The 522,608-nt window shown below is 35.7% G+C and overlaps 4 protein-coding genes across 6 annotated transcripts; 1 reads left to right on the top strand and 3 right to left on the bottom strand.

The window, feature by feature from the left end:
- The first annotated feature begins 23,268 nt into the window (after positions 1-23,268).
- LOC128983185 (uncharacterized) lies at positions 23,269-163,210 on the top strand. 2 transcript variants are annotated; one of them, XM_054402375.1, is made up of 6 exons: positions 23,269-23,558; positions 147,259-147,369; positions 151,100-151,249; positions 155,255-155,479; positions 157,004-157,141; positions 159,548-163,210. In XM_054402375.1, the coding sequence occupies exons 1-6, from the start codon at positions 23,280-23,282 to the stop codon at positions 160,037-160,039; spliced, it is 1,395 nt and encodes a 464-aa protein (XP_054258350.1). In that variant the 5' UTR covers positions 23,269-23,279; the 3' UTR covers positions 160,040-163,210. The 2 variants fall into 2 exon arrangements, with proteins under 2 accessions (XP_054258350.1, XP_054258351.1); XM_054402376.1 differs by lacking the exon at positions 23,269-23,558 and adding an exon at positions 127,086-127,248.
- On the bottom strand, positions 105,228-116,791 carry LOC128983186 (uncharacterized). 2 transcript variants are annotated; one of them, XM_054402378.1, is made up of 3 exons: positions 116,520-116,791; positions 106,260-106,616; positions 105,228-105,799 (listed from the first exon to the last, which is right to left on the bottom strand). In XM_054402378.1, exons 1-3 carry the CDS (start codon positions 116,653-116,655, stop codon positions 105,795-105,797), a joined length of 498 nt encoding a protein of 165 aa, XP_054258353.1. In that variant the 5' UTR covers positions 116,656-116,791; the 3' UTR covers positions 105,228-105,794. The 2 variants fall into 2 exon arrangements, with proteins under 2 accessions (XP_054258353.1, XP_054258352.1); XM_054402377.1 differs by having other exon boundaries at positions 105,228-106,616.
- Positions 163,211-182,455: 19,245 nt separating the features above from the next.
- On the bottom strand, positions 182,456-262,167 carry LOC128997255 (leucine-rich repeat-containing protein 45-like). Its single transcript, XM_054422872.1, has 12 exons — positions 261,965-262,167; positions 259,991-260,120; positions 255,180-255,310; positions 254,442-254,620; positions 250,499-250,627; positions 242,731-242,881; positions 242,285-242,498; positions 230,483-230,660; positions 203,117-203,352; positions 197,971-198,144; positions 189,634-189,839; positions 182,456-182,537 (listed from the first exon to the last, which is right to left on the bottom strand). The coding sequence occupies exons 1-12, from the start codon at positions 262,054-262,056 to the stop codon at positions 182,456-182,458; spliced, it is 1,902 nt and encodes a 633-aa protein (XP_054278847.1). The 5' UTR covers positions 262,057-262,167.
- Positions 262,168-262,752: 585 nt separating this feature from the next.
- On the bottom strand, positions 262,753-512,457 carry LOC128983180 (DNA polymerase epsilon catalytic subunit 1). The gene is made up of 40 exons (XM_054402367.1): positions 512,155-512,457; positions 503,041-503,164; positions 494,654-494,777; positions 465,785-466,003; positions 463,975-464,204; positions 461,027-461,270; positions 459,746-459,895; positions 436,795-436,961; positions 436,520-436,630; positions 435,433-435,568; positions 417,158-417,370; positions 405,108-405,303; positions 404,757-404,900; positions 404,028-404,320; positions 388,463-388,611; positions 387,216-387,453; positions 385,682-385,884; positions 385,099-385,249; positions 379,422-379,636; positions 366,674-366,857; positions 355,756-355,896; positions 344,631-344,837; positions 339,778-339,996; positions 338,372-338,604; positions 337,128-337,344; positions 333,445-333,623; positions 327,912-328,078; positions 323,418-323,485; positions 313,481-313,749; positions 309,902-310,041; positions 301,320-301,530; positions 291,949-292,033; positions 291,644-291,847; positions 288,161-288,334; positions 287,804-287,920; positions 287,237-287,379; positions 282,606-282,726; positions 264,376-264,587; positions 264,019-264,151; positions 262,753-263,716 (listed from the first exon to the last, which is right to left on the bottom strand). The coding sequence occupies exons 2-40, from the start codon at positions 503,106-503,108 to the stop codon at positions 263,525-263,527; spliced, it is 6,867 nt and encodes a 2,288-aa protein (XP_054258342.1). The 5' UTR covers positions 503,109-503,164; positions 512,155-512,457; the 3' UTR covers positions 262,753-263,524.
- Positions 512,458-522,608: the final 10,151 nt, after the last annotated feature.

Raw genomic sequence — 522,608 nt, 5'->3', positions numbered from 1 at the left:
AACCGTTTTTACATGATTCGAACTTCATAAAAAACATAAGACAATACAACAGTGCAATGGCTTTTGCGTTGCTTTCCGCAACGCAAATTATGAAAATTTGTTTAAAATTAAGGTACAAATTCATAGATATATTTCTGAGTTACTACCGCGAAATGGGTAGTTAATAATTAATAATAATTTTAACCTTTACATTTGGTTCTCAAAATGGAAACTATAGCAGAATTCGTAAGATTACAAAACAAATCTTCAAATTTAAACTAGAAAAGATGTGCTGTATGATTTCAGCTCTGATTCGTCGTTCTCCGGGCTCAGGCCAAACCGTGATGTGCACGTTTCCATTTTATATATGGTTTTTATTTTAGTCTAAATTAGGGGCTACGGCCCCTACAGGAGTCTATACAGGGTGTTCATTTGAAAACTTTCCATATCTGTTGTGTGCAAAGGCTTTTAACACTTGTTTGTTCTCATTTCCACCTAATTTGGACATGCCAAATCCAATAAAATTATTTTCAATTTTGAAAAATGCCCCAAAAGGGCCCAATTTGGGGGGTAGGGGTGCTTTTTGAGAAATTTTCAAATGTAAACATGGGTTGTGTGATACATCAATTTAAAGGTCTAATCACCCCGATCATTTTGGTGCAAAAAAAATTTAATTATCTTTAACCGTATTTACAGGGTGGGTCAAAACGTTTTAAAAAAGGACTTTGAAGTTAAGTACCGTATTACCCTAACTACTGAACGGAACAGCGCCAAATTTATTTCCAAGCTTATTCTTGAGCTACTCTTTAAGATAACTTGTAGTAAGGGCATTTTCCAAGTTATTTTCTAATTTTTTAAAAATCTCAAATTTTAAGAATAAAAGAAAGCTGAAAACTCAAAATTCTTAAATAGCAATGTATAACAAATTTCATACCACGAGAAAGGTCCTTTTTTAACAAACATTTTACGTATTTAAGTTTTCTTTCTATCTCTTACCGTTTAAAAATTGCAGTGGAAAAACATAATTTTCCATGGTAAAATTATAACTAGTTTTCTAATAAAACACATTGCACTTTGTTCAACGATGTAGTAGGATTCATAACAAATTGATCGACTACTTTTACGTGTGTCAGAATTCATCTTGGACCCTTCATCCTGTTCTTTTCTCATTGGTAACTGAGCCAGTTTCAGAAAACTTCCCAACTAAATCATTTACAGCCATATGACTCAAGGTTATACCTGTATATCTATTGTTAAACACTTTGCAGTTATCCTGGAACACTTTTGTTATGACCAATAAGTAAAATAAAGTCTATTTTTTTAAGTTTCCACCATATTTGATTAGGTACTACAGGAAATGGTACTTTTGAAATTAGTACTACCATTGACTAGACAATGGTACTACAGAAAGCGGCCCACGCTTGGGTTTTTCTCATCAGCTATAAAACTTGTTTTTCACAAAGTAAAACGTAATGACTTGTTTGCCTATCTGCCTAAAAATAATTATGAATTGTTTCCTTCAGATATTGCACGATTTAATGTGTCTAGAGACGAATTTTGGCTGTTTTATTAGAAAACTAGTTACAATTTTACCATAGAAAATTATGTTTTTCTACTGCAATTTTTAAACGGTAAGAGATAGAAAGAAAACTTAAATACGTAAAATGTTTGTTAAAAAAGGACCTTTCACGTGGTATGAAATTTGTTATACCTTGCTATTTAAGAATTTTGAGTTTTCAGCTTTCTTTTATTCTTAAAATTTGAGATTTTTAAAAAATTAGAAAATAACTTGGAAAATGCCCTTACTACAAGTTATCTTAAAGAGTAGCTCAAGAATAAGCTTGGAAAGAAATTTGGCGCTGTTCCGTTCAGTAGTTAGGGTAATACGGTACTTAACTTCAAAGTCCTTTTTTAAAACGTTTTGACCCACCCTGTAAATACGGTTAAAGATAATTAAATTTTTTTTGCACCAAAATGATCGGGGTAATTAGACCTTTAAATTGATGTATCACACAACCCATGTTTACATTTGAAAATTTCTCAAAAAGCACCCCTACCCCCCAAATTGGGCCCTTTTGGGGCATTTTTCAAAATTGAAAATAATTTTATTGGATTTGGCATGTCCAAATTAGGGGGAAATTAGAACAAACAAGTGTTAAAAGCCTTACCTTTGCACACAACAGATATGGAAAGTTTTCAAATGAACACCCTGTATATATAACTAGGTGAAACCCGTCGAAATCGACGGTTACTCTCAAGGCTTACGCTAATTCATCTACGGAAAGTTAGGTTAAGTGGAATGTACTTTAAGTAGCTGCTTAAATAGTATTTACTCTTTATGCCCTTTTTAAAGCCGAAATGTGTTATTTTCAATCATGTTAACAACCCAGTGGGCCGCGGTCCGTAATATAGGATACTGCAAATAATTTCTCTAGATAGGTACCATTTTAGGCAAGGTTTCTGTCTTTGGATGTTATTAGACATGATAAGAGCACAATAAACTTCTTCTGCAGATAAATAATCTGCTGGAGAAATATACGCCGAATTATAAATGTTACAATGCGAGTTCAGGCATTTTGTAACTATATGGGTAAGTTACATAGTATTTTTTAGGCTGCTGCTCAGTGCACTTTAAGAATATATATTTTAGAGAAAAATTAAATGGTTTTTGTTGCTGAGTAGCGCTAGTAAACATGTAAAACCCATTTCGTTATTCTAATAACATTAAAAGTCTCTCTAAGAGTTCAAATTCTTATTTGTATACATATATATATTATGTGTTCACTATGATGAATGAATACTTTATAGCAACCTCTCTGAAAAGTCTGTAGTAAATTGCAGATTTATAGCTTAATGACTTTCTAAATCGTGGACATATTTCTACATAAATATTGTAAAAAGTTTTATCCAGTTGCTGTAAACTACTATTAATTTAACATAATATGGACACGGCTCAAATGGACAACGTGCCCTTCTGCACTTGTATTATTTTGTATTGTATTACACATTCGACTATTTTTCCAATGATTGAAAACATGTATGACAATAATCTCATGAACCTATGATGATCTGTAGAATAGTATGATCAAATATAGGCAAAAGTGGTGAAAAAGGCAGACAACAACCCGTACAACAGATATTAGATAGTTCGATAAGAAATTATTGTAAGAGTTCTGTGATAAAAGGAATTTCCTCTGATTTCGTAATGAAACGTTATACAGTATTGCAAAATATTACATAATACAGAAGAAAATCAATTTTAAAATCAGAAAATAACATTGCAAATACTTCTTCTGGACAACTCAGTTACTCCCAATAAATGTGCGTTGTATTTTATGGCCAAAATGTAAACAAAGCTGTCGAGGGATCTTTAAAGGCTTCTGAGGCAGAGCCCTCAGCTAATTTACTTCGTTTATCTTTTGATAACTCATCTACAGACCAAGACCTTTCTCTGGAAACCTTTACCAAGTTTCTACGCCCAGCCGTTCTCTCAAATTAGTGGAGACGGAGACGAAGTTTCCAATTAAACATTTAGATTCCCCCATGTTAATCTTATGGAAGAAAACCCAACTTTGATGGAAGATCCTGCCCAAACTAATAAAGATATCAAAAAACGAAACACACTTTGCAAACCTACAGATCAGGGCAATTGTTTTGACATTTTAATCATCAAAATCGGTCCAAAAATGTGGGAGGAGTTCTGTTTACAAAAATCGGCTTAGCGTATTATATATATAGATTCTGTAAGAAGACAAAATTTTTACCAGAAAATTGTGGACGTCTGGTAAGTCGCAGAAAAATGGGAGGGGTCTTAAATTAAAGGTCTTGACCCCAGAGACTCGGGAAAAATAGCAGAATTCCCATAAAGTTACCAGAAAACGGGATAAAACGTAAAATATCCACCATAAGAAATGCATGGGGACTGAAAAACGTCTGCATTCTATCAGCTGTTACTTATTTATTTGCAATGTTTACATTTATTCCGAAAGTCAATGTTGGTAAATAATGTTTCAAAATGAATTGTGTTTAATTTCTTTGTTTTCCGTTTTTATAATGAGTGAAGTAACTAGACAGGGTAGGGGAAGACTTGCAAGACGTGGAAGAGTGTCCAGGAATTCAACAGACTTAAGAATTGCCAAAGAGAACGTAGGGCATAACTGTGAAAGAAATCCAGAAGCTGTTTTACAACCTGTCTTTAGAAGAACGCTGGAAAATGAGTTGAGTGTTGTTTCTCACAATCTATGTTCTCTTAAAGCACTTGCATGCATTGTGGCGCATTTAACTTCGCAGAGGAGGCCACAATGGGCATTTCAACGCATGTTGCCACAATGGACATGCCACAACCACAAGTAAATGACGAACTAAAATAACTGTTTTTACATGATTCGAAATTCATAAAAAACATAAGGCAATACAACAGTACAATGGCTTTTGCGTCGCTTTGCGCTACACAAAAAGAGATTCCGGGAAATGGGCCTTACTGTCTTAAAATTCAGGGACAAATTCATAGATATATTTCTGACTTACTACCGCGAGATGGGGAGTTGCCTTCATAATGATTAATAATAATTTTAACCTTTACATTTGGTTCTCAAAATGGAAACTATAACAGAATTCGTAGGATTACAAAACAAATCTTTAATTTCAAACTAAAAAAGATGTGCAATGTTTGGCTGTATGATTTCAGCTCTGATTCGTCGTTCTCCGGGCTCAGGCCAACCGTGTGCACGTTTCCATTTGTTAATATGTTGTGTTATTTATTTAATCATAATTTTACAATTGTATTTCATTAAAACATCAGAAGCAACTAATATGCGACTCCAACGGAAGGTAAACCAAGATATAAAACAAGAAACACTGTTAATTATAAGTAACATAAAATTGACAATAAAAAAAAATCGAATATTTGTCTTTTTATATGTTAGCGAATTTCCCATATAGGGAATAAGCTATTACCGTAGTACTCATAGTAAGACCTGGACCCGGGACCAATTTTTTTTTCGTTTTGAGGTCCCTAGAGGCCAAAAACACCATCCGTTCAAATTCATATATATATATATATATATATTTATATATATATATATTTATATATATATTTATATATGTGTCCGTTAGCGCGATAACTCGAGCAAAAACGATCCGATTTTGATGAAATTTGGTACAAACTTGTAAACCTACGTTTATTCGAACGAGTTCGTGAACCAGCATGATCGGACCATGGGAACCCCCCGTTTATGGGGGGTTTTATGGGTTAAAAATGGGGTTTTCCCACTTTTGACTAAAAAAACATAAAATTTTGCAATTTCTTTTTTCCAAACTATTTTGTAGAGCTTAAAAAAACAAATAATTTAGTATATTGAAGCGTTATAATGCACCTAATGGTTACGGAGAAAATTGCAAAAATATGTAAATTTAAAATTCCCATGTTATTCTTATGGAGAATAAGTAAACTGTTGTAGTTTGCTTGTTTATTAACATTTTTTGCCCAAATTTGGTAAATGTTTTTATTTCTTACTAACTATTAACATTTTACATAAAAAACACTTTTACCCTCCCTGTTGCAGCAAACCTAAGTATGTGTTAAACTGATTGTATTTAAATAGGGAATAAATGTGATATTTTTAAGGAGACATTTTAGTGTAAATCCAATCAGGCAAATGGAAATTCGCTTAGTCTACAGTTTTGCTGCGGCGGGGGTATTTTTTTATTATAGTCTAAATTAGGGGCTATGGCCCCTACAGGCCACTAGTTTATATATTAATTACGTAAGCCGATTCTTTGCGTCAAAATTGTGGGCAATTAGGAAGTCGTAAAATGATGGGAGAGGGCTCAAATTAAAGGTCTCGATCCCGTGACGGCGGGAAAAATAGTGACATCTCCATAATTTTATCACAAAATGAGATATAACGTAAAATGTTCTCCATAAGAATAGCATTAGAAGCCATTTACTGCTGATTTTTGTTTACTTCAATACAGCTGATCTTGATTTATCATTTAAGCCAGAAGCAATATTACATTTGGATTACTCATTTGCCAGTCAATTCTGCACTGTATACACTATATACTATATAAAACCAGGGAAAACGTTACCCATAATAATTAAGACGTTTTAGTTACGTCAAAAATAAAATCAATTGTTTTCAAGATTTAAAAAACGATTCAAGATTAAATAAAGAACTTTTGTTTTTTTTTATTTCAAAACATCTGCTTTGATATGTTAAAGATTTATTACACACTTTTTTGTAAATTTTACAACCTTTATATTTGCGATTTATTGTAGTGTTTAATCAATATTTTGTATGAAGTTGAATAACCTCAAAGACCCCTAGAAAATCAATTTGGGGATAAAGATGAAATAGGTGTTCGAACAGGGGCCTATTGCATAAAACTACAATTTTACAATTTTACAAGTTTACAGGCAAATTTCTGAAGAATTCTTCAGAAATTGTAATTACAGGTGTTGGGTGTTGCATGAACTACAAGTTACAGACTTGTAACAACTACTCAAAAACCCAAATTTACAGGCATTTTTTAACAATTTTACAGGTGTGTAGACTTGTATTTACAATAAAATTATTACAATTTTACATTTACCTGTAGAAATGTAAGATTTTTTTACCTAGCTTCTTTGGCCTGTAAACCTTTGTTGCTATTGTACAAGTTATTCTTTTTAAGACAAAGATGTGGAATAGTGATGATTCTTCTGATCCACAACCTTCAAACTGAAACTTAAAACTAAACAACTATAATATTTTCATAATGTTATAGTAAAGTGATGATGACATAGTCAAATAAGAACTATAGCATTTATGATCACTAAACAAATTAGTTAACTATTGATTAACATTAATTTAATAGACTAAACACTAACTGTAGTTAGTGTGTTTAGTGTGTGTGTTAGTGTTTTAGTGTGAGCTTGTATGTTTTATTTATAAATAACCCTGCCGATCTAGCGAATTTCTATTTGTCTGAATTGATTTTCAATTAGCCTAAATCTATTTAAATAACAGGTTTAACGAGTACGTAGGTTTGCTGCTACAAGGCAACTAATAGTGTATTTTTCAGTAAAATATTAATATCTTAGTATAAAACAATTAAATTTTCCAAGTTTGATCAAAATATATCAATAAACAAGCAAACTACAACAACTTACAACATTCTCCTTAAGAATAACATATGAATTAAAAAATTACAGTTTTTGAAATTTTCTCCGTTACCAATAACCGTACAAAAATACTTTGATTGACTAAACTATTTTTTTTAGCTCTTTAAAAAGGTAGTGCCTGGGGACCGAGCTTTGCTCTGGAAACGTTATCAATATACTCTGAAATTGTTCTTTGATCAATGCAAATCCATCCCAAAAACATTATTTTGCGGTCTATCTTTTCTTGACATCTATTTAACTTCTAATAAAATAACAATATCATAGTTTACTGAAATGATGAGCAAGAATAGTTTTTAACAATTTGTTTGGTTCTTCTAAACGGCCCAAACTATAGAAAATACCTAGTATTTTAAAACGTTTTTATTAGCTCGCTTTCTTGTCCGGTACAAATTTTGCAATCAATTTTATACTAACTTCCCGATGAGCAAGAGACTTGAAACTTAAAACATAGCTCACAAATGGAAGACAATGCAATAATATATCATTTAATTTTCATATTTCCCTTGGGCTACGCCCCATGGGCTTGTTTTTATTAACTCGCTTTCTTGCAAATTTTGATACTTCCCGATGAGCTAGAGATATAGAGAAATTGGGAAATGTTGTGTTAGAAAACAATTTTTTACCCCATAAAACCCCGTTTCCATGGTCCGATCATGCTGGTTCGCGAACTCGTACGAATAAACGTAGGTTTACACCTTTGTACAAAATTTCATCAAAATCAAATAATTTTTGCTCGAGTTATCGCGCTAACGTACACACAAACACAAATATATATGAATTTGGTCGGATGGTGTTTTTGGCCTCAAATCGAAAAAGTAAATCGTTCCCGGGTCTAGGTCTTACCATAAGACCTACGGTAATAGCTTATTCCCTATATGGGAAATTCAAATGACGTATGTGTAATTTTATTGTAAAATTGTAATCAGCTGTTTACAATTTTTGTACTTGTTCTTACAAGTATACAAATTATTCTAGCAACACCTGTAACTGTTAAATTGTAATTACAGGGACCTGTAAACTGTAAATTTGTAAACTTGTACTTGTAGTTTTATGCAATAGGCCCCAGGTATTCGTTCAAGTAAGTTTTATGACAAGTTTCAATGGGCGGAAAAAAACAATATTGTTTAGAGGATATTATTCATCCTTTAAAGATGAATAATTTTTAACCAGGTACTGCCTGTTGCTCCAAGAAAAAAAGGTTCAAATAATATAGCCTAGCATGCACGGTAGTAAAGGGAGCACCTATATATAACAGTAAAACCTATTGGTAATTTCCGTTTCTTAAAACTAACCAAAAATATGCATGTCGTGATTGGTTTCGATAACTGGGTAATGGAACCTTAAACAGTCGCAAAATACTGTAGTTAGTAACCAGACGTTTATTAGGCCCTTTTTTATAGGATATGTTAAGTTAACACACCTTTAGGAGGATTACCACCACATTACTTACACTAAGCTAATACGGTAGTACGGTAGTTTTCAATGTTGATCAGAAACAAATGTAGGGTTAATTTCTGTCAATTGGATGCCTTTACTTTTCTCTAATTTTGTTAAACCTTTACCAAATGAGCATAAACATAGAAATAATAACTGGGTCGGGGTGCTAATTTAGCGGTATTGGCCAAGAACTAAGCTTATCTCAACACACCTTTTCATATTTGACGAAGACAATTTTCAATATTTCAATCAGGGAAGTCTTTTTTCATCATCATCCAAAAGAACAAAAAGCTACCTTAGTGAACCAATATTTATTCACAAACAAGTTTGCTGCATTTCAGTTAAACCTCAGGAGTCATTAAAATTATTTATTGAAAATAACATAAACAAAAACAAACAAAGATAAACAACAAACTGTTTAACACAAAAGATATGTTTTACTGGGATATCCATCCTGACACATAGATAATTTGATTCTGAGTTTGTTTAAAGATTACAATAATTTGTTTAACAGGTAATTTGAGCTTTTTAGGGACTTATGTCCCTACAAGCCACTAGTCAGATTTAATAACAATTGATAATTTAAACTAGGGTTGCTTTCAGAGAGGTGAAAGCCAGTTGAGCGGAACAAACGTGATTTGATATTTGTATAAGTAACTAAATGTAAAAAGGTCAATAGATTTATTTACTAAATGCTGGTTTTAAAGATTAAAATTATAATAATTCAAATTTACCTCTTCGAGAAGTGCATTATGGTAGTTTTGACCAGGAAAATATTACAGTAGTTCGAATCTGATATTAACATCCAAAAAGGGCATTAAAGTATATAAAAGAGAAAGGAAATTTAACATTCAAATTCAACTGTAGCCTACAACAAAAACATTGGACTTCATTTTTCACCCTTACAATTGGTTAAAGTATTTAAGTATAAAAAAACAGTAGGTACCTATTAAAAAACGAGTATTGTATAACAACAGGAGAGGAAATGTGACATTTAAATTCAACTGTGCAGCATAGACATAGGTTAAACTCAGCTTTCTTTGCTGGAAATAATTTATGATTATACGAATTATTTATTCATTATTATTTATTATTGATTATTTATGATTATCGTGAGCCATTAAAATGAGGATTTACCGAACAATTATTAATATTACAGAATAGTATATAATGATATACAACTTTTCACATACCAAGTATTCTTGATGGAGGATATGATTGTAATGTAACTGGAATGTAGGTCTTCTGCCATTATTAGGACGATTTAGCGACGGCTTTTTAATACTGGCCTTAATAATACTATTGACCATTGAATACAGTAGATTTTGATGAGAATGCTGGCTACAAATTCAACATGGGGATGGAATGTCTAGTTGTTTTGATAGTCAAAGATAAAACATAGGCCTACGAAAAATGTAGGGCTATTTTAATGTAAGACTCAAATGTAAAACGCTTTAAAAGACTAAAATAAACTGAATTATCAGTCATGTATTTCAATGTGTAAAAACGTAAAAACTGCAAAAAGATTTACTTATTGAACAATAAAATAAGATGGCTGAAATGTAGGCATAAACATAAGTAATAAGTAAACATCGCATTCAGCCGATTTAAGTGAAAACAGAATAATATAATAAGTAGGGAAGACATGCCTTAAATATACAATGTAGATAATATAATTAGAAATTAGTAGCCTACTTATGGACAGGCCTAGACAATTATCCATACCGTGGTTAAAAGTGTACGTCTATAAGCCCAGGTTTACTTATTACGGTTGTAACTGGACGTATGTATAGTCCGTGGCTTGGCAATCAAATAACAGTATTTATATAGGATAGGCTACTGTTATCAACATTTGAAATGACTGAATTGTTACCAAATTACTGTTTCACAAAATGCAGATTCCATTTTCAGCCGAGCCATTAAAATGAGGATTTACCGAACAATTATTAATATTACAGAATAGTATATAATGAAATACAACTTTTCACATTCCATAAATTATATGTTAGTTTTGCCATGGTCAATGGTCCAAATCCAAGTGTTCTCATTTCTTTTTGTCAGTATGTAATAATTTGCTAGAATCATTGACTTTATATAAAGTCAAAGCTAGAATACTGTAGATGGTTTGTTAAGTTAAGACCATATGCAAGCATTTTTGAAATCGTTTCCCCGTTTAACCTTAACAAACTATTCCATTCCAAAAGATAAAAAATATATGGTGCAACACAAATAAACAACCCGATCACCTACCTATAACCTACACTTTACCTCCCTAATCTAACATTACTTCAAAACACTTAATGTACCTAGTCATGAATACTCATAAACCCCGACCTACCTCCCCACATGCCTAAATTAGATCAGTGTTCAATCTGCGTTTTATCAATAAGTGTAATAACTTACTGTACCGTCGATGTAATTAAACATAATATAACGTATGAGGTATTATCGGATTAAATACCGATTTCGATGCGGTTCGATATATCGCTTATTAAATCCTGATTTCTAACATTGGCTGTTTCTAATCAGCTGGCAACACAAATAGGTTCCCAAGAAAGTAGTCACCGGTCCGTATCCCTCCGCTCCTTGTTTATGCTCCGCGCATTGAGAAAGTAGTTCCGTATATTTTCTCGATTTTCAGTGAATTCCGCGCCTTAAAAAAATGTTTTAACGTCATTTTCTTGTTTATTAAAACCATAGGAATGGTTTAAAAACGTTTAAAAGAAAAGTTTAGAAAGTTCAGAAATACCTTATGATTCTCTTGTTTACATTTTTCTTGTAAACAAAAAAACTGTCATAACTACTTTAGTCCCATAAGCCTAATGTTAAAAATTTGAAATTTTCAGTTCGTTTTAAATTGCATTAGCATTATCTAATTGAAATTTGTTTGTTTACAAACCATCTCATTATTAGTCTAAGTAGTCTTGTTAAGTTTGGCTGAAATGTGTTCAGCCGTTATTGAGTGATGGTGTTATATTGTTTGCATTGAAGTTGATCCCAAAGAGCTTCGCTCGCTTCGCTCGCTCCGCTCAAATAGGATAGTAACTTGAACATGGACATCCAGTCAGAACACTAAAAGCAATGCCAATGTCAGACATAACAACACATCCACTTGTTAAACTTTGAAAATGGTGATATCATAACACACAAAACCCTACTTTTAAATAACCTTGAAGTAACTACTGTGCTTCAGCTGCCAATCAACTTTTTTAACCCAATATAAGACAAATATTCTTGGGACTTAATTAGCCTCACTAGAGCTTAATGTTTCCTATGTGTTGTAAAATAACTATGTGAGAGATCTTTAAGCTACGGCATTAATATTTACTTTTACTAAACTAGACATTCATATATAAATCAATTAAAACCAACAGTGAGATTTTCCCCCGAATGAAAAAGAGTTTAACAGCCCCAAAGTAAAATACCACAGCTTAAAATACTTCCGAAAAAGGCAAAGTAGACCATCCCTTCTGGTAGCATTGAATACACAGAATAGACTCAGCCCCATGTAAGTATTCTATATCCCACACACACACAGTATTCACACAGTATTTCATAGTATTCTATTTTCCATGTAATGTAAACATTTGAAGCCAAGAAAATAGATGAAGTTCAGGACCATCTCACCAGAGGGTATTAGTGTATTAGTAATAATGCTTGATGTGAAAATTGGTCGGGTAGAAGCAAGATGTATGGAGTAAAAAAGGTGGGCCAGACAGAGCGGACTGCGCGCGATGACGTCACTGCATCATCGGCCGCGGCCGCCTCGCCGCTAGATACTTGCTAAACCATTTTATTTAATGAACAGTTTGACAATAATAAATAACCAATTAGACCTGTATGTTACATAGAAATGATGAAATTTGGGCGTCTACCGATATAGGACGCATTTTAATTACAGGAAAAATAATTACACTTTAGAATAATTTTAGAAAAAGATATAACACTGCCTTTTTTCTGGTGAGTTAATAAAATATATGTTTTTAGCACTAGGCAAAAATTTTGCCTGTTTAAAAGTTACTTCAACTGCTTTTTGGTGTTAGTTATAAATGAAACGTGATCCTTTTTCATTTTGAATTTCTTCTTTTTCTACTTAATGTTAAACACTTATTAGGGTTTGTTGATATTAAACATCAACCAATTACCGGTATATAATATTTTACATGAGAATCATAAATGTTGCTTACAAATCAAAGTCAACTACGATATTACTATTTTACAGGAATTAAATAGACCAAAAAATCTGTTTGAATAAATTGCATTGGCCAAAGAATACTCTCAGGGAATACTAATGATTTTCCCTAAAGGAAAGCTTGGTTCACAGGTACTTTTAAAGAAAAAATATTTTTACTCCATACATCTTGGGGTAGAAGAGCCAAACGAACTTGGAAAAGAAAAAACAAATTAAACTCCTGTAAGAAATACATGGGGAGCGAATTTCGTTTACGTATAAGCCACATAGGAAGTAGATAAATATATACCGATGCTTGATGTGAAATCTCTGCATGTATACCTTCAATTTGAGACCTCAATCATGAAAATCGGTTTGGGTATAAGAGCCAAACGAACTCGGAAAAGTTACAAATTGTTTTAAATAGACAGGGTGTTTTGCAACGAAATGAACAAATTCAGCATATTAAAAGAAACTGTCGTAACCTAACGTTACGCTAGAAAAGTGGACAAGATAGCAAGAGTTTCTAGAATTTTGATTTTCACTACTCCTATGCACGAAAGTTTTAGGCCTATTTTGACTTTTCACATTGATTTTCGCAATGTCCCCACGAGGTTGCACAAATAGGCTTGACTGCGATTCGGCCTGTTCCAGCCTGAGCGCCAACGCATAAGCTTCGTCAAAGTCCAATTCCTCCGACAACAATTTCTGCCGGATAGTTTCATTAGAAATGCCGGAAATCACTTTGTCCCTCAAAGCGTCTTTCAAAAAGGTACCAAATTTGCACGAACTAGCCAAATGTTTCATTGAAACCACAAACTCCGCTATGCTTTCGCCCGGCTTTTGCACACGAGAGTAGAATACATATCGCTCCGCCACAACCAACTTCTTGGGCGCATAATGTAATTTCAACAACCCTGCAAGTTCATCATAGGTCTTGGAATCTACCTCTACCGGTGATAATAAATCGGAAAGTACCGATAAAATCCTGGGACCAATAACTGTAATTAAAACCGACACCTCGTTCTCTTTCTTAACATTGTTCGCTTTGAAGAAATGTTTCAGGCGCAACAAATAGGGCACAATGTCCTCCAGTCCTCCTCACTTGGATTAAATTCCGAAATCCTGCCAACACTAATACTCGCCATTTTTAATCATCTCAACTCTAATAACGCACTAAAACAACAACTGTTATCGCGTACTACCCTAACTATGATAAAAAGGTTTATTACCGACTGCGCCAAAATGTCGTAACCTAACGTTACGCTAGAAAAGTGGACAAGATAGCAAGAGAACCACTTACGTTCGTTGGTGGACATAGAAGGCGGAGCCGTGACGAATCATCCCACTTCAGGGCCCAGTGCACAGTGCAGCAACCCCGCAAAACATAATAACTCTTCCGTTACTAATAATTATGACTGTTCATATATGAAACTATAATGACTTCTACTACAGAAACAAAAATGTAACATAACATAATGTGTCTTGTCTCTTTCCGTTTTCGGTCTATTTCAACTGTTTGAGCTACATCGTTGAAATTCTGTAAAGACGGTTATCTTATTGACCAATATGTTTATGCAAAATATGAATAAAAACTCTGAAACCGTTAAAAAATGGCAGCTTTTAAAATTAGTTGATGCCAAATTCAACAAAAACCAAAGTATGTTACAAAGTATGTGCAGGATATGTAAAATTCCACTCTTCACTACCTTCACTTCAGATAGTACATATAATAAGTCATATAGGGACCAGTCATTCTACTCTAGAATACAAAATATTTTTCACCACACTATGATGTTTTTAGCGGTTTTACATACGTTAATTGGTGGCCGAAAGTTACGTTTTGCTGGCCATGCCAGCCGTCATCGTCATTTGGAGACCAAGCAAGTTTTTATCCCTAGGGCCGCAAAATCAGCTGTCCACTTAAAACATGAATGCATATTAAATACACAATCAGTATCCATAGCATTGCAATAGATTTTTACTTTCTCCCCCTATACCATAGTATATGGAGAAAGTATTGTTTTCGTCAAAATTTTCGAGTTTGAGTTTTGAGTGGATATATTCGTTTTGGGTCCCCCTGGACCCAAAAAAGTGGTTTTCGAAGTGATGTCTGTGTGTGTGTGTGTGTGTGTGTGTGTGTGTGTGTGTGTGTGTGTGTGTGTGTGTGTGTGTGTGTGTCTGTGTGTCTGGATGTGTACAGAGCTAGGGACTACACCTGTGGTCCGATTTCGATGAAATTTGGTATGTAGGTTCTAATCCATAGTATCTCCAGGCGTTTTTTTTCATTTTTTTGAAATTTTGATTTTTAATGGGGATTTTCCCATAAAAACCCATAAAAAACCGGAAAAATCCAATTTTCTCAAAAATGGCCCGAACGATTTTGATAAAAATTTTGTATGTAGTCCTTTAAATTCTGAACAAGATTATACTAATCCCAATTCCGTATATTTACTCTCACCGCTTACACAATATGATTAAGGTTGTTGACAAACTTATGGGAGAAAGTATGTGTCAGAATGCTGATACCGTTTATTTTTACTGTCACCACTGCCTAACGAATATTAATTAAGGTATTACGAGGAGCTTACGAATTGTGGATATTTATAGGCATGCACTGTGGATGCGATACTCCCTGGTGTGGATTAACGTCCACACGAGTGAGTAGGCCTACTACGACTATCCGCAGTACTATCCTGATAATTAGACCAATTCGTATATACCAAGGCAAAAATGTGGTTAGGATTAAACTATAAACTGTAGGTCCCTTAGTTGCCATTAGCTGTATGGGCTATTAATTAACAGCTGTGTCTAAGGAATGTCGGCCTTAGTCACTATAAAATATATACATATATACATATTTATATATATATATATAACAAGACTACAAGATCGCGCCACTCATCCTATACTCATCTCCATGAGACGTAGGAATTGGCTAACTCAGGAACTCGCTAACTCGGTCGTGTGTCGTGTGTCGGAACTGGCTAACTCTGGAACTGGCTAACCGTCTCAGACAGGAATTGGCTAACTCCGGAACCCGCTAACTCGATTATGTCACGCGGCGGAATTCGCTAACTCTGGAAGTCGCTAACCCGGCCGCGCCCACTGCACGGAGCGTTGCTAACATTGTACGACGAAATAATTGTATTTCAAAATGTCAGTGTCAATAAAGATACAGTAAATGTTATTGTTTTTTGTTATCAATTCCACATTTAACAGCTACCTAGCCCAAAGTAATTAAAAAGCAATTAAAAAAATCATTAATAATTTTTTTTTCATTTTACTGTACAACGGCCAATTAAATGTTTATGATTTCGATCTTAAATATAAATGCCAGTATTATAGGAAAAAATAGAATATGAAAAATTATTGATTATCCAGTAGTACCAATTAAACTTCCATGAAATTAAGCTATAATACACGCAAGTTCTCAAATACGGAAAACAAATTTCATCGTGATGTCGTAATAAACCAAAACCACTTTCATAACTAATTCATAAATTTAAAATTAAAGGTTCGTCGTTGAATCGTCCAACATCCGTGAAAAAATATGACATAGGCTACGTTTCATAACAATTTATAGAATAGCTGTAAATCTAGACCTAATAGTTTAAACCAACGCATTGTAGGCCTACTAGTAAAAGCTAGTTGCCTAATTATTTCAAAAATTTGTTGAATTATTTAGTAATAATGTTACATGTTTTAATAACAGTTTTTAGATGATAAACCTAAGCCCCACTAGTAAATAATAGAAGAATATATAATATTCTTATATTAAAACGTGACAGGCTTATTTTATTTCACGATTCTTAATCGACGACTTGACGGATATTCCTGATTTTAGTGTTAAGTTTCCTTTATATTACTTTTACAATCGAAATATACTATATCAAGCCATTGCTCGGTTCCTTGTTCCCCGGTACTGAGCTACTCAATAGACAATAGCTTTGTTGTTGGATAAGATCGGCTAATTTTAGCTATGGCCACCATTCATCAAAATGATAGCAAACAAGAACGCCTGGGTCCATTTAGAACCATAAAAACTCCAGACTTTTCAAAAGTAATGAAAGACGTAAAATTAATATTAATCAAACAAAATTAAGATGATGACCCGTTCTACACTAATAGCCTACGATAACAGAAATTTACAAATTGTATTTTTGCATAGAGACTATTTTTTAATATAATCCATCAATACATTACCACTTTATAATGTACTGATTAATACTAATTTATATTCGATAGCTCTATTTAATAATATATTTAACACTACTAAAATGTATTTCTGTAATGACGTTTAACGTGTAAATTTTATCGGGAAGTTAATCCTCAAAATTCAAGGTCCTTAAAGTCTACGGCAATTACTGGAGCTTTTTTACAATGTCTAATTGTTGGTTGCCTCGAATAGGATAGACTATTACATTACTGCTTCAATTTTGGTTAATAGATCATATGTTTCCTAACATCATAATGTAACAACATTTAAATTAACTAGCTGTTACCCACGGGCTTCAACCCGTTTGACTTCATAAGTATTAATAAAACTATTGATTGGTTAAGTTAAGCTGAAATAAACAAAACAGATTACAGCATTACAAACAATAACATACAAATAAGAACAGCTGAGGTATTTTTAACATAAGGTATATGGAAAGTTCCCTTTGGGAAGCAATTATGACCTTAAAGGGCAATTTATGAAAAAATGGACAATTTTGCACAAGGTTTCTCGTCATGACGAACATTTTAAGTATATGGTTTATGGGGGTGTGACTTATAGTTTTCTCAAAAGTTCATGGGTACTTTTGGCTGTATATATAGACTAGTGGCTTGTAGGGGCAATAGCCCCTATATATATGTAATATATTCTAATAATTATTTTGTAAAAATTATTTGTCTCATGGGTTACCGTACCCTACCTTGAATTGTCGTTTAATTTTTTTGTATATTATAATTATGTATAATAGTTATCACATACCTGCATAATTCATTTTTATGTCCACTCTGTTTAGGATAAAAATTCGAAAGGACTCTTCATGTGGTGTGTTTATAACATAAATTTTCTAATCATAATACAACAAAAGAACATTTTCAATAATAATCTTCATGACTATTAATTAAATAAATGTATATACATTTCTTTGAATATAGACAAATTCACTTAGAAAAACACAACACATAGAGATAATGTCATCTTCCAAATTGTAAAATACTAATTCAGTTCAGTAACAAAATCTCTCTGAAAACAACATTTGTTGTATAATATCTATTTTGGTCCATTCCTTGGTCTTTATTTGGTTCTATTACTATTTTAACGTCATCTGGCCGCTTTACCCGGCTAAATGCAACATAAAGTTGACCATGGGTAAACACTGGTTTTTTCAAATAAATGACAACTTTTGAGAAGGTTTGGCCTTGCGCTTTATTTATAGTAATAGCGAAAGCTAATCGCAATGGGAATTGAATACTTGTAAATTTAAAGGGCATATTAGGATCTTTAGATATTAGTTTTATTTTTGGTATGAAAAATATGTTCCCTTTGTCTACTCCAGTAATTACTTCCAACTTTACACTTTTTTCAGACATAGGGTACCCAACACAACCAATCGTACTCCATTAACTAATCCAGACCCTAGGTTCATATTTCTTCTGAGCATCACTATTGAACCAACTTTTAAAACTAATTTGTGTGGTGGCATTCCAGATGGTGTAATTGAATTTATAAACTCAATTGGTATGTTCAACCTCTCTGTAGGGTCTTCTGAAACTACTTCATCATTACTGTAGTATTCCTTATAGGCCTAGTCTCCTTCGATGATTTTTAATACTTCTTCATTTAAATTATCACATTGTTCATTTAAAGGACATACAATTATTTGATTGGAGTAGTTTTGAATATTTTCTGGATTGATTGAGTTGCCATAAATATGTTGTACAATTGCACAATCAGAGAGAACAAAGTTATCTGGAATGTCAATTGCCGGTGTTGCCCTATTGCTCTCTAAGGTTCCATTACCTAAGCGTAGAAGCCAATCACAAAATGCTGTTTCATTTTCATTTGCACGCATGTTTACTTTCAAATGTACTATAGTTACATACAGTACATATACTACCTTTGACTATTAATACAACTTCTGTAGCCAATTAATAGTCAACTAGTGTACCTGTTGCTCGAAATCGAGCAATTGTAAAGTACCGGTATTATGCAGGAGTTATTTTCATAATTTTCGATGAGTTTAAAAAACCCGACTAAATGCTTACGTAACTAATTGAAATGCTCACGCTATTTAATATACCGCTTTGAAATTATAGATAAACGCTTCTTGTAAAAATATTTTAGCATTTTTTGGACCCGGCCTTATTTTTTAGTGTTTTCTACAAATGTTTCCCGACTTAAAGCTGATACCATTAAACATTTCTTGCATGTATTTCTTTGATCTGACTTTAGGTAGGTTTACTTTACCACTGTGACAACACGATGTGTATATTCTTCATGTTTTTTTTTACTTTCAAAATAAGTTGCTTAGCATAACTGGCAAAATGATTCATCACCCTAAGTGATTGTGTACCTGGATTCCTTACTGTGAGACCAGGCCTATCCTCTACTCTTCTCATACGTATAAGATCTCCTATTAATTGTCTCCTCCTCCTGTCTTCAATATTTCTCCTTTAAATTCAAGAAATTTTCTGTTCTTCCAACAAAACTGATTGACTGTTTAGATTTGTTTATAACCTCATACATATTACAAACATCAATATTTACTCCAAAAAAGCTGGTGAGTTTATTTTTATGTACAGCTGTTTTTGTTTTTAAATTTGTTTTCAATGTAATTCTTATGGGGGAAATGCGACCTTTGAGAGCGTCTTGTGCCCTTAAGGGTAATATTTTTTAAATTCTAAAACCTTTATGCAAAACTACGAATTGAGACGAATCATTTGACACCTCAAACTTTAAAATCGGTCCAGAAATAACAGAGGAGTTTTGTTCACAAAAAACAGCCCTCACGTATTAATATAAGAGATGGTATTACCATATGCTTTAAATAAAGCTAAACCACATGTTTAAAGTAAACAAAGCAGACACGACCTAGATTCCCATGCTATTTAAATGTGAATTATTTTATTCTGTAATAACCTTTTGGTGCATAATTAAGAAAAATGAATAGTTTTCCCTCAAAATTCACGTCAAGACCTTTAAAATAAGACCCCTCCCATCCTTCTACGGCCATCCCCAGTCACTCACAATTTCTTTACAAAAATTTGACTTACGGAATTATATATATTGATTTTCTTGGCTAAAGTAAAGACGCAATATTGTAATAGAGTGTTAACGTTTTAGATTTTCGTTATTCATTAATGTACCTAGGTATATCATGTGCCTGCTATACAAAAATATCGAAACTATTTTATTTGTTTACTAATACTATGATTCGGAATTATTTTGGTAATAAATACAGAAATATTACGAAGAACCAAACTATTGTTAACACTCGCACGACAGATATAATATAGGCCTTTAAAGAAACAAATATTATAACCTATCAAGGACAAGTTTTCATAACCTGTAAAAGATCCAAATTAAATGTACAGTACTATCTTTTTGCATCCCAATAAACTACTATTTAAGTAAGAAGACAATAGATAAAACATACTCCCTTATATTAGTACATTTCTCATCCTTATAGATCTGCTGAAGACAATTTTATTGTTAGTTCTGTCCGGTGCAATGTCTGTAAAGGTCGTGTTTTGTTTACAATTTGTTTCTTGTTTTCAGTCATTTAAAACCTCGTTTAACTAAATAAAACGTTCTAATCATAACTAATAACACGTCCCCTAGTTATATAACCAAACAGTAGAGAACAAATCATGAAATCAACTATAAAATAATAGAATAGAAACACAATTTCGACGACACTAGCGATCAGTGTCACCGGACATGAACTAGACGCGAAAAACGAGCTTCAAAATGTACAATGGGATGTAATGTTTACTTGTGTTGGTTAGTCTATGGTAAGACTATAATGCATTTTCCACCCTAATAGTATTCATAAGAATTATATTAAACATACTTTCGAATATATATTTATTTTATCGACTACATTGCTCTTACTCCTAATTATTCGTAGGATACGATATTATGGTACCGATACGATCGTAGGTACTACACTTTCGGCAACACTGGCCAACAATCTTCGTGCTTGGCTCCCATTGGACGTCGCGAGAGGCTTCTGATTGGGAGTTAGCGAGTTCCGCCGAGGGACCGAGTTAGCGACTTCCGTACGAGGACGGAATTCGCTAACCCGGCTCTAGAGCGGGTTAGCGGGTTCCGGAGTTAGCCAATTCCGAAACCGAACAAGTTAGCGAGTTCCTCTCATCGACCAAATTTGAAGATAGGGCGTTTAACATGGGGTTAGCGAGTTCCAGAGTTAGCCAATTCCGCGGACCCATCTCCATTCATACTTGGCTTAAAATGCCTACTTTATATGGTTGCCATTTAATAAGAAAGTATTAAAGTATAAAAGTATTATTATTATTATTATTATTATTATTATTATTATTAATTATTATTATTATTATTATTATTGCTGATTCCTCAAATTATTTCTTCACATGGTAACGTTAAAGTTGTAGTTGTGTAGACTATCAGTGTGCATTATTATTGTGGTGAATAGTGGTAATAGGGTATAGTGTGATGAAAAATAGCGTTCATCCCACGGACCGAAATGGTTTTACAGCTCTCGATCGTTTCAAGTTTGAGGCGAAGACGAATGCGCGAAGTGGTACCATAGGTAAAAGGAGTATAGACATGTCTACTTCTTTTAATCTATGGTGGTACTTTGCTGCACAAGATAAATGTTAATGCGCAAGCCACAGGAAAATGTGGAAAGTTTTTGGGTGAAGCAAAGGCACTTTGCGCTCGTGTTACACATTATATATTTTTCCTACAGTTACTATAAAGAATATAAATAATTAGTTTTTCAAACACAACAACACGTTTTAGGTTAGGTTAATCCAAGCGTTGAACGAAATGGGAAACACTTTACGTGTATTTTCAAGCGTACACGTATTACGTATCTAATAAAAGCACACTGTTTTGTGTTGTTTGGTTGAAGAACTGGAGTGCGACAAAAAAAAATAAAGTGGCAAAAGTAGTTATAGCACGCAAAGAAGCTAACTGCTGCACTAACTTGCTTTTGTCGCACTCGTTTTTGTCCTGTCAATTAAAAATCGGGATTGATGAACATAATCAAGATGTTGCCCTTCTCTTGGCGATCGGGAGAGATGATGGCGGATGTTTTCTCGCAATTTCAATGGTTTATAATCCTGTGAGCATGAGTAACAATATGTTGATTGGGGGAGAACGGGGGCCCCGTTTGGCCCACTCTGTTCAGGGAGGATTCCAGCCTGGGTCATGTGCTACACCCGTTCATAAGTCTGTTAGGGCTACTAACTGCTTTTTGCTAATCTAGCACTACCAGTAAATAGTGTGTGCATAGTGAGTAACGATTTGCATTGTAACTGAATTCTGAAAACTATATTTGCTATTGGGCTTGATTCGTGGTCGAAGAGTTTTCCTCATTATTTTCTCCCACTCAAACTCTACTTCATCAACAGCGTAAAAGGATTGAAAATCAATTACAATGTTAGGTACGGTACCAAAAACCATTAAATATGGGTTTGTACTAGAAGCTTGCCAGTGAGTTGACGTTTATTGATCGCAACTCTGGCAAGAATATAGCGACCTCCGTGGGGATGTTAGGTCTGTGCACATGGCAGGTATATTTAATATGCACAGTCACATATGTTACACACAGCTAACATAAGTCCTAAATAGAGAGAGAAGAGAGAGAAAAGAGAAAATTCTTTATTTATTACACACTGTTTTGCAGCAATAAATACAAAAAATAAAAAATACCACATGGGTCACAATGACCTGTGCGTGATAGAGTCCTTAGCTGTCTGCTGTCAAAATAAAAGTTCTTCACACTTCACAATACACATAAAAAAAGAACTAACAATAACTTGGTAAAATAACACTATACAATTAATACTATAACAGTTATAAAATAACCTAAAAACCATATGCAACGTGCAATCAATAACATCTACACAATTTTTTTTTTTTATGATCTGAAATAGTTTATTTGGTCTACAATACCACAGTTTACTAGAGTGTCTATCTTTCTCTTTTTATTCTGGGGCAACACGAATATAAGTCTGTTTATGTCATTAGTTAACCTGCATTTTAATATAATGACCAATGGCAAAACAGGCCACCATGTAACTAATACATTTGTTGCGTTTCGTTGTTCATTTTCTCAGACCACGACTTCCTCTTTGCATCTTTGGAACACCACTGAAGACGACATGCTGTTTTTCCAGGACACTCCCTCGCTGTACAGTTAGACCACCCTCGGCGATGGGGCGCTGTTCTCGTGCGTCATGTCTATACTTAGCGTCGCGGCGCGGCACGGCAGCACGACGCTTCGCCCGGTCCAGTACCGCCGCCTCTGACACCGCCGAACCATGGACTCCTCTTGGCTGGGATTGGACGACTTTTTCTCCAGCTCCAGCACCAGTCGTCGGTCCAGAGTGTCGCTGCATTCCACGACTCGACGTTCGCGACTCGGCTCTGTCGCTGACAGGATCAAGATCGACTTCGGCCCGACCGACATAGATCTCGATTTCGACACGAGTGCTTTTCGTAGGACCTTGCTCCGCGAGTTTGACGGATTTCCCGGGGAAACCGGCTCGAAACTCAAAAAGTCTGCTTCCAAGCAGGAGTCTAAAACGGAGAAAGAAAAAGTGAGTAGGTAGATCTATACTGTAGCATGTTTTAGACCTTCAGTCTGGAGGCGTAAAGGCGTAACCCTGTTGACTACACAGCATGACGCTTTTAGAAGTATGTTTTCTTAAAACTTAATGTTAAGGGTAAACTTGGCACATTAAAATGATAAAATGTTAGTATACAGTACTTTTTTGTCTAACATTATTATCAAATACCCACTACTGTATATACTGTATTTGTGGTACTGTATGACCACAAATGTGTATGCTCAATCAACAGGAATTTGAAAACGGCTTATTCAAAATACCTTAGTCTGTACAATGACAAAGTAACCTTTGGCTGTACAATGATGTATAGCCACGTGACTATCAAGGCTGCCATAATCCTCAATATTATCTAAATTCTCTCAGTGAAAACATACAAAAACTGCTTTGTATATGGTACCACCTTAGATCAGGGGCGGATTTAGGGTGACATTTGGGGGGGGGGGGTCACTGAGGGGTATGGAACACGGGAGACGGTCAGAGGGTCCCAGCCTCAAAATCTACCTAAAAATCCTTTGCCTGCTTTGGTGAGCGTTGCCACAGGGTCCCGGGCCGACCCCTCATTAATCCTGGGACCCTCAGACCGCAGTCGCCTGGAAAGGATTAGGACTAGAAATAGAACTAGAAAACTATGTTGATTTAACTATGTTTAAAGAATTCATATCTCTATCTATTCTATATGTATAATATGTGAGGCAGTTTTTTGTGGACACTACTCCTCCCTCATCTGTGCCAGTGGACCAATTTCAACGTTTAAGGGGTCAAAGGATTCGTCTCAATTTGTAGTTTTGCAATAAGGGTTTAGAATTGTAAAATTCTTACCCTTAAGGGTGCAAGGCGCACTCAAAGATTGCGTTCGTTGCAGAATTGGAATAACGCACGCGGAATTAGGGCTTATTGTCGCTAAGGTCAAGTTAATTTTTCTTATTCTGGAGAGGCAAATACACACATTTCAATAAGATAAAATGAAAATTGTTATCCAAATCTTATAAATGAGTTATCAAAAGTATTTCAATAAATAAATCTTCCTACAGTCACCCGACAAATTTGGCTTCCTTGTACTGTTTATAGTACAGAAAGCTGCTAATTGCTCTATATATATACTTTGTCGTACGGTTTATACTTTGGCGCACATCAGGATTCCAACGAAACAACACAAAACAGCGTGGTTCCATTATGCACGTAATCCGTGTAAGCTTGTAAATAGGTTGGCAACACTTAAAGATAATAATACTATGAGCAGCTGATTGGCTATTATAACTACGATTTAACCTGTCATTTCGTGTTTATAGTCTCGGTATTTCTGAACTTTCTGGACTTTTCTTTTAAGCGTTTTTAAAACATTCCTACGACCTTAATAAACAAGAAAATACCTTTAAAGCATTTTTTTTAGGCGCGGATATCACTTCAAATTACAAAAACATACGGAACTATATTCTCAAAACGCGGAGCACATTTCTTGCCGAGGAAAAATAGCGGAGTGATACGTACCGGGTACTACTTTCTCTAGGGCACCTATTTGTGTTGCCAGCTGAACCTAAAAACGTGTTGTATAGTGTTTGAAAGACTAATTATTTATATGCTTTATAGTGACTGTAGGAAAAATATAATGTTTAACACGAGTGCAAAAGGCCTTTGCTGCACTCGAGATCATTCTCGTGTGCAGCAATGTGCCACTTTGCCCACTAGTTACACAAATAACTATTTCATACGAAACTAAAGATGTTTTGTGTGATATTGGAAAGATTTCTTCTAAGCTTTATAACAAACGTCATCTATCATTAGACCATTCGTGGCTTTTAATAGGTTGCCACGAATAGGAGAACAGAAAGTCTGTTCGAGTATTCGTGTACTGCCGAGAGAATATAGAACACGTAACTATTAAACAAATAACGTGCGAAATTAAATTTTATTATTTTATAATGTTTACAGTAACGTGGTAAGCAATTCATTGATTCATTACTTAAGAGAGCTAAGCCCACCTAAATGTGTATTTTAAGCTGAAAATGATTGCACTGTGAGTGCAAAATGAAGTAAGATGTTCTGTGTAGCTTTTTTTAGCGAATTTAGCTACAAGGTAGTAGGTGACACATTAAATCCTACATCCGGGGCCGATATACTTTTAACGGTGTCCGTGAACACGAGAACTTGGGTAATTTTGGTCCGATTATGATGGCATTTGGCTTGAATGTGTAAGGTGGGATGAACGGGCGTGAGTTAAAAAATATTTTCATGATATAAAAAAAACACACTTTATTGCCCTCCCTGTAGCAGCTAACCTAGGTACTTGTTGTATAATGTACTAAAGGTAACGGAGAAAGCTTGAAAATAAAAGAGACGACATTTGAAATATCTTTGTTATTGTTGTGGAGATGTAGTTTACATGTTTCTCTATGTTGATAATATTTGGTTAGTTGATTTATTTCATCCTATACAATAAACGTTCGTTAAAACACATTTTACCTTCGTAGCAGCAAAACTAAACACTCTTTAAAACTAACTTTATTTACGCTATTATTTTGCCCGTGCCGAGGGTAGAATATAAACATAAATTCCACAAGGATGTATATTTCTAGTTTTACCGTTTGATGTATTTTATGTGTTCGTGGTAATATTAATTTAACTTAGCTGGTGATTACACTATGTAAATAGCTTTCTAATATATTATATGATTAACAGTTTCAAATAACTTTAAACAGTACAAACTCTCGTATAATGTTAATTCCTAAACATTCTAGTTTTTTAAGACATGCAGCAGTTTAGAACTTCACAGTAGGCCCTACATACTTCACATATAGTTAAATTGTTTTAATATAGTTTTGCAAGTGTCATCAAAACGGGTTGACACTGATAATTATTATTCATATCCTTATACAGTTAAAAATAAATAGAATTTCCTTCAAATGTTCATTATTTGTTTATAAACAGTATATCAGTAGTTTTTTTCTCTGTTTTCATGTCAATTACTGTAAATAGTTGTATTTTTTAGTTTTACTGTTTGACGTCTTTTTATGATTATTAAGTGGTACTAATAATCTATCTAAACTTATGTAATCATTATATATTTTTTAATAAATTAGGCTATTATTTTTCACGACTTTATTATTGTACTCTATAAGATCTAAACGTTTTATACATAACAGTGTTTACCCGAACATTAGTATTTTAGATAGATAGATAGATAAAAAACTAAATAAATATTTCATTAACAATCAGCAAGCAAAGCCCTCGGACGATATCGAAGCATGAACAGTCCTAAACAGATCCGAGGTATGGTAACTTTATTTTTGTTAGTTTTTACGTACTTGATTAGCATACCCACAGCAGACCCCTTTAGATCTTTGTATGATATTATTGTGTAGATATAGTACAGTGTGTCAGTTGTTACATTGGTCTTTTATTTATAGTTGATTGTTTATTTTTCTCTTTTGCATTTTTCCAATTGTTTAATACATTTTCATTGGAAGATAGAGTTAAATCTCAATGAAGTTATTAATTATGATATTTCAACAAGGCTGATTAAAATACATAAACCAGAGATATATTCCTTGAAACTAGTAGTACATCGAGTTTTACCTCCATAGTCAATTGTGCATAGAATAAAGGTTGTAATGCAACTGAAACGCAAAATAATTTATTTCCAACAGTAACCCCACATGTGGGGTATTTCAGTGACTTGCGCGTTAATCCTCTCTTGGCTGGCGTTGCCAGAGAGTCCCGTCGCTAATGAGGGGTAACCCTGGGACCCTCTGACCGCACTCGCTCAAATATTTTACGACCGACCCTTGTCTGGGTAACCCTGGGACCCTCTGACCTACAACCATGGAACACCCTCCAGGACAGCGGGGGTTCCGGGGGTCCTACTACAGCAACCTAAAATTATGGCTTCGACATTCCCTAGTTCTAAAAATTATCTTTCTTTCAACACAAAAATGATGAAAATCCGTCAAGTGGTTGATTCAGAATCGTGAAATAAAAAAAACCCTGTCACGTTTTAATATATAAGAATTAGTTTGTGCACATAACCTTATTTATCGAAATTGTTTTCAGTTCATAACGTCGTAAACTAGAATAGACCCAAGGGAATGTAAAAAATCGCCGATTTTCACGCAGTTATTTTCCAGATGCGACCTTATCCGCCTGACAGAGAAAACAACTCATATTTTTGAAGGTGTTTTCCGCAATACCAACAATAATTCTCTCTTTGTTAACCATGTAATACTGGCAAGTGACGAGAAACGAGGAAAACTCTGCGAAGGCGAATTTCATTGACATTTCCTCATGATTGTATTTTTATAGCAAATTTTAAGGTGACACAGTACTCCCTATCCCGGCCATGTTAAAATGACAGGTTTTAGGTACACATAACTTTTACAAATATTAACCTATCAACTTGAAATTTTTGTACTAAGTTTAATACATTATTACCAACAATAACATGAAGCAAAAAAAGTTTTTGAGCAAAATTAAATTGTTAGTATGATTTTTAAAATTTTATAAAATATTTTGTAATTTTTTAACATAAAATATTTTTTTATTTCAAAGGTTTTTGGTTGTCATGGAAACTGATTCGTATTATTGTTCCTTATCATATGAGGAACACACACACCAATTTTTATTGAAATTGGATTATAATTGAGGAAGAAAAGTGTACCTGACTAAAAACCACTTGACTTTCGGAAAACGACAAAAGTACCCCCTGTCACGGGTAGTAGTAGGACCGCTTGCTAAAGTAAGAGTGTATAAAAGTCGCTGTATAGCTTAAAATAATTTTTTCTTCCATAATATTTGGTATGTACGTGTTCAGGAAAGTGTATTCTACAAAACTAAATAATAAAAAATGTTTAAAAAAATTAATATTTGATGGCGTACCCTCTGCGTCTTGATTAGTAGTAGGACCTTGGACATGCTAAATTAGGCTGCAATAGTTTATAAAAGTAGATGACAATTTTAAAAATAATTTTTTTCTTCCTTAATTTTTATTATCTACGTGTTCAGAAAAGTCTGTTCTACAAAACTAAATAACAAAAAAAAATTTAAAAAAATTTATATTTGAGTACTGTGTTACCTTTTAAGGTCATTTACTTTGTTCAGCAGAAGCAGGTAGAAAAAAAATAAGTAAAAGATGCATAATTTAGTTTATATAAAACAATTCGCATTCAAACTAATTTACCAATACTTTATTCAAAATTAATATTTAGATTATAATTTACGATTGTATCCCTACCTAATAGTAAAGTAGTACTGTATTCTGTATTCATTGCCTCTATTTTTTTATAGCAGCATATACGCTGACAGTATTTTTAATTTCCTCCTTTTTGAACACTAGCTTAGTCTTTATGAACACGGGAAATAGTAAGTTGGTATTTTAAAGCTAAAGCTAAGAAATCGTATTATGTAGTAGCCCATGCATACCTTGATTATAGAACATTACGTGATTTAAGTGAATTTCCCATATGGGGAATACGTGACTACCTTTTAGGTCTCATAGTAAGACCTAGACCCGGGACCAGTTTACTTTTACATTTTGATGTCCCCAAAGGGCAAAAACACCTTCCGCCCAAATTGACATACAGGGTGGCTGAAAAGTAGCTTACAACTTCTCTTTTAAATTTTTGAGCGGAGCGAGCGAAGCTCTTATACGTCGACTCTAGAAACTCCACCTAGAAGGCTGAACCAATCGTTTTCAAATTTTGCATGGTGATAATGACCATATCGGTGAGTGCCAACATCTATATGGCGTTAAAAAATCTCTCAGGAATCCGCCCCACGGGGTCTCAAAGTCTCAATGCTCTTATGGAAGCAATTTTTTTATTGTTCTAGGAAGCTAGGCACGAGCCTGGGGTTGTTTGTCACATTACTTCAGGCTAGACCTAGGGGTTGCGGCATTATCACTTAGATCAAATCCATTGGTGACTTGGCGGGGATCGAACCCGGGACCTCAGGGAGTGTCTAAAACGCTGACAGACTGACTGACAATGTTATAACTCCATAAGACACATAAACGATGCCATAGGTTGCCACAAACGACCTACACCATTGAAATTTGAAATATGTGTTGGGAATACAATTATTTATAAGGTGTATGAATTTCAATAGGATATAGGCCTATTAATCGGAAGTTCTTAAAAATTTATTTAAGAACTATTAATGAAAAGAGTGCCACAGGTTGCCACAAACGACTTACAGTATTGAAAATCAAAACATGTGTTAAGAGGGTACATATTTATCTCCTATATAAATCTAAACAGTGTATCTTGGCCGGAAGTTCTTAAAAACGCACCTAAGAACTATTTATAAAAAGAGTGCCACAGACTGCCACAAACGCCTTACAGTATTGAAATTCAATACCTGTGTTAGGAGAGTACATATTTATCTTCTGTATAAGTCTGAAAAGTGTATCTTAACCGGGAGTTCTTAAAAACGAACCTAAGAACTATTCATAAAAAGAGTGCCACAGGTTGCCACAAATTACCTACGGTATTAAAATTTGAAATATGTGTTAGGAGTACAAATATTTATAATGTGTATCAATTTCAATAGGGTATCTTAACCGGAAGTTCTTAAAAACGAACCTAAGAACTATTAATAAAACGAGTGCCACAGGTTGCCACAAATGACCTACAGTATTGAAATTTGAAATATGTGTTAGGACAACAATTATTTATAATGTGTATGAATTTCAATAGCGTATCTTAACCGGAAGTTCTTAAAAACGAACCTAAGTTTATTAATAAAAAGATACACTGTTCAGATTTTTATAGAAGATAAATAAGGTCTCTCCTAACACATGTTTTAAATTTCAATGCTTTAGGTCGTTTGTGACAACCTGTGGCACTCTTTTTATGAATAGTTCTTAGGTGTGTTTTTAAGAACTTCCGGTTAATGTACACTGTTCAAATTCATGTAGAAGATAAATATGTACCCCCCTAACACATGTTTTAAATTTCAATACTGTAAGTGGTTTGTGGCAGTCTGTGGCACTCTTTTTATGAATAGTTCTTAGGTGCGTTTTTAAGAACTTCCGGTTAAGATACAATGTTCAGATTTGTATAGAAGATAAATATTTTCTCTCCCAACACATATTTTTAATTTCAATACTGTAGGTCGTTTGTGGCAGCCTGTGGCACTCTTTTTATAAATAATCTTAAATTCATTTTTAAGAACTTCTGGTTAATATATAGTACTAGCTGTTGAACCCGTGCTTTGCAACGGGAAGAGGACACAAAAAAGAAACATTTTATTTTAATCTTTACCAAAAGACAGAAACTTCAGAGCTGTGACGAGGTATTTATATTATATTATAAAAAAATAAATAATCTTTACTTCTGTTGCATATAATAGTTACACATCCGCCAGGATTTTAGAAACAAAATTCAACTTTTATGGCCTTAATAGAAACCTTTAAGTTATGACTTTTAAATCTGATAAGTAGTGGATACCACCATTTTGGTTTTGATTAATTTTAAATCTTGTGTAGGCTGATATGAGATAAACTTACCAAATCTTCGAAAAAACTTTTACATACATGATTTACCTTCATCTCCCTTAATTACATATCTTTTTCCTCAATTTTTGACATTTTAAATTTCAATTTTGACGTTGCAAAAATACTAATTATTAAATTTAAATGAACTGTTTTTTTTTTTATTTACTCTTCTTCATATTAGATCACAAATTCTTCCATCTTGTGGTTTCTTCACTCACAATAAATCATTAGCAAAAAATATCAGCTGTTATAAACTTTAGAAATATTGGTGTGCCTTATCAATAGTATTTCGAAATTTTAAAGAAACTATATCTATACTATAAAAAATGTCAAACAAATAATTAAGCATTAGACAGCAGACAAAACTAATATGATTATCAAAGCATCAAGGACTAAATAATGTAATAGCAAATACAGTATATGTTTCATTGCATCTCTGATTCTACTCTACAAAAATATCAACCCACAACTTATTATACAAAACCAGCAGTTCTTTTAATCAGTTCCATCTTCCATTGACTTTACATTTTCACAACTTACCATTAAGTAAACATAGTAACATATATTTCATTGATTATAGATACAAAAAACACTGTATACTGCTTAGTTTTATGATATTTTCCTTGGTTTAATTTAATCAGTGGTGTGGCAAAACAAAAAATATAAATTTATCAAATAAAGTAAATATGAACTGAAAGCTATGTTAAGATAAAATAAGAGTAGTTTGTATTACCATTTGATAATTAAATGTGGTTACACATATACAACAGGTTTTAGAACACAAAAATCTATGCACAATTTATGTATTGATGATATTCTTTAGTTTAATTCAAGCATAGGTTTAGCGAAACACAATTACTAAATTTACCTAAATATACATGTAAAAAAACAATAAGATGTGCAGGTTATGTTAAGTTAATCTAAGACATGTTAAGCAGTTCAAATTTTTTATAAGTAGCCTCCAAATTCATACAAACAAAAATCTATAGATTGCAATTTTCCTACTGTTTCCATGAAAATATATCAATAACATTATTTTCATAACACTTAAGACACTTTAAAAATCGAAAGCAGAGCCTGAGTTGATACAGCAACGCTTTTAGAATATTTTTTTTTATTTCTATAATCATTGACATAGTTTTACAATAAATAATCCACGATAAAAGGTTTGATTAAAATAAACCTACCTCATAGTTATGGAAAATATTATATTTAATTTCGTTGGATCAGCTGTCTTCAATTATGAAATATGCAATTTGGCAGTTCTTCTTGTTTACATTGAAATGTCAAAGCAAATGTAAACATTGTGAGTATTCTCATTGCAGCCATGGATACCAATCAATATTTACTTTGAAAATCCTCACCTCAGAAACTTTAAAGCCAAAGGGGCAAAGCCCACGGTCAGTATCGTAGTGTGAATAGTCCTATAATGGTTCTTGGTATGGTAGCTATATTTTTGTAAAATTTAAGCCCAGTTGGTTCAGTAGTTTTTGCACCTATTAGTAATACACATACAGACACCATTAGATTTTTATATAATAGTATAGATAGATATAGATTGATATGCCTATACAGAAGATTAATATCTCCACCCATTACATATATTTCAAATTTCAATAGTGTACGTCGTTTGTGGCACTCTGTGGCATCGTTTATGTGTCTTATGGAGTAATACCATTGTCAGTCAGTCTGTCAGCGTTTTAGGCAGTCCCGGGACCTCAGGGACTGAAGTCCCGCGCTCTAACCACTACGCCAGCTCGCGAGAGCTTGCCCAATATTTTAAGCAGCTCGCGAGTGCACAACAATGGCACTACATTAGATTTAACGAGTGCTTAGGTTTGCTATGGGGAAGTTTAAAAGTGTTTTTTGACCATAAGTCAATAGTATAGGATAAAATAATTAAATTTGCTAATTTTATCAACATATATCCATAAACAGGTAGACTACAACAGTTTTTATTTTATCCATTAAAATAACATGAGAATTTTAAATTACACTATTTTTGAATTTTGTCCGTGACCGTTAGGCATACAACAGCGTTTCAATATACTGAATTATTTCTTTTTCAGCTCTACAAATTGGTTTAAAAATTAATTGCAAAAATTTTTGTTTTTCGGGTCAAAAATGGGGATAACCCCATTTTTACACCATAAAACCCCCCATAAACCACCGTTCCCCTGGTCCGATTATGCTGGTTCAAGAACTCGATCGAATAAATGTAGGTTTACAAGTTTGTACCAAATGTCATCAAAATCGGATCATTTTTGCTTGAGTTATCGCGCTAACGGACACACACACACACACACACACACACACACACACACACACACACACACACATACATATATATATATATAAATATATATATATATATATATATATATATATATACTAGCGTACCCGTCGCGCGTTGCTGCGATTTTAGAGAATGACGTCTTAAGATTACATTCAATCTATTGTACATTGTGTTAATGTCAATAAAACATATTTATTATATAAAATTTAAAAAGTAGTTTTGCTTTCAAACATTTATTCAAGGGCTTTTTAATAAACAATGGAGCTCGTTCGCTACGCTAACTCGCCTCCAGTTGAAGTTCGTTCGCTACGCTCACTCACCTTATTAGCTTATTAGCAATTTAGCTGTTGTCATAAATTTAAAATACCCTCGCCGCAGCAAACCTGCCGACTAAGCGAATTTCCATTTGTCTGAATTTATTTTCAGTTAAGCCTAATTAAATAACATTAGGATTAACGAGTACCTAGGTTTGCTGCTACAAGGAAACTAATAAAGTGTTTATTTTTATGAAATATTAATAGCTTAGTATAAAATAAATGAATTATCCAAGTTTGATCAAAATATATCCATAAACAAGCAAACTACAACATTTTACAATATTCTCCATAAGAATAACATGGGAATTTTAAATTTATAATTTTTTGAATTTTCTCCGTTACCGATGACCGTACAAAAACACTTTGATATACTAAATTATTTGTTTTTTTAAGCTCTTTAAAAAGGTCTAGAGAGAAATAGGGAAATTTTTTGTTTTCAGGGTCAAAAATGAGAAAAACCTATTTTTACCCCATAAAACCCCTTGTAAAACCCCGTTCCCAAGGTTCGATCATGCTGGTTCGCGAACTCATTCAAGTTTATCCCGCCTTACACCTTTAAACCAAATTTCATCAAAATCGGACAATAATTACTCAAGCTATCGCGTTTACGGACGTATATATATATATATCCTACATATATAAAAATTTGAACGAATTTTTGGCCTCTGAGGACATCAAAGTGAAAAAGTAAATTGGTCCCGGGCCTAGGTCTTACCGTGCCACCTACGGTAATGGCTACTTCCCTTACCGTTCATCGTTCAGATTTTGACATGATTAACCTTCGTCATTTGCAAGTTAATTGAATTCAGGCATATTAATTAAAATACAATATTCTTAAGAAATACAACCAAAGGAGCGTATCTTAACACTCTTGAAAATTTTTTAGACACCAAGGACTCTACTCTATAATGTTGTGGCGCTACTCGCCACAGCCATATACACTTAGACTTGGACCTATAGGGAAATTCGCTAAAATAATAGTGCTCTACCTTGTTGGTAAACCAATTATCTTTTTAATGCTAATGAACATCACAGAATCAAATTGTTTAGTTGAACCAGCTGTAAAGATTCTTTAATTCCATTTAAATATGAGTACTTATAAGGTTAACATGGGAAACTCCAGAGCCAATGAGGCGGAGCCCTTTTGACGGATCTGCACCAAACTTCACACAAACCATCCTTGAATAATGCTTAATGATGCCTGAAAGTTTCATTACAATCTGTCGAGCGGTTTCGGAGTCCATAAAGGACAAACAAACACACATACATTGGATTATATATATATATATATACTAAATTATTTATTTTTTTAAGATCTACAAAATGGTTTAAAAAGAAGTTGAAAAATTTTTGTTATTAGAGTCAAAAATGAGAAAACCCCTTATTTTTACCCCCTTAAACCCCCCATAAACCCCTGTTCCCACGGTCCGATTATGCTGGTTCACGAACTCGTTCGAATAAACGTAGGTTTACTCGTTGTTAGCAAGTTTCTTCAAAATCGGATCAATTTTGCTCGAGTTATCGCGCTAACGGACACATAAACACATGTACATATATATACATATATATATATATATATATATTATACAGTATAAGTATCTGTCTATTCTATATATAATTCAGTTTTAAAAATCTTTGTACAACTAAATCTGGAGTTCTACTGGACCGATTTTATTAATTAATATGTCGTTGGAAAGCTTAGGTCGTGTAGATTTGCAAATAATTATGAAAGTTTGTTTTTGTTATGATTTATGGGGAAAATGAAAAAAACATGTTTTCCATAAGAAATACATTGAAAACGGTGTTTTTCATAATTTTTATTTGGGTGGGACTTTTAGCCGCCATTTTTTAATATTTACAAGAAGTGCATGGCATCAATTTGTAGGAAATTTTATTTTCTTTCAGAATATCGCTTTCCACTTTGGTCGATTTCCTCACCATTTAAAAGTTATTTGCAAAAAAGCTAAGCAACCTCCGAATTTATAGTAATGAGAAAATATTGAGTTTGGGATATTTTTGTTAAACTTTGTACAACTAAATCTAGACTTCTACTGGACCGATTTGGTTATTAATGGGTCATTAGAAAGCCTAACTCATGTAGATTTTCAAATAATAATAAAATTGTGATTTTATTAAATATTTGTGGCGAAAAAGTAAAAATTACAAAAATACATTAAAAACTGCTTTTTTCAAGTTTCTGTTTTCAAGATTCTTTTTGTAGCCAGCTTTTGGCTGCATTTATTAAGTATTTTCAAGAAATGCATAGTATTTTTTTGTAGTAAATGTTATTCTATTTCAGAATATCCCATTCACTTTGGTCGATTTTGCCTCAATTTAAAAGATATTGGCAATAATCTAAGTGATTTCCAAATTTATAGTGGTGAGAAAATACTGAATTAGTTATATTTTTGTTAAACCGATTTTGTTACTTAATGGATCGTTGGAAAGCCTAATTGGTGTAGATTTGCAAATAATTATGAAAGTTTGATTTTATTAAATATTTGAGGTGGAAAAAATAAAATAAAAAATAATACATTTAAAACTCCTTTTTTCCAAGTTTATATTTCCAATTTTATATTTGTAGCCAACTTTAGGCTGCCTTTATCGAGTATTTTCAAGAAATACATAATAGTAATTTGTAGGAAATTTTTTTCTCTTTCAGAATATCACCTTCCACTTTTGGTCGATTTCCTCGCCATTTCAAAGTTATTTGCAACAACGTTAAGCAACCTCCAAATTTATAGTAGTGAGAAAATACTGAATTAAAGATGTCGTTGTTAAGCGTTGTACAATTAAATCTACAGTTCTACTGAACCGATTTTATTAATTAATAGGTCATTGGATAGCCAAATTTGTGAAGATTTGCAAATAATTATGAAAGTACTGTTGAGGTTGCAAGCAAGATCGTTTGGCTATAAATCGATGATAAATAACTCAATTTTTTCAACAATTTGTGTTGGTCTTGATTTAGCTGTGTGCTTTAATGAAATGGAAGCTGGTATTTCAATGAAGGTTCTTAGGTCAAAACAAATAGAATAACGTATGTTGAATTAAGTAAATATATCTAAAACTAAATTCCATATCTAAGATATAATCAAATTTATATTTTCTGATTGAGCGATACAGTATCTTGAACTTAACTGATTAAAACTATCAATATCTCAAGTGAAAGCCTTTGAAGTATTTTAAGACCAAGACATATCAAATAACTTAAATAAAAATAGAGTTACGTATCATTAATTGCAGATTGGTACTAAAAACTATTGTAATTATTGTTGATCCGTGATTTAGCAGTGTGCTTTAGGTAGTCCGATCTTAATAATCAATAGCTCAAATGAAAGCTGGTATTTCACTTAAGGTTTTTAGACCAAAATGTATATATAATAATAATGTAATTAGAACTGCTGGAATACATCTTTAATTGGAGTGAAAAAAAAATTTCGTCGAGTTATACATTAGATAAATTAATTACGATGCTTGATGACAAATATGTGCTTGCATATCTTTATTTTAAGAGCAAAATTATGAAAATCGGGTGGGTAGAAGAGCCCTCCTGTAAACCATCGCCCGCCTGCGAAACATTGAACTAGAAAAAAACCAAATTTAACTCCCATAAGAAATGTACAGTGAGGCAGTTTGTGCATAACTCGAAATATACGTAAAAATGAATGCCGATGTTTGATGGCATATCTGCGGTACGTCCATACCTTTAGTTTAAGGCCAAAATTATGAAAATCGGTCGGATAGAAGAGCTAACCCGACTCGGAAAAGAAAAACCAATTATTTTTATAGATGGTAATAATTGGTTTACCAGTATGCATAATCTAATCATACGAAATATGTGCTAATAATTCAACAGCTTATTGTTATATTGTTATCTAATTAATTTTTCTTTGATTAAATGTTGTTGTTAACAATAAGTGTGTGATTCTAATGTTATGTGCTTAAACTGTACCATTATTATTAGTGAGTAAAGTGGTGTATGGATTTCATAACCATTATTTTACTCGAGACCGTTGTATTTAACCACAACGGGCACTGTTGCTAGTTATATATTTTGTCATGATTTGTGGTGAAAAAATAAAAAAAAAACCATGTTTTCATAAGAAATGCATTGAAAACAGCGTTTTTCACACTTTTTTGTGTGCGACTTTTGGCTGCCATTTTTGAGTATTTCAAAGAGGTGGATGGTATCAATTTGTAGTAAATTTTATTCTCTTTCAGAATAACACCTTCCACTTTTGTCGATTTCCTCACCATTTAAAAGTTATTTGCAAAAAAGCTAAACAGCCTCCGAAATTATAGTTAGGAGAAAATACTGAGTTGGGGATAATTTTTTCAAACTTTGTATAGTCTTCTACTGGACCGATTTAGTTAATTAATGGGTCACTGGAAAGCCTAACTTATGCAGATTTGCAAATAATTATGAAATTGTGATTTTATTAAATATTTGTGGTAAAAAAGTAAAAATAACAAAAATACATTAAAAACTGTTTTTTTCAAGTTTCTGTTTTCAAGTTTCTATTTGTAGCCAGCTTTTGTCTGCCTTTATTTAGTACTAGCATAGATTTAAAGAAGTAGACATCTATACTCCTTTTATACTCCTCTATACAAGTAGTGTCTATACTCCTTTTATCTATAGTTACTAGATAGCCCGACAGACGTCGTCCTGTCCTAATGTGGTTTTATGTCAAATGCTTGTTCATTTTCAAGATCCTGGTTGAAGTTTGTTCGCTACGCTCACTCACTTTTAGGTTGGAGCTCGTTCGCTGCGCTCACTTGCCTTCAGGTTAGCTCGTTCGCTACACTCACTCACCATTTGGTTGCAAATTAGCTGTTGTCATAAATTAAAAAAGAATAACCGTGCTGCGCCCTGTTGGTAAACTTATTGACTTTTTAATGCTATTGAACATCACAGAATCAAATTGCTTAGTTGAACCAGCTGTTAAGTTTCTTTAATCTATAATATTAAAACGAAACTGTGTTTTTTTATTTCACGATTCTGAATCAACCACTTGACGGATTTTAATGATTTTTGTGTTGAAAGAAAGATAATTTTGAGAACTAGGGAATGTCGAAGCCATAATTTTAGTTTAGGGTCCCTGTTTTCTAGAAATTAAGTTTTAGTTTTTAAAAATTCTAGCAGCCGACGCTAAGATTCTAAACTAGCTTTTGGCATAAAATAATTTGTTTAACACAACAGCTGTAAACATTCAGCTTTTGTGTCACAAATTCAGCATTTGGATAAAAATGTAAAGACATACTTAGGGTTGACTTATTTAAACTATGTGTAATGATAATCATTGATACGTTCAATTCTTCTGTAAGAGGATGACAGATTAATTAAATATACATAGTAAAATACTAGGATATTCAAATTATTTTTTAAAGCAATCTTTGTAATATTCGATTTGTTTTAGAGTAATATAATTTGTTTTAACTAACAGCTGGTTAAATATAAACTATGGAACTATGAGGTTATTTTATTTACTCTTATTTTGTCATTGATTATAGTAAATAAGTAAGATTAGTAGAGATAATTAGACCACAGTTTAAAATAGTTTAGACCAAAATTAATTAAACACAGTACACATCGAGGCTTACACGAGTCTTAAATAAAAAAGGATAAATGCAAATTATTTTACTGCTCCACTTTTCAAGGAAAGATTAGAAAAATAACAATGTTTACGTGTTTTAATTCTTCATGGTAGCTTTTTGTTTACAATTATGTTTGTCTGCTTTAACATTGTTTGGATTAGGCCCGGAAATATTGATGTCACAAAAAGAAGATCAAGAATAATCAGGAATCACGATTTTAAATTACCACCACAACCTCAGCCGGGTTTTATACAAAGATAAACAGATGGATGACATAGATTGAACACAACGTCAACATTGACCTAGGATACTGCAATTAGACAAACCATCCTTTTATGAAATCGTGAAATCGTTCAGTTGTGGTTACGTTTGGGGGTGCCTATATCAGCGCCCCCAAACGTGAAAGTATCACTTTTATTTTAACTATGAATATATTGTCATTTAAATGAACTAATATGGGAAATGACGATGTACATTTATTCAATGAGGGTGGGTAATTATCAAGGATAGAACTGATAACGGTATGGATAATAGACATTGACAATTACGTCATTAGCTTTACTAGCGTGTTTACTTTTTATATTCCTGCTACATGTGGCCAGTTTTTTTTTCAAATGAATGTTATTTGAACCAAACAGCTGTTTCAAAACAAACTGTTATTGTTTTTACTTTTCTTTGTTTACACTTATTTATTTAGCAATTAATGCAGTGAAATTGAGGATAGGTGTGACGATTAGTTTTGATGTTAGGACACCAAAGTTAAATTATGTGTACTGTGAATTTTATTGGATATTATCGTTTTATTTTAGGTCGTTTCTATTCAGACATACTGGAAATTGTGTATAGTAGTTGTATTGTGGTGATAATAATTAATGAAGAGGCAGGTATGCTATGGAAGGTAGTATCGTTGACTAGGTCTATACACTTCTCAATTGACTATAAATCTCTCTACTGTAGCACAGAAAACATACTACTATTCTGTGACTGTAGGCTACTTATAATCAGTGTGCGTCTGTGCGAATCGGCTGCCTCACTTAAACGCTACTTCACATCAAAAAATTGCAGAATTGCTGTTTTATTGTAAAATTATCGGATTTAAAATGCATATCGTATAGGCCGTATCAGGTATATATATCAGGTATATATTATGATGGAATAAAAACATATTTGGTCACACAACATTTGTTTACAAGATGATTTTTCACATTAACACTGCAAGAAACTTTGTCTTTATATGTGTAAACTAGCTGATCTGAATTGTACACGGTTTTAACTGACAACTGAATTCCCGTACGTGGGACGGGCTAACACCTCGTCTATAATATTAAAACGAAACAGTGTTTTTTTTTTTATTTCACGATTCTGAATCAACCACTCGACGGATTTTCATGTTTTTTGTGTTGAAAGAAAGATAATTTTGAGAACTAGGGAATGTCGAAGCCATAATTTTAGTTTAGGGTCCCAGTTTTCTAGAAATTAAGTTTTAGTTTTTAAAAAGTCTAGCAGCCGACGCTAAGATTCTAAACTAGCTTTTGGCATAAAATAATTTGTTTAACACAACAGCTGTAAACATTCAGCTTTTGTGTCACAAATTCAGCATTTGGATAAAAATGTAAAGACATACTTAGGGTTGACTTATTTATACTATGTGTAATGCTAATCATTGATACGTTCAATTCTTCTCTAAGAGGATGACAGATTAATTAAATATACATAGTAAAATACTAGGATGTTCAAATTATGTTTTAAAGCAATCTTTGTAATCTTCGATTTGTTTTAGAGCAATATAATTTGTTTTAACTAACAGCTGGTTAAATATAAACTATGGAACTATGAGGTTATTTTATGTACTCTTATTTTGTCATTGGTTATTGGAAATAAGTAAGATTAGTAGAGATAATTAGACCACAGTTTAAAATAGTTTAGACCTAAATTAATTAAACCACAGTACAAATCAAGGCTCTGGACACGAGTCTTAATAAAAAAGGATAAATGCAAATTATTTTACTGCTCCACTTTTCAAGGAAAGATTAGAAAAATAACAGTGTTTACATGTTTTAATTCTTCATGGTAGCTTTATGTTTACAATTAATGTTTGTCTGCTTTAACTTTGTTTGGATTAGGCCCGGAAATATTGATATCATAAAAAGAAGATCAAGAATAATCAGGAATCACGATTTTAAATTACCACCACAACCTCAGCCGGGTTTTATACAAAGATAAACAGATGGATGACATAGATTGAACACAACGTCAACATTGACCTAGGATACTGCAATTAGACAAACCATCCTTTTATGAAATCGTGTTCAGTTGTGGTTAGTTTGGGGGTGCCTATGTCAGCGCCCCCAAACGTGAAAATATCACTTTTATTTCGACTATGAATATACAGTATTGTAGTTTAGATGAACTAATATGGGAAATTACGATGTACATTTATTCGATGAGGGTGGGTAATTATCAAGGATAGCACTGATAACGGTATGGATGATAAACATTGACAATTACGTCATTAGCTTTACTAGCGTGTTTACTTTTTTATATTCCTGCTACATGTGACCAGTTCTTTTTTCAAATGAATGTTATTTGACCAAACAGCTGTTTCAAAACAAACTGTTATTGTTTTTACTTTTCTTTGTTTACACTTATTTATTCAGCAATTAATTGATGTTAGGACACCAAAGTTAAATTATGTGTACTATGAATTTTATTGGATATTATCGTTTTATTTTAGGTCGTTTCTATTCACTGGAAATTGTGTATAGTAGTTGTATTGTGGTGATAATAATTATGGAAGAGGCAGGTATGCGATGAAAGGTGGTATCGTTGACTAGGTCTATACACTTCTCAATTGACTATTACTCTCTCTACTATAGGCTACTTATAATCAGTCTGTGCAAATCGGCTGCAAATCTCACTTCAACGCTTTTCACATCGTAAAAATTGCAGAATTGCTGTTTTATTGTAAAATTATCGGATTTAAAATGCATATAGTATAGGCCTATGATGGAATAAAAACATATTTGGTAACACAACATTTGTTCACAAGATGATTTTTCACATTAAAACTACAAGAAACTGTCTTTATATGTGTAAAGTAGCTGATCTGAATTGTACACGGTTTTAATTGACTACTGAATTCCCGTACGTAGGACGGGCTAACACCTCGTTCATATTTAAAGGGAATTGAAGAATTTAGTCAGCTGTTTCAAATTAAAAGGTTGGTTCTATGATATGCAAAAGCATTAAAAAGTTATAAGATTTACCAACAGGGTGCAGCACTATTGTTTTTTATTTTGCATTTACGAAAACAGCTAATTTGAACCAAGCAGCAACAAAAAACTGTCATACGCAATGAGATCTGTCAAAGTAGGCTTGTTTACAGTGTTTATGTTCTTTATTTCATGAATAATTTGTAATATTTTGCAAATGTTTGATAATTTATTTTTCTTTATTATTTAGGTGAAATGTTAGAAAACATTATGGCTATGGTAGCTGTATAATACTATAGTATACTGTAAATTTAAAGAAGCAAATTTAATCAAACTGTGTCCTCCCCATCGCAAACACAAAGCTTAACTCTTTCAAGCACAGTGTTACATTTATGTAACGGACTTTTTGACTTCTTTGCTGCACGGTGTTACATCTTTGTAACGCAAGACATTTTATTTTTTACGCCATACTACACTGTTTTAACGAACTTCCCACGCAAGTATTGAGTCCAGAAAACAGCTGTTTGCCGCCAGCTTAATCAAATGGGGTTTCATTGCTTACTACTGTTATGCAATGAGTTTTACCGGACACCAATCAGCTGATTATACTGTATTTGGGTGGCAATGAGTGGTTTGGTTGTAGACAAAAACATAACCTCGCTTAGAGGTTATGACTAGTGATTTTTAGTCCTTTAGTTGGTGGTAATATATAAGGATTTGTAGGCATTAAGTAGTATGGCGTAAACTATCGTACGTAACTCGTCCAAAATGTGTTTACCGGACTCGTATGGTAATCCCGTACTCGACTTCGTCTCGCACGGGAACGACCACACTCGTCCGGTAAACACTTATTTTCAGGACTAGTAACGTAATATACTATTGTAAACGAGACTACTAGCGCTATGCATCTGAAAACTTTAAATGTTAGTACTATGGACCTTTGCTAGGTGGCAGCACCATCCATTTGTTACATTTTGACAAATAACTCCTAAAAAACCAGCTGTTCCTGGTGAAAGACTCGTGCCCAAGATCCCGTCTTTATTTTTATGCAAGTGAAAGATATGTTGTTATTGATTATATAATTCCTATGCTGTTTTGTAATGTACAGTACTGTTATAATAGCGTCCCTTGTAATAGTTTAGAGTCATAAAATCAGTAAATTAGAATGTATTTTGAGTTTTCAATGTGCGTTACTCAAATGTAACACTATGCAGCTCAGCGTTCCAAATATATCTATCCATAAATAATAAATTAATTATAAAATCTTCAAGAAACTTAATTTTAATTTCGTTTATGCATTTTTATAAATAATATGACATTATAAATAGGTTTTGTCATATTTTTGGCTCGATATTGATAGTTTTTTATCATGTCATTACAATTTAGGATAAGGTTTGGACGTATTGGAACATTTTTTTATTGAAACCCGCCTTTAAATTTATGTTTATATTACTTAAATATAAATTGGCCTTTATTTTACTTTGTTTTGGCTAAGTAACTTTTACATTTTATAGTTTTTTTTACATTTATCAGTGTGTGAATTTTCTTTACTACATTTATTCAGGTCTCCATATGATGTTGTAATGCTTTATCCTACTAATATTATAAATGAGAAAGTTTGGATGTATGGATATATGGATGTATGGATGTATGTTTGTGACAAGTGAACGCGAAAAATACTGGTCGGATTGGGCTGAAATTTGGCATGATGATAGCTGACATTCCCGATTAACATATAGGCATATTCTTATTTCAAAAATCCTTTCGGGCTCCGCCCCAGTGGCTCTGGAGTTTCCCATGTTAACCTAATGAGAAATGGAATTATTGAATCTTAACAGCTGTTTCAATTAAACAAGTTGGTCCTGTTCTATGATGTTCAATAGCATTAAAGTTACAAGGATTACCAACAGGGTGCAGCACTATTATTTCTTTTACATTTATGACAACAGCTAATTTGCAACCAAAAGGTGAGTGAGCGTAGCGAACGAACTTCAACCTGGAGGCGAGTTAGCGAAGCGAACGAGCTAAACTGAAGGCAAGTGAGCGCAGCGAACGAGCTCCAACCTAAAGGTGATTGAGCCATGCGAACGAGATAATCTTGAAAATTAAGAAGTTAAACGGGGCAAAGCCCGTGGGTTACAGCTAGTATTGTATATGTGTAAAATATAAACTCTCTTATATTGTAATTTGCATTTGTATTTATGATATCCCCAAAGAAACCATCTAACTTGAATTTTAATATTTATTGGATTCAATCAAATATGTTCCATTTGCTGCACGGTGTTACATATGTGTAACTCCCTTTTATCACTAACTGATAACAAAAAAAAATTGTTAATGCATTTTTATATAACCTTATAAACTAAGTATGGCTCTAAATTCAAAATTATCAAGTATTTACAAACATTTCAACAACAAAAAATTCCGTGCAGGTTGGGGTCACCTGTATTTTCCGTGCTGGAAAGAGTTAAGTATAACTGCAATAAGCATTGTATACTTGTATGCCAACCCCGTACGAAGGACGGGTATTCTGCTAGTTCCATTTAAATATGAGTACTCTTAAGGTTAACATGGGAAACTCCAGAGCCACTGGGGCGGAGCCCTTTTGACGGATCTGCACCAAACTTCACACAAACCATCCTTGAATAATGCTTAATAATGCCTAAAAGTTTCATTACAATCTGTTTGAGGGGTTTCGGAGTCCATAAAGGACAAACAAACAAACAAACAAACAAACATACATACAAACAAACATACATTGGATTTTATATATATAGATTTTTAAGAAATGCATAGTAGTTGTTTGTAGTAAATTTTATTCTCTTTCAGAATATCACATCCACTTTGGTCGAATTCCCCTTCATTTAAAAGTTATAGACAATAAGCTAAGTGAACTCCAAATTTATAGTGGTGAGAAAATACTGAATTCGATATATTTTTGTTATGCTTACATATTTTGTAAACTTAACTTGGAGTGTTTCCAAGAAGTGCATGGTATCAATTTGTAGGAAATGTTATTCTCTTTCAGAATATCACATTCCACTTCAGTCGATTTCCTCACCATTTAAAAGTTATTTGCTAAGCTAAAAGCTAAGCAACCTCCGAATTTATAGTAATGTGAAAATACTGAGTTAGGAATATTTTTGTTAAACTTTGTACAACTAAATCTAGACTTCTACCGGACCGATTTTGTTACATAATGGGTCGTTGGAAAGCCTAATTCGTGTAGATTTGCAAATAATTATGAAAGTTTTATCTTATTGCATATTTGAGGTGAAAAATAAAAATAAACAATAATACATTTAAAATGCCTTTTTACCCCAAGTTTATATTTCCAAGTTTATATTTGTAGCCAACTTTAGGCTGCCTTTACTGGGTATTTTCAAGAAATACATAATATTAATTTGTAGGAAATGTTATTCTCTATCAGAATATCACCAATGTTTTAGACTTTGGTCGATTTCCTCACCATTTCAAAGTTATTTGCAAAAACGTTAAGCAACCTCCATATTTATAGTGGTGAGAAAATACTGAATTAAAAATGTTGTTGTTAAACTTTGTACAATTAAATCTACAGTTACTGAACCGATTTTAATAATTAACAAGCTGCTATACCCTTGCGTTGCAACGGAAAGGAAATGTGACCCAGAGAGCTATTTAAGTGGTGCTGATGTGTGTTTTAAAATACAACAACTCTATGATTTTGTATGAGAATATAAACTGATTTAATAAAAGTGTAAACCTACTTACTTTCGGTATTTACTCAGGGGAGGTATAGAAGAGGCTACGATGACAGCTGTGGGCTTCTTATTAGCTGAGGGAACGTCATTACCGTAACAAAACGATCTGTAGACATCGGCCTCGGTGGTCTAATGATTAGCGTTCCGGACTGATATAATGAAGGTCCCGGGTTCGCATCCCGCTGATAGCGTTAACTTTTTGTCAAAGATTTTTTTTTATTTTCAGCAAGTTTGGTTGGTTTGGTTCGGTTATGACAGTTTAATTTTATTATTAAGTCATTGTAAAATTTTAATTGGGCAATTTCTAGTTTTATTTAATAAACAGAATTATTTTTTCTATTACTAAACTTTTGTTATATTATTTAATTGTCAGCAAGTTTGGTTAGTTCGGTTAGGTTATGATAGTTTAATTTTATAATTAAATAATAATAAAATTGAATTTGAGGCATTTATAATTTTACTTTATGAACAGAACTATTTTTGCGATTAGTAAATCTTCATTGCCAAAGTGCCCTCTACTACAGCGCTGTTCACGGAGGAATTTTGAACTAATGCCTCATTCGTACCTCCCCTATGTCAGACCCCTTACTTTCTGACAGTAGTAGTTAATATGTTTATAACATACGAGTAATGTCCAGTGGTCGAAACTCGACCAAAAATATGTAATGTACTCACTTATGTTAATGTTTCACCCCACACTGTAAATAAAACATGTGATTGGAGTTTCTTCCATTTGTTTTGATTTTCTGTTTATATTTCGTTGTTATTTCGTCACCAGCATGGCAACGCATAAGATCCATGTAAATTTTTTCAAATTTTTAAACTAATTTTTTGCGCTTATCTTTGAGCCTATTTAAATTTATAAAGGGATTCTGCACACCTACAGGAAAATAGCTTTCTAACGGTATGCGTAGATTTTCCCTACGATGCACACGAGCTGAGAAAAAAGGTTTTAAAGAAACATGCTTGCCTATTAATATATAGATAGATGGTAATTGTTCTACATATGTTTTGTGTTATTGTTTTTATATTTTGATTGAGTTTTTGTTAAATCAGAAATAAACAACCTTTCTTGAGCTCAGTACAATTATTTAATAATTAATCTAATGACATGGTGCCGAAACCCACACGAAATAGAAATAAGAGGTATGACTTTAAGGAAGATGATGATATCCATACAAACCATACAGAAGACAAAGATAATAATGTAAAACCACCAAAATGTCTTGTGGTTTCAAGTACTCAGATGGCTCCTTCTTGGAAGAAATGGAAGCAACAGTGGAACTGGTACTACACAGCTTTTGGCCTTGATAGGAAATCCAATGCAGTACAGGTAGCATCATTTATGTCTAGTTTAGGCCCAGATGTTATAGATATATATAACATTTTTGGTTTCATGGATGATGAAGATATTGAATTAGATGAAGTTGTTCAACGATTTGATATACCCTTTTGGGTATTTGTTTACTTTAGGGGCTTCTAACGAATTTTGAAAAAAATGTCTTTTTCTCATTATTTGGCCTATTTTGAACACTTTTTACATTTGGCATTTTTGGGGCAAACGCCTATTTCACCCTGAAAATCGCGTTTGAAAATTGCAAAAAGTGCTAAAAAAATGCGTAGTTTTTTTACTCTTAATGTGTTTTTACTATTACTAAGGACCTACACAGAACTAAATATAATCCAACCTAACCTAACCCAACCCTACCTAACCAATGCTTAGGTTAGCAATATGCCGAAAATAGCGGATTATTAGTTAAACCAAGGTTAGGTTACGTTAGGTTAGGTTAGGTTAGGTTAGGTTAGGTTAGTTAAGGTTAGGTAAGGTATGGCTAGTTATTAAGTTATTATTTAAATCAATTAGCCTAAAATCACCTGAATATTTTAAATCTAACTTAACCTAACCTAACTTAACCTTACGTAAACTAACCTAACCATATTTAAACTAACCTAACCTAACTCAATCCTACCTAACCTAACCCAACCCTACCTAACCAATGCTTAGGTTAGCAATATGCCGAAAATAGCGGATTTTTAGTTAAACCAAGGTTAGGTTAGGTTAGTTTAAATATACATCTGCTTATTACTACAATAATAAAAACACATTTAAAAGAAAGGCAAGGGGGGGGGGGAAACCTGATTTTCTAAGTAAAAATGGCAATTGCTGAAAAATTTTCGCGATTTTCAAACGCGATTTTCAGGGTGAAATAGGCGTTTGCCCCAAAAGTGTCAAATGTAAAGTGTTCAAAATAGGCCAAATAATGAGAAAAAACATTTTTTTCAAAATTCGTTAGAAGCCCCTAAAGTAAATAAATACCGTTTTGAAGATTTTTTTACAAAATTGGTTAACCAAGCTAATTCTTGTAATTTTGAGCAACTAAAACACAGTTTGATAAGAGATAGAATAGTTATTGGCATATCAGATTCTAGCTTAAGGGAAAAGCTACTTTCTACTGATAAGCTTACCCTAGATGATGCAATTAGTAAGTGTATGGCACATGAACAAGCTAAGAAACAACTAGCAGAAATATCCTCTGACAGCCCTACAAATGTTAATGTCGTTAAAAGGGACGATTCCTTTTCCAGGCCTACGTTACAAAATTCAGTCTTTGACTGTAAACGTTGTGGTTTACAACACTCTAGAGGTCAATGTCCAGCTTTTAATCGAACTTGCAATCAATGCTTGACTAAAGGTCATTTTGCTAAGATGTGTAAAACTCGAAAGAATCTCCTTAGTAAGAGTAAAAATACTGATGTTTTAGAGGTTGTAGAGAATGAAGATTCTGATTATCCGTTGCATGTTGATTGCATCTCTAACCCAGTCAAGAATCAAGATTGGACAGAATTATTAGAATTGCCAAATAACAAAACTGTGCAGTTTAAATTAGATACTGGGGCTCAGTGCAATGTTATTTCCCATGATTTGGCACTAGCTTGTAATCTGAACATTGTACCTTCTGCAACTAAATGCCTTGTTTCTTTTAACAACCAAAAAACGCCAGTTTTGGGTGAAGCCATTTGTCCAGTTGTAACCAAAAAGTCTCATAAAGACACTGTCTTGTTTGTAATAGTTCCAAATGGGCATCAATCAATATTAGGAAGAGTATCATGTGAAACCCTAGGGTTCGTAAAACGGATTGCTGGTATAATTGATCAGTCTATAAGTGGATTATATGATGGAATAGGGTGTTTAAAGTCTTTTGAGTATGATATTGATCTTGTGGAAAATCCTAGTTTCAAAATACACCCACCCAGGCGAATACCCCATCCAATACGTGACGCAGTGAAAGCAGAACTTGACCAAATGGTAAAAGACAAGATTATTACTCCGGTAAGTGAGCCTACTCCTTGTGTGTCTCCTATGGCCATAGTCCAACAAAGAGACAAAATACGTCTATGCATTGACCCAACTGATCTTAACAAAAATGTAAAGCGTAGACATTACCCATTGGCTACATTAGAGGACATCTCAGCTAGATTGAATGGTTCTACTTTATTCCCCATCCTTGACTGTAAAAAAGGATTCTGGTAGATAAAAGTTACGAAGAGAATATACAAACTACTAACTTTACAAACTACAACAGGATGTAATGCAACACAATACGAATGATATATCAGAGAATTATGCCATAACTAAAGGTAATCTAAAAAGTGATGCTAGCTTTACTCTGAAGATTATACAAATAAATATTCAATGTATTAGAAATAAAGTAACAGAATTAGAACACATTGCTAATATTGAAAATATAGATATATTTTGTATAAGTGAGCATTGGTTGCAAGAAATACAAGTTCCATTTTTTGTTCCTATAGGCTACACTGCTGCAAGTGTTATGTGTCGTAAAACTTGTAAAAACGGTGGTGCTGGTATTTATGTAAAATCTAGCTTACAGTATTGTGAAATTGATGTAAATATGTTCAATTCAGAGCGTAATATTGAAATAACTTGTATAAAGCTTAAGAACTTAAATCTCGTCATATCACTGTACAGACCACCTAATGGTGATACTAAAATTTTCTTTGACAACTTTGAGAAAGTAGTCAAACAAATTCATAAGCGAGGTACAAAAATTATTATTTGTGGTGACTACAACATCAAGTTTGATCAAATTACCGAACCTACTACCGTCACATTTCTTAATATCTTGCGCTCATATAACTTAGTTGTAACCAATTTGTCTCCAACCAGAAAAAAGTCTTGTATTGATAATGTTTTTGTAAATTTTTCTGAGGATCTATACAATGTAAAAGTAATGAAATCCTGTTTATCTGATCACGATCCTCTTCTTATTAATTATAAAATAGATAGAAAGAAACATGTAGAAATTAACTCAGATAAATCTGGAATCAAACATTATTTTCGCAGACAAGATGAAGAACAAATTTCCTTGTTTATTGAGTGTTTAAAAAATTAACATTGGGAAATGATAAGCTCCTATCTATGTAATGAGATAAATGTAGAAGCTTTGTTTGACTTATTCTTTAAAAGGTATGTTAATCTTTGGCATTTCGCTTCTCCTTTAGTATCATCTAAGAGTAAATGTAGAACCAAACAAAAATTTAATTGGTATTCAGACGATCTAAGAAAATCTAGAGATCTAATGCTAGGTTATCATAATGTGTATAAGTGCTTTGAAAGAGATCACTCTGTCCTTACTGTTGCGGCTTACAGGGCTTACTTGTTTTTTAAGAAGCAATACAAGGATAATATTAAAATGGCTAAGAAGCAGACGTATGAAAATTATATTGAAAACTCAAGTAATAAGTGTAAAGCCGCGTGGGAGGTGATTTCTTTAGAAACACAATCACATACAAACAACACTAAAATAACAATTGATCCAAACCATTTTAACAATTTTTTCATTAATTCAGTTTCAGATATACAGAAAAATATAACAAGCACCAACACACTGGCACATAACCTCACACGGAACTCGAAACAAAAGTCAATTGCTTTCAATTGGTCTCACGTCTCCACGGATCAGGTAATGAAAACAGTGACAAATCTTTCCAACTCAAAAGCAACAGATTTTTACTGGATATCTAATTTTCTTCTAAGAAAAACCATTATGTATATTAGTGAGCCTCTTGCATTCATCTTTAACCAGTGTTTGACTCAGGGCTATTTTTCTTATTTACTAAAAGTCTCTAAGGTGATTCCTGTCTATAAAAAAGGGGATAAGGCTCTGGTACAGAATTATCGACCAATTTCAATTGTTCCCATCTTCTCTAAGGTATTTGAGTCACTCCTACACGTTCAGCTTAATCATCACTTCCACATAAACCATCTATTTAGTCCCTACCAGTTTGTGTTTCGATCAAAGAAATCAACAACCACTGCTGTGTCTACTCTGGTTGACAACATTCTTACTGCTTTTGAAAATAAGGAATCAGTGTCTTTAAAGCTCTGCGATCTGAGTAAAGCCTTTGATTGTGTTGAACATCGTATTCTCCTTGACAAACTCTCTCACTACGGCATCTCACACAACTCTCTGAATTTATTGAAGTCCTATCTGTCTAATCGTAAACAATATGTTTCTTTTAATTCTAGCCAATCAACAACATTAACTAACAACTGGTGTTCCCCAGGGCTCTGTTCTTGGACCATTTCTTTTTATAGTTTTCATTAACGACCTACCTTACAACATACCCTCTCAGACAGTCATTTATGCTGATGATACAACGTTACTTTCATCACATTCCAATCTGAAAACTCTTGAGGAGAACATAAATCATGCTTACAACTCTGCACAAATATGGTTTTCATCAAATAAGTTGCTTTGCAATAATGATAAAACTCAAGATTTATTGCTAAGCATGGCAGGTAGAAGTAACTATAAATCAGTAAAGCTTCTTGGTTTTCATTTGGATTCTAGACTTGATTGGAATGATCATATAGATGGCATTTGTAAGAAGATTTCCAGAGTGTCTTTTTTAATGTGGAAACTTAGAGATTGTGTGAGGGATGAGTATTTGAGGATATCTTATTTTTCTTTTGTCCAATCACATATTTGTTATGGAATAGTTTTGTGGGGTCACTCTAGTGCTGTACACGACATTCTCATAATTCAAAAGAAAATCTTGAGAACTATGTGTAGAGTGGATGAAGTGGAACACTGTAAACCATTGTTTATTAGACTAAATATCATGACAGTAATAAACCTTTACATCTATCAAGTACTTATCCACACAAAACTACACCTTTCAGATTTCACCACCAGAGACCACTTTCATGCACATGACACGAGAGGCAAGGCTAAGCTGGATCTACCCCAACACAGGTTGGCCAAAACAGGTAAATCCTTTAAAGCCAACTGTGTAAGGTTTTTTAATAGGCTCCCCCAAACTGCAAAACTCGTCCCATTTAATCACTTCAAAAAAACTATAAAAAATTGGCTAGTTGAAAACCCTTTTTATTCGCTTGATGAATTCGAAATGTCAGAGTTTAATGTTAAGTTTTAACCTGTTGTACATAGTTTTTAGTTAATTTTAATTTAATGTATTAGCATTTAGTAAGAATATTTGACTGTTCCTATTTCTGTATTGCTATAGATCAATGGAATAAATACTCTTGACTCTTGACTCTTGACTCTTGACTCTTGACTCTTGACTCTTTTTCAACACCTTGGGGGCGCTACTCTTGTTTACGCATGCCCTTTGGTTTGGTATCGGCCCCTGAAGTGTTCCAGTATATTATGTCAGACTTGCTCAAAGGAATTAAGAATGTAGAGTATTCAATGGATGATATACCAACGATCACATAAGACCAACCATTGGTCTTATGTGATCGTTGTGATATACTCATTCACAGTAACAATGAAAGAGAATTGCAAAAGATCACGAATGAAGTAATGTCAAAGCTGAGTGAATCAGGACTTACACTTAACAAAGAAAAGTGTATATTTGCCAAACCGTTGGTGAAATTTCTTGGTCACATAGTTTCAGACCAAGGGTTACAAGCTGATCCTGACAAAGTAACAGCCATTTCAAGAATGAAGGAACCCACATGTTTGTCTGAGCTTCAGAGATTTTTAGGTTGTATAACATACTTGTCAAAGCTTATACCAGATGTTTCGGTTGATACTCAACCTCTTAGAGTTCTCACTGAGAAAAATGTGGCCTGGTTCTGGAATACGCCACAACGAGAAGCATTTAACAAGTTAAAGCAAAAACTGCAAAGAACTCCCGTGCTTCGTTACTATGACCCCAACTCTCCTGTGACTCTCTCTGTGGATTCAAGCAGTTATGCAGTAGGTGCTGTAATGTTACAATCTGGGCAGCCCGTAGCTTATAATTCCAAAGCATTGACTCAATCACAACAGAACTACAGTCAACTTGAAAAAGAGACATTCGCAATACTGACTGCTTGCAAAAGGTTTCATGAGTATGTATGGGGATGCAAGGAGTTGATAATTGAGTCAGATCATAAGCCTTTAGAGGCTATCTTTAAGAAACCGTTGTCTGATGCTCCTCCCAGAATGCAAAGAATGTGTTTGGAAATCTTACCATATCGACCAAGAGTTGTGTACAAGCGGGGTTGTGAGCTTCATCTGGCTGACACCTTGAGTAGAGATTGCTACAATGACAATCAAGATGATGAACCTCACAGCTTTGATATTCAGTTGATTATTCCTATGTCTTCTGATACAGTTTCTCGAATCAGAACTAGTGTTGGAAAATGCACAGAGCTTTCTAAATTGAAGGAAATAATCTTGAAAGGATGGCCCGAAGAAAGAAGCACTGTTGACAAGGAATTGGTAAAATATTTCACTTTCAGAGAAGAACTAAGTTGCTATGATGGTCTTTTGTTTAAAGGAACCCGTTTGATTATACCTGATGAAATGAAACTTGAAGTGTTACAGAATATTCACCGTCCTCACAAATGTGTTCAAAGTTCAATTAATACAGCACGTGACTATGTATATTGGATTAATATGGAAAGAGATATTGAACAATATGTAGCAAGGTGCAATGTATGCAGCAAATATCAACGAGATAAACCTCAATATGTGATCCTTCAAGAAACAGTACCAGTGAGGCCATGGCAGTTCATCGGTGCTGACGTTTTTGAATGTGGAGGTAAATACTTCTTAGTAGTTGCTGATAGTTACTCAGGATATTTTGAGTGTGAAAATCTAAGGAACAAAAGTAGCATTACTGTTATTACACACCTAAAAAAGTACTTTTAGGAGGTAAATACTTCTTAGTAGTTGCTGATAGTTACTCAGGATATTTTGAGTGTGAAAATCTAAGGAACAAAAGTAGCATTACTGTTATTACACACCTAAAAAAGTACTTTGCAACTCATGGTATTCCAGATGAACTAAGAACTGATGGAGGACCATGTTTTGCTTCTATAGAATTCACTAAATTCGTATCCGAATGGAAATTTAATCATAGAATTTCATCTCCTCATTTTCCAAGATCCAATCAAGTGTCAAGAAGAACAGTCCGATATTTATCTTGCACTTCTTCATCACCGTAACACACCAAGAGGTAACCTAGGTTCCCCAGTTCAGCGGCTGATGAGTAGGAGGACAAAGACTTTTCTTCCATCTACGACCAACCACCTTATTCCGATGGTCATAAAGAATGTTTCAAAACAGCTAGAAAAAATTAAAAGGCGAGAGAAGCTATACGGTGATATGAGGAAGACAGAGATGAGGAAGACAGAGCCTGATCAGTTTAAACTCGATGAACCAGTGCTTTTCAGATTCAAACCAAAGTGTTGGCTGAGAGCAAAGATTGTTCAAGTTGGTCCTGAACCACGATCGTACAAAATCCAGACTAGTGATGGACGAGAATACCGAAGAAACTCATGGTTCCTAAGAAGAGACAAGTCATTCAGAATCTCCCATGATGTGAATAAAGGTCAATCGTCCAGGTCAGAAGAACATAACAATGACTAATAAGAACATAATAAATTTGACTTGTGAAGGAGGGATGACAGTAGTAGTTAATATGTTTATAACATGGTAATTGTTCTACATATGTTTTGTGTTATTGTTTTTATATTTTGATTGAGTTTTTGTTAAATCAGAAATAAACAACCTTTCTTGAGTTCAGTACAATTATTTAATAATTAATCTAATGACACTTTCAAACCCCTACTTTTAATGTTAATGGATCCAAAAGAATATGACAACGTACCTTAGTGTAGCAATAGCATCGATTGCTTCATATTGATGTTTCATGAATGGCATGTTTTTTTTACCATAATTCTTCAATTTTTGTCCAGCCTCTTTACATGAAGCTTACTATATAAATTACAAAATGAAACTTTGAGCAATACTTTACAAAACGTATACAACCTTTCTTTAAAACCAAACATAACCCTCCTCAATCTACATAAAGCGCCACAAACATCTTTTTCGAGTAAATAAACAAACACCAGTTCATTGTACTGATCAGCTGTTTAATTAACTAAACTAAATCATCTAAACTAGAAGCATGCCAGGCGTAGCCCTTTGGAAATCAGCCTGTGGGGCAGAGCCCTTAGGAAATTCATCCATATCAATACTTTTCGGCAAATCTACATACTGTACTCTAACCTTCATTTTGATGTGCCATATGCCTATATTTTTATTTGGTAAATGGCCTTAGCCATTTACATAAAATTTGATTGTATCACTTTTATAATATAATAGATATGAGAATATGTATATAGTATGTCTATACTCCTTTTATCTATGCTATGACACATCGTCCGCCGCACGTAGTACAGTTAACTATAGATTTAGGATTAGTGCACCGTGCACCAGTGTGACTGACAGTTTCAAATAAAAAGCATCATATTAAGCTTTTTGTTTTGCCTCTATCACAAACAGTGTTAAAAAATAATTTTCATCATACTGCAGCAATAACAGCCATTTTTAATGTATGGTAGTGTACACTAACGCAATCGTAATAGACAAAACAATTGAAGCACTTACTAAACAGCTGCTGGTTTCCATTACCAAATTGAATTGAAACCAATTTAGAAGTAGTTTTGAGAAGTTATATTTATATGAAAACTATTTTTAGTTTTTAACATAGTTTGTTCAAATAATGGTGCAATAAGTCGAAAAATATAGGTAGTTCATCACACAGGCAAAAAGTGTCTTTTATAATATACTACTTACAGTATTGGGAGCCTGATTGGAGTACAGTATACCCTTATGGGCTCTAGAGTAAGTAAACCAGAAAATGACGGTTTCACATAAAACATTGTATTAAGCTTTTTGTTTTGCCTAGTCTATCACAAACAGCATAAAAATAAACTTAGGAGCCTGATTGGAATATACCCTGTCGACGGTTCAGAAATGAAGGGTACAGTATATACATCGTGCGTATTAAAACAGAAAGTGGTATTGATCATAAACATAAACAAATTACATAACCGGCCAGAATCCTATACAGTAGAACTCCAATTATCCGAACTCCAATTAACCGAATCTCCAATTATCCGAATCGCTTATTTCAACAATTTTAAAAACGTAAAGCTACAGTAATAAGTTTTGCAAAATATCAAAGAATTGTTATTAAACACATTTAGCCAATTTTGGACTTTGATGGAACACTATTGACTTAATAACATGTATAGAACACTTGTACTATGAGCATTGTAAACTGTAATAATGTTCGGATTTAAATTATTATTAATTAAAAGTTCACTTAGTACCGAAAATGAGGATTTTTCTTTAAAATTCCTGGAATTCCGGTAAAACTCCGATTATCCGAATGGGGTCTGGTCCCTATTGATTCGGATAATCGGATACTAATAACATTTACATGGTTTTTTGACAGTTCCATTTCAGAAATATTAAATAATGTTTACTAATTGTTACTATAATGTTATGCAGCATAGTTTGTTTATTTTTATGATCCATAATGTTTCTGTTCCAGTAGTGGAATATATAAATACAAGAGGTTCTACCCACGAACTCACGGGTGTACAGAAGCCACCATTAAATTAATTTAATCAACTTTAACTTTATATTAAATTTAAAGGGTCCAAGTTCGAAAAATTGTCATCTTAAAGGATGTTAAAAGCAGTGGAACATTCATACCTTACGTCCTGAGGTGGCCGAGGTGGGTACGGTTGTACCTGAACTCACCACTCTCTTCCACGACGTCTTTAATACTTTACTTTAATACTTTTCAATGAAATGGTGACCTGTTAAAGATCGGTGACAACCTCTTGGAACGAACAACATACATTGTTTGTGTATCTCATATTCATCGGTCACAGCTACAAATAGCTTAACTGTCCATTCACCGAACCTCTTTTAAGAACATAAAAATTAAATAATAAAATAAGTAAACAAAAATGTAAACAAACAAACTATATTGTCAATTGCATTGGCCAGCTGTTGTTCACTAAATTAATGGAATAACATTTACTTCCAAAACATGCAAGGCGTAGCTCTTTGGAAATCAGCCTGTGGGGCAGAGCCTTTCAGGAGTTCGCCCATATCAATACTTTTCGGCAAATCTACACACTCTGAGCTTCATTTTGATATGCTATATGCCTATATTTTTATTTGGTAAATGGCCTTAACCGTTTACATAAAATTTGATTGTATCACTTTAATAATATAATAGATATATCATTGTAAAGCCTAACTCGTGTAGATTTGCAAATAATTATGAAAGTTAGATTTTTTGAAGCTGGTATTTCACTGAAGGTTCTTAGGTCAAAAGAACCTGCTTTTGGATAATCTTTTGGAGAACGGCAGAGGATAACGTAATTAGAATTGAGTAAATATATCTAAAACTAAATTCCATATCCAAGATATAATCAAATTTATGTTTTCTGATTGAGCGATACAGTATCTTGAACTTAACTAATTGAAACTATCAATATCTCAAATGAAAAACTTTATTTCTAGAAGTATTTTATGACCAAGACATATAAAATAACTTAAATAAAAATAGAGTTACGTATCGTTGATTGCAGATAAGTACTAAAACGATTATAATTATTGTTGATTCATGATTCAGCAGAGTGTGCTGTAGGTAGTCCGATCTTAATAATCAATAGTTCAAATGAAAGCTGGTATTTCACAAAAGATTTTTGACCAACACATAATGTAATTAGAACTGCTGAAATACATCTTTAATTGAAGTAATACAAAAATTAAAAATTTTAATTGAAAAAATACAAAAATTTAATTTATATTTTTTTGTCGAGTAATACATTAGATACGGTAAATTAATGATGATACTTGATGACAAATATGTGCTTGCATAGCTTTATTTTAGGACCAAAATTGAACATCCGGAACATCGGTCGGGTAGAAGAGCCAAACGAACTTGAAAAAACAAAATTTAACTCCTATAAGAAAGGGCAGGGAGGTAGTTTGTGCATAACTCGAAATATACGTTAAAAATGAATGCCGATGCTTGATGGCAAATCTGTGGTGCGTCCATACCTTTAGTTTAAGGCCGAAATTATGAAAATCGGTCGGATAAAAGAGCTAACCCGACTCGGAAAAGAAAATGCAATAAATGTTATGGATGGCAATAATTGGTTTACCATTATGTATAATCTAATCATACGAAACATGTGTTAATAATTAAGTAAACAGCTTATTGGTATATTGTTATTTAATTGAATTTTCTTTGATTGAATGTTGTTGCTAACAATTTGCATTTGTGTTCCTTGAAATGATTTAAATTAAATTAAATGAAAAATTCGTTATTCAACCAGGCAAAGTTAGGGCCACAATGGCCCTCTCTTACACTTAACCTGACAAACTTAAATATAATTAAATAAAAATACAATGAAAGTTCTTTATCTAATCTAAATATATAATACCCCCGCCGCAGCAAACCTGCAGACTAAGCGAATTTCAACTTGTCTGATTACATTTTTACTCAAATATTTCCATAAATAAGACATGTATTCCCTTATTTAAATAACATTAGATTTAACGAGTGCTTAGGTTTGCTGCTACGGGGAAGGTAAAAAAGTGTTTTTTGACCATACGTCAATAGTATAGGTTGAAGTAAATAAATTTGCTAAATTTTATCAATATATATCCATAAACAAGTAAACTACAACAATGTTCATTTTCTCCATAACAATAACATGGGAATTTTAAATTACACTATTTTTGAATTTTCTCCGTGACCGTTAAGCATACAACAGCGCTTTAATATACTAAATTATTTCTTTTTTTAATTTCTACAAAACGGTTTAGAAAGAAATTGCAAAATTTTGTGTTTTTAGGGTCAAAAATGGGAAAAACCTATTTTTACCCCATAAAACCCCCCATAAGTCCCCGTTCCCATTGTCCGATTATGCTGGATCGCGAACTCGTTCGAATAAACGTAGGTTTACACGTTTGTACCAAATTTCATCAAAATCGGATCATTTTTGCTCGAGTTATCGCGCTAACGGACACACACAAATATATATATATATATATACAGGGTGTTGAAAATGTCTGGAACCAACATTATATCTGGTGAGTGGTTAAAGAAAAACAAATGATATTTTGTGTACGGATATACTATGGTTTTACCTATCTTTTGGTGCCTTATGAAAATTTTTACCACTTATAGGGAACGTCCTGTGGAGGATGCAGTCATAAGTTTAAATGGAAGCCTATGGTAAATGATACATCATTTTAAAGGCCATTTTTTTCTGAGTAAGGAGCCACAAGTTTCATCTCAAAAGGACCACCCTAGCAAAAATGACGACTGTTTGAAATTTAAATAACCACTTATAGGGAACGTTCTGTGGAGGATGCAGTAAAAAGTTTTCATTGAAGCCTATGGTAAATAATACATCATTTTAAAGGCCATTTTTTCCTGAGTAAGGAGCCACAAGTTTCATCTCAAAAGGACCACCCTAGCGAAAATGGTGACTGTTTGAAATTTAAAAATTCCGTTCCCTATAAGTGGTTTTTTAAACAGTCGCCATTTTTGCTAGGGTGGTCCTTTTGAGATGAAACTTGTGGCTCCTTACTCAGAAAAAAATGGCCTTTAAAATGATGTATCATTTACCATAGGCTTCCATTAAAACTTTTTACTGCATCCTCCACAGGACGTTCCCTATAAGTGGTAAAAATTTTCATAAGGCACTAAAAGATAGGTAAAACCATAGTATATCCGTACACAAAATATCAGTTGTTTTTCTTTAACCACTCACCAGATATAATGTTGGTTCCAGACATTTTCAACACCCTGTATATATATACAGGGTGTCCGGTCATAAGTGTTAAATAAAATTTTGCATCAAACTAATAATAATGCATAACACTACATGGTAGTTGTGACATAATGACGCACATTTGAGGTTCCCAACCATAACCGTTAGGGAATAACAGATAAATTAAGATTTTTCAAAAATTATTTTAGTTGTTATGAAAAAGGTAATATTACTCTGGTAAAAATGCACTAATTGTTAATTTAAATGCCATTTTCAGAATCCTCACAAAATTTTAAATAGATATAACACATAATCGTTGTGGTACGGAAAAAAATTCTATTTAAATTTCTTTGTTAAACAATTATTTTTAATATTGACGAAAATTTAAATAACATTCAGCAATTTATTTCTCGGTTACCGAGTTCCGCTGAGCTAAACAAATATTACTAAAAACTTCCTAATTTAAAGGGCTTTACAATGATGTATAACTGCAATTATCTACTGTCAAATCTATGGTGAATTTTATGTACTATTGTGAAAAATCACGGTTAAACCAAAACAGATATTGTAAAAAATAATGAATACTTACTATTTTATGAGCTGACCACTGATGATGAGGGTTTGTGTAATTAATGATTGACTAGATTACACTTTCATCAAACTAAAGAGTTTTTGTTTAGACTTTGGAAAATTTGTTATTAAAAAAACACAATACATTAGTAAAAACACACAATACAAATCAAATCTATGACATACTTCGTCCGAAGCACAACTTAAGGTGGAATCACAGTTTGGGTGTAAAGTGCCCTCCGTTTTCCCGCAAGCAGGCCCTAGCTCGCTTGTGAATGCGCCAACTGTGACCTCGTACGTCAATTTTTCCCTTACTTTCCCAGCAGCCTCAAAGATTTTCTACCGTAACTCAACGTCAGAGTTTACAACAGTCGAGTAAACTAGACTTTACATGTAACCCCAAACAAAAAAATCTAACGGGCTCAAGTCTGGAGATCGAGGAGGCCATGTCACACTTCCTCCACGTCCAATCCATGTCGGGTAGTTTTGGTATATAGCCACAACCGAACTTCCGCGAGTTAATTGAAATCTTATCAGAAATATGAAAAATATACGATAACCGTTACTTTATCACAAACACATTTTGCTACTATATGTTTCTTTTCTTAGCTTAATAGTTATAAAAAAGCGTTGCATGCGAGAAAAAAATACAAGTTATTCGTTGCCTGCAGTTAAATGTATTATTCTTCACGATGGCTTTTCTTTGTCCTACCATGTTTTTCAACAACAATGATTGAATTACATTAGAAAATTTGAAACTTGGTAAAAACTATCATACACCATTGTAAAGCCCTTTAAATAAGGAAGTTTTTAGTAATATTTGTTAAACTCAGCGGATCTCGGTAACCGAGAAATAAATCGCTGAATGTTATTTAAATTTTCGTCGGTATTAAAATTAATTGTTTAACGAAGAAATTTAAGTAGAATTTTTTTCCGTACCACAACGATTATGTGTTATATCTATTTAAAATTTTGTGAGGATTCTGAAAATGACATTTAAATTAACTATTAGTGCATTTTTAACCGAGTAATATAACCTGATTCATAACAACTACAATAATTTTTGGAAAACCTTAATTTATTTGTTATTCCCTTACGGTTGAGGTTGGGAATCTCAAATGTGCGTCATTATGTCGCCATTACCATGTAGTTTGATGCAAAACTTTATTTAACACTTATGACCGGACACCCTGTATATATATATACATATATATATATATGAATTTGAACGGATGGTGTTTTTGGCCTCTAGGGACCTCAAAATGAAAAATTAAATCGGTCTTGGGTCCAGGTCTTATCATGAGTACTACGGTAATAGCTTACTCCCTATATGGGAAATTCGCTAAAAGGCAAAGCCCTCACTGACTGACACTCACTCACTCATCACTAATTCTCCCACTTCCCAACCTAGGAGGCTGAAATTCGGTACACCGATTCTTTGGGCATTAAATAGGAAAACTAAGTAGTTTTATTTTACTAATTTTTCATTACTTTTTTATTGCTTATTTTTTATTTTAAATTACTAAGTTTTTATTCTGATCGGGCTTTCAGGCTCCGCCCCAGTGGCTCTGGAGTTTCCCATGTTAACCTTATGATTTTTCATATTTAAAAGGAATTTCTTAACAGCTGTTTCAATTAAACAAGTTGGTTCTGTTCTATGATGTTCAATAGCATTAAAGTTACAAGGATTACCAACAGGGTGCAGCACTATTATTTGTTTAAATTTATGACTACAGCCAATTTGCAACCAAAAGGTGAGTGAGCGTAGCGAACGAACTTCAACCTGGAAGCGAGTTAGCGTAGTGAACGAGCTAACCTGAAGGCAAGTGAGCGGAGCGAACGAGCTCCAACCTAAGGTGAGTGAGCGTAGCGAACGAACTTCAACCAGGACGTGATTAAGCCATGCGAACGAGCTCACTTGTGAAGTTAAACGGGGCAAAGCCCGCGGGTACAGCTAGTATCTATATACTAGGGTTGCTTTCAGAGAGGTGAAAGCCAGTTGAGCGGAACAAACGTGATTTGATATTTGTATAAGTAACTAAATGTAAAAAGGTCAATAGATTTATTTACTAATGCTGGTTTAAAGATTAAAATTATAATAACTCAAATTTACCTCTTCGAGAAGTGCATTATGGTAGTTTTGACCAGGAAAATATTACAGTAGTTGGAATCTGATATTAACATCCAAAAAGTAAAGTATAAAAATGAGAAAGGTAATTTAACATTCAAATGCAACTGTAGCTTACAACAAAAAAACATTGGGCTACATTTTCACCCTTACAATCGGTTAAAGTATTTAAGTATAAAAAAAAACAGTAACTATAAAAAAACGAGTATTAAAGTATAACAACAGGAGGGGAAATTTGACATTTAAATTCAACCGTGCAACATAAAATGGCTGAAATGGCAGAATAATATAATAAGTAGGGAAGACATACCTTAAATATACAATGTAGATAATATAATTAGAAATTAGTAGCCTACTTCTGGACAGGCCTAGACAATTATCCATACCGTGGTTAAAAGTGTACTTCTATAAGCCCAGGTTTACTTATCAACGGTTGTAACTGGACGTATGTATAGTCCGTGGCTTGGCAATCAAATAACAGTATTTGTATAGGATGGGCTACTGTTATCAACATTTGAAATAACTGAATTGTTACCAAATTACTGTTTCACAAAATCTCCCTCCTTGTTTATGCTCCGCGCATTGAGAAAGTAGTTCAGTATATTTTCTCGATTTTCAGTGAATTCCGTGCCTTAAAAAAATGTTTTAACGACATTTTCTTGTTTATTAAAATCATAGGAATGGTTTAAAATCGTTTAAAAGAAAAGTATAGAAAGTTCAGAAATACCTTATGATTCTCTTGTTTACATTTTTCTTGTAAACAAAAAAACTGTCATAACTACTTTAGTCCCATAAGCCCAATGTTAAAAATTTTAAATTTTAAGTTCGTTTTAAATTGCATTAGCACTATCTAATTGAAATTTGTTTGTTTACAAACCATCTCATTATTAGTCTAAGTAGTCTTGTTAAGTTTGGCTGAAATGTGTTCAGCCGTTATTGAGTGATGGTGTTATATTGTTTGGATTGAAGTTGATCGCAAAGAGCTTCGCTCGCTTCGCTCGCTCCGCTCAATAATATAAGGCAAAGCCCTCACTGACTCACTCACTCATCACCAATTCTCTTACTTCTCATTTACCTAGGAGGCTGAAATTTGGTACACTGATTCTTTAGGCATTAAATAGGAAAACTAAGCTGTTTTTATTCTGATCGGACTCTCGGTCTCTGCCCCAGTGGCTCTGGAGTTTCCCATGAACCTTGTGAGTACTCATATTTAAATGGAATTAATGAATCTTAACTGCTGTTTCAATTAAACAAGTTGGTTCTGTTCTATGATGTTCAATAGCATTAAAGTTACAAGGATTACCAACAGGGTGCAGCACTATTATTTCTTTTACATTTATGACAACAGCTAATTTACAACCAAAAGGTGAGTGAGCGTAGCGAACGAACTTCAACCTGGAGGCAAGTTAGCATAGCGAACGAGCTAACCAGAAGGCAAGTGAGCGCAGCGAACGAGCTCCAACCAGGACGTGATTGAGCCATGCGAACGAGCTCACTTATAAAGTTAAACGGGGCAAAGCCCGCGGGTACAGCTAGTAAATCTATATATTTAACAAATCGAGAACAGTTTAACAAAAATGCAATTAAAAAAAAAATAATAATTATGTTCCTTTCCTTTATATTCCGATGTTCCTAATCTGATGTATCCTTAATATGTACCATTAATATTAGTGAGTAAAGTGGTGAATGGGTTTCATAACCATTATTTTACTAGAGACCGTTGTATTTAACCACAACGGACTCTGTTGCTAGTATATATATAAATATGAATTCGAACGGATTGTGTTTTTGGCCTCTGGGGACCTCAAAACGAAAAAGTAAATCGGTCCCGGGTCTAGGTCTTACCATGAGACCTATAGTAATAGTTCGTTACCTATATGGAAAATTCGCTAAAAGCGAGAGAGCCTGGATAATTTGATATACTAAAAAGAAAACTGAATTAACACTGTGCTGCATTTCTTAGTAATAATTGAAAGAGCCGATTTGCAAACTATGGAAACATAGGAAAGTCATAGAACATCACCAAGGAGAAGAAATACCTAGAAAAAAATGGGTTTTTAAGAATTAATAATAGTTATTATGGAAAACCTAATGCTGCTATGATTAAGTTGTGGAAAACACTAAAAAACAAGATCAGCTTTTGAATGTTTTAGATAGATGACATTGTTGACCAAAGATTACTCTCTGAGTATACTAATGATTTCCCTAAGCAAAGCTCGGTCCCCAGGTACTTTTAATAATATAGACTAGAAGTCGTCCAGTGGTCAAAATGTGTTAAGTACAGACTTCTCTATTTTACACTACGCTGTAAATAAAACATGTGAGTGGAATTTCTTCCGTTTGTTTTAGTTTTCTGTTTATATTGCGTTGTTATTTCGTCACCAGCATGGCAACCCATTAGGTCCATGTTAATTTTTTTTAATTTTAATTATTTTGTTGTGTTTATTTTTCAGCCTATTTTAATTTATGAAGGGATTCTGCACATCTACAGGAAAATATCTTTCCAAAAGTATGCGTATATTTTCCCTGCAATGTACACGAGCTGAGAAAAAAGGTTAAATAAAGAAACATGCTTGCCTGTTAAAATAGATTGGGCCCTGGTGGTATTACTGTGTTGCATCGTAAGAACCGTCGTTTTGTTTGTGTGCTATACAGTTCGTACTGTATGTACTCTGTACAGACTACTGAGTAAGACAGTGAACATTAAAGTAGGAAGAAGAGATTGCCAAGTGCCAGATAGAAGGTCGCTGATTCACCGGACTAATAATACTACGGCTATATCAGATGTGTGACGCAACCCAATGGTAGCAGTGGCGCTGGTCGGGCTTCGACCCTCTGACTACAACATTGATCACGTGTGCGTTGACATATAAATTCTTCCAACGGATGGAATATAGTCCAGCAACATTTTTATAGTTTCAGGCTAAAAACAATAGCCATGCTAGCCACTGGTCTGGAAAATTCGCTTTTCGTTAAAAACTTTAAATGAAATTTTAATATTTTTAAACATTGGTCTTATTGAAATCTAGGTAGCCTAGATAGCTTTACAAAAATGTAAATAAATGAACTGTAACATATGATTATAACAAATCATCTACAGTACAGTGGCAAATTACTAAATACAGTACAAAAGAAAAGGACATCCTCATATATATATTTAAACCATTTAGCATTGGTTATTTAACACTTGGGGTGTGTTATTAAACAATGGGATCATTACGACTGTTCAAAATCTTAGAATATTTTACCGCAAAGACTATTATACACTAATTCTGAACCAAGAGTATTGAGGAAAACCCAAGAGCATACTGTAGTTTTTAACGATGCGCCACCGGAATGGGCGCGTTGTTTTGACTATCCCACGGATTATAAAATAGAAACTATATGGATCATAAACAAACAAATAACCCAAAAATAAACTTGTTTGTATTATTATTTCAATACAACTGTCAAAATACTCCTGCCGGAGCAAACCTGCAGACTAAGCGAATTTCCATCTGTCTGATTGGATGTACACTAAAATGTCTCCTTACAAATATCACATGTATTACCCATTAAAATAGAATTAGTTTAACGAGTACTTAGGTTTGCTGCAACAGGGAGGGTAAAAAGTGTTTTTGGTGTAAAATGTTAATAGTTAAGTAATAAATGAATGTATTTTTCCAAATTTGATCAAAATATGTTAATAAATAAGCTTAAGTTACATATATTTTTTTTAGGCTGCTGCTCAGCGCACTTTAAGAATATATATTTTAGAGATGAATTAAAAGGTTTTTGTTGCTGAGTAGCGCTAGTAAACATGCACAACCCTTTTCGTTAGTCTAATAACATTCAAAGGTTCTCTAAGAGTTCAAGTTCTCATTTGTATACATATCTATATTATGTTTTCACTAATCTTAATGAATATATCAAAGTAACCTCTCTGAAAAGTCTGCAATATATTGCAGTTTTCCAGCTTCATGACTTTCTAAATCATGCACATGTTTCTACATAAATATTGTAAAATGTTTTATCCAGTTGCTGTAAACTACTATTAATTTAACAAAATATGGACACTGCTCAAATGGGTGCCCTTCTGCACTTGTATTATTTTGTATTGTATTACACTATCAAAGATTTTTCCAATGATGAAATCATGTATAACAATAATCTCATGAACCTATGATGATCTGTCAACAATAATGATAAAATATAGGGAAAATGTGTGAAAAAGGCAGACACCAACCCGTAAAGTAGATAAGATAGTTCAATAAGAAATCATTGTAAGAGTTACTGTGATAAAAGGATTTTCCACTGATTTAGTAATGGAACGTTATATTGCAAAACATGACATGATATAGAAGGAAATCAATTTTAAAATCAGAAAATAACACTGCAAATACTTCTTTTGGACAATTCAGTAACTCCCAATAAATGTGTGTTGTTTAAAATACAATTTTAAAATAAACAGCTGTTTCATTAAAAAATATTATCCACATGGCCAAAATGTAAACAAATCTGTGGATGAATCTTTAAAGGCTTCTGGGGCAGAGCCCTAAGCGAATTTACTTCGTTTTTCTTTTGATAACTCATCTACAGACCAAGACCTTTTTTTGGACATCCCTACCAAGTTTCTAAGCCCAGCCGTTCTCTTAAATTAGTGGAGACAAAGTTTAAAATTAAATATTTAGATTCCCCCCCCCCCCCATGTTAATCTTATGGGAGAAAACCCAACTTTGATGGAAGACACTGCCCAAACTAATAAAGATATCAAAAAACAAAAAACACTTTGCAAAACTACAAATCAGGGCCATTTTTTTGACACTTTAATCATCAAAATCGGTCAAAAAATGAGGGAGGAGTTCTGTCATTGTAAACTCCCGCCGGTCACGTCGTTAAAGCTAGGCCTAGGCATGCGTGTTACGTGTTTTTAAATGTTTTTAATGTATGTAAATTATTTGTGAACTTTGACGACCTTCGGAAGAAGTGATAATGTCCTTGGAAAACCTGAAGATGGCTCCGTTATGAGCCGAAACTAGTTGTTTCACAACCACTTGAGATCGTCGACATTACAGGTATTTAAACCACTTTAATTATTTTAACGCTGCAGAGCAGCATGAGTCCTCTAGTAATATATTATTGGAATTTGACAATAGTTAAATATACTTAATTTACTTTAATAAAATCACTTTGTCATTAGCTAATCATTAAAGAATATTTACCGTGAAATAGAGACATGATTCCTAATTCAAAAACAACTAATGAATAAAATGTTATTTAATATTTGCCTTCAAATTAAGTTATAATTGCTTTGAAAATAATTAATTTACATGAGCAGTTTTAAAATATTGAATCTTCTTGCAAAATTAATGTTGATCATTATATTAATAGAATACTGTAGTTGCTGTGACTGGGATACACATGATAAACTGTTGGGACATAATGATGATTTAGGATTTGGAAAACGTTGTACGATGGGCCAAGAAAGCAAGATTCGAGTTTGGTTTACAAAATGCAGTAGCCTTAATCCAGAATGTTTTCTAATAAATCAGACAATGACATAGGACTATAGGCTACTAAATTAATTTATTTTATCTTAAATGAAATTTATTTCGTAAGTAATACAACATTGTCCCTAATTGACAACATGCCAGTTTGTTTGTATTGATTTGACCTAAAATATTGACATGTGAAAAGTTAACACATAATCGGCATCAAGCATCACCATCGATGTATATAACCTAACACCATCGATGTTAGGTTATATACATCGATGTATCGAGCTCACTACAGCCTACAGCCAAAAAGGTTCATCCGCAAAGATATTCCACGATACCGAAACCGCTTATAGCCAAAAAATTCCAACTGTACATATTTATGGTCGAGTTTTCGACCACTGGACGACCACTAGTTGTTCAGTCAAGTGTCTTTGTTCTTTGTATTAATTTTATATGTCTTTGTTTTTAACAGTCCATCTGTAATTCCCATCACATTACCATACCGGTATGTCAATTTTCATTGTTGCATTCATTCGTCTTGAATCACCCGCTGGGTTGCTAGGTGGGCGTCAGTCCATAAGATAACATGGCACGGATACGTGGCAACTTTTTTCCACGGCGTCGCGCCGCGCCGCGTCACCCGCTGAGTTGCCCGGTGGGCGCCTAGCTTAACAGAATCAGACACCACAAGAATTGTCTCAATGTCTCGGTTGAACGTATTTCATCCAACGTGAAGCCGCCAAGGACACTGCATCGCCATTTTGAACTTTACGTCTACGTCACGATACAGTCCACACTCCTCTCATTCCAAGTGTTCAACATCGTCAAACATCGTTCTGCTAGTTCCGCTCCGCATTCATCACTTCGACACTTCATTTCGTCTACAACAACTTCAGCTTCAAACGTCATGAAGGAAAAGAAAAGTAAGGTTATGTTTGTACTTCTTCGAAGACAATGAAGACAACTCATCGCATCTCATCGTAAGTTATCAATATCAACACTGAAATAATAAAGAAACCCTGATTTTATTCCTCAGTCGTCCTTATCCTCAAATTACCCCATCAATTTACAATATCTCGACTACTTACTTAACTCATTGAATGATCTAGGCCTAACTTTCAAAATGAGATTTTCCACATTTTCCAATAGATGCAAATTGCAATTAAATAAATTAAATACGATCAGTGAGTATATTCAATCATGTCCATCAGAAATAACAGAAGCTCAAACCGCTAAACTTAACCTTTATTTGCACGAAGCTAAAACAATTTCTGCCAATTTTGAAGCTAACCTTGATAAGCTTCTTCATGTTTATGACGATACTAACGTTTTTTCTGACAATGAAGAAGCTATTTTAAAGCTCCAGAACGACATATCAGAACTCTCAATTAACATTCAAACCGAAATTTCTCTTCTTATTCAGAACTTTAATGATAAACACTTGTCAAATAACTCAGTAGGTAACATTAAACCCAACCTCTAGGCCTAATACTAGCATTGTAAAATTGCCTAAGCTAGAACTGAAGTCCTTCAATGGTGACACTAAAACATGGATATCCTTTGATACAAATATCCACAACAATAGTAGCTAACGAATTCATCCAAGTAATATTGTCAGTATGTCCTTGTTGAAAAACACCAGTACTTGATAAGTTCACTTGAAGGCGAAGCCTTACACTTAATCAAATCTTTACCGATCTCATCTGGCAACTATACAGTAGCCTATAATGCTTTACGGGAAAGATACCACTCGAAGCGTAGGCTAATCTCTGTGCACCTCAGTAAAATTTTCGATTTGCCTAATATAACTGACAAATCTATCAAAAACCTCAGATCATTTTTAAATGAGTTTAATGAAAATGAACAAGCTCTTAGTGTTCTTGACTATAATGTCATGGAAGACAACTACCTACTAAGTATGTTGATCTTACAAAAAATGAATTCCAACCTCTGTCAAGTTTTCGAATCAAAACGCATAAATTCTTTTGATTTTCCTCAAGCAAGTGAAATAATTAAATTTCTTAAAGACTTTTGTAACAACAGTGAAGATGCCTCTCTCTGTCACGCTCCACAAGTAGCTCCTCTCCAAATATCCAACCCTCACCAAGTTCCACGTCAAATTTACGAATCAATTCAGTTTCAACATCCTCCTATGGCTTTGATATGTACTTCAAATGATTTGAAATGTTTTTGCTGTCATAAAAATCACAAAATATACAGTTGCCCTGTCTTTAATAGTAAAACCCCTCAAGAAAGGCTTAAAGTTGTACGCGACTTAAAACGCTGCACAAATTGCCTTGGTAATCACTTTGCTAAACGCTGCAAGTCGACTAATACTTGTAAGACCTGTTTGAAACTTCATCACACACTCCTTCATTTTTGAAGCCTACTAAGCCTATGGCTGATAACAGAAATCACTCCATCCAAGAACAAAAAGAAGCAATAGCAAACTCAAAACCTTCTAAACTGACAGCTGTAACTCCTGGCCATTTTCTTGTCAACTCTTCTCTGACAACTGTTCCTGACCCAACAAATATCTCACCTCTTATTGATAATTTACCTCAAAACATCACCCAAAGCCTATGCTGCCGTTGGCGTCAAGAATATTTTAAGACCCCTCATCAGCGTTGTTTCAAGTGGAACCTCAAGAAAGAAAACCTCAATGTAGACCCTGTTTGCTAAAACACATCAGCTCCTCCTAGCTACAGACCAGCTGATCCTCATTCAAGACCATCAAAAGTGTCTTCATACCATTAAGCTGCATTCTTTAAATAATTTTTTCAACCCACTCTGGTCAATTCTCATACAAATTTTATATTTTTTTTCAATTTCTCTTTTGTTGAACCTTGTTGGTTCAAAGGGGGCGGTATGTTCAGTCAAGTGTCTTTGTTTTTTGTATTAATTTTATATGTCTTTGTTTTTAACAGTCCATCTGTAATTCCCATCACATTACCATATGTCAATTTTCATTGTTGCATTCATTCGTCTCGAATCACCGCTCATAACATCACGCACTCATTTTTTCTCATAATAAATCAACCTCTTTATACCAAAACCCTCGACTTTCCCTCTCTAATATAATTACACCGCACATTACACCTTTTCCACTTTTATTTCAGAAAGGGTCAATTGTATTTCAGTATAGTCATTTGTATTTCAGAAATGGCAATTTGTATTTCAGATGTAAGATTTTAATTTTAGAAAGCGTCAATTGTATTTCAGAATAGTAATTTTAATTTCAGAAATCATCACTTTTATTTCAGAAATTATAATTTATATTCCATAAAAGATTATTTGCATTTCAGAAGATATCAATTGTATTTCAGAAATAATTTGTGTTAACAACTTTGTCACCAGCTTTAGGATGTAGCTATGAATTCGTTACGAGAAAAAAACCTTCAGTTAGTATAATTTGGGTATCATATGATGTGATTCAACTCGGAAAAAATATCTCATCAGGCCCTGGTCAAATCAGGAAAAAATCTTGATAAACGGCCGAATTTTCTAGGCTAACCTAATTAACCTAAACTTAACCCTGGGCTTCTTATAATTAACTTTTAATCAGATCCGCTACGACTGTGCAAAATTGTCTAATCGATCATTTCTGAAATACAATTGATTTTGTCTGAAGTACATTTGACTAACCCTGAAGTATATGTGACAATCTCTGAAATACATATGACTACTTCTGAAATTCAATTGATGTGCTCTGAAATAAAAGTTACTTGTCTGGAATGCAATTGATACTTTCTGAAATAAAAATGATAATTCTGAAATACAATTGATGCTTTCTGAAATAGACTTGACACTTTCTGAAATAAAATTAGAAAAGGTGTAGTACTTATACTTACGCAAGCAGGGTTTTTGTGACAATTACTCCTCCGAAACTACTAGACCGATTGAGATGTTGTTGGTGTCATTGAAAAGAGCGTAACGTGAAGTTGTGCAGGAAACTTTCTTTTTAGGGAAATAATTAGAGAGTGAGGCCCTGGGGCCCTTCGAAGTTTCTTATTTCTCCATTAGATTAAAATGGGAAACAAACATTGTTATGAAACTCCAGCTGTTGTCAGAAATTAAAAGTGAGAAGAAGAATATATAGCTTGATTGTAAAATTCGCCTATTGGGTCTGGTGATGATTGGAGTGTCCAATCGAAATCGATCACTACTTACCATCTTTCATATGTATTTACCGTCTTCTGAGTCAATAGTATAAGTGTAAATATAAATATTATTATTAGTGTTATTAGACGTATATCTTTTTGTTTTTTCTTTTTCAAAAATTATTGGTTTTTCTTTTTCAAGTTGGGTTAGCTCTTCTTCCCGACCGATTTTCATAATTTTGGCCTTAAACTAAAGGTATGGACGCACCATGGATTTGTAATCAAGATTCGGCATTTTGACGTATATTTTGAGTTATGCACAAAATGCGTCCCTGAACATTTTATATGAGAGTTAAATTTGTTTTTTTTCGGGTTCGTTTGGCTCTTATACCCGCCCGATTTCGCATAATTTTGGTCTTAAACTAAAGCTATGCAAGCTCATATTTGTCGTCAAGCATCATCAATTTAGCTAATGTGTTAATTAAGAAAAAAAATATATTTTTTTTACTTCAATTATTAAAGTTGTATTCCAGCAGTTCTAATTAAATTAGGGTAATGTATGTTTTGGTCTAAAAACCTTTAGTGAAATACCAGCTTAAATTTAAGCTATTTATTATTGAGATTCCGATCTTAATAATCCTACCTAAAGCACACTGCTGAATCACGAATCAACAATAATTATAATCGTTTTTGTTATCTTCAATCAATGATACGTAACTCTATTTTTATTTCAGTTATTTTATATGTCTTGGTCTTAAAATACTTCAAATTCTTTCACTTGAGATATTGATAGTTTTAATCAGTTAAGTTAAAGATACTGTATCGCTCAATCAGAAAACATAAATTTTATTATATCTTGGTCTGGATATGGAATTTAGTTTTAGATATAGATATATTTACTCAATTCTAATTACGTTATCCTATTTGCCGTTCATTCTCCAACAGATTATCCAAAAGAAGGTTCTTTTGACCTAAGAACCTTTAGTGAAATACCAGCTTCCATTTGAATTATTGATTATATTAAGATTGGACATACCTAAAGCACACTGCTAAATCACGAACAACCCAAATTGTTCAAAAAATTGAGTTATTTATCATCGATTTATAGTCAAATGATCTTGCTTGCAACCTCAACAGTAACTGTTGACTTTGACGGGTTTCACCTAGTAAATCTTTAAAAAATCAAACTTTCATAATTATTTGTAAATCTACACGAATTACGCTTTCCAATGACCTATTAATTAATATAACCGGTTCAGATGAACTGTAGATTTAATTGTACAAAGTTTAACAACAACATCTTTAATTCAGTATTTTCTCACCACTATGGGAGGTTGCTTAACGTTTTTGCAAATAACTTTGAAATAGTGAAGAAATCAACCAATCAGCGGCGAATGAATGAATGAATAAAAATCCTTCTTTGTTGAGGCGAACTTAGGACCTCATGGTCCTTTCTTACAGTTAACCTCTAAAAAACTAATAATAACAACAAAATATTAACAAAAAATCAGTCGGGGTCGGTTTTCTATGGATTTAATGTGAAAAGGTATGGAGTTCCATAGGCGGCATGCTGTTACTAGTTGTTCTGTGATGAGGAATGCGAAGCGTGACGAGCCAGAGCGGGGAACTCAAAGCAAACCAATTACTACCAGTACGTGTGATCTGATCTGAAATCCAAACCAGACCACAAAAGCATAATTGAAATCTACCAAACAATATCGACCGTCAAAAGGGCGAGTATTGCATCAATTATCACACCTCACACCTCCAATACTCATATCACGCCGTAGTAATCCAACATTCACAGTATTGCATCAATTATCACACCTCACACCTCCAATACTCATATCACGCTGTAGTAATCCAACATTCACAGTATTGCATCAATTATCACACCTCACACCTCCAATACTCGTATCACGCTGTAGTAATCCAACATTCACAGTATTGCATCAATTGTCACACCTCCCACCTCCAATACTCGTATCACGCTGTAGTAATCCAAAATTCACAGTATTGCATCAATTATCACACCTCCCACCTCCAATACTCGTATCACGCTGTAGTAATCCAACATTCACAGTATTGCATCAATTATCACACCTCCCACCTCCAATACTCGTATCACGCTGTAGTAATCCAACATTCACAGTATTGTATCAATTATCACACCTCCCACCTCCAATACTCGTATCACGCTGTAGTAATCCAACATTCACAGTATTGCTTCAATTATCACACCTCCCACCTCCAATACTCGTATCACGCTGTAGTAATCCAACATTCACAGTATTGTATCAATTATCACACCTCCCACCTCCAATACTCGTATCACGCTGTAGTAATCCAACATTCACAGTATTGCTTCAATTATCACACCTCCCACCTCCAATACTCGTATCACGCTGTAGTAATCCAACATTCACAGTATTGCATCAATTATCACACCTCACACCTCCAATACTCGTATCACGCTGTAGTAATCCAACATTCACAGTATTGCATCAATTGTCACACCTCCCACCTCCAATATTCGTATCACGCTGTAGTAATCCAACATTCACAGTATTGCATCAATTATCACACCTCCCACCTCCAATACTCGTATCACGCTGTAGTAATCCAACATGCACAGTATTGCATCAATTGTCACACCTCCCACCTCCAATACTCGTATCACGCTGTAGTAATCCAACATTCACAGTATTGCATCAATTATCACACCTCCCACCTCCAATACTCGTATCACGCTGTAGTAATCCAACATTCACAGTATTGCATTAATTATCACACCTCACACTTCCAATACTCGTATCACGCTGTAGTAATCCAACATTCACAGTATTGCATCAATTATCACACCTCACACTTTCAATACTCGTATCACGCTGTAATAATCCAACATTCACAGTATTTTGTTGATGTCAAAGTGTGGTTTATTTGCGGAGTTGTAAGAAAATGAATCAATATTGTAATAATACGTAGTTTTCCTGTAGACTAGAACGCACGCGCTGGATGGGAGGATTGGTGGGGTGGAGGGGTTGGGGTTTAGAGGGGTAACCAGGAAATCTGTTACATTTGGATGGGTTAACATTATTTGTCACTGATTGAAGAACCACTGTGTCTATCGTGAATCTTGAATTAATTTCGATCCATAAAATTAAAACATAACTATCTGTGTGGTTGAGTGGTTATAGTCCTCGTCTTCAAGTATGAAGGTCCTGGTTCGTTCCAAGTGAGATCGATCCTGTACCCAAATGCAGTTTCTAATATTTTGATAGTCCAATCAATAATGGTATCTATCAGAAGTTTTATAGTAACGAGACCAGGGTTTAAAACGTTAAAAATACCAATGGCGTGGACACACACTAATTGACTCTTTCGTTGTGTATTGTTATTATTATGCGTTATGTTATTAATTATTATTGAGTATTGTTTGAATACCAAAGGAATTTTAAGTACAAGCCTTTACAACAAGGTCCATACTTAAAATAAATGTGTACTTTGTCTGAATGAAACAACACAAAATATATTCTATATTCTATATAATATATCCTATATTTTGCAAGTCATCTCACTTTTAGACGCAGCGGGAAAAAATCATTTTCTTGATTTTTATCTTTTGCAACACTTGTTTGTATTTTGACAATATGATAATACAGGCTAAGCTTCTATACCGGTACCTTGTCTTTGTGTGCAGGCGCTGCGCCGGTACATGACCAATTTACAGTATTATGTTTTGTATTTTGACAATATGATAATACAGGCTAAGCTTCTATACCGGTACCTTGTCTTTGTGTGCAGGCGCTGCGCCGGTACATGACCAATTTACAGTATTATGTTTTGTATTTTGACAATATGATAATACAGGCTAAGCTTCTATACCGGTACCTTGTCTTTGTGTGCAGGCGCTGCGCCGGTACATGACCAATTTACAGTATTATGTTTTGTATTTTGACAATATGATAATACAGGCTAAGCTTCTATACCGGTACCTTATCTTTGTGTGCAGGCGCTGCGCCGGTACATGACCAATTTACAGTATTATGTTTTGTATTTTGACAATATGATAATACAGGCTAAGCTTCTATACCGGTACCTTGTCTTTGTGTGCAGGCGCTGCGCCGGTACATGACCAATTTACAGTATTATGTTTTGTATTTTGACAATATGATAATACAGGCTAAGCTTCTATACCGGTACCTTGTCTTTGTGTGCAGGCGCTGCGTCGGTACATGACCAATTTACAGTATTATGTTTTGTATTTTGACAATATGATAATACAGGCTAAGCTTTCTAGGTATTTCTTCTCCTTGGTGATGTTCTATGACTTTCCTATGTTTCCATAGTTTGCAAATCGGCTCTTTCAATTATTACTAAGAAATGCAGCACAGTGTTAATTCAGTTTTCTTTTTAGTATATCAAATTATCCAGGCTCTCTCGCTTTTAGCGAATTTTCCATATAGGTAACGAACTATTACTATAGGTCTCATGGTAAGACCTAGACCCGGGACCGATTTACTTTTTCGTTTTGAGGTCCCCAGAGGCCAAAAACACAATCCGTTCGAATTCATATTTATATATATACTAGCAACAGAGTCCGTTGTGGTTAAATACAACGGTCTCTAGTAAAATAATGGTTATGAAACCCATTCACCACTTTACTCACTAATATTAATGGTACATATTAAGGATACATCAGATTAGGAACATCGGAATATAAAGGAAAGGAACATAATTATTATTTTTTTTTTAATTGCATTTTTGTTAAACTGTTCTCGATTTGTTAAATATATAGATTTACTAGCTGTACCCGCGGGCTTTGCCCCGTTTAACTTTATAAGTGAGCTCGTTCGCATGGCTCAATCACGTCCTGGTTGGAGCTCGTTCGCTGCGCTCACTTGCCTTCTGGTTAGCTCGTTCGCTATGCTAACTTGCCTCCAGGTTGAAGTTCGTTCGCTACGCTCACTCACCTTTTGGTTGTAAATTAGCTGTTGTCATAAATGTAAAAGAAATAATAGTGCTGCACCCTGTTGGTAATCCTTGTAACTTTAATGCTATTGAACATCATAGAACAGAACCAACTTGTTTAATTGAAACAGCAGTTAAGATTCATTAATTCCATTTAAATATGAGTACTCACAAGGTTCATGGGAAACTCCAGAGCCACTGGGGCAGAGACCGAGAGTCCGATCAGAATAAAAACAGCTTAGTTTTCCTATTTAATGCCTAAAGAATCAGTGTACCAAATTTCAGCCTCCTAGGTAAATGAGAAATAAGAGAATTGGTGATGAGTGAGTGAGTCAGTGAGGGCTTTGCCTTATATTATTGAGCGGAGCGAGCGAAGCGAGCGAAGCTCTTTGCGATCAACTTCAATCCAAACAATATAACACCATCACTCAATAACGGCTGAACACATTTCAGCCAAACTTAACAAGACTACTTAGACTAATAATGAGATGGTTTGTAAACAAACAAATTTCAATTAGATAGTGCTAATGCAATTTAAAACGAACTTAAAATTTAAAATTTTTAACATTGGGCTTATGGGACTAAAGTAGTTATGACAGTTTTTTTGTTTACAAGAAAAATGTAAACAAGAGAATCATAAGGTATTTCTGAACTTTCTATACTTTTCTTTTAAACGATTTTAAACCATTCCTATGATTTTAATAAACAAGAAAATGTCGTTAAAACATTTTTTTAAGGCACGGAATTCACTGAAAATCGAGAAAATATACTGAACTACTTTCTCAATGCGCGGAGCATAAACAAGGAGGGAGATTTTGTGAAACAGTAATTTGGTAACAATTCAGTTATTTCAAATGTTGATAACAGTAGCCCATCCTATACAAATACTGTTATTTGATTGCCAAGCCACGGACTATACATACGTCCAGTTACAACCGTTGATAAGTAAACCTGGGCTTATAGAAGTACACTTTTAACCACGGTATGGATAATTGTCTAGGCCTGTCCAGAAGTAGGCTACTAATTTCTAATTATATTATCTACATTGTATATTTAAGGTATGTCTTCCCTACTTATTATATTATTCTGCCATTTCAGCCATTTTATGTTGCACGGTTGAATTTAAATGTCAAATTTCCCCTCCTGTTGTTATACTTTAATACTCGTTTTTTTATAGTTACTGTTTTTTTTTATACTTAAATACTTTAACCGATTGTAAGGGTGAAAATGTAGCCCAATGTTTTTTTGTTGTAAGCTACAGTTGCATTTGAATGTTAAATTACCTTTCTCATTTTTATACTTTACTTTTTGGATGTTAATATCAGATTCCAACTACTGTAATATTTTCCTGGTCAAAACTACCATAATGCACTTCTCGAAGAGGTAAATTTGAGTTATTATAATTTTAATCTTTAAACCAGCATTAGTAAATAAATCTATTGACCTTTTTACATTTAGTTACTTATACAAATATCAAATCACGTTTGTTCCGCTCAACTGGCTTTCACCTCTCTGAAAGCAACCCTAGTATATAGATACTAGCTGTACCCGCGGGCTTTGCCCCGTTTAACTTCACAAGTGAGCTCGTTCGCATGGCTTAATCACGTCCTGGTTGAAGTTCGTTCGCTACGCTCACTCACCTTAGGTTGGAGCTCGTTCGCTCCGCTCACTTGCCTTCAGGTTAGCTCGTTCACTACGCTAACTCGCTTCCAGGTTGAAGTTCGTTCGCTACGCTCACTCACCTTTTGGTTGCAAATTGGCTGTAGTCATAAATTTAAACAAATAATAGTGCTGCACCCTGTTGGTAATCCTTGTAACTTTAATGCTATTGAACATCATAGAACAGAACCAACTTGTTTAATTGAAACAGCTGTTAAGAAATTCCTTTTAAATATGAAAAATCATAAGGTTAACATGGGAAACTCCAGAGCCACTGGGGCGGAGCCTGAAAGCCCGATCAGAATAAAAACTTAGTAATTTAAAATAAAAAATAAGCAATAAAAAAGTAATGAAAAATTAGTAAAATAAAACTACTTAGTTTTCCTATTTAATGCCCAAAGAATCGGTGTACCGAATTTCAGCCTCCTAGGTTGGGAAGTGGGAGAATTAGTGATGAGTGAGTGAGTGTCAGTCAGTGAGGGCTTTGCCTTTTAGCGAATTTCCCATATAGGGAGTAAGCTATTACCGTAGTACTCATGATAAGACCTGGACCCAAGACCGATTTAATTTTTCATTTTGAGGTCCCTAGAGGCCAAAAACACCATCCGTTCAAATTCATATATATATATATGTATATATATATACAGGGTGTCCGGTCATAAGTGTTAAATAAAGTTTTGCATCAAACTACATGGTAATGGCGACATAATGACGCACATTTGAGATTCCCAACCTCAACCGTAAGGGAATAACAAATAAATTAAGGTTTTCCAAAAATTATTGTAGTTGTTATGAATCAGGTTATATTACTCGGTTAAAAATGCACTAATAGTTAATTTAAATGTCATTTTCAGAATCCTCACAAAATTTTAAATAGATATAACACATAATCGTTGGGGTACGGAAAAAAATTCTACTTAAATTTCTTCGTTAAACAATTAATTTTAATACCGACGAAAATTTAAATAACATTCAGCGATTTATTTCTCGGTTACCGAGATCCGCTGAGTTTAACAAATATTACTAAAAACTTCCTTATTTAAAGGGCTTTACAATGGTGTATGATAGTTTTTACCAAGTTTCAAATTTTCTAATGTAATTCAATCATTGTTGTTGAAAAACATGGTAGGACAAAGAAAAGCCATCGTGAAGAATAATACATTTAACTGCAGGCAACGAATAACTTGTATTTTTTTCTCGCATGCAACGCTTTTTTATAACTATTAAGCTAAGAAAAGAAACATATAGTAGCAAAATGTGTTTGTGATAAAGTAACGGTTATCGTATATTTTTCATATTTCTGATAAGATTTCAATTAACTCGCGGAAGTTCGGTTGTGGCTATATACCAAAACTACCCGACATGGATTGGACGTGGAGGAAGTGTGACATGGCCTCCTCGATCTCCAGACTTGAGCCCGTTAGATTTTTTTGTTTGGGGTTACATGTAAAGTCTAGTTTACTCGACTGTTGTAAACTCTGACGTTGAGTTACGGTAGAAAATCTTTGAGGCTGCTGGGAAAGTAAGGGAAAAATTGACGTACGAGGTCACAGTTGGCGCATTCACAAGCGAGCTAGGGCCTGCTTGCGGGAAAACGGAGGGCACTTTACACCCAAACTGTGATTCCACCTTAAGTTGTGCTTCGGACGAAGTATGTCATAGATTTGATTTGTATTGTGTGTTTTTACTAATGTATTGTGTTTTTTTAATAACAAATTTTCCAAAGTCTAAACAAAAACTCTTTAGTTTGATGAAAGTGTAATCTAGTCAATCATTAATTACACAAACCCTCATCATCAGTGGTCAGCTCATAAAATAGTAAGTATTCATTATTTTTTACAATATCTGTTTTGGTTTAACCGTGATTTTTCACAATAGTACATAAAATTCACCATAGATTTGACAGTAGATAATTGCAGTTATACATCATTGTAAAGCCCTTTAAATTAGGAAGTTTTTAGTAATATTTGTTTAGCTCAGCGGAACTCGGTAACCGAGAAATAAATTGCTGAATGTTATTTAAATTTTCGTCAATATTAAAAATAATTGTTTAACAAAGAAATTTAAATAGAATTTTTTTCCGTACCACAACGATTATGTGTTATATCTATTTAAAATTTTGTGAGGATTCTGAAAATGGCATTTAAATTAACAATTAGTGCATTTTTACCAGAGTAATATTACCTTTTTTCATAACAACTAAAATAATTTTTGAAAAATCTTAATTTATCTGTTATTCCCTAACGGTTATGGTTGGGAACCTCAAATGTGCGTCATTATGTCACAACTACCATGTAGTGTTATGCATTATTATTAGTTTGATGCAAAATTTTATTTAACACTTATGACCGGACACCCTGTATATATATATATATATATATTTGTGTGTGTCCGTTAGCGCGATAACTCGAGCAAAAATGATCCGATTTTGATGAAATTTGGTACAAACGTGTAAACCTACGTTTATTCGAACGAGTTCGCGATCCAGCATAATCGGACAATGGGAACGGGGACTTATGGGGGGTTTTATGGGGTAAAAATAGGTTTTTCCCATTTTTGACCCTAAAAACACAAAATTTTGCAATTTCTTTCTAAACCGTTTTGTAGAAATTAAAAAAAGAAATAATTTAGTATATTAAAGCGCTGTTGTATGCTTAACGGTCACGGAGAAAATTCAAAAATAGTGTAATTTAAAATTCCCATGTTGTAATGGGGTTTTCTCATTTGTGACCCTAAAAACTTTAAATTTCTAAATTTATCTCTAGACCATTTTGAAGAGCTTAAAAAACAAATAATTTAGTATATTGAAGTGTTTTTGAATGTTCATTGACTATGGAGAAAAATTAAAAAATTGTAAATTTTAAACTCCCATGTTATTCTTATGGAGAATAAATAAACTGTTCTAGTTTACTTGTTTATGGATATATTTTAATCAAATTTGGCAATTTGGTTTATTACATACTAAGCTATCAATATTTCAATTGATAAAACACACCTCAACATCTTCCCCGTAGCAGCAAACCTAACTACAGTACTCACTAAAATTAATGTTATTTAAATAGGAAACAAATCTGAAAATTTTTAGGTAATATTTTAGTAGAAATCAAGCCGGGTAAATGGAAATTCGCTTAGTATGCAGGTTTGCTGCGACGGGGGTATTTTCGTTTTCTGTCTGGACTCTAAAATGTTATTTTATGCTATGAAAATGATTAAACATTAGTAAAAGATTTGTTTAGCAAATTATCATGATTTTTTTTAAGTTTCACGTTGTTATCGTATCAATGTTTAGTGGACTGTGTGTTTATTGACTTATTATTTATATAGATATATATTTGCCAACGGATTTGCACAAATTTTACAGTTTGATAAGGTCTAAATACGATTAATCATAAAATTTGATGACACTATCAAAACTTTCACATATTTTTTTTGTTAATAATATGATTTGGTTAAAGCGTACCGTAGCAAATTATCTAATTCAATTCTGTATTTGTGTGTGTAAATTTGTATGTGTAAATTTGTATGTGTAAATTTGTATGTGTAAATTTCAACCCGAATAAAGTGTCCAGTAGGCCTAGTGAGGTTGAGGGGTTGAGGTAGTATTTTAACTACTTTTAACCAGTGTGAAAAGTAAGTTTCAATTACAGACCTACCTTAGGGCTATGCCTCTTGGATCTATAAAGCAATTCCTTTTATCATTAGGTATAAAATATGGACTAACACGATCGGATGACATTTAATTGCGAAGCATTCGTTTTGGCCTGAAACTGTCAGATTGTACCTACAGTATTTGCGAGGCATATACATATTTTATTTGCATTCATATACAGTAATAGTTTTGTCAGAATATCTGAAAAATGCACACTAAATATGCTAACAAACTCCTGTTCTGAATATAAGAAGGTTTCAACTTACTACATACAAGATTCTTGTACGTAGAACGGGCACACATCTAGTACCGATATAAAGGATATGTATGTAATGACCACATATTTACTTATGAAACGTGTTATAGATGTTGATAGTTCTGAGCGAAAATGATAATTTACATTGATGAAATAGTTGCATTTTGTATTATATCTATAAACATTTGTCCATTTATTGCTTTATTAAATACCATGAAACGTGATTGCTCCGGTTAACTGGATTTCACTGCTATGAAAGCAATCCTAGTAAGCAAAGAGCATTTGGCAGAATTTTGAATACAAAACATAATACTGTAAATTGGTCATGTACCGGCGCAGCGCCTGCACACAAAGACAAGGTACCGGTATAGAAGCTTAGCCTGTATTATCATATTGTCAAAATACAAAACATAATACTGTAAATTGGTCATGTACCGGCGCAGCGCCTGCACACAAAGACAAGGTACCGGTATAGAAGCTTAGCCTGTATTATCATATTGTCAAAATACAAAACATAATACTGTAAATTGGTCATGTACCGACGCAGCGCCTGCACACAAAGACAAGGTACCGGTATAGAAGCTTAGCCTGTATTATCATATTGTCAAAATACAAAACATAATACTGTAAATTGGTCATGTACCTGCGCAGCGCCTGCACACAAAGACAAGGTACCGGTATAGAAGCTTAGCCTGTATTATCATATTGTCAAAATACAAAACATAATACTGTAAATTGGTCATGTACCGGCGCAGCGCCTGCACACAAAGACAAGGTACCGGTATAGAAGCTTAGCCTGTATTATCATATTGTCAAAATACAAAACATAATACTGTAAATTGGTCATGTACCGGCGCAGCGCCTGCACACAAAGACAAGGTACCGGTATAGAAGCTTAGCCTGTATTATCATATTGTCAAAATACAAAACATAATACTGTAAATTGGTCATGTACCGGCGCAGCGCCTGCACACAAAGACAAGGTACCGGTATAGAAGCTTAGCCTGTATTATCATATTGTCAAAATACAAAACATAATACTGTAAATTGGTCATGTACCGGCGCAGCGCCTGCACACAAAGACAAGGTACCGGTATAGAAGCTTAGCCTGTATTATCATATTGTCAAAATACAAAACATAATACTGTAAATTGGTCATGTACCGGCGCAGCGCCTGCACACAAAGACAAGGTACCGGTATAGAAGCTTAGCCTGTATTATCATATTGTCAAAATACAAACAAGTGTTGCAAAAGATAAAAATCAAGAAAATGATTTTTTCCCGCTGCGTCTAAAAGTGAGATGACTTGCAAAATATAGGATATATTATATAGAATATAGAATATATTTTGTGTTGTTTCATTCAGACAAAGTACACATTTATTTTAAGTATGGACCTTGTTGTAAAGGCTTGTACTTAAAATTCCTTTGGTATTCAAACAATACTCAATAATAATTAATAACATAACGCATAATAATAACAATACACAACGAAAGAGTCAATTAGTGTGTGTCCACGCCATTGGTATTTTTAACGTTTTAAACCCTGGTCTCGTTACTATAAAACTTCTGATAGATACCATTATTGATTGGACTATCAAAATATTAGAAACTGCATTTGGGTACAGGATCGATCTCACTTGGAACGAACCAGGACCTTCATACTTGAAGACGAGGACTATAACCACTCAACCACACAGATAGTTATGTTTTAATTTTATGGATCGAAATTAATTCAAGATTCACGATAGACACAGTGGTTCTTCAATCAGTGACAAATAATGTTAACCCATCCAAATGTAACAGATTTCCTGGTTACCCCTCTAAACCCCAACCCCTCCACCCCACCAATCCTCCCATCCAGCGCGTGCGTTCTAGTCTACAGGAAAACTACGTATTATTACAATATTGATTCATTTTCTTACAACTCCGCAAATAAACCACACTTTGACATCAACAAAATACTGTGAATGTTGGATTATTACAGCGTGATACGAGTATTGAAAGTGTGAGGTGTGATAATTGATGCAATACTGTGAATGTTGGATTACTACAGCGTGATACGAGTATTGGAAGTGTGAGGTGTGATAATTAATGCAATACTGTGAATGTTGGATTACTACAGCGTGATACGAGTATTGGAGGTGGGAGGTGTGATAATTGATGCAATACTGTGAATGTTGGATTACTACAGCGTGATACGAGTATTGGAGGTGGGAGGTGTGACAATTGATGCAATACTGTGCATGTTGGATTACTACAGCGTGATACGAGTATTGGAGGTGGGAGGTGTGATAATTGATGCAATACTGTGAATGTTGGATTACTACAGCGTGATACGAATATTGGAGGTGGGAGGTGTGACAATTGATGCAATACTGTGAATGTTGGATTACTACAGCGTGATACGAGTATTGGAGGTGTGAGGTGTGATAATTGATGCAATACTGTGAATGTTGGATTACTACAGCGTGATACGAGTATTGGAGGTGGGAGGTGTGATAATTGAAGCAATACTGTGAATGTTGGATTACTACAGCGTGATACGAGTATTGGAGGTGGGAGGTGTGATAATTGATACAATACTGTGAATGTTGGATTACTACAGCGTGATACGAGTATTGGAGGTGGGAGGTGTGATAATTGAAGCAATACTGTGAATGTTGGATTACTACAGCGTGATACGAGTATTGGAGGTGGGAGGTGTGATAATTGATACAATACTGTGAATGTTGGATTACTACAGCGTGATACGAGTATTGGAGGTGGGAGGTGTGATAATTGATGCAATACTGTGAATGTTGGATTACTACAGCGTGATACGAGTATTGGAGGTGGGAGGTGTGATAATTGATGCAATACTGTGAATTTTGGATTACTACAGCGTGATACGAGTATTGGAGGTGGGAGGTGTGACAATTGATGCAATACTGTGAATGTTGGATTACTACAGCGTGATACGAGTATTGGAGGTGTGAGGTGTGATAATTGATGCAATACTGTGAATGTTGGATTACTACAGCGTGATATGAGTATTGGAGGTGTGAGGTGTGATAATTGATGCAATACTGTGAATGTTGGATTACTACGGCGTGATATGAGTATTGGAGGTGTGAGGTGTGATAATTGATGCAATACTCGCCCTTTTGACGGTCGATATTGTTTGGTAGATTTCAATTATGCTTTTGTGGTCTGGTTTGGATTTCAGATCAGATCACACGTACTGGTAGTAATTGGTTTGCTTTGAGTTCCCCGCTCTGGCTCGTCACGCTTCGCATTCCTCATCACAGAACAACTAGTAACAGCATGCCGCCTATGGAACTCCATACCTTTTCACATTAAATCCATAGAAAACCGACCCCGACTGATTTTTTGTTAATATTTTGTTGTTATTATTAGTTTTTTAGAGGTTAACTGTAAGAAAGGACCATGAGGTCCTAAGTTCGCCTCAACAAAGAAGGATTTTTATTCATTCATTCATTCGCCGCTGATTGGTTGATTTCTTCACTATTTCAAAGTTATTTGCAAAAACGTTAAGCAACCTCCCATAGTGGTGAGAAAATACTGAATTAAAGATGTTGTTGTTAAACTTTGTACAATTAAATCTACAGTTCATCTGAACCGGTTATATTAATTAATAGGTCATTGGAAAGCGTAATTCGTGTAGATTTACAAATAATTATGAAAGTTTGATTTTTTAAAGATTTACTAGGTGAAACCCGTCAAAGTCAACAGTTACTGTTGAGGTTGCAAGCAAGATCATTTGACTATAAATCGGAGATAAATAACTCAATTTTTTGAACAATTTGGGTTGTTCGTGATTTAGCAGTGTGCTTTAGGTATGTCCAATCTTAATATAATCAATAATTCAAATGGAAGCTGGTATTTCACTAAAGGTTCTTAGGTCAAAAGAACCTTCTTTTGGATAATCTGTTGGAGAATGAACGGCAAATAGGATAACGTAATTAGAATTGAGTAAATATATCTATATCTAAAACTAAATTCCATATCCAGACCAAGATATAATAAAATTTATGTTTTCTGATTGAGCGATACAGTATCTTTAACTTAACTGATTAAAACTATCAATATCTCAAGTGAAAGAATTTGAAGTATTTTAAGACCAAGACATATAAAATAACTGAAATAAAAATAGAGTTACGTATCATTGATTGAAGATAACAAAAACGATTATAATTATTGTTGATTCGTGATTCAGCAGTGTGCTTTAGGTAGGATTATTAAGATCGGAATCTCAATAATAAATAGCTTAAATTTAAGCTGGTATTTCACTAAAGGTTTTTAGACCAAAACATACATTACCCTAATTTAATTAGAACTGCTGGAATACAACTTTAATAATTGAAGTAAAAAAAATATATTTTTTTTCTTAATTAACACATTAGCTAAATTGATGATGCTTGACGACAAATATGAGCTTGCATAGCTTTAGTTTAAGACCAAAATTATGCGAAATCGGGCGGGTATAAGAGCCAAACGAACCCGAAAAAAAACAAATTTAACTCTCATATAAAATGTTCAGGGACGCATTTTGTGCATAACTCAAAATATACGTCAAAATGCCGAATCTTGATTACAAATCCATGGTGCGTCCATACCTTTAGTTTAAGGCCAAAATTATGAAAATCGGTCGGGAAGAAGAGCTAACCCAACTTGAAAAAGAAAAACCAATAATTTTTGAAAAAGAAAAAACTAAAAGATATACGTCTAATAACACTAATAATAATATTTATATTTACACTTATACTATTGACTCAGAAGACGGTAAATACATATGAAAGATGGTAAGTAGTGATCGATTTCGATTGGACACTCCAATCATCACCAGACCCAATAGGCGAATTTTACAATCAAGCTATATATTCTTCTTCTCACTTTTAATTTCTGACAACAGCTGGAGTTTCATAACAATGTTTGTTTCCCATTTTAATCTAATGGAGAAATAAGAAACTTCGAAGGGCCCCAGGGCCTCACTCTCTAATTATTTCCCTAAAAAGAAAGTTTCCTGCACAACTTCACGTTACGCTCTTTTCAATGACACCAACAACATCTCAATCGGTCTAGTAGTTTCGGAGGAGTAATTGTCACAAAAACCCTGCTTGCGTAAGTATAAGTACTACACCTTTTCTAATTTTATTTCAGAAAGTGTCAAGTCTATTTCAGAAAGCATCAATTGTATTTCAGAATTATCATTTTTATTTCAGAAAGTATCAATTGCATTCCAGACAAGTAACTTTTATTTCAGAGCACATCAATTGAATTTCAGAAGTAGTCATATGTATTTCAGAGATTGTCACATATACTTCAGGGTTAGTCAAATGTACTTCAGACAAAATCAATTGTATTTCAGAAATGATCGATTAGACAATTTTGCACAGTCGTAGCGGATCTGATTAAAAGTTAATTATAAGAAGCCCAGGGTTAAGTTTAGGTTAATTAGGTTAGCCTAGAAAATTCGGCCGTTTATCAAGATTTTTTCCTGATTTGACCAGGGCCTGATGAGATATTTTTTCCGAGTTGAATCACATCATATGATACCCAAATTATACTAACTGAAGGTTTTTTTCTCGTAACGAATTCATAGCTACATCCTAAAGCTGGTGACAAAGTTGTTAACACAAATTATTTCTGAAATACAATTGATATCTTCTGAAATGCAAATAATCTTTTATGGAATATAAATTATAATTTCTACTTTCATAATTATTTGTAAATCTACACGAATTACGCTTTCCAATGACCTATTAATTAATATAACCGGTTCAGATGAACTGTAGATTTAATTGTACAAAGTTTAACAACATCTTTAATTCAGTATTTTCTCACCACTATGGGAGGTTGCTTAACGTTTTTGCAAATAACTTTGAAATAGTGAAGAAATCAACCAATCAGCGGCGAATGAATGAATGAATAAAAATCCTTCTTTGTTGAGGCGAACTTAGGACCTCATGGTCCTTTCTTACAGTTAACCTCTAAAAAACTAATAATAACAACAAAATATTAACAAAAAATCAGTCGGGGTCGGTTTTCTATGGATTTAATGTGAAAAGGTATGGAGTTCCATAGGCGGCATGCTGTTACTAGTTGTTCTGTGATGAGGAATGCGAAGCGTGACGAGCCAGAGCGGGGAACTCAAAGCAAACCAATTACTACCAGTACGTGTGATCTGATCTGAAATCCAAACCAGACCACAAAAGCATAATTGAAATCTACCAAACAATATCGACCGTCAAAAGGGCGAGTATTGCATCAATTATCACACCTCACACCTCCAATACTCATATCACGCCGTAGTAATCCAACATTCACAGTATTGCATCAATTATCACACCTCACACCTCCAATACTCGTATCACGCTGTAGTAATCCAAAATTCACAGTATTGCATCAATTATCACACCTCCCACCTCCAATACTCGTATCACGCTGTAGTAATCCAAAATTCACAGTATTGCATCAATTATCACACCTCCCACCTCCAATACTCGTATCACGCTGTAGTAATCCAACATTCACAGTATTGCATCAATTATCACACCTCCCACCTCCAATACTCGTATCACGCTGTAGTAATCCAACATTCACAGTATTGTATCAATTATCACACCTCCCACCTCCAATACTCGTATCACGCTGTAGTAATCCAACATTCACAGTATTGCTTCAATTATCACACCTCCCACCTCCAATACTCGTATCACGCTGTAGTAATCCAACATTCACAGTATTGTATCAATTATCACACCTCCCACCTCCAATACTCGTATCACGCTGTAGTAATCCAACATTCACAGTATTGCTTCAATTATCACACCTCCCACCTCCAATACTCGTATCACGCTGTAGTAATCCAACATTCACAGTATTGCATCAATTATCACACCTCAAACCTCCAATACTCGTATCACGCTGTAGTAATCCAACATTCACAGTATTGCATCAATTATCACACCTCCCACCTCCAATACTCGTATCACGCTGTAGTAATCCAACATTCACAGTATTGCATCAATTATCACACCTCCCACCTCCAATACTCGTATCACGCTGTAGTAATCCAACATTCACAGAATTGCATCAATTGTCACACCTCCCACCTCCAATACTCGTATCACGCTGTAGTAATCCAACATTCACAGTATTGCATCAATTGTCACACCTCCCACCTCCAATACTCGTATCACGCTGTAGTAATCCAACATTCACAGTATTGCATCAATTATCACACCTCCCACCTCCAATACTCGTATCACGCTGTAGTAATCCAACATTCACAGTATTGCATTAATTATCACACCTCACACTTCCAATACTCGTATCACGCTGTAGTAATCCAACATTCACAGTATTGCATCAATTATCACACCTCACACTTTCAATACTCGTATCACGCTGTAATAATCCAACATTCACAGTATTTTGTTGATGTCAAAGTGTGGTTTATTTGCGGAGTTGTAAGAAAATGAATCAATATTGTAATAATACGTAGTTTTCCTGTAGACTAGAACGCACGCGCTGGATGGGAGGATTGGTGGGGTGGAGGGGTTGGGGTTTAGAGGGGTAACCAGGAAATCTGTTACATTTGGATGGGTTAACATTATTTGTCACTGATTGAAGAACCACTGTGTCTATCGTGAATCTTGAATTAATTTCGATCCATAAAATTAAAACATAACTATCTGTGTGGTTGAGTGGTTATAGTCCTCGTCTTCAAGTATGAAGGTCCTGGTTCGTTCCAAGTGAGATCGATCCTGTACCCAAATGCAGTTTCTAATATTTTGATAGTCCAATCAATAATGGTATCTATCAGAAGTTTTATAGTAACGAGACCAGGGTTTAAAACGTTAAAAATACCAATGGCGTGGACACACACTAATTGACTCTTTCGTTGTGTATTGTTATTATTATGCGTTATGTTATTAATTATTATTGAGTATTGTTTGAATACCAAAGGAATTTTAAGTACAAGCCTTTACAACAAGGTCCATACTTAAAATAAATGTGTACTTTGTCTGAATGAAACAACACAAAATATATTCTATATTCTATATAATATATCCTATATTTTGCAAGTCATCTCACTTTTAGACGCAGCGGGAAAAAATCATTTTCTTGATTTTTATCTTTTGCAACACTTGTTTGTATTTTGACAATATGATAATACAGGCTAAGCTTCTATACCGGTACCTTGTCTTTGTGTGCAGGCGCTGCGCCGGTACATGACCAATTTACAGTATTATGTTTTGTATTTTGACAATATGATAATACAGGCTAAGCTTCTATACCGGTACCTTGTCTTTGTGTGCAGGCGCTGCGCCGGTACATGACCAATTTACAGTATTATGTTTTGTATTTTGACAATATGATAATACAGGCTAAGCTTCTATACCGGTACCTTGTCTTTGTGTGCAGGCGCTGCGCCGGTACATGACCAATTTACAGTATTATGTTTTGTATTTTGACAATATGATAATACAGGCTAAGCTTCTATACCGGTACCTTGTCTTTGTGTGCAGGCGCTGCGCCGGTACATGACCAATTTACAGTATTATGTTTTGTATTTTGACAATATGATAATACAGGCTAAGCTTCTATACCGGTACCTTGTCTTTGTGTGCAGGCGCTGCGCCGGTACATGACCAATTTACAGTATTATGTTTTGTATTTTGACAATATGATAATACAGGCTAAGCTTCTATACCGGTACCTTGTCTTTGTGTGCAGGCGCTGCGCCGGTACATGACCAATTTACAGTATTATGTTTTGTATTTTGACAATATGATAATACAGGCTAAGCTTCTATACCGGTACCTTGTCTTTGTGTGCAGGCGCTGCGCCGGTACATGACCAATTTACAGTATTATGTTTTGTATTTTGACAATATGATAATACAGGCTAAGCTTCTATACCGGTACCTTGTCTTTGTGTGCAGGCGCTGCGCCGGTACATGACCAATTTACAGTATTATGTTTTGTATTTTGACAATATGATAATACAGGCTAAGCTTCTATACCGGTACCTTGTCTTTGTGTGCAGGCGCTGCGCCGGTACATGACCAATTTACAGTATTATGTTTTGTATTTTGACAATATGATAATACAGGCTAAGCTTCTATACCGGTACCTTGTCTTTGTGTGCAGGCGCTGCGCCGGTACATGACCAATTTACAGTATTATGTTTTGTATTTTGACAATATGATAATACAGGCTAAGCTTCTATACCGGTACCTTGTCTTTGTGTGCAGGCGCTGCGCCGGTACATGACCAATTTACAGTATTATGTTTTGTATTTTGACAATATGATAATACAGGCTAAGCTTCTATACCGGTACCTTGTCTTTGTGTGCAGGCGCTGCGCAGGTACATGACCAATTTACAGTATTATGTTTTGTATTTTGACAATATGATAATACAGGCTAAGCTTCTATACCGGTACCTTGTCTTTGTGTGCAGGCGCTGCGTCGGTACATGACCAATTTACAGTATTATGTTTTGTATTTTGACAATATGATAATACAGGCTAAGCTTCTATACCGGTACCTTGTCTTTGTTTGCAGGCGCTGCGCCGGTACATGACCAATTTACAGTATTATGTTTTGTATTTTGACAATATGATAATACAGGCTAAGCTTCTATACCGGTACCTTGTCTTTGTGTGCAGGCGCTGCGCCGGTACATGACCAATTTACAGTATTATGTTTTGTATTCAAAATTCTGCCAAATGCTCTTTGCTTACTAGGATTGCTTTCATAGCAGTGAAATCCAGTTAACCGGAGCAATCACGTTTCATGGTATTTAATGAAGCAATAAATGGACAAATGTTTATAGATATAATACAAAATGCAACTATTTCATCAATTTAAATTATCATTTTCGCTCAGAACTATCAACATCTATAACACGTTTCATAAGTAAATATGTGGTCATTACATACATATCCTTTATATCGGTACTAGATGTGTGCCCGTTCTACGTACAAGAATCTTGTATGTAGTAAGTTGAAACCTTCTTATATTCAGAACAGGAGTTTGTTAGCATATTTAGTGTGCATTTTTCAGATATTCTGACAAAACTATTACTGTATATGAATGCAAATAAAATATGTATATGCCTCGCAAATACTGTAGGTACAATCTGACAGTTTCAGGCCAAAACGAATGCTTCGCAATTAAATGTCATCCGATCGTGTTAGTCCATATTTTATACCTAATGATAAAAGGAATTGCTTTATAGATCCAAGAGGCATAGCCCTAAGGTAGGTCTGTAATTGAAACTTACTTTTCACACTGGTTAAAAGTAGTTAAAATACTACCTCAACCCCTCAACCTCACTAGGCCTACTGGACACTTTATTCGGGTTGAAATTTACACATACAAATTTACACATACAAATTTACACATACAAATTTACACACACAAATACAGAATTGAATTAGATAATTTGCTACGGTACGCTTTAACCAAATCATATTATTAACAAAAAAAATATGTGAAAGTTTTGATAGTGTCATCAAATTTTATGATTAATCGTATTTAGACCTTATCAAACTGTAAAATTTGTGCAAATCCGTTGGCAAATATATATCTATATAAATAATAAGTCAATAAACACACAGTCCACTAAACATTGATACGATAACAACGTGAAACTTAAAAAAAATCATGATAATTTGCTAAACAAATCTTTTACTAATGTTTAATCATTTTCATAGCATAAAATAACATTTTAGAGTCCAGACAGAAAACGAAAATACCCCCGTCGCAGCAAACCTGCATACTAAGCGAATTTCCATTTACCCGGCTTGATTTCTACTAAAATATTACCTAAAAATTTTCAGATTTGTTTCCTATTTAAATAACATTAATTTTAGTGAGTACTGTAGTTAGGTTTGCTGCTACGGGGAAGATGTTGAGGTGTGTTTTATCAATTGAAATATTGATAGCTTAGTATGTAATAAACCAAATTGCCAAATTTGATTAAAATATATCCATAAACAAGTAAACTAGAACAGTTTATTTATTCTCCATAAGAATAACATGGGAGTTTAAAATTTACAATTTTTTAATTTTTCTCCATAGTCAATGAACATTCAAAAACACTTCAATATACTAAATTATTTGTTTTTTTAAGCTCTTCAAAATGGTCTAGAGAGAAATTTAGAAATTTAAAGTTTTTAGGGTCACAAAAGAGAAAACCCCATTTTTACCCCGTAAAACCCCCCATAAACCCCTGTTCCCATGGTCCGATTATGCTGGTTCGCGAACTCGTTCGAATAAATGTAGGTTTACACGTTTGTACCAAATTTCATCAAAATCGGATCAATTTTGCTCGAGTTATCGCGCTAACGGACACATATATAAATAAATAAATATATATAAATATAAATAAATATATATATATATATGAATTTGAACGGATAGTGTTTTTGGCCTCTGGGGACCTCAAAACGAAAAAGTTAATCGGTCCCGGGTCTAGGTCTTACCATGAGACCTACGGTAATAGCTTATTCCCTATATGGGAAATTCGCTAAAATTATACATAAGACATCAAAAATAAGGTGCAGAACTAAGTTGTAAATTGTGATGTGTTTATACGTAAAAATGATTCTTACTGCTACCACCGGTTCTAAGGAAAAGTACCAGTACCAAAAAACAATGTTTGCAGTTAAGAAAAGAAATATAGTACTTACGACCAATTCAAACTGTCCTTGTAATCAAACTGTGGTGTTAATCCGTTGGCAAATCTATAAATAAATACACAGGCCACAAAACATTGATACGTTAACAACTCATAGATTTAAATACCCCCGCCGCAGCAAACCTGCCGACTAAGCGAATTTCCATTTGTCTGAATTGATTTTCAGTTAAATATATTTTAATAACATTAGGTTTAACGAGTACCTAGGTTTGCTGCTACAAGGAAAATAGTAAAGTGTGTTTTTGAGTAAAATATTGATAGCTTAGTACAAAATAAATAAATTTGCCAAGTTTGATCAAAATGTATCCATAAACAATATTCTCCATAAGAATCACATGGGAATTTTAAATTTACATTTTTTAATTTTCTCCGTTACTAATAACCGAACAAAAATACTTTTATATACTAAATTATTTGTTTTTTTAAGCTCTTTAAAAAGGTCTAAAGAGAAATTGGGAAATTTTGTATTTTGAGGGTCAAATGTAAGAAAAACTCATTTTTACCCCATAAAACCCCCTGTAAAGCCCCGTTCTCATGGTCCGATCATGCTGGTTCGCGAACTCATTCAAGTTTATCCCGCTTTACACCTTTTAACCAAATTTCATCAAAATCGGACAAAAATTACTCAAGTTATCACGTTCACGGACGTATACTTTTGTGCCCACCCGGTTTGGCAGTCAGTGCGCTGGTAATTTACTCGGTGTGGCAGTCACCCGCCCGAAAGCCAGTCAGCTCTCCCATAAGCCAGTCAGGTATGGCTTCCCGTGCACTTTATACGTATGAAAACAGCAAACCGGTGCTGCTGCCTGTGTCGATAAGCTTAACTGCAATACCAATGCGGAGACTGTCTCATCGTGTGTTCTATCGTGGAGTAGTGTAGCCAGTACGGCACCCTGACCCTACCCTACTTTGTAGCGGTAAAACCCAGCGGTCTGTAACCTTCGTTTACTCCTTGTTACTATTTGTGTTGGGATAGTGATTAACTACGTGTTAATGTTTAAACATGTTCATACTCCAAATAAATATGATGCACCTCTAATAAGGATCGTCGAATATTAATTAATTATAATTGGTTGAATCTTGATCCTACCCGTTCATCATCTCATATTTTAAGTTATTTAGATTTTTTTTACCTTCAGTTGAAATTTTAGTCAACTTCTCCTTTATACAATATTTTTTATCCTAGTATTTACAGTGTTTCCACGGACCGGGAACTATACGGATTTTCTTTATCTCGAGAAATATACGTGAATCTTGTCCGAGATACTGGAACTGTTTTTTACGCAATTGCGTAACGCGAAGGAGTAACTATTACATATGACAACGATATTATTCTATCTGATAAGAATAACCATGAAACTACACTCGAAAGATAAAATATTTTTATAATAATTTCAATTTTACAAACAAACTATTACAGGAATTATATTTTGGGACGGATGAATGATAAGGAAGCAACAAAAAGTGGTCACGAGTGCAAATACAGGGGGGAGGAGGGGGGTACAATATAACGAACGCCAGAAACGATTATTTGTTTACTTTTCAGATTCCTTATCAAATCTCTCTCTCTCTCCCCCCCTCTCTCTCTCTCTCTCTCTCTCTCTCTCTCGCTCTCTAACAATGTACAGATTGTGGACTTTACGATTTAAGTTTTCCTGCAATTATTTCAGTTCAATCCCATACTTATCCTTATGGTTTCCTATCTATTATTTTTCAAAATAAATAGTAAAGCAGGTTAAACTATTTTTTATTTTATTTTCTTGAAACCAAACACTCTTTACCATCCGGTATTCTGCAGAGTCAAATGTTTAACACTGTGTTTATAAAAATTGAATGGCCACACAATTTTGTGTTTTATTTTTTTTTTACTAATAGTAACTGGGATATTTATATATACCAATAAGTGCTGCAAGCTGTAATAAATGCTGCTGATTAATATCAAAATAAGTTATAATTTATTTTGTATAATACATCGGTCATTGAATACAAACCATAATGGGTTTTCTATTTGTAACTTTAACTTGCAAATACAGTAAAACCTCGCTTAACTGGAGTCGCATCATCATGATGCCTATATATTATATAACCTCACAAATCCCAAGAAAATGTTTTATTAACTGTGTTTTTCAGTCTAATATTTCGATATGAACGATATTTTTAACTATTTACGGTAATTTTTATGTGCAGTAGGTTCCCAATTATTGAAATATTACAGTTCATTTAACAAAAATAAGATGGAAGCAAAACGGAGAAATATCGATCAGTATCGTCAAGGTCAACCTATACGCTCGCACCTACAGACTGACAATCTTGCACTGACACTGACATACTGACAATCGTCTGCTTCTGTCTGCTGTCACAACACTACAATATTTTGTGGTTGGGTCGTTGGGTGATTAGTAACCATGACAACTTGTGGATGTAGAGAAACCAAAGAAATAATAGAACAAAGAGAAATAATAAGAGGTGTTTTACAACATTTTTATCTTTATCTTATTTTTATCATTGTTATTATTACCAGAAAGACTTAAGTACAGTACTATGATTTTATGGTGTTTTATGAGTTATTTAATATTTTTATCCCCATACTTCTGTTCTGAAACGTCATGTAGTAGTAGCCTAGGATGACTACGGTATCAGTAGTCTTCTAGTCTACAGTTTCATTTTGTTTTGTTCTTTACGTGATTTATTGCTGTACAGTAAGCAAGTTTTGTTTTGTTTGAGTAAGCATACGGTGTAGTTTTTATTAGTAAACCAAGGTTAATGACTTAACATATCACGGTTGCGCAATACCTATTGTATTTTGACTATGTAAAATGCAAATTTATAATCACGTTAACGTCCATTTATATAGTGTCCCGGAACGGCATTGTTCCTGAGTAAGAAACATATAAATATCATATTTAAATTATCCAGAAGTCCTTAGTTACTCACACGGGGAAAAAAGTTTTAGGCCTAAATCATTTTAAACCTGTACATTACATATTTTTGGTCGAGTTTTCGACCACTGGACGACCACTAGTTAAAGTTAATTGTATTACAACAATCTTTATAGTAAGCAATATAAGCTTGATTCGGACTTATCTGCCTTCAGCTAATCCATCATATGATAGTACGTTAGAGAGTATGCCCATGCTGAAGTTTTACTTATACTTGAAGAATGACTTAATTTAGTACCAAGAAATAAATCACACCCCTTACATACACTGTGCTGTTTTAATGCTGTGTAGTTGATTGCTACTGTATTAACCTGTGATCGCATACTAATTCATTCATTAGGAACGTATTTAAAAAATACTACTTTTATTTTTTTTTAATTTCTATGATTTATTTACAATAACAGACATGTGTAAGATTAAAATAAATTAATGTGTTGCATTGTCCATTTAAAGTTACATCATAGTAAATTAAAATTCCACTGAAACTTAAACAATAAAAGCCGAAATTAGTTATAAAGAAAACACGAGTTTCCTTTATATTGCTTTTACAATCGAAATATACATACTGAGCCACGGCTCGGTCCCCCGGTACTTTTCATTTTAAATATTCAAATAAAGTCGATTATTTTTAATGTTTTATGAAACGTGACATAGCAAATTTCCACGGAACTTTTTTTGTCGGCTACTACTTTATTTTGTTTTTTGGTCAGGTTAGTTTAAAAACAGTGGATTCTGTATACAAAAAGTGAAATGTTCTAAATCATATTTTTTTTTATTTTTGGCTTATGTACGTAATTTAAATTGTACGAGAGGGGCTTCCCACCGTGCCGGATTGCGCCGTGCGGGCATATTTTGATCCAGTGGCGGGTGTTTGGTGTTTTGAATAAGAATACTGAATTGCTCGTTTTAAGATCGTATCATTACAAAATCCTATCATTTTAAGATTTGCTTACACTTACGAGAAATGCATTTTCCATTTGTATATTTCTCAGGTACAAATTTTATGAAATAACGTACATTATTGCGTTGTTTGACAAGTAGCTGGGGACCGAGCTTTGTTCGGGAAACTTTACACTTTGAGAGTATTCCTTGGTCAATATAATGCTATCCCAAAAATAATAATTTGCGGTATTTTTTTTTTCTTGACATTTAACTTCTATTCAAATAATAATATCATAGTTTACTGAAATGATGAGATAGAAGAGTTTTTAAAAATTTGTTTGGTTCCCCTAAATGGCCGAAACTATAGAAATTACCCAGTATTTTTCACGCTGAATTCAAAGAAGGCTATTAGTAGTATGAAAATCTTCCCACCTTCCTTCCTTTGAAGTATTAGTCACTGCAAGAACTTGGACTCGCTCCAAAACCAGAACCGAAACGTTTAATTTACCCTCAATTTTTAAAATGTAATAAGTTACAATTTTCTGGAAACTCAGGACACTTTCTGACTGAAAATAATTACGGTTGATCCTTGTTGGTGAGTACCAAAAAGGAACCTTAGGTATAAACATGGTTGTATATCCAAGTTTGGTTGTCCTTGATATTGCACTATTTCATTGACACTGACAAATTAGGGCTAGGCTGCACTATAAGTTAATTGGGAGTTTATTTGATATCTAGTCCTAAGCTTATAGCCATATTAAGGCAAACATAACCACAACCTAACCACAGACATATAAATATAAGTGATATAAATATAAACACTCATCCTCTGTAGGCCTAAAGCTACCTATCTATATTTTTTTGGGTTAGGATTAGTACTTTTTTGAGAGAGTGTCATTATGTACTGAGCACACTTAGATGATATAGGGTATCAGTGATTTATGAAATTATTTATTTATAAAAAGCAACCTAACGGAGTTACCTTAATGATGCACCCAGTATTTAATACAAAAATTAAAGCTTATGCCTATGTATATTAGTTTTAAAACAGAGTAGAATAAGGCACCTATAATCTAGATTAGGCATTGATTAGTGTTTATAAACTAAACATGGATGAACCACTAAGTCAAGCTACTAATCCAGTTGTTCAGGCTAGGCTAAACTGAACTCTGAAAGCATCCATCTCAAAACGGCCACAACTTAAGAACAGATCCTAGAATTTGATTTATTTTAAACTTTATTTTTCTGAAATAGATAGCTAAACTGTCCAGTGCAATCATCCCACACTGCAAATAGCAACACTCAAACTTAGTTAGGTAAGCTAGTGGTAGGTTACAACTAATTATTATCCCTGTGACCGATTCAGTGTAACATCTGACATCAGTCAGAATCAGACGACATTATTGACAACGACACTCGTCGTGTCGTTTCTTTAATTTACGGTATAATATAGTATAAAACATCTACCATATCCATAATAATGTTCTACCACTGCACCTAAACAGCAGAAAAAAGCAAATCACCAAGATTCGCACAATATGACAAATTATTTATAAATTAAAAACAGTATATCTTCTGTGCCAGTAGTTAATGCGTGATTGAACTTCAAACAAACAAACAAACACACAAACTTTCACATTTATAATATTAGTAAGATAAGATGTATTAATTAAATATTAAATACTGGCTGTGTGCCCGTTCTACGCACGGGGATCCTCTAGTGGTCAGTTGAAACCTTCCTAAATAAAGAAAAACTATTGGTTTGCATATTTTCAGATATGCTAGCCAAACTATTATATACAAACAAATACAGTATCTGACAGTTTCAAGTAAAAAAAAAAAAATGCGTAATAGATCTATGAGGGGTACACTTCCATATCCGTTGGCACAAACAACTAAATTAGTAATATTGATTATTCAATTGTTTAATTCCATATATCGTTTGGTTAGTTAGGTTAGGTTAACCTTACCTAACTAACCAAACGATATATAGTTAAAATACTATACCTCAACCTCGCCATTAAACATTCAGGTTGGAAATTTCACTATCAAAGGTGCTCTTGGCCTGTCCGTACGGAACACTGAGTTATATGCGCTACCAACTTATGAATAATTGTTTAAGCCTACGAACCCAAGAGATGGATAATTGGTCTGTTGGACGTATGGTCCAGCGAGCAGCACATAGCGTTGAGAAGACACATTAGAAATACGATTTGAGCATAATCCGTAAACCTCTGTTACAATCACCCACTGCAGTTGTCTCTAAACACTTTACACAACCACCATTGAAGTGCCGTCAACGAGTTGAAACCTTATATGTAAGCTATTGGTAACGCTTATGTAAAAAATGTAAGTTTCCCAGGCATATAGAACACTGAGTCAAAGTCTTTTCCCCGGTTATAAACCCAAAACTCGATAGAAATTCTATACACAAATAAGCTCTATTTTCATTTACGGTTACCCTACATATTATTGCACTTGCGATTAATTAAATCCGTTATGTAAGGAAAAACGGTTTTAATCCAACTTGGTTTGGATTTGCTTTTGAAACTTGATCTGAAATGATTGCGGTATTTGTAAACAATATTCAATGTAAACGTATCAGTGACAGCTAGAGAAAAATTATCTTGATCCGAACAGCTGTTCGCTATTTCATATTATGATTATGTGATAAACATTGTGAGAAAACTTGACAAAAATCGCACAAAATTGGGTTTTAAACGTCCGTAAGTTTTTTTTACAAAGTAGCGAGGCCATATTTTAATAGCTAAAGACACTTTCGCCAATCCAGTGAATACATTAAAATGATTCGAGGATCTTGATAGGTACTCTCGTTTTCAGGAGAAGGCCGCGTAAAATGGCCTTTGGACCGTGACAGACGGAAGATAGACAACAACGGAATTGAGATTGAGATAATAACGGAATTGAGATGAAACCTTTTTTTCGGATTCTTGAATGTTTAAAACGTAAAAATAATCTAAAAGTTTATGATTCTGAGCAATGTACAGACAAAACTCTAATTTTATTTATATAGATTAGTACCTGTGGTGATTTTTATTAGAAATTTATTGAAGTAAATAAACAGCAAAGTTAAAAACCATCTGACCAATGTTTTTATTTAAAAAGTACGTAGGCCTATTTGATTGGCTTTGTTTTCTGAACTAAAATATCTATTTCCTGATCTATTTTTAGTTCCTGTTTTCGAAACATAATTTGGCAAAACAATTATTTATTCATTCAACAACTTGATCGAAAAATAATTTCTAAACATTGGAGGACAATTAAAAAACTTTTGAATTCTAATAAACCTAGCTGCCGTACCTGTGTTTTACATCGGAGAGGATTTTGAAGAGAAAAAGTTTGATACACGTCACATATTTCAAATCCCACTCCAAACACGTCATGTTAATACGTTTACTTCCTTAAATTAAGAATGTCAGAATCTCCAATTAACAGGCCCGTAGCAAAAGTTAAAAGTTTCACAAATCGAATCGTTTCTACCTTTTGGACCGCAAAATCAAAGAACTTTATTGACAGCATTTAAAGCTGACTTCGTTAAACATTCTGTTATCTACATTCTTCAAAAATGTAAACATTGTGAAACTTTGGAATCCCATGGGGCGTAACTCAAAGAAAACACGTTAAATGTAATCGGTATATTTGTTAACCAGGTACAGGGCTACCTCTTGAATTGATATAGATAATAAATCGAAAAATAAAGAAATATAAGTTGATTGATTATTGGCTCTTACAAATGGGTAAACAATCAAGGAACATGATTTAATTAAGTAACCACACATCACTGAGTCTATATCTTCATTCTTTCTTGTGAAAATCGCTTTGATTGTGGCTATATAAAATAGGGAAGTAATATTTCACTGTACAACGAGCTCAAAAAGCTCGAGAACCAGCAATAAGATGGAAATAACCGGCAGAACCTTTAACCATCCACTGGCTCGCTAGTCGCTACCCCAGGTCGGTCGGTAGCCGGGTAGCCCATCAATGGAACCCGTTAGGCTCGCCCCTACCTCTCGCCACAAAAGAGACAAGAATTTTGCCTTGTTCCACACGCCTTTGATTGTTTGAGGCGGGAAAACTATTTGTGTGCTACGGCCCGCGCAACACAGGATATTGTTTTCGTATTAGTTGGCCTTTTTCCAAGATGACCGTGACCGTTAACTTATTTTATGGACTCCCTTGGAGAATAATTCAAAACTACAAAGAACATTTCTAATCCCACAGTATACTAGCTATTTAAATTATAAACACTTTGGTGTTTGAAAAATATTTTTGGACGATAAATTTTGCAGCTTTTTGAAATCATCGAAGATGGCCGCTTGCCTCCAAGGACTCAACAATAGGCCTAATTGTGCGACTATAAAGCAATAACTTCCCACCTTACGCTTGCGAATTAGTACGGTACATATTTGTATCCACATTTGCCAGGACGACTATTAAGACGACCAAAGATTACATTGACATTTAGGTATTTAATCTGTAGAATAGTAATTGTTAAGTAATCTGGAAGACAACTAATTAAAATGAAGTGCGAAAGATGGGTTATGAGAGTGCTCAATGCCTGAAGCATAATCCATTTGTTTGAGGTGCGGATTTTCAAGCTTGTAGAACAAATAAATATCACAAAGTAGAAGGGCAGGGGTGAAAGTGACTGAAGTGACGGGATACCCGGGTGGATTTTCAGTGACTGGATTCCAGTGGTATGCGGTAAAATATATAGTGACTGGCTTAGCAGCACAAATTTTACGTGACTGGCTTTCCCATGCAAATGCGGTGGTGACTGCATTAGCATACATTTTTTACGTAATTATATTTTAGTATTTTTAAGAAAAAAAGAGATATATACGTTCAGATATGTCTAGGCTTAAGATATTTACCAACATATATTATATATATATCATAGTCTTGAAATATATTGGGGGGTGCAACTGACTGACTTCCAGTGTATATTTTATGTGACTGGCTTCCCGGGCGCGGCCGTGTATATATATAATTTTGAACGAATGGTGTTTTTGGCCTCTGGGGACATCAAAATGAAAAAGTAAATCGGTCCCGGGTCTAGGTCTTACCATGAGACCTACGGTAATAGCTACTTCCCTATAGGGAAATTCGCTAATAATTACAACAAAAAAAACTGCAGCTGGTACTACATTTTATGTTAGCAGAGATCAACCTGCCAATATACGGCTCTAATACAGGGAACATAATAACCGTTGAATGTAGACGGCCGGCCATCTAACCATAGTGTTTTGTTCATAGAATATACAATTCTATCTCTCCCCATGTTTGTGTTGCTGTGATAGTTGATCACATATATGCTTCAGCTACAGTTAATTATATGTTGTCGTTTAAAATTATGCGTATTCAACAGAAATCAGGTATACAAGCGCATTCTATCGTAGGCTCAATTTAGTTACGTTCGTATTTGGTCTGAACTTAAGATGGATTGAAATGTCTACCTTAGTCCATAATAAAAGATATTCTTACCTAAACGTACATTGGTTTTGTTGATTAACTAGGATTACAGACCAGGTAAACAGAGGTCTTATTTCTCACAAAAGACCCAAGCAAGATTGCACTTGCTTGTCTTTACCAGTAATATATACATAAATATATTATATATATTTATATTACACATACATATTGATATATATTTATATTACACATAAATATTGATATATATATATATATATTTATATTACAGGGATTTATATATATATATAGGGATTTATATATATATTTATATATTTATATTATTATTCATGTAAATGATATATATATATATATATTTATATATAATATAAATATATATGGTCACCATTTCAATGAAAAGTATTAAAGTGTATATCTATATATTTAATATGCCAACATTAATTTTGTATGATAATTATTTTGAAGCTGCCATGCATCCGACAGCCATGTTCAAGGTATCATTGGATAGGTCGTTGCGTGTAGATTTTCCATCAAACAAAAAATGTTTGAAATTCCATCAGGGCTCTGCCCCAGTGGCCTTCAAAGTTCCCATGTTATTCTTAGGGAGAAAATGTTTGCTTACATTTGAATAGATGAATACATTTACACTAATTTGAAACAGTTGGTTATTCTAAAATTGAAATTAGTAGAAACATTGTTAGATTTGTTGAAAAGATAAAAATGTGGTTTAAAAATTTGTGTTTCACTGCAAACGCGTATAGAACGGTTCAATGAATTTAAAAGACGACTGACAGTACAGCAGTTACATTGTTTGTTTTGATTTTTAGGATCTTTGTTTTACTGAAACTAAATAACAGGATATTATTTAATGAGTGGAGAATATCAATATTGACGGAACAATAATTTTTTATCCAATGTTATCTTTTGAAGGGATGGCATTCTCCTGCATGATTATTTATGATAGATGTACATTAATAATGATCAGAAGTTATTGATATTAGTTGTAAACTAAGCTATCAACTTTCCAAGAAAAACACACACCTCATAGCCTTCCCTGTAGCAGCAAACCTAAGTACTCCTTTTAATTATTACTATTCAAATAGGAAATAAATCCTACCATTATAAGGGAAAGTTTTAGTAGAAATCCAGTAAGATAAAAGGAAATTCGCGTAGTCTGCAGGTTTACTCCGATGTAACTATTCTTTATTCGTCGCAATGTATAACATTGGTTGGTACAAAGCCACATCAAACTAACGTGGAGATTAGAACTAGGTACTAAGGTTGATTAAGGTATGTAGGTTATGACAACTGAAATACTTCTCCGAAATGCAGTTAAGTCTTCACGGATGTTTGCAAATTGTTTCCTAATATTTGCTATAATTAGTTTATTACAGGCAATTTTATTTTTGGCATCTTCATTGTAATTCTTAAAAATAAAATTTTTATTTTTCATGTGAAATACTGGATACGATACTTATAAAAATATCCTAGCTACAACAAATTGTGGTAACATTTAATTTTATTCAGTATCATTTTTAACATTTAATCGTTCAACCTATGTCCGACAACCATGTAGACACTGCCAAATATCACCACCATTTTGGATATCACGATTGCGCAAGTCACTCTGAAACAAAACTTAAATACGATCAAAGTATCAAGGTAATAAAGTACCAAACTGCAGTAGATTGTTTGTAAACAGTTCAACATCACAGGCAACAGGCGGAGGGGGAGGTTGGGGAAAATCACTACGATACGAGTGTAAATGGTAGTGTGCACCGTCTCAGTGCACAGCCTAAACACACAACACGCTTATGTATTGTAATCTGTATACGATTCAAGTTCAGCGATGACACAATTCAGAATTTTGGATCTCAATTTCATTCGTCTCAGAAGTGGTAGTTCTTTGAGCGATGGAAGTAAACTTTTGAAGAAATACATGTCATCGTCTTCTTCTGATGAACTTGTAGGTTGTGGTTCCGCAAAACGATATTCCAGCAACTGCACTTTTCTTCTTTCTAAATTTAGCTCTTCATTTTGAATACTTTGGCTTTGCTTCCTTTTTGATCCGGGGCGCTGAAACTTACTGTTTTCTGGATTAGTAGTTGAAGTCCAAGAGGTTGTTGTAGATTGGTGAGCTTCGCTTACTTGAGCAGGTTCCTCAGGCTCATCGGCATTCTCAGGTTGTTCAGTGTGGACATCAAAGTCATTTTCTGATTGAGGAGTTTGGCCTGATTCTTCATCTAAGTCCAGTGTAGTTGCTACTTCTGAAACTGAGAGATTGCCTGGAGTAGCTCTTAGCTTCATCATAGGGAACAAAAAACTCAATGCATCAAAATAAAACCATTTGGATTTAGTAGCAGCACCTAACGCACCGACGTTTTCCTTAATTTTTTTCCGGTACACATCTCTAAGCAAATCCCAACTCTTCCGAGCCACATCTCCTGAAACAATGAGTTGTGTGAAAAACAGTAACAAAATATGATATATAAAAGAACATAAAATGCTGTACAGGCTATTTGTGGTTGAGATTTAAAACATATAAATTCTTCTCTTAACTTGTGACTATTTTAATTCCATACTGTGTCAGTAGATAATATTACTAATAATATATTTTGTCCATTTTAGGTATCTATTGACAGGTATTTTCTTTGAAGCTCTGGGCAAAACGTTTCGCATGAAGAACTGCTGTGTGGAAAATCGTTGAATAAACCACTTATGCTATTTTGGCAATCAGCTCCATCCATTCATCGGTTCTAAATCACGAACGATTCGTTGAAAATTGCTGCAGAATGTAAGGTCATGTGGAACTTACCTAACTGTGTTGGTTGCACAGACGGCAAATATGCTACAATCAAAGCTCCTCGCAAGAAAGGTGCTATGTTCTACACAGTGGCGTCATTTCACCAAATCCTTGGGGGGGGGGGCAAACACCGGGGGGTAATACCCCCCAGTAAAGGGAACATTTTGCAGTTTTGAAACAAAAAAAGAGGGGTTTAAGCTTATTTTAACTGTCAGAAGCACTTCAAATAAAAAAAAATTGTGAGTAAAATTTATTTAAATTTAGGCAGAAAGTTAATGAAACTAAGAAACAGAATAATTTTATGTTGGTAAGTTAGTCATATAAGAAACGTGATCAATAGTTCCATGATGTATTAATATTGTGTTTGTTATTAGATTCATGACCAATTTCTCTTGTACAACATTTAGCAATGAATACGGTTGTTCATAGCCTATAGTTTATAACAGTTTATTTTGGTTTTTAAATAAAATACAAGTATTTAAGAACTTAAAAGCAAATCAAATTTTATCACCAATAAAATAATTTGACAAAAAAGTACAAAAGGTTCTATTTAACTATATTAAATTGGTAGTCTACAATGTTCAAAATAAATTACGTAAAATTTATACACATGTATAATTTTAATGCTTGAATAATTCATAAAAGTAAATGACAAAGCAATGCTTCTAAAAAATCTGAATTATTATGTATATATATCAACTAGAAGTAAGTGGTTTATCGTACAGCACCAAACAGAAAAAGTAAATAATGAATAACAAAACTACTAATTTACGTAAACTCAAAATGTGCTATCTAAGACAATAAAATAATAATAATTTTTGTTTCAAATTAATGTACAAGAATATACAGATTTTTGTCTGCTGTGCTTTTTAGGATTTGACAGGAGAAAATATTTGTATATTGGCTAGTACAGCATATTTTTTTCTCTAGCCCAGGATCCAGGGGGGGGCAAATGCCCCCCCTGCCCAACCCCCCAAATGACGCCCCTGGTTCTACAACTATAAACATTTTCCTCTGTTAATCTTCACAGAAGCTGACACTCGTTTTAGACTCATGTTCATTGACGTTGTGGCCTACGGAAAGCAAAGTGGCTACAAAATGTTGAAGCCTGTTAAATCTTAAAGTTTTTTTTTTTTTTTTGAAAATGACTCTTAAACATTGCCAGCATGTTCAGCATTGAAGACAGTGACACACTGGTTCCATTCGTTGTAGTTAGTTGGCAACGACGCTTACCCTTTAAAGACATTTTTGATTTGTGCAAAAGAAGTTGACCTAAGCACAGCGCATTCTCAACTATTCGTTGTCACGCTTTACCTTCTGCATTACATCATGAGAAGAACTTGCGTAAAGAGAATATAACGCTGAATCAACGATTGCTTTAAGACGCTCTAGAGGAATACGATCAACAAAATCATAGACAACAGATTTATAAACAAGACACAGACCAGACAAGACAAGAGTCAAGTGCAAGAGTTTGTCTTGGTCTTGGACGACGATTTAACACATCTTCCACCACTGCACAGGAGGGAGAAATTTCTATAAAGACTACTTCAATGACTCTGACGGTGTCTCGTGGCAGAATTAAATGTGCTCAACGTTAAGAAATAACTTTTGTTTGTTACCCAATATCTTTCAATATAAATCAATTTGATTTACTCGTACTTACTGCATAGTGAACCATAATTAATTTACTTGAATACGCTGGAAATATGTTAGTTCTCCATCAAAAATTAGTTTTTGGCAGTTCTCAGGCTGGATAAGTTACTATTAAGTTAATTTCAACATTGGCCTTGCGGAGTTTAAAATCAACTGATACTACTAATATCGAAACGAAACATTTAAATTAGCTGTTCTAGAATAATCAGTTAACATTGAAACGAAGACCCGTGCGCAAGTTGCACTTTTAAACAAGATTCAACATTGTCTTCCAGGTGCAACGAATAAAGCCGGGTGTACACTATGCAGCAAAACATGTTATACAACTTTTGCTATATAACATTGTTGTATAACTTTTGTTATATAACATTGATATATAACCTTTGCTATACAAAACAGTTACAGACAATTTTAGTGATTCCGGTGCTCTTTTTATATGCTACTAGCTGATGTATCCGTGCTTTGCAACAGAGAGGACACTGACGCGAAAAATGTGATCTTTAATTCTGTTGTATAAAACAGTTACACATTCCCCTTTGGTTTCAGGAACATAACTCAATTGAAACTCTTAGTTTGAACAAATATCCTTCTTTAAGGCTAGGTTAACTTATAAGACTACCTAGTGCGAATGATATAAGGCGCTGATTCATGTATGGAAACAATGTACTCATACGAGTATCGAAATGTCGCGCCGAAGAGGAGGCTACAACTGTGAACTGATGACACTAATTGATATGTATTCCAAAACTACTGGCTAAAAAATGTTTATAAACATCTGTTCCTATTTATAATTGTTTGTGTTTGTATGATTCATAAAGTTATATTGAAGTTTTACAAATTAGATGTTACTACATCATAAAAAAAATATCTAGCAAATGGCGACGAGAATAATGTAAGATTTAGAAAAAAAACAGAAGATATAAATAAAGTTAAGAAATTGAAATCATTGCGAAGAACATTCAAGTTTCAGCTTGGAAATGTAAAGAAGTATGTAGACATAGGTACATTTTCTATCAATGAAATCAAAACTAGACTTGACTTGTTAGCTGATATTAAATAAAAGTATGACCTAATTCAATACAAGATCGACTTCTATACAGAAGAAAAAAAATTAACACATGAGCGGACCTACAGAGAAAGTATCGAAGACATGCTAATTAATACAAAAAGCAAGATTTTGTTATGCCCAAATACTTCATACACCTAGTATACAACATAACCACGGCCCACGGCCACCGTGCATAACTTGGTAGAATTGGCCACATCGCAAGTAGGGTTTTTTAGTGACAAACTTCCCATAAGATAACTTGGTGGACAGGTGACATCACCTCATTAATTAGCATTTTATTGATTTAAATTTAAATTTATGAAAATAAATTTATTAAAATATTGAAAATAAAACATACAGAATTGTAAACCAGAACAATATTAGGTAATTAAAAATCTATATCTGTACATTTTAAGTGGAGTCAATATTTTCATAATCCACTAACCAAGCTTTCGTAAATACACAAATACCATTATCTGCTTCCAAACAAAACAGCTGTTACAACCCTACTTGCGACGTTGCCACTTCGAAGGCCGCGGCCTGTAGTTAAAGGCGGCCCTGATAACTCTATCCCTAATCAAAATGATGGTATCAATGCAATTCCACAAACTAATACACCGATTACAGTCCTTCCTACTTCCAATTTGAGCTTTACTCCTTATGATGAAAGGGGAAAATTTACTAATTTTGCCAAAAGACTGGAGGCATTGGAGTTTTTATGACCTTATAAGGTATAAATGATCCTAAATTAAAGACTTTTACACTTTTAGATGTCTTGACACCTCTTCTACATCAGAAACTATACGACCTATGTACACCAGACAATCATATAAAAAAAGAGTATGAAAAGCTTGTAACCTTACTTGACAACTTCCTAGATCCTAAGAAAAGTAGTTTTGCTTTAAAACACACATTTATAAGTCGAATGCGAGAAGATGGAGAATCAATTTCAAATTTTGCTACAGAACTAAAAAGGCTATCAACAAACTGCAAATGTCTGTTTATACATGCTATTACGACTACAACTCATACGTGCACTTAATGACAAGGACATAAAAACTCAGTTGTTACAGAAATATAGCAGTATCTGCTACATATAGCGGTGTTATGTAGCACTTTTGAAAAGTTACTTTTTCTACTTCTAGTTATAGTACCTGGGGACCGAGCTTTGCTCGGGAAAATCATTCCCCCACTCTGCGATGCCAGCATTTACTACTTCCTTCGACATTTCCTACGTCATGGACCTGTCCCTTCCCTTCTCATAGCATTTAAGTATTACAGATAGAGTACATTAATCTAACTGCCACAAACTGTTCCCACACTCTGCAGTGCTTAACTTTACTACGTACCTCCTACTCCTACGCCACTTCCTACGTCGTGGACCTATTTCCTTCCCTTCTCATAGCATTAATAGATACATTTATCTAACTGCCCAAACGGTTCCCCCACTCTGCACAGCCAGCCTTTACTACTTTCCTTCACCACTTCCTACGTCGTGGGGCCCGTTTCCTTCCCTTCTCATAGCATTTTAGGATTAAAGATACATTAATCTAACTGCCACAGACCGTTCTCATCACACTATGCTCATACTTTACTACTTCCTAAGCCACTTCAGTGGCCTGAAATCGTGGACCTGATTTCATCTCTTTCCATAGCATTTTAGTATTTTAAATACATTAATCTAATTGCCACAAACATTTCCCACACTCCGCACTGCAAGCATTTACTACTTCTTTCACCATTTCCTATGTCGTGGACATGTTACTATCCCTTCTAATATCATTTCAGTATTTCAATTTCAGATACATAAATCCAACTGTTACAAACGGTTTCCAGTTCCCACACTCCACACTCTCGCCTTTACAACTTCCTTCACCCCTTCCTACGTCACGGACCTGTTTTCCTCCCTTCCCATAACATTTTAGGATTATAGATACCTTAATCTAATCGTCATAAACAGATCCGAAACTCCGCACGGGCTTATCCCAACTCCGCGCAGTGGTCAGAAATCTGTCAAAACCGACTGTCCAACTCCGCGCAGTGGTCACTTCGGATCCCTCGTGGCACATGCCCAACTCCGCGCAGTGGTCAATTTTGGCTCTCACAGCCTTGACGGCTGAGAGTTTGTGTTTGAACTTTGAAATTGTGTTATGCTTTATATTATGTTTATCATTTATAGTAAAGTAAAGAGATGAGATATACCTAAAACAGGAAATGAAGCTTAAAAACCACTAAGTTTGAAAAAGTCTGCGAGAAAGAGTGACTGTCAATTTATACGTTCCAAATTCTACAATACTCACTCATTCATATTACTGGGCTTATGAGCTCTCTGAACTTTAATACCAAGTTCAAAAATATTAGTTTTGTATACAACCACAGATTGCTATAACAACAGATTGTATGAAACAGAGATTACAGTTATGTAATCTCTGTTTCATACAACAGTTAGCTACACACGTCAAATTGGAAAAAAATGGCCGACAAACTTCTATGTTTTTATGACTTGTAATACAAAGTTATATCAATACTTAAAGCAGTATAGCAATTTTAATAAAACTTCAGACTTCAAAATTGACTTTATATTTAATTACTCTACGTACAAAATGTTCAAAATTTCATGGCAAGTGAGCCAAAATTGGTCAAATTAATCATCGTTAACATAAACATCGTGTATATTATAAAAAAAACGATTCATTTAAATACCTGGACTAAAAATAAAATACAAATATTAGCCTACTAAAATTTTATAAGTAAAATATTTACAAATTTACAAAAGTTACACTTATTTCAAACCATAATAAATTTAAATTAATATAGTTAAACAATAATTATAAGCTTTAAAATGCGAAGCAATTGCTTAGTAAAACATTTTACAATCGTAAATATTTTAAGGATTTCAGTACCGGTAAGTAATATCTTATTAATTTTTCAGAAAAACTAAATCATATTATTGGCAAACCTCAAAAACAAACTTATACTTTTAATTTGATTACAAAAAGAATTTTAAAATGTTTCCTTTGTTAAATGTTATTGGAAGGGATAATAAATTAAGTTTTGCTATTCATTAAAAAGTCCATTGTAGCCACTTTTAGATGCAGAGCTAAGTTTTTTTTTTTACAAAAAAAGAGATTACAGCAAATTTGCAGTATATTGCTGTATAAAAAGGTAAAATCCGTGATCGCAGCACACTAGTGTAACGTAAAGCTCATGAAATCGTTAATAAAATGTATTAGCATATTAAATAATTGTGTGCTGTGAATTTCAGAAACTTCCATACGTATCACTCTTCGCACGGACTTTTTGAACTTCTTACATTAATTGTGGTTTTTAAGTTTCACCTCCAGTTGTGAATCTATAATTTTGCATGTATAATAAGCTAAAATATTTCTTTTACGTCTTACTAAATGCCGAATTTGACGTCTATGAAGAGGATTTTCATTGAAGCCGGACCCAGACCAACGTGTTAGTGAATTTCCCATATATAGGGAATAAGTTATTACCGTAGGTATTATGGTAAGACCTGGACCCACTGATTTAATTTTTCGTTTTTATGTCCCAAAGGTCGAAAACACTTTCCGTTCGAATTCATATAAATATAGATGTCCGTTAGCACGATAATTCGAGCAAAAATTATCCAATTTTGATCAAATTGTATATGAACGTTAAACCTACATTTATTCGAACGAGTTCACGAACCAGCACGATCGCACCATGGAAACTGGGGTTTATGGGGAAAAAACGAGTTTTCCCAATTTTGATCCTAAAAGCATACATGTTTGCAATTTCTTTTGAAAGCAATTTGTAGAGCTTAAAGTCAAATAATTTAGTATATCGAAGTGTTATTATGCACCATAATGGTTACAGAAAAAAGGCCAACAAATTTTAATTTTATAATTCCCGTGTTATTCTTATGGAGAATAAGTAAATTGTTATAATTTCCTGTAAAAGGGGCGTATTTTGATTAAATTTGGAAATGCATTTATTTTACACTTAACTATTGACATTTCACAAAAACACTTATTACCCTGCCTCTTGCAGCAAACCTATGTGCACTCATTAAACTAATGCTATTTAAATAGGGAATAAATAGTATATTTTGAAATAATGCAATCAGGCAATTAGAAGTTCGCTTAGTCTGCAGTTTTGCTACGGCGGGGGTATTATTGTAATAACAGCAGCAAACTTTTTGGAAACTTCAACTCACGTCCATGCAAATGTGCTGTAGCCTTTGTTTTGGTAAAAAATTTACCAAAACAACTACCGTAGATATTAGGAGTGGCCTCCGCGCGGAGTTGGACTTGACACTAAAAGTGACCACCGCGCGGAGTTGGGCTGAACCCTTCGGGGGCCATAAAACTTTTCCTCGGATTAAATTTGACCACTGCGCGGAGTTGGGCAATCCCCCTCCGCACAACCTAGAAAGGGTAGAAAGGGTCCCCATCCATGAATTCCACATACTGCGGAGTTTTGCCAACGGTTGTGGGTTGCGCGAGAGGGGGAGGGGGAGAGAGATTACACGTGACCGTGAGGGTGGCTTCCGCTAGGGGTGGACAAACCAGGCAGGATGCTGACTGTGTTCAAAGTATGTAATGCAGTTATGCACCTCTGACTGTGAAAGGAAATGTATTGAATTTTTTACCTAACCTAACCTAACCTAACCCACTGCGACAAGCGCATAACTGCCAAGCGTAGACAACCCTGACAATCACCCTCCTTCCGGACGTCACACTCTTTCTCCCACCACCACCGTTGGCAAATCTCCGCACCAAGAGGTGGCCGAAGGCATCCCCCCCATCTACCTGACACCCGTTGGCAAAACTCAGGTTCCCGTTTAGCCAAATAATACTATCTAATCTACTAATCATAAACATACATACTGCCTTGACTACTTCCTTTACCACTTCCTACGTCACGGAACTGTTTCCCTCTCTTCCCATAGAATTTTAGGATCGCAAATACCTTAACCTAAATGGTCATAAGCATATCGCACACTCTGGATTGTTTGCCTTTACTACTTCTTTCACCACTTCCTACGTCGCGGACCTGTTTCCTTCCCTTCCCATAGCATTTTAGGATTGCAGATATTTTCCCATCCTTATGGAAGAGCTGGAGCCACTTTTATTGGTAGTTCTGTCCGGTTTTCTGTAGATGTCGTGTTTTGTTTATAATTTGTTTCTACTATTTTAGGGTTAGTTTCTCATTATTTGTGTCTCACTGTTTGGTTGTATAGCTAGAGGACGAGTTATTGTTTATGATTAGATAGTATTATTTGGCTAAACGAGGTTTTAAATTACTGAAATAACAAGAAACAAATTGTAAACAAAGCACGACATCTACAGAAAACCAGACAGAACTAACAATAAAATTAGCTTCAGCTGTTCCATAAGGATGGGAAATCATAACAGATCCCACACTCCGCACTCTGCTAGCCTTTACTGCTTTACTACAATCATAGACTAACCAACGTATGTTTTATCTATGCTACAATGTATCGAGTAAGCTTCAGTATAATCTTTGCTCAATAGTAACAAATTATGTTTTTCCTTTTGTATTGTCAATGTAATTTGCTAGTATACTGTGGGTAGATAGATGCCTTTATGAACACATGTTACAGCTTACGAGTATTTTGTTTACTTTTTTCTTGTTATTTAATTCAACCAACATGGTTACTTAGCAAACCCATAAGACTAATGTTAAAAAAATGTGACTTTCAGTTTCATTTTTCTACGTAATTAGATTTTTGTTTGCAGTTCTAACTGCAGTAAACTCGTTTTTAGGCCAAAAATAAATTATTTACAACATTTGAAAAAAATCGTCGGAGCCGTTTTCGAGATCTTGGTGCAAGCATACATACAAACAAACAAACATTGCTCATATTAGAGAATAGGATAGATAGATTAGTAACTCCGCTGAAACATAAGCTTCAAACTGACACCTCAATCCTATAAATCTAAACATATATAAATAACATAATTAGCAGTAAAATCATAATAAATTATTTGAATTTCTCATATAGGGATTAAAGGTATTACCGTAGGTCTCATGGTAAGACCTGGACCCGGGACCGATTTACTTTTTCGTTTTAAGGTCCCCAAAAACACCATCCAATTAGATTCATATAGGCCTAAATATGTATATATAATATATATATATACACACACACACATATGTATATATATTTAAATATATATATATATATATACATATATATACAGGATTAGGCAAAAGTCTGGATCCCCCCAGTTAACTTTTTACGCATTGCAGTAGGAAAACCAAACTCGGCACATATTTACGACATAAGAAATTGCACTTTTTCATCAAAGTAACAACTTTGCCCCAGCCCCCAAAAAACCATTTTGGCAGCCCCAAATTTTTAAACGTAAACACCTATCGTGTGACCCCTCATTTTAAAGGGTTTATCAAGAGAAATTGAATGGCGCAAACCAGTGGTCAATATTGCACCCCTAATAAAAATGGCAGCCATTTGACGTTTGGTCAAAAAACACTTTTTGCCTGACACGTGCCAGCAAACCTAAGCTCGTTAAAACTAATGTTTTTTAAATTGGGAATAAATATGACTTTTTTATGGAAATATTTTAGTAAAAATATGATTAGACGAGTTGGAATTCGCTTAGTCTGCAGGTTTGCTGCGGCGGGAGTATTTTTTCTTTAGTGGATTTTGATATAAATTTTTAGCAGTGAACGTGTATTGATTGGAAAAATCATGGAAGAACTATGGACCTATTTACTAACTATGGGTGAAATATTTTACCATGAGCGAAGTTTAGCCAAGGTACTATTAATATCAACTACCTAGTTGTAAGTTCTAAGTTCACTTGCCTTCAATTCCCAGCTCTTTACCAACGTCATCCCACAGCTTGGCTCTTAACTCACGGTTGTGGTACTGGTTGTCCCTCTGATTCCACAGGGCCTCTCTCTCGCGCACTAGTTCAATTAACTTCATTTTGTCTACCATTTTAGCAATACTGTATATGCGAAACAAGCGGACGAAATAAACCAAACCCACCCGACCTCGGCCAAATTTTCAAAGCGAGTGGAAGTGGAATTGACAGGGAGATACAAGAAACTCGTTAGATTGTTGTCAGACCAGTTCAGTTCAGATCAGACCCGTCCCTCCTTCCGCTGCTCCTTCCCTACAGTCGCCAGTGTATATAGGAGGGGAGACGGCGCCACATGTGGATATGTTTGGTTTTCGTCATCGCCAGATTTAGACCAGACCCGCTCCGAGCTCCTAGGTCGTCTAATCGTCTTGTCTTGTAGGAGCAGCCTAACCATAGATTAAAGGACTATAATAGATTGTAGTTTTTTTTTATATAGAAATAAAATATAACTTATGGCCATTCCTTTTATCTATGGCCTAAACGTACAAAAAAGCGCAAGCAGTCTGGGCGCGCGGTTCCGTCTCTATTACTAGCCGTCCTGTGTACATCTCTACATGCATGATTTAGGTTTTTAATTACTTGAAACGTGTATACGTAATAATACCCCCGCCGCAGCAAACCTGCAGACTAAGCGAATTTCCATTTGCCTGATTGGATTTACACTAAAATGTCTACTAAAAAATATAACATTTATTTCCTATTTAAATAGAATAAATTTAACAAGTACTTAGGTTTGCTGCATCAGGGAGGGTAAAACTCTTTTTTTTGTAAAATGTTAATAGTTAGTAAGAAATCAAAACATTTTCCAAATTTGATCAAAATATGTTCATAAACAAGCAAACTAAACAGTTTACTTGTTCTCCATAAGAATAACATAGGAATTTTAAATTTACAATTTTTGGAATTTTCTCCGTAACCATTAGGCGCATAATAACGCTTCAATATACTAAATTATTTGTTTTTTTAAGCTCTACAAAATGGTTTGGAAAGAAATTGCTAAATTTTATGTTTTTTTGGTCAAAACTGGGAAAACCCTATTTTTGCCCCATAAAATCCCCGTAAACCCCCGTTCCCAAAGTCCGATCATGCTGGTTCGCGAACTGGTTCGAATAAATGTAGGTTTACACGTTTATAAGAAATTTCATCAAAATCGGATCATTTTTTCTTGAGTTATCGTGCTAACGGACACACATATATAATATATATGCATACTATTGAATGTATAATATAAAAAACATAAGAAAAGGGGCCTGAGTAATGTTTTTAAGAGAAAGGTGAACCATTTAGTTGGTGCTGTAATTTCAATACTTATCTTGATGCTATTTGATATAGGTAGTAACAACCTTCTAATTCAAAGAACTCCCCAATGACTATAGAGTGCTTGTTTACATTAAACAACGAAACATTAAACATCTAATTGTTTCATATTGATATAAATATATATATATATATATATATATATATATATGAAGCTGAACGGATGGTGTTTTTGACCTCTGGGGACCACAAAACGAAAAAGTAATCGGACCCGGGTCCAGGTCTTACCATTAGTACTACGGTAATAGCTTATTCCCTATATAGGAAATTCGCTAAAAAACAGAACAACTAAAAAATCCACATTTGCAGAACATATACCTACTACAGACCACGCATACCGAAATCATATATAAAGCCAAAAGTACCCATGAACATTTGAGAAAACTACAAGTCACACCCCCATAAACCACACTTAAAATGTTCGTCATGACGAGAAACTATCCATTATTTCAAAAATTGCCCTTTAAGGTCGTAATTGCTTTCTAAAGGGAACTTTCCATATACCTAATGTTAAAAATACCTCAGCTGTACTTATTTTTATTTAGTATACGCCATTAGTATACGTGATATCACTCATATGATATGACTCATGTGGCGTATACTAACATTTGATTGCTTACAGTATCTACATTGATCATATCACAGATGGTAAAGTGAATGGTTTATGAGGCAGTCACATAGAGTCCAGTACTTCACCAATTTGATACCAGATGACTCATGCGGTAGCTTCCTACATTTTGTTACTGCCACAATATTGATCTAATTACAAAAGGTTGACTGAATACTTGGGAATCTCGGCAATGTCTGTAGTTCACAAAATCTGACCTCCATTTGTGTCAGAAATAGAACTGGAAATTCTATGTTCTGAATTTCTTATTTTTCAATAAGGAAAGGACAGTGCTAAAAATAAATCCTCTATTCCCTTCTACAATCTAGAGTTACACGAGAACAAGGAAAGTAAGTATAGGATACATAAACTACCGTGTTTGTATACAACATTATTTTGTTTGATTTTAAACGGAGAAATTATTGGTAAGGATTTGGAGGTTGATCTCACACAAGAAGAATAAGAAAGCGTTTATAGTTTAATTTACTGGGAATCTAAAAAAGATATGCCATATGTACAGCATATACTAGGTACTCAACCTATATCTATACAACAATATATACAAATTAGCATTCATACTGGATCCTTTATCGCTGTTTGTTATCGATTGTTTTGGAAATATGTTTGCTTATTTGTACAATATTCAAATATATAATGCAATTTACAAATACAATTTATATATCTATACTAAATACTATAATATGATTAACGTTTGCGCACAATGATTTCAAAAACGGCTCCTACGATGTCCTCCCAATTGTCAGAAATATAGGCTAAAACAATATCCATGCTAGGCTCTGTTGCGGGAAAATTCTTTTTTGGAAAAACAATTTAATTTTAATATTTTTAACATTAGTCTTATGGATTGTCAAGTAGCTATGGCAGTTTTACTAAAATGTTAACAAACGAATTGTAACACATGCTTGTAACAAATCATCTACAGTACAGTAGCAAATTGTAAAATACGGTACAAAGGAAAGGATATTCAGGAATATCCGTAGGACTACGAATGCTATTGAGCATTGATTCATTTGGGCTGTATATAACGTTTACTTACAAAGGGATGGTTACGACTGTTAATAAAACTGTTTTAACGCAAAACATTAAACCGCACTAATATTGAACTAAAAGGCCAGAGGAAAGGTCAAGGACGTTTTATAGTTTTCTATGATGTGCCGCCGGAATTGGTGCGTTGTTCCACGATCCCATAATTAGATACGACATTCCGCGATCCCAGTGACTAACGCAATAACGGACAACAGCTGATGTTATGTATTAAGAGTTTTTATATGGACGTTTATTGTAGAAATTTTCAATATAGATTGCTCGTCCACATGAAAAAGTTTGTTAGGCAAATTGAATGTCTAGCGAAAACTAATTGACTTGACAACTTAATCAATCGTAGCAAAACTGAAAATATTTTATAGTCATATAGGTTTTATTTTCTTAACCTCTTAAACAAATCAAACACTTAGAGCTAATTCTCGGTTTCCCGGTACTATATCAAGCAAACATTTAAAATAAATGTCGTATAGTTTTGCTATTATTAAAACATTGGATGATAAAAAGTGTCATAACTTTGTTATTTCACACCCGATATTGTTGATTAACGTGTCATTAGATTTTTCTTTACATTTAAGCGATTTTTTATACCATTCATTTTGTTTTTCTGGATTCTTTGTTAAAAAAATATGTTTAAATAAAACTGTTTAAATCAAATTCTTTGTTTTCGAGATATTAATGATTTAAATAATAAAAAAATAACCGCCATTTTGATATGGTGGAAAAACAAAATATTTTTTTTAAGTTCATTATACCGTAATCTTATACATGTATGTAACGATTCAATGTTCTATTCAGTGAAGCTGAAAGGAAATTAGTTAAAAGCACATACAAGCACATAGACGGTAAACTAGACATCGGAGACCCATGGCTATATTGCAAAATCTGTTTGTCTCTAAGCAAGGAACTAATGCCACAAAAGGGGTTCAGGTTGTTTAGGGGCACCCTGTAGAAAGTCGCCATCCATATGAGCTATATAGTACTAAATACTAACTTTGACGTAGGCCTATTGGCCTATTTTATTCGAAAATGGAAGACAGTTGGAGAAAAATGAGATTGGGAGACGTTGGAAGAGTGACTTGAAAAGAGGAAGAAAGTAAAGTAACAACTCAATAATATGCTGATCTATCTCGCCCACTTTTCTCGGTCTTGTTCAGGAATTAAGCGGTTGGGTTTTCCTCATTGCTTGTTATTTTGTTTGCACTTGCAACCAAATCAGTTTCGCCGTTAGAGTTAATCATTTTGACCGTGCCTCGCGGAATCACATGTGCGGGATTTTACTACATAAATATCTTTATGTATATTTATGTGTCTTAGTACATAAATAATCAAGATTGAACAATAAATTAAATATAAATCTCACAGTAGTACGGGTTAAGTTTTATCACAGATTAACAGTGTATCTTTATACTGTGGTTTTATGGGATTTAACTTCAACAGTTGTTTACCGAAATATATGACCGAAGAACCAATAAATTAACGTTTCCTTCACGTAGACGCCTTTACACGGGTACAGACTGTTCGCAGCTAGAGCTGTAACGAGACTTGCATTGTTGGCCAGTTGTACCTACTATGACGTGCAGACGATGTTTACACGGGGGTACAGACTGCAACGCAGCTAGAGCTGTAACGAGACTTGCATTGTTGGCCAGTTGTACCTACTATGACGTGAAGACGATGTTTACACGGGGGTACAGACTGCAACGCAGCTAGAGCTGTAACGAGACTTGCATTGTTGGCCAGTTGCACCTACTATGTAGGGCAAGGGTAAAGTGTGACGTGAAGACGATGTTTACACGGGTGTAAAATTGTGTAACCAGATATCTTATAATGTGTTGACTGTAGTATTATTGTTTGATCATAGTACTATGCACTTAAAGTTCCCCTTATGAAAAAGTTTATAAATGGCCATATAAAATTTTTTTTTATCTGGTTATATTTGGTTTTGGACCAAATATAACCAGATATGATCATATATGGAATCCCCCAAATATGGAAATTTTTTAATAAAAAATATATAAATAAATAAAAAAATTACAATTAAACATATTTTTACATTAAATCTTATAAACTATGCATTAAAACCATAATAAAAATTTTTAATTTGAAAATTTCAAAACAAAATTTTCAAGTAGCCGACTGGGATTCGAACCCGGGACTCCAGCGTGGGAGTCTACCCCTTTGACCACTACACTACAACCGCTTCGTATCAGATGTCTTTACAAAACCCATTACGAATAAGAGAAGCTGTATTTGGTCTCGTAAAACAAGATTTTCTTAGACATTTTATGTCATTTGAAGAATTTTATTATTAATATAGCCTAACTACGTGACATAGATATTTGCAGTTGTTTGATAGCAAAGGTACAATAAATTAATTATTAATATAATATTCTCTTTATTTAGGCCTACTACACTTACAATTTTAAAATTATACGTCAGTTTTAAGATTTTGTTGCGTTATAGTAAAATTGTACAATACTTGATACTTACTTGATACTTGAAGATTTCCCACTGGAAGCGTCACTGCGCCGTGGTCGTCAAAAAATATTGGCCTTTTCATTTATCTTCAAAGTACTCTGTCAGTGAGTAGTATGGCCTCTTCAATAAATAATTCTTGAATAACATCTTGAATTTTTCTATTTCTTCAATATTTTTTATTTCAGTTGGGATCTTGTTATAGATTTTGGAGCACATAAATTTAGGGCCATTTGCTACTAAAGTGGAGTTTACTTGGGTTAGGTGGACATTTTTGCATTGCCTTGTGTTGTAGTTGTGGAATGCTGCATTTATTAGGAACAGTTGTGGGTTCTTCTTTACACTCAGTGCTGACTCCAGGATAAAAAGTGCTGTCATGGTAAGGACCTTGGCTTCTTCAAACAGTGGCTTACAGTGTGCGAGAAATGGTTCCAAGAAAATAGATCTCATTATTCTTTTTTGTAGGAGAAGTACTCGTTGGGCAGCTGGGCTGTTTCCCCATAGTAGGATCCCATATTTCATGATGCTGTGAAAACAGCCATGGTATATCTTCATTAGTACTTCTTTTTCCAGGAGTGGTTGGAGCCTTCGAACCATATAGCAAACTGCCGTGAGTCTCACAGATATGTTGTCTATATGTTTGTGCCATCTCAGGTCATCACTGATGGTTAGGCCAAGATATTTTACGGAATTATCAATGTTAATGGTTGATCCTCCTGAGCGCAGTAAAGGGCAACAATCTGGTTTTTTCCTATTGTGTATCTGAAGAGCCTTTGTTTGATACAGCCTTTGTACAATAGATGTATGTACAGGATTTTGTCATCTGGGTTCAAATCTGGATACTTTATTACTTTACTACTAATTACTTTAAATGAGAAATGCCTATATTATCTGCCCCCCACTGTACCACATTTCAACTCAATCAGTTCAGTAGTTTGTGCTTCCGAGAGCAACAAGAAAATACACAAACTCACAAACTTTAAGATTTATAGTATTATATTATATATTATAAGAAGTGTTTGGGAGTCCAGTTACAAAATCCAAATGTGGCAACTATTCCTTATAATAATTCCAGTTATTGTCAAAAACTCATTTATACATGAGCATAAATGGAAAATTATTATTCCGTATATGAGTAATTTAATTCCATACCTGGGAGTCATATATGGCCATATAAAGACCATGATTCCATATATGGAGGATATTTATGGCCATATATGGGCAATAATTTCATATATAGAAAACATGTATGGCCATATATGGACAATCATTTCATATATAGAAAACATGTATGGCCATATATGGCCAATAATTCCATATATAGACTACATATATGACCATATATGGACACCACCATATATGGATACAACCACATCTGGCCATATCTGCTTCCATATATGTCCATAAAAAACCATATATGGCTTTATGAAACCATATATGGAATTTTTATATGGCCATATATGGCCAGAAATTACTTTTTTATTGGGGTCTAATACACAAAACACACTGCAGTAACTTTTATTAAAATAAAGTGTACGCTATGTAAAAAGTTTAGATTATTTTATTTTTACGGTAGAATGCATTGTTATAAAAGTACAACAATGTCAGAATCTATAATATTAAAACGAAACAGTGTTTTTTTATTTCACGATTCTGAATCAACCACTCGACTGATTTTCATGATTTTTGTGTTGAAAGAAAGATAATTTTGAGAACTAGGGAATGTCGAAGCCATAATTTTAGTTCAGGGTCCCAGTTTTTTAGAAATTAAGTTTTAATTTTTAAAAAGTCTAGCAGCCGACGCTAAGATTCTACACTAGCTTTTGGCATAAAATTATTTGCTTAACATAACAGCTGTAAACATTCAGCTTTTGTGTCACAAATTCAGCATTTGGATAAAAATGTAAAGACATACTTAGGGTTGAATTATTTATACTATGTGTAATGCTAATCATTTAAACGTTCAATTATTCTGTAAGAGGATGACAGATTAATTAAATATACATAGTAAAATACTAGGATGTTCAAATGTTCAAATATTTTTTAAAGCAATCTTTGTAATATTCGATTTGTTTTAGAGCAATATAATTTGTTTTAACAAACAGCTGGTTAAATATAAACTATGGAACTATGAGGTTATTTTATTTACTCTTATTTTGTCATTGATTATAGGAAATAAGTAAGATTAGTAGAGATAATTAGATCACAGTTTAAAATAGTTTAGACCAAAATTAATTAAACCACAGTACATGTCGAGGCTCTGGACACGAGTCTTAATAAAAAAGGATAAGTGCAAGTTATTTTACTGCTCCACTTTTCAAGGAAAGATTAGAAAAATAACAATGTTTACATGTTTTAATTCTTCATGGTAGCTTTTTGTTTACAATTAATGTTTGTCTGCTTTAACTGCTTAACTGTTTGGATTAGGCCCGGAAATATTGATGTCATAAAAAGATCAAAGATAATAAGGAATCCCGATTTTAAATTACCACCACAACCTCAGCCGGGTTTTATACAAAGATTAGATGGATGACATAGATTGAACACAACGTTATTGACCTAGGATACTGCAGTTAGACAAACCATCCTTTTATGAAATCGTGTTTAGTTGAGGTTACGTGAAAATATCACTTTTATTTTAACTATGAATATATTGTAGTTCAAATTAACTTATATGGGAAATTACGATGTACGTTTATTCAACGAGGGTGGGTAATTATCAAGGATAGAACTGATAAACGGTATGGATAATAAACATTGACAATTACGTCATTAGCTTTACTAGCGTGTTTACTTTTTATATTCCTGCTACATGTGACCAGTTCTTTTTTTTCAAATGAATGTTATTTGAACCAAACAGCTGTTTCAAAACAAACTGTTATTGTTTTTACTTTTCTTTGTATTCACTTATTTATTTGGCAATTAATGCAGTGAAATTGATACAAAGGATAGGCGTGACGATTAGTTTTGATGTTAGGACACCAAAGTTAAATTAAGTGTACTGTGAATTTTATTGGATATTATCGTTTTATTTTAGGTCGTTTCTATTCAGACCTACTGGAAATTGTGTATAGTAGTTGTATTGTGGTGATAATAATTATGGAAGAAGCAGGTATGCTATGGAAGGTGGTATCGTTGAATAGGTCTATACACTTCTCAATTGACTATTACTCTCTCTACTGTAGGCTACTTATAATCAGTGTGCGTCTGTGCGAATCGGTTGCAAATCTCACTTCAACGCTTTTCACATCGTAAAAATTGCAGAAATGCTGTTTTATTGTAAAATTATCGGATTTAAAATGCATATCGTATAGGTCTATGATGGAATAAAAACATACTAGTGTCCCTGTTGCTCGAATTCGAGCAATTACTAAGTATTACAGGTGTTATTTTAAAACGAATAACAGTCATAATTTCTGGTGACTTTAAAAGATTAGACTCAACTCAAAGATTTCGGAAATACTCAAGATGTACATAACAGATCGAACATTTCTTGAAAATATCTTATCATTTTAAAAAAAAGCTGATCTTGTTTTTTCGTGTTTTCTACGAATAGCCTTAGTCATAGCCACATTTGGCTGTCCATAATAACGATTATAAATAAAAACAAAAACATTATTTCTATTTATTTTTCTTGGTGGTGTTCTATGACTTTCCTATGTTTCCATAGTTTGCAAATCGGCTCTTTCAATGATTACTAAGAAATAAAGCACAGTGTTCTTAAGAAATTCAGTTTTCTATTTAGTATATCAAATTATCCAGGCTCTCTCGCTTTTTTTTTCATTGTAATATTTACGCCAACTCCAATTTAAATAGTAAATATTTCCTTTCAGCCAAGTCAGTAAATGTTTGTAGCAAACTGTTAAATTAGAAAACTTGTTGACTGTTTACAATTAACCTATGTTCTTCTCACTTTTAATTTCTGACAACAGCTGGAGTTTCATAACAATTTTTGTTTCCCATGTTAATCTTATGGAGAAATACGAAACTTTAAAGGGCCCCAGGGCCTCACTCTCTAATTATTTCCCTAAAAAGAAAGTTTTCTGCACAACTTCACGTTACGCTCTTTCCAATAACACCAAAAACATATCAACATATCAATCGGTTCAGTAGTTTAGGAGGAATAATTGTCACAGAAAACCTGCTTGCGTATTAAATAAGTATAGATTTGGTTACACAACATTTGTTTACAACATGATTTTTCACATTAAAACTGCAAGAAACTTTGTCTTTATATGTGTAAACTAGCTGATCTGAATTGTACACGGTTTTAATTGACTACTGAATTCCCGTACGTAGGACGGGCTAACACCTCGTTATTTTTGAAAATATATTCCCAAACATATCAAATCTATCTACATAATGTATTTAACACTCTCAGAGGTCACATAGAAATGAGCTTACAGAATACTTTATTGTCTATAATATTATGTGGAATGTGACACGAGAACAAGCGGATGCGGATGTAGTTCAGGTTAGCGCTATTCCAATATACACTGTGAGTGTCAAACACCGTTAGTATGGCGATAGATTACTTAAAACAAGATTCTTATCTCGTATTATTATAATTCTCCAACATCATTAAACGGTCCATAAATTAGATAGCCTTGGATAAACCATACTGTAGTCATAGTGTTAAACACTACTAACTAACATTTATTTAGCGTTTTACGATTTATTGAATTATTACTTCGACTTATTGTTGGGAGGAACATTAATCCCACTAATAATGTTCCTCCCAACAATAAGTCGAATGAATAATTAAATACTGTAAGCGTGTTCTTGTTAAGCCAAATTAATGCGGTCAAAGAAATAGCTCGACCATTGAACTACTGTATTTCCGTGTAAACCACTCAAGTCCTGTTGAGAGACATCAACTAACTGCTGTACAGTATTTGTTATCATTAAGGTCAGAGACCCCGGGACTCATGCAATCGTGTGAAGCGACCAATAAGAGGGGCGTGGGGGGAACAAGGAAAACGCGGCGATAGAGCAGAGAGCGGCGCGAGGCGCGACTGCGTCAGTGTGAGTGTAGTGCAGTCAACCAGTCAGTGTGTAGCGAGGACACCATGGAACAGGACGTGTGTTGTCACTAGTGTTGTGTGTGTGTGCGCGCGTGTGTGTCACTATGCGAGTCAAGGTCCATCATATGTCAGCACCCATTACTATGATCAGATCGGCCCCGCATACCCATACGCAGAATGTGAGTTCCACTGTCATCTGTCAGACACTTTACAGTATCTAGTGTTATAGGTTATGTTTACAACTAGCGACTCATTCACGCGGGGCCACATGTTTGGTTTTTATCAACTATTAATAGTGTTTTGTGTATAATTGATTACAGGGGTGTGAATACGTCAATTGTGTCGATTAATAATTATAACGTTAGTGAGTCGATTTAAAAATACTAGATCAAATCAATATCATACTAGTAGCCTAACTTAATTTTGATACTGTTTATTAAGTATAATTACTACTTGATTTAGTCAACACGCTCATTGCGCTGTGGCATTTACACTTTAACATGCTGTGTTGACGGATGCGTAGTGTTTTAACTATTTAAGGAGTTTTTTAATTGGAAGCATACAATGTACTTTTGCCGGTGTTCTAATTGCGAGATTAAACAATAAATTAAATGTAAATCTCACAGTAGTACGCATCATGTAGTCTCTTCAGTTGTATATATAACCTATCAATTCTTTTTAATCAATATTTAAATATATACGTTTAAATATTTAAGTGTATATACAAAATAAAAACATTTCATATTTAAATATATATACAGTATATTTATTTACTTTCACATTTCACACATAAATAGTTCTAAACAGTTGTAACTTATGTGAAAATATTTTTAATAGGCTATTTCCACAAGAAAAATACATAAAAGCAAACACTGTGGGAGTGAGGAGCATAAAACCAGTGATAGAAAGGAAGGGGATTAACTATTCATAACACACGATAAGCGAAAACATTTTTATTCCGTTTAAAGAAAAACAAAATTCTACGAAAGAGTGCAAGCGAGACAGTTAGTTCTGAAATAAATTTGTCAGTTTCCTCGTTTACACCGAACCAATCGGAGGAACGGATGGAACGAGGAAAGTAAGGCGCTCGGTGCGGCTGCGGGGCGGCAGGCGGCACGGCAGTTTCAGTTTAGTCTGTGTCGGACCAGCCATGGAGCAGGACGTCTGTGTTTGTTATCAATGACAGACGATCGCCACTGCCATCGTGATATGCGAGGGGTGTCACTGCCACGGTCTTGTCCACAGCCACTACCATCGTACACACACACACACACAACGGTAAGACACAAGCAATTACAGTACAACCTGATAAATATCTCTGAGAGACTCATCATATTGTCTACTTCCTAAAGTTACGATTTATCACTGTTACATTATAGCAGTGCCTTATCACCTCATCTATTCCATTAAAAAGCGACCCGTTGATAATATACAGTGGGGTGTAAATGTATGTATATTAATTCATACAACAACAAAAACATTTCCGATGTACTTAAAGAGTATTAAGAACCTTAAATTAACTCTTAAAAATGTTGTACTTGACAAAAACACTCTCTTCATTTTGTGTTTAAACTGTGTTTGCCTTCACAGTCACCATACCTACTTTTGCACACCTCTGTATTAAAAATAGCCTACTGACGACAATTGAAAAAAAATACAATTGTCCAATTAACGTTATTGTGATGGTTGATTTTTGCAATGAATTAGTATAACAACAAATCATCTAAGAAAAATTATATTAGAATCCTAGTAATTAATTATAATACGTACTAGAATATCAATGTATTATTTAACTGACCCAAATCTCGACTTATTCACGAACAAATCTAGACATGTTGCATAGTGTTGTTATTAATTCCAATAAATTCTAATGTATCTTTATTGACCATCAAATGTAACCTATGATAAACGATCAAGATATCGTGGTGAAAAAGTTGACATTTTAACTGGACAGTTTCCGTAAGGTTAGCAACATGATGCGTTATTCAATGAGGCGAAGGTAAATTAAACCCTCGCCAAATACTTTTGACAATGTTTTGCTGTGTAAACATAACAAGTTTGAAACTGCTTTAAAATAAAACAAAGAAAAAATTACTTTTACAATATAGACAAATTTAATCGCCGTGTTTAGGCTGTATTAGAGCGTACTGGTAATTTCGTTATGGAATAGACAAAAGTAGTTTATAAAATTTAAAAACTATAAAGTATTTAATACTTTATTTAGGCCTACTACTTTATATAGTATTAAATACGTATACATTTTTTTAATCTATTCTAATATATAAAAATGAGATGGTGTGTTGGTTGGTAGGTTGTTGTGTACGTGTGAACCGATTGAAATCAAATTTCGTATGAAGGTAGCTTATATACGTGTGGTTAACATATAGGCCTATTCCTGTTTTAATATTTCACTTGGGCTACGCCCCATGGGCTTCCAATACTTAATAAACAAATTAAACATTTGTACTGTACATGGTAGCCTACGCAAATTGCGCTGGGTAACAGGGTCCAATAAGTTACTTGTTTCCAGGGCGAAATGAATCCAGTGTTACCACCCTTTGACTACAACTATCCTATACTATACTACACTATCCTCCTATATTATAATGAACTTCTGTGTCCAATAATAGTCAATGGTATTACCACAGCCAATATACCATTTTTAATTGGTCTATAGTCTGTGGTATTAACCCATTTACCTTTCCAACATAATGTTTGTTTTGTTTAGAACAGTCATTAGGTGAATAGAACCACTAATTTACAGCCAAAAGGCAGAAATGCCTTAAATTTTTACACTATTTAAAAAAATAGTATATATATATATAACAACAAGAGTAAAAGTGAGTCATTGCATATTTGAGACAATGTTTGAAGTGCGAGATTTATCGAGCATATACGTATAAATTAATACACTTTTTCATTTAACTGTTGCATTATCTATAAGATAATTTAATTATATAGGTTGTTAATGAGTAGCGTATTTACATGTCGCTTGTATACTGAGAGCCCTGTATCGTATCGCGATAAACAGGTCTACTTGCAAATACAATAATTTGTATATAAAAGCTTATAAGATTGTGAATCGTGTTATTTTATTCCTATTAGCGTTAAAAATCATTGTCTTTCGTATACGGGTTGGTTCAGTACATGCACGACCAGTGTGAAAATAACTAGTAAAGATTTTTTTATTGAATGACTATTCAAATTTAGCCAATTTACAATAATAGTGAATATTGTAGTTTTGATGTAACCCGTTCAAATTCATATAGGATTATTATCCTACATTGAACAAACAAGTGGAAACTTTGAGAAGAGGTTTCAAAAGGGAATAAAAGTATCACGATAACTTGTATTCCCTACTAGCTGTGTGCCCGTTCTAAGTTGAAACCTTCCATATTCAGAACAGGAGTTGGTTTGCATATTTAGTGTGCATTTTTCCAGATATGCTGGCAAAACTATTACTGTATAGGAATACATATAAAGATTTGCAAATAAAATATCTGACAGTTTCAAGCCAAAACGAATGCTTCGCAATTAAATGTCATCCGATCGTGTTAGTCCATATTTTATACCTAATGATAAAAGGAATTGCTTTATAGATCCAAGAGGCATAGCCCTAAGGTAGGTCTGTAATTGAAACTTACTTTTCACACTGGTTAAAAGTAGTTAAAATACTACCTCAACCTCACTACTGCACACTTTATTCGGGTTGAAATTTTCTTTAACAAAGGTGCTCTTGTCTTTCCACGAAACACAGATAAATAAGGACATTAATGCGTTACCAACAAACATACACACACAAATACAGAATTGAATAAGGGGAAAATACTATTTAAGCAGCTACTGTCATGACAGAAAGGTCATGTTCCTTTTAAACTAGATCACATAATCCTTTGACTGGGACGGGTGGCGTCGTCCTGTAATCCAGCTACTAGGAGGTCACGAATTGTGGATATTTATAGGCAAACACTGTGGATGCGATGCTCCCTGGTGTGGATTAACGTCCGCACGAGTGAGTACTCGACTATCCGCAGTACTATCCTGATAATTAAACCAATTCGTTAAATACCAAGGGAAAAATGTGGTTCGGATTCCACTCTAAACTGTAGGTCCCTTAGCTGCCGTTAGCTATATGGGCTATTAATTAACAGCTGTGTCTAAGGAACATGTCGGCCTTAGTCACTAACAAGACTAAAAGATCGCACCACTCATCATACACTCATCCTTCACTCATATTTGGGTTAAAATACGCACATAGTGGCGTCCCCATCTTAAATAATTGATAATTGATAATTGATAATTGATAATTGATAATTGATAATTGATAATTGAAATGTCATCCGATCGTGTTAGTCCATATTTTATATCTAACTAGCTGTTGTACCCGTGCTTTGCAACGGGAAGAAAACACGAAATTGAAACATTTTGATCTTTACATCTGTTAATAAAATAGTTACACATAAGCCTTTTAAAAACAAAATTTAACCTTTATGACCTTTATAGGATAGATGTTGTCATAAATGTAAAAAATAATAGTACTGCACCCTGTTGGTAAGCCTTGTAACTTTTTAATGCTTTTCAATATCATAGAACCAACTTGTGTAGTTGAAACAGCTGACAAAATTCTTTTATTCCTTTTAAATATGATTACACATAAGGTTAACATGGGAAACTCCAGAGCCACTGGGGCGGAGCCCGAAAGGACTTTTGAGATAAGAATGCGTCTATATGTTAATTGGGAATGTGAGCTATCATCATACCAAATTTCAGCCCAATCAGACCAGTATTTTTCGCGTTTGCTTGACACAAACATACATACATCCATCCATCCAAACTTTCTCATTTATAATATTAGTAGGATTAGTAGGATGATAAAATGAATTGCTTTATGGATCTAAGAGACATAGCCCTAAGGTAGGCCTGTAGCCTAATTGAAAGTTACTTTTCACACTGGTTAAAAGTAGTTAAAATACTACCTCAACCCCACTACTGCACACTTTATTCGGGTTAAAATTTTCATTAACAAAGGTGCTCTTGTCTTTTCCACGAAACACTGAGAAATAAGGACATTAATGTGTTACCAACAGACATACACACACGAATTCAGAATTTACACAATAACAAAATAATTATTTGAAAGTGTTGATAGTGTCATCAAATTTTATGATAGTAATCGTATTTAGGCCTAATCAAACTGTAAAATTGGTCTAAATCCGTTGGCAAATATATAAATAAGTAAATAAATACACAGTCCACAAAACATTGATACGTTAACAACGTCGCTTAAACGTTTATTATTTATTTATTATTTATTTACTTTGTATGGTCGCAGATTCATTGAAAAGTATTAAAGTACCGGTAACGTAAAGCTTTAAAAATTCATGATAGTTTGCTAAAAAAATCTATTACCTTATTACCTAGCTATCTATTCAAAATAAACTATTACCGTAGCACTCATCCAATAATGTACAGATAAGTAGTCAGAAGGCTTTACAATCGAGTTCGTTATTCGGAATGTAAATAAATTACTTAATCACAAATAAACCTAATGACCTAACAGTAAAAAAACCTAATAACAATCAAAAATATTAGCCTACAAAAAATAATCATGCAATTTTTATTTGTATAGAAATTCTCAGATTCATAGTTAGACCTATATACATATTCATATTTTTTTGGCATTTGCTAAAAGAAAATAGGCTACGTTTAGATCGCAAAATATTAAATCGAAAATGTGCTACAATTACTGTTATCAATAACGTAATATTATAACGTGGCTAAACTTAATTTGACGCAAAGTCTGTAAATATAAAGCTAACTGTTCTGTTTTTAGTTTTGTATCGATTTTAACTAGTTTTCTGCCTGTTCTTCGCAACGGAGCAAGACTACTTAAGATAAAAATGTAGGTATCTAAATATACTGTAAAAAACAATTGAATAACTTACCATGCAAATTACACATGCATAAACCTCAATCGTAGGCCTACTTATTGCTTAATTCAATCAAGATCTCTTGTATTATAACTTAAATAAGCTGTTTGGCAGAATCCAAACTAATAACTTTTTACATAGAAAATCTATAAGAGTCAAAAGGTTAACTAAGGCGAAAAGCAAATAAAGAAATACAAATAAAATCAAATGTATCAATTGACTTATACCATTGACTATTAGTAGTTGACTATTAAATGTGATAAAAAACAATCCTGTAATTAAGGTAAATGCCCTATGGGGAGGGTTTATTGAAAAACTATTTTTTTTTTGTGGAGGGGGGGGGGGGTACACCAAGACCTTGCATCCAAGTATGGGTTGATAGGGGTGAGGCTGGGATGGTGTTTTCTCAAAAGTTTGTGACCTTTGTTAGCTCTGAATATAGATTCCAAATTAAAATAAATTAACCGCGCTTTCTATGTCACTTTTATAAGTTTAGTCACACAACTAAATTATTGTAGTTCTATTGATATTTTACCATAACTGGAAACGCTTGCTAATAATAGTGTTAATAATTTAAAAACCAGATTAATTTGAACAAATAGTTTTAGAGTGTACGCAAATGGAATTTCTCATGCTGATACTGACTGTATCACAAACAATTGAGAAAGGAGTCCAAGCCCTTTAAATGTTTGTGTTATTTAAGTATTTATAACAGCTACAAAATGATAAAATGCAAACATACGTTTTAAAAATAAAATAGCGAAGTTGATTCCGGAAATAAAAACAATTTACGTGAATCGGGCCCGGTTTGAAGCGTCACGGATCACGGTAGTATGCGACATTTAATGCTGAAATAGTTTCACTCCATGTACAACACTTGGTATGAATCCACCGTGCTAGATTTACTTTTCCAACCCAATCCTACCAAAACCTTGGTAATCCTGTTATTTTGATCCAGTAATTATTAAAAAAGTTATCAAAACAAACGTCGATACAGACTAACTAAATATCCTTTATGGATGTGGGTAGGCTGAGGCTGAATACAAGGGCTAGGCCTACTCTAATTTAATATTAATGGTTTCACCGATAAATACTATCCATTACTTAGCTTTGCCTCTGTGTGCTAGTGTAACAAGAGACGGCAACAAGCACCTAAACATTTAAGATTTTGTGTAATTAGAGTAATTGATCAATGACGTGTTTAACATTGATTTCACAACACATGCTGTTTGTTTCTATGCTCAATCACGGGTATGTTTTGCATGGGTGAGTGTTATTTCAAAACCGTTTCTTGGAACAAGACGAGGAAAACTTAACCTTACATAACGCCTTATCAGCCACCAGCTCTTATTCTCGCTGTGCTTGTCTACAACATTTCATATTACATTGTTTGATTTTTCAATAATCATCAATTTACAGCGATTTTTTTAGCTGAAACAACTATGAATATCCTAAACATTTTCATTCTCAGTATCTAGCTTTTTGTAACTGCAAAAAACACATTGATTTAAAATTTGGCAATCGAAATTTATACTACTACTACTACTACTACTACTACTACTACTACTACTACTACTACTACTACTACTACTACTACGATTACTGTTAAATTCTAAGTACTGTAAAGCTGAATTATTAATACTTCATTACGACCGTCACTCATTATAAAGACAAAACCTATATAATTCGGATGTGATACACCGATATTGTGTTAAGTATGTATGCACGACATTTTTTTTTTATAAAAACTTTATAACAACTATGGAAACCCAATCAAGCTTGTAAATTTCTGTCCTCAATCGGAATTTTTGTTTATATTTTCTGTAAGAGCGTGGTCCTACAGCTGCATCCTCCGGGGGCTTGACGATTAGATTGAGTCCACAGTTTGGCCGTGTCTTCATTGTACAGTTATGTGGCTCTGCGAAACACTCAAAAGAATATGAAGCGGATATTCTCAGGTGTATTTCAAAACAGCTTACCATGTACCAACTATATACATACGGTGTACATACATACACTTACTCCCAGTCCCCACATACATCAATAAGGCTCGGCAGTGTTCTCAACTCTAACTCTTCATAAGTAAACAGAATTTGACAAAGGAAATCCTTTAAAAAGTGCTCAGTGTATTGGACGTTCAGCCACTAATTAACGTATGTAAAACAGCTAAAAACATTATAGTGTGGTGAAAACGCTTTTACGTTACTGTATTGCTAATTGTGCGTGTATTAAAACAAACTTCTTAGTTTTTTTTCACGTTGATTTGACTGAGCATTTCTCAGCTGTGCTCTATATTTATACAATCAAATCATTATTCTACCAATCTATATATATTATATAAAAGGCAAAGCCCTCACTGACTGACTCACTGACTCACTCATCACTAATTCTCCCACTTCCCATTTACCTAGGAGGCTGAAATTTGGTACACTGATTCTTTAGGCATTAAATAGGAAAACTAAGTGGTTTTTATTCTGATCGGACTCTCGGGCTCCGCCCCAGTGGCTCTGGAGTTTCCCATGTTAACCTGATGAGTACTCATATTTAAATGGAATAAATGAATCTTAACTTAACAGCTGTTTCAATTAAACAAGTTGGTTCTGTTCTATGATGTGCAATAGCATTAAAGTTACAAGGATTACCAACAGGGTGCAGCACTATTATTTTTTTGCGAATTTCCCATATAGGGAATAAGCTATTACCGTAGTACTCATGGTAAGACCTGGACCCGGGACCGATTTTTTTTTTCGTTTTGAGGTCCGTAGAGGCCAAAAACACCATCCGTTCAAATTCATATATATATAAATATATATATACCATAAATATATATGTTCATATATATATATTTATATATATATATATATATTTATATATATATATATATTTATATATATATATGTGTCCGTTAGCGCGATAACTCGAGCAAAAATGATCCGATTTTGATGAAATTTGGTACAAACGTGTAAACCTACATTTATTCGAACGAGTTAGCGAACCAGCATGATCGGACCATGGGAACGGGGGTTTATGGGGGCTTTTATGGGGTAAAAATGGGGTTTTCCCATTTTTGACCCAAAAAACATAAAATTTTGCAATTTTTTTCTAAACTATTTTGTAGAGCTTAAAAAATCAAATAATTTAGTATATTGAAGCGTTATATTGCGCCTAATAGTTACGGAGAAAATTCCAAAAAATTGTAAATTTAAAATTTCCCTGTTATTCTTATGAAGAATAAGTAAACTGTTGTAGTTTGCTTGTTTATTAACATATTTTGCCCAAATTTGGAAAATGTTTTTACTTCTTACCAACTATTAACATTTTACATAAAAAACACTTTTACCCTCCCTGTTGCAGCAAACCTAAGTATGTTTTAAACTGATTCTTTTTAAATAGGGAATAAATGTGATATTTTTAAGGAGACATTTTAGTGTAAATCCATTCAGGGAAATGGAAATTCGCTTAGTCTGCAAGTTTGCTGCGGCGGGGGTATTTTAAATTTATGACAACAGCTTATTTGCAACCAAAAGGTGAGTGAGCAAAGCGAACGAACTTCAACCCGGAGGCGAGTTAGCGTAGCGAACGAGCTCCAACTTAAAGGTGAGTGAGTGTAGCGAACGAACTTCAACCAGGACGTGATTGAGCCATGCGAACGAGCTCACATATGAAGTTAAACGGGGCAAAGCCCGCGGGTACAGCTAGTATTACATAGTCGAGAGCTCGTCGTGCGATGCAGTACCTCAGCTCGTTTAACGTCGTTCTCCGCTGCTCCAGTTATTTATACGACCCATTATATCCTTCATTGTCAGATTGATCAACCTTTACTGTCACTTATTTTCCACTCGATTTCGGTTTGTATTGCACTGCAGGTATATATTGATATTTACGTGTAATTTGTAATTTAAGGTTCACCGCGTAAAGCTTTTGTCGGAGCGTATAAGCACAGAATAAAGAGTTAGGCATAACCTTATAAGATACATAAAGGTTAATTTCTCACTCTTTTTAGTGAATTCCCCATCCGAGGAACAGGCTATTACCGTGGGTCTCAAGGGTGGCGGAACTGTAACCTTCGGGGCCAAAACTAACCCTCGTCTAACATCGCAATGGGTACCTTTCTGACCATGGATTTTTGGAAAACGGGCTTTCATAGGATAACCGCCTGTGTACATTATTTTTAGTCTCTATTCTTGGGCATTTACTATAATGTACTCTACTCTTCATTACAGTAGTAGCAAGTTTTGGATATAATCGATAACCATGACCATACAATACCTACTCCCTACCGTACAATCGTTGTCTGGCTGGAGTGAAACGTCTATGAAGTCAGCCGCAGGTACAGGTCTTTACTGAAAAACTCGATTGTGTAGAATTGAATGACTCAAAGCTGCTTTATAAACGAATACACGACCTACTTGCTATACGTCCTTCTCCTTGCAGCAGAATCGTCTAGTCTTCTCAATATATGTCGAATAGATGCAATTGTTGTTTGCATAACAATAACTCAGCCCTCTATTCCCCGTAAACCCATTCCAACAAAGCCAAGGCTGTGAGCCAGTTTTCCTGGTGCTACCGGATGCATTCTTGTGGAGTTTTACATTATATAAGCTCAGAGCCCAGTTAGCACATTGTAATATATCTGTGGACACTACGACACTAATCTTTATCACGTGGTGTGCTATGTGTTTTGCTATTAAGATTCGTGATGAGCCACAAATCCAGGGTTAGCGACGTCACACAGTATCCTACTCGGGTTACAGTCAATGGTCAGCTCGCCCAGTCTCTACAGTAGCAGTAGGCCTATACATTGTCGCGAACCTGTGACACACAGTTCTTTGGCAAGTGTTGTGCTATAGATGTGTTTTGCTGCAACACCAACGCCGGTCGATAGAGAGTCAACAAAGCCAGGGCTAGGAGCGAGTTTTCCTTGTCCCCCCCCCCCCCGGCCCCCCTCCTGACTGGGTTAGAAGAGATGAACTATTCCCACTTTACTTCTAATGGTAAAGTATCCCTTCATCCCTCTTCCACGGTTATATTGTACCTCGTGGAGCAGTCAGATCTTTTAAATTAGACCTGTCTATGCGGTCACCGTTCAGCGACAGCCGCTGCGATCCTATAATTAAATCACACAAATAAATGGGAGTATTTACGCACCACGGGGTCGCCCCTCTTTAGTAATTGATTTGTTCAAATATAATGTTTGTAGTGTTTTGCATTTGTACTAATTCATATAGACTACTGACCTAACTTATCCGAAAGCGTATAGCCTACGTATTATTTTTAATTAAATTGTTTTGGAATAACAAGTTTTCTACTGAAAGTACTTTCATTATGTAACACGTGCTGTGATTGCTATTTTATTTACCATTTGAATTATTAAGCTTCCTCTTCAGATGAATGTTTTAAAGATTAAAGACGTTTAAAACATATCAAATCCAAACACAGTTTAGACAGGAAGAGCCCATGTCAATAAAATGATAGTGATAGTGAGTACTTTATATATATTGGCAACGCTTACTTCCTCTACCACGGTTGCGGGCTGCAGAGTGCGGCTGCAAATCGCTTGACAATTTCACAGCCGTTCGCGTGCGACACAAACACAAACCGCTGTCACTGTGGGGTAAAGTGGCCTAAAGCCGGGTTTTCCTAGGCGCGGAATCGGCGAGCGGAGAGAGGAACGCGGAGAGCGGACTCCACTTGTCTTAAGCAATTTAATGTTACTGTTTTCCTAGGCGCGGAATCGGCGAGCGGAGAGAGGAACGCGGAGAGCGGACTCCACTTGTCTTAGGCAATTTAATGTTACTGTTTTCCTAGGAGTGGAATCGGCGAGCGGAGAGAGGAACGCGGAGAGCGGACTCCACTTGTCTTAGGCAATTTAATGTTACTGTTTTCCTAGAAGCGGAGCGGAATGCCATGTTAATTTCAATTCCGCTCTCCGCGTTCCTCTCTCCGCTCGCCGATTCCGCGCCTAGGAAAACCCGGCTTTACATGACACTTTGCAACGTGGGCGGTGCAGAGTTTGATTTTGGTGCACGTTTTCCTGATTAAGTACACCTGTTGGATTGGATGTTACCATTGCCGAGTTTGTGTATGTTAGATAGCGAATCTACACATAACTAGCTACTCCTCTCTCACCTTTCTCCTCTAGATACTGTGTATACGGTGTCTCTACTCACAATGTGCAAGTGCAGAGCGTGTTTCGCATCACTCTACTATTCCTACAGTATACAGAGACGGCAAATGCTGATTGCTTAACGACTTTTCCTGGTTCTACTCCCCCCCTCCCCTATTAGGTGAGCGATGAGCGTTATTACCGCTTTACCAATACCATTACCTCCCGCGGTCTCAATGTAGTCTATAGTCTATTGTAGAAGTCTACTGCAGGTTATTCGTTGACGTTGTGTTGTGTCAGTGATGTAGTCGACAAAGGCATGGCTATTGGCTAGCGGGCTAGAGGTGCGAGTTTTCCTGGTTCTACTCCCCCCCCCTCCCCTATTAGGTGAGCGGTGAGCGTTATTACCGCTTTACCAATACCATTACCTCCCGCGGTCTCTATGTAGTCTATAGTCTATTGTAGTAGTCTACTGCAGGTTATTCGTTGACGTTGTGTTGTGTCAGTGATGTAGTCGACAAAGGCATGGCTAGCGGGCTAGAGGTGCGAGTTTTCCTGGTTCTACTCCCCCCCCCTTCCCTATTAGGTGAGCGGTGAGCGTTATTACCGCTTTACCAATACCATTACCTCCCGCGGTCACAATGTAGTCTATAGTCTATTGTAGTAGTCTACTGCAGGTTATTCGTTGACGTTGTGTTGTGTCAGTGATGTAGTCGACAAAGGCATGGCTAGCGGGCTAGAGGTGCGAGTTTTCCTGGTTCTACTCCCCCCCCCTCCCCTATTAGGTGAGCGGTGAGCGTTATTACCGCTTTACCAATACCATTACCTCCCGCGGTCTCTATGTAGTCTATAGTCTATTGTAGTAGTCTACTGCAGGTTATTCGTTGACGTTGTGTTGTGTCAGTGATGTAGTCGACTAAGGCATGGCTAGCGGGCTAGAGGTGCGAGTTTTCCTGGTTCTATCTGTCGCCAGGATTGGATTGGATTTGCCTCGGCATTTCCGTTTACATTACCTCCCCCCTTCCCCCCTCAACTAGTGGAATATTCCACACAACTCCTTGTCGATATAACGTTATTCTATCTGTATCTTCTATCCGAGTTTATAAGTCGATATCACTCTAGGTCCCCTTATTGCAGTTTATTTTACACCGCCTATTGTGTTTACGTTGTACGTATATAGGATCGCATCAGACTAATGACAACACCTTAGTCACGTTAATTCGCAAGGAAAATTGCACAGGATTCCAGCCAGTTCTCTTCACCGCTACTATATTTACCTGAAAGTGCAAAAATAGTCAAATGCCTATTATGTAAATGTTAATTAAACTGTAAGGAAGTACAACGGAACAAAACATATTAAATTAAGTTTAGGAGTATGTAATAAAGCAATTTGCCTAAATAGATTTTCGTTGACATAGTGTGGCTTAACCACATTTATTTGTCCAACAGCTGTGGAGAGTGTAGAGGAATCACCGGTAGAGTCTTATCACTAATCACCAAACTGAAATCTATTAAACGACTCCCACTGTCCCACATCACATCACACGTAAAGGTACAACTGTAAACTGTTACCAGATTAGATAACACCACATCAGTGATCAGTGCTGTTAAATCAATTATCATAATTGGCCAAGATAAATTTGCTGTGGAGCTTCTGTTATACGGTTCGCCGCATTTCACCCGATGTTTTCCTCATTGAATAATCATACTTTTCTGGCTGTTCTCGACGTTAATTACAGCCGTTTTCACATAAACTGTTAACCATCTGTATACACGGATCGGATTGTGTTTAGGAAAGGCTATATTTACATTTATTAATGTAGGCCTAATCAAGAGCTTTGAAGAAAATGTTGTTAATTTCCACGATTATTTACTCTTAACCACTTTTAACGTACACAGTGCTCAACTTTATGATTCGTAATGACATGTAAAAATTATGTGTGTTTGCTATTTATATTATTGCCAAATTATAAATAAATATCGATCTGCAAAACAGAGTGACACGGAAAGTGACTGCTATTCCAGCCTGACCTTCCTAACTGACCCACATCGTCGCCACTCACCACCACAACCCATCGTACACTTCGATATCGAATTATCTTCCTTCCACTGACTCTTCTAAAATTGTAAACAATAAAATATAAAGCTATTGATTAATGAATTTCTGAGGGCGAGACTCAATTTTACTGAAATACACACAATACCTTAAAATATTGAATTAATCTTGATCTTATTTAAATAATGGTTCCATGCAAAACTTAGATGCTTATAAAGCCCGGTTTACACAACTCGATCTCGAAACCCTAAATCGGACCCGATCGACGTTGCTCTGAAACCTGATGGTGTAAATCCGTGTTCCTGGTCACGTTTTGGCCGGTGACCAGGGAGTTCGGAAGAGATTTCCAGCCGATTTAGGAAGAAAGGGGGGATAGAGCAAGCTCGCTCCACTTCTTCTGGGAACCGTCATACAAATACACAAATCCCACAAAGAACTACCTATGGTAAAATTAAATTTTGGATTTTGCTATAAAAAAATAATATAGTATTTTAAGTTTTATTTTATAAAAAAAAACAACAACAACAAAAAACAGTAAATCGGTAAAAATTGCAAGTGGCATACGCCAGATATTCCTGAGGATTTCTGCGTCCAATAGTATACGTCTTGCAGGACTCAATACATGCAGTAGCCTATATGGTCTTTGGAGGTACAGTATCTGTTCCATCCAAATCTTCGTTTTCCTCCTTTCTTTCTTGCACGCTTGCAATGCAGTTAATGCTACTCCGAGTACAGTGTACGCTTTGTAGCATATCTGTTGTGTTCGTTTTGTGCAGTGTACAGTAAAGTTGTGTACGCGTTGGGCGGTGTACAGTTGTGTACGCGTTATTCGGTGTACAGTTGTGTACGCTTTGTGCGCTGTACAGTAAAGTTGTGTACGCGTTGGGCGGTGTACAGTTGTGTACGCGTTATTCGGTGTACAGTTGTGTTCGCTTTGTGCGGTGTACAGTAAAGTTGTGTACGCGTTGTGCGGTGTACAGTTGTGTACGCGTTGTTCGGTGTACAGTTGTGTACGCTTTGTGCGCTGTACAGTAAAGTTGTGTACGCGTTGGGCGGTGTACAGTTGTGTACGCGTTATTCGGTGTACAGTTGTGTACGCGTTATTCGGTGTACAGTTGTGTACGCTTTGAGTGGTGTACAGTCGTGTACGCGTTGTGCGGTGTACAGTTGTGTACTTATCCAATTGTACGTATTTGGCACGGCACCGCCTATTGTCACCGACAAGGAAAATAAGATATGAGCCTCTCCCACCCCACCTCCCGCCTCACCAGCACCCCGCGCCTAGTGAGTGGATAATAAGGAAATGTCGGACTAAAACTCTTTCCCAACTCTCCTTGGCCGTTATTGTAGCGTTGAAAATCATGAACATTTTCCTTGGATAATTTAGTAGTTTGGATACAGTTTAGTGAGGGGCTTTGTTGTTATAGAGGTCTATTCAATCTATATAGCAGGCTCACAGCCCTGTTATCATTTTATGCATTACCGTATTACAAATTAGCTATATCATACCCACCCTGCCTACAAATATATTGTGTTAACATAAAACCAGAGGAAGGCCAATTTTTTTATCAGATTTTTTCTTCCTTAAGCTGTTTGAATTGAGGAGTTTTGACGATTGAACGAGTTCGTTCAAATACACATTTATAGGAAGGAATTAGGAAAACGGGTCAATCCAACCTCCCATTCTTGTAAGGTGTGGTTCATAGGCCTACGTCATTTTTGCTTGGTAGGTATTAAGGTCACAAATATTACATGAGACAACTACATCTTGTGCTGAGTCTCCATACCAAGTCTCGTCTTTCTTAATTTTGTCTTAATCCTGTTCATATTATGTTATGGAGATTTGGCTAATACCATCAATTAACTTTGCCCGTGTGGACTAAAACAGTGCATTATTATCCGCCAATATTCACATAGTTCATAATTATAAAATATTTTTTTTTCAGTTAACTTCAATAACATTTATAGCAATTAATTGTAATACAGTAATTAGTCTTTACCATTTACAGAAACATTCTTTAGTAACACATAACTAACATAGCCTAATTTTTTACAACGATTAGTGTAGCTGTGTAATGTGTGTGTTTAACAATTATTGCATTTATTTTTATAAACCACTTTTACCAAATTTCCCATATAGGGAATAAGCTATTACCGTAGTACTCATGGTAAGACCTGGACTCGGGACCGATTTTTTTTCGTTTTGAGGTCCCTAGAGGACAAAAACACCATCCGTTCAAATTCATATATATATGTGTGTCCGTTAGCACGATAACTAGCGCAAAAATGATCCGATTTTGATGAAATTTGGTATGGTATAAACGTGTAAACCTATATTTATTCGAACGAGTTCGCGAACCAGCATAATCGGACTATGGGAACGGGGGTTTATGGGGGCTTTTATGGGGTAAAAATGGGTTTTCCCATTTTTGACCCAAAAAACATAAAATTTTGCAATTTCTTTTCAAACCATTTTGTAGAGCTTAAAAAACAAATAATTTATTATATTGAAGCGTTATTATGCGCCTAATGGTTACAGAGAAAATTAAAAAAAAAATTTAATTTTAAAATTGTCATGTTATTCTTATGGAGAACAAGTAAACTGTTGTAGTTTGCTTGTTTATGAACATATTTTGATTAATGTGGAAAATGTTTTTATTTGTTACTGACTATTATCATTAAACAAACGGAAAAAAAACTGTTTTACCCTCCCTGATGCAGCAAACCTAAGTACTTGTTAAACTAATTCTATTTAAATAGGAAATAAATGTTATATTTTTAAGTAGACATTTTAGTGTAAATCCAATCAGGCAAATGGAAATTTGCTTAGTCTGCAGGTTTGCTGCGGTGGGGGTATTTTGTTCTATTTCAGTTTTGAAAATTATTTAAAATACAAAACACTTTTTAAGGGGGACTATCTGTTACCCACGGGCTTCGCCCCGTTTGACTTCATTAATATTAATAAAACTATTGATTGGTCAAGTTAAGCTGAAAGTACCTGGGGACCGAGCTTTGCTCAGTGAAAATCGTTAGTTTACCCTGAAATCAGTCTTAGTATTTCAGATATATGAATCCATTCCCCACACTCCGCACTGCAATCTAATCGTCATAAACAGTTCCCACACTCCGGACTGCTCGCCTTTACTACTTCCTTCATCACTTCCTATGTCGAGCATTTTAGGATTGTAGATAACTTAATCTAATCGTCATCAACAGTTCCCACACTCCAGACTGCTCACCTTTACTACTTCTGTCATCAATTCCTACGTCACAGACCTGTTTTCCTCCCTTCACATAGAATTTTAGGATTTCATATATCTTAATCGAATCGTCATAAACAGTTCCCACACTCCGGACTGCTCGCCTTTACTACTTCCTTCACCACTTCCTACGTCGTGGACCTGTTCCCTCCCTTCCCATAGCATTTTAGGATTGCAGATACCTTAATCTAATCGTCATAAACAGTTCCCACACTCCGGACTGCTCGCCTTTACTACTTCCTTCACCACTTCCTACGTCGTGGACCTGTTCCCTCCCTTCCCATAGCATTTTAGGATTGCAGATACCTTATTCTAATCGTCATCAACAGTTCCCACACTCTGGACAGATCGCCTTTACTACTTTCTTCATCACTTCCTACATCGCGGACCTGTTTCCCTCCCTTCCCATAGCATTTAAGGATTGCAGATACCTTAATCTAATCATCATGAACAGTTCCCACACTCTAGACTGCTCGCCTTTACTATTTCATCCACCACTTCCTGCGTCGTGGACCTGTTTCCCTCCCTTCCCATAGCATTTTAGGATTGTAGATAACTTAATCTAATCGTCATAAATAGTAAATAGTTCCCACACTCCAGACTGCTCGCCTTTACTACTTCCTTCATCACTTCCTACGTTGCGGACCTGTTTCCTTCCCTTCCCATAGCATTTAAGGATTGCAGATACCGTAATCTAATCTTCATAAACAGATCCTACACTCCACACTGTTACCCTTGACTACAATGTATCGAGTAATCATCAGTATAATCTTTGCTCAATAGTAACAACTGATGTTTTTCCTTTTGTACTGTATTTTTGTTTTGCTAGTATACTGTGGATAGACAATTTCATGTCTTTTGTTTATTTTTTCCTTGTTATTTAATTCAGCCAAGATGGTTACTTAGCAACCCACAAGACTAATGTAAACAAAATGTGACTTTCAGTTTCATTTTTCTACGTAATTAGATTTTTGTTGGCAGTTCTAACTGCAGTAAACTCGTTTTTAGGCCAGGAATAAACTATTTACAACATTTGAAGAAAATAGTCGGAGCCGTTTTCGAGATCTTTGTGCAAGCAAGCATACATACATACATACATACATACATACATACATACAAGTAAACGTTGCTCATATTAGAGTATAGGATAGAATTTTCATTCCATAAGAGCTAAGCCTCAAGCTGTTAGCAAATTCTCCATATATGGATATTATTACTGTAGGTTTCATGGTAAGACCTGGACCCGGGACCGATTTGCTTTTCCGTTCTGATATCCCCAGTGGTAAAAAACACCATCCGTTCGTTCAAATTAATATATATATATATTGATGGGGTAGAATAATCACACATATACACATTGAATTGTTAGACTCGAGTAAAAATCATCCGATTTTGATTAAATTTGGCACAAACGTTTAAACCTATGTTAACTCGAACAACTTCGCAAACCAGCATGATCGGACCATGGGAACAGGATTTTTTTTGGGGGTGAGGTTATGGTGTAAAAGTAGGGTTTTTTTATTTTTTTTACCGTACGCTAAATCATAGAATTTCCCAATTTCACAAACCATTTTGAATGGCTTAAAAAAAAAATGGAAAAAAAATACTAAATTTAAATCTCCCATGTTATTCTTATGGATAATTATAATTATATAACATAAACCGTTTGCCTGTTTATGGATATATTTTGATCAAACTTGGCAAATTTATTTATTTTATATCAAGCTTTTAATATTTTACCTTTTAAACACTCTTTATGACCCTCCTTGTGTCAGCAAACTTAGGTACTCGTTAAACATAATCTTGTACAGATTTAAGTGAAAATGAAAACAGGCAAATGTAAATTCGCTTAGTCAGCAGGTTTGCTGCGGTGGGGCATTTATACATTGGCAAGGCCGAGGTTGAAAAAGGAGGGATGGTTGAAAAGAATGACCCTACTTTTGGCCCTCGTGATTCAAGGTGCATGGAGTAAAAGATTTACTCCATAAAAATCCGGTAAATATCCGGGGGTAAAAATCCTAGCCGTACATTTACAGTTACCTAAACGCTAGTTATATGGACAGGGGGTAAAATTCAAGTTTATCACGCTCTGTCTATTTTCATTAGACTTCCAAATCCGCAGGGGTAAAATTCCGCCCACGAACAAACTGTAGAGCGCTCAGGTTACTACGTCATAGTGACGTCAGCTTTGCCCAGGGGGTAAAAATCCCAGCGACCCACCGACAGACGTGGTGTGTTGACCCTTTATTAAATAAACAGCGTAGCGATTTTTTTTTGTATGCGCGTAGTAATCCGTCTGAGGATAGATAGGCGCCAGTGTGTTTTGGCCTTAAGAATTAGAATTCATTAACCTTTATGTTAATGGAATGAATCTGATAATTTTAAATTACTATTTTAGTGGAAATCCAGCCAGGTAAATGGAAATTTACCTAGTCTGCAGGTCTGCTGCGGCTAGAGTTGTTATTTAATGTTAAAACAAAATCTACCAAAAATCATATTTTTTACAGTTCTATTCAATTACAGTTATTAAATTCAGTGGTGGTTATTGGACCTTATTTGTCAAGGAAGGGGGTGTTTACACACTCCAAAAAAGAGGTGTTCCAGGGGCCACCTCCTCTGCAAAATTTGGTATTTTTTAAGGTGTTTGGTGGCTTTCTAAATCCATTTAAGTCTAGAACTGTGTCCAAAAAACATCCGTTACATTTTTAGCACTAATTAAATGTTTACATTTATTATTCCTTGGAATCCCTTCCCCCCCTTGTAACCCCACTGATCTGGATGTTAATTACAAATTGAAGATTGAAACAAAATTCTCACCTTTGTTTTTGATGTTACAGGTTGCCGAGAGTGTGAAGAGTGAAACGGAATTTGACACTGTCAGAGAATTAAGACTGAAGCTACAGCATTGCCAAGAGGAGAACTCCAAACTACAGGCTGTCATCACAGATGTGAGTGAACTGAATCATAAAGATTATCCGCACTTGGTTGTTTAACAATTCCCAAAATGTTGAAGATGACAAAAGTTTTATATTCGATTTTTGTTCTTCAGTTTAGTATGGTTAAAAATATATTTGCCAGAACCCTAATACACACACATTATTTAGAAGCCTGTTATTTATTTACTACATTATTGATCATTAAAACTTTCAGGCCGAGGCCACACTCATCTTACCTCACTAAATTTTTTCCACGTGCGTTACAAGTGGGTTTGAGCGATACATTACGATATATGGTCTAAAACGATACCACTTTAGGGGAAAAACGTCCGTACCAAACGGAAGTGCACGTGCATTCTCAACTAACATTCCACGGGCGTTGCACGTAAAACTAGTCGTCGGGCATTGCAGCTTATGAGAGTGAACACTCACCTATCTCGCTTAATTTTTCCACAGATCTTCTAGTTTTAACCTTACTGATTAACTGTGTAGTGAGGGGGGGAGGGTGCAGATCACAAACACCGACGATTTTTACTGCTAGTCTGGCATGCTCTACCATCTCGTAAGACAATTGTGGCCACGGTAAAACTGTTCAACGTATGTTGCATGTGAAAAGAGAAGAACCAATCTCGCTGGTTAAAAGTAACAAGTGGGGCCTGGTCTTAGAGGATGAGGGAGGAATCAACAAAAACTAGAACACTTAAATTACAAGGGCTAATATTTTTGATTCAATAAAAAGTTTGTACAAGAAACAAATCATACATTTGACAGAGCAACTAAAATACTACTTTTCCACATATCCACCAAACCATTTGAGGCATTTTCAAAGTGGTGGACTACCTTTGAAATCCCACGCCGAGCTCATCCACCCAGTGACACGCTATTATTGGTCCTCATCCACTGTGCTGCTAAGTCTTCATGTTGGTACACAAAATAGTGAAAGTCACTTGGACTTTAGGGTACGAGGTTGAGGGTTAAAAGAACTTTTACTTAAATTATTGTAGGAAATCAAGTGTATAATTTGACATGTAACGCCGGGCATTGTCATGCAAACACAAAATTTTGAATGTCAACTGTTGTTCCAGAAAATGAAGCGGAGCGGAACACCAATGTAATCTCTTTTCCGCTCTCCGCGCTCCTCTTCCATGCCTAGGAAAACCCAGCTTAAGTGTTTGGTGATCTTATCTTATATATCTGTGTGGTGACATGGCTCAGCTACTACCGGTGCAGGATCGAGCTTTATTCATGCCATCTTATATTTCAAATCAGTGGTATACACATGGATTTGTTGCATACGAACACATTCAAATCAATTTTCAACTAAAAACTGTCATGTGTCCGGTGAGGATCAGTAATTTATGTTTTGCTCTTACTAATACAAAACGAATACAAAGGAAACGATACAAGAGGAAGATTGTATTCTTTTCTTTAAGATTCATATAAATAATACCAACAAAATCATAGAAATATGCAAAGCTGTGTGTATCATGGCATGGAAATTAGAGGTGCTAACAAGGCTACTGACACCCTTAAAATCTACTAAGCAGCATGGTCCTGTAGCATTAATTCGTGTCATAAACAAACCTTTAATAGCCGCAATATTGAGTTCCTATGAATGCCAATCTTTTGAAAACATCCTAAGATTAGCCAAAGGATTTTTGGACCGATGCGGGATTAAATTATATTATATGGTGCCGTTGTCACTTTCTACAATATTTTATATGATCATGAAGAAGTCTTATTACATTTGAAAATGCAGATTTTATATGAATTTGTTGAATTCATTAATTATAGAGGACCCACATCATACAATAATATGTAATATAATACAATAATGTGGTACCGATTGTCCCTATTGTAACTAAATTTGTAAAACGGCCAACTAATGCCAATTAAGTGTACCCGAAAATCATTTTTATTGACACCTGCATTTAACAAATTCCAAAGCATGACATAGAACCAAGCAGTTGTTGATATTGGACCAAGAGAATTCAGTGCTGGGATGACGTATGTTGTAGTGAGGCCATCCGAACAATATATGAACTGCTTTCGACACAGGATTTCCAAACGAACGTCTGAAAAAGAAACTAATCCAAGATAAACGTTTGTTATCTCTGTTATAAAGATTTTTTTAGTTTAGTTTGAAATGTTCACATTTGTTTAAATTAATTGACCAATCAATAAAAGTTATCACTACACAATCTTTTGTCTATTTTAAATCGTAGGTATCAATAGTTTTGAAGCTTTATAATGATGGTCAATGGCATCAATGACCCTGATGACTCCGCTCAATTTTGTGGACATGTCTGCGAACGCCACCTAGTTACATTGTGTCCGTTTATTTCACACCCTTGATGATACATTTCTATAGGTTTTATTTACGTGAATGGCAAACAAATTTGTATTAGAGACCGCACCTCTCAACTGGCGAGATTTTCAATTCCAGCTAATTTTTTTAACTGTAATTTTGTGTGTCAACCGGCAATACAACGAAGCTTACCCTGTAATGGCTGGACAGTCTTTTAGTACGCAAACACGTCTGTACTAGAAAGTACAGTACTAATGCGTGCCTTTGGGCATCAGACGGAAACGTCTGAACTTACTTTCTGAACAACCCTTGTACATAAGATTCCAATTGGTTACTTGCAAGACAAAGGGGTTTAAGTACATAGACTTATATGTACTTGCGCCCCTTCGTCCAAATATACCATACCTACTGAGCCTGCCCCTCGCACCGTCCCCAGACGAGCAACTAGTGGAAGCATGCCCCTCCATAGTGACAGTGTGAGTGTTCGCCCCACATCCCTAACTAACATCTGAAACACCGTGGGTGAACTTTAAAGACAAAACAAATTATGAACAAACTTCTATAATAATTGTAAAAAAAAAACAACAACAACAAAAACAACAAGGTACAACCATCCAAAGAGAATTACTTAAATATTTAAATTGAAAGATTTCAATTTACACTTCTGTCCTCACAAATGGGAACTGAAGAATTCTCATTTAAATAAATTAACTAATAATTAGATTTTAACAACAAATAAATAACAGGTCATGACTAGTAAGTTAAACCATTTATGGGACCGCTTTAAAATTTTTAACAGTTATTCAGTCCAAAAATCTCAAACAAATTTAAATGATACCTTGCAGTAGGAATGTCATTTCAAACTGGTGGTAGGCGGCAATGGTACACACTGGAAGGTAGATGGCGGAGAGGGCGGCTTAATGGTCCCCGGAGTAGCAGGGTGACTGGCAGCCTGAAGAGGGAGGAGGTGGAGGTTCTCCCAAGGTGACTCTCTCTGAGGACAGCAGCAAGTTGAAGCCTGTCTTTGGCACACTTAACTACATAATACCGATGAGGAAGAACAAAATTTTCAGACCAAACTACAAAAAAATGTCTAACACAATACAAGAAACAACAAACAACGGTCTTCGCAGTTTGACAATCACAGGCTTTATGTCAAACATGTGACAGACAGTGGACATTGACTCCGGGTCTGCAGGTTTGCTGCAAGACCCAATCCGAATTAGTTCTGTAAAAAACCAACAGTGCACTACGGCTCTCTACACTATTTTACTCTGTTATAGATAGAAGAATTTGAGTATTGATTTATGAGATTATATCGTAATTAAACTGTAGAGGAGAGGTAGGCTTCCATCACCAAAGTAAATCAATACATTTTGCATGCTTGTTCTCGAAAGAATGCCTCTTTTAAAGTGTCGAATGTTGATGTTGCAGCTCACCCAAGTCAACAAAAGGTGGCAGAAGTATAATAATGATAGGCAGATCTACGTACAGCAGTTGCTCAATACTATTCAGGATCAGCAGGAGCAACTTAACCACATTGGGGAGAGAACGTTCAATAGCTCATCATCAGTTATCACCCAGGTCAGTAACTCCTTACCATCCCATAGCTATAATAGGCTAACTCCTTATCTTTTATCAGCTAGCACTCCTGTCAGTATCACTCATTACCTTCCAATAGCTAGGTTAGTAACTCCTCATCAGCTAGTAATCCTGCCAGTATGACTCCTTACCTTCCAATAGCTAGGTTTTTTTAGGGAGAGGAGGTAAAAATGCTTTTGTGCATACAGGTAGCCAGCCTGTAGTGTGAGACTCCTGAGCTTGTCAGACTACTCACTAAAAAACCCCCTCTACTCTGTTGGACACAGACCTGGGATTGTTTGTCACATTACTTCAGGTCAGGTCAACGTGTGATCTAAGCCCTCAGGGCTCGCGCTGTTTCTGGCATTCAATTTCTTTATGACCGAGACTGCATCCCAGTTAAGCTCTAGCTTCTTTGCGCGGAGAATACCCTGGACAAAATGTGACATACAGGTCCAATTGTCCTCACCCTCCGTCATCATCGGAATGACCGTGTCCACCGACAACTGCCCTACATGTTGTTCAGCCTCCAGGCGGGAACCTTACCAACGCTGGCAGCGGAAGAAGGTGTGCTCCGCATTGTCGGTAGTGCCTGGGCAATAGATGCAATCGGGTGACATGGCTTTGCCCATCCTGAACAGGTAAGACCGGAAATAACCGTGACCTGTCAGAAACTGGGTAAGGTAATAGTCCACCTCACCATACCGTCGGTCAACCCATGTTTGGACTTGCTGAATCAGTCTCCTGGTCCAGCGTTCCCGCGACTCCTGTTCCCAGCTCTCCTACCAGAGCTGGTAGGTGCGGTTGCGCTCCTCCGTTTTTGCATGGTCCTCTCCACGCCGCTGAGAAATCGCTTTTCTCTCCACCGCCAAAAGTTTGATGGCGATTACTCCAGCAACCACCAAGATGGCGGGTTCAGACACTGTTTGGTAGGCGGATGCTACCCTGAGTGCTGCCTGACACTGCACTCTGGCAAGCCGCATCCCATACACCTCCCTATTGAGCGCATCTGCCCACACTTCCGCACCATACAGGAGCACAGACTGAACTGTAGACATCAACAGCCTTCTGCGACTGGAACGAGGACCACCGACATTGGCCATAAACCGGCTAAGAGAAGAAATCACCTTAGCGGCCTTGTCCGCCGTTCGGAATATCTGGTCCCGCCAGCTAAGCTTAGAGTCCACCATGACACCAAGATACTTGGCGGCACGAACAGATTGGACTTTGACGTCCCCCACCCTCAACGGCACAATGGTGTCAATCCGCTTTTTGGTCAGAATCAGGATCTCAGTTTTGTTCAGCGCGAGTGAGAGACCGTGATCTGCCATCCATGCGTTTATAGTACACATGACTCGGTTTAATTTTAGCTGGGCCAGCTCAACACTACGAGCAGCTATTAAAGCTGCAATGTCATCTGCTTACCCAACTGAAACGGTTTCCTCAAGCATTTCAGACCTAAGAAGGCTGTCGTAGGCAACGTTCCAGAGGGACGGGCCCTTGGAACCTTGGGCAGCACCAGAAGTGACACTCATCGCCCGCGGGCCTTCTGTAGCCTTCTGTTTATTATACATGAGGAGGCGGAACCGGAGGTAATCCTCTATAATGCGCAAAAGGTATGCCGGGACGTGGGAAGGTGTCCTTCAGAGCGACCAGCATATCGCACCATCTTGCAGAATTAAATGTGTTTCGCACATCGAGTGTAACGAGCAGCACGACCCTACGAGAGTAGTGATTAAAAATCCTCATCCCCCATCATGGCTCGCTTCAACTCCTCAATAGCGTCGAACATTGATCGCCCCTTCCAGAAGCCGTATTGGCGAGGGCTCAGGTCCCCCGCAGCAACCACGGCTGAATTCAGTCAGGAACGGATCAACTTCTTTAGGACTTTCCCAGCCGTATCCAACATGCAAAGGGGTCTGTAAGAGGACGGCAGTTCTAGGCCTCCTTTCCCCTTCAGTACAAGCACGAGCCAATAGCTAGGTTAGTAACTCCTCATCAGCTAGTACTCCTGCAAGTATGACTCCTTACCATCCAATAGCTAGGTTAGTTACTCCTCATCAGCTAGTACTCCTGCCAGTATGACTCCTTACCATCCAATAGCCAGGTTAGTAACTCCTCATCAGCTAGCACTCCTGCCAGTGTAACTCCTTACCATTCAATAGCCAGGTTAGTCAATCCTCATCAGCATGCACTCCTGCCAGTATGACTCTTTACAATCCAATAGCTAGGTTAGTAACTCCTCATCAGCTAGCACTCCTGCCAGTATGACTCCTTACCATCCAATAGCTAGGTTAGCAACTCTTCATCAGCTAGTACTCCAGTCAGAATGACTCCTTACCATCCAATATCTAGGTTAGTAACTCGTCACCAGCTAGTTCTCCAGTCAGAATGACTACTTACCTTCCAATACCTACATTAGTCAACCCTCATCAGCTAGCACTCCTGCCTGTATGACTCCTTACTATCCAATAGCTAGGTTAGTAACTCCTCATCAGCTAGTACTCCAGTCAGAATGACTCCTTACCATCCAATATCTAGGTTAGTAACTCCTCACCAGCTAGTACTCCAGTCAGAATGACAACTTACCTTCCAATACCTAAGTTAGCAATCCTCATCAGCTAGCACTCCTGCCAGTATGACTCCTTACCAGCCAATAGCCAGGTTAGTAACTCCTCATTAGCTAGCACTCCTGCCAGTATGACTCCTTACCAGCCAATAGCTAGGTTAGTAACTCCTCACCAGCTAGTACTCCAGTCAGAATGACAACTTACCTTCCAATACCTACGTTAGCAATCCTCATCAGCTAGCACTCCTGCCAGTATGACTCCTTACCATCCAATATCTAGGTTAGTAACTCCTCACCAGCTAGTACTCCAGTCAGAATGACAACTTACCTTCCAATACCTACGTTAGCAATCCTCATCAGCTGGCACTCCTGCCAGTATGACTCCTTACCAGCCAATAGCCAGGTTAGTAACTCCTCATCAGCTAGCACTCCTGCCAGTATGACTCCTTACCAGCCAATAGCCAGGTTAGTATCTCCTCATCAGCTAGCACTCCTGCCAGTATGACTCCTTACCAGCCAATAGCCAGGTTAGTAACTCCTCATCAGCTAGTACTCCTGCCAGTATGACTCCTTACCAGCCAATAGCCAGGTTAGTAACTCCTCATCAGCTAGTACTCCTGCCAGAATGACTCCTTACCAGCCAATAGCCAGGTTAGTAACTCCTCATCAGCTAGCACTCCTGCCAGTATGACTCCTTACCATCCAATAGCCAGGTTAGTAACTCCTCATCAGCTAGCACTCCTGCCAGTATGACTCCTTACCATCCAATAGCCAGGTTAGTAACTCCTCATCAGCTAGCACTCCTGCCAGTATGACTCCTTACCAGCCAATAGCCAGGTTAGTAACTCCTCATCAGCTAGTACTCCTGCCAGTATGACTCCTTACCAGCCAATAGCCAGGTTAGTAACTCCTCATCAGCTAGCACTCCTGCCAGTATGACTCCTTACCATCCAATAGCTAGGTTAGTAACTCCTCATCAGCTAGCACTCCTGCCAGTATGACTCCTTACCAGCCAATAGCCAGGTTAGTAACTCCTCATCAGCTAGCACTCCTGCCAGTATGACTCCTTACCATCCAATAGCTAGGTTAGTAACTCCTCATTAGCTAGCACTCCTGCCAGTATGACTCCTTACCAGCCAATAGCCAGGTTAGTAACTCCTCATCAGCTAGCACTCCTGCCAGTATGACTCCTTACCAGCCAATAGCCAGGTTAGTAACTCCTCATTAGCTTGCACTCCTGCCAGTATGACTCCTTACCATCCAATAGCCAGGTTAGTAACTCCTCATCAGCTAGCACTCCTGCCAGTATGACTCCTTACCAGCCAATAGCTAGGTTAATAACTCCCCATTAGCCAACGCACAGGCTTCAGCCCTAGGTTAGAAAATTTATAGATTGAATTGATTGTTTTTAACTACAGTGTGTTGACTTGTGTTGACAGAACTGCCAGGTATCAAGTCACAGTCCCCCGGCGGAGGATGAGGTAGAGAGGCTGCGAGGGGTCGAGCAGAAGCTCAAGGAGAAGGTTTCCATCCTGGAGTTCCAAGTCAAGGCCCACCGTGATGATTGGGAGGCTGAGCTCAACGAGAAAAAACAAGCATTGAAAGACAAAGAGGCTGTAGAACTGAAACTAGCAGAGCTTCTGGCAGAAATGCAATTACCAACTGTGAGTTTCAGTTATGGAACAATATTGTCATAGTTCAGTGAAACCTAGACTATTCGGCAATATGCAGCACTGTGTTTATGCAAACATTAACCCTTGAATATTTTTTGGCAGCTTCATAATATAAATTATCCTTTAAGTCCCCATTATGATAGTTAGTAATTAAAAGCCAACTTGTAGAAAAAAGAACAACAGCGACATTAAAAACCTTGATTTTTACAGTAACCTCCACTGCCTATTTATGGCATTTACAGCTCACTTGATACTGCTTGGCTCACTGTTAATTGTTTTCCCAACAACTAGCCATTAATATTGTTCCCAATGAATGTTTTATTTATGCAATATGCAAATGACCTTGTTTTTTCAAGATGACAGCTTGTTGCAGCTATTGCACGTGCCATGAAAGATGTAAAAATATTTTTAATACTCAAGATAAAAGACTATGGCTTTGATGAAAACCACGGTGATGAACTGACGAAGTGATTGTACATAATACTTCGTGAAATCACAAAAGCCCAGACTGTTCTTTTGATTTAACATTGTACATGAGTTTTAGATAAAAGTAATTAAAAGAGTTAAATAGAGAACTTTATAAAGGAAAATATTTGTTTTTTATAATAGGTAAGAATCTTTTACAAGCTATTTTCACTATGTTTTAATTAATATTTATGACTAATTTTTCCTTGTTTTTTGTCCAACTACTACATAATCATTTTTAGAACTCATTTTTCTGCACAGTTTGACATGTCTAATGTATTCATATCACTTTTGGTTCCTGATATATAAGCTATTTTGTGCACGGCGCCCCACCCCCTCCCCCCCAACAGAATTGAAAACAAGTTGGAATGCCTTTCAAGAGGTTATCTTTACATGAAAATCATTTTTGTTTTCTTGCTCATTTAGCTTAAAGTACCTGGGGAACAAGCCATGGCTCGCTGTAGTTTATTTAAATTTTTAAAGCAATATAAAGGAAACACGTTTTATTTACAATTAACCTTGGCTTTTAGCGAATTTCCCATGTAGGGAATAAGCTATTACCATAGGTCTCATGGTAAGACTTGGACCCGGGACCGATTTACTTTTTCATTTTGATGTACCTAGAAGCCAAAAACACCATCCGTTCAAATATATGTATGTGTGTGTGTGTGTGTCAGTTAGCACCATAACTCGAACAAAAATGATCTGATTTTGATGTAATTTTGTACATACGAGTAAACCTACGTTTATTCGAACGAGTTTGCAAACCAGCATGATCGGACCATGGGAACGGGGTTTTATGGGAGGATTTATTGGGTAAAAATTGGGTTTTCTCCTTTTTGACCCTCCAAACTTAAAATTTCCCAAATTTTCTCTAGACCATTTTGAAGAGCTTCAAAAAACCAATAATTGAGTATATTGAAGTGTTTCAACTGACTATAAGTTCCCCGTCCGTAAAACGGGTACACAGCTAGTAAGTTGATAAACAAAAATAGATATACTAGATTTCTTACATCGTTGATAGTATTTTAAATTGTTTATATTTTCCAGCCTGTTGGGGAGAGGAGAGAAGGGAGAGTGGAACTGTTCTGTAAGAACTGTGGCCAGGTGAGGGAGTATGACAGATCTCCACCTCCCCGCAGTAGAATGTACCGCACTGCCGTCCACCTGCCCTGCTCCAACGTCTCTGTAAGTTGGCAGTGCATCACTGTCTTAAAGAATTAAAATACAGTATTTGTTATGTTTATATGCCATTAAACAATCAATACCAGCTAAAAGAATTGAAGCTGAATGCAGAGGTGCCTAATGGCCCCTCACCAATTTCACACATCCACTTTCTTCCCTCCCCCTACAACAATTTAAGCCACCTGCCTCCTTCCCACACAGAAACGAAAATTTAAAGCATTTATCAAAGTTTGAAAATGGTGCAATCAACTAGTGTACCTGTTGCTCCAATTCGAGCAATTGCTAATTATTATAGGCGTTATTTTAAAACGAATAACAGTCAAAATGTCTGATGACTAAAATATTCTCAAAGATTATGGAAATACTCAAGATGTACATAACAGATCGATATTATCAACATTTCTTGTAAATATCTTGTAATTTTTCAAAAGCTGATCTTGTTTTTTAGTCTTTTCTACAAAAAGCCTTACTCATTCATAGCCGCATTAGGTTGTCCATAATAACGATTATAAATTCTAAAAAAAACATTATTTCTATTTATTCTCCTTGGTGGTGTTCTATGACTTTCCTATGTTTCCATAGTTAGCAAATCGGCTCTTTCAATGATTACTAAGAAATGCAGCACAGTGTTAATTCAGTTTTCTTTTTAGTATATCAAATTATCCAGGCTCTCTCGCTTTTTTCTATTGTAATATTTACACCAACCCAAATTCAAATAGTAAATATTTCATTTCAACCAAGTCAGTAAATGTTTGTAGCAAACAGTTAAATTAGCAAACTTATTTACAATTAACATATGTTCTTCTTCTCACTTTTAATTTCTGACAACAGCTGGAGTTTCATAACAATTTTTGTTTCTCATGTTTAGAAATACAAAATTTTAATGGGCCCCAGGGCCTCATTCTTTAATTATTTCCCTAAAATGAAAGTTTCCTGCACAACTTTACTTTACGCTCTTTCCAATGACATCAAAAACATGTTAATCGGTTCAGTAGTTTCGGAGGAGTAATTGTCACAAACTACTTCTGGTTATTTCTTGTTTACGATTTCATTCTACAACGCTCCCCCGCTCCCAATAATATATTTTTTTGTAGACTTTAAAAATCGTACTGGAGCTGTATGATTTTGATCCTAAAGACTAAATTGGAGATACAAATTTTGACACATAATTATTATCATTTACAAAACCTTTTATATAACTGAATGGATTATATATTTCTGCCCCTTCAAATCATGATTGGTATATACTTAGAGGTAAAAGAATAACATTTAATAAAACATAAACAGAACAATGTTTTTGTTTTTAAAAGTATTTGAACTTAATTGAATCTCCAACACAACACAAATTTTACAAGCTACGTTCTACGTTGGGACAAGAGGTTTTATATTTATTTATTTTATTATTGTCCCGAGCACGAGACCCCCTTCAACTCTATCGCCGCGGCGCGACCGTTCGTGTGAACGGCTTCATTGAAGCTGAAACTGGTCCATCATAGCCTAGCAGCTATGCTCGTGTAAACCAGGCCTAAGCGTGGGGCCCAGTGCAACTCTGAGGAAAATTTCCTTAGAGTCAAGAATTTTTTTCCTTGTAATGCCTTAAAGTGCACCTAACAATAACCTTAAATATAGGATAACGACAATAAAGCTTAAAAAAGAAGGCCATTTGGTAAGTGTCTGATTAATTTTCGAAGTTATTAATAAAAACTACTGTACAAGGGGGCCCTCTGTCCTCCCATAGATAAGTTCGGCCCTGATCCGACCACCGTTGCACATACTTTTACAGGAGTACGTTTTCACCTAGAAACACAAAATGAAATTATTCCCCCTAAATTACGCATAAGAATAATCCATTTAAAATACTTAGAACATGATCCAAGCACAGGTTATTCCAGAAATGAAGGCCTCGTGTTCGAATCTCAAAATTTCCTCATGTCAACCTATATGACATTGTACATTTTTAAAAAGGTATTGCTTAGAGCATCATTTTGGTGGAAACAGAACTCAATTATCTCAATTCCTCTCAAAATGGCGGCCATTTTTGTGCTCAACTGGCTTTCACTGCTATGAAAGCAATCCTAGTTCAAATATAGGATTGAGCTTTGCCTCTATGATACCTGGTAAGTGTGTTGTAATATTGTTTTTATAGCAGATTTAAAAAAAAATCTGTTTTATTCTCTTCTGTATTAAATGAAACTGTTGTCCGGATATGTCGTTATGACAATAATAGTCCACTATCCCTGCCCTGTGGAGATCATCTCCTGCTACTGTGGCCAAATTTTCTACAATAACTCGTTAACAAACAAAATAAGATTTTATTCACTTCAGTCATCAGTAAAACTAAAACCATGAATGTTTCAAATAATCGGTACTGTGGTAGTGGTAGTGACATTTCGTCTTGTTCTGTTGCAGAGTTACCACAGTTCCTCTACGTCCATATCCACCACAGGAGATGAGCTTGTGATAGACAGCAGCAGTAAAGTGACAGATGATCTCTCTCCACTATGGAACATCAAGGCTGACGAGACGTCATACTCTCGTAGTTCTACAGTACCGTTGGTGACGAGGCCTTCTCCATTACCAGTCACCGTCAAATCCTTTGTACAGATTCCTGTTGTCAAGTCTTCCTCTATGCCAGAAGGTAACGCTTCCAAGATTCCGGATTTACCTCAAATGTCTCTGGGCTCTTTAGATTACTTGACGAATGTTCCTCCGGTTTCCTCGGTCCATTCGTCGGATCAGTACGCTGGAGTGGAGACGCTCTCTGGGGAAAATGTGATTTGCCTTCGTTGTGGTCAAGTTTTTCCTCCTGATATGCACTTAAAGTTCCTGGACCACTTCCCAAAATGTAAGTCAAATAGAAAGACGAATAGTGTTTCAAAAGACAGTCTACCTAAAGTGTGATCAACAAAATGTTATTTTATTTATTTGTTGTTTTGTTATTACTCTAGCTTTATTATGTTTTTAAGTTAACTCGCTTTCAAGTGTGACTGTAATGAGCTCTTTTGAATAATAAGACAATTTATGTTTATCAAAGATAAATTATTGTTGTGATATTTTTTTCAAAGACTAAAAAAAATACCTAATGCTGGGTAGTTTAATCATTATTAATATTATAACAATTGCAGCTTTAAACTATGATTCACCTACTTAAAGGTTTCTCAAATGTTAATTTTATTTTTTTCATACTACTGTACTGTATTTTTTTAATGTTTGAAGCAAAACTAAGAACATTGTTCATAAGCACACAAAAATATACTATATGGTTTTGTTATAACAGGATTTTCAAAAATATTGCTGAAAATAGAAAGTTTAATTCAAACGTTGTTGAACAATTTAAATAGTAGAATGCTCTTTACACAAACATTAATGATCTTGAAGATTGAAGTATTTCACAGAGTTCCTAATACAATGTGAGCACTGAGAGATTATATTGTGATATTCTCTATGGGATTCATCCCCCTAAACATTCAAAGTTACCAAGTTCTTATGTGAATTCCCCTATCAACTGTATTTGTATTTTTGTCAAAGTCTTGCATATTTTAAAATTGTATGGCTAACGACTAAAACAAAGTAATTATTTTTATTGGTTTATTTTGAACACCATTGGTAGGCTATATTGTATGTTTTTTGCTAAAAATGAGATACTAAGGGATCTGATCCCATCTCCACATGATGATTTCACACTTCTATACAACTTAAATAATTAATGAAACAATTCTCCTCTTGTTTACTTTAGTACCATGAATTCTTTCAGATTATGAGTCTGTAAATTCACATTCTTTTACCAAGACCAGAATCCAATCAAACTACGGTAAATTACAAAGAAATAATAAACGAGAGTGTATTTTTAAATAAGATTTTGCAAATCCTTCTGATTGGATTGTGTTGAACTTTGAACACTGCTTTATTTATGATAGAAGATGCAGAACTGAAATAACAAGGTGCTAAGTTATTTAAAATTTATAGGCCTAGTTGTCGCAAGTAAATTGATTATTTAAATTGCTAATATGTGCACACAACGGGTTTAGGCATACACTTAAATTGGTTTATTGAATCTCAAACAAAAATTGTTACAACTTTGTGTTAGTACTGTATGAATGCTGTTGTTAGGTATGAACATGACTGATTTAAGTAATGGTGGCACAGCTGTAAAGTTAGGCGATTTCATACAAAACTTAACCCTTTCAGATATGTCACACAAAGCAAAGTCGACAAAGGTATTATTTATTAATATAAAGTTACTAATGACATCAGATCTACTCTAATTTAAAGTTAGATTCATTATCATTTTACGATAATTGAAAAAAATTCTGTTATTATGATATTGTTACCGATGGCATATCGAGTTCTTAAACATTTCTTTTGTCTGTATTTCTTATAAAATAATTGGCTGCAGCTCATCAATGAGTATAATATTTTATTGCCCTTGTTTATATTACAGTTGTTTATATTAAGACTCCCTCTTATCCGGACTCGTCGGGACCGCGGCCAGTCCGGAAAACGGTTTTTTTCCGGTTAAACCGACGTCCCCAAAACTCGTTAAAACGTACCGTTTAAATGCATTCTGTATATAGTATTTGACTTAAATTTAGGAGAGCATTGTATTCACACATGTGATCACTGGTCTCAAATCTTTCCCACGGGAACAGTCGTTTCATTACCTCCCACTTCCTGCCGATCTAGTCCAGTTAAACCGATGTGATGATAAAAATTGTCCGGTTAAAGAGATGTCATTTCTGCCATGTGTAGTCCGGCTAAACCGATGACCGGTTAAAAGGTGTCCGGATAAGAGGGAGTCTACTGTAATCCAATTTATATAATCTGTAGAATCAAATATTGCTAACCAAAAGCCGCCATATGAATGATTTTGAGTTTTTAAATAGTGTTGAACGTATAGGTATTGTTTTGAACCAATGAGTAAAAACTTTATAAGAAGCAAAATGCTTATGGAGATTTGTCAGACTCAAATTTGTCCTGTGAAATGAGCTTCGCGTCGCCGCTGCGTTACTCTACCTCTCTAAGCCGATTCTTTGCCTCACTATCTCACTCAGTCAGTTGACATGGCGGCGCGTTCGTGATAGTAGCACCTTCGATACCTAGCGGCCGCCACGGGAACTATCCGAAATTCAAATATTCCCATACTGAATATTTAACATAACCATTGCGCTTCTTATAAAGTTTGTATTCATTGTTTGAACCTTTGACCATTGATGCAACTTGATTTTAAAACTTGAAACAGTATAGGTATTATTCTATGACTTTATAAAAAAATACTATTTAATGATTATAAAACAGTGGCGCCGTGTATCTTATGCTGAAGCAATTATTCTGCAACTTGTCTAAATAAACATAAATTCAGAATGCACGCATCGTTTTAATAATCACTTTGAAGGGTTATTGTTGTGATTCAATAATAATCACAATAGTCAGTATCCAATAATCAATGGTTTAAACACATCATATTGGGGTTGTTAAACTTATTATGTCGTAGATTTCAATTGTTTCTTGAACATAGATGATTCTTAATGTAGCTCAGATAAGCTTGTAAACTTTGTAACCCATCAGGCCAGAGCATATATGATTTATTTACTTTTCTTATGTTTGTAAAATAGATTTAATTTAACATTTTAAAAGCCAAAACGCATCATGTCAACCAGAAGACCTGTATCTGCTAACATTTTAGAGCTTGTTATTTATTTTTCATACCTTTGTTAATTTAATATTGTGTAAATAAATATTGTACATAGTATAATTTAAATAAATCAAGTTTTGTATATTGACAGATTTGTAAATATGGTATACCTAAAACATGAAAAGTAGAAGCGAGAAGCATTGTGTACTGAAGAAATATTTTAATAATTAGAAGTATACCTAATGCAATTGATTGATATTCTAGAACCTGTTATTATCATTTTAAACTTTCATTGAATTTTTGTACAGAGAAAGCTATTACATTAATCCATAGTAAGCACGTACTTTGTACGTAAAACCTTATGTATAAACTTCTTATGTAAAATGTTTGTATATATTATCTCATGAAAATTTTGTATCAAAATAAATACATGATAGTTATTATGATTCGTTTTACTTGCATTTGGAACCAAAATACTGGTTTTATCAGCAGCCAACACACATTATTTCGATGCTGATTTTGAAAAAGGTCTCCTCTAGAAATGGTTCTCCTTACCTAAAAGATCTCCTTCAAGACAAAATTGGTTAAAATAAATCAAGAAATGAATATTGATAAATGATAATTAACTACTTGTTTAGCTGTGGGACACATACTAATGGTATGTTCTACCATAGGCAAATAGAATAAATATAGACTGTCAAAGGAAAGTTAGACCACCGCTAGGTTTGCCGTGTAGTTATGGCGCACACCACTGCAGACGAGGAGTGTTCATTGATGCTCCCTTTTGCTTGCTACCCTACGCAACAGAGTACTTTGCTCACCCATTGAACCAGCCCTGTATATCATCACCATCTGTTAACCCTTACATGGAAGTTCATGATACAGAGCCCACGGGAGTACCAGTGATGCTGTGGCACCCCCTTTACAGCCAGACTTTTCCGGTATCTATCTGCCTATTTTATTATTTAATAAAATAGGCAGATTTTATCTAAAGGAAGATACTCATTTATCTACAATAGTTAAACTATGTTTGATAAACAAGTTAATCTTTAACACGTTGACTACCGACAGTCCTGATTTGGGCCACTGGGAGTTCCCAGCAGACAGAACCTAAAAACAAAACTCTTACCTCAGACTAATCCATAGTAACCCAGAGACTGAACATTTTTTTCTTTTTTTTTTATGTTTTGAGAATATTTACTCATAAAAGTAGCAATACAATTTTTTATTTCAGTATTATTTTAACATTTTTATTGCGTATATGAGGGGGAGTGACATTCTCGAATGTGTGGCAGGGCCGCGTTAAGGGTCAGTGGAGCCCTGGGCAAACCCAAAAACAAAAACACCCCCCCCCCCTTTTTTCCTAGTGCGGGCAGACGGTGGTTGTGGGGCACTCAGTGGGCGCCCCCAAACCTCCGGCGCCTCTGGGCATATGCCCAGTCTGCCCGTTTATAAAAGTGGGCCTGATGTGTGGCCTTTCTCTGGATTGACAACAGTACCATTTCTATTGTACCGTATATAAGTATATTTAAGATAAACCCATAGGGAGTACAAAATTCCTACAGCTGTACTAGTGTCGTTTGTTCTTAATGTACTGCCGGAAACTCAGTCTTTCCACAATACCAAAGCCTCATACGGAGATAAATATTTGCTAGATGAAAATGACTTAGTAAAATTACCAAGTAAATGATCCAGTACGTTTCTTATTTTATAAAGTTTTGTTCAAGTAAAGGCTCTAGGCCAGGATTTTGAAATGTAGAAAAAGGAGGATAGCAGCTACCTTGAAAGTGTAGATAGGCCATAGAACATGTAGAATCAAGAAGGTAGCATAATTCAGAGTACAGAAGGACACCACACCTGCACTACGGAAAACCTAATATATCAACTGGAGTGTCAACAATGCCAGGCCCAATATATAGGCATGACAAAAAACACCCTAAGAGAAAGAATGTATGGCCACCGCCAAGATGTCAAAACGGGTAAAGAAAAACCTGTGGCCAACCATACCAACAAACTCAGCATGGACATTGATAGTTGCTTCACAACTTAAGTCATAAAATCACTTCCAAAGGATGAATGCAAGCCTTCCATGTTATGATGGTGGGAACTGGCATTCCAGTATATAACCAACTTCAGAACTCCCCCCCAACCTTAACCTAAGATAATCCTGTCCCAGCAGCTATCTAAATACATAATAAACCCAGTGTGTATATATGGAGAGCGAGCTGGTCTATGAATAGTCAATGAATAGTCATTTATTCCATCTTTAAACAATACAATATTGTAATTGATTTCGTCAAAAAAATCCTTAAACTAATACACAAAATTATCACAGTAGCTATAAATTATATCACAGATTGAGATTGGCTGCATTTAATTAATTGTAAACATGAAAACGACCAATATTCGACATGGCTACACAGTGTAAATTATTGATTCTAAGATAGAGTTTTTAACAACTAAAAGATGACAATAAAAATAATTCTAAATGGAATTCTAATAATAATCAACAAAGATAAAAAAGTTTATCAATCTGCAAAATTGATGACTTATAAAACTATATTTCCATGTTTAAAAAATTCTTTGGTACAGTAAAAGGGGTTTGCAGAAAGCCAGACAGACAATTTCTTTTTGAAAACCTTAAAAGGAAGTGATCTTGATTCACAATTCAGGTTGTTAAAAAACCTAATTTCTGACACAAAATGACTTTTGACAGTTGATTGTAGTCTACACTGTGGTAAATCAACCAGACTTTTGTTTCTGGTATTATAACTATGTACATCTTCACGTAGCTTACAACTATTTTCATTTTTCTTTATATTAACAAGACAATAAAATATATAAACATTAATAACAGTTAAAATACCTGTGCATATAAATAGCGGTTTGCAATGAGCTAGCCTATCCGATTTGGTAATAATCCTCACAGCCTTTTTTTGAATAAGTAAGATTTCATGTATGTGAGAACTTCCTCCCCACAGCATATTGCCATAGCTCAAGACTGAATGAAAAAATGCAAAATATGCATGACGCAAATAACAAGAAGGTATATTGTTACTCAAACTCTTAAGTAGATACACAACTCTAGATAGTTTTGAACAAACAGATTCAATATGTGGTAACCATGTCAAATTACAATCTATGACAATCCCAAGAATTTTTTTATTACTTGTTTCATTATTCATGTCAGGTCTATTTTTTGTTCGACAGATTAAATGCTGTGTTTTATTTTCATTTAAAACAAGACCATTTGCACAAAACCATTGCTTAGCCTCAGTTAAGGTTCTTTCAGAAATGAGAGAAAGATCATTTGTATTTACACCTACACTAAGAAAAGATGTATCATCAGCAAACACAGTTGTTGAGGAAAGTGATACATTAGCTGGTAAGTCGTTTATTGATAAAAGAAACAATAATGGACCCAAAATCGAGCCCTGAGGCACACCTGTTTTCACTTCCACGCGTGTTGATCGCTCACCCTCTGCATCAACAAACTGTGTCCTTTCACACAAATAGGATTGAAAAAAATTCAAAGGCACACCATGAACACCGTAATGTTTAAGCTTGCTTAATAGAATATAATGATCAATCAAATCAAAAGCCTTGCTCAGATCACATGCAGTGATCTGAGCAATGCTCTTGTCCTCAAATGCCTTTATGACTCTGGACAACATTGAGTCTATAGCATCTACAGTTGACAATTTTTTCCGAAAACCAAACTGAGTTTCACTTAAAATTTGATTATTTGCTAGAAAGGAACACATTTGATCATAAACAACACGTTCAATAATCTTTCCAAACAAAGGTACTAAAGATATGGGACGGTAATTACTCACATCTGATTTCTTCCCCTTTTTGAAGACTGGGACAACCCTAGAACATTTCTGAGATTTTGGAAAAATACCCTCTTTTAAACAAAGGTTGATACAGATTGTGAGCGGTGACAGAATTGCACTGATCACTGACTTGAGAACTGTGTTGGACAAACCATAGGCATCTTTACTTTTTGATAATTTTAACTTAGACACAGCACTGATCACATAATCTTCCGACACAGGATCCCACTCGTTCAATGAACTTTTTTGATGGAACTCCATGTTCTGTAGTAGATCCGCAGAAGACACCATAGATGGTGGGATGGTCGCCTTGGCTGCCTGCACCGACTCGATGAAATATCTGTTGTGTTGCTCAGCCGAGATACCAGTGTCCTCCCTTGACGTTGATGATTCAGTAGATTTACGAATTAGGGACCATGCCGCTTGACATTTATTGTTGGCATTTTCTATAAATTTCATATTAGCAACCATTTTGGCTTGTTTTACTGCATTTTTGTACAAGTTTCGAAGTTTCTGAAAGTTTTGTAGGCTAATAGAGCTCGGTTGGTTTTTAATGAGTTATATATACTGTTTGATAAGCCATGACAGTATTTTTCATGGCCTCCAATTCAGGAGTATACCAATGAATTTTGGGTTTGATTTGAACTTTAGCAGTTTCTGCTTTCTTTGTAAGAGTTTTCATAGCTTTCTAGTGGTTAGAGCGCAGGACTCCGGTTCCTGGGATCCCGGGTTCGAATCTCGCCAAATCACCAATGGATTTTATATAAGTGATAATGCCGTAACCCCTAGATCTAGCCTGAAGTTATGTGAAAAACAATTCCGGGCTCGTGCCTAGCGTCCTAGGACAAAAAAAGTGTGTATATAAATTATATGTGTGTGTGTGTGTGTGTGTGTATAAAGTTGTGTACATAGTTGTAAATAGACTAATGATATGTGGCAACCCTGCATAGTTGGCAACAGCCATGACAGCAGCCATTTTGTAATTTGTAAACTCTTTCTCTACACTTGACAAAGTTCCTCAGGGGTCGAAATTTTGTGTGCACAGTGCATTTTCTACATGTTCTATGGCCTACCTACACTTTCAAGGTAAGCTACTACAGTATAAGCAAAACGGGAGTGCCGATGGAGACCAGGTAGGTTCACTCACACACACGCAGGCCTCACACACACACAAGCGCAGGGGATTAGGACCGGCCGTATTTTTTTTTATTTTGATGTGTTTATTATTTTTGAATTCCTCACATTATAACATGAAAAATCATACCAAATAACGTATAGATAACTGTATATTTACCATTCATGTGGGCCTATTATTAAATCACTTTAAAATAAAAACATGAAAACGTCCTCAATCTACAAACATTTCAGGTTTAAAAGCTCAAACTTCGTGTAAATTTATCAAAAATAATTTATTATTCATTAAAATATACACTCAAAAATAATTTACCGGTACAAATATAATTTACTTATAATATTTACATAGCCTGTTTTATTTTTTAAATACATAACTAATACCAGAATGTCATCACTTACTAACTCTTTTTTATCATAATATGCCATAATGTGACGACGCACTGCTGCCATGTCGAACTCATCCAAACCTGTCACTCTTCATTTAGCGAATTTCCCATATAGGGAATAAGCTATTACCGTAGTACTCATGATAAGACCTGGACGAGGGACTGATTTTTTTTTCGTTTTGAGGTCCCTAGAACCCAAAAACACCATCCGTTCAAATTCATATATACATGCATGTTAATGTTTTTAATTTTGTGAATGATTTGTGATATTTTGTGGATTTTTTATAATTTTTTCTCTCTATTGTTTAGGAGAAGTAGTAGAACATTATGGCTATGGTAGATGTGTAATACTATAGTATACCGTAAATTTAAAGAAGCAAATTTTATCAAAATGTGTCCTCCCCATTGCTAACGCAAAACTTGAGTATAACTGCAATAAGCATTTTATACTTGATGCCAACCCTGTACAAAGGAGTCGCAGTCAGATTGGCACCACGACAGATTGGCACCATGGTGTTTTAGCACCCGGCGTCACATTGGAACCTCGTTGACATGAGGCCATGAAATATCACCCCACGTCAGCTTGGCACCACGACAGATTGGCACCACCCCTTTCTAGAGGTTCCAATCTGTCGTGTACTGTTACGACTGATTGGCACCTCTGCGACCGCCGTCAGCTTGGCACCGCGACAGATTGGCACCACCCCTTTCTCCAGGTTCCAATCTGTCGTGTACTGTTACGACTGATTGGCACCTCTGCGGCCGCCGTCAGCTTGGCACCGCGACAGATTGGCACCACCCCTTTCTTGAATGAGGTTTGAAAATACAACAATGCAGTTTTCTGCGTGCAATATTGAGTGGAGCTGGAATATTAATCCAATCCTTCCCAATGAGTAGTTAAATCTCATTCACGAGGAACAGGTGTAGTATTGACTTTTAGATCAATAGTACACCTGTTCCTCGTGAATGAGATTTAACTACTTGCAGTATTCAAGTAGAGACGGTAAATGTACAAAAAAGATGGTAAGTGGTAACCATTTACCATCTTTTTTGTGTATTTACCGTCTTGTAACAGTATAATCGTAAATATATGTTTTTAATGTTATAAGACGTTTCTTTTATTTACTTTCCATCTAACTAACGTACATAAATTAAACGTTTTATTTTCATTTTAACTAAATCATAATATACAAAAATAAAATAAAACGTTAAAATGTAGTTCTTTAATTTTAAGTCAATCACTTCAACAGTCATTCTGTAGATTCTTGTGTAAACCATATTAATAATACCGCAAAGGGCAAACGTATCAAACTGTTACGACTTCCCGAAAAAAATAATCAAATTTTAAGTTCATTCTAAAAATATTTTAAGTTTTGGAACGGTCAGAGTGAGGCAGAGAATCTGTCAACTATCACTATTCGTCTTGTTTTCCGGGTCTGACTCCTATTGTTGGGGCGTACGTACATCCACGGAAACAAGAGACACTGACTCATAATAAATGTGTTCAGTATAAATATGTATCTTGTACAACTTTTGATGATTTACAAAAACAAATATCATTACGTTCTTAGTCATGATTTTTTGACATTTTACATTAAATTTCTAGCAAATCGGTTGACGTCTGCCTTGACAAGTAAATACTACAGGTAATGTAGTAAACATATTTTAATAACTAACAAACATACATGTTATTACGTTTTCTACAATGAGATTCTGTGAATTTTGATATAAAATTACAAACAAATCTGTTTACTTTTGCAAGTAACAACTAACTACTGATTGATGTTAACAAATCCGGACAGTTATTATTTCTTGTGAAATTATAATTATAGGTTAAAAATAAGAACAAATAATGTTGCTTTTTAAACAATTTTTGTTGTTTGGTTGGAATACTAGAATACTGGAGTGCGGCAAAAGGAAGTAAATGCAGCAATTAGCAACTGTCTGTACTATAATCATAATTTGTTAATTGTACAAACAATTGTAGTGATTTTATTTAACTAATCCTGATTAAAAAAATTGTATTTAACATTCTTTTATGGTTAACTAGCAGTCATACCCGTTCTTCGCAACGGGAAGAGAACGCTAAAGAGAATAATTATGTTCCATAGATTTGTCGTATGTAGATACACTTTTAGAGGTCCGAAAAGTATTAACTGATTAAAGTATCAAAATTGATTTCTTAAATTAATAACCTAAACATACCTCAGGAAAAAAATCCTACTTTGACAGTTCTCATTTTGTATCACAGTTTTTTGTTGCTGCTTGGTTAAAGTTAGCTGTTGTCATCAATTTAAACAATTAATAGTACTGCACCCTGTTGGTAAACCTTATATCTTTTTAATGTTATTTAATATCATAGAACCAACTTGTGTAGTTGAAACAGGTGGCAATAGTTATTTGTGCAACTAGTGAGAAAAGTGAGCAATTGACTCACTCGAGAGAAATCCTTACTCACGAGCCGTAGGCGAGTGAGGAATGGTTTCTCGAGTGAGGCAATTGCACTTTGCACTCGAGTTGCATATTATATTTTTCCTACAGTTACCATGAAACAAATAAATTGGCAAACAAACGTAACATATTTTTACACAGAAGTGATCTTTTAATATGACATTTAATGTGAAGTGACAAAAACAACAGTAGGCTACAACAGCTGACCAGCTGATTTACAGCCAGTGCTGCCAACGTATTTCGCGCACATACGACCTTGTCTGCATGTTGCGCTCACTATTTCGTCCCTTCACGTTGCAAATCTGGAGTGAGACAAAGTAATTAGAGTGAGACAATGTTAACATTGTCTCACTGATGAGTGAATTGGCCACTTTGCTTTCTCAAATCAGTGAGAGAACATGAACATTGTTAGGTGACTGTAGGAAAAACTATTTTATTCCTGATTAACTATAGAAACTAGTGTACCTGTTGCTCGAATTCGAGCAATTGCGAAGCATTACAGTCGACTCACAAAGATTATGGAAATACTCACGATCTACACAACAGTTAGATATAATCAAAATCTTTTGTAAATGTCTTATCTTTTCTCAAAAAGCTGATCTTGTTTTTTTAGTGTTTTCTACAAATTTTTCCCTCTCATAGCCGCATTAGGTTGTCTATGATAACGATTATAAATGAAAAAAACATTATTTATATTTCTTCTGCTTGGTTGTGTTCTATGACTTTTTCTATGTTTCCATTGTTTGCAAATCGGTTATTTCAATGATTGCTCAAGAAATGTAGAGCAGTGTTAATTCAGTTTTATTTTTAGCCTATATCAAATTGTCCAGGATTTCTCGCTTTTTTCCATTGTAATAATTTCACCAACCCAAGTTTCGTCGACAGATGCAATACGCCAAAGAATATCACCAAGAAGTGGCAGACGATTTACAATCTCCAATTGGTATTTACAATCTCCAAGAAGTGGTAAAAAAAACAGAAACCAAGCCATACAACAGATATAAGTTAACCCCTTAAATTTTAAGAGTTACTGTGATATTAGGATTTTCCACTGATTTGGTAATAGAACATTATATTGCAAAACATGACGCGATGCAGAATAAAATCGATTTTAAAATCAGAAAAAACCCATTGCAAATACTGTACTTCATTTTGAAAAATTCAATAAATCACAATTTAAATATTAACAGCTGTTTCATTAAAAAGTAGTGTAGAATTATGCATATGGTAAACAAATTTGAAGAGGCAACTTTAAAGGCTTCTGGGGCAGAGCCCCAAGGGAATTTACCTCGTTCCTCTTTTGATGGCTCATCTATAGACCAAGACCTTTCTTTAGAGACCCCTACCAAGTTTCTACGCCCAGCCGTTCTCTTAAATTAGCTGGGACAAAAACCCAGTTTTCCTCCATAAGAATAACATGGGATGGGAATTCAAAGGCCACTGGGGCAGAGCCCCAAAGGAATTTACCACGTTCCTCTTTTGATGGCTCATCTACAGACCAAGACCTTTTTTTTAGACACCTCTACCGAGTTTCTACGCCCAGCCGTTCTCTCAATTTAGCTATGACAAAGAAAAACAGTTTCAAATTAATATATAGAATATTTCCTGCTCGTAAAAATTCAAACAAATCCCTTTTCGTAGGGAAGAAATCACAACTACTTCTTGAGTGCAAAAACCGCCAAACATCTGCAAGAAACTCGCCGAATGTGTAATGGCCCTTTTAGACTGATTTTTTCACTACGCTTTTGCTACCAGATAGCATGTTTATAGAATGATTTAACTTATTAAGCATTGTACTTTGAATCAGATGTGGCATTAGTGAATAAGGATTCTTTCATTTCGTACTTCGTGGAATATACCAAATATCACAGTCAGGGCCCACAGTAAAATATGTAACAATTGCTACTAAAGATTTTTGCGTAAGACGAACGTACTATTTGTGGTAATCAACAGCTTGAGCGAACAACTGTTAGTAAGAATAATGTTGCTACCTGGTTGCTACTTACTACTGCACTAAAAGAAAGAATCTTCACTTTTCACGTTAATTTTCGCGGTTTTAATAGCTTAATTGTTATTATACTTTTCCGATGAGCTCGGTTATCTACGGAGGCTTGATCAATTGGGGCTCAGATTATCGTGAGTCTGCATATGCTGTATTGGAGAAACCTAACCTCATGTTCAAATTTAATGTTAGAAAATTCATTATAACACGTACCATACCATATTAACTCAGTGTGTTACTTACAAAAAAAATTATTTCCATATTAAAGTTAATTAAAATCATTGAACCCCCTTTATTGACAGTACAGTGTACAGTACACTTAATACGAGTCCCGTATATCAATTCACTACTGACATAATGTGTGTGCAGCACATTTAATCTAAATCTGGCCTGATGGTTTACCGTAGCTATTATTTCCCTCGTGGTTCAATAACCTGGCTTTAAAGTCGGGGTGTCCTCCCCCCATAACAGGTAGACGGGCAATCCTAATCCCTTGTTGACAAACAACAGTGTCTTTGTTACGGGCGACCACCAGGGACTGCTGGCATCCTCACGCTATTCAAATTACGGGGATTTCTATATTTGAGTCTGCAAGTTATGTGGCATTTCCAACTGTCAATTTGGTCTTCAACATAAACGTTGACATTGACAAACGAGCGGACGTACAGAGAATTTGAGGAAGCCGGAAAACTCCACGCTGGGAGGGTTTCGAATATTTTTTCAAGCACCTTTTATAAGATGATCCTTTTTTGAAATAGGACAAGGCCATAAATAAAAACTAGCGTCAGTGCTGTGACCCTTGAGGCATTTAGGGATCGTTTTTTAATTAATGACAGTTCAGTTAACTACACCACACAATCTGTTTCTCAATCCTAATATTTGTAAAGTATGCCTACTGTTAGGACCAAGCCTTGCTCAGTAGTATTTTGATTTCGACTAGTTTTTGTTATTACTGTTGATCAAGATTCCTTAAATAAAGCGTAGGCCTACTAGGAAAACACATGCGAATTGTTAATGTTAACACGAAAAACAATTAATATAAAACGTATTTTATTGTTATGTTTACAGAAACATTGAGCGAACTGTACATTACAAACTAGATGACCCGGCGAACTTTGTACCCCATAAAAGTAAAAAAAAACCAAATCAACCGGCCACCTTTATAAGTCTTTTAAAAACAATCACAGACAACATAAAACCGCTGAAAATGACATTCAATTACATTACCTGTCAAATGTTTAATCAGCTGTTTCTAAAATATATTAAATTAATCTATGCATATGGTCAAAAACCATCATATTTTTCTTCATACGCATAACATACATATGTGGGGCTTAGTTCTAAATTTGGTACTGAACTGAAGATACATGTGTTAATCGGATTAAAGACGAATCCAACAAATCATAAATCATTAAAAAGATCCAGCCGGTCTCGAGTTACAAACTGTTTAACTAACACGACATCATGGCATGTAGCCTATATCTAGATGCATACTAAGAAAGTGTTTAAAAGTACAGTATTTTCTCTCAAAGTCCTGATATGAGGCAGAAAATCCATCATAGCGACCACTTTCAATTTCCATAGCTATATATATCTTAATCCACGTAAATTTCACGCCTAAATAACCCCATTTCAGAAGATTTGCATATTCAGTGTAACCATACCTCGAGTTATACATTACCTGATTTTAGAGTTTTGGTTAGGGCAAGCCTACTTGCGTGCAACCGCATCTTGTTTAAAAAAAGGTAAATTAAGTAATAAATTACAGCATCTCAAATATATCACAATTTATCACTCTATAATGCATAAAAAATATCATTTCATTGAAATAATATTAGTTAACTGAATGATAAATTGTCATATCTTAGACAAGCTGTAACTTCTGAATGAAAAAAACCTTTTTTAACCAGGTTAACGCACACCCAACTTCCGAAAAATGACTGCAAGGTTTCATTCAATTGTGCCAAATACTTTAGTAGGTATCAGACGTTTTCCAAATTATAAACTTGAGTTTAATGGCATAATATTAAAAGCCTTGAGGAACTGTAACTTTGATTAGATGGACCATTTACGAAGCGGTTTGTGCTGTTAAAGTTAATATTTTATCAATGTGTATGCATTAATTGACATTAATTGCATCAAGTATTGACAAGTTTCTGTTTTCAAACATCAGACTAGTAAGTAAAACGAACAGGTGGGCCTATTGAGGGCAGCGGTGCCAATCTGTCGTATACTGCTACGACTGATTGGCACCTCTGCGGCCACCGTCAGCTTGTCACCACGACAGATTGGCACCACTCATTTCTTGAGGTTCCAATCTGTCGTGTACTGTTACGACTGATTGGCACCTCTGCGGCAGCCGTCAGCTTGGCACCACGACAGATTGGCACCACCCCTTTCTCCAGGTTCCAATCTGTCGTGTACTGTTACGACTGATTGGCACCTCTAGGAGCGGTGCCAATCTGTCGCGGTGCCAATCTGACGTGGTGCCAATTAGACGCGTACCCGTACAAAGGACGGGTTCTCTACAGGGTGTTTTTTTAAAAACTTGCATCTTTATTTATGTAAAAACCGCAATAGATAGAAATATGCAGTTTGCGGGAATCATCTATTGACGTAGGGGGACCAATTGTTTTGAATTCAACGTTACATTCACATTCCCCCCCTTTCCCCCCCTGCCCCCAACTTAAATTTTTTTAAATAGCAAGGTACCCCTTGTGACATATCAAATAAAAGGGCATGAAAAAAGAAAATGTTTGATGAAAAAAATTGAAAATCGGTTCATAAATTTGTGAGATATTCCCCCCCTCACCCCCCCGGAACTTTTTTTTTTTAATAGCAAAGTACCCCTTGTGACATATCAAATGAAAGAGCATAAAAAAAGAAAAATTTTGGTGAAATTTATTTTTCATTTGATATGTCACAAGGGCGGGTATCTTGCTATTAAAAAACAAGTTATGGGTATGGGAAAAGGGGGGTGATTATCTCACAAATTCATGAGCCGATTTTAAATTTTTTTCACCAAAAATTTTCTTTTTTCATGCTCTTTCATTTGATATGTCACAAGGGGTACTTTGCTATTAAAAAAAAAAGTTCCGGGGGGGTGAGGGGGGGAATATCTCACAAATTTATGAACCGATTTTCAATTTTTTTTCATCAAACATTTTCTTTTTTCATGCCCTTTTATTTGATATGTCACAAGGGGTACCTTGCTATTTAAAAAAATTAAGTTGGGGGCAGGGGGGGAAAGGGGGGGAATGTGAATGTAACGTTGAATTCAAAACAATTGGTCCCCCTACGTCAATAGATGATTCCCGCAAACTGCATATTTCTATCTATTGCGGTTTTTACATAAATAAAGATGCAAGTTTTTAAAAAAACACCCTGTATATATATATGTGTCCGTTAGCACGATAACTCAAGCAAAAATTATCCGATTTTGATGAAATTTGGTATAAACATGTAAACCTACATTTTTTCGAACGAGTTCGCGAACCAGCATGATCGGACTAGGGGAACAGGGGCTTACGGGGGGTTTTATGGGGTAAAAATAGGTTTTTCCCATTTTTGACCCAAAAAACATAAAATTTAGCAATTTCTTTCCAAAGCATTTTGCAGAGCTTAAAAAAACAAATAATTTTGTATATTGAAGCGTTATTATGTGCCTAATGGTTACGGAGAAAATTCCAAAAAATTGTAAATTTAAAATTCCTATGTTATTCTTATGGAGAATAAGTAAACTGTTGTAGTTTGCTTGTATATGAACATATTTTGATCAAATTTGGAAAATGTTTTTATTTCTTACTAACTATTAACATAAAAAACAGTTTTACCCCCCCCTGATGCAGCAAACCTAAGTACTTTTTAAACTAATTCTATTTAAATAGGGAATAAATGTTATATTTTTAAGTAGACATTTTAGTGTAAATCCAATCAGGCAAATGGAAATTCGCTTAGTCTGCAGGTTTGCTGCGGCGGGGGTATTTATCATATTTAATCCTTTTCTTGGAGTACGCAGAACAACGTTGGTAGAAATGGGGAGTTGATCTGGAATTTGGTCCTCCACAACATCCATTCCATCATCCGTTAAATCTAGATTATCAGCTGCAGCAGTTTTCGTAACCTCACGAACTTGTGCTTTAATATTTCCAACAGTTTTCAACGAAATGCCGCATGGGTCTGCAGTTCGTTGCAACACCTTTTTAACATCAAGTAACGGTCCTTTGTTTATTTTCTCACTTTCAAAATAATTAATAACTCTCGCTATGATTGTCCTTGCCTGCGAATGAATCACTTGGCGTTTTTTTTGCAGAAGACATTTTCTGAGCATACACACTAAACGCATAGAACTATAATTAGTAAAAAAAAAACACATATGCAAATGAAAAACTGTCTAAAACCGATTGACCAGTGCTGCACACTCCGAATACCAAGTTGCTACTGATATGACAACACTAACAACCAGAGGTGCCCATCCCCCCCAAACCCAGAGGCGCAACCCCCCCCCCCCAAGCCAAAGGAGTAGTCCCCCCCAATTTATGCTGCCGTCTATTTAAACCTACCCTCCACCTGCCTATGTATCTGGAAATTTCCCCTTTACCTCATAAAACGAGAATTTCAAGTATTTAGTAAACTTGAGGTAAAGAAAAACAAACCTGCTGATAATCAATATTAATGTTTAATAGGAAACGTCATTTAACAATACATCATTATATCTAACTAACGGACAAATTAGAAGTTTTTCAATTTACAATTCAGAAACTGTATTGTCAGCCAACATGTGCTCAATATACTCGGTGAATTACTCTACTCCAACACAGTATTGTAACTGTACAATATATTAGGTGGCGTTAATTTTTACAGGGCTTAAGAATTCAAACAGCTTTAAGAGCATTAATAATACTTTGACAAAAAGTATCTGGTTTCAAAATTATAGGCAGAGAGTCACGAAATAGGGTAGACTTGTTGCTCGCCAATCCCAGGCTGCCTTCTACAAAAATCGCCGGGCAAAATACACAAAATACCTTAATTGCCACTAGCACAAAAAGTTTTTGTGACGAAGTAATCTTATAATTCATTTTGATAGCCCCAGGATTGCCTTTTATGACTAATAGTGGTAGAAACGCATCTTGTCAGACAATCCTTAATAATATATGTACGGTAGTGTCGTATTTTACTTGCTACATATGTTTTGGCGGTTCTTTAACATATTTAGACTTCCATATGTAACATACACCATCATCAGACTTAAGGGTCGACTTCTGGAGGTGTCGTCAGAATATGTTACAAACATTTAACACAAAACACGAAACGATTACATATAGGCCTATCAATTCATGCGAGGACATTGCTGCGGGCAGGACTGGAAGTAAACTGAATAAGGTTATGACAGACCGACCTCTGGATTGTCGTCTGCGTTTTCAACAGATGTTAGGACTAACTGTAGTGACAGAGGAGAGTGTTGAAAATATAATGGGATTCATAACTGAGTTTTCCATTCAAAACTATTTACAATAACCAATTTTTATGCTGGATATAAATGATAAAAATGATGGTCTCGAAATTCTATACATTACTGCGTGAAAAGAAATTTATTAAATACTTTGGAAGAGTTTGGAATACCGGTATATAAATAAATAAAACTAGGGACAGCACACAATTTTTGAGTGAAAACACTCAATTAATTATGAATCCCATTATATTTTCAACACTCTTCTCAGTCACTACAACAATAGTCCAATATCAGCTGTTGAAAACGCACAAAACAGACGACAATCCAGAGACCACGTCGGTCCGTCATAACCTGAACTGAACTGATTAGGGATGGCAAAATTTTTCGTTTTGTCGATATATCGGGTTTCCGATATATCGGAAGCAATATATCGATGTCTACGATATATCGACCCCCAAAATATCGATATTCCCTATATATCGGGACAACGATACATCGAAAATTTTACTTCGCTTTTCTATAAGAAAACTGCTTATTGTAATTACAAATGTGCAGACACAGGGAACATTAAGTGTTATTTAAGTACATAGAATCACGAAAAATGTTATCTTTAATTTAGATTAAACATAATGAAAAAATTAAGTTATTAAGTTAAAAAATTAAATTAAGGGCTTACGATTGGAACTTAAATTCCCAAGAAAATTTAAATAAAATGACAATTTTTTGTCATTTTATGAATCCGATATATCGGACCCAAAAACATCGATGTCTCCGATACTATCGGGAAGAATTTGTCGATGGCAATATATCGATATATCGGGGCCAGAATATCGATGTTTCAAAAATATCGATATATCGTTGCCATCCCTAGAACTGATTCAGTTTACTTCACTTCAAGTCCTGCCCGTGCCAATGTACTCTTAGCATTGTAAGGCATATCTGTAATCGTTTTGTGTTTTGTGTTAAATGTTTGTAACGTATTCTGACGACACCTCCAGAAGTGGATCTTTTTAAAGGCCTAAGACTGACGATGGTGGAGTTAAAGAACCACCAAAACATATGTAGCAAGTAAAAGTCAGCGAACACAGAATAAAAAAGTTGACACTAGTACATATTAAGGATTGTCTGATAAGGTGCGTTTTACCATTCTTAGAAGCAATCTTAATTACGAATGGCAGAATGTTGTTGGTGTTGATAGTGAGCTACTTAGAAAAGTTTTTCAGTCTGATTATACAAAATTCTACATTCATTATGACAGCTAACAAAAAAATATCCCCCCCCCAAAATCTCCCTAAAGAAGTTCCCCCCCAAAAATTCCTGTGGCGCAAACGCGCCACGGTCCCCCCCTCTGGGCACCCCTGCTAACAACCCATTAGCTTAAAGGCAAAATTCTCTGACTCACACTTATGAATCATATTAGCCAGTACTTTGCTATTGACACTAGGTCAATTACTCATAGGGGTCAAAGGAAGTATGGACCTAATCCCTTGCCCCTGTGAGTGTGGGGGTGCGTGTTTGTCACGGCACTTGACCCGGCTTCCATCGGTGCTTGTGGTTTGCTAACATAAAAACAAAATTAATTTTGTAATGTAATTTGTTATATTAAAATAATAATAACAGTTTATTACAACCCTTAAAGTCGGCCGATTAACATGGGACAAACACACAATTATTGTTTGTATTATGATAACTAACAATACAGTATCAAGTAGTTTGGTAAATAATGATTATTTATTAAATTTCGGCTATTAAGTAGAATATTCGGTGAGGCGTAGCTAATGGGAATTAAAGGCCGGGCCACCCCAACTATTCATCGGCCAACCCTGTCCCTTGCGCCCGTGAGTGTGGGTGTGCGTGCGTGAGAAGGGACTTGACCTGGTCTCCATCGGCACTCCCGTTTTCCTAATACTATAGCTGCTATCCTCCTATATTATACAGTTTATTTATTATCGGAGTGATCTGTATCAGGGTCGTAGAAATAAAGAAACCTTAGTAATGCTTCAAAACGGTTGTGTGACATAGTATTACCAAAAATTGCATGATCATACAACTCTGATTTGCTCCAACAATGTTTTACACTAGGAAATTTGAAATGTACCATGAGCATGCACAACCCCAAAAACTGTTTGATTTCCTTTGAATTTGTATCCTTCCACCATCTCATATTGTTTGGAGGTAGGATTTCCCCATTCATCCAAAGTTTGTTTACCCATGACATAATTATTTCAATGAGGGGATCATCAAAAAACATTTGAAAAAATGTCTACTGGGTCTATCGATGTGCACCTTTTCTTCTCCCTCAAAATCATGAATGGTTGGAGTAGTGTCAGTATATGTCCAAACACCTTGATCCGCCTCAAATGTTGTATGTACATTTTCCACAGCAAACAAAACATTGGTATCAGTAGTGGAGTCATAATATTGTAATTCATGAAAGCGTTGTCATTTTGAAAAACAAACTCGATATTGGGTTCCTTGAAAATCGGGTCATTTTCAGGAAGGCCTATGTCAATCTCGACATATTATTGTTTATCACTATCATTGCTCATCATTGATGTCACTATATAATATATATAAATAGCTATGTCGTCACTCGTGCGCTCAGGGACATATTTCCGAATAGGCGGACTAGACAGGGCGGCAAATTTTAGGGGCGGCTAAATTTTGAGGGTAAAAAATTGGGGTTTTGATAAAAAAAGTTTAGCAAATAATTCCAGGAACGGCAAAACAGCCATTTAAAATATTATGATTAAGTATAAAATTATTTCAGAACGCAATAAAGTCAAACATTATCTGTGCTGCCCTATTGGTCTGGCGGCATGCAGCATGCAATATTGCAGACTATTTTTCTACACACACTTCGCGGGAGCGGGTTGTCGGCCGCTGCGCAGTGGTGAACGAAGAGAATACTTCCCCCTGTTTACTTCATACGCCAACGCCACTACGCAGCGGCAGTGCTAGTTGAAAGGTTGTTGAAAGTCCATCCAATGTGGTGTGTAAACATTGTGGTGTGTAGACATTGTAGTATTTCTATTATGACTTTTACCATAATGTAACAGATAATCATTAGTGAACTGTTGAATTGAATAAACGTCTCTAAGTTTGAATCATATAATCACCTTTTAACGGCTGGTAAGATTACAACTTAATGTTTTCTTTCGATGTTTGTTTAGCCTTAGCATAGCAGATTGGTTTTAGAGGTTAGGGGCAAGCGGTTAAGACTCATACACTTAATTATGGTCAAGGGTGAAAACATAGTGGAGCGGTGAGACTCAGCCCTGGGTGAGACTAACGTAGTTGAGCGGGTAAAAAATAATACATGTGTGTGGGTGTGCCAAAACATAGTGAGATTATTGGCCTCTGCGCTCGGATAATCTACCCCGATTTATTACCTCGAGAGTTTAGTCGAGGGTCTAGCCTCAGTAGTCATACTGTATGGTTTAAAATTTAGTTTTTTTTTGTCAGTTTCTGAAAGCAGTCATATTTGGGACTAGGTCTAATGCTATTACAATAAAAAAATCTTAACGGGTCAAAATGTACTGTATCCCCTTGAATTACAGATAAGTTAAGATCCCTTGTACAGTATATAGACGATTCTGTGTGCCGTTTCACGCCGCAAAACGCGATTATAATTACTGATTGGATCAAAAACGTCGCATTTCGTGTATCCAAGTCAGAATCACGTTTTGCTTAAAACGGTGCAAAAAAACGTCCATTGAAGGGATACAAAAAGTTATTAAATTTGTTGATGCAGCATGCAATATTGCAGACTATTTTTCTACAAAATCAGCTGACAGGGCATGTATTGGCCATTGGGGTGATATTAGTGAGGTCAGGGAGTGCGTTGACAAGTTTGAGGGGGGGCGGCGGCAAATTTTGTTGCCTAGAGGCGGCAGATACTTAAATGCGTCCCTGCGTGCGCTTTCAATTTCAATGTGCCTTACAGCTTTCAATTCAACACACATCAACACAAACGGTATTTAGCGCCTTGAGGCATGCCTTTCAGCTGCCCACACTCATGCGTCACTTTCCCACCTTTCCAGATACCTTTTCCTAATTAGATGAAGGCAACGCTATTCTGATAGGATAAATGGTATGGCATAATTAGTGTTAAGAATAGTTCCAAAACGTTAGAAATCATGGCAGACAATGTGTATAAATAAGTACTAAAAACTTAAAATTTTCTTATTTTATATTTAATTTATTTATTTATTTTATTTCATTTCAATTCATTTAATTTATTTTAATTAATTTATTGTACTTATTTTATTTTGTTACTCAAACTGCATACTGATTGGTATATTGGGATAGACCCACCTGGTACTCACCTTTTACGTGATCTAGTGCATCATAACAGATTTCAACCTTAATTAGTTTTAGTTTGGTTCATTGTGTAAATAATAACTATTTGTTATCTGTATATTTTATTGTCCTGAAAGATTGACTTGGTTCACATACGTTTTTATTGCAGTTACTAATATAGCTGTTCGGTCCTTTTCTTCCTTCCTAAAAACCATGAGAAAATGGGTTTTTATTAATAAAGATAACCATAGGCCTACTGGAAATATAATGATTTAACACCATGTAAGTTATCATAGAATGTAATGGTACTGTATGGATGTAGATTATTCTTCATTTAATTCCTTCATAAAAAGTTAAAGCCTTCAATTTTACCTAAGTTGGTAAAACTAAGTTTAAGTTAACTTCAGGTTTATACAATATAGAAACCTTCGAGTAGCAAGAACAGTGAAAGAATGGACTGGAATTTTACACAATTTTGGCACAATAATATTCTCCTGGTGAGAGACTGTCTCCCATCTTTGTATGGCATTACACTTATCATTGAAAATAACAATTTGTAGATAGCATTGAACATGCAGTCAGAGCCGGCCTTAGGCATGGACAAAAAGGTGTGGCCAATCACTCTGCACCTCTGGGGGCAAAACGCAAAAAAGTTGTAACAAGTCTTTGAATTTGACGTCAATTGTGTATTGGTGCAGAAAATGTAGGTTTTGAATAATCACCAATAAAATATGCCAATACATCTCACCTGAGAGATGGTGACAGATGTTGAAGCGATCACAGGGAATCATAACGGATGTTGCTGCAGTTATGGGAAATTATCACGATATGTCCACGATTGTTATATTTTCAAATAATAAGTTTAAATTAGTTCAGTTGAATCAAACTCATACTTTAATGTAAACAGAAAAACTAGTACAAACAAAACAAATGCAAAATAACAGGGGATCAATAATTCACATACACATATGGTCTTAAGTTATTACATCAGGTAATAGCTATTTACATTACAAGTGTAGTAAGAGCGTTTTTACATCACGCAGGTGAACGTTGTGCAACGAGCGGAAGCGAGTTGCATAATTCACCTAAGTGATGTCAACACGCTCTTGCGTAACGTGTAACGTACAAGATTTTACCTGACCCGACAATATACAGGAGGTTACGAGAAATATTTTTCATTATTCACTTCACTCATCTTCTAACAGTAACGTTCATTTACAAACAAAAGCTAGGTTAGAAAAATTCTACAAAGCATAACAATAAAATTCAAGCGCACAGCTGATTTCTAGCGTTGATCGTCGTTGGCTCCATAGAGGTATATTTTTTAAGTAAAACACTCAATGTTATTTAAATGGGTTTCATTACCTCACCGAGTGAGTTTTTTCAACTTTACATCACTCGAGAAGTGAAGAAGTTGTATACATCACGCTTGGGATAGGTAAGTTTAACATGGCGGGTTAGGTAAACACATTAATTCTCCCCTCTGAAATGTTTTGGTAACGTTACTTCGCATTTGATCAACATGACGCCTACAGACAGAGCTCCATTGTCTATTCGTACTTTATACAGAAGGCTACTTTCCCTTTCCAATATTCTTCCAAAACTCCACTTGTCTTTTGAGTTTGAATAATTTCTCGCTTGTACTCTCTGTCTCCCTCCTTAAAATATCGTGTTGCTTGCTTCACATGTTCAGTTTCTTGTTTACCTTTAAAATGTAAAAGAGCTATGTGTGTTCGAATCTTCCTGCAAAACATCAAGTAGTATGCATCACAGCCAGATTAATTTGAGGTTTGACGTAACTAACTGCATAAGCATTCTGAAGAGTTTGACGTCTAGTCTTCCTCTCTCGTCTTCCATTTCTCTTAGGGACTTCTTCACAGTCGGAACAGAATGCTCAGTCTGTCCGTATGATGAAGGGTGGTAAGGAGCAGTTCTTTTGTGTACCACGCTGGTTTCTGATAGGAACTGTTCAAAGAGTCAAAGAGACGCTAGAAGTGAATTGACTTCCATTGTCAGAAACCAAAATCATAGGAAGACCAAATGTAGCAAATCATTTTTTAAGTTCTCTTGTGCAAAATTCTGTAGAAGTATTCTTACTAGGTATTACCTTAATCCACTTATTAAAGGCGTCCACAATTATCAAGTACCACTGTCCTTGCATTGGGCCAGCAACGTCTATGTAGCATTTCCCATGGTCCCTGAGGAGCTAGCCATGGATGATTTTGTTCCTTTCTTGGTTCATTTTGTTTCAAACGGCATTGTTTGCATGATTTTGCCAATTTCTATATATCTTGGTCAATATTCTTCCACGCACAATAGCTTCTGGCTAAGGATTTCATTTTGTCCATACCTAAATGCCCAATAACTTCATCTCCGACGAAGGGATTGTGGTATTAGAACTCGATATCCTTTGAACATACATCCGTCTTGAAGTGTTAATTCATGGTACACAGAAACGTCCACCGATTTACCTTCCTAAAGTGAATTTAGTATTGGTTGAAGGTCTTTGTCGTGGGCTGTTGACTTATTGTGGAACTACTATTTTGAAAAGAATCAAGCTGACTAAGTTGAAAAATGCTCACAGTTGTCCCTGCTTTTAGTTTAAGCATGTTCAGTTGGGAACCTAGATAAAAAATCTACGTTAGCATGATCCGATGTTCTTCTGTATTCAATTTTGTAGTCGAATCCAGATAAAAAGTGTGCATAATTGAATAATCTAGGAGCAGATGTTGATGGCAGTGTTTTAGTGGGGCTGAATATGGATACGAGTGGCTTGTGGTCGGTAATCAGAGTAAATTTCCGTCCATAACAATACAGGAAAAACTTCTTAAGCCCCTAGTAGATGCCAGTGGCTTCCTTGTCAATTTGGCTGTAGTGCTGTTTGTAGTGTTATCGTAAGTAGGATTAAAGATATTTTTAACAAGACAAATACTTTATTAGGTAGCCTTAACGAACAATAAATTCACATTCAGAATGTTTACCAACAAACACTAAATAAATAAGATTCTAACATTATATTTTGCCAAACACATATGACTAACAACACATCTCCCCTCTGAAGATCGAACCTCCGGGTAGGTTTGGATTGTCTTGCTGATCTTCTTAGATTCACCGAAGGATTTGGCTGTGACGCCATTGGAGGATGATCGGAAGGTGCTGATCATCTCAGGTGTTCTGAAGGACTGGTCTGCAGTGCCGGTCTGAGTGATCAGAAGGCATAGTAGTGCTAAATCTTTGCAGTGAACTTCTGTTCCTCCACAAACAACCATCTTGTGTTTGAATTATATATGTTCGAGGTGCAGGATATTTTTTAAATATAGTTCCTTCTTGATTCCTATCCTTTATATGGACTTGAGCTCCATCAGGTAGTGTAGGCAATTAATTCTGTGGCTCTATGTCTTTTGTCAAAATAAATCTTTTGACAGCCAATTCTTGCTTCTTCCTAGAATGTTTACCAATAAAACATAAGTAAATAAATAAACATAAGGAAAACTAAATAAATAAGATTCTATCACCATACGTTGTCAAACACATAATGATGTGAAAGAATAGCACCAACACCCACCGGAGAGGCATCCGTTGCTAGTACCAGAGGTAAATCAGGATTATAATGTACAAGGACACGATCACTTGCTAGTTCTGATTTGACCCTTTGAAAACTATTCTCACATTTTGAAGCCTGATTGTTGTGCGTCTTTCTTAAGTAGTTGGTTGAGTGGGTGTAGGATTGTTGCTAAATCCTTTATGAATTTGTTGCAGTAGTTTATTGAGCCAAGACATTTGCCAAGTTCTGTTACGTTTTCTGGTCTTTTGCTGTTTAAGATGGGAGATACCTTTGTTTTATAAATACCTTGAGCATCTATATAATTAATACGCTACACGAAACTTTGTCGGTTGAACTCCTCCGCCATTTCTTAACCGATTTTATCCATTGACGTCTCATTGGAAAGAGACATTTTTGAAAAAGTCCCTTGGGCTCTGCCCCAGTGGCTTAGAAAGTTCCCATGTTATCCTTATGGAGAACTTAGTTATTTACATTTTGATCAGCTGTATAATTGAATTGCTGTTATTTATTTTTCAATTCAAAGTCTTTTAAACTCATAGGAAATTATGATGACTTTTATTTGTTTTTAAATAACTACTTTACTTCTTTGCAATTGCTCGATTTCGAGCAACGTGTTTACTAGTTAATTATTATCATGTCCCAGATATTGAAGGCTAGTTTGAAAAAAACTTGCACTTTTCTCTGTTCAATTTAAAGTTTTTACTTTTTAATCTTTCTAGAACAAACTTTAATCTTTTTAAGAGTTCATCACATGTCTTACCTTGTATAATAATGTCATCAAAAAAACATTGCACTGCGCAAATACCTTGTAAAGTTTTGTTCATGAACTGTTTCCAAAGGGAGGTAGCAACTTTGACATCAAACATTAAACAGTTAACTTTGTACAGATCTTTAAGTGTAGGCCTACTCAATGTCTGCATGTGTGTGCTGTATCCTCATCCATGTGAATATATTTGTTAGAAATATCTAGCGTGCAAAAATACTTTTCCTCTGTTCATTTGAGAGTAAATTTCTTCAATTCTTGGAATAGGGCGGTTCTCATCTTTTATTACTCTGTTCAGTGTTACTTTGTAATCGGCACAAATTTGTACTTGTCCAATTGCTTCACCACTGGTACAATGGTAATTCTCCAGTCAGAATGGTCAACCTTTGTTATAATGTTACAGTCTTCAAGTCTCTTTAATTTATTTTCAACTTTACTTCTAAGGGAAAAGGGTATTTGTCTTGGCTTTACAAATATTGGTGTGGGATCGTCAATAAGTCTATAGTGTCCCAGATACTCAGGTATCTCCCCAATTTCCCCATCAAAAACTTCATCAAACTCACTGAGGACGGTTCCAAGGCTTTCAGGTTGTATTGTGTTCACATTTTTTATTTCAGCCCAATCTAATGTCACTTCTCTGAGCCATTCTCTTCCAAATTTATCATCTACATTTTGGTCAATAAGGTAGAGTTTTCCAACAAATTTTTGCATCTTGTATGAACAATGTACGAATGTGTTGTTTACCCTTGGGTTTGATAGGTTCACCTGTGTACATTTGAAGTTCGATGTTGGTTTTAAATACTTTTGTACGTACATTCATTTTTTTATCATTATAGGACATTGTACTGAAGGCTGCGGCTGTATCCAATTCCATTGGTACAGTTTTACCTTCAATCGATATGTCAAGAATGAATTTACCTTTATGTCTGTCACTTAGTACATTGATTTCATGTTCATACTCACTGCCTTTCTCCAAGCCATCTTGAGTCTGGTATTTCCTCAAATTTTTGTTAGTCTGGTTCTTTTTCTGTAAGCATACACTTGCTATGTGTCCAATTTTAGTACATTTCCTGCACTCAGCATCTATAAATTTACATTTCTTAGCTCAATGAGAAGGTGAACCGCATCTATAACATTTCACTTTTAGATTCATAACAATGTCTTTGTATGTGCGTTTCTCTCGTCCTTGAAAAAGATTGGCTCGAATATCTATGTCATTCAAACCGTGAATAAACTGAAGTTTAAGAAACATCTCTGCAACCGACTTTCCACAATCACAATTAAAGTCACAGTTGCTAGTTAATTTCTTAAGTGCTATTGAGAATTCATTTATGGCTTCATGTTCTTGTTGAGTATGAGAAATAAACTTGTGTTGTAAAGCCATTGACTTGGCTGTGGTTCTACAAACTCCTTTGGTATCTAAACAAACTCACTGTAGTCTTTTGTAAGTGGATTTTCAGGTGGACATAAATCATAAAGTTGTTTTGTTTGTGTACAGTAACTGGGGTGTGAAAGCAATATGTAAACTTTAGCATTACCATCTGTACTTAGATTTTTAAGATGTAGAAATATTTGAAGTCTCTTTATTAAATTTGTAACCATTCCTGGATGAAAAGGTGTAAAGTTAATACCACCTGAGGACCCGGGAATTGAACTATTGGTCACCTCAGATGGATTTGAGACTGGAATATTTCTGCCTTCTTTAACTGTCCTACTGTACTACAGCTCGTGATTTCTTTAGGTTATTTCACTCTTGTTTATCCATTCTTCGTTTTCCTTGTCGTCAATGTTACATTTTCAAATAAGTAAATCAGTTCAGTTGAACCAAACTCATACTTTAATGTAAACAGAAAGACTAATACAACAAAACAAATGCAAAATAACGGGTGATCAAAAATTCACATAGGTACACATATTATGGTCTTAAGTTATTACATCAGCTAAACACATCAATGATCTTGAGGAATAATCATGGATATTGCCATGATCACTGGAAATGATCACAAAAGCCGAAATTGCAGGAAATCATCACAGGTGTTGCTGCTAGTATGCCAGTAAGTTTTTAAAGTCAGTTGTTAATTATTTCAAACACATTTTCAATAAAGTAAATAAAAGCACTAATCGATTTGTATAGTGTTTTATGTTATGTTGTATTCTTTTCTTTTGTGTATTTTTTCTTGGACTTGAGGGTTGATACTATGCTATAATGTTTTTACTAATTAATTGAGTAAATACTTTAATTCATTAAATTCTAAAAGCTACTTTCATGCTAGGAAGCTGTAGGCACATAGAGTTTGCAGGCTGCCAATGGCATAAGAATTCAAACAATATGAGAAATAGTTTTGACATCATAAGATGTGGAATTGCCCCTGAACTGGTTTATAACTAATATAATGGTTTAATTACCTTCAGTCTCCAGTTCAAAGTAAGTCGATTAATGCGACCTAGGTTTCAGCACAATGTTGTGCTATCATCAGGCTTCCATTCGAAAATGTTCAGTCCATTGGACGTCGTTTAGTAAAAACTATAGTTCACAAGACACAAACACACACACATTTACCGATCGGTACTGTATTTACAAGGGGAGAACGAGTACATTTTGTCAAATCACCGGCCGCGACAACTGACATCCAAGCCACAACATTTTCAACATTTTTGATTGGAAGCCTGATGATAGTACAACGTCGTGCTGAAACCTAGGTCGCGTTAATCGACTTACTTTGAACTGGAGACTGAAGGTAATTAAACCATTAAATTGGTAATATGAGAAATACCATACCAAGATAGTTTGAAATATAATTTTCAATATGACTACCAATTTCAGAAATAAAAGAATCAAACATCCTATGAGATATGATCTTGTGATTTGAAGGGGGGGGGGGTATGAATACAATGAGATTTTTGTTTGTGGGTCTTGTAGGAATACATATTTTTAGTAGTAAGGGGCCTTTTGCTCTGCATGCAGTGCCTACCTGATGTTGGCAATGACACGGTCCTTGTCAGCCAGTGTATTAGTTGCTCTCTGTATCTCCCTCCGCAGTCCCTCTAGCGTAGTTGCCGACTCAGTTTCTCGCCTTTGGTTTGCAGCTATCTCCACTCTCAAACCTTCAATTGTCCTCTGCAGCTCTGTTTGGCCTGATCGCAGTTTTTGTATGCTCAATCTTTCACTGGACAGCTCCTACATTAGAGATTTTATATTATTATTGATCGGTTACTTTTCACATAGATTTCAGACATAAATTAACACATGCGGGTGATAACTCTTACTTGTGATGATCCCATCAGTAGCTTTCCAGCCGTGGTCGTCAGAGGTATTATTTTAGTATATGGGCTCATTTTTACTTTCTCCCCCTATACATAGTACTCGAAAATTTTGACAAAAATAATACTTTCTCAATATTTTCGAGTTTGAGTTTTGAATGGTTATATCCATTTTGGGTCTCCCTGAATCCAAAAAAGTGGTTTTCGAAGTGATGTCTGTGTGTGTGTGTGTCTCTGGATGTGTGGATGTCAAATTCTAAACAAAATGGTAGAACTCCCATTTCTGTAAAAATGACGGTTCAAAAGTTATTGTAAATTATGTTATTTTCCCATAGAACCCCATTTAAAAAACAGAAAAGGATTTTTTGAAAAAAACCTTCTGTGATTGAAACTCTTCTGTGATGGTCCTTAAAATTCTAAACAAAATAGAAACTTTAGTGATTTTTCCTATTAAATATCGCTTTAAATATCGTTACTCTCATTGCTTACCCATTATACTTAAAGGTTGTTGACAAGCTAACGGGAGAAAGTATGTGTATTGATTATATAACACTAGCGACGGTAATTTTAGTGTTATATAGTCAATGGTATGTGTCAGATTGCTGATACGGTACCGTTTATTTCTTATTCTTCTAATTTGTAGTAGGCCTTTTCTATTAAGTCTTGCTGAAATAAAAGATCACAAGTGAATTAAAGTTTCAAAAACTCACTAGTGAAGTAATGAAACCCATTACATCACTTAGGTCATAGGTGAATTATGCACTACAACACACAACATTCACCTGCGTGATGAAAAACGCTCATACACTTGTAAGTTAAATAGCTATAACTTGCTGAGTGAAGTGGTCCGGCTATTACCAGTGATGTTCAGTGACAATTGAAATGTATGTGGTTTTGATGCCTGTTGTAATTATATACTTCATGGTTGCGTTTAAAGACTTCAGGAAATTTCAATGTCATCATAGCTGATTCAAACAGTGGTAAGGGTGGGAACTTAAGATTAATGAAAAGTGGCCTGCAATGTTATGTGAAATGGGTTTTACATATTATTCTAATATTTTTTTTGTTGTAGTAGAAAACTCTGATTTGCTGCTGTTACCCCAAAGTACAATGCCACAACTCAATATAAAACTATTATAAATAGTTTGTGTGTATTCCATTAACCAAGTACCTTTATAAATTTGTGAATAATATTTTCACTTTATTCTTAATCTTGGGTAGTGAATGACTGAATGAGGCCTGAAATACACACAGATGATTTAAAAATAATACTCATGAGTATGATTTAAAAAAAATTGTATTATTGTCCTTAGTGGGGTATACAAATGAAAATGGTCGGACCTGCATTGTTACTGTTTTAACAGGAGTTCAACAGAAAATATTAACACAAGAGTATTAATATTTTCATATCCATATTCATTTAAGATTGGGACGTATTTTATCCCAAATATGAGTGAAAGATGTGTATAGAATCAAGGCAACACTAAATAACAGGCCGTAATGCACCTCTGGCATTACCACATTGTAGGCGACGGAAATGACGTGATGTGTTTTCCGTTTGTGATCAGCTGCTTGTTTGAATCTTTTCTTTGAAAAAAAAATATAACTAAAAAAATATCATTGCGTTATTGTCGTCACCTATGATGACGTCATGCCTGAGGAGCCATTATATTTTAACAAACAAAAAAATCCGGCCTGTTTATTTAGTGTTGCCTTTGTAGAATGGAGTATGATGCCTTGTGTAGCTTTGTTACCGACTAAGACCAGCTGTTTCATTAGTCAGGACCATTTATTGAAAGCCGATGATCAGGGACAGCTGGGTAGTGTATTTGCATGAAGTGTATGTAAGTGAATATGGATGATATTGGTTGGTGTATATGGTATATAGGTAGATACAACAACGGTGGGTTTTAAGCAAGGGCCACCCCCATGTACATTGTACAGCTCTATAGTTTGCCTATACACTGTTTACGATTTCATTGTGGGATCTTAATGACACACACTTTTAACTATCATAAGATTTGTTTTGATTCTTAAAAGAAAACAATAATTTTATGCTGTTGAAATAATAATCTTTATCAATACCCAATTGGCTACAACAAACAAACTTTGTTGTAACAAAATTTCTTATTGGTTCTTTGTAATTTGGACTAATAAAACTTGGTTCAGGTTTGTACATTTACTTACTATTTATTGGATTAAGCTAAGTTAAGCCTAAATTAAATATATAAAAAGACAAATGACTAATCTATAAAGGGTTTCTTTACAATAAAAATTTATTAATAATGAACTAAGAATAGGATATTTCAATGAATGTGGATGTGGTTTGATAATTATAATGAACAATAAAGGGTCACCATCTTGGTTTAGCTTAGCTCAGTAAAACAGAACAATGAGTTAACAATAAGTTTATTATAGATATTTTCAGGGAGAAGAACTCGGCTGACTCAAAAGATCTTCAAATATTTTAATTTATTAAATAACATATGCCAATTATTAAAAACTAGTGCACCTGTTGCTCGAATTCGAGCAATTGCAAAGTATTCCAGGCGTTTTCAAAACGAATAACAGTCATAATTTCCGTTTACTTAAAAGAGTCAACTCAAAAATAATGTAATCAATCTCTCCACTACCTACAGTTATCAAAACTGAAAACGAACGGTCACTCCACTCCAGTTGTCGAAACTGAAAACGAACGCTTTTGTGTATATCATATGTGTTTACTATGAACAGCTGTTTAATTAATACAAACTATTCTTGTGTTAAATCAACAAAATCTTTTCTTCATAAGAAATACATTGGTATTTTGATGGCCTGTGGGGCAAAGCCCGAGGACTTTTATTACACGAATTGGTGAAAGGGGGCGTCTACACAAAAAATACTTAATTTTGACACATCGTTTTTTTTAATCCGTCCATTATTAACGGAGGAATAGTGTTTCGTAGAAATCACCTTCAGGTATTATATATAAGGATGGTATGACTAATTGATATTGCAATAAGGCTTGGATAGGTAGGTAAATATAGTCCAACAATAATATTGAACTAGCTGTTGGCCCGTCCTACGTACGGGAATTGAGTAGTCACCTAAAACTGAAGTCATCTCAATATTTCAATTTCTAATCCAAGCAAAGTTTAAGCAGTTAAACATTTATTGTAAACAAAAAGCTGTCAAGATGAATAAAAACATGTAAACATTGTTATTTTCATATTCTTTTCTCAAAAAGTTGAACAGAAAAATAATTTCCATAACCTTTTCTTTGAAGACTCTGGGGCAGAGGCTTAATTTGTAAACATCAATGGTTATAGAATTTTTCTCATTTCCTATAATCAATGGCAAAATCACAGAATAATAAACTAACCTGATAGTTCTAAAGAATATTTTTATATTCAACCAGCTGTTAGTTAAAACAAATTATATTGCACTAAAACAAACTTAAAATTTTAAAGACTGCTCAAAATAATAAATTAGAACATCTAGCATTTTACCACATATATTTAAATAGTCTGTTATCCTCTTACCCAATAAATGAACGTATCAATGAGTATAGCATTACACATAGTGTAAATAAGTCAATCCTATGCATGTCATAATTAACCAAAAGCTGAATTTGTGTCACACACGCTTAATGTTTACAGCTGTTACGTTAAGCAAATGGTTTTATACCAAAATATAGTGTAGAATTTTAGCGTCGGCTGCTAGACTTTTAAACATTTCAAACTTATTTTCTAAAAAACTGAAACCCTAAACTAAAGTTATGGCTTCGACATTCCGTAGTTCTCAAAATTATCTTTCTTTCAATACAAAAATCATGAAAATCCGTCAAGTGTTTGATTCAGAATCGTGAAATAAAAAAACCTGTCACGTTTTAATATTATAGATAGGTGACAAATTAATCAAGGTTGAATTTAGTTATCTTGTTCAAATTGTTTTCCTGAAATTATTCTTGATGAAAATAAGTTATAGTTTTTGAATTGTAATTCAGATTGGAAATAAAATATGTCTGTATTAAGTTAAATTTCTTGAAGTAGGATAAGCCTAATATTCACAAAATGGAAAGTTCGCACCAGGTTGATTCTTCGCAGTGACAAGTTAATATAAATCTTGATGTGGCAGTAAGTTACAAATTTAAAATAAAGAAAATGTATGTAAAGGCTACTCTTCTGTTGCTTGTGTTAAATACTTATAATCAATTTGACTTTTTGAATATTTTACTGTACTGAAGGATTATACCCTCACTGAATTTAAGGTGTTGGAGCTGTCATGTCTAATAGAGAAGAGAAAGATTTCTTAATTTCACACAAGATGTTGATGGGTCCATTGTTGTAGCCAGCTGTCTTCTTTCTTCATAAAGGAACATCACTTGCAATAATATTTAGGCTTTTGGAAAATAATTTAATGTTGGGGTTTTAGGATTAATTTATACTAAATTAATAATTTTGGACAAAAGTGTTATTGCAACTATGGGATGAATTACAGGTTACAGGCTTTTTGTTAACAATAATGTTTTTTGGATATAAAAATATTTTAAAATCTGATGAGGGTTTCCAAAGGGTTATAAAGGGTAATAGATGAGTGAACAAAGTGAACGAATCTATGTATCGTGTATAGTGGAGTCAAAGATTAGTTGTCCGCTTGATTGCGTGTGTGTGTGTGTGTTTGCATAAAAAACTCAAGAACCGTTGCACTTACAGCGTTCAAACTTTGCACAAATAATTATGACACCATTAAAATTCTAGACGATTCCATTCAGTAATTATAAAACCCTAAAAATAAATTTTTAATTTGTCCCATAAGAATAACATTAGAAGCTACCTTCTTTTTCTTTTTATTTGTATATGTTTTGCGACCAACAATTTTGTTATCTACTTTAGACAGAGAGAACGACTTTTCCTCTAAACTCTTTCATTCATGGAGTAAACAGTTTGACGTCTATGAATATATAACATTATAATTTCACAACTTTCAGAATAATAATTATAACTTTTAAAATATTAGATGGCAGTTATGTACAGTTTATGTACAGAATTAAAATTCACCTTTACAATACAAATATACAGATATGTATATATTTAGTACTAAGCAGCTTTTTACATTGTTCAATTCATTGTTCGCATTGACTGTTAAATAGTCAATGATGTTAGTCTAATTTTATACTAAAATTCTAAGCAAAGGGAGGGAAACAGGTCCACGACATAGGGAGTGGTGAAGAAAGTGGTAAAGGTAAGCAGTACGGAGTGTGGAAACCCTTTGTGACAGTTAGATTAATGTATCTGTAATACAAAAATGCTATGGGAAGGGAGGGAAACAGATCCACGACGTAGGAAGTGGTGAAGGAGGTAGTCAAGGCGAGCAGTTTGGAGTGTGGGAACAATTTGTGACAGTTAGATTAATGTATCTGCAATTCTAAAATGCTGTGGGAAGGAAGGGAAACAGGTCTACGTAGGAAGTGGGGAAGAAAGTAGTCAAGGCGAGCAGTCCGGAGTGTGGGAACCCTTTGTGACAGTTAGATTAATGTATCTGCAATTCGAAAAATGCTATGGGAAGGGAGGAAAACAAGTCCACGGCGTAGGAAGTGGTGAAGGAAGTAGTGAAGGCGAGCAGTCTGGAGTGTGGGTACCCTTTTTGACAGTTAGATTAATGTATCTGCAATTCGAAAAATGCTATGTGAAGGGAGGGAAATAGGTCCTTGACGTAGGAAGTGGTGAAGGAAGTAGTCAAGGCGAGCAGTCCGGAGTGTGTGAACCCTTTGTGATAGTTAGATTAATGCATCTGCAATACTAAAATGCTTTGTGAAGGGAGGGAAACAGGTCCATGACGTAGGAAGTGGCAAAGGAAGTGGTAAAGGCAAGCAGTGCGGAGTGTGGGAACCGTTTATGGCATTTAGATACATTAGTTAGATAAACATATATTGGATTGTTAATCATTTTTAGGTGATATAATAGCTCTATTGTTTGTATCGATTATATATCATCATAATAACTCTATCGTTTCTATGTGTTATATATCAACATTATAAGCCATACGATATTTTTAAGGAGACTCCTTTACACTTTGCTGCGGCAATTAGGTTAAGTTAGATTAGTTCAGTTTGGCTTCATTTTGTTTATGATAGGCCTCATAACAAATAAGGAAATAGGCTTCATTTAATCATAATACGTTTTGTACAGGAACGATGTGTGGCAGGTAGCCGAATGAAACAACGAAAATGCACTACGAATAAATAATTTATTTACTTATGACAAAAACAGTAGAAAAGTATTTAGCTATCGACTTGCTGTAGAAAGATGAGTGATTAGTCTACGTTTAGTTTACAAACACGATACTTATTAATAGTTACCAATACTAGCTGACGATTAAGAAAGAATACAATTCGGATATGAGTCGCTTAGTTTTACAAAGTTAAGTTACAGATTTTCAGGTTAAAATACATTTTAGAAGAGTGAGGGAAAGGCGATAATTTAGGTGACCGACCGAGCCGAATTTAGAATTTAGACTAACTCAACTGAGTGCGCTCTGCCCATAGCCCAGAGTTGGGCGTGGAGGGGAACCAGCCAATCACGTTGCGGCTATGCCGCGTGACGTCAGTGCAAGCCCTGGGCGGTGCTGCTGCCTAACGATTCATCAGGCATTAGGCAAACTATAGTTGCGCATTAACTGATTTCATCGAGCGACTTGCTGAGCTGTATCAGCAAATTCCAGCCATGCACGTTACACTTTCCGAGAACGTTGGCCTGACCCAGCGCTGAGCCATGCTGACGGAATATTCCATGGTGAGCAACTGGTTGACGCAAAAAGCTGGGAGGTTAACAGTCCAATATTACATACCCTCTTTTTATATTTGAAATAAAGCAAAGCTTCCGTGACGGTAAAGACAAGGTTTCCTGAGGGTGTAACAAAAACCTCCCCAACTGATATGTAATGGGTCTGGGGATTTTTGGGGCCGTCACAGATGGATTTACCTCCTATCGATAACTGTTGGAAATCCATTACGTACATTACGAATGACTTTGGTTAATTAATGGACGAGAAGTTAGGATTGTTGTTAACTGAGATTTGGTTAATTTGCCCATACAAATGACATTGTGTTCATCAGTGACACCGGTAAGTTACTGCGGGTGGATTCTTTCATTGCTGCGCTCATGTTCACTCGTCCCGTTACGCACAGAATAAGCGTACTACTAGTATAATTTAAATTTGCTATACATTTTCTGACAATTTAGTTAAATAGGCTATATGGCAAATATTGGTATAATCAAAGAGTTAAAATTATATAACTAAATGAATGAATGTAGTAAATATGCTATAAATGACATGTAACATTGCATTCTTAAACTTCAAAACATCATGAGTTTAACACACGTTACACAGCGTTAAACATTGTGGCAACAGAATATGGAAAATTTGCTAAAAAGTATTCAGGAATGTTAATTTTAATACAACAATCTTCAGAAAATAATGTAGAAATAATTTGAAAAAACTCAATCTTATCAGCCTCTTTTCTCTTAACATTTTAGACTTGGCACTCTTCAAAAGATACAGCATTTATTTACAGTACGATAACTGTTAAAAAAAATTGTTTATAAATCACAATAGTGGGGTTGACAGTTAAATAACCCCAATAATGGACCATTGTCTCAGTATCATAGTTTCTTTTTGGCATAAAATGACTGCAGAATAGGAATCTGTCTCCCAGCTTCAATAAGAGCATTGGTTTTAATGACCAATTTAAAAAGTAAGAACACAATTGGAGAATATCTTCTTTGATATGATAGGTTACGTACCTTTTTTATTCCGTCTCCAGTCCTAATATAGTCAAAGGGTACCCTTTGACTAAAGGTGCTTGCTTCTTTGGCGTCGTCATGTGATAAGTTGTCAGTTTCCGCCAAAACAAGTCTCATGTTATGGGAGCGATGCAAAACATTGTAGGGACCTAAAGATGACTACTTCCTATTCAACATACAGAAAGGGAGCACATAATGCAACTCTGGTCACTGATGTAAAAGAACTTTAAATAAACTAGAAACAAAACTTAGTAATTCATTAACCTCCTGTACAGCAGAGAGTTTCCGCCGGAGGTCTGCCAGGTCGGCCATGAGAGAGGAGTTGTCCCTCTGTAGTTGCTGGTTGGTGGTGATGGCTGTGGACAGCTGGTTGTCTAGACTTGCTTTCTCTTCCTTCAAATGTTCTACCTTCTCAGTGAGCAACATCATCTTGTACGACTGAAATGTTCATACAGTTGACAGTCGACTCTGTGTTTATAAAGTCATATTTTAAGAATTCAAAACTCCACTTATAAAAGTTCAATTTTGAACAGAACAAGCTTGCATTCATGACTAATTCCTGATAACAACATAAACACTTCAACAAAAGCATGTAAACATAGAAGGTTATGCATGTGTAAGATAAAGTTATGTTAACTTTAAAAATACCCCCGCCGCAGCAAACCTGCACACTAAGCGAATTTCAACTTGTCTGATTACATTATTACTAAAATATTTCCATAAATAAGACATATTTATTCTCAATTTAAATAACATTAGATTTAACAAGTGCTTAGGTTTACTGCTACGGGGGAGGTAAAGAGTGTTTTTTGACCATATGTCTACAAAACGGTTTACAAAGAAATTGATTTTTTTTTGTTTTTAGGGTCAAAAATGGGAAAGCCTTATTTATACCCCATATTTTGCTCAAGTTATGGTATATGATTTAATTTAGGTGTTCACGTAATAGGGCTGCTGATATATTAAATAAAAAATTAATTTTAAAACAAAAAATAACGCTTTCAATATGATAACAAATAGCATTACTACAAATAAAGAACATCAAGACATCTACGACAAATCTGGCATATACAAAATTAACTGCACTGATTGTGAACACTTCTACATTGGTCAGACAGGACGCTCTTTTAAATCTAGATTCAAAGAGCACATTCAAGCTCTTAAGAGTAACAACAGAACATCCATGAAATCAAACTTTGCTGAACACCTTTTATCGACCAACCACAATTACACAAATTTAAAAAACAACATGAAAATTCTAAAAGTTTTAAACAAAGGAAATTGAATGGATTCAACTGAAAAATACTTCATATACGAAGAAAATCTAAAAAATTCCAATACATATTTTTAATAGCCAAATTCCTTCAAGAAACCCAATCTTTGACCAAATTTTTGAATTAAATCATCTAGTCCAGCATCTATGGGGGGTTGAGTATGCACTGAAAGTGTAACTCTTTTTGACTTTTGATTGTTGTTGGGGGCATCTTGGAGACGACAAAACCCAATGTTGTCGCCCTCCCAGCAGGTGCACAACTTGGGGGGGAAGATGCTCTGAGACGCGTTCTAGAAAATCGCTTATATCTCGTGAACTAGACACGATAGAAACAAGTTCTAAACGGCATTGTATTACCAACTTCATCTGCTTTAAAAAAGTATCCAGAAAAATTCCAGTATCTATGATATTAAATGAGTTATTAAGCAATTTATTTAAAATTTTGAATAAAAACCCCTAAAAACGTTAAATTATCCATTAAAACCCCTTTAAAACAACAAATAGTACAGTTTTTCATTGTGCATAATATGTTTTACACGCTAAAGTGAATTTGTATGGTAATTATATCGAAATATTACAAGGTTATGAGAGGTTTCCGATGGAGCGGCACGGTGACGTGGATGATGCCGCTGCACGGCAGAAATCAGCGTGTAGTACAGACTTGTAAAAATTGGGTATGTACCGAAAGTGTAACGGATTTTGACTTTTGATTGTTGTTGGGGGCACCTTGGAGATGACAAAAACCTATGTTGTCGCCATTCCAGCAGGTGCACAACTTGGTGGGAGGGGGGGGGGGAGTAGCGTTGAGGCGCGTTCTAGAACATCGCTCATATCTCGTGAACTAGATACGATAGAAACCTGTTTAAAACGACATTGTATTACAAACCGCATCTGCTTTAAATATGATGCAATGAAAAATCCCATATCAATGATAATAATTGAGTTATTTAACATTTTATTTGAAATTACCAATTTTAAAGTCAAAATACCGTTTATCTACCTATACAACTCTCATAAAACAATGAATAGTACTGTGTTTGGAGTGCATTCTATGTTCAACACACGAATTAAAAAAATTTAAGTGGACTGTACTTTCCTTAAAATAATATGTACGGAGTTCTCAGTTTGCGAGAAAATAATTATAAGCTGTTTTTAACCCTAGGCGATTTTAAATATAAAATTTAAACAAAAATCTAGGTACAACTACCAAAGAAAATGCTTCAGTTTGAAATGTATACGGTTTTTATTAAAAGAATATTAAAACAGACTTGGAAATTCTGTACTTCATTTTAAAACTTAACTACCATGTAAACTGCACATAAGAAAACAATGGATACTATTTCGGTCTTCTTGTTTGAAACGATCTTAATGATGAGGATTTCTACAATTTTTAAAACATTTTCAGTAGGAGCAGCAGGATGACTTGTTTGAAAAGCAGCTACAAGTTGATTTAGAACAAGTCTTGCATATACATGGCTTTAGCAAATTTGTATGAGCCGGGGGCAGGGTCATAAGAAGAAGGCGCAATTTTCCTGAGCTGTCTTTGAAAAATCCGTACTGGAATAGATCGAAAGGCTCTATTTCTGCTGTCAAGGACTTTTCCCAGAAATATAGTTGGGCACTACACCGTAACAGGTGTAATTTGAAGCTGTCCGGTGTGCAAGGCATTTTACTAATGTCCTTGACGGCATATGGATTAGTTGTGATTTCTATATAGTGGCTGTCATTGTAGGTGCTTCCTTTTCTTCTTAATCCTGCTGCTCTTACTGCAAATGTTTTAAAAATTGTAGAAATCCTCATCATTAAGACCGTTACAAACAAGATTACCGAAATAGTATCCGTTGTTTTCTTATGTGTAGTTTATATGGTAGTTATGTTTTAAAATGAAGTACAGCATTTCCAAGTCTATTTTAATATTATTTTAATACAAACCGTATACATTTCAAACTGAAGCATTTTCTATGGTAGTTGTACCTAGATTTTTGTTTAAATTTTATATTTAAAATCGCCTAGGGTTAAAAACAGCTTATAATTATTTACTCGCAAACTGAAAACTCCGTACATATTATTTTAAGGAAAGTACAGTCCACTTAAATTTTTTTAATTCGTGTGTTGAACATAGAATGCACTCCAAACACAGTACTATTCATTGTTTTATGAGAGTTATATAGGTAGATAAACGGTATTTTGACTTTAAATTTGTAATTTCAAATAAAATGTTAAATAACTCAATTATTATCATTGATATGGGATTTTTCATTGTATCATATTTAAAGCAGATGCGGTTTGTAATACAATGTCGTTTTAAACAGGTTTCTATCGTATCTAGTTCACGAGATATGAGCGATGTTCTAGAACGCGCCTCAATGCTACTCCCCCCCCCCCTCCCACCAAGTTGTGTACCTGCTGGAATGGCGACAACATAGGTTTTTGTCATCTCCAAGGTGGCCCCAAAAAACAACAATCAAAAGTCAAAATGCGTTACACTTTTGGTACATACCCAATTTTTACAAGTCTGTACTTCACGTTGATTTCTGCCGCGCAGCGGCATCATCCACGTCACCGTGCCGCTTCATCGGAAACCTCTCATAACCTTGTAATATTTCGCTATAATTACCATATAAATTCACTTTAGCGTGTAAAACACATTATGCACGATGAAAAACTGTACTTTTTGTTGTTTTAAAGGGGTTTTAATGGATAACTTAACGTTTTTTAGGGGTTTTTATTCAAAATTTTAAATAAATTGCTAAATAACTCAACTAATATCATAGATACTGGACTTTTTCTGGATACTTTTTTAAAGCAGATGAAGTTGGTAATACAATGCTGTTTGGAACTTGTTTCTATCGTGTCTAGTTCATGAGATTTAAGCGATTTTCTAGAACACGTCTCAGAGCACCCTCCCCCCCCAAGTTGTTCACCTGCTAGGAGGTTGACAACATCGGTTTTTGTCATCTCCAAAATGCCCCCAACAACAATCAAAAGTCAAAAAGAGTTACACTTTCAGTGCATACTCAACCCCCTATAGATGCTGGACTAATCAGTAACAAAAAGCTGTCCAAATCCTGTCTAATTCTATAAATCATCTGTATAATCTAAATTATGTTTATTTATATACAAACAAACAATATAAACAAAAGTTAAGTATTTGTTACTAGCTATTACCCATGGGCTTCGCCCCGTTTGACTTCATAAGTATTAATAAAATTATTGATTCATTCAGTTAAGCTAAAAATAAACAAAACAGAATACAGTAATACAAACAAATAAGTACAGCTGAGGTATTTTTAACATTAGGTTATATGGAAAGTTCCCTTTAGAAAGGAATTACGACCTTAAAGGGCAATTTATGAAATAATGGATAGTTTTGCGCAAGGCTTCTCGTCATGACGAACATTTTAAGTATATGGTTTATGGGGGTGTGACTTGAAGTTTTCTCAAAAGTTCATGGGTACTATGTCCGAAACATGTCACTGAAATATAATATTCAGGGTGCTCAGTTGTACTTTATTTATTACAATAATTCAATATATATATATGAATTTGAACGGATGGTGTTTTTGGCCTCTAGGGACCTCAAAACGAAAAATTATATCGGTCCCGGGTCCAGGTCTTACCATGAGTACTACGGTAATAGCTTATTCCCTATATGGGAAATTCGCCAAAATGTTACTACTGCTTGTTTGCATAAAGTTAAAACAACACTTTGTATTCTGAATACCAACCATAGTGGCCTGGCGACTGGGAAACTGGAAATTGTACGAGAATTTTATGGCCAAGAAAAGTTTGTGAATTGCACGTTAATTTTGTGTGAAACATAAAAAAGTTGAATAAATAACTACAGCGAGCATCCATTTACGAACAATGTTCTGTTGGTTCTATTTTAAGGTCGTTGTGTGGTAAAAAGAACACAATATCAGGAGATGGGTGTTGCTACAATAACAGATGGTGTCACGATTACCACAGAAAACGATCATGTTATGTTACTTTGATTGCAGGGAAAGTAGTGGTCATTTACACACATAAAAATATTTTTTTTAAATTTGAATTCAATTGCGGCATTTCCAAACAATTTGGTAATCTGAACAGGGTCTGGTCCCTGGGATTAGCGGTACTATGGTGTGGTTTTCAAACCTCTTTCGCTGTGGCATTGGCTACGATGCTAGCTCTCTCCTCTGCCCACTTGGTTCGCTCCACCTCAGTCTGAGTGTTGGTTGACTCCAGAGCAGTTTGTAAGGTTTGCACTCTCTCCCTGTACACCTGCTCCGCCCTGCAGTGCTCTGACTCTCTCTGCTGCAGACGCATACTCCAGTCTTGCTCCACCAGAGCCACACGTTGCTGGGCCTGACTCCGCTCTTGCTCAACTGCAGCTGCAAGGTAAAACTGTTCCTACCTCGGTTTCATATGAGTTTGAGTGCATAGTTTTACAATGGTTTTACTAAAATATTACAGCAAGAATATAATAATCAATTATCTTTTAAAATGTAAGGCTGTTTGGCATTAAAATAACTTCCCACAAATGTTTATCTGATACAAGGCAACCACTTTTTAGCTGATAAGAATAACACTTTGTAGATGATACACTATTTTAATGTGTAGACAATTAGACATCCTAGTTATGTTAACTGTTATTATGTTAATGTTGAAGCTAGCTGTTTGGAACTAAAAACATTTTAAAATTGGTCTCCCATCAGAGTGTGCTGAAGTCAAATACTGTTTTCTGTCATACAGTATACTTTTAACCCTCGGACAGTCGCACCTGATCAAATTGATACAAAGGCTTCTTTTATCACCACCATTTTGTGGCAAGTACCAACTACTACCTACTTCCAATTTTGAACAGGAACAAAACCCCAAAGCTAATATCGATCAGTGGTGTAATCGGTTTGGCAGGTTAACTCTTGGCACTCCCAAGGTCATTGTATCACTTTGATACAGTGCGACCCTACCCAATATTGAAATTATTAGTATTTTAAAGTCTATTTTTATACATGTACTGCTTTTTATTTACAATAATACATGAATTGTTCAAATGTATCAATGTTTTTTTCCTTATTTTACAAACTTTGTACCCCTTTGATATAGTGTGATTTGCATAAAAGTACTGCTTTTTAGTTACTATATATGAATTGTCAAAATGTATGGATGTTTTTTCTCATTTTACAAACTATGCATCACTTTGATACACTGAGACCTTTCCCGTTATTGGTAAAACCATAGACAAAAGAATAAATATAGACTGTCAAAGGATGGTTCCGGAGCCTACCGCTAGGTTTGCCGTGTAGTTACGGCGCACACCGCTGCAGGTGAGGAGCGCAGGAGCCGTATGTGACCAGCAGGTGACGCTGCAGCGGTGTGTGCTGTAACTACGCGGTAAACCTAGTGGTGGACGCCAGAACTTATGCTAACCGCAGCACAGCTGACGGTCTATATTTATTCTATTTGTCTATGGTAAAACACAGCATCATGCAAGGTTTTTATATATACACTAGCTGACCCGGCGAACTTCGTATCGCCTAAGTTATAGGTTTCCCCTAAGACAGACCGATGGAAAGAAAGTACCGTTACGTTTAATTTTCAAGATGATCTCGTTCGCATCGCTCAATCACGTCCTGGTTGAAGTTCGTTCGCTACGCTCACTCACCTTTGGGTTGGAGCTCGTTCACTACGCTCACTCACCTTTAGGTTGGAGCTCGTTCGCTGCGCTCACTTGCCTTCAGGTTTGCTCGTTCGCTACGCTCACTCGCCTCCAGGTTGAAGTTCGTTCGCTACGCTCACTCACCTTTTGGTTGCAAATTAGCTGTTGTCATAAATGTAAAAGAAATAATAGTGCTGCACCCTGTTGGTAATCCTTGTAACTTTAATGCTATTGAACATCATAGAACATAACCAACTTGTTTAATTGAAACAGCTGTTAAGATTCATTAATTCCATTTCTCATAAGGTTAACATGGGAAACTCCAGAGCCACTGGGGCGGAGCCCTTTTAAGAATTTCGAAACGGGAAATAGTTTACGTCCGATTCGCATACCTACAGAATTTACACACCAAATTTCATAACGACCGGTGAAGTCGTTCCGGAGGAGTTTGCAGACAAACACTGTGACACGAGAATTTTATATATTAGATTTAAAAAAAGGTTCTCAAATGTATTATTAATTACAAAGCTATTAAATGACATCAAACTCAAAAGTATTCAGTTCTCAAGTATTTAATGTAAAAATATTTCTTACTAGCCTTGTATAAAAGTATCAATCTGATACAGTGCGACCAGTATCACAACTTTTTGGGTGCGACCCCCAGAGTTTTAAAGATGCACAACTGATTTTAAAGTAGAGCATTTTCCATTTTACATCAGCCATCACAGTATGGCTGGACAAAAAATTTAAATTTGGAAAAAATATTAAAACAGCAAAAACGAGCAATCAGGATCATGCTTAAGTTAGAGTATGATGCACCAGCAAAAGAACATTTCAAAAATCTAAATATTTTAACTGTTTACGGGCAATATATTATTGAAACTACTCTCATTGCAAAGAATTGAACAACTATCAATTTTAAGTCCCCAGCTCATTCGTATAATACTAGAAAGAGAAATGAGGTTATCCTGCCTGTTTAGTATCATGATTGTTAATTGTTTTATTTATGTTCTTAGTGTAAGTAATATTGTAAGTAAATAGTTAACCAATTCATATCACATGTGTTGTTAAATTCTAACGTACTTCCTGCTATTCATGTCACTTGTCGGCGTTAAACACAGTCATAAACATCGTCCTTCTGCGAAAGGACGGACCCTTCCTCACCAGTTCTTAGAAATCTGTAACCACATACTGAGTGAGGGAGGAGTCTTTTGTCAGGGTATCATCGAGCGACATTGTTCGTTTACCATAGCTTGGGATAGGACGTGTGAGGCAGTTCCCTCCACGTATTTCATTAGTTTAGTTCATCAATAGTACATTCGCATTAGTTCATTATAGCAATTTATTCATTACAGTTCAATTATACAGTCCACTAATATCATTTGTTCATTTATACATCAATAAATTCATAGTTCGTTTTTAAAGTGTTAGTTTTTTTATTATTTACCAAAACATTGGCGCATCACGCGCCGCAACATGGTCCTTCGAGCCGGATTATTTATCAGTGATCGCGTGGAACAATCGTAACGTACGCATAGTTTCGTCGTCGGAACGTGTCGAACCGTCGCGACTTCAGTGCCGTCTTCAGTTCGTCTTCAAGTGCCTCAGTGACTAGTGACTTAGTGTCCAGTGATTGGATTAACACAGCTGCAGCACCGTAAGTCATTATCAACCTCACCACGTTCAGTTTCAAACAGCATTCATCCTTTTACAAGCCTCTTTGCACACAAAGAAGATGACAGAACAGCAATTAAAAACATTATGCCAAAAGCGAGGACAGACCAAAGCCAAACTTACTAGATTTAAAAAGTATGTAGATACAATAGTAGATAATGACGTGTCCCAATTAAAAAGTAGACTAGCCCTATTTCAACCACTTGTACAAGAATTTGAACGGATACAAGGAGACATAGAACTTCTTGATACTGAATCAGATCACGAAGCTGAAAGGGAATCGTTTGAAAACATTTATTTTGAATTGATTGCCCAAGCAGAAGCTCTCCTCACTGACATCCAACCAATTTCAACCCCATCTAGCTCGGAAGTTTCTAATAACTCTTCAATTAGTGTCAAATTGCCTACTATAAAACTCCCTACATTTGGTGGGAAATACGAGGAGTGGACATCGTTCCAAGAAATATTTTATTCTCTCGTCCATGACAACACCTCACTAACAGACACACAAAAGTTTCATTACCTCAAAACGTCACTTCACGGTCCAGCTATCAGCGTCATAGAATCCTTAGAAATTACCTCAGTAAACTACACGACTGCTTGGTCCCTACTTAAGGAACGATTTGAAAATAAAAGAATCCTCATCAGCAATCACATAGCTTCTCTATACAACATCAACAAAATTGAAAGGGAATCTGGATTAGAGTTAAGATCATTAATCGATTCTGTAAACAAGCATTTACGTGCTCTAGAAAACCTAGGTCAACCAGTGCAAAGTTGGGATACTTTGTTGATATTCACATTGACCAAGAAGCTTGACCACCCTACACTTAGACTGTGGGAGAGCCAAATTGTATCGTCAGATGTACCAACATTCTCAAATTTCATCACATTCCTAAAATCTAGATGTCAAACATTAGAAGCAATCGACTTGAATCATAGCGATCAATCAACTAGTCCTAGCAACAAAAGTCTACATCACAATAGACATAACATCATAAGCAATAGTCATAGTAAGCAATCAAGTGGTAGTCCACATAGTAATAGCAACCAAACGCTACTTTACTTCAGACATCACCCTACTCTAGTTACCAGCAGCAGTAGTGTAACATGTCCATATTGCAATGGAAATCACAAGATATTTCAATGTAATAAGTTCAAATCACTGACGCCCACAGACCGGTATTCCAGTATCAAGGAGCTAGGTATGTGCATAAATTGCTTCTCAAAATCACACAAAATTAAAGACTGTCAAGCTGGAGCCTGCAAAGTGTGTAACAATAAACACAACACAATGTTACATTTTGAATCGGACACTGAAAATCCTCACATCATCGACCAATCTACAGAACAACCAACCAATCATAGTACATCTTTCATGACAACAACACTTGCATCTCAATGCGAAAACCTTCAAGTAGTACTACCCACTACATTGGTCGACGTAGAAGACAATCAAGGCAACAAGCATCAATGCAGAGTTCTTTTAGATTCAGTGTCACAATCTAACTTTATAACAGAGAACATGGCCAATAAGTTAAGATTAATAAGTTAAGATTATACAAACACAATACGTCTACCATAGTAAGTGGGATTAGTGAACAACAGGCGAACACTTCTAGCTCTGTCGTCTGCAAACTTCATTCTCAACACACAGCTTACAAGACTTCAATAGACTGCCTAGTAATTCCAAAAATCACCCATCACCTACCACGTGTAGAGATGAACACGGACAACTGGCAGATACCACCATCATTAAACTTAGCAGACTTTCAATTCAACACACCTGGTCCGATCGACATGCTTATCGGGGCCGAACTATTTTTCCATCTCTTGAACATAGGACAAATGAGGCTGCACCAAAATGGACCACTTCTTCAGAAGACATCTCTTGGATGGGTCGCTTCTGGAAAAGTTAAAACAAATCACAGTCCAACTCTACGTTCACACTGTCACCTCACCGTCAGCAACTACGGAGATATGTCTACACCTCATTCTGTCAACGCTACCAACTTAGGGAGATCAGTGGATCAGCAATGGAGATCACAAGCCTCCAACTTCCATCCTAATCAGCGGGCGATCATCAGAGATGACAACCGACACTTCACAAGTGGGAAACTGCGAGGTCCATTGACGTCCATCTCCAAGCCCAAAGCAAGGTCATGGTGGCCACAGTCAAGGCAGCAACAGTGTCATCAAAATAGCTGTCAGCCACCACCTCACCATCACCATTGATCCTAGTAGATGAGTGAACGAAGTGAACGAATCTATGTATCGTGTATAGCGGAGTCGGAGAAAAGTTGTCTGTGAGTCCGTGTGTTCGCACCAAAAACTCAAGAACCGTCGCACTTACAGCTTTCAAATTTTGCACAGGTAATTATGACACCAGTGGGAAGACCTCATTAAAATTCTAGACGATTCCGCTCAGTAGTAATTATAAAACCCTTAAAAAACATTTTTAAATTTGTCCCATAAGAATAACATTAGGAGCTACCTTCTTCTTCTTTTTATTTGTTTACGTTTTGCGACCAACAATTTTGCTGTCTACTTAAGACAGAGAGAACGACATTTACTCTAAGCTCTTTCATTCATGGAGTAAACAGTTTGGCGTCTATGAATATATATCATTATAATTTCACAGGTTTCAGAATAATGTTGTTTAAGTTAATTAAATTTCACAACTTTTTGAATAATAAATTGAACTTTACAATATTAATCGGCAGTTATATACCGTTTATGTTCAGTATTAAAATTCACCTTTAAACTAAAAATATATATGTATATATTTAGAACAAAGCAGCTTTTTACATTATTCAATTTAATGTTGGCATTGAATATTAAATATTCAAAGATGTTAGTAATACTAAAATGCTATGCGAAGGGGGGGGGGGAAAACAGGTCCACGACGTAGAGAGTGGTAAAGAAAGCGGAAAGGTGAGCAGTGCGGAGTGTGGAAACACTTTGTGACTGTTAAATTAATATATCACTATAATACTTAAATGCTATGGAAAGAGAGGGAAACAGGTCTACGATGTAGGAAGTAGTAGTGAAGGAAGTAGTCAAGGCGAACGCTTCGGAGTGTGGAAAGCCTTTGTGACAGTTAGATTAATGGGTCTGCAATAATAAAATGCTAAAGGAAGGGAGGGCAACAGGTCCACGACGTAGGAAGTGGTGAAGGAAGTAGTCAAGGCGAGCAGTCCGGAGTGTGGGAACCCGTTGTGACAGTTAGATTAATGGATCTGTAATAAAAAATTCTAAAGGAAGGGAGGGAAACAGGTCCACGACGTAGAAGTAGTGAAGGAAGTAGTTAAGGCGAGCAGTCCGGAGTGTGGGAACCCTTTGTGACAGTTAGATTAATGGATCTGCAATAATAAAATTCTAAAGGAAGGGAAGGAAACAGGTCCACGACATAGGAAGTGGTGAAGGAAGTAGTCAAGGCGAGCAGTCCGGAGTGTGGGAACACTTTGTGACAGTTAGATTAATGGATCTGCAATAATAAAATGCTAAAGGACGGGAGGGAAACAGGTCCACGACGTAGGAAGTGATGAAGGAAGTAGTCAAGGCGAGCAGTCCGGAGTGTGGGAACCCGTTGTAACAGTGAGATTAATGTATCTGCAATAATGAAATGCTAAAGGAAGGGAGGGAAACAGGTCCACGACGTAGGAAGTGGTGAAGGAAGTAGTTAAGGCGAGCAGTCCAGAGTGTGGGAACCCTTTGTGACAGTTAGATTAATGGATCTGCAATAATAAAATTCTAAAGGAAGGGAGGGAAACAGGTCCACGACGTAGGAAGTGGTAAAGGAAGTAGTCAAGGCAAGCAGTCCGGAGTGTGGGAACCCTTTGTGACAGTTAGATTAATGGATCTGCAATAATAAAATGCCAAAGGGAGGAGGGAAACAGGTCCACGACGTAGGAAGTGATGAAGGAAGTAGTCAAGGCGAGCAGTCCGGAGTGTGGGAACCCGTTGTGACAGTTAGATTAATGGATCTGCAATAATAAAATTCTAAAGGAAGGGAAGGAAACAGGTCCACGACATAGGAAGTGGTGAAGGAAGTAGTCAAGGCGAGCAGTCCGGAGTGTGGGAACCCTTTGTGACAGTTAGATTAATGGATCTGCAATAATAAAATGCTAAAGGATGGGAGGGAAACAGGTCCATGACGTAGGAAGTGGTGAAGGAAGTAGTCAAGGCGAGCAGTCCGGAGTGTGGGAACCCTTTGTGACAGTTAGATTAATGGATCTGCAATAATAAAATGCTAAAGGATGGGAGGGAAACAGGTCCATGACGTAGGAAGTGGTGAAGGAAGTAGTCAAGGCGAGCAGTCCGGAGTGTGGGAACCCGTTGTGACAGTTAGATTAATGGATCTGTAATAAAAAATTCTAAAGGAAAGGAGGGAAACAGGTCCACGACGTAGAAGTAGTGAAGGAAGTAGTTAAGGCGAGCAGTCCGGAGTGTGGGAACCCTTTGTGACAGTTAGATTAATGGATCTGCAATAATAAAATTCTAAAGGAAGGGAAGGAAACAGGTCCACGACATAGGAAGTGGTGAAGGAAGTAGTCAAGGCGAGCAGTCCGGAGTGTGGGAACACTTTGTGACAGTTAGATTAATGGATCTGCAATAATAAAATGCTAAAGGACGGGAGGGAAACAGGTCCACGACGTAGGAAGTGATGAAGGAAGTAGTCAAGGCGAGCAGTCCGGAGTGTGGGAACCCGTTGTAACAGTGAGATTAATGTATCTGCAATAATGAAATGCTAAAGGAAGGGAGGGAAACAGGTCCACGACGTAGGAAGTGGTGAAGGAAGTAGTTAAGGCGAGCAGTCCAGAGTGTGGGAACCCTTTGTGACAGTTAGATTAATGGATCTGCAATAATAAAATTCTAAAGGAAGGGAGGGAAACAGGTCCACGACGTAGGAAGTGGTAAAGGAAGTAGTCAAGGCAAGCAGTCCGGAGTGTGGGAACCCTTTGTGACAGTTAGATTAATGGATCTGCAATAATAAAATGCCAAAGGGAGGAGGGAAACAGGTCCACGACGTAGGAAGTGATGAAGGAAGTAGTCAAGGCGAGCAGTCCGGAGTGTGGGAACCCGTTGTGACAGTTAGATTAATGGATCTGCAATAATAAAATTCTAAAGGAAGGGAAGGAAACAGGTCCACGACATAGGAAGTGGTGAAGGAAGTAGTCAAGGCGAGCAGTCCGGAGTGTGGGAACCCTTTGTGACAGTTAGATTAATGGATCTGCAATAATAAAATGCTAAAGGATGGGAGGGAAACAGGTCCATGACGTAGGAAGTGGTGAAGGAAGTAGTCAAGGCGAGCAGTCCGGAGTGTGGGAACCCTTTGTGACAGTTAGATTAATGGATCTGCAATAATAAAATGCTAAAGGATGGGAGGGAAACAGGTCCATGACGTAGGAAGTGGTGAAGGAAGTAGTCAAGGCGAGCAGTCCGGAGTGTGGGAACCCGTTGTGACAGTTAGATTAATGGATCTGTAATAAAAAATTCTAAAGGAAGGGAGGGAAACAGGTCCACGACGTAGAAGTAGTGAAGGAAGTAGTTAAGGCGAGCAGTCCGGAGTGTGGGAACCCTTTGTGACAGTTAGATTAATGGATCTGCAATAATAAAATTCTAAAGGAAGGGAAGGAAACAGGTCCACGACATAGGAAGTGGTGAAGGAAGTAGTCAAGGCGAGCAGTCCGGAGTGTGGGAACACTTTGTGACAGTTAGATTAATGGATCTGCAATAATAAAATGCTAAAGGACGGGAGGGAAACAGGTCCACGACGTAGGAAGTGGTGAAGGAAGTAGTCAAGGCGAGCAGTCCGGAGTGTGGGAACCCTTTGCGACAGTTAGATTAATGGATCTGCAATAATAAAATGCTAAAGGACGGGAGGGAAACAGGTCCACGACGTAGGAAGTGATGAAGGAAGTAGTCAAGGCGAGCAGTCCGGAGTGTGGGAACCCGTTGTAACAGTGAGATTAATGTATCTGCAATAATGAAATGCTAAAGGAAGGGAGGGAAACAGGTCCACGACGTAGGAAGTGGTGAAGGAAGTAGTTAAGGCGAGCAGTCCAGAGTGTGGGAACCCTTTGTGACAGTTAGATTAATGGATCTGCAATAATAAAATTCTAAAGGAAGGGAGGGAAACAGGTCCACGACGTAGGAAGTGGTAAAGGAAGTAGTCAAGGCAAGCAGTCCGGAGTGTGGGAACCCTTTGTGACAGTTAGATTAATGGATCTGCAATAATAAAATGCCAAAGGGCGGAGGGAAACAGGTCCACGACGTAGGAAGTGATGAAGGAAGTAGTCAAGGCGAGCAGTCAAGGCGAGGAGTGTGGGAACCCGTTGTAATAGTTAGATTAATGTATCTGTAATTGGTTGGTTGGCAGCACTGACTGCCCTGTGAGATACACATGATTTCTAGCTCCTGCATTTAATGTTATTTTAAACTGTTTAATCCAACCCAGTGCTATTATACTATAAAAATCAACTTTAGTAGTGCTTCGTTGACGTTAACACTCTGCAGCTACAATCTTCATTGTAAGTTTACTGACTGTGGGTGGAATAAACTGTCGTCAATAACCATTTGGATCCGGCTTTACTGACTCACCAACCACCAGCGTAGTGAAGGAGGGAGAAGGCTACGTCATTTTAACAACCAACCGGAAGCAGGTTTACCATTCTTCCCTGGGAGACACAACATTCCCCGCAGTCCTGCCTACACGTGGTTGCTGCTGTGTCGGTATTCCACCTTTGCAGGCTCTGGCGCTACGCTACCTGAGCTCCGAATTTTCTCTGCCCCTACATTCAACGGGCGACTACCTGCTTAACAGAAGAGGCTACTGTACTGCGTCGTCTAGTCTACAGGCGACTGCTAATCCTGATCGGCTACCCCTGCTACTGCTACGCGTTGGAGTTGGACATTATTTTCTTGTATAATTCAAATACAAATGTATATTATGTATATATATATAAATATATGTGACTAACTTTCATTGTAAATACTCAATTTTATTTTTAAGATCATTTATCGTCAAGTCTGGCTAAATGGATCTACTAGAGAAATGTTTGTTAGAAAATTTAAATTTGAATCCTGATTCAGAAAACATACTACTTTCTTTGGTAAGCGAATTGAGAATTCTATCAGCAAATTTTCCAGGTATAGATCTTTACCAAATAGGAGACAACATAGCTTGTCTGGTGAAGACTTTAAATGAGTTGAATAAAAAAAATTGTGACTTGGTTGGGAAAAACAATGAACTCTTTTCTGAAGTCTCTGATCTTACATCACATATAAGTTTGTTAACAGCCCAAAAGAAAAATGAACTTGATGAATCTTTTAAATTACAGGACTCAATTGTTGAAGAAAATGACACTTTGACTCGTGAACTTAACTTAAGTATGATTAAACTTTCAAGTCTCCAAAAAAAGTTTAAACTTATTAGTAAAGAGAACGAAGTTTTAAAGAATTCAAGTTGTAGCTTAGTGTCAAACCCTGACCACCAAAATGAAATAAAACTTCTTAAAGACAGTCTTGATGAAAAAAACATTGCTGTAAAGTCGTTGACTGATAGGCTTGAACGTGCTGTGGAAGCTCACTGCTTAGTTTCGTCCGAACTAAAATCTTTGAAGTCAAAAACGGATTGTGCCATTGTCACCGACAAATGGCTAGATGACTCTGTCTTACAGTCGTACTTTTCTTCATTTCAAGAAAGTGACAAAGCTGTGTCTACTAAAGCTTTATTTGTCGGACCAAATAGCAGTGAGCTTTTAAAGCTTGGATCTCCTAATGACGTAGAAAAACTAAGATCAGATCTATGTATAGATCATTACAGATATGCATTTTTCTGTTTGAATAATACTCAGGTAACAGACATTGAAAATCACCTTGCTGAGCGTTGTAAAAATGGCAGTGTCGGCTCACATTGGAGTCTTGTGTTCTTTGATCTAATCAATAAAGCAGTGTTCCATCTTGACTCAGTAAAAAACTTAAATAACAACTCAGCACTAAAACTGACAAAGAATCTGGGTTTTACAGAGAAGGAATTTACTGAGGTCTCTTGCTGCCAACAAAATAATGGATTTGAATGTGGTTTAAATGTTCTAGTAAACGCTAAAGCTATCCTTAGCTACTTTTGTTCGGAAAATCAACCTGTGGTCACTTTTAAACACTGGTTTGATATGTTCTCAAGTGGTAAGATAAACCTATCTCTTTTAAATGCTGGCAATGACTTAGCAGATAGTTCTATTAATGCAGTAAAGCCTACCAGTTCTGTTGTATGTGATAATGATAAGGTAAACAAAAAACGGTCTTTACGATTGAAACGAAGAAGTAAAGGGGAATGGGGGGCAGTAAATAAAAAGAAAAGTAATCGTAAGTTTTTATTAGAACAAAAAGATAAGTGTATAACAACAGCAAACCGATTTGATGTACTTACAGTTCCTGACCTTGGCTCCGCTCCAAATGTACATCCTTCCCCAAGTCCAGAACCTGGGAAAGTACCCTCGACAAACCCATCTCCTTGCAGATCCAAAGGCTCTCCTCCGAACAACTCTGACATTCCTTTAAGACCGAAAACCAATATTCCATCTGTTGCCCCTCCTATTTGTAAACCCAGAAAAACGTCTATTGTTCTTTGCTCTGACAGCCATGGTCGTCATATCTCACGACTAATAAGAGACAAAATGAAGGGTAATAGTGAAGTGATTGAGTGGATAAAACCTAATGGAAAAATGGAACATGTTCTTGAGACTGTAAGGTCATATTCAAGTAGTGTTCATGACTATATAGTAGTGATAGGAGGAACAAATAACGTTGTTAACGGACGCTGTAGCTCTGATTTTTACCCTGATCTAAACAAAACACTCGACAGCGCCTCTGGAAAGAGGATAATCCTGGTCGGCCTCCCAACCAGACACGATGATCCCTCCCTAAATGCCACTGTGGACCTTATAAATTCAAATCTTCTTGCCTTATCTTCCAAGTATGATAATGTTGTTTTTCTCCCAGTAAACTCTATTCCTAGGTCCGCTTTCACTCATCATGGCTTACACCTCAACTTCAAAGGTAAAACCATCCTGTCCAATCTTCTACTAAACAAACTGAGTCAGTCTGAGGCTCCCACTCCTAGCCAGCTGTCCCCTGTTGGCTCTTCCCACACTCTCCGTTCTCGTACAATTTCTTCAAAACATTTTTTAGGCGAGGCTCGGAAACCGGAAGGAGTACCCTGGTCGCATTACCTCAAAAAGATCATAAGAGCAGTACCAAAAATCACCTCAAAGTAGTCCACCAAAATATTAGAGGGTTGCTTAACAAGATGGACGAACTTGAAATTTTCATAGATGACGAGCAGCCCGATATATTATGCTTGTCTGAACACTTCTTGAAGAGCTATGAAATAAAAAAATCTTATAATAAAGGGGTTTGACTATGTTAATGCGTACTGTAGGTCTAATACGAATGGTGGTGGAGTCTCGATTTGGTGTCGCCCCAAAATAAAATTCGACCCACTCGATGCCACAGAGTTCTGTATCGAAGGTGAAAGTGAATTAACAGCAATGTCAATTAATTTAGACGAGAATGAGAGGTTACTAATGGTGGCAGGTTACAGGCCACCCTCAGGCCAAATAGACACATTCTTGGATTGTATAAATGACATCTTAGATAAGTATTCAGCCTCTCACTCTAGAACTTATGTGTTAGGGGATTTTAATGTCGACATATCTACTGACAGTTTTGATAGTAGGAAATTAACTGCGACTATGTCGTCGTTTGGTCTCCTAAATGTGGTCCACTCCTATACACGGGAAGCTTTGGGCTCATGTACATTGATCGACCACATATTCTCAAACGATAATAACAACCTCAGGAGCGATGTCATAAAATCTTGTCTGTCCGACCACTATGCTCAATCAATTTTGATCAACACTAACTTGCCTACTGATCGTTCAGGAGCGAAATTTACGTACGCTAGGAGTTTTAATTCCACCAATATAGAGACTTTTAAACATTGCCTTCAGCTAGAGAACTGGGGAGATCTGTACGAAGCTGAGAATATTGATAGTAAGTTTAATGCTTTCAATAGTACATTAAGTTATCATTTTGACATTGCATTTCCAAAAAGAATTAAAAAGCTCCATTCAAAAAACAAAAGACGAATTTCATTTTCAGCTGAACTTTTAAAGCTAAAAGAACAATGTCTTGTATACTATGAGAAGACAAAGCACCTCAACTCTGATAACGTTCTAAGACAATACTATCTGAGATTAAAAAATGAATATAGAAAACTAATTAGAGAATTAAAGACGAAAATGGTAATTGCCGAGATTGAAGAATCAGACAGTAAAACTAAAGGTATTTGGAAAGTAATAAATGAAAACAGACCAAGAAAAAAGAAGGCAATGGATAGTATTTGTATTAAGGATGACAGTGGTGGTGTAACCATTACTAATCCCAATGAAGTGTGCAACAGATTTAACAGTTTTTTTGCTGAAGTTGGTAGCTACAACAACAAAGGTGCGAGAATTCCTCCTAACTCCTGCAATTTAAACAATAGAAATATAATATCGTCATTTTTCTTGAAACCAGTGACTGAAGAAGAAATCAAAAGCATTATCAGTGAGCTAAAGAATAAAAGATCCTCAGGAGTTGATGAAATATCTCCGAAACTACTGAAAACCATTTCAGGTCTGATCTCATCACCACTCTGTCACATGATTAACTGCTCCTTCGTTGAGGGAAAATTCCCTTCCAATCTAAAACTGTCAATGGTAAGACCCGTTTTCAAGAAAGGGGACAAAACCAGCTGCAATAACTACAGGCCTATTAGTTTAATATCAACCTTTAGTAAAGTATTTGAGAAAGCAATGGTTAATAGATTATGGAGTTTCCTAGAGTCCCAAAACATCCTATATGAAAACCAGCATGGATTTGTAAAAAACAGATCGACAACCAGTGCCATGCTTGGTCTCATAAACAGAGTGGTGAGGGATATGGATTCACGTCAGAAAGTAGCAGGGATGTTCTTTGATTTTAGCAAAGCTTTTGACCTCGTGAACCATGATATACTGTTGAGAAAAATGAATGATCTGGGCATTAGAGGAGTAGCTCATGCTTGGTTCTCTTCGTACCTGAAAGACAGGCGACAGTTTGTTATGATACCAGCTGTAAATAAAAGTGGCTACTTGCAGAACCATTCCTCTTCAGAAGTCCCAGTCAGGAGAGGTGTGCCCCAGGGTTCCGTCTTGGGTCCGATTCTCTTCCTTATCTTCATAAATGATGTTCCATCCAGCTTGAATCTTGCAAACATATGCCTTTTTGCCGATGACACTTCTATCACCATTTCAAATCCCAGTATTCAGGCCTTAGAACAGACCCTATTTCTTGAATCCAACTGCCTGCTTCAGTGGTGTGAGGATAATGAACTAATCTTAAATGCCAACAAAACCACACTCCTTCAATTTAGCATTGCTCAGCATCGCACATCCACTGACATACATGTTCTTCTTGATGATACCACTATTTCCCCCTCCCCAGATGTAAAGTTCCTTGGTTTAATTCTAGACGAGAACCTCAAATTTCACAAGCATATCGATCACGTTTCAAACAAGATATCTGTTGGGATTTTCATGCTCCGCACTCTTAAACATACTGTTTCGTGTGAGGTCCTCTTGACAGCCTACTATGGACTAGTTTATCCTTATCTGACATATGCTGTACCTGTCTGGGGGTGTGAAAGCCAAAGGACTCAGTTCATATTCAGGCTTCAAAAAAAGGCTCTCCGAACTGTTTTTTCCCTTCACCGTCGTCAATCCTGCAGAGATGTCTTCAGATCACATAAAGTTCTAACTTTCCCTTCCATTTACATTTTAGAAACATTATCATTTATCAAGAAAAACCAATCATCATATAGCTCTCCAAGTACCCATAGTTATCGTCTCCGCAACAATTTCAATCTTTCAGTACCACGACACTCAACCACTTTCTTTCAGAAAAATTTCCACTTCAATGCAGTAAAACTTTTTAATGACCTCCCTCTCCCTTTGAAAGCCGAACAGGACATCGGAAAATTCAGGAAATTAGTTAAGTCCATGTTGATAAATAAGGTCTGCTACAGCGTCCGGGAATTTCCTGGTAGGCTTTAACCTTATTAAACATAAAAGAAAACAATTTGTATATAATGTATTTAGTAGTTAATTAATTTCATAAAAATGTAATCTCTTGACTTGGCCAATGCAATGTATTGTCAATCTGGTTGAATAAAGGACTTTGACTTTGACTTTGACTTTGAATTCTAAAAATGCTATGGGAAGGGAGAGAAACAGGTCCACGACGTAGGAAGTGGTGAAGGAAGTAGTCAAGGCGAGCAGTCCGGAGTGTGGGAACCCGTTGTGACAGTTAGATTAATGGATCTGCAATAATAAAATTCTAAAGGAAGGGAAGGAAACAGGTCCACGACATAGGAAGTGGTGAAGGAAGTAGTCAAGGCGAGCAGTCTGGAGTGTGGGAACCCTTTGTGACAGTTAGATTAATGGATCTGCAATAATAAAATGCTAAAGGATGGGAGGGAAACAGGTCCATGATGTAGGAAGTGGTGAAGGAAGTAGTCAAGGCGAGCAGTCCGGAGTGTGGGAACCCTTTATGACAGTTAGATTAATGGATCTGCAATAATAAAATTCTAAAGGAAGGGAGGGAAACAGGTCCACGACGTAGGAAGTGGTGAAGGAAGTAGTTAAGGCGAGCAGTCCGGAGTGTGGGAACCCTTTATGACAGTTAGATCAATGGATCTGCAATAATAAAATTCTAAAGGAAGGGAGGGAAACATGTTTACGACGTAGGAAGTGGTGGTGGAAGTAGTTGAGGCAAGCAGTCCGGAGTGTGGGAACCCTTCATTAGTTAGATAAACATATATTGGAGTTTTAATAATTTTTTGATGATATAATTACGATATCGTTTTAAATCATCATTGTAAGCCATACGATATTTTTTAGGAGATTCCTTACGTCGTGCTTTGGCAATTAGGTTTAAGTTAGATTAGTTCAGTTTGGCTTAGTTTTTTTATGATAGGCCTCATAACAAATATGGAAATAGGCTTCATTTAATCAAAAGACATGTTGTACAGGAACGATGGATTTACCTCCTATCGATAACTGTTGGAAATCCATTACGTATATTACCAATGACTTTGGTTAATTAATGGACGAGAAGTTAGGATTGTTGTTGACTAAGATTTGGTTGATTTGCCCATACAAATAACATTGTGTTCACCAGTGACACCGGTAAGTAGGCTAGGTGTGGGTGGACTCTTTCATTACTGCGCATGTTCACTCATCCCGTTACGCGCAGAATAAGCGTACTACTAGTGATATTGTGTCATGTGTCAACCAAAATGGCCAATCATAGTGAAAGTGAGTGATCAGTGTTGCACTTCATGTATATAGTGTAGCAATATTTCATGGTAGTCTAGTTATAATCGTTTAGTCGTCTTATTTATGATTTCAATTTAATTCATTACATATTCATGTATTAACAACACAGCTTAAGTTAGGGTTTATATCACGTTATAATGTAAAATATCAATTTTTGCAATTATGTTTTCATTGGTCAATATTGGATGATTTGGATATCAATCAATCGTGTTTAGGATTAGTTAAACAATGTAGTCATTTTTAATATTTGTGTAAATGTGTACTTTCGCTCAAGTAATTTGTTCAACAAATTGTTGCATTTCTGTTATTAGTTTGTTTCATAATCAATGAATGTGTATAGTCATTTTAGTAATTCAATTTGAGCCTTTAGTATGAGTTTCATTTTTTGTTAATTGTAACTTCAAACTGATTTAATTTCACTTGATGATCATTTTATAAATCGTATGTTTGTATAGCGTTTTGCACATTATGTCATTTTATTATAGATTCATTAGTCTTAGTCTATAGTAATTGATTGATTAGTCTCCCCTTATAGTCAACATTCAAGGTTTTTATTTGCGTATCATCGCAATTGCCATTTTCATCGAATTGTTTGTAATTGCCCTTGTACTGTAATATATCAATTTTATTTAGGTTATAATCATTCAATATTTAAATAGTTGAAAGCATTCCCACTTTCAAGGGGGGAGAATGTTTAGTATCATGATTGTTAATTGTTTTATTTATGTTCTTAGTGTAAGTAATATTGTAAGTAAATAGTTAACCAATTCATATCACATGTGTTGTTAAATTCTAACGTACTTCCTGCTATTCATGTCACTTGTCGGCGTTAAACATAGTCATAAACATCGTCCTTCTGCGAAAGGACGGACCCTTCCTCACCAGTTCTTAGAAATCTGTAACCACATACTGAGTGAGGGAGGAGTCTTTTGTCAGGGTATCATCGAGCGACATTGTTCGTTTACCATAGCTTGGGATAGGACGTGTGAGGCAGTTCCCTCCACGTATTTCATTAGTTTAGTTCATCAATAGTACATTCGCATTAGTTCATTATAGCAATTTATTCATTACAGTTCAATTATACAGTCCACTAATATCATTTGTTCATTTATACATCAATAAATTCATAGTTCGTTTTTAAAGTGTTAGTTTTTTTATTATTTACCAAAACATTGGCGCATCACGCGCCGCAACACTGCCACATAGATTAAATTTTTTTGAAAAGAAACCAACCTACACAGGATATACTTTTCTTAAATATATTCCAGAAAACATAAGAAGAGAAAATAATTTAAATAAGTTCAGGAAATTGCTGAAAGAATATTTAATACAACTGGCCCCTTACTCCATAGAAGAATTTTCCACCTCCCAGATATAACCTACTGTAGATATAAATATTTTTGTTACTTTTCATTTTTGCTTGGTTAACTGTAAATAGTAGATTTTAATTAGATTTAGTATTGTATTATATACTAGCTGTGTGCCCGTTCTACGCACGGGGATCTTATAGTAGTCAGTTGAAACCTTCTTATATTAAGATTAAGAACAGCAGTTAGTTTGCATATTTGCAGATATGCTGGCAAAACTATTATATATAAACCTTCGCAAATACAGTATCTGACAGTTCAAGAAAAAATAAATGCTTCGCAATTAAATGTCACCCGGATCGTTATGGTCCATATGTCCAATGATTAAACTAAAAAATGTTTTATAGATCTATGAAGCGTAGCCCTAAAGTAGGCCTATAATTGAAAGTTACTTTCCACATCGGTTAACTTAAACGTATTTAAAGTACTACCTCAACCTCACCATTTAACACTTTATTCCGGTTGACATTTTCAGTATCAAAGGTGCTCTTGTCCATTCCGTGAAACACTGAGAAATAAGGACATTAATGCGTTACCAACAGACATACACACAACAATCCAAAAAAGGCCACGAACTATCTATATAAATAATTGATACATAAACAATATAAAGGCGTAAACAATTCATGATGGTTTGCCCAACAAATGTTTTACTCAAATAGGTTATCATTTTCTTAGCATACCGGGTAAGCTAAGATTTGGAATCCAGACAGAAAAAGCAAAACTTATACAGAGTTAAGACATCACTTAAATTGAATACGGACGGCTCTAATAAATAAGGTGCAACACCAACGATAACTAATTTGTAAACTACAGTGATGTGTTGGTACCTACGTAAAAATGATTCTAGCAGCTACCAACGTTTCTAAGGAAAAGAACCAGTACCCACGTAAGAACCTACCTAAGAACTATAGTACATCCGACCAATTAAATACATTAATATCTAGTCCCGAGGTTATTGATCTCTTGCTTTTGGATTTTCTCGTAAAAAGTTATAGCGTAAACTTATCGGTGTCAGTTTGAAAAAAAAACCTTACCCAAACAACTTTTTGTTATTTAATAGATTACGCATTCTCTAAACAATGATTAGTATATATATTAACATTAGAAGGAAATGTGACGAAAATCACACAATGTTGGGGTTTTGGTCATTTGTAATTTTTCTTAAGTAGGTAGGCCATGTATTCTATGGAAAAGTACCGGTATCAAGGGTTGTCGTCAAAAAGGTTGTTATGAATAAATATGTAGGCTTACGTACACAAGATATGAGCTATGGGCCTATTGGCTGTATGGTCCAGCGATTGCATCACACGGTAAGTAGAAACAAAAAGTGACACATTGGAAAAGCGAGTTTAGCACTTCCTCTGTTAAACCTCTGTTACAATCACCCACTGCAGTTGTGATTTTTTACTTAACACTTTACACAACCGCCATTGAAGCGCCGTCAATGAGTGGAAACCTTTTTTGTAAGCTATTGGCGACGATCATTTCAGTGTCCAGCCCTATACAACACTGATTCAAGGTCTTCTTTCTGGTTGTCAAAACTCAAGAAACATTTTATACTCAAAGAATTTTTGGTTCCGATTTGGACGATGTCTAGTTATTTAATTTCATTTACGGTTACACTATTAGACTATATTATTGCACTTGCGATTAATTAAATCCGTTATGTATGAAAAACGTTTTTAATCTCACTTGGTTGGGATTTGCTTTCAAAACGTGATTCGAAATGGTTGCGGTATTTGTAAACAACATTTGTAAACATATCATTGACAGCTAGAAAAAATAATCTTGATCCGAACAGCTGTTCGTTATTTCATAGACGATTATGTGATAAAAATTGAACGAAAATTTGACAAAAATCGCACAAAACTGCATTTTTGAACGTCCGTAATTTTATTTACTAAGTAGTGAGGCTATATTTAAATCACTAAAGACACTCTCGCCAATCCAGTGAATACATTAAAATGACTTGGATCTTGATAGGTAGTCTGGTTTTCACGGAGAAGATTGCGTAAAATGCCATCTTGAGTGTTACAGACAAAGGGAAAGACAGACAGACAGACAGACAGACAGACAGACAGAAATAGAGATAAGACTCGTTTCTGCTTCTTTAATGTATAAAACGTAAAAATAACCTAAAAGTATATAATTCTGAACAAAGTACAGACAAAACTCCAATTTTATTTATATAGATGACGCTATTTACTGTACAAACTATGTACAAAAAAATGAATAAAGAACTATGACTATGACTATGGTAATAAGTAAGTGTCAGTATAATAACGAAAAATTTAGAGGGATTAAACATTTTGTTTAGTTGCACACTTATTTCAACAAAGATTGACTTATTCAATAATGTTAATGGAATGTCTACTTACCTATAGTCAGTTTAGGGACACAAACGGCTGCACTTTACTTACTTTGGTTCGAGGGGAAGTTCCGCATAATGTATGTTGCAGCTGATTGACAGATTGAGTGAATGTTTGTTTATATTTACTTGTTATCTCAGCTGTTGAGCTATCTATATAAAGCCCCTCGCCTAAAAACATCATACTTGAATGAAAGGTCTTGATGCAAAACTTCCCCAAAAATATTAAGTTTTTCAATAAAGCCTCTCCTAAGGGCAGGTACCTCAATTAAAGGGCCGTATTTAAGCTATATAAATAAAATTAGAGTTTTGTCTGTACATTGCTCAGAATTATATATTTTTAGGTTATTTTTACTTTTTATAGATTAAAAAAGCAGAAACGAGTCTTATCTCTATTTCTGTATGTCTGTCTGTCTGTGACACTCAAGGTGGCATTTTACGCTATCTTTTCCAGGAAAACGAGAGTACCTATCATGATCCAAGTCATTTTAATGTATTCACTGGATTAGCAAGGGTGTCTTTAGCCATTAAAATATGGTCTCACTACTTTGTAAATAAAATCACGGACGTTCAAAAATGCAGTTTTGTACGATTTTTGTCAAGTCTTGTCCAATTTTTATCACATAATCCTCTATGGATAAATAACGAACAGCTGTTCGGATCAAGATTATTTTTTCTAGCTGTCATTGATATGTTTACAAATGTTGTTTACAAATACCGCAACCCTTTTCGATCACGTTTTGAAAGCAAATCCCAACCAAGTGAGTTTAAAAACGTTTTTCTTACATAACGGATTTAATTAATCACAAGTGCAATAATATAGTGTAACTGTAAATGAAATTAAATAAATAGACATCATCCAGGTCAGGAACCATAGATTCTTTATGTACAAAAATGTTCTTGAGTTTTGATAACCAGAAAGAAGACCTTGAATCAGTGTTGTATACGGCTCGGAAACTTAAATTTATTAATGATCGTCGCCAATAGCTTAGAAACAAGGTTTCCACTCATTGACGGCGCTTCAATGGCGGTTTTGTAAAGTGTAAAGTAAAAAATCACAACTGCAGTGGGTGATTGTAACAGAGGTTTACGGATGATGCTAAACTCGCTTTTCCAATGTGTCACTTTCTGTTCCTAACTACTGTTCTTAATATAAGAAGGTTTCAACTGACTACGATAAGATCCCCGTGCGTAGAACAGGCACACAGCTAGTCACATTTAAAATAGTGAAGATATCAAGTGTTAGATTTGTTATTGTTTTAGTTTTTTTGTTTACTTTTCCTTAAGTTAACCATTTGATTCTTCCATAGATTTCTACATTGCCTAACATAAGTGACAGAAAGTTTTTCTTATAATGTGGGATAGTGTTCAAACCTTTGAAATCTGTTTCAATTGTTTACTTATTAGTTCAGTATTATATATTTTGAAAACACAGCAATTTATGTTGCAGACAAAATGTGTTGTATATAATTAAGTGGCACAAGAACAGTAGAGTTTGAACGGAGCCTTATGTGTTCCTACTGGGGAAAATGCATCTGTAGAGTATTTTTCCTTGTGACATGGACATTGACCTAATTAATACATCAAGAACAAGCGCTTAATCAACCAGCAGTTTGCATTGGACAAGGCAGTGAAGAATCACCATTTCTTCTCTGCGTTCTCTTCCCGTGGCAAGGCATGAACAGAAAAACTAGTTGTTTTAAAGGTAGGTTGAAGTGGATGGGGTAGACTTTTCCCCCTAAAACCGTATAATTTTGTGAACAAATTATATTTAAAGTCATTGTTAAATAAGATTAATAATTGTGGAATATGTGCAACAGTCATGTAAATGTTCTGTGAAGTAAGAAATATGATATGACTAGCAGAGTACCCGTCTTTCGTACAGGGTTGGCGTATAAGTATAAAATGCTTATTGCAGTTATACTCGTGCTTTGCGTTTGCAATGGGAGAGGAAATGGTTTAAGAATATTTGGTTCTTTTAATTTTACGGTATGCTATTATAGTATAGCACATCTACCATAGTCATAATGTTCTACCACTGCCCCTAAACAATAAAAAAAGTTATTAAACTCTCATTTTTCACAGCTTTTTGTTGCTAGTTGGTTCAAATAAGATGTTGACATAAATGCAAAAAAAATAATAGTGCTGCACCCCATTGGTAAACCTTATAATTTTTTAATGCTATTTAATATCATAGCACCAACTTTTGTAGTTGAAACAGCTGACAACATTCTTTTATTTAAATATGAATACTCATAAGGTTAACATGGAAAACTCTAGCTAGATCCACTGGGGCGGAGCCCGAAAGGATTTTTGAGATAAGAATGCGTCTTAATGTTAATCGGGAATGTGAGCTATCATCACACCAAATTTCAGCCCAATCGACCAGTATTTTTCGCATATTTTACTTGTCACAAACATCCATCCATCCAAACTTTCTCACTTATAATATTAGTAGGATTCAACAAATGGCTCAGTAATAGTTTTCTGTTAGCAGATCATTTTCACGGTTTTTTGTTAGTTTTGAACTTAGATTGAAAAGCATCAGTTTGGATCCTATATAGTGATGACATATAGGAGTCATATAATTAATATAGGATGACATTTCAATGCTATGAAATGTTATCCTAAGCCTTTGTCTACAGCTCAATTTTTTGTATATTTGGTACTAAAATACCATCTCCTGACGTTGCAATATATAAGAATGATAGTCTTACAAACTTGTAAGTAATCCCTAATGTGAATAAACAGTGTCACTAAAGCACAACACAAGCTACACTAAAACTAAATATGTTTAACTTTTACATTGAAAGACAAGACTTTTTCTTAAAGGTCACTTCACATAGCTATCTTCTAGTTGAAACCATTATTTTCTTCTATGTCAACCGGTACCATGAACTGTGTGTTAGATAGTTGAGAACTATTCATAAAAAAATTGAGCTGTTGACAAAGAAATTTGTTGAGGGTTTATGCAAGGGTTGTCTGGAAATTAGGGCCTTATGGACAAATAAGGCCAGCCAGCCTCGTTTTGCAAATTTATTTTTTAGTTTTTTACTTCCTAAACCATTAACAATTTTTTTTTAAGTCCATACAACTTTCTCCAAACACATCCTTCAGTTGGCAAAGGAATTCAATCGGGATTGACAAAAACCCCAAGTGTTCCACAAAGGATGGAATCTGATATAATAAAGTTTGTGAGGTAAAAAACAAGCTGTTGTCAGAATTGATCTAGCTCAATTTGCTATTATAGATAATAATCTACTTACGTATCACGTATGCCAGTAGGTGTCAATTATTAATACTTGGTTATGCTGTACATGTTTCAAGCCTAAATCCGGCTCATCTTCAGTAAAAAATGTCAGAAAATAAATGTTAAATAAATAAATGTTCAGAAAATAAATGTCTTAAGGTTATTAAGGACAAACTCAACCATAGCTCTGCTAGAATAATAGAAGCCGACAAATCAAATGCTACGGTTGTTATAAATCAAACAGATCTAGATGACAAAATCAATGCATTCTTTACTGAAAATGGTGTATTTGAGATAGAGGACAAAACGGTTGAATACAATAGAAATCTAAAACATCTTGTAAACAACAATGAAATCATTCATCCGAAAAAACGAAAACATCTGATTAATTTAAAAGCTACTCCACCACAGTTTAAACCTATTGTTAAAACCCATAAAGACGGAATGCCTATCAGGCCTGTCATCAACTGCATCCCAGCTGCATCGTACAATTTGAGTAAATTCCTATCAAATATGATTAAATCCAAACTTGATTTGACATCTGATAACACCAGTCAAAATTCCAAAGAGTTTATAGATTCCTTAAAATCAAACAAACACGACCCAAACAGTATCTTGCTATCAATTGATGTTGATAACATGTACGTAAACATACCTCCCAACGAAGCTAATGATGCGTTAGTTACAAAGCTACAATTGTCTGAAAAATTCTCTGAAAGTGAAATACAAGACATCAAAACAATGGTCGATGAAATAACTAAGCAGAATTATTTTGAATGGAATTGTAAAACATATTGTAACCCAAAAGGACTACCTATGGGTGGTCCATTGTCTGCTCTCCTGGCTGAAATATACTTGCAACAGTTTGAAAAAAAAACAACATTTTAACGCCATCTAATCCTCACTATCGAAAAATTCTGTTCTACAGGGTTAGTAAAAAGTGTGGAGACCCCCTGTTATTTTTTTAACTGCCCATACTAGAAAAACTAAACTCGGCACATCTTTATGACATTTTATGAAGTACTTTTTGGGCATAACCGTCCCTTGGTGTACATCCCCAAAATGGGGATTTTGGGGGAAACTTAAAAATTTCAAATACAAAGACCCATCGAGTGACCCCTCATTTTGAAGGTCCTGGTAAAAGAAGACCAACAACGCAAACTAGAGGTCTTTATCTCGATCCAGTAAAAAATGGCAGCCAATTGAAATTCACAGAAGTTAAATTTAACTTACAGTTTTCCAAGTCTGGAGACCCCCTGTAAATTTTGTAGTGGCTCACACTAGGAAAACTAAACTCTACACACCTATTTGGCATGTTATGAAGTACTTTTTAAGCCTAATATCCACTTGCTTACCAACCCCAAAATGGGGGATTTGGGGGAAAACTCAAAAATTTTAAATTATAAGCCCCATCAAGTGACCTCTCATTTTAAAGGTCCTGGCAAAAGAAAACTAACAACGCAAACTAGAGGTTTCTATCTCAATCCAGTAAAAAATGGAAGCTGATTGAAATTCACAGAAGTTAAATTTAACTTACAGTTTTCCAAGTCTGGAGACCCCCTGTAAATTTTGTAGTGGCTCACACTAGGAAAACTAAACTCTACACACCTATTTGGCATGTTATGAAGTACTTTTTAAGCCTAATATCCACTTGCTTACCAAACCCAAAATGGGGGATTTGGGGGAAGACTCAAAAATTTTAAATTATAAGCCCCATCAAGTGACCCCTCATTTTAAAGGTCCTGGAAAAAGAAAACTAACAACGCAAACTAGAGGTTTCTATCTCAATCCAGTAAAAAATGGAAGCTGATTGAAATCTTTAGAAATCGGCAATAGCTTGCAATTTCATATTGAATCGGCTGCCATATTTTACTGTGTTAAGATAGAGACCTATAGTTTGCGTTGTTAGTTTTCTTTTATCATGACCTTCAAAATGAGGGGTCACTCGATGGGGCTTATCATTTAAAATTTTTGAGTTTACCCCAAAATCCCCCATTTTGGGTTTGGGAACTTATGAGAATTTCAATTGGCTGCCATTTTTTACTTAATTGAGATAGAGACCTCTAATTTGCGTTGTTGGTTTTCTCTTACCAGGACCTTTAAAATGAGGGGTCACTCGATGGGTCTTTGTATTTGAAATCTTTGAGTTTCCCCCAAAATCCCCCATTTTGGGGATGAACACCAAGTGGCGGTTATGCCCAAAAAGTACTTCATAACATGCCATAATGGTGTGCCGAGTTTAGTTTTTCTAGTATGGGCCGTTAAAAAAATAACAGGGGGTCTCCACACTTTTTACTAACCCTGTATAAGAGATATGTTGACGATTCGTTTTTAGTGTTCAGAGGAACTAAACGACAAGCAAACGTTTTCATAAAACATTTAAACAAGATTCATAACTCCATCAAATTTAAAATGGAACTGGAAACCAACAATTGCCTAAATTTCTTAGACATTAAAATAACCAAAGCAAACAATGGCAAATATGAATTTGGCATCTATAGGAAACCCACACAAACTGACTTAGAGATACCGAAAAGTTCCAATCACCCTAATCAATATAAATTAGCAGCTTTCAGATCCATGGTTTACCGACTTCTTACATACAACCTTTGTCCCCGTGAATTTGAAAAAGAAAAGAGCATTATTAAACAGATTGCTTTTAACAATGGCTACAATGTTCAATTAGTTGACAACTTAATTAGGAAAACAAAACAGAACCTACATAAACCGAAAAATCCTTCTACAAATAAAAAATATATCCCCTTCTGCTATGTAAACAAACACTCTGAAACAATTGGCAACATTTTCAAAAATTATGGATTCCACCCTGGATACAAAATCAATTCAGAAACCATCTTCAAGGACAGAAACGATCCATTGATAAAAAGCAAGATAAAGGGGTATATCTCATACAATGCAACGGTGGTGACAAATGTGACAAAAAATATGGCGGGTACACAAATAGGTCATTTTCTCAAAGGTTTAAGGAACATAATGCCTCTAAACAGAATAAACCTACGTCGATTGTTGCACAACATCTTAAGGATAATATAGGTCATAAAATCGAGTTTGAAAAATCATTAAGTATTTTGAAAAGTTGTAGCCAGAAAAACAAAGCTAAAGTATGGGAGGAATTATTTATTTACCAACATGTGAAAGAACACGGCAATGAAACCATGTTAAATACGAGAGAGGAATATTCGGACAAAATCACCTATCAGCTGTATTACGATGTAGATAACAAAACTGGAAATGACAACCACGAGTCAGCTGATACCGTTACGTCACTCTCCCCCTCCCGTGTTCGTGTTCCTCAGTAGGCCTACAAATGTCGTCCGGTCGGGTATTATCTCAACGAGCGTACGCTACAAAAACACATGTAAATAAAAATAGCATGCTAAAACGTTCGGTGTTTGTGTGTATATGTGGTCTGTATATAGTCGACTATCATCTCTCGATGTGAAAATTGTACATAGAAAAATGCTGCTGAAGATGAGCCGTATTTAGGCTTGAAACATGTACAGCATAACCAAGTATTAATAATTGACACCTACTGGCATACGTGATACGTAAGTAGATTATTATCTATAATAGCATATTAAAGGTGTCAAGGCTGATTAATTTGATATCATAGCTCAATTTGTTGTGGTAATAGCTACCGTAGTTGAAGACCTCAGTTCTTTGACAACCCTTGTATTAGCCCAAGAGCTAGAGCAACAAGGATTTAAATAAAATTTAATATTTTGTTTCCTATATTGTTATAAGATATTATATATTACCAATATGATCTGTAATGTTGGTTTGAAGCTCTTCCTTGCTCCTCTCTACTTCCATCTCCAGTCTTCTCACTCTTTCTCGCAGTCTCTCTCTGTCTCTTTCTTCATTTTCTCTCAGCTGGCGTTCCTCAGCCAAACTGGACTCCAACTCCGACACATTGCTTTTATTTGCAGTTAGAGCCTTAAATTAAAAAGAATCCTTGTATTGTCTTCATGGCAAGGAATTTAATGAGACGAGTTTTTAATGGATCTTTTATTCGTGCTTGGAGTAACACAGGAAATTTGGGGGACAAGGGTTTTCTTAAGTACTAGTTTATAAGCGAGTTTATGGTACGGTAAGACCTAGACCAAGGACCACGATAGTTTTTAAATTAGATGTCCCTAGAGGCCAAAAACACTATTGGTTCAAATTTATATATATGTATATGTATATAAATTTAAATACAGGGTGTTTCAAAACTCTCTCCCGAAACTCTGTGGGCATGTTCCTTAGGTCAAAACAAACCAAAAATAAATGTAAACATATGCCCTATCTCGCTTTGTTTTCCGCCTGTCAGTGTGTATGTATTTTTAACTTCAAACTTTGTACGTGTATGATGACCAAAAAATGTGGTTCGGATTCCACTATAAACTGTAGGTCCCTTAGTTGCCATTGTGTGGGCTATTAATTTACAGCTGTGTCTAAGGAATATGTCGGTCTTAATCACTAACAAGACTACAACGTCGCGCCACTCATCCTACACTCATCTCCATTCATACTTGGTTTAAAATACCTAATTTGTATCGTCGCCATTTAAATGAAAAAGTATTGAAAAAAAAATTAGGAACTATTATTTTGCAAAGCATCTGTAATAATCTATGCCGCCTGCCATCTTTCTTATTTAATTTAACCAACATATGTTTTATTAATTATTTATGATTTTGTAAATATTGTCCAACTTGGTAAATATACTTCAAGTTCATTAATTGTCTTTTGAAATTTTAACATTGGTGCCGAAACCCGACTTATAAATTATGTAAAAAAATATGTCAATACGAAAGTCAGGGAGAGAGAAACATCCTCCAAATTGATATTCCCCTGAAATTGTAAATGATAAGAATGATGAACCCATAGAAAAAGATAGTCAACCTCCAAAACCCCCTTCTAAGTCAAAAACCACATCTTCAACTTCCAGCAAGCGCCAGTTACTTCAACTGCAACTAGAAGAAATAGAAGAAATGAACAAACTACAAAAAATGCAGGAAGAAAAAGAAATGCAACGCCAAATAGAATTCGAGGCTAGAGAACTGGAATGACAACATCAAGCTGAAGAACTAGAACGACAGAGGCGAAGAGAGGAGAGGGAAATGGAATGACAACGTCAAGCTGAAGCAAGAGAACTAGAACATCAGAAGCGTCTGCTGAGAGTAAGGACCGAACTTGAGTCTGCCTCGGTCTTGGGAAGTAGTCAGTCCGCCTCAGTCTTGGACAGTCGTCATTTGGAAGTTAATGAAGACCCTGACAAGGTAAGCTTCAATATTCCTACAGTTGAGGAGGAATGTAATGTCAAAGTCAAGAGGTGGCTGAATGAGGAACCGTCAGTTCCTTTGACACCGTCAGCCATCGTGTCCACGGCTATTGGTACTGATATTGATAGCTGACCCCTTTTCAAAAGCTATAAATTCATCCAACCCCAACCAACCTGTCTCTTGCCGACAGTGTCTTCCATCCTTCAGCGGGAAACCAGACGAATAGCCCATGTTCTATTCCTGTTACAATAAGACTAAACACCTTTTTAATGACGATGAAAACCTTGACAGAATAAGAAATTGTCTGGAGGGCGATGCCTTTAAAATGGTAAAACCTCTATTTATATCAGGTAAAAATTTGAGTACAGTAATGAAAACTTTACAAATACGTTTTGGACGTCCAGAGTTTATAGTCGAGTCGATGTTGAAGAAGGCGCGTGTGCTCCAACCAGTCAAGGAGGATGACGCTGTCAGCCTTATTGAGTTTTCAACAACTCTTATAAGCCTGACCTCTACCGCAGAGTCGTTGGATTTGGATATGTACTTAATAAATCCTCTCTTGTTGAATGAACAAGTAAGCTCCCCTATACTCTGAAGTACAGGTGGGCTGAACATGTAAATAGCATGCATTTAGATACACCTACTGACCTGAAAGTATTCTGTAACTGGCTTGAAAACCAGTGTTCCATTATGAGTATTTATTTTCGTCCACCTGAGGAGACAGCGCAGAAGAGAAGTGACCCTAAACAAGTTTTGACTAATTCGCCCAACGAAAACGTTTGCATGTTTTGATCGGAGAGTCATGCAACCGATAAATGTAAGCTTTTCAGAAAAGCAGAAGTCGCGCAGCGGTGGAAGATGATAATTGAGAAAAAACTGTGTTTCTTTTGCTTTTGTCGTCACCACATCAAATTTTTTAAGTTTTGTAAGAATTAAAAATTCCACAAGGTTTCTTAAATTTTGTAAGAAACCTTGTGAAATCAATGGGTGCAAACTATCCCACCATCGCCTTCTGCATACTGACAGTGCCTCGAAAAATGCCCAAGAGATCATCCAGGACAGAGTACAGAAAACTTTCAGGCAGGAAGGTAAATCAAAAGAAGAAATTATAAGCAATCACTCGGTAAATAACCGTGTTTTACTAAGAACATGTCCAGTAACGTTATATGGTCCAAGCTGTCAGATCGACACATATGCACTTTTAGATGACGGTTCAACCATATCTCTGCTAGATTCTACTACAGCCGATAAATTAGGCATCAGTGGTAGCATTGAACCCCTTACCACTTGTTGGTCAAATGCAACTAAACGTTTTGACCCAACGTCCAGACGAGTTGAACTTAAAATAAAAGGGCTCTACGAAGAAGAAGTTTTAACATTAAATAATGTAGGAACTCAATCACCTCTATATTTACCCCAACAGTCGTCTGACTCAGTAAAGCTTCGTGAGAGATGGCCTCATTTAAAGTCAATCGATCAACCTTTACCAACATCTCATGCCAAACCTACCATTTTGATAGGTCAAGATAACTGTGACTTGTTATTGACCAGAAAAGTTATCGAATGCCCGCCAAATGCTTCCGTACTGTTATGGAGCTACCTAGGGTGGTCAATGCATGGCAAGTGTCCAGAATTTTCTGGGCGTGTTGACAATTTCACCTTATTGTCCTTTGATCACGACAGATTACATGATTTGGTGAAAGGTTCCTTTGAAATTGACAACTACAGTGCATCTCCAGTAGAAAACAAATCAATAAAATCGGTACAAGACGAACGTGCAATGTCAATCTTGGAAAAACAACGAGGAAAATAGGAGAACGTTATGAATCTGGCTTGTTGTGGAAATCAGATGATTTTAAAAATCCCTCGAGTTATGATAAAGACTAAAACACATTGAAGGGAAGATGGCAAAGGGTCCTTCCTTTAAAGACGAATACACAAGGAAGATTGCCGACTACAAGGAAAAAGGGTATATTCAAAAACTAAGTGAAGATGAGGCAAGTATTTTAAATGATCATACTTATTATCTACCTCATTTCGGAGTTGTAAACCCCAATAAGCCCAACAAATTATGATTGGTCTTTGACGCAGCTGCAAAGTCAAACGGTGTATCATTTAATGACGCTCTTCTTAGTGGACCTGACCTTTTGAATCCATTACCAGCTGTTCTCGTAAAATTTCGTCTGGGAAAATTTGCCGTCGCTGGTGATATTAAAGAAATGTTCCATCAGGTACGCATAAGGAGAGAAGATGTAGATTCACAGTGATTTTTGTAGAGGCAAAACACGAATGATCCTCCAGATACGTATGTAATGGAAATGATGACATTTGGATCAACCTGTTCTCCAAGCACTGCTTTATATGTAGTGAACGAAAATGCCAAAAGTTTCTCATCCATCTACCCTGAAGCTACTAAATCAATTCTCACTAAGGAATACATGGACGATTTATTAGACTCTGTCAATTCTGAGGAAGAAGCAAAGACTCGAGTGAAAGAAATAATGGAAATTCACAAATCAGATGGATTTAAAATTTGCAATTGGCTATCAAATTCCAAAGATGTTTTGTCTGGAATTCCTGAAGAACTAAAATCAAATTCAACTAAGCAATTAAAACATGATAGCAGTCTTCCCACTGAACGAGTTCTTGGAATGTGGTGGGATTCAGAAAGCGACAATTTCGTATTTCATCACAATGCAGAAAAGTTTCAAAAAATGGAATCAAGTTATCCAACTAAACGTGAGATTTTGAAGGCTGCGATGTCTATCTTTTATCCTTTGGGACTAGTCACCCCTACTACAATCAAAGGTTGAATATTTCGAATATTAGTGCAAGAGATTTGGAGAACAAAAACAACATATGGGATGAAGTACTAACAACAGGACTTACTAAGAAATGGCAAGAATGGTTGGAAGAAGTTAAACAACTACAATATTTTACCATTCCGAGATGCTATTTCAAAATCCTTATGATAAATGAGGTTGAGCTTCATGTCTTTGTTGATGCAAGTGAAGAAGCGTACTCCGCTGTTGGATATCTAAGGCATAAGAATACTAACGAGAATACTGGATACAACACTATGTTGGTTATGTCGAGGGCAAAGGTGGCTCCTCTAAAACCAACTACCATACCAAGACTGGAACTACAAGCTGCTGTCCTTGGATGTAGGCTTGTTAAAACAATTATACAAGACCTAGACATCAACATCATCTGAAAATTATTTTGGTCAGATTCTGTTACAGTGTTACATTGGATAAAATCTGACCCGAGAAGCTTTAAACAATTTGTTTGTAACCGACTTGTGGAAATCCTTGAAGTTTCACAAGCTGATGAATGGAAGTATGTGCCATCAAAATATAACCCTGCTGATGTCGCTACGAGAAGCAACCAGAAATTCACTACAAGTACTCATGAATTTTGGACTTAAGGCCCCGAGTTTCTAAAATACGACTCAAGTCATTGGCCACAGCAACCGACAACCTTGCAAACAAAAAACAGTGAAGAGGTGAAACAAATGTTTGTTGGGTTACTCAACGAAGACAAAGATGTTTTCAATATTGAGCGATTTTCTTCCTGGAATAAGGTAACACAAGTAACTGCATGTGTTCTGAGATACATTGGTATATTGCAATCCAGGATAAAAAGAAATGACAAAGACAGACTGAATAAGAACTGTAACCCCAAATTGATACTGGAACTTCAACCAGATGAAATTCTTAAGGCTGAACACATCTTAGTGTTGAATTCCCAAGACAAAAGTTTTAAAGAAAAAAAGACCTTATTAAGAAATAACAAGTCACTACCGAAGTTATGTAAAATATTCACATTAGATCCTTTCGTTGACGAGAAAGACCTCATCAGAATGTCTACAAGAATACAAAATTCTCCTGAGATTAGCACTGACCAAAGATAGCCAATTATTTTAGATGGAAAATGTCATGTAGCAAGGCACAGTATTCTTTCTTTTACACTGGTGTTGACTATTTTGGCCCAATTGAAGTGACTGTTGGCCGAAGACATGAAAAGCGGTACGGTGTCCTGTTTACATGCCTTTCTACACGTGCAATTCATCTCGAAGTTGCTCATTCGTTAAGTACGGAGAGTTGCGTTATGGCAATACAAAGGTTTATAAGCCGGAAACCTTGCCCTTCTGAGATGTTTTCTGACAATGGTACAAATTTTGTAGGAACAGACAATGAACTTCGAAATGCTGTTAAATCTTTAAATAACGCCCAAATTCAACGGACAGTCGTCAAGAGTGGGATTAAATGTTTCATTCCTCCCCGCGCACCACACATGGGGGGATGTTGGGAGGTACTGAAGGTCAGTAAAAAAAGCATTGAAAAGTGTCATGCGAGCCCAGTACCCGAAAGATGAAGAACTGCAGACGTTTATATTATTAACTCGCATCCACTCACACACGTATCAATTGAACCCGTTGGACCCTGAGCCGATCACACCAAACCACTATCTACGCGAAGCCTACAAAGTAAATATTGATGAAGATAGACTATGTAAGAAACAACTAGCCCGTGTAAGATCACTTATGGATAGTTTTTGGAAGCGTTGGGTCCACGAATACCTGCCCTGTTTATCAAGACGTTGCAAGTGGCACAAACGAATAGAACTGCCTCAAGTAGGGGACTCAAGTAGGGCTATATTAGTAGAAGAAGATAATCAAAGAAATTCATGGCCTCTTGGACAAATATCAGCCATTTACCCAAGTAAAGATGGCGTTATAAGAGTTGTGGACATAAAATCAACCAAAGGTATACATTCCGGCGCCCACTTACCAAGGTCGCAGTTCTTGGGGGGGAGAAAATGTAATAATCTATGCCTGCCTTCATTCTTATTTAATTGAACTAACATATGTTTTATTAATTATTTATGATTTTGTAAATATTGTCCAACTTGGTAAATCAAGTTCATTAATTGTCTTTTAGTCTTGTCTTTGAAATTTTAACAGCATCAACATTCTACTTTGTTTAATTTCAAAATGGCGGCCATTTTATTTTTTCAAAAAAGTGGCACATGACAAAAAGGATAGAAATTTATTTCCTTTTACAGATATGTAAAATGTTTATAGGTTCATAACACAAATAACAGAGAAAACTTCATTTTTATAAAGTTAATACCTGCTAATTTATTGCTAATTTGCTCAAATTTTTTGTTTTACCTTCAGAAAATTTAATTTTTTCCATTTTAGAAGTTAGCCTCCGGATTACGTTGAATATATTAAATTGGTGTAAATAGCTGCTTCGTGGTAATCCTATTGTTGCTAGTGTCGCAACTAGTTTCGACTTTCTACAAAGTCATCTTCAGGCGAAGGCGTCAAGGATATCAAAGCATAATTTTTCCCCTTATTTGTCTTATGATACTATACAAATTGTACATTTCTGGAAAGGAAATTAAATTTCCATCCTTTTTGTAATTTTAACCTTTTTATAAATCTTATGGTTTTTGAGTTATTGAGCTTTGAAAAATTTAAACGGCCGCCATTTTGAAATTATTTAAAGTAGAAACTTGATGCTTTGTGAAAATTTTTTTCCCTATTAGTACATGTACCAAGTTTGAAGTTTGCATCGTTTCAGAGTTATGGGAAGTTATGTAAAAAATACACACACACTGACAGACGGAAAACGAAGCGAAGTAGGGCGTATGTTTATTAGATATTTTTGGTTTGTTTTGAGATATTTGAAATCGGTTTGCAGCAACCTTCTTAGAAATGAGAGGCTACAATAATAATAGTTGATTTTAAAAATTTTGCCTTAATAGGTAGCGGGGGTAGGAGGTAGCTCAAAATTTTCAAATAGCAAGTATAGTCGAGTTTGGTACCATTTTACAGGTCTTGAAAAACTGAAAGAAAACCAAAATCAGCCCTCTAACAACAAAATAACGCCATAAAACGTATAAAATCCAAATAACCATAACATAAAGAAAATAGAAATCGGACCATTTAAAACAAAATGGCAGTTAAAAACTACTTTGAATAACTATTGTCTTCATCATTTTTAGCTGCCATTTTGTTTCTTAGAAGGCACGAAAGAAACACCTTCTAAGAAACGTAAGAGGCCTTCCACATCGGACAGTCCTCAAAAAAGAGAAGAAGACGTCCAGACGAAAAGGACCGCGGTAAAGGCCAAGGCGACTCAGACGGACCTATTGTCTGCTGTGCCCAGATCCTTTTTGGACATAGCTGCAGCTCCTGTAAAGAACCAACAGCCACAGCTACCAACGACCCCCCTTCAGGGAAGTTCCCGAAAGGGGTCAGTTGTATAGACACCTGGGGCTGCGTGGGAGAAACGCCATTCCCGAAAGGAGAAGAGGCAATCGAGGTGGGCCGAGGTCGCCTCTATAAAGAATGTGGCAGTGAAGGCAGATCTTTCGCCGAGGTCTTGGGTACAATTAAGGCCAAGGCTAAGCCAGAGCAGACCGATATGGTTGTACGGTCGATTAGACGAACCCGGGATGGGGACGTTCTCCTTGAACTAGGTAAGTCAAAAGACAAAGCAGCCTTTACTGCTGAACTGAAGGCAGCAGTTGAAGGCCAGGGCACCGTCCGTGCTCTTGAACCAAAGACATTAGTCGAGGTTCGAGACATTGATTGTGTGTCGATGGAAATTGATGTTGTTGAGGCCCTGAAGAAAGCTATCCCCGAGCTTGGCGGGCAAACGGGTTTTCTTAAGGTGTGGCTCACAAAACCAAATAGGAGTCAGCAGCGGATGGCGGATGGTAAAATGATACCAAAATTGATCATACTTCCTGTTTGAAAATGTTAAGCTACCCCCAACCCCCACAACCCCTAAGGGCAAAATTTTTAAAATTAACCATCATTATTGTAGCCCTTAATTTCCAAACAGGTTGCCGCAAACCGATTTCAAAAATCTCAAATAGTTAAATAGTTAAGGGGGGTGCAAGTTAATTTTCAGCCACCCTCAAGGTTATTTGGATTTGAAACGTTTTAGGGCACCATTTTGTTATTAGTGGGCCGATTTTGGTTTTCTTTATATCAATTGTTTTGTTTTGTTAAGACCTGTAAAATGATACCAAACTCGATCATACTTGCCGTTTGAAAATTTTGAGCTACACCCCCGCTACCTCTAAGGGCAAAATTTTCAAAATTGACCATAATTATTGTAGCCCCTCATATCTAAGAAGGTTGCCGCAAACTGATTTTAAATATCTCAAATTTTTAGCCACCCTGTATATACCAATATATATATAATGAAAATTATAGTGATAAGGGCTACTATTTTGATATATAAATACATTATTGAAAACTAAGTACTGTACCCTTTTAAAATACATTTTATTAGACAACCATCAATTAACGTCTGTGAAAGCTATAACCTGTGTAATTTTTATCCGATTTTTGATGAAATTTTCTTGAAGATGAAGGGCAGGATAAACTTCAATGAATTTGCAAACCAGCATGATCGGACAATGAGAATGGGGTGAAATTGGTTTTCCTAATTTTTGCAACATCAAAATTCCCCAATTTCTCTCTTAACCATTCTGAAGAGCTCAAAAAACAAATTATTTATTATTTTAAGTATTTTTTGTTTATTGGTTACAGATAAAATTTAAAAAATTTAAAATTACCATGTTTTTTCTTATGGAGAATGAGTAAACTGTAGTAGTTTGCTTGTTTATGGATATATTTTGATCAAACTTGGCAAATTTATTTATTTTATATTAAGCTATTAATATTTTACCAAAAAACACATTTTATTATCATCCCTGTAACAGCAAATCTAGGTACTCATTAAACCTAATCTATAATATTAAAACGTGACAGGGTTTTTTTATTTCACGATTCTGAATCAACCACTTGACGGATTTTCATGATTTTTGTGTTGAAAGAAAGATAATTTTGAGAACTAGGGAATGTTGAAGCCATAATTTTAGTTTAGGGTCCCAGTTTTTTAGAAATTAAGTTTTAATTTTTAAAAAGTCTAGCAGCCAACGCTAACATTCTAAACTAGCTTTTGGTATGATATAATTTGTTTAACATAACAGCTGTAAACATTCAGCGTTTGTGACACAAATTCAGCATTTGGATGGAAATGAAAAGACATACTAAGGGTTGAATTATTTATACTATGTGTAATGCTGATCATTAACCATTATTGCTGTATACAAATCGAGGCTCTGTACACGAGTCTTAAAAGAAAAGGATATACAAATCATTTTACTACTCAACTTTTTTAGGAAAGAGTTGAAAAATAACAATATTTACATGTATTAATTCTTTTTGGTAGCTTTTTGTTTACAATTAATGTTAGTTTGCTTACAATTTGTTTGGATTAGGCTCAGAAATATTGATGTCATAGAAAAGGAGATCAAGAATAATCGGGAATCACGATTTTAAATTACCACCACAACCTCAGCTGGGTTTTATCCAAAGATAAACTGATGGATGACATAGATTGAACACAGCGGCATCATTGAACTAGGATACTGCAATTAGACAAACCATCCTTTTATGAAATAAAAAACATTGTTTGGCGTGTGTTTAGTTGTGGTTACATGTAGGGGTGCTGATGTAGGAAAAATATCACTTTTATTTCAACTGTAAATATCTTATACTTTTCATAAATTAATATGGGAAATTACGATGTAGTTTGATTCAATAGGTGGGTAATTATTACAGATATTAGAACTGATAACGGTATGGATTATTAACATGGATAATTACGTCACTAACTAGCGTGTTTACTTTTTAAATTCCTTCAACATGTGACCAGTTCTTTTTTCAAGTGAATGTTATTTTATTCAAACAGCTAATTCAAAACAAACTATATGTTATTTTTTTACTTTTAGCGAATTTCCCATATAGGGAATAAGCTATTACCGTAGTACTCATGGTAAGACCTGGACCCGAGACCGATTTAATTTTTCATTTTGAGGTCCCTAGAGGCCAAAAACACCATCCGTTCAAATTCATATATATATATATATATATATATATATATTTATATATATATTTATATATATATTTATATATATATTTATATATATATTTATATATATATTTATATATATATATATATGTGTCCGTTAGCGCGATAACTCGAGCAAAAATGATCCGATTTTGATGAAATTTGGTAAAACGTGTAAACCTACGTTTATTTGAACGAGTTCGCGATCCAGCATAATCGGACCATGGGAACGGGGGTTTATGGGGGGTTTTATGGTGTAAAAATGGGTTTTTCCCATTTTTGAACCTAAAAACAATAAATTTTGCGATTTCTTTCTAAACCGTTTTGTAGAGCTTAAAAAAAGAAATAATTTAGTATATTGAAGCGCTGTTGTATGCCTAACGGTCACGGAGAAAATTCAAAAATAGTGTAATTAAAAATTCCCATGTTATTCTTATGGAGAAAATGAAAATTGTTGTAGTTTACTTGTTTATGGGTATATATTGATAAAATTTGGCAAATTTATTTATTTCATCCTATACTATTGACGTATGGTCAAAAAACACTTTTTACCTTCCCCGTAGCAGCAAACCTAAGCACTCGTTAAATCTAATGTTATTTAAATAGGGAATAATATGTCTTATTTATGGAAATATTTTAGTAAAAATGTAATCAGACGAGTTGAAATTCGCTTAGTCTGCAGGTTTGCTGCGGCGGGGGTATTCTTTTGTTTACTCTTATTTATTTAGCAATTGATTCAGTGAAATTGATACGTTAAATGATGTTAGGATACCAAAGTTATATTATGTGTAGGCCTACTGTGAATGTTATTGGATAATGGATAATATCGTTTTATTTTAGGTAGTTTCTATTCAGACCTACTGGAAATTGTGTATAGCATGAGTAATTGTATTGTGGTGATAATAATTATGGAAGAGGCAGGTATGCGATGGGAGGTGGTATTGTTGACTAGGTCTATACACTTCTCAATTGACTATTACCATTGACTATTGGATACTGAATTATTATCCTTTGTTATCTTTTTTATATATTGGCCCTATTATAGATTCTTTCCATGATTTTGGCATGTTTTCTTAGTTCCATACCCTACATATTATATCATGGAGTTTTTCTAGTGGAGTCCTGCCACCTTTTTTTTTTAAATGATTCCGCTACCATGCCATGTTCTATTTTGTCTTTATACATGTAAACTAGCTGTTTTGAATTGTACACAGTTTTAACTGACTACTCAATTCCCGTACGTAGGACGGGCTAGCATCTCGTAGGTATTATTTAAATAGATTAAGTCAAAATCAAATCAGGCAAATGGAAATTCGCTTAGTCTGCAGGTTTGCTGCATCGGGTGTATTTTTACCTTATTAAGGATGTCTATTTGCAGCCTGAAGTCCCTAATGGTCGAACCCATGTTATTCTCCTTCAGTTTGATCTCCTGTTGAATGTCCTCTATCTCTTTGTGAGCAATTTTTAGCTCTCTCGTTTTCTCACTTGCCTCTCTTGATGCTTCCTCAAGTTGATGCTGTTTGGCCACCAGTAAAGCCTCCAACTCCTTCACTTTTGAGTCCATCTCACTTTGAACCAAATTAGATTTTGTCAAATTTCACTTATTACGTAACTTTTTTACAATTTCTAAAGGTTTTGGAGTGAAAAACTAGATAAACTAGCAGCAGCTATACTATTCTCTCCTACTAATTCAAAATAGATTTGTAAAGTAGGGAAGAGGAATGGAGTCACACTTTTGATGACATTTAATTCTCATACCTAAACGGAATGATAATGAGATAGAGTGTGATTCAAACTGACCTCAGCTGTTGTTGGCTTTTGTTAGCCATCAGCTGCAGTTCATGGGCCCTGTTTGTGGCTAGTGTTCGAACATGGCTGGCTAGCAGCTCCTTCCTAGCCTCGTACCCAGACTCTAGTTGCAGCAAACTCAAGTTGTGTTGGCAGCATTGTTCTGAAACAATGTTATCAGGAAAAAGATTCATACAAATTTTTTAATTATATGTTTAGAACTAATATTTTCCCAATTGAGGAAGTGACAAATGATGAAAAACAAACTATAGATTAATTATTCAACTTAAATCTTCAAATATAAACTTAAATCTACTCGTACTAAATAAAATGTTCAAATTCAGGAGTGAAAAACATTAAGGCTACGGCCACATGGGCGTTTTTTCACGCAAGAACGCAGCCTGAAAAAAGCGAGAAATATAAGCAGCATTAAATGTAACGAGGTATGCCACACGCAGTGTTTTTTCACGCAGATTCGACGCGTCTGCAAAATCACCTCCCGCGGGCCCGCAGAAGAATGGACTGGGGTGCATTTTTAAAGCTTGCTTTCACGCTCTGTCCCTGGCCACACGGGCAGGAGCAACACGCAGATCAAGTCACTTTGATCAAGTCGTCCTAGCAAGTTAAAATAAAGATAAATGTATCTAATTTTTTCCAGGATAGGGTAAAATATTTTTGGGTCTAGCCAATTACACAGTAGGCCTACACGTTTTATCTTAAACATAGGTCGACCTTACTGGACCACTTAATAATTTGTTACTAAAATGAAAGGAATTTAGTTGGACTAAAAAATGTAAAGAAGCATTTATGTAATAGAATATTCAAAGATCTGATGAAAATCTTGTCATAGAAAGATTTATATTATATTTTTATTTTTTATATTAAATGTAAATAATTAAATGAAAGGATAACAAAACAAAATAATTTTAGTGTTGTTTTCGTATTGAAATTAATATATCATTCATATTTCTTGTTCACTCGTCAGAAACAAGTTTACATGGCCTACCGGCCATGAGGAGTATATACAACATAATTATGTGAATTCATCAATCAACTGCAAGTTCCAACTGCATTTTGCGGCTCCTGGACTTCAACCAGCGTGATAATAAGCTACATTTTACCGCAAAAAAAAAAAAAAAAAAAAAAAACGCCTGTGTGGCCGTAGCCTTATAGACTAAAATACAAGCACCTTAACATTCTTACTGAACAAATAAACTCAGAATCTAGCAAAAACACAATACCTCTTCTAATGGTTGAACTATCAAAAGGAATAGCGTTGACTGATGTGCACTTTCAATATGTTATCAATGCAATGGTTGTAAAATATGTGGTGCCATTTACTTGCATTTTGTTCAAAATATGCACTATATATTTAACAACCAAAGCTCATAATGATTGTTTGCTGATATTTCCCATATTGATTGATGTTTTACATTTAGACGAGGGTCTTATCATCAATGCTGGGAATGCTGAATGAAAAGATTTTAATTTAAAAAATTAGTGATCAAGACATTACTTTCCGGGCCAGGTTACTTTGTCAAAACATTGGATTAAATCAAAATCATTAAGGATATCCTGTATACCACCATGTAACAACCAATACATAGGCTACACCGCAGTGGTGTAGCCAAGGGGGGGGGGGTTTGGGGGTCATAACCCCCCCCTCCCCCTTTAACGAAAGCATTTTGCCACCATCACGGGAGCAATCATTATTCGTCTGTGATCGTGGTAAAGTAAACATTAGTAGCAGTAAAATCTGTAAAGTTATAGCTCTAATACAAAAATATTGGGTCTAAAATTTTTAAACAAAGTACATTATATAGAGCCATAGATTAAAGGAGTAGACAGTAGACATTTCTACTCCTTTAATCTATGGTAGAACCTCGATTATCCGAAGTAAAGGGGGAGACCACGGATGACTGAAAACCACGGTTAATCCAAAATGACATAAGTTAAACAAATATTAAAAACCCATAAAACTGCTGATACTGTATATAAACAGACATTATTGAGATGATTAATTTGCTTTTCACACTCCGGTAAACAAAATACAATTATTACAGTAGTATTGCACAATCATGATATGTTGTCACTAACCTTGGTTCAGTAATAAAAACTGTAATGTTTAAAATCATAGCTAAACTCAAACTTTTACTCAGACAAAAAGGCTATTGCTACATATGCTGTTTTAGGACAGAGAAATGTGAATTAATTATTAAATACCATAACTCATTAAACAAGTATAAAATTATAGTAGGATTTTTATAGATAACAACACTAAATATAAGATAAAAAAAGAACAATGACATAAAGACATCGCTTATTCATTCTCTTTGATAGTCTATTCTTTCTTGGGTTCCTCTTCATCCACACATTCAACAAGTTGCCATGGTTAATAATCACCCAACCACAAGCTACTACATGGCTACTAATTACCCAATCACAAGCATTATGTCATCTACCGCTGTGACATAGTGAACATACAGCAGACAGACAGATGTGTAAGGAGCCGCTGTCAGTGCAAGAGCAAAGCTAGACCTTGAAGCTATCAGCCAATATTTCTTTGTTTTGCTTCCATTTTATATATGTCAAATAAACTGTGATGTCTCAAAAACAATAATGTGGGAACCTACTGCATATAAATATGGTCATCTATAATATTAAAACGTGACAGGGTTTTTTTATTTCACGATTCTGAATCAACCACTTGACGGATTTTCATGATTTTTGTGTTGAAAGAAAGATAATTTTGAGAACTAGGGAACGTCGAAGCCATAATTTTAGTTTAGGGTTTAAGTTTTTTGGAAATTAAGTTTTAAATTTTAAAAAGTCTAGCAGCCGACGCTAACATTCTACTCTAGCTTTTGGTATAATAACAGCTGTAAACATTTTGCGTTTTTCGACACAAATTTAGCTTTTGGATAAAAATGAAATGACATACATAGAATTGACTTATTTATACTATGTGTAATGCTATAACCATTGGTACATTTATTTAATCGGTAAGAGGATGAGAGTTTATTTAAATATAAATGGTAAAATAATAGATGTTATAATTTATTTTTTTTAGCAGTCTTTAAAATATTTAGTTTGTTTTAGTAAGGCCTACCGCACACGAGAGACTTTTTGTCGGCCGACTGTTGGCCATCTGTCTGGCTGGAGTCGGGTGGACAATCGAAAAGTCGTCGAGACTGTTTGGTCGCTGACTATGGGTGCGCACACGCCACGACTGTTTAGTTGTCTTTCGAGTGTCAAAAGGATGTATAGCCTATGACAGAAACTGCTACCATATGTGCGTTACTGATAAGATTTTGTGCAAGAAAACGTAAGAGAAAATGCTGGGTGCATCCAATATCCAATTTATAGTCCGAGAACCTTGAAAGGCCAGATTTACCTCTATACTCGGATTTGAGGAAGAATCTGGGCAAATGTTTCATGTACTCATGAATGAGTGTTGATAGTTTTGACCAATTGTTAATACCCCGGCTTCAAATACCTCATCAAAATCAACAAAAGCAAACAAAGACAAAGAACAAATTGTGTTAAAGGCAGCAAACATGTTTGTGAATAAATATTGGTTTACTAAGGTAGCTTTGGTCTTTTGGTTAATAAAAAGGCTCCCTTGATTGGAATATTAGAAACTGGTGTACCTGTTGCTCGAATTCGAGCAATTGCGAAGCATTACAGGTGACTCAAATATTATGGAAATACTCACGATCTACACAACAGTTAGATATAATCAAAATCGTTTGTAAATATCTTATCTTTTTTCAAAAAGCTGATCTTGTTTTTTTAGTGTTTTTAGTGTAAAAAAAGCATTATTTCTATTTCTTCTACTTGGTTGTGTTCTATGACTTTTTCTATGTTTCCATTGTTTGCAAATCGGTTATTTCAATGATTGCTCAAGAAATTTAGCACAGTGTTGATTCAGTTTTATTTTTAGCCTATATCAAATTCAATAGACATGGTTTAGCCCCTGAGCTGAATTGATGACTAATATAATATAAATACCTCGTCACAGCTCTGTAGTTACTGTAGATTACAGCTGTTTCGGCATTAAAATGCCATCCTCAGATATACATACATCCACCTGAATTGGCGTCGTTAAACTTTACACATACACGAACACGATAAAAACACAAAAACACTTAGAACAAGAGACAGGCCTGTCGCGTACATGATTGTTACGAGTACGGAAGCTGAGTCAGCTTCCGTACTCGTAACAATCATGTACGCGACAGGCCTGTCTCTTGTTCTAAGTGTTTTTGTGTTTTTATCGTGTTCGTGTATGTGTAAAGTTTAACGACGCCAATTCAGGTGGATGTATGTATATCTGAGGATGGCATTTTAATGCCGAAACAGCTGTAATCTACAGTAACTACAGAGCTGTGACGAGGTATTTATATTATATTATATCAAATTGTCCAGGATTTCTCGCTCTTTTCCATTGTAATAATTATACCAACCCAAGTTTCGTCTACAGATGCAATATTCCAAAGAATATCACCTACGTACAATCTCCAAGAAGTGGTAAAAAAGGCAGAAACCAAACTCCATAAGAAATAATTTTAAAAGTTACTGTTATATTAGGATTTTCCACTGATTTGGTAATAGAACATTATATTGCAAAACATGACACGATGCAGAAGAAAATCAATTTTAAAATCAGAAAAATCCATTGCAAATACTGTACTTCCATTTTGACAAATTCAATAAACCACAATTTAAATATTAACAGCTGTTGCATTAAAAAGTAGTGTAGAATTATGCATATGGTCGTAATGTAAACAAATCTGAAGAGGCAACTTTAAAAGCTTCTGGGGCAGAGCCCCAAGGGAATTTACCTCTTTCCTCTTTTGATGGCTCATCTGCAGACCAAAACCTTTCTTTAGAGACCCCTACCAAGTCTCTACGCCCAGCCGTTCTCTCAAATTAGCTGTGACAAAAACCCCAAGAATAACATGGGATGGGAATTTAAAGGCCACGGGGGCAGAGCCCCAAGGGAATTCACCGTGTTTCTCTTTTGATGGCTTATCTACAGACCAAGACCTTTCTTTAGAGACCTCTACCGAGTTTCTACGCCCAGCCGTTCTCTCAAAATAGCTGTGACAAAGAAAAACAGTTTCAAATTAATATATAGATTGTCTTCGTCAAATGAAAAGACAAATAAAGGTGTCTTGAGATAATTTGAGATTATTTGACATGACCAATGCAAATTTTGTATCTGTTATTTTGTTTCAATAAATGAGTTATGAGTTATGAGTTATAAGCTTAGTTCTTAGTCAAAACCGCCAAATTAGCACCCTGACACAGTTATTATTTCCAAATGTATGCTTCTTTTGTGAAGGTTTCATAATTAGTATAAAGTAAAGACATCCAATTGACTAAACTTAATGCTAGATTTGTTTCTGATCAACATAAAAAACTACTATTAGCCTGGTGTAAGATTATGTGGTGGTATTACTCCTAAAGATGCGATTGACTTTACATATTTTATCAAAAAAGGGCCTAATCAACGGCTGTAAATTAAATTAAATATCTAGCCAGGTTGAGAACCGGAGATTCTGTGTGTATCAAGTTGTACTTGAGTTTTGATAACCGGGAAAAAACATCGTGAATCAGTGTTGTACAGGACTGAGAAATTGTTTAAATCATCGACGCTAAAAGCCTACAATTGAGGTTTCCACTCATTAACAGCGTTTTGAATGCTGTTGTGTCAAGTAAAAATCACAACTACACTGGGTGATCGCATTTGTTGCTGCGATCTTGGAAGATTTTTGTGATTTTATTTTGATCGTAGCAATAGCTTTTCCAATGTGTCACTTTCAATTTTGACTCACTGCTATTGCGCTGCTATCGCTGGACCCAATTTTACCTAGAGTAAACAGTTGTGTTAAACAGTGCGTTTTGATCTGTGATTTCAAATGTGTAGGTTTTTTTTAATTTACTGAATTATATTGTTTTTGGGGGTAAAGGTTGAGTACATTAAAAGAAAACACTAATGCGTGTCGTGTTTGTAATAATTTAGACTAAGTTAATAAAATTTGGTTTAGGTTTGTACCTTTAATTTGCTTACTATTTATTATGCTAAGTTAAGCCTAGATTAAATACTTATAGCAAGACAAATGATTAATCTGAAGAATTTCTTAACAATACAAATTTAATGAACTAAAAATAAGATATTACAATGATGAATGGGGTGAATGATCAGATAACAGATAAGTTAAGTTATAGGGTTGCCATCTTTGGTTTAGCCTAGCTCAGTAAAAACAGAACAATGAGTTTACAATTTAGTATAATTACATAAATCTCAGGGAGGGGAACTCGGCTGGCTAAAAAGATCTTCAAATATTTTAATTTATGAAATAGGCCTAAAATGCCAATTATTATGAAAAATGGGATAATTTTTGTATTGCTCTTAGGCTTGGATAGGTAAATTAAATAAGTCCAACAATGAATAGACTAGGTGAAAAATTTATCAAAGTTGAATTTAGTTCTCTTGTCAAATTGTTTTTCTGGGATTATTCTTGATGAAATAAAATAGTTTTTGAATTCAAATAATTAGGTTCGATGATCAGAAAGTAAATAAAAAAGGTCTATTCAGTTGAATTTCTTGAAGGTAGGCTAAGCCTATACAAAATGGAGAGTTCTCACCAGATCTTCAGTAACAGTGTCCAATTTATATATAAATCTTGAGGTGGTAGTACAATTTTGAAATGAAAAAAATGTATATATAAAAGCTAAACTGTTCTTCTGTTATTAAGTTAATGTTCAGTTAAATAATTTTGATCACTGACTTTATAAATATTAGGGATTATACCCTCACTGAATTTAAGGTGTTGATGCTGCCATGTCCCAATAGAGAAGGAGGAAAATTTTAGTTTCACACAGGATGATCAGAGTTCATTGTTGAAGCCAGCTGTCTTCTTCCTTTATCACTTGCACATGCACTAATAGTCAGGCTTTTGGATATTAATTTGATGTTGGGGTTTTAGAAATAATTTATACTATATTAATAATTTTGGATAAAAGTGTTATTGCAACTATGGACTTAATTACAGGTTACAGGATTTTATTAACAATAATTGTTGAATATATAGGCCTACAATATATTTTAAAATGTGATGATGGTTTCTGAGGGGTGATTAAAGGATAATATAATTTAAATTTACTATTAATTTTCTGACAATTTATTTAAATAGGCTATATGGCGAATTTTGGTACAATAAAAGAAGAAGAATTATATAACTAAAGAATGAATGTAGTGAATGGTCTAAAAATGACATGTAACATTGCAACAAGTGAATTCTGTATGCGGGTTTATTGTTAAAAAATATTCTAAAATGTGTGAAAAACGTAAACATTGTTTGTGACAATGGAACAAAGACTCAATATTCTGGAGGGTCTTGATAATGCCGAATCAGTCCAGTGTTTCAAAAATGTGTCTATAAATAGAATGAAGACAATTCAAGGAAGAGATGTCAAAAGCATCATTTTGGTAACTAATGTGAAAAAAAATTCTAAAATTATTTAACATTTTTTTTAGTTATTTTTTTATTTTAAATAAATGGTAATTAATTTAATAAGTTAGAGTTATTTTAACCTTTGATATTCGGTTAGTCTGACCATTTTCAAGTGCGGCCAGTGGTAAGGTCCCGAGGAGGACGAACTAGAGAGAGTCTTCTGTATCAATTTATATGTTAAAGTGTTCAAAAAATAAAACTCAAATTTCAGAAAGAAGGTTAAGAAGAATATAATCAATAATTTGTACGATAGCTACCGATGGCTGTGAGGAGTTGGTTGGGGATGGAGTTGCCTTGCAGCCGTAGTGAGGTGAGAGTCTTGTTGGCTTGTAGAGCTGACAACAAGCACTGGCCTCCCAGCTGCTCTATTGAGTTCCATCTTACATCTACACACATAACATAAGCTTATACAACTACTAGCTGTACCCGAACTTCACAACGGGAAGATGTACTATAGGGCCTACCACCAAATCCAAACACTTGTTAAGTAGTTCGAATTTATAAACAATAAGCCACCAAATTTATATAAAAAATTATAACCTACATTGTATTTGTCCTACTGTTTAAATGAAAATACATCATCAATATCATTATTTTTATAACTTACAGCTATCAAAACTTTTTTTCCTTAGTCAAAATAGTTTTAGAATTAATTATCAATGGCAAAGTTTTAGAATAAATAAACCTACTACAGTAGACCCCCTCTTAACCGACCCAAATGGGACCGGACCTAGGTCAAATGATTCAAAAGGTCGGATAAAATGGGCAATCCCTAAAATCATAACATAATAAAGTGCTATTCATTTGGAATTATATAATCATTATTTTGAAGTCATACTTGCACTAGTGTACCTGTTGCTCGAATTCGAGCAATTGCGAAGCATTACAGGCGACTCAAAGATTATGGAAATACTCACAATCTACACAACAGTTAGATATAATCAAAATCTTTTGTAAATATCTTATCTTTTTTTCAAAAAGCTGATCTTGTTTTTTTAATGTTTTCTACAAATTTTTCTCTCTCATAGCCACATTAGGTTGTCTATGATAACGATTATAAATGAAAAAAAAAACATTATTTCTATTTCTTCTACTTGGTTGTGTTCTATGACTTTTTCTATGTTTCCATTGTTTGCAAATCGGTTATTTCAATGATTGCTCATGAAATGTAGAACAGTGTTAATTCAGTTTTATTTTTAGCCTATATCAAATTGTCCAGGATTTCTCGCTCTTTTCCGTTCTAATAATTACACCAACCCAAGTTTTGTCTACAGATGCAATATGCCAACGAATATCACCTACGTACAATCTCCAAGAAGTGGTAAAAAAGGCAGAAACCAACCCATACAATAGATATAAGTTAACTCCAAAAGAAATAATTTTAAGAGTTACTGTGATATTAGGATTTTCCACTGATTTGGTAATAGAACATTATATTGCAAAACATGACACGATGCAGAAGAAAATCCATTTTAAAATCAGAAAAACCCATTGCAAATACTGTACTTCATTTTGACAAATTCAATAAATCACAATTTAAATATTAACAGCTGTTTCATTAAAATGTAGTGTAGAATTATGCATATGGTCGTAATGTAAACAAATCTGAAGAGGCAACTTTAAAGGCTTCTGGGGCAGAGCCCCAAGGGAATTTAGCTCGTTCCTCTTTTGATGGCTCATCTACAGACCAAAACCTTTCTTTAGAGACCCCTACCAAGTTTTTACGCCCAGCCGTTCTCTCAAATTAGCTGTGACAAAAACCCCGTTTTCCTCTATAAGAATAACATGGGATGGGAATTCAAAGGCCACTGGGGCAGAGCCCCAAGGGAATTCACCATGTTTTTCTTTTGATGGCTCATCTACAGACCAAGACCTTTCTTTAGACACCTCTACCGAGTTTCTACGCCCCGCCGTTCTCTCAAAATAGCTGTGACAAAGAAAAACAGTTTCAAATTAATATATAGATTATTTATAAAATAAACTACTCTTATCTCCTTTTTCATATTGATAGAAATGTCACAAATAAACACAAAACACGGTTAAGTCAAATAGGCCTACTTTCAGTAGAATATATTATAATACTAGGCAAGAGTCAATAAAATTCCTATTTCAATAACTTTACTACTGTAATGTAATAATTAATGCTTTCCAAATACATCGTAATACAGTACAGAACCTTTTGTCGTCATTAAAGATACAAGCGACCATTTTGTTACAAGACAGGACGTTTATTTATAGCCTCTCACTGGAGGCTCGAGGCAAAAAAACTATCTTGACCTTGGAGTTGTTAACACCCCTTCCCTGCCCTCCCTACAAGTTGCGTTGTTTGTTTACTCCAGCGATAAGATAATCAGTTCTCAAAATCGTAACGCACTTTATGATGTTATAAATTTGCCGCACAGATAACAAATCAGATCAGATGTGCTCGAGCTACGTACGATGATGACAAACTGACAATAGGCTATGCTATATTTTTTGTGATCTTCACAAGATAACTTATTGTTAGTCATATCCTGTGGAGATAAGCGTATGGTTCAGTTCTCATTGTCCAGCGAGGGAGCGGAAATGCCGAGATTCCTAGAAAGCGGCGGTTAAACCGAGCTGCTCTCAAAGCAAGGTCGGTTAAAACAAACTGTATTATTTTACGATCAAAGGCGGATAATCCGATTATCGGTTAATACGAGGTCGGTTAAGAGGGGGTCTACTGTACATAGTTGTGTAAAATATTTTATTTGATTTATTTGGATCAGCTGTCTGAAATTGTGAAATAAGCATTAATTTGGCAGTTCTGATTGTTTACATTGAAATGTCAACGCAAAGGTAAACATTGTGAAATTTCTCATGCTTCCATGGAGACTAACTATTACTTTTGAAAACCTGACTACAACACTTTGGACATCCAAGTGGCGTAGCCCAAGAGAACTCAGGGAAGTGAATATGCCTATAACTACTATTTCTTCATAACCAACACACCAAGGGGAATATTTTAAGGCGAAGATGAGTGAAGGAAGAGTTTTTAATTAATTAGATAACAGCTTTGTTACCAAATAAGTATAAGATCATGTGGTTGTAAATATAATGATCAAAGATAGCCAGAACCAGTTTTGAATCATCAAAAAGCGACTGACTGTCCACAGGATCAACCCAGCAACCTTCTGGTTAATTAGCGAGCGCTAAATCCTCTTATCTACCCAGCTATACAAAATAAGAAGGACCGTCTTCACAAACCAGAAGTAATACTGAACTACTGGTATTTCGGAGATAGTTCCATCGTCAGAATGCATAGTGCGTCAGGTGCTGAGCAGGCCCGATTTACCGAATAGGCACGGTAGGCAGGTGCCTAGGACGAGAGGCAGTTTTTTAGGAGGGCGCCAAAAAATTGGGAAATAAAAAAAAATTGTGGATGTATTTGTATGCGATCGCAGTAAACTTCTTATAATCTCTTGCGGGCGTGTAGACATCATTATCGTCTCCTGTGGCCATGTAGAAGCGTGGCAGCAGTATGTTTTCTTACTGATCGATGTGGATTTTCTTCCACAGAATCTCAAACACGCTCAATATTTTGTTCAGAACACACTTCTCTCTGGTGACCGATGGGACGAGGGTTCATAGTTGATCTTGTAGCTTCAAATTGGCGCACCCAGCAATGTTCACTGGTGGCATTTGGTTTGAGATCATGAAGTCTGTATTGGATTGTGGAAGCGTCGTCGAACTGTCACATAGGAAATCGTTTGGTAATAGTAGCGTACACAGAAAGCACGCTGCTCACCAGGAAAGCGATCCATGGGAAATGATTTTCCATGGGCATAGCTACAAAGCCCTGATAAGCTCCTTATCTTATCTCTCTTGGACATTCAGCTTTCCCCATAATTTGTGGGCCTTACCATAAAAATTTTATTTTCATCATATCCAGAAAAATTTAAATCAGCTGAACCTTTTTTTGTTTTGGAAACATGTCAATGTGCTATCATGGTTACCTATCTAACTGATCACATTTTAATATTACCTTGTTAGTAGTATTTTATGAAGGAGGATAATATGTAGATCACATTAATTAAAAAATTAGTAGCCTAGTTGGCAATTCTTTATAAAAAAATATTTTACTTTGTGGTTGTTTGTTTATTTGCACAACCCTGCTGTGCCAATACCTGTAATAATTTTTTTTCAAACCATAAACTTACCGAACCAACAAAAACTGACCTAAAACTCGGAGAGTTATGTTTTTCCTCAACATGTTGGCCAGCTGAGCTGCACAACCCTCGTCCAGCTGATTGTTACGAAGGTCCAACGTCTCTATACTGTGGTTAGTCGCTACAGCACTGCAGAACTGAGTCAAGGCCTCAGAACACAGTCCCAAGCTGTTCCACTCCAAACCTAGACTGAACACATACACCACACATGATCCACTACAATAACTGTTGTAGTAAGTTACAGGATTACATCTATCATTCATCATCCAGATGTGCTAAATTTAAATGAAAAGCAATATTAAAAGAGTTATATGTTTCAAAGTAATCACTAAGAAAGTGTGCTTCTATCGAATAATTATATCTCCTCTTTAATTTAAAATCAGAGTTCTAACATATACGTTTTGATTCCTCAATTAATGTCACTGATGCCAGATGGAGTGAGCTCTGTTCAAAGTCAAAAATTAATCTATCTTTCAAAAACGATGGCCTACTTCTTTTGCACCAATTAATATCAGTGTTGTCAATATGTTAGAAAATTACCAAATATGTTTTCTGATACATCATTTTTTTAGAACTTAGTATGGTTCTCTAATCAAGTGATCGAACATTTTGAAAATCAATAAAAATCCAAGCTCCAAAAAAAATCCACAGAGATAATGTTCTAATTCCAAGAAAATTCTTTTGAGGAAGTGGTTGACATAGCATTGGTTTTTAAAAAGAAGAATAAACATTTAGAGGCATCACTGACTTCTTGATGTTAGCACTCCGTGACAGCATCTTGCTTAATTTGTAGACACCTGGGCCTGCGATGTTGTTGCCTCGTAGTTGAAGGGAAGAAACATGTGTCAGGTGGATGGTGGATAGCAACACAGTGAGTCCCTGAAATAAAAACACTGTTACGTAATAACTATATTACGTAAATATCAAACTATAGTAAAATTGTTCTCCATCTGTTTTTACAAACCACAATCATTTGTCAAATAAATGGCTACTTATAACTATCCAAAAATGAATGCATATACTAATTAATTATTAATTAAAGTTTTGTTAAAAAGATAGCCGTATTTCATTACATACAAGTACCACCGGTTCACGCTCAAGTTTCAAGTGTGAGTTGAAGCAAGCCAAACACAGGACACAAAATTGCGAGGTGGTGCCGGAACTAGAGCACTTTCAGTGCAAGTCATGAACGACACTTTTCAGCATGATGCTATAATACACATGAACAGAATAACAGACCTCAGTAAAATTAAAACTATTATTTCCTAACATTATTTTAATACAAAAATAAAATAAAATAGGTCCTAGCAAAACCTATACATAACAAGGTAAAAATTAGAAGTTCAAGGTTATGTTTATTGTGCAGTAAACAGAAACTCTACAAACTCAGCAAAACTAACTTATGCCTATTTCTCTTTATATACAGAGTTAGGCAAAAGTCTGGAACCCCCAGTTAACTTTTTAACGCGTTGCAGTAGAAAAACCAAACTTGGCACATATTTACAACAAAAGAAATTGCACTTTTTCATCAAAGTTACAACTTTGCCCCAGCCCCCAAAATGGGGTATTTTTGGGGCAGCCCCAAATTTTCAATGTAAACACCTATCATGTGACCCCTCATTTTAAAGGGATTATCAAGAGAAATAAACGGCACCCCCGCCATATTCCCTCCTCCAACCAGGGATGTTGACCCAGTGGGGGGTGACAACATGCATTTTCATGATCACTATAATGCCTATAACAACAATCAGAAATAAAATTGCGTCAGGCTTTCCATGCATACTCAACCCCCTTCAGATTCTGGACTATTTGTTGCTCACAGCACAGTGAAGATTAGCTTTCTTGTACGTGAAATGTAGCTTTCCATCCAACCTTTGGATTCTTCCTTGTCCAAACAAGACATACAACGAACACACAATATTATGAAAAACAATAACCAGTAGATTTCTGTGTTGATTTTTGTTGTTGTTTTGGTTACTGTGTTTGGCTTTCTGTGATATCTCTTCTGCTGTTCCATTTGACTTCGGACCAAATCCTTGATAAGGTGATACCTGAACATCTTGTGAGCCATTGGGCTGTTGTTATGTTGTTCCTAAACAAATGTGTAAAGTAGGTAATAATTAATAACAGCAACTTCCAAGAGCCAGAAGAAGAGCTTCCGATTCCACTTTTTTGTTCGGCACGTAAACGTAGTTTGATATGAAGTGGTCCGCTCGATCGACTCCTCTCATTCTTTTTGTATATTCCGCCACAACTTTGGGCTTTGGAGTTTGAGGAGAAGTAGAAGCATCATGCTTTTACTTTTTTATGGGTTTGGAAAGTAGTCCAAACCCATAAAACTTTTTGGATAAGCGAGGATTTTGATTCTGTCCATCTCGCACCGAAGTTCAAAACCCTAACCACTAGGCTAGCAACACTTACAAAGGCTGTATTCCAGGGTTTATGATATCAAAGAAAGTAATCGTTTCCGAAGCTCTAATTTAGAACAAAGATAAATGATCAGATGATTTTCCATTGCTTTAAATTTACTTTCCCTTGCTCTCAATCAGTTGACATTTGCCCACTATGCGCACTAGTGATTCTTAATCTTAATGGTTTATTTTTTAAAATTTAAATCAGCTATTTTCAGTATTCATAATAATACAAATACAAAGCTAGGCAAAAGTCTGGAACCCCGTAGTTAACTTTTTAACGCCTTGCAGTAGGAAAAACTCGGCACATAAGATAAGAAATTGCGCTTTTTCAAAGTTACAAATTTGCCCCAGCCCCCAAAATGGGGTATTTCGAGGGCAGCCCCAAATTTTCAATTTAAACACCTATCATGTGACCCCTCATTTTAAAGGGTTTATCAAGAGAAATTAAATGCCGTAAACCACAAATCAATATCGTACCCCAAATCAAAATGGCAGCCATTTTAAGTATTAGGGATGAGCAAGCAAGATAAAGTGAGGACACCCCCAGTTAAATTAAAAAATTTAATGTTTTAATAATGACCAAAAGTTGAATTCTCTTTTTTTATAAAGGTATGCTGAGTTTAGTTTTCCTGCTATAACCTGTTAAATGTTAATAGGGGATATTTGAAAATGATTGCTATTTTGATTAGGGGTGCGATATTGACCTCTAGTTTGCGCCATTTAATTTGTCTTGAGAAACCTTTTAAAATGAGGGGTCACATGATAGGGGTTTACATTTTAAAATTTGGCGCTGCCCCCAAAATACTTATTACAACTTGGCTGGGGCAAAGTTGTAACTTTGTTGAAAAGGTGCACTTTCTTATGTTGTAAACATGTGCCGAGTTTGGTTTTCCTACTGCAACGCATTAAAAAGTTAACTGGGGGTGTCCAGACTTTATCTTGCTTGCTCATCTTATATTAAAATGGCTGCCATTTTATCTATATATATAAAGCTCAAATACCACTGACTCATTCATTCATTCATTCATTCATTCATTCACTCACTCATCACGAAATCTCAGAAACCATCAGACCTAGGAACCTGAAACTTGGCAGGCATCTTCCTTTTGGGTAGTAGACGCTCACTAAGAAAGGATTTTACCCTCCGACCTCTGGGCTCCGCCCCAGTGGCTCTGGAGTTTCCCATGTTAACCTTATGAGATTTAATGGAATTAATGAATCTTAACAGCTGTTTCAATTAAACAAGTTGGTTCTGTTCTATGATGTTCAATACCATTAAAGTTACAAGGATTACCAACAGGGTGCAGCACTATTATTTATTTCTTTTACTAATTTCCAACCAAATGGTCAGTGAGTGTAGCGAACAAACTTCAACCTGGAGGCGAGTTAGCGTAGCGAACGAGCTAACCTGAAGGCAAGTGAGCGCAGCGAACGAGCTCCAACCTAAAGGTGAGAGAGCGTAGCGAACGAGCTCCAACCTAAAGGTGAGTGAGCGTAGCGAACAAACTTCAACCAGGACGTGATTGAGCCATGCGAAAATTGATCATCTTGAAAATTAAGAAGTGAAACGAGCCAAAGCCCGCGGGTTACAGCTAGTATATTATATATATACTACGTGTATATATATATACATGTCATGCTAATTATGGTCATGAAAGAATTATTTCCTTCATTTTAGTAAGATTAATGATGCTATCTAACAAAAGGTCAACGATTTAGTTTTGATTATTTTCATTTACTGGTTCTTAGTTTTTAATGTTTATAATGGTCTAAGATATGTAAATTTGTATTTAAGATGGATTAGTTGACACCATTCAATGTACAAAACTGTACTTAATGAATAAAGCATATTTAATTTGATTTAGATAGTAACAAGACCAGGGTTTAAACCATTCCGTTTCAAAACGTAAAAAATGCCTCAGGCATAAAAACGCACAAAAAAAATTAAATACCCCCGCCGCAGCAGACTAAGCGAATTTCAACTTGTCTGATTACATTTTTACTAAAATATTTCCATAAATAAGACATATTTTTTCCCTATTTAAATAACATTAGATTTAACGAGTGCTTAGGTTTGCTGCTATGAGGAAGTTAAAGGTGTTTTTTGACCATACGTCAATAGTATAGGATGAAATAAATCAATTTGCCAGATTTTTATCAATATATATCCATAAACAAGTAAACTACAACAATTTTCATTTTCTCCATAAGAATAACATGGGAATTTTAAATTACACTATTTTTGAATTTTCTTCGTAACCGTTAGGCATACAACAGCGCTTCAATTTACAAAATTATTTCTTTTTTTAAGCTGTACAAAACGGTATAAAAAGAAAATGCAAATTTTTTGTTTTTAGGGTCAAAAATGGGAAAAACCCATTTTTACCCCATAAAACCCCATTCCCATGATCCGATTATGCTGGATCGCGAACTCGTTCGAATAAACGTAGGTTTACTTGTTTGTACCAAATTTCATCAAAATCGGATAATTTTTGCTCGAGTGATCGCGCTAACGGACACATATATATACAGTAGACTCCCTCTTATCCGGACACCTTTTAACCAGACATCGGTTTAACCGGACTACATTTGGTGGAAATGACATCTCTTTAACCGGACAATTTTTATCAGCACATTGGTTTAACCGGACTAGATCAGCAGGAAGTGGGCGGTACTGAAACGACTATTCTCGTGGGAAAGAATTGAGATCAGGGATCATGTGTCTAAGTACAATGCTGTCCTAAATTTAAGTTGAATATCACAGTAAACGGTCCGTTTTAACGAGTTTTTGGGGACGTCGGTTTAACCGGAAAAACTGTTATCCGGACTGGCCTTGGTCCCGAGGAGTCCGGATAAGAGGGAGTCTACTGTATATGAATTTGAATGGATGGTGTGTTTGGCCTCTAGGGACCTCAAAATGAAAAATTAAATCGGTCCCAGGTCCAGGTCTTACCATGAGTACTACGGTAATAGCTACTTCCCTATAGGGAAATTCGCTAAAAGAATAATAGCCTGCTGTTATTAATTCAAAGTAAACCCTATTTTTAGCAAAATCTATTTTTTGACCCCAACCAAAAACTGAGTTCGCATACTGTGTAGGGCTTCGTCAGCCGGCCAGTAAGGGTAAAAAATTGTTGATTATAACCTGTGGTGGTAAGAGGCAGTCTCCAAGGTTGAGTTTAACGACATCTTTTATTTGTGGAAGTGTTTTGCTCAAAACATTACAAGTTTGCACTGTGAAAGACAGACTGGACAAGTTCAGCTCGCCTGTCCTGCTGGAAGCAGAAAAAGAGATTAGGACGAACTGGTGGTTGTGACTAAAACAGAAACTCAAAAGTGATAAATAAAACCATTCATTTGCGTTATTTCACAAATATATATATATATATATATATATATATATATATAGGCCTACCAGTAAAGATTAATAAACTAAACTTATACTAAAGAGCAGTATGAATTTACGGCAAAGAGCAGTATGAATTTACGGCAAATGTAATACTGTAACTGTTTGGTAATGTTTTAGTTGAGAAAACTAAAACAGGCAGTTGATATGGTGCTGATTATTAGTAGGGAAGAAATCCTGAAATAAAATTATGGGTTATTAGTATCAAATTTTAACACAATTTCTTAGAAGTGAGCCAAATACTTTATAACCAGTACTTTATATGTAGGCCTATCATAGCAAGTCAACAGATCAAGTATTAGTTTAAACATGATAAAGCTGAAAACCATAAAGTGATAACCTAAAATGTCACACAGGACATCTAAAAGCTAGCTGTTAAAGTGTTCAGTTCTAAAAATGTCCATCAATGCAAATTTGAAAATATCCAAGGCAAATCTCAACACTTTGGCTTAGACGTGGCCACTGGCGGCGCACAAATGAAATGTCAGTCAAAAGTAAATCTGTGTACAAATTACCATAGACTTAACACCCGTGGTTCATCATGTTGAAATCAAGTACATTCTAGGAACTTAAAAACAGACTTTGAGCTCAGTAAAAAATGTCTTTCTAGTTCAATTTTGATTTAAAAAAGTTTTTTTGTTAAAATAAATAAAAACAGGATTTTCCTACAGTCACCTGACAAAGTGGACTTCCTTGCCCACTTCTGTACTATAGTACAGAAAGCTGTCAATTGCTGCATTTACTTACTTTGGCGCACAGTTTTTACTTTGTCACACACCAGTATTCCAACCAACAACACAAAACAGCGTGCTTTTATTATACACGTAATCCATGTACGCTTGGAAATAGGTTGGCAACACTTAAAGATATTACAATTACAACCAGCTGTTGCAGTGTTTCCCATTTTGTTTAGCGATTGGATTTAACCTAACCTAAAAAGGTGTTGTATAGTGTATATGCTTAGTAACTGTAGGAAAAATAATGTGTCTGCTCTAGAGAAACCTTTCAAACTCGCCTGCAGCCCGTGCTTAAGTAATTCTCTTGTCTGCAGCAAAATGCCACTTCGCCCACTAGTTACACGAATAACTTGCTTGATATGTTATTATTAATGCATCCTGAATTTGGTTCATGTACCACAGGTGGACACAGTTACACAAATAACTGCTTGATATGTTATTATTAATGCATCCTGAATTTGGTTCATGTACCCACCGGTGGACACGTTTCATGTGGCTTTTACAAACACGAATACAAAGTAAAAACACTCTCAAAGACTTCAAAATGCCGTTTTGTTGGGTACAATCACCATAGTAATGGTGTCCATTGGTGGCACACTTCAGAGTTCTCAAAAACTTATAAATCAGTAAAAATATTATTGGAGCGAACGTATTAAGATAGTGTATTGCAAATTAAACCACATCTAGGTAGTTTCTAGCAGGTAGGCCTACATATATCAAAATGCACAAATTGGTTGCTTACACACATTTAACCAAATAAATATAGGCTATTACTAGATAAATTGTAGGATATGATAAACAAAGTCTAGCAATAGCTTGTCCACTATGAAATATTGTATTAAAAATATTTACCTTTTACGAAACTTATATTTTAATATTTAAAAAAACCTAGCTGGAGCTAGGTCATAGACAGATTATATTCATTTCCATACATACTATTAATAATAGTTACATTTTATACAAGTTCATTATTTACCTCACTTCAATTATTGCTTTCACTACTTTATTATCTGGTGGCACTTGAAGGTTAGAACACACAAGTTCATATATTTCACTGTTGTTAGGCATTATTGAAATGATAGGCTTGATGATTCTTGACTTTTTTCACAATATATTCATCATTTTGAGATTATTACAATGAAAACAACAGGAGAAAGTAAAAGAATAATTTGTTCCTCTTGACTGTGTTGCTACTTTGTTTTGTTTTGATAGCTACTTCACCTGTTGCCTAGCAACAGCCACCATGTGTACAACAGCTGGACTTATTCTCCCTCTTTGTCACTATCCCACAAAATATTTGCAATCAACTCAAGTACAGGGACAAGTTTTCAACTGATTAGTATTTTTTAGTTAAATTATTTTGTGGCAAAAGGTCACAGAATTGTATTATTAAGTTAAGAGTTTAAAGTGAATTCTCATATAAAAACCTGTGCTGTCTGTAAATTTAGCTGGTAGGTATGTAAAGCAGCCTATACATTGCCAATACTCTCCATTATCAAATAGCAAAACAGCGGTTTTGTTTTGCCAGGGCAGCGGTGTTGCCACTTTTGCCTCGTTGCGGCCTTGTAATAGAGGCTATGCCATAGCTCAAGATTTGTTATATTATATACTGTACTTGTAAAAGTTCCACCTTTCAGAAATATATTTGAGAATCAGAAAAAAATAGATCCAGAGAAATTAGTAAAAATCAAAAAAGTGTAAAAACAACAAAGTTTATTAAAATTAAAAATATACATACAATAAATACTAAATACTATTTTGTACATTTTATCTTAGACATAACTATTAATGTTTATACGGTACTTTATAAGCAGATACAAAAAACCTTAAATCTAGAAATGTAAATTACAGCTCAGATTTACAGCTTTATCATTACTCAGTTTTTTACTTGTTATTTAGGTCCCTAAGTCCTGACAAGATTTACAAGCTTTTATAAGTAAAAAAAAAAGATAAACTTAAGCAATCGGGAACCGTTTTATGTTCAAAGTTAGGACAATTTCTGAGTCTGACTGTTTTTATTTAAGTAATATTCCATAAACTTTATAACTTATTTCCTTACAACTTTTAACTTTTCACCGTACAATCAAAATGCTTCCAAATTAAAAAAATAAAAAAGCTACAGTAGAACCTCTTTAATCCGAACCCCCGTAATCCGAACGTCCACTAATCCGAACCCCTCATTGCTGTACTCTATACACAGTACAGCAGTTCTTTATTGTATACTGTATTTAATTTACAGTATGTTTTATTCACCATGTTTAACTACTGTATTAAATAAACACTGTATTTTACTTTATAAAACATTTTTTCACTTTCCCAAAAATAATGTTGATCAATTTTAGCCATGTTTTAGCTATTGTTATGTAAAAACAACAAAATGTTCTGTAATCCGAACTATTCAATAGTCCGAACTACCCCTGGTCCCAATTAGTTCGGATTAAAGATGTTCTACTGTATTTATCTTTTAAAGTTGTATGTATTCAATAAGGCAATCTTAATTGAACAGGTGTCACACATGTAAGTTTGGGTCCATGGTTTACGAGAGGGTGACTCCAAGGGAGGGAGACTGAGCCACTATCCAGGATATCGTTTGCTGTAGGGACGCCATGTTGTAGTGCAGTGAGATACTGTGGAATGTCTTCAGATGCAGACCAATGTCTTGTCTCTTGATGAGGGTCTGGAACTGCCCAGCACACGGACAGTACTCTGCCAGGTTCTCCATCTTAATCTGCAACAGGCAATACACTAACAGAAGGCTGTCTTGAATCCATGTGCATAATACAAATACCTAGTGAATAATTTGTTATTTAACACAGAGTTAAATCTGCTAAAGCTTTATTTATTCCTGTTAAACGAAATGTTTTTATTGCACTTGATAAAGAACTGGTAAATTTTGAGAATGGTGTATATTGAAGAATAAAGATAAACCTTTCCAAATCCTTTGTTTAAGAATAGAAATCTAAGAGTATTTCAGATTAGTGAGGCGTTCAGATTTACTTTGTTGTCACTGTACTTTTTTTGTTTGGTTACCTGAAGACATTTGTTGCACTGCAGGTCTTGCAGCATATAGGCCATGGTTTTGCGGTTGATGATGTCAATCAGAAGATGCTCTATCTCACTGTTCTCATAAGCAGTGTTGCAGAGAGGACATTGCCAAGCAGAACTGAGAAGAAATACAAACATATGTTACAATTACATACAAATACCATTCAACACCACAAACATTTTCACAGTAGATTTCTGCAAATTATCTGGCAAGACCACAAGAACTATAATAACTACAGTAATAGGAACTGTAAGTTCTCTTTGTTGTATTAGCTAGAATGAATTTTTCAGAGTATTATAATATGAACAGGTTTTTAATTTATCCTCAAGCATCCAACCAACCTCCCATTGACAGTGGTCTTGTTGTTGTCCCTGCACAGGTCGATGTCTCGGCAGTGATTACAGGCACGACAGATCACTTCAGGCAGGACGAAGGAGAAGCAAGGGTCTTTCCACTGTGCAGCCTCGCCGAACTCTCCTTCACCAATCAGACGTAACATGTTTCTACGTAGCTTAGTCACCTCATTACCAGTGCTGGGGTCCAGGGATAACACCTGATTAGCCAGACAAGAATGTACTTGCTTTCTAATTCCAAAGTAAAGTTAAAGGAAACTTGATCTATACTATAATACAAGTAACATTTGATTTCAAAAAGGGTGTACTGTAGAGTGTTTGTGAATAATAAATGAAAATTAAGAGAGAAAATGAATCAAGTCATTGTAACAAGAAGAACCAGAAAGGAATAATGTCTATTTGGATAATATAACAAATTATTTAACACAGATCAGCTGTTGTTGTCATTTCTTAAACAGGATGAAAATATTAACTAAAAGAACTGAAAAAGTAAACAAAAGAGTCAACATATGGTTAGAACAAACAATAAAATATAGAAAAGAAAAGAACACTTGGATGAATACCATTGAGCATATAATCACTTTGAATATATTAATGAGCAGTGGGATAAAAGCGACTGTTCAAAAACGTTACATCGCCGTTAAATTGTTTTTGGCAAAGTACCAATGCCGTGGGCGCGTTATTCCACGATACCATTGTCAATACTCAATGTACTAGATACCATTGCTACGTTCCGCGATCCCAGTGTCTCAACAATGCTGGTTAACAGATGTTAAAAATATCATGAGTTAGTTGATGAGGTTTATTGTAGGAATTTGATGTAGATTGCTTGTTTGTATGAAAATGTTTGTTAGGTAAATTAAGAATGAAGAGTCCACTGAATAAAAATTTACTTTACAAATTAATTAAACGTAGCAAAACTGAAAGTTAAAATTATTTACAGGTAAAAACAATCAATGATATTTTTGTTATAGGTTAACCACAGAGAAGTAATATAAACAGAGCTAATATCTGTGTTGCGCGTAATCCGTGTCCCCATGTAGTGAGCGTGTCCCCACTGGACGTAGTTCACAGAGTACACGACAGGTCGCGACAGCGCTGCGCTACACTCACTACTCCGCTGCCAGCCGCTGAACAAAGTACAAGTTACGGTTTCAATTGTCGTTCCAATAATTATCAAGACCTTTATTTGAAACCTATTCCGTTAAATGCAGAATGAAATAAGCTTTCCAAAGATACCAAATATGAAATTAATATTTATATACGTGTTCTCGTAAAGCTAATTGTTAGAATTGCTCCGTTTCCCACAGTGTACATTAGGACAGTGAAACATTAGGTCTAATATCTTTATAGGTGCAATGTTAAAATAGCTGAGAGGTATAAATAAATACTTAATGATTTGATGCAGACAGTGACCTTTAATAAGTAAGTGATTACCATATGGACATGTATACGGAGAACTATACGGTAGTTGTATAATTTAAATAATTCAAAATGTAAATTGAATGGTTTAAACATAGTCTAGGGCCAGGAAATTTTTATCTTTGCTGGGTTTTCGCTATTAAATTCTAAATCTATATATTAATTTGAAACTGTTTTTCTTTGTGACAGCTAATTTGAGAGAACGGCTGGGGGTAGAAGCTCCATAGGTGTGTCTAAAGAAAGGCCTTGGTCTGTAGATGAGCCATCAAAAGAAAACGTGGTAAATTCCCTTGGGGCTCTGCCCCAGTGGCCTTTAAATTCCCATCCCATGTAATTCTTATGGGAGGAAAACGGGTTTTTGTCACAGCTAATGTCAGAGAACAGCTGGGCGTAGAAACTTGGTAGGAGGTAAATTCCCTTGGGGCTCTGCCCCAGAGGCCTTTAAAGTCCCCTAAGCAGATTTGTTTACATTATGACCATATGTATAATTTTACACTACTTTTAATGAACCAGCTGTTAATTTTAAAATTGTATTTCAAAGGTCAAGTGTTATGTTTACATTATTATTTACAATTTTAAAATTGATTCTTCACTGCATTACAAGCTTTTTATAGTTTAAAAAATTCTGAATTTATGATATGTTTTAAAGTTTTTGTTCAAAAATTGATCCTTTATTGCACTTATATTATAAAATCAGTTGGACTTATCAATTTCAAAGGAACAGATAACTATTCCTTATCGGGTTCGGTTCTATACCTTATATTTATTGTAGGTGTTTGCACTTGCCTTTTTTGTCTACTTTCAATAATCATTTTTAGATGAGTACATTGAAGATTTGAGCTGTATTCCAAGTTTTGTGGAATAGACTAAGCACGGAGTAGGTTTAATCTATGGTTTGGTGCAGTAGGTGAATTAATGGCACTTCAGGTATTAAAAAAGGGGAAAGGGTTTTTACTTTGATGTACATATAATGCTACATATAATATAATATGTATATAATATAATATGGCTAGGTTGAACAATGTATCTAAACCTCACTACATACAAAACGTTCGGAAATACAACAATGCCATCACATCTCATCTCATTTGCATAATTTGTTGCCAACCAAGCCGGACTAGGTTATGGATGTGGTTCAGCAAATGTTCAAGATTTGTGGTCAGATTCACTACAATTATGGTCCATCCCATCCACAAAATACATGCACAATTTTATGTGATCGATAGGACCAAGGCAAAACTACGCCAGAAGTTAATCAATTGGCAAATAAGTACAGGATGATTAAATACATTGGTTGATGTGGCAAGAGAATGAATCAAAATTGCTTGGATCGAAGTAAGAATGTTCCTGCCTTCTGGTGAATCAGATATTTTTATCAATACAAATTAACTGATTTAATATGCTGATGAAATTCTGTTTTTATGGCCAAAGATGGTGATTCACTTATGCAATCCAAATAAGGTCTGAATGATTTTCCTAAAGCAGATGTAACCAATTATTAGTAATATATACTGTTTCCGTAAGATAACAGACCAATTATATGAACTCCTTTTCCAAAATAGTGAAAGTGGCTTTAACATGAACAAAACTTATGAACAAGAATCAATTATTATAAGACTCCTAAAAAACCTTTTGGGCAACCTAAAGCCAACCACAATGTTGAAGGTAGTTGTTTACGCAATCTCATATTCATTATTACGCTTATCCTCCCTTAATTTAAATAAGATTTTCACTCTATCACCGCAGTTAGCTGAAGTTACATAAAACCTCAATAGTAACCGTCGATTTTGACGGGTTTCCCCTATGTATTAATTGGTACGTTTTTAAAATATAGCCTATTCAACTATGGGTACATGCATTACAAAATGTTATCGCAGAAAGAAAAAAATTTAAAAGTACATTACACACTTGAATGATATTCTAAAGCTTTTAAAATAATGAACTATCTTGCTTATACTACGTATTTACATTGAAGTTGGTTATGCAATAAAATTATTTACAGTAATATACAAAATCTTCATTAAACAACTTACTCACGAAAAATAACGTAAACAAATCACACGCTAAGTTTGAAGTCAAATAAATAATAATGTTTTATACATTCTTATATCAAATCGTTCGATTTACAAAATATTAAAAAAGGCATTTGCAAGATAGTTAAGTAAATAAACATTAAGTGGCTTTTATTAATAGCCAACCATTATTATTTAAAAGCTATTTAAAGTAACAACAGATTTATCAGTAAAGAAAGTTTATTAAAACCCGGATGTACGTAATAGTGTAAAAAACCAACAGCCCTATACGCAAAACGTTTAAAACCTGGGACTTAAACATAAAAATATGACAGTGTTTTACTGGTTTGCAAAATCTAAACTAACTTTGTACGATGTAATAAAACTTGTTATACTATAGGAACTCACACTCTTAAGTTTGAAGTTAAATAAATATAAATTACAAAGTTTTAGACCTTCCTAATTAAAATCGTTTGAGGTTCATTGATTATTCACATAATGTAAAAGTAAGTGTATGAAATAATCCATTGGAATTACAAAAGTTATGCCTAAAAGGTGTACCGGTAACTACTTAACAACTACCTAGTAAAACAATTTTCTCCTGACACATTTTTGTACATCCTTTGATGATCTTTGTTTCTTACGCGCAATTGGAAGAGATAACACACACGAACGTCTTTTAATTTCATACCTTAATTTGATGAACACGAGTTTGTCAATGCAAAATGTTCGGTGAATGTAGCATTTTTCAAGCCACCCAGGAAAGACTTCGTTAACTTCATTTATACAAACAGAAACTAAAATTTTCTTGACGCCAATGCTTGTAATTAAACTATTTACATTTCTTTCAATGGCACTCATGCAGATGTCCATCACACTGCGAAACTCACTAGACGGCACTTTTAAGTTTCCAAAATCTGAGGTTATTTTGGTGCTGTACGCTTTGAAGTGTACAAATAACTATACCGATCGATACCGATACGAAGTCGAATACATAGGCTAATTGAGAAAATTTATACAATAAATGCACACAAATAGTCAACAAAACTAAAACTTTAAGGCTATGTGAAGAAATATTTAACGAAATCAGCAGAATAAATAATAGTTGCTAGACAGCGCAATAAAACAAGTCTATTGCAATGCACTGCTTGTGTACTTAATATACATTAATGTTTTAAGTAAATAAAGGAACAACTGACTTTTGGCCCTATAGGGATGTAAAAACCTGCTCGACCAAAAAGTGACAACGACAGAGCTGGCATGGGCAGCAAAATGTAGCTTTCAGCCTCAAATTAACGTTTGTAAAACAGCTAAAAACCTCATAGTGTGATGAAAAAATAATTATTTATGCTCTGTATGCAACTACAGCTGTTGCACCTTGCTACAATTGACTATAAGTTGCTTACGTACTACAGGGTCCGGCAGAAAAAACTCCCCGATTACAAAGTAACGTGATGTGGACAGTAGAAGGAGCAGAGTGGTGGGGCTTGAGTAGCTGGGTAGGCGAGGGTACTATTGAGTAGGTGAGGGTACGTCTTTGAGTAGCTGCCGTTTTCAGTGTACGCCATGGCGTGGTCTGGTGAACATCGCACGTTCGTAGTAGAAGATTTTATTCAAAATGGCGGATCGCCTATTAATACTCAACGTGCTTTTCGTGTTCGCTTTGCGCTCGGACGACGGGACCCCGTTCTCAATAAGAAAACAATTTATTCTTGGGTTTCTAACTTTCTAGAGACAGGTTCTGCATTAAAACGGAAACCACCTGGACGACCACGGACTGCAACAGGCCCCGGAAACGTTGACGCAGTTAGAGCTTCAGTTCAACAATCTCCCCAACGATCCGCTAAAAAACATGCGGCAGCATTACAGATTTCTGATCGAAGTGTGAGAAGAATCTTGCACAGAGATTTAAAAATGCATCCTTACAAAATTGTAACTACACAAGAACTGAGTGAACGAGACTGTGGTGTCCGTGTAAGGTTGTGTCAAGACCTTCTTCGAAACATTCGTCCCGAAGATGTAGTGATTGTTTCTGATGAAGCACACTTTCACCTTTCCGGAACAGTGAACAGCCAAAATTGTAGGTACTGGTCTGAACAAAACCCACAAGAACTTCATCAACGGCCACTTTATAGCCCGAAAGTAACAGTATGGTGTGCTGTTTACAATTCCGGAGTGATCGGTCCTTACTTTTTCGAAGAAAATGACAGGAATTTAACCGTCAACAGTGAACGCTATTGTGCCATGCTCCGCAACTTTCTCCAACCGAAAAAAAGGGAACTTTTTGGTGAAATTGAGAACGTGTGGTTCCAGCAAGATAGCGCTACAGCCCACACAGCGCGGCAGTCACTGGCATTGGTAAAGGAAATGTTTCCTGGCCATGTGATCTCGTTGCGTGGTGACATTGGCTGGCCCCCAAGATCGCCGGACTTGGCGCCCTGTGATTTTTTCCTTTGGGGCTATTTAAAATCAAAAGTTTATGAACAACGTCCACAATCTTTACGAGCCCTGAAAGAAGCAATTACACAAGAGGTTGAAGCTATTCCACCAGAAATGACTCAACGAGTAATGGATAACTTCAGGGAAAGACTCAACCAGTGTATCGACAGTGAAGGAAGCCATTTAAGAGATGTTTTATTTAAAAAGTAAGACTAATGGTAAACCCTAAGAATGGTACATTTTCTAAAATGGCAGAATATGTACTTTTAGTTGGTATAAATAAAAATGTTCTACCTTATATGGTTTTCTTTTTATTAGCTTTCCTTTTAGGGGAGGTTTTTCTGCCGGACCCTGTATAAATTTGGCAATGGACAATATATTAGGGACTATGAAAATGTTAAAAAATTGATATTCAGCGAGTAAATCGGATAATTTCTCAGGATGAAATAAATATCTATCCCTCGTATTTACAGCTACTACTCCACTTTTTTGCCGGTAAAAGAATAATACAATAATTTATTGTCTTTTTTTAAATTTTCAATTCAATTCAATTCAAATATTCTTTATTTATACATTTGTATAATGGTGTCAAAGTTTACAAAAAGAAATAGAAATGACGATAATCCTATATAACAACCGTTATACTAATTTTTTTCTAAATTAAAAGTAAATTATTCAATGTTTGTGGCAATGCAAATTCATTTTCTGACCAATTGATTAAATGTTTTACTTATACAGACTGTCCCAAAAGTCCCGGACCGGTTTAATATTTTCTAAACGACAACAGATAAATCAATAAGATTTTGCACATCAACACCACACTTAAAAATCTACTTTTTTAAGGAACTATCAATTTTCTGTCATATCATGGAGACGTCCCGCAAGGAGTCAGAAGGAAATCTTAAATAGAAGCATAGGTTGACATGCACATCAAATTAAAGACCTTTACTAGTAGATTACAATGCCGTAAATTCAAGCTCAAAAGAACACCTGAGTAAAAAATGACAGCCGTTCAAAGATTTCTTGAACCTGCCATTTTGAATCTTTGAATGACTGCCATTTTTTACTCAGGCGTTCTTTTGAGCTTGAATTTACGGCATTGTAATCTACTAGTGAAGACCTTTAATTTGATGTGCATATCGACCTATGCTTACGTTAACCATTTTTTTCCGATTCCTAGGGCTGTGCCCCCAAATGCAAATTAAATGAATCTTTGAACCACTGTCATTCTTGACTTGGTTGTCCGTTTGAGTTCAAATTTGCGGCATTATATTCTGCTAGTAAAGACCTTTAATTTGATGTACATGTCAACCTATGCTTCTATTTAAGATTTCCTTCTGACTCCTTGCGGGACGTCCCCATGATGTGACAGAAAATTGATATTTCCTTAAAAAAGTAGATTTTTAGGTGTGGTGTTGATGTACCAAATCTTATTGATTTATCTGTTGTCGTTTAGAAAATATTAAACCGGTCCGGGACTTTTGGGACAGTCTGTATATAGGCTACTAATGTAATACACAAGCAGTTTTTTTGTGACAATTACTCTGTATTTATAAAACAGTGGTAGGTAATATTCAAAAAGTAATTCTTTGTAGAGGGTAGTTTTAACTATAAAAGAACATCTTGCTTAACCATCTTTTGATTATTTAATATATTATTAACTAAATAATTATAACGTTGATAATGTCCTAGGTTGTTAATGCATGATTATTTTAATAACATTGTGGTCTTTAATATGTCATGAGAATAACGAAAAGTTAAAAGACCTAGGTATTCACACAAATGGTACAATTTAAACTCCGTCGAGCCGTCTTGGCCTATAAACACCAAAGCGACACGTTACGTTCTCTTCCAGCTTGGAGTTGAGTAAATAGTGGAATTTGACGAACAGGAAGAGCAATTGACATGCGCACGCTACACTGCGGGAAAAATGTAAACTAGGGCACCCGCGCAACAGCCTTCCCATATCCTTCTTAACTCTGTTTATATTACTTCTCTGTGGGTTAACTATGGTTCCAAATTAGTGATTTTTTTACTTGTTTCTTTTATTAATACTTATATGGTTCAGTATGAAGACTCAAACTTTTGACACTCGTGTAAATTATAACATGATCATAACACATAGCCTTTATAGCATAAAATGAAGGTTATGACATTTTTGTCATCCTAAAATTAAGTCTTTGAAACTAATAACCATAGAGGTTGAACATCTTTCCCTTTGAGTTTTTTTTTCAAAGTTTATTCAGGAAATCGTTTGGTTGGTCTTATAATTCTGCCTCTTGATGATTTTTTAATTGCAGCTTCTTGATTGGGAATTGTTGATCGTGAAAAAGATTTACTGTAATCTTGGGGTGTTCTAGATGGAGTAGTAGTTGCTTTTTCAGTAGTATTTGATAGGGACGAGTTGGTTTGAGTAACAGTAGTAAATGGAAGAGTATCTGGCATTGTATCTTTGATGGATAAAGGAATAGGATTGCTCTGTTTGCTTGTATTACCTTTGTAAGGCAAAAGGTGGTGTTGATTCCTTCTCAACTTAGTGTTTCCTGTCTTAACCCAGTATGACCTTGGTTCTTGTCCTAAGCTGATAATAATCCCATCTCTTTTTAAGTCTTGGATCCATACTTTTTGACCTACATGCAGCGATGGAAGTTCTCTTGTAGCATTGCGTCTATCGTAGTTTCTCTTGTAAGATGCTCTGTAAGTATCTTCACCAGTGTATCTGGTAGCAAACTGTGTGCCACAATCTGACCGCAGCTCAATTGGTATACTGTTCTGTATGTAATTAGAACAAATAATAAATGTATTTGTCAAAGTACAATTTTAACCAACTTTATTCAACACAAATTAAAAACAAAGTGAACAAGTAAACATTATAACCAGCTGATAATAGTTATAGAATAAATAAGCAATAAGTAAAGGTAGACTAGGATGTAACACCTCCCCTTCTTAGTGAGTTTCATAAGTTAAGTCAATCGACGGGTTTATGTGTCCGTTTTGATCGTCTCACTGTCATAGCGGAAGCTGGTGCCACTGGAACATCTGATATGTTGTTACACTGGTCTCTGGATAATCTGGTATGTTGGGATCATTGGTCTCTGGATCAATGTTGTGATAATTTGTTATGTGGTCTTCGGTGGGTTCCTCTCTGACTTCTCCAAAATTTGTTGGTATGAATACTTGATTTTGCTCATTCCTTAATGAACACTCACACAAGTCCCGCCCTGAGCGTCTAATTTGGTCTTGATGTCGTCTGATTGGGCCACTGCTTGTAGTTATTTCATAATTTCTTGGTCCTTCTTTTTTGTTGATCTTTCCGAACCCCCATTTGTTGCAGGTTCCATAGAGGCGGTAGGCGACAGGGTCTTGGGCTTTAAAGGACTTTTGCCTGTCACGGTCTTGAGCTTTAAAGGACTTTTGCCTGTCACAGTCTGGGTCAAACTTTCGGTTCATTTTTTGTGACAAATCAGGATACAATAAGTCTAGTCTTGATCGAATTTGACGTCCAATGAAGAGATGTGAAGGAGATTGTCCTGTAGTACTATGTGGAGCTCTTCGATAGGCCATTAAATATCTCTGTAATTTTATTTCGATAGAGCCTTCCTCAAAGTGCATTGCTCTGATGGTATCTTTCAAGTCTTGCACATAGCGTTCTACTTGACCATTAGTAGCAGGATGGTAAGGTGCTGATCTCTTGTGTCTAATTCCGTTTGATTTAAGAAATTTTTCAAACTCTAATGAAACAAATTGCCTTCCGTTGTCAGACACTAATATGTCAGGGATAAAAGGAGCCGAAGAATTTACGCAAAGCCTCAATGGTTTTATGTGAATTTATAGTTGTAAGTGTTACAATTTCTGGCCATTTACTGTAGGCATCCACAATTAGGAGAAAATAATGGCCATAAAATGGTCCAGCAAAATCAACATGAATTCTTTGCATAGGCCTTGAAGGATATTCCCAATGGTGAACTGGTGCTTTGGGTGATTTATGCTGTACTCGTTGACATCCCAAACAATTTAAGGACATATTCTCAATGTCTGCATCAATTTTAGGCCACCAAACATACGAACGAGCTAGTCCCTTCATGCGAACTATACCCACATGAGCCTCATGAAGTTCTTTCAAAATTCTTGCACGAAGTTGTTTGGGAATCACCACACGATTCCCTTTTAATAAGCATCCAAGCTGAATCGACCATTCTTGTTCGTTAGAAGACAACGGGTGATGGATTGGCTCCCCTCTGATTAGTGATTGATAAATATCTCTAAGATCTGGATCAGATTGTGTATTTTTCGCTATTTCTTCAGCTGTGACAGGTAAAGTATAGATTTGTTCTATTTCATGAACATAAGCTGAGTCAATAACAGCAGCTTCTTCAACATTTTTAGGTAGTCTTGAAAGTGCATCATCATTAACATTGTCTTTGGTTGATTTATACTTTATGTCAAATGAAAATGCCTGAAGGAATATAGCATAATGTTGTAGTCTTGTTGCGGCCAAAAGTGGTATTCCATTTTTCGGTCCAAATATTGATACCAGGGGTTTGTGGTCTGTAACTAGGGTGAAATGACGTCCATAAAGGTATTGGTAAAAGTGTTTAACTCCAAAATAAATTGCCAGGGCTTCTTTTTGTATGACACTGTACTGTTTTTGTGTTTGTGATAGTGTTTTGGAAGCAAATGCAACAGGTTTTTCGTTTCCATCTGGAAACACATGAAAAGAATTGCCGAAATTCCAGATTGACTAGCATCTGTTGCTAGAATGAGTGGTAAGTGTGGGTCAAAATGGCATAGTATATTCTCTGACATCATTTCTTCCTTCACCAATTGAAAATCTCGTTCACATTCTTCAGTCCAATTAAAAGGTACATTAGCTCTTGTGAGATTAATAATGGCTTGCATCTTTTCACTTAAGTTTGGAATAAACTTTCGATAGTAACTTATCAACCCAAGGATTTGTCTAACTTCTTTCACATTACTTGGTCTCTTCAGGTTTCTTATTGCTTCAGTAATATGTTTACTTTTACTTATTCCCTTTGACGAGACATGGTAACCAAGAAAGTCAATCTCTGGTACAAGGAATTGAGATTTAGAAACATTAATGTGTAAATCGTTGTCTTTGAACCGATTTAATACAGCACGGAGTCTTTTCAAATGTTCTTCCTCACTGTGGGCTGTTATTTTGACATTTTCAAAGAAAACATCAACACCATTAATACCTTGTAGAATATTTTCCATTGCTGATTGCCAAATAGCAGGTGCACTTGCAATTCCGAATGGTAGACGATTTACTCGATATAGACCTTTGTGTGTATTGATTGTGAGCAATTCTCTGTATTCTTCTTTCACTGGCATGTGCAGGTAAGCTTCGGATATATCAATCTTTGTAAATTTAGTCGAATTACCCATTCTGGCCAAAATATCATCAATGCGGGGCATGTTGTATTCTGGTATTACCAAATGGGGATTGAGGGTTACTTTGTAGTCTCCACACAGTCTGATATTCCCATTTGGTCATAATCGGTACAACTGAAGTAGCCCAAGAACTCTGATTCACCTTTGTAATTATACCTTCTTTTTCTAGTCTGTCGATTTCTGCACTAACTTTTGGTAACAAAGCATAAGGTAATGGTCTCGCTTTTTTTAAAACTGGTGTAGTGTCAGGCTTTAAGTTAAGAAGTGCTTCTCCCCCTTTGAAACTTCCAACTCTTGGTTCAAATATGGATTTAAATTCCATTAAAATAACGTGTACTTTGGGATTTGAGTGTTTAACTCTATTCAAGTCAGCTCCGTGAACGTTATTTATGTCTGACCAATTTATTTTAATCGATCTCAGCCATTCCCTACCAAATATCGTATCTCTATTACCATCGACTATATACAATGGAAGATATTTGGTTTGGTTACCGTAACCAACCTGAACAATGGTTTTACCCAATGGAACAAATTCATTTTGGTTGAAATCTCTTAAGATTATGTCTGGATTCATTAAAGGTCTGTGTTTTGGAAAAAACTTGGAAAAGTTACTTTTTGACATCAGAGATACCCCTGCTCCTGTATCTAGTTCAAACGGAATAGTTTTCCCATTTATTTTTATGTTTAACATAATTTTCCTAAATTTATCTTCTGAGGTATTCATAGAACAAATGTTTCCTTATAGAGGGATCTAACAGAATTGTTCATATTTTGTTGTAGAAATATTTCACTTTGATCTTCGAACGAGTCTGTGATTTGTTTTACATTTCTTGAAGTAGTGTTAAATGTAGTATTATTTTGTCTTTGCAATTTGATAGGTGCATTAGGATTCCTAAAACAAATCTTTGCTAGATGCCCTATTTTTTTTACAGAAGTTACATGTTGTATTTTTGTGTTTGCATTCAGATATGTATTCATGTAACTCTCCACAACGGTAACATTGTTTAAGATTGGTACCGTTTTTGAAAACTTTTCTGTTGTACAACATTTAAGTTAACCGGCGATTCATTGTTTTCATGATTGAATTTTGATTGGATTGTTATTGAATCGTTTTGAGCCTTTTCAATTACTTGAGCCATGTCTACAGCTTTTTCAAAACTCAAATCACTGTCACTTAGATAAATTAACCTTGTCTGTATTTTTTCATCCCTTAGCCCGAGTATGAATTGGTTTCTCAGGGCTTTTGACAGAAATGTGCCAAAATTACAATATCTAGACAACTTTCTAAGATCCAATGAATATTCAGAAACGTTTTCTACTTCATATTGGTGTCTACAATGAAATTTGAATGTCTCTGATACTTCATTTGGTTTTGGTGTAAAATGTGAATTAAGAGTTTGAACTAATTCAGCATAGGATTTAGTTATAGGTGATACAGGATACAATATATCCCTAAGTTTACTGTAAGTGTCTGATCCAATACAGTGAAGTAACGTAATTCTCTTTTTATCTTCCGAAATGTTTTTATAAATGAATGATATCTTTAGTCTTTCCATACACATTTCCCATGTTTCATATCTTTCATTAAAGGGTCCAATCAATGCTGAGTTAATCATTTGAATGTTTTGAGAGGTATTTGAATTACTTGTACTCACCTCCATTGTCGCCAAATTGTTCTGTATGTAATTAGAACAAATAATAAATGTATTTACGGAAAGTAAATAAAAGAAACGTCTTATAACACTTAAAACATATATTTACGCTTATACTGTTACTCACAAGACGGTAAATATACAAAACAGATGGTAAGTGGTGTATCACTTACCATCTGTTTTGTATATTTACCGTCTTGTGAGTAACAGTATAAGCGTAAATATATGTTTTATTTAAGTGTTCTAAGACGTTTCTTTTATTTACTTTCCGTAAATTTAATAACACGTACAATGCTGATCAAGAAGTTATTAAATGTATTTGTCAAAGTACAATTTTAACCAACTTTATTCAACACAAATTAAAAACAAAGTGAACGAGTAAACATTATAACCAGCTGATAATAGTTATAGAATAAATAAGCAATAAGTAAAGGTAGACTAGGATGTAACATATACCATGACGGCAAAAAACAGATTTGCATTTCTCGATTATTTCAGCAGTTGACAGGTTTTTTAATGTAGCTATTTCGAAATAACGGAAAAACAGTCAGTGATTACTAAGAACCATGTTCCTTCGAGTTTGAAGAGATCAATCGCTGCTTTTTCCCAAGGACGAGTTGGAAGCTCACTTGGTAAAAGGGGTTCATGATGTTGCGTTCTATGTTCTGTACATTTTGGACAATCATTAACATATTTCTCAATATCAAGTGACATTCCCGGCCACCACATACTATTGCTGGCCCTAAGTCGACATTTAGTAATTCCTAGGTGACCTGTGTGTATTCTTGTCAACATTTCTTGTCTAAGAGTTTCCGGGATTATGAGACATTCTCCTCTAAGCAACAGTCCGTCACAAAAAGATATTTCATCCCGAACTGTGAAGTATGGCTTAAGATTATCGGGAATAAGCTTAGTTTTATCAGGCCATTCAGTTGAGCAGTACCTAAGATTTAATTAACCTGAGTTCTGAACTAGCCCGCTGTGCCGAGGAAATTCTATCAAGAACCATGTCAGTTACATAGGCAATGTTTCTTGTTACTGTGTGGATGGCCAGTTCAACTTCCTCATCCAAATCATAACTCTCATTAGTCGCTACAGGGCTTCTTGAGAGACAATCAGCAGTTGCTAAATGTTTGCCAGGAGTATATGTAACATTGTAGGAATATCTCATCATTCGAAGTCTGAGCCTTTGAAGACGGGGTGTCATATCATTGATCTCTTTAGTAGTCAAAATACTTACCAAAGGTTTGTGATCTGTTTCCAACGTGATGTGCTTGCCCACAATATAGTCTTTAAACTTGTCACAGCTCCATGTTAGAGATAGAGCTTCTCGTTCAATGTTAGAGTAGTTTCGTTCGGTTTCGCTCAGAGTACGTGAAATATAAGAAATCGGTTTCCAATTTCCATGTCTTTGTTGTTGTTAAAGTACTCCACCCAAGCCTTGTGTAGAAGAGTCAGCAGAAATCCTAGTTGGTTTATCCTTGTTATAAAATGCTAGTTGAGGTGGAGATGCCAATAATTCTTTCAGTTCATTGAATGCTTTCTGTTGTTCAAACCCCCAACACCATTCGTTTTTTCTACTTAGAAGGTCGGTAATGGGTTTTAGTAATCTACTTTTGTTAGGTATGTATTTGCCAATAAAGTTAACCATGCCAAGTAACCTTTGTACACCCAAAATATCTGTTGGAGGTGCCATTTTTCTTATAGCTTCGACTTTGGTCTCATCGACTTTGATTCCTGTTTCGGATAGATGGTGACCTAAGTAGGTTAAGGAGGTTTGAGAGAACAAACATTTGTCTCTGTTTAAGGTGAAGCCTGCACGTTCAAGTTTGGTAAGTACTTCTTCTAAGAAATAGTCATGTTCTTGTTGAGTTTTACCCCAAACAATTATATCGTCCATGTGCGCAAGTGCATTCATTTGACCTTTAAGGGTTCGATTCACGCATTCCTGGAATACTTCTGGTGCAGATGTTATTCCAAAGGGTAGTTTCAGAAATTTAAAGCGTCCAAACGGTGTCAGAAACGTTGTCAAATCTTGGGATTCTTCGTCCAATGTGATCTGCCAGAATCCATTAGTAGCATCCAATTTAGAGTAGCATTTTGCTTCTGAGATTTGGGCAAGTGTTATGTCGATAGGTTGAATAGGATAGTATCTTCGTTTGACGCATCTGTTTAATTTAGTAAGATCCACACAGATGCGAACTTTGTTAGAGTCCTTCTTTGGTACAACAACCATTGGAGAGCACCAGTCTGTGGCATGGTGTACCTCAGCAATCACCCCCATTGACACCATTCTCTCAAGCTCTTCTTTAGTAGATTCCCAAAGAGGAAGAGGAATCTGACGAGGTGTGTTGATTGCAAATGGATTGGCGTTATTTTTCAGTTCTACTTTGTATTTGACATCAATAGAACCTAAGCCTTCAAACAATTTAGGGTGTCTGTTATACCAGTCATTACAGGATGGCTGTATTTCATTGATTCGAGCAAGTAACTGCAAATTTTTTATTGTAGGTTTACCTAGAAGGGGTTGGGAAGTGCCCTTAGAAACATATATAGTCTCATAACATGTTTTGTGATTATATGATAGTTTGACTGTAGCAGTTCCCAAAATTGACAAAGCTTGACCATTTGCGCCACTAAATGTTTTGGATGTGGGATTCAGCTTGATTTTCTTGTTCAACTTAATGTCGGAAGGCAAAATCATTACGTCTGCGCCTGTATCAATTTTGAAAAGAACATCATCACTGTTGTTCATATTTAACACTACAGACCAAGGATCATCACGTACGGTTTTTTGAGGGTCTATGTACTGAGAGCAAACATTTTCGGTGGGGTTTTCAAGGAGGAATCATCATATTCAATTTGACTGACTTTGTTTTATTTGCAAACATTTGGGAAATGACCGACTTTTTTACAAAACCCACATTTGTATTGTTTAGGGACAGTTGAATCTTTCGTGTAAAACTGTCGAGCCACACCAAAAACATCTCTTTTCGACATTGGACAGGCTTTTATTGACATTAATTGGCTTAAAGTATTGATTATTGTTTGATTTATCAAGAGAAATGTTTGATTTACTTAAATGTTGAGTGTCTTTGTTTATTAATGCTATGTCAGCCAAGTTTAGTGTTTGTTTCTGTCGTGAAGTTTTAATTCGGGTTCAAGTTGAAGACGAGTGATTCGTCCTGCATACCAATAATCAAAACCATCAGAATCATCTCCTCTTCAATCTGACCCCAATCACAGTTTTTTGCATGATTGTGAAGGTCTGTGATTAACACGTTGACTGCGCGTGCCGACTTTAGTCGGCGTCGCCAGCGCTCCCAGGTGGCGCGCGCCGACTAAAGTCGGCACCAGACCAACAGAAATATATTGAGTCAGTGTGAGCTTAGCCTCAGACGGAGACGTTATAATCGTTGCCAGCCTGCCAGCTTAGAATGCGAGCTTTACTTTGGTGTAGGTTGGTACTAAAATTTCCCGTAAAATCCTGTCTGGCAATCGGTTTCGGGGATTTTTTCTCTTCAACCCACATTACAAAGACACTGGATACGGATCCGTGCAGTGCTGCTACCTTTGGGTGTTTCAGTGAACTACATCCACTCTCGGGGTAACGCAGCACAGTCACCACTGCTCTTTTGTGATTCGTCAGACTGAAATATTTGAATGCCAATTGCGTTCGCTGATTCGGTTGCGCGCCGGGGCTTCGCCCGCCACTGGGGAGCGCCTGTAAAGTCGGCGCGCGCAGTCAACGTGTTAAGTTCTCAGTCGGCATGGAACCCTGTTTAAGTTTTAGAAACCTAGCCCATTCAAAAATTAGGTTCTTTTTTGGAAGGAAATGATCGTCAAACTTCTTTAGAACAACTTTGTAATTAGATTTGTCATTGTCATTTAACCTGAATGAGTTAAGTATATCCTCTCCCTTTTCCCCCATACAGTATATAAGCATGTCAATCTGATGCTTACCAGAATGTAGAGCTGAATTGCTAAGGGAATAATACCTCTCAAAGCGAGTCTTCCATGTCTTCCAGTCGTGAGGATTGAGGGAAAAGGCTTCAGGAGGCTTAATGTTCAGGGATATGGGTTCTTCATTCGACTGCGCCATGTTCTATTTCTTATTTAGATAAAAATTAAAAGATCAAAAGAAACTAAACCGTTTTTAATCAAGACACAAATAAAAGACAATATTATTAAAGAAAGTAAATAAAAACATATGGTTAAATAATAATTAAATAACCATAGAGGTTGAACACTACGTTTACGCGCCGAACAAAGAAGTGGAATCAGAAGCTCTTCTTCTGGCTCTTGGAAGTTGCTGTTATTAATTATTTACCTTAATTATTTACACATTTGTTCAGGAACAACATAACAACAGCCCAATGGCTCACAAGATGTTCAGGTATCACCTTATCAAGGATTTGGTCCGAAGTCAAATGGAACAGCAGAAGAGAGATCAAAGAAAGCCAAACACAGTAACCAAAACAACAACAAAAATATACCCAGAGCGGTTTAGCCCCAATCTGTACCTCGTGGGAATTTATAAACATAAACTCAAATTCTATCACTTAACCAATCATCGCTAATAACCAAAAGAGAGCTTAAGGGATGTAGTTTATTATGATCTCACAGTTAATAGACTTCGATAAAAGCTACTTCACTAACTTTTTATTTAGTACTGGACGAAAATTAGAAGCAAGTGAGTAGAAACATGTTTTTTACTGAAACATTGAAACTAGCACACATGGCAAAACAATGCAGATACTGTAAACTTGCGCATTCTGCTGCTAGATAGCAGCACTTTTCGAGATCATCTAGCTTGAATTCTAGGCCAAAAAATGGGTGTACGATTTAGCTTCGCTCTCCCCTAAGCATATAATAGCAAGATGCAAATTAAATGAATCTTTGAACAACTGTCATTCTTGGCTCGGTTTTCCATTCGAGTTCAAATTTGCGGCATTATATTCTGCTAGTAAAGACCTTCAATTGTATGTACATGTCAACTTATGCTTCTATTTAAGATTTCCTTCTGACTCCTTGCCAGCGCAAGAGGGATGGTTTGTCCCCATGATATGACAGAAAACTGATATTTCCTAAAAAAAAGTAGATTTTTAGGTGTGGTGTTGATGTACCAAATCTTATATTGATTTATTTGTTGTAGTTTAAAAAATATTTAACTGTCTTCAGACTTTATTACCACCCTGTATAATATGATAAATAAAAAGTATTTCAATACAGTGAATATAATACAACAAATCAACACGGAGTGTATAATGAAAATCTATACCTTTATAACTGATTTGACAAACTCCAGGGCAGGGTTCATAGTGGTCAAGATGACTCCTGGCACTTTGGCTTCTCCTTCGATTGTTTGACTTGGCAACTTTTTGTGGATGCGCTGAGTTATTCTGTAAAAATGTGCAATTTTATTTATAACAAACAATAATAACTTTTTTGTTTGGATAAACAATCAGTTTAACACCTAAAATCTTTTACAGTAGAACCTAAATAACTTGAACCTTGACATTTCAAGGTACCCTTGTGAAGGTATATAAAAATGTTTAAAATACCTTAATAAGTTGATCATTTAAAATACTTAGCATTGATAAGTTGAATGATGACGTTTTGACACCTGAAATGCTTAACTTCTATTTTTCAAAGTTTCTTGTTTACAAGCCTCAAAAACTCGAAGTATCGAAGTTTACCTTAAAAGTCAAAGTTCTCATGATGTACCTCAATTACTCAAAGTTTTATGCCATACTGTGCAAGTCATCTGTTTTTGGATCTTGGATCGTTCGTATAAGTAGAACGTTTGGCATCACATTTAACCCAAATTACTTTTGCGATGGAACAAATACAGTTGTGTGTATGCCCAAATAATTGTTATTTTGTATTTTATACAGTATTTAAAACAAAGAAGTAATTTTTCCTTTGTTATTGTGTTGTGAGTTTTTCGTAAGCAGTTAAATGTATTGTCGCTCCGTTTGCACTCCCATAATTGTTTGGTTTTTATATAAATTGTGATTCATGACATACTGAGATACAAACTAACCACCCAACTAGCAGTGCGACTATAATAGTCGTGGTAAGTGTTCTCTGTAGTGGCAGCGACTATAATAGTCACGGTAGGTGTTCTTTGTAGTGGCAGCGACTATTATATTCACGTTTTGCAAGGTTTTGGTTAATTCCAATTAAATGGCTAAAAACTATCGTAAAATGGAATAATATTTAAACCGTTAGAAAGATAAGAATCTAAACTTGCACTTTGTTACATAGATGAACTTTATCTCACAAAGGGATCACTGTGATTGAGCAAGTGAACAAACAATTTAGAGCAAAGTCAGTTGTAGTGATGTGTCAAAACCAAATCTCAAATCTCAAAACCATCAAAACTTTGGAAAAGTTTCGGTTTCGAGATTCGATCATGGAGTTTCGAGATTCAAAAGTTTCGCAATAGGAAGTTTTGGCACTTATATTTTTGAAAATGATGGCATTTTTGTGTCATTATTATTAACATTGTTTACACACAAGCTAGTAGCAATCGAGCAAACAGATCTCCATTAACACTAATGAAACAAGTAAATTGTATTCTGAACTGCAAAAGGCATCTTAAATACTGGAACAGCTTAGAATTCAGTTTCATATCGATATTCGATATTTATTAAACACAAAGAAATATTGACCACTAAATGTTCTAATTAATGTAATATTTATGTTTATTTCAATGTCAAGAGTTTCATTTATTTAAATGTTAGTTGTTTATAAAAACAATATGTTATTTTGGGTTTGAAGTTTATCTGTCACATTTATGTTATTATGTCTGGATCAGGAGTCAATCTCTTTCAGTTTTGATCGCATAATCATAATGAAAATGTTATCATTACTTGTATTTAATTTTTAGCAACCTTGACCAGGTTGTTTGAAAAAGTTTTGCGTTCAAGTGTTCAGATTCGAGATTCGGGATTCGATTTTTTAAGTTTCGGTTTTGGTTTCGGGATTCGAAATTTCTGGTTTTTACCATCACTAGTCAGTTGCACCATGTACGCATCACAAAACTGCCAAATTTGGTATGTTTCAAAAATCATAACAAGGGATAACAAATCAATACATTTTTACGTGTTCGTGAAGTGGCAGAGCGACTATAATAGTTGCAGTCGTAAATCACGTTTCATTCACTGAAATATATAATTATCCGTAGTAAAGTATCTCATTCGAAAGTCCATAAAATTCTGTACATTGCAGTATTTAATTGTTTTACCACTGGTGCTAAAGTTATCAGCTGTTATTTTTCGTAAATATTTGTCTGACTAACTAACCTCAATCTCTGTTGACCAACAAGTCAGACCTGTCGACTTGATTTTATTTGATCAGTTTGCATCGTGATTATCGATAAAAAGTTGTAAATTTGTAAATGTTTAGTTTAAATATAATTTTTTGTGCCTTGACACAAATGTGACATTACTTATAGGAACTTGACACACTATTTTTAGCCGGTTTTTGTGAACTTAGCCCGTTTTGAAACATTTTGTGATAGTAGTGAATTAACGATTTGAACGCCACATGGAAAAGCGCAGCAGCATTTTATGTAAAACACCATAAAGTATTTATTTACTTATATTTGTCTGTATAACTATAAATATATATTCATGTAGGGGAATAAATTTACTTTCATTTTATAGAGTTGGTATTTGGGTTTTATGTGTTTGAAATTTGTAACCGTGAAATTTCAGGACAAACACTTCCTACAGATCAAGGGCACTGCCATGGGTACAAGAATGGCCCCATCTTATGCTAATCTCTACATGGGGAATTATGAAGAAAAGTTTTTGTCTAGCCGTGAACACCTCCCCATCTGCTGGTTTAGATACATTGACGATATTTTCATAATTTGGACCCACGGTGAAGAATCACTACGGAAGTTCCTGGAAGACCTCAACAGTTTTGGACCGCTAAATTTCACCTGGGATTTCTCTGAGACTTCCATCAACTTTTTAGACCTTACAATTCATCTAAGGAACAATAGCCTCACCACATCTATCCACATAAAACCGACCAACCACCAACAATACCTCCATTTTTCTAGTTGTCATCCGAATAACACCAAGAGATCACTTCCTTACAGTCTTGCCCTAAGGGGAAATCGCCTAATTTCAGAACCGAAAGACCGTACACAATACCAAACCCAACTTCAAAAAGCCTTCGAAAACCGAGGCTATCCTAGCACTCTCGTAAAATCTCAGATCCAAGCGGCTCAGAACCCACGTCCAACTACAAAGAAAAATACCAACCATCTTCAAGTAAATTTGATAACCACTTACCACCCTGGCCTGCAACAACTAAACAACCTCCTTTAAACAGGTTTCAAAATCCTAGAGTCCTCCAGCCAAACCAAAAACCTCCTTTCAAGAGCCCCTTCCATAATCTATAGGCAACCCCCAAATTTGAGGAATATGCTAGTCCACCCAAAACTCCCAAATCCATCAAAAATACCATCTGAGAAACCAAGACCGGGCTCATACCCATGCAATGAAAACCGATGTAAATCTTGCCAGATACACCATCCTACAGAAACTTTTACCAGCACATACCATAATAAAAATTACAGAATCCAAGGCCATCATACCTGCAGCTCAGAGAACCTTATCTACCAGCTTCAATGTTCACATTGTCCAGCCCAGTACATAGGCCTAACAACCGAGACTCTCCGAAAACGCATGAACGGCCATCGACATGATGTTAAAACTAGCAAAGAAAAACCAGTTGCACAACATGCCTTATCCCACCAACTTCTATTTGATGACTGTTTCACCATAAAAGCTCTAAAATCATTGCCAAAGAACCAATGCAATAGTTCAATGCTCAGAAGATGGGAATTAGCTTACCAGTTTGTGACCAACTCCAGAACCCCACCTAACCTCAACATTAGATAATATCCTCATATCCTCACCCTCACAGCTAACTCTTAAGTATTTATTTTCATGGACAAAACTAATTTGCTTTTCAATGTACATATTATATGTAAATACAATATTGCAATGTGCCTGTATTTAGTGCTTTGTGCAGTGTCAGTTGGACAACCTGTCAGACATTTTGAATTCAAACTGTGTCATCCTATTTAAACTGTTGTTTTGTAACTACCATCTAGGCCTACTTCTGAAGAAGCCTCTGAAAGAGGCGAAATATTAAGTAAATTATGTGTGTGATTTTATGTGTTCTTTGACTCATCTGCAACCTTTCATCAGGTGAGTTAGCTGTGTCCTCTCCATCCTATATTTATTTATTTAATCCAAGCTAAATGCTTTTTCCTAAAAACATAACCGTGAAATTGCAATTTTTTCATTTTATGTCATAGCTTTCTAAAATAAAATTTGTAATTAAAATCTTTTTACGTTGCCATGTAGGGAAATAAATTAAAAACATTGTGTATATCTTAAATTTAACATAACAAATTTTTGCTTCATGCAGCAAAGATTTACCCTCAAAATTTCAAAATTCATAAAACAATCTTTTCTATTTTTTCCACCCAATGTCATACATACTGTTCTAAATATTATTTCTTTTACCAAATTCTTCATTTCATTACAAACAATTCAAGTATACGGATCAATAGGTTTGCTCTGTTGGTTTAGTTTATATGAATTTTTGAAAATATGACTGCAAAATCACCAAAAATGCCTTAGCGTTTGCCCATTGGCAGTTGGAGGGTTAAAGGGGTTGGATTCCAGTTTTCGGCATATACTCGTTTTAAACTGTTACAAAAATTTCTTTTCGACATAGTGCAACGGTTTTAATTAACATATCATTAAATTTATGGCCTAATTAAAGGTAGTTATTTAATTACCAGAACTATGTGTTTTAGGCTATACTTTTGTATCTTTTATTTACAAAAACTGATGGTAAAAAGTTCTTGAAACTTACAAAAATAATTTCTGTGCCATGTCAGTGGAGATGAGTTGGCGAGCAAAGTCAGCTATGTCAGTGTGAGCACCGACACCCAGGGGTAGGGTCTGTGTGCCACTAAGTTGACTCATCCGACGCACTCGGGGTGTGCGGCTGGGCTCCTGCACACACCACACATTACAAAAGACAAGATGACAAGGTTATGTGATAGGGGAAATCATCATTGTCCTCCACAATCGCAGTGAAAACGTAAATTTTTCAGTTGCGAAATCTTCACAGACACGTTTTGCAATTGCAATGCTTAAGCGCGCCTCAACACCATACATTTTCTATATAATACCCGAATCGCAGTAAAAATCTTACTATCTGAATGTGATATCCGAATCCCAATTGATTCGGACAGTTGGAGTTGTACAGAAATTCCTTAGGTAAGTCTTGTATAACATCTACAGTTAACCAACTCCTGATCGGGCTATATAAGTTTAGGTTTCTTAACGTGCTACACTCCCAGTTGTTAATGTAAGTTATCCTAAGAGAAAGTTGCTTATGGTTGCTTGCATATCACAGTTACAGTAGTGCTTTTACCTGGGATATCAGTTGTTGGTAGACTGCGCTCATGTAACCAGCGATGACAGCAGAGAAGTTCATCTGCACACTGTCTGGCAGATACTCCACCATGTTCCAGTTCATCACAATCTCTGGCTGTACACAATAGACAATTTGCAACATGCTTTACTTATATGTTCTTTGAGAACAGTACAGCTTCATAGTATATTTACAGGTGGATTTTTGGTTACATTGTTACAAAAAAAAACAATAAAAAACCAAAGTTCAATCTTAATTCAATTCAATCCATAGTTTCCAAACAAGATAAGAGACTCTATATATAAAAAGTAATAGAATATATCAGCCTAAGTGTACTTATCTCGCAATTGCACTCACACCATCATCATCCTCCTCTGTTTCCTCGCTGTCCTTGTTGAGATCAACCCCTTCATCCTCCTCGTCCTCGTCCTTGTCAGCGTTGTCAGTGTTGACATTGCCAGAGGTCAAGTCTCCCTCTCCTACGCCTGACAACCCTGACGGCAACTTGCCCTTCACACCTCCAAAGTTTGACTACAACGTAAATTTCATTTGCAATTAATGATACAGTAGAACCTCGATAACAAGTCACCCTCGATTACAAGGGTCATTTTCAAATCCCCTTGAAATTATTTTACCCCTAAACACATGTCATTGTAAATCTCGATAAGAAGTCAACCTTGATAACAAGTCTTATTTCATAACCCCTATGAGAGTCTTGTTATCAAGGTTCTACTGTATATACTAGTGATGGTAAAAACCAGAAATTTCGAATCCCGAAACCAAAACCGAAACTTAAAAAATCGAATCCCGAATCTCGAATCTGAACACTTGAACGCAAAACTTTTTCAAGCAACCTGGTCAAGGTTGCTAAAAATTAAATACAAGTAATGATAACATTTTCATTATGATTATGCGATCAAAACTGAAAGAGATTGACTCCTGATCCAGACATAATAACATAAATGTGACAGATAAACTTCAAACCCAAAATAACATATTGTTTTTATAAACAACTAACATTTAAATAAATGAAACTCTTGACATTGAAATAAACATAAATATTACATTAATTAGAACATTTAGTGGTCAATATTTCTTTGTGTTTAATAATATCGAATATCGATATGAAACTGAATTCTAAGCTGTTCCAGTATTTAAGATGCCTTTTGCAGTTCAGAATACAATTTACTTGTTTCATTAGTGTTAATGGAGATCTGTTTGCTCGATTGCTACTAGCTTGTGTGTAAACAATGTTAATAATAATGACACAAAAATGTCATCATTTTCAAAAATATAAGTGCCAAAACTTCCTATTGCGAAACTTTTGAATCTCGAAACTCCATGATCGAATCTCGAAACCGAAACTTTTCCTAAGTTTTTATGGTTTTGAGATTTGAGATTTGGTTTTGACACATCACTAGTATATACCAAACCAACATATTTTTTCCAATTTGTAAACTGCTGTATTATTTTGTATTTATTATATTTATTTCATGATACAGGGTGTATATTAAGTAGGGTGCATTTTTGCGTATAGTTTGCGTTAACGCGCAAGGAAGCAGCTCTCCGCGTACTGACATCATTGGTGAACAGAATGGCACCATTTGCAGCTCTGTAGCTGACGTGTACGCTTTGCTGTGTGTTTAGACAAAGGATTGAATGTCTGCATGCATGATAAGGTCAGTGACACGTTTTTTGACCACAAGAACCATATCCGATGCCGAAATTCATTGCCAGATGACTGAAGGTCATGGACCTAATGCAATGAAATGAAATGAGATTTATTTTCCTTTAAGCATTGTACAAATGCAATGGGCATCGTCAATATATAAACACTATACAAAAACTTAACCTAAGAAAAACCATGCAAACACAGTACGCAAAATAGGCTTACACTCACATTTTGCTGGAATGTCAGGTAGCTCGAGAATACTGACTCTTAGAAAAATATATACAATTTGCATCTTAACTAAGCACACAATGCAGAAAAAAAAATGAGTGAGATAAATGCAGAAATGGGTTGGGGAGTGTTTAAAAATGGCTGTGAAAACCTTTTTATGTTATGGTCTTCTGTGAGAAGTCTGGGTACCCACCAGAAACACAAGTCCTTCAGATGGAACATTTTCACAGTCATTTTTAAACTATTAAACCCATTTCTGCACTTTACTCTCTATCATTGTATTAGCACTTCAGTCAGCTGGGGACGAATGTGTGCAGCCAGTAAGTTTTTTGCAGTCAAAAAACATATCACTGACCTTATCTCGCATGTGGCGGGAAATTCAATTATTAATTATTTTTTTACATATAGCAAAGTATACACCTCAGCTAACAGGGTGTCCACCAGGCCAACCAGAAAAAATTCATGAGTAAAAAAAAATATTCCAGGTAGTTCCGGTTGTACTTTTTATACTAAAATTGCCAACGTGTTTTGCGCCAACTCCCGCAATGCTGTTTTAGCGCTAACACAGCTCGCTATTTAGATATCGGAAAGAGCATTCTCAGGTAAAGAAACAAAATTTATGATTGCTGTAATATTGCCTGACACAAATATTCAATTTTTATATATTACTGATTAAATCATCCGAAAATTAAAAACTAATCCTAAACCGTGGTCGTGACAAAATCCTGATATTGCTCAACTGTAACGGATACAATATAATCGTCTCCCGCGATCACAGTAAAGTTATCATCCTCTTTCTCGATCGTAGCTTAATGCAAATAATTTCCCACGGTCATCATCGTCAAGCAATATTTTTTAGACATCATCATCGTTTCCTGCGGTCACGGAAACGTCATCCTCGTCTCCCACGGTCACCGAAACGTCATCATCGTCTCCCACGGTCACGAAAACGTCATCGTCATCGCCCGCGGTCACGGAAACGTGATCGTCGTCTCCCCTAGTCACAAAAACGTCATCGTCGTCTCCCGCGGTCACAGAAATGTCAACATAGTCTCCCACGGTCACGGAAACGTTATCGTCATCTCCCGCGGTCACGGAAACGCCATCATCGTCTGCCGCGGTCACGAAAATGTCATCATCGTCACCCGCGGTCATGGAAACGTCATTGTCTTCACCCGCGATCACGGAAACGACATCGTCATCACTCGCGGTCACGAAAACGTCATCGTCGACTCCCGCGGTCACGGAAATGTAATCGTCATCTCCCACGGTCACGGAATCGTCATCGTCGTTTCCCACGGTCACGTATACGTCATCGTCGTCATGCGCGATCGCGGCAAAATCAGTAACAAATCCCACTGCAGTTTGGACATCATCATCGTCTCCCGCGGTCACGGAAACGTCATCTTCATGCGCAATCGCGGCACATTGAAAATTCCGGCTAAATTCAAAATTCACACATAATTCCCGGTTTTTCCCCGGTCCAAAAAAATCACGCATAATTCCCGGTTTTCCCGGTCGGTGGACACCCTGGCTACAGAGCTGCAAATATCACCGTTCTATTCACAAAATAATGCCTTTAAGTGGCGAGGAGCATAGTTGCAGTCTGCAAATGTCTGTTAAGAAATATTTGATTGGAAATCCAATCAGGCAAATGGAGATTGGCTCAGTCTGCAGGTCTGCTACAACGGGGTTTTAATTATTGTTTGACTACCTGCTGTCACATTATTATTTGTCAATCACACATACAAATTCACACAGTCATGTATGTTTTGGTAAGTCTTTAAAACCTTGAAGTTACAAGATTACATTTTATTGAGCCGGGTCAATGCTTATGTCGCCACTCACGTATCCCCGACTTACTAATGAATACTAATGAAAAGAGCTTATTCAGCAATTTGTTACACCAACACTACACATGAGGCATATTAAATATTTACCAAATCAAGCCACATAAGATATTCCCAGCACTGATGATAAGACATCTGGATGCCATGGAATAGTTCCTTATTACGGATTGATGTTACGACAAACTCTACATAGCCAATGGCGTCCTCTACAGTTCTCTTCTTGGTACATAGTATCAGCTTACTGAAGTTGGCGTACACGATGACTGCTCCCAAACGTTTGAATTCCGACACAAGCTATAACAATAATGAGTTGGTTTATGATCTTAAAATCAATGATGTACTTATCATTAAGTTGAACGTATAAAAAACTGTTTAATTTATTCCTAAGTACTTACCTGCATGAACAGTTTTTTCATAAGATTGTGCAAAGTTCTTCTAAGGGCTGGATCATAAAGCAAGGCATTGGGGGAACGAAGCCATCTGAAAAACAGTACAACTGTGACTAACAGAAACATTTTCATATATACACAAATTACAAAAGATTTCCTAAAAATTTACTGAATACCATGAACATCAACAAAACAAATCCGATATTTGAAAAACTCCTACAGTTGCAATAAATCAGAAATATTATATAATATACGCAAAATTAAACAAATATTCTCATTGTGTATCACAGTTTTTTGTTGCTGCTTAGTTCAAATTAGCTGTTTTCATAAATACAAAAAATATATAGTGCTGCACCCTGTTTGTTAATCTTGTAACTTTTTAATGCTTTTGCATATCATAGAACCAACTTTTTAAGGTTGAAACAGCTGACTAAATTCTTTAATTCCCTTTAAATATGAATACTCATAAGGTTAACATGGGGAACTGCAGAGCCACTGGGGCGGAGCCCAAAAGGATTTTTGAGATAAGAATATGCCTATATGTTAATCGGGAATGTGAGGTATCATCATGCCAAATTTCAGCCCAATCCGTCCAGTAGTTAATGCGTGATTGAACTTCAAACAAACAAAGAAACACACAAACTTTCACATATATAATATTAGTAAGATATACGCAAAATTAAACAAAGAATAAATCAAGATCCTCTAAATTCTAAGTTAGCTTAACATATGACTATATTTATTCCTTTTATTATTTTTGTTATTGTATTTGTATAAAATGTAAACATGACTATGACCTAAGTGTTGAAACATGTCGTTTGTTAATTTAAAAAAATTTAAAAGTGTACTAATGTTTTATAATGTTTTATGGGGTTAAAATGGGTTTTTCTCATTTATGACCCTAAAAACAAAAAGTTTTGCAATTTATTTCTAAACCATTTTGTAGAGCTTAAAAAAAAGAAATAATTTACTATGTTTAAGCGCTGTTGTATGCCTGACGGTCACAGAGAAAATTCTGAAAAGTGTAATGTAAAATTCTTATGTTATTCTTATGGTGGAAATGAAAACTGTTGTAGTTTACTTGTTTATGGATATCTATATCTATACTATTATATAAAAATCTAGTGGTGTCTGTCTGTATGTTTGTTACTAATAGGCGCATAAACTACTGAACTGACTGGGCTTAAATTATACAAAAATATAGCTACCATACCAAGGACCTTTATAGGACTATTCACAGTTCGATACTGACCGTGAGCTTTGCCCCATTGGCTTTAAAAGTTCTGAGTTGAGGATTTTAAAAGTAAATATTGATTGGTCTCCATGGCTGCCATGAGAACACATAGAATGTTTGCAATTTGCTATGCCACCCAAATGTAAACAAGCAGAACTGTCAAACCACATTAATTCACAACTCCACAGCTGGTTTATAAATAGGCATATAATATTCTCTACAACCATGTGACATGTATTTGATGGTTCATTAATTATTGATTTTATGAAATAAGTGAGATTGTATATCTGTTGCTGTATCTAACCCTAATTAATTATTTAAAATTTCGCTAATGTAAATAATTGTATTGAAAGATTTTGGTGAAAAAAATAGTGAAATTATAAAGTTCACATTTCTTTTTAATCATTTTAACATTTTTGAACAATTAACATGTGTTTAGAGTAGGGCACACACCTTAACCCATTGGCGCCGACTTACGAGCGTAACTTGTACGGCCGCTGCAGGCCCGGCGGCCGACTTACAAGTGCCGCTCGTGTCACCGTTACGCAGCGCCACTAGCTATTTAATTATTATTATTTCCCTGCTTTTTGTTTCTTCTTACTTTTATAATGTTTATAAATATCTTGCTTCTTGATTTCCATATTTACTCATTTATTTTAGCGAATAACAAACAATTTTGTGTTGCCATGGAAACCAGATATCACAAAAAACCAGCTGAGGTAAGGTAAACAAAAAAAATTGTTTCTACGTTATTACTTATAAAAGTACACAACTTTTGATTTGTCTACGTAGGGAATCAATTGAACATTATAATAGTAGTGTTATTTGGTGTAATTTAGCTTTAGAGGAAGCACTACAAGAAGTAAGACAAACAGAAGCTGGAATTACAATAGGGACCAAAATAAACGTCCTTGCATTTGCAGATGATGTTGCAATTATAGCCGAGAGTAAAGAAGAGTTGAAAGCGCTGGTCACAAAACTCCTAAACCATACAAAGAAAGTTGGTTTAAGAATAAATAAAGGGAAAACATAAATAATGGAGTGTGGGAGAGCAACCCAAATAAACAATGACAACAATATAGAAATAGAAGGGTACAACTTTAAAAAAGTAAACAAAGGGTGTCTAGTTTATTTCCATTATAAAATTCAAGACTAATTCCAGACTTTTCAAGACTAATTCCAGATTTTTCAAAACTAGTTTTTCAACAACTATTGGGCGTTGATACCAAAATGTATCGATTCTCGATTTTTGATACCGATACCAATTTTTAGAGCTTAATAAAATTTTCTATATAATACTACACCAACCCCTGTCTTTGTCATAAAGTAGTATTATGATAATGTGGAGTTTTCAAGTAAAGAAATAATGCAGCAATAAAAAATTCTAACCAGCAAATTTGGTTGTTTTTTTATCATGAAATCTTCCGCATACCGTACGTTTAGACATCATCATTGACAGCAGCGGTTACAGAAACGTGATCGTTGTCGTCCACGATTGCGGCAAAATCATGAACATTTCCCACGGCTGTTTAGACATCACTGTCGTCTCCCGCGGTCACAGAAACGTCATCGTCGTCATCCGGGATCGCGGCAAAATCATAAACATTTCCCACGGCTGTTTGGACATCACAGTCATTTCCTGCGGTCACGGAAACATTATCGTCGTTGTCCGCGATTACGGCAAAATCATGAACATTTCCTGCGGCCGTGTAGACATCATCGTTCACATCATCGTCGCGGTCACGGAAACGTCATCGTCGTCGTCCGCAATCGCGGCAAAATCATGAACATTTCCCGCAGCTGTTTAGACATCACCGTCATCTCCCGCGGTCACGGAAACGTTATCGTCGTCGTCCGCGATCACGGCAAAATCATGAACATTTCCTGCGGCCGTGTAGACATCATCGTCGTCTCCCGCGGTCACGGAAACGTCATCGTCGTCTCCCGCGGTCACGGAAACGTCATCGTCGTCTCCCGCGGTCACGGAAACGTCATCGTCGTCTCCCGCGGTCACGGAAACGTCATCGTCGTCCTCCGCGATAGCGGCAAAATCGTGAGAACATTTCCCGCGGCCGTGTAAACATCATCATCGTCGTCTCCCGTGGCCACGGAAACGTCATCGTCATCTCCCGCGGTCACGGAAACGTCATCGCCATCTCCCGCGGTCACGGAAACGTCATCGTCGTCCTCCGCGATCGTGGCAAAATCATGAGAACATTTCCCTCGCCCGTGTAAACATCAACGTCATCTCCCGCGGCCACGGAAACGTCGTCGTCATCTCCTGCGGTCATGGAAACGTCATCGTCGTCTCCCGCGGCCACGGAAACGTCATCGTCGTCTCCCGCTGTCACAGAAACGTCATCGTCGTCTCTCGTGGTCACGGAAACGTCATCGTCGTCTCCCGCGGTCACGGAAACGTCATCGTCGTCCTCCGCGATAGCGGCAAAATCGTGAGAACATTTCCCGCGGCCGTGTAAACATCATCATCGTCGTCTCCCGTGGCCACGGAAACGTCATCGTCATCTCCCGCGGTCACGGAAACGTCATCGCCATCTCCCGCGGTCACGGAAACGTCATCGTCGTCCTCCGCGATCGTGGCAAAATCATGAGAACATTTCCCTCGCCCGTGTAAACATCAACGTCATCTCCCGCGGCCACGGAAACGTCGTCGTCATCTCCTGCGGTCATGGAAACGTCATCGTCGTCTCCCGCGGCCACGGAAACGTCATCGTCGTCTCCCGCTGTCACAGAAACGTCATCGTCGTCTCTCGTGGTCACGGAAACGTTATCGTCGTCTCCCGCGGTCACGGTAACGTTATCGTCTTCCCCAGCGGTCACGGAAAGGTCATCGTCGTCTCCCGCGGTTTCGAAAACGTCATCGTCATCTCCCGCGGTTTCGGAAACGTCATAGTCGTCTCCCGCGGTTTCGGAAACGTCATCGTCGTCGTCCACTATCGCGGCAAAATCGTGAACATTTCCCGAGGATGTGTAGACATCATCATCATTGGCTTTCGCGGTTACGTAAACGCAAGACGACAATCGCGGCAAAATCATGAAAATTCCCGACTTTGAAATTAAATTTAAGACTAAATCCCGACTTTTTAAGACCATTTTGAAATTCAATACTAATTCCCGACTACTAGACACCCTGAAACAAACAACTTCACTTATTTGTGAGTAATGCTGACGAATAATAATGAAGAAGATATGGAAATACAACAAAGAATAAATGCAGCACACAGAAGTTTATCAGCATCCCACAAACTATTAAGCTCTCGAATACTATCACACAAAACAAAACTCCGTATATATAAAACCATTATAAGACCAGTTCTGTTATACAGCTCAGAAAATTGGGTGTTAAGTAAAAAAACAGAAAAACGTTTGATAGTATTTGAGAACAAAATATTGAGAAAAATATATGGTCCAACCTTTGAAGATGGAGAGTGGAGGATAAAACACAATACGGAGTTGAGGCAATTATATATGGACCCAGACATAGTGGCCGAGGTCAGAGGTAGGAGAATGAGATGGGCTGGCCATTTACTAAGGAAAGAGGATGACTCCTTAGTCAAGACCGTCCTTTTGAACAATCCGGAGGGCAGAAGACCACCAGGAAGGCCCAAGTTGAGATGGCGAGACCAGGTTAGAAAAGACATAAGAAGACTGGGAAGAAGGGAAGAGGAGGCAATGGATAGAAAAATCTGGATGCAGTGTGTTGGCGAGGCAAAGTACCACCTTGGGTACCAAGAGCCACGGCAGTAAGTAAGTAGTAAGCAGTAAGTATATATATATGAATTTGAACGGATGGTGTTTTTGGCCTCTGGGAACCTCAAAACGAAAAAGTAAATCGGTCCCTGGTCTAGGTCTTACCATGAGACCTGCGGTAATAGTTTATTCCCTATATGGGAAATTCGCTAAAACTAACCTAACCAAACCTAAACGGCAGGCGGCCCTCTTTTTGAACAGACCAATATTAAAAAAATAAAATCAATATTTATAAAGAATGATAGGGGTGTGCGAATAGTGATTTTTAACCTCGAGCCGAGCCGAGCTTTTTCAAAAATTTTTGAGCTCGAGCTTTTTTGAGCTGAGCTTTTTCTAGCGTCACCTTATCTAAATTATTAAACTTTTTTTTCTAAAAAAAGTGCATAATAACAATGTTCAGTCAATTTTTAAATAAACACAATGTTATTTTAATATGTTTAAAAACATTGAGAATTGTCAAGACATCAAATAGTAGATAATCACGATAAGAACTGAACTGAACTAAATTATGATGCAAGAAATAAAAGGATAATTGAAGGCCTGACGAGATATGCAGTGCAGACTGAGACAATCAGATGTCTTTCATAACAGAACAGCAACGCGACCTTGAATGACGACAAAACAACTAGCAAGTCGATTACATTATTATGTATATTGTAACTACTATGAATATTTAATTCTATTTTGTATAAATAAATACAAAATAAATTTAAAATCACGTGATTATTCTTGTTGTTTTCCATGCACAAAATATTTTAGTTTTATCAATCGTATTAATCAAAAAAGAACATAGTTGGTTTGGATCCAAAAAGGTGGAGAGACAAGTAAAAAGTAAACTTATATTAAAAAATATATAATTGACATATGGAGGAAATATGCAAAAACTGTAGGATTATCAGTCAATGAAAGCAAAACTCAGTATATGAAGATAAGTCGAAGAGAGGATATTAGGCCATCCCCCCTCAAAGTCTTTAACTACAATTTTAAACAGACAAAAGAATTTAAATATCTAGGAGTTACAATGTCTAACACTAACTTGGAAGATATTGAAATACAAAACAGAATTGCTGCTGGTGATAGAAGCTACTGGAGCTTAACAAAGCTTTTGAAAAACAATATATTATCAAAAGACACAAAAAAAGGATTTACAAAACAATGATACAACCGGTAGTGTTATATGGATCCGAAGTTTGGGCCCTGACAAAAAAATCTCAAAAAAAGCTAATAACATTTGAGAACAAAATACTACGGAGAATATACGGACCTGTAAAAGAGGGGGATGCATGGAGAATCAGAAAAAATAGGGAGCTGAGAGAGTTATATAAAGAACCAGATATTGTAGCTTTAGCAAGAAGCAGGAGACTCAGATGGCTGGGACACATCATAAGAAGAAGTGAAGAGAAAGTAGTAAAGAAAATCTGGACAGGAAGACCAAGTGGAACAAGACCCTTGGGAAGACCAAGAATGCGCTGGAACGACCAAGTTAAGGGTGATTTGGTGAAGATAGGAGGAGATTTGGGGATGGCGCACAACAGAGAAGAATGGAGGCGGCTAGTTGGAGAGGCTAAAACCCTTCTAGGGTTCGAATGGCCACAGGAGTAAGAGAGTAAGTAAGTATGGAGGAAATAGACCAAAACACTAAAATTAATAGAATAACACACAAAGTAAACAAGAAATGAAATAAAGAACACTATGAATTAACACTGTCACTCAATTTTGTTATCTAGAAGGGTCGGCGAACTAATCAATAATAAATAGCCAAAACCAGTTCCCTCCCCTTCTTGCAGTCTCACCACCACCCCTCCCCCCCAAAACCGGGAGGCCCAACACTTTGTCCTTGAAACACCCACCTCCTTTGTACCCCTATGAAACAATAAACCCTTACACCCGTGTTGCCGTTTTGACAACAGGTTTATGAATGCGATCACTATTTTTCATTTTCCAGAATTAACTATCAATTATTATTATTTGCAAGTTACAAATAGGAAACTACATCACATTATGGTATTCAATGACCCATGTATTATTATCAAAAATTAATAATTCATTACTTATCTATATATATAAAATCCAATGTATGTTTGTATGTTTGTATATTTGTATGTTTGTATATTTGTATGTTGGTCCTTTATGGACTCCAAAACCGCTCGACAGATTGTAATGAAATTTTCAGGCATTATTACGCATTATTCAAGGATGGTTTGTGTGAAGTTTGGTGCAGATCCATCAATAGGGCTCCGCCCCAGTGGCTCTGGAGTTTCCCATGTTAACCTTATGAGTACTCATATTTAAATGGAATTAAAGAATCTTAACAGCTGGTGCAACTAAACAATTTGATTCTGTGATGTTCAATAGCATTAACAAGTTAATAGGTTTACCAACAGGGTGCAGCACTATATTTATTTTTAATTTATGAGAACAGTTAATTTGCAACCAAAAGGTGAGTGAGCGTAGCGAACGAACTTCAACCTGGAGGCGAGTTAGCGTAGCGAACGAGCTAACCTGAAGGCAAGTGAGCGCAGCGAACGAGCTCCAACCTAAAGGTGAGTGAGCGTAGCGAATGAACTTCAACCAGGACGTGATTGAGCCATGCGAACGAGCTCATCTTGAAAATGAACGAGCATATGACATAAAACCACAATATGACAGGACGACGTCTGTCGGGCCAGCTAGTTTTGATAATAAAAAGCATTCACTACAGCACGCACCACTTATTGATACATATATTCATCAAGGTAACTGTTACTTTATACAAAATAAAAAAAAGGTACAAAATTGTGTGGCCAGTCAAACTTTATAAACAAACATTTTCTATATATATAAAATCCAATGTATCTTTGTATGTTTGTCCTTTATGGACTCCGAAACCGCTCGACAGATTGTAATGAAACTTTCAGACATTATTAAGGATTATTCAAGGATGGTTTGTCTGAAGTTTGGTGCAGATCCGTCAAAAGGGCTCCGCCCCAGTGGCTCTGGAGTTTCCCATGTTAACCTTATGAGTACTCATATTTAAATGGAATTAAAGAATCTTAACAGCTGGTTCAACTAAACAATTTTATTCTGTGATGTTCAATAGCATTAAAAAGTTAATAGGTTTAGCAACAGGGTGCAGTACTATTATTTTTTTTAATTTCTGACAACAGCTAATTTGCAATCAAAAGGTGAGTGAGCGTAGCGAACGAACTTCAACCTGGAGGCGAGTTAGCGTAGCGAACGAGCTCCAACCTAAAGGTGAGTGAGCGTAGCGAACGAACTTCAACCAGAACGTGATTGATCCATGCGAACGAGCTCATCTTGAAAATGAACGAGCATTTGACATAAAACCACATTAGGACAGGACAACGTCTGTCGGGCCAGCTAGTATTCTATAAAATACATATGGTAAATAGGGGTTGGTTCAAAGGAAATAAAATACAAAACAGATAATTAATTATTTCGATTAACATTAGAAAGGTTATAGGATTGATTGAACCTCAGAGTAATAAAACAAAAAAAAAACTTTTGTTATAATTTGTTTATAATTATAATTGTTTATAATTTATAATTTGGTTATAATTTGTAATAATTTGTTATATTTTGTTATAGCAATAAAACTTTTGTTTTATTACTCTGAGATTGAACTGAAATAAATGCAGGGAAACTTATAAGTAGAAAAGTCTTCAACCACAATCTGTTTCATCAGTACATTGTTAGAGAGAGAGAGAGAGAGAGAGAGAGAGAGAGATAGCAGATAGGGGCGTTTGAAAAGGAATCTGAAAAAGTAAACAAACAAGGGACAACGACACGACACTCGTTTACAGCCTTATTGTGTCGCCCACTACATTTGCACACGTGACCACTTTTTGTTTCTTCCTTATCTTTCATCCGTCCCAAAATAGAATTCCTGAAATTGTTTGTTGTTATAATCTCCCCTCCCACACAAGGCGCAGTGCTCAGTGCGCACTGTAGGTTGTCACTGAAACCGTGTGTCGTCATAGCAACAAGCCAATCACGCACTCGCACTGCGTTGTATATTACGATACGAATAGCTGTTAGAAGGACAACGCGATAGGTGGTCGTTTGTCTCTTTTCTTTCCTATCTCCTAAAAATTACGATCGATAATCATTGCGTCTTGACTGAGCTGAGGTTCGTGCTTATCAAACCTCGAATGCATGAACAACGTAGAATTGTGATAACATTGTTTTCAATTATGACCCAAATTAAGTGTTTTGACTTTGTATTAAAAGCTCGGCTCGAACTTCGAGCTTTTTCAAAATGCCTCGAGCCGAGCCGAATAATGAAAAGCTTGAAGATTTGAGTACTCGCACACCCCTAAATGAAATATTTTATGAAATAGTTCTATGCGGGGATGTACCATGTTTAGGAGCTCACCTGTAAAAGTGTACAATCTGAAAGTCAGCAAAGACATTTCTATGCAAGGACACATCTCGTATCCAAGCATTGACCATGTGACGAAGGACACGGAAGGCGCCACTGCTCAGTGCTGTCTCGTCATAGGTTGGCAACACTGTTGTCTGGCCTCCCACCATCTCGTCTATTGAGGTTTGTGGCATCAAGTCAAATGACACACTGGAACTGGTACCTGGAGACATTGTGAAGTTTTTTATATGTTTTAAGAAAGATATTACAAGTAAAACTTATAGACTTTATCGTACAAATAGTCATATGCAAATTTATTTTTAGAAGAATACGTCAAGTTAACAAATAACTTTTTTAATATATAAAAAAAGATGGCTCAGATTCTTTAATTTTGATTTTGTTGTAGAGTCTCGAAAACCCAAACAAAACCAATAACACTAAGTCAATAACTTGACTCAAGAGATAGTCTCATTATTTACTCGCTCAAACAATGGCAGAAATGTCTCTAGCTTTGCTAATACAGTAGAGTCCAACTATTCCAAACTAACTGGAACCAAACCCTGTCGCATTAGAGGGAATTCCAAATTCGCGGAGGTCTAATAATGTCAGTCTATCAATGGTGGTTGCAATTGACATAAAAATGTGTAGCTGCGATCGTGAGAGATGTTGACAATATAGCTACGTCTTAAGAGATGATGAGGATGTTGCGGAGTATGTGGGAGATGATAACAACATTGCAGCAATCGGAGGAGACGATAACAATTTTTATTTTATTTTTATTTTTGTGTATTGAAAGGTTTTCTAATGTTCACAGAGACATATCTAATTTCGGGGACTAAACTGGGAACATTGCCAGTTATACTTTCGGTGATATTTGTAGTATCATCTCCAGATTCTGCTACGTTCGCGCCAACATTGCGAATTAAGCCAACGTTCGTTGTATTGGTGTATTTTTGACCATTTGTGGAGATATTTAGCTAGCTTTGTCGACACTCTTCATCATAAATTGACTCTAGGGAATTTCAGACAACATCGATAGCCTTACTGAAGTTTGGTAAATCGTGACCACAATCTTTAACATTGAATGAATGAATTAAAATCCTTCTTTATTGAGGCAAACTTAGAACCTCATGGCCCTTTCTTACAATTAACCTCTAAAAAGCTAATACAACAAAATATTAACAAAAAGTACAACAAAGTTTGTAACATAAATAAATAAATAAACATATAAACATAAATAAAATAGCATAAATTTATTCATCTTCCCTTACATAAAGTCACACCCACATACACCCTTTGCTGCATCTAGGCTTAAGGCACGCCATCCCCCTAAGCCACCGCCATCCGGTCAAGGTTATATTCTTTCAGCCCCACCATCAATCAGTCCGGATCGGTTTTCTATGGATTTGATTTAAATTCTATTTATTTATTCAACACAAACACAATGACAAAGGGCATTTTAACACTAAGCTACATAAGACTTGTTAACCTCAGCTCAGTCACGATCGATTGTCAATGTCCCTTCATGTTTATGTAATGTGTGTCCGTTCCGTGTTATCGTGTTTTGGATATGTTTTATTTATTGAACTCTGTTTATTAACGACCTTCGAATTAGAGAAAACTTTAAATGGGGGACATTCCTTTATTTTTTGTGGTGCAGTTAAAAAAATGACTAGTTTTTTTTCGAAATTCAGCTGCCATTTTCCAAAATGGTGGCCACATTAGAAATTTCTTATGGAACACCCTATATTTTATCATGTTTTACGATAGAACATGCAATTTAAAAACATTTTTATTCTTGACATTTTTTTGATAAACCCTCTCGTTTAGGAGTTACAGCCTATGGAAAAATGACTTCCGGTGTACATTTTACATCATATAGCTCCTAAATAAGTAGGTTTAAAACAAAAATGTGAAGAGTGAATAAGTCTTAAAATTGCATCCACATTCCAAAAAGACATCATAAATTGACTCTAGGGAATTTCAGACAACATCGATAGCCTTACTGAAGTTTGGTAAATCGTGACCACAATCTTTAACATTGAATGAATGAATTAAAATCCTTCTTTATTGAGGCAAACTTAGAACCTCATGGTCCTTTCTTACAATTAACCTCTAAAAAGCTAATACAACAAAATATTAACAAAAAGTACAACAAAGTTTGTAACATAAATAAATAAATAAACATATAAACATAAATAAAATAGCATAAATTTATTCATCTTCCCTTACATAAAGTCACACCCACATACACCCTTTGCTGCATCTAGGCTTAAGGCACGCCATCCCCCTAAGCCACCGCCATCCGGTCAAGGTTATATTCTTTCAGCCCCATCATCAATCATTCCGGATCGGATTTCTATGGATTTGATTTAAATTCTATTTATTTATTCAACACAAACACAATGACAAAGGGCATTTTAACACTAAGCTACCCTCACTCACTTGACTTGTTAACCTCAGCTCAGTCACGATCGATTGTCAATGTCCCTTCATGTTTATATAATGTGTGTCCGTTCCGTGTTATCGTGTTTTGTATATGTTTTATTTATTGAACTCTGTTTATTAACGACCTTCGAATGAAGTGATTACTTGACACCTTGAGGCCTGAAGATGGTTCAGAAGAACCGAAACTAGTTACCAAAATCAGCAACAAAGGATTACTATATGCAGGTATTGTAAGCCATTTTAAATCAGTTTTAATGTCTTAAATGGTAAGTAATCTTGTAAATGGTACAGTTTTGAGGCACATGCTTGCATTTTTTCTTTTAAATATAGTATATGAGGCTATGAGCATCCCATTTCAAATTATGATCTACAATTATTCCTAAATATTTAAAGCTCTTTGCTGGTTCTATTGCCTGACATTCATATTTTTCTTTTAAGTATGTTTTACTTTGCAGACAATTTTATGCTATAACTGTAAGTTTTTTTTATTGTAAAAGGGGGAGTGCATAATGCATTATTTTAGATTTCTTATAATTTATGCTTAATCCATTGTCATTACACCATTTTCATATTTCTAAAAAATCTGATTGTGTGTATCTGACTGTGTCTTCTAAATTTTTGGTTGACTTCACCAGTACTGTATTATCAGCATACATGTGTATCTTCCTTTTTCTTTTTATCTCTGGCATTTCATTTACATTAGTAAGTATAGGAATGGGAAAAGGTATGGAGTTCCATAGGCGGCATGCTGTTACTAAAAATGATTTATAATAAACAGTTGTTCTGTGATGAGGCATGCGAAGCGTGGACGAGCCAAAGAGGGCCTCTTGTGCCTCATTTATTCAAAAATTTAAAATTCTTCGCAAGATAATTTTGGAGTTCCAATATTGATTCGATCCTGAGAAAAGTCAGTAGCTTTTTAATGGTTTGAAACTGGACCCAGCTGTTCCTGATCATTGGGCTTTAAATATATGATCCTGGCTAATGAAACAGCTGATCTTAGTCAAATCATCTCACACCATTCTACACTCATCCTTCACTCATATTTGGGTAAAAATACGCACCTAGGTGGCATCCCCATCTCAATGATTGATAATTGATAATAATAATTAATGGCTGAGTTAGTAATGGAAAGTATTTGTATTTTTGTGATATCCTCTAATTTCAAAATTGATTCATTAATGTAATAGGGTGTGACATGGTCATCACGCCTAAGATTGAACAAGAATCAAATACAATAATTTTGTACACATTGTAATGTTGTTGCCAAAGTCACAGTCATATCATTAGCCACAGTGTTGCAATAGTTTACGAGGTGGAAACACGAGTAATTTGACCACTAAGAGTTTAATGTGAAAATGTAGAATTCGTTGCATATTCTTCAGTGTGTGAACAGTGGCAAACACTCTTTTACAAGTATTTACCACCGTGTCAGTCCAGTCCAATGTGCGGTTTAAAGTCAAACCAAGACTTTTTACTTCGCCAGCAGATGAATTAAAATCCATGTTTAAGCCCCTGAGCTGTATAATAACTAAAATAGGCTTTACCTTCGTCACTGCAGCTCAAATTCTTGTGGTGTAACTACGTTACGGCCGTTTCGGCATTACAATACCATCGTCAGACTACAAAAACACAAACTCGGCTGAATTAGCGTCCTTGAAGTTTAAACACGTAGTCGGTTTTTGCTCGGAACGGGAACATGTCACCCGTTAATACGACAGGCCTGTTCGGTTTTTGTAAATATTTTAAATGTATGTTATTGTTCGTATGTGTTACGTGTTTAAACTTCAACGACGCTACTTCAGCCGAGTTTGTGTTTTTGTAGTCTGACGATGGTATTGTAATGCCGAAACAGCCGTAACGTAGTTACACCACAAGAATTTGAGCTGCAGTGACGAAGGTAAAGCCTATTTTAGTTTTTTACTTCGTCCTGGTATTGCATATTGGTTCTGTTTACAATGATTTTTTGTAAAAAGTCTAAGCCCACTTTGTTGAGGAACCATAAGTGACCTATGATGATTGGCTTTGTTTTGTCAAGATTGAGTCTTAGTCCGTCCCTTCTCCCCATTGAACAATTCTGTCAATGTCGTAATTCATCAAGTGTATAGTTTCATTTGCATAGTTCACTTTAAAATGAGAATACATTTTGGATGTCATCAGTGTACAAATTAAACTTAACATGGTACTGTACTGATAACATTGATGTAAATCGTGAAAAGCAGAAGACCAAGAATTAAACCCTCAGGAGCTCCGCAGGGAACATGTCTCAAGTCGGACGTCAAGTTGTCATGACACATACACTGCTTTCAGCTCTGAAGATATGATCTCATCAATTTTAGTGAATTGTCAGAGAAACCTAAAAGTTGGAGTTTGGCTAGAAGAATGCTATGGTTTACGGTATCAAAGGCTTCACTGAAGTCAAATAATGTTAAGATAGTACATTGGCTACAATCCATAGCAAATTGTATGTCATCAGTTACATGAAGCATTGTGCTGTAATATTTATGAAAACCTGATTGAAAGCTATTGAGGATGTTATTTTGTGCCAAGAAGTCAGAAACTTGGGAGTGAACGACTCTTTCTAGTGCTTTAGAAAGAGCGAGAAGAATGCTAATTGTTCTGTAGTATTGCAGAAGCGATGGGGATGAGATTTTATTCAAGGGACGGACAAGCGCAGACTTCCACTTTTCTGGGAAAATACCTGATCTCAATGAAGTATTGAATATGGAAGTTAATGTTGGGAGGAGATCAAACAAGATACGTTTAATTAAAGAAATTGGGATTCTGTGAGAACCAGTGGTGTCAGATGTTAACCGGCTTAAAGCCTCCCAAACATTGATTTGCAATATTGAGTTGAAGTTAAACTTAGTGATGGAATTTTGCAAGAGACCTAATTTTAAATCAGTTAAATGGTTCTAAACTATTGTACCGTTTTCCTGTGATGAGAGGTATAATTTAGTTTGTTAAAAATAAAAAGTTTTATACCTATGAATTCAAAATAATTTTTCACCTTACTTAGTCTAGCAAAAGGTACATGAATCAAGTGAGAGCTTCTCAAGAGATGAGAGTATGAGTGAACATTTTCATTTAAAAATAACTACTGAATTTCCTTTGTATATACAACATATATAGGAAGATGTACATATTTAAAACAGTCATTATTTTACAATCAACAAAAATAGGCCTGCAGTGAGCTAAAAAGGGTGCATTATTGACAATTCTAACAGCTCCCTTCTGCAAAATCAAAACATCATAGACATTACTGCCATTACACCAGATAAGAAGGCCATAGGTCACGAAACTCTGGAATAGAGCAAAGTATTCCATTTTAAGGTAACTATAATTTCAACACAATCTTTTAATTTCCTCAAGAGGTAGATGACCCTACTGAGTTTTTTGCAGACATTACTGATTTGGTGGTTCCAAGACAGTCTAGAATCAAGAGTGATACCTAGAAGGTTAACAACCTTATTTTTATTGTACTAAGAACTCTAAAAAAATATACAATTTTTTGTGTTTTCTCTAAATTCAGTAACAATAAATTTGATTTATACCATTCATTAGCTTCGTCATGTGACTTAATTTAAAATCAATTTTGTTAACATTTGAACTTGAACCAAAAAAGTTACATCGTCTGCAACATTACAGAACTATAGCTAACATTGTGCTCCAGATCATTTATCATAATTAAAAACAATAAAGGCCCAAGAACCGTCCCCTGTGGTACACCAAAGTTGACCTCAGATAGTTGAGAAAATTTGAATTTGCAAAAACTTTTTGTTGCAGATTACTGAGGAAGAATAAAAAAAAAATTTAAACATAAATTATTCCATAAAATTCAAGTTTTTTCAAGAGGATCGTGTATACAGGGTGAACAACTCAAGGAGGCCACCATTGGGATATCGGAAACGGTAAGAATTAGAGAAAACTTTAAATGGGGGACATTCCTTTATTTTTTGTGGTGCAGTTAAAAAAATGACTAGTTTTTTTTTTTAAATTCAGCTGCCATTTTCCAAAATGGTGGCCACATTAGAAATTTCTTATGGAACACCCTATATTTTATCATGTTTTACGATAGAACATGCAATTTAAAAACATTTTTATTCTTGACATTTTTTCGATAAACCCTCTCGTTTAGGAGTTACAGCCTATGGAAAAATGACTTCCGGTGTACATTTTACATCATATAGCTCCTAAATAAGTAGGTTTAAAACAAAAATGTGAAGAGTGAATAAGTCTTAAAATTGCATCCACATTCCAAAAAGACCATAACATTTGTAAAAATATTAATTCTATTATTTCAAAAACGGCGGCCATTTTCCAAAATGGTGGCAAATTCGAAAATTGGATATTTTTTGTATTTTATGGTCTTTATGGAATGTAGATGCAATTTTAAGACTTATTTACTAAAAAATAATACAAAAAATATCCACTTTTCAAATTTGCCACCATTTTGGAAAATGGCCGCCATTTTTGAAATAATAGAATTAATATTTTTAACGAGTTTTGTAGTCTTTTTGGAATGTGGATGCAATTTTCAGGGTGTCTAGTTTATTTCCATTATAAAATTCAAGACTAATTCCAGACTTTTCAAGACTAATTCCAGATTTTTCAAGACCAGTTTTTTCAACAATTGGTGGGTGTTGATACCAAAATGTATCGATTCTCGATTCTTGATACCGATACCAATTTTTATAGCTTAACCAAATTTTCTAAATAATACTACACCAACCCCTGTCTTTGTCATAAAGAAGTATTATGATAATGTGGTGTTTTCAAGTAAAGAAATAATGCAGCAATAAAAAATTCTAACTAGCAAATTTGGTTTTTTTTATAATGAAATCTTCTGTGTACCGTACGTTTAGACATCATCATTGACTGCAGCGGTTACAGAAACGTGATGGTCGTCGTCCGCGATCACGGCAAAATCATGAACATTTCCCGCGACCTTGTAGACATCAATGACATCATTGTCGTCTCCCGCGGTCTCAGAAACGTCATCGTTATCGTCCGCGATCGCGTCAAAATCATGAACATTTCCCGCGGCTGTTTAGACATCACCGTCATCTCCCGCGGTCACGGAAACGTTATCGTCGACGTCCGCAATCACGGCAAAATCATTAGCATTTCCCGCGGCCGTGTAGAAATCATCGACGTCCCCCGCGGTCACGGAAACGTCATCGTCATCTCCCGCGGTCGCGGAAACGTCATCGTCGTCTCCCGCGGTCACGGAAACGTCATCATCTCCCGCGATCGCGACAAAATCATGAAAATTCCCGCGGCCGAGCAGATATCATTGTCGTCTCCCGCGGTCACGGAAACGTCATCGTCATCTCCCGCGGTAACGGAAACGTCAACGTCGTCGTCCGCGATCGCGGCAAAATCATGAACATTTCCCACGGCTGTTTAGACATCACCGTCGTCTCCCGCGGTCACGGAAACGTCATCGTCGTCGTCCGCGATCGGGACAAAATCATGAACATTTCCCGCGGCCGAGCAGATATCATCGTCATCTCCCGCGGTCACGGAAACGTCATCGTCGTCTCCCGCGGTCACGGTCACGTCATCGTCGTCTCCCGCTGTCACAGAAACGTCATTGTCGTCTCTCGTGGTTTCGGAAACGTCATCGTCGTCGTCCACTATCGCGGCAAAATCGTGAACATTTCCCGAGGCCGTGTAGACATCATCATCATTGGCTTTCGCAGTTACGTAAACGCAAGACGACGATCGCGCAAAATCATGAAAATTCCCGACTTTGAAATCAAATTTAAGACTAAATCCCGACTTTTCAAGACCGTTTTGAAATTCAATACTAATTCCCGACTTTCCCGATTTTCCCGACTACTAGACACCTGAATTTTAAGACTTATTTACTCTTCACATTTTTGCTATAAACCTACTTATGAGTATACTCATCGACAGGTATTGGACAACTCATTAGCATTCACTTTAAATCCAGGTGCAATCCAGGAGCTGCATGATGTAAAATGTACATTGGAAGTCATTTTTCCATAGTATGTAACTGCTAAACGAGTGGGTTTATCGAAAAAATGTTTTTTAATTGCACGTTCTATCGTAAAACATGATAAAATATAGTAATGTCATATAGTAGTGTAGGGTTCACTAATATAGATAGTAGTGTGTACCTTCCATATCATTGACATGGTGTGACTGAAGCAAAGTGTTGACTGCTAAACTGTCCAGATCCAGCTCCACACAGACAGTGGAGTAGCAGCCACTGTCGTTGGTCACTACACTCGTGCTCTCCTCCAGCTCTGTTAACAATCTGCGGCATAAAATACGAACAGGTAAAAACTGTCCAGGTCCAGCTCCACACAGACAGTGGAGTAGAAGCCACTGCACTGTCGTTGGTCACTACACTTGTGCTCTCCTCCAGCTCTGTTAAAAATCTGCGGCATAAAACACGAACGGGTAAAAACTGTCCAGATCCAGCTCCACACAGACAGTGGAGTACCAGCCATTGTCGTTGGTCACTACACTCGTGCTCTCCTCCAGCTCTGTTAACAATCTGCGGCATAAAACACGAACAGTTAAAAACTGTCCAGGTCCAGCTCCACACAGACAGTGGAGTAGCAGCCACTGTCGTTGGTCACTACACTCGTGCTCTTCTCCAGCTCTGTTAACAATCTGCGGCATAAAACACAAACAGGTAAAAACTGTCCAGATCCAGCTCCACACAGACAGTGGAGTAGCAGCCACTGTCGTTGGTCACTACACTCGTGCTCTCCTCCAGCTCTGTTAACAATCTGCGGCATAAAACACGAACAGGTAAAAACTGTCCTGGTCCAGCTCCACACAGACAGTGGAGTAGCAGCCACTATCGTTGGTCACTGCACTCGTGCTCTCCTCCAGCTCTGTTAACAATCTGCGGCATAAAACACAAACAGGTAAAAACTGTCCAGGTCCAGCTCCACACAGACAGTGGAGTAGCAGCCACTATCGTTGGTCACTACACTCGTGCTCTCCCCCAGCTCTGTTAACAATCTGCGGCATAAAACACGAACAGGTAAAAACTGTCCAGGTCCAGCTCCACACAGACAGTGGAGTAGCAGCCACTATCGTTGGTCACTACACTCGTGCTCTCCTCCAGCTCTGTTAACAATCTGCGACATAAAACACAAACAGGTAAAAACTGTCCAGGTCCAACTCCACACAGACAGTGGAGTAGCAGCCACTGTCGTTGGTCACTACACTCGTGCTCTCCTCCAGCTCTGTTAACAATCTGCGGCATAAAACACAAACAGGTAAAAACTGTCCAGATCCAGCTCCACACAGACAGTGGAGTAGCAGCCACTATCGTTGGTCACTACACTCGTGCTCTCCTCCAGCTCTGTTAACAATCTGCGGCATAAAACACGAACAGTTAAAAACTGTCCAGGTCCAGCTCCACACAGACAGTGGAGTAGCAGCCACTGTCGTTGGTCACTACACTCGTGCTCTCCTCCAGCTCTGTTAACAATCTGCGGCATAAAACACGAACAGTTAAAAACTGTCCAGGTCCAGCTCCACACAGACAGTGGAGTAGCAGCCACTGTCGTTGGTCACTACACTCGTGCTCTCCTCCAGCTCTGTTAACAATCTGCGGCATAAAACACGAACAGGTAAAAACTGTCCAGATCCAGCTCCACACAGACAGTGGAGTAGCAGCCACTGTCGTTGGTCACTACACTCGTGCTCTCCTCCAGCTCTGTTAACAATCTGCGGCATAAAACACGAACAGTTAAAAACTGTCCAGGTCCAGCTCCACACAGACAGTGGAGTAGCAGCCACTGTCGTTGGTCACTACACTCGTGCTCTCCTCCAGCTCTGTTAACAATCTGCGGCATAAAACACGAACAGTTAAAAACTGTCCAGGTCCAGCTCCACACAGACAGTGGAGTAGCAGCCACTGTCGTTGGTCACTACACTAGTACTCTCCTCCAGCTCTGTTAACAATCTGCGGCATAAAACACGAACAGTTAAAAACTGTCCAGGTCCAGCTCCACACAGACAGTGGAGTAGCAGCCACTGTCGTTGGTCACTACACTCGTGCTCTCCTCCAGCTCTGTTAACAATCTGCGGCATAAAACACGAACAGTTAAAAACTGTCCAGGTCCAGCTCCACACAGACAGTGGAGTAGCAGCCACTGTCGTTGGTCACTACACTAGTACTCTCCTCCAGCTCTGTTAACAATCTGCGGCATAAAACACAAACAGGTAAAAACTGTCCAGGTCCAGCTCCACACAGACAGTGGAGTAGCAGCCACTATCGTTGGTCACTACACTCGTGCTCTCCTCCAACTCTGTTAACAATCTGCGGCATAAAACACGAACAGGTAAAAACTGTCCAGGTCCAGCTCCACACAGACAGTGGAGTAGCAGCCACTGTCGTTGGTCACTACACTAGTACTCTCCTCCAGCTCTGTTAACAATCTGCGGCATAAAACACGAACAGGTAAAAACTGTCCAGGTCCAGCTCCACACAGACAGTGGAGTAGCAGCCACTATCGTTGGTCACTACACTCGTGCTCTCCTCCAGCTCTGTTAACAATCTGCGGCATAAAACACGAACAGGTAAAAACTGTCCAGGTCCAGCTCCACACAGACAGTGGAGTAGCAGCCACTATCGTTGGTCACTGCACTCGTGCTCTCCTCCAGCTCTGTTAACAATCTGCGGCATAAAACACAAACAGGTAAAAACTGTCCAGGTCCAGCTCCACACAGACAGTGGAGTAGCAGCCACTATCGTTGGTCACTACACTCGTGCTCTCCCCCAGCTCTGTTAACAATCTGCGGCATAAAACACGAACAGGTAAAAACTGTCCAGGTCCAGCTCCACACAGACAGTGGAGTAGCAGCCACTATCGTTGGTCACTACACTCGTGCTCTCCTCCAGCTCTGTTAACAATCTGCGACATAAAACACGAACAGGTAAAAACTGTCCAGGTCCAGCTCCACACAGACAGTGGAGTAGCAGCCACTGTCGTTGGTCACTACACTAGTACTCTCCTCCAGCTCTGTTAACAATCTGCGGCATAAAACACAAACAGGTAAAAACTGTCCAGATCCAGCTCCACACAGACAGTGGAGTAGCAGCCACTGTCGTTGGTCACTACACTAGTACTCTCCTCCAGCTCTGTTAACAATCTGCGGCATAAAACACGAACAGGTAAAAACTGTCCAGGTCCAGCTCCACACAGACAGTGGAGTAGCAGCCACTGTCGTTGGTCACTACACTAGTACTCTCCTCCAGCTCTGTTAACAATCTGCGGCATAAAACACGAACAGGTAAAAACTGTCCAGGTCCAGCTCCACACAGACAGTGGAGTAGCAGCCACTATCGTTGGTCACTACACTCGTGCTCTCCCCCAGCTCTGTTAACAATCTGCGGCATAAAACACGAACAGGTAAAAACTGTCCAGGTCCAACTCCACACAGACAGTGGAGTAGCAGCCACTGTCGTTGGTCACTACACTCGTGCTCTCCTCCAGCTCTGTTAACAATCTGCGGCATAAAACACAAACAGGTAAAAACTGTCCAGATCCAGCTCCACACAGACAGTGGAGTAGCAGCCACTATCGTTGGTCACTACACTAGTACTCTCCTCCAGCTCTGTAAAAGCCTTACTTACTTTTTACACCTTACCTTCACTCCTGTCTTCAAGCTAAATCTGAGACAAGCGTTACCGTTCAACAAATAATCTGGGTCGTAGTAGCTATACTAACCTGTTGTCATCAGCCTCCCGGCCACCCAGATCAGGCTTGTCTGTAGAGGAACACCACAACACGTAGTTGTGTTTCAACAGGTGTCTGGCATAGAAGAGGTCCGCCCCAAACAGAGTGGGGTCTGGAGGCAAGTTACCCAGCGGGATGTGGAAGTATCTGCACTGCTCTGTGGCGAGCTGCAGACTTGTCTCCATGTTGAGGTAATGTTTGACCATGATTTTGGCTCCAACACGCTGCCAGTCCAGGCTCGAATATAGTGAATCCAAGTCCTGGGAACAATCATATTATTTTCCAATCATAAAACCATAAAACAAATTTTAAGTAAAAAATTATATCTTTGTTTGGAAAAAATACTCACAGGACAAATTTATGAAAACAGAAATTAACACTAAAGTAGAATAAACTATAGTCCTCGCAACCCTAACGTGGGGCAGCCCAAGGCCGCACTAGATATACGGCGTGCAGCCTTGGGCTGCCTCAAGTTAGGGTGGCGAGGACTATAGATGCACAGGATTTAGTAAATTCAACCAGTGAGAGATTTCAAAATAGCCTATGGTGTAGAGTGTTTTGGTTTTTGATAGGAAGAGCAAACTTACTTGTACAGTGGGCGAGTCTTCTCAATAGGTAACACATAAACACACGTACACACAAAATTAACATGTTTCTTGGTCACTGACCCCTCAATCTCAGAGAATGGAGGATTGACAATGAGGTCAGTCACCATGAAATATTTCAATTTTGTTTGTGTTTATGTTTATTTATCTTTATTAATTGAGAAGATTAACCCACTGTACAGGTAAGACTGTACAGTGTATACAATACAGTTATACAACACAAAATCAAACTTATTTCGGTCTAGAGCTCTTTACCAAGAATACTTACAGTGAGACATGTTTCTTTAGGCCCTGACAAAGAGTCAGATAACTATCAGATAACCTGATACATAATAAAACAAACGGTATCAGTAATATGACACATACTTTCTACCATTAGCTTGTAAAAACCCTTTATCATGGGTATGCCGTGGGAGTAACTTTGATATTTTATAGTAAAAATCACAAAAGTTGCAATGACTTTTGAACTGTAATTTTACAGCAATGGGGGGTTGCATTATTTGGTTTAGAATTATAAGGACCATAACATACTAATTTTAATCCAAACCAACTATTTCAAACAAAAATGTCTGATATTTAATGGGGAAAATAATATAAGTAACAATAATTTCTGAACCGTTATTTTTAAAACAATGGGAGTTGTACAGTTTTTAAGAATAACATAATAAATTGTTATCAAAATTGTTTGGGCCACTTTTGATTCTTCTGTTATTTTATGGGTTTTTATGGAAAATCACCATTGTAAAAAAAAATTCCAAAAAGTAAAAAAAAAACCACCTGGAGATACCATGAATTAATACCTACATGATAAAATTTCATCAAAATATGACTAAAGGTTTGGTCTGTAGCTCTGTACAAATCACGAATACTAGAAAAATACCGGTATGGATCATAAACATAAACAAATGACGTTGTTGGCCCGAATCCTATACTAATAGCATTGAACATATGATTTGGCAGTTCCATTTAAGCAATGTTAAATAATGTTTATTTTCGGGCCAAAAACGTCATTTGTTTATGTTTATGATCCATACCGGTATTTTTCCAGTAATCGTGGTACAAATCCACACATAAAGACAGACACACACACACACACACACACACTCACACATTTGTACCTAAGACAGTATCCGAGGTCCTTGACGTTTCATACAGTATTTGAAGTCTCGTATTAAGGCAATGGTTTTAGGAAATGTATTAATATGTACAGTGCTGTCCACAACCCATAGATCATATAAATGACACCTTTTGAAAATAATGTTATTTTGACATTAACCTTTCCATTTGGGTTCGAGGTCTCGGCCACACATGTATGGTTGCAGTTCTCCAAAGTTTCGCTTTTGAGCCTTGTAAACACAATTATGATAGTTCCCCAGACTACTAAATGAGGGGCAACATTGCCATTCCATCCACAACAATGTGTGTTTATCCCAGACATAAACATGCGATAAGTGCTGTCCATATTCTCTGAGCTTAGTCATCTGTTCATTATCCTTTTGAATTCTAAACCGTTATATGTATTATGTTTTCTTGAGTTCTTGTGTTGTATGACACAATGTTTAAGCATACCTAGTTAACAAAATAACAACTCTTACCGTAGCTTTTGTTTAAGGTGATCGAAATGCACCAAAGTTACTAATGCAATGTTCTTTGTCAATTTGGTTGATTAAACGAGAAAAAACAATGACTGGTGTCGTTTTGTTATTTGTCGATTACACTACAATTTGCAAAAAGAGACTTTGAACAGAATCCAATTTTATTCATTATTTCTCGTGTTCACATAAACTTTCAGTGAACTGATGATTTGTCACTTATTAATGATACCATACTTCATTTAAATATTAATATCAGTAAACCAAACAATGAACATCTGTTTTTACATATAATTGTCTTAGCGAATTTCCCATATAGGAAATAGGCTATTAACGTAGGTCTCATGGTAAGACCTGGACCGATTTACTTTTTTGTTTTTAAGTCCCCACAGACCAAAAACACCATCCATTCAAAATTGTATATATATTTATATATGTGTCCATTAGCACGATAAATCGAGCAAAAATTATCCGATTTTGATGAAATTTTTGTATAAACATGTGAACCTACATTTATTTGAAACCAGTATTTCCCTTGGGCTACGCCCCATGAGCTTCCACATTTTCAATGTTTACATTTTGGAAGAATGTAATCAATGTAATCAATTGAAGTCAGCTGTAAATACTTTAATTTGACAGTTTGTTCAAAGAGCAAAGGTTAAGAGGTACAGGTTTTGCTACCAAGAGATTCAAAAGTTTTAGGATTATGAGAATAGTAGCAACAACATCTGATTACAGTTAAAAAAGGGGTTTGTTACGTATTAATAGGCTATATAGAATAGATTTTATATATTTACACATTTAAGAATAAAAATTAGGAAATATTTATAAATAAAAAAACTTTTTAAAATACCACGTTTTTAAACTAACTAAAAAAAAAGTAGAAACAATTTACAAACATGTAGAGAGAAAAAATATTGTAATATTCAAAACAAAAACTTGGGGTGCATGCAATAGGTGAAGATAGGGCCTAATAATTGTAAATTAGCTATTGCATGCGCCCCACGTTTTTAGTTTTAAACCTTAAGGCCGGTTACACACATATGCATCTCGCACCATGCGACTAGCATTTTTCTTGCTACTAGCGTGCATGCAGCTTGAAGACCAACCTGTGTTAATTAATTGGAGCTTACACACATATGCGACTGGCATCGTGCAGCTAGCGTGCAGCGCCACTCGGAACCGATCAGTCTGTGTTTTGGCGCTGCATGCCAGGGCTAGAGATATACATGCAGTGTGCATCTTCAGTTGACGCATGCGCATAACACATTTCCAAGTCACATGGCTATTGCTAAACTCTTATTCATAGACATACTATATACTGTGAAATGTGATAAAATAGACAGAATCACGCTATCCACTATTTTTTCGTCACAGTGATATCTAAGGTCACGTATTTTATAAATGTGTCAGAATTCATGCGGTACAACTTCTGAAACTTCTCTGGATGTTCCAAGAGCTGATCATGTATTGGCTACTTTCAACACTTAAGCGCTAATAAGGGGACACCCAATATTTTATTCGCCCTATAGCATTTCATCAGCCGATGACGACATCAACATTTTCCAATGAACTGAGCGTCAAAAAGCCTCACCTCTCTCATCTTTCTACTAGCACGTGCAACAACAATGCAGCGTGCATGCATCTCGCACAGTACTACTGGCATCAAAAATCCTCGTCGCAACGTGTGAGATGCATATGTGTGTAACCCGCCTTACAGTATTTTTTCTCTCTACATTTTTAAAAATTATTTTCTACTTTTTAGTTAGTTTAAAAACGTGGTATTTTAAAAAGGTTTTTTATTTATAAATTATTTTCAAATAATCTGACTACAATAATTACTTGAATCCTCGCACCAAGTTTGTGATTCTTACTGTGCGGCTCATTTAGCCGCACGGGATTCCTAGATTATAAAATATTAGTATGAGGACAAATTCAGACCTAGTTAGATTGCAATATGTTGAAAATTTAAATAAAGTCAACAAATTATGCATGCATAAAACGAGTCAATATTTTTTAGTGCTGCAATAACTAAGCGCTCTAAAGTTTGTTTGTGGGCGGAATTTTACCCCCGCGGATTTGGAAGCTAATGAAAATAGACTGAGCGTGATAAATTAGATTAGCAATAAAAACTGGAATTTTGTCCCCTGTCAAAATAAATTGCGTTTAGGCAACTGTAGATGTCCGGCCCGGATTTTTACCCCCTGGACAGATAAAGAAATTATTGAGAATGATATATTTTCTTCTCTCAGTTTTAATTTAATAGTAAACATTTTATTATTAAGTAGCCTTATCTTAATTTATTTGTAATCTCAACTAAGTAAACAGGTTTTGCTGTTTAATATTGATATTCGGGATTTGGGATTGGGGCCAACTGTTAGTTAATATATATGTATAATAAACTGAGTATCTCATTAAAATAATAATTGGGTGAACCTTTCTTAAACAATGTATTATATCACCGTGGAAAAACAATTTATTTAGTTTCCGTTGTACAATAACACATGCCTTTATGTTTCTTCAGGGAAAAACCATGAGCTATATTTATTGGTTTTTACTGAGAAAGGTCATCGAAATACCTGTTGTAAAATGTAGTTGAATGCATCCGGTACAAAATATTCGACCAATGTTTGTGTTGACTACTGAAAGGAAACCCATATGTTTGTAAATACATATTAACCAACAGTTTGCCCCAAAAATCAAATTCCGAAACTCGAATATAAAAATTAAAATTAAAAACCTGTTTGATTAGTTATGGTTACAGATAAATTAAGATAGCCTACTTAAGAATACAATGTTTAATATTAAATTAAAACTGAAAGGAGAAAATTAATCATACTCACTTATTTCTATATCTGGCCAGGGGGTGAAATTCAGGGGGTAAAAATCCGGGCCGTACATTTTGAGCTGACCTCATGAAGGGGGTAAAAGTCTGGGTGCAAAATTCCGGCCCATACACTCTAGGTTTTTATAATTTGATGTGTTCTGATTAAATTCACAACCGTGAAAATATGCATTTAATTCCACCTTTAATCCATCAAACTGATGGTGTGCAACTCGAAAGTTCGCGGCCGGAATTTTACCCCTGGTTTACTGAGGTCAGTTTTGCCCAGGGGATAAAAATCCGCTACCCCTGCTTTCCTATTTAATTTCTAAAGAATCAGTGTACCAAGTTTCAGTCACCAATGTAAATGGGAAGTAGGAGAGTTAGTGATGAGTGAGTGAGTCACAGTCAGTCAGTGAGGGCTTTGCATTTTATAGGTATAGATAGATGTATATATTTATATGAATTTGAACAGATGGTGTTTTTGGCCTTTGGGGACATCAAAATGAAAAAGTAAATCTGTCCCGGGTCTTGTCTTAGATACGGTAAAATGTATTTTGATTTTTTCATAGATTTTTGTCTGCGTTCAATATGATCGACAGAAGGGTTTTAATTAGGGAATGTCAAGTCTCGAAATTTCGGGAAATTTTAAATCTCGTTACACGAGACGAGATTTCTTTTTGGCCAAGATTTTTATCAAGACGAGAATAAAAAAAAAAAATTTAATTTAAAAACGCCTGCAGAAAGTCAATGCAATACCCGCAATACAGGAGCGTGTTGTAGTTGCGTTTCCTTTGGGAAGGCGTTCTTATTTAATTAATTCTTTAAATGTAAATATTACTTTCATTATTTAAATAATATTACTTTAATAACATTTGAGAAGTTTTGTTAAGTGTAAGCAGTGTGAGGAATGTTTTATTACTATAAAAAGTCAAAACAAGTAACTATTTTATAAAAATTAATATTGCTTTTATTTTATTATTTATTTTATTTTAGGATAAGTTGAACTCTATCCTAACTGATATCACTATGTTTTCTAATCGTAGGCATTTTTAATAAGTTAGGCGTGATTAATAAAAAAATGTTATGCTGATGTTTTTTAATAAAATATTGTAAATATTCTTGCCTATTATCATTATTTTTGTATTTAAACAGTCATCTAACAATGTTACAAAATCAGGTAAAAATTTTGAACGTGTATTTCCCGTTGTGTATGAGAAGGGAAATCCCGTCTCGATCTCGTCTCAAAATTTTATGAGAAATAAAAAATCTCATCTCGTCTCGTCTCGAACTAAAAATCCACTCTCGTCCATCCCTAGTTTTAATTTTTGAAATATGATATCTATAGTGGAATAGAATACAGAATAGGACCGAAACCAGTTCGAGTCGGGTGGGGCGGGGCATGCAGCATCCAATCAGCTTTTAGAAAACTGTCCACTGTTGCCAAGTTGTGCCACGCACTCAGTCTCTGCCCGATAGCCGACCTGTGCGTTTCTAGTATACCCTCCTGTTTTGTCAAGAATTCGTCTATGAACTGTGTTTCGCCCAATGAATACGGACAACAGTACGCGACGTGGACGACCACGAGTACACGTGAAACGTTTGCGATATCGTAACGTCGGACGTGGTGTTCCTTTACGTAATGCAAATATATTGATAGGCCTATATAAAAATGTCATTGTCCCTTAAAAATTTTATTTAAGTTTCATACGTCAATATTTTCTTTTGTAAATATTTTTATGTAACAATTTCCAGTGCAATGTAATAATATTTTCTAATAAAAATAGTTATGTCATTTTGGCAATAAATTGGCAGTTATGTTATCTATTTCCCTTTTTACCTGGTATGTTTTTTGAGGATTTCTAGAGTACCTACATACGAAGTTTTTTTTGTTATAGAAGAGTGATATATCGTATGACTATTTTAATGAATGCAACACATAACGTAATGTATGTAAACGTTAGTTCAATTTTCTTAAATTCAATATAAAACTAACGGACTTTTTTGTCAAATCACAATAATACAGAAATGTCTTCGTCACTGTTGAGCTACCTGTTCTCCGTAAGTTTAAGTTCAGTCGAGTGGCAATAATAAGATTAACGGAGTGAGGGTCACAATAGGTGTTCAAAGAAAGGCCTCTTTGGGGTAATTCCTAAACATTGACCAACTTCGTTTCCTAAACACAACCAAACTATTGCTGTAAATGTTTAATATGGAAGATTTTACCTTCTTCATTTCCATGTTAATTTGTTTTATGTATCAAACTATAAGCAGGGCAACAATTTACAAGATTTTAGCGAATTTCCCTATAGGGAAGTAGCTATTACCGTAGGTGGCACGGTAAGACCTAGACCCGGGACCGATTTAATTTTTCATTTTGATGTCCCCAGAGGCCAAAAACACTATTCGTTCAAATTTTTATATATGTATATATATATATATAGACATATATATATATATACGTCCGTGAACGCGATAACTTGAGTAATTTTTGTCCGATTTTGATGAAATTTGGTTTAAAGGTGTAAAGCGGGATAAACTTGAATGAGTTCGCGAACCAGCATGATCGGACCATGGGAACGGGGCTTTACGGGGGGTTTTATGGGGTAAAAATTGGTTTTTCTCACTTTTGACCCTCAAAACACAAAATTTCCCAATTTCTCTTTAGACCTTTTTAAAGAGCTTAAAAAAACAAATAATTTAGTATATGAAAGTATTTTTGTTCGATTATTAGTAACGGAGAAAATTAAAAAAATTGTAAATTTAAAATTCCCATGTTATTCTTATGGAGAATATTGTCAAATGTTGTAGTTTGCTTGTTTATGAATATATTTTGATCAAACTCGGCAAATTTATTTATTTTCTACTAAGCTATCAATATTTTACTCAAAAACACACTTTATTAGTTTCCTTGTAGCAGCAAACCTAGGTACTCGTTAAACCTAATGTTATTAAAATATATTTAACTGAAAATCAATTCAGACAAATGGAAATTCGCTTAGTCGGCAGGTTTGCTGCGGCGGGGGTATTTAGAACTGCTATAAAAGTTTTTGGACCATATGTATTCATTTGCTCTTATTGTTACGGTGATTTGTTTAAAAATTGGGGTTGACAAACGTTTGACTATAGGATGCTATAGGCAACATATTTCCAGAGACTTGTAAAGGTGACCCTATATAAAATGTATTTTCATTTTATATTTATTAATTGTATGTTAATATATTTTTCAAAAACTAAATCTAGTAGCGGTTTAAGTCATTAATTGTGCAAATAATCTATCCATAATCATGTAAGGGATGAATGTATCTTCCATGTGATATAAACATGACAACACTAACCGATACCGCCCAAAAATTAATAATTTGTAGTGTTATTAATTAATTATTAATTAAACTACCCTACAAGTGGGAAGACAGAGTCAGAGGGATGCCCGCGCCCGCTCCCCGGCTCTAGGTGAAAGTCGGCTCACCAGCCAAGAACGAAGTGGCAACGTCGCATCCCCTACCTCCTCACAGGCCAGTCCTATTCTGTATTCTATTCCACTATAGAAATGTTGACCAAAGTTTTATCAGTAATATTAAGGATTTGTATGATGAGTCAAAGATATAAGTGTCTTTTTTGTATCTACTAGCTCAACTGAGAAGTGAACCGCTCAAAATGTATATGAACAGGAAACAGATAAGCCGTGAGAACTCTTTAAACATGGAGACTACGTGTACAACCGTGGGAAATATTTTTGTAATCGAGTTCTAAGTTTCCAGATAAGCTGAGGACCGGAAATTCTGAGGCCGGATATTAGTGGTACTATTGTAGTCATATTAGATTGGTTTCATTGACGATACAATCTTGTTCACAAAAAGGTATTGGAATAGAATTCTTGAAAAAGATCAAATTTTTTTATAAAACACAGGAATGTCATTCTGTCTTAAACTATTAAATCGATTTAATGATTTGAATGGCATTTTACACGGGTTGTTATGTGCTTTAAAATTGTAAAAATGAATTTTTGTTGGATTAATACTTTTTTTAGTCATAAGAAAACAAATTTTACATGCACTCTATATTGTAGTATTTTGCGCCCAAAAAGCTTACCAATATTCAGAATTCTCACAAACTCATTGAGCAATAACTGGAGGAGAGAACATTGCATATTTCACAGTAAAATTGGGACAGAAGAAGCCACATGATGGATCTGATATATGGACCCATGTATCGCCACCTTGCTCTGTCCGCCTGGAGTGATAAATGCATGCAGGATTCACCCAAATGGCAAGCGTTGCGCCCACTCGCGCCAATAACGTGTTTGTTTTGTCGAAATTTTCAGAATACAATTCCTTGTAAGGGATGTGAGGAAGTTTTACAAGCATATATAATCAATCCAAGTATATTTACACACTCTTTACTGACTGTGTGTCAAAAGTAAATGTCATAAGGATATCCAGTAAAGTTATGAAATGGTTTAATTTTGGTACTTTCGTATTGTACAGAGGCCACCCTTATACAGCGCGCTGTGCGGTTATGTTAGGTCGTTATGTTAGGAACATTAAACTTAATTCCAAAGATAAAATCACAAAAAAATTGATACTAAGTACTCTAATATTCTAATGGAAATGATTGGTTATTAACATAACCTCTCGGAGAAGTGATTGTTAAATCCCCAAGTCAGTGGAAATGAGTAACACATTTTTACAATTTTTAATTTTCTTGTTAGGTTACTTCGAGTATTATAGCAAAATAAAATTTTTACATCACTTGTTCAAAATGTGTTTACCATACTTATATGTAATCCCTCACTTGTCTCGCACAGGAACAACCATACTCCTCCAGTAAACATCTATTTTACGGACTGGTAACGATATATGCTAATAAACAACATTATGACAAAATAAGCAAATACCATATCTTACCTGAATGTGGATGGGTACCAAGGGAAAGTCGTTCAGTCCTGGCATGTTTGATACAAGGGCTGGGATGTCTGCAGAAATGAACAACACTCAAATCAATAATGGATACAAACAAACCTAAAATTTTAATTGTTTACTATTTGGTTTTATATGTGAAGCATTAATGTCATTATATAAAGGAATAACTACTACTACTCCTGTGGCCACTCAAATCCAAGTTGATTTGTGGGCTCGCCAACAAGTTGTCTCCGAACTCCTCCATCTCTGCCTTGTCCGCTTCTCCACCAATTCTTCTTATATCTGCAGCCACTAACTGCTCTGTCTTAAACTTGGTCTTCCTAATAGGCGCCTTCAATCTGGTCAACCTCTCCACACCTGTCTTACATCTCCAGCCACTTGATTGCTCTAGCTTAATCTTGTCTTCCTAATGGGCGCCTTCTATCTAGTCAACCTCTCCACACCTGTCTTAGATGTAAGACAAACATTTCTAACAATGGCAATTTATATACAGGGTGTCCCGTAACTCTCTGGACATATGTATATAGCGTTATTCCTTAGGTCAAGACAAACACATTTCACCATAGGAACATGGGTCTGTGGGGTCTAGTTTACCGACTGTCGGTATTTATGTGTTTTTTACAAAAACACTAATAACTCCTAAACGGTTTGAGATACAGCTTTGATATTTTACAAAAATGTTTATCTTATTAAGACCTTTTATCGTTAGAAATTATACTAAAAAATCATTAACCGTTTCAAAATGGCGGCTATTTAAAATATTTGATGCCAAATTTCATGAAAACCGTTAACTTTACAAAAAAAGTGCAAGAGAGAAAAAAGTTTTGTTAATTTTATGTAGTTTTCAATGATACCTTATTTGTTAAGATTGGATAAATAATAACAGAGAAATGTCTTCTTTTCCAAATGCCTGACCACTTTTCTCCATTTAAACAATGCTAATACTCCTTTAACGTTGTTTAGCATTGTTTAAATGGAAAAAGGTGGTCATACATTACGAAAACAACTAGTTTCTCTGTTATTATTTATCCAATCTTAACAAATGAGGTATCATTGAAAACAACATAAAATTTACAAACTTTTTTCTCTCTTGCACTTTTTTTGTAAAGTTAACGGTTTTCATGAAATTTGGCATCAAATATTTTAAATAGCCGCCATTTTGAAACGGTTAATGATTTTTTAGTATAATTTCTAACGATAAAAGGTCTTAATAAGATAAACATTTTTGTAAAATATCAAAGCTGTATCTCAAACCGTTTAGGAGTTATTAGTGTTTTTGTAAAAATCACATAAATACCGACAGTCGGTAAACTAGACCCCACAGACCCATGTTCCTATGGTGAAATGTGTTTGTCTTGACCTAAGGAATAACGCTATATACATATGTCCAGAGAGTTACGGGACACCCTGTAGAAACAGTTGTCTAAATGCTAGTGGTCTCAAAGCAGTAGTAGTCCAGCATCTATAGGGGGTTGAGTATGCACTGAAAGTGTAACTCTTTTTGACTTTTGATTGTTGTTGGGGGCATCTTGGAGATGACAAAAACCGATGTTGTCGCCCTCCCAGCAGGTGCACAACTTGGGGGGGGAAGGTGCTCTGAGACGCGTTCTAGAAAATCGCTTATATCTCGTGAACTAGACACGATAGAAACCAGCTCTAAACGGAATTGTATTACCAACTTCATCTGCTTTAAAAAAGTATCCAGGAAAAGTCCAGTATCTATGATATTAGTTGAGTTATTTAACAATTTATTTAAAAAATTGAATAAAAACCCCTAAAAAACGTTAAATTATCCATTAAAACCCCTTTAAAACAACAAAAAGTACAGTTTTTCATCGTGCATAGTATTTTTCACACGCTAAAGTGACTTTATATGGTAATTATATCGAAATATTACAAGGTTATGCAAGGTTTCCGATGAAGCGGCACGGTGACGTGGGTGACGCCGCTGCGCGGCAGAAATCAACGTGTAGTACAGACTTGTAAAAATTGGGTATGTACCGAAAGTGTAACGCAATTTGACTTTTGATTGTTGTTGGGGGCACCTTGGAGATGGCAAAAACCTATGTTGTCGCCATTCCAGCAGGTGCACAACTTGGTGGGAGGGGGAGGGGAAGTACGGTAGCTCTGAGGCGCGTTCTAGACATCGCTCATATCTCGTGAACTAGACACGATAGAAACATGTTTTAAACGGCATTGTATTACAAACCGCATCTGCTTTAAATATTTTTCAATGAAAATCCCATATCAATGATAACAATTGAGTTATTTGACATTTTATTTGAAATTACAAATTTAAAGTCAAAATACCGTTTATCTGCCTATATAACTCTCATAAAACAATGAATAGTACTGCGTTTGGAGTGCATTCTATGTTCAACACACGAATTACAAAAAAAATAAGTGTACTGTACTTTCCTTAAAATAATATGTACGGAGTTCTCGAGTTTGCGAGAAAATAATTATAAGCTGTTTTTAACACTAGGCTATTTTAAATATAAAATTCAAACAAAAATCTAGGTACAACTACCAAAGAAAATGCTTCAGTTTGAAATGTATACGGTTTTTATTAAAAGAATATTAAAATAGACTTGGAAATGCTGTACTTCATTTTAAAACTTAACTACCATATAAACTACATATAAGAAAACAACGGATACTATTTCGGTCATCTTGTTTGAAACGGTCTTAATGATGAGGATTTCTACAATTTTTAAAACCTTTGCAGTAGGATCAGCAGGATTAAGAAGAAAAGGAAGCACCTGCAATGACAGCCGCTATATAGAAATCACAACTAATCCATCTGCCGTCAAGGACATTAGTAAAACGCCTTGCACACCGGACAGCTTCAAATTACACCTGTAACGGTGTAGTGCCCAACTATATTTTTTGGGAAAAGTCCTCGACAGCAGAAATAGAGCCTTTAGATCTATTCCAGTACGGATTTTTCAAAGACAGCTCAGGAAAAATTGCGCCCCCTTCTTATGACCCTGCCCCCGGCTCCTACAAATTTGCTAAAGGTATATGCAAGACTTGTTCTAGATCAACTTGTAGCTGCTTTTCAAACCAGTCATCCTGCTGCTCCTACTGAAAATGTTTTACAAATAGTAGAAATTCTCATCATTAAGACTGTTTCAAACAAGATGACCGAAATAGTATCCATTGTTTTCTTATGTGCAGTTTATATGGTAGTTAAGTTTTAAAATGAAGTACAGCCTTTCCAAGTCTATTTTAATATTCTTTTAATAAAAACCGTATACATTTCAAACTGAAGCATTTTCTTTGGTAGTTGTAACTTACCTAGACTTTTGTTTAAATTTTATATTTAAAATCGCCTAGTGTTAAAAACAGCTTATAATTATTTTCTCGATAACTCGAGAACTCCGTACATATTATTTTAATGAAAGTACAGTCCACTTATTTTTTTTGTAATTCGTGTGTTGAACATAGAATGCACTCCAAACACAGTACTATTCATTGTTTTATGAGAGTTATATAGGCAGATAAACGGTATTTTGACTTTAAATTTGTAATTTCAAATAAAATGTTAAATAACTCAATTGTTATCATTGATATGGGATTTTCATTGAAAAATATTTAAAGTAGATGCGGTTTGTAATACAATGCCGTTTAAAACATGTTTTTATCCTGTCTAGTTCACGAGATATGAGCGATGTCTAGAACGCGCCTCAGAGCTACCGTACTTCCCCCCCCCTCCAAACCAAGTTATGCACCTGCTGGAATGGCGACAACATAGGTTTTTGCCATCTCCAAGGTGCCCCCAACAACAATCAAAAGTCAAATTGCGTTAAACTTTCGGTACATACCCAATTTTTACAAGTCTGTACTACACGTTGATTTCTGCCGCGCAGCGGCGTCACCCACGTCACCGTGCCGCTTCATCGGAAACCTTGCATAACCTTGTAATATTTCGATATAATTACCATATAAAGTCACTTTTGACTTTAGCGTGTAAAAAATACTATGCACGATGAAAAACTGTACTATTTGTTGTTTTAAAGGGGTTTTAATGGATAATTTAACGTTTTTTAGGGGTTTTTATTCAAATTTTTAAATAAATTGTTAAATAACTCAACTAATATCATAGATACTGGACTTTTCCTGGATACTTTTTTAAAGCAGATGAAGTTGGTAATACAATTCCGTTTAGAGCTGGTTTCTATCGTGTCTAGTTCACGATATATAAGCGATTTTCTAGAACGCGTCTCAGAGCACCTTCCCCCCCCAAGTTGTGCACCTGCTGGGAGGGCGACAACATCGGTTTTTGTCATCTCCAAGATGCCCCCAACAACAATCAAAAGTCAAAAAGAGTTACACTTTCAGTGCATACTCAACCCCCTATAGATGCTGGACTATAGTAACTTATCTCGACCTAAATGAAGAAATAGTTTTGGTTTAGTTTTGGTTTGGAATGTATTTTGTTTTCCTACACTTAATACTTGTAAACTGGTAAGTTACCCATCTGAGACTGTACAGCCACCAGCGTTGGTCCCTTCTTCTCATCCCTGTAAGCCTGCAGTGCTCGCTGGATCTGTCTGCAGGCTTGGCGGAACTCCGTTTCAACTCTCACCTCAAAACTCAGCTCTGTTTCTGGCAACTCATCTGCACTCTTGCCTTTGCTGATCCTAATATGTGACCAATTTATGATTAAAGTTCTGTTACTCAAAGTATGTTACCAATTATTTATTTGTTATAGAAAATAACTATTATATCCTATGATGAAAAACTTGCAAGGGAGTGCAGTTTGAGGTAACGACGAATAATTTGATGACTATTGCAATAATTATAGCCTTTCTACAATCCAAAATAAGACGGTTTTGGTCAACCAGAAGCATTTACGAACAATCTAATAATAAAAAACTACAGAGTCGAAACACTCAAAATTTAAAAAAATTCTTTATTTTTCAGTATTATATTGGTGAACTTGAAGTTAATTAGTTAAAAGCGACGCACTGACAAAACCAAGTCGCAGCTAACTACTAGGGTCCGATAGATAAATAGGCGAAGATTAGGAAATAAAATAAATAACCAGCTCCTAGGCTTAACAAAAGGTCTCACTTCTCAAAATAAAACTAAAAATAATCTTCTCGGAATTAAAAGAAAACGACGCTAACTCGCTATAAGTAAATAATGAAATAAAATAAAACGTAGAAGGCGCATATGCCAATTCTTCTTGGCTTTAAGGAAAATAAATAAAAACTCTTGATTAAAATAAAATAAAACCGTTTTGGATGACTAAAAGTAGGCGTAGGTGACTGCGACACTACACTCGCAGCGTCGGTCGTTAAACTACGATAAACAGCCGAGAATAGCCTAATATATAACGTAATTTCCCTCACTAAAGTGGATACGAGTAGGGGTATAACGTATACGCTAGTTATAAACAGTGTACTTACGTATCACGATACTTCCTGATTCGCCTCTATGTTTCGCACGCCTTCGTCAGGATACTTTATGCTCGCTCGCACAGCCTAAGGAGGGTTGGTGTGCGCGAACCTAACGCTCGCCGCCGACTGCCCTAAAACCTCTACCTCCACGTCTACGTCAGCGCCCCGAGGTTGCGGCGGCCAAGTCACGAACTAGGAGACTTGACCTGCAGTGGACATGTTTGACATTGTTGTCAAGCGCGCTCAAGCCTTTGCGGCCTTTAAATAATTAAAACAAACCCCCCCAATAAAATGTGACCATTACACCCCCTTTTTACTTTGGCGAGAAAAAAAAAACCAACAAAAAAAAAGTTCCTGCCTACAGGTATCTTCGCTCGTACAAACACTTCTTCTAGTGGGCGAGGCGACAAACCATCCCCGCACCCAACGCTCGGCCCTTCTTCTCTGGCGGGGAGAACGCTCTCCTCTCACGCCTATACAAAAGAGAAGTATCGGCCTGTTCGTCTTTATAACGTCGGAACGCATAGCAGGATCTGTCATATTTGCGAAAGTCTCGTCTCCATACGGGCCAGTAATACTGTTTGCCAACTTTACTAGCAGTCTTTTTAACGCCAACATGCCCTGCCGCGGGAGAGTCGTGCATCTCCCCCACAACTGCTGTTCGCTCGTTTTTTGGAACACACCTCCTCCTCTGATCGCTACTATCACCGTCCGTATCCTTCCGAACGTTCAACCGAAATAGTTTGCCGCTACGAATAATGTATTTATCGAAACTACTGGGATTAACATTCACCTTGGTAAAAAATGTTTATCGTACCATCTGTCTGTGCCACCAGATCGTTCATTCAACCTTTCTGGATCACTCCCGGGTGTTTTAGCGTCCGAGTTAACGCATACTTGAATGGGACACACCACTGTCTCGATGGAGGTATGCTCGGCGACACCTTCTGCCTGTTGCGATAACGCACCAGCCACACTGTTGACGGTACCTGTCTGGTACTGAGCCTCAACACCGTGCCATTCGTTCACTCCATCAGCCGCGTCCGGTCTCGTATTCTCTACCTCCAAGTGGTATGTCACCAAGTTAAGTCGCTCTAAGCTATCGATCCCGAGAACTATGTCACTGGTAAGCGTGGGAAGATACAGAGCATGGACTCTTCCATTCGTCCTTTCAATAGACCTTTGAAGTGATAGGACTTGTCCGACTTCGAATAACTACCGTTGGCGAGTCTCACTACCATAGGAGTCAAAACAGACATAGTTCCAGACTGTTCCAAGTGACGTGCCACCGCCGTGCTGATCAACGTGACTACGGCACCTGTATCTATTAGCACGGCGAACTCTCGCCCTGCTATCGTCACCGATACATGCGGTCGTCTGTCGTTAGTCTGAATCTGAGCGTTCTTGGTTTCCGGGAATTTCTTAATTTTCTCTAACCAAGCGCACCAGTCCGGGGGGAGGTCTTCGTAGAAGGCACTACTGAGGATTCAGTCAACCTCATTTGGTATTTTCCTCGACACCGACAATCGTGGGTTCGGATACCCACCTTTTTACAATAGAAACACTTTAGAGTTCTTGGCATACGGCAGTCACGAAACATGTGACCTTTCTTGTCACAGTTCCAACATGTGAGGTACGATTTTTCTCTCATGTAATTCGGCCATCGAGGAACTGCGCTGTTTTCTCGGGGTGAACCTTCGCGCTCACGCTCCGAGTTACGTCGTGGTTTTGTAGATGACAAGGTCCTCGTAAAATTACCCGTCCGGGGGTTCGGAGAGTTCTCTCGTGACCTCCGTGGTCTTGCCTCTGACCTGAAGCCTACGCGCTTCTCGGTTAAACGTCCCGTCACGCCGTTTGATGACTGACACTGGCCAATCGTCGAAACTCCGAAATCATCTCCTGATTTATTATCGCGTCCTCGTCTCGGGTGATAAGCCGTTTCGGGGACCAACGCTGCCGACGGAGGGGGAGGGTGACGGAAAAGAGATTTTTCCCTAAAATAGCTCTCAACGTGTTCCGCTTGTCTGAGCATTTTGTCGACCGAGAAAGAGTTGTGTCTCCTCATCGTCAACTTATATTCGGGTCTCATATTCGTATACAAAATATTCAATTGTTCGTGGAGACTGAGGGTTCCCTTGCGTCGCATGAGAGTAGTTAAAGCCACAACAAAGTTTCTAAAAGCTTCGTTGTCACCTTGAGTCCGACGCCGAATTTCTTCGTCTAGATATCGCTGGTACCCCGGTGGTAGGAATTGTAGCTCGAAACTCGATCTAAAGGACTCATAATTATGCCAGGAGTCTTTATAGTTTTGATACCACAACAGTGCATTACTATGTAGTAGTTCGGGGAGTGCTCGTATAAAATCGTTCTTATTAATTTCGTAGGCCTCCATAAGCTCTTCCAGGCGTTCCAAGAAAGAAACGGGGTCTTTAGAGCCGTCAAAACGAACGTTCCACTTTCGAACTAGATTACACAACGCCGAGACATCAACACCAACCTTACGAACTACGTTAGGATTTTTGTGACACGAATGCAAACCACTACTGAATCTGTGATTCACACTTGCCTGTGTAGGAATACCTAGCTGTTCGCTCGCGAACCCACCGTACTGTCGCTGACCGGTACCGGACACCGTAGGTCGATGAATTGAATCTGTAGAGTGGGAAGTGTCGAAAGCATAGTTAACACGTGGTCTGGTTAGTGTACTATACACCATAATAAATATGTAAATGGCGGACATCAAAAAACGACAAAACAGGTTTTTTTTTTAAACGGCTACATTTCAAAAACAATAAGAGCTAGCCAAGATTTGAATGAATTTTAATGGTCAGGAATTAAATTTTCTACAAAACCCTCTCATGTGTTTTCCGAAAATTTCACCCCTTCACCCCTTAAAAATACGCCCTACTTTCAAAATTTGTTAAATATATTTCAACATTTTAATAGTATTTGCTATTTTTTCCTACCTAAGTAATTTTTTTTTTTAGATATTATTAATGCTTTGTAATCTCCTTACTTGGCTTTAAATTTTACTCATTACATGTTTTTTTCATAACTTTACTCCTTGACCCCCAAAATTTAAGTGTAATGTCAGAATTTGATATACAGGGTACGGCAAAAAAAACCGAACTATTTTTCGCAGCGTACTGTTCAGTGACAGGACGTCTGAGGGTGGTGGGGGTAGGCTCGTTTGAAAGCCTATTCAATGCCATTATGTGTAGTCATAGAGCAGTGGTCACCTGAGCAACACACATTTGTTATCAAAAAAACTAGTTTAACCGAGCAATCAGGCATGTTCAAAGCAGATGTTTGTTTTCGGGCGTGTCTACAAGGACTGTTTTCTACAGCAGCACAGACTCTTATCGAATGTTAGTTGTCTGACGTCCTATCTAACTTTGGACGGCTTGTCAGCTTCTTTTTGAACGCAGAAGCCATTGTTCTCAAGTTGGTAACACATCACATGATTGTGCCACTTGACGGAATTGACGTCGCCCTGATTTAAAAAAATACACGGATCTGCCGCTAAGTTGCAATGACTGAATCATTACTTTTTAAATTCAACTCGATAACAAATACACGATGCTCAGGTTCTATGACTGTTCCACTGTTCTATGACTACAGATAATGGCATCGTGTAGGCTTTCTAACGAGCCTAACCCCATCACTCTCAGACAACCTGTTACTGAACCACATAACTACTGTCGGCTACATAAAATAGATAGGTTTTTATGCCGCACCCTTTTACCACTTTTACGAGGTTATAACATAACAGATTCTTTACCTGTTCTATGGGCGCACGGGTATTGTAAACTGTACACAATTTACTGTATTAGAGCTAACACCATGGTAAATATTGAATTGCCCCCCCCCCCTTGTTTACCACCCTTATGGGGAATAACCTTGAAAGTGGCCAACTTTGGTATGCGGATCTAAAAGTTTAGAATCGTGCTAGACATTTAAAACGTTACAAGAGTGTACATTACCAAAAATAACCCTTACAATTTTCAAAACCTCCATTTTAAAGTTTTGGCCCCCCCTCCCGAAATTCAAAATGAAGGACATCTGAAAACCACACAACACGTTTTTTTAAACTTCAATAACTTAAAGCCCCCTATTTAATATTAACCCCCTATTTAATAAACCCATATAATTTTTTGTATGTAACCCATTCAACAAATAATTGAAACCCCCCCCCCCCCAACCAGTTTTTGAACCACTGTCTTTCATCAAGGTAAATATTTGAAATCTCTCACCGTTACTAGTCTTCGTTTTAAAACCAACGAATAATTTAGAAAAGTGTACACAATTTACAACCCCAACCACCGGAATCAACCCCCCCCCCCACTCTAGTTTTTCTGTATCAAAAACCCATTAGTTGCATTAAACTACAGTACAGTGCTTAGTATTTTACCAACTTCTTATTATTCTATTATTTTACTCAGTAACAGATTTTCTCTGGGGATATTTCCAACAATCCCCCAAACACCCTAGGGGGCCTGGGGGCGGAGCCCCCAGCGAGTCAAAGGCAAGTTGCACCTTTATACAGCCATTTCCTCAACCCTTCAGCTGTGAATGTGTTTTGCTATTTGCATTGTGTTACTCACTTTGCATTCTTCTCAGCAGTGATGACGGAGGAGAGGTTAGGCATCTGGTTGGTCCGCACACTGTCCAGGATAAGGACCAGAGCTTTCTTAGCAGCTGGCATGAAGAGGCCGATAAGCGCTCGTGGCCCGGACATAGCCTTGTGGTGGTACAGGAAGATGTGACGCACATTTTTCTCACCCTGTATGTCAAACAAAAACATTTCAGTTCCAAATACGTAACCAACAGAGAAATCCCCTACAACTCTCCATAAGACACAATGTACAGGGTGTCTCAGACCACCCGGCCGGCTTCTATAGCTCGGCCGGCTTCTACTATAGATCCAATATGACTCCGCGGTCACGGCGTGATCGTTGATATAACTCCACGGTCACGGGCGGGATCGTCGGTATGACTCCGCGGTCACGGCGCGATCGTCGGTATGACTCCGCGGTCAAGGCGGGATCGTCGGTATGACTCCGCAGACACGGCGCGAACGTCGGTATGACTCCGCGGTCACTGCTTGATCGTTGATATAACTCCACGGTCACGGGCGGGATCGTCGGTATGACTCCGCAGACACGGCGCCATCGTCGGTATGACTGCGCAGTCACGGCGCGAACGTAGGTATGACTCCGCGGTCACGACGTGATCGTCGGTATGACTCGCGGTCACGGCATGATCTTTGGTATGACTTCGCGGTCACGGCGTGATCGTCGGTATGACTCGCCATCACGGCACGATCGTTGGTATGACTCGGGTCTCGACGGGATCGTCGTTATTACTCCGCGGTCACGGCGTGTTCGTCGATATGACTCGTGGTCACGGCGCGATCGTTGTATGACTCGCGGTCGCGACTGGATTGTCGTTATTACTCCGTGGTCAAGGCGTGATCGTCGGTATGACTTCGCGGTCTCGGCGCGATTGTTGTATGACTCGCAGTCTCGGCGGGATCGTCCGTATGACTCCGCGATCACGGCACGATCGTCGGTATGGTTCCCCGTCACTGCGTGATCGTTGATATAACTCAATGGTCACGGGCGGTATCGTCGGTATGACTCCGCGGTCACGGGGCGATCGTGGGTATGACTCCGCGGTCTCGACGGGAGTGCGGGACTTGGCAAAATCGCTGACGTTCGGATGAAATCCTGTTCAGAAAAATTCCCGTATCTAATGTAATACCGTCCCGAAAATTGGGAATTTTTTTTGCCCGAAATTTAGGGACCCAACCATCCCTAGTATAAACATCTGTTTGCTGAATTTATTCTGTGTTGAATCTAAATTTCTTCTGAATTTGTATTGGATATTGTGACTCCCGAGGTATTTGAATTCTTTAACATAATCAAATTCATGACCATTGACTAGGAGAGGGTCTTGTGCGTAATGTTGATCTCTTGTGGAGTGGATAAATTTGGTTTTTGAATCATTTGTCTTTTCATTTGTCTTGAGCCCTATCTTTTCTGCTCCCCTTATGAAGACGTCATGACTATGCAGTTAGCGTAGTTAGATCCTCTAGCTTTTCAGACATTATAGCTACGTCGTCTGCAAATGCTAGCACATTCAGTTTGTCTCCAACTTTGACACCCAGGTTCAATCAATCAATCAAATGTTCTTTATTCAAGTTTAGACAATATGTCAATAGCGTCATTTCTGCTGTCTTCTTTAGTGTCTCCTCCAGGGCCAAATTAAATAAAATCGGGGAAAGGCCATCCCCCTTGTCTGACTCCTAAATCAACTTAGAAGGTTTCACTGTTTTGTACATTTATTCTCACAGAGCAACTTTTTAAATATATAAAAATTTGAACGAATGGTGTTTTTGGCATCTGGGGACATCAAAATGAAAAAGTAAATCGGTCCCAGGCCTAGGTCTTACCGTGCCACCTACGGTAATAGCTACTTCCCTATAGGGAAATTCGCTAAAACAGATTTTTCAAGAACAGTTTATAATTGAAGAAATATAAAAGCTACATATCAATCAATCAATCAATTACATCAATTAGGATAATGCAGCATACATACAGCATAGCAAAGTAAAGAACAGTTTTTCCAACTATCATATGATGTCACCAATCATCATGTCTACAGACCAAGTGATGCAGTTGTACGACAGAGACATCCCTGTAGACCACTGCAGAGAATTCAGTGCCTTCAAATAGACTGTTACAAAGATATAAGCGTTTTGATAACATTGGAACACCGACGCAAATATGCGATCTCAGTCTATTTTAATGTGACTAGCCGTCGCATATGTGCGTAGCTGGTCCATATGAATGAAAAATTTTGTACTATTGCAGTAGCAAACGTATTAACAAATTTTTGAGGATCCTGGCTAATAAAAGTCACCTTAAAAGCATCATTATCAGAACCTTATATAGCAAATTTAACCTCAGCTTAATGAATTGTCTGTGTCTTCCCTCAATATAACAAATCCCCTGCATTACTGAAATACCATACATCAGCGTACCTTAAATTTTCAATTGAGCATACAAAGAAATCAAGAATTAAATTAAGCTAACCCAATTAAAGATGTGATAGGCAAGTTGGCAGAATGGCTTACATCATTAACTTTACATCCATGCTTAATATACGTAAATGCTTTGATTATGAGCTTGACTATATGTAAAGTACTGGATCAGTCAATTTGTAATAAAATGACCAATCAGCAGTTCTAGGGTTATAGGTTTATCAAGAATTTGTTGGAATTCAATTTCATAAACATATTATACTTTGATTGTGTCATGAAATTTTGATAATTGATTGAAACATTAATTAATTTAGTGACTAAAATAGATTGAAGAAAAATAGTTAAAGAATTGGAACAAGTGGACTGTATTTTGTTGTGTTTACATGAAAGGAATCACTTACTGTTTTTCTTAATTCTTCTTGAAATGGAATACAATATAATATTATGATGAATTTTCTTGAATTTGACACTTTCTTCCTACATCTTCTCAGTTCATTCTCATTTTGTCTTCATTTGTTTATCTTCATTCACACAGTCACATGTTTTGTTTTTAAATTTTAATTGTTGGACATCTAGTAGTTAAACTGCTTGCATTTACAGTGTTGCCAATTTTAATAATGAAATATTATTTTTAGATACAATGTGAATATAATTTGATAACATATGATAATTAGTAAATATTGAAATGAATTGTAATTTAAACTAATAATAATAAATTGTAAACCTAAACATTGGTTAATGAATTTTGATTGAGTTAATAATTTAAATATGAATGAAATAAAGAAAACTGATAAATACTTAACAGATTGATAAAAAAATGAAAGGAAACTAAAACCTAGCAATCAAAGCGATTCCTCAAATTTATCACCAGAATACGAACCTGGTACCCATCTATAGGCAACAAACACTTTAGTCCCTTTAATTAACATCGTAGTTATAACATCTTTTTTTAACAATAGTCATATCTTCATATTAATTTGTTTCATGTAGATGCAACGGATGTTTTTTAATCCTAAGGGCAGGACTTTTTACTGTCTATATGGACCTTTGTAGGGTAGTTTTACCCCAAATTATGCTGAACCATCCCTCATTTTGTCCTTTGCTATTGGATCTAAATGTTGGTACTAGCCATGATTGAATTGATAGTTTCATCATCAAAAGAGAATTCAAAAATACCTGGGGGGCTATCAATAGGATTTAATGAAACAGCATGCACACAGTCCAGACAAGTACTCCACATACCTCACTGAGATATGACTGCTGGGCCAAACTGAGCATGTTCAGCTGGGTGAGGTTGAAGGTGTTGAGGTCACGGATGCCTGTGGCTGCCAGACGACGTGCCTCCTCTCTCCCAACGGCACACACACAGCCCAGACGCAGCAAAGCTCGAAACTCCAGTGACACTTGGGTCTCGTAGATACCTTCTATGTCTGGCATGGACAGATCTGCCATCAACTCCCTGCAAGTGACACCCCCTCAAGTATGTGTATGTACAGAAAACTGTGTATCTAAATCCTAACTATCAATTTAAATACAAGGGTTTTTGGGCTACACAGCCAAATATTACAATACCCCCACTGGAGCAAACCTGCAGACTAAGAAAATTTCCATTTGTCTGATTAGAATTTAAAATAACATTCAGTTTAACGAGTACTGTCCATGAGAGTTAAGAAGTCCCTTGAGCCATGGCCACATGCAGCAGTGGATGTCTGCACAACTGTGGAGATGATTCAAATTTTTCCGCGTTCGCGAAGAGAAGATTAAAATCTCCACATAACCGTGAGAGATGTTCATGATTTTGTTGCAATCACAAGAGACAATGATGATGCCCTCACAACCGCGGAAGATAACAAGAATTTTGCGGCGATCTCAGAAGACTATAATGAAGTCTATAGGACCTCAGGAGACGATGATGATGTCTACACGGGCATGGGAGATGTTGATAACATTTCCGTGACAGCGGGAAACGATGATGGTGTTTCTGTTACCGCTGAGCAATTTTCTGGATTTGGCAGTGATCTCAGAAGACGAAAATGATATCAACATGACCGTGGAAAGTCATCATGATATTACCTCGAGTTTTTCTTGCCTGGAAATATCAGACTCGCACACCTCTAGTTTTAATAACATTTTCTTTTTGATTTTTGTTGATACGTCTTCAATTACCTTTAATATGGTAGTTATTTAATGTGTTTGGAAGGGTTTAAATTAAACTTAAATTGGCTAGAAATAATTTGTCATTGCTGCATAATTTTTTTCTTTATTTGAAAAACACCCCATTACCTAAAAATACTTTATAGAATGGCATATAGGCAGGGGTTGGTGTAATATAACCAATCCATTCAAAAAAGTTGGTAAAACTCCAAAAAGATGTTTATCAGTATTGAGAATCGAGAATCAATTTTTCAGGGATCGATATCGTGAATCGATAAATTTTGGTATCGACACATCACTATTAGAAACTTATTGAGTGATTTACAACATACTGGCTGTGCTCTCTGTAAAGTTCCTCGGGCACGGAGAACTCATAGAGGTGGAAGGCTGGTCGGGAGCGAGGCAGGATGCGGTTGACTTTGCGCCACAACACGTCGTCTGCCTCATCCCGTGGGCTGCGCTGGTTGACGTAGAAAACTCGTGGTACTACCAGCCTCAGCTGGTGTAGCTCCTGACCAACCAGAGCCCACAAACGCAGCACTCCTGGCTCACTGGTCTCTCCTACCTAGAGAACAACATTAAAGAGAGCGAGCTTCAATATACTAAAACCAACACTGTGTTAAAAAAAGTAAAACTCCTTGGTTCGTGAACTTCTGTTTCATACTTATATCGTTTATATTTACTATACATTTCCTGAGGATTTAGTTAAATAGGCTATATGACAAATTTGGTAAAATGAAAGAAGGAAAATTGTATAACTAAAATGAGTGATTGTAAGGTATAGGCTATCGTTGACATGTAACATTGCAACAGATGATTATCAAAAGAAAGATTAAAGAAAGAATAATATTTTAGATTTTACTAACTTAATTCTTCTTCTTTGAAAAAATCTTTAAAAAGTGAAAATAAAATATATATATTAAATGTTACAAATAAATTATTTTAAGAAAATAAGCTATGGCACCAAGTAGTAAGCCTTACGTAACATGATAAATATTGTTGTTTGGTTTGTTTAAAATAACTAAATGCTGAAAAATAAGATTTTTAAAAAGTTCCCAGAGTTTAGGTGGTTTTAAATATCTTGAGTGATAGGGTAAATAGTTATTTTTTCTGTAAAACCTTTCAAATACATTTGGAATAGTAAATAAACAGTATTGTATTGTAAAGCAATTAAAAGCAAAAGAAAAAAACTCTTTGTTTCATAAACTCCCAAGATTTGGGCTTTTCTAAATGCCTCAGGCAAATTATGAGTTAGGGTAAACAGTATTATTTTAAAATAACCCCTTTCAAATATAATTTAAATATTTAGTTAAACATATATTTTTTATTTAAAAACAAACAAAAGCACAAAAAACACTTGTTTTCATAAATGCCCAAAACGTGGGCTTTTATAACTGTCTCGGGCAAATTAAGAGTTAGGTTAAACAGTTATATTTTACAGTAAACCCCTTCAAATATCAATTAAAATATTAAATTAAACATTATTTTATTTTGTATTTTAAAGCAATGACAAGCACAAAAAACAACCCTTCGCGCCCATTTATAAACGTCCCGCCCACTGGGCATTTGCCCGCCCCACATCACTACAAGAGGGTTGTATAAACAAAGATAGGATTATGCAAGCTTGAAAAAATTAAAAATTACAAACAATTTGTTGCAATCCACCAGGTTTGTGGCCATACCAAGACTACTAGTCAGTGAATATTGAACTAAAAGCTTATAAATGTTGTAGATGTACTTGTATGATCTGCCAGGGAGTATTGAGCAGTGTTTGTTGAGCCTTGCGCAGGAACCCCCCCAATGTAGACGTGCTGCTCCCAGGGTGACTGACAGTTCTCACAGCATCACCACCCCCGACATAGCGCATCTTCTTGGCCTCCGAGGCTCGTAACTGTCGTTTCTCTCTCTGCCAGGCCCACTTCTTCTTCTGATACTCAAGCCACGCCAATCGTTCGGTCTAAATGTGACATATACTAAAGTTAGTTATGCACTTACAATAGAAACCAGATAAGCTCATTGTAGACCTTTGTTTATCAATACTAGGATTTTGACTGTGATTAACCTCTATATACTCTAGGGCAAGTCCGGGATAGATGGACCGGTTAAATATTTCGCCAAATAATCGTAACAGCGCCATAGTCAGTGTCTTGAGTAGTGCCTCTGAGTGTTGTCTGTCTTGAAAAAATTTTAGAAGTCCGACTATTTTATTTTATATTTTTAAGTTATTCTAAGCGGTTTTTGCTAATTACCAGAGATATAAGTTATCACGTTACGGGAAAAATGCACTAATTGGGGAAAATCGCCAAATTTGCACTGTATATTTGAAACATAAAAATATAATCAGAAATATACAATTTATATACAAAAGTTGTTATATTACTAAAGGTACCGTAACTATACATTTATTTAGAACAATGCCATATTGCACAAAGTTATGAATGTTTTGATGACTTTATATGACTTGAAAAGCAAAATTTGAGTTTCGCGGAAAACAAAAAATTACTTTTTCAAAGTTGGATCTAATTTTTATACTTTACTAAAATATGATAAATAAATATTGCATGTATTTATAGGAAATGTATTTCTGAACAAGAAAATATACATTTATATACAGAAATATAAAAAAATAAAGGTTCCAGAAGCATTATTGCGACGTAATGGGCCTTTGGGCCAATGGGCCTAACCTATAAACTGACAAAACAGCTGTTTTCAAAAAAAATATTTCTCACATTTCCTAACGTCGTATGACAAAGTTCTCTATACAAAAATAAAGAACAACTCAAGTTATTTCTAATGGTACCAACCACTTCCTGTTTAGGCTAAAATTAATACTTGTAGATTTTTTTCAAGAAAACTTGTATTACGAGATTTTGTAGATCGCAGCTCAAAAATGTCACGCGCAAAATATTGTTCAAATTATAATAGCAATTTTATTGATATTTTAGTGCTACGAGGTTCGTTTATAAATGAAAATAGAATTTCAGAATCTCCTCTTTCCAACGGTATCAAAATTACGAGTATTATGCTTCTGGATCATTTTCATTACCTAATAAGCGTTTGAAAAAAAAAATGTCCTAAACGCCGTTAAACAGCGGTCGGGCACCGAGCGCACACATCAGAACGCCGTTTAAACGGCGCTGGGCAGTCCTAGGGTTAACAGTACACACAGACCAAGGGCGAAAACATGTTAAAAAGTGATCATTTACTTTTTAATACTCTGCAATCTTGTTTGTAAATAATAAGAATGTTTGTAAATATTCTTGTTTTTTTATATTTTTGATAATCTTTTGTAATGTCGAATATTTGCTACACCCGGTCTATAGCAAATACAATTGTGAAATTATTATATTTTTCTTGAAATAGCCCAAGCGCCGCATGTATGCGTCAGTTAATTTTTGTTTATGTTTTTAGGTGAAAGTAAGTGTAAAAAACAGATTTTTTAAGAACAGTTTATAATTGAACTAATATAGAAGCTGCATGGCATAATGCAGCATACATACAGTGATGCAGCAAAGTAAAGAACAGTTTTTCCAACTGTTGTGTTTTAAATAAAGAATAGATTTGAATAACTTAATGAACTCATTTTATTAAGATGTAAACAGAAAACAAAACTGTAAAATCAAAACATAAACAATCATATTAAAATAATTATCAGCTGGTATAGCAATCCTCCTCCTTTATTTTTCTTCATATACTTACAATCTTCTTATTTGGTCCACATGTCTTTTACACACAATTCCGTCTTCCATTCTAACAAGATAAATTTTTCCAACTGTCCATTTGTCATTTGAATTAAGGGAGTAGTTCCTCACCAGCACTCCCTCTCCTAAATTAAAGTGTCGCTTTGTTACTTGCATCTCTGTCTCCTGTCTCTTTCAAATTAGGCTTCTCTACTAATAGATCAAGTTCTCTTCTTATATTCCTCCCAAACATGAGGCTATAGGGAGACTTCCCAGTCGTGGAATGTTTTGTTTTTCTCAACTGTTTTAGTATAGTGTTAATCTTGCTCTCGACACATCCATTTGCAATTATAAGGCTCTTAACAGTTTGGACCACCCTTTCAGCTTGTCCATTTGATTTGGGACAAAAGGGAGCGATGGTTTTTTGTAGTATTCCATACCTCATGAGAAAATCTGTAAATGGTTTTGAAGTTAATTGAGTCCCATTGTCTGATACCAGTACATGAGGAAGCCCGAAGGTTGTAAATAACCTATCTAATTGTTTAACGCACCAAGCTGTGGTTGTAGACTTTGTAGGTATAATTTCTACCCACTTACTGTAGGCGTCAACGACGATTAAGTACCACCAACCCCGCAGTGGACCAGCAAAATCAATATGTATGCGTTCCCAAGGTCCGTTCGGGAGCTCCCATGGGTGAGTTGTCTCCTTCGGTGGATTTTTCAATTTTTGTTGACATGAATGACAATGTTTCACCATAGCTTCAATTTCTTGATCCATATTTTTCCAATAACAGTAGCTTCTTGCTAGCAATTTCATTTTTGTAATGCCCATATGGCCAGCATGTAATTCTTCCAAGACTTGCACCAACTATCATATGACATCACCAATCATATCCACAGACCAAGCGACGCAGTTGTGCGTCAGACATCCTTGTAGAAAACTGCAGAGAATTCAGTGCCTTCAAATAGACCGTTTCAAAGATATAAGCGTTTTGTTAACATTAGAACACCAACGCAAATATGCAACGTCAGTCTATTTTAATGTCACTAGCCATGGGTAGAAACCAGCCGTTGCATATGTGCGTGACTGGTCCATATGAATTAAAAATTTTGTACTATTGTGGTAGCGAACAAGTTAAATACGTGTTCAGAAGAAAACCAACATAAAATGGCAAGCTTCTTTTTCGAGAAAACAAGAAAGGTGGTCCATCTATACCGGACAATCGCGATGGATAGAAATGGCTGAATAACAATTTAACAATAATAACAACAATTTAGCAATAATAATAACAATTCAATTAATTATATTAATTAGTTTTAATTAATTTTGAAGAGTTTAATAATAATAATAATGTATTTAATATTGGTTTCCTAGCAATAACATATCATCTTATATAAAAAATTTAACCTGGCAATCCACAACACATTATTTTATTTTACAGTCGATGGTAAAAATTACTCATGTAGGAGAACTATTTTTCCATAGCATTTCTAATTGCAGATACTTTAACTGCCACAAACGGTTCCCACACTCTACACTGCATGCTTGCCTTTACTACATCTACCTCGTGGACCTGTTTCCCTCCCTTTACATAACATTTTAGGATCCCTGATACATTAATCAAACTGCCACAGACGGTTCCCACACTATGCACTGCTAGCCTTTACTACTTCATTCACCACTTCCTACATCGTGGGCCTGTTTCCTTCCCTTCCCATAGCATTTTAGGATTGTAGAGACATTAATCTAACTGCCACAGACAGTTCCCATGCTCCGACTGCTAGCCCTCACTATTTCCTTCACCACTTCCTATGTCGTGGACCTCTTTTCCTCCCTTCCAATAGCATTTTTAGTTTTAGATACATTAATCTAACTGCCACAGACGGTTCCCACACTCCCCACTGCTCGCCTTTACTACTTCCTTCACCACTTTCTACGTTGTGTACCTGTTTAAGTTTGCCATTAATGAGATGGATCCATGAATGTGATTCACCGACGAATTGTTTAAGACAAATGTTATTACTTATTAAGCTTACTTATTTAGCTGTTTAACTTACTTGTTACCTTATTTAGCTACGTAAATCAAATCTGTAAAATACTGTAGGCTACTTAAGAAAGTATGCTTTATCCATGACTGTACCTATTCGTTCAGTGGTCGTTTCCAAATTGCGACTGAAATGTAAACATAAGACTTTCTCTGTAATATTTTATCAGTTATCATCATCCTAATTTGATACCTTTATACTGTGTTTAGGTCGCGGCTTGATTATATTATGCTATGATTCTCTGTTTTATTTACATTTACGTTGTTATTTTGTAACCATCATGGCAACCAATAAGGCCAATGTTAAAATTTAAAAACTTTGAGTTGCTTTTAAATTATATAGGCATTATCAAAAATTGAAATTGGTTACGTCTAAACCATCCAAACATTTTACAAAACAACCTTGGTAAATTTGGCTAAAATATGATCAGCCCTTATTGAGTTTTAGTGTTATAAAGATTGCATTGAAGTTGATCCCAAAGAGCTTCGCTTCGCTCCGCTTAACAAAATTACAAATTTGAGTTGAGATTTTCTGCAAGAAAATCTGTACATGCAAGAATATTTTCTTTAAAGAACTAATAGTGTGCAAATTCAGCTGTTGTGGCAATATTGTTGTTGATACATGGACACTTATTTGTGTATGTATATGCAATGTGAATAAACCAATAAACATGAATGATTTTGACAATAGATTCAATTCCTAACTTGGAAGAATACTTTGACCCTGAACTTACTTTGAACAACAGAATAGATCAAAATTATTAACAAATTAGCTTATTATTTTAAAGAGGGTCTGCTGGTTATATTACATTTCCTTCAATACTAATTACAAAATTGTTTACAGTGAAGGTAGCAGGTTTGCCTACCTTGGTTGTGCCAAACGGTGGTGGAGTTCCCAGGGCCTCTCTCCATGACGTAGTGACTGGCTGCTGAGACAGAGAGCCGGGGGATTTGTCTCCGTCTCTCTTCCTCTTGCTACTGTAGGCCAGAGGTCTCTTACCTCCACCACTCCTGCCTGCTGCCAAGTCCTCAATATCTGACGTCATAGGCTGCTCACTAGAGCCAGGCTCTTCCTATAAAACACACACAATAGTTATTTGTGTAACTAGTGAGCAAAGTGGCACTTTGCTGCACACGAGAGCAACGTTTACGCACGAGCCGCAGGCGAGTTCGGAATTATCTCGAGTGCAGCAAAGGCCTTTTGCACTTGTGTAATTATATATATCCTACAGTCACTTAAAGCATATAAATAATTAGTCTTTCAAACACTCTGAAACAGGTTTTTAGGTTCAGCTGGCAACACAGATAGGTGCCCTAGAGAAATTAGTGCCCGGTCCGTATCACTCTGCTATTTTTTCCTCGGCAAGCAATGTGCTCCGCGACTTGAGAAAATAGTTCCATATATTTTTTTTAATTTGCAGTGATTTCCGCGCCTAAAAAATGCTTTAACCCACCGAGGGTCACGCGTCAAAAAATAGACGCACAACACACTTTGTGTAGGGTCACGCGTCTAGTTTTTGACGCACAAACATCGTTTACGGCGAAGGCTCTATGACTGACTGAATCGGATTGAACTGGATCGAGTTAGGTATCGTTCTTTCCGTTTTATTCTAAGCTTTCTCCAGAGGTCTGTCTCAGCGCTGTTTTTTCTCCGAGCCGATCGTAATTGTAGCATTGTAGCAGACAGCTGACTTTTACTTGACTTGGTGTTTTAGTTTTAGTACGTTTACGTTTACGTTTGTTTATCGTCGTTTTTGGTGGTAAAAATCAGTAAAAATGGACAGTAGTGATATTCGTAATGCACTAATTGAAGATATAAGTGATGTAGAAGGACTAGTTGATGATCCCGAAGAAGTAGGCAGTGACATTGATGTGAATTATCCTTCAGATTCTGAACTATCTTTGCTAGACTTTTCGTCAGGGAGTGGAGAGGAATATGTGCACGATTTGGACGATTTAGAGACGTCAGATATTGACGAAAATCTTGAAATTGAAAATGAACAAGACCCTAATGCAGGTAGGCCTAGGCTAATACCAGTACAGCAAAACATAGAACCTTGGATTAGGGTGTATCCCCCCGAACCTCCGAAAGATGTCAGACCTCAGTTTCAAGTTAGGGCTACAGGACCCAAAGATTTACCCCCAAGAAATTCTTCCCCTATCAATTATTTGAACCTATTTTTGACAGCTGCCTTTTGGAATCTCATAACAAGAGAAACTAATGCCTATGCTCAAAGAACATTAGATGAAAAGAGAGATAATTTGAGTCCACAATCTAGGTTCAAAAGATGGTCCAATGTTTCCATACAGGAAATGAAAAAGTTCTTTGCTATTCTTATCAATAAGGGAATGATTGTTAAGAAAAACATCAAATCATATTGGGACACTAGAAAAACAGAACATATACCATTTTTTTCAAACACCATGGGGGTAAATAGGTTTTTACTCATAAGCAGTTTCTTGCATTTGACATCGGCCCGCGCTGTTGAGAGGGGTCAGCCTGGACATGACCATTGGATGAAAGTAAGGTGGTTGTTAGATCATCTCAATTCAAGTTTCAAAAAACACTTTGTACCAAATCAGGAACTCTCCATCGACGAAAGTGTAGTGGGAACAAAGAACCGATGCATATTTATTCAATATATGCCAAATAAGAAACACAAACAATACGGCATTAAAAAATTCGAACTTTGTGATAGTGCCACCAATTATGTTATGCACATGGAACTATACAGTGGACGTGATTACCTTTCTGAAGCTAACTATGATGAAGAGTTGTTTACCGAGAGGGTAGTAAAGAACTTGATTGAAAAATCTTCATTGTTTGACAAAGGATATCATGTCTTTACCGACAATTTCTATACGAAAATCCCATTGGCTTTTTTTTTTAACCTTCTTGAACGACAAACATTCATCACAGGAACCATAAACAAAAAGTCAAAATTTATATCAAAAAGAATTAAAAACTAATAACTTAGGAGAAAGGGAAACAGTATACTTTAGAAAGGGAAATCTGTTAATGGTTGGTTACCGTCAGAAACTGAGTAGGAAAATTGTGTATTTGATTTCTACAGCATACCATGCGGAAGATCAAATTATTACAAGTAAAAAGGGACTGAGAGGCATGAAACCGGTTTTGATACACCATTACAACCAGTTTATGGGTGGTGTGGATGTAAGCGACAAATCTGTGTACCATATGTCTTGCAACCGCACCACTTCAAAGTACTGGAAGAAGCTTTTCTTTAATTTTATTGATATTGCGCTCGTAAATGCTTACATTCTATACAAAGAGAACACTGACAAACCTGTATCAAGAAGAGATTTCCACATATCTATTGTAGAATCCCTCGTAGGCGAAGCAACCTGCGATGCCTTACCTGGACCAGTTCCTGGACCCCATGGGGATTGCGGTGACCACCGACTAGAAAAACTGCATCAAGGAAAACTAAGATTGTGTATCGTTTGTGGTCACACCAAAACCAGAGGCAGAGGCAGGTCTTCATATTGGTGCCCCGGATGTAATGTGGGTGTTCACAAAGAGTGCTTCCACAAAATGCAGCACTTTTGGAGGCATAAAAATTGCAGAAAAAGGGCCAGAGTGACCCTAGACCAAAGTAGCGGAGAGGACTCTGATTAGGCCCATGTGTTAATTCTTCTGTACATAATATTTCTTTTCATAAGTGTTATTTTTTATTTACTAGTGTTGAAAACTATTGACAGCAACAACTTTGCAAGTTTTTTGTCTGACTTTTGTGACTTTATGTAAATATATTTTGGATACTTTGTAATTTATCAAGTTCAGTAAACTTCTTCAAGTTCTTCGAATTCTTCAAGTTCGGCACAGGATTCTGGCCCCATAATCAAGGTAAAACCATGCTGTATTTTTCTCATTTACTAGTAGGCTGATTTTGTACTAACTGTAAATAAAATTTCATACAACATGAAATACTCTGGTTGGTATATGTGTTTTTATGAAAGGTGTTGAGTCATTGGGCGATTTCGGTATTTTCTTTCAAACGCGCAAAACATGTTTTTCACTCATAACTTATTTATTTGATAACTTACCTCACTATATGATTATATATTTGTAATCCTCATTAAATTTAGAACAAAGTGGCTATTTTCAAATATTTATAGGCCTATAATTTATACAATTTCATTGAGCGCGAACTTATTTTTTTTTTTTTTAATTTTCGAAATTATATTTTTTTTTACCTAAAATTTTTTTTTTGAAAAAATGTTCCTTATGTTTTATATATAATATTGAAGCCCATGATTTTCCAAACAAAATGGTATATAGAACATTAGAATTAACATTGTTTTAAGCTTCTCAGATCCGTTTTAATAAAACCTTGCAAATGCGCCAAAAATAGGTGGACATTAAGGCCTAAACTATGGACACTCGGAGGGTTAAAGGTATTTTCTTGTTTATTAAGATGGTAGGAATGTTTTAAAAACGTTTAAAAGAAAAGTCCAGAAAGTTCAGAAATACCGAAAAGAGAACATAAACTATAAACACGAAATGACAGGTTAAATCGTAGTTATAATAGTCAATCAGCTGCTCATAGTATTATTATCTTTAAGTGTTGCCAACCTATTTCCAAGTGTACACGGATTACGTGCTTAATAGAACCACGCTGTTTTGTGTTGTTTCGTTGGAATCCTGATGTGTGCCAAAGTATAACCCGTACGACAAAGTATAAACCGTACGACAAAGTATAAATAAATATGCAGCAATTAGCAGCTTTCTGTACTATAAACAGTACAAGGAAGCCAACTTTGTTGGGTGACTGTAGGAAAAGTATATAGAATGTTAAGGCCCAATCAATATTCAATGATCTATCAATGATATTTAATAGTGATGGACAAGACCCGAAGATTCGAGATTTTTTCGAGATTTTTTTTATCTCGAAGTTTTGGGCGGGATTGAAATACTAACGGTATATTTTCAAAAAATAACTTCTTGATCAGCATTGTACGTGTTATTAAATTTACGGAAAGTAAATAAAAGAAACGTCTTATAACACTTAAAACATATATTTACGCTTATACTGTTACTCACAAGACGGTAAACATACAAAAACGATGGTAAGTGGTGATCGATTTCGATTGGACACTCCAATCATCATCAGACCCAATAGGCGAATGACAAGAATCTTGAATGGCGTCCCTACTTATACCCTATTGGCTACCGGAAGCACCGGCCAATACATTTTTATAAGTACAACTGGAATCAAAATGTATTTGTTCATTAATCAACTTATTTCTATCTTTACATTTTTCCTTATAAATATACAATTCCTCCCAAGCATTCATTACATATCCTTTCTTACAATTCTTTAAAATATCTAGACTATCCTCCATTTTTCCTAGTGAATGCCCATTTTGTAACAGGTGTTGTGCGACATTTGTTCTTTCCGGTTTGTTGTTCCTCCACGCAGATATGTGGTTTTTGAAGCGGTTTACGAAGTTCACAGTCTGTCCAATGTAGAAGCTATCACAATCGTTACAATTGATTTTATAGATGCCCGAAGTGTCAAATTTGTTACAATCTTCTATTTTTGGATGCAGTATTTTACTCATGGTGTTCTGAGTCCTGTAGGCTATTGAAACTCCGTATTTCTTGAATCTGTTAGCAGTCCTTTGTGTTGTAGTCCCCGTGTAGCTAAATGTGATATATCTGGTGCTTTCCTCTTTTATCTCTTCTAATGTTGTTCTGCTGTTTAGTGTATTCTGTCTATCGATTTTTCTCCTCGTCTTCCTTGCGATGTCCTCTATCGTCTTGGTTTGAAATCCATTCGCTTGGGCGATCTTCTTAATGGTGTCCAGTTCTTTTTTCCTATTGGCTTGGCTAAGAGGGATCTTATAGGCTCGGTACAGCATAGATCTAAAGGCTGCGGTCTTGTGGATTGTCGGATGGATAGACTTGTTGTTGATTGTAGTGTCCGTTTGCGTAGGTTTCCTGTAGATGTCAAACTCTATCTTGCTGTCTTTTCTCTCTAATGTGAGGTCCAGGAAGTTGATCTTTTTGTTTTCTTCAAACTCGTTGGTAAAGGTGAGGTTTGGGTGGTGGCTGTTTAGTGTCTGCATCATCGTTTCATGCTCCTGCTCCTGGGCTTGTCTGAAGATAACAAGAATGTCGTCTACATATCTAACATACAGTTTTACATCATGATTCTTTCTTAAATTCATTAACATTTCTTTTTCCTGGTGCTGTAAAAATATTTCTGACAAAATTGCCGAAAGTGGACTTCCCATAGCTAAACCATCTGTTTGTTCGTAAAATCTATTGTTAAATCTAAAATAATTTTGTTTCAAAACAGTCACAAGCAATTTTACAATCTGATTGACATATTCATCGTCTAAACTATTCTGCAAAAGCCTACATTTAACAAGATCTACAGTTTCTGATACAGGTATGTTTGTGTACAGATTTGCGATATCAAATGAGACTAGCCTACTATTCGAATCTATATCTATGTTCTTTACACGTTCAACAAATTCATAACTATTCTTTACATTGTATACATATTCTAATTCTAAATCATTGCTGAGCTTACTTGCTAACAATTTTGAAACATTGTAGGTAGGAGCACATTTAAAGTTAACTAATGGTCTGATGGGTACATTCTTCTTGTGTATTTTTGGGATCCCTTTCATCACGGGCGCTTTAGAATTTAGGATGTTCATCTTCTGTCGATATTCTTCGGGAATCACTCTGGTGCATCTCTTCACGACGTCGGACAGCTCTCTTTGGTACCTCTGCGTTGGATCCTTTTTCAGCTCTTTGAAGTTATTTTCTTTGATGAAATCTTCCGTCTTCTTTATATATTCTTCTTTTCCGAGCACTACGATGGCGTTGCTTTTGTCTGCTTTCACAACAATTGAGCTATTCTCTTCCAGCTTCTTCTTTATATTGTTGCATGTCTTCAGTTCTTCATTTCTGCTGGGGTCTATGGGTCCTAGGCTGGTGAAATCGTTGGCTGTCACTTCCTTCCGAACGGCATAATGGTCTACGTCTCTGAGTGATTTTACATTTGCTTCGACTTCAGTAGCTAGTAGTTCATTTTCGTCCTTCTTCTTCATTGGGAAATTGTACTTCATTCCGTAGTTCAGTATTTTCGTTTCTTCTTCACTGAATTGAATGTCTGTAAGGTTGATGACTCTCTTCTGGAATTTGTGTTCTGTATTGGTCCTATCCAAGTCTTCATTAGGTGTATTCTTCTCTACGAGTTTGTCTAATTTGTCGTTTATCCGTAAATATTTCCGGTCCATGGCGTCTTCAACCTCTTCACTGACGACTTCGTGTAGTAAATTCCACGCAATTAGTCCGTATAATCTCAAAAATTGTAGGTGGATGTCGTAGGCAATCTGGTTCAGTTCTTCTTTTTCACAGTAAAGTTGTTTGATCATATTTTTGATGAATAATACCTCTCCTTGTTCCTTTGTTCTTTTAGCGGCAGTGGTGTTACAGTTGACCTTGATTTTAGCGTATTGTGGTGTAATCCTCTTCTTGATACATTCTTTGTTGAAGTAAATATCTGCAATCTTCATGGAAATCTTGATTCTTGTATCCCTATATTTTGCTGCTAACTTTGCTTGACTAGCTTCACTAAATAACTTCTTGATCAGCATTGTACGTGTTATTAAATTTACAGGAGCAGGAGCATGAAACGATGATGCAGACACTAAACAGCCACCACCCAAACCTCACCTTTACCAACGAGTTTGAAGAAAACAAAAAGATCAACTTCCTGGACCTCACATTAGAGAGAAAAGACAGCAAGATAGAGTTTGACATCTACAGGAAACCTACGCAAACGGACACTACAATCAACAACAAGTCTATCCATCCGACAATCCACAAGACCGCAGCCTTTAGATCTATGCTGTACCGAGCCTATAAGATCCCTCTTAGCCAAGCCAATAGGAAAAAAGAACTGGACACCATTAAGAAGATCGCCCAAGCGAATGGATTTCAAACCAAGACGATAGAGGACATCGCAAGGAAGACGAGGAGAAAAATCGATAGACAGAATACACTAAACAGCAGAACAACATTAGAAGAGATAAAAGAGGAAAGCACCAGATATATCACATTTAGCTACACGGGGACTACAACACAAAGGACTGCTAACAGATTCAAGAAATACGGAGTTTCAATAGCCTACAGGACTCAGAACACCATGAGTAAAATACTGCATCCAAAAATAGAAGATTGTAACAAATTTGACACTTCGGGCATCTATAAAATCAATTGTAACGATTGTGATAGCTTCTACATTGGACAGACTGTGAACTTCGTAAACCGCTTCAAAAACCACATATCTGCGTGGAGGAACAACAAACCGGAAAGAACAAATGTCGCACAACACCTGTTACAAAATGGGCATTCACTAGGAAAAATGGAGGATAGTCTAGATATTTTAAAGAATTGTAAGAAAGGATATGTAATGAATGCTTGGGAGGAATTGTATATTTATAAGGAAAAATGTAAAGATAGAAATAAGTTGATTAATGAACAAATACATTTTGATTCCAGTTGTACTTATAAAAATGTATTGGCCGGTGCTTCCGGTAGCCAATAGGGTATAAGTAGGGACGCCATTCAAGATTCTTGTCATTCGCCTATTGGGTCTGATGATGATTGGAGTGTCCAATCGAAATCGATCACCACTTACCTGTACCATCGTTTTTGTATATTTACCGTCTTGTGAGTAACAGTATAAGCGTAAATATATGTTTTAAGTGTTATAAGACGTTTCTTTTATTTACTTTCCGTATATTTTCAAGACAAGATTTTTAACAAAATAAAAAAAAATTTTTAATTAAAAAAAATAGAAATTTAATTTTTTTTAATTTAAATTTTTTTCCTATTTTTTTTAATTTAAACTAAAATTAAAATTTTAAATTGTTTTTTAATTTTTAAAAATTTTATTTTTTTTATTTTACATTTTTTTTATTATTTAAAAGTAAAAAAAATAAAAAAAAATTAAAATTTAGAAATAAAAAAAAACTGCAAATATTTTATTATTTATTCTTTACATGGAAATATTGCTTCAATTGTTTTATGTTTTTTTACATAGCAAATGATGAGAAGTTTTGTTAGTGTATGCAGTGTAAGACATGATTTACTACTGTAAACATGGCCAAATAAGTCACTCCAAAATCATTCTAAAAATAACAAAAGACTTAAAAATTTTTACTTGATACTTATTTAGCAATAATGTTGTTTTTGATATTTTTCAAAGTTGAACTATATACTAACTGATATCTCCACGTTTCCTATGCAGAAGAGTTATTTTTAAAAAGTTACTCTCTCTCTCTCTCTCTCTCTCTCTCTCTGGAGTGGCCACTGGTACCCTAAGAGGTACTTGGCCTCGCCCACACACTGCCTCCAGATGTCTCTGTCTTTGGTGTCATTTTCACTCCTTCGGGAGTCTTCTTACATCTTTTTGTACTTGATCCTTCCATCTAAGTTTGGGACGGCCTCGTGGTCTCCTGCCTTCGGGGTTTCTATCAAGTACATTTCTCGTAGTGGAGTCTTCCTCTCTTCTCGAAATATGACCAAACCATCTCAATCTTCTGCTCTTGACTTCCGCTATGATGTCGGGGTCTTTATAGCGCTCTCTAATCTTGATGTTGTGTCTCATTCTCCATATTCCATCTTCGAGCGTCGGGCCATATATTTTCCTGAAAACCTTGTTTTCAAATGTTATAATTTTTTCTATTTTTTTGCTCATTGCCCATGTTTCTGAGCCATACAGTAAAACCGGTCTTATTATTGTTTTATAAATACGTAATTTGGTGTTGTGGGATAATAATTTTGAGCTTAACAATCTATTGCATGCATGGAGGGACCTGTTAGCCGAATTTAACCTGTTTATTACTTCCAATTCTTCATTATTGTTGTCTGATAATAGGACTCCTAGATACTGAAAACTATTTACTTTCTGACTTATTAATATTTTTTGTATATACTGATGTTTTTATTAATGTTATTAATGTTATCAATGAATTGAATAGGTGTTAAATTAATCAAGGTTGAATTCAGTTATCTTGTTCAAATTGTTTTTTCTGAATTTATTCTTGATGATATTTATTTATAGTTTTTGAATGGTAATTAGGTTTGATCAGATTGAAAATAAAATATGTCTTTGATGAGTTAAATTTCTTCAAGTAGGGTAAGCCTAATATTCAGAAAATGGAGAGTTCTCACCAGGTTGGTTCTTCACAGTGGCAAGCTAATATAAATCTAGATGTGGCAGTGGCAGTACAAATTTAAAATTTAAAAAAAATATATAAAGAGGCTAAACTGTCCTTCTGTTTCTTTTAGGGATGGACGGGTCCCGAAATTTCGGGAATTTTTCGGGAAAAAAATATTCCCGATTATCGGGACGGGATTACATTTGACTCGGGAATTTTTCGGGACGGGATTTGGTCCGATCGTCGGCGATTTTTCCGCTTCGCGAGTGCCGATAACGCCATTATTGCGAGCGATAGGTCCGCGAACGCAGGAGACCAAGTCATTTCGACGATTACGCCGTGACCGCGGAGTCCTACCGACGACCGCGCCGTGACCGCGAGTCATACCGACGATCGCGCCATGACCGCGGAGTCCTACCGACGATCGCGCCGTGACCGCGAGTCATACCGACGATCGCGCCGTGACCACGGAGTCCTACCGACGATCGCGCCGTGACCGCGGAGTCCTACCGACGATCGCGCCGTGACCGCGGAGTCCTACCGACGATCGCGCCGTGACCGCGAGTCATACCGACGATCGTATTGTGACCGCGAGTCATGACGACGATCGCGCCGTGACCGCGAGTCATACCGACGATCGCGTTGTGACCGCGAGTCATGACGACGATCGCGCCGTGACCGCGAGTCATACCGACGATCGCGTCGTGACCGCGAGTCATGACGATGATCGCGCCGTGACCGTGGAGTCATACCGACGATAACCCCGTGACCGCGGAGTCATACCGACGATCGCGCCGTGACCGCAAGTCATACCGACGATCGTGCCGTGACCGCGAGTCATGACGACGATCGCGCCGTGACCGTGGAGTCATACCGACGATAACCCCGTGACCGCGAAGTCATACCGACAATCGCGCCGTGACCGCGAGTCATGACGACGATCGCGCCATGACCGTGAGTCATACAGACAATCACCTCGTGACCCGCGAGTCACAAGTTTCTATAGGTACCTGTAAATTGTTACCCATTTTTTGGTTTTTATAGATCAGTGCCACAATGGTAAAAATTGATTTCGTATGTCTTTTTTGGTAACTGCAATACAGTACTTTCTTTTTATGCACAGAAAAAAATCCCGTCCCGTCCCGTCCCGAAAATCGGGAAGGAAATAAAAATCCCGTCCCGTCCCGTCCCGAACTAAAAATTCAATCCCGTCCATCCCTAGTTTCTTTTGTTAATAATTTGATATTACTTGGACTTTTTAAATATTTTACTTAGGGATTATATAATGAGGATAAAACTCTAATTAATTAAATTGTTATTATTATTGCTAAATTGTTGTTGTTATTATTGTTAAATTGTTATTCAGCCATTTCTATCCATCACGATCGTCCGGTATAAATGGACCACCTTTCTTGTCTCGAAAAAGAAGCTGGCCGCCCGCCATTTTAGGTTTGTTTTCTTCCTGAACACGTTGGCTACCCCAAAATGAAGTGAGTGTTTAAGTTATTCTCAGTTAATACGTTTAAATATTTACATCTAACAAAACTTTATTTAAATCAACTTATCAAAAACATAGAATTTGATGTTAGTTTGTTAGGTTAGGTTAGGTTAGGTTTGTTGTAATAAGATAAGTTAGTATATATATATACAAAAATATACAAAAATTATAGATAAATCATAGATATTATGAACTGTGGTAAAGATTTTACTTAAGGTTATGTCTCCAGCTAGTATGTCAAAACAGCTTAAAAGTACAATGTAATTAAAAATCCACCACATTACCAATGCGGTCTCCTTATTTATTGGCTTGGGTACAGCAGAGAACAGTTCATTGATTCGTCTCTGCTTGAGAACGTCATTCTTTTCCAACATCTTCTTGTGAAGCCAGTCTGGGTGTCTGACTCTGGGCACTGGGTTGGCAAGCTATAACACAACACAGTTATTGGTTATTTATCACTTTAATTCCATATCAGTGATGCCAGTACCTGACAGCTCAATGCTGCTATCAGGGTCTATCAAACCTGTATAAAGTAGTGATGTGTCGGTTCCAACGGTTCTTGGGAAAATAAACGGGACCGAGAACCGTTGGAAAATTGTCGGTTCTTCTGTCCAATGGTTCCATCTTCTACTTATGTATTTTTTAGTTCTTAAAAATATTTGTTCTTTTTTTAACTACCCTCTAATAGCTATAATAATAAAATAAAAAAATGCATAAATGATGATCTTATAAATAAGTGATGATAACATAGACGTTTTCAGCAATCAACCTACACCAAGCTATTTAAGCGTCCACGGCGTCGGCAGCTGTTTGTTATGTAGGATTGACTGGACAAACAAATCACTGGAATTGGATCTGTTCTGCTGTGTCAGGTCAACAACCATTATTAATATATTCAAAATTAGTTGTGAATGATTATAACCTTGCTCCTTTGTTTATGTTGTACTCTAGTTAATTATAATATGATTTTATTTGTTTGAACTATGTTTATAGTTGTAATTATGTTATACTAGCAGAGTACCCGTCCTTCGTACGGGGTTGGCATATAAGTATAAAATGCTTATTGCAGTTATACTCAAGCTTTGTGTTTGCAATGAGGGAGGACACAGTTTAATAAAATTTGCTTCTTTAAATTTACAGTATTCTAAATTATAAGAAAATACCCCCGCCGCAGCAAACCTGCCGACTAAGCGAATTTCTATTTGTCTGAATAGATTTTTAAATTAGGTTTAATGAGTACCTAGGTTTGCTGCCAAAAGGAAACTAATAAAGTGTATTTTTTTTGGAAAATATTAATAACTTAGTATAAAATAAATAAATTTGCCAAGTTTGATCAAAATATATCCATAAACAAGCAAACTACAACATTTTACAATATTCTCCATAAGAATAGCATGGGAATTTTAAATTTACAATTTTTGTAATTTTCTCCGTTACCAATAACCATACAAAATACTTTGATATACTAAATTATTTGTTTTTTTAAGCTCTTTAAAAAGGTTTAGAGGGAAATTAGAAAATTTTGTGTTTCGAGGGTCAAAAATTAGAAAAACCATTTTTTACCCCATAAAACCCCCAGTAAAACCCTGTTCCCATGGTCCGATCATGCTGGTTTGCGAACTCATTCAAGTTTATCCCGCCTTACACCTTTAAACCAAATTTCATCAAGTTCGGACAAAAATTACTCAAGTTATCGCGTTCACGGACGTATATATATATATATATATATATAAGTCTTTAATAAACTTAGTACCCAAGTAAAATTATTTAATGGATATGGAAATAGCAATTAAAAAACAAAACGATGATGTTCAAGATCCAATGAGATTTAATTTCATTCACGAATTTGATAAATTAGGTAACAACACTATTAACAAAACAACAAAATCAGAAACAAGAGAAAACATAACACTAATTGAATCCATAACAGACAAATTGAAAGAAAATAATTCAATCATAACTAAAGCTGATAAAAGCAATTCAGTTGTTATAATATCTAAAAATGAATACAACAACAAAGTTAAAACTTTCATAGAAAACAATGAATATAAAATTTTAACAAAAGACCCAACGGATGAATTTTCAAAAGCAATAAATGATACTATAACGAAATGCAAAAGTATCAATAAGAAAGATCAAATCCTATTAAAAGCAACAAATTCAAAAGCACCAAATTTAAGAGGACAGCCCAAAACCCACAAAAAGGACATACCAATTCGACCTGTAGTAAACTTCATAAATTCACCTTCATACAAACTATCAAAATACTTAAACAACAAAATCAAAAATAATGTAAATTTAGAATCTGATTCTTCTTTGAAAAACACCCAAGATCTTATCAACAAAATTAAAGATATAGATATTCCTAGCGATGTTTTACTCTTATCTTTCGATCTAAACAATATGTATACGAATATTCCAACCAAAGAAACATTATCTATATTGAAAAGAAACCTAATAAACCACAACAAATTGAAAATAAATGAAATAAATGATATTATCAAACTTACAGAGGTAACTGTTAAGCAGAATTACTTTAGTTATGATTCGTCTTTCTATCTTCAAGAAGATGGTCTACCAATGGGATCTCCCCTTTCAGGGCTTTTATCAGAACTCTTTATGACAGAAATGGAAAAATCCAAAATTATTAATGCAACAAATCCATTCATAAACAACATTGTTTATTGGTATAGATATGTAGATGACATTTTATGTTTATTTAAAGGAAATGACAATGAATCTGAACAATTATTAACATATCTCAACAATATTAATAAGAAAATTAAATTCACCAAAGAAACCCAACAAAAAGAAATCAATTTCCTAGATCTAACAATTTCCATCCAAAACAACAAACATTCTTTTAACATATTCAGAAAACCCACAACTACAGACATAATAATTCCAAAAAATTCGAATCATCCATGGACACACAAAATTGCAACTTTTCATTCATTAATACACAGATTAGTCAACGTTCCTTTAAATAAAGAAAATTACAAGAAAGAAGTCGACACTATAAAATATCTAGCTGAAAAAAATGGATATAGAAGCAAAATGATTGATAATATGATCAAGAAGAAAATTAAGAAAAGAAATGAATTAAAATCAAACTTAGAAAACAATTCGAAACACAAAGAAGAAAAGAAATTCATGTGCGTCCCATACAACAACAATTTTAACAAAGCAATCAGGAAAACATTCAAACATACCCCAGTAAAATTAAGCTACAGAACAAAAAATAACATTTTTAAAATCATACAAAATAAAACCAACAATCCTATAACAAACAATACAGCAAACATATACAATGCATCTGGTATCTACAAAATTACATGTTCTGACTGTGACAAATACTACATTGGACAAACCTATCGAAATTTTAAAGTTAGATTCAACGAACATATACAGGCATATAAATCGAAGAACAAAACATCAATGAAATCAAATTTTGCAGATCATTTACTAAAATCCAAACATAAGTTTACTAAGATCGAAGAAAACTTGACAATATTAGAAATTGAAAAAGACAGAGAAAAATTGAATGTAAAAGAAGAAATTAATATTTATATGAACTTCAAAAATAACAAATCAAATATTTTAAATACAATGATTCCAAAATTGAATAATCCAATATATGAAACAATAGAAAAATTGAGAAAATATTAATGAAAATAAGTACAACACATCATATAGTATATAAATTAATCAATGAAAACAAAATTATGTTACAAGTTAGAAAAGTTTTATAAAAACATATGTTATTTATTTATTTACATATCTTATTTTGATTTTTGTTTACTTTGAAAATGGCCTTAGAGCCGAAACTATAGTCAGTAAATATTTTAATAAATAATTTTACTTGGGTACTAAGTTTATTAATGTTTAATCTTTATTTATATATAGTAGCCCTATTTTTATATTTTTAAAATATATAAGTCAATATATATATATATATATATATATATATATATATACATATATTAAAATTTGAACGAAAGGCGTTTTTGGCCTCTGGGGACATCAAAATGAAAAAGTAAATCGGTCCCGGGTCTAGGTCTTACCGTGCCACCTACGGTAATAGCTACTTCCCTATAGGGAAATTCGCTAACACAAAATATCGCAAATTATTCATGAAATTAAAAACATAAACGTAACTGAAAACAATCCTACTTTGACAGTTAGTTCTCATTGTGTATGACAGTTTTTTGTTGAATTAGCTGTTTTCATAAATGCAAAAAAATTTAGTGCTGTTAGTAAATCTTATAACTTTTTAATTTTTTTGCATATCATAGAACCAACTTTTTTAGTTGAAACAGCTGACTGAATTCTTTAATTCCCCTTAAAATATGAATACTCATAAGGTTAACATGGGGAACTACAGAGCCACTGAGGCGGGGCCCAAAAGGATTTTTGAGATAAGAATATGCCTATATGTTAATCGGGAATGTGAGCTATCATCCTGCCAAATTTCAGCCCAATCCGTCCAGTAGTTAATGCGTGATTGAACTTCAAACTAACAAACAAACTTTCACATTTATAATAGTAAGATAGGCTAGTCGTATGTATTGTACTGGACATCAACAAGATGCGCAGTAGGTTTTGGCGTCAGCAACCAAACATTGCCATGACGTCAGAAGTAAAGATGGCGTCTGCTGAGATGCGCATATGGCATTAATAACCCATTTATTTCAAATTACAAATTAGCAATAATTGACATCGTCACAAGAAATACAATAAGTATGGAATAAACCAATACGTACAATTCTTAGGGCCTAACAATCAGAAAAAGTAAAAGCACATGACAGGTAGACCTACATTGAATACATTAGTCCATTCAATAGCCAAAATCTTCACACAACCCAGTAACCCACTTCCAGCTCAGCAGACGACCGATGACAAACGCTCGGGCTTGTTACTTTGAGGTTTGAGGTTATGTTATATGTTGTTTTGGTTATCACAAGACAATGAGTTCTATCTCGAGTTGTCGGTTTATACTTCTCACACCGTTTTCTCTCACGTTTTTGGGACGGATTATTGGTCTAATGTGACATTCTGCAGATTTACAAAGTATAGAAAACATCATTGATGCACTAAGCAGCGCGAGGCCCTAGCTCACGTTCAGATGTTGCCGGCGAGTTAATAGGGAAATTAGGCTATATAACTCTGTAAAAGGTGTACGACACATTTACTGAATAGCTAAATTAAATTTTACATTTATTTATCACCATACATAATTCAGTAGAACCTTGAACCAAGAATTACGTTACATAAGCTCATTATCCCAAGTAAAATACCAAAATAATTTTTTTAAATGTAATTAAATCGTAATCGCAGTTTGTTAAGGAATATATGTTTTCACCACACTATGATGTTTTTGGCTGTATTACATACGTTAATTGGTGGCTGAAAGTTAAGTTTTGCTGGCCATGCCAGCTGTCATCGTAATTTGGGGACCGAGCAGGTTTTTACAGGCCGGGGCCGCAAAATCAGCTGTCCGCTTACTTACTTAAAACATGAATGCATTTTAAATACACAATCAAAATCCATAACATTGCAATAGAATTGTGTTATTGTCACCGTTGCCTAGCAACTATTAATTTTTATTTTTGCTGATTCCTCAAATTATTTATTCACATAACCTTAAAGTTGTAGTTGTGTTGACTATCAGTGTGCATTATTATAGTGGTGAATAGTGGTAATAGGGTATAGTGTGGTGAAAAATAGCGTTCGTACCACGGACCGAAATGGTTTTGCAGCTCTCGATCGATTTAAGTTCTCGACTTCGTCTCGAACTTAAAAACTATCTCGATCCGGCAAAACCTCATTTTTGGCCCTAGGTACGAAATATACTATTGCGTAACACATTTTGTTTACAAGTGGAGCATTGCACAGCATTGTATTGTAAAAGGGAGAGCTAAGAGGGGAGGGTCCATGAACTTGAGTTGGCCCGGGCCGGCTGGAGACAGTGATTTATGGTTTGTTTACATCCTACTGCCCTTCCTTCCGAGAAAAATTCCTTGCAGTTTCAAAAACATTAACTTGTATTGGTAATTAACCCTTCGTCTTAGCACCTAAATAATTACATGAAGGGTCGCACTGTATCTGATTGATACAGATAAATTCACTTATCGTTTTCATGTCCTTGCAATGATTTGTTTGACTGTTATAATGTTAATGTTTTAAAATATTATATGACTAATTACTAGGGATGGACGGGTCCCGAAATTTCGGGAATTTTTCGGGAAAAAAATATTCCCGATTATCGGGACGGGATTACATTTGATTCGGGAATTTTTCGGGACGGGATTTGGTCCGATCGTCGGCGATTTTGCCGCTTCGCGAGTGCCGATGACGCCGCTATTGCGAGCGATAGGTCCGCGAACGCAGGAGACGAAGTCATTTCGACGATCGCGCCGTGACCGCGGGGTCCTACCGACGATCGCGCCGTGAACGCGAGTCATACCGGCGATCACCCCGTGACCGCGGAGTCATACCGGCGATCACCCCGTGACCGCGGAGTCATACCGACGATCACGACGTGACCGTGGAGTCATACCGACGATCGCAACGTGACCGCGAGTCATAACGAAGATCGCGCTGTGACCGTGATTATTGGACCAACGATCGCACCGTGACCGCGAGTCATACCGACGATCGCGTCGTGACCGCGGAGTCATGCCGACGATCGTGCCGTGACACGAGGCATACCGACGATCACGACGTGACCGTGGAGTCATACCGACGATCGCAACGTGACCGCGAGTTATAACGAAGATCGCGCTGTGACCGTGATTATTGGACCAACGATCGCACCGTGACCGCGAGTCATACCGACGATCGCGTCGTGACCGCGGAGTCATGCCGACCATCGCGCCGTGACCGCGAGTCATACCGACGATCGCGCCGTGACCGCGGAGTCATGCCGACGATCGCGCCGTGACCGCGGAGTCATGCCGACGATCGCGCCGTGACCGCGGAGTCATGCCGACGATCGCGCCGTGACCGCGGAGTCATGCCGACGATCGCGCCGTGACCGCGAGTCATACCGACGATCGCGCCGTGACCGCGGAGTCATGCCGACGATCGCGCCGTGACCGCGGAGTCATACCGACGATCGCGCCGTGACCGCGGAGTCATGCCGACGATCGCGCCGTGACCGCGGAGTCATGCCGACGATCGCGCCGTGACCGCGGAGTCATGCCGACGATCGCGCCGTGACCGTGAGTCATGCCGACGATCGCGCCGTGACCGCGAGTCATACTGACGATCGCGCCGTGACCGCGAGTCATACCGACGATCGCGCCGTGACCGCGGAGTCATGCCGACGATCGCGCCGTGACCGCGGAGTCATGCCGACGATCGCGCCGTGACCGCGGAGTCATGCCGACGATCGCGCCGTGACCGTGAGTCATACTGTCGATCATGCCGTGACCGCGAGTCATACCGACGATCATCCCGTGACCGCGAGTCATACCGACGATCGCACCGTGACCGTGAGTCACAAGTTTCTATAGGTACCTGTATATTGTTACCCATTTTTTTGGTTTTTATAGATCAGTACCACAAACGGTAAAAATTGATTTTGTATGTCTTTTTTTGGTAACTGCAATACTCAAGACTTTCTTTTTATGCACAGAAAAAATCCCGTCCCGTCCCGTCCCGAAAATTGGGAAGGAAATAAAATTCCCGTCCCGTCCCGTCCCGAACTAAAAATTCAATCCCGTCCATCCCTACTAATTACGTTGTATTTGGATTTTGGAATATTATATATATCAGACAAACAGGTCGTTCTAATGAGAAACAGTTTAATGAACACCTACCTGAGCATCAATTGAAAACACAACACTCTACGTTCACTGAACACCTGATTAATGAAAACACAACGTCAACAGCTGCAGTGATAGCATGGATATTTTACACAAAAGTACTAAAGGCTCCTAAATGAACGTCCTAGAAAGCTATGAAATCTACAAAGCAACAAAAAAAATATCCCAACAACATTTTAAATTAAAAGCTCAATTTTGGCCTTAATATAATATTTGACAGGATTGAGGATATAGATAACAAAGACCCAACCAATAATATTTACCAGCTGTTTCACCACCAGCGCGACCGACAGAGGGTTAAAAAAAGTTATTACTATATGACTTTTTGTTGTAAAATAATAATTTATCTGCTTCTTTAAATTACTCCTGTTCACTTATCTTTTGTTGCACTTCTATGAAAATAATTGTTGAACCAGTATCAAATGTAAAAAGATTAGATCCTGAATGAATGATGATTTTAGTGTTCTTAAATATGAATTTGTAGACAATATACTGTTGTTTTACAGTTATGCCTATCATATAACAGTTTTTAAAAACATTATTTAACCGAATTTGATTATAATATGTAAGTATATAGTTGAATTGTAATGTTGAATTTAAAAAAGAGACAAGACACTTCATAACGTATGTATTAAAGTTAGGGTATGTAGTCTAATCTAATCTTGCTTCAAAATATAATAATACCCTCACATGAAGTAAAAGTTACAATTTTAATCATGAGTACCCTCTTTTCATGACTGGGGAGAAACTGAAAAGCCAAAAACCGACAACCGAGAACCAATTAAAAACAAACCATAACCGAAACCGAACCGATAAAATGAGCAACCGACCAATAACTTATTTCAGTCCATAGTTGATATGCAGAAGGCTCCCAAATTATTGTTTTCAAAACATCACATTACATTTGAAGAAATTAAAATTGAAAATGAAATTAAAATGTGAATGAGGGTGCACAATAAGCTGTTTCAGCTGCGATGCAATCCCATGGTCACTTGTAAGCCTGGCCCTCTGTTGAAAAAAAAGATAATTAATCGGGGTTAATTCAAATTATATTTTAGATAGTTCAAAGTTTTTACGTGGAAAAAGACAATCAAAAATCAAACCAGGCAAGGAATTCCTGTAAAAAAAATTGTATCATTGTTCTGCGCTTTGAATCCCTCCTTGTCATCTCTTTAGGGAAGTGGTGCATGTCTAAATATAGCTTCAAGGTCGCACCCACCCCTTCCTCCTGCCATACTCGACTCACTGTGGCCAGAACTCCTTTCGAGGTCATTGCCCAACCAATCCCTCACTTCTATTGTTTTGCCTTTCTAGTGTTTCTATTCTGCCTTTTTGAAACATTAAATCTATTGCTTACACAACAGTACAGTAGGAGATACAATGGTGACGCAGCACCACAGTACTAGGAACCGGGAACCGTTTTCGGCCAAGAACCGAACCGAGAAATTGGAACCGACACATCACTAGTATAAAGCAGACCTCTGACCATTTAAACTAAACTAAAGATGTATTGAGTACAATTAGTTCTATTGTTAGGGACAGAAGAATGGAAAATTACAAAATGAAGTGGGAAGAGAATGATTTTTTAAAGTATAATAATAATATACTATGTATCTGAACTTTACAACAACAACCAGACCCAAATGCACAAGTTATTCTTAAATATCCCAAAAGCTAAAAAAGAAGCACCTACCTGCGACCAATCACATCTTTTTCAAATCTTTTTTGTTGTTGTTATGATGTGAGGTTGTGGTTGGTCTTGGAAGACCTGGGTCTTTAGTCTTTGTTTTTGGTGAAATAGAGTTGCTTGTGTTCATTGAGCTGGATTTTTTTGTCAACTTTTGTTTAATCAATAATGGCAGTTGCAAACTTTAAACAAGTCCAAACATTATAGCAACAGTGAAGCAAGGGATTTGAGTATTTGCAGAGAAGGTAAATGTACCAGGTGATAAAAGAGCATGAATAACCTATAGGAAAGCGATTGCTGGAAATACCATGACTAATGAGTAACCAGGTGAGGTAAGATCTAAGGAAGCTAAGAGCAGTAGCCCAGGACTCCTGGAAAAATTCACACATTTTCCCCGGTTTAACCGGTTGTCAATCCCGATCTTCAAGTGTACCTTTTTACTAGGGGAGATCAATGATATTGCCTAGTTTGAGTTAGAATTCAAATATAGGTAGTAAAAAAATAAATTTTATTCAATAACAGAGTACGTAAATGACCATTTTTTTTTTGTGACTGATTGAATATTAATTTTAGTTTTAATTTTGAATCTTGTAGTTATCTAAGAAATGACAATGTCATCTGCTTCACCAGCTTTGCTGGAAATGTGGAATAGATTATGGCAGTAAAGTGATATTATATCTAAATTTTTACGTAACCGTGGAAGGTGTTCACAGTTTTCGCATGCCGTGGAATATGTTCACAATTTTGCTGTGACAGTAGATGGTGTTTTTAATTTTGCCATACATGCTGAAGATATCCTCAATAATTAGGGATGGGTCAATTCCAAAAGTCGATTCTCAATTCCACCGATTCTCGGCTTTGGAATAAGGATCAAGAATCAACCTCTTAACACGTTCGCTGCTGACCGCTAGATGCCAGGTCGATTCCGATACCGATACCTGACTCGTTTGCAAAGTTCCGTGCATTTGGAAAATTACCACTAGTACCGCGATCGCGCAAGACAACAACGACGTTTCCAAGACGATGATAATGTCTATATGGTCGATGGACGTGCGAGACGATCAGAATTCAGCCGCGATCGAGGAAGACACCGATAATGCCTACACGACCACAGGAGAAGTTATGATTTTGCCGTGGCTGCGGGAGACAATGACGATGTCTACACAACCATAGGAAATGTTTTTAACATAATGGAAGTAATGGAACTAATAGAATCGAGAATTAAGAATACATTTCAAAGAATCGGAATCAAAACTGTCTGGAATCGCATCACTATCCTCAATTTTACCTTAACCAGAGAAGATGTCTTCAATTTTACTGTTACCACAGAAGATGCCATCGATTTTACTGTGACCGCGGATGGGAAAGAGTCCATCCTGGCACAAAATCACAAATCATTTTATAAAGTACTGTAAACAAATCATAAAAAATGTTCGACTATTATGAAGTTATATGTTTTCTTGGGCTCGAACAGACTTGTTCTTTTTTATGATTTAATTTCCAAAAGATTTTAATTTCCAAAAAATACAAATTTACAAACTCATCTCTCATTTAGAAAGACTGCTACCAACGAAGTTCACTTTACTCAAAAGTTATTTTTTAAGATATAACAACAATGATAACTTAGGCCAAAACAACTAAGTAAAAGTCAAGAGGTGCTAAATAACTAAACAATGAAATACCGACCCCTTGCATAGCAGCAGGAATAGTGATGATCTTCTGTACTGCCCCACCCAGCCTCTCAATGTAGTAGTTCCAGTCCAACACTTGTCGAATGTCTACGTTGTTTATGGAGTTATCTTTCAGCCATTTGCGAAGATAATGTCTCTTGACGCTTGGTTCTGCCTGGAATATCGCAAGTGGAATGGCTCTGAAAAAGGATTGTACGATTAATACTATAACAAAATATGAAAATAACACAACTTTCTTTTGGTTCAAATATAAATTTCTACATGATTAATTAGTGATAAGTCTATGCCCAATCTCAAACCAATGACTCTCAAAAATTCATGTTGATTAACTCTTCATGGGTGTCTTCAATTTTAAAACTCGATCAGTGGCACAAGGAGTTTTTTTTTTTTTTCGGGTATTAAAACATTAGACAAACAATGTAATTTTATAATGTATACATACAAAAACTATTAAAACCATGTATAGTTGATACAATTGTACATGGAATTAAAAAAAAAAAACTCTTACTTTACATATTTAAAAAAAATATATAGCAAACAAAAACAAAAACACCATAGGTGACACTCGGAACTACACTCCAGGAATCCACCGTGACACATAGAGCTGGTCTCCGTGTTACGCAACTCTTCAGGCTTCAACTGATTAACCCCACAGAGGTCACACTTAATTGAAAACCTGTGGAGACCCACATGGTCTTTCCGACCTGGTATATTAATAATATTTCATTATAAGCATTATATTTTAATTCCTGAAAAGCGTAAAAATAGTTTTAAGTGTTTAATTTAGAACCTTCTGAATATGGTAAAGATAACAAAACTAAAATTGACAGTTGTAATAAGACCATACACTTTGAATTGTTTTTTATTTGTTTTTTCAGGAAACAGTTTCTCATATAAATTAATTATGCCTCAGAAGTTTTCTTTTTATGTACCGTATCTATAAATGACAAATATATATGAAACAAACTGTGTAATAAACTATGAAAAATACATAGTTTACTAAAAGTAGTTCAGTTATAAATTATTTTAAATCACTGTCATTGTAAGGATAAAATTCCTTTTAAGTTTTACCATTACCATTACCATTACCAACTGGCGATCGTTGACCAGATGTCTGGATTGATCTTGTCAAATAAAATTTACTTTTAAGAATTAATAAACTAATATTTACAGTATAAAAATTGAAAAGGTGTCTTAGAAAATATCCTGCAAGCCTCACTAAACATGCAACATCTTCATGTCTCTCAACTCGATGAATCCTATTTTGCTTATTAGATTCCACGTCTAACCACTGAGAGGTACATAATACTTCACTGTGGCCCAGCACATGATTTAAGGACAATACTAATAAATTAAAACTGTATCCAATCAACAATTAAAAGTAAAATAAGCATTAATTTACTAAACACAAGGAGACGTACACGGTGTAAATGACCAGTACATGAATAAAAGCTCTCACTAGACTGAAATGAGGAGGTGGAGGAAGGCAAAAATTATTCACTGTGTTCCTGGAGTGTTGTGTATTATGCATATATATTTTTTACGCAAAAAAAGTATTAGCCAGGTAATTTTACAGCTATGCATTCTCTCGTGGGATAATAGGGGTTGTGCGGGGGAGGTGTGAGAGCAAAATAATGTTTAATCGGTTCACAGAAAGAGACACGTGATGTAATGTTACTCTTAAAACTGATGGCTGGCGATAACACAAATTTTTTCTATAAAAACAAATGCGCCCGGAGGAAAACTCTGTGGGGTCATCTATGAAGGGTTAAGGACATGATAAAAAATCATCATTACACTTGAGAGTTTAATAATTTAAGCATGTTTGAACAGTACAAGAAACCGTTAGAATCATAAGTTTAGGAATCTAATTTTTAACCATTGGGGATGGAATTAATGCACTGCCTGCAGCACCCTCTATCGGCAATTAATTTTACCGAATTTGTAGACTTTTACTCTAATTGGTATAGAAAGAAAACCTTAGGTAATAAATTAATAATTCTTACACGATTTTGTTCACAGTAAAATTGTCTACAAAAAAGTGGCAATTGGATAATCAGAGTGTAAAATTAAAAAACATAAGATTGTAAAGATTATAAAAATAAAATTTTTTCAAAGTAAACTTGATTTACAAATTCCAAGATTAATCTAAACACCAAATGACACTACTATTATAAAGATCAATTGATTCCCTACGTAGAAAAATCACAAGTTGTTTACTTTTATCCTATACTCTAATACAAGCAATGTTTGCTTGTATAAATGCTTCCTTGCTTGCAGAAAGATATCGAAAACGGCTCTGAAGATTTTCTTCAAATCTTGTAAATAGTTTATTTTTGGCATAAAAACGAGCTTCAAGCGGTTATAACTGCCAACAAAAATCTAATTCCGTAGAAAAACGAATCTGAAAGTCACATTTTTTTAACATTAGTCTTATGGGTTGCTAAGTAACCATGTTGGTTGAATTAAATAACAAGGAAAAAGTAAACAAAAGACTTGAAGTTGTAGCATGTGTTCATAATAAGCCAACTACCCACAGTTAGGGGTCTCAATCCCGGGCCTTCAATCCAATCCCGGGATTTCGGGATTCGTCTCAGCCGATCCCAGGATCCCGGGATCAATCCCGGGATTATATAATATTATGATTTAGCCATTTTAAATGAGCGAGAAGTCCCCTTGTTGAGTACTTTAATGTTTTAAACTGGCCTTACCAGTGTTACACTGCGCAATGTTTCCGTTTTCTAAGTAAATAAATATGACACGCGGAACTTTCATCGCCTGTATTTCTTATTTACAGTGTATAAATGTTGATAAGTTACTCTAGAATATAATAAATACATTTAAAAAAATCACGAGCAACCGCACTCGCACGTAACCTAGATACAATACGCTAATAGATAGATTAAAGATAGCTAAGAGAAAAAGATAAAATGGGAAGAATCACGAGTATCAGCGTAAAAATGTGATTCTGGCTGATAGCAATAAAACAATATAAGATACTGTAAAACAATAAACTATCTGCTTATGTAGTAGCGTGTGTTTGAAAAACTTAATTTTAGATTGTAAGAAATTTAATCACCACACATAACCAAATACGAAGATAAAGTTATAGACCCTAAATATAAGCAATATTAATAATGAGATTATAATCGTGTGTTTATAGTTATATTTTATGGCTACAATGAAAATAATACTTAAATTTCCGATTGCAATGTAATGTTTGCAACACAAATTGCGTTGTTTACGTTTAATGTCAAAAGTAAAATTTAAAATAACTTGTAGGGCTACTGTAATTAAGTTCTAACTAATGTAATAACATTTACAGATAGTAAATCCAAGTCGTCTAAAACTGAAACATATATTTAGGCCTACATTCGTTCGCCTATTGAGTTTAATGATAATTAAATTTTCCAATCAAAAAGATTATTACTTATACCATTTCATATAATCGTCCTAAAAATAAAGAGTATATGTGTTTCAAGTGTTATTGGACTATTTTTATTAGTTTTCCGTCAGTAAAAGTCTTCAAATTCACAAAAAAATCAATATAAACATAGGTTTTGCAATCCCGTTAATCCCGGGATGAAAAGTCACCAATCCCGGGATTTCTAGGTATCAAAAATTGGCCGGGATCCCGGGATTGAGACCCCTACCCACAGTATACTAGCAAATTACAAATACAGTACAAAAGGAAAAGCATCACTTGTTACTATTGAGCAAAGATTATACTGAAGATTGCTCGATACATTGTAGGCCTATTAAAGGCAAGCAGTACGAAGTGTGGGATCTGTTTATGACGATTATATTAAGGTTATCTGCAATCCTAAAATGCTATGTGAAGGGAGGAAAACAGGTCCGCGACGTAGGAAGTGGTGAAGGAAGTAGTCAAGCCGAGCTGTCCGGAGTGTGGGAACTGTTTATGACGATTAGATTAAGGTATCTGCAATCTTAAATGCAATGGGAAGGGAGGGAAACAGGTTTGCAACGTAGGAAGTGGTGAAGGAAGTACTAAAGGCGAGTAGTCTGGAGTGTGGGGACTGTTTATGATGATTAGATTTAGGTATTTGCAATCATAAAATGCTATGGGAAGGGAGGGAAACAGGTTCGTGACGTAGGAAGTGATGAAGGAAGTAGTAAAGGCAAGCCGTCCGGAGTGTGGGAACTGTTTGTGATGATTAGATAAGGGTATCGGCAATCCTAAAATGCTATGGGAAGGGAGGGAAACAGGTCCGTGACGTAGGAAGTGGTGAAGGAAGTAGTCAAGGCGAGCTGTCTGGAGTGTGGGAACTGTTTATGACGATTAGATTAAGGTATTTGCAATCCTAAAATGCTATGGGAATGGAGGGAACAGGTCCGCAAAGTAGGAAGTGGTGAAGGAAGTAGTCAAGGCAATTAGTCAGGAGTGTGGGAACTGTTTATGACGATTAGATTAAGGTATATGCAATCCTAAAATGCTACGGGGAGGGAAGAAAACAGGTCCGCGATGTAGGAAGTGGTGAAGGAAGTAGTCAAGGCGAGCTGGCCGGAGTGTGGGAACTGTTTATGACTATTAGATTAAGGTATTTTCAATCCTAAAATGCTATGGGAAGGGAGGGAAACAGGTCCGTGACGTAGGAAGTGGTGAAGGAAGTAGTCAAGCCGAGCTGTTCGGAGTGTGGGAACTGTTTATGACGATTAGATTAAGGTATCTGCAATCTTTAAATGCAATGGGAAGGGAGGAAAACAGGTTTGCTTCGTAGGGAGGGGTGAAGGAAGTAGTAATGCTAGCAGTGCAGAGTGTGGGAACTGTCTGTGGCAAGTACATTAATGTATCTGCAATCCTAACATACAATGGGAAGGGAGAGAAACAGGTCCATGATGGAGTGCTGAAGGAAGTAGTAAATGCGAGCAGTGTGGAGTTTGGGAATGGATTTATGTATCTGCAATACTAAGACTGCTTTTAGAGTAAACTAATGATTTTCCCCGAGCAAAGCTCGGTCCCCAGGTACTAAGTAATAACATAGAAAAAAAATTGTTTGTTTTACCTTACCGCAGCTGATTTTGGGTGATATCTGGTTTTCATGGCAACACAACCTTGTTTGTTATACGCAAAAATGAATGAGTAACAATGCAAAACAATAAGCAAGATATTTATAAACGTCATAAAAGATAGAAGAAACAAAAAGGGGGAAAAGTGATAATAATAAAATAGCTAGTGGCGCTGTGTAGCGGTGACACGAGCGGCACTCGTAAGTCAGCCGCCGGGCCTGCAGCGGCCGTACAAGTAACGCTCGTAAGTCGGCGCCAATGGGTTAAATAGGTTGGCAGCCTCTTTTAAGCTTATATTATGTAGTTGTCCATCCACATACAGTAGGTTTCCTAAGCTTAGCAAGAGCTGAGTCGCTGCAGTAATATCTATATAATTAATAAGCTACATGAAACTTTGTCGGTTGAACTCCTCCGCCATTTCTTAACCTATTTTATCCATTGACGTCTCATTGGAAAAAGCGTGTCGCGTAGGTTTGCAAACTGGCCTTACATTTTTGAAAAAGTCCCTTGGGCTCTGCCCCAGTGGCTTTAAAAGTTCCCATGTTGTCCTTAAGAAGAAAATAATTGTTTACATTTTGATCAGCTGTACTATTTAATTTCTGTTTTTTATTTTTCAATTCAACGAAACGCATTGGGTACAAATATTTACTACTTTTTTACAATATAAAAAATCGAGAAAGCCTGGGCAATTTGATATATTTTACCCCCTATATAATGAAGAACACCTACAATATGAAGATTCCTACAAACAATAAACAAGGATGTTAGCCGAAGTGTTACTATTTTTTAGGAAACACGGACTTAACTTTATGATGATTGGCAAAGGAAAACACTCTAAGGCTGAATTAAACTGGTACAGCAAGGAAATTAAATATATATTTTCATAAAAGTCAAGTGATTTTAAAATAATATTACTACATCCAAGAAAGCTTAGTAAAACTTTCATTGAAGGATTTGCATTATTCACATCTAGGGATGGTCAAGTCTCGAAATTTCGGGAAATTTTCGGAAAATTTTCAATCTCGTTACACGAGACGAGATTACTTTTTGGCCGAGATTTTTATCAAGACGAGAATAAAAAAAAAAAAATAATAAAAAAAAAAAATTAAAAACGCCTGCAGAAAGTCAATGCAATACCCGCAATACAGGAGCGTGTTGTAGTTGCGTTTCCTTTTCGAAGGCGTTCTTATTTAATTAATTCTTTTAATGTAAATATTACTTTCATTATTTTAATAATATTACTTTAATAACATTTGAGAAGTTTTGTTAAGTGTAAGCAGTGTGAGGAATGTTTTATTACTATAAAAAAAGTCAAAACAAGTAACTATTTTATAAAAATTAATATTGCTTTTATTTTATGATTTATTTTATTTTAGGATAAGTTGAACTCTATCCCAACTGATATCACCATGTTTCCTAATCGTAGGCATTTTTAATAAGTTAGGCGTGATTAATAAAAAAATGTTATGCTGATGTTATTTAATGAAAGGTTGTAAATATTCTTGCCTATTATCATTATTTAAGTATTTAAACAGTCATCTAACAATGTTACAAAATCAGGTAAAAATTTCGAACGTGCATTTCCCGTTGTGTATGAGAAGAGAAATCTCGTCTCGATCTCGTCTCGAAATTTTATGAGAAATAAAAAATCTCGTCTCGTCTCGTCTCAAACTAAAAATCCAATCTCGTCCATCCCTATTCACATCTAAGGGAAACAAAAACCATCTGAACAACATTAGGCCTTTCAATTCTGAATTTTTTCAGGTAAATATAACCATTGAGTATACACGTATATAATTGAGTTTATGTGTATACTCAATGATATAACTTGCGTTATAACTAGTGATGGTCGGATCCAGATATCGGACTACCGGATCCGCCGGATCCGAGCTAGAACCGGCACCGGATCGGATCCAAAAAATTCCGGATCTTGGACTGGATCTGGTTTTGATGGATCCGATTTTTTCAAATTTTTTCCCGATTTTTTTCCTAACACAAAGCTGTCTGTATCACTGTACAACCCCGATTTTTTTACCAACACAAAGCAATCTGTATCACTGTACAACCCTAATTTGTTTACTAAACACAAAGCTGTCTGTATCACTGTACAACCCCGATTTGTTTACTAAACACAAAGCTGTCTGTATCACTATACAACCCCGATTTGTTTAGTAACATAAAGCTGTATGTATCCATGTATGAGACCGATTTTCCCACGATTTGTTTACTAACACAAAGCAGTCTGTATCACTGTACAACCCCGATTTTTTTACCAACACAAAGCTGTCTGTATCACTGTACAACCCGGATTTTTTTAGCAACACAAAGCAGTCTGTATCACTGTACAACCCCAAATGTTTTTACTAGCACGAAGCTGTCTGTATCACTGTAAAACCCCGATTTGCTTACTAACATAAAGCTGTCTGTATCCATGTAAGAGACCGATTTCTCCCGATTTGTTTACTAACATAAAGCTGTCTGTATCCATGTAAGAGACCGATTTCTCCCGATTTGTTTACTAACACAAAGCTATCTGTATCACTGTACAACCCCGATTTTTTTTACTAACACAAAGCTATCTGTATCCATGTACAAGACCGTTTTTTCCCCGAGTGTTTGTCTCTTGATGCAAACATATATGGCAAGGCCATGTCTCAGTGTTTGTCTCTTGATGCAAATAACTTATATGGCAAGGCCATGTTCTTATACTGTTATACTGTTCTATGAAATGGCGACCATACAAAGTAGGTATTTTAAGCCAATTATAAATGGAGATGAGTGTAGGATGAGTGGCGCGATCTTGTAGTCTTGATAGTTACTAAGGCCGACATTCCTTAGACACAGCTGTTAATTAATAGCCCATACAGCTAATGGCAACTAAGAGACCTACAGTTTATAGTGGAATCCGAACCACATTTTTGGCTTGGTAATTACATGTTTCAGTGTTTGTCTCTTGATACAAATAAATAACATGTATGGCAATGGCATGTATCTTTTCAAACTAAATCCCACCCGATTCTTCGGATATTTGCACACCTCTAGTTTTTAGTTTTGTACCTGGATGATAAGCTAACGGCCTATAATCTCGTCTCGAAAATATCCTGTTAGTATTTCAATTTTACCCGATGCTTTGTGATAAAAAATAATAAAAGTATGACTTAAATTGGCATTCTGTTAATTACGTATTTTTTTACCCGCCCTTATGACAGTGTGTATCTGGATCCGGATCCGAAGAATTTTTCAAGATCCGGATCCGGTACCGACATTTTCTTGGATCCGCCCATCACTAGTTATAACAGTAACTAGCCCAATTATTGCCAATTGAAGCAAATACAATTGTGATAGAGAGGTTATACAGAAAATCAGAGTGTTCTTAAGTAATGTAAACAAAATGTTATCGCTATAAAAAAATTACTGAAATTTGTAAACGTACTGGCGACAATGGGAAGTACCATGCAGACTACGTTATCATTGACGAAGATCAACATGGACAACCTAATGTGGCTATAAGTGGGAAATATTTGTAGAATACACTAAAAAACCAGATCAGCTTTTAAAAATTAATATAATATTTACAAGAAATGTTGATTATATGGAACTGTTAGGTACGTAATCTATGATTTGAGTCTTTTAAACTCATCGGAAATTATGACTTTAATTAGTTTTTTCAAATAAGTTATTTATTTTTAAATAACTACTTTACTACTTTGCAATTGCTCGATTTCGAGCAACATGTACACTAGTCATAGATTAAACATACAAGTACTTTTGTCATCCTTATGGATCAGCTTAAAACAATTTTATAGTTAGTTTCGTCCTAGGATTTGTTTACAATTTATTTAATGTTATTTCAGTTGTTTAAAACCCTGTTTAGCCAAATAAAACGATATACCCTTAAACAATAACTCGTCCCCTAATTATATAACCAAACAATAGAGCATAAATCATGAAATTAACCCTAAAATAATAGAAACAAAATTTCGTTGACACTAGTGCCCTGTGCCAACAACATGAACATGTTAGAGATTAAAAACAAGCTTCAAATTTTACAATGGGATGAGGCTACTTGTGTTGGTTAGTCTATGGAAATATACTATAAGTGTTATAGGGCTGCTGATATATTAAATATTTAAGTAAATAAGTACAACTGAGCACCCTGAATATTATATTTTATAAAAAGAAATCTTTTTATAAAATATAATATTCAGGGTGCTCAGTTGTACTTATTTACTTAAATATTTAATCAGGGTGTCTAGTTTATTTCCATTATAAAATTCAAGACTAATTCCAGACTTTTCAAGACTAATTCCAGATTTTTCAAGACTAGTTTTTTCAACAATTAGTGCGTGTTAATACCAAAATGTATCGATTCTCGATTCTTGATACCGATACCAATTTTTATAGCTTAACCAAATTTTCTGAATAATACTACACCAACCCCCGTCTTCGTCATAAAGTAGTATTATGATAAAGTGGTGTTTTCAAGTAAAGAAATAATGCAGCAATAAAAAATTCTAACTAGCAAATTTGTTTTTTTTAATCATGAAATCTTCCACGTACCGTACGTTTAGACATCATCATTGACTGCAGCGGTTACAGAAACGTGATCGTCGTCGTCCGCGATCACGGCAAAATCATGAACATTTCCCGCGGCCTTGTAGACATCAATGACATCATCGTCGTCTCCCGCTGTCTCAGAAACGTCATCGTCATCGTCCGCGATCGCGGCAAAATCATGAACATTTCCCGCGGCCGTGTAGACATCATCGTCGTCTCCCGCGGTCACGGAAACGTCATCGTCGTCTCCCGCGGTCACGGAAACGTCATCGTCATCTCCCGCGGTCACGGAAACGTCATCGTCATCTCCCGCGGTCACGGAAACGTCATTGTCGTCGTCCGCGATCACGACAAACTCATGAACATTTCCCGCGGCCGAGCAGATATCATCGTCGTCTCCCGCGGTCACGGAATCGTCATCGTCGTCTCCCGCGGTCACGGAAACGTCATCGTCATCTCCCGCGATCGCGACAAAATCATGAACATTTCCCGCGGCCGAGCAGATATCATCGTCGTCTCCCGCGGTCACGGAATCGTCATCGTCGTCTCCCGCTGTCACGGAAACGTCATCGTAGTCTCCCGCTGTCACAGAAACGTCATCGTAGTCTCCCGCTGTCACAGAATCGTCATCGTCGTCTCCCACGGTCACGGAAACGTCATCGTCGTCTCCCGCGGTCACGGAAACGTCATCGAAGTCTCCCGCTGTCACAGAAACGTCATTGTCGTCTCTCGTGGTTTCGGAAACGTGATCGTCGTCGTCCACTATCGCGGAAAAATCGTGAACATTTCCCGAGGCCGTGTAGACATCATCATTGGCTTTTGCGGTTACGTAAACGCAAGACGACGATCGCGGCAAAATCATGAAAATTCCCGACTTTGAAATCAAATTTAAGACAAAATCCCGACTTTCAAGACCATTTTGAAATTCAATACTAATTCCCGACTTTCCCGATTTTCCCGACTACTAGACAGTAGACACCCTGTTTAATATAAGTGTATTATATGCTCAATGGTATTCATCTATGGCGGGGGGGGGGGGGGGGGGGCACGTAGGGGTGATTATGTGAGAATTGACTGGCAATTACGACACAACCATTCATGTTGGAAACGATGTCTGAACCCTTGTATTTAACCAGAGGACACAGTAAACAGCGAATCACAGACCCAAAGAGCCAGCTTTGATGATTAGTGATTACTAATGTTAATTAACGCTTTTTTTACCAAAGAGACACTATTCTCTTTCAATGAATGTTACAATTACAAATCAAATTACTGGACACAATGTAATCTATTAATTGAACTTAGTATTGATATAAAAGGGTGACATTGAAATAAACCTAAACATTATTAATTTTTGAATCTGCAAAGAATAATTATGGAAATTTAGAGTGATTAAATAACTACCACCGTACCGTACCTCGTATGGGCCTTACCACATATCCCGTCCTCTACTCCTGTACCATGTTGATCCTTCAGCGACAATGGCAAGACAAATTCGTGGCTCACTTTACTCACTTGTGCTCGCTGTGCATGCGCGAACACAGTGCTGGGTTGAAGAGTGCCTTCTTGGCGGGACATTTGAGTTTAGGTAATTCAAGTTGTGGGACTGAGCCCCATACATCGTGTCTTTTTCTTTTATAGGTAATGTATTTTGTGATTTTCTTGTATACTGTTGATGGCTAATTGTAGATGACTCTTTTGTTTACATTTCCGCTAAACCATCATGGCTACTTGGAAGCCCATGAAGCAAATGTTAAAAATATTGAAAATTAATAAAAAATGTTTAACAAAAATTAAATTTTTCCAGAACTGAGCTCATCGTAAATAACATTTTTGGCTAAAATAAGATAGTTTTAACAATTTAGAAGAGGAAGTCGTTGGTGCCGTTTATGAAATCATTGTGCGCGCAAACGTTATTTGTAGTAAAGGATAATTTAAATGAACTAACAAAAAGCATTAGTATTGAATCATTTGAAAGAAAAGTAGGGGTCTGCGGGTATTGAAGTATTAGGTTCAAGTCGGGTACTGAAAAGATAACTTTGAGTCTGGGTAATTTTCAGGCCGGGCTCAAAATGACCAAAATTCAAGTTTCGAGTATTTTTCGGGTTTTTATTGATATTTTACCAAACAAATGTTTCATGCCTGATCATTTGCAAGTTAGTAGACCCTTACTTTACTTAATGGCTAAATAAAACCTCTGTGTGTCTTTAGGCTAAGTTAGGCCTAGGTCTACTTAAATTTGATATTGTTGCATCTTAAGACTGTCAACCACCCTCTATTATATTTATCCCCAATATAGGCTAATCATTTCATGGACTTTTTGCAAATAGTGTACTAATTCCCTTACAGGTTTGGGTGTAGGTGTAGACAAACTAGGATCCTTGGGCCTAAATTAGTGAAACTGTTTTTGGGAACAATATGTTGATTGTGGTGTCTTTTGAGGCCTAAGTACTGGCTTAGTTAAAAACAAAAAAACTGATGAAATAGTTGAAGAATAATCTTTTTATAACCTTTTCATTTACCTACATTAGTTTTGAAGAAAGTAAATATTCTTTAATCAATAACAGACACATTTACTTAAAGCTCACTTAATAAAATAACACTTTATAACTCCAACCCATAATTAATTTGTCACGAACAGATAAAACTACACTGTAACTCCCAAATCTGACAGATTTCGGCTAGGCCAAAGTAAGTATGTAAGATCAAGCTGTAAGATGATCCCGACCCTGAACGCTAACGCTCAGCTCAGCAGAAGTAAAATACTTTTCAAAGTTAGTCTTGCTTGACAACCATGCAGCCTCACAGTTGTAATAATTCTTATTATAGTGTCTGCTATATGACAAGAGAGGTATTATTTATTTTTTTAATTATTCACGCACAGATGATCCATTTCTTGCTAAGCTAAAAAAGTGACTTATTACCGTAAATCATAAACGTTGTATAATGTATTTATTCATTTTATAACATCTTTGACAATTTATTTTGACTTATAAAAAATCAAGAAATATAGAATATAAAATATGTAAACTTAACTTTCCAACACCAGAAATAATATAAATAGATATTCTTGTCCCATATCAACATTCTTGGCAGTGACTATCCAGTTGAGTTTTATATACTATACTATTATAATTAATTATGCTGTAGTACTTTACCTCTCTGTGACTGGAGCTCCCTCTGGCTTGCGAGAGATTACAAACTTGCAGGCGAGGCCAGCGTCCTTGACCATCTGATCTCCCAAAAACTCTGCCAGCCGCTTGGCTGTGCTGATAGACGTGGACTTCTGGCTGCCATAGTCCTCCAGCTTGCGACTCATCGAACGATTCTCAGAGATCAGCTCAAACAACTCAGAGTCAGGCATGTTACAGGCCTACAAAATACCAAGGTAAGTAAAGTTGCATTTAATACAAATCAAATCTATATATACTTTTAACTACTCAATGACAGTTTTCTAAGAGCATGTAAGCTTCACAGCATTAAGCTTACAAAGAATGTTCTGTATCATAAACAAATACCCCCGATGCAGCAAACCTGCAGACTTAGCGAATTTCCATTTGCCTGATTGGATTTACACTAAAATGTCTCCTTAAAAATATCACATTTGTTCCCTATCTAAACAGAATTAGTTTAACGAGTTCTTAGGTTTGCTGCAACAGGGAGGATAAAAAAGTTCTTTAAATGTAAAATGTTAAAAGGTGCTGTAGTTTAGTAAGAAATTAATGTATTTTCCAAATTGTATCAAAATATGTTTATAAATAAGCAAACTACAACAGTTGACTTATTCTCCATAAGAATAACATGGGAATTTTAAAATTACAATTTTTTGGAATTTTATCCGTAACAATTAGGCGCATAATAACGCTTCAATATACTAAATACTAAATTTTTGAGCTCTACAAAATGGTTCAGAAAAAAATTGTGAAATTTTGTGTTTTTAGGGTCAAAAATGGGAAAAACCTATTTTTACCCCATAAAACCCCCCATAAACCCCCGTTCCCATAGTCCGATCATGCTGGTTCGCGAACTCATTCAAGTTTATCCTGCCTTACACCTTCAAACCAAATTTTATCAAAATCGGACTAAAATTACTCAAGTTATCGTGCGGATGGACACACATATATATACAGGGTCATAAGTGTTAAATAAAATTTTGCATCAAACTACATGGTAATGGTGACATAATGACGCACATTTGAGGTTCCCAACCTCAACCGTTATGGAATAACAAATAAATTAAGGTTTTCCAAAAATTATTGTAGTTGTTATGAGAAAGGTTATATTACCATAGACAAAAATAATTAAATATAGACTGTCAGCCGTGCTGCGGTTACCATGGTTACCATAGGTTTTGGCGCACACCTCTGGAAGCGCCGTGGAGTTACGTAGCGTGTACGCCGTAACTACATTGCGCTCCAAGCTGTGTGCGCCAGAACCTATGGTAACCGCAGCACAGCTGACGGTCTATATTTAATTCTTTTTGTCTATGATATTACTCTGTTAAAAATGCACTAACTGTTAATTTAAATGTCATTTTCAGAATCCTCACAAAATTTTAAATAGATATAACACATAATCGTTGGGGTACGGAAAAATATTCTATTTACATTTCTTCGTTAAACAATTATTTTTAATATCGACGAAAATTTAAATAACATTCAGAAATTTATTTCTCGGTTACCGAGTTCCGCTGAGTTAAACAAATATTACTAAAAACTTCCTTATTTAAAGGGCTTTACAATGATGTATAACTACATTTATCTACTGTCAAATCTATGGTGAATTTGTTCGCACTATTGTGAAAAATCAAGGTTAAACCAAAACAGATATTGTAAAAAATAATGAATTTTACTTACTATTTTATGAGCTGGCCACTGATGATGAGGGTTTGTGTAATTTATGATTGACCAGACTACACTTTCATCAAACTAAAGAGTTTTTGTTTGGACTTTGGAAAATTTGTTATAAAAAACCACAATATGTTAGTAAAAACACACAATAAAAATCAGATCAATGACATACTTCGTCCAAAGCACAACTTTTATTAAGGTGGAAGCACAGTTTGGGTGTAAAGTGCCCTCTGTTTTCCCGCAAGCAGGCCCTAGCTCGCTTGTGAATTGCGCCAACTGTGACCTCATACGTCAATTTTCCCTTACTTTCCCAGCAGCCTCAAAGATTCTCTCCCGTAACTCAACTTCAGAGTTTACAACAGTTGAATAAACTAGACCTTTCATGTAACCCCAAGAAAAAATCTAACGGGCTCAAGTCTGGAGATCGAAGAGGCTATGTCACACTTCCTCCACGTCCAATCCATGTCGGGTAGTTATGGGATAGCCACAACCGAACTTCCGCGAGTTAATTGAAATCTTATCTGAAATATGAAAAATATACTATAACCGTAACTTTATCACAAACACATTTTACAACTATATGATTCTTTTCTTAGCTTAATAGTTATAAAAAAAACGTTGCATGCGAGAAAAAAATACAAATTATTCGTTGCCTGCACTTAAATGTATTATTCTTCACAATAGCTTTTCTTTGCCCTACCACGTTTTTTCACAACAATGATTGAATTACATTAGGAAATTTGAAATTTGGTAAAAACTATATTACACCATTGTAAAGCCCTTTAAATAAGGAAGTTTTTAGTAATATTTGTTAAACTCAGCGGAACTCGGTAACCGAGAAATAAATTGCTGAATGTTATTTAAATTTTTGTCGATATTAAAAATAATTGTTTAACGAAGAAATTAAAGTAGTATATTTTTCCGTACCCCAACGATTATGTGTTATATCTATTTAAAAGTTTGTGAGGATTCTGAAAATGACATTTAAATTAACAATTAGTGCATTTTTAACAGAGTAATACAACCTTTTCCATAACAACTACAATAATTTTTTGAAAACCTTAATTAGTTTATTATTCCCTAACGGTTGAGTTTGGGAACCTCAAATGTGCGTCATTATGTCGCCATTACCATGTAGTTTGATGCAAAATTTTATTTAACACTTATGACCGGACACCCTGTATATATCTCTATATATAGAAATATAACAATTTGAACGAATGGTGTTTTTGGCCTCTGGGGACATCAAAATGAAAAAGTAAATCGGTCCCGGGACTAGGTCTTACCGTGCCACCTACCATAAATACACACTTTGGTTAGTAGGGAATAACTACTTCCCTAAAGGGAAATTCGCTAAAAAGTCAATAGATGTACTAATGGTTGTTTTATTAATTAAAATTATAATAATTTACCTTGACTACATCTTGTGATTCAGATACCTTTTCCAAAAGTTGATTATGATAGTTTTGAACACAAAAATTTTACAGTAGTTGAACTCTGATATTAACATGCAAAACGGGTAATAAAGTTTTAAAAGAGGAGGTAAACTTGACATTTAAATTCTACTGGACAACAAAAACATTGGACTTAATTTTGAACTTTGCAATCGGTTTAAAGTATTTAAGTATAAAAAAAAACAATAACTATAAAATACCCCAATAGACTGTGCTGTTGAATGTATAATAATTCTTCTTATTACGGGAAAATAGATGGAGTTTATTTATAACTAAGGTACTAACTAAGGTAAGGTTAGTTATAACTTGGGTTAGTAACCCTATCAGTTTAGGCTATTATTAGCCCGACTTATCGTAATCGTAACTGTACTTCAGGACAGGCCTATAGACAATTATCCATACCTTGGTTAAAAGTGGACTTATATAAGCCTAGGTTAATTATTATTTACTAATCGTAGTTGTATGTAGTCCTTGGCTTGGCAATCAAATAAGAGTATTAAAGTTATATAGGATAGGCTAACTGTTATCAACATTTGAAATTAATGAATTGTTCCCAAATTACTGTTTCACAAAATGCAGATTCCATTTTCAGCCGAGAATTTAATGATCTACAACTTTTCACATTTCATAACTTATATGTTAGTTTTGCTAAGGTCAAAGTTCCAAATCCTTCTTTTCTTTTGGTCTGTATGTTGTAATTAGCTAGAATACTGTAGATGGTTTGTTAAGACTAGGGATGGTCGTGATTGAATTTTTAGTTCGGGACGGGACGGGACGGGATTTTTTTCTGTGCATCAAAAGAAAGTACTGTATTGAAGTTACCAAAAAAAGACATATGAAATCAATTTTCACCATTTGTGGCACTGATCTATAAAAACCAAAAAATGGGTAACAATTTACAGGTAGCCTACCTATAGTAACTTGTGACTCGCGGGTCACGGGGTGATCGTCTGTATGACTCACGGTCACGGAGCGATCGTCGGTATGACTCGCGGTCACGGCGCGATCGTCGGTATGACTCCGCAGTCACGGGGTTATCGTCGGCATGACTCGCGGTCACGGCATGATCGTCGGTATGACTCGCAGTCACGGCATGATCGTCGGTATGACTCGCGATCACGGCTCGATCGTCAGCATGACTCCGCGGTCACAGGGCGATCGTCGTCATGACTCGCGGTCACATCGCGATCGTCGTCATGACTCGCGGTCACGGCACGATCATCGTCATGACTCGCGGTCACGGCGCGATCGTCGTCATGACTCGCGGTCACGGCGCGATCGTCGGTATGACTTCGTCTCCTGCGTTCGCGGACCTATCGCTCGCAATAACGGCGTTATCGGCACTCGCGAAGCGGAAAAATCGCCGACGATCGGACCAAATCCCGTCCCGAAAAATTCCCGAGTCAAATGTAATCCCGTCCCGATAATCGGGAATATTCTTTTCCCGAAAAATTCCCGAAATTTCGGGACCTGTCCATCCCTAGTTAAGACCATATGTTGTAATTCTCTTGTTTACATTTTTATTGTTAATTCATAAAACTGTAATGGCTACTTTCGTCACATGAGCCTAATGTTAAAAATTGGAAATTTTAAGTTAGTTTTATATTGCATTAGGATTATCAAATAGAAATTTTTTTATTTACAAACCTTCTCACTATTAGTCGAAGTAATCTTGTTAAGTTTGGCTGAAATGTGTTCAGCTGTTATTGAGTTCAAGTGTTACGTTTTCATTGAACTTGATCCCAAAGAGCTTTGCTCCGCCAATAAAGTTAATAGGCTTAGTTAAAGAAATGAGGGATTTAGTATCTGTGACTATCCATATCCATATATGTTATTGATGTCGACATATACTGTGACATTGCCTAGCCATATAAGCTATATTATTCTATAATATAGAATAATATAGCTTATAAAAACAGCTCATAAAAACAGGTAAAAAAACTTTGTATTTACAGAAGAAATCCAATTTAAATCATACTGTTTAAAATTAAATTGGTAATGATTAAAGGTTATTGTAATGAGATATCTCATTACATTACATCAACCTTTAAATATTACCAATTTAATTTTAAACAGTATGATTTAAATTGTATTTCTGTAAATAGTTTTTACATTTTTTTATGACAGTACATATCTGGATCCGGATCTGGTACCGACATTTTCTTGGATCCGCCCATCATAAATTAAACAGAATAAATTAACCTTAAAGATCATTATGCCAAAGGCCTTAAATGGTCTATTTTATGCTCAACTTTCTTATTAATTTTTGCTCTTTCAAAATAAAACCATTGATCCACTGTACTAACCAGTACAGTAGATCAATTGAACGTTCTTATGATTTATCTGTTTGTTTACATTTTACTGTGTGTTGAGCTAGTAGGCCTCTGAACAGTTGTTGATTGTTTCCAGTGCAGTAACTACTATATTTGCTTCCTGGAAGTGGCCGGATAAACCGAGGACGGATATCAGGGGTTCTACTGTATGTCAACCACGATCAGTGTCAATTATGATACAAAATGAGACAAATTTACCTTGCTATAAAGGACATCTAGCCAGTAGTCTGCAACTTTAGCTACAGATTCATAACATTTCTCCAGTGTATCCCCCTTGAGAAAAGACTCAAACACAGATGACTGGAATATTTTGATCAGCTGCAACTCTCCACGTCGCTTTACCTCAAACCTGCACATAAATGGATTCAAACAAACATTTTTTACAATTATTGTAGAGAATAGTCGGTTCTTAAAATTTATTCTGGAAACAGCTCATGGTTTGATCTATGGGTGTTATTTTAACAATAGTCCCTGTCAGCAATCATTGTGATTGCCAGGGTCAGTCCCTCCACACCTAGACGGAATGACCGTAGCCAGCCCAGACTCTCTCTGTATTGCCACAGTGTTTGGACATAGGCTTGTATACATGACTGGATGGTTAGTAACTTAACACAAATTTAGTTTACTCAACAAATGACCAAGTTGACCTTTGTCTAACTTTGGAATATACTAGTGTTCAATGAGGGTGTAAGACATTACTTCATGCTGCCTATTCCATAATATCTAGAGATGAAACTATCGTAGTAGCAATTCTACTAATTAAATATAAAATCAACAATACCCTTTGAGCTCAGCCAGAGATCCATCAAAGTTGAATACAGCATATCTCTTCTTGAGCCTTTTGCCCTCCTCTTTGGAGGCTGGTAGAACCATGGCTAAGTAAGGACCATCAACTTCAAAAAATATGGAATTCTCACTTCGCTGTTCATAATGCAATGTCTTGGGGTCCTTGAGGTCATGGTACTGATCATTTGTGTAGAAATCCTAAAACATTAAATCCAAATGTTTTACATAGTATAAATAACTTAAAACTTTAAAGATCAACATGATTGAAAAAAATCTGCCAAATTAAAATTAAATACAATTTAAACGATCATAACAAAATACCCCCGCCGCAGCAAACCTGCCGACTAAGCGAATTTCCATTTGTCTGAATTGATTTTCAGTTAAATATATTTTAATAACATTAGGTTTAACGAGTACCTAGGTTTGCTGCTACAAGGAAACTAATAAAGTTTGTTTTTGAGTAAAATATTGATAGCTTAGTACAAAATAAATAAATTTGCCAAGTTTGATCAAAATATATCCATAAACAAGCAAACTACAACATTTGACAATATTCTCCATAAGAATAACATGGGAATTTTAAATTGACATTTTTTTTAATTTTCTCCGTTACTAATAATTGAACAAAAATACTTTTATATACTAAATCATTTGTATTTTTAAGCTCTTTAAAAAGGTCTAAAGAGAAATCGGGAAATTTTGTGTTTTGAGGGTCAAAAGTGAGAAAAACCAATTTTTACCCCATAAAACCCCCCGTAAAGCCCCGATCCCATGGTCCGATCGTGCTGATTCGCGAACTCATTCAAGTTTATCCCGCTTTACACCTTTAAACCAAATTTCATCAAAATCGGACAAAAATTACTCAAGTTATCACGTTCACGGACGTATATATATATATATATGTCTATATATATATATATATATATATGTCTATATATATATATATATATATATATATAAAAGGCAAAGCCCTCACTGACTGACTGACTGACTGACTCACTCACTCATCACTATATATATATAAGTATATATATATATATATATATAAATTTGAACGAATGGTGTTTTTGGCCTCTGGGGACATCAAAATGAAAAAGTAAATCGGTCCCGGGTCTAGGTCTTACCACGCCACCTACGGTAATAGCTACTTCCCTATAGGGAAATTCGCTAAAAGAGGAATGTATAAAAACCAGTCTCTATACTAAATTGCTTGTTTGTATTAAACTACTTTGGCATATTCCTGTTGGTTACTCTTCTATTGCAAAATAGGACTGGGTACAACAACGTACTTGGGTTTTGACAGTGAATTAGTTTGAGGATAAGCCAAGACAAACACAAAACTCAATCAACTGTAAAGTTTAGGGGAATAATGAACTTGCAGAATTTTAAGTACAGGTCTGTGGGTCCTCAATTTTTTGGGGTCAGGTTAGGCCAACAGTGTTGGCGAATTCAGTTAACCAGGGTTCTACTGTAATGCTATTGGTTTTATTTATGTTTTGGTATAGTGAAATCTTAATTGAATACAGTACCTTGACCATGGAGTTGAGAACAGCGTTAGGAAAGGAGATGGTGACCTTCGCTTTTCCTGGATGTGTAGACTCCACAATATAGTTCTCAGGGAAGGAGGCAGGCAATACACACCAGATACCATCAGTGTCTAGCTCCAGTGGTCGCCCTACCTGCTCAATGATCTCTCTGGCTCTTGTGATGATGGAGGCTCCTGTGTAGCACACAATACCAGCCATCTCCATACTGTGCCACCGTGCTCTACAACAGACAAGCATCTCACACCAGATACCAAGAGCCAACACAAAACTCTTCCAGGTAAATATTGTCACTGGTAACGTTGTTGTGTAAAGGTGGCATCCAGACAAGCCACCTAAAAGCTTTGAGTGATATAACCACACGTCATTAATACGAGCTAATCCGAGCTTGAAATTCTACAATATGACGGCAGTTACATTAAGTGTCTGTAACGATTAGTGATCGATTAACGGTATTGCTGTAATCACTGGAGATGATTATTAGGGCTCTGTGGATCAGACGTTTCAATTCAGGTTGGGTCAGGTGGGGTAAAAGATTTTGGTATCTTGGGTTGGGTTGCTTTAAAAATCATAATACAGTACTACAATCAGGTTTTAAAAATACTGTGATCCCCTAATATTGCGGTAAAATCGAGAACATTTTCTGTGGTTTCAGTAATATCAAGAATATTTACTGCGGTCACAAAATACTTGTCAATATCTTCTGCGATTACAGCGAAATCATGAACATCTTACCTGGTCAAGGAGAAATCGAGAACATATTCCCTATCATGGCAAAAAAGCCTTCTGAAGAAAGTAAAATGGGATGACGGATATTTTAAACTCAGTCCCTTCTTCCATCCAGCTCCTAAGTACCTACTTAAAAATTGTATTTATCCATACAATAACTCTAAAATACAATAAAAAAAAAATAATTGATACAAATTAACTTACTATTTGACATAATGATATAGGCTACTCATAGTGCACTCAAGCTTTTTTTTTCAAAAGCTGCTAGAACAAAAGGACCAGTTTCGTACGTTTCTAATTATGTCTAGAATAACAAGAATAATTGTTATCCACATGATATTGCTCTTGAATGAAGACAAATCAAATTTTCATTTGTCTCAGATTCTCATTCTAGGAGATCACGAATTATATTTTAAATATAACCTACACAACCCATATAACCTATATAAACCATATTATTGTACAATTGAATCGTAGTTTATATAAAAAAAAAAAACACTTACCCCTTTCTCATGACATAGCCATAGAACGAATTCAGAATACATTTGTGAGCCAACTGAAGAGAATCATACAAAACTTCTCGGTTCTTGGCTGACTTTATTTCTCCTGCATCTCCTTTCTTAATAGCCTCAGCAACCTGTTTTTTGGCAACCTGCAATAACAACTTTATCAATATTTAATTTGTCTATACACTGGTAATTTTTTTGCATTTAATCACATTTGAGACCATTATCATAACCCCACATCCTTGGTTATTTTTTCCTAACATAATAACTAACTGTTATATAGCCACTAAGTACACAAAACTATTTATCTCATCTATTGTCAATTTGTGTTTTGCCAACATTATAATATCAGGTTTTAAATCATCAATAGTAATTTTTAAGGAATCTATTCTGCTAGATAAACACTGTATGTTTTGGTGAAAAACTGTAATTTTGGATGCTGGATTGTTGGTGGTGTTAGTTATTTTAAATATTTTGTTACAATCCTGCTTCTTAAAAAATAATTCTTACTATGAACATCATTATTCCCGATCAAAACATCAAGCTCTGCATTATATGTAGGCGCAACAGTCACTTCACCTTCACTGAGAACAGCACTTGTTGTTGATGTGTGTGCAGGTGTAGGTACATCTCTCTGTGTGGATTTCTGGTCAGCCTGTGTTGATTGTTTAATCACCTCGCTGTACTGCAGTTCATCTGGTACCACTGGAGGGCTGGCTTGAATGGGACAGGGGCTGTTCATCAGATCAGTCGTGGTTGTGGTGGCGTCATCAGAAGCATTCACTGTGTCACTAGCTTTAGCAGCAATGTTTGTATTGGTATCACCACAGCCACCTCTAATGATGTTGGCAGGAGTGCTAGTTGTAGCAATGCAGCTGGTGCTTGGTGGCAGCTGTGAGTTCCCTGTCTTTGGTGTCTGGTCAGGCCACCCGCGCCAGGGCGAGGAATCATACATCAATGAGTCACTGGCATTGAAGCAAGGAGTGGCAGGAATGACCTTTGCTGATGGTTTTAAAGATTTCTTGTGTATTTCAGCTTTAAGTGATTCTTCAAGCTGGATTTTAAAATGATGGTGGCTCAGTCCGTTTCTCAAACATCTTCTTGAGTCTTCATTGTGTCACAACGATTACTGCAGCATTAGTCTTCTTTTGGAACGATATGATACTAGATACAAAAGTATTTATTTCCACATTCCTTATGCATCCAACAGGGGGACAGTATAAAGTATCGTAGTTCCTGCTTTTAAAATCTATAGTGAGCTCTTGGAAAGCTTTCACATAGTCAATTAGTTTTGGTTTGTCATAGTACTTGAGCTTGGTTATTAGGCTGTATATTCCAGCTCTGTTATTAGCTTGTTGGTGTGCTAGGTGGCTGGCAACACAATCCCAAACTGTAGGCTTCCCAAATTGGTTCTTAAATTTAACGGCAACTCCAGCAGTCATTTGCCTGTCGTGACCAAAATCACCTGATAGACTGTGGGCAAAAGCTACTTTCTTCTTATTACTTTCTCCCCCTATACCATAGTATATGGAGAAAGTATTGTTTTCGTCAAAATTTTCGAGTTTGAGTTTTGAGTGGATATATTCGTTTTGGGTCCCCCTGGACCCAAAAAAGTGGTTTTCGAAGTGATGTCTGTGTGTGTGTGTGTGTGTCTGTGTGTCTGTGTGTCTGTGTGTCTGTGTGTCTGTGTGTCTGGATGTGTACAGAGCTAGAGACTACACCTGTGGTCCGATTTCGATGAAATTTGGTATGTAGGTTCTAATCCATGGTATCTCCAGGCGTTTTTTTCATTTTTTTGAAATTTTGATTTTTAATGGGGATTTTCCCATAAAAACCCATAAAAAACCGGAAAAATCGGATATTCTCAAAAATGGCCCGAACGATTTTGATAAAAATTTAGTATGTTGTAGCCCTTTAAATTCTGAACAAAATGGTACAAATCCCATTTCTGTAAAAATTACGGATCATAAGTTATGGTAAATTATGTTATTTTCCCATAAAAATCCCATAAAATAACGAAAAAATATGATTTTAGACAAAAAAATCCGTTTTTATTTAACATAGTATGTTATGATCCTTACAATTTTGATAGTTTTTCTTATTTCTTAGAAATTTTTATTTTTAATGGGTATTTTCCCATAAAACCCCATAAAATGACGGAAAAAAAGATTTTCCCAAAAATGGCCTGAACGATTTTGATAAAAATTTAGTATGTTATAGTCCTTTATATTCTGAACAAAATGGTACAAATCCCATCTCTGTAAAAATTACGGTTCAAAAGTTATTGTAAATTATGTTATTTCCCCATAAAAACCCCATAAAATAACGAAAAAATATGATTTTAGACAAAAAAATCCGTTTTTATTTAACATAGTATGTTATGATCCTTACAATTTTGATAGTTTTTCTTATTTCTTAGAAATTTTTATTTTTAATGGGTATTTTCTCATAAAACCCCATAAAATGACGGAAAAAAAGATTTTCCCAAAAATGGCCAGAACGATTTTGATAAAAATTTAGTATGTTATAGTCCTTTATATTCTGAACAAAATGGTACAAATCCCATCTCTGTAAAAATTACGGTTCAAAAGTTATTGTAAATTATGTTATTTCCCCATAAAAACCCCATAAAATAACGGAAAATCATATTTTCCCAATATTGGCTCGAACGATTTTGATAAAAATTTAGCATGTTATAGTCCTTTAAATTCTGAAGAAAATCTTACAAATCCCATTTCCGTATATTTACTCTCACCGCTTACACATGATAAAGGTTGTTGACAAACTTATGGGAGAAAGTATGTGTCAGAATGCTGATACCGTTTATTACAGTTGTTCTTCAGTGTAGTTTGTAACAATTGATATACTCTATTGCCTCCCTAATTACCATTTATTGAAGTTGGCCACTTCAAAAGATGAATTAACACCTTTTTGAGTTGATGAGCGCGCAATCAGCTCAAATAAAAATTAGAGGATCATTTCAAACAATTACTCCAAACCCAACCAGACAATAGCCATTGTATCAGTTCACCAGCTCAACTGATAAGGATGTTTCTACTGATAAGAGAGTAGCCTGGGGCAGAGCGGTCCAAACCTTGAAGAAGACCAGTTGTACCTGTCTGAAGATTCTTCATGTTGTCTTCATGAAGATTGAAGAATATTCACCCTCGCACTTTATGTGGATTTTAACCATTTATTTTTAAATGGATGAGGTATGTTAATGTTATATTCTATATGATTGAATTTCAGTTACATAAATTGCAAAATTATGATATTTTATCCAGAGTTAATTACCAAATTCAAACCACATGTTCTTGTATCATGTAAAAACAATCCTGTTCAGGTCTACTCCTCAAAAATTGAATATTTTGTTGGAATATTAATTTATTAGGTTCATTAAATGTATTTTTAAACATTTCATGTGTCCAAAATAACTTTAAAAATCTATATCAAGTTAGTCTGTGGAAAATAATACAACAAAGTGAATATTTTATTTATGTATTTAAATTAATTGAAGAAATAATTATCTTTTGAAATTAGTCTACTGTTTCCTAGAATAAATAATGCTTTGAAATTATAATTAAATTGTCATATAAAAATATTAATATTACTATTTTAGTACCCTTTAAAAAAAATGTTAATTTCATTCACAAGTAAATATGCTACTTAGTTCTTAAAGAGGTAAACTAAAAAAGAAACAATAATACACTGGTTTGTACTGCATTATAGTTAATTTATTTTAATTTGTAAAAGTGTTCAATTAAATGTTAGCTTTGTTCTGTTGAATGTTTTGAAGGGTAAAATATTACCAATTAATTAGTTGAAACTGAATATGTGTTATATGTGATAAATAATATTGTATTGCCACTCATGAAAGGATAAAACACAAAGTATATTAAATTGTATGTAAATCTTGTGTATTACTGAGAAATTAATAGTTAACAAATGAATGAGTTATTTAAATACTGTAAATAGTTTGAAGTTGGAAATGCTATTAAAGTAGAATTATGTAGCACACATTAGTATTCAACTAACTGATGAATTTAAATGATGTATCCCATATCGAGTATAATATTTTTAATTGGAGATTCTGTTGAACAAACAATAATTGGATTACAGTAGGCCTTGATGTAAATATCAGTACAGTACTTAAAACAGAATATTTGTATTCAACATATTCAATTTAATCTATTATTTGCTTGTTTTACTTCCAACACAATTAATGTTTTATTTGTATAAAGTATAGTGTAGGGTAACTTAATGATGGATTAATTAAAATAATTGTTTATTTTATGGAGAACTTGCAAAAGGATTAAACAATTATGTAACAGCATTTATGTGTATATTTCGGTAATTGCTTAAGACTATTTATTGGGTTTATTGTACAGGGTTTTTGTGAGCCCTTCACACCATACTTGGAGGATCTACTGTGACAGCCTACAGGACTTGCCTACTGTGATTACCAGTATCTTCACACCTATCTGGACCTCATTGACCCCGTGACCTGTGTGCTATCTACTTGTGTGAGACAAATCGGTCTAGACCGGAATTCCCTTGATAGCTACCTTGTGCGGTGGACTTGGTGAGTGACACATTTACCTATTATTTATTGCCTGGACTTAACAAGGACTTATTGGAGGACAGCTCAAGACACTTGGACTATTCACGCCTGCCCGGATTAATCTTTTAGGTTAAATGGGGCCCCGGTCATTGAGTTTTCATGTATTTGTAATTTAGCTAGTAAGATTTTGGTTAGTGTTTGTTATTGTATTTATATGTCTTTGAAACTGTGCATTTAGGTGAGCTATTGAATGCTTTGAGCTTCAGAAGGGAGACTATCTGATCTAGAATTATATTCTGTTTCTTATCCAGCCATTTGAGCACACCTCAGAGGGAAAGATATTACATTGATTGCAATACTGTATTCACAAATCAATTGATTTATCTATTTATTTATTTGTATAGTTGCTAGTGATTGTCAATTGCTCTTGATTGCCTTAATTTCAAAGGATTAGATCCTTGGTTGCATGGGAATGTAAATCATAAATTATTGTTCTATTGACCTTGTGTATTATCATATTTGGTATAATAAATTCTCTAGCATGGCCATGTACACAAGCGTTGTTGTGTTCCTGTGTACTGTCTAGTTTAAAAATTTATTGTTGTATGTTGGTTTAATTATTGATTGGTTGATTACTTTTGACACTTAAAAGGATTTTGAACTTAGTAAACTACCCAAAAGTTCTTGGTTAGTAGTAAACTATATAGCCTGAGTTATCTAGTCATATCATCAACTGATAAGGGGTATGTGAGTTCTATGCTAAACTGGGTACCATTTACTACTGCTGATTATAAGTGAACTTGCTGATAATAGTATTATTGTTGTTGTCATTTTGGAGTAATAATTGGTTTGAATTTGGTAAGCTATTAGCCGCCCAGCTGATTGTTTCTTTTTATTATCTCATCCAAAATATCATCCCATGAGTACAGGAGAACTTCCTTGTTGGACCCTGTTTAAATTCTACTCTACAACACGGTGGCGCCCATAATAAACACTAAGAACATTCAGTTTGGATTATTTAGTAAGGTGTAAGCTTTGAGTTGGACCACCCCTTCTCCCTGAGAAAGCTGAGGCAAATTTGGGAAAGGTTACGAAAGGTTACAAGTTGCCATGTCTTGATCAATTACTGTTATTATACTGCTAGGCTTAAAGGGTGTTTTACTTGACTTTGGAAATATTTTTTTTGATCAAAAATGAGATTGAACACTTTTCTAGCTAAGATTTTTTCCCCCTTTTTGTTAATATTGTCGTGTATGATAAAAATGTTTCAAGAGATGCAAGTCCAATAGCTTTGCATGAGAATTTGTATGTACCAATGCTCTAATCTTGTTAATTATATCTGAAATTATACAGACTGTCCCAAAAGTCCCGGACCGGTTTAATATTTTATAAACGACAACAGATAAATCAATAAGATTTGGTACATCAACACCACACCTAAAAATCTACTTTTTTATGGAAATATAAATTTTTTGTCACATCATGGGGACGTCCCGCAAGGAGTCAGAAGGCAATTTTAAATAGGAGCATAGGTCAATATGCACATCAGTTTAAAGGGTTTAGCTAGCAGAGTTCAATGCCGGAAACCGCGCCTCGAAAGGATCACCCGTTACAAAATGGCGGCCGTTCAAAGATTTCTTGAACCTGCCATTTTGAATCTTTGACCCCTTAACACATTCCCTAACAACTTGTTTGTAAACAAGTTGTTTTGTTTTGATTGTTTTGTTTTTGGTAAGGTATGAAATTAATGAGAGTTATCTGTAAGTTAGATCATTACGGAATCGGAGGTGTCAAACTGCATCCCAGTATGGAATGTTTCTAGGTGTATTGTGTTGTTGAAAACACAGTTGTGTTCACATTTTGAAGTCAACGGGTTGTTCTCTGCCTCCCAGTATGGTTTCCGGGCCGGTCTATCCACTGTGGATGCGGTGGCTTTGTTTGTTTAGTGACTTTGTTAATTGTTGTTGTGCTTGTTAATTGTTAAATTATGTTTTTTTGTCTTGCTGGTCAATTTAATGTTATCTGGCTTGACTAATTTTGCAGGCTTGGTTGTTTTTTATTGGAACTTTAATATTATTAGACGTACTCAGTTCGGTCACTGTGGTAATGTGGGGGGGGTTAAGGTCTGATTGAGTGCTTAATATTTCAAAGAGGTTTTTGGATACAATAATCTCATTTTGCTGAATGTTGCTGCTCGTATCACAATGTGTAGCCGTGAAAGGTTTTCGTCCTCTTGGGGTAACTGTTGTCCATGGCTTTTTACTCTCTTGGGAAGTAGACTCTTTGCTAGCAACAAGTTTTTCAGTATTGCAACTATGTTTGTTGTCCAAAGGCTGTAGGGTTAGTGCAACATTGTTACTGCAAACTGTTTCACTTATTAGTGTAGGTTTAAGTGCTGTCAGTATCTTGGGGTATTTATGGGATTTGTTAAGCATGGAATTCATGAAAAATTCACTGCTCATTGCAAAGTGATTACTCAGTACATAGGCTATATGGGATTGTTTGGAAACTATGTCTGATTCAGTGAGTACAACATTTTGAAGGAAGTCTAAGTTGATAGTTTCCTGAAATATGATGTCATGCACAATAGACTCTATAAGCCAGCAAACAAAAACACCACAGTCCCATGTATTTGAATGCTGAGGTCCATGCATTTCAATAAATTTGTAGTTCAATGCATTTTCTCCGATGTAACCTGAGATTTTATCTACTTTCTTTGCAGATTCTAAATTATAATTTTTGCTGGAGTCAAAATAGTAATATTTATTTACTATTTTATTGTGAATAAGAAGGCTCTAGTGTGAACCACTAGTGTTGTTTTCTGAGATAGTTACTTGATCAGAATCATTGATTACCATGATTAATATTTTCATTTTACTAATATGCAAGGGCTCAAGCAAATAGTGAAAATCTTGACTGTTTTTTACTCCATTAAGGATTAGGGGATTTATTATGGTACAGTCCTTTTTGTAAAGGAATTTGTCATCCAACAGTTGTAAATATTAGAGATGTAGAGACAGAGAGTGTCATGGCGGATGGTCTCAGTGATCCAAATTGTGGCTCTTGCTTTCAAATAGTAAAAAGTAATAGTAATGGTCTTTTTTGTGACGGTTTTTGCCACAAATGGTATCATATCGCCTGTGTAAATGTAAACAAAAATGATTATGACTTCTTGTGTCAGTTGGAAGATCGCTGCAAGTGGTTTTGTGAGTCATGCGATTCTAACCTAAAACGACTGCAGAAACGTATTTGTAATATTGATGAGTTTCTTAACTTAAATTCTATCGTGGAAAACTTAGTACATCTTGTCAAAAGAGTTGTTGATGATAACTCGCAGCTAAATAAAAAGCTCGACAGGTTAATGGACTCACAGAGGCTGGCTTCTGATTCTGATTCAAATCAGATTTCTGCTGGCTCTGAAGAAACCGAAGTCGTGCATATAAAATCAGCGTCTGGCCTAGGCCTAGTAAAATCTAAGACTGTAGATACTAATGTACCTAGAGCCCTCAACTCAAACCCTGCAAAAAGTGGTAAGCCTAAAACTCAAACTAAGTCATTCGAAGGCAATAGGGCTAGTTTTGCTGACAAAGTAAAATCCCTCCCTTAAACCTTAAAAATTGTGGAGAAAAAATCCTGGCTATTTGTCTCAAAGAGTACAGCCAGATGTTAATGTTGAATCCTTTTCGGACTTTATGAAAAAGGGTGGTATAGAGGACGTTGTGTGTGAAAAACTATCAACGAGGTATCCCTCGTATGCCTCTTTTAAGGTAGGTGTCTCATCCAGTGACTATGATAAGGTATGGAAGGCTGACTTCTGGCCCAAAGGGACCTTTGTGAGTCAATTTATTCCAAAACGGCCTATTAGTTCTAACACAAAGACTTTTTTAGGGAATCAAAACCAATAAAATCGGGGGTCTTTGGTGATTCTCACAAATTCTTATTCTGTAATATACGTAGCCTTGACAAGAAATCTGATGAACTTGAAGTTGCTTTGGTGAGTAATCCACACGACTTCATCTGCTTATCTGAACATTGGTTGAGTGAAGTTAGTCTAGGTGTTAAGCGGATTAAAGGCTTTTCCCCTGTTAGTTCCTTTTGTGGCTCAGACCATAAAGGAGGTGGAGTTGCGCTGTATGTGTCTGATCAACTCTTAAATAGTGTTAAGGTTATTGACGTTACACAATTTTGCCTTGAAATGCATCATGAATTTGCATGTGTAGCACTTGTAGCGCTTAAACTGCTTGTTGTAGGTGTTTACCGACCTCCAGCTGGCAATATGTGTGCTTTTATCTCTGCCTTAGAAATGCTTGTCCTTAGCCTTGCAAACTTTAGGAGTAAGTATAACCTCATTGTGGGAGGTGATTTTAACATTGATGTGCTGGACCTTGCAAATCCTAGGACTGTGCGGTTTTGTGATGTTTTAAGATCTTTAAACCTGTATTGCACAAATTTTCAACCTACTAGGTATGATGCATGCTTAGATAACGTAGCCACAGACTTGAGTCATGAACGCTTTGGAGTTGACGTGCTTTCCTGGGCGGTAAGTGATCATGATCCTGTATCTTTTGCTGTTTCTAGGGTTCAAGACAATTCCTCTCCATTAGTGAAACAAACTATTGTTGCACCCTTAACTCAAGCAAGAGTGTTTGATTTTACTGAGCAATTCAGCCGGGTGAACTGGCACAATTTGTTGACGTACTCAGATGCTGAGAAAAACTTTAATACATTCTTCAATGTATATGTAAATATTTTTAACCTTTGTTTTCCTGTAAAGTGTGTTGTTAAACCCCAAGTAAGCCAAAAAAAGAAGTCTAATTCTCAGTGGATCACCCCTGAAATCTTAGCAAAGAAAAAGTGGGTGATCACGGCTTATGATGTGTATAAAGTAAAAAGAACACAGCAAGCAAAGACTACTTATAACAACTTGAAAAAGGAGTATAGACTAGAACTGCAGGCAGCTAAGCAGAACTTCTATGGTTTACAAATTCAAACAGCTACCAATCCTTGTTTGGCTGCTAGGAGGATCATTTGTTCACAAACCAAGCCCTTAACTACTAAGTCGACTAACGTTTCTCCGGATACGTTTAATAACTTCTTCCTAGACTCTGTCCAGGCGGTAAGAGATGACTTTGGTACTCCAGAGGTTACTGCAGTTCAGCTGATGAGCCAATCTCCCCACGTGCAGACCCAACATAAATGGAGGCTATTGGGGTGTGATGACGTCATAAATGTGGTCCGTAGTATGAAAAATACTAAGAGTAAGAATGTTCATAATATCTCTAGTGAATACTTAAAATGCATTATTACTACCATTGCCTGGCCTTTAACGTATTGTTTTAATCATTGTATGTTACAAGGTGTTTTTCCAGCTTGCCTGAAGAAATCGAAGGTCGTGCCTGTCTATAAGAAAGGTACGTGGGACGAGCCCGGGAGTTTCAGGCCTATCTCTCTTGTTCCAATCCTGTCTAAAGTGTTTGAGTCCTTGTTGAAAACACAGTTGTGTTCACATTTTGAAGTCAACGGGTTGTTCTCTGCCTCCCAGTATGGTTTCCGGGCCGGTCTATCCACTGTGGATGCGGTGGACAGCCTGATCCAGCATGTCTTGAGCTCCTTTGAGTCGGGTGGCTTTGCTGGGGCCACCTTGTGTGACCTCAGTAAGGCTTTTGATACTGTGGATCATGACGTGCTGCTCTGTAAGTTAGATCATTACGGAATCGGAGGTGTCGAACTGCAACTGCTCCGGTCATACTTGGGGGGCGTGAGCAGCTGGTTGTTGTGAATGGCCAGTGCTCTCGGTCTCGTCCTGTTGCCCATGGTGTTCCGCAGGGGTCTGTCCTCGGGCCTCTGCTATTTATAATAATGATGAATGATTTGCCCAGTCATGTTGATTCAAGGTGGTGTGGTCTGTTATGCAGATGACACAACACTGGTTCATAGCTCAAAAAAATTTCAAAATCTTGAGGAACTCATGGAGCAATCCCTTGTACAGGCCTCGGTTTGGTTCCATGCTAACTTTTTGTCTCTCAATGAAACCAAAACACAATCTTTGGTCTTTACGCTGAAAAACATTAAACAAGATGTGACCTCTGTTAAGCTCTTGGGTATTTGCATTGATACAAAACTGACTTGGAGCCCTCATATAACCTTGGTTTGCAGTAAACTTTCCAGAGTTATCTTCCTTTTGAGAAATCTAAAAAGTTGTCTAAATAAAAACTGTTTAAAAAAAACCTATGTAGCTTTTATTCAAGGAGTTCTTTTGTGTGGGCTCAGACTCTGGGGTGGGTCTGCTGAAATTAATGAGGTATTGCTAATACAAAAAAGAGCTGTAAGAATCCTAGCAAACGCTGAGTATGATCACAGAAAACATACTACTATAACCCAGAATGCCAACCGCATGGTAAAAAGCATTAAGTGTTTTGAGAGAGCTTTGCCTGTCAATCGTAGGCAGCGCCACCAGCGTTGCTATGCTGAGTGCATGGTAACGCTGGTGGCGCTGCCTACGATTGACAGGCAAAGCTCTCTCAAAACACTTAATGCTTTTTACCATGCGGTTGGCATTCTGGGTTATAGTAGTATGTTTTCTGTGGTATGATGCCCCTTGCAGACCTCTCTTTGTAAATGAGGAAATCATGACTTTTTGTAGTTTGTATGTTTTTGTTTCAGTTGTGCATGTAAAAAATGATCTCCAGTTACTTAGTCGTAGGGGTGATTATCATATGTACAATACCAGAAATAAGAACAATATTGATGTACCTTATGTTAGGTTAAGCAAAACAAAAAGAAATTCCAGTCAGTTAAGCATAAGGCTTCTTAACCACATTTCTTGTACAGCTTGGAACCAAACCAACAGAAAATTCAAAAACAATCTCCGGGCACTTTTATTGGCTTTCCCACTTTATAAGACCAGCGGTTTCTTCGATATTCCCAAGGAGACTGTGAGAGAGTTTTTCCTATGTACGTAAGTAACAGATTGTTTTGTTTTGACAGTAGTTTTGTGCATGGTTTGTTTTAGGTTTTGTTTGCTCTGTGATTTTTGCATTTTATTTTTAATTTTTACGAAAATTATATATTTTTATTTGTTCTGATGATGCCTATTGCATTTCATGCCTAATGGAAAATAAAGCATTTCATTTCATGTGCAAGAAACAGGTTTTTCAGGTCGAGTCGAGTTTGAGTCGAGTAATTGGCAAAAGATTTGATTCTCGAGTTCGAGTCAAGTTTAAACCAAAGAGATCGAAGGATGTGTAAGTAACTCTAGGGCTAGAGCATGTAACTTGTAAAACAACCCTGTTACAAGCCGAAGTAGGATTATAAAAATAAATCATCAATATTTGTGCAGTAACATATCAATGTGTAGAAAATAATTTTAAAACAACAACAATAGAGCTCATAAATGAACTTATTCATACTTCTGTAAAAAATAGGTAAGTGAGCATATATTTATTTATCTACAAATTAATTACATTGATCCCTACTGATAAGTAATATTGCATAAACTTGGCTAAAATTACTTAATACTTGCATATATTAGTTATTAAGGCTGCAATTACAATAAAGTTTAATATAGAGATTTATTCTGCAACTTGAAATTTTATTTCCTACCTTTTAACCTTTAGTTTTGTAAGTTTATTAACATTAATCTTAGTTGGTGTGGTTTTTATAACAGTAGGCCTACGAAATTTCCAATGGTTTGACAGTAGGTAAAGGAGAAATAATTTTTTAAATTAAAGAAAATTAAATTTTTTAATGTAAATTTTGAAGCACGTTTTTCGTGTCTAGTTCATGTACGTGACACATGGGCGCTAGTGTCGACGAAACTTTGTTTCTATTATTTTAGGGTTAATTTCTTGATTTGTGCTTTACTGTTTGGTTATATAACTAGGGGACAGGTTATTGTTTATGATTAGATCGTATTATTTGGTTAAATGAGGTTTTAAATGGCTGTAATAACAGGAAACAAATTGTAAACAAAACACGACCTCTACATAAACCGTACAGAACTAACAATAAAATTGTCTTCAGCTGTTCCATAAGGATGAGAAATCTACTAAGGGAGTATGCTTTATCTATGGTTAAACAAAACAATAATTGTAGATTAAACGTTGTACTGAATAATGTAATAGGTCCATACAATAGTAGTTATAGAACTCAAATGAAATCTAGACTAGGCCTAATTCACTATTATTCTCCCCAAGAAAGAATGGAAGAACAAGAGAAAGTATAATGATGTTTTTTGTATGTCCTTATCTTTATATCCTTATTAGGAGTGCTATTATTATCTTTATGTGTGATTTTATACTTATTTATGAATTGTCTATGTTTTAAAAGTTTACAGAATAATTATTTTCAACCACGGGAACATCAATTTATAATTATCGACTTATAACAGATGCGTTATAAAGGTCAATGACTCAATACATCATGATTGCGCAATGTTGTATTTTGAGTAAAAATGCAAATCATGACATTAACTCTAATTTGAATAATATTTCTCCTGGTCCCTTGCAGATTGTATTATCAATGCTAAATAATTGTGGTAAATTCAAATTACATTTTTGATGATTCAAATCTCCTACACAAAAAAGACAAAAGTCAAACCAGGCGAGGAAAAAACCTGCTATTGTAATTTGTAATCCCCCTACCCGGCCATTTGGGAAGTGGTGAAAGCCTAGTCTAAATATAGCTCAAAGGTCTGACCCTGCCCCTTCCCCCCAAACCCCTACTTCATTCACTATTGCTATGGCTCACTTCGAGGTCATGGCACAACCCCTTCCTCGCTTCTATTGTTTTCCATTGCCAGTAAGTCAGTCAGTGGGCGACTGCTTTGAGTTGACTTATTCTGTTGTAACAGCTATTAAAATAGGTTAGAACAACTACCGCTTGCTTATTTCTACACTGTAAAAATATTTGTATTACTGTAGAATCTACAGTACCTAATAAAAGTTATCCAGCATTTTATGTAAACACAAGTTACATTTTAACAAATATTGATTTTTTAACAATTTTAAACCAAACTCGACTCGAAACTGCCGAGTTCAAAGATAAGCTCGAGTTTCAAGGCCGTACTCGACTCGAACTCGAAATATCGAGTACTCGCACATCTCTAGTAAATATGGCTGGAGAGAAATGTCAGACAGCCACTTTTTACCAAGCAATTCCTCTCGAATCCGTTCTTGGTTTTTCAAAACACTGTCATTGTTTATAGTGATTACAGAAGAATCCAAAGTTTGCATGGTTAAGCTACTTGTTAAATCGTCAAAACTAAAGGATGTATTTGTTGCTATAGATGTGTCAGAAGGTGCGAGGCTTAGATAGTATTAGAAGTTTGACTGTCATCTGAACATATATCTGTCGGAACCTTTTTTGTAGAAAAATTAAAATGTTATATTTCCAGTAGGGGTCTGCGGTGCACCGAAAAAGTCGGTACGGTACGGTACAAGCTTAATTACCGTCATCGGTTCGGTACAGCATTTTACACGGTACAAATTCGGTTCGGTACAGCCTATTATAATAATAAATTACTTTCAGTTTACTTTCAGTTTATCGTAGTCAACGACAGTTGGTTCGGAGCACATAAAAGTCTTATCAGATGTTTGTTTACGATCTTCATTATTTATTACTAGGGTGATGATGCAATAAAAACCCCATTAGCAGTCCCAAATCCATTAACATTTTATCACGACAATAATTGTTGTATTCAAGTACTTCCAGGAACTGTTGAGTTTTATCACTTTTATTGCTTTACGACTTTCTCCAGTTCTATTTTATCATAAAAGTAATAGTTTTATGACGACTGTTAAATGTTATCTCTAACTCAGTCAGTATTTTCGTGGATATTCAATTTGCCGCTGGCCATTGCCTACTGCCATAAAACTGTTTATGGCTACATATTAAACTTGTAACTAATCTACAATCTTATTTTATAAGTTTAAATATTTGTTATAGATATTTCATCTTTCTATTGACAACCACAAGCATAGTTGTTGTTGTTGTTTGCATAATCTTTTTCATTATTCAAGCCTACTCGGTCTCAAATTATGTAATTGCATGTTCTGTATCTTGTCTTATATTGTTAGATGTGGCTGTTATGTGGCCTTATACTGATAAAGCTTAAATTTTTTTAGTTTCCTGTATTTTTTTTTGTGTTGAAGGCAATCTAAATCTTATGAACTAGATACTGTAGTTATTTTGCTACCCTCATTGTAACCTAATCAATTTATATATAGGCCCTCCTAAATAATTAGGTCCAGGCCTGGGTCTTTTGATTCTTTGGAAGAGCTTTAAAATATACTAAGAAAATTGGATTGAGCCTGAGATAAACTAATGATTGATATGATTGATATTGTGGACGTTAACTTTGTAAATGAAAAGACAATAATCTTACTCTGAGATAATCCAAATTTTAGTTTCAGAAAAAAACTTTGCAAGAGTTGTATCCATCTTATAACTAGTTTTGAAGCTGATAAAAAAAGATGCTCTTTGCCATTACTTCATCATAACCTCCAGTGAACAGCTGGCAACTACACTGTCATCGTACTGAATGCTTTTATATGTATTTAAATTTTTTTTTAACAACTAGACATTGTGTTGGTTGGGGAAATAATTTACCAGTTTCTTACTTCAGTTACTTCAATGGCCAAGTATCAGTGGTATAGAAAATCGGAATCTAGAATCAACACATCCATACTAGAAATATAATGGGAGCGAGCCGGTCTAGTGGTAGAGCTCGGGGCTTCGGAGAACAAGGTTCCAATTTCAAATCCCACCCATCACAAATGGATTTTATCCATGTGATAATGTTCCAACGCTCTAGATTAACACTTCACGAGTAGTATAGTATGTACGTACAGTTACAATAGATAAGATTAGATATTATTCCCCTAAGAAGTCCTGATTAAGAAGTTTGTAATCCTTTTTTCATCTCATAAATAAATAAAATTTGAAAGACAGAGAGCTATGATATTGTCTAGTAATTGTCTTCTTCAACTTGAAGGTGCATACCTTGTTCAATCCCTTGTACTCGTATCTTCTATCCCTGAATGCCCTCACAGTGTCAACGTAGAACGAGTTCTCCTTCTGACAGATGGTAGTGGTGCGCTCCTCCACGCGAGTCACATGTGTCTTTTTGTAAGCCTTGCGGCAATACTCTGCAAGCCTCTTCTTCTCTATGGCAGCTTGCTCCTCTCGGCCGAGCTGGTGAAATGCTCGCTGAGGTCCGCTAGGGAACAAGGGTGGAAACTTTTCTGTCTCTAGCTGCTGCTTGATCCGCTCAAACTCGTTTCTTGTTGCAGGCACTTTGGACAAATTTTGAGAGAGTCAATATATAGGTTTTTATTTCATTTAAAGGTCTGTTATTTAGAAAGCAGAATATTGGAAGATCTATGGTAAAGTGAGAAACCTTTTAAATCATGGATTGGTTAAATCATAGGTTCTCAATCTACAATAATTTTGCGTCACTTACGTTTGTTTCGATATGACTAAGAAACCTACTAATAAATATTCAAAATTTAGCTTCTTTGATCTATGCTATTTATAAAGCTTATGTCTTTTTTCACAAACTCTACAATAGAATGGTAAGTTTGTGTACACTATATGACTTAATTTCTTAATGCAATCTTTAACTTTTCCAAATTTATGCTACAGTAAAACATGGCAGGGAGAGCTAGCTGATTTAAGTGTAAATTGTTTGCACAGTACAAAGTGATGCTAGAAGATGTTAACTATACTCACTAAACTCTCCACGCCACATCCAAGTCATGTGTCGCTGACAGGTAGCGCCAGGTCTGTTGAAGTCACATGCGGCGCACGTTGTCTCGTCCACCATGGCAGATGGCTGCAATCGGTTGGTCAAGATGATGTTGGGGTACATCGCACCTGACCAAGCATTAACAAAACGTTGGGCTTATTTCTAACAATGATCACATACTACCCTTAAACATAGCTCCTATCTGTTAAAATATTTATTCTTTGTTTACAAAGCAAATGGAACTGGTCAGTGCTACTATAAGAGCAGATAGAATTAAATAACAAATTATTTGTGAAGTTTCCTTAAACAAAAACCAATTTCTTTTGACAACTCACCTACATCCAAATGGTAAATAATTGGGTTTTCCATTCGACAAGGAGTTTCTCTCAAATCTGCCAGCTTTGCTTTGATGTCTAGAGCGATCTCTTCAAAGTTTGTTACCGTGGATAAAGGAATCTTTTCTTCTTCTTCAATAGCATGGCTTAAAGCTCTTTCAACACTAGCAATGAGCTTGTCAAATGCCTCTGGAACCTAAAACATTTAGTTTTCTATGATTATTTTTTTTATAATTTTATTCAAGCAAATTAAAAGGAATTTGTTTGAATAAAAATGTTTTACCATGGTTAAAAATTAACACAGAGTTACTTCTTCAGTATTACTTTTAGGCTCAAAAGATTTATTGTGGAAGTTAGTGGGGAAGACTTTAATTTTAAATCCATACCCCTTTGATTAACAGGCTGCTATCTATATATTAATTTGAAACAGTTTTTCTTTGTCGTAGCTAATTTGAGAGAACGGCTGGGCGTAGAAACTCGGTAGGGGTGTCTAGAGAAAAGTCTTGGTCTGTAGATGAGCCATCAAAAGAGAAGTTTGGTAAATTCTCTTGGGGGTCTGCCCCAGTGGCCTTTAAATTCCCATCCCATGTTATTCTTATGGAGGAAAAACGGGTTTTTGTCACAGCTAATTTCAGAGAACGGCTGGGCGTAGAAACTTGGTAGGGGTTTCTAAAGAAAGGTCTAGGTCTGTACATGAGCCATCAAAAGAGAAACGAGGTAAATTTCCATGGGGATCTGCTCTAGAGGCCTTTAAAGTTCTCTCAGCAGTTTTGTTTAAATTACGGCCATAGTTTTACATAACTTTTAATGACCCAGCTGTTAATATTAAAATTGTATTCATAGGTCAAGTGTTATGAGAATTTACTGAAACTGTCCAAATTAAATGTTTACATCATTATTTATGATTTTAAATTGATTCTCCACTGCATGGCAAGTTTTTATAGTTTAACAAGATGATAAATTTATGATGAGTTTTAAATTTTTTGTTCAAAAATCTATGCTTTATTGCTCTTAGAAAATTTTAAATCATGAAACCAGAGGGACATATCAATTTAAAAGGAACATATAAGTTTTCCTTACGGCCATGGGGTTAGCTTTAATAATCATTTATTATTATTATTGAAATGAAATGAATAAGTGCTTTACTAAACGATAAGGTATTATGTACATCCAAAAACATAACACTTTGAAACAATGGTTGATAACAACCGCCTGTTTGGTTGACACAATCTTTGCCTTCTAAAATGAATATGAGTCTTTAAAAACATTTAGCACAAAAGAAATGAACATTTTTTATACAATAAATAAAATAATAATAAAAACACAATTAGAGTACTCAATAGATAACAAAACATAATAGGCCTACAGAATTAAGGGTATCAGATAAAAGTAAACGAGTTTCAAGGTTTTTTTTCTGTTTATTTACCTAAAATTTAGACGTTAAACTCACTTATAAGCTCCCATCTAAACTTCCAAGCTTCTCTAAGGTATTTTGTGAAGACACGCCAATCCTTCCCGTTTAGATATTGATAATATTCTACTTCACTCAAAATGTTGCTTCCTAACCAAGACCTTCTAATATTACCCAAAATTGGACAGACGGCAATGAAGTGAAAGGTAGTTTCGTACTCTTCAAGATTACATAATGAGCAAATAAAATTTTGTTCGGTCCAGGGTTTATAATTTAGATTTACCAGCTCTGCCGTAGCTTTAATTGCCCAAGAAATTAGTTCAACCTCGCTGAAGGCAAGGGGACTCTTATCTCCTAGTTCAAGGTCGACTCGCAATAGCTGTTTGTGATAAACAGATGTCCTAGCTCGGCCTACACATTCTTCCTTCCATTTGATTTTAATTGCTTCTGCCAGCGATCCTAACTGTATCGCCAATGTGCTGACATCCTGAGTTTCAAAATTTATTTTTAAGCCATGAGATTTCCCAACGGTTTCCCAATGTCTGCACCAAAATATATGTTTTTCAATAACCTGTTTTGCTAATATTCTAGGCAATCTATTATTAGGCAAAGATAACACTCTAACTATATAATTTATATTTTATCAGCACCTGTCTCTATATATAGTATGTAATTAGGAGTGTTAGAAGGCAATCTGAACAATCTTTTTATAAACAGTTTTTGGACGGACTCGACAATTTCACTATCTATAAAATCCCATACTTGTGCCCCCTAACAAATTATAGCCTTAACTATCGACTCAAAGCAAACAGTTTTGGAAGTTATTGGTACATTTCTATTAGAAATCAGCCTGTCCCAAATTGAATTTAGAGCAAATTTACCCATTTTACACTTTTTTTTTTTAGTGTGAGGTCCATGATAGTGAGCTTGTCAAATTTTTTCCTAAATATTTGTACTGATTAACTACTTCAATTGTTTACCCTTGTACCACCACTTGTCCTCTTTTTTTATCTTTCCACCATTCCTAAATTATCAAAATTTTAAATTCTTTTAAATTAACGTTTAGGTTCCATGTATTACAATAAGCCTCTAATTTGTTTATCATATGTTGAAGGACAGTTCCCGTCGGCGAGAGGAGTATAATGTCGTCGGCATACATTAATAAATTTACTTTTTCCCCGCTAAAGCTACACCCTCCTCCTAAAGCTTCTGGCAAATCATTTAAAAATAGGCTAAAAAGGGTAGGTGAGAGATTACATCCTTGCCTCAGACCTGTCCCTGTAATAAAACTGTTTGTAACTCCCTCCTTGCACCACACACTAGCAAAAGTCTCGTCATAGTAACTCCTAATATTATCAATCACGCGCGTAGATACTCCCAGCGTTGACAGTTTGTAGAACAATGCCTTGCGGTCAATCGTATCAAACGCAGAACTAAAATCAACAAAAAAACAGTAAAGTTTGCCCTGTTTATGCGCCAGCCTTAGCTTGACCATACAACTTAGGTTAAATATATTATCAATTGTCGAGTAACCCTTCCGAAAACCTGCTTGAAACTCTGTTAGAATATTGTTATCATTGATCCAATTTTGTAATTGATTTGTTAACATACTGGTAAATAATTTAGCTACACAATTTATGAAAGATAAACCTCTGTAGTTCTCCACTAAATCTATATTGCCTTTTTTGTGTAATGGATAAATTATGGACTCCTTAAAACTTTTAGGGATTTTATTGCTTTTGAAAATGTTATTATAGACTGATAATAATGTGTTTAGAAAATGATCAGGTGCGTTTTTGAAAAACTCGTAAGGAATTCTATCAACTCCTGGGGCCTTATCTGCCTTGACCACGGCCAATACATTCTTTATCTCTACCAAGGTGAAATCGCTGTCTAATCGGTCGTTCTATGAAAGGTTCTGCATAGCTCATCTCACCTGCCACAAGCGGGGGGTTAAGCAAGGCGCTAAATGCTCTATCCATTTGTTCGTCGTTATATTTCCTACTGCGTTACTACACTTTCTCTTAAAATTTAAAACTGCTCGCCACATAGCTTTACTATCTGTATTATTATTGTTCAAATCTGAAATAATTTTGTCGTTATATAACTTCTTTTTTAACTTGCACAATTTTTTGTATTGATTTACTTGAGTAAGATAGTTCATTTTAACCAAGATCGAATCAGTTTTTCTAAAAATACTAAGCAATCTAAACATCTTTTTCCTCTCGGCTAAACACTCAAAATCAAACCACTTTTGCTTGTTTACAAACCTATTTTTTACCGCTGTATGAGTTTTATGTTTTGCCGATCGAACAATGCACTTGGTCAAATTGTCTATATTATCCTGATTATCATTTCCTATCTGAACGTTGGTCAAATTAAGTAATACCCGACTTTTGTATTTCGATTGGTCCTCATCCGACCACTTTAATTTTGGTAACAAAGTTGACGTATTAACCTCTCTCCTCTCCCCTATGTTACTATTTATTTCATAGAATAATTTGGATCGGTAGGTGATCAGACCCTGGATATGGAACTACTCTAAAGTCCTTCACTAAATGCAAGGAATCCAATGACACAGTTGCCAATTCTATAACAGACGAGCCCATCGCCCCTATAAAAGTAAACTCACCCTCCTTATCACTAGCTGACCTTCCATTTAGAACGATTAATCCTCTATCGTCAAACAAATCTAATAGCTTATTCCCCCTTCTGTTTATGGTTTTGTCCTTTGACTTCCTACCACAATCTAAATAAATAACTATTTACATTTTTAATTTCACCATTTTCAAAACCCTGTTCATCACCTATTTGTCCATTCAGATCTCCAAAAAATATTAAATTCCCAATTTCATTACTATTTAAATATTCAACAATTTCACTAAAACTCTGTTCCCACTTATTGTAATTCAAATATAAAGGTATGAAATTTAGGGATTTTTGAACACCATTGAAACTCGCCTTTACATAACTTAGTTCCTGTTCATCAACAAAAGTCAAATTTTTTTGAAAAGGTGAATTCAAGTTTAACCCAATAATATCACCTCCGCTATATCTGCCAACATTACCTATCCTTTCAGCATATTTAATAAACAACATAAAACATTTTTATTGTCTCTAACAAAAAATTCGTCTGATTTAACTAAAAATTTTTCTGTTAGGAAAAATATATCATATTTACATAAAAAATCAACTAAACTACCATCAATAATTCTATTTTTCAGCCCACATATATTATATGAAAGTACCTTAAAGGTTCCTATACCATGTCCCATTACTTGCACAGCGCTGTCTTCGTCCTGCTGTTGGTTCTCAGAAGGTTTGGCATAGTCCTCTCACACGACGACCTGCTGAGGAGTCGTGGTCTGCGCCGCATCAGGTGCCCCCGGCAATGTCTCTCTAGGTCCCGTGCCCGTGTCCATGGCTGCAGCCTCCGCATATGTTTGCCACGTCATCCGTTGTGGCTCCTCTTCGTCGTCACCCTTCTCCGTGCCCCGTCGAGACAGTTTGGTGAGGAAGTCTGAGAAGTCATGTCGGAATAGTTTCATCAGTTCTCGGGCTCCCTCAACTTGTCCAGCTTTCAGTGTGTTGTCTTCCCAGGTAAAACGCGTGCCCTTCACGTACAGGTGATCATGGACAAGTGGCATCTTAAGTCCTCCAACTAACTTGTCTATTTCTGCTCGTACCGCCACTAAACGCAACCGTTTAACCCTTATTTCTTGCGGAAAGTCTCTATGTATGATATAGTTAGTTCCTTTCAAAGTCCTAGCCTATGTATGGTCAATATGTAGTCTATATCTGCGTCCTCCGGATTGTGAGCAATAATACCGTTTCCCTCTCTCCCAATTGGATGAGCCTTATTAACCCACAATTTATTGATGCCAAACACTTTTCGGCAAGAGTTTTTTATAATTTGTTTGCAATCTGGACGTTTCCCACTAAACTTAAGGCCTTTGAATATTATTATTATTATATTTAAGAAAGAACACCAAAGGTTCGTGAGATATATAATAGGCTACATGTTTTCGATAATCTGAAAGAATATTGTGCCATACTATAAAAATCATGCAAGTGTAGAGGGGTACGTTGTGGATATGAGCCGTGTTGAAGTTTCGTCTTAGACTAACCACGGAGTTGAATCTATGGTTTTGGTGAAGTAGGTAAAATAATAACAAATAAATTAATGTCAATATCAAGTTTAAGTTTGACAGCAACCTCTTGGTCTTCACAAAATTATGCCAGACGTTAATAAAAAAGCAAAGAAGTACAGGATGATGGCTGACGTGGCAAGAGAAGGAATCAAAATTGCACAGCGTAAAAGTATACAGCCGTCGAAGTAAGAATGTTAATGCTCTCTGGAGAAACGGATATTTTATTAAATTAAAAAAATATACAATAAATTTCAACTATAAAAATATATTTAATCCGCCTCCCGCTGATAAAAATTATGTATTGTTTATGACCAAATATGATTCAACGATACGGTCAGAATACGATCTGAAAAATTTTCCGAAGCAGATGGAGCCAGGTACCCATCAGTAATAATGACTCTTCCACCAGATGACAGAGTATATAAATTCCCTTCCAATGGCGAAAGAGGCTTTAGCATGAACAAAACTCATGAACAAGAAACAATTTTAAGATTTCTCAAAACCTTTCGGGCGACCTGTCGCCGATGGAAGGACAGGAAATATTGTATTCAACGAATTCATCAACCACGTTTAGTGAGGTAGGCCTACTTAATCGCAATAATTATGTTTACCCTCCCTTTATTTAACTGATATTTTAATAACTTCACTCTATCTATCGCAGTTAGTTAATCTTTGTGTAAAACCTCAAGAGTAACCGTCGATTTCGACCGGTTTCACCAAGTATCTATGATATCAAAATAGTTTAGACTGGGACCGTGGCGTCGTCCTGTAATCCAGCTACTTGAAATGAATGTGTTCCGTATGATTTTGAACATATGATAATCGGGAAATATTATTATTAATTAGTAATATTTATTAACCTTCAATTGAGTAAAGCTCTTTGAGATCGGAACTTATGCAAATTATGTAATCAGATAACTCAATAACGGCTGAACATATTAAAGCCAAACTTTCCAGGGTTATTTTGACAAACAGTGAACTTGTTATTACACAAACAAATTTCAATTTGATAATGACTGTACAAATTAAAACTAATCTAAAATTTTTAACATTGGCCTTATGGGTTGCTAAGATGGTTACCAATTAACAAAACAACGTAAATGTAAATAAAGAAAGACTAATGACATTTGGTTATGACAAACTATCTACAGTAAGATAGCAAAATATAAAATGGAGTACAAAAAAAAACAGTCCGATTAATACCACTGATAATTGATTACTACTCTTAGGTTGTATTAATGAGCAATGGTATATATAATATGAACGTTTAAATGTTGTTTTACCATCGGCGTAAAATATTTACTGTCTGGATTTTCAGAATGATTCATGTTAGAAATGTTTAAGTGCGCTGATTTTTGACTCAATATTTTTTATGAACATAACAAATATATTGATCCATGCAAATAGGAATTTAAAAAACCATTTTAATCAGCTGTTTTAACCATAGACAAAAAGAATAAAATATAGACCGTCAGCTGTGCTGCGGTTACCATAGGTTCTGGCGCACACCGCTAGGAGCGCCATGTAGTTGCGGTCAACGCGCTACGTAACTACACGGCGCTCCCAGCGGTGTGCACCAGAACCTATGGTAACCATGGTAACCACTGCACAGCTGACAGTCTATATTTAATTCCCTTTGTCTATGCTTTAACCAGCGAACACGGAATATTAACTTAATTCAATATTATAGAACGGACATTAAAATTAAACAAGCAATACAAAATGTTGTGCTAATCTTTGGTTTGTCCTAGAAACGATGCAAGAATGATGTAACGCCTCGGAAAGGAGCAAAAATTAGTAGTGTAGACGTTATAAATTTATTCTGTATTTTGACAACCTTACAATATTGAGATGAAATTTTAAAAATAGATAGAGAGCTTGGAAATAATCCCTTTGTACAAAGAATATAGTTTTAAAATTAATATTTGGTTGGTTGTGTTTATTAATATTTTTAAAGTTAATTTTGGGTAAAAACTGGAAACGAGAAATGAAAAAGTTAGTCAACTACTAACAATGTCTATTTTTCGACTTAACTTTTTTTCTATCACTCTTAGTTTTGTCAACATTTCGGGTTGAACAGAGCAGCAAATCCTCAATTGAAGGGTTCGGCGGGTGCTAGCCACCCACGGCTGTCATAGCATCCCATTTGCATACCTAATTAAATTACTGTAAGTCGACTGAATTATTCCAAGCAGGTTGTTTCTTTTAATTTTCCTTATTGCTATTAGTTTTGTAGCAAATATTGGTTTAAATACTTGTTAAAAAAATCTTTGTTATTGAAAATAGAACCTGCATTTATAAAGCAGGAAATCTGTAATTTAAAATATTAAAAACAGTCGCCTATCCTATATAAATACAGTCGCCTATCCTATATAAATACAGTGATTTCCTAGGCCTGTACAGAAGTATAGTTACGATAACTATACGTCTGCATATTAGACTTGACTGCTTGGCCTGTACGTACTGAAGTCCAGTTATAAGTAACTAAGCTTACCCCTCTGATATGATATATTCCTTCTACTTTCACGTAATTAGAAGGAGACATAGGAATTGGCTAACTCTGGAACTCGCTAACTCGGTCGTGTGTCGGAACTGGCTAACTCTGGAACTGGCTAACCGTCTCAGTCAGGAATTCGCTAACTCCGGAACCCGCTAACTCGATTTTGTCTCGCGGCGGAATTCGCTAACTCTTGAAGTCGCTAACCCGGCCGCGCCCACTGCACGGAGCATTGCCAACCTTGTACAACGAAATAATCGTAGACTGCCGTATTTCAAAATGTCAGTGACAATGAAGTTACAGTTAATGTTATTGTTTTTTGTTATCAATTCCACTTTTAACAGATAACTAGCCCAAAGTAATTCAAAGACAATAATTTTTTTTTTTTATTCAACTGTACAATGGCCAATTAAATGTTTATGGTTTCGATCTTTAATATAAATGCCATCAGTATAAAAAAAATAATAGAAAATATTAAAAATTCAGTTTAATTGGTACTAAATAATTAAACCTCTACGAAATTCAGCTAAAATACACGCAAGTTCTCAAACACGGAAAACAAATTTAATCGTAATGTCGTAATAAACCAAAACCATTAATTAATACAGTCATCAACCATCGTAACTTTCAAACCTAATTCATAGATTTAAAATTAAATTTTCGTCGTTGAATCTTCCAACTTACGTGTACAAATATTACATAGACTAAGTTTCATATCAATTTATAGAATAGCTGTAGGCCTAAATCTAGGCCTAAAAGTTTAAACCAAAGCATTGTAGGCCTAATAGTAAATAGTTGCCTAATTATAAAATGTGTTGAATTTTTAGTAATAATGTTACATGTTTTAAAACAGTTTTTAGGTTGTACACCTAAGCACCACTAGTAAATAATAGGATTAGATATAATATTCATATAATAAAACGTTACAGGGTTATTTTAATTCACGATTCTTAATCAACGACTTGACGGATTTTCCTGATTTGAGTGTGGGGTTTCATTATATTGCTTTTACAATCGAAATAAACTATACCAAGCCATTGCTTGGTTCCCCGTTCCCTGGTACTAAGCTACTCAATAGACAATAGCTTTGTTTTTGAATAAGATCAGGTAATTTTAGCTATGGCCACCATTCATAAAAATGGTAACAAACAAGAACGCCTGGGTCCATTTAGAACCGTAAACACTCAAGACTTTTAAAAAGTAGGCCTACTGAAAGACGTAAAATTAATATTAATTAAACAAAATTAAGAGGATGACCCGGGTTCTACACTAATAGCCTACGATAACAGAAATTTACAAGTAGTATTTATGCATAGACTAATTTTTATTGCAATCCATGAATACATTAGGCCTACCACTTTATAATGTATTGATCAATATTTATTTAAATTCAATAGCTCTATTTAAAAATACATTACCACTACAATTTATTTCTGTAATGATGTTAACATGTAAATTTTATCATGATTTATGATTCAATTTTATGATTCAAGGTTACAAGCCCAGTATATAAAATACTAACTTAATAATTTTATTAGCAGAAATTCACAAAATGGTATTTATGTGAATAAAAGAAACAAATGGCGGACTACGAAAATAGATATTTCATAACATGTAAAAGATCCAAATTACATGTAGGCCTACAGTATTATATTTTTGCATCCCAATAAACTACTATTTAAGCTCAACATGTTTAGCCTCTGAATCACGTAATTTACTAATAAAAGGTTAATAAATACCTGTAGTACTCTTGTCCGTGATCCTGTGTTTTTCAGTAAAGAAAAAATAATGAAGTTAACTATAAAATAATAGAAACACAATTTCGTCGACACTAGCGATCATTGTCACCGGACATGAACTAGACACGAAAAACTAGCTTCAAACAATGGGATGTAAATTTTACTCGTGTTGGTTAGTTTATGGTAAGACTATAATGCATTTTCCACCCTAATAATCATAAGAATAATATTAAACATACTTCTAAATATATTTATTTTATCGACAACGTTGCTCTTACTCCTAATTATTTGTAGGATACGACATTATGGTACCGATACGATATAGGTACTACACTTTCGGCAACACTGACCAAAAATCTTCGTGCTTGGCTCCCATTGGACGGCCCGCGAGGCTTCTGATTGGGAGTTAGCGAGTTCCGCCTAGGGACCGAGTTAGCGACTTCCGTACGTGGACGGAATTCGCTAACCCGGCTCTAGAGCGGGTTAGCGGGTTCCGGAGTTAGCCAATTCCGAAACCGAACAAGTTAGCGAGTTCCTCTCATCGACCAAATTTGAAGATAGGGCGTTTAACATGGGGTCAGCGAGTTCCAGAGTTAACCAATTCCGCGGACCCATTAGAAGAATTGTCACAGCCAACAGAACCGCATGTTGACATTTTTATGTTACGTTAGTAATTTACTACAATCCAATCTAATAGGTTTTACACTAACACAGTGCAGGCTCAACAACTCAAATTAAATGGCGTAGCCTAATACCGAAACATATTTTATATTGGTTTCAATAGTTTTGTTGTAGTTTATTATGAATGTATTTGATTTATTGGTGCTGTAATTTATATGCCAAGGTCTTAGCAAACACATCTTCATTTCAAAAGGTTGTTGTGTGATACTTCCAAGTAATCTTAGGACTACTACAGGCATATGTAATGGTAGCATAGGTACGGTAGCTTCATATACAAATTTACTCAAACAGAAAATTACCTAGAAGATTTCCAAATTTGCATTTTAGTACAATTTGACCCACACATTTATTTTCTGAAAAATAAATTAGACCCACATAGTACAACGTTTTGTTTTTATTCCTATCCCCCAGTATGGTGTAAAATTTTCTCAAATATCTAATATTATCTTGTCTAACGATTTCGGTACATTGCAGTCAAGAATGTACTGTAGATCAGGCTGTGGTGGACTTAGGAAAGTCAGATCTTTTTTACTTACCTAGCATTGTCAAGAGTTATAACAATGGAGGGCTTGCTTATTGAGCCATTTTTTATAGAGAGAGTCAAAAGCATAAATAAGAGAAGCAAATGGTAAGTAAAGAAAAAAGAAATGGCAAGACTTAAGAAAATTGCTTATAACGATGGGTTAAAATCATGAGGTTTATTGATCAATAACATTTACTCATGTTTTTATGTTGTAATCTATAATATTTTTCCGAAAGTTTTGAAACTTTGCACGCATATTTCTGTACCTAGGGAAGATTATAACAAAAGTCCCCATAAATATGAGGCGAGCTCTAGCGGCAATTAGTGAAAACATGGTACCTTTTTTGGTTTTTGGCTAAAATCTCGTGAACCCTCGGTTGGAGTAAAAAGTGACTGAATACCAAATGAAAGATCATACAATTTTCATCAAAAATGATATTTACAGTTTTATTTTATTCCTAATGGTTACCGAGTTATAAGGCACTAAAACATGGCGTTTTTTTTTTCAACACAATACCTACTTGAGTTTGCACCATTGTTAGCACCCCGACAGTTTGAGAAAATACAACATATTTTAGCGTCCTATAACTCCATAGACATTAAGAATAAAATAAAAGTGTAAATATCATTTTTATTGAACATTTAATGATCTTTCATTTGGTTATCATAGTCACTTTCAACTCCAACCGACGGTTCTCAAGATTTTAGCCAAAAACCAAAAAAGATGCCCTGTTTTCACTAATTGCCGTTAGAGCTCGCTTCATATTTATGGGGACTTTTGGTACAATCTTACCTAGGTAGCTAGAAATAAGTATGCAAAGTTTCAAAACTTTCGGAATTTTTCGGAGGTTAAATCTTTTCTTGACTGGACTAAGTGATTTCAAGAGGCGTGAAATAAAAGAGTTCCATCAGGCTTAAATATCAGAAAAGTTTATCAATGACAAAAAAAACTCAGAAAAAAATCTAGTTAAAGGGCAATTTTGCTGAGTAACAAATTTGCTTCTTACTACAAAAAAAACCAGAATTAACAAGTGAAGCAGTTACTTACCATGCGGAAGCGGCAAGGCAGGTCAGCTCTGAACACTCCAGACTCCAGTGCCTCTACGTGACCTCCCACATATGTCTCCTGGTCCAACACATGACCGTCATCTGTCAGCTTATTAAGCTCGGATTCTTGCTTGTTAGGAAAAACAATGTTGGCGTGGAATGCTTCAACCATCAGCAATGCCTCACAGAGCGTGCCTGACCCCTTCCTCAGAACCTGCACACAAGAGTCATTAATATCAATAAGAAGAATGTATTCCAGCCTGCTTCTTCTTCAACCATCAGCAATGCCTCACAGAGCGTGCCTGACCCCTTCCTCAGAACCTGCACACAAGAGTCATTAATATCAATAAGAAGAATGTATTCCAGCCTGCTTCTTCTTCAACCATCAGCAATGCCTCACAGAGCGTGCCTGACCCCTTCCTCAGAACCTGCACACAAGAGTCATTAATATCAATAAGAAGAATGTATTCCAGCCTGCTTCTTCTTCTAATAACTAAGGTATCGGTAATATAAATCTATCTATATATTTAATACACAACATGTTTTTTCTGTGTCCACTAATTTGAGAGAACAGCTGGGCGTAGAGAGTTAATAGAAGGTGTCTTAAGAAAGGTCTGTAGTGATGGTAGTTTTATAACTGTAGTGATGGTCTGCACTTGGTCTGTAGATGAACAGGGATTAGCTATGGGTTCACCTTTATCTTCAATCTTATCAGAAATCTTCCTTAATAACATAGAAAACCATCGCATCTTGGCCGACAGCAACACACATCAAGGAAAGATTGTTTACTGGCACAGATACGTCATCGACGTACTTTGCTTATTTAAAGGCAATAATAGACCAATTGACCTATTTGGAAAATATCTTAATAATATTGATCCCAGACTTAAATTCACAATAGAACATGAGAAAAGCTATTCAATCACCTTCCTTGTGATCATATTTTGAATACATATGAACTGTTATTATGCCTTATTTAAATTATGAATTTCTTTGTTATCCAACAGTTCAATTTAACCTGACAATAACAAAACCGATAACAAACACCAATTTAACATTTATGGGCAACCAACCAGTACAGACACAACCATCCATAGCAGCTCCAATCAACCCCACTCTCACAAGATCGCAGCCTACAACTCAATGCTCTACAGATTGATTAATATACCTTTAAGTGAAGAAAATTATAGAAATTCGCTAAACACAATAAAACACATTGCCTTGAATAACGGTTACAGCTCTGACATGATTGATAAACTGCACCGCAGAGTTAAGAGGAAAGCTAATAACAAAATCGCCAAAGATAAAACTGATAAAAAATATGTGACATTAGAGTTCTGTAAACTCAACCAACGTCTAGCAACTCGTCCTTTTAGTAGGCACAACTATTCAGTTGCATACAGTAGCAACAACCTTCAATGCAAGTTGTCAGCTCCACGACAAAGGAATACTACAACTATACTAGAGAAGTCAGGTGTGTATAAGCTTTGTGGAGAATGCGATTCCTACTACATCGGACAGACTGGTAGATGTTTTAAGACCAGGTATAAAGAACACATAAGCGCTATAAAGAAACCAAATCATAGTTAAAAATTGAAAAATGTAAATGACTCATGGTGTTTGAAAATAAAGTCCTAAGAAAAATATTTGGACCAGTGCAGGAGGGAGAAATGTGGAGGATAAGAAAAAATAGAGAGCTAAGATCACTATACACCGACCCAGATATTGTTGCAATGGTTAAAGTAAAAAGATTAAGTTGGATAGGGCATGTGCTAAGAAGAGAGAAAGGAACAAGACTGTATGAAGATTGGAGAGCCACACCTGGAGGTAAACGTCTATTGGGAAGGCCGAAATTGAAATGGACTGACCAAGTATTGAACAACATCAGGACGATGGGTGCAAATGTCAACTTTGCATAAGACAGAGAAGGGTGTAAGAGACTGGTACATGAGGCGAAGAATCAACTGAGATTTGTGGAGCCACGACAGAAACAAGTAGTAGTAGTTATTATAAGGAGACAAAGGATAGGATAAGCAGGCTTACAAGTTCCATACAAGTTATTAACATCAGGAGACAAACACTGAGACATGGCCTTGCCATATAAGTTATTAGCACCAGGAGACAAACACTGAGACATGGCCTTGCCATATAAGTTATTTGCATCCAGAGACATACACTGAGACATGGCCTTGCCATATAAGTTATTAGCATCAGGAGACAAACACTGAGACATGGCCTTGCCGTATAGGTTATTTGCATCCAGAGACATACACTGAGACATGGCCTTGCCATATAAGTTATTAGCATCAGGAGACAAACACTGAGACATGGCCTTGCCATATAAGTTATTAGCATCAGGAGACAAACACTGAGACATGGCCTTGCCATATAAGTTATTAGCATTCAGAAGCAAACACTGAGACATGGCCTTGCCATACAAGTTATTAACATCAGGAGACAAACACTGAGACATGGCCTTGCCATATAAGTTATTAGCATCCAGAGACAAACACTGAGACATGGCCTTGCCATTTTCAACAATTATTTCGCACACAGTTAGTGTATGTATGTGTGTAAGGTGAATTATAAATGAGAGTGAAGTAAATAAACACGCTTCATCTCCTCTGATCTGAATGATAGGCCTATTGTGTGGAACGAACTTGCCATTAACTTTTAAAACTTCAGTGTCCATACAAGGCCCCACTAGAAAAAACAGGCCATGCTCAAGGCCCCACTAGAAAACAAGGCCATGCTGCAGGATTCATGACGTCACACTAGTGGATGGATTTCATTGATAAATTCATTGCCATCACCATTCCCATATGTTTGAGGTAAATAAACAAGCTGGCTGTTTGTAAGATTTTAATGGTAAGAGTTTAGTACAACTATCCACCACTGTGACGTAGTGTTGCGCTGCCCCTGCTGCAGCATGGCCTGTTTTTTCTAGTGGGGCCTTGCCATGCTGCAGGATTCATGACGTCACACTAGTGGATATATTTCATTGATAAATTCATTGCCATCACCATTCCCATATGTCTTAGGTAAATAAACAAGCTGACTGTTTGTAAGATTATGGTAAGAGTTTAGTACAACTATCCACCACTGTGACGTAGTGTTGCGCTGCCCGTGCTGCAGCATGGCCTTTGGTCCATACTATCAAACAGTTTAAACAACTAGAAAAATATTAACAGAACTATATATCACAAGTTCTCACTTAAAAAGTAAAATGCAATAAAAAACTAAGTTTAATACTACTTTCTTCAACACTAATCACACATACTAGAAGTTAATAAAACCTTTGACTAAAACGCCACAATAAATTAGGTTAATTTTACTGAAACACAACTATGATGTTTATATGAAAGAAACCAAAATGTTTATGTCTGTAATAACCTTAGTAAACATAATTTTTATTCCAACAGCTGATGATTAAATAAATTGCAGACCCAAAACCCCAAAACAAAAATGATTCTTCCAATACAAACTCCGTGCTAACTTTGACCTTCTATGGGGCGGGGTTTTGGAATTTTGTAAAATCGCTTCTTATTGTCTGCCTACGCTATGAGAGGAATATGTATGCAAAATCTCGTGCTTCTAGGTGCTATGGTTTGGCCTGTGCGTTGATCGGAATTTCGCATTCATACAGAAAATTCAAAAAAGGTGGGGACATAATTTACGTAGTGATTTCTTGGGTCAAAATAAAGAGAAAATCAAGAATAACATTTTTCCAGATATCCGTCATTTTGTATTTTTTACATAAACATTTTTACTTTCTCCCCCTATACCATAGTATATGGTTACTTTCTCCCCCTATACCATAGTATATGGTTACTTTCTCCCCCTATACCATAGTATATGGAAAAAGTATTGTTTTCGTCAAAATTTTCAAGTTTGAGTTTTGAGTAGATATTTTCGTTTTGGGTCCCCCTGGACCCAAAAAAGTGGTTTTCGAAGTGATGTCTGTGTGTGTGTGTGTGCGTGTGTGTGTGTGTCTGTATTCACCGAATAGTGGCATCCTTCACAGGCACGTGGCCGTACTGTGGCACCTTTTTCAGGGTGCCACAGCTAATTCGATCATTTTTTGGGTTTTCCAGCATTAATACATCGTTTAAACATCACATGCCACAATTGAGTATTTTTGAACTCGTTGATGTGAGTTTAGGTAGCGCAGGTACACGCCGATTTGTGGAACACAAAACCATACCGGTAGCTAGCGCGCCTCGCGCCGTCCGCTGGAACTTTAACTTCCCTAATGCTATGTTGCCAATTCTCGCGCCAGCCTACAGTCTAAATAGTGGCACCATGCCGCAATTCAGTATATATCAACAGTGTGTGGACAGGATGCCACTTAATGAGTTGTAGCGCTTGAGCAGTGTGTAGAACAGTGCAACAAGCAACTAATAAACTATTAATACTGTACTGCCACGTACTATAAAACAATTTAAGTACCATAAATAATATACTTTAGCTCCGAGTGGTGAACAATGTTTTACATTACAAATATTTTGTGTAGTAAATAATTATTTAAATTGATTTTATGACACCATAAAAAAAATTATTTTTGTTTACAAACATAAATTGGTAACGTTGTTATTTTGTATCAATTGAATTTTTACATTGAAACAATAACAATGTTTTAGGTTAGAACACTATATAAGTTGTCCTTCTTTTAATTCTTCTGTCTTCTAATTTTTTATCTTACAAACTATTTCGTGCTGATACATCTATTTTATTAACATTCTAGTCATGCTGACAAAATATTTTACAATTACATTTCTGAACCACTCAGTAAAGGTAGATTTCGATACATCATTGCTGAAAGTTATGTTTTGCTTCTCACTCTCAGAGTATTCCAAAGACATCTAATGTTTCAATCCATGTTCAAATGTTATATGAGGTAAACACATAACCGAATCAATTAAAGTACTTAAATTAAAATACATATTATTATCAACATGCATAAACTAGTTCAGATTATATATCATCTCACAATCATATTTGCATACTACTGTGGTGTTTTAACCAGTCCCCACTAACAAAATCATAAAATGAAAGGTCCTAAAAACGTTAACATTGAGTCATAACAAGAGTAGTTTAAAAGTTGTAACCGTGATAATGTAAATAATTTGATATTGTTTGATATTATACAATCGTTTTACAATTGTCAATCTATCTGTTACTTTAAATACAAATGTATTCTTATTATTCAATGTTTTGTTTTGTAGAACCTTTAGTATTCTCAACTTTATTACAGTCCAACCTCAGTATAACGAATCTGAAGGGACCGAACTGAATATTCGTTATATCAAGGATTTCGTTAAAACGAGGTTCGTTATATAGAGGTTAGGTTTGCAGAAATTTTGCCAAGTTGAGGTTCAGAACCAGCGTCGGTCAATATAGGTCGGGATTTGACCTCATTAAAATACAATTAAAGTAGCATAGGCTACAATACTTTACAGTACAGTGTTTACATTGCACAGTAGAACCTAAATTATCCGGCAAAATAAAGGGGAGGGATCTTGAATATTGCGCAATCATGACAATGGCCAGACCTTGGTACAGGTTAAAAGATGTAAGTTTAAAATCACAGCTTGTTCTAACCCTCCTAAAACCTAGCCAAACACTGTATTGCGTAGTCATAAACCATGTAAAGAACAAAACAAAACAGTAGAAAGTTTTGTAAGCTACTGCTCGCGATAGGCCGGTAGGCTACTTACAGTACGGTACTGATTTATCAAAACAGAGGAATGTCAATAATAATCATTAACTATACCGGTAGCATTGGTGTTGCTAGTTGAAACAAATCGTATTGAAAACAATAAATTATTAGATAAGTCATTATAAAAGTGTATAATCATAGCCAACTTAAGGATAATAAAAACACTCGTAAAAGGAATGTTAAAATAACGATGTTGCTATTCTTTCTCTTTGGTTTAGTTTTTATATTCTTTCTTAGGTTTCTCTTTATCCAAAAATTGTACAATTCACCATAGTTATCCCATATCGCCCAATCACAGCTTACTAAACATTACGTCGTCATCAGTCCTCAGTGAATGAAATCAGTTCTCAGTTACCAACATAGCGCGCGCAGCGACAGCAGACAAAGATGTAACACGGAGCAGACGAATGTTAGCGCAAGCGATGAGGTGACCTTTCCATTTAATTTGATAAAGAAACAGATTTTCCCAAAACAATAATTGGGTGGGGGATTTGTTATATCGAGGGAAAGACGTAGACAATTCGTTATGCAGAGGTTAAATTCGCAATGTAGAGGTTCTGACAATGACAAATTCGTTATATTGAGGTGTCTTATTTTAGCCGAAATCACGAAAAATTTGTTAAATCAAGGTCGTTGTTATGGTTTGTTTGTTATGTAGAGGTAAAATATACATTATGTCTTATGGAGGGTTCTAGGGGAATAAAAAAAATTCTTTATATCAAGGAATTCGTTATATCGAGGTTCGTTATATCAAGGTTAGACTGTAATAATAAACCTATTTTAACATACAATATCAATTTTAGGAAATTCCTAGTATAGTTGGAAATATATTGGCATCCGTGAAGTTTGTGTTTTGTTTTTTAAAAACACAATATGTTATATTTAACTTCACTTATTATTTATTTAATATGTTTTTACTTCTTGAAATTCTCAGTTAACTGGGAGGCGGAGCAAACAGTTTGTTCTAAAATGAACTTGAAAATTCTAAACAATCTTTTTTCTGTTGGTTTACTTAAAGTCTATAATGTTCTACTATGAATGCAAATCTATAATATAGTATAAATTTCCAGTCCCACCCTCAAAAACTATGATATTTAACAGTTGAATTTTTATAACGTATCAACACATTATTTTTAATTGGTCACCAAACTGATTCTTGAATTTTTGAATTAGTAGTTGCAAGAGTACGAAAAACTGCAGAGAGTCCTTGAAAATCCTTGTGCAATGATATAGTTTTAAATTATAAAAGAAACCCTTCACAAAATTGTATTAACAGGACCAGAGGCCCAATACGCACATGGTATTTCATTTGTAGGAGGCAAAAAAATCAAATCATATTAATTTATGATTGCCAATAGATTTTGAGTTTCCTTAAAAACAATTATATAAAACTGTCAGCAAATGTCGATAAAACTAATTTTATAAGAAATGGTAGATTCTTCTGTTGCTCTGTAGGCGACTATTTTGGTCACACAAGGAAGTCCAAACTTATCTTAGTTTGAACAACGTCATCTTGATTTTACATTGTACCAAGATACATAATCGACACATAGGCTTACTATGTGTCTTATTACTTACTATATGATGGACCGTGCAGGCATCTTGCCTCTAAGACTGACGTTTTCCAAACGAATATAGAAGTTAGATCTACATTCTTCATTTTAGGCTTGAAATAAGTTTGTTTGTGGGTAAGAGCGAATGAGTAAGCATGAACAATAATTAACCCCCTTTTACCCTTCTCCCCGACACGCCACCATACCACGGCAACTTACTAGCAGAGCTCAAGGTCATTGACGTAATTGTAATGAACTAAATTTAGACTTCCCAACCCCCTCCCCAATGTCACCAATAGGCCCTAAAGGTTGGTATGTAACAATTCATGACGGTTGAACAATGACCTTTAAAATACGCTTTTAATTTGTTTTCTAGCGTTTACCGTATCTTACAAAAAGTTAGTTTACATAATTAACAACAAAAACTTTTTGGGCGAAAGAAAAATTCTGAAAAGCTACAAATTAATTTATAATATATGTATCTATATCTTATTAAAGTGTGATAAAGGTTTGGCGTTTGGTTTGCAATGTATTTTCAAAGTCACAAGATGGTTTCTGAAACTCTTCATACAACTCTCCTTTATACAATTAAAAAAAAAAATATGATCCAAGAAATTGAGCTCTTTAGCCACAAAATCCACCGTTTTTTTAACTTACCTGACCAAAAAATAAAAACAGTAGCAGCCGACGAATGTTTTTAACTATGCTACCCTATGGATGTTTTTAACTATGTTTTTAACTATGTTTTAGGTATGTTTTTATGTCATATTTTAAAACTCATTTAAAAGTACCGACTTTATTTCAAGATTTAAAATAGAAAATATAAATTTTAAGCTTTTAGTTATAACCAATAGTGTCCTTAACTAATTGACATCTTTCATACGAAGTTTCAACGATTTACATTTAGTCTAAATAGGCTAAATGTCAAGTTATTTTGAAGCTGGACATTGAGTTTTGGTGCCGTTTTCATTGGCATCTACCACTTCTAACCTTGTAAGGGTTATTTTTCCCTTACAGTTTATTTTGTTTATTAGAAGAAATATTTATTATTTTGTAAAGAAGTTTATTATTATTTTGTAAAGAAGTATTATTATTTTGTGAGAGAATAGACATTTTATTTTGTCTCTTGTATTTAATTATTCCTACAGCCATAAGCCCAATTGTTTAGTTAGAAATAGAATTATTAAAATTATTCTGGTACGTAACTCAGGCCCGTTTTTGACCCTGTCAGCGCCCTAGGCACATCTAATAGTAGCGCCCCTTTGCAATATATATATATATATAACAGGGTGTCCACCGACCGGGAAATCCGGGAATCATGCGGGGGATTTTTGAACCGTGAATGTTGTATTTATACCTGGAGTTTTCAATTTACCGTGATCGCGCATGACAAAAGTGACGTTTCCGTGATCGCGGGAGACGATAATATGTCTACACACGGCCGCAAAGGATGATCAGAATTTTCCGCGATTGCAGAAGACGATGATGGTATCTACAGAGCCGCAACGGATAATTAGAGTATTGCTGCGATCACAGAAGACGATGATAATGTCCACACGACTGGAGGACATTATTAACATTTTCCCGCAATTGCAGGAGACGATTACGGTGTCTTCACAACTGTGGGAAACGATTACGATGTCTACAGAACCGCGGAATACAATAATGATTTCTACGCGGCCACTAGGGATGATCACAATAATGCCGCGATCGCTCAAGACGATGATAATGTCCACATGACCGCGGGAAAAGATCAGAATTTTGCCTCATTCGCCGAAGACGGATATCTCCACATGTCCGCGGGAGATGATTACCATTTTGCCAATCGCGGGAGGCAATCACTATGTCCAAACGACCAACAGGGACGATATAATGATGTCTTCACGGCCGCGAGGGGTGATCAGAATTTTATCGCAATCGCGCAAGACGATGATTTTGGCCACACGATCGCGGGAAAAGGTCAAAATGCTGCCTAATTTGCGTAAGAGGATGATGACCTCCACAAGACTGAGGGAGATGATTAACGTTTTTCTACAATCGCGGGAGGTGATTACTATGTCCACACAACCGTGGGGCACGATATGATGTCTTCACGACCGCGAGGGGTGGTCAGAATTTGACCGCGATCGCGCAAGACGAGGATAATGTCCTCACGACCGTGGGAAAATATCCGAATTACGCCTCATATGCGGTAGACGATGATAATCTCCTCACGACCGCTGGATATGTTCATATATTGCCTCGATCATGGAAGACGATAATTTTATGTCCAAACGACCTGACTGCAGAAAATAGTAAGAATATTGCCGCAAACGCGGGAGACGATTACGATGCCTACACGGCCGCGAGGGGTTATCAGAAGTTTACCGCAATAGCAGGCAAATACTACCACGAATTTTTTTTAATTTCCAAATTTTTGGCGACCCCAAAAGAAGCCAATCGCCTCGCGCCCTAGGCACGTGCCTACCGTGCCTATTCGGTAAATCGGCCCTGACGTAACTACATAAACAATGGAAGTGTAGTTGAATAGTCTGAATGACAATAGTGTCAGGATTAGAGAGAGAGAGATATATAGTTAGAAGTAAACATTGAGGTAGCGGCCGAGCTTATCAGCTGTTAGGGCAAAGGTCAAGCGGCAACAAAACTGGGCTGCCGAGCTTACCTCCCCTACCTCACCCCTACACCCCCTGCCACTGGAAGGTCCTATATAAGCAGGTGCATGTGGGGCACTAGTCAGTTAGAGTTGATGTTGGACGGCGGACAGCTCACAAGGTAAGTTCCGTCGTGGTAGAACATACCGCGACTATAGCCATAAGCGTGACTTAATAGGTCGTGCTTCTTAGGCCCGAGGTGGATAGGGTCGGTAAGTATAAGCTCGGGGTTGTTAGGCATACTAAGCAACCCCATATTGGTATAGTTAGTTCCACCCAAGCGTTATAACTTGGGCAGAACACTCGACGGGTCGGCTTAGAAGGTAGGTATTGTACCGTGAGGGAATACCTCGCGGCGAAGCTCGGCTGCTTGGAGGGGACATACCCTCCCCAGTAACGAGCAGGTAGGTATTGTACCGTGAGGGAATACCTCGGCGAAGCTTGGCTGCTTCGAGGGGACATACCCTCCCCAGTAACGAGCAGGTAGATATTGTACCGTGAGGGAATACCTCGCGGCGAAGCTCGGCTGCTTGGAGGGGACATACCCTCCACAGTAACAAGCAGGTAGGTATTGTACCGTGAGGGAATACCTCGCGGCGGAGTTAGCTGATTGGAGGGGTTATACCCTGCCTCAGTGAATTTGTGTTCGAGCGGATTTCGACTACGGGACGAGGTAAGTGCCAGCTCGTGACCGAATAAGTCGCGACACACAAGGTAGGGTAACGGATAGTTACCTTAACCTACAAATAGGTCGGTAGGGTGACGGTTGACATTAGTTACCGCGAAAATTCAATAGTAAAGACCATTTGGTCAAAGTCCAAATTCGATATCACGAGGTGGGCGATGGGGCGGACCTCGTTTGCGCTTTAATCCTCTGTCAGGTAGAAAGTTGATCTCGTTTGTGCTTCAAGCCCAGACGAGCCTACAGGTACGCCATTAGGCAAATCTCGTTTGCGCTTTTTGGAGGCATCATTTGTAAAATATATCCTTTTGTATTAAATGCGGATTGTAATTCCTGCTCTATCGTATAAGTAGTTTGAGACACCTAACATGCAGAGTCGAATGGGTTATGACTTGCTTTCTTATTGAATATCATACTCGATTGTGAACTAACTATATTAAAGGCCTATATTAAAATTAAGTACTAGCCTAGTGTTTTCTTTAGCTGTACTCTTTGTATTCTATTATGGGCTTATTAAAACATTACACAATTATAATACTTTTAAGTCAGTATATTTCCCCATTCTCATTCGTAAACATATTTATACAAAAATCAATCTGAAAAAGAGTATGTTATATATATATATATATATATATATATATATATAGTAATTGAAATATTATAGATGTTATTGATTTAACTAACTGATTTAACTGTCAAACTTGGCCAAATACGCACTATATAAGTAGTTTTGAAGAATGTGTCATTTTGGAATGCTAGTCTCAGCCAATCGTGAGCATGCTCTGAAGGGTGGCAAATAATGCAGGCACAGGTGAGTGGCACATTTCAAAATATTTCAGCTGATCTGAGTATGCACGAAAGGGGTAGAAAAGTATGTAGGCGAAGGCGAGTGGCATATTTCAAAATATTTCAGCCGATCTGAGTATGCACGGAAGGATATAAAAGAATGTAGGCGAAGGCGAGTGGTGACTTATTTACAAATATTTATCCAGTGTGTAAGGGATTGTTTACAAATAGTTGTCCAGCGGGGAATACCGTCACGTTGGCTACCTTGCCCGAAGAAAGCGCAAACGAGATCAGGGATTAAGTGACCCTTGCTAATCCTTTTGGGGGTCCGGATTAGAGCGCAAAAGCAGTACGACCGGGCGATGATGAGTCCACTGTAGGCGTACTTGGTTGCCGCGGACTGAGCTTAAACCTCGAGATATATAGGGAAATCGAGATTTAGGCTAACTTTAGACCCCTGGATAGTTAGACACCCATACCCTGAACTATCTGTGGAATTTGTCGAAATCAAAATTTATCGTTAAGGGTAAAAATCCCTCACAACCTGCACTAAGATGGCGGATCTGGCTTCAGCTGCTTGTATGTTAGTTAGATAGGCGTGCTCCATCTATTGGTCTTATGTGATCGTTGATTTAAACTAACGGAATTCTGATGAAAATTTGAACATGAATTATTAGCAGTTTTGCAGGGATGATTTAAACTAACGGAATTCTGATGAAAATTTTAACATGAATTATTAGCAGTTTTGCAGGGATGATAAAAAATAGTTTTTTTTTTTTTTTTATTTGAATTGCTTGTCAGTTGGCAACAAATCTTAGAGATGTGTATACATTTTTTGGACAAAATTGAATTGGCAGATATCATGGTAAAGAAGCGTACTAGAAAAAGTTACTGTCACCTCATCCAATTTTTACAGCAGTAAGCTGTTGACATGCTAGGCGAGCAACCGCGACAGTGAGGACGGGGAACAGCTGATTTCATGTTCCTAGTTGGCAAATTGTCTGCTAGCTACTAACGTACACATGCATAAGCCATCAGCGGTAGCACCAGTAGCCTCATTGACTATATAAACACTTGTGTTAAGGTTTAAATACAGTAGTTAGGCCTAATGCTATTACTGAATTTGATACTATACATAGGTATTGTTACTAATATATGAAATGGAGAAAAACATTACCCTAAAAATACAAAATTTCCCAATTTATATCCAGACCTTTTTAAATAGCTTAAAAAACAAATAATTTAGTATATCAAAGTGTTTTTGTACGGATATTGGTAACAGGACAAATTCAAAAATTGTCAATTTAAAATCCCCATGTTATTCTTATAAAGAATATTGTAAAATGTTGTAGTTTGCTTGTTTATGGATATATTTTGATCAAACTTGGCAAATTTATTCAAACAATTACAAAACTATTTTGATCATCAACGGTACTCTAGATTTCTCAAGGTAGGACACGTGAATTGGAATTTTGGCGTTACAGACACAATGACAGAAACAATCAAACAAACGTACAGATATTGACATAAGACTCGGTTTGGCTTTCTTATTATATAACACGTAGAAATAACCAAACACTTCATGAATCTACGCAATGTACAAACAAAACAGTAAAGACAGTAATCTTATAATTAACTATAGTGTTTCTGCCCGTGCTTCGCAACGGGGTGAGAATCTTTGGGTCTCTAAATCCACCGTAAAAAAATAGTATATTTCGTACCTAGGGCCGAAAGTGACGTTTTGCCGACTCGAGATCGGGTTTTAAGTTCGATACGAAGTTGAGAACGTGAAACGATCGAGAGCTGCAAACCCATTTTGGCTCGTGGTACGAACGCTATTTTTTACCCAAGTATGTTTTGCAATATAACGTCCCTCTTATTTATGTAAAATATTTTGAGGAATTAGCAAAATCAAAAATAACAATAAATAGTTGTCTAGACAGCTGTGACAAAAAAAAACAAGTCTATTGCAATGCCATGGATACAGCTTGTGCATTTAATATACATTAATGTTTTAAGTAAATAAGCGAACAAGTGATTTTGCGGCCCTAGGGATGTAAACGCCTGCTCGGCCCCTATATGACAATGACAACTGGCATGGCCAGCAAAACATAACTTTCAGCCACCAATTAACGTATGTAAAACAGCTAAAAACATCATAGTGTGGTGAAAAATTTGTTACACATACTTTTACATTACCATTAATTAATTATTCATACAGAAAAAAACGGAGTCATACTTATTGCGTATTTTTATGTAAATTTCTTGTATATTCCCATGAAACTGATAATTTACCCAGCACATTAAGGCCTTTAATCCAAGTATCTAAGTTCGTAAACCATACATATAATGTGACGATAAAATATCAACGACATAGCATTTGGTCCATTGACTTTAAATCCATTAATTGTCAAAATCATTGGAGCTTGGAAAAAACTGCATGTAAAAAAATCTTTACACTAATAAAAGACGACGTGAGGAGCGCGGGCAATTGCAATGAGCTACAGCGGCTAGGACATAGCCACATGAATACAGAACGGAATGAAGGAACTAAAACGGAGAACTGGCAACAGCGCACGCGAGAAGTAGGGGGGGCGAACACACCGCTCAAGCGCTACAACGCATTAGTGGCATCCTGTCCACACACTGTTGATATATACCGATTTGTGGCAAGGTGCTACAATTAAAAACTGGAATGTTAGATGTTAAAATGGAGTGTTCATTAAAAATATCGATGCACACATGTTTCTACCACCTTCCTTCATCCACTGGTGGCCGCAGTTTGAAAGATGCCACAATTAGGTGTTTGCGAGTATTCGGTAAAACCCCGTATGTGTGTGTGTGTCTGTCAAGAACAACAACTTCAAGAACTAAATATCACCCATAATGCTTTAATCTGGCTCCAAAATTACATGACAGACCGACAACAACTTGTAGAACTAGAATACACTAAAAAAAACTATGAAATCAAATACAGATCTAAACTTCGAGAAACCTATCAAGGAATCCCGCAAGGATCAATACTTGGCCCGATCCTCTTCCTAATATACATAAATTCTTTTCCGAATGACCTATCTAGTGATAGCTCCTGCATAATGTTTGCGGACGACACTAACATAATTACACCAACACATTCCAACACCCAAAAGGAAAAAATAGAAGAAACACTTCAAACTTCAATAGCCACCTGCAACTCATTAGACCTAAAAATAAATCAACAAAAAACAACAGTTTTAAACTTCACTTCTAACAGCCAGATACAGGAAGGAAATGAAAAACGAAACGCTAAATTTCTCTGAATCACACTGGACAACCGATTAACATGGCATGACCATATTGAAAATCTGAGGTAAACTATCCCAAGTTGTATATGCTCTAAGGAGAATCAGGAAGATCACAAACAAAGAGATCTGCAAAACGGCATACCACGCTCTCTTCTCCTCACACATTAGATATGGCATAATTGCATGGGGCTCTGCCAATGAAACCGACCTGAAAAAAATACTAGTACAACAGAAAAAACCCATCAGAATCCTGGAACAAGTTGATCGGGAAGAACACTGTAAACCTCTCTTTGTCAAAAACCAGATCCTCACCTTAACATCCTTATATCTTTACGAAACCATCCTTTTTATCAAATCAAACCCACCTCAACTCAGAATAAACTGTCACGAACACAACCTCAGAATAAAATCAAACTTTAATCTAAACCAACACAGACTAACGAAAACCAGCAAAACACCAAATTACATGGGAATAAAACTATACAACATCTTACCCAACAAACTTAAAGACATAAACTTGCTCTCTAACTTCAAAAAACAGCTGAAACAATACCTCTTAAATCGACCTTATTACACAATTATTACAGAATATCTAGAAGAACATAAATTTCCTACAAAATAACACTCATCATACAAATCACACATTCAACCACACTACAACACTACACACAATCAAGAAGCTAGCAAGAAGAAAGATGAGAAAAAAATTGACAATTCCCCGGTCTCCAAGGACTGCGGCGAAGACTTCGATGGTAAATGGTAAATGGTAAATGTGTGTGTCTGTGTGTCTGGATGTGTACAGTTCTAGGGACTACACCTGAGGTCCGATTTCGATGAAATTTGGTATGTAGGTTCTAATCCATGGTATCTCCAGGCGTTTTTTCATTTTTTAGAAATTTTGATTTTTAATGGGGATTTTCCCATAAAATCCCATAAAAAACCGGAAAAATCAGATTTTCTCTAAAATGACCCGAACGATTTTGATAAAAATTTAGTATGTTGTAGCCCTTTAAATTCTGAAGAAAGTGGTACAAATCCCATTTCTGTAAAAATTACCGTTCAAAAGTTATTGTGAATCATGTTAATTTCCCATAAAAACCCCATAAAATAACAAAAAATAGGATTTTAGAAAAAATCCAGTTTTGATTTAACATATAATGTTACAATTTATTTTTGTTAGTTCCTTACAATTTTGATAGTTTTTCTTTTATTAGAAATTTTGATTTTTAATGGGGATTTTCCCATAAAACCCCATAAAATAACGGAAAAATAGGAATTTTCCAAAAATGGCCTGAACGATTTTGATAAAAATTTAATATATTATAGGCCTTTACATTCTGAACAAAATGGTACAAATCCCATTTCTGTAAAAATTACGGTTCAAAAGTTATTGCAAATTATGTTATTTTCCCATAAAATAACGGAAAAATCGGATTTTCCCAAAAATGGCCCGAACTATTTTGATAAAAATTTAGTATGTTATAGTCCTTTAAATTCTGAACAAAATTGTACAAATCCCATTTCCGTATAATACTCTCATCGCTTACACATGATAAATGTTGTTGACAAACTTATGGGAGAAAGTATGTGTCAGAATGCTGATACCGTTTATTATATTTGGATTTTTTCAAACAATCTTGATGAAACTTGGATTGTATGTTAAGGTAGAAGAGACCCATATAAGAAAAAAAATTCATCTTGATTCAACTTTTTCAAAATGGCGGCCATTTTGAAATGTTAAGTTGAATCAAATGTATATTTTTCTAACATGGGTCTCTTCTACCTTAACATACATACCCAGTTTCATAAAGGTTAGTTTAAATAATCCAAAAAATAAAAATGTTTATGCGAAAAATGCAAAATGGCGGATATCTGGTTAACAAAGCGATTATAGAAAAATGTTATTCTTGATTTTTTTTAATTTTTACCCAAGGAATCGCTACGTAAATTATGTCCCCAACTTTTTTGAACACCCTGTATATATGTATAGATTTGGATGAATGATAACAAAGCATCTAAACCTCACTACATACAAAACATTTGGAAATACAACAAACAGGGCCATCGCATCTCATCTTCTCTCTCATCTCATCATGTACCTTATGTTCGTGGTGGTCTCACTACAGTTATGGTCTACTACATGCACAAAATAGCAAAGAGGCAAAGAGACTATACATGTACAACTTTATGTCATCAATACGGTGAGGCAATGGACCCTCATTTACAAGTCAATTAATTTCAAGTTTGACAGCAACCTCATGGCAAGATTTCACAGAGGTTAATTAATTAGGACAGAAGTACAGGATGATAGCCGATGTGATATGGGTATTAATCGAAATTGCACAGTGTGAGAGTAGACCCCCTTCGAAGTAAGAATGTTACTGCTTTCTGGAGAAGAAAAACTTATATTTTTATCAAATAAAAAAAAATTTATCTGCCTCCCCCTGATGAAATTTCTGTATGGTTTACGATTACAATCAAAGATGGCTGTTCACTGATGTTATTATGATTGTAATTGCAGCAGAATCTATGGAATGTTCTGAAATCGCGGCGCCAGTGAACATCTCTTGTGATCACGGTGTAATCTTGGACATCTCCTGCGGTCATGGAAACATCATCATTGTCTCCTGAGGTTGTGGCCCCATTGTAAACACCACACGGCAATCACGAAGACATCATCAATGTAATCTCCTAAACCGGAGAAATCATTAACATTTCCCACGATTACGGAGACATTGCCATTGATTCCCACATTAGCAGTAAAATTGTAAATATGTTCTACGGTCTCGGCACCATTGTAAATATCTCTCACAATCCCGGCGATTTTATGAACATCTTCCACGGTCACTGAGTTATCATAATAGTCTCCTGGGATCACGGCACCATTGTGGATATCCCTCGCGAGGCAGCGATTTTGTGAACATCTCCCGTGGTCTCAGAGACAACACTTGAAGTAAAGCCACTCCGTAGTTATGGCCCTGCTTTTAGCTAGTTGGTACGGTAAGTTAGAGGATTAGTGATGAATGAGTCAGCCAATGAGAACATTATTTTAATATGTTTAAATGCTTAATCTTAACAGTATCTTATTTAATTCGTTATTGTTGTTATAGATATTTAAATAATTGCCCATGTTATTTTTTAAGATATTTATTTGTACGTTATTTATTGATATTTGTTCGTTTTTGTCATATATAGTATTGTTGTGAGTGATTACACTAAATAATTATAATTTCTTCAGCAAGATGAACTTTTACCATACGGTATTTTTATTATTTATAATGCATGTCAAAATTTTGTTGTTCGAATATTAATACTACAATGTAACTGCGTTTATCCTGTTTTGCAGCATTGTAATAAAATAAATAAATAAAGAAATAAAGAAATAAATATGGATTTGGTTTTGGTAAAACTGTCATCATTGAAACTGCCGTTTGAAATACAGGGCTCATGGAAACTTCATACTGCAGGGTAAATGTGGTGTGGCACCTTTTTCGTAATCCAAAAATGTTTTTTGATTATAAGTTAAGGGCTTAAATGATTCATAACACACTCATAAAATAATATATCATGTAATATCTCAAATCCAACCCATGTTACTTACCTCGTCTGGTTCCATTGGGATGATGGTGCAGAGGGCAAATATGAAAGGATGAACATACTTCATGTACAAGTAGTATGTAGCGACTGCATCTGACACTGAGTAGTTGGATAACACTTGGGGCTCTTCTGAGGCAAGTCTGTCATGAAAACATGTCACATGATAATACAGCGTTATTATGCTTCGTTCACTAAATTTAGGCCGTAATGGGGGAAGTTCCCCCATAACTTTTTTGTTTAATATATATGTCGCAGCTTATTGATGTTTTGGCACACTTCAGCTGTTGAGCAATTATTTCAAAGGTAGGATCAAATCAAAAATCAAATCAAACATAATCTATCCATGAAACAAAAATTACAAAACAGTAATTCTAAAAAATAATGGATCTTCCCCACATAGGCGAAGCCTGTGCGTGGGGAACGAGTTATAATCAGTCCATCCATATTCTACAATCTACAATCTAACACTGTTATAATAATTATTACTCTATATACTAATTACACATTTACAAAAAGGAAAAAGCAATTTTACTAGGAAGCCACTGCAGATAACGTAAGCATGATCAAACGGGGGGAATAGATTTCTTCCCCTAAAACTGCCTAGATTTTGTGAGCAAAGTATACTTAGAGTTCATAAAACTAACTATTATCTTTGAGTATTAATACAACTAGACCTTTCATCCCCATGTTAAAGTAGTCACCAGTTTTTTTATCAAAATCTTTGTAGTTGATGTGAGCTACCGACAGATTGCGCTGATATAAATCACTAATTTCCGTCATGGACTTTTTAACCAAGTAAAATTAATAGAATGACTTATTGTGAGCTACGGCAACTGTTATGACCCATCAAATTTATGAGCAACAAAAAATAAGGTAGAGTTTTAGACCCTAGCACATTCTGTGTTCACATAACTATGTTCTTTTTTAACAACAGCTGTTCCATATAAATGGTATATCTACTTCAGTATCCAATAGTCAATAGTCAATCCACATCATTTAAGAATGTCACTGATTGTTAGCATGAAATTATTCAAAATGTTAACATTTTTATTTATACATCATGTCAAAATTAAAAGACCCTTTATACTTGCCTGCACATGTCCTCCGGGTCAAGCTCTACAGGGTCGTATCTCAGCTTAGCTTTGGCAACAGCTTTCAGGTTTTGAGAACCAACAGGTAAATATGAGTCTCGCTTTACCCAACTGAAATATTAAACATAAAAATATTGTTACGTTTTTATCCAGCACTACTGGTGTAAAGGAGTCAACCAATGCTCTAATGGTGTGACAGCTTCTTTCAATCAAATTACTACTTTTTACACAAGTTTTAGGGATAAAAAATGTGTGGATACGTTTTAATTACATACCAGAGACAGTCCATGTGCATAGCAGGTCGGCAAGCGTAGACACCTTCTTTGTTGCGAGAAAACCCAATTTCTTGCTTCATATCTAGATTGTACACTGCTGCTCGAGTCTCAACAAATGGCCAATCAAAGAAGTCACCGTTGTATGTCACGAAAATGTGTGGACGAACCTACAATATGTCAAACACACAAAACTATAATATCTTACATTGAGTCTGTGCTTTATCACTGCTTAATCAATTGTGTTTTTAATGTTACATATTAATTTCTTGTTCAGATGGAGTAAGAAGAGTTCAAGTAAAGTATTATGCACATTGTAACTGTACTGTTTTTTTTTCTTATGTTATGTTTTCTCCTATCTGTCCAAAATATTTTTTAAGATATTTATTTGTACGTTATTTATTGATATTTATTCGTTTTTTGTCATATATTGTATTGTTGTGAGTGATTACACTAATAATTATAATTTCTTCAGCATGATGAGCTTTTACCATATTTATTATTTATAATGCATGTCAAGATTTTGTTGTTCGAAAATTAATTAATTAATGCTACAATGTAACTGGGTTTATCCTGTTTTGCAGCATTGTAATAAAACAAACTAGTGTACATGTTGCTCGAAATCGAGCAATTGCAAAGAAGTACAGGAGTTATTTATAAACAAATAACTTGTTTAAAAACTAATAACAGTCATAATTTCTGATGATTTTAAAAGAGTCAACTAAAAGATTATTAACTGATAAAAATACTCACAATTTACATGACAGTCCTATTCCAGTTTAAAGGGTTAATTTTTAACAATCAATCTGCCCACGTACGGGAAAAGGTAAGCTTACAATTTAAGTCAACGTAAAAAGGCTGACAGCTTTTATAAAGTACCGTACCTAAGTTGTTTGGCCAATATGTAGACAATAAGGTGTATGCTACTTTAAACTCTACAGGATAGAGTTAGGCAAAAACTGGCAGAACTCTGAAATGGTGTTATTTATCATAGGCTTACTCATGTGCAAAATCCTTAGAATAAAAATGCAATAACTAATCACCGATATCATTTAACACAAACCAACATCCAAAACTAAACACATTTTTAATACAACATAGATAATTTACACATTGACTGTTTTACATATGTTCTTCTTCTCACTATTAATTTTTGCTTCGCATGGGAAAAATCTGTTTCATAATCATTGAAATAGATTTATAATAAATAATCTATCATAAAGTTTAAGATTAAATAAACCTACCACATAGTTGTTTTACATGGTGGAAGGAAAATACTTTTTTTTGATCAGCTGTCGGTATTTGTTAAATAGACATTTGACAGTTCTAGTTGTTTACAATAAAATGTCAAAGCAAATGTAAACATTGTGAATTTTCTCATGCTTCCATGGAGACCAATTATTTAATATTTAATTTCTGACAACAGCTGGAGTTTCAAAACAATGTTTGTTTCCCATGTTTATCTTATGGAGGAATACGATACTTTAAAGGGCCCCAGGGCCTCACTCTCTAATTATTTACCTAAAAAGAAAGTTTCCTGCACAACTTCACGTTACGCTCTTTCCAATGACACCAAAAACATGCCAATCGGTTCAGTAGTTTCGGAGGAGTAATTGTCACAAAAATCGTGCTTGCGTATTAAATAAGTATAGATAAAACAATCAAAAATAAATAAATATGCTAGTTAACAAGCAACTTGATAAATATAAGTTTTATTGTCTGAGGAATGTCTTGGCTTCACCAACACAATTACGTCAAGTTGGGTCACAGTTTGGTATGATGAAGAACCGGGTCATTCGCATCCTTCCACTGGGTTAACAGAGGTTCAAACCTTAACCCTTTGCACTCCGACGTCCGAATTATCGGACGTTGTAATTTCGGCCAAAAACTCCGAGGTCCGAAATATCGCACGTCAGCAAAATCTCCCGAAAAATCCGACGTCCGAAATATCGGTCATCGGTAAAATCGATCGTACTGGCTATTTAAATAGTCCAAACGCGCTAATATTATGACATATTTGTTGGAAAGAGTTGTGAAATATTACTCTATGCTTTTTTTCTCCTACGTAGCTGTAATTTTTTGTTTGTCATCTTTTGTTTTTGTGGTCTATGGCGCTGGCCGGCTGACGCAATCCAGCTGTCTGCAGTAACTGCGAGGTCGGTGTTTGTTTGTTGTTTGCATTGTTGTTGTTTATGTTTACTGCTAATGTTTCTGTTTACAGTTGGTTTTTGAGTAAAATTTTAAGCTTTTATATATTTAAGTTTACAATGGAAGATTCTGACAGTTCTGATGAAGATATTTATAATAACAGACGCAGACGACAATCACCAGTTAGTGAAAATACACTGTTCAGAAACGTAGTGGAATCTGGTGTTGGTGTTTATGATGACTTGAGTGACAGTTTTGTGGAAAACATATAAGATTCTGAAACTTCTGATAGTGAAAACAAAAGTGATGTTTTGTCAGGTTTTGATGATGATACTGATTAAGACCCTGACTATGTTTTATCAGAGGAAGAAAGTTCAGATGAAGATGCTCAACCTACAAAATCTCGTGATAGAAATATGCCTCTTGGTAGGCCTAGTGACATAGCTGAAAGTAGGCCTGTTGAGTTTGTAATCTCGAATTCAGGTAGGCCTAGTCCTAACCTAGCTTCAAATGGTAGGCCTAATCCCTCAACTAACCAATTGCATGATACCCAATTGCATGATACCAATAATGTAGATTTAATCCAAAATGTCCTTGAAGAAAATGTAGGCCTAAATGAGCCCCTTTTGAACAATGAAGTAAATGTAAATGCACCCCTTTTGAACAACGAAGTAAATGTAAATGCACCCTTTTTGAACTTGAATACTGTATATGCTACTATTGAAGATGTAATAAGAAATTCCGAACGTTGTGAAACCCCTAACCCTGACCCTGATATTCCACCAGATATGGACCTTAGTGAAGAAGAATGGAAACCTGTCCATGAAAGTGATGACCCTGGATTTGACCATGACATTTTATTTTTCAAACAACCTGGTCCAAAGCACTGTCCTCCTCGTGATTCTGAACCGATTGATTATTTTTATTTATTTTTCACGGTTGCAATCCTAACAAAATTCGTAAGAGAAACTAACAGGTATGCTAATCAGTACATCGAATCACATACATAATTTGACCCCTAATTCTAGAGCCCATAAATGGAGACCGGTAACACTAGCTGAAATGAAGGCATTTATTGCAGTAATTTTAAATATGGGCCTAAATAGGAAACCGACAATTCAGAGCTACTGGGCAACATCTGACTCCCAATATACTCCCTGGTACGGAAAGATGTTTAGTCGATCTCGTTTTGAAAGTATTATTCAATTTTTTCATATGGTAGACAATTCAAATTTGCCTAAAATTGGGGAGCCTGGATATGACCCGTGTGCAAAATTTTCGCCCCTGCTAGAAGCCGTCAACAGACTGTTTAGGCTGTACTACACACCACACCGTGAGTTGTCGGTTGATGAAAGTTTGATCGGAACTAAATCAAGATCTCAGTTGTTGCAATACCTCCCAAACAAACACCATCACAAATCGGGTGTTGAAATAAACCCTTAATATGGTTTATATTCTAATCTTATCTTAAACAATAATAATTTGAGGACAGAGGTTTTAAAGCATGAGGTTTAATGGTACATAAGTTAAATGATTAATATAGGGTTACAAAAAAATTGTTCAGGGGTGGGGATTCGTGCTGGCCGAATCAAAAGATTTCCAATTTAAATTTTCAATGAGTATGGTAAATTATAAATTTAATAATCTTTCAAAAACAATAAATTAAATAGGAAGGATTTTGATTTTAATTAATGGAGGTAAATAGGGTCCAAATGGATGCTTGAGGAGTCTATAAGTTAGTCTGAGTTAATAAATGGAAAGTTCTCACCAATCTTCTGTAATAATAATTTTCTTCTTAGTTTAAAGGCTTAAATTCTTCTTTCTTCGGTTAACTTAATTTGGATATTTTGCCAATACTTTACTTTATATTTTCATAATTTATTTCACAACTAATATAGTTTCTATGTGCTCTTCTTGAATAGCTAAACTGCACTCTCCTTTTCATTGTTGTAAATCATATCAAGTTATGGGGTTCACATCAATAAAAACATGGTTGAATTTTATTAATAATCTTGAACCCAGATGGATGGTGTTCTGATTGGAGGATTTGTTTTTGAATAATAATTTTGGATAAGCCAATGAATAAATTTTGATAGTAAATTATATATATGTTGAGACAATATGGTTTTAATAATATTAAAAATGGACATGGATAAATATTGAAAATATAACAAGATTGAGTTTGAAAATAAAATAAGGACTATAATTATAAACATTGAATTTTGAGTCATTACAATATCCCCTCAGAAAATATGTAATTAAATTTTTAATGACATATTTTCGCTAAATGACGAAAAATGTATTTAGCATTATACAGCAAATAACAAATATTGAGATGAAATTGAGTTGAAACAAAAATCTAACAAACTTAACATTAAGGTTTAACTAGAACAAATTTCAGTTGGAATGAACATAACAATAAAATAATTCTAAAATAGCAAAATGATTACTATCCCCTCCTATCTTCTACAAACATTAAAAAACATAACATTAATTTAAGTGGTTAAAACAATTTTTTTTATTTTTTACATAATAAATGAATGGAGTGATGAACAAATGTTGAAATATGAAATGAACATGAGACATATAAGAGATGTATGATTCTTATAGGTACCATGGAGTACATTAAATGAATAGTTGTTTGTGATTGCTTGATGATAACCTCTTATAACTAAATACATTAAATTTGTGATTATGACTATAGTTTAACTATTGGGACAGAGGTAACTGGAGAAATTGGCTTGTTCACTCACTGCTTGTGTGGGTATGATTTAAAATTCTTCCCTTTTACAGCAATGTTTATAGGGTTAAGCACACATTACAGTTTATCTTCTATCTTCGGTTGTGGTGTGTAGATCGGTTCCATGTATTTCTTCATGGAGGATATATGATAGGGTCCATATAATTTATCATTGTAGAGATCACTTATGTGGTATGTTGATGGTCCAAGTATTTCTCTGATGACAAAAGGGCCTTGGTACACTTCAAACAATTTGGCTGTCTCACCATAAATAGCTCTGGATAAGGGATGAGATTTTATGAGTACTTTGTCGTTGATGTTTAGAGACTGTGGTTGTCTATTTTTGTTTAATCGGTTGGAACGTTTTCTTCGGGTTTCACTTAGTTTTCTTTCTGCCATCAATAATTTTTGTTCATAAGGCATGTCATTGTTGATTGGGTGATGTAGGTATTCTTCCCAAAATCTAATGTCCTTAATACCATACTGCAACTCATTGGGAGTAAATCCAGTGGATTCATGGTGAATTTCATTTAAACATTGGTTTATCTCTGGTATATATTTTACCCATTTTTGTTGTTGTTTAGAACAGTATGTCCTTAGACATCTTTTGATTTCTCTTATTGGTCTTTCTGCTAAATTGAAACAGGGGTAATAGACAGGGTTGTATATAGGTGTGATGTTCTCTTTCTCTAATCTTGAGGTCCATTCATGACTTTTGAATTGTGTGCCATTATCAGTTTGTATACAGCGGGGCTTTCCATGTTCAGGAATATGTATATTAAATAGTTTGTTGAGTATGATTTTAGTAGTGGCTCTCTGCATTGGGTAAAGTTTAATGAATTTTGTGAATATATCAATGATTATGAGTAGGTATTTTACATTTCCAACACTTGTAGGAAAAGGGCCGATGATATCGATAGCAAGTTGATCATTCTTACTGCGACATGTGATCCCTTTGGCGATCGCAGTCATGTGTTTGTTGCTGATTTTACATCTTTGACAAGTATCGCATGTTGATAAATACTTCCGAATGGTTCTGTTCATATTCTTGAAAACAAAAGTTTCCTGTAGTAGCTGAAGACATTTTTTGGCTCCGCAATGTAGGTAATGTAAATGACATTCCCATATTAGGTGTGGTATCATGATTGTAGGTACTCTGATTAACCATTTATTGCCCAAGCGTTGATAAAGAATGTCATTATGAATTTTAAAATTTCTCTGTAGCTTTTGTGCTGTTGTGGTATCTGGATTATCATGAATTGTTTCAATGATTGTCTGTAATTGGAGATCTTCTTGCTGTAGCTGGGGTAGATTTTGAAGGTCTTCACGAAGTTGTGGGTCCGTAGTTCTTTCTATGTAATGGATAGTTAATTCATTTGTTATATTACATGAATCAGTTTGTTGGTTTGGTGGAATCCGGCTAAGAGTATCGGCCGTTATATTTTCCGTGCCCTTGCAGTGGATTATTGTGAAATTATATTCTTGGATAGCTAGAATCCATCTAGCAAGGCGGTTGTTGAGGAGTTTACAAGTTTTTAAGAAAGTAAGGGCATGATTATCAGTTATGACTTTCAATTTGGTACCTAATATAATGTATCGAGATTTCTGTAGACAATGAATTATAGCCAATAATTCTTTTTCTGTGGTAGTAAACCGTTGCTCTGCAGGCTGTAGCGTTCTGGACATAAACATGATGGCAGCTTTATCTCCGTTCTCTTTGATTTGATACAGGTGACCTCCGATGGCGATGTCTGAGGCATCAGTCTGTAAGTAGAATTCTTTGGCTGGGTCAGGATGATTTAATACACTGGTTTGCAGGAAAAGTTGTTTGATTTCATTAAAGTTAATGTCATCTGCAGGTGTCCAGATAAACTTATTCTTTTTGGAAGTTAGTCGCAATAAAGGTTGAATTGTAGAGGAAATTTATCGAGAAATTTATTGTAATAATTAATACAACCAAGGAATGATTTAAGTTGTGTTCTGTTCTTTGGTGTAGGGAATTTTAAGATGGGGTCTACCTTGCTTTGATCCATTACAAGTCCTTCTTTTGTCAGTGTGTACCCGAGGAATGGTACTGATTCTCTGCAAAACTGAGATTTGTTGAAGTTAATGGTCATGTTAGCTGATTGTAACTTCTCAAAAATGTATTCTAAATGTATAAGGTGTGTTTCAAAATCTGATGAAATGATACATATATCATCTATGTAGATTGCAGTGAAGTCTTCTACGGCTGCATCGAAAACTTGGTCTAATGCCCTTACTAAGGCTGCTTGTGATGTTGAAATTCCAAATGGTGTAACAGTATACTGGTATGTTTTACCACGGAATTGGAAAGCGGTATACTGACGAGATTCAAGCGATAAAGGTATCTGCCAGTAAGATGCAGTAAGGTCAATACTACTGATAAATTTAGCATTACGGCATTTACTTAATATTTCATTTACACTGCGGTTACACTCGTAATCCGGTACGATTATGTTGTTTGCTTTACGTGCGTCCAGACACAATCTTATTTCCCCTGTTTTCTTTATTACTGGGATGATTGGGTTAATGAAGGTACTCTTACTTCGTTCTATTACTTTAATTTGCTCCATCCGATTTATTTCCTGTTCTACGGCAGTTTGATACTGTTGAGGTACTGGATAAACAGTTGATTTAAAATTATGTGGATTATTAACTTTCAATTCATGAGTATATTTTGTACAACAACCTGGTTTTTCTGAAAACACTTGTTTATATTTAAGCAATAAATTGCTTAATTTTCTCTTTTGTTCCCCATTGGTATAGTCATTCTCCATCAATGACTTATTAATCATTTCATCTGTCAGATCGGTGTCCTCGTTGTGTTCTTTCCTGGGTAAGCGATATTCTTCATACACTGTAAAATGGTCTTCTTCATTGTTATAATAGTCATCATAAGGCCTTTGGCAATTGCCTATATCTATTTGACATACTTGTCCCATTTTAATACTCATATCACATTTTAGATTAATATCAGTATCATTAATTGTTAAGCTTAATTTATTTTCATTGGAATCTATCTTTAGTCGGAGTTCTGTTAATGTGTCCATACCAAATATCACAGGTTTAATTAAATTAGGTATGATAAGAAATTGAAGCCAGATGGTCTGATGTTCAATGGTTACAGGGGCATAAATGATTCTTGCAACACGTTTTGATTTTTCACCAGTAGCTGTAGTTATTGTCGTATTAGACAAAGGAAGTTCTTCAAATGGTTGAATTATTTTTTGATTCTCTTTGAAACATTGTTCGGAAATACATGTTATTGTAGAACCAGTATCGATTAATGCTTTTGTTGGGAGATTATTGATTCTAATATCTATTTCAGGGCATTTAACTGGTTTGGATACAGGAAATTTATTATTTTCAGTGGGTTCATTTAATAAAAAATCTTGATCACACATTATATTATTTATCGAAAAATTGTTAGGGTTATTTAAAGAATTATTTTCGAGGATATTTGCTGTTGATATCGCTGTAGTTGTTATGATGTTGGTAGTTGATGGTCCTCGGCTTACATCTACAGCGACGGGTCGTTTCCCTGGCTGGTGTATGAGGGGTTGAAATTTGTTGGAGATCTTTGTTGTGTTGCTGTGTCATGTGGACTGTCTTGACTTATCATGGCACATACTTGTTTTTGCTCATTTGTAGGATATGGTTTGCTGTTATTGTAATAGTATTGATTAGGCCTTTGGTGGTATCGGTTTTGATCAGTGAGCGTATTGGTATAAGGATGCTGTCTGTGGTTTTGATTGTAGTTTTTGCGAGGATCATGTCTGAAACGGTTGTATGGCTGATATTGGTGTTCTCTAGGTTCTTGATGTTCTTGGTGTGGTGTCCGTATAGCATAAGATGATGTTTTTGGTTGATAGGCTCGATGGTTAATATCAGAGCTATATGGTGGAGTCTTGTTACGATGTGTAGGACTATTTGGTCGGTGATCCATATTATGGTAGTTCGCAGGTTTGCTCCTTTTGGGTCCATCTCGGATATCTTCTTTTTGCAGAAGTCTTTCGAATGCTCGAATTGTTGTCACGTTCTGTACTTGAATGCTATCTTGGATGAGTTGATCAAATCGTTCGCTTAACAGGATCACTATTTCCTCTTCAGTCATTTGTGGTGTAATAGACTGTAGCAATAGGACTCTCTCAGTAAAATATTCAGTTCTGTTGAGCGTTCCATTAGGTTTGTAATGTTCGGCTTCAATCTTGCTACGTACTCCTCTTTGTACTTCACGGCTCCAGTATTTCATGGTGAATTCTTCGGAGAATCTTTCCCAACTGTTAATGTCTGCCTTAACCAGTTGAAGCCATCTGGACGCTGGTCCTTCAAAACTGACGTCGAGCAGATCTTTCAGAATTTCAACAGGGTCGTTATTAGGATTTCTTTCTATCCTTTTAGCGTAGAACCGTTTAAGTTTTTGTAGATATTCATTTGGATTTATAGTTCTTCCATTGAATTTAGGGATTTGTCTTTCCATTGGGTCAGATCCCGAACATATGATTTGAATAGGATTGTCGTTCCGGATTGGTGAATGATGTTTCAGTTTTAGTGACTGTACTTCACTTTCACATTTGTTTAGAGTTTCAGTAATAGTTTTAATTTCGTTTTGTTGTTCTTGGATAAGATTATTTTGTATGTGTAATTTAGGAACAATTTCATTGTGGATGGATTGTGCATAATATTTAGCAATATTTTCACTGTCGGTTTTTGTTTGTAGCACTAATGCTTTCATATTTTGTTCTAACTTTTGTTCTTGTTGTTCCAAGTTATTAGTTACAAATGTCTGGATATTTATTTTTGATTCGTCAATTTGATTTGTGATTTGAAATTGAAATTCTTTGTTCTCTTGATTTTGGGACTGTTGGTTAGCTTTTAGGACATTTAATTCCTGGCGAAATTCACTTTGTGTTGTTCTAATGTCATTTATTTGTTCTGTTAGAATTTTTTGACATGATTTTATCTCACGGTTTAGCTCTATTCGGGTCTGATCTAATTTTTGGTTTAGTTGTGTGTTGGTTTGATCAAGTTTAGTGTTAAACTGTTCTAGAAAATTAAATATTTTGTTCAAATCCGGTTGTTCAGTAGTTTGCGTAGCTTTAACTTCAGGTGGTTGAGAAGTTGCGTGTGTGAACGTTGGTATTACGTCATTGGGACGGTTTTCAATGGTCGGAGACTCGGTCTCTAACAGCTGGAAACTTGCTTCGGGCGTCTTCGTTAACCCTCGGATGATTCCGTGTGTCGATGTGGTTCTAATATCAGCTGACTGTGAATGTGTGCTTTGATTGGCTGCGGGTCTTTGGTGTACTTCAATAATCTCGGCCCGGTCCGTTGATTCTGATTGGTCGCTCTCGTTCCGGTTCAAATCTTCGACACTGGGTCCACTGGGATTGAAACGTTCCGAACCCGAACCGGTGTTAGATTCATCTTGGCCTTCTACATAGGTTAGGTTTTCCATTTCTTCTGTTGACAGATTTGACGATTCGTCTGATTCGTGTTGTTGAAATGATAATGCAGGATAACGTCTCGGTTGTCTCAAATTATAGTGATTATCGTTATCGTTGTTAGCCATTTTGTTTACGACGGTGTAAGGGAACAGGGATATTATAGGACAAGTTGGGTATCGTTATAACAATAATGAGCTAGGCCTAAGCTTTACGACATGAAATAAATCTGTTTTACCTTATAGTAGCCTATTTATTTTTAGAATTACAAGTCGTTTAGTTAGTACCTAATATTGGTGGGACATAAGTTGTGGGAAATCGGGATTCTTAATCCTACCTAACTTCTTAAGAGTAGGCCTAACATACGTAAGTAGCCTATTAGCCTATTGGTATTTATTAGCCTATTTTAGATTGTCTCAACATACGATTATGAAATCTTTTGATTCAAGCCTATTACGTTGGGCGCCATTGAAATAAACCCTTAATATGGTTTATATTCTAATCTTATCTTAAACAATAATAATTTGAGGACAGAGGTTTTAAAGCATGAGGTTTAATGGTACATAAGTTAAATGATTAATATAGGGTTACAAAAAAATTGTTCAGGGGTGGGGATTCGTGCTGGCCGAATCAAAAGATTTCCAATTTAAATTTTCAATGAGTATGGTAAATTATAAATTTAATAATCTTTCAAAAACAATAAATTAAATAGGAAGGATTTTGATTTTAATTAATGGAGGTAAATAGGGTCCAAATGGATGTTTGAGGAGTCTATAAGTTAGTCTGAGTTAATAAATGGAAAGTTCTCACCAATCTTCTGTAATAATAATTTTCTTCTTAGTTTAAAGGCTTAAATTCTTCTTTCTTCGGTTAACTTAATTTGGATATTTTGCCAATACTTTACTTTATATTTTCATAATTTATTTCACAACTAATATAGTTTCTATGTGCTCTTCTTGAATAGCTAAACTGCACTCAGTGGCGTACCGACACAATTGGGGGCCTGGGGCGGCTATTCATGAGGGGGCCTATATATATATATATATACATATATATATACATATACATATATATATATACATATATATATGTGTGTTTGTGTACGATTATTAAATTTAGATAGTTATACATTTTTTACTACTGCTACTGTAATAAAAAATTATATTACTAGTTATAGTTACTAAAGTTTCTATTCTGTATCAAATAAATTAGTATCAAGAGCAATATAAATAAACAATATAAATTTAGTAGCAAGTAAGATGAAGGTAACAGATACAGAACACAGACAACATAAATTGGTATGTTCAAATTTTATTCTAAAATTACAAGAGAGTGTGTATATACAAAACTGGAGAAAAACGACATTCCAGTATTTCAGTGAAATGAAAATACGAGGAGAAACACATTAAAATGTTTTTTTTCGAGCCTTAACTTCAGAAAACTGCTTGATTACTTCATCAAAATTTACACGTTTTGCAGTCTCATTTTCAATAGATAGCAAAGCCAAGCTTGTCAAACGAGATTGGCTCATTGTAGAGCGTAGGTAAGTTTTTATCAATTTGAGTTTGGAAAAACTCCTCTCACAAGAAGCCACAGATACACAAATGGTTAAAAACAGTTTAAGTGCCTCTGTTATGTTTGGCAACGATTCACGAAAGTCCATTTCAATAATAAATTGTAGCATTTTCAGTGATGTCCACGAGGCTGCAACATCAGTTCCTATGCTGGAAGCCTTCAGATGCCGTCTCAGTCTTTTTACTTCTGGTAACATCTCTTGTTCCTCTACATCGTCGAAAGCAGTGGTGAATCGGTTTATATAAGTCATCATAGTTTGGTCGTCTTCTAGTTTTGCAAGATTTTCTGAGTGCACAACAGCAAATTGTTCATAAACATTTTCCATTGATGTTAGTCGTTTTTCTAGTTCCTCATGAAATCTGTCGATGCACTCTAACATAGAGCGTTTCAACTCTTGTTGTGGGGTCAAACCTGCATCTTGAGCAGTTTCTCCTGGCATCATTTTTTTTACTCGTTTGCGTTGTCTCCGTTCCAAGTCGATGTCCATTTCCGCACAAGTTTTTGTTCCATATTCTAAAGCTTTATCTGTCAGCTCTTCCCTACTCTCTTCTAAAAATGTTTTCAACGTTTTAAGCTTCAGCAAACACTTTTCCAAGCTAATACCTTTGATTTGAAGGTACTTTTGTGCATGGTTTACCTCTACCAAAATGTGGTACCATAAGTGCAAAAAAGAAAGAAAATTAAAATTACAAATGTTGGTCATCAGCAATTCCGCTGCTCCCCTTGTATCTAAATTTTCTGAAGGATCGCGTAGTTTCTCCACAGCATCAACCAGCTTTTTAAAGTTTTGGAGGATTGGTTTTACCGCATCGTGATGCGCACTCCATCTAGTCTCACAAAGTCTCTTCACTGTCACGCCTACGGTTTCTTTAAGTATCTCCCATCGATGTGTAGAACATGAAAACGTGTTGTAAACACTTTCTAAGGTTCCAAAAAATGTGACACAAACTGAAACACTTCCAAAAGCATGAACGCCACATAGATTGAGGGAATGGTTTGCACAAGGTACGAAAATCGCTTTTGGATTTTGATCTTTAATTCTTGTTTGTACTCCTGTGTGGATACCTGACATCGTTGTAGCATTGTCATAACCTTGGCTCCTACAAAGTTGTAGATCCAAACCGTCCTTTTCAAGTGATTGGATTATGGCTTCAGTAATATCATGTGCCTTTTTTCCACCAAGCTGAATAAAACCTAGAAATGACTCTTTCACCTCTACTTCCCGGTTGTCAATTTTCACATATCTTATAACTTCACTCATCTGTTCCATGTGAGCTATATCAGGCGTGCTATCAAACAGTATTCCATAATACTTAGCTTTTTTGATTTCGGAGATAATTTCTTTTTTGACGGCGTTTCCCATGAGAGAAATAAACTCATTTTGTACAGCAGGCGATAGGTAAGAAACTGGAATTTTTCCTGCTTGCAACGATTGCTGAAGTCGTATGTTGTGCTCCTTTAAAACAGGGTCGTAATGTGAAAGAAGTTCAACCAGTTCTAAGAAATTGCCACGGTTTTCAGAGTCAACGCCTTCTCTGTGACCTCTAAAAGGCAAATTCTGTGTAGCCAAAAAAAGTGTGATGTCTAAGAGCCTATGCAAAATGTCCCTCCATTTCTTCCTCTCTGTTTCCATGACTTCCTGGTGAGCAGCATCGATCGTTTTGTTAAGGAAAAGGCTTGCTTGAAGAGTTTTCCATTTTTCAAAGTTGTTAACATGTAATTCAGAGCTTTCGTGATCAGACACTTTAGGATTTAATTTCCACCAACTGTTGAATCCTGTGATGAAACTGGATGCCAAGGGTTTCTTTGGATTGTTATCAAAGAGCTTGCAACAGAAACAAAACAAGCATTTCTTTTCAGGAGAATAAACCATCCATTTTCTTAAAATCTTTTCTCCACTGGGAAGCCGTATGTAGAACCAATTACTGCTTAACTGTCGTGTGTGACCTTTGGAACTTTCCCCAGGCTTCTCTACAGCTGCGAACGGCCCCTTCTATGTGTTGATACATTTCACTCCCCCGCCTTATTATATCTGTCCTAATGCTATCTGGCACAGGAGTAGGCCAATTTCCAACATCAAAATCTAATGATAACTCCTCTGGTTCTTCTGGTGGATGCAACTCTGGGTCATAACTTTGCAAAGTAGATGTGTCTTCTTCATATTCCTCGTCTTCCACATTCTCTAATTCTTTATCTTCCTTGTCTTCCCCATTCCCTCCTTCATCTTCCATGAATTCCTCATTCCCTCGTTTTTCATATTCCTTGTCGTCTTCAATCCCCTGAACTCCTTTTACTTCTTCTTCATATCCTGGTCGTTGGTCATAGCTTGTACTTGTACTTTCTAAAGATTTGGGCACATCAAGCTCCGCTTCATTGTTTGCTGGAAGTGATACCCTTTGAGTAAATTTCAAAATTGAGCCTGACAGACGTTGAATTTCTTGTTCTTTAGCTTTTTGTTTTTTCTTCTTATCCCATCCACTTTGATAGTTTCGTTTCATTTTATCATGAGTCTAAAAAAAAAAATAATAGTTTTACCTCCGCTCCATCTTTAAAATCAAAAGGCAAACTCAAACTTAACACTTTAAGCTTTTACCTCTAAGCCTTTTTTATATATTTCTCTGTTACTGCTATTTATTTATTTAGGTTACTGTTATGTACTACTGTATTATGTATGTTATCAATATCATACATTAATTTCAACACATGTTTTTATTTAACCAAAATAAAAATAAATATGAATATGTGTCTTCCTCTACCTCACCTCTACAATAATAATGCAAAAAGAAGAAAAACAAAACATTGTGCAATCCCTATCAAACTGAAAAGTGCCGTCTAGTGTCTACTTCCACCCAATTTGGACACTGTTCATTTAAGATGGTCCCTCAATACCAGCTTAGCCACACATTCACATTACAAAGCTAAAAGAGAAAGGGAAACTAATTAGGCCTACAACCTTACAACTCAAATTATATCAATAAAACTTAAAACAACCCTACCAATTAAATAGGCCTAATTTGTTATCAGATAAAATACTGTTCCATATATTTTTAAGATAGGCCTACTAATAGCTAAAACAACCTATACTGTATACCAATACTTGCATCAAAACCAAATAATTTGAAATAATCTAAATAATCCAACTTCATACGATTAAGTTTGATATAAACTAAATAACTTACCAAAAACGTAATTTGATGACAAAGAGAAGTCGTAACATACAAGGAGCTTGTAGGCCTATGCCTATTCTAAATGCTTCAATGCTAATGCTTGATGACGAAATAGCACTATCACAGAATCGTAAATACAAATATCAACATGTCATTAAAGTATACGTTAAAAATAAACCACATTAAACGCTTAACTAGTAACTGACCACTACTTTAGCACCAACACACTACACAGTGACTTACAACCTTTAAATTCTAAGCTCGTCGGGCAATTCAAATTCGCCAAACGGCCAAAGCGGGCGAGTCTATGTTTCTAACAGCGTTGGCCGTAGGGGTGGAAGCATTGTCCAAGGCCACACAGCCCCACGACAACAGACTACATTGTAACAGAGTTATGGTGGTGGACGGCGGACACTGTCGCACATTGCTTATAACGGCGTGTATCGTGCACACTGCACACACAATGGCATTTCTGTTTGTTTTAGCTCAGTTTTAAATAACTATGTAAAATAAATATAAATCATAATTGAAAATAGTATTTTAAAAATAATTTAATTTAGAGATTTTCTCTGATTTTTTAACATTTTTTTATTATTTTTGTATCTAAAAAAAAATAAAGTCTACCATTTGGGGGCCTATGCTAGTGTGAGGCCTGGGGCGGGCCGCCCCCCCCGCCCCCCCCACGGTACGCCACTGACTGCACTCTCCTTTTCATTGTTGTAAATCATATCAAGTTATGGGGTTCACATCAATAAAAACATGGTTGAATTTTATTAATAATCTTGAACCCAGATGGATGGTGTTCTGATTGGAGGATTTGTTTTTGAATAATAATTTTGGATAAGCCAATGAATAAATTTTGATAGTAAATTATATATATGTTGAGACAATATGGTTTTAATAATATTAAAAATGGACATGGATAAATATTGAAAATATAACAAGATTGAGTTTGAAAATAAAATAAGGACTATAATTATAAACATTGAATTTTGAGTCATTACAGTGTAAAGTTATGGATGCTGTGCGATTCCATTTCGAGGTATTGCCTTGCGTTTTATTGTTACAAGGGAACAAAAAGTACTGGACAGAAAACCACAGGCCTAGCCTACAAAGTTGTCCACAAACTGCTTGAGATAGGCCAGTATCTGTACAAGGGTTACCATGTTTTCATGGATAACTTTTTTACTAGTATCCCTTTGGCTACAAGTTTGTATGAGAAACTTACATTCATCACCGGCACCGTACGAAGGAATAGAAAAGGCATTCCATCTAAACTAAAAGAAAAATTCGACATTGGCCAAAAGACCTACATGAGAAATGGCCATCTTTTATTTTTAGGCTTCAGAGAGAAAAAAAGTCAGAAAAACCCAGTTATTTTATTATCTTCTAAACATACTGCTACGTCTATTGAAAAAATAAAAAAAAGAACAAATGAAAATTTAGTAAAAGAAATTCCTGAAATGATTGATGCATACAACCGTTTCATGGGTGGTGTTGACGGCAATGATCAAATGATGTATTGTTACTTGGATGAGAGACGCACCCTAAAATATTGGAAAAAAGTCACCTTTAACAAATTTGCAAGAATCCTCCTAAATGCCTATATAATTTACTCAGAAAATACCAGCGGAAAAGTAATTTCAAGATACCACTTTACCATTTCTATTATTGAGGCGCTATCTTCACAGTGGTACGAAGAAAAGAATCTTAGTAGAGCCCAAAAAGAAGATGGTCCAAATAACAAAACTCAATTTGGCATCACATCTTTACCTGGAAGACAGGAAAGGAACTGCTGTGTGTGCAGTCCTCTTAGCACAAGAATGGGAGGCAAGAGGAAAAAAAGCCGTACAATATGTGTTCGTTGTGGTAAAGGACTACATGGTGTTTGCTTCGGCGAACATAAATGTCTCAAATAATAACAATTCCTGTTTGTAAATAGTTTTTTGTCTTGTGTTTGAATGATTGACTGCATGGACTTTTTTATGACTTTTGCATGGCATGTTTTATTCAGTATTGTAAAAATTAATGAGGTTGAATAGATTTACTTTTTGAATATTCTTGACATTTTTATTTCATTTTGCGTTTTCAACAATCATTAGTGCTAAGCTAAAGGCCCTACACAAAAACTTATTTTGAGTTTTTTCTACAATATTACTTTTACAATACCATAATTTGATTTTTGGAAGAAATAGTTTGAAAAATGTTATGATTTGTGATACAGTCTTTGGGTAACCCTCATTTATCAAGATGCAAGTATTTTGGAGTTTGGACAAAATTTTTTTTAAAAATGGCAGTGGCATTTATTTCATGAAACTCATAGGGAGCTTATATCTCGAAAACAGTAATATATAGCGAGTCACTTTTATTACAATAAATGTTGCTTACACAACAAGGAACAAGTTTTGTATTTACAAAAATGCCCTAAATATAACTATTTATGAGTTGTTGAGCAAATTTATGCTAATTTAACCTATAAATTTTAACTCTGACAAAAAATTCTTATATCTTTATAAAACTGTTCTTTTTAATTTGGAGCTTAGCACTAATTGATCTTTCTTTACATTTAAGATCTAAATACCCACGCCGCAGCAAACCTGTAGACTAAGCAAACATTTACCTGGCTGCATTTCTACTAAAATATTCCCTTAAAATTGTCAGATTGATTTCCTATTTAAATAACATTGATTTGTAATGAGTACTTAAATTTGCTGCTTCAGGGAAGGTATTGATGTTTGTTTTGTTTAGGGGTCTGCGGTACACCGAAAAAGTCGGTACGGTACGGTACAAGCTTAATTACCGTCATCGGTTCGGTACAGCGTTTTACACGGTACAGTTTTACACGGTACAAATTCGGTTCGGTACAGCCTAATTATAATAATAAATTACTTTCAGTTTACTATCGTAGTCAAAGACAGTTAGTTCCGAGCACATAAAAGTCTTATCAGATGTTTGTTTACCTTCATAATTTATTACTAGGGTGATGAGGCAATAAAAACCCCATTATCAGTTCAAAATCCATTAACATTTTATCAGGACAATCATTGTTGTATTCAAGTACTTCCAAGAACTGTTGAGTTTTATCACTTTATTTCTTTACGACTTTCTCCAATTGTATTTTATCATAAAAATAATCGTTTTATGATGACTGTTAAATGTTATCTCTAACTCAAGTCAGTATTTTCGTAGATATTCAATTAGCCGCTGGCCATTGCCTACTGCCATAAAACTGTTTATGGCTACACATTAAACTTGTAACTAATCTACAATCTTATTTTATAAGTTAAAATATTTGTTATGGATATTTTATCTTTCTATTGACAACCCTCAAGCATAGTTGTTGTTATTTGCATAATTTTTGTTTTCCTTATTCAAGCCTACTCGATCTCAAATTATGTCATTACATGTTCTCAGCGCCGTCCTTAGGGTGGAGCGAGTGGAGCGACCGCTCCAGGCCTCGCGCCGGAGAAGGCCTCGCTGGCGATGCCTTACTATCGCTAGAAATAAGTTAATGTTTTGGAATGAAAATAAAAAAATAAAGGACAGACAGATACATGTGCCTAAAATATGTCTTATTTATTATGAATTAAGCTATATCAATTGTTGTATTGATTAAAACCTACGAACGACATTTAAAAAACAAAAGAATATCAAACAACGTTTGACAGCTTGGCGGCGATAACGGAACCCGAGCCTCGCGGCAGCCAACCCGGTGAATGTGTGTGAGTCATACGCTTACTCTTACTGGTACCTGGTACTGGTGCCATTAAACTTCTATTGTATGATTAATTAAGTTCAATTTATTTACAGATGTAAATGTTTACTGGATTGAATGGATAATCAGCGTGGATAAGACTGACTGTAAACTACTCGCATTTCGCAATAAACATAAACCTATGACAATATTTGTCATTAAAGTAAAAAGTAATACTGTGAATCAATTACACTGTAATGATACTACCTCTTTTAATTTATTATTAAAAACTCATTACTCATTTATTTAAAACCCCCATTACAGACCAACTGCCAAAAACACAATAAACCTATCTTGACAAAAAGTACATAAACAAGTTAGCCTATGAGCATTTACTATTTACAAAGTGACGGGACGACAATCCACAGTGAAGAGAAGTGTTCATTTTTTCATTAATTATTGTAAAGAACTTCGTGGACAATATTTATGATATCCACTTTGGAATTGGAACAATAATATGTGCTATAATATTAACGGTCATTTACAGAGTGTAAAAGATTCATTTGTTTCATCAAATTGCTTAAAATGACGAATTTGCAAGTATCTCATTGACAATTATTTATGTAATATTTTTTACCTTTAAAACACCCTTTACAGACCAACTGCCGAAAACACAATAAACCTAACTTGACAAAAAATAAATAAACAAGATAGCCTATAAGCATTTACTATTAATTGTCGTCCCGCCACTTTGTTTAATTTACAAAGTGTTAATTCAATCACAATCCACAGTAAAGGAGAAGTGTTAATTTTTTTTTATTAATGATTGTAAAGAATTTCGTGTGCAATATTTATGATATCCACTTTGGAATTGGAACAATAATATGTGTAATTAGCAATAATATTCACGCCCATTTTCAGAGTGTAAAATATTCATTTTTTTTTCGTCAAAATGCTTAAAATGACGACTTAACAAGTATAATTTTACAACAATTTTCCGGGGGGAACCCCCGGACCCCCCTCTCAGCTACTACTTAGGGTACTCCGTACCCCCCAGACCCCCCAGTGAGCTTGGTTAAACAAGGCCTCGCAATCATGTATTGTCCCAGGCCTCGCATTTTATAAAGACGGCTCTGCATGTTCTGTATCTTGTCTTTTATTGTTAGATGTGGCTGTTTAAGGCTTAAAATGTTTTTTAGTTTCCTATATTTTTGTGTTGTGTTGAAGGTACTTTATGCAATCTAAATCTTATGAACTAGATAGTGATTTTGCTACCCTCATTGTATCCTAATCAATTTATATATAGGCCCTCCTAAATAATTAGGTCTAGGCCTGGGTCTTTTGATTCTTTGGAAGAGCTTTAAAATATACTAAGAAATTGGATTGAGCCTAAGATAAACTAATGATTGATTTGATTGATATTGTGGATGTTAACTTTATAAATGAAAAGACAATAATCTTACTCTGTAATAATCCAAATTTTAGTTTCAGAAAAAAACTTTTCAAGAGTTGTATCTATCTTATAACTAGTTTTGAAGCCGATAAAAAAATATGCTCTTTGCCATTACTTCATCATAACCTCTAGTGAACAGCTGGCAACTACACTGTCATTGTACTGAATGCTTTTAGGCCTATATGTTTAAAAAAAAATTTTTAAACAACTAGACATTGTGTTGGTTGGAAATAATTGACCAGTTGTGTTAAATTATCTTGTCAATAAATGTTTCAAACATGTTTGTTCCTAAAAACTGTTATCATATTTTTAAAACCACTTTTATCGTGGCTATTCAAAGTATCTCAGAGTAAAATAGGTAAAGCCTTTATCTTAACTGTAATTTTTCTTGACACAATTCTCGTAGTAGTAAAAAGTTTTGTTTTAATAATGTGTGGTACAGTAATTGTTGTTAGAAAACCATGAATGTAGGATACTATCCATTTTCATAGTTATGTCAATGTATTTATTAATATTAAAGTTAAAAATAATGGTTTAAATAGGCCTACAGTTCTGAGCAGAAAACCGCAAAAATACGGGTAGCCCCGTACCGTACCGATTTTGTACCGAGAACCGAGGTTTTTTTTATTGAAATGTTGATAGCTTAGTATGAAATAAACAACATTTTCAAATTTGATAACAATATATCCATAAACAAGCAAACTACAACAGTTTATTTATTCTCCATAAGAATAACATGGGAATATTTAATTTAAAATTTTATGAATTACCTCTCTAGCAGTTAGGCATACAACAACAATTCAATATACAAATTCTTTCTTTTTTTAAGCTCTACAAAATTGTTTGAAAAGAAAATGTGTAATTTTATCTTTTTAGAGTCAAAAATGGGAAAACTCAATTGTTACCTTAGCACAGAAGCCCTCATAAACACCTGTTCCCATAGGCGGATCATGCTAGTTCTCAAACTCGTCTGAAAAACGTAGGTTTACACGATTGTGCTAAATTTCACTAAAGTTGGATCATTTTTTTGCTCGGGTTATCGAGTTAAGCCGTAGTTCTGTCTTCGAATACAGATGTCGTATTGTTGGCTTTGCACTTTGTGAATAGATTCTCTTCGGAAGGTTTACAGGAATTGTGGATGCGACTTGGTTTAGCAAGAACTTCACGATATGTACCAGTTCACATGATAGCAAACAGGCTTAGAAGTGACCTATTTGTTCAGTTCTCAAAGCACTTTAAAAAAGGATACATTTAAGGAAAAAAGGACGCTTTTTTCTCACATTAAAAAAAAGGATACTCAGTGTGAAACTGTGAATAATCTAACTATGAATGATCTAAGACTCTAGATGTACAGTGTCACTGTAAAAGGAAGAACTGCCTCCGTTGCTCGTGAAGGAATTCTGTCTAGTGGAGCTACTAGACAGCATATCTTACGAGCTTTTTATTGCACATACGTCCAAATCCATTGCTTGGAAGAAAATGTTTTTCAACTCGATCCTTTGAGTTTTGGATACAGTGCTGGTGGTTACTCTTTTGTGGTTTTTGGTCAAAACTCAATTTCCAGCTTTACCCAAGTGATATATTAGAAGACTGAAACTGCAAAACCTGTCCCAAACAAAGCTGCACCACATGTGTACGAAATGAGCTGGCATTCCATGTTGCTCGTTTTGTAAATGTAAAAGTGTTCCTGTAGTTTATGAGGTAACAATTGAGTTTTCCCATTTTTGACTCTAAAAAGATCAAATTACACAAATTCTTTTCAAAAAATTTTGTAGAGCTTAAAAAAGAAAGAATTTTGTATATTGAATTGTTGTTGTATGCCTAACGGCTACAGAGGTAATTCAAAAAATTGTAAATTAAAAACTCCCATGTTATTCTTATGGAGAATAAATAAACTGTTGTAGTTTGCTTGTTTATTATAATCACATTTGAAAATTTTGATTATGTCATACTAAACTATCAACATTTGAATAAAAAAAAAAAAAACACCTCAATACCTTCCCTGAAGCAGCAAACTTAAGTACTCATTACAAATCAATTTTATTTAAATAGGAAATTAATCTGACAATTTTAAGGGAATATTTTAGTAGAAATGCAGCCAGGTAATCGTTGCTTAGTCTGCAGGTTTGCTGCGGCGTGGGTATTTAGATCTTAAATGTAAAGATCAATTAGTGCTAAGCTCCAAATTAAAGAACAGTTTTATAAAGATATAAGAATTTTTCGTCAGAGTTAAAATTTATAGGTTAAATTAGCATAAATTTACTCAACAACTCATAAATAGTTATATTTAGGGCATTTTTGTAAATACAAAAGTTGTTCCTTGTTGTGTAAGCAACATTTATTGTAATAAAAGTGACTCGCTATATATTACCGTTTTCGAGATATAAGCTCCCTATGAGTTTCATGTAATAAATGTCACTGCCATTTTTAAAATGGCGATTCTGAGGTTATGCCCACTCTGCCAAGCTGGCACCCACATGAAAAATGATAACTCGCATAGTACCTACATGATCCAAGCAAGTGGATTAGATCAGGTGGAAGTAAATATTATGATTGTGATGTTCAACTAACAACAACTGTAGATAGTATGTTTTGGTTTAGCATTCATGGTACAATATAATATGTATCAGTCAATCTAATTACTAAATCACTATTATGAGTTAAGCCAATTCCTTTCCTTATGTTTTTTTAACAATACTGTAAGTTTCATACCTCCATGATATGATCAAAAAATCGTTGTAGCAGAGCATTTTCATCTGGTTCATTGAAAACTGTGAAGAATCCTTCAAATTCAGGTTTAGGTGTATACTCAAAGTCTTCGACATCTTCAGATATGATTTCTCTGTTTGTAATTAAATATCCCTAAAACAAAATCACTAATATCTTAAAACAACACTCAAACTCTAAAGAGTGTTTTTTGTAAGGGGTAGAGTTCTGCTGGCTTACCTGAGAAAGTTAAGATTCCAGGGGATAATAGAGAGGTACACAATAAAATAACACAAAACATAGCACTGGTATTTTGAATTGATGTAGGAGTTCTTCAGATAACATTATCCTCTTCAACCTTTTCTCTGAAGAGGTCCTACATCGGTGTTATGTGTTACGGTCTACGTGAAGAAGTCCTACATCAGTGTTATGTGTTACGGCCTATGTGAAGAAGTCCTACATCAGTGTTATGTGTTACGGCCTACGTGAAGAAGTCCTACATCAGTATTATGTGTTACGGCCTACGTGAAGAAGTCCTACATCAGTGTTATGTGATACGGCCTACGTGAAGAAGTCCTACATCAGTGTTATGTGTTACGGCCTATGTGAAGAAGTCCTACATCAGTGTTATGTGTTACGGCCTATGTGAAGAAGTCCTACATCAGTGTTATGTGTTACGGCCTACGTGAAGAAGTCCTACATCAGTATTATGTGTTACGGCCTACGTGAAGAAGTCCTACATCAGTGTTATGTGTTACGGCCTAAGTGTTCCACTGTATCCAATATTGTATGTATCCATTAGTCCCAGGACTTTTTAACAATGAATAAATTAACGTTTTAATTACATTCTTAGAAGCCATGTTAAAGTATAAATGTTTTACAAAATCATGATTTAAAATTTGTGAGATATTCTTTTAACATGGTAGGCTCTAGCTGTTTAAACTTGTATTTTCATTATTACCAAAAGTGGTTTTAGTTACAATTGTCTTATGTAGTTTTGACACAGTACAAATAAACGAAGTAGGATATTCAAAACGTTTTTGTTAACATAGTGTTTCATTTCCAGGATCTCAGATTGCAGCATTCAGATCATTGATCGATTAAAATAAAATAAAGTATAACCGTAAAACTGCTTTCATACAGATGTTATTTGCCTACTCAGTATGTACAGGTTATTCATAAACAACTCCTACATGTTTGATTCATTTACTTCACATAAAAAACAAAATCTTAAGATAGATAGTTTGATTGCTGATTAATAGAAGGTAGGCCTATGTACAATATTACCTGTCCATCAATCATGTACGAAATCATCATTATTTGGTCAGTAGCAGAATCTGGGAATTTGAGTGGCAGTTTAGTAGTCTCTATGTCAAACGCCAACACAATGGGATCTGGTCGCTCTATGAGGTCTTCTCGCCTGGTGATGGCAGGAGCATCAAATGGACCTCTGCTATGTACAGAGTACCACAAGCCAACAAAGATCTTGAGGTCGATTGACACTCGGACATGGTACGGGACATCATACTCTCTGTAAAATAGATCATGTATTGCTTACATGAAATTGAAGATGAAATGAAATGAAATGAAATGAAAAAAATGAAATGAAATGAAAATGAAAAATCATTTATTTATACAGGCAAAGTTAGGGCCACATGGCCCTTTCTTACACTTAACCTGTACTTTAAAACATAATATAAATATTTTAACATAATCAGCTTATACAATAAAACAAAACAGAAATCTACAGAAACTCAGATACAGAAACTTTTATCAAAAATCAGTAAATTTTAAAAATACTTACACACACACACTCACTCACACATACATACAAGTCAGCGATCGCCATGCGCATAGGCCCCTACGACAAACCTACCATGGCCATACGTTCAAAATAGAGATTTTTTAGCGCTGCCACAAACCGGGAACGACTATCGAGGGATTTAATAGCTAAAGGAAGATCGTTCCAAAGACGGCAAGCAGTTACAATAAACGCTCTGTCGTAAACTGCGGTCCTATGGTGAGGCATACGCAAAGTTAATGATGCATGGCGTTAGTATCTGACACTTTCTTCAGCTACAAACCTAAAATCATCTACAAAATATTTTGGAAAATTATTTTTTAATATTGAATAGGTTAGCGAAAGAATTTTGATTGATCTCAGGTCACAAAGCTTTAATAACTTAGAATGAATGTAGAAAGGTGTGATGCGCTCACTGCGTCTTAGATCATAAATGAATCTTAGGCAGTAGTTCTGAGCGCGTTGGAGAGCATCAGCGAGGTTTACAGTCATGTCATTGATCACAGAGCTGCAGTAAGTGAAGTGGGGAAAAACAAGTGATTTAACCAGGTGTAACTTTATGTGCAAAGGCAAGAAATTCTGTAACTTTTTAAGTGAGTGGATTGATGCAAACACCTTTTTACGGATGTCTACTACCGCATCGCCCCAAGTAAGTGTCGAGTTGATAGTAAGCCCTAAGTTTTTGACCTTGTCATTGTAAAGCAAATCTGTTCCATTTATAGTTATTGGATTCGTCGTCAGAAAGTCAATAGAGTTCCGTAAACGTGGATGACAAATTATGATCGGTTTAGTTTTTTCGTGGTTAAGTCTGAGTCCGTGTTTATTAGTCCAAGTAATGATTTTCTCAATATCTTCGTTCACTCTCAGAACACTTTCGTTGATCTGTTTGGGTGAAAAATGTGTATAAATCTGTAAGTCGTCAGCATACATGTGGTATTTACAGTGTGTGAGGACTGAGCTCAAGTCATTTATGTATAGTACGAACAACAGAGGACCAAGGATGGACCCCTGAGGTACACCACTAGTAACTGTCTCCCAGTCAGATCGTAAGTCATCAACCTCAACACACTGCCGCCTGTCTGACAGATAGGATCCCAGCCAGTCCAATACACCATTTGAAAACCCTATGGCCCTTAGCTTTTCCAAAAGGAGCTTATGATTTACACAGTCAAAGGCTTTAGAAAAATCAAATAGGGTAAGAATCGTACCCTGCCGATGTTCCATTGCTAGTCTAATGTCGTCCGTCACACGTAAGAGTGCTGTTTCTGTACTGTGAGCTGTTCGAAAGCCAGACTGTGAGTTGCATAAGATATTGTTTTCAGTCAGAAACTCAGTGATTTGGCAGTGCACGATTCTTTCAAGGCCTTTAGATAATGCGGGCAATATACTGATCGGCCTGAAATCCTGGCAAGAAGCAGGTGCTGGAATCTTATTTAAGGGACGAATTAGGGCAGACTTCCAAGAAATCGGGAATATGCTTTGCCTTAGAGATGTGTTGAAAATGCAGGTGATAGTGGGGAGTATAGCAAAGAGAATGTCCTTAATGAAGCGAATTGGAATGCCATCAGATCCAATAGCATTACTGCGAATACGTCGAATAGATTTCAGAACATCAGACTGCAGTACAGGTTTGAAAGTGAAGTTGGGGTATCCTAATTCTTGTACAGGGGAGTTTCTTAACTCCGTTATATAACTTTCAACTTGTTGTTGATTGATGCTTTGACCAAAGGAAGATAAGAAAGCGTTTAATTCATTCAGAGGAATATTGACTCTCTGTGCTTCAGGTTGTTTCCCAAGCCCAAGACTTTTTACGTTACGCCATAAAACTCTAGATGGTTGGTTATTGTTTTCAAAAAACATACGAATATGTCGTAATTTTGAATTCCGCAAAAGTTGTTTAACTCTATTTCGAAAATAACGATCAAAAGATCTGAATTTGAAACAGATTAAATTAACACAAATATATATATATTACAGTAGAGTTAAAAGAGGCATTATAATGGTGTTTTTATAACAAAGCTTAAAACAGGTATACAAAAAAATAAATAATTAATGTATATGATTGGACACAGTTACGGTGTTATTGAAGCTAATCTGTGTGCTAAATTATGTCTACTGATATGTATAGAAATAAGTATAGAACAAATGTAGCCTTAAATGGTTGGGTAGGAAAATAAAGAGGTAAATGTCACAACCTTGTAATTCAAGACTACCATACTGTCTCCTAAGACAAATAAAGAACAACATTATTTTTTTAATAACAAAAAGATTCCATTTGTTAATGACTTAATCACTTTGCCCATTTTAAAAGCAAATAAAAAAGTTTTATGTCCTGAACATTTTATAGAAGCACAATACTAAGACCAGAACTAAACAAGGTAAAGGTGTATACCAGAAATTAATTGTAAGATTTAATAATAGACTTTAAACTCACCTTATATCTAAGATGTTCTCCATATGATCAGACATCTTCTTTGTGGCTCCTGCATCTCCTTTATTCATCAAAGCTGATGTCAACATTTCTGTATAAAAAGTGTTGTTTTTATCTCTTTTGCGGTTTTTGCGTACACTCGTCATTATGGTTTGTTTCACTTTTGTCAACTCGTGCATTGATGAAAAAGTCAGTTTTAAGTAGCGCTGCTTAAGACCAATAAGATGATTTGGCTGTGGACAAAAGTATGACTAGAGCAGTGTTTACCTTCCTCAGGTAACTTAAAATACACTAGAGGCAGGTAACATCCGTGCCTACTGTTTAAATGATATGTAGTGAAAAACTAAACCAATATGTAGGTATCAAATCATTAAAAACCAGAAGTTTATGGTGTATAGGTAGAAGCTTACTATCTTCAGTTCATTGTGTAAACTCTAAGCCAATGGATTCAATTTTGATTTAACAACAAAATGAGTTTTTAGAAAATGCTAATTTTACCTTATATAGAGGCAGTGTTAAATACAGTAACGAACAAAAAGTTACTACTCCTAAGCTCCAATATAAAGATTCCTCCTAAAAGAAGACAATTCTTGTCTTTTTTGTTCAACATAAGGTTACAAACAAAGAAAGTTTTTTTACAAGCCCCAATCAGGGCCGATTTACTGAATAAGCAAGGTAGGCACGTGCCTAGGGCACGAGGCAATTGGCTTTTTTGGAAGGCGCCAAAAAATTGAAAAAAAAATTGTGGTTGTATTTGCATTCGATCGCGGTAAACCTCTGATAATCCCTCGCGGTCGTGTTGATATCGTAATCGCCTCCCGCGATTTTGGCAGATGATACTCATCTCCCGCCATCTTGTGGAGATAATCATCGTCTTCCGCAAATGAGGCAAAATTCTGACCTTTTCCCGCGATCGAGTGGACATTATTATCGTCTTGCGTGATCGCAATACAATTCTAATCACCCCTCGCGGCTGTGAAGACATAATTATATCGTTCCCCATGGTCGTTTGGACATAATAATCGCCTCCCGCGGTTGTGGTAAGATGGTTATCATCTCCCACTCCCGCGGTCATGTGGACATTATCATCGTCTTGCGAGATTGTGGCATAATTCTGATCATCCCTTGCGGCAGTGTAGAAATCAATATTGTATCTCCCGCGGTCCTGTAGACATAGTAATCGTCTCCCGCGGTCATGATGACGTCGTAATCGTCTCCCGCGATGCGGCAAAATGTTAATCATATCCCGCAGTCATGTGGAGATCATCATCGTCTTCCACCATTGCAGCAAAATTCTTGCAGTTTCCCCCGGTTGTGTGGAGGTTATCATCATCTTCCGCGATCGCGGAAAATTCTGATCATCCCTCACGAACGTGTGTATCCATATTGTCGTCTCCCGCGGTCAAGGAAAAGTCACTGTTGTCATGTGCGATCGCGGTAAATTGAAAATTCAAGGTAGAAATACAAAATTCATGCGTAATTCCCGGTTCAAATAACTCACGCATAATTACCGGATTTCCCGGTTTTCCCGGTAGGTGGACACCCTGTTATATAAATATATTGCAAAAGGGCGCTACTATTTTGTTGTGCCTAGGGTGCTGACAAAGTCAAAAACGGGCCTGGCCCCTATTGATATATTTTAAGTCTTTAATCAAATTTATTTCAGTTTTGACATAATGGGTATGTTAGTATGTTTTATTACCAAGTTTTCTCGAAGAAACTTGGGCAATTTTTGCCAATCTCATCGGCTAAAGCTTGCATGAAGAAGTAAAGAACAAACATTAAATCAAAACAAGTAAACAAAATTTAATACCAAATCAAGATCTTCTTTGGAGATTTGCTCAACAGATAGCACTGAACCGCTAAACTTCTTGCTAATGAATGCTGAAACTTCTTGTGTGAGTTCTTTCTTAGTAAGTATATAAAAGTACGGAGAAAATGGAACAGAGACTTTAAATCTATTCCCATCTTCTTGTATAAAATAATAATCCACAGCACTTATTAGTCTTTTGTCTTCATCCAAGATCTCAGTCTGAAACAGATAACAGATGAGTCAAGACAAGAAAGGTGTTAAGGTGTTAGGCTACATGATTTCAACATTTCAGTGACAGTCAAAGCAACTCTCAAAATATGCTAAATATCCTAATATGTAATTCCCCAAATGGTAGTCTTATGATCAAGCCAAAATATGGGTGTGTCTATTTTTTTGTTTAAATCGTAAGGTAAACATGTAGGGTAACTAACTATTTAAATACTAATATTAAAAAGAAAAATGATTTAAAATGTATTTCTTGGATTTCAAGGAATAGGTAAAAATACCCACAAGCACAAGACATTAAATTCAACAGAGAAGGTCCGTAGCTCTGATAGCAATGGCTACAATGCACATTTAGCAGGTCCAATAATTAAACTGAAATATTACCACTGTTCCGAAGATAGAATTATTCGCACAGATCCTACGTCAGCGTTTCCATACGGGGTGGGGTTCATTATCCCAAAAACAGGATTTTTCGACCATGAGCGGGATCGAAACGGGATACGGGATAAAAAAAGATTTTTGGCTCTGGCGTCTGTTTTTATTTTAGCGAATTTCTCTATAGGGATCTAGCTATTACTGTAGGTGGCACGGTAAGACCTAGGCCCGTAACCGATTTGCTTATTCATATTGATGTCCCCAGAGGCCAAAAACACTATTTGTTCAAATTGTTATATATGTATATATTAGCCTCTATATATAAATAGTAGAAAAACATTATCAAAATATCTATATTTATAAAAGAGGAAGTTTGTATATACATATATATATATATATTAACGTTATGGACTCCGAAACCGCTCGAGGGATTGTAATGAAACTTTCAGGCATTATTAAGCATTATTCAAGGATGGTTTGTGTGAAGTTTGGTGCAGATCCGTCAAAAGGGCTCCGCCCCAGTGGCTCTGGAGTTTCCCATGTTAACCTTATGAGTACTTATATTTAAATGGAATTAAAGAATCTTAACAGCTGGTTCAACTAAACAATTTGATTATGTGGTGTTCAATAGCATTAAAAAGTTAAAAGGTTAACCAACAGGTTGCAGCACTATTATTTCTTTAAATTTATGACAACAGCTAATTTGCAACCAAAAGGTGAGTGAGCGTAGCGAACGAACTTCACCCTGGAGGCGAGTTAGCGTAGCAAACGAGCTAACCAGAAGGCAAGTGAGCGCAGCGAACGAGCTGCAACCTAAAGGTGAGTAAGCGTAGCAAACGAACTTCAACCAGGACTAGCCATCGTTGTATACGTGATTGACCGATGCGAACGAGCTCATCTTAAAAATGAACGAGCATTAGACATAAAACCACATTAGGACAGGACGACGTCTGTCGGGCCAGCTAGTATCTATATTTAAAGCCCAAAGTACCCATGAACTTTTGAGAAAACTACAAGTCACACCCCATAAACCATATACTTAAAATGTTCGTCATGACGAGAAACCTTGCGCAAAACTATCCATTATTTCATAAATTGCCCTTTAAGGTCGTAATTCCTTTCTAAAGGGAACTTTCCATATACCTAATGTTAAAAATACCTCAGCTGTACTTATTTGTTTTTATTATGGTATTACTGTATTCTGTTTTGTTTATTTCAGCTTAACCTAACCAATCAATTATTTTATTAATACATATGAAGTCAAACGGGGTGAAGCCCGTGGGTTAAAGCTAGTATATATATATATATACTATATATATATATATATATATATATATTGTTCTTGAAGATTTCTTGAGAGAATTATGTAAAATGAAACATGAACCAGTGCGAGTTTTTGTTTACAACGTTGATTAGGTTAGGTTTGTTTGATACAAACGTTTTCAAGCAGAGAGAAATTAATGAAATTGAAATGTAAAACTGAACAAAACAATTAATAAATAAATATGAACAGTCTACAAATATTTGAATTTTTAGAACATATGATTGAGTACAGATAAAATAAAAATAAAATCAGCCTTAAAGAAAATTTAAATTCTGATGAGTTGAATCAATTTTTACCATCTTAAACTTAATCCAGAGGGGAACATTGTTTTAAGTACTAACTGGTGAGCCAATTCAGAATTTCTTAAGACCAGTTGGTTGAAATTAGGATTTTGATGTGGGTTTACTTTGTGAAGGGCTTTAAGGGTATAGCAGCCTTCAAAATTTTGGTTGTGGTGGGCGGCATGATTATACAGTAAACTCTCAATTATCCGCGGGAGGTTTATCTGCTTTGCGGATTATCTGCGGTGCATGTAGGTAAAAAAAACATAGTTAAAATAAAGTTACTAAACGAAACCGCAATAAAAATCACAAATACAGTACAGTACACTTAACAATGTACAGTACAAAACGTTAAATGTCATCAATAACATGGATGACATTTATTAAGTTTTGTTATAAGGTATAATAAACACCTTTTATTGTATAATAAACATATTTAAGCACTTGTGTGTTGTTTTTTAGTGCCTTCCACCTTTGTTTAACCATCACCGGCAATTTTGCAGGTTATCCACGAAATTTGATTATCTGCGGTTTTCACGCCAGTCTATCTCGCGGGAGTTTACTGTAGATTGGTTTTCTTTTGTCTTCATGTACCACATCAAAACGATGGCCTGTCATTCAAACTCTTAATGAGTTCAAATTCTGGCCAATGTATTATTTTGGACAATTTTTACACGATAGTTGATAAATCACATTGTGAGTTTCCCAAGTTGATCTACCGACAATTGGATAAACCTTGTTAAACTTGATAAACTATGCAATCAATTCAGTTGTACTACAAATAGTTTTGCAAATACCATAGGGGCTTGGGACATGGTTCACAGCCGTGTTTAGAATTGTTTGAAGGCCGAGAATTTTCAATTTTAGGTCTCACCAACATATTTTTAATTTTGTGGCCTTTTAAAAATAACACGTGGTGGTCTGGAAAATAAATTTTCAGCACTGGGGGAAGATTAAAAAAAAATATTGAATCCTACTTTCATCACACTGTAATTTTTTTGTAGTACAGTATAATATTGAGTAGGCCTAATAAATTTAGGATTACTTGAAAAACTATTATAATGGTTGACTTTTTTTGGTTTTTTGATCTGATTGGATATTAGTTTTTGAGGATAGCAACTTTGAATGAAATCAGAATTCAATTTAGTAATTTTTTTTTCAAAAACTGATTTTTCCGTGCAGAATGTTTTTAGCGCGAATTGATAAGATTTGTTAAATTGATTTTTTCATATACATTGGGTGATAACTTTTATAATGTAAGTACTGCATTTGGTTAGTCTTTTAAATGAATTTTCATTTTAACTTTTTGACTGTCAATTAAGACATCAACATCTAAGAAAGAAACAATTGTGTCTGAATAATTCCAAGTGAATTTCAAGCAATAAAACTGGTTTAAATCTTGTAGAATTTTTTTAGTGAATTCATTCCGTGTTGCCAAACAATAAAGATATAATCTATATTTCATAACCAAAGAAGAGGAGTTAAAGGATTGTTTGAAAGAAAATGTTGCTCTAATAGAACCATGAAAAGATTAGCGTAGGCTGGGGCCATTCGTGTACCATAATAATAATAAGCCATAATATAAATCTATATCTATAAAAGAGGAACTATGTATGTATATATATGTGTATATACATTATGGACTCCGAAACCGCTCGACAGATTGTAATGAAACTTTCAGGCATTATTAAGCATCTTTCAAGGATGGTTCGAGTGAAGTTTGGTGCAGATCCGTCAAAAGGGCTATGCCCCAGAGGGTTTTAAGTGGGCCAATGTTAGACTTTTTGATCTAGAATGTTTACAAATAAATATAATTTAAAAGCAGATGTTTACTTTCACCAACTGTTTTGTACGTTTGAATAACTACAACATTCTGTATTAGCATTAGTCATGATTTGAAATAGTGTCACAGTGTTTCTATAGATTGCAGCACAGAAAACTATTTTACTTTTGAATAAGTCCAAATGTATTAAACCCCAATCGCAGCACACCTGTGCACTTAACAACGTTTAAATTCTCCAATGTTAAATATTAAAACATAAAAACCTTTATAAAAGTACTGTATTATAAACAATAACACCCCCGCCGCAGCAAACCTGCAGACTAAGCGAATTTCCATCTACACATCTGGAATTCCACTAAATTATTCCCTTAAAATTGTCAGATTTATTTCCTATTTAAATATATCATTAATATTAATGAGTACCGGTACTTAGGTTTGCTGCTACAGGGAAGAAAATAGGGGGTTTTTATTGAAATATTAATAGCTTAGTATGAAGTAAACAAAATTTCAAAATGTCATTAAGATATGTCCATAGACAAGCAAGCTACAACACTGTATTTATTCTCCATAAGAATAACATGGTAATTTTAAATTTACACTGTTTTGCGATTTTTCCGTAACCGTTAGGCATGCAACAATGCTTCAATATACTAAATTATTTGTTTTTTGGAGCTTTACAAAATGGTTTAGAAAGAAATTGCAAAATTTTATGTTTTCAGGGTGAAAAATTAGAAAAACCCATTTTTACCCCATAAACCCCTGTTCCCATAGTCCGATCATGCTGGTTCGCGAACTCGTTCGAATAAATGTAGGTTTACACGTTTATACCAAATTTCATCAAAATCGGATCATTTTAGCTCGAGTTATCGCGCTAACGGACACATATATAAATATATATATATATATTTTTTATATATATATATGAATTTGAACGGATGGTGTTTTTGGTCTCTGGGGACCTCAAAACGAAAAACTAAATCGGTCCCGGGTCCAGGTCTTACCATGAGACCTACGGTAATAGCTTATTCCCTATATGGGAAATTCGCTAAAAGGGATGACTTTTTTAAATGTATGACAACAGCTAATTTGCAACCAAAAGGTGAGTGAGCGTAGCGAACGAACATTAACCTGGAGGCGAGTAAGCGTAGCGAACGAGCTAACCTGAAAACAAGTGAGCGCAGCGAACGATTTCCAACCTGAAGGTGAGTGAGCGTAGCGAACGAACTTCAACCAGGACGTGATTGAGCCATGCGAATACTTATGAAGTTAAGCGGGGCAAAGCCCGCGGGTACGGCTAGTATGAATATAAATTAACAAGTAATATAAATATCCAATACTGCAGAATAAGCAAATTTCAATTTGCCTGATTTTATTTTTAAATAAATCTATTTCAATAACAAGTTTAACCTTAGAGTACCTAGGTTTGCTGCTACAGGGAGGGTAATAAAGTGTGTTTTTTTAGTAAAATATTAATAGCTTAGTAAATAAATAAATAAATAAATAGATTTGCCAAGTTGGATCAGAATATCTATCTATGTATATAATACACTAAGCCGATTTTTGTAAACAGAACTCCTCCCTCATTTTTGGACCGATTTCGATGATTAAAGTGTCCAAAAAATGACCCTGATCTGTAGTTTTGCAAAGTGTTTTTAGTTTTTTTTTTTTTTAATCTTTATTAGTTTGGACAGGATCTTCCATTAAAGTTAGGTTTTCTCCCATAAGATTAACATGGAGGAATCTAAATATTTAATTGGAAACTTTGTCTCCACTAATTTGAGAGAACAGCTGGACGTAGAAACTTGGTAGAGGTCTAAAAAGAAAGGCCTTGGTCTGTAGATGAGTTATCAAAAGAAACACGAAGTAAAGTCCCTTAGGGCTCTGCCCCAGAAGCCTTTAAAGATCCCTCGACAGATTTGTTTACATTTTGGCCATGTGGATAATACTTTTTAATGAAACAGCTGTTAATTTTTAAATTGTGTTTTAAACAACACACATTTATTGGGAGTTACTAAGTTGTCCAAAATAAGTATTTGCAATGTTATTTTACTTTCTCCCCCTATACCATAGTATATGGAGAAAGTCAGTGTTGGGAAGTAGCGCGCTACAATTAGCGACGCTACAGTAGCGCGCTACTTTTTTTGTAGCGTTAGCTGTAGCTACGCTACTGTTAAGATTTTGTAGCTTTGGCTGTAGCTAGCTACATTTTTAAAGTAGTTGTAGCGGAATTTTAGCTACTTTTCTCGCTACATTAACATTGTTTGATATAGTTATTTTTATCATAACCTCAACCTTACGTGAAACAACCTCTTTCAAACTGAGATTTTCAAAAAAAATTAGGCCTACTTTCTTGGCCTTCAACTTCATACAGCTGGTTGTAGCCGTTTCATTCCCTATTACAACGTTGTGTGGACATGAGTGTTATCCACATTTTTGGCTCTCATTTCCTTAATTTACTACTCTATGATAACTGTCAGATAAAATAAAATTTAGTATGTTGTAGCCCTTTAAATTCTAAACAAAATGGTACAAATCCCATTTCTGTAAAAATTACGGTTCAAAAGTTATGGTAATTATGTTATTTTCCCATAAAAACCCCATAAAATAACGAAAAAAAGGATTTTAGAAAAAAATCCGGATTTATTTTAACATAGTATGTTATGGTCCTTAAAGTTTTGATAGTTTTTTCATTTTAAAAAAATTTTAATTTTTAATGGGAATTTTCCAATAAAACCCCATAAAATAACAGAAAAATAGGATTTTTCTAAAAACGGCCCGAACGATTTTGATAAAAAATTTGTATGTTATAGTCCTTTATATTCTGAACAAAATGGTACAAATCCCATTTCTGTAAAAATTATGGTTCAAAAGTTATTGTAAATTATGTTATTTCCCCATAAAAACCCCATAAAATAACGGAAAAATCAGATTTTCACAAAAATGGCCCGAACGATTTTGAAAAAAATTAGTATGTAGTCCTTTAAATTCTGAACAAAATCGTACAAATTGCATTTCCGTATATTTACTTTCACCGCTTACACATGATAAAGGTTGTTGACAAACTTATGGGAGAAAGTATGTGTCAGAATGCTGATAACGTTTATTTTGATTTTAAAATTAATTTTCTTCTGTATCATGTCATATTTTGCAGTATAACGTTCCATTACGAAATCAGTGGAAATTCCTTTTATCACAGAACTCTTACAATAATTTCTAATGGAACTATCTAATATCTGTTGTACGGGTTGTTGTCTGCCTTATTCACTACTTTTGCCTATATTTTATCATATTATTCTACAGATCATCATATGATCATATGTTTATGAGATTATTGTCATACATGTTTTCAATCATTGGAAAAATCTTCGATTGTGTAATACAATACAAAATAATACAAGTAGTGCAGAAGGACACGTTGCCCATTTGAGCCGTGTCCATATTTTGTTAAATTAATAGTAGTTTACAGCAACTGGATAAAACATTTTACAATATTTATACAGGGTGAGTTTCTACTGACCGTGTTAACTTCGCCAGTGGGTTCAACTCACTAAAAGGAACAAAAAAGTTCCTATAAACCCATGTCCGATTTTCGACCGTTTGGCTGTTTTGGGGGATTTTGTGTTTTTCTTATTTTATTAGACTTTGCTCCACAATTTATGTAATAAAAACTTAACCAATTACTTTAGAGAGTTATAGTTAAAATCATTGGATAGAACATTAAATTTGCTATAAATCAAAGGTTTCATTCAACAATTATACCATTACATAGTCCACGTTATAACCAAAATAAAGTAAAAATGTCATTAAATTAATTAATTACGATAATTTTCATGGGCCTCCTTTGATACATAAACCTGCATTTATGCAATGTTGAAATCCATAAAAAACTTGGCATTTTAATAATCTTTCAAATGATATGCTATTCGATACTATTATTGATATAAACCAGTGAGAAATTACTAATAAACTACAATAAAACACGGTTTACAGATTTTGTTTTTGCACAGTTTTACTGTTAATAATAATTACTGTATTCATCATGTTGGCATAATCTTGATTGGTAAAAGGCTCCATATTTTAATAAATGTTGAAAAACTCTTAATTGACTTGGAAATATCAAGTTAAAACAGCAAATTACTCAACAAGGTATGTTCAAGCAGCTGAGTTATCTAGCTATAGATGACAAATCAATAAAAGCTGACTTAATCAAGCACAAGGTAAAACTAATTACACAGCATTTAAGAATCAAACACACTACATCTTTGAAAATGTGAAAAACCTTAAGTTTATACATTTTATTAATTCAAATAATTTTAATAAATATTTAAAAGTTAAAATAATGTACAAATTTTATCAGATAGTTCAATAAAATACATCATGGAGTATACAGTAATTATTATTAACAGTAAAACTGTGCAAAAACAAAATCTGTAAACCGTGTTTTATTGTAGTTTATTAGTAATTTCTCACTGGTTTATATCAATAATAGTATTGAATAGCATATCATTTGAAAGATTATTAAAATGCCAAGTTTTTTATGGATTTCAACATTGCATAAATGCAGGTTTATGTATCAAAGGAGGCTCATGAAAATTATCGTAATTAATTAATTTAATGACAATTTTACTTTATTTTGGTTATAACGTGGACTATGTAATGGTATAATTGTTGAATGAAACCTTTGATTTATAGCAAATTTAATGTTCTATCCAATGATTTTAACTATAACTCTCTAAAGTAATTGGTTAAGTTTTTATTACATAAATTGTGGAGCAAAGTCTAATAAAATAAGAAAAACACAAAATCCCCCAAAACAGCCAAACGGTCGAAAATCGGACATGGGTTTATAGGAACTTTTTTGTTCCTTTTAGTGAGTAGAACCCACTGGCGAAGTTAACACGGTCAGTAGAAACTCACCCTGTATAGAAATATGTGCATTTAGAAAGTCATTATGCTGTAAAACTGCAATTTACTACAGACTTTTCAGAGAGGTGACTTCGATGTATTCATTCAGCATAGTGAACACATAATACAGATATGTCAACAAATAAGAATTTGATTCCTTAGAGAGCCTTTGAATGTTATTAGAATAACGAAATGGGTTGTGCATGTTTACTAGCGCTACTCAGCAACAAAAACTATTTAATTTATCTCTAAAAAATATATTCTTAAAGTGCACTGAGCAGCAGCCTAAAAAATACTATGTAACTTACCCATATATAGTTCGGCTACTTAGAAAACGACCTGCGCCCTAATGCTAAACCAATGCTAGAGGAGGTCGTTTTCTAAGCGGCCGAACTATAGTTACAAAATGCTCAAACTCGCATTGTACCATTTATAATTCGGCTTATATTTCTCCAGCAGATTATTTATCTGCAGAAGAAGTTTATTGTGCTCTTATCCTGTCTAATAACATCCAAAGACAGAAACCTTGCCTAAAATGGTACCTATCTTGACAAATTATTTGCAGTGGCCTATATTACAAACCGTGGCCCACTGAGTTGTTAACCCTTTGCGGTCGGAAGGCCACTACGTGTGGCCACAAGATCCGTAACGTGACAAGTTTTAATATATATAAGAAGCGACGCGCCAATAGCTCGGCAGGGCCACTCATAGTGGCCCCGCCTCCTTCCATGGTTTGGCCGCCATTATTACTTCTCTTGTTTACGTCTTACGCTTGGATTTAAATACCGTGTGGCGAGCATTTCAACTCCAAAACACTGATGTTTAACCAAACATATGACTGTAAACTCGGTCATCATTAGGATTCAATTATGTACACTTGTATTTAATAACAACTTAATTACTCAAATATTAAAACGTTTATAACAATTAAATTATTAATACACTTAAATAAAATAAAAAAGTAAAGTATCTTTTATGGTTGAAACTGATTAAAAAACAATGAAAATGGTTCATTTGCAATGAAATATTTAAAAAAACTACAAATCTAAATATATTTGACAAGTTATATGATTATCATACAGTATTATGCAAATTACCAGCTTTATTATGAGTTTAGTGAAAAGTAGAAAGAACATAGATAATATATAATATTAATTTAAAATCTTGGTACCTAAACAAAATAATATTAAGAAGTATATTGGATGAAAAACCGTTAAAAGAACTGCAAAAAACTTTACAAAACTAAAATGAAATCATTATTGCCTAAAATTTACACATGAAGGATAAAAAAATGAAGGATAAAAAATTAGTAGTTGAAGGATAAAATTTACACATAATACATAAATAAAGACTTACAATGCATATAAAAATAATTAGACATCACATTACTTGAGTTGATTTAGACGAGTTTGTATTTCTTCAGTGTGTGATATCGGTGAAAACAGTCTCCTGGGTGTAAGCCAGGTTTATTCTCACAGGTCTTGCAGTAAAATCTGGTTCGTTTACGCTGTCCAGCTGCTCTATTTGTACAAACAGCACAGTCCTTCTTCGAAGTTCCCTCCAGCTCATAAATGAAGTGTATTTTTCCATCCAGGCGGTCTCCTTCAGTGGTATATGATGGGCGTCCACGTTTCCTGCTTGTGTTTCTTACATCACCCACTAGCTGATTCACAAGTTGTTTACGGTACATCTTTTGACGCACAGCTGGTCTGCCAGGGTCTCGGTTGTTGTTGTAAATTATGAATCCATTCACAACAGCAACTTCAATTAGCCAAAAAAATGTTACGCCACCATTTTATTGATTTTCTGGCGAATGAATAAGTAGCTATGTAATGGTCTGCTACGTCTACGCCACCCATGTTTTCGTTATATCTGCAAACAGCTGTAGGTTTCTGAACAACTTCTTGATTTCCACCCTTAACGAATCTCTTTACTTCTTCCACCGAGTTTTCTCTTCCCTTTTATCTTTCCATTGTATTACAGATAGATGGTCACCTTTTCTAAATGTGTTGACATCGCCTTTTTTCAATTTTTTTTTTTTCTTAACTGCTAGAGGTAGCCCTTTTCGTTTCCTATCTACCGTTCCAGTAAAGTGAACTTTTTTTTCGTACAGAACCTCGGCTAATTCTGGGCTCTAGAGTAAAACCGGTCGGTAAATACGTGCAACCCTTCAGCACTTCCTATAGATTGTCCAACTCTGTCAACAAGAGTCAACACAACTCGAGTTGTTGTCAGTAAATCTGGCCTAACAAGTAGGTTGTTTGTTGTTTGCCCCAGATATGGTTCTATTGCACACACATAACCATTACTCGAGTCAGACAGAACATAGACCTTAATGTGCCACTTTTGAGGCTTATCCTTATTATAACATTTAAATAATACTTTTCCCTTAAACCCTACAGTACTCTCATCTACGCTAACTTTGCTGCCTGGACAGTAATATTCTCTAAACTTCATGTCAAGATAATTAACAACATGTTTCACTTTAGCAGAGCGAGAGATTGCACCTAATATTGGTCTGGTTGGAGGTGTAGAAAGGTGTAAATTCCAAAAAATTTGTAAAAATCTCTCTTTGGAAAATATATCTTTAAAAAAAAGGCTGGTTTTCCAACCAATCGGTCGAAAAATAGTCGTCGATATCAGGCTTTGGGTGCATGCCCATATTAATTATGACCCCCAGAAATGCCTTGAACTCTACTACAGTAATATCCGTCCATGTCCACCACATGGTATTTTTTTGGTAAGGGTCTCATTTTATTTATTTTTATCCATGTTTGCCTCCTGGATTGAATAATAATAATAATAGGTTAAATACCTTATTTACGTCCTCAATCCAAGTCGTCTTTTATAATGACTATAGTTTCGGGGCCAACAGCCCCATTGTCAAATTTTTTGTCTTGTTAATCGTTGTGCGGACCGGTACACTCAACGTGTACCGGTCCGCACAACGATGTAATCACTTTTGTTTAGGCCGGCCAAAAGTATAAATTCTAAATGTTACGTGTAAATATAAATGTTTCGTGTGTCAGTGTATGTGTATATGTGAACTTCAACGGTGACCAATGCTATCAACAGTAATTACCAAGACAGAAAATTTGACAATGGGGCTGTTGGCCCCGAAACTATAGTCATTATAAAAGACGACTTGGATTGAGGACGTAAACAAGGTATTTAACCTATTATTATTATTTATTTTATCTTGAGCATATCTGTTACTTTCATTAACAATTTCTTCTAACAATTCATCAGTGAAAAATAATTTGAAATACTCAATTTCTGAGTTTCTATCAAAATTTGGTGGTTGTTTGAATCCACTCAAAGCTTTATATTGAAATTCACGGAAACTTACATCATCATCCTGCCACTCTCGCCATACGTCAGCTGCAGCAGCTTCTTCAACATCAGCTACATGTTGATCGTGTTCACCCTCGTTAACTTTGCTAATATTGTCTTCTAGTTCACTATCAATGTTCGCATTTCCTTCTATATCATTATCACTTAATTCAAAATCCACATCACTGTCATGTTGACTGTCAATATCACTAAAAGTACATTCAATATTTTTGTCACCACCCTCAACCCCTACTTGCTGATCTTCCTCTACACCTTCGATCTCAAACAACATGGAAAGATTGTCATCTTCGTCGACTTGTAATAAATCCCGTATAGTATCGGATGTTAAGTCTCTATTTGAGGCCATTTATAAATCATAAATATCAATTTATTAAAAATTAAAAGGCATTAAAACAACGGTTGCACAGCTGATAGCTCATTAAGGAAACACGTGACAATATTGTTATAACCTAAAAAACCAACGGCTTGTTGTTGTCTCCAGATAGTTCCGATGATTGTCGAGAGAGCGCAGCACCTCCCAAGCAGAGAGAATCGATAACAAAATTACAATCCTAAATATTATGAAGAGAAACAGGGAGCCACTACGCGTGGCCGGTCCGAGCTGAACAGGAAACGCGTAGCCGGCCCGAGCTGCGGGGCTACCATCAGCGCTGACAATGTCGCGTCATTAGACAAAATGAGAAAGCCACTAAGTGTGGCCTTCCCGATCTATAGGGAAGGAAAATAGAACGATAAATACGACCGCAAAGGGTTAACATGATTGAAAATAACACGACATTTTGGCTGTAAAAAAGGCACAAAGAGTAAATACTATTTAAGCAGCTACTGTCATGACAGAAAGGTCATATTCCTTTAAAACTAGATCACATCATCCTTTATAAGATATGTTGTTTAACAATGCATGTAAACGTCAATATTTACGTAACTGCCAATTTGCAGTATTTTTTTCTTTTTGCAAATTCAGCATTGCTATGTCATTTGCATTATTTGTTGCCAACGAAGGCGCACAACCATATAAACGAGGAGGTCCCTGACAGTCCAAGAATAAAAGCCAACTTCACTTCAAGTATATTCCACTACACCTAACTTTCCGTAGATGAATTAGCGTAAGCCTTGAAAGTAACCGTCGATTTCGATGGGTTTCTTAATACATAATACATTAAGTACATAAATAAGCAAGCTACAACAGTTTACTTAACCTCCAAAAGAATAACATGGGAATTTTTAATTTACAACTTTCTGAATTTTTTCTGTAACTATTAACCATACAAAAAAAACTTCAATTCACTAAATTTAAGCTCTTCAAAATGGTCTAGAGAGTAATTGGGAACAAGAAAAATTTCTGAAACGAGAAAAAGCAATTTTTACCCCATAAAACCCCGTTCGCATGGTCCGATCATGCTGGTTCACGAACTCGTTTGAGTAAACGTATCAAATTTCATCGAAATTGGATCATTTTTGCTTGATTTATCGTGCTAACAGACAATCATGTATATATATGTATATTATTAAGTAAATTAAAGTACCAAAGTACCATAAAATCATGTTATTGAGCGAAGCTCTTATACGTAGACTTTTATGCATTTCGTAATACGCAAACTCCTCCTAGACGGCTGAATCAATCGTTTTCAAATTTTGCATGGTGATAAAGACCATATCGGTGAGTGCCAACATCTATATGGCGTTAAAAAAGACTCTCAGGAATCCGCCCCACTGGGTCTCAAAGTTTCAATGTAATCCTTATGGAAGCAGTATTTGACACATAAACAAAGACATATGATCAGCTGTTGACTTTTGAATGCAGTAGATAAAGAAATAGCTGATAGCATTATCCCACAGATATTAGAACAGAAACGGTATGGATCATAAATATAATCAAATGACGACACTAGCTTGAGATCCGTGACGTAGGAAGTGGTTAAGGAAGTAGTAACGGTGAGCAGTCTAGAGTGTGGAAACTGTTTATGACGATTAGATTAAGGTATCTGCATTCCTAAAATTCTATGGGAAGGGAGAATACGGGTCCGCGACGTAGGAGGTGGTGAAGGAAGTAGTAAAGGCGAGCTGTCCGGAGTGTGGGAACTGTTTATGACGAAGATTAAGGTATCTGCAATCCTAAAATGCAATTGGAAGGGAAGGAAACAGGTCCGCGACGTAGGAAGTGGTAAAGGAAGTAGTAAAGGCAACAGTTCGAGGTATGGGATCTGTTTATTACCATTAGATTAAGGTATTTGCAATCCTATAATGCTATGGGAAGGGAGGGAAACAGGCCCGTGACGTAGGAAGTGGTGGAGGAAGTAGTAAAGGCAAGCAGTATGGATTGTGGGAACTGTTTGTGACGATTAGATTAAGGTATCTGCAATCCTAAAATGCCATGGGAAGGGAGGAAAACAGGTCCGCGAAGTAGGAAGTGGTGAAGGAGGTTGTCAAGGCGAGCTGTCCGGAGTGTGGAAAATGTTTATGACGATTAGATTAAGGTATCTACAATTCTAAAATGCTATGGGAAGGGGTAAAACAGGTTCGCGATGTAGGGAGTGGTGAAGGAAGTAGTCAAGGCGAGCTGTCCGGAGTGTGGAAACTGTTTATGACGATTAGATTTAGGTATCTGCATTCCTAAAATTCTATGGGAAGGGAGGGAAACGGGTCCGCGACGTAGGAAGTGGTGAAGAAGTAGTAAAGGCAAGCGGTCCGGACTGTGGGAACTGTTTATGACGATTAGATTTAGGTATCTGCGTTCCTAAAGTTCTATGGGAAGGGAGGAAAACGGATCCGCGACGTAGGAAGTGGTGAAGGAAGTAGTCAATGCGAGCTGTCCAGAGTGTGGAAAATGTTTACGACGATTAGATTAAGTCATCTGCAATCCTAAAATGCGATTGGAAGAGAAGGAAACATGTCCGCGACGTAGGAAGTGGTGAAGGAAGTAGTCAAGGCGAGCTGTCTGGAGTGTGGAAACTGTTTACGACAATTAGATTTAGGCATCTGCATTCCTAAAATTATATGGGATGGGAGGAAAGCGGGTCCACGAGGTAGGAAGTGGTGAAGGAAGTAGTAAAGTCAAGCAGTCTGGAGTCTGGGAACTGTTTATGACGATTAGATTAAGGTATCTGCAATCCTAAAATGCTTTTGGAAGGATGGTAACAGGTCCGCGACGTAGGAAGTGGTGAAGGAAGTAGTAAAGGCGAGCTGTCCGGAGTGTGGAAACTGTTAACGACAATTAGATTTAGGTATCTGCATTCCTAAAATTATATGGGATGGGAGGAAAGCGGGTCTACGAGGTAGGAAGTGGTGAAGGAAGTAGTAAAGTCAAGCAGTCTGGAGTCTGGGAACTGTTTATGACGATTAGATTAAGGTATCTGCAATCCTAAAATGCTTTTGGAAGGATGGTAACAGGTCCGCGACGTAGGAAGTGGTGAAGGAAGTAGTAAAGGCGAGCTGTCCGGAGTGTGGAAACTGTTTACGACAATTAGATTTAGGTATCTGCATTCCTAAAATTATATGGGATGGGAGGAAAGCGGGTCCACGAGGTAGGAAGTGGTGAAGGAAGTAGTAAAGGCGAGCTGTCTGGAGTGTGGGAACTGTTTATGACGATTAGATTAAGGTATATGCAATCCTAAAATGCTATTGGAAGGGAAGGAAACAGGTCCGCGACGTAGGAAGTGGTGAAGGAAGTAATCAAGGCGAGCTGTCCGGAGTGTGGAAACTGTTTATGACGATTAGATTAAGGTATCTACAATCCTAATATGCTATGGGAAGGAAGGAAACCGGTCCGCGACGTAGGAAATGGTGAAGGAAGTAGTAAAGGCGAGCTGTGTGGAGTGTGGGAACTGTTTATGACGATTAGATTAAGGTATCTCCAATCCTAAAATGCTATTGGAAGGGAAGGAAACAGGTCCGCGACGTAGGAAGTGGTGAAGGAAGTAGTAAAGGCGAGCTGCCTGGAGTGTTGGAACTGTTTATGACGAATAGATTAAGGTATCTACAATCTTAAAATTCCATCAGAAGAGAGGGAAACAGGTCCGCGACGTAAGAAGAGGTGAAAGAAGTAGTAAAGGCTAGTAGTGCAGAGTGTGGGGAATGTTTGTGGTAATTAGATTAACGTATCTAAAATACTAAAATGCTATGGAAAGTGACGAAAATAGGTCCACAATGTAGGAAGTGAATTAGAAAGCAGTAAAGTATGAGCATAGTGTGAGAACCGTCTGTGGCAGTTAGATTAATGTATCTTCGATCCTAAAATGCTATGAGAAGGGAGGGAAACAGGCCCCACGACGTAGGAAGTGGTAAAGGATGTAGTAAACACTGGCAATTCAGAGTGGAGGAACCGTTTGTGCAGTTAGATAAATGTATCTAATACTTAAATGCTATAAGAAGGGAAGGAAACAGGTCTATGACGTAGGAAATGGTGAAGGAAGTAGTAAGGCTTGCAGTGCAGAGTGTGGGAACTGTCTTTGGCAATTACATTAATGTATTTGCAATCCTAAAATGCTATGGGAAGAGAGGGAAACAGGCCCACGACGTAGGGGGTGGTGAAGGAAGTAGAAAAGGTGAGCAGTGTTGAGTGTGGAAATGGATTAATGTATCTGCAATGCTAAAATGATATGGGAAGAGACTGTAGACTTTAGGTTAAAATGATTACGAAGCAAGCATCGATACATATTTCGATACATGCAATCGTTTACAATAGAAATTTACAACTGAGTTGACCACAGCTGATTTTTACTCCATAGAGGCATACTCCTTTTATCTATGATAGAGGTTAACAACGATTTTTACTCCCTAAAGGGTAAAAATGCTACTTTGGACCCGCAACGCAGGCATTAAAAACTACTGTTTTTACTGCAGTATGACAAAAACAATATAATATGAACCCTTGATGACTCCGCTCAATTTTGTGGATGCCTCTGCGAACGCCACCTAGTTTTATATTACTTACACGTGTTTCGGCCATTCATGCCATGATCACAGTGAAAGTACTTAACCTATTAATTTATATTATTTACAAACATTATATATTTCTTAGATATTTTTATGTCAAGGGAGTAGGTGGTGTTTTTCTTTAATATTAATAATTTTAATTTCATTGAATATGCCGTTTTGGTTTTGAGTTTGTGTCAAGTTTAGTAAATTGTCTTTGTCAGTAGTATCATGTGTATAAATATAAAAGTCTTCTTTTGCATTCATTTTTTCGCCTTTATTTTCAAGATCTAGAATATACATATTTTTATTTATATCTGAGTATGTATGGTCGGTCTGAAGTATATGTTCGGCGTATGAGGATTTTGCGTTGTCATGTTATTTGATCTTATTGCCTGTATATGCTCTTTGTATCTTACTTTGAATGTTCAACCTGTTTGACCAATATACCTAGTACTTTTCACAGTTATTACATGATAATTTGTAAATTCCCGATATCTAATTTTTTTTTTATTTCTTATTTTTATAAGGCGAAAAACTGAATGCAAAAAAAGACTTTTATATTACGAGCCAAAGGTGATTATATATATATATGTATATATATATATATATATATGAACGAATAAAAGTAAGTAAATCTGTCCTGGGTCCAGGTCTTACCATGAGACCTACGGTAATAACTTATTTCCTATATAGGAAATTGGCTAAAAAAGGTACTAAGGTTTATTTTTCTATCAATATTAACCTGCCAACAGGCAATGGGCGAATTCTGTAGTGGCAATGCATTTTTGGTGATTTTGCAGTCATAGTTTCAAAAATCCATATAAACTAAACCAACAGAGCAAACCTATTTATTCGTATACTTGAATTGTTCGTAATAAGATTGAAAAATTTGTAAACGGGGAAAGGGCATGTTGTGTCTTATGTATACATTAATACGCAAGCAGTTTTCTTTTTACAGCCATAACTCGATAACGGCTTGACGGATTTTAACGTTTGAGGTGTCAAATTAAAGGTATTTTTACGTAGATGTGCAAATACGTCTCAGAATATTAAAAAAAAGGGCATCACTTAAGTACAGTTAAGGGTTAAAGTTTGGGAATGGTGGCTCTATCTGTTGACATTAGATCAAACTCAATCCCCTTTGTTTACAACTAAACATATGGATGTAGTTTGAAATTTTTTAAGTTTAACCACAGACTGCAGGACGCTGAATTTTTATTCCAGGATTAGTTTTGCCAACAGTGTTATTTGGAGGCTTCTGATTGGCTGAGGAAACACCATTACCGCAACGATACGGTTTGATGCCATCGGCCTCAATGGTATAGTGGATAGAGTGCCGGGCTGATAAACTGAAGGAGCCGGGTTCGAATCTCACCAGTAGCACTATTTTTTTTGTCTTGGATTTTTTTCATTATCAGCAAGTTTGGTTGGTTTAGTTAGGTTATGACAGTTTAATTTTGAATTAAAACGTTATAAAATTGAATTTGAGCCATTTATAGTTTTATTTTATGAACAGCAGAACTATTTTTTCGATTAAACCTTCATTCGATTTCCCATTATCAGGAAGTCTGGTTAGTCTGGTTAGGTTATGACAGTTTAATTTTATAATTAAAGAATTATAAAATTGAATTTAAGGCATTTATAATTTTATTTTAAGAACAGAACTCTTTCTTCAAGTAATAAACCTTCATTGGATTTTTTCATTATCAGCACGTTTGGTTGGTTTGGTTAGGCTATAACAGTTTAATTTCATAATAAAAAATTATAAAATTGAATTTGAGTCGTTTATAATTGTATTTTATGAACAAAACTAATTTTTCAATTAATAAACCTTCATTATAGTCAATCAGAAGCCTCCAAATGACACTGTTGGCAAAACTAATCCTGAACAACAAATTGTGCCTCCAGGACTTATTACTTCCAGAACAAAGCCAGAATTTATATTTTTATTTAAACATCTATTAAATAAGACTGGTTCATAAAGACTGGGACGGGTGGCGTCGTCCTGTAATCAGCTACTAGGAGGTCACGAATTGTGGATAGTTATAGGCATGCACTGTGGATGCGATACTCTCTGGTGTGGATTCCCGTCCGCACGAGTGAGTACTACGACTATCCGCAGTACTATCCTGATAATTAGACCAATTCGTATATACCAAGGCAAAAATGTGGTTCGGATTCCACTATAAACTGTAGGTCCCTTAGTTGCCATTAGCTGTATGGGCTATTAATTAACAGCTGTGTCTAAGGAATATGTCGGCCTTAGTCACTAACAAGACTACAAAATCGCGCCACTCATCCTACACTCATCTCCATTCATACTTGGCTTAAAATACCTACTTTGTATGGTCGCCATTTCATAGAAAAGTATTAAAAGTATTAAGTATTAAATTAATAGTGTCCTGGCAAGACTTGACAACAATTTGTTTGCAATAGTTGAATTCATTTACCTTATATCGTATTTTACTGAATTATCGTTTTTTTAACATGTTTAGCCTCTGGGTCATGTAATTTACTAATAAAAAGGTTAAATACCTGTAGTACCTGTAGTACTGCAATAGATATGATAGATGGCAGTGTCAATGTAAGGCGAGGATCTGACAAAGACAACGGTAGTGGGAGGGTGCTCAAACGCGTATGTGTGCCCAGTCATGACTCATCTTTTGCCGGCTACACCACGGACGCTACCATACCAGTATTATAATTGGCCAATTTTGTTTAATGTTTAGTGTTTTTGTGTTCGTGTTTGTGTGTTTTAGTGACTCTTTACAGTTATGAAGAGGATTTGTGTGTTTGGAATGTTTTTAACTATGGTATCAGCTTGAACCTTTAGGTTCGAAACATGGGTCGCTGACCTAAATCCAGGATCACGGACAAGTACTACAGGTATTTAACCTTTTTAATTAGTGAACTATCGTGTTGTTTTGGTTACAGTTCGGTGTGATGAAATGAATGTTTGAAAGTGAATATTTACAGTGCAGTAGCCGTTACATTACCATATCATATAATTTACAATGTATATCAAAATGACGTCGTAGTGTTTTCTGTTGCTTGGTTAACTTTGTACCTATTTCATCTAAATTTAAAATTAAATGCCAGTAAGACAAAGAACTGTGAGTGGCTGGAGGAAACGCAAACGTGGCCGCTTGCATCGACCTCTCAATGGAACATTTTAAGGTTACAGAGAGGCAGTATACCACCGTGGTGATACATCCAACATCGGACAAATCAACGTTAAATGTTTACATTCTGGTGGCTTACATTTTAAGCAAAAAAAGACTGGCCGAGACATCAATTGTTCCTCTTTGTTGCCATAAATGAGAGAACCGTTTACCTCATCTGTGGAATTCACCATACTTTCAGGAACTTATTGGAAACTCCCAATCTGAAAACAGTGCTGTGAGGCTTAAATCTAGAAATTATTTGAAAAATTCGTCAATTTAATTCCGCATTTGCCATGGTCAGCTCTGAAGCTCATTTATATTAGAGGATCACACAGGGAATCTACAATTTCAAGATCCATGACACATTTTACCTCCGAGTAGGTAATCTAATTCCTTAAGAAGGTCATCCTGAACACGCACAGATTTATAAGTACGACGTTGGCACTGGAACCCTATCAGCGCATGAAACACAATTCAAAGAAAAATTCAATGAAAAAATATGCGGGAAATAGGGTGACATTGCCAACCCATTTTCCCAATCTTTTAAAACGGTGGCAGAAATGTGTACGAACGAGAGCTCCGAGGGGACAAGTGAGATTCTTATGTACATAATAAGAGACAAAAGAAGTGACTTCCCTCGCTACAATGATGCTACATGTACATATATCAAGCTATTTTTAAAGCTGAAAACAGAGCACCACCTGGCCAAATAAATCTTAGTTTCTTTTTTCAAAAACTAATAATGTTAAACGCGAATCCGTTCTAGATCCATCGTTAGATCCACTTGCTTATCCTCTAATGTTCCCAACCGGAGACTTTGGTTGGGGCCCCTAATTTAAATACGCCTAAAACAGAAACAGAATCGTAGAAATAATTTAACAATGCTAGAATACGTGTCACACTGGTTGGCGTCAAGAGAGGGATCTAGCTTGCTTACGTCTGAAAAGCTCACTTTACAGTGTGTGATTGACACCTACGTTCTCATAGAGTGCACCCGCCTACGGTAGATAAGAGATTAACAAAGCAGTATGACAGTGGATCTATATTTTAAATATTATGGGTTACTTTTATAATTTTTTACAACATAATATTTTTTATATTTCTATAATCAGTCATAGACTTTAGAATAACTCTTTGATTGAGGTCTTGCTGTTTATGTTTTTGATGTTTATTTGTTATTACAAGTTGCAGTTTTGCTCGATTTTGAGCAACAGGTTACAGTAAATAATAAATAATAAATAGTTTACAATAAATTCCCAATAACACTAAACCTCATAGATAACTATGCATCACCACATATTGGCTGATCGGCAATGAAGTAATGAACACAAGGATACCAATATATGTTTTTTTTTTACCATTAAAATTTGCCTCACAGCACTTTTAATTTGGGTTGCGTGTTGAAAAAAAAATACACCCTGTAGTATTAGAATACTTGAATTTTAAATAATTACTACGTGGAGCGCTATACAAAAAATTAGACTGTGGCTTGTTAAAATTACGACAAAATAAACTAGCTCGTTAGTAATAATAATAGTAATAAATAATATGAATTTTTAATAAATTGTCTACATTATTATCATGCTTTGAAACTTAATAAACAAATAATGCAGGTGAGTGTTGGGGAGCGTTTGGTTTTGATCATGTTGACAGCACAACTGCGGCGTGTTTGGAAGAGAATAAAAGCTTCCATATATCGCAATGCACCTTGAGGCCGCATGTTTCTGTGACTCGAACGTGTATGCAGTCCTGCATCCAGCCCGCCACATGGTATAAAAGCTCTCATTAACCTCAATGCAGTTGCTTGTCTTAATGTCGAGTTTCTATCGTTGTATTGGTCAACACGTTCAATGTAGTTTAAATTATTCTACTCAACCAATTAACCTACATATTCCTCGTAAAGTCAACTTAACATTTATATTCATAGCATTAAGTATCATAAATTTTATACTAATTATGAATAGGGATAAATTTTGCCCACATATATGTAGTGCAAAGTTTAAGACCCCATAATCACATCATTATCATTTATTTTTTAAATTGCCTTATAATTTAGTTTGAGGGACTTGATAATTACATTGACATGTTAAAATATCAGTATAGGCCTAATGCTGGAAAAAATATACAGACGAAGAAAGTTATTCTAACCTCACACATTACTTTCCTCCATTTACTCTTAATGCTACCTAGTAATTAATTGTTTACTAAATCTATGTATATAAAGATCATGTCAATACCCACATGGCACTAGACATTGAACTTAACTGTTCATAAACAATTATTGTGTACACTGTTTAAGGATGTACAGGATGTAATTCATAACCAAATCACCAATTGCTAAAAAAGGCTTTCCAGTTGAAAACGCATTAGGATACTTACAATTTCATTTAGTTATTTTAAGACTGTAGCAATGTAATATGATGTAAGGTTTTACATTACATCTAATATATAAAATTCTCGTGTCACAGTGTTTGTCTGCAAACTCCTCCGGAACGACTTCACCGATCGTTATGAAATTTGGTGTGTAAATTCTGTAGGTATGCGAATCGGACGTAAACTATTTCCCGTTTCGAAATTCTTAAAAGGGCTCCGCCCCAGTGGCTCTGGAGTTTCCCATGTTAACCTTATGAGAAATGGAATTAATGAATCTTAACAGCTGTTTCAATTAAACAAGTTGGTTCTGTTCTATGATGTTCAATAGCATTAAAGTTACAAGGATTACCAACAGGATGCAGCACTATTATTTCTTTTACATTTATGACAACAGCTAATTTGTAACCAAAAGGTGAGTGAGCGTAGCGAACGAACTTCAACCTGGAGGCGAGTGAGCGTAGCGAACGAGCTAACCTGAAGGCAAGTGAGCGCAGCGAACGAGCTCCAACCGAAAGGTGAGTGAGCGTAGCGAACGAGCTCCAACCCAAAGGTGAGTGAGCGTAGCGAACGAACTTCAACCAGGACGTGATTGAGCGATGCGAACGAGATCATCTTGAAAATTAAACGTAACGGTACTTTCTTTCCATCGGTCTGTCTTAGAGGAAACCTATAACTTAGGCGATACGAAGTTCGCCGGGTCAGCTAGTATCTTATAAAATGCTCAATGTATTCTTTACTTGTACTATTAGCAACTTTTAAAATTATCATGTAAATAACAACATTTATGGAATGAAATAAACAATAAATGTTAATTAAGTAAAACTGTGCTAATCTGACAAAGTAATTAAATACGTATAGTGACATATTGCATTGAACTTTGTTTAAGACAAAACATAATAGTGTATAGTTGTAAAATACTATGACATTACACTGAAGAAGATAGTTTTTTTTACAACAATGTGGAAGAGGTTGGCGTGATCTCTAGTCTTGGACAGTGAGATAAATGACCATGTCATTAGACCTCCTCCACTCTCCTGTGTTATATCATCATGGATCACCACCGTAATATCTTTATACTGAAACACTCTAACATCTTTCAACACTTTGTCGTGATCTACAGTGTATGACAGTGAGACATGTCATTAGACCTCCTCCACTCCTCTGTGCTATATCATCATAGATCAACACCGTAATATCTTTATACTTAAACACTCTATCCTCTCTCAACACTTTGTCGTGATCTACAGTTTATGACAGTCAGATGGATGATCATATCATTAGACCTCCTCCACTCTCCTGTGTTCTATCATCATAGATCACCACCGAAATATCTTTATACTTAAACATTCTATCCTCTTTCAACACTTTGTCGTGATCTACAGTTTATGACGGTCAGATGGATGACTATGTCATAAGACTTCCTCCACTCTCCTGTGTTATATCATCATAGATCACCACCGTAATATCTTTATACTTAAACACTAACATCTTTCAACACTTTGTCGTGATCTACAGTGTATGACAGTGAGATGGATGACCATGTCATTAAACCTCCTCCACTAACCTGTGTTCTATCATCATAGATCACCACCGTAATTTCTTTATACTGAAACACTATCCTCTTTCAACACTTTGTCGTGATCTACAGTTTATGACGGTCAGATGGATGACCATGTCATTAGACCTCCTCCACTCTTCTGTGTACTATCATCATAGATCACCACCGTAATATCTTTATACTGAAACACTCTAACATCTTCCAACACTTTGTCGTGATCTACAGTGTATGACGGTCAGATGGATGACTATGTCATAAGACTTCCTCCACTCTCCTTTGCTATATCGTCATAGATCTCCACCGTAATATCTTTATACTGAAACACTATATCCTCTTTCAACACTTTGTCGTGATCTACAGCTTATGACAGTCAGATGGATGACCATGTCATTAGACCTCCTCCACTCTCCTGTGTTATATCATCATAGATCACCACCGTAATATCTTTATACTTAAACACCTCATCCTCTTTCAACACTTTCTCGTGATCTACTGCTTATGACAGTCAGATAGATGACTATGTCATTAGACCTCCTCCACTCTCCTGTGTTATATCATCATGGATCACCACCGTAATATCTTTATACTTAAACACTCTATCCTCTTTCAACACTTTGTTGTGATCTACAGCTTATTATTATCACTCTTGGAAATCAAATGACACAGACAAATATACGCATGAAAACTATGAACTAAATTTGATTCAATATTAAAATATTAAATTATACCAGTATTTTAATGTTAATACTTGTTTTATATAAATAACACCTGTATTTTAGTTTATGCATATTAGAGAGATATGAGATAGATAATAAAAATATTCTCCGACACTCAGCGTAAATTGTCACAGAAGAATGAGGGCAGGATTAGCTCAAGCGAGGCGGGGATGTCTTACACAAGATTTGCTCTATTCTTATTCAAGTATGTAGAGAATGTATGTATTATTAAAGGTTAAATATTTTCTTTAAAACTTTTCATGTTTTCGTAACAACTGAATCCTTCTCAAGTATTAACTTTGGAGATAAGTGTTAAAAGTAGAATATGAATCTTCTGCCATGGTAATCGAAAAAAATTATTTTTGTCATTATAAGTCATTATTTTTGTCATTATTAAGGTCAGTTTTAATAACTGACCTTAAAAAGAGACAAATTACTGTAAACTTGTTTACTTAAGAGGTAGTATTTAAATACGTATGTAGTACGTAGTAATGTATAGCATCATGATCCTTCGGCATAAGATTGAACGTTACATAGAAATGACTTAGGCTAAACATTTATTTGTGTTTATGATCAAAGAAAGTTGTTTCGTGCTTGCTCCTAGGTTTGGTTCAAAGACCACGAGGGCAGACGCAACTGCTAATGGCTTTCCAGCACGAACAAACGGTTACACGATTGTTGATAACGACATATCCCTTTCTCTCTCTCTTCCTTTCCCTCTCTCGCACGCCCGTTTCACAAGTGAAAACAACTAAAAAAAGTATAAGTTTAACATTGGTGAATATATTTTAATAAAGATATCAAACTAAACATAGAGGGCAAGTACTGAACATTCTATGTATCATAAGCATTATAACAGATGAGTTTGATCAGGTTTTTTAAAAATATATAATACTTTTGTGGAGCAATCTACAATTTTCATACATGTAGGAACAGTAACATGTATTAAGATATTGTACGTACATTAAAATGTAGACTTACTTAAACATTCCAGACAACATTGGTGTCAACATTTTAAATCTCAATATTATAATTGTTTTAAAGAATTGACAAAAACTCTTTTATGTTTAAATGATCTTTAAATTGAATAAAACAATAAAACAAAAGAAACATGATTGTTTCGATGAAAATATATTTTTAGAAGACACAAAGAGTATAACAAATCTAGAAACCCGATCTCTGTATTTAATGGCAAACGTGCGTCCGGCTGGACTTAATTCTACTTTACTGCGGAACAAAACTAAATACTGTCCTATCCCCTGCTTTGTTTAACAGATATTTACCTCTTCTGCAACTACAGCTTTTCCCGCTCATCAAATAAGGTTTGTTAACTCAACTAATATACTTAGTAAAACGAATTTGAGACCGTTAACAATACCAGGAAATATCACGTAACCAGGAAATATCTGAATGTGCTGCTCTCTACATCTCGTAGTTATTGTAAAAAGTTTTTATAACATATAAAAAGCATGATGGCTAAAAAATTTCATAATAAATATTTTCTATTTTTTCATTTAAAAAAATGATTTTTTGTTGGTATGCATATATAATTCTTGTACGTTATGGTCGTTAGGAAAGGACAGTTCAAATTATTCCTGTCATTACACAACTAGGTATTATTTATTAAATAATTGAGTGGAGCGAGCGAAGCTCTTTGGGATCAACTTCAATGCAAATAAAAACACTGTACCGTGCAATATAAAAGTTAAAATAGCCATTATACTGGAATATCACGTTTTAAAACACTGATGTAATTCCAACCATCCTTAACTAATTCTGCATTATCTAGTTGTGAGATTGTGTGATTACAATTCTGTGATAGCTACTGAACAAAGCGTGTTTACATCTTAATACTGAGTGTGGAAAGGAACAACAAAATAAAACACAAGCAACGTGGAATAAATTGGCATAGATTAAGTAAATGTAACAGGGTGTGTAAAGCCCTAACAGTGAAAGAAGGGCTTCACGAGCTCATGAGATGCTTATCGCGCGATTAAACAGGCGGAGAAGACGAGCGAGATCCTATAAACCTTACCTCAGGTAACTGTAATTCTGTACGATATAAAATCCTTTCCTTTAAGTTTCCAACATCAAATATAACCTTTATTTGCGTTAACCTTGATAATGTACGTGAAGGCCAGCATACATTTATGATGGTTAAACTTTAGATATTAAATATCCTCTATGTATCATGTCAAATCTTATTTTCGCTTGTAGAATTTTTTTATCAATTTTAGCAAATGGTTTTAGGCAGCCAATGATGCTGTTTTTGTTGTCAGAGAAAGACAATTAATTGGGATATTTGTGTTTAAATATTCACTACCCAAATAGCAACGGTCCTGAAACTTCCCACCACGTGTTAATTTATAAATAATACTAGACAAAACAGGATCATAACTAAAATTTTACGTTACGTAAACTTTTTGTCTGAGTTAAAACCTTGTAATATAAAAGTGAATATTGAAGAGTTATTTGAGTGACATCCATCATGTTCCTCATAGGACTGGATCATAATTGATTTAAAACGGGTCTTTAGAGAAATCTGTACATACTAATTGACGGTTTGGTTTCGGAGACATCATATATTCAATAGGTTTGTAACAGTCGTTTGATAAGCAATTTTCCTGCATTCGGTAAACAATCGCTCTTTTAATTAGTCACATCCATTTTCTGTCCCTGGCAAAGCCACCTAGAGGCTAATTGGATTATTAATTACTCTCGAATGGTCTTGAGGCTGTTCCTGTGTAATTAGTTTTTGCGTTCTCCACTTGAATGAAATGCTAAAATTAAACTGTTTGAGGTTGGATATTGTTTACTTGTGCATTTATTCAGCTTGAAATGGTTAAATTACGATTCAAACGTAAAATCACATTTTAAAAGTAGACCTATATTTCTTCTTTGCATACTGCTCATTATAAAAATACGATTAATTATTTTACTAATATTTTGCATAAAATATTACGAAAACATATAACTACAATTCCGAAAGGGTTGCTTTAGTAATCATTGATGGGATTAATATTTCAATTCGACATACCTGTAGACCTGACCGAGGTTATAGTGCGCATTGACGTGGGACGGCGAGATCGTAATGGCTGACAGAAAGTGATTCTCGGCTTCGTTTGGAGAACAGCTTGCCTTAATTCAAATGCAGCTCATTAACAGAGCCACATGCCCCAGAGTACTAATGGGGCCTTAGAGTTAAAAGAATCGAAGCTATGGGAACCCGTGACATACTATCATTCAAAATAGCTGTTTTATATTTGACCTAACCCGCCATGTTAAACTTCCCTATCCCAAGCGTGATGTATACAACTTCTTTACTTCACGAGTGAAGTAAAGTTTCAAAAACTCCATTGGGTGCTCAACCTAAAAAATTATACCTCTATGGAGCCAACGACGTTTAACGCTGGAAATCAGCTGTGCGCTTGAATTTTATTGTTATGCTTAAAAGAATTATCCTTACCTAGCTTTTGTTTGTAAAAGAATGTTACTGTTATAAGATGAGTGAAATGGATAATGAAAAATATTGTACGTAACCCCCTACATATTGTCGGGTCAGGTAAAATCTTGTACGTTACACGTTATGCAAGAGCATGTTTACATCACTTAGGTGAATTATGCAACTCGCTTCTGCTCGTTGCACAACATTCACCTGCGTGATGTAAAAACACTCTTACTACTCTTGTAAGGTAAATAGCTATTACAAATTGAACGCACATCATAGCATCCATCATCATTTAATGGATTTAGTGAAGCAAATATTAAATTACTGTTTAGATAAACAAGCATTTCATGCACAACTAAGAACCAAACATGGTACAAACTAATAAATCTTGAGCTCCCAAAAAGCAATGTAAGAAAGCAATGTAAGAAGCAATTCTTTCAACTTACACTATGCATGTTGATAAGAAACCCTGTTCTTTCTTGGAAATCCTTAACACGATCAAAACCATATTTTGTGTCAATGGAGTCATTCTCCAAAGATTGTTTTATGCGAACTTCAGACGAATCTTCTCTGAAAAAGTTAATAGATTAGCTTATTATGAAATAAAAATTTGTATCCAAATTTGCAAACTACCAAGTACAGGAAATATCTGTATCAGAGTGTTCCTACACTCAGTACAGATCTAGCTAAGGGAGTGTGTGCATCATATCTCCCTTTGTCTGCAGTGGAGTGTTAAAATAAGAGCTGTTATTGTCAATCCCACCAGTTGTGAGATGTGCTCTGGTTGATTGATTGATTAATTCTGTCGGAACGGACCTTGTCATGTTGCACGTCAGCCACTGATGGGCTTTTTGTTCTCCACGCCTGGTGCCTCAGAGTCCGTCAAACCTGAGTTGCTTAGTGAACTTCAGCATCCTATCTATGAGCTCCTCCTGAGGAAGGTGTCTGCCCCTTGTCATTGCTATTCCTTACCTCATTCAGAGCTGTACAGTCATAGAGTAGATGGTCAGCAGTCTCCTCGGACTGCCCACATTTCCTACATGCAGTGTCTCCATTGTGGCACTCAAGGTGCAGTTTCAGGAAGCCATAGCCAGTGACCATTCCTGTGATCTATCTGTTGCCTCCTGTCTAATGGTAGAGCATTGGAGGCGACCGTCTGGGAAGGGGAGAAGAGAGTGAGCTTACTTACCCTATGGTGTTGAAGCCTAAGCCATCTTTTCCTGTGTTCCTCCACAGCCCATAACATGACTGAGTGACATGCATACCCATGAGAAATTCCACAGAAAGGCTGTGGTCCCACAAAGTCTGAGGCTGACGCAACATTTGCTAGCTTGTCAGCCACCTCGTTCCCTTCTATCCCTGAGAGCCCAGGAACCCAACAGAGTGTTACCGTGTTGCACCTGCCCAGGTCGCATACTGCAGTGAGGCAGTCCCAGAGCACCTTAGACTTGAACTCGCAGGAGTTTAGCGCTTTAAGCGCAGCCTGGCTATCTGTGAAAATGGAAATGTTCATGTCCCTGAAGCCCAGAATCAGGTTCTCCCTAGAACAATACATTATCGCAGTTATTTCGGCCTGGAACACAGTTGGGTGTGTGCCCACGGGAACATCTATGTACACTGCCATCTATGTACATTCTTTGTAATTTAATTCATATAAAAAACAACCCCTAAAAATTTTCAAGCTATTCTCATCCATACAACACGAGGCACAAAAAAAACCTAGTCACACCTCAATTCAGACTTTCAAAAACTTTAAATAGCCATTTTTACATCCAACATATTTTCTTCAACAAGCTACCCACTTGTTTTCGTGAACTACCTCTAAACCAATTTAAAAGAAAAATTACTGAGTTTTTAAAATCAAAAGCATTATACACGCAGGAAGAATTTTTAAATAGTGACATATCATGTTTAGATTCTAAATAGGATATTGTATGTATTGAAATTTATAATTGATGTATGATCTATTTTTAAGTACTATTGTAACAATGCCTATTACAAAATGTTATGTTTAATGGCTGCAATAAATCTTATTGAATCTTATAGCCATTAAAATATGGCCTCACTATTATGGAAATAAAATAACGGACGATCAAAAACACAATTTTGTGCGATTTTTCAAGTTTTTTTCTCCATGTTTACTACATACGTCATTTATGAAATACTAATAATCTGTTAAGAGAACACGTCATATATGAAATTACGAACAGCTGTTTTGATAAAGATTCCTTTTTCTAGCTGTCACTGATATGTCGAGTGGGGGTGGCCCACAGACAGAAAGTCAGCTGAATGTGTGCTCCTGATTTTATCAAGTTTTTAAGTGGTTGTACAAAGTTTTCAAGTTAAAATTTTTGTGTAGTGAAATACGGTGAATTGGAAACATCCTTTGGTTTTTCATAGTATGACGGAGTTTAAGAGTAATTCGTTAAAATAGTATTTTAAAACCTGCAAATAATTTGGTTGTGGTAAGGGTATATCGCTTATCATAGCTGATAAGAAGGGTTAGCTGGACTCTGAACTTCCTACACTGCTTATATTGTGTTTGGAAGCTGCCCTGCTTATATCTCCAACACACATCACAAGATAAAAGATATTTTGTACTCAATAGACTATTTGAACTGTCACCGGCAAATGTTTGTTTGTAAACATGGGTAAATGTTAAAAAAAAAACTGAGGATTTATTTCTTATGACTTTATGGACATTTTTAATAGGCCTGTAAAGTAAACATATTTTTACAATGAATGCTACATTTTACTAACAACTATTTATAACAAGTCTATAACTTTAAGTTTTATACTTTTGTAACAGTATAAAAAGAGCATTTTTTATCTTGATTTTATTGATTCATCTTATAAATTTAAATGGATGACCAAATAGATAAACATATTTTTAGGCCTGGTGAAAGTATTTGTCACACTTAGGGGCTACCCAGCTTGGCCTGGAGTTGTTGAAAAAATTGAAGAGAAAAATAAAAAAGTTGTTTATAATGTTTTTTTCTTTGGGTCTTATGATTATAGCAACTGTACTTCTTCATTCATTTTCAAATACTCAGAAAATGTGTCAAAGTATGGCAATACTAAATCTAAAAATGCTTTACTAAAGAAAGCCCTTGAAAAGGCCTCACAGCTTGACTACCCAGCAGCAAGTAACAAACTGACACCTAAAGCAACAACTAAAGGAATAGGTAGCTCACCTGTTACTAACTTAACACCAAAGATTGTCAAACAGAATAATCCAACCAATAAAGCACATATCAAGACAAATATCACATCACCTACACTTAACAAATAAAAAAAAAAAACAGAAGTTTTACTTGACCTCAAAGTTACCTCAAAGTCTAGACATGCCCAACCCACAGATCCACCCTCACCTACCAGGAGAAATAAAGAAACTGTAAATGCAGAAACCGGTACATCAGATCGTCTGTCAATCTGTTTGTCTGTCATGGAATCTAAATGGCTTACAGACGACTCAGTTCTACTATATTATGACATGCTAACTGCCAAAGTACTTAAAGATGATATTTTATTGGTCAACTCAGTATTAACCCAGGTGATTAAGAGCTCAGAAGATACTGATTTTTTTGTCAAACCATTACAAATGGAAAAGAAATTGCACATTTTATTTCCAATCAACAATGCTCCAGCAGAAGAAAAGGTAGGGGGATCCCACTGGAGTCTACTATTGTTTGACAAGCCAAACAATAGCATGTACTATTTTGACTCTAAAGGAAGTTATAATCTGGTCCATGGCCAACGAACTGCAAAAAAGCTGTCCAAACATTTGGGGTTGGGAGAATCCACTTCTATAGTGAAGGTGCAGGTGTCTCAACAAACTAATCATGTAGACTGTGGGGTGTACGTGTTAATTTTTACTGATATACTTATTCAGTGTATTACAGAGTGAAGAATAAGCAAACTTAAAAATAACCCAAGCACCATCTGGCCAGATATCACTGAAAGTGATGTGCTAACAAAGCGAGCCCAGCTAGCCCTGCTTCTGCACAATAACAACTACACAACACTCAGCTCTGAAACCGTCACTGCCATGATGTACCATATTCCCTCCCCTACTTTAACTATTCCAGATACAGTGGTCTTGGAAACCCCCTCGCCTTCAAATCAACCATCAGTCTCTCAATCACATTCTTTTAGCCTAGTTACACCACAGTATACAGTCTCAAGATCTAAGGTCGCTCAACTTGCTCAATGTCAAAACAGCTCCTATTTAAGTTTAAACAACCGGTTTTCACCTTTGATCAACCTTGAGGATATCCCAAATAATGTTTTCCGAAGATGTAGCCAAGTCACCGATATTTGAGAAAAGGAAGGTGAATAAACAATGCAAAAATTGTTGTGAATCAGACAGCCAAATTAAAGCGAAAACATAGAAAACATGGATTAATAGAAATCACAAGTTGTTGTATAATACGGATAAGAAAACAAAAACAAACAAAGTTCATGTCTATGCTGACAGCCATGGGAAGGACCTTGGTAATTTGGTGGAAGCGTTGTTGCCAAAGCATATTGAAACTTTTGTTTGGGCTAGTTCTGGTGGTACTGTTAATCATATTCTGAAAAAAGCAGGCGATGAGATAAAAAATTGGACAAAAAATGACACTGTTGTTATTACTGCTGGTGCCAACAACATATGTGATGAAAATCAAAATCCGTCTAAAGACATACTTGAGCCATTAAGAAACTTTGCTTTGGCTAACAATAATACAAATGTTGTTTATTTAACCCAGCTTCACCGCCACGACTTGCCTTGGGACAGTCCCATCAACAAAGCAATTTACAAAGTCAACTGTGAGCTAAGGCAGTTAAAGAACCTAAACATTGTCAGTGTAAGTGACTTTACAAGAAAGTTCTTTAGCAGACAAGGTCAGCACCTGAATAGATGGGGGAAACAGGTTCTTGGTAGAAGGATAGCCGATTTTGCTATGTCGTTACAACTTGACATCAAACACACTCTTTTGGAAGAACAAACCAACTTAAAATTAATTAATAGTGATATGAAGGATATTTTGGATCAATACTGCAATAACTTGGAAGTGGGGTTCGCTCATTGTATTTCTAATGATTTTGAAAATAGCACCAAACACATGAGCCGAGTTGTTGCTGTTACATTCAAGGAAAAATTTGGGAAACCTAATAACTTAGATAATGTGGCAGCAATTTAACTTACCAAAAATCCAGGTACGGAGCTACAGTCTACAGTCTGGTGACTAAACCTAAATATTTCATGAATGCTACCAACTACTCAGAGTACCTTAGGGACTATGACAGTGCCTTTTTACAACTGACTAATGATTTTAAAGCTCATAACTTAAAGACTCTCATCTGTTCCCCGTTAGGTTGTGTGAGAGATCGTGTTCCAGTACCACATTTTGTATCAAATTTGTTGAAATTCAAGCAAAGTACTGGCACCTCTATAATAATTGTGACATGTGCAGAACTATCTAATAACAGGCTCTATAACGGTTTATCTCATTCATCATTTTTGAAATATTTGAAGCAGAACATATTTAATCAGTTTTTAGAAGAGAGCTCCATCATCCATGTTGAAAACACCTCACAGAAATCTAATACTGTACCACCTAAAATAACATCAACTACTTCAGTTTCACATCTGAAAGAGGCCTGCATCTTATCTTCACCGACTCAGCTACAACCTTCACTACTACAGTTTTATCACTAGTTCCGCCACCCCAGAAGTCTCCAGCGCCATTACCACAGCAGTCACTGGCACCTTCACTACGACAGTCACCTGTGCTGTCACCCCGGCAGTCACCAGTACCGTCAACTTCAACACGGCAGTCACCAACAGTGTCTAGTGGTGTGGGGGGTTTAAAAGTCAATGGGTGTGAAAGTATTGTGCTCAGTGATGAAATAATTAGAGTCAGTGATAGCAGTAGTCATGTCCAGTCTGGTGATTTTAGTTTTATGTCCACCAATACTGTAGTATAGATAAGGAAAATTGTGGGGATGAGTTAAAAAAAACAAAAAACTAGCATAGGTACCAACATTTTTTTAGAGAGCATGATCCAGTTCCCACCATTAAACTAATGAGTTGCTCGCATCTTCAAAATGCTCAGAATAATTCTAATTACCTTAATAATTGCCCATTGTGTAAAGAGGTAATGTCAAAACCAAAACATAGGTGGCTAATTCATTGTAATGTTCAGGGGGGCTTAGCCACAAAAATTGATGAATTGAATATTTTATTAAGAAATTCAAATGTTTTAATTGCTTTTTTTTGTGAACATTGGCTTTCTGGGGATACAATAAGTCTATTTAATTCTATTTCTAATTATACTTTAGCAGCATTTCATTGTAGGAGTTCATTAACACATGGAGGTACAGTAGAGTCCCGCAAACTCGGCGTAATGTGGACTGGAAGGGTGCCGAGTTTGTGAAATGCCGGGTTATCAGGAACTAGAGTTAAAAATAAGAACGATACAAATTTTAAGCTTTTTAACTGCCTTTTTTAATTAGATTTATAATACAAGTCAGTATTAAGTCATCGGATATAGTACAACAAATCCTTAGTACGAGTTACAAATGATTATACCAGAGCTGACTTGTGTGAATGACTAATTTTTTGAGCCAGGTGATGGCTGAGTTATCCAGACTGCCGGGTTATCGAGTGCCGAGTTTGCGGGACTCTACTGTACTTGTATATTGGTAAAAAGTGACAGAGAATATGTAGATAGACCAGATCTTTGTGTTTATAATGAGGATATGATTTTTGAAACTTCATGTATTGAAATCAAATCTTTTAATATTACTAGTGTCCCTGTTGCTCGAAATCGAGCAATTTCTAAGTATTACAGGCGTTATTTTAAAACAAATAACAGTAATAATTTTTGATGACTTTAAAAGATTCGACTCAAAGATTATGGAATACTCAAGATGTACATAACAGATCGATATAATCAACATTTTTTGTAAAAATATCTTATCATTTTTCAAAAGCAGACTTTTTTAGTGTTTTCTACATATAGCCTTACTCATAGCCGCATTAGGTTGTCCATAATAACAATATATAAAAAAAAACACACACATTATTTCTATTTCTTCTCCTTGGTGGTGTTTTATGACTTTGTTATGTTTCCATAGTTTGCAAATCGGCTCTTTCAATGATTACTAAGAAATGCAGCACAGTGTTAATTCAGTTTTATTTTTAGTATAACCATTTATCCAGGCTCTCTCGTTTTTTCCATTGTAATATTTACGCCAACCCAAATTCAAATAGTAACTATTTCATTTCAACCAAGTAAGTAAATGTTTGTAGCAAACTAACCGTTAAATTAGCAAACTTATTGACTGTGTTTACAATTAACATATGTCCTTCTTCTCACTTTTAATTTCTGACAACAGCTGGAGTATAAAATTACCTGAGTACTGCCAGAGTGATCCTGTTAGTCCTTACGGATTGGGATTACGCGTTTCGAGAAGCTTAAGTCCTCATCATCGAAGTGATAGATGTGTTTCTTGTACAAGATCTGATGATGAGGACTTAAGCTCCTCGAAACGCGTAATCCGTAAGGACTAACAGGATCACTCTGGCAGTATACAGGTAATTTTATACCTTTTATAATAAATTTAAGCTTGCCCATTTTTTATTACAAACAAAATTCTTTACACTAAAAAAGACACATATTCACACTATGATGCTAGCAAAGCTAACGACTTACTAATAAAGCAGAGTGTTTAGGTATTCTCCTGGGTTTTCATAACAATACCACACCGTATTAGTCATCTCCTATTCTATTAGTTTAGTATGATGTTAGTCATTGTTTGGAGGCACCAACCCCGAGAGTCAGTAGTGGAATGTTTGTAGAAAGATCTTTGCTGAGCTTCCACCCACCCCCCGCCTACACTACCACGCCGTGGCGCGCCAGGCCCAAGTGCCAACTTAGCTGTAACTACCTGTACCTTAATAAACTAGTATTTATTCACAAACAATTATATGTTTGCTGCCATTAGCAGAGTTAAACCTATGTAGTGATTCAAATGGTTTATTGAAGAAAAAAAAATCATCAACAAAGGTAAAGACAAACAACAAACTGTTTTTTACACAAAAGATATGGTGTACAGAGAATAGAGATATCTATTCTGACACATAGATAATATATTTCTGAGTCTGTTTGAATATTAGAATAATTTGTTTTACATTATTGCCCTTTTTATGGACTTATGTCCCTACAAGCCACTAGTTTATTATAATATCATTCTTTGGACCAGAAATATTAACAGGATTTTTTGTTGTATCAATCACATAATGGTCTATTTTCTATAAATTCTTTAAAAACATCTGAACTAATGTTCCCGACCAGGTCCGCAGAGTGGATGTTGAACTGGTGGGAAAGTCAATGACAAAATCTGTAAAAGTTGTTATTTCTTTAAGACATTTTTAGAGCCAATGCTCAATTTCTCACTCTGCCTTCACTCATTACCCCTCTGCTGTAAATAACGCTAACCTGGCAATAATCTTCAATTGGCGTGTCAATTTTTACAAACAAAAATCTGATCACAGAGCCCACCTCACAAATGGCGGGACATTGCAATGACAGCACACATTTTAACACTCAGACAGAGAACGGGAGATAAGATGCACACACTCCCGTAGCTGGATTCATACTGTGGTAGGAACGCTCTAATACTAAGATGGCAGCTATAGCACAGCCCCAAGCGGTGCCAATGGGAAACGTTCTCTACTTTCTGGACAGCCCTTGGATTTAAATGTGATTTAGAAGTTAAAATCTGATAAAATAGGGTTAATCATTTTAAAAACACAAGTTAATAGAGTTTTAATTATTATCTTTACCTGTTTGTATGATATGTAGAAACTTCTCCTTTGTCAGATTTGTAACGACCACTATTTTGAAGAACCATCTTCTTAAAAAATGAAAAAGGATTTCAACTTGCAACGGATTTCTGGTAGGTCGTATCTGTAACCAACCAGAATCTTTTAATCAATAATGAAAAAATATGTGTAAATTTTTTATGAGAGATGTTCAGAAAGTAACGCAATAAAAATTAAAATTGTAAAATGTGACAAACTTAACAATAATTGTTGGAGGAAAAACTTTTGTGTTACATTAGCTTAATCATGTAGTTTACATTCATGTAAGTGCATTTATCATGCCATGGAGTCAGCTTTTTGATATGCTGAGCTTGGAAACAGGCAGCTTGTGATTCTATTTTTTTCCTCTAATTTATGAAGCAGTATTTGTTCAACTATTAAGGGGGTACCAAGCTTTGAACTACTGTTTCATAAAGTATTCTCCATGATATCGTTAAAAATGTTGATGATCCTGTAATTGTAAAAAAAAATCTTAAAGAGTTTTGAGGGTGAATTTTACCTCCAGTTTATTGGTTACATGACTAGCTCCATTACTGTGATAGCATCTTTCAGAGCATGCATTCAAAGACAACCACAGTCAGTTAACCTCTGTCTCGCTTGGCTTTTATCCAATATTTATTTCATACATGTTATTCCTGACTGTGCATTTTAGTTGGTTATGAGTTTTTTTTTTACATAAAAAACCATATCACATACCCATTTCGCAACTGGCCAATTTTTTCATGCAACACTTACTTTAAATCATGTTATGTTCGAAGTGCACAGGCTACAACTATGGATGGTACTAGACCTGTTCTTTACAAACTAAACCAATTTTATTACTAGTTACGGTGAACATTTTATATCTGACTCCATCTCCATTGTATTTACAAACAATAAAGAACCATCGTTACTTTCAATCACATCAATCATTGACTGCTTACCTTCAATAAATTATGTCATACGATGTTTTCATTAACAGAGTAATTAATGTAAACAAAAAATAAATAAACTAAACCTACTCCAACCACATGATTAAATTGCAATATACAGTACAATCTAGATTAACCGAGGTTTTTGGGACTGAGACTACCGAGGTTTTTTGGGACTGAGACTACCTCGGTTACCGAGAATCTCGAATAACACAGAGGTCTCTTATATTTTGAGGTTCGGGGGTACGGTATTACATTAGGAAGTGAAATATTTGTAAAATATAAGTTTTAACAATACATTGCAAATAATTTTGATCAATTGGTATTTTCATGCAAACATGTTTTTAAATAAGGTCTTGAAAAACTTAAATCGTCTTCAACACTATAAATACAGTATTATTAAAGTTATGCAAAGCGAACACACAACAGTATTAAATAAATAGCCCCGCTGCAGCAAACCTGCAAAATTTCCATTTGCCTGTTTTGATTTTCAATTAAATCCATTACAATAACATTATGTTTAACGAGTACCTAGGTTTGCTGGCTACAGGGAGGGTATAAGATGTGTTTTTTGGATAGGTAATATTAATAGCTTAGGCCTAGTATAAAATAAATAAATTTGCCAAGTTTGATGAAAATATATCCATAAACAAGCAAACTACAACAGTATACCTACTTGTTTTTGATAAGAATAACATGGATATCCTAGCCGCCAGCAAACCTGCAGACTAAGCGAATTTCCATTTACCTGGCTGAATTTCTACTCAAATATTCCCTGAAAATTTTCAGCTTTATTTCCTATTTAAATAACATTAATTTCAATGAGTACCTAGGTTTGCTGCTACAGGGGAGGTATTGAGGTGCGTTTTTTTATTGAAATGGTGATAGCTTAGTATGAAATAAACAAAATTGCCAACATTGATCAAAATATATCCATGAAAAAGCAAACTACAACAGTTTATTTATTCTCCGTAAGAATAACATGTGAATTTTAAATCTAATTAAATATACATTAGGGAAATATACAGCCCGATGTGTAACTCACTGACTCACTGATCAGGTATACTAATGTTTGGGAACTTCTAGATGTGCTAGGGAGTTGAGATTTGGTACGCATGTGGGTCTTGGGCCCAAACCCCCGGGAAAATCCCGAAAAGTCCAATTTTTTTAATTCAACCCTCCCTAAAAGAATTCCTCCCCCATGTTATTCTTATGAGTAATATAATTGAAAGTTACCTGGGGCACTTCTGGATGGGCTGGGAAGTTGAAATTTGGTACGATAACGGGTGTCCGCCCTAAACCACCGGGAACGTTCCGAAAAGTAACATTTTCCCTTTTCAACCCCCCCAAAAAAAATTAAAAATGGCGCATTCAAAATGAATTTTGATGTAGGGGTGTTTTTAAAACGTGCGTGGTGGCTTTCCCTGCGGTCTGATCGAAAAACGGAGGGACTACTTTGATCTTCATTTTGAACGAGTGGCAACTTTATAATTTATCATTTTTTCCTATTTCCACCCCTTCACCCTTAGGTAGCAATCGGCTTTTTGGATTTTACGATTTCTTCTTAAAATTTCGTTGTTCGAACGTCTGTTGCGGCTTAACCGTAGGTCCGATCGAAAAACGGAGAGCACTTCCAGTCACTACTTTTTCACGATCTACAACTTTGTAATTTAACATTTTTTACCCCTTCACCCCCAAATTCAGACTTGAACTTACAATTTTGCCTAAATTTTCAAGCTTTTTGATGGTTTTGGCTGCCCCTGAGTAGGTTAAAACCCCATTTGGGCAGGTTTGACCTTATAGTTCTCTTAACATATGTCCAAAGTTACTTCTTAGCCTGATTGGGGATTTTTATCCACCGTGCTTAACCCTAAAATTGGGGGGATGATTGTAGTAAAAAAATCAAGATTTTTGAGATTACTTTTGATTTAAAATTACACAAACGTAACATTACATAAAATCCTAGTAACGTTTCGTGTACTAATTTTTATAGTGTATATTTTGTTCCGTTACGCCTTTCACCAATCTTCACCCCAACCCCTTCAAATTCAGGCTTGAACTTGCAATTTTGCCTTATTTTCCCAGTTTTTGGTGGTTTTGGCTACCCCTAAGTAGGTTAAAAACCAATTTGGGCAGGTTGGACTTTATAGTTCTCTTAAAATATGTCAAAAGTTACATCTTAGCCAAATTGGGGATTTTTATCCACCGTGCTTAACCCAAAAATTGGGGAGATTTAAAAAAAAAAAAAAAAATCAAGATTTTTGAGATTTTTTTTATTTAAAATTACACAGTAAAATTACATAAAATCCTAGTAACGTTTCGTATAGTAATTTGTACAGTGTATATTTTGTTCCATTATGCCTTTCACCTATCTTCACCCCAACCCCTTCAAATTCAGGCTTGAACTTGCGATTTTGGCTTATTTTCACTGTTTTTGGTGGTTTTGGCTGCCCCGGAGTAGGTTACAAACCCATTTGGGAAGGTTGGACTTTATAGTTCTCTTAACATATGTCCAAAGTTACATATTCGCCTAATTGGGGATTTTTACCTACCATACGTAGGCCTGAAATCGGGGGGGGGGGGGGGATGATTTTTAGTAAAAGCCAAATATCCCGGTTTTTATGATTGCCGTCAATTTAAAAGTACACAAACGTAAAATTATATGGAATTGAAGTAATGTTTCTTATACAACTTTTAATAGTGTACATTTTCTTCTATTACACGTTTTATCCATCTGCACTCCAACCCCTCCGAAACCCCCCATTTTGATAATTTTAAAAATGTCCATTTTCCTGATTCAACTCCCTTCCATGGGTTAAAAATATCCCCCAAAAATATCTTAAATAAAAAATATTTTAAATAAAAAATATCTTGAATAAAAATATCTTATGGATAATAATTGAGTGGAGAATAAAATATGTTATAAAGCATATTAAAGTCTTGAAAACCATAACGTAAGTCGGCGATGGTCGTAAATGATTTTTAAAAAGTGAAAAAGAGGCCCCTCATGTGTTACATCACCCCTAAAACTAAGAAATCACCCCTTTAATGCCTTAAATTACATGTCAAACCGTTTCTAGACGTTCTAAATATTTTTAATTTATGTAGGTTTAATTTTGTAAAACGTTTTTTTTTTTTAATGACAACCAAGTTGAAAGTCGCTGTTTATGCTAACCCCCTCCCCTCTTGCAGAAACGGTACTAGTGGCAATACCCTTTCACCCCCAAATTCAGGCTTGATCTTGCAATTTTACCGTATTTTTCCTGTTCTTGCAGGTTTCGGCTGCCCCGGAAAAGGTTACAAAAACCATTTGGGCATTTTTGACTTTATAGTTCTCTTAACATATGTCTAAAGTTACTTTTTAGCAAGATTGGGGATTTTAACCAACCATACTTAACCTTAACGTTAGTCCCTAATATTTCAAACCCCCCCCCCCTGGCTGAATCGGGAAAGTTGGCGATAATAACAAAGTTACCTCTACATGCACTTTTAATTTTTTATGTTCTGAACGCAACGGCGTGGTCGGCCCCCGGATTCTTCATGCCGATGATTTCAACCCCCCCCCCCTCGCCCACGATGGGGGACTAAGATTAATTCAAATATTCTTTAACCTCACTCTCACTCCTAAGACTGTAACTTTGTATCTATGCTTCTGAGCTGAAGAAAGTTTTAGAGATGGTGACTTAGCAAATTTAATTTATCAAAGCACCGGCCCCACATCGAGACTCTAACATATCAAGACTGCCTTGATTTGCATTAAACCACCCCTCTATGGAATACTTCGCAACTGCCAAGTTATCACTACGTCTTTTACGCAAAAACAATTCCCGGACAACATCCTGTCCCCCGTGAAAATTTATCATCACGGCCACTATTAAAAGGGGGCCCCCAGCGAGCACAAGGCAACTATACAGCCCGATGTGTATCTGACTCACTGGGGAAACAAATGTTTGAGCACTTCTGGAATAATCTTGAAATCTGAAATTTGGCACTCTTGTAGGTCTTGGTCCCAAACCCCCGGGAAAATACTAAAAAGTTGAATTTTTTTATCTAAACCCCCCCTCCCCGAAATTTAGAATTCCCCACCATGTTAATCTTAAGGGAAATAACATTGAAAGTTGCCGACTTTAGTATGCTCAATTGAACGATTTAGAAACGTGCTAGAGACTTGAAATTTCGGAGTATTGTAGTATGGGATGTAAATTAATCATGAAATTTGCAAAAGTCCAATTTTCAAATTTAACCCCCCCCCCCAAAATACAAAATGGCGGACCTCTGAAAACGACAAAACATGTTTTTTTTAACGGCTATAGCTCGAAAACGGTAAGAGCTAGAAACGATTAGAGGAAAAATCGTCGGTTCGGAATTAAATATCCTACAAGACAATATCATGCGTTTTTCGGAAATCGCACTCCTTCGCCTTAAAAAAAACGCCCTACTTTCAAAAGTTGGTAAATTTCTCCCAAGCTTTTTACGGGTTTTGCTTCTTTTCCCAACCTAAGTAAATTAATTTTTCAAATATTATTAATGCTTTGTATTCTACTTAAAAAGGGGGACCTCTATTTACTTCAGTATAATACTTCACTATTATCAACTTATCAATTTACTCTAATATATTCGTGAAATGGTTATTACTTCAACATCGATTTTCGCTATTACAAACCCAATTTATTTTAACTTTGACCAAAAACCCAGTTAGTTGTAAAAATACTTTACTAACATACTCTCTAAACGCAACTTTAAAAAAACAATTTTATAAGGGGTTCTTTAAGGTGGGGCTTGAAATAAACTTGCCAATCTCCTCTAATATATTCGTGAAATTGTTTTTATATGACGTAATATTGACTGTTTCACTGCCTGCTTTGTTACAACTCTAATCTACTAATGACGACTAACAGCTAGGGGGCCTGGGGGCGGAGCCCCCAGCGAGCCAAAGGCGAGTCCATATTATATACAGCCGAAAGATTAGGCACTTCTAGAATAGCTAAGGAGCTGAAATTTTTTGTTAAGGTCCGTCTAGGTCCTAAACCACCAGGAAAATCCCAAAAAGTTACATTTTCAAATTACAACCCCCCCCCCCCCCAAAAAATTCCATTAAAAACGACCATTTTTGGGAAAAACACGTTTTTTTTTAAACGGCTGTAGCTCGAAAACTGTAATTTGAGCTAGATTCGATTTGAGGAAAATAGTAGGTTCGACATGAAATTTTCTACAAGACACTATTAAGCGTTTTTCAAAAAGCGCACTCCTACACCTTTAAAAAACGCCCTACTTCCAAAAATAGTAAAAATTAGCGATTTTTTACATGTTTTTAATTTTTAAAACGACTTTTCATACATATATTTCTACTTTTTATGCTCCCAACGTTGAAAGTGAAGTGCCTAAAGTGACCTTATATAATGAACCTAAATGCGTTTAAAACTCCAAGTGATATTTAACATTGAATATCGACTTGTTTATTTTTATGTGTCCAGATCAAGCTTTTGTTAATGATCATCAAACATTCTTTTGGAAAAAATAGGTCAAAAAGCAACCCATCTATCGTTCAGGCATGGCTCGATGAAACACACGTCATCGTCAACCCAACACTAAATTCTTTCGATCCAACTGCTTGGTTCAGGATCATGCCTTGGGGCTTTAAAGAATTGTGAGAGAGTAGGTAAGTGTAATCATAAGTTGTTTTCAAGCACAATTTACACTATTTTTTTTAATTTAGTTACAACAGGGACAATCTGTACCATACATCTGTAAAATGTGGGAAATCAATAATTACTAATTTCAACCAATACGCATAGGCTGCCGCTGCATTTCCAAATGTTAATCATTCCATTGTAAAACAGAACTCCATCGACGTTTATCATGTTTATTTTTAAAAATGACAGCCCAAACCTTATATTCTTCATGTAGAAATGTATTTATGTATGCTCTTTCCATTGTATGCTGCATTTCCAAAAGAGATAAGCCTTCATCATGTTTCTATACAATATCATGGACGGATCCAACGACTGATTGACTAATCCTGCATCGGTCCATAAGGTAGCATTACTCTACGTCCTTTGAATAGTTTAAGACGTTTTTAAGAACCAGGCATTCATCATAATTCACCGTTATGGCTATATAAGATTTGTTTTTGACACAAAAGAATGCCAAAGAATATTGCCGCTTAGCCAATTTGTTAAGGTTGAAATTTAAGTAGGCCTAGCTGGGTATTTATTTGTTATATCATGATTAGGCTAATCACCAAGACTCAGAGATTTCATTAGTATTTTTCATAAAAATTATATTTTTAACCGGAATTGATTTATATAATAAGCAAAAAAATAAAAAACCAGAGTACTCTGAAATTCATTTTTATTTAAACAGATATGTATTTCGGCACTAAGGCCATGATCACAGTATGAGTTATATGAAAGTATCACAAATATAAATAATCTATCTATCTATATATTAATAGGCAAGCATGTTTCTTTAAAACCTTTTTTCTCAGCTCGTGTGCATCGTGGGGTAAATCTACGCATACCGTTAGAAAGCTACTTTCCTGTAGGTGTGCAGAATCCCTTTATAAATTTAAATAGGCTCAAAGATAAGCACAAAAAATGAGTTTAAAAATTTGAAAAAATTAACATGGATCTTATGCGTTGCCATGCTGGTGACGAAATAACAACGAAATATAAACATAAAATCAAAACAAATGGAAGAAACTCCAATCACATGTTTTATTTACAGTGTGGGGTGAAAATAGAGAAGTGAGTAAGTTTACATTACATATTTATGGTCGAGTTTCGACCACTGGACGACCTCTCGTTTATATAAATATAAATATCTTAAGATGAGCCATTTTCTAAATGAAGAGTTAACTTACAATCATAATCAAGAACATTACTTGTCCATGACATGGACAATAAAGAAAGGGGAGATTGGGAGATGCAAGAAGATTAGGCTACTTGTAACAGCCAGGTTTAATTTAATTAGGTAGATTCTCAATGATGAAGTACCGTATTGTAGGCCATTGATCATTGAAGGTATTATTAATTAACTGATTCTTAATCATTTAGAAATATCCTAAGATTATTTGCATAAATCTTTGTTCGCTCTGATCAATTGGCATATATGAGACCACATAGCCTACCTAGTTATTTTCTGAACCAGCTTTCATAATTCTACACCCTGAAGGAGCATCAGTTGAGGGGCCTAAAGTTAATTCCAACAGTCTACTTATTTTGAGGATCATAAGAGTTTAGATTTAGAACCGTCCTAAGGTAGGCGAATTAACTGTGCCAAACCTAACATATATTTCCAAAACTTCAATTAAATTAATATTCAGTAATAAACAGAAGGCTGTAAATAAGTTACTGCACTAAATTTATTACACTAGGCTAACTTATTTATTCCCCACTTAAGCTACGTTTTTATTACCAAAAGTCGCAGGTACAAGTCGCGGCACATGTTGCACGTAGTTTGTCATACCGTTTCCATTCCAGGCACATGGGGCACAAGTCCCGCGACTACAACTGGCAGACAAGGTAAGGCTCTCTTATTGTGATGTGGTGAGGTTCGGTAGCTGATTTTGATTATCTAAAAATCGCTATGGATGACATAACAGCCTCTGCTTTTTAATTTGTGGCTGGTGCATGCAATGAACTTAGAAGAAAAAGACAAAAACAACCTAGATGGTGGATAAGTTTTTAGGCTAAAATACCATTGGAAGGCGCATTTGATTCATTTAGCCTATGAGAGATTTGCGCGAACAAAGTTGCTTCGAAAATATCCTCCAACGCACTCAACGAAATTTGAGCTTATGATTACCTGTCATCTATGAGCATGTGGTATTTCAGAGGACCTGGGCATGCACCAGTTGCAGGCACATGTGCCCGGCTGTTTCCATTCCAACTGGGCACATGTTTTCGCGCAGTCGGCGGGCACAAATTTGTGCCAGGCACTAATGTGGCGACTTGTGCCAGGCTGTTTCCATTCCCACAAATACCGTACGGAAATTTGTAGGAATGGAAACGTATCTTGAGGCTAGGTTTCTCCCAAAGACTAAACCTTTATGGTTGTAAAGTTAAAACATCCAGGATAATTTTACCTAGGCCCTACATCAAAATAAATTCGTCATGATTTTGAATTTCAATCAGTCCAAAAAACATAAACACAATATACATACCTTTGAATCCTTAGTAATAAATTAAGTAATTGTCTAATCTAAACATTTAAAAGTGATGGCTAGTGCTAACCTAAATAAATCTTCAGGCCCTATGCTGGAATAATATTATTTTATAATAATTAGTAATTCAATCACTGTTAGTAAAATATTGAATCGTTCACTTTACATTATTAACAATTAAAATCTAAAATCGCTAATAAAACTGAAAGTTAGCTTATAAGTTTTATTCTTTCTGTTGCTATAAAACGATAACGAAAACGAGTAACGAACGACTAACGAGTAACGAGAGCGAAAGCGAAAGCTTTAAAGCTATAGCTCAGCTCTGCACTGCACTCCGCAGCAGCCGACATAAAGGAACGGACAACGGAGTTGAGAAAACAACTAACAACAACAGACCACAATAGACAAACCTTTACGTCATTCCCGCGCAAAATTATTATAGCCTATATTTCAGACAAAGAGTAAGAAGCGTAATCTATCCTAAAGTCATGGATTATAGTATAGATAAAACATACTCCTCAAGATTATAGGTTCATAGTATAGTATAGTATAGTACATAGAGGGCTAATTTATTTGAACAAAAATTGATTTTTAAAAAGAGATCGTAAATTGAAAAAACTCCGTTGTAGATCCTTCATCCAGCTGAAAAATATATCTAAGTTCGGTAATGCTATCTGGCACTAATGGGTGCTGTTTATTTATTGTTATTTTACAGAAGCTGGTTTCCTGTTTATATAAACTTGTTCCGACTGGGTAGCTGAGTGGTTTAAGTGCTCACCTAAACAATCACAAGGTCGCCGGTTTGATCCTGAGAAAAGTCTAAAGCTTTTTTGATTGTTCAAAACTGGACCCAGCTGTTCCTGATCATTGGGGTTTTAATAAATGATCCTGGCTAATAAAACAGCTTATCAGTCAGTAACAAAGCTACGCCGATCATCATATCACATCATTCTACACTCATCCTTAACTCAAATTTGGCTTTAATTACGCACCTAGATGGCGTCCCCCTCAATTGATATGCTTGGCAAAAAAACATCAATAGTATCTGCAGAGCATATGCTATACACAAGCATTAGAACAAATACCTGTACATCCCGAGATAGATAAATGTGACACACAAATGTGATATCTATTGTGTTATCTTCACTGACTCACAGGTAGTCATACAAAAAATTAAGAAAACACATAAGATGGGCAGTGCTAGGAGCAGTTAGAATTGGAGATTGTAGACCAGCTTATATCACTCAACCTGAAGACCATTGTGGTGCAGTGGATATCAAGTCATTTATAGGAAATCCTGGCAATGAAAATGCGGACAAACTAGCCAAGACTGCATGCTAATTCTAATCAAGACATAGACAATAATTTCCTTACACCCCTATCACTATCAGACTTAAAGGCTAATGTTAAACAGAAATACAAAATACAAGCATCAAGAGAATTTGGATAATAGTAACATCCCCCGCCGCAGCAAACCTGCAGACTAAGCGAATTTCCATTAACCTGATTGGATTTACACTAAAATGCCTCCATAAAACTAGCACATTTATTTCCTATTTAAATAGAATTAGTTTAACGAGTACTTTTGGTTTGCTGCAACAGGGAGGGTAAAAAAATTATTTTTTTAATAAAATGATAATAGTTTAGTAAGAAATAAAAGTATTTTCCAAAATCGATCAAAATATGTTCATAAACAAGCAAACTACAACAGTTGACTTATTCTCCATAAGAATAACATGGGAATTTTAAAATTACAATTTTTTGAATTTTCTCCGTAACAATTAGGCGCATAATAACGCTTCTATATACTAAATTATTTGTTTTTTTAAGCTCTACAAAATGGTTTAAAAAGAAATTGTGAAATTTTGTGTTTTTAGGGTCAAAAATGGAAAAACCCTATTTTTACCCCATAGAACCCCCTATAAACCCCCGTTCCCATAGTCCGATCATGCTGGTTCGCGAACTCATTCAAGTTTATCCCGCCTTACACCTTCAAACCAAATTTTATCAAAATCGGACAAAAATTACTCAAGTTATCGTGCGGATGGACACATATATATATATATATATAGATATATAAAATTTTGAACGAATGGTGTTTTTGGCCTCTGGGAAGATCAAAATGAAAAATAAATCGGTCCCGGGCTTAGGTCTTACCATGAGACCTATGGTAATAGCTACTTCCCTATAGGGAAATTCGCTAAAAGGACAATGGTACAAAACTATACAACCAAAAAAGCACCAAAATAACCGGTTACCAGTATAATGCTACAAGGCTATTTCAAATGAAGAAGAGGGAATAGGGAATCTCCGTATTGCACCAAGTGTGAACTAAGACAACTTGAAACAATAGAGCACATCATTACAGAGTGCACAGCCTACAATAGGATGTAAAAATGCCTATACCCAAAAATAAAGAAAGCTAATGGAATTCACCACCAGCTGTCCTAACGCTCCTTATGGAACAAAATTGCAAGCTATTGACACCATTAGGCTACTAAAATTGTTAAAAGAAACAGGAATCCAACTTTGAGTTTGAAATATTATGAAACTTGAACTTTAAATAGTTAAACAATACATTCAAATTGAAAATTCTTAACTAGCATCATAGACTAGACAACACAAGGGACACTAGGGAAGTATGTTTTATCGTAGATAAAACCTTGAGGAGTATGTTTTATCTATGATAAAACATACTCCCTTAGTAGATTTCTCATCCTTATGGAACAGCTGAAGACAATTTTATTGTTAGTTCTGTACGGTTTATGTAAGAGGTCGTGTTTTGTTTACAATTTGTTTCCCGTTATTACAGCCATTTAAAACCTCGTTTAGCCAAATAATACGATCTAATCATAAACAATAACTTGTCCCCTAGTTATATAACCAAACAGTAAAGCGCAAATCAAGAAATTAACCCTAAAATAATAGAAACAAAGTTTCGTCGACACTAGCGCCTTTGTGTCACGTACATGAACTAGACACGAAAAACGTGCTTCAAAATTTACAATGGGATGAGAAGTCTACTTGTGTTGGTTAGTCTATGGTTTTATCTATGCTAGAATTTTGAAAAAGCACGGGAAAATTGAATTGATGAAATAGTGTGGCTTCATGGTAGTTAAACCAAGCCAGCTTTACTAAAGCAAACAATAAAGAAGAAGAAGAAATCTATGCCAAGCCACAAGGTGGGCAGATTTTCCCATCCTTGTTAGTCAGTCGTGACGTCATCGTTGATGCGATGCAACTATCGTACTGGTATCGCATAGCTCCACAAGTCAATAGTCGATATCGAATACCCCTAATTTACAACTTTACAGAATCGCTGAAACGAAACGCTTCCATCTTCTTTCTCGAATCTTGGTTAAGCACGGGTCACACTAGGCTGTTCGCCAGCCGCTGGTGATCAGCAGCTGGCACCAGCATCACCGGCTCACCAATCCAGGCTGAGTCAGCTCAGTGTCAGCTGCGAATTTTGTGGTCACATTAAGCTGACAGTCGCGGCTTCTTTCAATTCGCCGCTGATGCCAGCCTAGTGTGACCCGTGCTTTAGGTTAAGTTAGATACTTAGCAACTTATAAAAGTGGACTGCGGAGAGATACACATTCAAGCAAGAATTGATCCTAAACCTTGAACTAATTTTGTGACCTTTGTGAATTCTGAATACCCATAGGCTGGCCATATTGGGAATGGGATATAGATTCCAATAGGTCTATGTTAATAGATTTGGAAGCTTTAAGTTAGCTGGGCTTCAGAAGTCTTTAACACTGCTTTAAAGTTTATAGGCCAGGTCTAAACCGTGTAGATGATTAGAGGTTGGATCTTCATTGCTATTTTGATGCCATGCCAGGCATGATGCCTTTGAATTATAAAGAGGATTATTACCAAAATAATAGGACCTAGGACTTGCAAAGTAGGCTACATAGCCTCTTGTATCAAACCTTGACTTTGCCTATTGCATGATTGTAATGCTGAAGGACAATAAAAACATTCTGATTCTGATTCTTGGTGTTCAATTAGGCCTGTTATGTTATTTTTGGCCTACGTCTAAATTAAGCATTTGAAATAACCAACTTAATAAGTCCAACATTGTTGAATGAAAATCAGTAAAATAAAGTCCAATCTTGTTAAAGATCCCCGAAATTATGTTCCATTAAAAATTACGAAGATAGTTTTTTCTAGGTAGTTGCCCTTACATAATTAAAATGACCGAAAACATAGTTGTGGGCGTACGGATTTTGGCCATAACCTTTATAATAGCTTTAAGTTCTTGTTTATTATATCTTTTACTTGGCCACAAGCCAAGTCCAACTTGGTTATAAGCTCCTTTTTACCGATAATACAATTAGATTTGCGTATGAGCGGTAAATTTAAATTACAGACCGTTCTATAACTTTAGTTTAAAAGGGTTTTCTACTGTGACTATCAGAATCATACTTCATATTCATAGATTCAGATTGTAGAGAAACAACCTTAACCTACATTAATAACAACCTACAACCATAACCAATAACCACGATGTTAACGAATTCGACGCGAATAACGATCAAAATATCGATAGACGATATTTAGAACTACATCGACTTCCCGAATCGATCGAACCAACGATGACGTCACGACTGACTAACAAGGATGGGAAAATCTGCCCACCAAGCCGCAAGCCATCAGAACATGGAATGGGCACACGGAAGGGACTAAGGCTAAAGGTGTAGTGACGTCATATCTCTAGTGGTTAATGTCTTCTCTTGAGGCGACACGATTACCGTAACGAAACGATGTGATTTCTGCGGCGTTCGTGGCATAGTTGGTAGCGTTTCGGTTTGGTGTTCAGGAGGTCCGGGGTTCGTAAACCGCCGGCAGCACTAACTTTTTGTCAACAAATTTTTCATTTCAGCAAGTTTGGTTGGTTAGGTTAGGTTATGACAGTTTAATTTTATAATACTAAATTTTAAAATTAATTTTATAATTAATTAAAAATTATAAGTAATCATTAATTTGGATGTTTATCTTATATGGTTTTTATATTATCAGCAAGTCTGGTTGGTTAGGTTATGTTATGACAGTTTAATTTTAAAAATTAAAAATTAATTTTATAATTTTAAAACAATATTTTATAATTAAAAAGTTAATTTTATAAAAAAAATTAAAAATTAATTTAAATTTTTTCAACTTAGCAGTCCTATCGGCGAACACCAGGCTGAAGTTAGCTGACGATCATCTGACGAATGCTAGGCCATAAAACTGCCAGGACGAAACAATAGGAACACTCGCTGCAACTTACAACAGACCAGCGCTTGGTCCTGGTCCTGTCTCGTTTCTAGTAGACATTGGAAAAGCCTTATATTGCGTGTTACACGATACAACGATGAGATATCTGAATAAATTGTATTTTGTACTATTTATAACGTAACCACATAGGTGGTGACATATAATTAAAATGTGTCAATGATATCAATAAGGATTAGAACCAAAAATTTGCCTTCTAAACATGACGTCTGAAACGCTATAGCGATGAGCTAATTGAATAAATTACAGGTTTCAACTACTTATACAGTAACAACCTAGGTGGTGGCAGACCTAAGAATAAAATATGGCTTTAATAGTTATTGAAGCTAGACCATTAAACAATTAAAAATGATTTCTATAGGTGGAGAGCCTTGGATAATCCCGTGTGAACATTGCGTGTTAAGCGATACAACGATGAGCTAATTGAATAAATCCTAAGTTTCGACCACGTCTACGGCAACAACCTAGGTGGTGGCAGGTCTAAGCTTAAAATATGTCATTTATAGTTATTAAAACTATACTATGAAACAACTAAAAACAATTTCTATAAGTGGAGAGCATTGGATAACTTCTTGTGAACATGGCGTGTTAAGCGATACAACGATGAGCTTACAATGAATAAATCGCTAATTTCGGCGACTTTGCCATTAACCATCGGATTTCCACTAAAAATTCCAAATACACTGTTGGATTTTTCGTCATGGTTGAACTACTACAGAAATAACATAGATAGGGCGATACGTGAGATTCAAATCTTTAAATGGCATTAAAAGGAACTAGAACATGAAACAATATAATTTTGTGTAGACCTTTATACTCTGATAGAATGCGAGTGTTTTTTCGTTACATTAAACTGATTTTTGAGTATGACTTAGTATATAGTTACTTGTAATTTGTATACTTAAACATTATATTTGAATACCTAATACTTATATACTGATTGTTCTTGTTGTCATTGTTGTACCTGAGTGAAAATTTAAAAACGTACGTTTTCATGTCCCTGGCCTTTTACTTCGTAGATACTGGATTTGTAGTTTATTATTATGTGTTTTAATATTTTTTGGGATGGGGGCAACATGTTACACACATTTATTTGGTTTTAAATAGGTTCTAGGTATTTTTTTCGTATTTTTAAAGTCTCGAAATTCACGACCATGACGTGTCCCTAGGGTACATTCTCCAACTTTCACGCTGTTTTTAGACTAATTATTCATGCCAAAATATATAATGCCATATTTTTATGTCATCAATGGTTATTAAACTTACAAAAAAGGAGCATATTATAATTTTATTGTCATTACAAACTGACTACCATGACAAAATAAGTCTGTCCCTCGATTTGGCGTCACGACCATTTGGGAAAAATTTTCAACTTTGGAGCACGACAGTGGCAAGCCTGGCGTCGATGGAGTCAGTTGGTTTTAGAGACTAGTTCGGGGTGTACGTCAGGATTGTAGTGCCGGTCGTTTCGAGTTGAAAGGAGGAATTACAAGATTAATAAAGGAAAGATTGTGTTTTTTGTAATTTTGGTGTGTCCATGACCGTACGTAGTCATTCGATAAAGTAGACATGGTGTTAATTTTTGTTTATAAGATATTTCAATTGCTAGAATAACCTAGAAGTCCACTTTGTATCCTCGAACATGAGGTGCAGGCCTACCGCCAGAACAGAGCCAAATAACACGTAATTTCACGACCATCGCGGGTTTTTTCACGACCAATCCAGCCTTATGGATTATAGTGTGTTTGGTCGTGACAATAACTTTAATATAATTGTAAATAGAACAGTTTAGTTCAATTGAAACACATATTTTTATTATAACTAACAGGATAATTGAAGTATTGTTTAGAAAGATTTAGATTATTCCAGACAATTCACGACCGTTCCGCTTGTCCCTGACCATCACGTTTATGATTTCTATCATAAAAATTTCAAAAATTAACATATCGTCATATTTCAATGTTTTATACACAAAAGAAGCACACCTCTATACAAACATAACGATTTTTTGGGTCTCAGGTAAGTTTTTTCGGAGTTATACAAACTTAAAAAGATTTTATAGGCTTTTTTTTAATTTTTTGAGTTTTTTATTTTTTTCTAGAAAGACCAAATATACAAAAAGCTCAGTGACCTTTTTATTATATAATGGTCATAAAAGTAAATTAGTTTTTAGCAAAATATAGTTATAAAAATAATATTAACTATTTTTAATATTCATTTAAACGTCCGTTATGGTCGTGACAGGATTTTGTGTTTTTCTACTAAAGATGCTCTTTTAAAAAGAAACTACCAAAGATATTGCGTTACCATGGTCATTTTATGAAACTTCAAATGTTAATGAATTAAAAAAAATAATAAAAGTTTTGAAAAAAGGGGAAAAAAATTTGCAAAGTGCTTTTCCTGAAAACGTACGTTTTTAAATTTTCACTCACCTATCAATAAAACCTATCAATAATTTTAGTAGCAGTTGATCGCTGACTATAATGGTTGGGGTAAACGCGTATCGTCCTTCTCGTTGTGTAGACATAAATATTTGGCCACTTAATATAACAACTACCAGGTTTGACTATAATTCACAAACCTAGTAGCTTATACATAAATGGCCCCTCAGTCGAGAGGCGCTGGGTATCTGAAACAGAGTATATATTACAATAATCCGTTAATAACGTAATACATATTATACTCACCTTATTACGTGTGAAATACTGCTTCCACACTAAGGAAAACTCAAAACATTGTAGGTATTTGGTATTTCCTATGAAAACCTAATCGTTACGGGTGTCTCGTAACTACACCAGATTTGAATATTAATACCCCTGCCATACGAAACCTGCAGTTAAGCGAATTTACATTTATTTACTTGGTTGTATATTTTCACAAAAATCTCCTTGAAATTGCCAAAATTCCTTATCTAGTAAAAAAACATTGATTTTTATAAGTATTTACGTACTCTGCTATAAGGAAGGCAATGAAGCATATACTAATTGAAATATTAATTGCTAAAAAGGAACATATTTGGCAAATTTGATGAAAACTTATCACTCAAAAACATGTTACTTAAGTCGATGTATTAATAAGAATAACAACGGTAATTTAGTATGTCAATTAGTTTATATAGGTATATAGTGTTTTTTTAATGTTAGGCGTAAACTCTTTTTTGATATAATAAATTATTAAAACTCTACAACGTAGTATAGAATTCAATTTCAAAATTTCACGTATGGGTCAAAATAGTCACAGTCGGTCAATAATTACCCCAAATACTACAAATGCCTACAGCCAGATCACGTTAGTTCGCGAAATCGTTTGATGAAAGGTATGTCAACACTCCTACTAGAGTTGTCATCGTGATAACGTATATGTAAAGATATATAGAATAGAATTAGTCAACTAATGTCGTGTGAAATAGGTCCCGGATCTTACTATATGAGACCCCTGGTAATAGCTTATTCTATTAATAGAAAATCCGCTAAAACGAGTTGATACAGGCCAATGCTACTACGACGATTATCTCATAAAATAATAATTGAAATTGGAATTGTCTTTAACCGTGTTAAGTAGTTTTAATTTAAATTTTAAGACAACTGTAACTTTGCATTACATTAAATGAGTTATTAGGTACAATGTTGCAAGTTAGTAAATGAAGCCCCAATTAAATATTTACGTTTACTTACCCCTGTACGACGTATCTCAAGTCCTGACGCTTCCCCGCAGGATATCTCTCAAAACCATCAGTCCTTTATTATTGAGGTGAATATCATCTTGCCGCTTGTTATGTCCCATGTGGCTATAAGAAAATAATATAGATGATGAACCTATATGCAATATGGGAAACAAATTATAATGTGTTTACAAGTATGATATTTACTTTAATAAATGAAGCCATTCTAACAATTCTAACAGACGATGGCATATACTGAAATCATTTGTTTAACAAAATCAATTAGCCCATTGAACCAGATTTAACAAAGCAATGCGTATTGGTTAGGCATAGGAATTAAATTAAAACATTTTATTTCACGATACGGTACTTGGTTACAAAAAATACCTAGTCTACACTACTTGTATTATGCTATGAAAATAAAATGCTTGTCATGGTTATGTGAAGAAAAAAATAACAATCTATAAAATGCTATTGCAAAAGATCCAAGAATGCAGATAGGAACGTCAACACTGTTGAAGTGAATAAATATTTACCTTTCGTAGCAGTCCCGGCTGAATTTTCCCCGCAGGTCTACAGAAGTCACGTATTCTGAAATTGTTTCTCTCTTTAGCATAATATACAGTAATTAGTTGTTCTGCCCGTGCTTCGCTACGGGTAGATAATACCTTTATAATACAAAAGAGAATAATGCAGGGATTTAAAATCTATAAGAAACATTAACAACACACTGACCAGGGATCATAGAAGCAAAGCTCAATCGTGAATTGTTTGCTTTTTTTAAATGATCACTTATGTATTACCATCAATATACGGCCTACATAAATAGGCCTACTTATGTTCCGTCATGTATACATTAATGTGAAAATAAACAAACAATTTGTTATTGAAAACAAATGTAACAGCTGACCTCGGAGGGTTAAACATTATGTTATTAAACAATGTTTAATCATCCTAGCAGCTGACATACGTTTAATATGTCACCTTTATAGAAAAAGTAATAGTAATCGAATAGTTATTTCCACCTCATGGCCTAGATACAATAACCATTAATAACGTTTCATCGTTGTATCGCTTAACACGCCATGTTCAGACGCGATTATCCTAGGCTCTCCACCTATAGAAATAATTTTTAATTGTTTCATAGTCTAGTTTTAATCAAAATTAATGACATATTTTAAGCATAGATCTGCCACCACCTAGGTTGTTATCGTAGAAGTGGTCGAAACGTACAACTTATTCTATTAGCACGCCGTCTCATCGTTGTATCGCTTAACACGCCATGTTCAGACGCGATTATCCTAGGCTCTCCACCTATAGAAATAATTTTTAATTGTTTCATAGTCTAGTTTTAATCAATATTAATGACATATTTGAAGCATAATTCTGCCACCACCTAGGTTGTTACCGTAGAAGTGGTCGAAACTTACAATTTATTCTATTAGCAAGCCGTATATCACTTAACACGCCATGTTCAGACGCGATTATCCAAGGCTCTCCACATATAGAAATT

The sequence above is a fragment of the Macrosteles quadrilineatus genome, unplaced genomic scaffold (genome assembly GCF_028750875.1).
Source record: "Macrosteles quadrilineatus isolate MER2022 unplaced genomic scaffold, UCM_ALF_1.0 Scaffold_1__1_contigs__length_201487025, whole genome shotgun sequence".
Classification (NCBI taxonomy): Eukaryota; Metazoa; Arthropoda; class Insecta; order Hemiptera; family Cicadellidae; genus Macrosteles; species Macrosteles quadrilineatus.
This window is presented reverse-complemented; position numbering and strand designations above follow the sequence as displayed.

Excerpts from the sequence above, each read along its gene's own strand:
- LOC128983186 (XM_054402377.1), bottom strand. The coding sequence starts at position 116,655 with ATGGTAGACAAAATGAAGTTAATTGAACTAGTGCGCGAGAGAGAGGCC. Across the intron at positions 106,617-116,519 it reads TAAAGAGCTGGGAATTGAAG|GAGATGTGGCTCGGAAGAGT; the intron begins GCAAGTGAACTT and ends TCATTGTTTCAG.
- LOC128997255 (XM_054422872.1), bottom strand. The coding sequence starts at position 262,056 with ATGCCTAACAACAGTGAAATATATGAACTTGTGTGTTCTAACCTTCAA. Across the intron at positions 260,121-261,964 it reads AAAGCAATAATTGAAGTGAG|CAGGACAGGCGAGCTGAACT; the intron begins GTAAATAATGAA and ends TTCTGCTTCCAG. Across the intron at positions 255,311-259,990 it reads ACTGCCTCTTACCACCACAG|GGACTCACTGTGTTGCTATC; the intron begins GTTATAATCAAC and ends TTTTTATTTCAG.
- LOC128983180 (XM_054402367.1), bottom strand. The coding sequence starts at position 503,108 with ATGGTTCTTCAAAATAGTGGTCGTTACAAATCTGACAAAGGAGAAGTT. Across the intron at positions 404,321-404,756 it reads GATGTGGCGTGGAGAGTTTA|TGCCTGCAACAAGAAACGAG; the intron begins GTGAGTATAGTT and ends ATTTGTCCAAAG. Across the intron at positions 379,637-385,098 it reads TAGATGTCCTTTATAGCAAG|GCCTGTAACATGCCTGACTC; the intron begins GTAAATTTGTCT and ends GGTATTTTGTAG.
- LOC128983185 (XM_054402375.1), top strand. The coding sequence starts at position 23,280 with ATGGACTCCTCTTGGCTGGGATTGGACGACTTTTTCTCCAGCTCCAGC. Across the intron at positions 147,370-151,099 it reads TACAGGCTGTCATCACAGAT|CTCACCCAAGTCAACAAAAG; the intron begins GTGAGTGAACTG and ends TTGATGTTGCAG. Across the intron at positions 157,142-159,547 it reads TGCCCTGCTCCAACGTCTCT|AGTTACCACAGTTCCTCTAC; the intron begins GTAAGTTGGCAG and ends GTTCTGTTGCAG.